At 46.5% G+C, this 576716-nt stretch overlaps 3 protein-coding genes across 16 annotated transcripts in view; 2 read left to right on the forward strand and 1 right to left on the reverse strand.

Annotated features, from left to right (window-relative positions):
- Positions 1 to 151979, forward strand: part of atg10 (ATG10 autophagy related 10 homolog (S. cerevisiae)) — a 437210-nt gene extending 285231 nt beyond the window's left edge. For 6 of the 9 annotated variants that reach the window (XM_085989505.1, XM_085989469.1, XM_085989492.1 and 3 more), the window contains 6 exons: positions 88928 to 89026; positions 95105 to 95240; positions 101552 to 101649; positions 136872 to 136969; positions 149876 to 149992; positions 151012 to 151979. In XM_085989505.1, the coding sequence (XP_085845631.1) occupies positions 88928 to 89026; positions 95105 to 95240; positions 101552 to 101649; positions 136872 to 136969; positions 149876 to 149987 (543 nt within the window). In that variant the 3' untranslated portion in view covers positions 149988 to 149992; positions 151012 to 151979. Of the gene's footprint in view, positions 1 to 88927; positions 89027 to 95104; positions 95241 to 101551; positions 101650 to 136492; positions 136515 to 136871; positions 136970 to 149875; positions 149993 to 151011 lie in introns of those variants that run through there. The other 3 variants (XM_085989510.1, XM_085989498.1, XM_085989501.1) reach the window with 3 other exon arrangements.
- Positions 151980 to 193270: 41291 nt separating this feature from the next.
- On the forward strand, positions 193271 to 461794 carry LOC147124569 (xanthine dehydrogenase-like). Of its 3 annotated transcripts, none has more exons than XM_085989524.1 (30): positions 193271 to 193366; positions 285708 to 285824; positions 297442 to 297611; positions 315001 to 315170; positions 333035 to 333111; positions 336468 to 336550; positions 357056 to 357272; positions 364156 to 364373; positions 372427 to 372594; positions 374299 to 374376; positions 377641 to 377818; positions 380556 to 380659; positions 382735 to 382896; positions 384876 to 385019; positions 387694 to 387817; positions 390717 to 390946; positions 403325 to 403434; positions 409184 to 409288; positions 412529 to 412607; positions 419071 to 419185; positions 423721 to 423801; positions 429774 to 429938; positions 431213 to 431350; positions 433537 to 433619; positions 439496 to 439624; positions 442749 to 442882; positions 448892 to 449029; positions 451158 to 451305; positions 456565 to 456745; positions 459627 to 461794. In XM_085989524.1, exons 2-30 carry the CDS (start codon positions 285725 to 285727, stop codon positions 459692 to 459694), a joined length of 3897 nt encoding a protein of 1298 aa, XP_085845650.1. In that variant the 5' UTR covers positions 193271 to 193366; positions 285708 to 285724; the 3' UTR covers positions 459695 to 461794. The 3 variants fall into 3 exon arrangements, with proteins under 3 accessions (XP_085845650.1, XP_085845656.1, XP_085845648.1); XM_085989530.1 differs by lacking the exon at positions 193271 to 193366 and adding an exon at positions 247914 to 248003; XM_085989522.1 differs by lacking the exons at positions 193271 to 193366; positions 285708 to 285824 and adding an exon at positions 291376 to 291535.
- A 57467-nt stretch (positions 461795 to 519261) lies between these two features.
- Positions 519262 to 576716, reverse strand: part of LOC147124570 (ras-specific guanine nucleotide-releasing factor 2-like) — a 361280-nt gene continuing 303825 nt past the window's right edge. For 3 of the 4 annotated variants that reach the window (XM_085989546.1, XM_085989542.1, XM_085989537.1), the window contains 6 exons: positions 575439 to 575523; positions 563247 to 563444; positions 541467 to 541546; positions 538729 to 538846; positions 537542 to 537610; positions 519262 to 529129 (listed from right to left, as the gene is read on the reverse strand). In XM_085989546.1, coding sequence (XP_085845672.1) covers positions 529037 to 529129; positions 537542 to 537610; positions 538729 to 538846; positions 541467 to 541546; positions 563247 to 563444; positions 575439 to 575523 — 643 coding nt within the window. In that variant the 3' untranslated portion in view covers positions 519262 to 529036. Of the gene's footprint in view, positions 529130 to 537541; positions 537611 to 538728; positions 538847 to 541466; positions 541547 to 563246; positions 563445 to 574499; positions 574633 to 575438; positions 575524 to 576716 lie in introns of those variants that run through there. The other variant, XM_085989552.1, reaches the window with a different exon arrangement.

Raw genomic sequence — 576716 nt, forward strand, 5'->3', positions numbered from 1 at the left:
TTATTTTTAGAGCTGAGGGGACAGAGGGCGGTTTAAGGAGGTGGTTGGTAGTGGAGAAAACAGAGTTATCTTTGCCCTCCGGGATGATCTTGGAGTAGTGGGGATTTTTGTCAGAGGTGAGCGAGGCCTCGCAAAGTTTAATGTTGTCCAACCGCATCTGATGATGGATGGCTAAGACAGTTGTGCGACAGCGACCGGTACCACTACAAAGAAGTAGACAAAGAATAAAACGGGACGGACCACCCAGCATTGACCTAGGCATCGGTCACGATAAGGCACACCCAGCCCAGTCGACCCTGCAAAGTCCTCCTCACTAACATCTGGGGACTTGTGCCAAAATTGGGAGAGCTGTCCCACAGACTCGTCAAGCAACAGCCTGACATAGTCATACTCACAGAATCATATCTTTCAGCCAATGTCCCGGACTCCTCCATCACCATCCATATGTATGTCCTGTCCCACCGGCAGGACAGACCCACCAGAGGTGGCGGCACAGTGGTATACATTCGGGAGGGAGTGACTGTGGGACACCTCAACATTGACTCTGGACCCCATGAAGTCTCGTGGCATCAATGTCAAACATGGGCAAGGGTACCTCCTGCTGATTACCACCTACCGCCCTCCCTCAACTGATGAATCAATACTCCTCCATAAATGACAAGGGCAGTAGGCGCACGGGAACACCACCACCTCCAAGTTCCCCTCCAAGTCACACACTATTCTGACTTGGAAATATATCGTCGTTCCTTCATCGTCGCTGGGTCAAAATCCTGAAATTCCCTCCATAACAGCACTATAGGAGAACCTTCACCACACAGACTGCAGCGGTTCAAGAAGGTGGCTCACCACCACCATTTCAAGGGCAATTAGGGATGGGCAATAAATGCTGGTCCTTGCCAGTAATGCCCACATCCCAGGAACGAATAAAAAAAAAAGATACACTCAGGTTTATGCCTTTTGGACTTGAGGGAATAAAGATGGGAGCAACAGGGATGGGAAACAGTGAAGGTTTTGCTTGGGATGAGAGTATTGATGGTGGAGATGAGGGAGTGGTTGAGCGGATCATCAGCTGCAGGGTTATTGTAGCAAATGAAGGACCAAAGGCCCTTCCAACAATTCCAAACGTTTTTCAATTTTTTTTAAATTAACATAACATAAAGTACACATAAAGTAACTTCCTTTACAAATATCACCCAGGTTAAATTAAGGACTGAACAAAAAATAATTCCTTTACCTTCGCATTCCAAGTTAAAAAAGAAATGTGGTCTGCGTGTAACCTTTCATTTTAGTAATTGGAAAAATGTGTATATACCTCTGCTATTAATCTTAGCACAAGAATGAAAATTGACAGTAGCTCACCTTATAAACAGCAACTTGCATGTGTGTATATGGTGTCTTTAACATATTGTAAAGTCCCAAGATACTTCGCATTGGTGAATCAGACAATTAGCAGGATTTGGAGAAGGTTAGGGGAGTTGACCAAAGGTGTGCTCTAAGAGAGAGGTTTTGAAAAGGCTTATAAATGTCGGGACAGATGCCATAAGATGGACAGGGGTGTTGAAAGAGAAATTCAGAATATAAGGTTATGATGGCTGGCCAGTGATGGAGAAAGTAAGTACATTTTGGAAGGTGGGGGAGGGAGGTTTATCTATTGAACTCGCAACAGAAAATGCTGGAAATACTCAGCAGGCCAGGCAGCATCCGTGGAGAGAGAAACAGAGTTAATGTTTCAGGTCTGGGACCCTTCTCTTTGTATCAATTCTCAGTGCCTCCCTTACAATGTAACATGTATTGTCAGTTAACAATCATTATCTTCGCCTACCTCAGCCTAGCTTCTCTCTCCCCCATCGTGGTGATGATGTTGATCATGCTAATGGGGGAGAAAGTGCCAGGGATGTTCCCGATGGCGGGGGAGTCCAGAACCAGGGGTCACAGTCTAAGGATAAGGGGTAAGCCATTTAGGACTGAGATGAGGAGGAATTTCTTCACCCAGAGAGTGGTGAACCTGTGGAATTCTCTACCACAGAAGGCAGTTGAGGCCAATTCATTAAATATATTCAAGAAGGAGTTGGATATATTTCTTAAGGCTAAAGAGGTCAAGGGATATGGGGAGAAAGCAGGGACAGGGTACTGAATTTGGATGATCAGCCATGATCTCATTAAATGGCGGAACAGGCTCGAGGGGCCGAATGGCCTACTCCTGCTCCTATCTTCTATGTTTCTACATCATCTTATCCTCTTGCCCACCTTTCCCCAAACCCAGTAATGGTAACTACTGTACCGAGTGATTTGTTATCAGTACCAGTAAGGGTAGCCTTTATGTATTTTAGTTTGGGAAAGTTGTTCACAAAGTGAGACTGCTGTGTATTGATTGTCTGTTTTGCATGTTACAGTTTACAATATGTGTGATAACAGGCCTACACAATGTCTTCAGAACCATGTCAGATTGCAGGCTGAAGCATGTAGAACTTAAAAAGCTTAGTTCCATGATTGTTTAACAAAAAAATGCTGGAAAGATCTGTATAAGATTAACATAACTACTGTCTTTGTGGCTTCCTGTTTTGGATTAAATATGCCTCCAGGAAACAGAGTGTGTCTCAGCTCTTCAAAGTGAGGATGCCGTAACCCTTGCTGTACTGGTTTGTTTTTAACAGCACAAGTTCTTAATTTACTGTGATGTTAGCAATAGGTTTGGGGTTGGGAAAAAAAGTAGGAATGGATTTGTATTGTTATGGCATTGTTTGTCTGTAACCAAATGTAAGAAGAGGCAGTTGTTGTTGAAGTGATTACTCTAAAAGCAGCCTGCCGTTAACCATGCTGCATCCTGAAGGAGGGCCAGCATATTTAAGTTGCACAGAGATGAGTAACTAAATGACTGAACATTCCGGATGGCCATCAATTCAGGAACTTTTCCTTATCTCCTATTTTATGAATGAACCTTGGAGAGGTAAAATCACACCAAGCAAATGTCAATAGTTATGTTGCTTCTAATTGATCAGCTGGGGCTCCAACAAACACAGAAACACACAATGCTGTTTAGAGTCTCCAAACTAAGCTGTTGAGAAATTCACACAGATAGACTTGGTTTGCCTGATATGGAGTGATCAGTCTCTCACTGAGGGGACAGAGATCATTTGTTTAAGTCCAGAAAGCTTAAGCATAGGTTGGCAGAGCCAAGGTTTTGGTACCATCAAGTGTACGCACAGATAGTGCTGGAGTTTAACCAGCTAAAATCATGCAGCCTACCAGTATAGAGCACTGGTAAGTTTCCTGATGCATGGCCAGCCTGGACCACCCCACCTGTTATGGCATTGGATTACAAAATTATTTGGAACTAAGTGGGAAAATATCCCAGCCCGGAGTGATCATTTACACCCCCAGGTTCCATAGTAAGCCAGTGTGGCTGGTCAATCGTCAAGTGCCCTGGAGTACTGTGAATCTGCCAAGTTGAGGTATTGGATTATCAATTCTGCCTTAGAGGGTTGACATAATTCTAAATTTTCATTGGCGAGTTTTTCATTTGGAACCACCTCGCCCGCAAAGAGACCTCTTCCCAAACCACTCCGAAGGAGGATCATGTCTCCAATTTATGTGTCGTGTAAACAATTGTATCAGCTTCTCCCTGGAGAAAGAACTAATTCCTAAGGGTAGTGCCCTTTATGCAGCACAGCTGAGAATGTCACATGAGTGACACTGTGTTGTGTTATCACTAATTTGCTTTCAAAGCACTCCTTGAAACAACTCCATCCACATGATTTCCACCCCCACCCCATCCCCCAAATTGGTGATTGAAGTATCCTTCACATGCACTAAAGTAAATCAATGTGAAGACATCACATGGGAATTCATTTGTTTACCAATAGATTTTTCTTTAATTATGTGACTGAGACGTAAAAGGGGGAATAGTGAAATACTGTCTCCATATTTTCCCCTTTTAAAACAGCTGCATATAGTAACACCACTATTCCCAGCCAGAATAGAGATGTTTGGGTAATTCCCCCGTCAATCACAGCTGGAGACCACACTACTGGAAGTGACTGGGATTGATTTTATGCACATAATTTGTACGTAACTATCCTTCACTCACTGCATTTTGCTGGAGAAATCACCCTGCTTTTATCGGGAGATATTGTTTTCGTTTCGGTCATGAGTTCAGTTTGTTGTTGTTTGTAGAGGCTCTTTTTTAAATAGATTCTGTAGACTGTTTGTTGTAGTGCACTGTTTAAATAGACTCTGTTTGCTGTAAAATAGACTCTTTGTTCTGAGTCCTGCCGTAAGTCCCGCCCTGTTTCCAACTCATTGGCTGACACAGTGGTACCAAAAGACACTCTGTTTAAAAACTCCTATTACACTTTCATGAAATTTTTTAGCTTGCTGAGTATCAGTGTGCCCAACTGTGCTGTCATACAAGCTGACCTTATGCTGTAATTTGTCACCTAAAAATGGTGTGAATTAGTGGTTATAAATGTGGCAGTACATGCACATGTGGCTTGTTATTCCAGGGCTACAAGTGAGGATGTAAATAGTCCTTATTTGTTTGTGTCATGTCACTTAAAACCTTGAAATAACTTACAAATACGTATTTCCCATTTATCACCACACTTCCTCTTTGTTAGATTTTTAAAACCAATATTGCTCTGACTTAAAATGCCTTATTAGATTTTAATCATTTTTTTGTAAGCACGTTCATGACTGGCTTCCCCTAGAAAACTGTCTGTTTCTAGTTTCAATAAATGGGTAAGAACTTCTGTCACAACATTTTGTGATTCAGCTGGATGTAATGTGACGTGACACAAGTAAGACTGGACTCTGGACAACAGTGTTACAATGCAACTTCGTAACATCTCGCAAAGGGTAAAATAAATAAAACATTTATATCAATGAAATGCATCCTTGTAGTTTGAAGTATTTCTGAGGAGAGCAAAAATTTTAAGCAACTGATTTTATTTTTTGTGGGGTAGAGGGCTTGTTGAATTACTTAAGTTGTTTAAGCTGTTAGCAAACGCTGAACTGGTAATTTTTACATTTTTAGTGTGTGTCCTAAAACATAAAGAATAAAAATTTGAGCAAATTTTGGATGAATAGCAACTTTTGCTCACCTTCATGGACTCATCTACAACATTTTAATACATGTCCAGTATTACATTGAAATATGCGATGCCTGATCAAGAGATTATTACTCAAATAAAAGTTTATATTTTTACAATGTGTGTAGGGGGTGGCGTACGCCCAGTCAGTTATGCCTCTGACTGTTTATGAGCGGTTCGAATCGCTACCACGCCCCTGGGTTCTAGACACCGGACCTAGGTACAAGGCGGCGGTACAGAGAAGACTCGAGTAGACAGGTGGTTGGATGTCAACAAAAACCAAGATTTTATTGAAGAGGAAAACTTGATACAATCTCATGGAAAAATTACTAGTGTACACTTCTACAGGCAAAAATACAAAGAATAATAATAACTATACTTATGCAGGGAATGGGGAACACACGGCACATCGAGGGAAAACAACTATCTTAACAATCCCCTTATCCTTATCCCACCCCCTATACCTAACTAGATTAAACTATGAGGGGTCAGAACTTCATGCTCACCAATCAAAAGGTTTGTTAGACTCAAAACAGCGGTTGGGCTCGGGGTTCGCTCTTGGTGCTCTCTGGAGCCTGCCATCGTCACGTGGTCTCCAGGCGCTGCAAGGGCGTTGTCCAGGTTCAAGTACCCCAAAGTTAAAGTCTCTGTTTGGGTACTTTACCTTGCAGGGATGATTCTTCGTCGACTGCCGACAGATTGAGTTGGTGTGCAGATATTCAAAGGTCGGCTGAGGCTGAAGGCCCGATAATTCGAAGCCTCCCCTCAGTTCGTCTCCTCAGTTGGTCTTCTTCAGCCGGTCTTCCTCAGGTGGCCTTCCCTCCAGTGGTCTTCCCTCCTCCCCTCGTCGCGTCCCGCCTCGTCTGGCCTGAATTGTTCATGTCTGCCCGACCCGGTGCTGGGGCTAGTTCCAGATGGAGTGGGAAAAGGGCACGGGCAAAGGCCAGGGGGTAAGCGCGGGATGGGGAAAGAGCGGCAGCCACGAGGGCGAGGGGCTGAAGAGCAGCACCAGCACACCAACCAACAAGAACACCACACACCGAAGACACCAATTGCTACCCGGGGGCGTTCAATTATACCTTCGTTGAAAACCCTTATCTGCGTGCCAAATCAGGTTAGTTCTTTGTCTTAATCTTGGCGGGCTATTTTAAATAATGGTAGCAATCCATACTAACTGTTTTTAGATGGCCGGTAATTGCATCTACCGGCCCGATAATTGACTTGTATTGTCCTGAAAGTTCCTTGATGGGCCTGTCCGGCCTCAATGGCTTTGTTAATCTGTTTCCGATAATATATGTAGACTGCTTGATGGCCTTAACTATAGGCCTAAACTGAATTTAGATTTGTCTCCAATTCGGTCTAATGCATAATTCAGGGTCCTGTCTGGTTCCAAAATACAAAGTCTCTCTTCACAGAAGCCTGCAGCTTGGTTTCGATTTCTCCACAAGCTGTCTGCGTTGCAGAGTCCATTTTAAAATCTCACAGGCTTTCTGCCATGAGGCACGGACGCCATCTTGGGTACCCTTTTTGATTTAAAATGTCCACACAGGGTCCTGTTTATTAATAACAACTTCGGGGAAATGCAGAAATTTTGCATATCTTACAGTCCTCCCTGTGATACTAAAATTTGCTTGAAGTATCATACATTTAAGGTGAGCCAAATTTTTCTGACCCTCCATAGCCAACCTTCCCCTGTAATTACCTGTCTAATATACCCACGACACATGCACTTCCCATTCCGCGAAAATGTAGTGTACATCAGCATTCAGAGAGTAAAATTACACACTTTACACACACATCCAAGCATGGAGGGGGTCCAACACCCCTGCACCACTTGGTACACATACCTTTATTAAACCGCGTCGCAAAAAAGCAACAAAAGAAAAACCTTTATTAAAAATAACAAACACAAAAGAAACGACAATCCTTTAATCAAAATACAGGGAAAAAAGACTTAAACCGGCGTATCTCCCTCCACCTTTACATAATGTTCCTTCCAAATCTTCTGGTTTTGGAATTCTGACCACCGACCTTTTCCCTTACGCTGAATACAAACTAAATACAACACTATCCCTAACTGGCAAACCACGAGAATGTGGGAAGCCAGTCTGATCCACGAAGGGACCTCCTATATTATTGAAAATGTTCCACCAGGGTGGAGTCACAATATTCAATATCTTAGCCCCTATCTCTACTGCTTTCTGTTCGAGTGTATAAAAATGTTTCTGCGAAACTATAACGGCTTTGAGTATTTTGGTCAGATGCTCAGGGAGAGGGGGAATTTCGTAGCCAAAGTGCGCTACGTACTTTTGCAAATTCGTAAATTTCTCCTTCACAGTGAGGTGAACAGTGGAGGGTTCAGGAATGGGGACAATTCGCTCCTGGGCCACTTGAACTTCTGCCTCGAGTTTAAAACAGAAGCTGCTGTCACTAACCGGACACCAACTATGCTGGCCATGCTGGTAGTGGGACGCGCCGGTGGTGACACAATATGTCCCACCTCCTATATATGCTACCTGCGGGGGAACATGGCCTTGTGCCATTGCCTCCATGGTACAATTTATAGGCTTCGCGTCAGCAGCTCTGAACCCACACTGCGGTTTTGAATAGGCATTCAAGTGCTGGGGACACAGGATTATGTGTGCTCCCCGGCTCGGCACCCTGAGAGGTCAGTACCTGTCATAGCGTGCTCCCACTTAATGACGTAAGGCGGGACCGCTGTGAAACGAATGTGTGCACCCCCTTGAATGACTCCAATGTTCTCAACCCTGTATACCAGTGCGGGTCAGGCTGTCCTACCCATGACCGGCATCCTAACTACTACTCCCATGATTGTGTGGTTGGACCGCCCACAATCCACGGGACTGGATAGGCTTCAGAGGCTAGTCGGGGTTGGCACGGGCTCAATGCATTCTCAAAAGGGTGGAGGGCTGCAAGGTGCTTGTTGCTAATCCAGGAGGGGACCAAACCTTGTTTTAAATCCTCCAGATTACTGCGGCCCTCGCCCAGTAACCACGCCCCGTATAACACGCACACCTCATTCTGCGCAGCCTGGTCAGAAGCATTTCTGTCCTCCCTTATGAGAGCATTTACCGTCTTTGCGTGCTTTTCCAACTCGGCTATGATCTCTTTTAAATGGACCGTCATGGCCTGGTCCTCATGCAACTCCAAGCCCACTACCTTGTTCTCATCCAGTAATATCCTCTTTAACATGCAACATGCGATAGACAGAGCTAAGCGATCTCACAACCATCGGATCAAATCAAAGCTCTGCAGTCCTGCCACATCCAGTCGTGAGTGGTGGTGGACAATTAAACAGTTAACAGGAGGAGGAGGCTCCAAAAATATCCCCATCCTCAATGATGGTGGAGCCCAGCACGTGAGTGCAAAAGACAAGGCTGAAGCATTTGCAACTATCTTCAGCCAGAAGTGCCGAGTGGATGATCCATCTCAGCCTCCTCCTGAGGTCCCCAGCATCACAGGTGCCAGTCTTCAGCCCATTCAATTCACTCCACGTGATGTCAAGAAACGGCTGAAGACACTGGATACTGCAAAGGCTATGGGCCCTGACAACATTCCGGCAATAGTACTGAAGTGCTCCAGAACTAGCTGCGCCCCTAGCCAAGCTGTTCCAGTACAGCTACAACACTGGCATCTACCCGGCAATGTGGAAAATTGCCCAAGTATGGCCTGTTTACAAAAAGCAGGACAAATCCGACCCGGCCAATTACCGTCCCATCAGTCTACTCTCAATCATCAGCAAAGTGATGGAAGGTGTCGTCGACAGTGCTATCAAGCGGCACTTACTCAGCAATAACCTGCTAACTGACGCCCAGTTTGGGTTCCGCCAGGGCCACTCAGCTCCTGACCTCATTACAGCCTTGGTCCAAACATGGACAAAAGAGCTGAACTCAAGAGGTGAGGTGAGAGTGACTGCCCTTGACATCAAGGCAGCATTTGATCGAGTGTGGCATCAAGGAGCCCTAGCAAAACTGAAGTCAATGGGAATCAGGGGGAAAACTCTCCATTGGTTGGAATCATACCTAGCACAAAGGAAGTTGGCTGTGGTTGTTGGAGGTCATTCATCTCAATCACATGACATCACTGCAGGAGTTCCTCAGGGCAGTGTCCTAGGCCCAACCATCTTCAGCTGTTTCATCAATGAACTTCCCTCCATCATAAGGTCAGAAGTGGGGATGTTCGCTGATGATTGCACACTGTTCAGCACCATTCGAGACTCGTCAGATACTGACGCAGTCCGTGTCCATATGCAGCAAGACCTGGACAACATTCAGACTTGGGCTGACAAGTGGCAAGTAACATTCGCACCACACAAGTGCCAGGCAATGACCATCTCCAACAAGCGAGACTCTAACCATCTCCCCTTGACATTCAATGGCATTACCATCGCTGAATCCCCCACTATCAACATCCTGGGGGTTACCATTGATCAGAAACTGAACTGGACCAGCCATATAAATACTGTGGCTACAAGAGCAGGCCAGAGGCTGGGAATTCTACGGCGAGGGTCTCGCCTCCTGACTCCCCAAAGCCTTTCCACCATCAACAAGGCACAAGTCAGAAGTGTGATGGAATACTCTCCACTTGCCTGGATGAGTGCAGCTCCAACAACACTCGAAGCTCGACACCATTCAGGATAAAGCAGCCCGCTTGATTGGCACTCCATCCACCACCTTACACATTCACTCCCTCCACCACCGGCGCACTGTGGCTGCAGTGTGTACCATCTACAAGATGCACTGCAGCAACTCGCCAAAGCTCCTTCAACAGCATCTTCCAAACCCGCAACCTCTACCACTTAGAAGGACAAGGGCCGCAGACGCATGGGAACATCACCACCTACAAGTTCCCCTCCAAGCCACACACCATCCTGACTTGGACCTGTATCGCCGTTCCTTCACTGTCGCTGGGCCAAAATCCTGGAACTCCCTTCCTAACAGCATTGTGGGTGTACCTACACCAAATGGACTGCAGCGGTTCAAGAAGGCGGCTCACCACCATCTTCTCAAGGGCAATTAGGGATGGGCACTAAATGCAGGCCTAGCCAGCGATGCCCACATCCCATCAATGAATAAAAAAATGTTTAAAAAACTGTGTTTTTAAACTGTTTATCTGGGTCTGCAGCTCTATGTCATCCAAGCTGTTGATGACAGAGGACCCAGTATTAAACGCAGTAAAAACATCATTCCATACTCCCTTTCTTTGTCTCCCTGTGTTACCCAAAAATTCTCGGTGTGTGGTGTAGAGTTCGGTCTTGTCCACATGGGCAAAATCGAACTCGTAAAACTTCTTGAACATGTCCTTTAATAGGGCCTGGTATAGCTGCTCTGTTTCTTTGGGGCACCACTCCGGTAAATGTACCTCGGTGAGATTTAAAATCACGGAGGCTACCGCGTAGTGTACCCCCTGGTACAGCATCTGATCGGTGGGGACTAGTACCAACCCATTCCCTAGTCCCTTGGTGGCGGTGGGGCAATCTTCCCTGGATAACCTCACCGCCTGTGCCGTGGGCAGGGGCTTACGGGGGCGGGTTACCAGCTCAGTTGCATTGACTGGGATCAGAGAGTATGGGACTGCGCACGCCTTCAGGCTGGTATCCCACTTCATCCCCTCCCCGGCGTCTTGCCACTGTTGGTGGAAAACAATCGATATGCCTGCGGGGCAGACTGTCTCTGACCCCCACATACAGATGTAAATCCCTTGATCCGGTTCCCACCACTTATCCCAACACATGCTTAGTCCTCCATGAGTCCCGGTAATCGTCTGATGGGTATTGTTTCCCAACCGTTCCCAGTCGACTTCAGGGTTCCTCATGTCCTTGCTCAACTTCCTGAGCCACCACCATCTATCCAGTGGAATGTGTCCTTTACACGTCAAACATATTCGCTTTCCAACGGTGACGCTGACCCTCGTGGTAACGACTCGTACCCTGGGGCACCGGAGGGAGGCTTCCCCGTACGTGAATCCGGTTTGGCTGGAGTACTGAGACGAATTGGACCCCAGCCATCCTGGCCACCTTCCCTCGTGGAAGTAAACGGCGGTCTCCTCCGCATCCTGTTCACCGTTCCCATCGATCGCTAGGGGCGCCTTGTCTCCCGAGCGCCCGTAGATGTGGGAGTCTTGGACGTCACCCCTCCTCTCCACACTCATCCCGATCAGGGCGAATAGGATCACGATCCATTCCATCCCGAAAATCTTTCTGCAAAAGATGTAAAAGAAGATGCAGCCAGGTCCCCAAGAGATTCTCTGGCTTGGTGAAGCATGGTCGGGTCCCGTGACCTCGACCCAAAGATACACTCTTAACAGACTACTTACATAAAACTACCCATCACCTTATTTAACTTAAATTAAAAACACCCAAACTTAAGCTAAATAATTACACTTTACTTAAACTTAAACCAACTATATACATCCGCCGCCCGTCTCCAGGCAGCCAGGCTAATCCCTGGTCGGACTGCGGCTCGCCGCTACCCCCGGCGTGACCGCACAGTCCTTGACCGTTGGTCCCTCGCAGCCTGTGGCTGCTGGCTGAGGACCTCTGTCCTGGGACCTCTCCCTGGCTCGAGGGGCGGCCCTTGGTAACTGGAGCTGTCTTGGCTGCTGGGCCTTTTACCTGAACCGCTGCTCCCCCAGGCTTGACTCCTCCCGAACCTGGGCTGGGGGCAGGTAACTTTTCACAGCCTGCTGCTGCGAGCTGAGAGTCTCCGCCCCCAGGTCCCATGGCTGGGTCTGGGGTGGGGTTTTCGACCTCAGGTCCCTCTCTCTCTACACCTGGGTTCAGGGCAGGGTTTTCGCCCTCGGGTCCCTTCCCCTCGTCTGGATCCCAGAAGAGTGGGGGAGTGTCCCAACCGATGGGCGGGATGGTCCCTCCCTTCAAACAAGCCACAGCGCCTGCCTGTGCAGTCTGTGAACTCGCTCCTGCTGCAGGCTGAGGATATTTGTCCTCAGACCTTACCCCAACTGGCTGCTTTCCCCTTTCAGGTGTAAACAGCTTACACTGGTTGATGTAACCAGCGGCCTGTTTTAATACCTGTGTTGAAGGCTCACCCGCTGCCCTGAACGGACCTTCTAGGGACTCCCCGTTCTCTTTCCTCACCGGGACGGTCTTACAGACGGGATCTTGGGCCCGGACCCGCTTTAGGTCCGGGGCCAAAACTACCCCCCGTGTGCCTCCCTTGTCCTGGACTGCGGCTTCCGGACCTGCTCTACAGGGATCCCAGAACTACAGGGATCCCAGAACTTCCTGTTCGGCTACCTCATTGGTCCTTTGGTTACCCTCCCACGTGGTAGGGAGGGATCCCAAAAGCTTGGCCAAACGTTTGACCATTTCCCCAGCCTGCTCGTTCCCTGCGGCTCCCATTGGGCTAAATGGGGTCTCGTTAGACCTGGGTGGATTGGTCGGGTCTTCCGAGTGGACCACCGTGCTGGAAGCTCCAGTGTCCACCGAATATCTCCCCTGCACCGTCTCCACCCGCATCTTAACACAGGGCCTACACCCCTCGTCGTTTTCAAAGGGACACAGGTCGACAGGCTGTGCTGGTTCTAGCCAGGACTGTGGGTTGGATGGGGCTGACGGGGTCAGAGCACCAGTAGCGGCTGCTACTCTCCCCTGGGCAGTCAATATGGACCTCATGGCGTCCAGAAATGACTCGACCTCTGCGGGAGGGAGTCCTGCCCCCGCCTTTTGGGCTGGGGCTGTGGGATGCTTTCCCTTGTTATCCTTTCAAGGGTTTTTGCACTCCTTCCGCCAGTGACCATCCTTCCCGCACCTGTAACAATGGAGCTTTGTGTTGGGGGGGGGGGGGTTACTCCCTTCCTGGTGCCACTCCTTCCTACTCTGCACTCCTGGTTTTATCTCATGCACCTTCCCCTTGGGTGGGTGTGCATCGGTTGCCCTGCCATTTTTGTAGGCTAGGGTTAGCTGCCTAATTACCGTGAGTTCTGTGGTCTGGGGATCTTTGGGATCGAACCAGGCTTCTGCCTTGGCCCGGACCTGTGGCAAGCTGTTCGCCACCAGGCAACGGAGCCAATGTGTGAGGGAATCCCCGTTCAGGAACGTCCGGCCTGGCGTCCCCGGGCAAGCTTTCCGGTACACCGGCCACAGCCGGTCCGCAAAAGCCTGCGGGGTTTCCCCAAAAAGCTGGATCGTCTTCTCCACGCAGGAGAAGGGACTTCCCTCATCCATTCCCATGGCCTCTAGAACCGCATCTCTAAGCTCCTCATACCCGCTCTGCCCCCTTTTACACTCGTCAGAGAGGGATTGGAGGAGATTACTCTCCAGGGAGAATAGCAGCATTTTGGCCTTCTCCGCGTCATCGCAGTTGTTGATGCTGGCGGTCTGCTCTATTTCCCTGAAGTGGATCGAGGGGTCTCCTTTGGCGGAAAGCTTCGGGATATGGTTGACCATAACCCTGAGCTGTTGGGTGTCGAAGGGTAATAGGAACTGGTTTTGGAGGGGTCCCTCATTGTCGCCATTGGCGGGTGGGCCGAACCTCCGATGTCACGCTGGGCACATCGGTCCCGGCTCCGGCCTCTCGGGCGGGGGTTGCTCTACCTCCACCTCCACCTCTGGCTCCACTTCGGGTTCCACCCCTGGTTTCACCCCCCCTTGCTGCCAAACCTCACTGAAATTTGGCGCTACGGGTGGTGGCTGTGAGGTCTCCTCTCTCAACCGGGTCGTCCCTGGGCACCACCGGTGACGTTGAAACTGTCCTCCCCTTGTTCCCCATAAAATCTGCCTGGCCTGCCTTTGGGCTTATGAGGCATACCATGCCTTTTGCCTTCCGGAGGGCCTGGCTCAAATTTTCTATCCTCTCTTCACAGGGGCCGTGGTCTGCCTCCTCAAACCCCTGTTCACTCACTAGCTTGTAAGCGGCTTTTACCTCCTGTACTTTCTTTTCCTGTTCCCTGATCTGCCTTGCCAAGCGGGCGTTCTTCTCCCGCAACCTGAACTTATTTCCCTTGGCCTCGGTGACTTGGCACCGTAGGTATTCCAACTGGGCCTTGTGTTCTCCTACTAAATGTACTCTCTCTTGGTTCAAAGCCTGCAAAGCTACTAATAACTTCTCCCCTGCGAGAGCCTTATCCTGGATCTCCAGGGCTGACTCCCTTAACGCGACTGCCTGTGCTGCAACGAACCCGTCCAAGAGCTGGACCTGCTTTTTAAAGCACATCAGCCAAACTGCCTTCTCTAAGGACTTCTTGTGTTCTTTTCCCTTTGTCCACTTAGCTGCTGCATCTATCGGATGCCCAGCCCTTAACAGAGTGGTGATCCACTTCTTAGTGATGTTCACCTTGCTAAACACATAATCAGAAATCCTTTCCTCCATCACGGTTCGCTCATCCGAACCACTGTCTACTGTATCGCAACCTTGTTGCCGGTGTCCTGCCGCGGTCGCCATTTCTGTAGGGGGTGGCGTGTGGTGGTGTTGTTTGGCGCGTGTGTACACCCAGTCAGTTATGCCCCTGACTGTTTTGTGAGCGGTTCAAATCGCTCCCACGCCCCTGGGTTCTAGACACCGGACCTAGGTACAAGGCGGCGGTACAGAGAAGACTCGAGTAGACCGGTGGTTGGATGTCAACAAAAACCAAAATTTTATTGAAGAGGAAAACTTGATACAATCTCATGGAAAAATTACTAGTGTACACTTCTACAGGCAAAAATACAAAAGAATAATAATAACTATTATACTTATGCAGGGAATGGGGAACACACGGCACATCGAGGGAAAACAACTATCTTAACAATCCCCTTATCCTTATCCCACCCCCTATACCAAACTAGATTAAGCTATGAGGGGTCAGAACTTCATGCTCACCAATCAAAAGGCTTGTTAGACTCAAAACAGCGGTTGGGTTCGGGGTTCGCTCTTGGTGCTCTCTGGAGCCTGCCGTCGTCACGTGGTCTCCAGGTGCTGCAAGGGTGTTGTCCAGGTTCGAGTACCCCAAAGTTAAAGTCTCTGTTTGGGTACTTTACCTTACATGGATGATTCTTCGTCAACAGCCGACAGATTGAGTTGGTGTGCAGATATTCGAAGGTCGGCCGAGGCTGAAGGCCCAATAATTCAAAGCCTCCCCTCAGTTCGTCTCCTCAGTTGGTCTTCTTCAGCCGGTCTTCCTCAGGTGGCCTTCCCTCCGGTGGTCTTCCCTCCTCCCCCCGTCGCGTCCCACCTCGCCTGGCCTGAATTGTCCGTGTCCGCCCGACCCGGTGCCGGGGCTAATTCCAGATGGAGTGGGAAAAGGGCAGGGGCAAAGGCCAGGGGGTAAGCGCGGGATGGGGAAAGAGCGGCAGCCACGAGGGCGAGGGGCCGAAGAGCAGCACCAGCACACCAACCAACAAGAACACCGAAGACACCGATTGCTACCCGAGGGGGCCTTCAATTACACCTTTGTCGAAAACCCTTATCTGCGCGCCAAATCAGTTAGTTCTTTGTCTTAATCTTGGCGGGCTATTTTAAATAATGGTAGCAATCCATACTAACTGTTTTTAGATGGCCGGTAATCGCATCTACCGGCCCGATAATTGACTTGTATTGTCCTGAAAGTTCCTTGATGGGCCTGTCCGTCCTCAATGGCTTTGTTAATCTGTTTCCGATAATGTATGTAGACTGCTTGATGGCCTTAACTATAGGCCTAAACTGAATTTAGATTTGTCTCCAATTCGGTCTAATGCATAATTCAGAGTCCTGTCTGGCTCCAAAATACAAAGTCTCTCTTCACAGAAGCCTGCAGCCTGGTTTCGATTTCTCCACAAGCTGTCTGCGTTGCAGAGTCCATTTTAAAATCTCACAGGCTTGCTGCCATGAGGCACGGACACCATCTTGGGTACCCTTTTTGATTTAAAATGTCCACACAGGGCCCCGTTTATTAATAACAGCTTTCGGGGAAATGCAGAAATTTTGCAAATCTTACATGTGGCCAAGTTATCCTCACCTGCCAATCAAACTAGTAATTATAATGCTGACCTTTCCTTAGTGGATATAATGGGGTAATTTTCCCAGCCCTATGGAGGTGGGACTGCTGGTACCGAACCCACTCCTAACCCGCCTTCGTGCCATCTTTCCGGGAGGCGGGTCTCCGACTCGCGTACGGACCCATCTCTTTGAGGCAGAAAGGGTACCCCTGCAGGTGCGGGCTTCCCGACGGCTGCGAACCTCGCCAGGGTCAGCGAAGTAAGCAGTGGGTCTGCGGGGATGAGAGGGTTCGAAAAGTCCGCTGTGGAGGTGAGTGATGGGTGCAAGTGTGGAGAGGAAAGTATGACAGGTGATTGTAATGTGTTCGAAAAAGTTTACTTACCTTTGCTTCTTCCTGCAGGCTTCAACCCTTGGCGATCCGGAGGTGCCTCATCTCAACGGCAGGGATGACAGAATGGCTGCTGCATTCTCAGATGCAGCAGCCATCTGATTTCTGCTGAGGATAGAGGTTTTAGTGAACCTTCAGTACAAGGGTTCACCTCAGAACAGAGATTGTCAGTGTTTGACAGCTTCTCAAAGCTGTCAAACGCTGACAATTCATCTGTCAAAAAATTTGACACATGAAACGTCATATGCTGACGTCCTCTGTCACTGGCTTTACCTTAATTGGCCGGCTAAGCCCGCAGGACGGGCTTAACAACGTCAATCAAGGGAAAATAGTGTGGGTTGGCCGGACGTCGTTGGGGGCGGGACTGAAACCCGACAACCAGCAGTCGCGCCCCCATTGCCAAAATCCAGTCCTCTGTGCATTGAATAGTAGAATTACTTTTCTTTTAATGCTTCACTTAACCTCTAGCCTTTCTTTACTTCAAAATTTGCATAACATATCTGGTGCACATCTGCCACAACAGTTCTCAAAAGTGTAACACCTCAGGGTGTCGCATCTCAAAGCGTCTCACGAGAAAAAAGTAACTGGCTGAAATAAGCCCTTATTTGGTTACCTGTCAAATATTCAATGGACTAAATGCGAAAAAAATCAAAAAGAATCGACAAGGAGCAAGTAACCAGCAGAAAACTGAGTGAACAAATTCTCATTTATTTTCCACAAAGCTATCGCCAACAAGCTACCAGCTACCACAGAATTAACCGATCAGATTGTTTAAATAATTTCTAAAACCCGTTTTCAGCTGCAGTTTCCCTTCTTACACTCAGGGTGGTGTATATAGGTAGAAATAATGCAACACAAACCTTTCAAACCAACTCTGGGAGGAAAGAAATCACTAAACCTACGCATAAAATGGGGTATTTAATATTAGAAATATCTGCAAGAAATTTCTTCTCGGTGGACCTGTTCTTCTGTCTGAAGCCTGAGGTAGAGTTAGAAACTCCACCTCAGCCAGTGTGCCACTGCTTTGGAGAATGTTTTGACATGAGGCCAACACCTGAAATGTCAATCCGCTTCTTTCCACAGAGTCTGCCTGACATGTTGCATTTTTTCCAGCATTATCTGCTTTTTGTTAAGAATTTCTCCACCGTAAAATGCAAAAAAACTACAGATGCTAGAAATGAGAAGTCCATCATGGGAACTAATAATAATTTAAAAAATGCTGAAACACTCAGGACAGGCAGCATCTGTGGAGAGAGAAACCAAGTTAACAGCATGAATTTTAATACTTTGGCGGGTTGTGAGCAGGGGGGTGCTTGGAAGCGATCAGGAAGAACGGGTCTCCCGCAGGCCCTGTCTAATTGAACGGCAAGGCCCGATTTGCATTTGAAACCTCGGTTTCCCACTTACAGACAGCCAGATGGAGAGGCTAGTTGGCTACGGGCAGGTAGGTCACAGAGAGGAGGGAGGGAGGGATCGAGTGGGGGCCGGTGGAGCATGATCGGGGGTACTGGGAGCACATCAGAGGGCCAGAGAAGCACCGGGAGTGGGGGGAGGGGCAGACGACTTCGGGGGACCAGAGGAGCATGGGGTGGGGGACGACAGGAAGGCGATCGGAGGCCTGGGGTGGCGGGGGGGGGGTGGGGGCGGAGGGGGGAAACGGGCCTCGTGGGGGGAAAGACACTTACCTCTTGGATCCAGCAGTCCTCGCCTTACATTAGCTGGCGGGTTTGAGGAGGCCTGCAAAACTCAACCAGCCACTGTTAAATTTAAAATGGTGGTTAATTCTGAGGCATGCCAGCCGCATTATAATATTTAAATTGGCGACCCGCCTCCTGTCAGCGGGTTGGCTGCCCACTCCCGTCCCGCCTCCGTTAAAACTGGAAGTGGGCGGGCTGGAGGCAAGTTCTGGTCGTGATTCAGATTTTTAACACTAACTTCCCACCCAACCCCAACCTACCTGTTTTTGGGGGGTTAAAATCCTCCCAACATTTCAGGTCGATGACCTTTCATCAGAACTGGGAACTATATCTAGATGTTCCCAATGTTTAACTGGAGGAATTTTTGGCTCATCCAGGATTGGATGTCAGACGAGCAATCTGACAACACAAAGGCAGTGGAAGTGTTGAGAGAGGTGGTGGAGAAGTAGAGGTGTGTGTTAATCAGTGCACAGAAAGGGTGGATTCTGCTTGGTTGTATTTTGTGGTCATCAGTGTCCAACCTAAAGATAGGAACATGGGCAAACCGTCCGAGACTAGTGATGGTTGATGGAGGTTCATCTCTACGTGTATTCCACGAGCAGAAGCTACAAAGTCATCATTCCCGATTTCTTTAAACGCAGAGATAGCACAGCAATCATTAATAAATATGTGAAAAATAAATGACATTGGCAGTGATAGGAAGAAAGATTTTCTGAATAGGCCGTATAGACAGTGGGTATGAAAAACTGACATTCCTGAACAGTATTATTGTATTATTTATAAACGGTGTCTGAATACGCTTCAATAGTGTGACATCACATTCGCGGTAAATATATGCACATTTGTTTTGCATTTGTAGTGTGTATGTGCAACTGTTAAAATATAGGCTGCTAAAAAATGTTTGCCTCGCTACGTTGCACAGCCTACATTTTCCATCCTGGCTACTTTGCTGTGCTCCCACCTTGTGTGTCCCTGGATTTGGTTTAGAAAATATGGTCACCCTACAATAGAATCTAGTACTACATAGCCAAAACAGTTGAATATGTCAGAGGAAGTCATGATCAAACTGTATACTGTGGCGGGGTGGGGGAGATGTTTGTGGAGCTGGAGGAGGCGAGGCCATGGAGGGATTTGAAAACAATTTTGAAATCGAGGCGTTGCTTAACCGGGAGCCAATGTAGGTCAGCATGTACAGGGGTGAGATGGGTGAACGAGACTTGGTGCGAGTTAGGACATGGTTGGATGACCTCAAGTTTATGTGGGGTAAAATGTGGGAGGCCAGCCAGGAGTGCATTGGAATAGTCAAGTCCAAAGGTAACAAAGGCATGGATGAGGGTTTCAGCAGCAGATGAGCTGATGCAGGGGTGGAAACGGGCGATGTTACGGAGGTGGAAATAGGCAGTCTCAGTTATGCCGCGGATATGTGGTCGGAAGCTCATTTTAGGGTCAAATATGACACCAAGGTTGCAAACAGTGTGGTTCAGTCTCAGACAGATGTTAGGGGATGGGATGGAGTCAGTGACTAGGGAACGGAGTTTGTGGCGGGGACCGAAGACAATGGCTTCGGTCTTCCCAATATTTAATTGGAGAAAATTTCTGCTCATCCAGAACTGGATGTCGGACAACCAGTCTGACAATTTAGAGACCTTGATACAGTCCAATTCTGGTTGTCAAGAAACAAAGGAGCCATTCAAGCACCGGAAGCAGTACAGGGAAGTGTCACAAGGCTGGTTCCTAGTGTCAGGGGTCTAAATTATGAGATAGGATTGGAGAGATTTGGGCTTTTCTGTCTGGAAAGGAGCTGTCTTCGAGGTGATCTGACCGAGGTATACAAAGGATAGTAAATAGTATGGGAAAAGGTTAATCTAGTTAACTGTATTAAACTTTGAGTAGGACCAAGGTTTAAACTAATTAAAGGTAACTTTATGACTGATATCAGGAGATTCTTCATCATGCAAAGAATGATCAACACTTGGAATGTACTTGTCCAATATGATGGAGGCGGAAACCCTGGTATCATTAAAGAACCAACTAGATGCAGCAGTGGAGAGGGGGCGTGTAGGGTTGCGATGGATGGATGTATTAAGATGGGCTGAATGGTCTTCCTTATCCATGACTTTTATTAAATAAGGTATTGCTTTTTTCTATAACCATACCACCTCCAACTTCAAAAATGTAATTCTTTGGCCTTACATGAGCTGAGTTCAATGTGTACCAGTTTGCGCAAGCATTTTGCTGCATGATATGTCTAAATGTACTTTTATGGAATATGAAAGGATTCCTGAAATCATCGATGGAGATATTGGGGGGGGGGGGAATGCATGAGTTCGGAGTGTGCTTGCAGAACACATTTATCACCTTTGTTTTAAGCATTTAGTCTAACGATTTGGAACATCTTACTTTCTTTTCAACCCAGATCCCAGATGTGAAAGGAAAAACATTCTTAAAATGTGATAAATGTTTGGAATAACCTACCAGATAAAGTAGTAGTTGACGATATTAGGGGTATTCAAAATGCAATTGGATGTTAGGCTTGGGTGAACCACAGTCCTAGATGAATGAGCTTCATTGCTCTGAAAGGACAAAAGGCTTTTTCTTATGTTCTAAGTAACAATCCACTGCACCACCCAATTCCCAGCAATGTGGGACTTCTATATAGAAGTTTAAGTAAAATTTCCATTGTATCTTCTGTAAGTGCTATTTTAAGAATGCTACATATTTCTATAAGCTTACTTGAATGTGTCCAGAGTTGTCTTAAATGACATTTAGTAAAATAGTAACCTGCAATAAAAAAAACTTTTCATATGAAATTTAAAGAGGAATGGAGTATTGCCATCTACTGGGAGAATTAGAAGAATAAACTGAGTAAAAGATGGAACAAAAATCATTAGTTTACTAATGTAGATGTTTGTATTAACAGTAACAGTAAGTTGTGTTATGCATATATATCTATATATAAATCTATATTGATATTTTATGCAACCTTTTTGGTCTTGGGTTCTTTTCCTTCACAACTTGTTCTCTTATCTGCCATCTCTCTTTCTGTGGCTTATTGCATCCAGTTTCCCTTTGTGATCAGTCTCTGGTTATAGCAGGAAGGAAGGGAAGTGAGGACTGAGTGATGCAGAAATACTGTCCTTTCACCTCTGGCCCTATGGGCCAAATCCAGTTCAAACCGATGGAAGGATCTATTGTGCCCTTTCATAATGTCTTCTCTCCCTTCCTTATCCCAATTACTCCTGAATTATGAGCAGAAACACCACAAGAACGGCTGGTGCAATTTTAAGGGTAGAATATGATAAACTATTGGGCCAGAGTAGGACTGTAATCAATCTGGGAGTGCGAGGTGCTTATATTTAGTGCTGGGAATATAATACCGTGCCTTCTACTTCTTGGTGCTGAACCTTCACCTTAAGCACAAAGATGCAACTGAAGGATGCAGTTATACTGTACATTACGATCTGAGATTGGTTCACCTTTGACCGTGCAGTGCTCGCATAGACCAGAGATATACTGCCACTCACTGAATTTTTCAGTGATCCTTAATCATTTCCTAGTCTCCTTGTGTGTGCATTCTATCAACATTAGCATGATACAGTAATACACTCTCTTTCATGCCCACGTGCACAAATGCATACAAGTGAAAACTGAACTCAATCATTTGTTCAACATACACCATACAACTTGCTGCATCCTGCATTATCATGCCCTGATGCAGCACCTTCATGCCACATCCCCTGACAGAAATATACACTGGAAAACCCATGTTGTACTGCCACCTGTGAATTTGAGTTTGGTTTTGAACCACATTCCCTCCACAATCGCTGTGGTTTTCTTCCACCTACTGTAGTGCTCCATGGAATCAGATATCCGTTCTGAGACCTGAATTAAAAATAAATTGATTTATCTGTAGCCATAACAGGCCATGCTAATTGTAGGGCTAGACTATTGCATACAAATAGTTTGACTGCATTAGATTAGATTCTGCTTGGGGTGTGCGTGAAGCGCCTTTGGAAGTTTTACTATGGTAAAGGCATTATATAAATGCAAGATGTTGGGGTGGACTATGTTATAAATCTCATCATGATGAAGAAACGACTCATGAAATAACACTGGACGGCCAGCTGGTGGCGCTGTCCAAGGAGTATAAATACTCGGGTGTGGGCCCAGCTTGCCCAGGGACATTTTGTAAGACAGGAACTAGTGAAGTACAACTAGACCTCCATGTTTTGAAACAAGTTGATTAAAGCCTTGCTTTATACTTGAACCAAGTGCGTAGTGAGTTTTATTACGTCAGACTATATTTGGGATCATATTGGTGAAAGGCTCTAAATTTTATAAAACAAATGCAAGATAAAGGGTGACCTGCCACTGTACATTTGTGGTCATGAGACCTTTTGAGACCACTATTTGGTCAGTGAAAATAAACTCCCAACTGGAGGACAAGCACATTTTGGAAGTCTAATGATTTCAGTATCAAAATAGTTATTTTTTCTTTAAGTGTTCTCTATATTTGTTTAGATCATATCATTAATTCAGCTATTTAAATAGGCTATGTAACAGATTTGCAAATTGGTTATTTTTAATCTGCAGTTTTATAGAAAAATCTATTCATGCACAATTTTCTTGGCAAACTGGTTATGTTTCTCCAGATCACAACAACACTTGAGTAAAAACATTCTCCTCATCTCCCTAGCTTTTGTGCCAATTATTTTAAATCTGTGTCCTATGATTATGATTATGATCCTCCTGCCAGTAGAAACAGTTTCTCCCTATCTACTCTATTAAAACCCCTTTTATAGTACTGTATATTTTTCTTATGTCATCTTATAGTTGTCTTCATATTCAAAGTTTATCACAGACAGACCTACCAGGTAGTGCTTGTGCAATCTGAGGCTGTGTGCACCAACAAAATATGTGGTTCTGACCTATCTCCCTAGTAGCGTAAATGCAAAATTACTTGTTATTAGATGTGTCCAATTTTTTTTTGACTGCTGATAGGCTAAGTGTTGAAATTCTGCCTCTTTTGGCAGGCAATAGAAGGCAGAGAAGCAGTTTTATTGCTGTTGACCCTTATGGATCTTCCCCAGCCACAGAAAAATAGTTGTTGTTTGCATCTTTACAACATCTGTGCAACTGCAATGGAAGTGGCAGCCAGGATTAAAGAATTATTTCTGTCTTAAGTGCAGCGTTAAACAAATGGTGTCATCGTAACACAATAGCGACATCCTGCATTTGTATTGCGCTCGCTGTTTCCGAAGCGATGGCTCGGAGCACCTTGTCAGGTGATCCCAAACTTTGAGAAGTAGGCCAGTGTTGGAGAATCTGAGGGTGCACACAGAGACAAAGGCTGGGTGAGAGTTCAGAGGTAGGGAGGAGCGAGGTCGGAGAGGGTTTTGAAGTTGAGGACAAGTGTTAGTTGATTCTGTCAGATACAGGAAACTGGCAGAAAAGCACAGTCATGAGGTGATGAGTGGGATTAGGGTTTCAGCAGCAAGAGGGAGAGATAGGGTGGAGGTGAAAGAAAATGGTAGGCGATAGATCAAATATAAGGGAAAAAGCTGAGTTTGGACTTGAGCAATAGGTCTAGATTCCATATCTCATGGGCTAGAACTGAAGTGGCAACTGTGGAAGGAGATTGAGTCAATGCTGAGGTGTGGAGGTGTTTGCAGGACCTGAAGAGAGTGGTTTCAGTTTTGACTGGCAGTTTGGCTCATCCCGGTCTGAAAGTCAGATAAGCAGTTGGAGATAGTGGTAACAACTGTGGGATCAATGGAGGAAGTGGCGAGTTAGAACTGGGAGCCTTCTGCATAAAGGTGGAATCTGACTCTATGCTGCTTGATAGCATTGTCAAAGGGTAGCATGTAAATGATGAAGAGGAGTGGGTTAAGGCTGAAATCCTTGGACATGCCAGAAATGATCATGCAGGAAAGATAAAGTTAGTGACGACAAGGTGTGGGGGAGGCGGAAGAGAGACTGTGAAGTAAAGAATGAATGGGGGAGGCCGAGAAGGGGAGAGATTTGAAGAGTTAGAGCAGCTTAGCAGATGCCCCCGGTTTTCAATGTGAGGAGCTGGCCGTGGAAAGGGAGCCAAAACCCACAGTTTAAAAACTCCCCAAATAAAAGAAAGGCGAAAACCTATTTTTGTAGCTCAAGCTTTTTAAAATTGAGCCCTTTTACTAACCGTGCTATTTAAGTTCTTGTGCATTTATTTTGACAAGTTAATAAGCGACAGCTTTGATGACAAAGAAATAATATGTTTGTGAGCATTCACATTTCTAGTTCTATTTGTTAATTTGGGTGCAGAAACTTATCCAGAGATTCCAAAAGTAGACATAGGGTGAAAAAGGTGCCTATGTTTCTAAACACATGGCATTGATTTTCCTTACACAAAACCCATTCACTTGCTTTTCTGCTACAAAGCATATTTGCCTAAAATTTATGGTGGTGACTTTTTTTCCTTCCTTCTTTTGACATGAAGCTTCCTATGGAGAAACAAAATGAAGTGGATGAAAAAAAACCTATGGGATTAACTTTTCCAACAGGAAGAATGGGGTGAGAGGGGAGGGGAGCCTCAAAATTATAGGTTTGTCGTGTTTTCCCATGATTAACTTAGCAGTAGTCTCTGCTGCAAAAGCAATAATAGCTGTACTGCTTTAATCAATAGTAGGAAAAAATGCAGCATTTTCTGTAAATATCATTTATTTCCTTCTCGGCTTGCAGTTTAGCAAAATATTTTGTCCCTGTGCATGGAAATAAATACTATGATGCTAAAGAATGAAATGCTGCATATGTTCTGGATTAAAATGTACCGCATATTACTACAGTGGGTCTTGCTGTGAATGGAAACATTTGTGCCTAAATTTGGTGCATTAATCAGTTTAAAATGTTAAAAATGTATATATTTGGGTGGCCACATGGCTCTATCCATTTTCAACTATTCTACTTGATGCTTAATGCTCAGCCGCACTGCTGAAGGAAACAGCCTGGAAAGGAGTAAAAAGCAGAGTTAGTCTAGCCCGACAAAAACATACCTACTATCATCCAATCGAAGTGAAATTGGTTGATGGTATGGAAAAGTCCACGGACTTAACTCACTACTTCTCTGACTGAGGCACGTGACCGTATGTATTGGGAGAAGGTGAAAACAGTAAATTGTATATATACTGATCCTGAATTTCCGCACAATTCTCTCAATCTCCAGCTGCTGTTTCTCTGGGGGGTTCTGTTGATTTCTTGTGGAAATTCCAGGTGACTTTTAAAAACAAAATTGTACTTACCAGCTGCAGAATTGGCTAGGTTGCAAATTGGCATCCCATGGCTGCCTGTCGCCTAAACTTGCTCACCTTACTTTGTTCTCTTCTGGTCTATTAAAGGCCCAGTGCTCAGAGGCAAAATGTTCTGTCTCCAAGAGACAAAGGTCAATTTTGAAGTGAAATATTTTGTGTTTGTCAAAGTAAGTGATGTTTACTGCGACCCAGTTTTTACACCTGTTGTCAGTATTCACTCGCAAATCTGGAACACCATGGAGCAGATCTAGAACAAAGCTTCTTTGCTCTCGCTCAACAATGTACCTTAACCCAATCTGAAAAGAGCACTTGCTGCACTTGTGAATTTTTCTATTTCCAATGTCACCCATCTCTATGGATGGTTTAAAGAAAGAAAGACTTGCATTTATATAGCGCCTTTCAAAGCGCTTTACAGCCAATTAAGTACTTTTTTTTGAAGTGTAGTCACTGTTGTAATGAGGTTTACTGATGAATTGTTTTGTACTGTAGATTAGGAAGCTGACTGACAGTACTCAATTATTTTGTGTGGAATAAATGTAGCTAACAGGGAGAGGAGACTTTCACCCCCTAAATCTGGGTTCAATACACATCTATATCTCGTCTTAAAAAGAAAGTGTGCTAATCCACTGAGGTTGATTATGTGGTTCTGGCACAGGCTATAGCTACACCCTGAGAGGCTGACCTCATCCAATAATATGAGGTCAGCTCATTAACATTCTTTGGCAATGCATGGCTTGCGAGGAAAGCACCGAGGTTGGGGAGCAAGATTGCCCACAGAAGCAGCTCTTCAAGTGCTGATGATTGCCCTTAAAGGTGTACATTTTCCCTTGGCAAATGTAGTTAGGACAAAGTGGTCCCGTACAGTGACCAGGCTTTGGAGAATCTGCTGCAGGAAGCTCTGCTGCAAAAGGTAGCCCTAGTTGGTGGCAGGACCACCCAGTAATGAAGAGTACAGCCAGAGCAGCATGGATGGGCGTGACTGAGCGTGACAATACAGTCTCACCTGTGGTCTAAACCTGGGAGCAGGTGAAGATTATTTTTGGGGGCTAGGTAAGGTTGACAAAGTAAGTGAGAAAACGTGTGACAGCATCTTAATGGGATGTCTTGCCAAGCTTTTTTTTTTATAGCTTCTCATTGTAAACTTGATATGCCATCACACAGGCAGATTGTAGGGAACTTTGCCAAATGCTGATCTTTGTAAATGCACTGGCATGTCTATTCCTTTCTGTTCCACTGTGCCACGTTGCCATAAAATGAGTCGGGTATAGAGCACCAGGTACAGTACCAGCACAAAACTCTTTCGAACTTAATGTTGCCACTCGCATACGGTGGCTGATTTCCTGGGCACTTTAGTAGAACTCATCTTCTCTCACAATCCTCTTTTATTTACATGTGCTCCTATTATATCAGCTTGCAAATGGTGGCTGCATGTAACAGGAGGCAGTACTTGCAGATGGCAGGATTGGGGGTACGGGTGTGGGAAAGGGGGTGTCATTCCAAGCTTAAACCTTCGACTCTAGTAAGGAGAGGGCCATTAAGATTATAACAATGCAAATATAACACCCATCAAAGCCACTTGAGGCTCATTTGCATTGCTTCACTATTCAAGTACACGGAGGTTTCCTGGGTTAACTTGCCCATTCTGCAAGGTGTCTTCATCAACTGCAGTGGCATCACTTCAACCTTATCTTCTACTCGCCCTGCCAGATGACACCACAGCAGACCTCTTTGGCCCAACAGGACTTTTCCACGATGCATCACCTGAGGGTAAAACTCCATACTAAATGTATGCTCCCTTTTCTGAAAGATTATTATAACCCTAAGTAACAAAGCTCAAGATGTGTTCCAACCAAAACATTTCTTTTATTTGCAGAATAAATTTTTTTCCTACTCGATCTTACCATGACCCATATTCACAAATGTTAGCGTAGTGACATGCTTGAATGGAGTGTCTAAGGTGCAGTCTCGCTTGTCTGCTATAGTCCTCACATCATCTCCTCCTCCAGAACCTGCACATATGCTCGTAGGGATACCCATAGCTGGACACTAATGAGCTCTCTAGCAGCTGTAGAAACAGCCACTGAGAAAAGATGCAGTACAGCTTTAAGTGGCTATCAGGAAGGCTTCACCAAGTTTCAATTAACTTTGTTTGTTTCTGTATTATTTTGGTATTATTGGACAATCATTTGCTAGATACAACAAAATCAGCAAAAGGTCTTTAATAATGACCTAAGTGAAGAGAATAGGCCTCCCTAGCAGTGCCCATTTTATACAGGCGCTCAGGTTATTGGCACTGTTTATGCTTCCTGGTCGCATTGTGGGGAGAACCCCTGAGTAACATAAAATTGTAGGCTGTAATGAACCTTGTGCTTCTTTGTAGCAGTTTGGTATGTTATGTGCACCAGATGTGTTGTAGGCCTCAGGCCTCTGTGGCCAATAATATGGGGAGCCAGCACCCAATGCGCTTCTGGTGCTTCCCATTGTATTATCAGCCCCCACTGTATTACCTGCTTCCTAAATATTGTTTTCTCTTCAATGCAATGGGAAATTAAGTTCTGTGTGATCTATTGGAAGGTAATGAGAGAAATATAGTTCAGTGCTGCGCTGAGGGAGTAATGCATTGCGAGTCTTTTAGATACTATATTAAACCAAGGCCTTGTTTGAGTGTTCAGGTGAAAGTAAAAGATCCCAGTATCTCTCAACCAACACCACCAAAACAGATTAACAGGTCATTCATCTCATTTGTTGTTTGTGGGAGCTTGATGTGTGCAAATTAACTGCCGTGTTTGCTGGCAAAACAACAGTGACTACTCTTCAAAAAGTAATTATGTGGCTGTCAAGTGCTTTGAGACATCCCAAGGATGTAAAAGGCACCATATAAAGGCAAGTACATTCTTCTTTACACACCTACAGTTTTCACCACATGACATCCCGACAGAAGCATACCAAGATGCATGTAAAGATGATTGAGCGTGTAGGACCAAACCTAAATGAACTGAGAGTTTCTATACTAAATACAGCAGATCATGAGAAACAAATTTTATATTTAAAACTAAGGATAGCATGTAAACTGAAAAGCCAATTGGTTTGGGCACAGTATCTTATATTAGTGGACCTACCTCCCTCTCCCGTCCTTTACCACCTGCCTGAACAGGTGTGCGTGTTTTCTCTCTTTATTTCTGTTTCTCCAGCAGAGTATCTATCTCTTCTCACTAAAATGGCTCTGCCTTTAATTGTCTCTGCCCAGTTCCTGATCCAAATCTTTCATTCTCTTCCTTCCTTCCCCCCGCCTTCCTCATCTCCATTTTCCATTGAGGATTTCTGTTGCTTTCCCTCCACACACAATGGGCTAGAAATTAGGATCGGATGCTTGCCGCGCGTGCAAGCCCCCGATCTGCACTCACCCTGCGCGCTGACATCTGAAGCCCGGGCCTGCTTGCATTTCCTGTCCCTGGCCCGGTTCAGATGTCGGCGCGATGTGCTTACCAGATCCAGCGGCGTAGTTAGTGCGATGTGCCGGCTGGGATCAGGTGAGCACTCTGCAGCCAATCAGGGGAGGGGAAACTCATTCATGAGTTTGATAGTAAAGACTGTCAAACTCATGAAAAGTACGGGCGCCCAAAAGACTAGTTTAACTTTAATTAAATATTAAAAAACATCCCAATAATTAAATAAACTATAAATAACTTTTAAAAACTATTTAAAACAATTAATAAAATTTTTGAAAAATTTTTTTTTACGAATTCGTGTCTAAAAATAAACTTACCTTACTGTAAAGTCCTTAAAAACAATGAAACTGTGGAAAAAATGTAATAATTTTAAATAATAGACCACTTACCTTGAAGAATCCACTCCTTACGCCTCCTTTTTTCATTTCCAAAAAGTTCAGGCCCTTGCACACGCGCAAACCTGTCAAAACGAAGGAAGTTCAACGCGTGCGCGCAGAGTCCTGCGCACATGCGTTGGACCTCTTAACCCCTTGGTTCGATGGAGAGGAAATGCCGGTTTCCCGTGCATGCGCTGTGCATGCTGGAATCCGGCACTTCCAACGGGCCCACGTGTGAGTACACCGGCCGTCCTCACGCATTGGGACCGGAATTACTGGCCCAATAAATTAGGATTTTTTTCCCCAAAGACAGGCTCTTGCACATAAATGTATCCCTGTTTTTTTTGCCCTTTCTTTCAATTCTTTCTTCCTCATCTAACTTTTAATTTTTCTCTCCCTGTTTACATTTACATACCTCTTCTCATTCCTTTTTACTTCTCCCTCTCCCACCCACCCATCTGTTTCTGCAACACTTTTTCTCTCCCTTCCTGCAGCATTCATAACTCTGTGTGTGTGGATGTGTGGGGAGACTGCAGGGAGTTCATGGAAAGAGAAACGCAAAAAGTTTGGGAAGGTGCAGGCCGTGATAATCTTGTTTGGGGTTGTTGCTGGGAGTTTTAGTCCCAGTTGATGAGGTTAGGAAACAGACAAAGCCTAGCAGATGGGTGCCTGTGTATGCTTTGGCTAACAAGTGGCTGTGTTATGGCTCCTGTGAATTGCAGTTCTTGAGATTCAAGCGAACAAATTTAATACTAATTTTGCCCAGTTGTTTGCAAATCCGAGGGTATGCCGAGAGTTGGAGATTTTCAGATGTCTGGCTGGTTGCCCTATGCTATTGGTTGAGGTGGTGGGTAAGTATTTTTGTGACTTTTTAGTATGTTTGTATTATGTGAATAATGTTAATTTTAAGGATTTATATGGGGTTGATGAGGAACTGTCATGGTGCCTGTAAAACTTTTTTTTAACTGAAATGTGATTGGGTCGGGTTTCTTTTTGAGAAGTCTGATTGCACAGAAAGTATTTGGGTAGTGTGATTGGTAAACAATTGAAGAATAAGGAAAATGGAAGATAACCAGTTGGAATGGTAAAAATCATTTATCTAAAAAGGAAGAAGAAAATTGATGGATTGAACCTAGACTTTGGCAGTCGAGACAGCCACATATTGTCATAAACAAAGATTAAAATTACATGAAACTGCAGAAGGTGACTGAAAAGCGAACACAGATCCTGGGGAGAGGGAAGGGGAAAACACATTAGGGTATAAATTAATTTGGGTGTTGGTGCAAATAGCGAATTGGCAGCTTGTTTTACACTTCGCCCGATTCTCTCTTACACTGGCTTCAATGGAAAAGAAAATCGGGCGGAGTTCAAAACTGGCTGGCGATTCTCTATCACCCAGTTTGTGCTACTGCCCAAGGTAAGTTTTTTACCCCATTGATTCAAGACAATGGGGTAGTAAAATAAATGCTCACAATTTCACAGTATTAACATTCATTAAATGGAGCTATCTATAAAAACATCTACCCAGAACTATGGGGGAATTTTCCCAGCCCTGGGGAGGCGGGACTGCTGGGAAAATGGCAGAAACTGGGAGCGGGTACTGACCCCGCTCCCAACCCGTCTCCGTGCCATCTTCCCGGGAGGGTCTCCTCGAGGTGGGAAGGGGATTAGAGCCAATTAACTGCCTGTTAACAGGTAGTTAACAGGCAGTTTTGAGGCTTATCCCCATTTTACCTCTGCAAGTGTGGACATCCCGACGGCTGCGAACCTTGCCAGGGTCAGCGAGGCGAGCAGTGGGCCTGCGGGGGTGAGAGGGGTTGAAAAGTCCGCTGTAGAGGTGAGTGATGGGTGCAAGTATGGAGAGGTAAGTGTGAGAGGTGATTGTAAAGTGTTAGAAAAAGTTTACTTACCTTTGCTTCTTCCTGCAACCCTTGGGGATCCGGAGGTTCCTCATCTCAACAGCAGAGATGACAATGACTGCTGCATTCTCAGATGCAGCAGCCATCTGCTTTCTGCTGAGGAGAGAGGCTTTGGTGAGTCTTCAGTGCAAGAACAGAGATTGTCAGTGTTTGACAGCTTCTCAAAGCTGTCAAACGCTGACAATTCATCTGTCAAAAAATTTTCGACAGATAAAATGTCATATGCTGACATCCTCTGTCACCGGCTTTCCCTTAATTGGCCGGCTAAGCCCATCCTGCGGGCTTAACAAGGTCAATCAAGGGAAAGTAGCGTGGGTTGGCCGGACGTCATTGGGAGCGGGACTGAAACCCGAAAACAAGCAGTCCTGCCACCAACGCGCCCCCATTGAGAAAATCCAGCCCACAATCTTATGTGTGTGTCAGATCCGAAGAGAGCATTGTGATTCTAGCAAAACTAAAGATTGTCTGTGAAAGAAGTGCAGGATACCCAGTGTGACCTTGAAAGGGAAATAAATTGCTTCAAGCAGTGTTTAAAAATGTTTTAAATCTTGCCATAAGATTGAGCAAAATCTGGGGAGGGAGAAAAGCAGAAGTTCAAATCGTCATTGCAATCTAATAAAGCAGTGTTTTTCAGCGCTGCGATGATTTCTTTTTCTCCGTGTTAAATGCAGCATGTTGATGTTGTTAGGTGTTCTTTTGTATATCAGTGTCTGCGGAGAGCTACCAGACGTTCTTACATCCCCAAATACCACACTGCTGTGTTGGAGAGACATGAAGAAATTGTATGGATTAATCGTACTTGCACTTTCACTGATGTAAACCCCAAATTGCCAAAAACCAGCTGTTGTGTATTGGTTTTAAAGATCCAGAGGGCTGGCTTCCAACACTTGTTCAGATGGAAAGCTGAAAAGCTGCCAGCCATTGCATGTGGAGTATGGGCTGCCACTAACATTCTTTATACACATGTGAGCATAGAGTTCCATTTCAACAGGGAGCAAGCAGCAATTTCTGGGTGCGCCTGTTAACTTCCTAGTCAACCCATTTATTATGATTAACAAATTCAAGCCTGGGTATCTGCGGTTAGTCAATACTGTTAATCATTTAACTTGATCACGGATGCTAAGTAATTAAAATCATGGGAAAGAGACTTGGCTATCTCCATTGAGGATACTGAGATGTGGAGGTGGACTCTCAAAATGTTTAACTGTACTCAGCAGACAAAGTTGAGATTTGCTTCAGCTTCAATGTACACCAGTGATTCCTATATTTCTTTCCCTGTTGCTATGGTCTTCTTGGAAACATACACCACTTGAAAGCAAAGTGGCGGGCAGGTGACTGACTACTAAACCTCTGAAACATGGAGGTGAATTTTTTTCTTCTCCCCATTCGCGCTCCCCCCCAACCCCAACATAAGTTGGGCAATTTATAGTTTGCAAACACCTGACTTGACTGTAACGATCAGTAACATGTCATTCTAGAATGGTACACTAGGTGGAGCTGTATGTTTAGTGGTGGGCTACCCACAAGGCAGTAGTCAAGATGGATGCCTGTACACTAGTCCACATGGCTGAATAAATGACTAGCTCAAGCTAGCTGTTCATAATGAAAACGTCGATTTATTTATGAACATAACATTGACCTCCGCATAACCCAGCTGATTTTCTGGGTTCAGCTCCTAAATGCAGTGGGTAAGTGATGGGCAGGACTGCTGTCTCAGAGTTGGTGCTGGTTCACAGAGGGTGAGAATCCGTGTGAGGGACAAGAATTTCAGTGTATATGGAGCAGAGACCTGGCATCATGGGCTTCTGCCCCTTTTCCCTCTCCCTAATGCCCTGAGGGAAATTGTCAGTCAGATTCCTCTCTGCTGTTCACTACCCTTGTCCTTAAATATTCCTCTCTTTCAATCTAATTCCCTTTTAAAAGAATTTATGAACACTGCTTCAGCGATGTAAAAAAATAGAGAATAAGAACCCACCCGTAGGAAAGGTACAACTGTGGCTGGGGAAGAGAGGTTGAAAGATACACCCTTTTTTTTGAGAGGTCTAATTGGTGCCTACTCACGACAATGTGGCTAAGATCAGCAACTCCGTGCTGTGGAGGAGGGGGCTCTTTACAATGGTTTTCTTCACAGCACTGCAAATTGTTTGAAATTAAAAGCAGCTCAAGAAATGGTGTGCTGCTTAGAGGCTGTGTATCCAGACATGGCTGTAACTATTTGCAACACCAAAGTTCTGATTGGTCCCCTTGGAGGACAAGTCCAGATTTCTGATTGGTCCCCTTGGAGGACAAGACCAGATTTCTGATTGGTCCCCTTGGAGGACAAGACCAGATTTCTGATTGGTCCCCTTGGAGGACAAGACACACCCAGCAGTTTGTCTGGAATGTGTAATTAGATCCTGCCTGCCTGAGTAATCAAGATCTTTGCAATGTGTAAATTGATCCATTACACTACTGCTCACACTACTGCTTTCAGAGAACAGAGAGAGCTCACCCTCCCGGGTTAGGAGCGCTCACACTGCCGAGTTCAGATAGGAAGGGGTGAGGCCATGGAGGGATTTTAACATGAGGATGATAATTTTAAAATCAAGCTGTTGGTGGACAATGTTCCCCCTAATTTTTTTTTTGACGGGCTGCGCAGGATCTCCAGACAGCTGCACAGGGGTAATGGGTGAATGGGACTTGCTGCGCGTTAGGATACGTGCAGCAGAGCTTTGGATGAGATCAAGTTCATTCAAGATGGAATATGGGAGGCTGGCCAGGAGAACATTGGAATAGTCGAGTCCGGCAAACAACACAAATGTAATGTTATTTTTATTTTTATTTTTTTATTCGTTTGTGGGATGTGGGCATCGCTGGCAAGGCCAGCATTTATTGCCCATCCCTAGTTGCCCTCGAGAATGTGGTGGTGAGCCGCCTTCTTGAACCGCTGCAGTCCGTGTGATGAAGGTACTCCCACAGTGCTGTTAGGTAGGGAGTTCCAGGATTTTGACCCAGCGACAATGAAGGATCGGCGATATACTTCTAAGTCAGGATGGTGTGTGACTTGGGGGGGGAACTTTGAGGTGGTGGTGTTCCCATGCGCCTGCTGCCCTTGTCCTTCTAGGTGGAAGAGGTCGCAGGTTTGGGAGGTGCTGCCGAAGAAGCCTTGGTGAGTTGCTGCAGTGCATCTTGTAGATGGTACACACTGCAGCCACGGTACGCCGGTGGTGGAGGGAGTGAATGTTTAAGGCGGTGGATGGGGTGCCAATCAAGCGGGCTGCTTTGTCCTGGATGGTGTTGAGCTTCTTGAGTGTTGTTGCAGCTGCACTCATCCAGGCAAGTGGAGAGTATTCCATCACACTCCTTACTTGTGCCTTGTAGATGGTAGAAAGGCTTTGGGGAGTCAGGAGGTGAGACACTTGCCGCAGAATACCTAGCCTCTGACCTGCTCTTGTTGCCACAGTATTTATGTGGCTGGTCCAGTTATGTTTCTGGTCAGTGATGATTCCCAGGATGTTGATGGTGGGGGATTCGGCGATGGCGATGCCATTGAATGTCAAGGGGCGGTGGTTAGACGCTCGCTTGTTGGAGATAGTCATTGCCTGGCACTTCTGTGGCGCGAATGATACTTGCCACTTATCAGCCCAAGCCTGAATGTCGTCCAGGTCTTGCTGCATGCGGGCATTATCTGAGGAGTTGTGAAAGGCGCTGAACACTGCAGTCATCAACAAACATCCCCATTTCTGACCTTATGTTGGAGGGAAGGTCATTGATGAAGCAGCTGAAGATTGTTGGGCCTAGGACACTGCCCTGAGGAACTCCTGCAGCGATGTCCTGGGGCTGAGATGATGAATGTTATGCCTATTGTAGGACCAACACAGAATATGCTCCCTTTTTAAAATTAATTTATTTATTGCCCATCCCTAGTTGCCCTTGAGAGGCTGGTAGTGAGCTGCCTTCTTGAACCGCTGCGGTCTTGTGGGGTGGGGTGGGGGGGGGGGGGGGGAGCGGGAGATGGAAAATGTGGTGCAGGTGTAAAGGGTGTGAGTGTGGAAGAACGTGATCCAGGCCTAACAGAGGGCAGGAGAACATGATCTATCTTCCCATCTGGACCATGTTCTTGCTCCCACCACCGCCGCCCCCCCCCCCCCGGCCCCTCTTAGACCTGGATCACGTTCTTTGCCCCTTCCCCACTGTTATCGCCGTGCTCCCTTTGCCAACAAGTTCCTGACCTTCTCTCCCTGAGTTCCTGACGTCCTCTCGAGCTCCTGCAATTCTCCCTCCCCCTCCCGAGCTGCTGACCACCTCCCCCCTCTCCGAGCTCATCTCTCTCCGAGATCCTCTCTCCCCTCCTCAATCCTTTCTCCCTCCGATCGCCTCTCTCTCCCCCCTCCGATCCCCTCTCTTCCCCCCTCCGATCCCCTCTCTTCCCCCCTCCGATCCCCTCTCTTCCCCCCCCCGATCCCCTCACTTCCCCCCTCTCCCCCCTCCGGTCCCCTCTCTTTCCCCCCCCCCCCGCAATCCCCCCTCTTCCCCCCTCCGATCCCCTCTCTTCCCCCCTCTGATCCCCCCCTCCGATCCCCTCACTTCCCCTCCCCCCTCTCCCCCCTCCGGTCCTCTCTCTTCCGCCCCCCCCCCCGCAATCCCCCCTCCGATCTCCTCTCTCCGCGATCCCCCCTCTCCCCCCTCCGATCCCCCCTCTCCCCCCTCCGATCCCCTTCCCCTTCACCCCCCCCGATCCCCTTCCCCTTCACCCCCCTCCGATCCCCTTCCCCCCCTCCGATCCCCTTCCCCCGTCCCCCCCGATCCCCTCTCTCCCCCCTCCAAGCCCCTCACTTCCCCCCCGCCCTCTCCCCCCGCAATCCCCCCTCCGATCTCCTCTCTCCGCGATCCCCCCCTCCCCCCTCCGATCCCCCCCTCCCCCCTCCGATCCCCTTCCCCCTTCACCCCCCTCCGATCCCCTTCCCCTTCACCCCCCCTCCGATCCCCTTCCCCCTCACCCCCCTCCGATCCCCTTCCCCCTTCCCCCCCCTCCGATCCCCTTCCCCCGTTCCCCCCCGATCCCCTCTCTCCTCCCTCCGAGCCCCTTCCCCTCCGATCCCCTCTCTTCCCCCCCACTGATCCCCCCCTCCGATCCCCTCACTTCCCCCCCCTCTCCCCCCTCCGGTCCCCTCTCTTTCCCCCCCCCCCCCGCAATCCCCCCTCCGATCTCCTCTCTCCGCGATCCCCCTCTCCCCCCTCCGATCCCCCCTCTCCCCCCTCCGATCCCCTTCCCCCTTCCCCCCCTCCGATCCCCTTCCCCCGTCCCCCCCCCCGATCCCCTCTCTCCCCCCTCCGAGCCCCTTCCCCTCCGATCCCCTCTCTTCCCCCCTCTGATCCCCTTTCTTCCCCCTCCGATCCCCTCTCTTCCACCCCCCCCCCCCAATCCCCCCTCTCCCCCCTCCGGTCCCCCCTCTTTTCTCCCCCCCCACCCCCTCCCCCGCAATACCCCCTCTTCCCCCCTCCGATCCCCTCTCTCCCCCCTCCGATCCCCTTCCCCCTTCACCCCCCTCCGATCCCCTTCCCCCTTCCCCCCCCCTCCGATCCCCTTCCCCCGTTCCCCCCCGATCCCCTCTCTCCTCCCTCCGAGCCCCTTCCCCTCTGATCCCCTCTCTTCCCCCCCACTGATCCCCCCCTCCGATCCCCTCACTTCCCCCCCCCTCTCCCCCCTCCGGTCCCCTCTCTTTCCCCCCCCCCCCCGCAATCCCCCCTCCGATCTCCTCTCTCCGCGATCCCCCTCTCCCCCTCCGATCCCCCCTCTCCCCCCTCCGATCCCCTTCCCCCTTCCCCCCCCTCCGATCCCCTTCCCCCGTCCCCCCCCCGATCCCCTCTCTCCCCCCTCCGAGCCCCTTCCCCTCCGATCCCCTCTCTTCCCCCCTCTGATCCCCTTTCTTCCCCCCTCCGATCCCCTCTCTTCCACCCCCCCCCCCCCCAATCCCCCCTCTCCCCCCTCCGGTCCCCCCTCTTTTCTCCCCCCCCACCCCCTCCCCCGCAATACCCCCTCTTCCCCCCTCCGATCCCCTCTCTCCCCACTCTGATCCCCCCCCTCCGATCCCCTCACTTAACCTCCCCCCTCTCCCCCCTCCGGTCCCCTCTCTTTCCCCCCCCCCCCCCCCCGCAATCCCCCCTCCGATCTCCTCTCTCCGCGATCCCCCCTCTCCCCCCTCCGATCCCCTTCCCCCTTCACCCCCCTCCGATCCCCTTCCCCCTTCCCCCCCTCCGATCCCCTTCCCCCTTCCCCCCCTCCGATCCCCGTCCCCCCCGATCCCCTCTCTCCCCCCTCCGAGCCCCTTCTCCTCCGATCCCCTCTCTTCCCCCCCTCCGATCCCCTCTCTTCCCCCCTCCGATCCCCTCACTTACCCCCTCCTATCCCCTCTCTCTCCCTCCCGATCCCCTCCCCCCTCCGATCCCCTCCCCCCTCCGATCCCCTCACCCTCCGATCCGATCCCCTCCCCCCTCCGATCCCCTCACTTCCCCCTCCGGTCCCCTCTCTTTCCCCCCCCCCCCCGCAATCCCCCCTCTTCCCCCCTCCGATCCCCTCTCTTCCCCCCTCTGATCCCCCCCTCCGATCCCCTCACTTCCCCACCCCCCTCTCCCCCCTCTGGTCCCCTCTCTTCTCCCCCCCCCCCCTCCGCAATCCCCCCTCTCCCCCCTCCGATCCCCTTCCCTTTCACCCCCCTCCGATCCCCTTCCCCCTTCCCCCCCTCCGATCCCCTCTCTTCCCCCTCCGATCCCCTCTCCCTCCCGATCCCCTCCCCCCTCCGATCCCCTCCCCCTCCGATCCCCTCTTCCCCCCTCCGATCCCTCTTCCCCCCTCCGATTCCCTCTTCCCCCCTCCGATTCCCTCTTCCCCCCCTCCGATCCCCTCTCTTCCCCCTCCGATCCCCTCTCTTCCCCCCTCCGATCCCCTCTCTTCCCCCCTCCGATCCCCTCTCTTCCCCCCTCCGATCCCCTCACTTCCCCCCTCCGATCCCCTCTCTTCCCCCCTCCGATCCCCTCACTTCCCCCTCCGATCCCCTCACTTCCCCCCTCCGATCCCCTCTCTTCCCCCCTCCGATCCCCTCACTTCCCCCCTCCGATCCCCTCTCTTCCCCCCTCCGATCCCCTCTCTTCCCCCCTCCGATCCCCTCACTTCCCCCCTCCGATCCCCTCACTTCCCCCCTCCGATCCCCTCTCTTCCCCCCTCCGATCCCCTCTCTTCCCCCCTCCGATCCTCTCTCTTCCCCCCCCCCCCCGATCCCCTCTCTTCCCCCCCCGATCTCCTCTCTTCCCCCCTCCGATCCCCTTTCTCCACCCCGATCCACTCTTCCCCCCCCGAACCCCTCTCTCTTCCCCCCCGAACCCCTCTCTCTTCCCCCCCGAACCCCTCTCTCTTCCCCCCCGAACCCCTCTCTCTTCCCCCCCGAACCCCTCTCTCTTCCCCCCCGAACCCCTCTCTCTTCCCCCCCGAACCCCTCTCTCTTCCCCCCCGAACCCCTCTCTCTTTCCCCCCCCGAACCCCTCTCTCTTTCCCCCCCCCCCGAACCCCTCTCTCTTCCCCCCCCCCCCCCGAACCCCTCTCTTCCCCCCCGGAACCCCTCTCTTCCCCCCCCCCCGAACCCCTCTCTTCCCCCTTCCCCCCTCCGATCCCCCCTCCCCCCCTCCGATCCCCTTCCCCCCTCCGATCCCCATCCCCCTCCCCCCTCCAATCCCCTCCCCCCCTCCGATCCCCTTCCCCCATCCCCTCTCTCTCCCCTCCGATCCCCTTCCCCCCTCCGATCCCCTCTCTCCGCCCTCCGATCCCCTTCCCCCCTCCGATCCCCTTCCCCCATCCCCTCTCTCCGCCCTCCGATCCCCTCCCCCCTCCGATCCCCTTCCCCCTCCGATCCCCTTCCCCCCCTCCGATCCCCTTCCCCCATCCCCTCTCTCCGCCCTCCGATCCCCTTCCCCATCCCCTCTCTCCGCCCTCCGATCCCCTTCCCCCCTCCGATCCCCTTCCCCCCTCCGATCCCCTTCCCCCCTCCGATCCCCCTCCCCCCTCCGATCCCCCTCCCCCCTCCGATCCCCCTCCCCCCTCCGATCCCCCTCACCCCTCCGATCCCCCTCACCCCCTCCGATCCCCCTCACCCCTCCGATCCCCCTCACCCCTCCGATCCCCTCACCCCTCCGATCCCCTTCCCCCATCCCCTCTCTCCGCCCTCCGATCCCCTTCCCCCCTCCGATCCCCTTCCCCCCTCCGATCCCCCTCCCCCCTCCGATCCCCCTCACCCCTCCGATCCCCTCACCCCTCCGATCCCCTCACCCCTCCGATCCCCTTCCCCCCTCCGATCCCCTTCCCCCATCCCCTCTCTCCGCCCTCCGATCCCCTCCCCCCTCCGATCCCCTTCCCCCATCCCCTCTCTCCGCCCTCCGATCCCCTTCCCCCCTCCGATCCCCTTCCCCCCCTCCGATCCCCTTCCCCCCCTCCGATCCCCTCACCCCTCCGATCCCCTTCCCCCCTCCGATCCCCTCTCTCCAGCCCTCTGATCCCCTCTCTCTCACCCTGCGATCCTCTCTTTCTCCCCCCCCCCCCCCCAAAAGCTTGGATTCCCTCTCTTTCCTCTCCAGCCACCAACGGATCCCCTAACCTCCTTTGCACGAAGCTCAGGGAAGCGTGGTAGTGCAGGCCACAGCTGCTGCACTGTTTGGTACTGTGCATGCACGAACAGATCGAGTGCAAATGCGTGGTACAAAACGGGCGTGCATGCGCAGAGAATGTCAAAACTGCGTTGCAAATAATTACTCCGAGTGGAAGTCGTAAAAAAGGGAGGGAAGAGATTGACCCTTTGCTGGTGTAGGGAACCGAATTAGCCATACAGTGAGGGAGAACCATTGATAAAGACAAAGTTAATAATGGCCCATAATTTGCTGTCAAAGTAACGATGAGGCTCACTGTTATTTATGCACAAATACTACAGCAACTTCAGGTGAGGGCAGATGCGCAATTAAAGGTGGAAATCCAAAAGTTGTTCGAGATGCATCTCTCCGCCATTAGCTTCGCGAAAATGGCATCTCGCTGTCTGGCTCACTATTGAAGTTGCCGTGAAGAAGTTGTACTTGCATGGTAGATACGAACTAAACTCACCATAGAAAGTTAGAGCTGGTCTCAAGTGGCACAAGGAGCCTGTTTTAGAGCCATTTAAGGACCATGCATATTTAATTAAGCATTAATTAACTGTCAGTGATTCTTTTAACGATGTGCTAATTGTTAATTACTGCCAGTGAACCTCTCTGGCATCGAAAATTAACTATTACAAGTGTGGGGTCTCATTCCTTTAGGTTTTAATTATTGGATATTTTAAAAATGTAAAATTTAATTTTTTTTTGTTTTCCTTTCTGTCTCCTTTTTTCTCTCTCAATCCAATCTTTCCCCCTCATTGGACTGCAATTTACGGTCAGCGGCAAAGCAAAGACGTTCGCCACTGGCCCCGAAGTAAGCTTCGCACAAGGATCTTGTAATCCCTGTGTCAAGAACTTTGGGTTTTCTGACATTTAATTCAATTCAACGGAGTATAGTGGGGATTCCCTTGCACGAACTGCTGTGATGTCAACAGACTGTCTAAGCAGCCAATCAAAAGGCAGAATTCTCATAGACAGCAAACAATGAAGTGAGCAAGCTCTTAAAATTCTAACTTTTTAAAAATGTTAGAGAGAGCTAAACAAAGATTTGGGCTCTCATATGGGGAAAAGGCAAACCTGAAATAAAGATAAACAAACTTAAAAAAAAAATTAAAGCATTTTTTAAAAAAGTTTCTTGATTTTAATTTTTATTAAAATGGATAAATTTCACACTGCACAAAGTTAAAATTAGTTTTCCAAGCCTTCAACATTTGTTTAGCAGTAATAACGCTGTTAAAACCCCAATTACACCTAATCCCTTTAGGTCTAACTTTTAGTGGGGAATTTAACAGCGTAATCACTGCGGAAGAGCCGAGATTTTCGTCAGTTTCCCTGATTTGGTTAATTACACTGATTGCCGGCTCGGTGGGGAGGGGCACAGTGCAGCCTGTTTCGGAGCTGTCAATGACGGACCGCAACTGCAGGATTTCCACATGCACCTGCACAAATCCTGTAGTTGCAGTCAGTTTCAAAGACGGAATAACGGGAAACACTGCCAATTTGCCGTCACCCCGACCGCAAATTCCAGGCCACTATTTCTTTCTGTACCTGATTTGACGTTGAATTCCTTCACACTAATTTACACTTCCTTCTCGGTCCTTGTGCTGTTTATTTCACAATGCTTCAATCTGATTGGTTAAGGGGATACATCGTTGCTTTCCCTGTTCACTCAGGTGTCAGATGCCCTGTTTCCCTCGCTGCGACGTTATATCATCAAGATTAAACAGTCAAGGGCAAATCTAACTATCAGCAGGCACTGTTAGATTCACTCCTACATTAAATTATGGCCCAATATTTTATGCCTAATGAGAATATCAATGAGGCTGGGAGAGTACAGAAGAGAGCAGAGTGCCATAGAGATTGAACTGAAAGTAACCCCAAAAGAGTCCCAATGCCAGCCAGAGGTGTGAAGTAGAACCAAAAGAGTGACTTATATTTTCCATAGAAAACAGAATATACAAAATTTGAAGTCAAGGGATCTAAATGGCTGACAGAAAAGCTGAATAGCTAAATTAATTAATATACTATTGTAAAATAAGACATATTTACTACCCTAGCGTACATTGTGAGTTGAAGCAGGAGATCTACTTTCTAGACAGGATGTTGCCTGGGTTGCTGAAGCCTTAAGATTAAGAGGATACAGATTTCACAATCTCCTCAGAACAGCACACAGCATCCACATCATTGTGACTAAACAAGTCCTTTGGTATGCTATTTGGGAAATTGTCTGGGAGAAAGCTGGACTCATTGAGACCACATTTCTAGTATTTTATTAGCTGTATGGAGATAAACCAGACATTGCACTTTCTGGCTATAACCACTGCCCTCTGACAAACTGTGACTGAAGCAGAAAATGTATTTGCAATTATAGGATGCCTCAGGTTTCTCATTCTAAAGAAGTCTGAAAAAGGGGAAACTAAAACCAGGAAAAGTTTTACTCTGCCTTTCTGCCCCTAAAAACCTTCTGCATCATGGGCAGTAAGTCAGTACAGTGATCTATAAAACGATTTAACTATAGTCTACATTTCTTAATTCAAAGATACCTAATTTAAATGATCTGTTAATTTCAATTCAAATCCTGCAAAAAAGCTTACTGTGTTGTTTTATTAAAGTTGCTTGATTCATACTATTGGATATTAAGCATAAAATGACTTCAAGTTAACAGGAGTAGACTGTATTTCACTGCGTTCCTTCTCTTTCTCAGACTAGAATATACTTTAAGTCCAGTCCTCCACCCTTGCATCCTAACTAAATCCCTTCTCTCTCTCTCTTTCCTGGCTCTTTTCTCTTTTTACAGAGAGCACTGAGAAACAGAAAATCCCAACATAAAACAGAAATGTGACTCACGGCATTCCCTACAGTATTAAAGAAATAAAAGCTTACCTCCTAAAATCAACTTGATAAAATACTAAGACCAGTTTATAGGAAGACAGGAACTAAATTTTAGCAAGCAATGGAAAGTTTAATTTGTAAAAGTAATAACTTGCATTTCTATGGTGCCTTATTAAGTCCTCAGGATATCCCAAAATGCTTTACAACCAATGAATTTTTTTTTTGAAGGCTGTCGCAATTGCCATGTTGCCAAACATGACAGGCAATCTATGCACAAGATCCCATAAACAGCAAGTTAATGAATGGCTAGATGATCTTATTTTGGTAATGGTTCAGATGTTGGCCAGGAAACTGGGTGAATTCCTTCTGAATAGTGTTATGGGAACCTATAATCAGGTATAAACACCTTATTTGTAGTCATGAATGGGAGTCCCCAATGGTATGTTTCCTCCTTTGTGCTAGGGCGAAGGACATCACAAAACAGGCAGAAAACATTTTTGGGGGTGGTGATGGGGATGGGGGGAGCAGCCAAAAGACGTTGTTCACGTTGCCGCCAATAATATAGATGGCAGTATGTGTTTGACTTTGCAGTTTGAATTTAGGGAGCTAGGCACTGCATTGAAAAGGAAGATCTCAAGGTTGGTAATTTCCGGATGGTAATCTTCCTGTGCCATACATTGAATATGTTAACAAGAGAAAGATTAGAAAGGTCAATGCGTGGCTGAGAATTGGTGCAGGAGGGAAGGGTTCAAATTCTTGGGGCAAGGGAGCGATTTCTAGAACGACGGAAGGCTATACATGTCGTTACCTGAGCCAAAATAGCACTAATGTCCTTTTGGAAAGCATAAATAGAGCAGGGGGGGAGGGGGGTATTTAAACTAATATAGCAGGGGGCTAGGGAAAGTCTAAGTTTGGGACCAGAGAGGGAAAGCGGGATTAATAAACCTATCAGAATAGAAACAGGAGGCTTAGCTGAAACAAGTAGGGGAAAGGAAAAAGCTAGAGTAGTGTGAGGTAAAGACAGTGTTGTCGAAGCAGTAAGGGATATCAAAAAATTAAATGAGTAACCTGGAAAAATCAATGAGTCAACATTTGTTAAAATTGGGCTTAGGATTGAGTGATATCTGTGCGAATGCTCAAAGCATTCAAAACAGAATTGGAGATTTAAAAGCATGAATAACTATGGAGGAATGTGACACAGTAGCTATAACAGAGGCTTAGGTTTGAACAGAATTGGGAACTTAATATTCTTGGTTATAATATTTTCAGGAGAAATAGGGAGGGGGAAAAAAAGAGGGTGCAGTGGCAGCATTAGTGATGCGCTATCAATTACTCAAAAGACTGAGGTTAAGCGAGTAACTAACAGGCTTTTATTAACAAGAGAATGAAGGTGTGCCTCGAGTGGTCGACCAGTCCAGAATACAGAGGGACTGTGGAGCAGTCACCTTTATACCTGGACTCGTGGGAGGAGTCAGCCGAGGCATGTACAGACATGTACACAGTGGAATACAAACACCCACACAGGCAGGTATAACAGTGGTTTACCACATTCACCCCTTGTTTAAAAATGAGTCCGGCAGGGTGAAGTGTATTAAAAATTTGTGTATTAGAGTCTCTCCGGAGGTCTTGTCTGCCGCTGTGATCAACGTGGCGACAGCAGGGGTAGTGAAGCTTCCGGCGTCGAGTCCCGCGTAGGCTGGGGCACTGGTGTGTAGTCCTCGTGGGTGTCGAGCGGGTCGCGGGGCCCAGGCGTGCCATCTGCTGGGGTTGGATATTGGATCGTGGAGGGGGGGGGTGGTAGTGGGTAGTGGGTTACTGGGGCCCCCAAGGGTGCGAGGTCTCGTATGGAGACTGTGTCCTTCCGCCCGTCCGGGTACGCAATGTAAGCATACTGGGGGTTGGCGTGGAGGAGGTCGACCCTCTCGACCAGGGGGTCCGTTTTATGGGTCCTCACGTGTCTTCTCAGTAGGACCGGCCCTGGGGGCGTCAGCCATGGCGGGTAGCGATGTCCCCGATGTGGACTTCCTTGGGAAGACAAACATTTTCTCATGAGGGGTGGCGTTAGTGGCAGTGCAGAGCAGTGACCGAATAGAGTGGAGCGCATCGGGGAGCACATCCTGCCAGCGGGAGGTCGGAGGGCCCCTAGACTTTAAGGCTAGCAGGGCGGCCTTCCAAACTGTCGCATTCTCTCTTTCCACCTGTCCGTTCCCCCGGGGGTTGTAACTGGTGGTCCTGCTTGTGGCAATACCCCTAGCGAGCAGGTACTGGCGGAGTTCGTCGCTCATAAACGATGAGCCTCGGTCGCTATAGATATAGCTGGGGAAACCGAACAGGGTGAAGAGGTCGTTCAGACATTTAATGACCGTGGCACTGGTCATGCCCGGGCAGGGGATGGCGAACGGGAAACGGGAGTACTCATCAAAAATGTTGAGGAAGTACACATTGCTGTCGGAGGAGGGGAGAGGCCCTTTAAAATCAACGCTCAGGCGCTCGAAGGGGCGAGTGGCTTTTATCAGGTGAGCCCTGCCTGGTCTATAAAAGTGCAGTTTGCACTCAGCGCAGACTTGGCAGTTCCTGGTCATGGTCCTGACCTCCTCAATGGAGTAAGGCAGGTTGCGGGCCTTGATGAAGTGGAAGAACCTGGTGACCCCCGGGTGGCAGAGGTCATTGTGGAGGGCCCGCAGTCTATCGATCTGCGCGCTGGCGCAGGTGCCACGCGATAGAGCATCCGGGGGTTCATTGAGCTTCCCGGGCCGGTACAAGATCTCGTAATTGTAGGTGGAAAGTTCAATTCTCCACCTCAAGATCTTGTCATTTTTGATTTTGCCCCTCTGCTTGTTGTTAAACATAAAAGCAACTGAACGCTGGTCAGTGAGCAGGGTAAATCGTTTTCCGGCCAGGTAGTGCCTCCAATGACGCACAGCCTCCACAATAGCCTGGGCCTCCTTCTCAACAGCGGAGTGTCTGGTCTCCGGGCCCTGGAGGGTTCGTGAAAAGAAGGCCACGGGTCTCCCCGCCTGATTGAGGGTAGCGGCCAGGGCAAAGTCGGACGCGTCGCTTTCCACCTGGAAGGGGATGGATTCGTCCACTGCGTGCATGCTGGCTTTGGCAATGTCTTCCTTGATACGGTGGAAGGCTAAGCGGGCCTCTGCCGTCAAGGGAAAAGAGGTGGACTTGATCAGCGGACGGGCCTTGTCCGCATAGTAGGGGACCCACTGGGCGTAATAGGAGAAAAACCCTAGGCACCTCTTCAGGGCCTTGAGGCAGTGGGAGTTCCATAAGGGGACGCATCCGGTCGGGGTCGGGACCGATGACTCCGTGTTCCACAACACAGCCAAGGATGGCGAGGCGGGTTGTGCGGTGTGGTAAACCACTGTTTGTATTCCACTGTGTACATGCCTGGACATGCCTCGGCTGACTCCTCCCACAAGTCCTAGTATAAAGGTGACTGCTCCCCAGCCCTTTGTATTCTGGACCGGTCGACCACTCGAGGCAGACCTTCATTCTTTTGTTAATAAAAGCCTTTAGTTACTCTCTTAACTCTCAGTCTTTTATGAGTAATTGATAGCGCATCAATTTTATTAACAAAATTTTTGTAATGGAGAAGATCCTCACACCAGCATGCCTGGACTTAGATCATCGGGAGGCGGACTCATCCACCAAGTTTACTCACTGGCTTAAGTGTTTCGAAAAATTCCTGACCGCCTCCGCAGCAATCAAATCGGACGAGGACAAACTGGATGTCCTGACCTCCAAAGTGAACCACCGAGTGTACTCGGTCATCCAAGACGCGACCTCGTACGCGGACGCTATCAAGCTCCTCAAGGACCAGTACACGCGCCCAGTGAACGAAGTGTACGCCAGGCACCTTCTGGGGAGTCGTAAACAACAACCTGGGGAATCGACCGTGGAATACCTTCAGGCACTGTCTGTGCTTGGCCAGGCCTGTGGTTGTAAGGATGTAAAGGCCGCCGTGTACACAGAGGAACTTATCCGGGACGCTTTTGTAGCGGGCCACAGATCCAATTACACCCGACAGCGACTGTTGGAGCAGAGTGACCTCGACCTCAACAAGGCCTCTGAACTCGCACTATCATTGGATGCAGCCTACCGGGGCATGGATGCCTACTCCTCTGCACCGTGGACGCCGCGGGGAATGACAGCCTGGGACACGGTAGGACCGCCTCATAGCGCCGTGCCACCCCAGCCACACCCCAGCAACGGCCCAACTACCGCAGCAGTGTCCCAAGGCCAGACAGCAGTGCCCCAAGGCCAGAAATGCTACTTCTGTGGCCAGGCAAAACACCCCCGAGCGTGCTGCCCAGCGAAAAATGCGATCTGCTCGGGCTGCGGGAAGAAGGGACACTACGCTAGCATCTGCAGGGCCAAAGCCACCCCGAACCCCAGCAGCGCCGCGTGTGGGCCATGCGGGCCGCCATCTTGGGCCTCCCCGGCCATGTGCGAACCACCGGTACAGCAGCCATTTTGGACGCCTCCAGCCACATGGGGATCATGGACGCCGCCATCTTGGACGACAGCCGGAACGCAGCAGGCCCCCAACACCGCCTCATCTGATACCCGCAGCGACACACCGACCCCTACGCTGGCATCCGTTACACTGGACCAAGCGAGACCGCACCAGCTGGCCAGTTCCACAATGGACATTAAGGTAAATGGTCACGATACAATCTGCCTTTTTGACTCTGGGAGCACGGAGAGCTTCATCCACCCCGACACGGTGCGGCGTTGCTCTCTCCCAGTCCTGCCTGCGCACCAGCGGATTTCTATGGCCTCCGAGTCCCAGTCGGCGGACATCGGCGGCTACTGCGTGGTGACACTCGTAGTAGACGGGACTGTGTACGATCATTTTAAACTTCTGGTCCTGCCCGACCTCTGCGCTGCCGTCCTGCTGGGGTTAGATTTTCAGTGCCACCTTAAAAGTGTTACGATGGCGTACGGTGGACCCCTACCCCCACTCACAGTCCGCAGCCAGCAGCTTCCAAATTGCCCGCCGCGCACCAGGTGCAACCTCCCCACACTCAGTCACCCCCCCCCCACTGTTTGCTAACCTCACCCCCGACTGTAAGCCCATCGCCACAAAGAGCAGGCGATACAGTGCCGGGGACAGGGTTTTCATTAAAACCGAAGTGGAGCGGCTCCTGAAGGAAGGGATTATTGAGGGCAGCACCAGCCCCTGGCGAGCCCAGGTTGTGGTCGTTAAGACCAGCGAGAAGCAGCGCCTGGTCATCGACTACAGCCAGACAATAAATCGCTACACCCTGCTGGACGCCTACCCACTCCCCCGCATAGCTGATATGGTCAACCAGATCGCGCAGTACCGCGTCTTCTCGACCATTGACCTGAAATCAGCGTACCACCAGCTCCCTATCCGCCCTGAGGACTGCCAGTATACTGCCTTTGAGGCAAACGGCCGCCTCTATCACTTCCTTAGGGTTCCCTTTGGCGTCACCAACGGGGTCTCCGTCTTCCAAAGGGAGATGGACCGGATGGTAGATCAAAATGCGTTGCAGGCCACTTTCCCATATCTGGACAATGTGACCATCTGCGGCCGTGACTTGCAGGACCATGACGCAAACCTCGAAAAATTCCTCCGCACCGCCCAACTCCTGAACCTGACATATAACAAGAAGAAGTGCATATTCCGCACAAACCGCCTCGCCATCCTTGGCTGTGTTGTGGAACACGGAGTCATCGGCCCCGACCCCGACCGGATGCGTCCCCTTATGGAACTCCCACTGCCTCAAGGCCCTGAAGAGGTGCCTAGGGTTTTTCTCCTATTACGCCCAGTGGGTCCCCTACTATGCGGACAAGGCCCGTCCGCTGATCAAGTCCACCTCTTTTCCCTTGACAGCAGAGGCCCGCTTAGCCTTCCACCGTATCAAAGAGGACATTGCCAAAGCCACCATGCACGCAGTGGACGAATCCATCCCCTTCCAGGTGGAAAGCGACGCGTCCGACTTTGCCCTGGCCGCTACCCTCAATCAGGCGGGGAGACCCGTGGCCTTCTTTTCACGAACCCTCCAGGGCCCGGAGACCAGACACTCCGCTGTTGAGAAGGAGGCCCAGGCGATTGTGGAGGCTGTGCGTCATTGGAGGCACTAGCTGGCCGGAAAACGATTTACCCTGCTCACTGACCAGCGTTCAGTTGCTTTCATGTTTAACAACAAGCAGAGGGGCAAAATCAAAAATGACAAGATCTTGAGGTGGAGAATCGAACTTTCCACCTACAATTACGAGATCTTGTACCGGCCCGGGAAGCTCAATGAACCCCCGGATGCGCTATCGCGTGGCACCTGCGCCAGCGCGCAGATCGATAGACTGCGGGCCCTCCACAATGACCTCTGCCACCCGGGGGTCACCAGGTTCTTCCACTTCATCAAGGCCCGCAACCTGCCTTACTCTATTGAGGAGGTCAGGACCATGACCAGGAACTGCCAAGTCTGCGCTGAGTGCAAACCGCACTTTTATAGACCAGACAGGGCCCACCTGATAAAAGCCACTCGCCCCTTCGAGCGCCTGAGCGTTGATTTTAAAGGGCCTCTCCCCTCCTCCGACCACAATGTGTACTTCCTCAATATTATTGATGAGTACTCCCGTTTCCCGTTCGCCATCCCCTGCCCGGACATGACCAGTGCCACGGTCATTAAATGTCTGAACGACCTCTTCACCCTGTTCGGTTTCCCCAGCTATAATCATAGCGACCGGGGCTCATCGTTTATGAGCGACGAACTCCGTCAGTACCTGCTAACTAGGGGTATTGCCACAAGCAGGACCACCAGTTACAACCCCCGGGGGAACGGACAGGTGGAAAGAGAAAATGCGACAGTTTGGAAGGCCGCCCTGCTAGCCTTAAAGTCTAGGGGCCTTCCAACCTCCCGCTGGCAGGATGTGCTCCCCGATGCGCTCCACTCTATTCGGTCACTGCTCTGCACTGCCACTAACGCCACCCCTCATGAGAAAATGTTTGTCTTCCCAAGGAAGTCCACATCGGGGACATCGCTACCGCCATGGCTGACGTCCCCAGGGCCGGTCCTACTGAGAAGACACGTGAGGACCCATAAAACGGACCACCTGGTCGAGAGGGTCGACCTCCTCCACGCCAACCCCCAGTATGCTTACATTGCATACCCGGACGGGCGGGAGGACACAGTCTCCATAAGAGACCTTGCACCCTCGGGAGCCGCAGTAACCCACTACTCACTACCACCCCCCCCCCCAACGACCCGATATCCAGCCCCAGCAGACGGCAGGCATGGGCCCCGCGACCCGCTCGACATCTACGAGGACGACACACCTGTGCCACAGCCTACGCAGGACTCAACGCCGGAAGCTCCACTACCCCTGCCGTCGCCACGCCGATCACAGCGGCAGACAAGACCTCCGGAGAGACTCCAATACACTAACTTCTAATACACTTCACCCCGCCGGACTCAATTTTAAACAAGGGGTGAATGTGGTGAACCACTGTTTGTATTCCACTGTGTACATGCCTGGACATGCCTCAGCTGACTCCTCCCACAAGTCCTAGTATAAAGGTGACTGCTCCCCAGCCCTTTGTATTCTGGACCGGTCGACCACTCGAGGCAGACCTTCATTCTTTTGTTAATAAAAGCCTTTAGTTACTCTCTTAACTCTCAGTCTTTTATGAGTAATTGACAGCGCATCATGCGGAATATGCACTTCTCCTTGTTATACGTCAGGTTCAGGAGTTGGGCGGTGCAGAGGAATTTTTCGAGGTTTGCGTCATGGTCCTGCAAGTCATGGCCGCAGATGGTCACATTGTCCAGATATGGGAAAGTGGCCTGCAACGCATTTTGATCGACCATCCGGTCCATCTCCCTTTGGAAGACGGAGACCCCGTTGGTGACGCCAAAGGGAACCCTAAGGAAGTGATAGAGGCGGCTGTTTTCCTCAAAGGCAGTATACTGGCGGTCCTCAGGGCGGATAGGGAGCTGGTGGTACGCTGATTTCAGGTCAATGGTCGAGAAGACGCGGTACTGCGCGATCTGGTTGACCATATCAGCTATGCGGGGGAGTGGGTAAGCGTCCAGCAGGGTGTAGCGATTTATTGCCTGGCTGTAGTCGATGACCAGGCGCTGCTTCTTGCCGGTCTTAACGACCACAACCTGGGCTCGCCAGGGGCTGGTGCTGCCCTCAATAATCCCTTCCTTCAGGAGCCGCTCCACTTCGGTTTTAATGAAAACCCTGTCCCCGGCACTGTATCGCCTGCTCTTTGTGGCGATGGGCTTACAGTCGGGGGTGAGGTTAGCAAACAGTGTGGGGGGGTGGTGACTCTGAGTGTGGAGAGGTTGCACCTGGTGCGCGGCGGGCAATTTGGAAGCTGCTGGCTGCGGACTGTGAGTGGGGGGAGGGGTCCACCGTACGCCATCGTAACACTTTTAAGGTGGCACTGAAAATCTAACCCCAGTAGAACGGCAGCGCAGAGGTGGGGCAGGACCAGAAGTTTAAAATGATCGTACACAGTCCCGTCTACTAAGAGTGTCACCACGCAGTAGCCGCCGATGTCCGCCGACTGGGACTCGGAGGCCATAGAAATCCGCTGGTGCGCAGGCAGGACTGGGAGAGAGCAACGCCGCACCGTGTCGGGGTGGATGAAGCTCTCCGTGCTCCCAGAGTCAAAAAGGCAGGTTGTTTCGTGACCATTTACCTTAATGTCCATTGTGGACCGGGCCAGTTGGTGCGGTCTCGCTTGGTCCAGCGTAACGGAGGCCAGCGTAGGGGTCGGTGTGTCGCTGCGGGTATCAGATGAGGCGGTGTTGGGGGCCTGCTGCGTCCCGGCTGTCGTCCAAGATGGCGGCGTCCATGATCCCCATGTGGCTGGAGGCGTCCAAAATGGCTGCTGTTCCGGTGGTTCGCACATGGCTGGGGAGGCCCAAGATGGCGGCCCGCACGGCCCACACGCGGCTCTGCTGGGGTTCGGGGTGGCTTTGGCCCTGCAGACGCTGGCGTAGTGTCCCTTCTTCCCGCAGCCCGAGCAGATCGCATTTTTCGCCGGGCAGCGCGCTCTGGGGTGTTTGGCCTGGCCACAGAAGTAGCATTTCTGGCCTTGGGACACTGCTGCGGTAGTTGGGCCGTTGCTGGGATGTGGCTGGGGTGGCACGGCGCTATGAGACTGTCCTACCGTGTCCCAGGCTGTCGTTCCCTGCGGCGTCCACGGTGCAGAGGAGTAGGCATCCATGCCCCGGTAGGCTGCGTCCAATGATAGTGCGAGTTCAGAGGCCTTGTTGAGGTCGAGGTCACTCTGCTCCAACAGTCGCTGTCGGGTGTAATTGGACCTGTGGCCTGCTACAAAAGCGTCCCGGATAAGTTCCTCTGTGTACACGGTGGCCTTTACATCCTTACAACCACAGGCCCGGCCAAGCACAGACAGTGCCTGAAGGTATTCCTCGGTCGATTCCCCAGGTTGTTGTTTACGACTCCCCAGAAGGTGCCTGGCGTACACCTCGTTCACTGGGCGCGTGTACTGGTCCTTGAGCTTGAGAGCAGCCGTGTACGAGGTCGCGTCCTGGATGACCGAGTACGCTCGGTGGTTCACTTTGGAGGTCAGGACATCCAGTTTGTCCTCATCCGATTTGACCGTTGCAGCGGAGGCGATCAGGAATCTTTCAAAGCACCTAAGCCAGTGAGCAAACTTGGTGGATGCGTCCGCCTCCCGATGGTCTAAGTCCAGGCATGCTGGTGTGAGGATCTTCTCCATTATAAAAGAATCTTGTTAATAAAATTGATGCACTATCAATTACTCAAAAGACTGAGGTTAAGCGAGTAACTAACAGGCTTTTATTAACAAGAGAATGAAGGTGTGCCTCGAGTGGTCGACCAGTCCAGAATACAGAGGGACTGTGGAGCAGTCACCTTTATACCTGGACTCGTGGGAGGAGTCAGCCGAGGCATGTACAGACATGTACACAGTGGAATACAAACACCCACACAGGCAGGTATAACAGTGGTTTACCACAGTTAGTGAAGGATTTTGTCACATCACTAGAACATCCTAAGGGGTTGTGTTAAGACAGAGTCCATATGGATAGTGTTAAGAAATGGGAAGGGAAATAAATAGTACAATTTTCTGTGTTGCAGATTACCAAACATGGAGCTGGGATAGAGATGGAGGTCTGCAGACAGTTGAGAGAAATATGTGAGAATAACAGAGCAATAACTTTGGGTAATTTTAACTATCCTAAGATAAACTGGAATAAAGGTAATGCATGTATTCAAAGTGTGGAATGTTTTTTAGACTGTATCCAGGACTGCTTCCTGGATCAGTATGTTTCTAATCCAACAAGGAAAGATGCTTAATTTAGTTCTGGTTAACGACGCAATACATGGTTTAGTTCTGACAAGTAACTGATGAGAATAGATGAACAATTGGGAAATAATGACCACAGCTTAGTTAGGCTCAATGTAAGGAAAGAAAAGGACAATCAAGAGTCAAAGATAAGGGTGCTGGACTGGAAAAAGACAAAATTCAGCAAGGTGAAAGGGACTGTTAACTGGGAGAAAGTTATCAAACAGGTCGACAGATCAGCAGTGGGAAATCTTCAAATATGAAATGCATCGATTACAAAATAAACAATCAAGGTGAAAGGGAATTCATTAAAGCATAAGAGTTCAGTGGGTAAATCAGGTGATTCAAACTAAACTGAAACTTAAAAAGGAGGCATAGAATAAAGTTAGGGTTAACAATGCTGAAGATAATCATGGGAAATATAGAAAAAGGGACATTAGAAGGGCTAAAAGGGAGTATGAAAGAAGTCTAGCAGATAATACAAAAGGGCTTTTATATGTATACAAAAAGTAAAAAGATAATTAGAGAGAAAGATGAAGGAGGGAGCCTCTGTGGAGGATAGAGGTATGTTGGAGATATTAAATAAATATTTTGTATTGGTATTTACAAGTAATGGTGAAAGTGAGAACATAGATGTACTAGAGGCGGGTATGGAGCAATTCATAGAGCTAACAATAGCAGAGGAATTGCTTATGAAAAATTAGTGGCACTCAAGGTAGTTAAGTCCGTGGTTCCTAATAGTATGCATCCTTGGCTTTCGAGAGATATAAATACAAGTTGTTGTGTTTTTTGAGAGAAACACCAGAGAATAAATGACAGAAGCTCTGGTCACATTTTTTCAATCCTCTTTAAATATGTAAAGTGTCTCTAGGGAATGGAGAGCAGCCAATTTGACACCCTTGGTCAAGAAGGAAGAGAAGGATAAATCGGGTAACTATAGACCAGCTGGTCAAATGTCAGTTGTGGAAAAACCTTTAGAATCCATAATTTGAGATAAAATTAGCAAGCATTTTGATATTTACGAGTTAATCATGGAAATCCAGCATGGATTTGTTTAAGTCCAATCGTGTTAAAGAGAATTTTTTAAATGACTGATTAGATAGATAAAAGGAAGGCAGTAGGTGTAGTGTAAATGGATATTTCAGAAGGCAATCGATAAGTTGTCTAACAAGGTCCATGTTATAAAAATTCTGGCTATTGTACAAGTGTAACAGCATAGATAGAAAATTGATTGACAGGAAGCAGAGTTAGGGTAAATGGATGTTCCTTGGATTGGAGCAGCATTGGAAGTGGTGTACCCTAGGGGTTAATGCTGGGTTTGCTTTTGTTCTAGGTATGTTATAGATAACTTGGGTGCAATATCAACATTTGCTGACTACAGAAGAAGTTTTTCCTCATGTCACCTTTGGTTCTTCTAATTGGCAGAAGAACCAAAGGCGACATGAGGAAAAACTTTTTTACTCAGCGAGTGGGTAGGATCTGGAATGCACTGCCTGAAAGGGTGGTGGAGACAGACTCAATCATGGCTTTCAAAACGGAGTTGGATAAGTACCTGAAAGAAAAACATTTGCAGGGCTATGGGGAAAGGGCAGGGGAGTGGGACTAGCTGAAGTGCTCTTGCAGAGAGCCGGCATGGGCTCGACGGGCCGAATGGCCTTCCATGCTGTAATCATTCTATGATTCTATGACATTAAAGTCGGAGGTTTGACAAACAGTGAGGAGGAGTGCCAAAGTTTTCAGGAAGATGTAGACAGGTTACCAGGATGGGCAGACGTGAGATAATATTGAATGTGGATAAGCATGAGGTACTTTAGGAGAATAAACAAGGAATGGGAGTATAGTTCTTTCTTTTGTGCCTAGTGGTACATGAGGTACCGAACCCACTCCCAACCCGCCTCCGTGCCATCTTCCCAGGAGGCGGGTCCCCGACTCGTGCAGGGACCATTCTCCTCAAGGCGGGAAGGGGATTAGAGCCAATTAACTGCCTGTTAACAGGTAGTTAACAGGCAGTTTTGAGGCTTATCCCCATTTTACCCCTGCAAGTGCGGGCTTCCCGACGGCCGTGAACCTTGCCAGGATAGGCGAGCAGTGGGTCTGCGGGGATAAGAGGGATCGAAAAGTCCGCTGTGGAGATGAGTGATGGGTGCAAGAGTGGAGAGGTAAGTATGAGTGGTGAGTGTAAAGTGTTAGAAAAGGTTTACTTACCATTGCTTCTTCCTGCAGGTTTCAACCCTTGGAGATCCGGAGGTGCCTCATCTCAACGGCAGAGATGACAGAATGGCTGCTGCATTCTCAGATGCAGCAGCCATCTGATTTCTGCTGAGGAAAGAGGTTTTGGCGAGTCTTTGTGCAAGAGCTCACCTTAGAACAGAGATTGTCAGTGTTTGACAGCTTCTCAAAGCTGTCAAACGCTGACAGATGAAATGTCATACGCTGACGTCCTCTGTCACCGGCTTTCCCTTAATTGGCTGGCTAAGCCCACAGGGCAGGCTTAACAAGGTCAATCAAGGGAAAATAGCGTGGGTTGGCTGGATGTCGTTGGGGGCAGGACTGAAACCCGGAAACCAGCAGTCCCGCCCCCAACGCACCCCCATTGACAAAATCCAGCCCTTTGTCACAGGGAATGGTTAATGTAGAGACTGTTGCATTTTTTAAGAAAGTAAGGACATAAAAGATCTCATGGCACTATTTTGAAGAAGAGCAGGGGAGTTTTCCCTGGTTTCTCAGCCAATATTTTTCCCATAACCAACATATCTTGCTTTCTTTCCTTCTTTCCTTGCATCTATTTTATTTTTTCTTCACAGCAAGGGCAGTGCAATGTGGAATCCAGTTGAAAGAACAGATGGGTGATCATGAATATCTTCATAGCCACAGCTAATGCACTAACTTTTTGAATCCATTGACTGCAATGTGATTTCAATTTATATGATTTGTTCCTTGTCCTTTTTTTCTCATTACCTTCAGTCTGGATTTTAGCAGCATATTTGGGAAGCTATTCATATCCCCTCTCCCCCCCCCCCCCCCCCCCCACTTAAAATTTAAGAATTGTAAATCTTTTTTGTTGGAACTGGAACATTTGGACTCATTGGAGATTAACTCCCAAATTCCTTTTTAATACAAAATTTATTCTTGCCACTTAATGAAATCAGGTCTTATTTCAAGATCCTTTTCCCATTTTCCATTTCCCATAGGATTTCTCCTGCTTCATTTACATAACATGCATGTTCATCTGATGTGGTTGTATCTTCCCCAAGTGACAGAATTGTTCAGCTTCAGATCATAAGTTTCCGTCAGTTCTCTGCACTACATTAAACAATAGGTACTGTAACTCCAGAGGTACAACTTTTTATTCTTTCTTCCTCTACTCCTTTTCTCCTGAAAGCAGTGCTGTGCTGTCAACCCCTCCTAGTGCTTTACCCAAATGGCCATTCTGCATTTGTGATGCGGAACATTGGCCTAGCTATTCTGATCCCTGCGGGTAGGTACGCGCTGTGCACCCACCCGTAGGGACATCGGAAATGCCGGTTTCAGGCATGCACAGCGCATGCGCTGGAAACCGGCATTTCCGATCTGTCAAGAAAGCTCTTGACAGATTTTCCGGCTGCCCTGGAGCAGGGCCTCTGCGGGCAGATAGTTCTGCATTTTGAAGACCCTCCGCCCGCAGAAAACACTTACAATTCTTGCGCTTGGTAAAAGCAGGCGTAAAGGCCTGCTTTTATGAAGATAAGAGTTGCAAAAAGTAAAAAAAAAAATTCACTGATTTATCATTTAAAAATACAAAGGTAAGTTTATTTTTTAGTCCTGTAAAAAACTTTATTTTTTTTCAAAAAATTACATTTTTGTTTCAAATACTTAATCTATTGTAATTTCGTCATTTTAAAAATGTGATTTTTATACATTTATTTAAAGTTTTCTATGTTTTTGGTGTGATCTCCATTCATATATTTGACATGTCTTCCTGTCAAGTGTATGAAGGGAGATTCCCTTCTTTGATTGGCTCCCCATAGCCCACGTGATCCCAGGGACGCTGTGAACTACATACGCCTCTGGGATACGTGGGCCCTGCGCACTTTGGAGTTTGGAAAGGCACAGGAGCGGAAGCGTGTGCGTCCCGGGAGCCCTCAGGTAAAGGCGTAGATTTTTCCAGATCGCAGGCCTCCGCCTGCGGGAGGCCTGCGATCGGAAAATATGGGCCATTGAGTGTTGATGAGCTATTCAATCCTGGGGGCAATGACAACCAAGCTTGTTCCTGTCCTCACTCAATGTTTACATGCATGTACTTACAGCGAGGCTCACAGAATATCGATCAAACCCAGGGTTACTGAGCTCAATTGGTAAATAATTTCATAGTCTGACGGTTAAAACCTGGTGAGAGACTATGACAGAAAGGGCTAGCAGAGTCTAAAGTGTTTCTTTCCCCACTGTAAGCTGATTAAACATTGCCAATCTCTTTTGTGCAACTGGTGATGTCAGATATTAAATTCCAATGGTCCAAGAGCTGTTCTCTAAACCATGCATGTTGGAGACAGCAGGTCAATCCTTTGACTTGTCACAATTTCATTTCGGTGTTACGCTTTATGACCTCAGGGATGCTGCCACAACACTTCAGCCCACAGTCCTGGTACATGAACTAACAACAGAAAATGCTGGAAACACTCAGTAGGTCAGGCAGCATCCGTGGAGAGAGAAACAGAGTTAACGTTTCCGGTCTGACACCTTTTGTTAGAACTGGAAAAAGTACATGAACTATTGTTTCTTTACTTACACCAGGATCAGAGTTGATAAATTTTTTGTCTGAAATTTGAAGCCCATGTTTTAAAATATGGAGGGGTAATTTTAACCTAACCCGCCCAGCGGGAAACTGACTAATACACACAGCCCGATTTTATGGGATTTCAAGGCCTGAACTGATGTCGACCTGAAGTGGAGTGAAACTTCCTACTCCAAGGAGTCTCAGTTCTCTGCTGCGGTGTCATGTTGGGCCCCGACTCTAGATTCAGGCTGCATTTATGCCATAACTGCACTGTCGGAAACCACTTGTTTCAGTTACAACGCATAGATTACAGACCAATTTCAAGTTGCACACTCAAACTCCACTCCAGTTCTTTTGACTACGCATTGCTATCTTAGATACCACTATAAGAGTTTTCTGAATTTTTTTGAACTGATGCTGAAAATTATACAGCCCTTTGTAAAGTTTTGAAAAGCAGTCAGGCTTAGAGAAGTGCTGTACTCTGGTCCTATTGATCACACTGGAAACTAGCTACAAGAACTTACAAAACTTTAAATAGTTAACAAGTTTGGAACAGTTAGTTTATTGACTTCCTCAGCTTTCTCTTCATTAGCCCTGGATCCACATTTTACAATTATTTTCCACTCCTAACATGTTAGTAGACCTCCTTCAGGAACTTCTTCTCCTTTTTCTTCATGTAATAGGCTTACTCCTGTTTGTAATGTTCCTATCAGACCCTAGCCCCCTTGAGCCTGCTCCGCATGCAAGTAGATCATGGCTGATCTGTACCTCAGCTTCTTTTCCAGTGATACCCTTACCTAACAAAAATCTATCAATCTCAGTCTTGAAAGCTCCAATTGACCTAGAATCCGCAGCCTTTTGGGGGAGAGTTCCAGATATCTGCTGCCCTTTGTGTGAGGAAGTGCTCCCTGATTTCACTCCTGAATGGTCTAGCTCTAATTTTAAGATTATGTCCCCTTGTTCTTGATTCCCCCCTCAGAGGAAATAGTTTCTCCATAACTACCCTATTCAATTCTTTTAACATTTTAAACACCTCGATCACGTCAATCTTCTATACCCAAGGGAATACAGGCCAAATTTATGCAACCTGCCCTCATAATTTAACCCTCTAAACCCCGGTATCCTTCTGGTGAATCTGCACGGCACCCTTTTTAACTCCAATATATCGTTCCTGAGGGGCGGTGCCCAAAACTGAGCACAGTACTCCAGATGGGGTCTGGCCAAGGCTCGATGCAACTGAAGCAAAACTTCGAGTGGAGGGAAAGAGGCATTTTTCAAAGCTGCTGGTTTCTCCAGCTCTCCTCATTCTGTTCTCCACTCCTTTTCCAAACAGTTTCTCTTTCTCAGTTTCTGCTGGTAATTCAGCCACTCTGCATGCCACTCACTTTTTCTCTTTCTCTATGTAATAGTAAATTCCTCCTGCTCCCTGCCATTACAGTGTGTCCATTTGTCCATAAGTTAATTACCTACACTTCACTCCATTGTGCTCTTAAATCATCCTGCTTTTTCATATATTTTAAAAATGTAATATGCACTTTAGAATATTTATTCTCAGGATGTGGGAGTCACTGGCGAGGACAGCATTTAATGGCCATCCCTAGTTGACCCGAGAAGGTGGTGGCGGGCTGCCTTCTTGAACCGCTGCAGTCTGTGTAGTGAAGGTACTTTTGTTCCAGGCCGTGTTTGGTCATGTGTGATTGAGACACATTATTGGAAGTGGAGGAGAATGGCCCTGAAAGCCCAAATGAATAACATGCGGATTAGGTAACCAGAGGAAATTGAGGGGGCTTGATAGAGAAATGTGTTTTTAAGAGATTTATAAGAGTTTAGAGGTAATTGTATGAATAACAATAAGCTTGCCATTGCAAAAAATATTTTGGGTTTCTGTTCTAAATGATAGTAGATCTAATTGTTTAAGTAAATGAATTAGTTGAGCTTCTGCTTTGTTTTACTGGTAGATTTTCCTTCATGGTGATTCATGAAGGTTTGAGATTGTCCACCTTCTGACTTTTGGTTTGCTATTGAACATTGAGTGAATTAAAAAGTATTACGTTAATATGATGGCCTGTCCCAAAGTTTAAAAAATATGCTCATTGCTTCTTTTGCCTAAAAAACTATTCAATTCCGTCTTGAATTTGATGATACTATCCACCTCCACCCTGGGTTGTCTGTTCCACACATTCAGCATCCTCTGTATGAAGTAATTCAATCTAAACTGTCTGCACGTGTGTTAACTAGAAAGTGACCAAAAGCTGGTCTACAACTCCCTCAAAGTCTGCAACTCAAAATAGCCCTGAATATAGACCTATAACCAATGTTCCTTCTTATTTTTTTTGGTGTGCGGTCCCTTTAAGTGGCTGTGCGGCCCATTCAAATTTTCACGCATGCTTGGTGTATTGATTTCTTTTTGGGTTCAATAAAGACTCATTTCTGAAAGAGAATGTTGTTTAATCTAAAGTCTTGTTCAAGACTTTCTACAGCTTTTTACAGAACACACTATGCTGTGATGCATCTAGAATGAAACTGAAAGTAAAACTCCTCTGGACTGCTTGTCTCTCACATGACCTCTGCTGGTCAGGCACAAGTAATCAAAAACACAGACAAATATGCTGTAAGGCATGAGTAATCAAACACAGACAAATATCATCACTATTTGCTGATATCATTACATCTCCCTTTCTTAAAACAAAAGTATTTTACTTTTAACTAACAACATTTAATGAACTTACATTATCATTATCATGATCAAGGTTTTTTACCCTTGCTTTGTGTGTTCACATGAAATATGTCAATACACTAGAACTTGAAGAAAGAATAAGATAACATTACTTCCTTCTTTAACAATAGTCCTTAAATTTGCTCAATGAGTCTCTCAGGAGGCTTCACGTGTCTTGAGGATTTTCTGATTGATTGTCCTTGAATCTGAATTGTTGCCTCAGATGATGGTTTCTCAGCTGTGTGATCAGGTTGTTCAACAGTATCAGTCTCTTGACCTGCTGTGGCTGGTCCCATGAGAAGATCTCGACGATTTCTTCTCCGAACAGCACCCTCATCTGTCTGAATGGTGTATGATCTTGGCTGAACTTCACTCAGGACAGTTCCCTTCTGAGTCCATGTGTTTGTTTTGTCTTTCAACCTTACTTGGTCACCAGTGTGGAGTTCAGGTAGGTTTTGTGTTCCTCTGTCATAGTAGTACTTTTGCTTTTCTTTCTGTTGCTCTTTGAACTTCCTCACTTTCTCCCCCTCTTTTGTTTTCAGGAGGTTCTCCGGGATGGGTAGGTTTGACCTTAGCCGACGTCCCATCAGGAGTTGGGCTGGTGACACACCACACTCGAGCGGCATTGTGCGGTATACAAGCATGCTTTGGTAGAAGTCAGTTCCACTGTCTTTTGCCTTGTACATCAGTCTTTTCCCTGTCTGGACCGATTTTTCCACTAGTCCATTGGACTGTGGATAGTGAGGACTTGACGTTGTGTGGACAAAGTCCCACTCTTTGGCAAAGTGTCGGAAATTTGCATTGTTAAACTGGGGTCCGTTGTCTGTGAAGACCTCGCTTGCCACGCCATGTCTGGAGAATATGGCTTTCATACTTCTTATCACAGCTTCTGCAGTGGTGGTGTACAGTCTACAAACCTCTGGATACAGGGAGTAATAGTCTGTGATGACAAGATAGTCCTTCCCTTGACATACGAATAGGTCAGCGCCTACCTTCTGGTAAGGTCTGTCTGGTGCTGGGTGTGGCTTTAGTGGTTCTACCGGATTGCTTGCTCGATATTTCAGGCATATTGTGCAGTTTGACACCTCATTTGTCACATCTTGGTTGATTCGTGGCCAGTACATCACCTCTCATGCTCTTTTCTTACACTTTTCGATTCTCAGATGTCCTCCATGGATCTTTTTTAGCATCTCTCTTCTCAGACTCTTTGGGATAGCTATTTTACTTCCTTTGTAGATGATGTCTTCGACCACTGATAGTTCCGCCCTGCAGTTCCAGTACTCTGCTATATCAGGTGAGCAGTCTTGCTTCATGTTGGGCCATCCATCCAAGATGCTTTTTCTCAGTCGTCTCATTGTTTCATCTTTGTTTGTCTCAGTCTTTATGAGCTCCATTTTTGCATCTGCTATGGGCAGTGCACTTGTGATCATGTCCACGTAGGCGTTCACTTTTTCATCCATTGTGGTGTTTGCGGGCTCACTTGGGTCAACAGCTCTGGACAACGTGTCTGCTGTATACATCAGCTTACCCGGTGTGTACGCAACATTCAGTGTATAGCATTGCAGCCTGATCATCATTCTTTGTATTCTAAGCGGACAGCTATTCAGTGGCTTTTGGAACAATGCAATCAAGGGCTTATGGTCAGTCTCTACACTGATTGCTTGTCCTGCCACAAACTGGTGAAATCTTTCACAGGCGTATGTGATGCTGAGCAGCTCCTTTTCTATTTGAGCATATCGCGTCTCCGCGTCTGTCATTGAGCGCAATGCATATGCAATAGGTTGCCAGTAGTCATATTGTTGCAGAAGAACGGCACCGAGCCCACTCTGTGATGCATCTGATGATATCTTGATGGGTCTCGCTGGGTCATAAAACCTCAGAACTGGTTCCTCTGTGAGCAGTTTCTTTAGATCGCTCCATGACTTCTCATGCTCATGATTCCATTCCCATTCTATGTTCTTTTCAGTTAGTCTTCTCAGTGGCGCTATTTTTTCTGAGAGGTTGGATATGAATTTACCCATGTAGTTGATCATTCCATTAAACCTCTGCACGTCCTTTTTGCATTGTGGCCTTGGCATATTCTCAATGGCGGACACCTTTCTGGGATCTGGTCTGATGCCCTCACTGCTAAGGATATCTCCCACGAATGTCAGTTCTGTCACCCCGAGCTGGCATTTCTCTCTATTCAGCTTCAGGTTTGTTTTCCTTGTTGCTTCCAGCACTTTTTTCAGTCTCTCGTCATGCTCAGTTCTCGTGGTTCCCCATACTATGATGTCATCCATTGATGTATCAACTCCCTCCAGGTGCTCATAGATCATATGGATAGTCTTGTGATACACTTCAGGAGCTGAGGCAATGCCAAATGGTAACCTTAGGAATCTGTATCTGCCAAATGGAGTGTTGAACGTGCACAGTCTTGAACTTGCTTCGTCCAGCTTCATCTGCCAAAATCCTGAGGATGCATCTAACTTGCTGAAATATTTTGCATTTGCAAACTGCCATGATTTCCTCACGTGTAGGAAGCTTGAAGTGCTCTCTCTTTATTGCTCTGTTTAGATCTCTTGGATCCAGGCAAATTCTGAGCTTTCCATTCTTTTTGTCCACTACGACGAGGGAACTCACCCACTCAGTTGGCTCATCTATCTTCTGAATCACGTTCAGGCTTTCCATCCTGTCCAACTCTGCCTTCAGTTGCTTTTGAAGAGCAAACGGAACTTTTCTGCATGGATGTATGACCGGTGTCATACTTTTATCTACTCTGATTGTGTGTTCTCCTGGAATGCAGCCTAGACCCTTAAATAGGTCTTTGTACTCTTTCATGAGTTCATCATAGACTGTCTCTCCTTCGCTTTCCACAACGAGGACTCTCTTTACCAGGTTCAGTCTCTCACAGGCTTTTAACCCTAGTATGGCTTGCACATCCTTTGGCACCACGATTAATGCTAGCGTGTGCTCTCTGTCCTTGTGTGTTACTTTGACAATGCATTTTCCTTTCACTGGTATATCAGTACCTGAGTATCTGGTCATTTTCACTTGTATTCCATGTAACTTTGGTCTGGGTCTAATTCTCTTAAAATCGGTCTCTGATATCACATTAACTTGTGCTCCAGTATCCAATTTAAATGGAATATGTATGTCATTCACTTTTAGTGTCAACATCCAGTCTCTTTCGTTTTTGTTTTCAGACACAACATCTACATTGAATTCCTCTATCTCGCTTTCATCTACTGTATGGACCTTGCTTTGTTGCGCCTGGTTCTTACAGCAACGGGCATAATGGTTGTTTTTGTTGCATCTATTGCATGTTTTACCATATGCTGGACACTTTCTTGGTGGATGCTGTGTACCGCATCGACTACATGACTTCCGATTGTCTCTTTCATTTTCGTTTGCTGGCCACGTCTCTTTTTTCACATTGGCGCTCTCTTTGTTAAACGGTTTGTATCCGTTCTTTCTCACTGCATCCACGTTGCAGCTACTGTCACTGAACAGCTCCTTTGCCTGCAACTTCACAGTCTCTGTAACCCTACACAGTGCTATGGCTTTTCCCAGGTCTAGATCTTGCTCTCTTAGCAGTCTTTCCCTTAGACCATTATCTCGAATACCACACACCAGCCTGTCTTTTATCAGCGAGTCTGTGAGTCCCCCAAATTCACACGATTTGCTCTGGTTTCTCAGTTCAGTCACATACTGATCAATAGTCTCACCGATTTTCTGTACACATGTGAAAAATTTGTGCCTCTCAAAGGTCACGTTGCGTTTAGGTATGCAGTAGGCCTCAAACTGTTCCATTATTTTATCTAGCTTCATTTTGTCTCCATCAACAGCGAATGTGAAGTTATTATACACCTCCAGCGCTTCATCACCCACGACATGCAAGAACAGTGACGATTTCTGTTTATTACTTTTCTTGTCAGCTCCGATTGCCGCTAAATACAACTCTAAACGTTGTTTGAACCTTCTCCAATTTTCAGCCACATTACCTGTTAATTGAAGCGTCGCCGGTGGGAGTAAACCTTCCATTTTTTCACTTCGTTAGCTATTCTCTAATGGTAAGCAACGATGTTCTCTTCTGGCTTGCTAATATGTGGAGAGCTGATTTCGCTTACTTGCCACAACTGCTTTCACTGTCCCATCAAGTTGCTAACTTCAGATTTTTTCCTCTTTCAGCCACTTCTGACATCATGTATTGATTTCTTTTTGGGTTCAATAAAGACTCATTTCTGAAAGAGAATGTTGTTTAATCTAAAGTCTTGTTCAAGACTTTCTACAGCTTTTTACAGAACACACTATGCTGTGATGCATCTAGAATGAAACTGAAAGTAAAACTCCTCTGGACTGCTTGTCTCTCACATGACCTCTGCTGGTCAGGCACAAGTAATCAAAAACACAGACAAATATGCTGTAAGGCATGAGTAATCAAACACAGACAAATATCATCACTATTTGCTGATATCATTACACTTGGTTTCACCCATATAAAAGCTGGTGAGTGGCCTGCGCGGGACCTCCAGACCCCTGCACGGCCACGCAGCTTAGCGGGAGCATTACCTATAACGTGCATTTACATGTAAAGTATGGGCATGTAAATTACAGGCATAATTAATATGCATAGTGGAAGATTATGGGGAGGAAAAATTAGGGTTTGCCCTAATTTTTGTGGAGAAATTGCGAGCTATTGAACATATATTTTGGTACTCTCTGATGCTATAGCTGATAAATTGTATATACCATTGTCACAGTGATAGAGACACCCTCCAAATTCTTCCTCACCCTCCAACTGATGGTAACACTTTTCTTTCCCTATGCTCCTAGAACATTTTGCCTCCCCTTTTTCCTCCCCCCCCCCCCCCCTCAATTTTTTCAGGTATTTTCTCCTCCCTCCTCCCCAATTCACATTGGCATCCTCCTCCCTCCTCAGTCAGTTCATATTGGCACTCTCCTAATCCCTCTGACACACTTCTCCCTTTCCCCCTGTGCAGTTGCTATTTGCATCTTTCTGGGTCAATGTACTGTATTGCCTATGCTTAGTGATTCCTGCAGGCTGCGACCAAAAACTCTATGAAATCAACACATCCCTTGGCTCCCACTTGCTACAGCTCCAGGGACTAGGCTGTGGTTTGGAATTCCAAATCTTGCAAAATTATCATAAGAATTCCTACCCGTAAATGTGTTCCATCCTGCAGAACAGCATTGGTTAGTAGATGGGACCTAATATATGACTTTAAACTTAGAAAAGCAGACACTGACCTCAAATGCTAACTATATAAGTGAAATGCAGATGATTAGTATGTAAATTCCTGTTCACTTTCCCTCTTCTTACTTTCTGACATTAAAGTGGACAGATGCAGAAAAAGCCACACAGCTGAAAGAAATACAAAGGGTATAGTAGAAATAATCTGTACAAGGGTGCATTCCTGAGCTACCGCCATCCCTGGGGAAAAACAGAAAAAAACTAGGAAAAGCTGCCAGCGTCGTCGAGAAGCCAACTACAGCTATATATCAGGTGCTAAACTGTTCCACATTTAATGCACATCAACAAAAAGATGGTGTATGCAGTGTGTAATGTGTAATGACTTCTTGCAACTTCAAAACAAAATTTTAAAAGTTCTGAAAAAGCCTGGTAACTAACAGTGGGTTGATAATATGATATCCAGCACCCTTAGCGTTAAAGTACATTAGGTGATGGCTCTCTGTAGAATCAGGCATGAAAACCTGAGGTCCAATTTGTTCCCATTGTGTCTGGTTAGTGTGCAATACACTGGGAGCCTGCGCACTGACTGCAATGGACTCATTTAGACCTCCTAAAGCGATTCGATTAGGGCTGCACCCCACAATGACTCGGATCTTGTGGTTAGCAGCGAACGAACGGCGCTACACTTACAATTGCCCATAGACTTTCTGTGGGCTATGGCACTGCAATTAGCGGTAATTAGCGAGACAAAACAGCGCAGCGTCCTCTACAAGGGATCTGGGACCTGTGTGAACAGGGCAAGTAACAGCTTGTGTACAGAAGTGCTCCTATCTAGTTATCCAGCAAGTTAAACACTTATTCAAATAATTCCTCGAGAAGCCGGTTTGCTGTTTTGAAGCTTTACTTGAACAAATTTGTGAAACTGTAAACAAAGACAAAGTATGTTTTGTACATAGAACTGAGTACTATACATTAGATGTTACATAAGATATAAACATATTTATAACAATAGAATAGACTAATTGTATAACTAAATAGCACTGGGACTAAACTTCGGTAACTAACACTAATAACTTCTTATAAACAAAGTATTGTCAAAATACTACACTGACGAGGTTGTTCTTATGTTAACAAACAAGAATACTCACAGACATTGCGTCTGGCCTAGCATATGAGATGAGATGGCACTGGATTGAGAATCTCACATGAGGAATCCTCCATTACTCAGTAGCTTCTTTCTGGGAACCTACTTCCGGGGTCAAGACAGGAACTAGGTCAAATGACCTCTGCTGTATACTAACACTGCTATACAATAACTACCACCAGAGGGTGCTATCTACATGTAATAAGTCCAGAACAGCTTGTCTCCTTAACCAATCAGATTGAAGAATCCTTACTGAGCAGCACATGGTCTAAACTAGGAAGTGTAAGTTAGAATAGTTAATTCAATGTAAAATCATGTACAGAATGTGAAATAAAAAGAGGGAAAGAATGATGGGCTTAAGAATTAGAAATAAAAGAGACAGGAAAAGAAAGTTTAAAAAAAATTATTTTAATTTTTTTTAAAATCTCCAACAATAATTAAAATCTGAAGGAATATGACTCCACACTTGTAAAAGTTAATTTTCAGTGCCAGAGAGGTTGTTTGGCAGTAATTAAGACTTATGCCGTTAAAAAATAAATTTACACCTGAATGCACCAGCCTTAACTTTTTTGACGTGTTTAGTAGGTATCTAGTGAGTAAGAACTGAAAATTCACGTTCTTCCATGTATGTGAATGCCGAGTCTTTCGGCGAGGTACAGTTAGAGTGAACCTTGTGGAGGAGCAGGGAAACCTGGCAGCAACTTCCTGATCTCCACATTTAACTGCGCATATGCAGAGGCCGGAAGTTGCTACACGATTCACTCCTTAATAACGGTGAGTGCTGATAGCCTCACTGTTACTCTTAGTGCAAAATCTGGGCCATTGTATTTGTCCACATATCAGTCCACAAATCCAGGCCATTGTGTCTAGAGCATCTGAGCAGCATTGCAGTCGTTAGCTGTGCCTGACATTGCACTTAAACCACCCAGCCTAACTCATATTTGCCTGGTGGGTATCAAAAGGGATGATTTTTTTCCCCTGGGTGTGGTGCTCTTTCCCTACTTCTCTTTCCTTCCCCCCCCCCCCCCCACCACCCTGAAAAGAAGGTCCTTTCCTGCATAGGCGCCAGCAGCTTTTTACCACTGGAGCCCAAAGTCCCACTGTTTGAACATGGCACACTCCCACTACACCATGCTCTCTACACTGGGAGTAATATTGTAATGATCTGACCTTGCAATCTGGGCTGAGATCAGCTCATTTCACTGGAGCAATGACCTTGGTGTTGTACGGCTAAGATCACATCATCAGCCTCAGAGTGACCCAGAAAAGACTAGTACTGATAGCATGAGAATTTGTCTCTTTTACAAACATCAACTTCATCATGTTTTTCCTGTTTCCTATCTTCATCCATATACCCGCATTGTTTCAAATTGAAACTGCTTCCTCTTTTGGAATGTTTTCCCGTTATTCAATTCATTGCAGCACATGCACTGGGAGTTACGAAGTGCTTTTCTTCATCCACTAAAAGACAAATAGGAATAAAAGGGCAAAAGAGGAAACATTTGTTTCGGCCTCTCTTTATGTAATGATAAAAAGAAAGAAAGACTTGCATTTATATAGCGCCATTCACGACCTCAGGACATCCTAAAGCCCTTTACAGCATTTTACTTTTCTGAAGTGTAGTCACTGTTATAATGTAGGAAAGTTGTCTAATATTGATTAACCTTTATTATTGTTTATTGATGTCACTACAGAAAAAATTGAACTTTGAAAACTGAACTGTATGAATTTAGAAAGTATACATTTATATAACTTCCGGTCTCAACATCGAGTTCAACAAATTCAGATCATAACCACTGCTCTAATTTTTTTGGACAGTAGCTGTTGGTAATGATTCTGTTATTGCCATTTACACCTCCTCTAGACCCATCTGTTGTTCCTTTACTTGTCCCATTACCACTCCCTTTTGCCTTGCACCATCATCCCTTGTGCCATTTAATCTCTCCTGCCTTCCGCCCTATCATAGATCTTCCCCTTTGTTCTTTCCTCCCCTCCCCCCTTTCTCCGCCTCTGCACTTGCTTAAGACCTGTTATATCTCTAATTTTTTCCAGTTCTGGTGAAAAGTCGTCGACTTGAAACATTAACTCTGTTTCTCTCTCCACAGATGCTGCAGAGTATTTTCAACATTTTCTGTTTTTATTTCAGAATTCCAGCATCTGCGGTATTTTACTTCTACATTTACATTGCTTTTGTACATTGTTTTTGTGGTGGCATTGAAACTAAATACTGAAACCATAATGCTGCAGCTTCAGCATTAAACTGTAGTACTGCACCTAACCACATACAATACTTCAGCAAACTTTGTCTGATAACGCTCCTGTGAAGCATCTTGGGAAGTTTTACTATGTTAAAGACGCTATATAAATGCAAATTGTTGTTTTTAATACGGAGGTGGAATTAAGTGGTCTTTGTGATGGAGAGGATATAGGGTAGAAAGCTCAGCTCAACGTTAAATAGAGTAGTGGGGGGAGGTGGTTGCGGGCCTGAGACAGTGGCCGGGGAGGGGGTGAAATTGGTGGCAAGTTATAGAGTTTGTGACTGGGGGTGAAGACGATGGCTTTGATCTTCCCAGTGTTTAACTGGAGAGAATTCTGGCTCATTCAAGATTGGATGTTGGATAAGCAGACTAATAACACAAAGGCAACAGAGGAACTGAGAGAGATGGCGGGGAGGTAGAGCTGGGTGTACTCAGCATACATGTGGAAGTTAACCACATGTCTTCGGATTATGTCACTAAGGGTCAATGTGAAGGTGAGGAAAAGTAGGGGGCCAATGGGGGAGTGGAGCTAACTGGATTGCTCTACGAAAGAGCCGGGCTGGAACAGATTCAATGGGCCAAATGGCTTCCTTCTGTGCTGCACTATTCTATGATTCTATTCTATGATTTAGGCTGTATGCGTACTTAACTAATACTTAACCAACGCTTGTGTGAGGAAGTTTGGTTTATTGGAGTGCACTGTGCCATTAGTTTTCTTGAAACAAAATATCTTCAAATGGCGCACATCTGCAATAAGGGAACTAAATGATAAATAATTCCAGTTGTCAACCTTTGACCTATCTTAATAAGTGAGGAACTCCAAGACGGTTTTGGTCTCCAAGTATAATGCACTAAAGAACCATTAAAAACATGTCTGATTTGTGTGTCGGGACAATTTGCATATCAGATTGTGTTCATTAGGTTTAAAAAATACTGCTGTTCTGTTAAGTTCGGAAAGATATTTTTCATGTTTTATGTTTTGGTTGTTTCAGTGTGTCTGCATGTAATTACTGCACAGAGCTTTACAATGATGCCCTGTAGGTAGCATACTAATATGCAGAGCTTTTTTGATGAGGGGGGAGAGAAACCATAAACCAAAACCCAGCTCAGTGTATTACTTTTGTAGCATCACCAAAAATGTGAAAGTCATTACTATTTTTCTCCTGAATTTACTTGTGTTCAAAGTTTTAAATACAGGACTTTAATTTATGGAATTTCATCTTATAAAGTATAATGAAAAATATTTGAGTGGCAAAAAAAAGTAAACTGAATATTGAACTCGTAAGTTAAATGACTTCTGTAGGATTTCTTTTAGTTTATTTTTGAAGAACTTTACAATTTTCATTGTACCTATTGATATATATGCATCAGAGTCAAAAACTCCTCTTCAATTTCTTTCTTGCAAGAATTTGGAGGGTGGGGAGTGAATATCGTGACAGCCATTAATGCAGCTTCATAACTAGTTAACAAAAATGCACTTAATGTGTAACAAGGCGATTCTTAATAATTTTGTCCTCCCCCCCCCACCCCCCCCCCCCTCTTTGAAGTGATGTCTGCTGCACTGGTTCATGATGGTTCCACTCTGTGGCTCATCTGTAGGAAGACATTGCTCATTGTTGACTGGCACTTCTTTCACAAAGGAGCGACAAGGAGTTAAAGCTGAAATATTGTGGTAATCCAGCAGTAAACAGACTCGGAATATGTGGTTTGCATAGTTCAGTGTCTGCCACAACCCCAATTTTCCCAACCACAGTGATGTGAATCGTGTGTCGTTATAACCACAGGAGGCACTTTCCTCTCCTTTTCTGAACCTGTTTACATTTAATCTGCATTTTAGTTATTTTTTTAAGTTTCCAGTGTGGAATGATTGTCTTCTCATTGTCATCAATATACTTTAACTCTTGTCTTCCGAACCATGGGGCAAATGGAACATAGTTAAGTATATGACAAATACGGCGTCATCGCCCACTCCCTCAAATAACTATTCAATTCTTCCTTGGAGTTTACCACTCTCACCTCTGCTGTCATCTTCAGCTGTCCATTCCACACATTCTCCACCCTTTTCTAAGCTTGAACCTGAGTTCCTTGGTTCAAGTTTGTGGCAATCTTGAGCAGATTATTGGTGATCAATTTATCTGTTCACTTAATCCTTTTGAATAGAATCTCCCCTAACTCTTCTTTTTTCCAGAGCAAACTGTCCCAGGCTCTTGAAACTCCCTTCATAATTCAAATGCCTTAAGCTAGGCATCGCTATGGTTTCCCTTTTTAACATTGTCTTCAATGCCTGGCTATCTTAGCTGTTGTAGGGCGACCAGAATTGTACAAAGGTGTAGCCATACCAGTGCCTTTTGCATACACCTCCACCTCCTGGCCTTTGTGCTCTCTCTCTCTCTCTGGCTATACATCCGAAGATTGGGTTAACTTTCCTTACTGTTGCTGCACACTGAGCTGTTGGTTTTAGTGAACTATCAACCAATACCTCAAATTACTCTCCTGTATTGTTTCTTGTAGCATAGCGCCATTTCATTTTTATTCTCACTGTTTATTTCCCTTCTCTAATCTTATGACATTGCATTGGTCCGGATTTTGCAGTCAGCGGCAAAGCACAGCTGCCCACAGACTTTTCACGGGCTTTTGAGTGGCAACTTGCGGTTCCTAGAGATCATTTTTAGCGCGGCGCCCTCTACAGGGGATCTGTGGCGTGTGTGAGCAGGTCAAGCAACAGCGTGGCTCATCAACCAGTTAGATTGAAGAATTCTCACTGAGGCACTCAGAGTCTAAACCAGGAAGTATAAATTAGAATATTCATTGTAAAATCATGTACAGAAAGCAAAGAAAGATGGGATTGAGAGAGAGATAAAAGAGACAGTAAGATAAAGTTTAAAAAAAAAAGTTAATTTTTAAAAAATCTCCAACCTTAATTAAATTCGGAAGGAATGAGACTTCACACTTGTAAAATTAAATTTTCAGTACCAGAGAGGTTGTTTGGCAGTAATTAAGACTTAGCACACCATTAAAAATCCACTTACACTTGAATAGACAAGCCCTAACTTTTTCTGGTGGGTTTGGTGGGTATCTAGTGGGAAAGTTCTTTAAGTGCTGCAAATTCACCCTGTTCATGTGTTTTAATGCCGAGTCTCTCACGAGATACCAATACAGCGAAGCTTTTGGAGGAACAAGGCAAATTGGACAGCAATTTCCGATTTCCGTTTTTAACCACATGTGCGGACACCGGAAGTTGCTATCCGATTTACTCCATAACAGTGAGCGCTGATAGCCTCACCGTTATTCTTAATGCAAAATCCAGGCCCGTTGTATTTGTCCACATATCAGCCCACCATCGCAAACCTTCCAAATCCCTTTGTATTTGCTTTGCCTTTTCCCTACTATTTGAATCTTTCCCTCATGTGGTGTAATGTACAAAATTAGACAACTTTCTTTCTGTCCCCAGCTCCAAATCATTTTTCTACACTGTAAACCACTGTATCCCCAGCACCAGTGCCTGTGGCATTCACTAGTGACCCCTTGGTTTAGACCCAGCCCCTGCACCGTTACCCTCTATTTTCTCTGGTTTAGCCAATTCTCAGGCCACCTCAGAAGCTTGCCTCTTATTCTGTGCCTTCCTACCTCATTAACTAATTGTGTGACATGGTATCAAAAGGCTTAATGAAATTTAAATATATTGCATCAACAGAATTTCCATTGTCAACCTGCACCTGAACTGGGCTGGGACCAAGGTCCTAGCAGAAAGGATAACTAGGAGTAAAGGAAATACTTTAAACTAGTAAAGTGGGGGGTGGGGGAGAGTTCAGGTAGATGTAATAGTAACCTAAAGATAAGTAAAGGAAGTTATGAAAGCAAAGGTCAGAGTACAACAAGAGATAAATACTCAGGGAACAGAAAAGGGAATAGGCAGTAATAAAATATCTGACAAAAATAAAGCAGGAGTAATGAAAAATAAGAGCATGTAAAATTGTCTGTACAGCAATGTACAGATATTAGCAACAAACCAGGGAAATTGAAGGCAATAATTAAAACTGAGGAAATAGATTTAATAGAGATAACGGAAACATGGCTGCAGACAGGACAGGATTAGCAATTAAATATTGCAGGCTATAATGTATTTAGAAAAGATAGGGAAGGTTGAAGGGGTAGCAGGGTAGCTGCGACAATCAGAAACAACATAATGGCAATAACAAGAAAGGACATAACTAACATATAGATAGAAATAGAAATTGAGATAAAAGGTAAGAAGGGATTGATTACATTTTTAAAAATTTATTCATAGGATGTGGACGTCGCTGGCAAGGCCAGCATTTATTGCCCATCCCAAATTACTCTTGAGAAGGTGGTATACTACAGACCATCAAATAGTCAAAAAGAAGTGTAGAGAGAAATATGTAGGCAAATCTATATGAGTAAAAAACACAATCATATTCATGGGGAGATTTCAACAACCCATAGATAAACTGGCAGGGAGAGGGAGTGAACGCGCAGAAGGGATTACAGTGCGTATAAAACTCCTTTCTGACTCGAGAAGCCCAACAATGGAGGAAGCGCTGCTAGTCTGGGTAACGGGAATTGAACCGGAGCAGATAAGAGAAGTAAGAGTGGGAGAACATCTAGGGAGTAGTGATCACAATATAATAAGGTTTAATATGATGATTGAGAGAGATACAGATAGTACAAATGCCAAAATAATAGATTGAAAAAAGGCATCCATGAGGATGGAGCTAAGGAAGTTAAACTGGGGAGAGATATTGATAGACAAAGAAATATAAGAAAGAAAGACTTGCATTTATATAGCGCCTTTCACAACCACCGGATGTCTCAGTGCTTTACAGCCAATAAAATACTTTTGAAGTGTAGTCACTGTTGTAATGTGGGAAACGCGGCAGCCAATTTGCGCACAGCAAGGTCCCACAAACAGCAATGTGATAATGACCAGATAACCTGTTTTAGTGATGTTGATTGAAGGATAGGTATTGGCTAGGACACCAGGGATAACTCCCCTGCTCTTCTTCGAAATTGTGCCATGGGATCTTTTACGTCCACCTGAGAAACAGATGGGGCCTCGGTTTAACGCCTCATCCGAAAGACGGCACCTCAAACAGTGCAGCACTCCCTCAGCGCTGCACTGGAGTATACATCAACAATAGGCAATATTTAAAAGGGGAGATCAATGGAGTTCAGGTGAAATATATTCCATTTAAAAAGATCAAACGAGCCAAGAATGAGATGCCATGGATAAATAATGCGGTGAGGATAAAATTGAATCAAAGAAAAAGACATACGCAAAGTACATCTTATCTATCTATATATATATATAAACGGATCGATCTGTCTGTCTGTCCTCACATGTGCGTCTGTCCGGCTATGCGCTCGAAAGTTATAGAGCGTACCTACGCGTGCGTTACGTCGAAAGAAAGCTTACCTTTCCAAAACGGTCGTAAGCGTATTTACGTTTCGGCCGGACAAAAATCGCGCCCGCGGTATCCAAAAAACGTTCAAAATTCCGCTCATTAGCATCTCATTATCCGCTCGTTAGCAATAGAGTGACATCGAGGTCGACCAATCGTACGCCGGGTTCCTGGCGCTGTGCGGGCAGGCCCTCCTACGGTCGAGTGATGGGACAATTGACCAATCCTACGCTTCGGTGACCTGACGGTCGACCAATCGGTGCCTGTGTGGGCGGGCCTTATCGTTCTGAACCGAGGTGAGTCGCCGCCATCTTGATTCCAAACTTTTCATTTCTTTTTCCCGCTTTCTGCGTCTTTTAAAAAAAAAAGTTCCTTTTAAAACAGAAATTCTTTTTAAAAAAAAGTTAATTACTTTCAGAAATTGTTTTTTAAAAAAGTTAATTACTTTCTAAATCTTTTATCTAATCTCATTAATTTTCCTACCTTTCCCCGTTTTTGCAGGGAGGCCTCTAAGCCTGGGCGTCTGTTGCCAGCCATGCTGGACCCTAGGCAATTGTTTTGTGGCAAGCTCCTCCCGCCCCTCACCCCGCCCCCTTCGGTCTCCCCCATCACGTGATGGTTGACCAATCCTATGGCGTGTGTGGGCGGGGCTTGATGCTTAATAAGACAGAATAAATAAAAGTTACTTTAGTCTTCGCGAGCACTGGAGTGACTGCAGCAAGTATTGCAACGTAAGTGAAGAGATAGAGAATAAATAATTCCGTTTTTATATCTTCTAACTTTATATCTTCTTTCCTTAAAAAACTTTCGGTTTTCAAAAGGCGAAAGTTTTTCACGAAAGAAGATATAAAGCTAAAAGATATACAAAAGCCGAAAGTTTTTAAAGAAAGAACATATAAAGTTAGAAGATTTCCGATTTTGTACTTTGCAGCTACTTTTTTTTTAAAGTAAAGAAATTTTGCAGTTTTTATTAAGAAATTTTTTTCCGTGCTTCCAACCGACATGAGAAAATGGCCGCCGGCTTCTTCATGCACCTTCAAGGCTGGCCGCACCCGCCCTGAAGGCTGGCAGACAGCTTTTTTTTCTTTCTGCCCCTATCCCCGCCCCCTATCCCCTCTCCCACCCCCTCTCAAGGGTTAACCCGGCAACCAGCTCTGGAGATCGGGAGGGGAGGAGGGTTACCCTGGCAACTGGGCCGGCCATCTTTCATCCTGGCAGCAGTTCAATGCAGCGACACCACATCGCCATATTTGATCCTGGTGGCACGACAATTTCCTCGTGACGCCATCTTTGATCATGGCGGAACTTCAATGTGGGCCCGAACAGCGCCATCTTAGTCTGGGCTGCCCGGTTTCTTTCTCCTTCCCTCTCTCCTTCCCCCTCCCTCCCTCTCTCTCCCTCCCCCCCCCGCCCCCCACTCTTCCCTGCGGGGCTCGCGACATCGGGGGGTGGGAGATCGCGGGGCGGGAGATCGGGACATCGGGAGATCGCGGGGCGGGGCCTCGGGAGATCGGGGCGGGGGGGCGGGGCCTCGGGAGATTGGGGGCGGGGCCTCGGGAGATCGTGGGGGGGGCCTCGGGAGATCGTGGGGGTGGGGGGGGGCTCGGGAGATCGTGGGGGTGGGGGGGGGCTCGGGAGATCGGGGCCTCGGGGCGGAGATCGGGGGGCATCGGGGGGGCGGGGGCCTTGGGAGATCGGGGGGGCCTCGGGAGATGGGGGAGCCTCGGGATATCGGGGGGGGCTCGGGACATCGGGGGGCGGGCTTCGGGACATCGGGGGGCGGGGCTCGGGACATCGGGGGCGGGGCTTGGGACATCGGGGGGCGGGGCTCTGGACATCGGGGGCGGGGCTCGGGGACTCCCTCCCCTCCCCTTCTCCCCCCTTCCCCCTTCTCCCCTCCTCTCCCCCCTTCTCCCCTCCTCTCCCCCCTTCTCCCCTCCTCTCCCCCCTTCCCCCTTCTCCCCTCCTCTCCCCCCTTCCCCCTTCTCTCCCCCCTTCTCCCCTCCTCTCCCCCCTTCCCCCTTCTCCCCTCCTCTCCCCCCTTCCCCCTTCTCCCCCTTCCCCCTTCTCCCCTCCTCTCCCCCCTTCCCCCTTCTCCCCTCCTCTCCCCCCTTCCCCCTTCTCCCCTCCTCTCCCCCCTTCCCCCTTCTCCCCTCCTCTCCCCCCTTCTCCCCTCCTCTCCCCCCTTCTCCCCTCCTCTCCCCCCTTCTCCCCTCCTCTCCCCCCTTCTCCCCTCCTCTCCCCCCTTCTCCCCTCCTCTCCCCCCTTCTCCCCTCCTCTCCCCCCTTCTCCCCTCCTCTCCCCCCTTCTCCCCTCCTCTCCCCCCTTCTCCCCTCCTCTCCCCCCTTCTCCCCTCCTCTCCCCCCTTCTCCCCTCCTCTCCCCCCTTCTCCCCTCCTCTCCCTCCTTCTCCCCTCCTCTCCCCCCTTCTCCCCTCCTCTCCCCCCTTCTCCCCTCCTCTCCCCCCTTCTCCCCTCCTCTCCCCCCTTCTCCCCTCCTCTCCCCCCTTCTCCCCTCCCTTCTCCCCTCCTCTCCCCCCTTCTCCCCTCCTCTCCCCCCCTCTCCCCCCTTCTCCCCTCCTCTCCCCCCTTCCCCCCTCCTCTCCCTTCCCCCTTCTCCCCCCCCTTCCCCCTTCTCCCCCCCCTTCCCCCTTCTCCCCCCTCCCCCTTCTCCCCTCCTTCCCCCTTCTCCCCTCCTCTCCCCCCTTCCCCCTCCCTTCCCCCTTCTCCCCCCTTCCCCCTTCTCCCCCCCTTCCCCCTTCTCCCCCCTTCCCCCTTCCTTCTCCCCCCCTTCCCCCTTCTCCCCCCCTTCCACCTTCTCCCCCCTTCTCCCGCCCTTCCCCCTTCTCCCGCCCTTCCCCCTTCTCCCCTCCCTTCTCCCCCACTTCCCCCCCCTTCCCCCTTCTCCCCCCCTTCCCCCTTCTCCCTTCTCCCCCCTTCCCCCTTCTCCCCCCTTCCCCCTTCTCCCCCTTCCCCTTCTCCCCCTTCCCCCTTCTCTCCCCCTTCTCCCCCCCTTCCCCCTTCCCCGCCTTCCCCCTCCCTTCCCCCTTCTTTCCCCCTTCTTTCCCCCTTCTTTCCCCCTTCTTTCCCCTTCTCCCCCCCTTCTTTCCCCCTTCTTTCCCCCTTCTCCCCCCCTTCCCCCTTCTCCTTCTCCCCTCCCCCCCTTCCCCGCCTTCCCCCTTCTTTCCCCCTTCTTTCCCCCTTCTTTCCCCCTTCTCCCCCCCTTCTTTCCCCCTTCTCCCCCCCTTCCCCCTTCTCCCCCTTCTCCTTCTCCCCCCCTTCTCCCCCCCTTCTCCCCCCTTCCCCCCCTCCCCCTTCCCCCCTTCTCCCTTCTCCCCCCCTCCCCCTTCTCCCCCCCCTCCCCCTTCTCCCCCCCTCCCCCTTCTCCCCCCCTTCCCCCTTCTCCCCCCCTTCCCTCTTCTCCCCCCCTTCCCCCTTCTCACCCCCTTCCCCCTTCTCACCCCCTTCCCCCTTCTCACCCCCTTCCCCCTTCTCCCCCCTTCCTCCTTCTCCCCCCTTCCCCCTTCTCCCCCCTTCCTCCTTCTCCCCCTTCCCCCTTCTCCCCCCTTCCCCCTTCTCCCCCCCCTTCCCCCTTCTCCCCCCCTTCCCCCTTCTCCCCCCTTCCCCCTTCTGCCCCCCTTTCCCCCTTCTCCCCCCTTCCCCCTTCTCCCTTCCCCCCACCTTCCCCCCAGTCGCTCTCTCTCTTCCCCCCAGTCGCTCTCTCTCTTCCCCCCAGTCGCTCTCTCTCTTCCCCCCAGTCGCTCTCTCTCTTCCCCCCAGTCGCTCTCTCTCTTCCCCCCAGTCGCTCTCTCTCTTCCCCCCAGTCGCTCTCTCTCTTCCCCCCAGTCGCTCTCTCTCTTCCCCCCAGTCGCTCTCTCTCTTCCCCCCAGTCGCTCTCTCTCTTCCCCCCAGTCGCTCTCTCTCTTCCCCCCAGTCGCTCTCTCTCTTCCCCCCAGTCGCTCTCTCTCTTCCCCCCAGTCGCTCTCTCTCTCCCCCCAGTCGCTCTCTCTCTCCCCCCAGTCGCTCTCTCTCTTCCCCCCAGTCGCTCTCTCTCTTCCCCCCAGTCGCTCTCTCTCTTCCCCCCAGTCGCTCTCTCTCTTCCCCCCAGTCGCTCTCTCTCTTCCCCCCAGTCGCTCTCTCTCTTCCCCCCAGTCGCTCTCTCTCTTCCCCCCAGTCGCTCTCTCTCTTCCCCCCAGTCGCTCTCTCTCTTCCCCCCCAGTCGCTCTCTCTCTTCCCCCCCAGTCGCTCTCTCTCTTCCCCCCCAGTCGCTCTCTCTCTTCCCCCCCAGTCGCTCTCTCTCTTCCCCCCCAGTCGCTCTCTCTCTTCCCCCCCAGTCGCTCTCTCTCTTCCCCCCAGTCGCTCTCTCTCTTCCCCCCAGTCGCTCTCTCTCTTCCCCCCCGTCGCTCTCTCTCTTCCCCCCCGTCGCTCTCTCTCTTCCCCCCAGTCGCTCTCTCTCTTCCCCCCCAGTCGCTCTCTTTCTTCCCCCCCAGTCGCTCTCTTTCTTCCCCCCCAGTCGCTCTCTCTCTTCCCCCCCCAGTCGCTCTCTCTCTTCCCCCCAGTCGCTCTCTCTCTTCCCCCCAGTCGCTCTCTCTCTTCCCCCCAGTCGCTCTCTCTCTTCCCCCCAGTCGCCCTCTCTCTTCCCCCCCAGTCGCTCTCTCTCTTCCCCCCCCCCAGTCGCTACTCTCTCTGTTACCTCTTCAAAAAATTCAACAAGGTTGGTTAAGCAAGACTTTCCCTTTTGAAATCCGTGCTGACTATTCATTACTATGTTTTTGATTTCTAGATGTTCTTCTATTTTCTCCTTTAGTAGGGATTCCATTATTTTTCCTACCACCGATGTTAAGCTGACTGGTCTATAGTTCCCTGGACATGTTCTATTCCCCTTCTTAAATATAGGTATTATGTTAGCTACCCGCCAGTCCTCTGGCATTATACCTTTTTCTAATGAATTATTATGTGTAGTAATGATCTGCTATCTCTTCCCTAGATTCTTTTAAAATGCGTGGATGCAATCCATCCGGACCAGGGGTTTTATCCTCTTTGCGTTTGATTAGCTTATTTAATATATCTCCTTTTTATTTTAAATGCACTTATCTCATTACTAATCTCATCATCCAATGTCATGTCCAGCTGTTGTATCTCCCTGGTAAATACTGAAGCAAAATAATTATTTAATATTTCTGCCATCTCTCTATCGTTACCTGTGGTATTATCCTGCCTATCCCTTAATGGCCCATATGCCATCCCAACCTTCCTTCTTTTATTGATGTGCCTGTAAAATATTTTACTATTTTGTTTTATGTTCCTTGATAATTTAATTTCATAGTTCCTCTTTGCCTTCCTAACTGTTTTTTTACTTCTCTCCTAATCTCTTCATATTCTCCTTTATCATGCACTCCCCTGCTGTCTATGTACTTAATGTATGCCTCTTTCCTTAACCTCAATTGTTCCCTTATGGCTTTATTCATCCAAGGAGTCTCATTAGTGTTTAGTTTGTTCTTTCCTTTTAGCTGAATATATTTTTCCTGCATTCTGTTGAACACCGTTTTAAATGTTTCCCATTGTCGTTCTATATCGTTGTTTGCCAATATTGTTGCCCATTTTATTTTCCCAAGTTCTATTCTCTGCTCCTCAAAATCAGCTTTTCTCCCATCTATTACCCTGGTTTTCGTCATACTTATGTCCTTCTCAATTATCATCTTAAAGCGTATTATGGTCACTATTGCCTAGATGTTCCCCTACTTTTACTTCTCTTATCTGCTTTGGTTCATTTCCCATTACTAGATCTAATAGCAAACACTTCCTTGTTGGGCTTTTTTACATATTGGATTAGAAAGGAGTCCTGTACACATTGTAGGAACTCCATTCCCTTTTCCGCTTTACCTACCTCTTCTGTCCAATTAATATCGGGGTAGTTGAAATCCCCCATGATTATTATTCTATGTTTTTTACTCATTTCCCTCATTTGTCTCCATATTTCTTCCTCCACCTCCCTTCCACTATTAGGTGGTCTGGCGACTACGACTATTAGTGTGACTGATCCTTTATTATCTTTTATCTCTATCCCTACGGATTCTAATTTTGTCTTGCTGATAGCTGTGTCACTTTTTTCTACTGCCACTATGTTATCCCTAATAAGTACAGCTACTCCACCTCCCCTTTTTCCCTCTCTATCTTTTCTAAATATGTTATACCCTGCAGTGTTTAATTCCCAGTCCTGATTTTTCTGTAGCCATGTCTCAGTAATCCCTACTATGTCTGGTTCCTTGCAACACATGATTGCTTCCAGCTCCCCTGATTTATTACAGACACTGTGCATTGTTGTACAGACAGTTTACCTAATTTTTAATAGGATTTCCTCTCACTTTATGTTTAACCATCTTTTTAGACTCCTGGGGGGGGGAAATTGAGTTGCGCCCCCTTTAGGGCGCTAACTTCGCTGGGACGCTACTTTTAGCACCCCCGCAGCCGAAATTCACCGGTAGCACCCTAAAAGAGAAGCAGGGTGCTACTGGAAGCGCTCCGCCTCCCACTTGGGCGCTGTGAGTGAATATCGCGGCGCTATGTGCCGCGCCAAGCTCTGCGGCACGTCACGCTGCGGTACTGCAGGCCTTCCTCCAGTTCTTAAAGGGGAGGGGCCTAACATAACGCGACTCGGGGCTCAACTGGGCCACCAGGGATCGGAGTGCCGGCAAAAGAGCCGTGGGGATGCTGCAGAGGGGGGCAGGTGCTGGCAGGTGGCCAGCAACAAAAATGGCCGCCCGGCACCACCCCTTTAATTTGCGCCGCCCTGGCCGCAGGTAGGCCCCCCTGACCTCGTCAGACATAGCGTCCGGCGGTAAGTCAGGAGGCGCTACCGAAGACCCAAGAGGGCGCTAACGGGAGGCGCAAAGCAACCGAATTTTTAGGCCCTGTTCTATAACTCTATTCCCTTGCCATCAATGTCCTCCCTTACTTTATTCTTTCCTATGCTCTCTTTTCCTGTTTTGTTTATAATTAGGCTGCTTACGTTCCTTGTAGAACCCTCCCCCCATCTTACTAGTTTAAAGCCTTTGCCAGCTCCATATTTACCGTTTCCGCTAGGACACGGGTCCCATCCAAGTTCAGGTGGAGCCGGTCCCATCGGTACAGCTCCTTCCTGTCCCAGAACTGGTGCCAGTGTCCCATGAAAAGGAACCCCCCTTTCCCACACCAGCCCTTTAGCCACGTGTTAATTCTCCTGATCTGTCTGCTTCTATGCCAATTTGCACGTGGCTCGGGCAGTAATCCAGAGATTATTTCCCCCGAGGTCCTGCTTTTTAATTTAGAGCCTAACATCTGTAGGGGGTGGCCTGTGGTGGTGTTGATTGGCGCGTACGTACTCCCAGTCAGTTATGCCCCTGACTGTTTTGTGAGCGGTTCGAATCGCTCCCACGCCCCTGGGTTCTAGACACCGGACTTAGGTAAAAGGCGGTGGTTTAGAGAAGACTCGAGTAGAAAGGTTGTTGGATGTAAATAAAAACCAAGATTTTATTGAAGAGGAAAAACTTGATACAATCTTATCGGAAAAATTACTAGCGTACACTTCTACAGGCAAAAAATACAAATGTAAAAGAATAATAATAACTATACTTATGCAGGGAATGGGGAACACACGGCACATCGAGGGAAAACAACTATCTTAACAATCCCCTTATCCTTATCCCACCCCCTATACCTAACTAGATTAGGGTATGAGGGGTCAGAACTTCATGCTCACCAATCAAAAGGTTTGTTAAACTCAAAACAGCGGTTGGGTTCGGGGTTCGCTCTTGGTGCTCTCTGGAGTCTGCCGTCGTCACGTGGCCTCCAGGCGCTGCAAGGGCGTTGTCCAGGTTCGAGTACCCCAAAGTTAAAGTCTCTGTTTGGGTACTTTACCTTGCAGGGATGATTCTTCGTCGACAGCCGCCAGATTGAGTTGGCGTGCAGTTATTCGAAGGTCGGCCAAGGCTGAAGGCCCGATAATTCGAAACCTCCCCTCAGTTCGTCTCCTCAGTTGGTCTTCTTCAGCCGGTCTTCCCTCCTCCCCTCGTCGCATCCCGCCTCGCCTGGCCTGAATTGTCCGTGTCCGCCCGACCCGGTGCCGGGGCTAGTTCCAGATGGAGTGGGAAAAGGGCACGGGCAAAGGCCAGGGGGTAAGCACGGGACGGGGAAAGAACGGGAGCCACGAGGGCGAGGGGCCGGAGAGCAGCAGCACCAGCACACCAACCAACAAAGAACACACCTAAGAAGGTGCTACCCGAGGGGGCCTTCAATTATACCTTCGTTGAAAACCCTTATCTGCCCGCCAAATCAGGTTAGTTCTTTGTTTTAATCTTGGCGGGCTATTTTAAATAATGGTAGCAATCCATACTAACTGGTTTTAGATGGCCGGTAATCGCATCTACCGGCCCGATAATTGACTTGTATTGTCCTGAAAGTTCCTTGATGGGCCTGTCCGGTCTCGATGGCTCTGTTGATCTGTTTCCGATAATATATGCAGACTGCTTGATGGCCTTAACTATAGGCCTAAACTGAATTTCGATTTGCCTCCAATTCGGTCTAATGCATAATTCAGAGTCCTGTCTAGTTCCAAAATAAAAAGTCTCTCTTCACAGAAGCTTGCAGCTTGGTTTCGATTTCTCCAAGCTGTCTGCGTTGCAGAGTCCATTTTAAAATCTCTCAGGCTTGCTGCCACGAGGCACGGACACCATTTTGGGTACCCTTCTTGATTTTAAAAAGTCCACGCAGGGTCCCGTTTTATTAATAACAGCCTTCGGAGAAATGCAGAAATTTTGCAAGTCTTACACATCTGATACTCTTTCAGCAGGACCTCCTCCCTGTTCCTACCTATGTCGTTTGTTCCAACATTGACCACGACAACTGGATTTACCCCCTCCCTTACCAAGTTCCTCTCCAGCTGCCGTGAGATATCCCTTACCCTGGCAGGCAACACGCCCTTCAGGATTCTCGTTCTTGGCTGCAGAGGACGCTATCTATCCCCCTAATTATAGAGTCCCCTATCACTACCACATTTCTATTCTGCTCTTTCCCCCCCACGCCCCCCCCCCCCTCCCTTTGGACAGCCTTCGGAGCCACGGTGCCTTGGTCTGCATTGTGGCTGTCCTCCCTGCAGTCTTTCTCCTTGTCCTCACAGGTAGCGAGTGCTTCGTACCTGTTGGACAGGACCAGTGTCCGCAGGACCTCCTTCTCAACCTCTCCTAAATCCCCGCTACCCGGCTCCCTAGCAGTCGCACGCTCCCATTCTTGAACCTGTGCTTTCCTCTGGGGTGTGACTGCATTCTGGATAAAACTGTCCAGTAATTCCTCCCCGTTATGTGTTGGAGTGTCTCCAACTTGCACTCCAATCAATGACTGAGCTGGAGAGATTCGCGATGGAGACATCTGCTGCAGACGTGTTAGCTCGGGATAGTCTCGCTGTCCACAAACTCCCACATACTGCACTCCAGACACAACCTGCTCTGCCATATCTTAGACTAGCCTTATTTAATTTATTTAATTAGTTAAAGTCTTTATTCAACGATTATTTATAGTTATATGAATTAGTTTAACTAATTAAGCTCTAAATTTAATACAGTACTTTGTAGTTTCCCGCACCTAGTTTAAACCACTGTCCTAGGTTAGAGTGAAAAGAGAGAAAAAACCTTAATATTCACCAACCGATCACCTACCTGCCGTCCTGTGACATCACTCCTTGTTTTTTTGGAAATTGTCGAAGGTTCGGCCACTGCTGATATCGCCTCCAATTAGGTCCAGAAAGATACTGGAATATTTTCCAAAATATCAGATAACATAAAATCTAGAGATGGAGAATATGATTTTAAAAATAGTCAGCGTAGATTTCCAAAAGAAAGGTCACGTTTAACTAATCTTATTGAATGCTTTGAAGAAATAAAAGATGATTAGACAAAGGCAATGCAGTGGATGTGGTATACATGGACTTTCAGAAGGTATTCGATAAGATGTAACATAAAAGACTCATGACAAAGGTCAGGGCTTGTGGAGTCAGAGGCCAGGTAGCAGAATGGATTGAAAGATGGCTACAAAACAGAAAACAGAGGGGAGGAGTTAAGGGCAGTTTCTCAGACTGTAGAAATTGGGAAGTAGTATCCCACAGGGTTCTGCGCTCAGACTGGAGTCGTACACTACTTGTATATGAATTAGACTCAGATATTGTAGGTATGGTGTTGAAATTTGCAGATGTACCAAATTGGGGAGTACAGTGAATATTGTGAAGGACATAGATAAACAGGCTTGCAGAGTGAGCAAACAAAATTAAATATAACAAAGTGTAAGGTGATTCATTTTGGTAGAAAGAATAAGGGGGAGCTGGGGGATCTGAGAGATCTAGGAATGTACATACTTAAATCATAGAATCATAGAAAGTTACAGCACGGAAGGAGGCCATTTAGGTCCATCGTGTCCGTGCCGGCCAACAAAGAGCTATCCAGCCTAATCCCACTTCCCAGCTCTTGGTCCGTAGCCCTGCAGGTTGGAGCATCCCAAGTGCACATCCAAGTACTTTTTAAATGTGATTAGGGTTCCTGCCTCTACCATCCTTTCAGGCAGTGAGGTCCAGACCCCCACAACCCTCTGGGTGAAGAAATTTCCCCTCGAATCCCCTCTAAACCTTCCACCAATTACTTTAAATCTGTGCCCCCTGGTTTTTGACCCCTCTGCTAAGGGAAATAGGTCCTTTCTATCCATGTTATCTAGGCCCCTCATAATTTTATACACCTCAATAAGGTCTCCCATCAGCCTCCTCTGTTCCAAGGAAAACAGACCCAGCTTATCCAGTCTTTCCTCATAGCTAAGATTCTCTACGCCCAGCAACATCCTTGTAAATTTCCTCTGTACCCTCTCTAGTGCAATCACATCTTTCCTGTAATGTGGTGACCAGAACTGCACACAGTATTCTAGCTGAGACCTAACTAGTGTTTTATACAGTTGAAGCATAACCTCCCTGCTCTTGTATTCTATGCCACGGCTAATAAAGGCAAGCATTCCGTATGCCTTCTTAACCACCTTATCTACTTGGCCTGCTACCTTCAGGGATCTGTGGACATGCACTCCAAGGTCCCTTTGTTCCTCTACACTACTCAGTGTCCTACCATTTAATGTGTATTCCCTTTCCTTGTTAGCCCTCCCCAAATGCATTACCTTACACTTCTCCAGATTGAATTCCATTTGCCACTGTTCTGCCTACCTGACCAATTTATTGATATCTTCCTGCAGTCTACAACTTCCTTCTTCAGTATCTGTGATGAAATATGCCATTCATCAGGCACTGTATTCCCTGTGTTTAGTTTAGTTTCAGTTTCATTTCCTTACCTGTATTGTATTGTGTGTAGGGCTCTGCCCATACCTGGCCCCTACTTAAGCAAGCCCCAGCGTGTCTCACAGCAGTACAGCAGATCTCTGGATGAGAGACACTTCTCCAATGTGTATTACTTTCTGAATTAATAAAAGCCTTGCTTTGCTCCGTTAACGTCGAGTCTCGGATTCATTGAGGCACATCAGTATCAACCACACAGCCGATTTTAGTATCATCTGCAAACTTCTTAATCATACCCCCTATATTCAAATCAAGATCATTGATATATACCATAAAAAGCAAGGGACCTAGTACTGAGCCCTGCAGATCCCCACTGGAAACAGCCTTAAAGTCACAAAAACACCCATCAACCATTACCCTCTGCTTCCTGTCTCCGAGCCAGTTTTGAATCCAACTTGACACTTTGCTCTGGATCCCAAGGGCTTTCAACTTCGTGACCAGTCTGCCATGTGGAACCTTATCAAAAGCCTTGCTAAAGTCCATATACACTACATCAAATGCACTACCCTCATCTACCCTCCTTACTACCGCCTCAAAAAATTCAATCAAGTTTGTCAGACACGACCTTCCTTTAACAAATCCGTGCTGACTACCCTTGATTAATCCGTATCTTTCTAAATGAAGATTTATCCTGTCCTTCAGAATTCTTTCCAATAATTTTCCCATCACCGAGGTTAGACTGACTGGCCTGTAATTACTCGGTCTTTCCTTTTCTCCCTTTTTAAACCAGGGTACCACATTAGCAGTCCTCCAGTCCTCCGGCACCACACCTGAAGCCAGAGAGGATTGAAAAATGATGGTCAGGGCTTCTGCTATTTCCTCTTTTGCTTCGCTGAACAGCCTGGGATACATTTCATCCGGGCCTTGGGAATTTATCCACTTTTAAAGTTGCTAAACCCCTTAATACTTCCTCTCTCACTGTGTTTATTTCATCTAATATTTCACACTCCTCCTCCCTGATAGCAATGTCTGCTTCACCCCTCTCCTTTGTGAAAACAGATGCAAAGTATTCATTAAGAACCCTACCGACGTCTCCCGCCTCCACACACAGATTACCCTCATGATCTCTAATAGGCCCTACCTTTTCTTTAGTTATCCTCTTACTCTTAATATATTTATAAAACACCTTTGGGTTTTCCTTGATTTTACTTGCCAAGAAATGTTCATGCTCTCTCTTTGCTTTCCTAATATCTTTTTTAATTGCACCCCTGCACTTTCTGTACTCCTCTAAAGATTCTGGAGTATTTAGCGCTCGGTATCTGCCATACGCCTCCCTTTTTTTCTTTATCCTACCCTGTATGTCTCTAGACATCCAGGGGGCTCTAGATTTGTTAGTCCCACCTTTTTTCTTTAAGGGCACATGTTTGGTCTGAACCTTGAATGCCTCCCATTGCTCTGACACTGATTTACCTTCAAGTCGCTGTTTCCAGTCCACTATGGCTAAATCCCCTCTGAGCTTAGCAAAATTTGCTTTTACCCAATTTAGAATTTTTATTCCTGGTCCTTTTCCATAACTACCTTAAATCTAACTGAATTATGGTCACTAGCACCAAAATGCTCCCCCACTGATATGCCTTCTGCCTGCCCAGCTTCATTCCCTGAAACTAAGTACAGAACTGCCCCCTCCCTTGTTGGGCTTGCTACATACTGGCTAAAAAAGTTCTCCTGAATGCATTTTAGGAATTCCGCACCTTCTATACCCTTCACACTAATTTTATCCCAGTTAATATTGGGGTAGTTGAAATCCCCTACTATTACTGCCCTATAGCTTTTGCACTTCTCAGAAATTTGTCTACATATTTGTTTTTCTATCTCCCTCTCACTGTTTGGGGGTCTATAGTACACTCCCAGCAGTGTGATCGCCCCTTTTTTGTTTTTCAATTCGACCCATATGGCCTCGTTTGATGATCCCGCCAACATCACTAAATCACTAAGTAGCAACTCGGACTGATGAGGCCACAAAGAGTGCAAATAAGTACTGGGTTTATTTCTAGAGAAATAGAATATAAAAGCAGGGTGAGAATGTTATATTTATAGAGAACCTTGGTTAGACCATACTTGGAATACTGTGTACAGTTCTACAAACTACAAAAAGGATATTGAAGCACGGGAAAAAGTGCAGGAAATATATACAAGGTTGTTGCCAAACTTGAGAGATGCAACTATCCGGAAAGATTGAGCCGGCTGGGGCTCTTTTCTATGGATAAGTGAAGGCTAAGCAAAGACCTAAAAGTATGGAGCAGTTTGATAAGGTGGCTATTTAGAAACTGTTTCCACTTGTGGGTGAGTCCAGAACAATGGTACATAAATATAAGATAGCCATTAACTGATCAAATAAAGAATTTAGGATGAATTTCTTTACACAGATTGTGGTGAGAATGTGGAACTTGCTGCCACATGGAGTGGTTGAAGCAGAGGGCATTTAAGGGGAAGCTTGATGCTCACCTGAGGGAAAAGGGAATAGTGGGATACGGAGGCAGGGTGGGAAGAGGTAATTGAAATGGGAGTGGGGGGGGAACTCGTATGGAGTATAAACACCGGCATAGACCAGTTGTTTTCGTGCTGTAGATCCTACATAACAAGGTGCAGCATTTCCTCGAAGAACTCCAGTCTATTGTGAGGCAAGAATTCCCATAGTTACTCCTTTCTTCATGTCTTTCATCACCAGTCACAGGATCTCCACCTATCCACACCTGAGTCAGATAGGTCCTCGCCATTTATAATCAAGTTAGATTTTTCACAAAAGGCTGCACTTGAACAATGTCTGACATATCTGTATCATAATAGAGGTACAATAATTATTGACAACAAATTTCTCTTTATTGAGGCATTAACAATGTATGTAGATAATATGTTCAATATTAATAGTTGTTTTCTTTCCCAGGCCACTTGAATTTCTTTTGTAGGTGAGAAGCTTGTTGATAACAAATTCCCCAACTAATCAAGTTGATTTTTATCATAGTCAGTTGTGGCTGTGTGGTTTTTAGGCTGAGCAGGCGGTTTCCAAATCAAACAGCGTGACACGAGGTTTACTGTGTGTTAATACTTTGAGGTGTGTCAATATTTAATTTTGTGACCTGTAGCTACTTAATGATTGATGATTTTTTTCATGAATTTGCCTTTCAATTAAAATGAAGTGTCAGTGGGAAAATCCCGAAGAATTAAAGGCTGCCAACAGTGAAAGCTTCAAACTAATATCGATTCACTACAAGCCTTGTGTAAATATTCAGAGTAAAGTAAGTAAGATGATATTAAATACTCAGTCACAGAGGGTCATAAGTTTGAGTTGTAATTTATTTTAAGTTTTGCTAATGCGTAATAAATTTTATATGTGTAAAATGTAAGCATCTCAAAGCAAGACCAAAACAAACAAAACTAGATGCTTACTATCTGCTAGGTAAGTACACAAAGTTAACGGGTGGATACCAGGTTTGTTATTTTACTGAATTGTGCTTAGATTTCTGATAAGGAAGCCTGATGACTAATATCATGGGCTAATGTGACTGTCAACAAAAATACAAATTTAACCAGTAAACTAAATGAATTTATAATTATTTTCAATTTATTTTTCATTTAATTGTCAATTTGATTCACCTTTATATACAATGAATAATCCAAACCTGCACGATTTCAGGCCACCTAATTTTGCAAGCACGCTGCATAATCTGCAACAGAGCAATACAGTACACTTTGCTGTTTCTCTTCAGTTATTTTTTTCTTTCCATCAGTCATATTTGTAATAATCCAGAGAACATGAGTTCAAATCCCACTGTGGAAGTTAGAGAATTTGAATTCAGTTTTTTTTTAAATCTGGAAATAATAAGCCAGGTATCAGTCAAAGCGTCCATGAAGCTGTTGGATTGTCATTAAAATCCAACTGGTTCACTGGAGGTGAGAGAGGCAAGATAAATTTAGGGAGGGAATTCCAGAGCTTAGGGCCCAGGCAGCTGAAGGCACAGCCACCAATGGTGGAGCAATTAAAATCTGGGCTGGGCAAGAGGCCAGAATTGGAGGAGCGCCAAAATCTCGGAGGGTTGTAGGACTGGAAGCAGTTACAGAGATAGGGAGGGGCGAGGCCATGGAGGGATTTGAAAACAAGGATGAGAATTTTAAAATTGAGGTGTTGCCATACCGGGTAATGGGTGAACGGGATTTGCTGCGAGTTAGGACACGGGCAGTAGAGTTTTGGATGAGTTCAAGTTTATGGAAGGTGGAAAACAGGAGGTCGGCCAGGAGTGCATTGGAATAGCCAAATCTAGAGATAATAAAGGCGTGGGTGAGGATTTCAGCAGCAGATGAGCTGAGGCAGGGACGGAGGTGGAAGTAGGCGGTCTTGATGATGGCATGGATATGTGGTCGGAAGCTCAGCTCCAGGTCAAATAGGACGCCAAGGTTGCGAACAGTGTGGTTCAGCCTCAGACAGTGGCCAGGGAGAGGGTTGGAGTCAGTGGCTAGGAAACGGAGTTTGTGGCGGGGACCAAAGACAATGCTTCGGTCTTCCCAATATTTAGTTCAAAGAAATTTCTGCTCATCCAGGACTGGATGTCAGACAAGCAACGTGACAAATCAGAGACAGTGGAAGTGTTACGAGAGGTAGTGGTGAGGTAGAGCTGGGTATCATCAGTGTATTTGTGGAACCTGGTGTTGTGTTTTTGGATGATGTCACCGATGGGCAGCATGTAGATGAGAAATAGGAGGGGGCCAAGGATAGATCCTTGGGGGACTCTAGAGGTAACGGTCCAGAGTGGGAAGAGAAGTCATTGCAGGTGATCCTGTGACTACGACTGGAGAGATAAGAATGGAACCAGGCAAGGGCAGTCCCACCCAACTGGACGAACGAGGAGAGGCATAGGAGGAAGATGGTGTGGTCAACTGTGTCAAAGGCTGCAGACATGTCGAGAAGGATGAGGGGGGATAGTTTACCACGGTCACAGTCACATAGGATGTCATTTGTGACGATAACGCCATTTCAATGCTGTGGCAGGGGCAGAAACCTGATTGGAGGGGTTCAAACATGGAGTTGTGCGAAAGATGGGCACGGATTTGGGAGGTGACAACGCAATCAAGGAATTTGTAGAGGATAGGAGGTTGGAGATGGGGGTGGTAATTTGCAAGGACAGAGGGGTCAAGGGTGGGTTTTTTGAGGAGCAGGGTGATGACAGATTTGAAGGGGAGTACCTGAGGAGAGAGAACAGTTAACAATATCAGCTAACATGGGGGCCAGGAAGGGAAGTTGGGTGGTCAGCAATTTGGTGGGAATAGGGTTGAGGGAGGAGGAGGTGGGTTTCATGGACAAGATGAGCTCAGTGAGGGCATGAGGGGAGATCGGAGAGAAACTAGAGAAAGATGCGAGTTCAGGGCTAGAGCAGGGAGGAACATTAGGGGAAGTTTGACCTGGTGCGCCAGGGGAAGGGAGGATGAAGGAAGTAGTGAAGCTACAATAGAAGTCTATATGCATGCTGAAGAGTGGAAGCAGCATGCTATAAACAGAGCTAAGCGTTCTCACAACCAATGGATCAGATCAAAGCTCTGCAGCCCTGACACATCCAGTGTAAATAGTGGTGGATAATTAAGCAACTAACAGGATGAGGCAACTCAATGCTTAACAATGGCAGAGCCCAACATATGATTGCAAAATACAAGGCTAAAGCGTTTGCAACCACCTTCAGCCAGAAGTGCAAAGTGGATGATCCTTCTCGGACTCCTCCTGAGGTTCCAACCATCACTTCACTCCACATGACATCAAAAAATGGCTGAGTGCACTGAACATATCTAAAACTATGGGACCTAAAAATATCCTGGTACTGAAGACCTGTGCTCCAGAACTAGCCATGCCCCTAGCCAAGCTGTCCAGCACAGCGAGAGCACTGGCATCTATCTAACAATGTGGAAAATTGCCCAGTTATGTCCTGTCCACAGAGCAGGACAAATCCAACCTAGCCAATTACCACCCCTCAGCCTACTCCCAATTATCAACAAAGCGATGGAAGGAATCACCAACTGTACTATCAAGTGGCAGCTACTCACCAATAATCTTCCCACCAATGACAGATTAGGTTCCACCAGGCCCACTCAGCTCCAGTCCTCATTCCAACCTTGGCCCAAACCAGAGCTAAATTCCAGAGGTAAGGTGAGAATGACCCCCCTTGACATTAAGGTCTAGCCAGAGAATGTCACAAGATACATCCATGAGCAACCCAGCAGCACCTACTGCTGAGAGCAAGTGTAAGCTCCATAATGGGCTGAAATTGTGCCTCAAAGATCAGAAGGTAAATGGCAGTCAATCCCTAAGGATTTAACAGGGGCCTACATTTACTGGGGGAAAGTATAAATTAAAATGTGCACCCTGTTATTATCTGTCCGAGTGGCTTCTAACTCCCCGAGGGTGCCACTCCAAGGTCCTGCTGCCTCTGTGGACTGGGGACCCCTTTGGGCCGCTACAGGTACAGGTGCCAGCTCCAGTTATTTAAGTGATGCTGGGATTTGGAGAAGGGTCATGGTGGGAGCATAGCAGCAGACTGGATTTGTCCCCTCCGGTGTGTGGAAATGGTTACGGAAAGATGCAATGATATTGTCCTTTCGTGCCCTAATACTATTAGAAGTAGCTGTTGGGAAAGTTTATAAATTGATATTTTGATTCATTCACGTCATGCTGCTGACTTGAACCAACCACTTACTAATTGTTGCCAGGTTTTTGTCACTGCAGAAAGGCAGCTGTTAACATTCCTGCGTACAGTGCTTGAAAGTCTGCTGTTGGTTACACCACACCAGTTATCATGCTTGAATCCCATTTAATTATTCTGTTGCTACAGGCTATAGGACACAATAGAGGAAAGGGAACAGGGAAGATTTGTGGATAGCTCACTGAAACCAATACCACAGTGTACAGCAGCAGTAAGGAAAGCTAACCCAATCTTGGGATGTATAGCCGTGGAGGTCGAGCAGGAGGTGATGATGATTTTATGCAGGCCACTGGTATATTTCTGCTGCTGTGTTACAGTAAGAATATCCAGTAATCAGGGACTGCAGAAAAAGGCAACCAAACATACCAAGCTTCAATGAAGTACAATGAATCTGCCCTTTGTCCTTCAATTTTGCTTTTCTGTTTAAACATAAAAAGTCATTACAGATGCCACTGGATTGTGTGTTTACATAATTGTCATTGGTACAGCTTTAATCGTGTTACTAAAGTGAATAGGGCAAAACTAAAATCAGCGCTGCATTTCAGAAAAGAACAGGGGATGGAATTTCCTGTGTATTTGCGCCCAGAGACTTTTGCAATCGGGGCGCAAATCAAATACCCAGGAAAAAAGATGAAACAAACTCGGGCACAGGTGTGTTACGCACATAATGTTACGCCCAAATTTCCTCTTATCTTTTATGCTAACTATGGATGCTTACGGCTAAACACATCTTGTTCTTTATAATGACTCCGGCCCCAGGCTAAAGAGCCATACAAGTGAATATTCTGCAATTTTGCTGGTTCAAATTGGGTGTAAACTTAAGCTCAGAATTTTAGGCCCAGCAGGAAACTAAGTCATTTTCCCAGTGTTTTACCGTGATTTTTTTTTTTAAAACAACAACAACTTGCATTTATATAGCAGCTTTAACATGGTAAAACGTCCCAAGGCACTTCACAGGAGTGTTAGCAAACAAAATTTGACACCGAGCCATATAAAGAGATATTAGGACAGGTGACCAAAAGCTTGGCCAAAGAGGTAGGTTTTAAGGAGCATCTTAAAGGAGGAGAGAGAGGCGGAGGGGTTTAGGGAGGGAATTCCAGAGCTTAGGGCCTAGACAGCTGACGACTCGGCCGCCATTGGTGGAGCGATTAAAGTTGGGGATGTGCAAGAAGCCAGAATTGGAGGAGTGCAGAGATCTCGGAGGGTTGTAGGGCTGGAGGAGGTTACAGAGATAGGGAGGGGCATGGAGGGAATTTGAAAACAAGGATGAAAATGTTAAAATTGAGGCGTTGCCGGACCAGGAGCCAATGTAGGTCAGTGAGCACGGGTGATTGGTGAACAGGGACTCTAGGTGTGAGTTGGAATATGGGCAGCGAGTTTTGGATAAGCTCAAGTTTATGGAGGGTGGAAAATGGGAGGCTGGCCAGGAGAGCATTGGAATAGTCAAGTCTAGAGGTAACAAAGGTATGGATGAGGGTTTCAGCAGCAGATGAGCTGAGGCAGGGGCGGAGATGGGTAATCTTACGGAGGTGGAAGTAGGGGGGGTTTTAGTGTTGGAGCAGATGTGTGGTCGGAGGTTTATCTCAGGGTTAAATAGGATGGCAAGGTTGCGAATGGTGTGGTGCAGCATCAGACAGGGGCCATGGAGAGGGATGGAGTCGGTGGCTAGGGAATGGCGTTTGTGGCGGGGACCAATGACAGTGGCTTCCCAATATTCAATTGGAGGAAATTTCTGCTCATTCCAGTACTGGATGTCAGACAAGCAGCCTGACAAATTAGAGACAGTGATTCTTTTTATTGATCCTCACTGAGACCTGCACTGTGTTTTCTTTTTCTTTGAATGCATTTTTATGGCTTCAGAATGAGCCACATTAAAAATGAGAAGTTTCCACGATTTAATGTTCTAAAAGTGATTGATGTGCACATTCAATTTTCATACTTAATGAAGGAATATACGGTGCTAGGTCCACGTTTTCCTCGGGCTCCGATTGTTTACGCAGCATTTTAAATTCCGGCTAATTTTGATTGGTAAGAGGTTTAAGGGTAAATTGATGTCGACAAAATGGGCCTAATTTCGGGTGTAGCTTCCCAATTCTGCACCCACAGGAAATTCCATCCGGCAGGAGGGGAACATGTTCAGCGTAACTGAGTTACTAAGTTAAGTCATTTTACCTTTTTAAAAGAAAAATGTTGACTTCCATAGTTAGGCTTTCTAGGTTTTGGTTTTCGTTCAGATTTTGTTGTTTCGCCAAATTCAGTCTTTTTTTTGACTCTGCAAGTTCGAGTTTAAAATAAAATTGCAGTCATAAAGGCACTTGTGTGGGTAAGTGGAAAGAGTGGATGCGCAATTCACCCGTCAAAGAAAATATGAACATGAAAGTTTTGGCCATGAATTTCCTGACATAATTGTCGACGAGAATTAGTTATTAATTATTTTTAAAAAGCAGCCTGATGGATTTATGCAGCGCTCCTAGTCAGAATATTTATTCTTTCATGTAATTTTTGGTGCTTTTAAAATAAACATTGCAAAGTTTTGTGTTCAGTGGCATTTTATCAGTTAACCCTGAAAACTGGAAATTCTAATTATAATGACGTAGCATGAAGTTGTGCAATGTTTTATCTTTATTTTAGGTTCACATGGAGAATGTTAGCAATGACACTGAGGAAGCCCAGGTCACAACACCTGAATTAATTCGGTACGAATACCATGTTGTCTACTCCAGCAGTTACCAGGCACCTGTGCTGTATTTCAGAGCTTGTTATTCAGGTAGGTTAAGCTCAACATAAATGGAATTTAAGCTTCAGTCAACTTAATGTTTTAATCTCTGTTCCTCCTGGCTTTAATATACACACATCATGACACCTTGGACCCAAGCTTTTCTGCCACTCTCCATTCCTGTCCTCTGGCTTTCAAACATTCCTCCCCTCTCCCTGTCTTCCCTTATCAAATTCTTCTGGCATCCTTTGCTCCTTTCTGCTGCTCCCCTGTTGAACACCTTCTCTTCCCACCCCCCCCCCCCCCCCACGACTTTCATTCCATCCGAACGGGTTTATGGCCTCCCATTGCTTCAGCCTAGGTTTCCTTCACTGTGCTCACTCTAGCACTCACCAGTGCCTCTGCCCCAGTAGTACCCAATTTGCCTTATTCCCCTTTAATACACAATTCTCCTGCCAATACACTCTCCTGCAGTAAATGTTTCTAACTTCCTTTCTGTAGTGTATGTACCTTTAAGAGGAACTATGTTTTTGAAGCCCCTGTATACTGTAGTACCAGTAGTGACCACTCGGGTATATAAGCCTGTGTAGCGTCTTGTGTTGTTAGTTCACCTCCAGACTTTGTTCAGTAAACACTTGTTAAATCAACTCCTGCATTCCGTGTCTCCATTAACACATGGATCTAACAGTGGCGACGAGTTAGAAATGAACTTACCTGCAATTCGGCAGCACCTCAAGGGGATCGATTCCTCAGACGAAGGTCGAAGCCAGAAGCAAAAAAAATAAAAAATAAAAATAACTCAAAGAAACTCAAAAACGAGGGCCAGGCTTGGTCTCCAGTCTGTGGTTTCCCCAGCTAAACGGGCTGGTGGCAGGTAGTGCACTGATCCTTCCTGGGCTGCGGCGGGCTAGAGCTCGATCGGGTGGCTCTGCAACGGGGCCGGGCAGCGAGTCGGGAAGCAGAAGCAAAGAGAGAGAGAGGGTGGAGCACTCAGGGCGCGGCCGGTGCTGCAAAGCAGGTCAGCGTTCGGACCGAGCAGAGGGAGGGGAAAGTCCCAGAGGGTCCGCTCCACGACGGGAACGGTTCTCCAAGTAACGGAGAAACTATTGAAGCGATATATAAAAAAAAATAGAAATACTGCGAAAAGCTGCAGGTCGCAACGGGAACCGCGGAGAACAGCGTTGGCAGCAGCGGCGGGGAAGCGCGGGAGGCGCCATCTTAACTCGGCGGGGAAGAAAGAAAAGCGCGGGAAGCGCCATTTTAGATTTTCAAGATGCCGAAGACTGGCAATATTACTACTTTCGATAGTGATATAGAAGATTGGACCACATATCGAGGCCCACAGCCCCGAGACCGGAGAAGCAGCGGACCTGCGCAGGAGCAGCCCGAGGCGGGAGAGCTTAAAGGCTTGAGAGGGAGCAGTCAGAGGCACCGAGGCCCACAGCCCCGAGACCGGAGAAGCAGCGGACCTGCGCGGGAGCAGCCCGAGGCGGGAGAGCTTAAAGGCTTGAGAGGGAGCAGTCAGAGGCACCGAGGCCCACAGCCCCGAGACCGGAGAAGCAGCGGACCTGCGCGGGAGCAGCCCGAGGCGGGAGAGCTTAAAGGCTTGAGAGGGAGCAGTCCGAGGCACCGAGGCCCACAGCCCCGAGACCGGAGAAGCAGCGGACCTGTGCGGGAGCAGCCCGAGGCGGGAGAGCTTAAAGGCTTGAGAGGGAGCAGTCAGAGGCACCGAGGCCCACAGCCCCGAGACCGGAGAAGCAGCGGACCTGCGCGGGAGCAGCCCGAGGCGGGAGAGCTTAAAGGCTTGAGAGGGAGCAGTCAGAGGCATACCAATCCAGGTTCCAGGACAGAGGTAAAAAGTAGTCCAAGTGTGACGTCAGCAGGTAGCAGGTAAGTGGTTGGTTGGTGAGTATTTTCTCTCTTTTCAATACAAGCTTGAATTCTGTGGTTAAATTTCTAGGGTCTCTGTGGTGTAGTGGGGACAGTTGGTAAATAAAGCGCCCTAGAGTATACCTGTAACTGGGGTATTGAATAAATGTTTTAATTAATTAAAGGAGTAAGTCATGGCAGGAGAGTTCAGACCCGTGTTCTGCTCCTCTTGCTCCATGTGGGAAGTCAGGGACGCTGCCAGTGTCCCTGACGACCATGTGTGCGGGAAATGCATCCAGCTGCAGCTACTTGTAGAACGCATTGCGGCGCTCGAGCTGCGGGTGGATGAATTTTGGAGCATGCGCGATGCTGAGAGGGTCGTGGATAGCACGTTTAGCGAGTTGTTCACGCCTCAGGGTAGGGCTGCACAGGGGGTGACCATCAGGCGGAGCAACAGAGGCAGGCAGGAAGTGCAGGGAACTCCTGCGGACACCCCCCTTTCAAACAGGTATACCAAGTTGGATACTGTTGAGGGGGATGACTCACCAGGGGAAGGCAGCAGCAGCCAGCTTCCTGGCACCAGGGATGCTTCTGCTGCTCAGGAAGGGAGGAAAAAGAGTGGGAGAGCAATAGTGGTAGGGGATTCTATCGTAAGGGGAACAGATAGGCGTTTCTGTGGCCGCAAACGTGACTCCAGGATGGTTTGTTGCCTCCCTGGGGCCAGGGTCATGGATGTCACTGAGCGGCTACAGGACATTCTTAAGGGGGAGGGTGAGCAGGCAGAGGTCGTGGTCCACATTGGGACCAACGACATAGGTAGGAAGGGGGATGAGGTCCTGCATCAAGAATTTAGGGAGCTGGGTAGCAGATTAAAGGGCAGGACCTCAAAGGTTGTAATCTCTGGATTACTCCCAGTGCCACGTGCTAGTGAGTATAGGAATAGGAGGATAGTGCAGATGAATGCGTGGCTAAAGAGTTGGTGTAGGAGGGAGGGTTTTAGTTTCCTGGATCACTGGGCCTGCTTCTGGGAAAGGTGGGACTTGTACAAGTCGGACGGGTTGCACCTGAACCAGAGCGGGACAAATATCCTTGCGGGGAGGTTTGCTAGCACTGTTGGGGGGAGTTTAAACTAACTTGGCAGGGGGATGGGATACAGAGGGGAGCTGAAATAGGGGGTGATGTGCTGCCAATTATAGAGAAAAAAACAAGTCAGCTTGGTAGACAGGGCAAATATATAAGGGCAAGGCTGGATGGCATCTATTTTAATGCAAGGAGTCTTGCAAATAAGGTGGATGAACTGAAGGTGTTGATAAACACATGGGAGTATGATATTGTTGCTATCACGGAGACATGGTTGAGGGAGGGGCAAGACTGGCAGCTCAATATTCCGGGGTACAGAATCTTCAGGCGAGACAGAGGGGGAGGTAAAAGAGGAGGGGGTGTCGCAATATTAATTAAGGAGTCAATTACTGCAGTAAGGAGGGATGATATATTAGCAGGTTCCTCTAATGAGGCCATATGGGTGGAGCTTAAAAACAAAAATGGGGGCAAGCACTTTGCTGGGAGTGTACTATAGGCCTCCAAACAGTCAGGGGGAGATAGAGGAATAGATATGTAGGCAAATCTCAGTTTGCACATTCTCCCCGTGTTTGCGTGGGTTTCCTCCGGGTGCTCCGGTTTCCTCCCACAGTCCAAAGATGTGCGAGTTAGGTTGATTGGCTATGATAAAATTGACCCTTAGTGTTAGGGGGATTAAATACGTGGGGTTATGGGGATAGGGTGGGATATGTGTTGGTGTAGGGGTTACGGGGATCGGGTGGGATATGTGTCGGTGCAGGCTCGATGGGCCGAAATGGCCTCTATCTGCACTGTGGGGTTTCTGTGATTCTGTGAAATGTGCAAATAATAGGGTAATAATAATGGGGGATTTCAACTTCCCCAATATTAACTGGGATAGTCAAAGTGTGAAAGGCTCAGAGGGTGTAGAATTCTTAAAGTGCATCCAGGAGAGCTTTTTGAGCCAGCATGTAGAAAGTCCTACAAGAGAGGGGGCAGTACTGGACCTAATTCTAGGGAATGTGGCCGGCCAAGTGGAAAAAGTGCTAGTAGGTGAGCACTTTGATGACAGTGACCATAATATGGTGAGATTTAAGGTGGTCATGGAAAAGGACAGGGATGGGCCGGAAATAAAGGTTCTAAATTGGGGGAAGGCCGATTTTAATAGGATAAGGCAGGATCTGGCCAAAATGGACTGGGATCAGCTACTTGTAGGAAAATCCGCATCGGAGCAATGGGAGGCTTTCAGAAGGGAGATTGAGATCATACAATGGCAACATGTTCCCGTAAAGGTCAAGGGTGGTTCCAAAAACCACAGGGAACCTTGGATGTCAGGGGATATACGAGAATGGATTAGGAAAAAAAGGAGGGCTTTTGGCAGATACAAAAGACTAAAGACGGAAGAAGCCCTAGAGGAGTACAAAAAGTGCAGGGGGATACTTAAAAAAGAAATTAGGAGATCAAGGAGGGGCCATGAAATAACACTGGCGAGCAAAATAAAGGAAAATCCTAAGATGTTTTATAAGTATATTAAGGGTAAGAGGATAACTAGGGAAAAAATAGGGCCCATTAGGGACAAAAGTGGCAATCTGTGTGTGGAGCCGGAAGATGTAGGAGGGGTTCTAAATGAATTTTTTGCATCTGTTTTCACTATGGAGGAGGACGATGTAGACATAGAAATAGGGCGGGGGGACTGTGATATGCTCGAACATATTAACATCGAGAGGGAGGAGGTATTGGCGGTTTTAGCAGGCCTAAAAATGGATAAAACCCCAGGCCCGGATGAAATGTATCCCAGGCTGCTGTGTGAGGCAAAGGAAGAGATTGCGGGGGCTCTAACACATATATTCAGGACCTCTCTGGCCACAGGGGATGTGCCAGAGGACTGGAAAACCGCTAATGTAGTACCATTATTCAAGAAGGGAAGTAGGGAAAAACCTTTAATACACAATTCTCCTGCCAATACACTCACACTACAGAAAAGAAGTTAGAAACATTTACTGCAGGAATGTACCTTTAAGAGGAACTATGTTTTTGAAGCCCCTGTATACTGTAGTACCAGTAGTGACCACTCGGGTATATAAGCCTGTGTAGCGTCTTGTGTTGTTAGTTCACCTCCAGACTTTGTTCAGCAAACACTTGTTAAATCAACTCCTGCATTCCGTGTCTCCATTAACACACGGATCTAACACTTTCCATCCTCTTCTTGCTGCCTGCTTCCCCAAGTAAGTCTTTCCCTTTCTCTTCTCCTCCCATTGTACTCCCACTATGCTTCCATTTCACACTGCGTTACACAATGCTTGCACTCAAAAACAATATCCTCCCATCCACCACCTCATCCTGGAGGAGCATGTCAACATCATGGACTTGATTGTACCCTGGCTTGCCTCCCTCGCCCTCCTCTGCCCCGCCTCCCTCGCCCTCCTCTGCCCCGCCTCCCTCGCCCTCCTCCGCCCCGCCTCCCTCGCCCTCCTCCGCCCGCCTCCCTCGCCCTCCTCCGCCCCACCTCCCTCGTTCTCATCCCCTACGTTCACGCATGACAGTTCATTTGACCTCATCATCAAACGTGGACTCAAGACCTCTGAGCTTGTTGTTACTGATGAGTTTTCTCCAATCAGAATGGAAGGATATAGTGATAGTGTTGAGATGAAGTAAGGTGGAAGGAGGCGTGTGTGAAGCATAAACACCAGCATAGACCTGTTGGGCCAAATGGCCTGTTTCTGTGCTGTAAATTCCAAGTAATTCTTTTAAATCATAAATGGTGTCCCAACCCTATGACATCTCCAGTTCAATAGTCAGCTCTTGATCATCCAATCCACAGATCATAAGCTTGAGTTCGCTTGGGAAAATTTTGGTGTAACCACCTTGTGCTCTACTGTCAAAAAACCTACTCTCAATTCCTCTATTCTCTCCAAATCCTGTCCCATCTCCAACCTTTGTCTTTCTGAAATTCTGCTACATGTCATTGTCTTGCAGCTATGCTTCCACCTCTTCCCATTTGCCTGTTCCCGTCCTTCCAGTTAGGCTAGTCTTTTTTCGTCCAGCAATTCCTATGATTCTGTGCTCCCGGGGGCACATCAAGGAGGATCATGGGATGTACGTGTGTGATGCAGCTTCTGTGGCTGTTACTCCCTATTGGGAGGACGGAATCAGCTCTTAGATTACATCATAAACCATAAGGAAGAAGCTAACATGGCTTGTGTTTGTAATCTAAATGCTGAAATTGAACTATTGTATTAAATCACTGAAAGAAGTAGAAAAAGGTCTGCTTTTCTGTTGATGGCAACTGATTTCTCTTTTATAGGTGTCTGCTTTTTTTGTTATAAGTGAAGGTGTAGAAGAGGATCTCACAGAAAGAATGCATTTTGTGCAGTATTACCCTTATGCTGTAACTCACTATCCAGTGTATATAATGTAACTTTTTTTTAAAATCCTAGATGGCAGACCACTTGCATTAAAAGAAATTTGGGAAAATGTTCATGATTGTTACAAAGAACGTCTCTTTCAAGGACCCTGGGATACTATTACACAACAGGTAATCAGTCATATATACAACAAAACTACCAAATGTTGAAATTATCTAATCAGTTCTATACATCAGTCAGTAGATTTGAGCAAAATGAATTATGGATCACTTCAGATTAGTCAACAACCACTGTTAGTTGAAGACCATGTTCTCAGTGATAGAGATGCTTAACAATGGATCACATTTGCACTTCAGTTAACAGTGAAAATCTTCTTTCAATCCTTTATAGACAGTAGGGATGAAATTCAATGGTTCTGCTCTGCTGGTGAGGTGGAGTGGATCCCATGGCTGGCCAAATTGAAGGATGCCAATCCTGCCTCAAATTGTGAGGTCAGGGTCGTTGGCCTGTTTGGGATGGGTGGCCCACGACTGTAAGCGCACATCAGAGGCGCCTGTCCCAATTCCCTAGATGGAAGTAGGGAAGTAGGTTGACCCCAGGCCTGTCCCAGCCAACAAAAAAGTGACAGCCATAACTCCAGCAGCATAAGTTAATCAATCCCCTTTGGAATCGATTACCTTACTTCTGGCAGGGTCAGAATTTCAAAATTGTGGTGTTGAGGGACCGGAAGCCAGTATAGTTTAGTGAGTGGGCCTTGGTACAGGATAGAATCTGTGTAGCCGGATAGGAGTTTTGGAGGAGCTGAAATGAACAGGAGGTGGAAGATGAGAGTCCAGTCAAGAGAGCATTGGAAGAGTTAAGTCTGGAGGTGCCAAAGGGTTTCAGTAGCAGATGTGCTGAGGTAGTGGTGGAGGTGGGTGATGTTATGGAGGTGGAAGTAGGTAGTTTTTGTGATGGAGTGGTTCTGGGGTCAGAAATTCAGCTTGGGGTTGAATAGGATGCCAAGGTTTCTGGTTAGTCTGGTTTAACCTGAGACAGTAGCTGGGGAGGGGGATGGAATTGGTGGCTAGGGTATGCAGTTTGTGGCAGGGGCTGAAGACCATGGCTTCCCAATATTTAACTGGAGGAAATCGTGACTCATGAAAGACTGGACACCAGACAGGTGGTTTGACAGAGACAATGGAGTGGTCAAGAGAAGTAGAACTGGGTGTCATAAATACACTTGTGGAAGTTGACCCTGTGACTGCCGATGATGTCGCTATGGGGCAACATATAGATGAGGAAGAGGAGGGTGTCAAGGATAGATCTTGGAGAGTCTGGAAGTAGCGATGTGGCGTGGGAAGGGAAGTTATTGCTGGAGATGCTCTCACTGCAATGGAATAGGTAAGAGTGGAACGAAGCGAGGACAGTCCTACTGAGATGGACATCAGAAGAGAAGCATTGGAAGAGGATCTTGTGGTCAACCATGTCAAAAACTGCAGAGAGGATGAGGAGAGATAATGCACCATGGTCACTGTCACAGAAGGTATCACCAGTGACTTTACTTCAGGCCATTCTGGTGCTGTGGCAGAACGGAAACCTAATTGGAGACTTAAACATGGAGTTGAGAAAAAGATAGGCACTGATTTGGGAGGTGACAACACATTGTCGAACTTTGGAGAGGAAAGAGAGCTAGGAGTGGTAGTTTGCAATGAAAGAGGATTTGAGGGTGTTTTTTTGAGCAGGGGATTGATGGAGGTTTTGAAAGGGAGAGGAACTGTACCATTGGTGGCTGTGCCTTCAGCCACCAAAGCAACACACTGGAATTTAATCCTTAAACTCCTCTGCTGCTCCATCTCCCTCTCCTCTCTTAAGTCCACCTCTTTGACCAAGTTGTTGGTCACCTCTCCCAATCAATATTCCCTTTACGCTGTGCAGCCACGCAGCACTCTGCAGCTCCCGCCACAGCCGGCTCACCAGCTTTTAAATAGGAAAACCTGCGCATGCGTTGTATTTTGAATAGACCGTGCAGCCCCTTAAAGGGGCCGTGCACCCAAAAAAATTAAAGGGAATATTGCTCCCAATATCTTGTTCTTTGGCTTGGCCAGTTTTTTTTAAATTTTGCTTCTGTGGAGCACCTTGAGATTTTTTTTTTAATGTTAAAGGTGCTATATAAATGCAAGTTGCTGTTGTAGTATGGGGGCCAGGAGGGAAGTTGATGGTCAGCAGCAATGATGCCCCTAATTTTTTTGGGTGCGCGGTCCCTTTAACGGGCTGCGTGACCCATTCACAGTTTATGCGCAAAAAAATCTCATAGAAAAGCCGGTAAGCAGCTTGCGTAAGGCCTCCTAGGCAGCTGCGCGGCTCTGCAGCTCAGTGCGGGAATCGCAGGCTGAGCGGCTGTATAAAGGCTCCCGAGACCCAGGTAAGGCCTCAGTGCGAGAATCGGCTGGAATCGCGGGCTGAGCGGCTGTATAAAGGCTCCCAAGACCCAGGTAAGGCCTCAGTGCGAGAATCGGCGGGAATCGCGGGCTGAGCGGCTGTATAAAGGCTCCCAAGACCCAGGTAAGGCCTCAGTGCGAGAATCGCGGGCTGAGCGGCTGTATAAAGGCTCCAGAGACCCAGGTAAGGCCTCAGTGCGAGAATCGGCGGGAATCGCGGGCTGAGCGGCTGTATAAAGGCTCCCAAGACCCAGGTAAGGCCTCAGTGCGAGAATCGGCGGGAATCGCGGGCTGAGCGGCTGTATAAAGGCTCCAGAGACCCAGGTAAGGCCTCAGTGCGAGAATCGGCGGGAATCGCGGGCTGAGCGGCTGTATAAAGGCTCCAGAGACCCAGGTAAGGCCTCAGTGCGAGAATCGGCGGGAATCGCGGGCTGAGCGGCTGTATAAAGGCTCCAGAGACCCAGGTAAGGCCTCAGTGCGAGAATCGGCGGGAATCGCGGGCTGAGCGGCTGTATAAAGGCTCCAGAGCCCAGGTAAGGCCTCAGTGCGAGAATCGGCGGGAATCGCGGGCTGAGCGGCTGTATAAAGGCTCCAGAGCCCAGGTAAGGCCTCAGTGCGAGAATCGGCGGGAATCGCGGGCTGAGCGGCTGTATAAAGGCTCCCGAGACCCAGGTAAGGCCTCAGTGCGAGAATCGCGGGCTGAGCGGCTGTATAAAGGCTCCCGAGACCCAGGTAAGGCCTCAGTGCGAGAATCGCGGGCTGAGCGGCTGTATAAAGGCTCCAGAGACCCAGGTAAGGCCTCAGTGCGAGAATCGCGGGCTGAGCGGCTGTATAAAGGCTCCAGAGACCCAGGTAAGGCCTCAGTGCGAGAATCGGCGGGAATCGCGGGCTGAGCGGCTGTATAAAGGCTCCCGAGACCCAGGTAAGGCCTCAGTGCGAGAATCGCGGGCTGAGCGGCTGTATAAAGGCTCCCGAGACCCAGGTAAGGCCTCAGTGCGAGAATCGCGGGCTGAGCGGCTGTATAAAGGCTCCAGAGACCCAGGTAAGGCCTACCAATCTCCAATCTTGGAACTCAGAGGGAAGGAGAGAGGTTAAAAGTAATCCAAGTGTGACATCACCAGAAAGCGGGTAAGTGATTGGTTGGTGAGTATTTCTCTCTTTTTTAAACTTAAACTCTGTGGTTTATAGTTTCTAAGGTGCGAAATTCATCATCTAGAATTGGGGCAGAGGGTATTTAAGAATAATATTAATAAATTTAATTAATTACATAGAATGGGAGATCAGGTGATGTGTTGCTGCTGCAATATGTGGGAGCTGGTGGACACCATTGATGCTCACGGTGATCACATTTGCAGTAAGTGTTGGCTGCTCGAGGAATTCCGGCTCCGTGTTGAAGAGCTGGAGTCTGAGCTTCAAACACTGAGACACATCAGGGAGGGGGAGAGTTACCTGGACTCTGTGTATCACGAGGTAGTCACACCAATTAGATTAATTAATTCAGATGTAGTCCGTGGCCAGGGTCAGGATGGTGTGACTAGAAGTGAGGCAGGTACGGGGATCCAGGAGGTAGTGTTGGAGGAGCCGCAGCCCTTGCTCTTGTCCAACAGGTTTGAGGCTCTTACTCCCTGTGAGGATGGGAACTTGGCCAGTGCTGGGACTAGAGTCCTGGCGAATCGAATAACTAGGGCTGTAGAGAGGGCTTTAAACTAATTAGTGGGGGGGAGGTTTTAAGAGAGCGAAAAATAAAAATGACAGCGGAGAAGGCAATAGAGCAAGGTAGCAGTGGGGGAATTAAAAACCAGAGCGTGTCAGGAAGGGACAGAATGTATAATGATAAAGGTAAAGTAGCAAAAGGGGCAAAAGCAGGAATAAATTGTCAGAAAACATATTTGAAAGTTCTTTATCTGAATGCACGCAGCATTTGTAACAAAATTGACGAGTTGACGGTACAAATAACTACACATGGGTATGATCTGGTGGCCATTACGGAAACATGGCTGCAAGATAATCATGACTGGGAACTAAACATACAAGGGTATTTGACAATTAGGAAGGACAGACAGGAAGGAATGGGAGGTGGGGTTGCTATGTTAATCAAGGATGGAATCACTGCAATAGTCAGAAATGATATTGGGTCAAAGGATCAGGATAGTGAAATAGTTTGGGTGGAGATAAGGAATAATAAGGGGACAAAGTCACTAGTGGGCGTAGTCTATAGGCCTCCTAACAGTTGCAACTCTGTTGGTCAGAGTGTAAATCAGGAAATAGTTGGGGCTTGTAATAAGGGAACAGCTATAATCATGGGGGATTTTAACTTTCATATTGACTGGACTAATCAAATTGGGCATGGCAGCCTTGAGGAAGAGTTCATAGAGTGTATTAGGGACGGGTTCCTTGAGCAGTATGTAACTGAACCAACCAGGGGGCAGGCAATCTTAGATCTGGTCCTGTGTAATGAGACAGGATTAATAAAAAATGTCCTAGTAAAGGATCCCCTTGGAATGAGTGACCATAATATGGTTGAATTCCAAATTCAGTTTGAGGATGAGAGAGTTGGATCTCAAACCAGCGTACTGAGCTTAATTAAAGGAGACTATGAAGGTATGAGAGTAGAATTGACTAAAGTGGACTGGGAAAACAGATTAAAGTGTAAGACGGTACAAGAGCAGTGGTCTACATTCAAGGAGATATTTCACATCTTTCAAGATAAATATATTCCACTGAGGAAAAAGGGGAATAAAAGAAAAGACAGCCATCCGTGGCTTAGTAAAGTAATAAAGGATAGTATCCAACTGAAAACAAGGGCATATAAAGTAGCCAAATCTAGTGGGAGGATAGAAGATTGGGAAGCATTTAAAAGCCAGCAAACAATAACTAAAAGATTAATTAAGAAAGGGAAGATAGATTATGAAAGTAAACTAGCAAAAAATATAAAAACAGATAGCAAGAGTTTCTACAGCTATATAAAAAGAAAAAGGGTGGCTAAAGTGAACGTTGGTCCCTTAGAGGATGGGACCGGGAAACTAGTGGTGGGGAACATGGAGATGGCAAAGACGCTGAACAAATATTTTGTATCAGTCTTTACAGTAGAGGACACTAAAAATATCCCAACACTGGACAAACAGGGGGCAATGGGGGGGAGGAGCTAAACACGATTAAAATCACTAAGGAGATGGTACTCAGTAAAATAATGGGACTTAAGGCGGATAAATCCCCTGGACCTGATGGCCTACATCCTAGGGTCTTGAGAGAAGTGGCGGTAGGGATTGTGGATGCATTGGTGATTATTTTCCAGAACTCCCTGGACTCAGGAAAGGTCCCGGCAGATTGGAAAACTGCTAATGTAACACCCTTATTTAAGAAGGGAAGTAGACAAAAAGCTGGAAACTATAGACCAGTTAGCCTAACATCTGTGGTTGGCAAAATGTTGGAGTCCATTATTAAGGAAACAGTAACAGAGCATTTGGATAAACATAATTTAATAGGACAGAGTCAGCATGGTTTTATGAAGGGGAAGTCATGTTTGACAAATTTGCTCGAATTCTTTAAGGATGTAACATACAGGGTGGATAAAGGGGAACCAGTGGATGTGGTGTATTTGGATTTCCAAAAGGCACTTGACAAGGTTCCACACAAAAGATTACTGATCAAGATAAGAAATCACGGGATTGGGGGTAATATACTGGCATGGGTGGAAGATTGGCTATCTAACAGGAAACAAAGAGTTGGGATAAATGGTTCATTCTCGGGCTGGCAATCAGTAACTAGTGGTGTTCCGCAGGGGTCAGTGCTGGGACCCCAACTCTTTACAATCTATATTAACGATTTGGAGGAAGGGACTGAGTGCAACATATCCAAGTTTGCCGATGATACAAAGATGGGAGGGAAAGCAGTGAGTGAGGAGGACATAAAAAAACCTGCAAAAGTACATAGACAGGCTAAGTGAGTGGGCAGAGATTTGGCAGATGCAATATAATGTTGGAAAGTGTGAGGTTATGCACTTTGGCAGAAAAAATCAAAGAGCAAGTTATTATCTAAATGGAGAGAAACTGCAAAGTGCTACAGTACAAAGGGATCTGGGGGTCCTGGTGCATGAAACACAAAAAGTTAGTATGCAGGTGCAGCAGGTGATCAGGAAGGCCAATGGAATCTTGGCTTTTATTGCAAGGGGGATGGAGTATAAAAACAGGGAAGTCTTGCTGCAGTTATACAGGGTATTGGTGAGGCCACACCTGGAATACTGCGTGCAGTTTTGGTTTCCATATTTAAGAAAAGATATACTTGCTCTCGAGGCGGTTCAGAGAAGGTTCACTCGGTTGATTCCGGAGATGAGGGGGTTGATGTATGAGGAAAGGTTGAGTAGGTTGGGACTCTACTCATTGGAGTTCAGAAGAATGAGAGGCGATCTTATCGAAACATATAAGATTGTGAGGGGGCTTGATCGGGTGGATGCGGTGAGGATGTTTCCACTGATGGGTGAGACTAGAACTAGGGGGCATAATCTAAGAATAAGGGGCTGCCCTTTCAAAACTGAGATGAGGAGAAACTTCTTCACTCAGAGGGTAGTAAATCTATGGAATTTGCTACCCCAGAGAACTGTGGAAGCTGCAACATTAAATAAATTTAAAATGGAGATAGACAGTTTCCTAGCAGATAAGGGAATTAGGGGTTACGGGGAGAGGGCAGGGAAGTGGACGTGAGTCTAGATTTGGATCAGCCATGATCCTATTGAATGGCGGAGCAGGCCCAAGGGGCCGTATGGCCTACTCCTGCTCCTACTTCTTATGTTCTTATGAACGTTGGTCAGCAGTTTAGTAGGAATGGGGTCAAGGGAACAGAAGGTCAGTTTCATGAATGAAATCAGCTTGGATGGGGAGATGGGAGTGAAAATAAAAAAAGACATGAGTTCAGGGCTAGGGCAGAAGAGATCCTGGTGGGAGGTTTAGCTTGGTGGCAAGGTCGTGGGGAAAGCAGCAGAGGCAGCTGACTGCATGGAGACAAAAAGTCCGTGAGCTCCTCGCACTTGTTGCTGGAGGTGAAGGTGGATGAGGCAGTGGAGAGGGGTTTAAGGATGCGGTTGGTAGTGGGGAAATGAAGCTGGGTTATCTTCACCCTCCAAGGTGACCCTGGAGTGGTGGATGGTTTTGACAGAGGAGAGTACAGTCTGATAGTGCTTGATGTGGTCGAGCCAGGTTTGTTGATGCATGGTAAACTAGTTATGTGCCAAATAAGCTCAAGTTTGCATCTCTTGGACTTGAGAGAAAGAAGACGGAGGCCATACCAGGGCGAAAAACAGGGATGGAAAGAGAGTAACTGTTTTACTGGGACCTCCGGGACCTGGAACGTCAGGACCCTCATGGACAACCCCAACAGTGACAGACCGGAATGCCGTAATGCTATCGTTGCTCGTGAGCTCAGACGTTTTGACATAGACATCGTTGCTCTAAGCGAGACCCGGCAGGCAGGGGAAGGCCAGCTCAAGGAGCAAGGCGGTGGCTACACCTTCTTCTGGAAAGGCAAACCTGAAGAAGAACGTCGCCTCCATGGGGTAGGCTTCGCCATAAAAATGAACTAGTTGGGCATCTCGGAGTCTCTCCTAGCGGTATAAACGAGAGCCTCACCCTAGCCCAGAACCAGTACACTACAGTCATCAGTGCGTACGCCCCAACACTGGAAGCCACAGACGAGACCAAAGAGGAATTCTACTCCAGTCTCGAACAATCCCTGTCCCGAGTCTCAACGAGCGACAAGCTGATCCTCCTTGGCGACTTTAACGGCAGAGTTGGAAAGGACACAGACCTCTCGGGAGGTGTGATCGGCAGAGAGGGGGTAGGTAAAGCCAACTCCAACGGTACTTTCCTCCTGTCGAAATGCTTAGAACATGCCCTTGTCATAACCAACACCTTGTTCCGTCAGAGAGACAAGCACAAGGCTTCATGGCAGCACCTTCGCGCCAAGCACTGGCATCTGCTGAACTACGTCATTGTCCGAGCAAGGGACCGCAAGGACATCCGCATCACTAGCACCATGACAGGAGCTGACGACTGCTGGACAGACCACCGCCTAATCCGCTCTGTCATCTCCATCAATGTAGCCCCAAAACAGCGGCAGCAACAGAAACAATGCCGCAGGAAAATCAACGCTGGAGCACTCAAAAACACCGCTAAGAAAGCCTTATTCAGTCTGCGCCTCACAAACAACCTGACGACTCCCAGTGATGCAGAGACACAGAGGGCTCGATTTCCCAGGGCCGTGGAAGCAGGAATGGAGGCGTGTGGGGTGTAAAAATTGCAAATGGTGGCAGGTGGGCCCAATCCCGCCTCCAAGCAATTTTCAAGAAATCGTGTTTACTGCTCCCGTCTCCGTCCCACCTCCAAGAGGTGGGATAGGCCCTTAAGGCCCTTAACTAGCACTAAATTGCCTCTGTTATCCCATTTTGAAAGGCCTTTGTGATTTTAACCCTTTTCTGACGTGAAGCATGCCTGCTCTGAAACATGACGGTGAAACCTGGCGGGAGCACAGTTGGATTGCTGACTATTAGCTACAGCTCCACCATTAAATAGGATATTTGATCAGCCATCATTTGCAGGTGGCAGGACATTGTTGTCTCAGGTCTAGGGGAACTTTTAGAAGGCATAACCACAGCTGTGGAAGTTTGGAGCCTGACACCCATCTCCAGTGTGACCTCCTGGGAAACCCCTCTCGCCACCTTCACTGAGTACTTCCTCAACTGAGGCATGTACCGGAAGCATGGGAGCCATTTATTTCCTTCCCTTCTGGACATCAGATGAGGATGAAGACCAGCTGCGGCACCAGCAGAACCAGGAACAACAGCAGCACCAACAACAGCAGCAACAACAGGAGCGCCAGGGTCTCCAGAATCGTTGTGGTTTGCTGTGCACTTCACAACATGGCACAGCGTCGTGGCTTGCAGATTCCTGAGGACCAAGTGGCTCCTCACATATCCTCCTCAGATGAGGAGGAGGAGGAGGTGGAGGAGGACAGTGAAAATGAACATCTTGCAGAGGCCCATCAACCAGCGGCAGCAGTACGCGAGAACACTGCTGCACGGGATGCAAGGAACGCACTCGTCTTGGCCAGATTTGCTTAGCCTAGCCAATCAAGCACTTTTGCCTCGCAGCTTCTTACCAGAGCTTCGAAAATAGCCAAGAACCAGCGGATTCCTAACAATTTGACCACCATACTGACAATTGCAAATAACCCCGAGCCCTCAATGTGGAAGTCCCATTAACGAAATGACACGCGCCACAACTACAGCAGTAGCCATCAGATTTTTTCTTTACAGTAACCATCTGATGGCTTTTTAACACTAAACATCAAATTTCGCCCAAGTGACTACCCTTGTGATTGTGCAGTATCTTTCTCTTACGCGTGCTTCCCCTGTGGCTTCAGTAGATGTGGAGGACCCTTGCTCAGTTTTTGCTACTCCTGTCTCGACACCTTTGGCGGGCGTCCTCTGGGGTTGCGAACCTGTGAGGGCTCGTCAACAGTCTGCTGCTCCTGCGGCTGTGCAGGGGTTTAGATGCCGATCTCAGTTGGGTGTGGACTCTGGTGGGGCTCTGACCGAGGGCTCTGCAGTGGCATGGAAGTGTGAGTGCTTGGAGAGGAGCTCCCACTTCCTTGATGTCTGCCACCAACTTCCCTCTCATGGGTCAGGTCCCCCTCAGCGCTTGCAAGTGGCTTGAGAGCACCTTGCTGCACATCAGGGGGGCCATGGGGACCCGTATCTGCACTGGCCGTCCTACTCAGAAGGACTTCCATGAAAGTCTGGTTTCTCTGTTCAATAGATAACCATCACTCTTCCAGAGATGTCATTCTATTCAGAACACTCATCATGTTTTCTGCACTCTGGCTACTTATCACCTCCATGGAGGTTGCCATGGTGATGCGTTCATGCGCCAATGACTCCACAAAGGCTCTGCTCATGTTCGCTCTGGACTCCTCCATTCGCTCCACACTCGCAGCGACCCTGGAGACAAAACCTGCCAGAGACTTCTGCATCTGTTCCTGGAGTTCCAGCACCGCTGATCTTGTAGATGGACCAAGAGGCAGAGGGTCAACATGCAGCTGAGCCGAGCTGGGAGAGTCCTGCGCCCTCCGACTAGGACTCTCCACTGCTGTCCCTGTCTGCACAATCTGCTGATGCTCACTTCTGAGCTGTGATACACCAGGTGACAACACTGCACTATCTCGCGAAGATCCCACCGAGGTGTGAGTGTCTGCGCTGGTGCTGGGTGTGCTGAATTCTGCTGACGCTGCGCCTTCAGAGGTTGCAGCTTCCTCTGAGGAGTCTGGATGCTCAGGCTCTTCCTCTTGACTAGTGGGGATGGGTGCTTGCGATGGTCCTGTGGGGGAGTAAAGGAAAGAGTCAGAGATGTGATGCCAAGGTTATATGCATATTGCAGATGATCATAAGTCCATCTATTAGAGCTTCAGAATCATTATCAGCGACTCATGCAATGTCAATGAGAGAGAAGGAAAACTATTCTGTCACCAGTTGGCTGTGATACACCCGTCTGTCCGTCCCCCACTTGTGCATCGTCCTCCACTCCCACGATCTCCAGGAGCGCATCCTCCCAGGGGGTGAGCTGAGCTATTGAGGGTGGCCTTCCTCCTGTCCTGGCTCTTTCTCTCTTATTGTGAGCTCTCTTTTCCTGCAATGAGGGAGACAAGTGGAGTTTGAGTGAGAATGAAGGAGTGAGTGTAGAGAATCCATAGCATAGATGCTTAGAAGGAGACAAAGATGGAGTGAGGTGGCAAGACCAAGGGCCCTCCCTGTGTGTTGTCAGTTGTTTTCATAGCATCGCAGTGATAGGGAGTGTGAGGGTTGCATAGTCGAATAGTTAGGTGAATGTGAACATAGAGAGAGGGGGAATGGGTAAGGGTGCATGGATGTGTCAAGTGGGATGTGGAGGAAGAGATTGCTAATGCTAAGTGCTGGTGAGGAGAGGCAATGGGGATCAGATTGAGGGTGATGGGAAAGTCATACTCACTTTTCCAGTGCGCAGAAGGTCATGAAACCTCTTCCTGCACTGAAGCCAGGTTCTGTGGGTTATCGACAAAGAGTTGACCTCCTGGACCACCTGGATCCACGCAGCCTTGGTCTGCTGGGGAGGCTTCTTCCTCCCTGAAGAAGGGAAGAGCACCTCTTTATTGGCTCTTGCTCCCTCCACTAAAGCTTGCAGGGCGACGTCATCAAACCTGGGAGCAGACCTAGGTCTCTCGCTGGTCATTCTGCCTCCAGGTCCCTCTAACATGAAAGGCCAAAAGGTTGGCAGTCTGCAGAAGAAGCAAGGCTTGTTGCAGACCTTAAATGCAGCAGCAATGATGATGTCATCGGAGGCGAGTTTCAGACTGAAAAAACTAATTGGTCCATGGGTTCCCACACACTGGAACTGAATTGCCCACTTAAGTTAAAATCGCATCATTCTCCCACATCGATTTAGAATCGGGTGACTAACACGAAAAGTGGATTACATGACCCCAGCCCGCCCCAGTGACAAAATCCAGCCCAGAGTGTCCACAGCGCCTGGTCTGCACGCAAGGCCTCCATAATCAGCACCTAGGAAGAGACGCTCGGTCACTCGACCAGGAAACGCCAAGAGTGGTTCGACGAGAATGACCAGGAGATCCAGGAGCTAATAAGCCGCAAGCGCAAGGCATTCCTGTTCTGGAAACAGCAACACAACTCCAGAGCAAGAAAGCAGCTCTACAGACGCCTGAAGGCCGAGGCCCAACGAAAAATTCGCGACCTAAATAACAGATGGTGGGTGGAGAAAGCGCAGGAGATCCAGCAGCTAGCCGACAACCACGATGTGCGTGGATTCTTTAGCGCAGTCAAGACCATCTACAGCCCAAGCACCCAAGGTCCTACCCCACTGCGGGCCAAGAATGGAGGGATACTCATCAAGGACAGAGAGACAGTCAGTGCCCGCTGGAAGGAGCGCTTCGAAGATCTCCTTAACCGAGACTCTGTCTTCGACGCGAGTGTCCTCAACTCCATCTCGCAGCATGCTACCTGCCACCATCTCAGCACAACCCCAGCCCGGCATGAGGTTGAAAAGGCCATCCGACAACTGAAGAACAAGGAGGCCTCAGGAGCAGATGGAATCCCTGCCGAGGCACTAAAGCATGGCGGAGAAGCACTATTGGTGCAAATTCATGAACTCATTTCTCTTATCTGGAAGGAGGAGAGCATGCCAGGGGATCTCAGAGACGCCGTAATTGTGACCATCTTCAAGAAAGGTGACAAGTCCGACTGCGGTAATTACAGAGGAGTCTCCCTGCTGTCTGCCACAGGAAAAGTCATCGCAAGAATCCTCCTCAATCGCCTTCTCCCAGTGGCCAAAGAGCACCTCCCAGAGTCGCAATGAGGATTCTGCCCACTAAGGGGCACAATGGACATGATCTTCACCGCGCGTCAATTACAAGAGAAATGAAGGGAACGGCACCAACCGCTGTACATGGCCGCCTTTGATCTCACAAAGGCCTTCGACACTGTCAACCGTGAGGGATTATGCAGTGTCCTCCTCAAATTCGGCTGCCCTCAAAAGTTTGTCACCATCCTCCGCCTGCTTCACGACGACATGCAAGCCGTGATCCTGACCAACGGTTCCACCACAGACTCAATTCACGTACGGACCTGGGTCAAGCAAGGCTGTGTCATCGCACCAACGCTCTTCTTGATCTTCCTTGCTACAATGCTCCATCTCACCCTCCGGAAGCTCCCCACTGGAGTGGAGCTAATTTACAGAACAATCGGGAAACTGATCAACCTCCGTCGCCTCCAGTCCAGATCCAAGGTCGTCCCATCCTCTGTCGTCGAATTACAGTACGCAGACGACACTTGCGTCTGCGCTCACTCGGAGGTCGAACTCCAAACATCATCAACACCTTCACCGAAACGTACGAGAGCATGGGCCTTACAGTAAACATCCGTAAGACAAAGGTCCTCTACCAACCTGCCCCCACCACACAGTCCTGCCCCCCGATAATCAAAATACACGACAAGGCCTTGGACAACGTGGACCACTTTTCATACCTCGGGAGCCTACTGTCAACAAGGGCAGACGTCGATGACGAAGTCCAACACCGCCTTCAGTGTGCCAGTGCAGCCTTTGGTCACCTGAGGAAGAGAGTGTTTGAAGACCAGGACCTCAAACCTGGCACTAAGCTTATGGTCTACAGAGCTGCTGCATGCCTCAGAGGCATGACCGTGTACAGCAAGCACCTCACAGCACTGGAGAGGTACCACCAACGCTGCCTCCGCAGATCCTGCAAATCCATTGGCAGGATAGGCGCACTAACGTCAGTGTTCTCGCTCAGGCCAACATCCCCAGCATCAAAGCTTTGACCACGCTCGATCAGCTCCGATGGATGGGTCACATCGTCCGCATGCCCGATACTAGACTCCCAAAACAAGCGCTGTACTCGGAGCTCCGGCACGGCAAGAGAGCCCCAGGTGGGCAGAGGGAACGCTTCAAGGACACCTTCAAAGCCTCCTTGACAAAGTGCAACATCCCCACTGACACCCGAGAATCCCTGGCCCAAGACCGCACAAAGTGGAAGAGAAGCATCCGGGAAGGCGCCGAACACCTCGAGTCTCTTCACCAGGAGCAAGCGGAAGCCAAGCGCAAGGAGCGCATGTCAACCCAAGCACCCCACCCACCCGTCCCTTCAACCACCGTCTGCCCCACCTGTGACAGAGACTGTAGGTCCCGCATTGGACTCATCAGTCACCTGAGAACTCATTTTTAATGTGGAAGCAAGTCATCCTCAGTTCAGAGAGACTGCCTAAGAGAGAGGACGTGGAAGTGAGGGAGTGTTGAGCAAATCGAGGCTGCAAAAATATCATGATGAACGGTGGACCAAAGACTTGGCAGTTGGAAGTTTGAAAATGCAGTTGTAAGACCATGGGAGAGTGTTTTCCAGGGGAGGATGCAGAAGAAAGTGTGGTTGGAAGGGATTAGGACATGAGTGGTGAGGGATATAATGAGGCAGTCGGAGATGGCCTTGCCTGTGATCTAGAACAATAGGAGTCGACAGGCCACGGGAGATGGCAAGGTGGAGGGGTGGCTTTGAATATGGATAGTAATTATACATAGGAATCGCACCTTAGTATGAAATAGACTTGAGCTCGCCACTTTCTGGAAGCTTCTGCAGTTCTTTATAAGGGAGTGAAATCAGGAAGCATTTTTTCCACACAAAGTGTAGTGGAAATGTGGAAAACTCTCCCCAAAAGGCTGTGAATGCTGGGTTAATTGAAATTTTCAAGACTGAGATCGATAGATTTTTGTTAGGTAAGGGAATTGAAGGATACGGAACTAAGGCAGCTAAATGGAGTTGAGCTACAAATCAGCCATGATCTAATTCAATGACGAAGCAGGATTGGAGGGCTGAATGGCCATTTAAAAAAAAATATTCATTCATGGGATATAGGCGTCGTTGGCAAGGCCAATATTTATTGCCCATCCCTAGTTGCCCTTGCGAAGGTGGTGGCGAGCTGCCGCCTTGAACCGCTGCAGTCCGTGTGGTGAAGGTAATCCCACAGTGCTGTTAGGGAGGGAGTTCCAGGATTTTGACCCAGCGACAATGAAGAAATGGCAATATATTTCCACGTCAGGATGGTGTGCGACTTGTAGAGGAACTGGGAGGTGGTGGTGTTCCCATGCTCCTGCTGCCCTTGTCCTTCTAGGTGGCAGAGGTTGCGGGTTTGGGAGGTGCTGCTGAAGAAGCCTTGGCGAGTTGCTGCAGTGCATCTTGTAGATGGTACACACTGCAGCCACGGTACGCTGGTGGTGGAAAGAGTGAATGTGTAAGGTGGTGGATGGGGTGCCAGTCAAGCAGGCTGCTTTGTCTTGGATGGTGTTGAGTTTCTTGAGTGTTGTTGAAGCTGCACTCATCCAGGCAAGTGGAGAGTATTCCATCACACTCCTGACTTGTGCCTTGTAGATGGTGGAAAGGCTTTGGGGAGTCAGGCGGTGAGACACTCGCCGCAAAATACCTAGCCTCTGACCTGCTCTTGTTGCCGCAGTATGTGTGTGGCTGGTCCAGTAAAGTTTCTGGTCAATGGTGACCCCAGGATGTTGCTGGTGGGGGATTCGGTGATGATATGCCGTTGAATGTCAAGGGGCAGTGGTTAGACTCTCGCTTATTGGAGATAGTCATTGCGTGGCACTTGTGTGGCACAAATGTTACCTGCCACTTATCAGCCCAATCCTGAATGTCGTCCAGGTCTTACTGCATGCGGGCTTGGACTGCTTCATTATCTGAGGAGTTGCGAATGGCACTGAACACTGTACAGTCACCAATGAACATCCCCACTTCTGACTTTATGATGGAGGGAGGGTCATTGATGAAGCAGCTGAAGATGGTTGGGCCTAGGATACTGCCCTGAGGAACTCCTGCAGCGATGTCCTGGGGCTGTGATGATTGACCTCCAACAACCACTTTCCTTTGTGCTAGTTATGACTCCAGCCAGTGGAGAGTTTTCCCCCGATTCCCATTGACTTCAGTTTTACTAGGGCTCCTTGATGCCACACTCGGTCAAAGGGATTAATTAAGAAAAGGAAAATAGAATATGAGAGTAAGCTTGCAGGGAACATAAAAACTGACTGTAAAAGCTTTTATAGATATGTGAAGAGAAAAAGATTGGTGAACTCAAGCATAGGTCCCTTGCAGTCAGAATCAGGGGAATTTATAATGGGGAACAAAGAAATGGCAGAGCAATTAAATACATATTTTGGTTCTGTCTTCACAAAGGAGGACACAAATAACCTCCCAGAGATGTCGGGGAACATAGGGTCTGATGAAAGGGAGGAACTGAAAGAAATCAGTATTTGTAGGGAAATGGTGTTAGGGAAATTGATGGGATTGAAGGCCGATAAATCCCCAGGGCCTGATAATCTACATCCCAGGGTACTTAAGGAAGTGGCCCTAGAAACAGTAGATGCACTGCTGATCATCTTCCAACATTTGATAGACTCTGGAACAGTACCCATGGATTGGAGGGTAGCTAATGTTACCCCACTATTCAAAAAAGGTGGTAAAGAGCAAACGGGGAATTACAGACCGGTAATCCTGACATCGGTAGTGGGGAAAATGCTAGAGTCCATTATAAAAGATGTAATAGCAGAGCACTTGGAAAACAGTGACAGGATCGGACAAAGTCAACATGGATTTACAAAAGGTAAATCGTGCTTGACTAATCTACTGGAATTTTTGGAGGATGTAACTAGTAAAATAGATAAGGGAGAACCAGTGGATGTGGTGTATTTGGACTTTCAGAATGCTTTTGATAAGGTCCCACATAAGAGATTAGCGTGTAAAGTTAAGGCACATGGGATTGGGGGCAAGGTATTGACTTGGATAGAGAACTAGTTGGCAGATAGAAAGCAAAGAGTTGGAATAAACGGGTCTTTTTCCGAGTGGCAGGCAGTGACTAGTGGGGTACCGCAGAGATCGGTCCTAGGACCCCAGCTATTCACAATATATATTAATGATCTAGACAAGGGAACTAGATGTAATATCTCCAAATTTGCAGACAACACAAAGCTGGGTGGGCATGTGTGCTGTGAGGAGGATGCCGAGAAACTACAGGATGATTTGGACAGGTTGGGTGATTGGGCAGAAGCATGACAGATGCAATATAACGTGGATAAATGTGAGGTTGTCCACTTTGGTGGCAAAAACAGGGAGGCAGATTATTATCTGTATGGCAATAGATTGGGAGAAGGGGAAGTGCAACGAGACTTGGGTGTCCTTGTGCACCAGTCGCTGAAGGTAAGCATGCAGGTGCAGCAGGCGGTTAAGAAGGCAAATGGTATGTTGGCCTTCATAGCGAGAGGGTTTGAGTACAGGAACAAGGATGTCTTGCTGCAGTTGTACAGGGCATTGGTGAGACCACATCTTGAATATTGTGTGCAGTTTTGGTCGCCTTATCTGAGGAAGGATGTTCTTGCCATGGAAGGAGTTCAGCGAAGATTCACCAGGCTGATACCTGGGATGGCAGGAATGACGTACGAGGAGAGATTGGGACGATTGGGCTTGTACTCGTTGGAGTTTAGAAGAATGAGAGGGGACCTCATTGAAACTTATAAAATTCTGAAAGGACTGGACAGACTAGATGCAGGGAGGATGTTCCCGATGGTCGGGGAGTCCAGAACCAGGGGTCACAGTCCATGGATAAGGGGTAGGCCTTTTAGGACAGAAATGAGGAGGAATTTCTTCACCCAGAGAGTGGTGAACCTGTGGAATTCTCTACCACAGAAGGCAGTAGAGGCCAATACATTAAATATATTCAAGAAGGAGTTGGATATATTTCTTAAGGCTAAAGGGATCAAGGGGTATGGGGAGAAAGCAGGGACCGGGTACTGAACTTGGATGATCAGCCATGATCGCATTAACTGGCGGAGCAGGCTCGAGGGGCCGAATGGCCTACTCCTGCTCCTATGTTCTATGTTTCTATGCTGCCTTGATGTCAAGGGCAGTCACTCTCACCTCACCTCTGGAATTTAGCTCCTTTGTCCATGTTTGGACCAAGGCTGTAATGAGGTTGGCAGCTGAGTGGTCTTGGCGGAACCTAAACTGGGCATCAGTGAGCAGATTATTGGTGAGTAAGTGCTGCTTTTTAGCACTGTTGATGACACCTTCCATCACTTTGCTGATGATTGAGAGTAGACTGATGGGGTGGTAATTGTCCGGATTGGATTTGTCCTGTTTTTTGTGGACAGTACATACCTGGGCAGTTTTCCACATTGTCGGATAGATGCCAGTGTTATAACTGCACTGGAACAGCTTGGCTAGAGGCGCGGCTACTTCTGGAGCACAAGTCTTCAGCACGACAGCCGGGATGTTGTCGGGGCCCACAGCCTTTGCTCTATCCAGTGTGCTCAGCCGTTTCTTGATATCACGTGGAGTGAATCAAATTGGCTTAAGACTGGCTTCTGTGGTGGTGGGGACCCCAGGAGGAGGCCGATATGGATCATCCACTTGGCACTTCTGGCTGAAGATGGTTGTAAACGCTTCAGCCTTGTCTTTTGCACTCACGCACTGGGCACCACCATAATTGAGGATGGGGATATTCACGGAGCCTCCTCCTCCCGTTGGTTGTTTAATGGTCCACCGCCATTCACAACTGGATGTGGCAGGACTGCAGAGCTTTGATCTGATCCATTGATTGTGGGATCGTTTAGCTCTGTCTATAGCAATATCTCTTGTTCTTATGAGAGTTTATATGGAGGGAGAGGTTTAGGGAGAACAAGAATGCAGTGAATTCAGAGGAGAGAGGGTAGGGAGAACTGAGATGGAGATTGAAATCATCAAGAATGAGGTGTTGCTCAGTGCAAAAGCTCAGGGTTGAAAGGAGGGTAGATATCGTGGTGAGAAACTCAGGTGGGGCAGGAGAAGGTGCTGTAAGAATGAGAAGGTACCAGAGGAGTCAGGGTACAGACCAAGGTGTGATTTGGTGATGAAGGTCACATTGCCACTGTCGTGATTTAGGCAGGCCAGGTTATGGAAAGTATAGCCTGGCGAGGGAGGCTTTGGTAAGGGGCACAATGTCACCATTTATGATCCAAATGTCAGTAAAAACTGTTATGTCAGTTAAATCATTCACAATAAGGTAATGGATGGCAAGGTTCTTATTTGTGAGTGAATGGACATTCTGAGGGAAATGCCGAGGTGGGCGCAGTGATCATTGACCTGCTGGCAGTGGTGATTGGCGTTCCGGGAGGTTAGCCACAAGCTGGTGTACTGGGACGAGAGAGGAAGATGGGACAGTTTGGATTATTGCTTGTAAGGAGGCAATGACTGTGCCTCGATGGTTTTTTGGAGAATGCAAAAGAGAGGCACCAAGCATAGCGAGATTGAAGCCTGGGATGGCGACAGGAGAGTAGTAAGGCACAGGAGTAGAAATGGGTTAGGGGAGACAGCGTGGAGTGAGCTTGCATTGCCCACAAATCAGTGTCTGGTTTCCAGGAGTGGATCTAGGAGCTGTTCAAGGGAAAGAGTATCAGAAGGCACACTGGTGAAGGTTGTCCAGTAGAATAGGAGGGCCAAGGAGCATTAGAGTCAACCATAAGCCAGCAGAGGTTGATGCAGTGGCCCAGCAGAGGTACCTAATGGCTTCCGGTATCAGCAGTGCGCGCCAGCACCCTTGGCAAATGGTTGGACTTAAAAAAGAAAGAGTGGAATCCTCAGGTAGCCTGGTTACACCCCATTTTCTGGTCCCCAGTTGGCAGATCCCTTCAGGGTCCAACTGCAATTTTGGGCTTACTATTTTTGCTCGTCATTCACAAGTCTAATGGCTACCATCTTAGGCTTCAATCTCGCTTTGCTTGGTGCCTCTCTTTTGCATTCTCCAAAAAACCATTGAGGCACCAGTCATTGCCTCCTTACAAGCAATAATCCTAACTGTCCCATCTTATGCTCAACCACCCGGCTCCTTCATCAATTGACGTTCACTATCTGCTCTGATCTGAAATGGAATTCCCATGACTTGTCCATTGCTAAAGCCTGCAAGAAACTTCTCTATTTTGTGCTAAACATTTTTTCCTCAGCAACTTTGAACTATCTATAGAGCGCAATCTTGTCCAAACTCGAGTATTGCTTTCATATCGGGAGAGTCTCTTCATACTCCTGGATAGGATTCTAGGAAAAAGATTGCTGTCTGTAATGAAATCTGTTTGTCTTGATCCTGTATTCATTTTGCACTCATGTATATTACCCTCCCCCACTGTGTATAGTTTCACTTCCTCTTTCTCAACTAACCTGGGAGGTTCCAGGTCTTGGCTCTTGGCTCCGCCCCTGACTTCTCTTACATAAAGATCCCAGGATCTGTATGACTCATTCCTGTGAACCAGTCGGCGTGTTGAGATGTTAGCTCTGATCTTAGTGATTAAAAGCCAACTTGTTTAAGTCTATAACTTCTAGTTTTGTGGCTATTGAAGGCCCATCACTGTCTAATTTGTATCCCACTCTCTCCATTTAAATCTTTCTTGTCTCTCTCTTTTATTGAAGTTTCTTTGCCTTCCTGGCTCATTCTTTTTGAGCTCCAAATCCACCAATCTTTGCTACCCTTCCTCCTTCCTCACTGTGTGGGTTGGAAAATCAGGTCCCCATTCTCGTGCTGCACCCGATTTGTAGAGGAAATGAAGAGGTCTTGCTGCAGATATATGCAACCCACATTGTTTGTGCAAATTATGTCTAATGCAAAATTGCATGAGTTGGGGCTAAGCTCTACCCTAGAGAGCACTGCTTGACAGTATAAAATTGGCACATGACAGAGGAACTGGTCTGGCCTGCTTTGGAGTGTTTGTTGAAGCTGGTTGGCTGTTGTTGTTTGACTATTGAAGTCTAATTTTTGGCACTGGGCATTTCTCTACAGCATTGAACATCTTGTGTACTGTTCTTTCCCTCTACATTTTTTTCTCTTTGTGGAAGCCTTCAGTTTGCTAAGATGCACACTCCTGGAGCCTTGACAGGTACTACAGCAGTACAAGTTGCAGGCAACCAAGTTACGAGAACGCAAATCCCTTTGTTTGTTCCTTTAGTGTTGCATGAATTGGTAGAGTAACACCAACTCATTACAGCACACCTTCATGCCCAAATACACCAGAGTATGATCACTGCCATCAATACCCAAGGACCGAGTTTACAGACCATGCCACCCCTCCCTGGGTATGTCAGAGGTTACTTGTCTTCAGCAACACAGCAGGCTGGCTATTCCTGTAGCTATGAAGGTCACTACATCAGTAAGATTCTATGCCAAGGATCTTTCCAGGCCACTGCAAGAAACATCTGCAAGATAAGCCTGTTGACAGTTGAGCAACTGCCTGACACCATGCTTGCCAGGGGAAACATCTTATCACATTCCCAGTGGAAATGAGACACCAAGTGGAAGGGACACAGAACTTTTACTGTCTGGCAGACTTCCCAAGAGTGCATGGTGTTCCAGATAGAACCCATGTGGCCATCAGGGCACCACATGTGAAGCTGAATGCATACATCAACAGGAAGTGTACCACTCTATAAATGTGCAGATTGTTTCAGGTCACAGAAATCTCACCCTGTATATTAATGCCCATTATCCAGGGAGCAGCTCAATGCTTTCTTTATCCAGCAATTCCTGCAATATTTGAACTGCCCTTGAGAATGAATAGGGTTGTTTTCATTAGTGTTACGTGGACGGTATTGTTATTCTCCACTTGCATATGCACAAATGTTGACACCCGTTCTGATTTTTGGGAGGACCTACCAAGGGCATGGTGGCCAGAGTTCCCACCTGAAGCAGGTCGGAACCTCTTACATAAATGCAGATAGGTTCAAGCGATGTTATTTAGACCCTAAGGCCATTCCCAATGTCTGCCATGATGACTTCCAGTTCCTGCTTCCACCTGCCAACCATGTGCTGTACAAGTTTAGGAGTTATTTGGAGTGATAGTTAAGGTGATCCTCGGCTGTTGTCAGGTAAAGCTGGATGGAGCTTATAGATACAATTTCTGTGAGTTGCTTATAGGTTTTCCAAATTAATGGATCTGAGTTCGCGCTTTTTTTTTTCCAACGCAATTCGCCAGAAATTGACCAAACCAGTGCAAAAGAGCAAGGAATTTCAAGAGCAAATTACCTCCAGCACAAATCGAGCTTCCACAATCTTTTGCGCTAGTTTAAAAAGCATTGCACCGCAATCTGGCCCTCCCACAATCACCATTGAGAGTTTCCGCTAATTGTGCCTGTTTGGGGGCCCTTGGGGAGGCTCTTAAAATTAAGCTGTTTTTTTGGGCACAAGGGCAGTAATAGGCACGTTATAAAAGCTTTTAAATATTTTTTTAATTTACTAAGAAACTGACTACTGTTCACCAGTGTAAGTAGTAAATGGTTCTGTATAGCTTTTAAAGTTATTCTCAGTTATTTAAAATCGGGTTACTCACAGGTGCTGGACTAGACACTGATTAAAAATGCTTATTTTTTGTGACAAACCCATTTTCAACTATGCTAATCAAACTGCGCCAGGTTACCACTCTTAAATATATCAAGGAATATTTTTAATGCAAAATTTTTAAAAAGTTACTTTCTAAAATGCTGCCCGATTGCGCTAATTCACAGCACATTTTATGTTCGGTGATATGCAAATGAGTTTGAGCGGAAACTTGAGCAAAAAAAATACGCTTCTTAAAACTAGCACAATTTTGAGCGCAATTTGCGCCTGGATTGCCGATTGCACCCAAAGCAGAAACTTTGTATTTACTACTGTATGTTCTGCAGGTATATTGCCAGCTGCACCGCAGTGTTGCTTCTTTCTGTCCCTGAAGCTAAATACGTCTCTCTTTAAGTTGTTGCTGCTGCTGCAGGCCCTTGACGAGCAGCTGCACCATCTGATTTCAGCTTCCAAATCAGTGAGCCTTCAAGGAGCACGTTTCCTGCTGGCGGCTCGCCAACCACATTATAATGAAAGCTGACCATGAAAATCGATCGGCTCCCATTCTGACTCCTCCAGTTGCCCACTGCGCATGCCCTGCCCTCTGCCCACCACACACTCACTGCCCACCGTGCGCACACTGCTCTCTGCCCACTGTGCAAGCACTTCCCATTGCCCACCGTGCACACCCTGTCCACTGCACATGCACTGCCCAACTTACCTGCTAATTCCGCACACATGAAAATTGCCCACAATATGTAACTCATGTATGTTGTAATTTCGGGAATATTTTTGACTTACTTCCATGTTCTTGTTTTTTTTTCTCTATCTAAAATGTGTGCTAATCTTGAAAGTTAAACTTTTATTGATATTGTATCCTCTAGGCCAGGGAAATCTGTCCAGTGTGTGGCGATAATTGATGCTTTACAATTATATGGAAATGAATGAAAGGAAGGTGTTTACTATCTCAATAATTCAGATGCCTATAAATAGACCGAATTTGATTTTACCCATATTTTCAGAGTATAAAATCAGACCTAAACTAGCTTACATTATTAAAGTAAATTTGAACTTTTCAAATCTTAATTGTAAGACCTGTTTTATAAAAAAAACAAGTAGCATGTTTTTCTTTTTATGTGTATTTTCCAGTACTGCAATTACATTATTAACAAACCATGTGAGGAAATTAATGGCACTTACTCCACTCATACTCTTGATGGACCAACTGATGTTCTTTCAGTTGGCTTTCGTCTCAGCGGGAATCTCCCTTGAGTCGTCATTCATCCATTTTATGTGCACCAACATCCAGTAACTTGTTTTAACTGCTTTCGTTTTAAATACTGTAAATCAATTACAACACACAGCTGTTTAATGAAACTTCTGAAACGTTGCTAGAAATCTCTATGGGCATTTCTTGGTGGCTCATAATGACACCAATTTGCCACACCTGGCAAGATCTGCTCACACTGAAAGGGGCAATTCTAAAATGGAATGAAAACTGTTAACCCTTTGAGTCTTGCAGTATCACTCCCAGAGCACGAGTCTAAATTTGCTATTATTTTTCAAAGATGGTTATTTTAGATGCCCTAATTTCAAAGCAACGGCCAATGTACCATAATTTGCTAAGTTCAACATTACCCTATAGGTTCTACCATATCAACTATTTATTATGTGAATGTGGTTCTCCGTTTGCAGTCCATCACTGAGCATAGTTTCCTCATTTTGTGGATTATGAGTTAATAACCTCTTGTTTTATAGATTTTACCTGATCGAATTTGAAATGTCATTTTTCATTTTACTTGTTAGCAGTATGTTGATTTTGAAATTGCTACTGATTGTGGAAGTGACCCAATCAATCACAGTTTACCTTCCATAATGAATTTCTCACCCTTTTCAATCTGCTAAATTGCCTTCTTAAATCCACCTGTGCTGGGAGGAAAACCTTGGAGTCATGCAGAGCAAGAGCGCAGAGTTTCCAAAGCGTGCTGCACAGACTGGGAGCTCAGTGCCCTGATAAAGGGCTTACATGAACAGTTAGCTGACAATTTTATGCTGAAGGGGCCCTGTAACAAATCAGCTAAGACTGCAAGGAGCTTGGCAGGTTCATTGTGAAGAGAATGAACTCTGGCTCCACCACCATCCAGACCTGGAAGGAAGGCCATAAAGAGTTCTATGATTTTAAAAAAGACAGCCGAAGTAAAAATGACCGCGACTAATAAAGACGTGGGACATTATTAGCAGGGAATTTACAATTGTGAATAATTAGAATTTATGAATGAAGAACTGTTGTAGAAAACGTCAACATCCTGCGGATCAAATAAGAAATAGGAGCAGGAGTAGGCCATTTGTCTCCCAATACAGGAAAAAAGTCCTTATTTGACTTTGAATAGTTTATGAATAAATTTAACTAAATCTGAAATACTAGTGAAGATGAACCAATGACCTCTGCAAACAAGGAAGAATGAAACTTATTTTGCTGCACAAAAAAATATTTTTGCAATGCAAAAGATTAATAAGCACACATACTAATGATTGAAGATCATGCCATATGTATAATTAACTGTTAAATTTCCCTTTACTATTCTGTCTATTGGCCAAACTAACATGGGACAAGAGGGTCAGTAAAGCAGCAGGTGGTGGAGTGAACTAGAAGAAAGTGTTAATAGCTCATGAAAGGCAATTAGTGCGGTGTATTGACACAGGGGTTGGGTGTCCTGGCAGAGACCCTCTCGTCATGTCCAGAGACCATGTCAAAAGAAATTATATTGAGCTTCACACATTATATAAATACTTTTATGCACACCCATTGTGCACATCTTTCGTAGGCTGAGAAAACAGTAACCAAATTGATTAAAAAATGAAAGGGCTTGCCTTTATATAACACCTTTCATTACCACCAGACGTCCCAAAACACTTTTCAGCCAGTAGTTACTGTTGTAAATTACAAAACGTGGTAGCCAATTTGCGCACAGCAAGGCTCCACAAACAGCAATGTGATAATGACCAGATAATCTAGGTTATTATTTAATGTTGTTGGCTGAGGGATAAATATTGGCCAAGCCACCGGGAAGAACTTACCTGCTCTTCTTCAAAATATGGGATCTTTTATGTCCACCTGAGAGGGCAGATGGGGCCTTGGTTTAACGTCTCATCCAAAAGACGGCACCTCCAACAGTGCAGCACTCCCTGAGTACTGCACTGGAGTGTCAGCCTAGATCACAGAAATCACAGAAACCCCACAATGCAGATAGAGGCCATTTCGGCCCATCGAGCCTGCACCGACACATATCCCACCCGATCCCGGTAACCCCTACACCAACACATATCCCACCCTATCCCCGTAACCCCACGTATTAAATCCCCCTAACACTAAGGGTCAATTTATCATAGCCAATCATCCTAACCCGCACATCTTTGGATGCTGAAGTACCGGGAGTGGGACTTGAACTGACAACCTTCTGACTCGGAGGCAAGAGTGCTACCAATGAGCCACGCCTGACACCTGGAAGAGGAGAGCACAGTTCTCAGATGAAAAAATGTGTAGCAGAAGAGGTGTGTACTGTTAGGCCAACGCATCATGGAGGGATGTTCCTCATACAGGGCGCCTAGGAAGAATCAACTTACTGCATCTGCTTCCTGTTACAATGCACGGAACATATGGAGCAGGTACTTGACTCCATACCTGAGTCCCTGCAATGGAAGGAAGTGTGCACTGCACTCTACCATAGAACAGGAAACCGTAGCAGTGACAGATGCAATTAAAACCTCACTTACAGACCATAACTATGGCTCAACCATCTCTCTTGCCTGTTCTGACTGCTGTTGCAGAAGCTTTGGGGTCCAAGATTCAAGAAGCTGTTGGTTTCATCTGTTGTGGGCACAACAAGAACATAAGAATTAAGGAAGCTTTCAGGGACCCAAACAGGTCCAGAATTCTGTGCACAAACAGATCATTTTGTGGAATGAGGAAATGGCTTCCATGCATTGAGAAGAACAGCATTCATGCAGTATCTTATTGCGTGTCTCAGAAAAGCCTGAATGCACTTCACTTTACTTCAAAGTGTAGTCACATATTATGTAGGCAAATGTGATGGCCATTTTGCACATAATAAGATCCCACAAACAGCAGTGAGATGATTGACAAATTAAGCTGTTGTTATTGGCTGAGGTAGGAATATTTGCTAGGACCCCAGGAAAAACTTCTTTGAATAGTGCCAGATTATCTTTTACATCCACCTGAACAATCAGAACAGGCAAATGGGACCTCAGACTGACAAATCATACTAAGGACAGCACCTCAGACAATCACTTCCCCGCATCTGTATGGAAATGTCATCTTGATGTGGGGCTTAAGCCTATAACCTTTCTACTAAGGGAAAATGTGACCAACTGAGCCAAACAATACTGAATTTGGCAGCACCTTAGTACCTGCAACCCTGCATAATTGTCTTTGGGTAGTGCCACAGAAAGCATTGAACCCCAAGCAACCAGAGCATGTGATTCTCATTGCACTGTGGCACATACCTCACAGGTAATTGCTCTTGCAGGTAATTGGCATTTGCAAGCCTAGTTGGTTTAGCCAAGTACTCCCATTGCTACACCTTCAGCTTGTAGACATAGTGCACAGCAAGCTAGATCTAGCAGTACACAACTTCCACTGGGTACTGTAAAACACAGTAGGAAAACTGGATGCACACTCACCCCTTCATCCTATATGCAGTGTAACATTAAAGAAACTGCAACAATGCATGCACTTGAACACAGAAGCACTGTACTTCACTCTCTAAAATTAGGTAATTAACAAAAAAGAAAGACTTGCATTTATATAGCACCTTTCACAACCAACGGACATCCCAAAATGCTTTACAGCCAATGAAGCACATTTTGAAGTGTAGTCGCTGTTGTAATGTAGGAAATATTCCTACCTCAGCCAGTAACAGCTTAACTTGTCAATCATCTCACTGCTGTTTGTGGGATCTTATGTGCAAAATGGCCATCACATTTGCCTACATAATAAGTGACTACACTTTGAAATAAAGTGAAGTGCATTCAGGGTTTTCTGAGACACGCAATAAGATACTGCATGAATGCTGCTGTTCTTAATGCATGCCGCTTCTGGAAGCCATTTCCTCATTCCTCACTGTCGTAATGTAACAATGTTTGTTATAACCTGTCATTATTTTAAATATGTTGTAAGAGAAACTTTCTTCTGCCAAAAAGAAAGACAGTGACTTTAGGAAGCAGTTATACCAAACTGAGGAGGTAAAGGAACTAGCTTTTCCATTATTTTAAATATTCACAATGCACTTTTATGATCTTCTATTACAAGCGTAGCAAAAGATAGGTATGATGAGGGCAGTAAGGAAATGTTTCTGAAATTGCTCAGGTTAAGGTGCTGTTGATTCCAGATGATAATCCAGAACTGTGCTGATGAAAACGTTACTGCTGTGTTCTCTTCTGGCAGTTTTGGATAGAAACACTAGAATCTTTCTTATACTCTGCAAAAACACACAGACTTGTTATGTGTAGATAGCTAAGTTCCCATATTAGCTCAAATTCTGAAGAGGGCTCAACATTTTAGGCCGATCAAAAATGTAGGGTCTTCTTCAGTTTGGGCTAATAAGGAAACCAGTTTTTCCTTAACATTAATTGGCATGAGAAGAAATAATAACAGGTCTGCTACCACTTGCTTATGATTTTCCTCAACAGTTAACTCAAATCTAATTACAACACTGATTCATTTATCGGGCCATTTAAATTAGGCATCCAAGGTTGTTAGGGAAGGAGCTGTATATGGAAGGACAGTAAAAGCCTTGCAAGAAGATTCTTTGTGCAATATTCAGTCTACATTTCAGCCATGTTTCTTGAGAACCTAAGAATATAGATAACCATTGTAGTCCATCTGGACAATCACAGCAATTGTAGTGGCATCATGACCTTGCTCTTATCCTCATGAATGAATTATTTCCATCAGTAGTCATTGGATAACTGACAAAGGGTCTATTCTTGAAATATTAGCCTGCCTTTTCTCTTTGCACATGCTGACTGAACTTCTGTGTATTTCCAGCATTTTCTGTTTTTGTTTCATTGATTATCAGGAGTGGAGCCTTACAAAAACAAAATACTGTGGATGCTGGAAATCTGAAATAAAAAACAGAAAATGCTGGAAATACTCAGCAGGTCAGGCAGCATCTGTGGAGAGAGAAACTGAGTTAACGTTTCAGGTCGATGACCCTTTGTCAGAACTGGAAAAAGTGGGAGATGTAACCGATTTTTAAGCAAGTGTAGGGGCAGGGAGGGGAGGGGAGGAAAGAACAAAAGGGAAGGTCTGTGATAGGATGGAAGGCAGGAGAGATTAAGAGACAAAAGGGATCATGGTGCAAGGCAAAAGGAGATGTAATGGGACAAGTTAAGAAACAAAAGATGGCTCTAGATGAAGTGTAAATGGCAATGGCTGAATGATCGACAGCTGTCATGTGAGAGAGAGAAAAAAATGATAGGGGCTGAGGTTATGGTCTGAAATTGTTGAACTCTATGTTGAGTCCAGAAGGCTGTAACGTGCCTGATCGAAAGATGAGGTGCTGTTCCTCGAGCTTACGTTGAGCTTCATTGGAACAATGCAAGAGGCCGAGGACGGTGAGGTCTGAGTGGGAATGGAGCGGTGAATTAAAGTGACAGGCGATCGGAAGCTCGGGGTCACCCTTACGGACTGAACAGAGGTGTTCCGCAAAGCGGTCACCCAATCTGTGTTTGGTCTCCCCAATGTAGAGGAAACCGCATCGTGAGCAGCGAATACAGTATACTAAGTTGCAAGAAGTACAAGTAAATCGCTGTTTCACCTAGAAGGGGTGTTTGGGGCCCTGGACAGTGGGAAGGGAGGAGGTAAAAAGGCAGGTGTTGCATCTCCTGCGCTTGCATGGGAAGGTGCTGGGCGTAGGGGAAAGGGTGTTGGGGTGATAGAGGAGTGGACCAGGGTGTCGCGGAGGGAGCGGTCCCTTCGTAATGCTGAAAGGGAAAGTGAGGGGAAGATGTGTTTGGTGGTGGGATCACGCTGGAGATGGCGGAGGATGATCCCTTGAATGTGGAGGCTGGTGGGGTGAAAGGTAAGGACAAGGGGAACCCTGTCGTGGTTCTGGGAGGAAGGGGCAGGGATGAGAGCAGAAGTGCGGGAAATAGAACGGACACGGTCAAGGGCCGTGTCAACCACGGTAGAGGGGAATCCTCGGTTGAGGAAAAAGGAAAACCTGTCGGAAGCACTAGTATGGAAAGTGACATCGTCCGAGCAGATGCGGTGGAAATGGAGAAACTGGGAGAATGGAATAGAGTCCTTACAGGAAGCGGGGTGGGAGGAAGTTGGGAGTCAGTGGGCTTATAGTGACTGTTTGTCAATAGCCTATCCCCAGAGATGGAGACAGGGAAGCCGAGGAAGGGAAGAGTCAGAGATGGACTATGTGAAGGTGAGGGAAGGGTGGAAATTGGAAGCAAAGTGAATGAAATTTTCTAGTTCAGGGCAAGAGCAGGAAACGGCACCGATACAGTCATCAATGTATCGGAAAAAGAGGTGAGGGAGGGGACTTGAGTAGGACTGGAACAAAGAATGTTCCACATATCCCACGAAAAGGCAGGCATAGCTAGGACCCATGCAGGTCCCCATAGCAACACCTTTAATTTGGAGGAAGTGAGTGGAGTCAAAGGAGAAGTTGTACAATGTGAGAACAAGTTCAGCCAGGCAAAGGAGGGTGGTGGTGAATGGGGAGTGGTCGGGCCTCTGTTCAAGGAAGAAGCGGAGCGCCGTCAGGCCATCCTGGTGTGGATGGAGGTGTAGAGGGATTGGACGTCCATAGTGAAAAGGAGATGGTTGGGGCCAGGAAACTAGAAACTGTTAAAGTGGCGGAAGGTGTCAGAAGAGTCGCAGATGTAGGTGGGAAGAGACTGGACAAGCGGAGAAAAAATAGAGTTGAGAGAAGAGATAAGTTGCGTGGGGCAAGAACAGGCTGGAACGATGGGTCTACCAGGGCAGCCTTGTTTGTGGACCTTGGGAAGGAGGTAGAAGCGGACTGTGCGGGGTTGGGGGACTATGAGGTTGGCGGCCGTGGAGGGAAGATCTCCAGAGGAGATGATGTCAGTGACAGTCTTGGAAATGATGGCTTGATGAGGAGTGGAGCCTTGGCTGATTATCGCTCAGCTCTTCAGCCTTGGAACAGTGATGCCAATTGTACTGCCCCCAGCACATACCAGTTGAGATCAGCTAGCTCACCACAGACGAGGACACAAATTAGATATTTCCTGGTTTGCATTGCTCAATATCATAGGCTGCAGTGCATTTATCTACTGATCCATTGGGAATGCCCTCACTGATGAGACTTGAATCAACTTGGAGCAGGTTTAGTTAGCTTAGCTGCAGAGACCGATGCTTCCCTCTGTACATTTAACATTGGAGGTTTTTGACAATCTGACGAACAATGTTTTAATCAAATGTTCACTCATCCAGTAAAATCTGCTTACTATCAGGGCTGGAAAAATTGGTTGTGCAAATACTGGTTCATTGTACAAAAGTCTGCCTTATATTTTAGTTTTGCAGTACTTGACTTGGTGAGTGAGAAACAAAGCAGTTATTTTTAGTGTCAGAAAACTGGTACTGCAGTAGTACAGAATTTCTTTAAAACTTTACCGTCAATTCTTTTTCTGTCCATTGGGAGTGAAAATTGATCAGAATGCTTAACTGTATATGAAAGGATGCTTTTGCTTAATCACTCCCTTGCTTATCCAGGCTCTCCCATAAACAAATGGCTCATGTTTGTTTTATAGCTGTATCTGAGGGAAGTGCTAGAAGTGTCCAGATGTGCCTTTAAATTCTTGGTTAGTGCATTAAGTATAAAATACTCCAAGCACATGACATGCTGGAAATCAAGTGCAGGTTTCAGTAGCAACAATTTTTTTTTTTAAAGGTTGAAAATACATTTTCCAACTGCTGAAATCGCGAACCAAACTTTCCACTCTTCAAAGCCGACAAAATCCTCGCTTCCACTTTGATCAATTGATAGACAGCTCCTGCACCTTTTGCATATCAGTCTAACTTATCCTAAGTGCAATAGCAGGGTAAAACCAAGAAACTTCTATCTACAGCCCTGACAGTAAGCAAATAAAGCCAGCCGGGGACTTGGCGAGTGATTTGCTGGAAGGCTTAAAAAGCGCAAGGAAACTTGGAAGTCTTTTAAAGGTGCACAAGCGAGGGAAATAACTTCCACTCGCATTATCTGCTCAAATTAAAAAGGTACTGTGCCGTTCCAATGTGGCGAAAACAACAAGGAAATTCATTCCCTTTGTTCCCTGTTCATTCAGTGGAAGAAATTCATAGGAGCTCTCTCCCTTTTTAAGACATTTTTATGTTGTGACGTCTGTCACGTGACCAATGCTTTCTGAATCATATATTAATCCTGGCCTTGGGCTATTCCCTCAGTTATTTTTCTTCCATCATTTTCAAGAGTTTTGGAATTCTGCCAAGCTTTAGGGAACAGCATTGCATCTGTGTTTTCTTTGTTTTACTGAAACTTCTTGGAAAAAGTGTTGGCTTTGTTTTACAGTAACTGAAGTTTTTGGTCAAAACAGCTCGCTGGCCAAATTTTAAAGCTGCCATTTAACTTCAGTCTCTAAGGGATTTTAAATTTTGCTGGCCTTGTCAGAGTCTTCATGACCATGACCATGACCATGACCACTATCTTCAGTGTTTGCCAATGTACCACTATTTTAAGGACTACCTACCCTGAGGGTATTTCCTGACCAGGGCAAGGAAAGTGTGATTTAAGCAGTGAACAGCTATTTTGAAAGATAGATGGCTGAAGTAGAATTGGATTGTGCTAATACTTTATTGCTGGGGAGGAACCCACGATATCACAAAGAAGAAGATTAATCATTACTTTAGAAACCATACAGATTTAGGTAATAAATTGACACTTCTAGGAAAGGAGTCAGAGACCAATGACTGAAACAACTTCCTGGGAACAGAAAGTTGCCCAGGATCACTTTCAAATCTTTGCTTGCCCTCGCTGTTAAAACACAAGATTCATAAACCTAAGGCTTTACAGCCTATTTGAATTTGCAGATGTTTTGGGCACAGACCAGTACAGTTGTAACTGCTGCTGATTTTCAGAGTGCACCAGTCTTTCTGGCTTTATCAGTGGATGTATCTCTACTGGCTCGGGATGATCACAATGGGACTGGTAGGCAGATGTGCAGACTTGAAGAAAATCACCGAACGAATATAAATAAAAACAAAAATATGTCCCCGTCAATACTAACAAAAAAAACTTGTTTTTATGGGACCTTGCTGTGCTCAATTGGCTTCTGTGTTTGCCTACAAAACAAGTGATTACATCAAAAAGGATACGGTGATATACATAAATGTAATTTATTTAATTCTGTAACATTTGACTTAAAAAGTAATAAGATTACCTGAATGTATGGTCGTTAAAGTGTTCATTCTGGGGCACTTTTGGAGTATTTTGTTGCTAATATGTTACATCTGGTTTTGGTAGGTTTATGAAGTAAGTGGGTACCCATTTGTTATGTTCTTCTGATTAAAGAGTGGTTTATTATGATATTTTCAAAACTGTTTTAAGACTGCTCTTTCATAGTACAATTATAAACAGTAATATAACAAGTTCTTTAAAATAGTCTGGTAATGTTATGATTTCCCTACTCTCTGTGATCCAATTAGTCTTCAGTTCACGCCCAGGTAGTTTATTTGATACAGTGTACTAAGGTTTGTGGATTTGCACAAAAGTTGTTGATGCTGTTGCTTATTTTGAAGTTTGTCTTAAAGATGTATTGCATTACAAGGTTGATAGCGTGGTGTACATTATAAATTTATAGTATACATTTTAATGAAGAAATTGGAGGTTTGGAAGTTTCATGCAGTATAAAATATTGATTTAACAATTTAACGCAGGGCAATCGGCAATCTGGATTTTATTTTCAACTAACTGTGTCCAGTCAAAATGCAGTATCCACTTCCTGCAGTTGATGGGCTCTGTGATACAAATTGGTTGTGTCACTGTGCAAGTACTTAGTGTTAGGTTCTGCTCATTTTTGTTATCTTACTTCTTGGCTTCTACATAATATTAATACCTTTCATATTGCTTCAAAATAACTTTACTGCCAATGTAGATGGTAAAACATCCCTTTGCTATCTTTCTTGTTGCACTTTAAACCGTTTCTAATGTTGATACAATAAAACTGATGAAAATGGCATTGAATCTAGAAATTAGAGCGCAGAAGGAGGCCAGTCAGCCTAGTTGGTCTGTGCCAGTTCTAGCTCTTTAACTGGAACAATTATTCACTGCCCTGCCCTGCATTTATTTATATTCTTCCTTTTTCAAATGCTTACTGATTCTCTTTTAAATGGCGTAGTCTGCCTCAACAGCAATTCTGGTAAAACATTCCATCCCCAAAATCTGCGATGGGGTGCATCTCAGTGTAAGTGTCAAGATAGGCTCGCTGGGAATCTCTGCTGCTGACCCTGGTGGAATTGTTAGGGTCGAGGGAAGGTTCCCTGAGTTGCCTGCTAATGATGGGCACCCGCACCACTAGGTATGCATCAAGGGTACCCGCCGTATCAGGAAAGCCAGAAAATCAGTCGAAGAGTGTCTGATCTGGGAGGGGGATTTCTGGGTTTCTCCCTCCTAGAAAGATTTACTTATTGCCCCTGTGGCCCCCTTTGTAAGAAAGATTATTGGCTCTTACATCTTCAGGGTCTAGGCGATGACCCCAGCAGTGGACTCCACTTCCAGTTGCTGGGGATACCTGCGCCAATGTTACTCCAGTCCCCACTGAGAGACCAAGTCATGGGAACTACTGTTGCCACATTTGAGGTGGTCCAAGACTCTACACCCAACAGGACATGGCATAAAATTCACCACAAGTACAGGACCCAGAGTTTAACCGAGACCCAGCCAAGCCTTTCCCAGCCATTCCAGGGGACTCCTGCTTAAGATACGCAACAGCTGCAGTATTTCAGGGACTCCATATTTTAATAACCCTATATGTGAAAGTTTCTTCTAATTTACCTTTCCATTCTTCTAATGATAATCCTGAGTTTGTGCCCCTTGTTACCAATTCACCAACCAGTCAAAACTATCGTTCACTATTTACATTTTCAAACCTTTTCATAATTTTGAAAATCTCTGTTAGATCCCCCCCCCCCAACCTTCTCTGTTCCATCTAATTTTTCACACCTTCAGTGCTCATTCATGGTATAATTCTCATGAATCTTCACTCTATGCTTTCCATGGTTTTAATATTCTTCCTATAATGGAGTGCCTAGAACTGCATGCAATGTTCCAATTGTGATTGACTGCTGCAACTTCAGTGAAAGATCAGCATTTATGCTGTTTCTCCAGGGTTTCTGCTGACCTTCCTAAATTACAGCAATTAGGAGATGACACCCCCCTCGCCTCCAAAATTCAAACCCCAAATTCTGTGAAAGCTACAGTATCATGTCCCTTCATTCTAATTAGTGTCTGTAGTTCCCTGAGTGTTTCTAATGCTTTGCACGTTTGCATATAAGCACTGAAACCCTGTCCCTTTTGTACTCCTAAGTATGCTTTCCCTTCTGTTTTTTTTTCATTATTATTTCTTATTCTTTCCTTCTCTTCTTAGCCGTTCTTCTATTTGCCGTAAGGTACGTCTCTTCATAACCTCCTTAAGCTCACTATTTTTGACTGCTTTGACCCATCACTTTATTCTTAATCCAAACATATATACTCTAGCATTTGCAAGTTTAAATCGTCTTTGAATTCTTTAGTTCTAAAAGAGTTAAGTAAATTAAAAATGTTAATTATACCTGCAATAATACAAAGAAAACTTTAAAAATCTGGGAATATGTATAATGGATACAGGGAAACAACAGGGATTACAGCAGATAGCCTCAATGTGCAGCTAGCACAAGTACAGTGGGTCGAATGGTGGCTTCCTGTGGTGAAATATCTATGAAACAATAATCTGGTTCTTAAACATCTTATTGTGTTTATTTGTGTAGGAGCACCATTTACTTGGCCAACCATTTTTCGTTCTCCATCCTTGTCGAACATCTGAATTAATGACTCCAATAATGGATGGTGCCACGCAGGAGCAGAGGTAAAGTGTTTTAACAGGGAGTCTGTTGAGCTGTTAACATTGGTACCAATTGAACGCAGGTGAATTAAAATGCATTGAATTACTATTAGGACATGAAAATGGATGTTAGCTTTTTTAAGCAATTAGATCTACAGTTTAGATAAGAACAAATGGATTTCTGGCTCTTCTGACTTGATAATGAAGAGTAAAGTGAGGAGGATACAAGAGGGTTGTTAACTGTTGAGTACTAAGTTTTTCTGAAACTTCAGAATCTGAGCCCATTTTTCATTATCTGGCATCTACGGATAGGGAATGAAAAATAAATGATTATGCTGTTCATTATAAATAATAAACAAAGAATATTTCTTAATTTATGTGTTAATGCAAGTTTTTTTTTTAGATTATTTCAAGAACATTAGACATAAAGAGTTGAATAATTTATTAAAGATAATCAATCTCTCCATAGACCTATAGTAAGGTTTTAGAGTTGGTCTCGCGCTCTCTGTCTCTTAAAAAATGTAAAACATTTGTAAAACTGCATTATGTTTTTAAGTTTTCCTTGCTTTCAGTGTTGAAGCATAATTCCTTCAGGACAACTATCTTTGACCTTCATCAGCTTTAACAAAGCAGCAGGCTAAAACATCCTGAAGTAATTATGGTTCAGCAACACAAGGCAAGAGAAACTTTGAATGTATGGAGAGTCTTTGGTGTGTTTAAAAAAAAACCTCAAGGCATAGAACAAGAGAGAGTGCACTAAAATTCCACAACTATTAGATGTGCTGACTAATGTCTCCAAAATAACTCGATTTACTCGTTTGTTCTTCTCAGAAGTTTTGATACATCCATCATCCACTAGTAAAATCACAGGGATGATGACCCTTTCAAGTTTTAATCTTCTGTAGTCTTGGAAGAGATGTACAATATTCCCTGACCCATGCTGTATAAGTGGAATGGCCGCAGACTGCGAAGCAAAGACAGGGATTCAGAATAATTTACACTTCCTTGTGCTTAGAATGGATTACTGTATTCTAATTTGGAGTTTCAGTGATGTCTTCATCTTAATTTGGCAAATTTTTTTGCATCGGTATATATTTCTACAATTCTATTTTGTAAAACAGTTCCACAGTTCACAAATTAGGTCTCCCAGTGCATATGGGGTCATTCCAGAAACTAAATATCATTGTTACTTTCTACTGAAACACAACTTCAGAAAATATAAAGCTTGCTGCTTTTTTTAGATGGTCTTATTCATTCTCACCTCAGGTTACTGAAAAATGACCTTTAGCCTGCAGTCTAAAGCTAGAAAGAAGGTGAAACAATGTGTCAGATAAGGATTTGTCTAGCATGGCAAAGTAGTCGTTAATAGGGAAAATTTGCTTATATAACAACAGTAACTGCACTTCAGAAGTTATCCATTGGTTGCAAAGTGCTTTGGTATGTACTAAGAACATGACAAGGTGCTATATAAGTGTAAGTTCACAAATGAGATGAAATCTAGTTTGTGGGGGTGTTGGGAGAAAACTGGTCTGTAACTTGGCAATCTTTCTCCAGCTTTCACCCTAAGGCATTAATGTCACAGATTCTCTGACCTAGAACTTGTGATTGCCCTGGCTAGCTCTTGTGGTTCCAAGAAAGTCCATGGATTGTTGGTCAGCAACTTCTGCATCTCTGGGGAGTTGTTGGCTGAATGATCAGTCTGCACCAAAGCTAAAATTAACTCCTTGAAGGCCTCTGATTAGAAAGCTTAACCCAACACCCCACCACCACTGTCATCAATTAAGTTAATCATGCAAGAATTTCTTGATGGCAACCACTGAGGATCTGACATAGTTGGTTTGACCGAATTGACACAGACTTTGGCCTCCGCTTCAGCCTAGGAAGAGTTATCATTGCTACACTACTTCAGGTTCAGTCTGCTTCACATACTTTCAGGTTTCAGCTTTCCCTTGACTCCAGTAAATCTCTTTTGGGGTTTCTGATTCAGAAGGGATATCAGTACTTCTGGCACTCAGCCCTCAAGACCTCAAAATCTCTGAAGTAGAACCTGAGTATCATCCATTTTGAGGTACCTGCTATTCCTGTAGTATCAGGACAAAGTTACTTATATCTATGGCATTTCATCTACTTTTATGGGGTACCATAAATTCAATATGAAATGGCTTGTAACCTCAAGCTAAGATAAACAGTGATGATGTCCTAATAACCATTGAGGGAGCCACTTCTCTTGTACAATTCTAACCCGTAATCCAGGTATCCACTAAGTACATGTCCTTTTTGGAGAATAAATCCTTTATCCACTGAAACTCATCCAAGAAATTGGACGCTTGGGGCCAGAAGGTGCTCTTGCAGGGCACACTGCAAACAAGATTAGCTACATATGGTAACATTTATCAGTCAGCAGTGGTTCAGAACTGACCTGCCGTTAGGCTGGCCCAAGTTTCTGTGATTGATAACACATTGAAGGGATGTAAGGCAGTTAATATGTAGACTGTAAAGCTGTTTCAACACTTGAAGTAAGAGCACTTATTGACTCCTCTAGTGCACGGGGTGCCTGGTTACTGATCTCAGATCTTTTTGAGAATCTGCAGGCAAAGGTGTTGAGACTTCTTTAAGGAAAGACTGATACTTATATTTTTAAAAAGGTTAAATAATTGCTGAGGTGTTGTGAGAAAGACCAGCAAACCACCGCAGTAATAAACACCAACGAGCAACAAACTCCTTTTTATCACACTAAAACAGAACAAATTTCATTTTGGGTTCAAAAAGTGCATTCGAGCAACTCGCTAATCAGAGAGCGATGAAACTCCAACGGCTCCAGCATAGAACTTGGTTGGTGCAAGTAGGTGAAAGGGAGGGGAGGTGATCCCAGGAGAGGGCCATGGAGGTTTGGCAATGTGTGAGTCGATTTTTCTGGGGCATTATTGCTCTTCCTGACCCCTCAAAAATCACAGCTCTGGACAAAAATATCAAATCCAAGCCCAGGCTTTTAGGAGATGCTGAGGCTTTCAAGTAAAAACTTTAATAAAACCAGCAAACAATTCAGTGGATAAGTTTAATCATATTATTGTGAAACATGTCATTTTTAAAATTGTTTTAATTTGTTTAAATCCTCTGTTGGACATTAATGTCCCTTTTTCCAATTGCCATTTTTTTCCTCAGTAACTGAAATTTCAGTTACTGAAGAAAAAAATGGCAATTGGAAAAATTGTCAATAAGCATTTTGAGCGATTTGTGGAAACTGGGTGGCCAGAATGCAGATACTGAAGTAAAACCCATACTAAATGTGCACCAAGTATAATGGGAAAAAGTTTGACAAAACCTGACAACAGGAAGTCAAGTGGCGCAGACAGGATGTGCATGCAGACACAGATTTTTAATATTTTACTTGGCAAGGCCAAGTGCAGTCTTCAGGTCAAGCAGGGTTAGAAGCCAGGGGATAATTGGACCAGGGCACGCAGGCAGAATTCAATCCCCATTTTAAAGTCATACCTTCTGTCCTTATTTCTATATTTCCATTATAAATTCACAGGACCACATTAATAATAGAACCTGCCTACATAAAATTGTCATGCTGTATTTACATCCTCCCACCAGTTCTTAGAGTAGAGTAAGTTAAAGGTCCTATTTCAAATTGTTTTATTAAATGATGAAAGATCATGAATCTATCCTTGGAAACACCTTCTTGAATAAAAAATAACTAAATGGATGAGGTTGACAATAATTACATAGACAATACTGACAGCACGTCTAAAAATGGTAGTAAAATTCAACATCTTCTTTCATCTATACTCTGAAAATTGGAAATTTATAACACATACAATGTATGCTCTGGTATTTGAAAGGATATAGAAGTTGGAATTTCTAATTGAATAGGATCAATGCCAGACTTCCAAAGTTGCTCGATCATAGGGTCACCCCTCAGATACTGTTTGTTCCTTTGTCAAAAGTCTTAAAGGAAATAAGTATGGAATTGGTTTCCCTCAGCCCTTCTAACTTTATTGATGGATTACTCCTTCACAGAGTAGGGTTCCAGGACATTTTGCTTTGGAATATATGAGTCCAGTTCTTCTATAACCAGACCATAAACCAAGATATTCTTGAAGAGTAACTATGCTCACAATTGAACTCAACATTGAACTATTACAAAGAATTATTTACTAGCCTTATTGAATGCAGGCCTGCTGAGTACCCTTAACAATCCTGTGTATTCCATGGTGAAAATGGACTTTACACCTAATTCTGAAAATTATTTGGAGTTCTTTGTGAGGCAGAGTTCCTTTGGCTAGGTGTTCCATTTCCAATCTAATTGACCCAGATATCTGTCAAGTTGCTCATCTCAAACCGAATCAACGATCTTTGTAGATAGTGAAACTTGCCATGGTTCTCCTGAGGACATGTAGCAGATGGATTGGCTGTTGAGAAGAATAGAGTGTTACGTGAAAGTTTTCTGCCTTCCAGTGAATATACTATTAGGTTCTGAAAAAAATCTTTTGTTCAGATTGTATATAATGCCAAGTGCAAGAGGTTCATTGGTGTTCAGGATAATTGCTTTTTGGCAACATTGTGATAATCTGACAATCTCATTTCACACACAACATGTGGTATAATCAAAGCCTGAAACCAAACTTACCTCATGTCTACTGTAGTCTATCACAGAATCTACAGTGCAGATAGAGGCCATTTTGGCCCATCGAGCCTGCACCGACACATATCCCACCCTATCCCTGTAACCCCATGTATTTAATCCCCTAACACTAAGGGTCAATTTATCATAGCCAAATCAACCTAACCTGCACATCTTTGGACTGTGGGAGGAAACCGGAGCACCCGGAGGAAACCCACGCAGACACAGGGAGAATGTGCAAACTCCACACAGACAGTCGTCCGAGGCCAGATTTGAACCCGGGTCCCTGGTGCTGTGAGGCAACAGTGCTAACCACTATGCCACCGTGCCCCCCTCTACTCATCAAATGTTGGAACTCTGTAGAAAATCTCCTTTACTGTCAAAATTCATGAAAGTGGGCTGTGAGATTAGCTCATTTGTTCAACCTCAACACCATTTTGTAAAATCTTAATCTTGTTTTCCGCTAACTTGGGTATGTACTTCTTTGATGCCATGTTATTTTGTGGTCTTAAGCTTTTAGTGGACCTTAAATTTCATCACACCCCTAAGGAAGATCATGTGGCTTTTGCATAACTTCAGAAAGTAAAACTCCAGAGAGAGAAATGCGGTTTCATTGATTTTTCTCCCTCTTAATCATGAAATGTGCGGGGAGAACGACATTGAAAAAAATGAAGACATCCTTATCAGAGGTAGCTAATTTTATGTTTGCATAAATCTGAAAAATTATTGGTTTAATTTGGGAACTGAAGTTACACCATTGGACTTTGGAGTACAGGCATTTAGTGCGGTAATCTGAAATAGCTCTGTGCTATTTTAATGGAGGTGTTAACCCATTTAAGATAAACCGGTTAACATCTTTGCATTAAATATTCATATGCTAGTAAATCACTACAGGGCCTAGTTGATAAATTAGCTAACCTCATTACTGAGCACTGCAATACCATGTAGAGTGTATAGTTTTAGATGAATAAACTAACTAGTCAGCAATCACCAGAAAAATGTAAATTATTTCCAGTCTACCAACAATCTACTTCTTAGGGTAATGTGGCACTGAATTCCATTTACTGTATAAAGCATCTAACTGAAGCAATCCTGATGTCCGAACTAAACTGCATCCATTTTCCAAAAGCAATACTCTTTATTAGTCTTTAGGAGATGGTTTAAAGCAACATTGTATATTCATGAAATTTTTTGCAAGCTTTTTTCATTTGTTTTCAATACATCGGCCGGCTTTTGCTGTAAAAATAATGAGAGGCTAACAGCGCTCACCGTTATTAACATGTAAATCGGACAGCAATTATCGGTGACCGCACATGCGCAGTTAAACACGGAAATCAGGAAGTTTTAGTCCGGGATTCCCTGCTCCTCCAAAAACTGCGCAATAACAATATCTTACTCACGGTGTCTGACTCACTATTCATATACGTTGAATGGCATGAAGTTGCTGTACTTATATTATCTGATATATATGAACTGAACTCACCAGAAAAAGTTAGGGCTTGTCCATTCCAGTGTACATACCCTTTTAACGGTATGGTAAATCTTAATTACTGTCAAAAAACCTCTCTGGCACTGAAAACTAACTTTAACAGGTATGGAGTCTCATTTCTTCAGATTTTAATTATTGTTGGAGATCTAATAAGGTAAAACTTTTTTTAATTTCTTAATTTTTCTTTCTGTCTCTTTTATCTCTCTCTTAATCCCATCTTTCTTTCCCTCTCTTTATTTCGCTTTCTGTACCTGATTTGACGGTAAATTCAATATTCTAACTGACACTTCCTGGTTCAGACTACGCTGCTCATTAACGATCTGATTGGTTAAGGAGATGCACAGTTGCTTGGCCTGTTTCCGCAAGTCCCAGATGCCCTGTAGAGGGCACTGTGCTTTTTGGATACAGGAAACTTTTTTTTATCCGGCACAGACGGGACCGACGTGGTGCCGGTTCATCAAAAATTCCGGATAACCGAACGCTATAGTAAAAGATACGGAGAGCTGACAGCTCCGTATAAAGCAACAAACCCTGTTGCTTAGCAACAAGTTCAGAACAATGGCCACAAGTTGCAAGCGTCTCTGCAGCTTAGCAACAGCTGCAGCCACACCCTTGCACAGCAACAGATGGAGGAAGGCAAGTCAATATGAAGTAAAACCTACTCCTGAATTTTGCCAGTTAACCGAGATTTCCGGTTATTTAAGTGCCGGTAAATCGAAAGTTTCCTGTAGTTGGTTGATCGGAACCTCCAGTGCAAAAGGCCATAGACAGTCTATGGACAAGTGCAAGTGTAACGAACGGCATTTGCTGCTGGCCACAGAATCCAGCCCATATAGTCATGACCTAGATTGTGTCAAAATGCACTATTGTATTTCTTGTGCTTGATGTCATTGTGACAAAAATAACACACAACTGTTCTGGTTTGTCTCGCTTCTCTTAACCCCCAGCCCCCAAGGAAAGGCTTGCCAAACACTTTTTCTATGAATACAGAGCATCATTAAATTTAAATTGTAAGTAGCCCATTCCCATATTTGATGTGACTATAAGCATAACCCTAATTTATATGGAAGAGCATTGAATCAGGAACAAAGTAAGATTTATTCAGATTTTCCGTCTTCTTTGAATGTTGATGATCTTTTTCACACCTATCACCTGTCACCCTTCCCCACCCTTGTTATTTCTAGCACAAATTTGGAGCTCTTAATAATTTTCATTTTTTTTTAATTATTTCCTTTCCTACTACGCATTGTCTATACTGCGGGCTGCCTCTATTGGAAGAATTGAAAAGGCATATGGGATACTTGCCTTCATTAGCCATGGCATAGAATATAAGAGCAGGGAGGTTATGATGGAGCTGTACAAAACGCTGGTAAGGCCACAGCTGGAGTACTGTGTGCAGTTCTGGTCGCCACACTATAGGAAGGATGTGATTGCTTTGGAGAGGGTGCAGAGGAGATTTACCAGGATGTTACCTGGGCTGGAGCGCTTCAGCTATGAAGAAAGACTGGACAGGCTGGGGTTGTTTTCCTTGGAGCAGAGAAGGCTGAGGGGGGACCTGATTGAGGTGTACAAAATTATGAGGGGCATAGATAGGGTAGATAGAAAGGAACTTTTCCCCTTAGTAGGGGGGTCAATAACAAGGGGGCATAGATTCAAGGTAAGGGGCAGGAGGTTTAGAGGGGATTTGAGGAAAAACTTTTTCACCCAGAGGGTGGTTGGAATCTGGAACTCACTGCCTGAAAGGGTAGTAGAGGCAGGAACCCTCACAACATTCAAGAAGCATTTGGATGAGCACTTGAAATGCCATAGCATACAAGGCTACGGACCAAATGCTGGAAAATGGGATTAGATTAGACAGGGCTTGATGGCCGGCGTGGACGCGATGGGCCGAAGGGCCTCTTTCTGTGCCGCAAAACTCTATGACTCTATGAGTCTGTACCATCACAGCTCTTCTATAGAATGGGAGATGGGGCAGGTTATGTGGCTCTTGAGATATAGCGAGTAGAACTCTTAACTTAAAAGTCTCTGGCCTAAAAATTTGATGCTTTAACGCTGGCCATTAAGGCCGGTTTTGTAGAAAAAATGGCGGCCGCATCGCTTCCGCCCACTTCCGGCGCGGGTCACGGCAGCCGCCATTTTGGTAAGGACCATAGCACTGCCATTGACAGCGCTGGTCTCAAATTTAAATAAGCAAATCATGACATCAATCGGCGTGCAACACCTGAGTTGACGCCACGACTGCTGATTTGGGCGTTATCGCTCTCTATTACGCTGTGTCCGAACCACACACACAAAAGCGTGCGTGAAGTAGCCCTGCAGAGACACTGTCAGCGCTTCTTAAAGGGACACTCGCATCTTTCAGGTAAGTTTGGATTTAAGCTATTGAAGTAGTGGCTTGGTGCAATAGATTAAAAAAGTGTATAAAGTGTGCAGGTAGTGCTGCTGGACACTTGCAAGACTTAGGATGGTAAAGGAAGGCCTCTGAGAAGGCAAAAAATGCTGGAAATACTCAGCAGGTCAGGCAACATCGGTGGAGAGAGAAACAGAGTTAATGTCTCGGGCCGAGATGCTGCCTGACCTGCTGAGTATTTCCAGCATTTTCTGCTTCTATTTCAGATTTCCAGCATCCACAGTATTTTGCCTCTGAGAAGACCACTTGCTCAGTCCTGGGGGACACATGGAGATGAAGCAGAGGCAGCAAAGGAGACAAGCTGCTCGCAGAGGGAGAGGAAGAGGAAGAAGCGGAAGGAAGGAGGCAACCCAGAGAGCCACTTTCTGGCCAGGATATCCAAGACGGAATCATCCACCTGCGGTACGAGTCAACACAACCCCAATTCCCCTTTCAACATTTGTCCCACACCTTACCTTCCCTCTGTTACTGACCATCACAGTGTCCTCTAGGCCACAATGCTGAAATAAAAGCCACCACAAAGCAAACTTTCCAATCCAACTTTATCCATATATACTCCAATATTACATTAAAAAATCAACTAATCACCCTTATGCATTCCCTTAGTGAGTGTCTTGTGTGTGCCTTTGCCTATCCTCGTGATGTCACGCCTGTGCTACCCCAGTGGCTGCAGCATAGCTGGTGGAAGGCTGCTGACTTTCAGTGGACACTGCAAATGGCCTTACAGGACGACCTCGAGGAGCTGGTGGCTGGGAGTGTGAAGTCGAGTGACAGTGTTTCTTCTTGGTCAACCAGTGGTTGGGCAGGATGGATTTCTTGGGTGTCTGAAATGAGGAAGGCACAAGGGTAGGGTTGTGGTGAGGGGAGGGCAGGAAAGTACGAGCTCCATGCTTACACCATGCGCACCATGCAAATCAGAAGATATTGTGGGATGACGGGGATGTGAGAAGGAGGATAACATATGAGGATACCAACATCTTGTATCCATTCAGGCCCTCCGCTAGCCCAGGGCTCAGCCATGCCCCTGCCAAGAATGGCCAGCACTGTCTCCTCCAAGGGGGTGAGGTAAAGGTAGGAATGGGAGGTGTACCTCGTGTTTGGTACAAGTTGGTAGGTGACTGATGGGGGGGTGGGGGTCGTGCAATGAGCAGTGTGTGAGGCTAGTGGCGCAGTTGCTAGGAGACGGCTTTTGAAGATGCATTCACTGACCTTGACCATTGGGCTGAGGTCATGAAACTCCTTTGGGCACTGGACAGGTCGTGGGGGCGACACTGCTGGAAGAGATGACCTCGGTGATCTGGTCCCACATTGTTCTTTCTACATAAGAAATAGGAGCAAGAGTAGGCCATTTGGCCCCTCAAGCCTGCTCCGCCATTCAATAAGATCATGGCTGATCTACCTCAAATCCACTTTCCTGCACTATCCCCATATCCCTTGATTCTCTTAATATCCAAAAATCTATCAATCACTGATTTCTGGAGGGCCTACTGGCCCCTGTGGGTAGAGGGCCTCCCGTGTAGTGTTGACCCCCTGCACAAAGCTCGAGTGCTGTGTGCGAGACCCTGGGTGTCCCTTCCCTGGCTTGCTAAGCCATTTGTGTTAATGCTGAAGCACTTTTACAATTTTTTTATGTGCAGAAGGCAGTTCAGCTGAAGACTGCCATTTTGGAATTATTTTTAATGTTTTTTTTCAGAAGGCAATTGAGCTCTAAGTACTAAAGACTGCCTATTTTTAAATGAATTTTTATTTCATTTTAGAAGGCAGTTCCTCTTTAAGGGCTTGACACTGCTTTCTAAAATGACAGGCTTGCTTTAAGAGAGCGCTGCCTCGCTCCAGAGACGCTACGGCTACGCTACATTGGGTCTCCTACTAGACTACCGCCCGAAACAGGGCGTTACACGGTAGGTTTTGCGCTGCGCTCATTTAAATCAGCAGGCAGCACCAAATTACCAGTGCTGCCTGCGCTCTTTTTGCGGGCGGCCGTTAACCTTGGCCTGCGGTGGCACCTGCCATTTCCTGGCCTAATCAGATTTCTAGGCCTATGATTTTTATCCAAATATGGAGGATAAACTATCTTCAAAGAATTAGGAAAGCCATACTGAAAGCTGGTCATTGTTTTCAAAGGTTTTTAACTGACCGTTTAAAAAAAAATTGCATTGTTGCAGCAAACCAGAGGGTGACTCTATTGAAATTACACTGTGTTCCCATAGTTTACATGCTGTTACTCATTTCTGAAGATTCTGAAATACGGCACGTCAACGTTAACCAGGAACTATGATGGTAAAGTGAAAGTTATATGCAAGTCAACAGAAATACCCTTGAACAAAAGAAAAATATGGTTAAGAGCTGTAATAAACTTATGTAAGAGTTGAAGCACCTGGCCATGAGGTGAGATGATCAATGTTTCACCAGTGCATTTCAAGACCACACAGCTGTCTTTCTTGTCTATTAGTTGAAGTGGGGTGGACAGTTTAGTTTCTGAAGTAATGGATGCGAATTAGTCATTGATTCCTGTCAGGTGCTGTTGAGCTGGAGTTATATAATAACCGGCTGATTACTACCATTGCCGAGAAAAGATGTCCTCTATTGGGGAAAAATAATTGTAGCATGACATTTACTATAACATTGTTATTGATCTTAATGGGAGTATTTTTAAATCCATAGGTAGGGGAGGTAGGAAAGGAGAAAGATCCCAAGGTGGTTTTATGATAACTATTTGACAATTGCTGTATGGTTAAAGTAATTAAATAAACAAACAAAAATGGTGAGCTATGCAGGAAGGATATAAAGCTTAGTGGGTGAAATTATGCTTAGCGATATTAGTAACACATGAGTTAACATATTCAGATGTAATGCCTTGGTTAATTATTGGAACAAAGGCATTAACTATGTTATGTTAAATGGGTTAACCTTTGTTACAATAACCAACAGAATAACTTAATTTGAGTGCATTAATGGGTGGTTACTAATATTGCACAGTGCGATTTCAAACATTTGTTTCCAATATAACTAATAATCGTTTATTAAAAGGTGCCGTGGAATGGTAGGATGAGGATCCATGCCAGAGGATAACTTTTCAGTGTTGGTGGGACAGTGAGGGAAGAGAGGTGAGGCAAGGTTCTTCCCTACAGAGGTGGAGAAAACTGGAGGCGAGGTCCACATGGGCTGATTTTGTGTTCCATCTAACAGTTGGTGACAGATTAATATTGGCAGAGGTCTAGAAGTAGTTACCCATCTGCCCTCTTGTATCAAGTTGTATCCAAGTAAAGGCAAATATTCACAAGGTTTATTTCAGCTTATTTGTAGAGTACTGTACATTTACAAACATTGTGTAGTTCCATACCCTGCTCTGTAAAATTAGTTTTTCATGGGTGACATTGAGACTGCGAAGGACATTACAATGTGAAAGAATTGAAGTACATTCTTCAAAGAACAAGATCCAAGGATTTTTTAGTATGAATTTAGTACAAGTACAAGGTGTTGTGTCTCTGTTAGATTTGCACTGTCTGGTTTCTTCAACTTATTTTGTCTCAGCAGTATAAAATTGTGAGTGGGCAGGAAGGTTAGAAATCTAATTAGGGCTTCCCCTCAGTGGTTCATTGAGCTTATCCACTGAGGAGCTGAACGATATAGACTAGGAAGCACCCAGATTCGAACCTAGCCTGGGCTGAATTAGCTGATCTCAGCCACAGCAGTGGTAGGGGCACTAAAATTGGCATCAGCACTCCTGGATTAAAGAGTGGAAAATCATCTAAGGTTGCTACTTCTGATCATTATCCAGCGATCCCTGTTGGAAGTGATTGTGTATAGATGCTGGAGGAGGACAGCATGGGGTTTGTCTGTAATCCCCTCCCGATGATGGTGGAATAGCTTGCCTACACTCACTGTAGACATGAATTATGGCCATTTGAGCAAGGCCCTGGAGAGCACCCTGTGCCCACTGAGCCATATCCTAGCAAGGAGTCAGTTCCTGCAGGAAAGGGGAGTGGAGAAAACTGGTGAGTAAAGAGAAAAAAATGTAATGAGAAAAAAAATCATTGCAGAGCTCAAACTCTGCCTTTTAGACATGTCTAAAAATGTGACTGGTTTCTGCTGATTGGAAACACATTTCAGAGTTACTGACATTCAGATTCAGAATACTTCGGGCTGTATGAGCTATGCTGCCATGCAGGCGATCCTTTTGTAATTCATTATGAGTGCCTTTGAAAATGTACATTTTACTTCTACTTGTTCTACATGGTAATGCAAAGCATACACGTTTCAGGTTGCATATACTGTTTTGTTTAAATCCACTAAGACAGAAAACAAAAATATTTCAAAATTGTAATTGCCTACAATAAAAAAATTGCAATGTATCCTTTTTTGAAGAAAATACCATGCTTATTTTATGTTTCTTTTGTTTAGGAATGTAAATTACATCACAAGCTGGCTGAGCATGATGGGGCCAGTCGTGGGACTCGACTTGCCATTGAGCTATGCCACAGCTGTGTCACAGGGCATTTTTGGCCCAGATTGAACAAAGTATGTGTGTACAATATATTTATTTTCCACAATGCATTTTCAGTTTACCATTGTTTGAACAGAAGCTAATATGTGGAGCAGAATAAGGCAAATTGCACAAGGGGAAAAAATGAAGAATTGTGTTTTCCTTTTTTGTAGGGAATGTTTGTACTAAGAATTACAAATATTACAGTTCTCTGGTATGTAGATGTGTCAATTATCAACAATCCTACTTAGCTTGTTAATTTTTAATGCTGAATGTTTTGTACATGATGAACGGGGAAGGTTAGGACTGTATTGGAGAACGAAAAGTGGAAATGTTTTTGAGAGCAAAGTGGTAGTGATCTGATGAATAGAGTCCTGGGGATTGAATATATGAGAGTATATCAGTTATTCCAGTTTGATCAAAAACAGTTGGCTGTTCTAGCTGTTACGCAGTAGGGATTTCCTAATAATGATCATATTGATAAATTTTAACATACATTAACATTTCTGTTTTCTTTGCCAGATCCCCAGTTCAATATAAAACAATTACATTTCTCGTTTAATATAAATAGGAGATCACTTTGGTTACATAAAATTAATATTAATTTGGCGTGCATAATACTCTACTCTTAAAATTCACGTTATTCAACTGCAAATCACTGGTGCCGCCTTGATGGGTTGAATGTCCTTTTCTCATGCTGTAATATTTGATGATTCCAGGAATGCTGAGGGACTTGATGGGTTGAATGTCCTTTTCTCATGCTGTAATATTTGATGATTCCAGGAATGCTGAGGGACTTGACTGACTTTAAATTCCTCAGTGGGCATTTGCACTTCGGTTTTCTGCAGGGAACAAGTTCCAGCGATTATCATCTGGGTAGGTGGTCTCTTCCCACCTCATTCCAGTGGTGGGTCAATTGAGGAACAGAGACTGGCAAAATAAAATGTGTGCTATCTGGACCATCATGCCCTCCTAACTAAGGAGAATAATGTGTGGGGAGGAATTGGGAAAATTACACAACAAAGAAAGATCAAGTATTTTTTTTTCTTTCCAGGTAGTGTTTGGTGAGGATAAATAAAAAAATCCAGTTGGTGTTTATTGCTGAGAACATATCCATCACTGAATTCTAAGAAGAAAAACAACAATCTTTATCCAAAATCAAATGAACAGCTGCCTACTTGCGCTGTCAAGCTTCGTTCTCAGTAGTTGCTGCTTGAGATACGTCACTCTGTGATTAGTCTCTGCTCCTGAAGAAAACTTGTCTTTGACCTGTGATACAGTATTGTTTTAATTGTTAACAAAAGAATCTGTGTCTCTGAGCTTTAAGATATTTTGTTTAAACACTGTGGCAGTGTAAGCTAATGTGGACATGTGTGCTGAAGTGTAACAGAATGCACTTGCCACCAAAAGGGAGAGACACACATTTTCTACTGAAACCTTGAGATGGTTTGGACATGATAGAATGAAATTAAAACTGAAAATAAATTAGATCATCCTGAGAAGGGGAAAAACAAAATTTTGATTATAAACGTTGATAATATGCTGTAATTGTTGACTAGAACGATACCAAGAAGTTCCCTTAAAACCGTTTCCTCATGCTCTTAATAGCTGTCATAAAGATTCAAACACTTGGACGGAAGCATTTTTTTTTGAACATATAGTTTACATTTTCTGTGTTTTTTGGAAGTGTCACAGTGCCTGCAAATCTGGCTTAATATTGACACATATTGTGCAAAAGACATAAGTGAAAACAAGGTATAGAAGCTGTTACTGAACAGCACAAATCAGAATGAAAATACAATGGAGCCCTCTTCAGGTCAACTTAAGCTACCTCTAGAAATGCCTATAGTTGACGATTAAAAAAATATAACCATATATATTAGCATAAGTTAATGTTAAATTTTTAACTATGGAATCTTCTAGGAGAATTTTCTTCATGTATTTGTAGTCACTGACCTGGTTTTTCTTTCCAATGTTTAAGTTTTTTGTATGTACTCACCCAATAAACAAGTGCTCAATATACTTTTTGCATTTTTAATTCACTGCTTTTACATTTGTTTAAGTATCTCTTCCTTGTCTGGTTATATTCAAGTTGCAGTTTTAAGTTTTAGTAGGTTAAGGACCCATCTCTGAATGTTTGCACAACAAATGCAGTTGACTGCCTTTTAAAGAAAAAATTTCAAACCGGAAGTATTCGTGGAAAACCTATTAATTCTCTACATGTAGTGGATCAGCTATTAAAATAACGATGTACAAAAGTTTGAAATTCTGAAACTGTGTACCTTTAATTTCATGGCACTTTTATTCAGGCATTTTTTCCAAGGGAACACAGAAGATTCAGCCAATAAAGTACACATGTCCTGCATATATTTTAGATAAATATAAATCTGGTGCACACTGTGTATAAAAGAATAGTGACAGGCAGATGCTGAGCCCATGTTGAATGTAATTTGGCGAGTCTAGCTTATCAGCTATTGCAAGTACAGCTTACACATGTGACAACAGGCAAAATAATTGAGTGAGTGTGTGGACTTCCAATGTTGAACCGAGGCAACTAAACAGCAATTCCTCAGTTACTTAAAGGTTCCAGAAAGATAAGAAGCAAGCACCTCGCGACTTCATTAACCTTCTTCCCACTGTATCGTAAGCACACAAAAAAATCACTGCACTAACTACCTCTTCTCCATTCCACACATTTTAGTTGTTATGTCAAATTAATATTGTACCCTTCCATGCAAACATATTGTTCCACTCAGGCTTTCAGACACACTCCTCCATTAGAACAATTTATTATAAAAGAGAACACTATACCTTCGGTAGAATTTTACTAAAGCACCCATTCATTGTCTGGAATATATGTAATTAGATGAGGATTTATTTTGAAAATATTTGTGCCTTGAAGTTGAAAATCTTAAGCATCTTTCAAGCTGAATGCAGTAAAATACAGTATGCTCATGTTTGTGATTTTAGCTGTTACCTCCCATTGGTTGAATACGTTTTTCTCAGGTTATGCATTCTGCCATGTGTACAGTTGCTTTCTGTATAATGGAGCATATCATTCTGAGATTATAGTGAGTTAAAAATATAGGTTGCACTTCAGAAAAATTACCATTAATGTATTAAAAAAAACAAGCAGAAATGTCTTCCTTTACTGCAAATTCCTTTATTATTGGCTGCCACATTTCCCACATTACAACAGTGACTACACTCCAAAAGTACTTCATTGGCTGTAAAACGCTTTGAGACGTCCGGTGGTCGTGAAAAGCAAGTCTTTTCTTTCTTATTATGGAAAACGGGCAGTTCACATTCCAGAAAGGAACTATAGAAACAAAATACATGAGAAGAAGTTGATGAGCAGTCTGTTTATATATATTATTACACAGTGAACATAGGGACAGGAGTAGGCAATTTAGCCCCTCGAGCCTGTTCCGCCATTCAGTTAGATCATGGATGATCTGTACCTCAACTCCATTTACTCGCCTTTGCTCCATATCCCTTGATTCTATCGAAATCAGTCTTGAAAATTTCAGTTGTCCCAGAATCCACAGCCTTTTGGGGAGAGAGTTCCAGATCTCCACTACCCTTTGTGTGGGAAAAGTGTTTCCACCTTTCTCTACTAAATGGACTAGCTCCAATTTTAACAACAACAACTTACATTTATATAGCACATTTAATGCAATAAAACGTCCCAAGGCACTTCACAGGAGTGTTACATAAAAAAAAATTTGACACAAGCCATATAAGGAGATGTTATGGACAGATGACCAAAAGCTAGGTCGACGAGGTAGGTTTTAAGGAGCATCTTAAAGGAGGAAAGCGAAGTGGAGAGGCAGAGAGACATGGGAGGGAATTCCAGAGCTTAGGACCTAGGCAGCTGCAGGCATGACTGCCAATGGTGGAGCTTTCAAAATCGGGGATGTTCACAAGGCCAGAATAGGCGGAGTGCAGAGGTCATGGGGGATTATAGGGCTGAAGGAGAGTACAGAAATAAGGAGGGACAAGGCCATGGAGGGATTTGTAAACAAGGATGACAATTTTAAAATCGAGGCAATGCTTAACTGGGAGCCACTGTAGGTCAGCGAGCACAGGGGAGATGGGTGGGTGGGATTTGGTGCGAGTTAGCACACGGGCGGTAGAGTTTTGGATGACCTCAAGTTTATGGAGGGTAGAACTAGGGAGGTTGGCCAGGAGTGCATTGGAATAGTCAAGTCTAGAGGTGATAAAGCCATGGATGAGGTAGCAGCAGATAAGTTGAGGTAAGGGTGGAGACGGGTGATATTATGAAGGTGGAAATGGGCAGTCCTAGTGATAGAATGGATATGAGATAGGAAGCTCAATTCGTAATCAAATATGACACCAAGGTTGCGAACAGACTTGGTCAGCCATAGACAGTTGCCGGGGAGAGAGATCGAATCAGTGGAAAGGGAATGGAGTTTGTGGAATGAACCGAAGACAATGGCTTCGGTCTTCCCAATATTTAATTGGAAATTTCTACTCGTCCAGTGCTGGATGTCGGACAAGCAGTCTGACAGTATAGAGATGGTGGAGGAGAGGTAGAGCTGGGTATCATCAGCGTACACGTGAAAACTCACGTCGTGTTGCCAGATGATGTCACCGAGGGGCAGTATGTAGATGAGAAGTAGGAGGGGGCCAAGGATAGATCCTTGGAGGACGCCAGAGGTGACGGTGCGGGAGCGGGAAGAGAAGCCATTGCAGGTGATTTTATGGTTACGGCTGGAAAGATAGGAATGAAGCCAGGTGAGTGGAGTCCCATCCGGCTGGACGACGGTGGCGAGATGTTGGAGCAGAATTTTGTGGTCAACCATGTCAAAGGCTGCAGACAGGTCCAGAAGGAAGAGAAGTCAATTAGGATGTCATTTGTCACTTTGGTATGAGCAGTTTCAGTACTGTGGCAAGGGTGGAAGCCTGATTGGAGGGATTCAAACAAGGAGTTCTGGGAAAGATGGGCACAGATTTGGGAGGCCACAACATGTTCAAGAACTTTGGAGAGGAAAGGGAGTTTGGAGATGGGGGCGATAGTTTGCAAAGTTGAAGGGGTCAAGGGTTTTTTTTTGAGAGGGGTGATGACGGCAGATTTGAAGGAAAGGGGGACAATACCGGAGGAGAGCCAGGAAGGAAAGTTAGGTTGTCAGCAATTTAGTAGGAATAGGGTCAAGAGAGCAAGAGGTCGGTCTCATTGAAAAGATGAGCTTTGAAGGGACAAGAGGGGAGATCGAGAAATATGCAAATTTAAGGTTAGGGCAGGGGGAAAACAGGAGAGGAAGTAAGGTCCGGTGGGCATGGGGAAGGGAGGGAATTGAAAGCCGAAGCAGTTGAACGGATGTTTTTTAACAAAGAAGTCCATGAGCTCCTCACATTTATTGTTGGAGGTGAGGGAGGAGGAGGAGGCAGTGGGTGGGGGGGGTGGTTTGAGAAGACGGTTAGTGGTGAAGAGAAGCCTGGTGTTATTTTTGCTGTCCTGGATGATCTTGAAATAGTGGGTGGTTTTAGTGACAGAGAGCAGAACCCGGTAGTGCTCGATATGATCGAGCCAAATCTTATGATGGATGGTTAGACCAGTTGTCCGCCAAAGACATTCAAGTCTGCATCACTTGGACATAAGAGAGTGGAGATGAGGGGTATACCAGGGGGAATGACTAGGGTGAGAGAGTGTAATGTTTTTAGTGGGGACAAGGGCATCAAAGGTGGTGGAGAAGGTGTGATTTAGTAAGTCAGTAGCTGCAGAGACGTCATGGAGAATAGTAGGCCGAAGGCTAGGTATTTGGGAATTAGAAAGTGCAGTGGTAAGGGACTTGAGGGAAAGTTTTTTCCAGGGGCGGATACGAAAAGAAATGAGTTTAGGAAGGGGAATATGGGTAGAGAGTGATATAAGGAAATAGTCGGAGATTTCCTTATCGATGATGGTTACGGAGGGGATAGCAAGGCCACGTGACGTGATACGATTGGGGGTGGCCATGTATATGGCTGGAGGAGTTGAAGGGAAAGATTAAGGACAATGCGAATGCACCTTGAAAAGTGATGTTTTTAATTGTTTTAGGCTATCTTAACCCCAGTGTCATCAACAGAATTATAAGGTAAAAGCATATATGTGGTCACAATTTTAGATATAGCCATGTTAGGTAGGCAATCCTTCAACAGTTGTTTGTAAGAGCCCCTTTTATCGAACTTGAATCCCTCTAATCTGGTTTCCATCCCTCCAAGGCACTGAAATAGCTCTTATCAAAGACATAAATTATATTATTTGTGACTGAACATGATGAATTATTCCTCTTCTACACCTCTGCAGCCTTTGGCACTGTTCACCACACCATCTATCCCTAATGCCTCTTCCATTGCCAGCTTGAAGGGATTGCCCTTTTATGTATCCGATCATAGCCAGAGCATCTCTATCAATGGCTTCTCATTCCACCTGCTGAGTCCCTCATGATTCTATCCTTGGCTCCTTTTCTTCCTCACCTATATGCTGCCCCTTGGTGACATTATCTGCAGAGATTGGGTCAGCTTCCACATTTATGCTGATGACATTCAGTTACATCACCTCCCCCGATCGCTCCATTGTCTCTGCTATGTCAGACTGCTTGCATGACATCCTGGCCTAGAAATTCTATGACGCCATGCCCTTTTTTGGGGTGCAGGAAGTGCACAGTCACTATGAGCTAGTAGTGCCCTGCCTTGATGTAGGCCAAAAAATAGGCGTAGAGAGTCCATGCCTAAAACAGGGATTAGGCTCTTTTACATATGCAAATAATAGCCTAATGCCTGTTTGCGACCCCTGTGCATTATTGGGTTTACCCGAACACGGCAGCGCTGGGGCGGCTGAGTTCAGGAAAACGTGGTCTATATGCGGCCTAAACAGCGGTCCTTAAAGGGACTGTTGCAGGCCGCCACCAAAAGGGTAAGATTTTAAAATATACTTACCTGAATGTGGAGCTGGGAGCTGCAGGAGTGCTCCTCCATTAAAACCATGGACCATTGACCCCCGATCAGGATCATGACCCCATGATTGAGACCTCGACCCCACGATTGCAACCTTGACCCCCCACGATTGCAACCTTGACCCCCCGCGATCACGACCTCGAACTCCCCTCACCCACGATAAGCACCGCCACCCCCTTCTGATTGGCGCTTCTCTCCCGATGGCATTCCCCTTTAAGTATTTACCTTAGGGCCGCTGCCGGCAACACCGTGTCCCATATTGAAAGCCTCATTGTCCCATATTGAAAGCCTCATTGTTTGGGATTGGGGGTAATATTCTGGCGTGGGTGGAGGATTGGCTCTCTAACAGAAAGCAGAGAGTTGGGATAAATGGTTCGTTCTCAGACTGGCAATCGGTAACTAGTGGTGTTCCGCAGGGGTCAGTGCTGGGTCCCCAACTCTTTACAATCTATATTAACGATTTGGAGGAGGGGACCGAGTGTAACATATCAAAGTTTGCAGATGATACTAAGATGGGAGGGAAAGTAGTGAGTGAGGAGGACATTAAACCTGCAAGGGGACATAGACAGGCTAAGTAAGTGGGCAGAGATTTGGCAGATGGAATACAATACTGGAAAGTGTGAGGTTATGCACTTTGGCAGGAAAAATCATAGAGCAAGTTATTATCTTAATGGCAAGAAACTGGAAAGTACTGTAGTACAAAGGGATCTGGGGGTCCTGGTGCACGAAACTCAAAAAGTTAGTATGCAGGTGCAGCAAGTGATCAAGAAGGCCAATGGAATGTTGGCTTTTATTGCTAGGGGGATAGATTATAAAAACAGGGAGGTATTGCTGCAGTTGTACAAGGTATTGGTGAGACCGCACCTGGAATACTGCATACAGTTTTGGTGTCCATACTTAAGAAAAGACATACTTGCTCTCGAGTCAGTACAAAGAAGGTTCACTCGGTTAATCCCGGGGATGAGGGGGTGGTCATATGAGGAGAGGTTGAGTAGATTGGGACTCTACTCATTGGAGTTCAGAAGAATGAGAGGCGATCTTATTGAAACATATAAGATTGTGAAGGGGCTTGATCGGGTGGATGCGGTGAGGATGTTCCCAATGATGGGTGAAACTAGAAGTAGGGGGCATAATCTTAGAATAAGGGGCTGCTCTTTCAAAACTGAGATGAGGAGAAACTTCTTCACTCAGATGGTGGTAGGTTTGTGGAATTTGCTGCCCCAGAAAGCTGTGGAAGCTACATCATTAAATAAATGTAAAACAGAAATAGATAGTTTCCTAGAAGTAAAGGGAATTAAGGGTTACGGGGAGCGGGCAGGAAATTGGACATGAGTCTAGGTTTGGAATGGTCATGGCCCTGTGGGTAGTGGAGTGGGCCCAGGGGCCGTGTAGCCTGGTTCTGCTCCTACTTCTTGTGTTCTAATTCTGTGTTAGATTTCAGGAGATGGTTTTATTCCTGTTCCTGGCTGGGTGGAGATCGCCTTTACAGAAGGTAAGTACTGTAGAAAATATAGGGACAGAGTGATCTCCTGGACGAGTTTCGATCGCCTAGATGGGTCGGAGAGGAATTTCCCAGATTTTTCCTCCCAAATTAGCCATTGGGTTTTTTAATCTGGTTTTTCGCCTCTCCCGGGAGATCACATGGGTTCGGGTGGATGGAGAGGGGTAGAAGATTTGAGGTTAGGATCAGATTAGCCATGATCTTATTGAATGGTGGAGCAGGCTCGAGGGGCCGATTGGCCTATTCCTGCTCCTATTTCTTATGTTCTTATGTTCTTAACCTCCGCGCCATGGTCTTAGCCTTAACCAGACTGGTTGCAGCCTGGGAGAACTGTTCAACTCCGCTCTTAATTTCCATCTCCCTGTACTCTCCATCACAAGGACCACCTACTTCCACCCCTAACCCAGCTCATCCGATGTTAATCCCTCATTCATGTCTTTATCATTTCTAAACTTGACCTCCCAATGCCCACCTTGCTGGCCTCCCAGCCTCCTCTCTCCACAAACTGCAGAACATACAAAACTGTCATGCTTGTCCTCAATAACCTACATTATTTCTCAGTCCAACAACTCCTCAAGTTCCGGGTGACTTTGAAAGGTGGAAATGCGCCACAATCCTGATTGGGGGATTGCATTTTGGGGTGGTACCTGGATCCTCCACAAATTATGGGAGGGGAGGATGCTTCTTTGCCCTGACGCCCATTGCGTCTGCAGCCAGCTTTGGTGGTGGGGGGGGGGGGGCAGGTGGGGGTGTCTGGGAGGAGGTTCCAGGCTACTCCAGGAATTCCATCAAGCTTGCCATTTGATCAGTCCAACGGTACCTATGATTGTTGAGAGCAGGTATAGGACCTTTACCGGACCTTAGGCAGGCCCCAAGAATGGTAAAAGGAAGGGTAATTGATCCCAGAGGAATCAATTGCCTTTGAAAGGCTGCCCCTTGGCAGGGATGTTGATTAAAAAGATAATCACACTTCCCTGGGCCTTAGACGCTCCGATAATGAAGCAGTCCATGCCCGCATGTAACAAGACCTGGATGACGTTCAGGCTTGGGCTGATAAGTGGCAGGTAACATTCGCACCACAGAAGTGCCAGGCAATGACTATCTCCAACAAACGAGAGTCTAACCACCTCCCCTTGACATTCAATGGCATTACCATCGCCGAATCCCCCACTATCAACATCCTGGGGGGGTCACCATTAACCAGAAACTTAACTGGACCAGGCACATAAATACTGTGGCAACAAGAGCAGGTCAGAGGCTAGGTATTCTGCGGTGAGTGTCTCACCTCCTGACTCCCCAAAGCCTTTCCACCATCTACAAGGCACAAGTAAGGAGTATGATAAAATACTCTCCACTTGCCTGGATGAGTGCAGCTCCAACAACACTCAAGAAACTCGACACCATCCAGGACAAAGCAGCCCGCTTGATTGGCACCTCATCCACCACCTTAAACATTCACTCCCTCCACCACCGGCGTACCGTGGCTGCAGTGTGTACCATTTACAAGATGCACTGCAGCAACTCCCTAACCCTCGACCTCTTCCACCTAGAAGGACAAGGGCAGCAGGCACATGGGAACACCATCACCTCCAAGTTCCCCTCCAAGTCACACACCATCCTCACTTAGTATATCGCCGATCCTTCATCGTCGCTGGGTCAAAATCCTGGAACTCCCTACCTAACAGCACAGTGGGAGTAGCTTCACCACAGGGACTGCAGCGGTTCAAGAATGCGGCTCACCACCACCTTCTCAAGGGCAACTAGGGATGGGCAATAAATGCTGGCCTTGCCAGCGACGCCCTGATCCCATAAAAACGAATACAAAAAAACTTCCATCACCTCATAGAGTGGGTGCATCAGTTGTGCCTCGTCCATGCAGATTGGGAGAGGGGTCAATGGCAGGGCAAAGCAGCTGATGAAAGGCTATCCTGCCTCATCGCTGCCCCCTTAAAAGAATCTGTAATTTCACCGTCCTTGTCATCGGAAGAGACAGCCCAAATTGCCTGCAGAATGGACGTAAATTTACGCTGGTAGTTAGGTGCACGGGCTTCCTTAGAATATACGCTCGAGATTGGCAAAAGCAATCCCAGTCTTGGAATTAACTTTAACATAATACCAGATATACACTTTTAATAAAAGATGTATTTAGCAAATTAAATCATATTTAACTGCAATATCAAACAAAGAAAAGCTGCACTGAGTTAGCAGTGAGACGGTTGCCAAACAATTACTACCGAACAGAAAGTGACAGCATCGGATTTTCTCACTGAGTGAAATAACAATCAGAATTCACCATCAGTAGGCTAGGCGAATGACACTTAGCCACACAGAAAAGTGCAACATTTGAAAAAAAAACTAAATGAAAGTATAGCTGTGGACTGTAAAGATGATGTAGGTTTGACTTTGATACAATTCAGCTTCATAGGCCAAATAACAAAATATTAATTCTGATTTTGATGTATTGCTGTGTTCAATGGGTTTAAGACGATCAGTTTCCACTGTTTTGCAAATGTAACAACATCAAATGTAACAGTCATCGGCGATGTATATTCAAAGAACTCCAGTGAATAGTGGCTTATATAGCAACTATTTCTGGAAAACTCCAATGTTAACCTGGATTCTAAATTATTTGTAAGCTTGATTACCTCAAATCTTTGGTAGCGATACAATTCTGCACGGGCTTATTGGGTTGTGTAGCTCGCCAAATTCAGAGTAAAAAGTACAAATAATTCACAATTAAAAAGGAGAAAAATCTGAGTGCGTTATTTTAATGAAAGTGAAAAATTATTAAACTAGAATTCTCAGTCATCAGGAAAATATAAGTCGACCTCTGAATTAAAGCTGCCAATTTCAATTTGTTTTACAGTAATAGTCCTATTAATCCAGCTTTTTTTTTCTCCTCAATTCATTTGGCAAAGATGGAACAGATGCATGTGACGGGGTTTTGAGGTTAATTTACAGCGAATACCTAGTGCACAAGAAATGAAAATCTTTTTCATATGGAAGAAATTTGAGAACCACCATTGTCTGAAATCAAGACACACAATTTGTTCGCTCACAAGAGTATTCTTTAGCCTTCGGAGTTCCATTGGACTTGTTTTTTAAACTTCATACTCATTCAGGTCCATTGCTTTGGGAGGCCCTGAAGTCCTAAAAGGAGCTATATAAATGCCACTGATGACAACCTGCAGGTGGTCTCCCTGTCTACTAGTTCACCGAGAACTTGCCAGCTAATGTCATCAAGATTTATCAACTCAACATTGAAGGCCTATCTAGAGCGAATTGTGAGATCTTGTCAAGGAAACTTAGAACGCAAATGATCGACGTTCTTGCTTTCCAAGAAACCAACCTACCTGAACCCAACCCACACCGGATCCATGGATTCAACATGATAGCGTGCCAATACCAAGCAAAATACGGTATGGCCACGCTATATCCAGGCCAACCTAATTACCGAAGCTGAAGAAATCCCGCCGGCAGACAGCTCACCATTTTCCATCATACTCAGAGTGGGCAAGCTGACCATCGTGAACATCTACAAGCCGCCGACGGAGACATGGCCAATCATCGCCCAATCAACCGCTAACCACCCAGCCATCTACATCGGCGATTTCAACAGCCACCACTACATGTGGGGCTACCAAAATGTAGACCGAGGGGGCGAACCACTAGAAGACTGGGTGCTGGCCTCTGATGTCCATCTCGTCTACGATGCCAAACTCCAGGCACCTTTTTTTCTGCCCGCTGGTGGAAGGAATACTCACCGGACCTCTGTTCATGACCCGTGACCTGCTCCCGGGAGATTCTTAAAAACTTCCCCTGCTCACAACACCGAGCCAGCATCGTACATGTAGGGATCGAGGTGCCGATAGTCGCCTCAGTCCCGAAACCAAGCTGGAACTTCATGGCCTACCTTCATGAGCCTTGTCAGGAACAATTCAATTCAATTCAATTCAAATGCTTTATTGGCATGAAAGTTTACAGGGAACCATATTGCCAAAGCTTACATAACAAAAAGTACAGTTTTCCAACATTCTGTAGGTGTCAAACAATTTTGACCTTCGTTGGGTACATACAATATTACTTTAAACAATATTAATTTAAACAGTCTTTGTACAGCATTGGGTACATTCAGTATTAATTTTAAACAGTCCTCAGGTTGTGACATGTTGTTACATATTTGGCACCAAGGTATGGTCTGTCTCCTTCTCCCAGGACTAATCTTAATTTTGACAGGTCATCCAATTCCTTGAAATGTGGGGTTGTTTGGCTGAGCTTGTCAAATAATCAAAGAATACCACCATCCCCAAACAACTACAATCATTTTGCTCGACTGCTGAAAGTGGAGGCCGCCAGAAGCATCCCGCTCGGCTACAGGAAAGAATATGTGCTATGCTGGTCCCAGGAGAGTGAGAGACTGCTGGCACAGTTCAATATCACTTGAGCACATAATCTAGGCTGACACTTCAGTGTAGTACTGTTGGAGGCGCCATATAAATGCACATCCTTTCATTTTCCTTTCTAAATGTCACAGTTATAGGAAGTGACCAAAGACACGGTTGATAAGGTAGGCCTTAAGGAGTCTTTTGAAGGTGGAGAAAGAGGTGGTAAGGCAGAGAGTTTTTAAGACAAGTTCCAGAACATAGGAGTATGCTAGCTGAAAGCTGTGTCACAGACAATAGTGTGGAGGTGAGAATACATAGCTGATACGCTTATCAATTACTTCATAAAAGGTGATGAGTCGAAGAAGAGATGATGAGTCGAAAGAAGAGATGAATAAGGCTTTTATTAGCTAAGAAGAGACCATGCTTCTTCGTGAGTGACTGAACAAGTCTGAACGAAACCCACACAGTGGTGGGTGGAGTCAGCTGAGGCATGCCTCCATACACAGCGCCACCCAGAGGTGGCAATATACAATACAGTGGTTTACCACAATAGCGGACCAGAGTCAGTCAAGTAGAGGGTGCAAGCAAGGATGTGGGGCGGAAAAGAATGTAGGAGGGAATGATGTCTGTTTTTAGTACGGCATTGGTTGGATTTGAAAACAAGATTAAGGATTTTGAAACATGACTGAGAATTTTAAAGTTGATGTGCTGAGAGATGGGAAGACAATGGATGCCGAAAAGAGGGGGACAATAGGTTTGTGGGACTTTGTACAAGGTAGGATATAACCATAGAGGTCTGGATGCGTTTCAGTTTATGTAAAGTGGAGTTTGGGAAGCCAGCAAAGGGAGTGTAAGAGAAGTCAAACCCTGATGTGAAAAAAGCATGGTTGGAGGGCCTCAGTGGCAGTGTGGTTGGGTGACACTACAGAGGTGGAAGGAGGCAATCTTAATGACAGATCAGAATTGGGATTTGAAGCTCACTTCAGAGTTGAACAGGATACCGAGATGGTGCACTATCGGGTTTAGCCTGAGCAAACAGCTGGGTAAACAGGAATTGATTTGGCACCTGGGGTGAAAGCTTCTGGTGGGAGCCAAACAGAATGGCACCCTTCTTGCCAAAGTTGAATTAGAGAAAGTTCTAGCTTATTCAGAAATGATGTTCAATATGCAGCTAGACAGCACATCAGCAGTTGTGGAGTCAAAAGTGGTGGCAGAAAGTCATCAATGGCAATAAAATTCTAATGTTTGGTTGTTACATACTTTGCATGGTGGATTTAAATTCCAAGAGGGGGTGTTGAACTTGCAACATCATAGGAACAGGACTGAGGTACACTATGGCCCCGATTTTCCCGAATGTCGGGTTCCGACCCGAATCTAAATGGGTCAGCCAGCTGCACGCAATTTTCCCTCAAGTGGCCAATTAATTTCCAGCATCTGGACACCCTTGCTAAGTGTCCATTTCCAGTCAGAAAGCCCCACAGTATGATGTCATCATTCGTGGTGCTTTTAAAGTGTCCAGCAAGCTTTTCAACCTCTGCAGGCTTCCCAACCAGTCGTCCAGAATGGCAGAGGAGCCTGCACCAGCTGTTGCCAGCAGCAGAGGCCGAGCTGCCGCCAAATTTGATGAGACATCACTCCAGACATTGGTGGATGGGGTTAGGGCTCACAGGGAGGTCCTCTTCCCTAGCTCAGGGAGGAAGAGGCCTCCCAAAGAGACCAGGGCTGCATGGCTGGAGGTGGCTGCAGAGGTGAACTCTCAGGGAGTCACCCGACGGACCTGGATACAGTGCAGGAAGCACTTCCATGACCTTCACCGTACAGGAAAAGTAAGTATGACGTTTCCATCACCCTCAACCTGATCCCCATTGCCTTTCCCCAACAGCACTCAGCTTCAGCAATCTCTTCCTCCACATCCCACTTCACAGTCACATCCATGCACCCTTACCCATTCCCTCTCTCTCTATGCTCACATTCACATAACTACTCCACCATGCAGCCCTCACACTGCCTCTCACTCTGATGCTTGGAATACAACTGACAACACACAGGGAGGGCCCTTGGTCTTGCAGCCTCACACCATCTTTGTCTCCTTCTAAGTATCTATGCTATGCAATCTCTACACTCACTCCTGCACTCTCACTCAAACTCCACTTGTCTCCCTCATTGCAGGAAAAGAGAGCTCACAATAGGAGAGAGCAAGCGAGGACTGGAGGAGGATCACCCTCAATCGCCCACCTGACCCCCTGGGAGAAAGCAGTGATGGAGATTGCTGGGGCTGACGTGGCTGTGGAAGCTGGGGCAGGAGAGACAGGAGCAAGCCTGCAAGCTGGTGACAGAATAGTTTCCCATCTCTCTCATTGACATAGCATGAGTCGCTGATATGATTCTGAAGCTACATCATTTGGATTTAAGAGCATATGCTAAATCCAATGGGCAAGTAGCCTTGGCATCAGATCTCTAACTCTTTCCTTTACTCCTCCACAGGACCATCCGGAGCCCCCGTCCTCACTGCCGAGGAGGAAGAGGCTTTGCAGCCAGACTCCTCAGAGGAAGCTCCAGCCTCTGAGGGCGCAGTGTCAGCAGAAGTAAGCGCACCCAGCACCAGCGCAGACACTCACACCTCGGGGGGGCCTTCAGGACATAGAGTAGTGTTGTCACCTGGTGTTTCACAGCTCACAAGTGAGCATCAGCAGATTGTGGAGACAGGGACAGCAGTGGAGAGTCCTCTTCAGAGGGCGCAGGCCTCTGCCAGCTCAGCTCAGCTGCATGTCGACCCTATGCCTCTAGGTCCATCCGCAAGAGAGGAGGTGATGGATCTCCATGCACAGATGCAGGAGTCTCTGGCAGGTTTTGTCTCCAGGGTTGTTGCGAGTGTGGAGCGAATGGAGGAGTCCATGGCGAGCATGAGCACAGCCTTATTGGAGTCATTGGCGCATGAAAGCATCACCATGGAAAGGATGGCTACCTCCGTGGTAAGTCTGGCTACCGCCGAGGAGAGGAGGGCTGCAGCCGAGGAGAGGAGGGCTCTGGCCGACGAGAGGAGGGCTGCGGCCGAGGAGAGGAGGGCTATGGCCGAGGAGAGGAGGGCTGCAGCCGAGGAGAGGAGGGCTACGGCCATGGAGGAGTTTAGTCGCCAGGGTATCGAAAACATGGTGAGTGCTCAGAATAGAATGACATCTCTTGAGGAGCGATGGGCATCTATTGAGCACCGAAACCAGACCTTCATGGAAGTCCCTCTGAGCAGGACTTCCAGTGCAGAGACGGGTCCCCATGGCCCCCCTGATGTGCAGCAAGGTGCTCTCCAGCCACTTGCAGGCGCTGAGGGGGAGCTGACCCATGAGAGGGAGGTTGTTGGCACACCTCAAGGAAGTGGGGGCTCCGCTCCACGCGCTCACACTTCCATGCCACTTCAGAGCCCTCGGTCAGAGCCCCGCCGGAGTCCACACCCAAGTGAGATAGGAGTCTCAACCTCTGCACAGCCGCAGGAGCAGCAGACTGCTGGCGAGCCCTCACAGGCTCGCCACCCCAGAGGACGCCCGCCAAAGGTGTTGAGACAGGAGCAGCAGGATAGTGAGCAAGGGGCCTCTACATCTGCTGAAGCCACAGGGGTACCACTACGTAGGAGCATGCATAAGAGAAAAATAAAGCACCGCTAATCACGAGGGTAATCACTGGGGTGAAAAGTCTTGTAAATAGTTTTAATGCCATCATTTTCCTGTACATAAAAAATCTGGTGTGGTGGCAACTGCTGCAGTTGTGGCGTCTGTCATTTGGTGAATGGGGACATCACATTGAGGCCTTAGGATTACTTGCAGATGTCAGCAAGCTGGTCAAATAGGTAGAAATGTGTAGGCATGGGCCACTGTCCATGGTCAGTTAAGAAGCAGCGAGGCTACAGTGTTTGATGTACCAGGCTATGCAAATCTGGCCAGGATGAGTGCATCCTTGCATTCCACCCAGCATTGTTCTCGCGCACTGGTGCCGCTGGTTGACGGGCCTCTGCAGGATGCTCGTTTCCGTCCTCCTCCTCCTCCTCCTCCTCCTCCTCAGCATCATCCTCATCCGAGGCGGCTCTGTGAGGAGCCTCTTGTTCCTGCGGAATCGGCAAGCCACGACGCTGTGCCATGTTGTGAAGCACACAGCATACCACAACGATTTTGGAGACCCTGGCTGATGAGTACTGTAGGGCTCCACCTGATCTATCGAGGCATCTGAAGCGCATCTTTAGCAATCCAATGGCTTGCTCGATAATGCATCTGGTGGAAATGTGGCTGGAGTTGTAGCGCTCCTCAGCTTCGTTGGCTGGTCTCCTCACCGGCGTCATTAGCCAAGACCGCAGGGGATATCCCTTGTCTCCAAGTAGCCATCCCTGAAGTTCGTTTGGCGGACTGAATAGCGGAGGCACAGTAGACTGGCGCAGTATGAGGGAGTCATGGCAGCTGCCAGGGTACTTGGCACAAACATGCAAAATCTCCTTCTTGTGGTCACACACCAGCTGAACGTTAAGGGAGTGGAAGCCCTTGCGGTTGACAAAAACTCCTGGATTGCGATGGGGTGCCCTAAGGGCCACATGTGTGCCGTCAATGACGCCCTGCACCCTTAGAAAGTCTGCCAGCTGAGCTAATCCACGCCCTCGTGATGTGATTGTGTGCGAGGGCAAAGAGGCCATCGATGGCCTGTTTGATGCAAGTGTGTGCGGCCGCCTGGGAGATGCCACTGATGTCTGCTGCTGATCCCTGGAAGGAGCCTGAGGCATAAAAGTTGAGTGCGGTGGTGACTTTGATGGCCCCTGGTAAGGAGTATCGACCTGGTGCTCTGGGCTCCAGGTCTTGCTGTAGCATTGCGCAGATGTCAGTCACTACCTCTCGCGAAAGTCGGAGCCGCCTTTGGCACTGCTGCTCAGTCATGTTGAGGTAGCTCACCCTGTGTCTGTAGACCCTGTTTGGGGGGTATCTCCTGCGCCGACGGCCTTCCATGCGCTGGCCCCTTCTGGCCTGTGCTGCCTCAGGTGGCTGAGCCGCAGCCTGTCACTCCTGCTGGTGCTGCTGTTGCTGGATCTGCTGCAGCCTCCTCTGCTGTTGGAGATCCTCTAATGCCAAGAAGGGAAGGAACAAAAGGCCTCCCATACTTCTGGCAGATGCCTCCGTTGAGGAAGCGCTGAGTTAGGGTGCTGAGAGGGGCTTCCCAGGAGCTCACACTGGAGAAGTGTGTGAGGCTCCAACCTTCCACAGCTGTGCCTAAGCCTTCAACAAGTTGCCCCAAGCCTGGAGCAACAAGGTCCTGCAGCCTACAAATGCTGGCTGATTAAATCTCTTCATTCCTGATTGACCTGCAGCTGAAAGCAAGCAAGCCGACATTGTTCACGTCAGGTTTCATCAGCGGCGTTCCCACCAGGCGTGGTTTACGTGGGGGAAGGCTGAAAATTCCAAGGGCCCTTAAAATAGGAATACAGATGCCAATTATTGCTCATTAGGCTCCCGCCGACCGGTCCCGCCGGCTGCGGGCGGGGCTGATTCGGGTCGCGCTGAAACACCGGGGCAAAAGTCGGGCAGGGGGGGGGGTCCCGACCCCCTATTTCTGCGATTTTTCAGCCCCTGCCCGCCTGAAACCCCGCCTGACGGCTCCAGGAAAATCGGGGCCTATGTATTTGCAGCGTGCATATGCAATCTAATTTAGTGCCATTGATGGGCAAGCCAAACAGTAATTTTTAATCCTCTTATGGTGCATTTACACTAGGAGCTGAGCGTCAGTACAAAGCTGTTTTTGTTTTGTGTTTGTTTAAAATTTTCCTTTTCACACAAATTTTGTGGAGCGAGGTACTGGAAAACCTTTCAAGGGCTGAAATTAAAGGTTCCAAATTGCCTGATAATTTCAACAATTTTATGGAATTAACTTGAAAGTTTTGATATTGTCAAGCACATAGGAACATTACACACAATTGCAAATCAACCAGAATATGTGTGTGTGCATTTTGTAAAGAAAATACATTCCGTTAACATTTACACACACACCATTATTTTTCACATGGATTCAAAGACATCTCAATTTTTCCATGATGTACAATGATATAGAAAAGACACACAAATTCTATAACTATTTGGTGGCAGGACAAGATTACTACCTTCGTGGTACTGTACTTCATAATGCATTCATTTTCATGCATTAATTCTATCTATAACCACGTAGGATTTCACAGTACTGGAAAGAACATTGCAGTCCATTTTACAAGCCATAATATTCCACAATATTTCTTGTATCCCTCCAGCAAATTCTTCACCAGGTACTTATCCAATTATGTTTGATATAATTAACCCCCACTGCCTCCCTTGGCAGTCCATTTCATACAATCACTACCTTTTACATAAAAGTAGCTACATTTAAACTGTCTTTTCATCCTCCCTCTTCTAAGTTAGTTATGCCCACTTATTGTAGGATCTGTTAAGCATACCGACTTTTATCTCCTCTAAACCCTTTAGGATCTTTCTTCTTCTCAGGCAGTCCCTCGGAACCGAGGATGACTTGCTTCCACACTAAAAATGAGTTCTCAGGTGACTGATGAGTCCAATACGGGACCTACAGTCTCTGTCACAGGTAGGGCAGACAGTGGTTGAAGGGGCGGGTGGGTGGCATGCTTGGGTTGACGTGTGCTCCTTCCGCTGTTTGCACTTGGCTTCCGCTTGCTCCCGGCGGAGAGACTCGAGGTGTTCGGCACCTTGGATCTTTAATACTTCAATAAGATCACCAAAAACCTTCCCTTCTCCTGCACTTTCCCAGCTTCCACGGCACCTCCTGATTATTCAGGTGCCTAATCCCAGCTATCAATGTAGTTGCTCTTTGCTGCACTCTCTCCAGTGCTGGATGTCTTTCTCATATCATGGTGACCAGCATTGTATACACTACCCCAACTGGAGCCAGACCATAAGAACATAAGAAATAGGAGCAGGAGTAGGCAGGAAAAAACAGGAACTAAGTGTTACAAAACATATTTAAAAGTTCTTTATCTGAATGCACGTAGCATTCGTAACAAAATGAATGAGTTAACGGCACAAATAATGACATGTGGGTATGATCTTGTGGCCATTACAGAAACATGGCTGCAGGGTGACCATGACTGGGAATTAAACATACCAGGTTATTTAACAATCAGGAAGGACAGGCAGGAAGGGAGAGGAGGTGGGGTGGCTATGTTAATAAAGGAAGGAATCACTATAATACAGAGAAATGATATTGGGTCAAAGGAGCAGGATAGTGAAACAGTTTGGGTGGAGGTAAGGAATAATAAGGGGAAAAAAACACTAGTGGGTGTAGTCTATAGGCCTCCGAACAGTTGCAACTCTGTTGGACGGAGTATTAATCAGGAAATAGTTGAGGCTTGTAATAAGGGAACAGCTATAATTATGGGGGATTTTAATTATCATATTAACTGGACAAATCAAATTGGGCAGAGCAGCCTTGAGGAAGAGTTCATTGAGTGTATTAGGGATGGGTTTCTTGAGCAGTATGTAACTGAACCGACCAGGGGGCAAGCAACCTTAGATTTGGTCCTGTGTAATGAGACAGGATTAATTAAAAATGTCCTAGTAAAGGATCCCCTTGGAATGAGTGACCATAACATGGTTGAGTTCCATATTCAATTAGAGGGTGAGAAGGTTGGATCTCAAACAAGCGTGCTGAGCTTGAATAAAGGAGACTATGAAGGTATGAGAGCGGAATTAATTAGAGTGGACTGGGAAAATAGATTAAAGGGTAAGACGGTACATGACCAGTGGTGTACATTTAAGGAGTTATTTTACAACTTCCAAAAAAAATATATTCCACTGAGGAAAAAAGGGTGTAAAAGAAAAGATAGCCATCCGTGGCTAAGTAAAGTAATTAAGGATAGTATCCGACTAAAAACAAGGGCATATAAGGTAGCCAAATCTAGTGGGAGGATGGAAGATTGGGAAGTCTTTAAAAGACAGCAAAAAATAACAAAAAGATTGATTAAGAAAGGGAAGATAGATTATGAAAGTAAATTAGCAAAAAATATAAAAACAGACAGTAAAAGTTTCTATAGTTATATAAAAAGAAAAAGGGTGGCTAAAGTAAATGTTGGTCCCTTAGAGGATGAGACCGGGAAATTAATGGTGGGAAACATGGAGATGGCAAAAACACTGAACAATTATTTTGTATCAGTCTTTACAGTAGAGGACACTAAGAATATCCCAACACTGGACAAACAGGGGGCTCTAGGGGGGGAGGAACTAAATACAATTAAAATCACTAAGGAAGTGGTACTTGGTAAAATAATGGGACTCAAGGCGGATAAATCCCCTGGACCTGATGGCTTGCATCCCAGGGTCTTGAGGGAAGTAGCGGTAGGGGTTGTGGATGCATTGGTAATAATTTTCCAAAACTCACTGGACTCAGCAAAGGTCCCGGCAGATTGGAAAACTGCTAATGTAACACCCTTATTTAAAAAGGGTAGTAGGCAGAAGGCTGGAAACTATAGACCTGTTAGCCTAACATCTGTGGTTGGTAAAATGTTAGAGTCCATTATTAAGGAGACAGTAACGGGACATTTGGATAAACATAATTTAATAGGGCAAACTCAGCATGGTTTCATGAAGGGGAAGTCATGTTTAACAAATTTGCTTGAGTTTTTTGAGGAAGTAACATACAGGGTGGATAAAGGGGAACCAGTGGACGTAGTGTATTTAGACTTCCAAAAGGCATTTGACAAGGTGCCACACAAAAGATTATTGCTCAAGATAAAAAATCACGGGATTGGGGGTAATATTCTGGCGTGGGTGGAGGATTGGCTCTCTAACAGAAAGCAGAGAGTTGGGATAAATGGTTCGTTCTCAGATTGGCAACCAGTAACTAGTGGTGTTCCGCAGGGGTCAGTGCTGGGTCCCCAACTCTTTACATTCTATATTAACGATTTGGAGGAGGGGACCGAGTGTAACATATCAAAGATTGCAGATGATACAAAGATGGGACGGAAAGTAGTGAGTGAGGAGGACATAAAAAACCTGCAAAGGGACATAGACAGGCTAAGTAAGTGGGCAGAGATTTGGCAGATGGAATACAATACTGGAAAGTGTGAGGTTATGCACTTTGGCAGGAAAAATCATAGAGCAAGTTATTATCTTAATGGCAAGAAACTGGAAAGTACTGTAATACAAAGGGATCTGGGGGTCCTGGTGCACGAAACTCAAAAAGTTAGTATGCAGGTGCAGCAAGTGATTAAGAAGGCCAATGGAATGTTGGCTTTTATTGCTAGGGGGTTGGAATATAAAAACAGGGAGGTATTGCTGCAGTTGTACAAGGTATTGGTGAGGCCGCACCTGGAATACTGCATACAGTTTTGGTGTCTATACTTAAGAAAAGACATACTTGCTCTCGAGTCAGTACAAAGAAGGTTCACTCGGTTAATCCCGGGGATGAGGGGGCGGTCATATGAGGAGAGGTTGAGTAGATTGGGACTCTACTCATTGGAGTTCAGAAGAATGAGAGGCGATCTTATTGAAACATATAAGATTGTGAAGGGGCTTGATCGGGTGGATGCGGTGAGGATGTTCCCAATGATGGGTGAAACTAGAACTAGGGGGCATAATCTTAAAATAAGGGGCTGCTCATTCAAAACTGAGATGAGGAGAAACTTCTTCACTCAGAGGGTGGTAGGTTTGTGGAATTTGCTGCCCCAGAAAGCTGTGGAAGCTACATCATTAAATAAATTTAAAACAGAAATAGATAGTTTCCTAGAAGTAAAGGGAATTAAGGGTTACGGGGAGCGGGCAGGAAATTGGACATGAGTCTGGGTTCGGAATGGTCATGGCCCTGTGGGTAGTGGAGTGGGCCCAGGGGCCGTGTAGCCTTGTTCTGCTCCTACTGTGTTCTAATTCTGTTAGATTTCAGGAGATGGTTTTATTCCTGTTCCTGGCTGGGGTGGAGATCGCCTTTACAGAAGGTAAGTACTGTAGAAAATATAGGGACAGAGTGATCTCCTGGAAGAATTTCGATCGCCTAGATGGGTCGGAGAGGAATTTCCCAGATTTTTTTCTCCCAAATTGGCCATTGCGTCTTTATCTGGTTTTTTGCCTCTCCCGGGAGATCACATGGGTTTGGGTGGATGCAGAGTGATAGAAGATTTGAGGTTAGGATCAGATCAGCCATGATCTTATTGAATGGTGGAGCAGGCTCGAGGGGCCGATTGGCCTACTCCTGCTCCTATTTCTTATGTTCTTATGTTCTAATCGGCCCCTCGAGCCTGCTCCACCATTCAATAAGATCATGGCTGATCTGATCCTAACCTCAAATCTTCTATCACTCTCCATCCCACCCGAACCCATGTGATCTCCCGGGAGAGGCGAAAAACCAGGTAAAAAACCCAATGGCCAATTTGGGAGAAAAAATCTGGGAAATTCCTCTCCGACCCATCTCGGCGATCGAAACTCGTCCAGGAGATCACTCTGTCCCTATATTTTCTACAGTACTTATACCAAGGCTCTGTTCAAACTCAGAATCACATGAGAATTGAAATCTATTCTTCTGGCTATACAACCCAAAATCCTTTTGACTCTCTTTATTGTTGCTGTGCACTGTGCTGATGGCTTCAGCTATCTATCCACAAGTGCCTGCAAATTTTATTCCTGTGATGTGTCCTGTAAAATAAAGCCATTTAACTTATATTGCCACTGTTTATTATCATTTCCCAAATTTGCATTTGTCCACATTAAATGACATCTGCCACTTGTCAGCCCAGCTCCCTAATCTACCCAAGTTCCTCTATATTTGGTTAGCCTGTTTCCTGTTTGTTATGTCTGACATTGGTGATAGGTACTCGATTGCCTTGGCCTGAGCACATGGAGTTTGATAGTGCTGTTATCGTTTTATTGTGTCTGACATCGGATATAGGTATTCGATTGCTTTTGCCTGTGAGCATGTGGTTGCATCAGCCATTAAAAGCAACATGAATTGAGCTCTGCATACGGCCTCTGGATTATCTTTGCAAACGCAACATTTGGCAACGAGGATGGCTGAAATCACTCTTCCACCACCTCCTCCCTTCCTTGCACTACCCGGTGAGCCCCCGATCCCATGGGTTCGCTGGTTACAGTCCTTTGAAACCTACCTCATTGCTCTCGGACTAGAAAATGTGAGTACAGCAAGGAAAAAGGCACTGTTATCCCATTGCTTGGGAGTGGAGGGCCAGCGTGTTCTTGGGACATTAGGCACAGCAGACACAATTCAAACATATGATGTGGCTGTGGCTCTGTTAAGCACACACTTCTCTGCCCCACAAAGTGCCCTCCTGCGGCGATTCATTTTTAGACAGCGTCACCAACTTCCTGGCGAGTCTGTGCATCAATACGTGGCGAATTTGAGGGGGTTAGCTAGCTCGTGCAAGTTCGGTGCACTACAAGACAAGGTGGTGCGTGATCAACTAATAGAGCGCACCAACAATGTGAGAGTGCGTGAAAGACTGTTACTCGAGTCCGACGATCTGTCGTTGTCACAGGCAGTTAACATTGCTTTTCAAGTGGAGTCTGCAGCTGAATGTGCAGCGAAACTAGCATACACACCCAGTGACGGCGCCCTCGGCCCCGACAGCCCTGACACTGTAATGCTCGCGCGACGGCAGCAACGCGCGCTACCGCGGCAACAGTGTGGAAACTGTGAATCTCGTTCACATGCTACCAGAGCGCAGAATTGCCCCGCGCGTGGCCAAGCCTGTCGCAATTGTGGAAAACAAAATCACTTTGCCAATGTCTGCCGCTCTGCCCCGGTTGCTACAAATGAACACTCTCAGTCCTCAAGCACTATAATTCACAACGTGAGCTCTGGGCCAGTAGTGGCTTTCAAGTCATGCACAATTAACCTGAATGATGTGTGCATCCCTCTGTTGTTGGATACCGGTGCCAGCGTCTCACTGCTGAATGTGGACACATTCAAACATTTTTCAGCTCCCTGCCACTCTCTGCGCCCTCCACTGCCCTTTGCGGGTATGGTAATTCAAAAATTGGACTAGTGGGCTCAGTCAACCTCACTGTACGCTATGGAACAAAAGTTTTGCCAGATTTTTGTTTTCATGTGGCACGCCAAGAAGCTAACCTGATGGGACTGGATCTTTTCACTGACCTGGGTTTTTCTCTCTTGGACACCGGCGGGTCTGCGATTCTGCACGTCGCCTCACCGTGGCGCCAAACATGGCCAGCACTCTTCGAGGGTCTGGGCTGCCTGACTGCCTTCACCCAACAGCCCATGGTTGACTCCACCGTTACCCCTGTCATTCAGCCACTGCGCCGCATCCCGCTTGCTCTCCGTGACGGGGTCACAACTGAACTAAAGCAGCTACTGGAAGCTGGCATCATCGAACCAGTTGATGCCTCCCCATGGGTCTCCAACCTGGTGGTCGCAACGAAAAAGTCAGGTGGTCTACGTGTCTGTGTCGATCTTCGAGCAGTGAATAAGGCCATAATCCCTGACAAATATCCACTGCCCACGTCAGAGGAACTCACAGCGCAGTTCTATGGTTCCATCCTGTTCTCGAAACTGGACCTTCGACAGGGCTATCTACAGGTTCCCCTCCACCCCAGCAGCAGGGACCTCACTGCTTTTGTGACACATGCTGGCGTCTTTCGGTACACCAGGATGCCATTTGGACTTAGCTCTGCACCCAGTTGCTTCCAAAAAGTGATGTCCTCTGTGCTCGCGGGCATTCCTGGGGTGGCCATCTACCTGGATGACATAATCGTGCATGGGCCCTTGACCTCCACTCATGATGAACGCCTTCACAGAGTTTTCACGGCTCTAGCAAAACACAAGCTCACACTGAATGGTGAAAAGTGTGTCTTTGCTGTTTCAGAGATCGAATTTGTGGGGTTTCGGTTGTCGGCTGACGGTATATCCCCACTCCAGTCAAACCTGGATGCCATTCACAGCATCCTGGAACCCAGCTCTGCAGCACAGGTTGCCTCCTTCCTTGGCATGACTGGGTACTACCTGAAGTTTTTGCCCCAGTACTCAGCCACCACAGCCCCACTGCGCCAGCTCCTGCGAAAGGATGAGCCCTGGGTGTGGTCACAAGCCTGTACAGAAGCTGTTCGCCTCCTCAAATCACAGCTCACGTCGCCTCCAGTGTTGGCTCACTTTGACGTCGCCAGCCCCACCCTCGTCACCTGCGACGCGTCCGCTGCAGCTGTGGGGGCGGTGTTTTCGCAGATACAGAATGGAGTGGAGAAACCAATCGCCTTTGCCTCCCGAGCCCTTAGCCCCACTGAACAGAAGTACTCAGTAGGCGAGCGTGAGGTGCTGGCGTGCGTCTGGGCATGTGAGCGGTGGCACCTGTACACGTATGGCCGTGCCTTCACCCTGCGAACCGATCACCAGGCTCTCACTGCCCTGCTGTCGACACCTGGCATGGGCCACAGACCACTGTGTCTACACCGCTGGTCTGACCGCCTCCACCAATACAATTTCAGTCTCCAGTTCACACCAGGACGGGACAATGTTGTTGCAGATCTGCTCTCCCGCACGGTCTCTGCCCCAGCCCCACTCGTCGGGTCTGAACATGTGGAACAGGATATCGTCCAGATGCTGCACACGCCTCTCCAAACCACAGTCTCTCTCCAGGAGCTCAAAGAGGCCTCTGAACAGGATCCGGCCCTCTCCCAGCTGTGCACCTTCATCAGAGATGGCTGGCCTCGCAAGGTGCCTGAGGAACTGTCTGCCTACTCCAGAGTTAAAGAGGAGCTCTCCTGCTGGAATGACTTCTGCGTTGCACGTGGGCTCTGCACTGTGGTCCCAAGTGCCCTTCGTGTGCGTGTTTGATCCATGGCGCACGAGGACCACTTGGGCATAGTGAAGCTCAAACAACGATGCGGAGACCTAGTGTGGTGGCCAGGTATCGACAGGGAAATCGAGGCCCTGGTCAAGGACTGTGCAGTCTGCCTTGTAAGTGGCAAGACTGGCCACCAAGCTCCTCCACCCCTGCAACCCCTTGCCTGGCCCTCTCAGCCCTGGGAGCACCTGCAGCTGGACGTCTGCGGGGAGATCCATGGTGTCCCCCACCATCAACGGTTCCTAGTGGTGACCTATGACCTGCACTCAAAATAGCCAGAGGTCACTGCTGTGGGCTCCGTCACCTCTCGGGTCATCATCAATATCCTTGAGTCCCTCTTCTCCCGCTGGGGGCATCCAAAGGCCATCACCACAGACAATGGCCCCCAAATGGTCTCTTCGGAACTCTCCTCTTACCTTGAGAGCAAGGGCATCCGTCACGTCAAATGGGGGGGGTGGAGCTTTTTAACCAGACACTGAAAAATGGCCTCAGAGCACACCTATCCCAGGGGTGTGCGTTTGACAAGGCCCTCCTCCACACACTGCTGCACTACAGAGCCTCCCAGCATTCCACTACAGGGGTCTCACCCGCATCCCTCATGCTAGGCCGTGAGCTCATGCTGCCCCTTGGCAGGCTCCGCCCCTCGCTAGCTCAGAGCCCTGCTCCACGGGCTCAAGCCACAGTCGCTAGACAGCAGGAGAAGATGAAACTCCGCTTCGACCAGTCAAAGAGGGCCAAGGCACCCAACATCTCAGTCTCCGATTGGGTCAGAGTCCGCAGGCCTCACCGCAACAATAAGATGGCCTCATTCTGGTCCTCCCCTCTCCAAATCAGCCGCCAACTTGGACCAGCCACTTTCTGCCTCACTGACGGCTCTCGGTGGCATGCCAGCCGCCTTCGGAAGGTGCCAGCACCCCCTGATGTGGGATTATACGGACCTAATCCCCAAGCCTTACCCCCAGAGTGGCGGGATGCACATGTGGCTCAGCCAGCCAACCCTCAAGCAGATATTGTGCCTCAGCCTGCTCCTCACCAGTCCCCACTTCGGCCTGCTCTTCACCAGTCCACACCTCGGCCTGTTCGTACACGTTCTCGCCCTGGCCACCTACAGGACTTTGTCACTACATTTCATGTTTGAAATTTTGTGAGGGGGGAGGAAATGTTATGTCTGACATTGGTGATAGGTACTCGATTGCCTTGGCCTGAGCACAAGGAGTTTGATAGTGCTGTTATCGTTTTATTGTGTCTGACATTGGATATAGGTATTCGATTGCTTTTGCCTGTGAGAGTGTGGTTGCATCAGCCATTCAAAGCAACATGAATTGAGCTCTGCATACGGCCTCTGGATTATCTTTGCAAATGCAACACTGTTGTTTCTAGTCTCTTTCAATTTGGTATCATCTGAAAACTTGGGAGAGTTTTGTTTCTGTTCCCACTTCCAAATAGTTTATGGATTTTGCAAACAACATCTCCAACACTGATCCCTGAGGCACCCTACTTGTTACCTCCTTCCAGCCAATCCAGCTCCATTTACAACCATTCTTTGCTTCCTCTGCTTAGGAATCCCAGAGCTCAGGGTCTAGGCAGCTGAAAGCACGGTCACGAATGATGGAGTGATTAAAAGCGGGGATGCGCAAGAGGCCAGAATTGGAGGAGAGCAGAGATCTCGAAGGGTTGTAGGGCTGGAGGAGGTTTTTCTTTATTCGTTCATGGGATGTGGGTGTCACTGGCAAGCATTTATTGCCCATCCCTAATTGCCCTTGAGAAGGTCATGGTGAGCTGCCTTCTTGAACCACTACAGTCCTTGTGGTGAAGTTACTCCCACAGTGCTGTTACGGAGGAAATTCCAGGATTTTAACCCAGCGACAATGAAAGAACGGTGATATACTTCCAAGTTAGGATGGTGTGTAACTTGGAGGGGAATTTGTAGGTGGTGATGTTCCCATGCACCTGCTGCCCTTGTCCTTCTAAGTGGTAGAGGTCGCGGGTTTGGAAGGTGCTGTTGAAGGAGCTTTGGCGAGTTGCTGCAATGCATCTTGTAGATGGTACACACTGCAGCCACGGTGCACCGGTGGTGGAGGGAGTGAATATTTAAGGTGGTGGATGGGGTGCCAATCAAGCGGGCTGCTTTGTCCTGGATGGTGTCGAGTTTCTTGAGTGTTGTTGGAGCTGCACTCATCCAGACAAGTGGAGAGTATTCCATCACACTCCTTACTTGTGCCTTGTAGATGGTGGAGAGGCTTTGGGGAGTCAGGAGGTGAGATATCACCACAGAATACCCAGCCTCTGACCTGCTCTTGTTGCCACCGTATTTATGTGGCTGGTCCAGTTACGTTTCTGGTCATTGGTGACACCCCCAGGATGTTGATGGTGGGGGATTCGGTGATGGTAATGTCTTTGAATGTCAAGGGGCAGTGGTTAGACACTTGCTTGTTGGAGATGGTCATTGCCTGGCACTTGTGTGGCGCGAATGTTACTTGCCACTTATCAGCCCAAGCCTGAATGCTGTCTAGGTCTTGCTGCATGCGGGGATGGACTGCTTCATTATCTGAGGAGTTGCGAATGGAACTGAACACTGTGTCATCACCAGCAAACAGGATGTTGTCAGGGCCCATAGCCTTTACTGTATCCAGTGCGCTCAGCGTGGAGTGAATCGAATTGGCTGAAGACTGGGGACCTCAGGAGGAGGCCAATATGGATCATCCACTCGGCACTTCTGGCTGAAGATGGTTACAAAAGTTTCAGCCTTGTCTTTTGCACACGCGCTGGGCTCCGTCATCATTGAGGATGGGGATATTCATGGAGCCTCCTCCTCCTGTTAGTTGTTTAATGGTCCACCACCATTCACAACTGGATGTGGCAGCACTGCAGAGTTTTGATCTGATCCATTGATTGTGTTTCCGCTGTTTAGCATGCATGTAGTCCTGTGTTGCAGCTTCCCCAGGTTGGCACCTCTTTTTTTAGGTATGCCTGGTGATGCTCCTGGCATGCTCTTCTGCACTCCTTATTGAACCAGGGTTGGCCCCCTGGCTTGATGGTAATGGTAGAGTGAGGGATATGCCAAGCCATGAGGTTACAGATTGTGGTGGAATAGAATTCCGCTGCTGCTGATGGCCCACAGAACCTCATGGGTGCCCAGTTTTGAGCTGCTAGATCTGTTCTGAATCTATCCCATTTAGCACGGTGGTATTGCCACACAACACGATGGAGGGTGTCCTCAGTGTGAAGGTGTGACTTCATCTCCACAAGGACTGTGCGGTGGTCACTGCTACCACTACTGTCATCGACAGATGCATCTGCGACAGGTAGATTGGTGAGGGCGAGGTCAAGTAGGTTTCTCCCTCGTTTTGGTTCTCTCACCACCTGCCGCAGGTCAGGAACCAAAATCGTGAGAGGCTAGCACCAGTTAAAGCCAGCCTGCACCACTAAGAGGGGAGGCGCATTGTGGCTGGAGCAGGTGGTGGAAGTCGTTGTCCAACTGATTCTGACCTGGGAAACACTCAATAATAGCACAACATGGGAGAGCGCGTTCGCCAAGGTTTTCCGCGCTGCATTGGAGACCTTGGTGGAGGAGGTGGAAATGAGGAGAGGTGTGCTGTATCCACAGGAGGCCAGGGGGTCCTCCAGACACATACTCAGAAGGCAATGGGACCAGATAGCCGTGGTGGTCAATGCCAGGAGTCAAGCCCCGAGGACCTGGATGCAGTGCCATAAAAAATTCAATAACCCTATACGAGTGGTCAAGGTCAGTGAATGCATCTTCAAATGCCATATCACATCAACTGCACCATTAACCTCATCAACTGCACAATGCACCACAACCCCATCGCTCACCTACCAACAATCTCTATCAATCAGGACTCATGCCTAACATTCATAGCTTCACCTCACCCTCACACACTTAGCACTGCTGCAAGCCTCACACCCACATCTCACAGCTTGCACCCACTGCCAGCTATTCAACCATGACAGCCACATCACCCAAGAAGATTGCACCATACTCACTGACACACTTCCCTCTCTCTTGTAGGACAAGGTGACGCACAATCAGAGGCAGCAGGAGCTAACTGGCAGGGGACAGGCACGCCTGCATCTCCTAGCCCCCGTGGAGGAGACGGTGCTGGCCATTATGGGAAGGACCATTGCTGAGGCCGTGGCCAGCGGCAGGGCTGAAACCATTGAAGATGACGGTATCCTCATACCTAATCCTCCTTCTCACATCCCACTTCCCCTCATCCTACAATCTCTTCTGATTTACAAGCTGCACATGGTGTAAGCAAGCACCTCTTGCTTTCTCCCCTCCCCTCACCACAACCTTCTCCTTGTGCCTTTCTCCTTTCAGACACCCAAGAACTGCAATCTGTCCAGGCAGTGGTAGAAGAGCAGGAAGATAGTGAAGATGAAGACACACTGTCACTCGATTTAACACTCGCAGCCATCAGCTCATAAACTGACACTGCACACAATTTAGAGGATAGCACAGAGGCAAAATCTGCATGTGATGAGACACCGGGCACAAGTGGCTTGCAGCCAGGGCAGGGGGCAAGGATAGTGCAGGTTCCAGCTCGCTGGAGGGAGGGGTCACACACGAGTTCTGCTGCAGAGGACTCGGGCCAGGCTACAGAAGAGGGCTGATGGGTGTGCACAAAATACTTGATGCATTGGGAGGTCTGTCAGAAAGCCTACGTGCAATGTCAAGGAGCACAGAAGAGTCCGGTACCAACATTGCACAGACTGTGGAGCAAATCCTTTTTAGTATGGAAATAGTGGTCAACTCCATTAGCACACTTGTGGACCCAACCATGATAGAGCGTCTGATGGCTGATGTCTTAGTTTCCACTGCAGTAAAGCAGCAGCCACCCAACGTCGGAGTGCTGCAGTGGAAGCTCAGACTGCTGCCATCGTGGCTCTGGATTCCAGTGTTCAAAGGGGCTTGCAGGGTGTCACAGCACTCCACCAATCTGTCCTTTAACAAAGTACTAGGATTGCTGAGGCACCGCCCCAAGGGAGAGGCAGTGGCTCTGTGGAGCATGAACCTGCTGTCTTCTCTCAGGGTGACAGCATTCATCCTTCCACCACTGCCACTTCACCAGCACCCTTGCTGTTGCCCATCAGCCAGCCAGCCCAGACTGCTGCTGTCCATGCTGAGATGGTGCAGTCCACAGCCGGACCTTCTAGGTCCAGAACTGCTCGGCCATCCACAGTCTCCTCCACTAAAAGTCAGCATCCTTCCAAAAGCCATGCTGCAGCCACTGGAGTAGCACTGCGTAGGAGTACTAGGAAAGGCAAAGGCACACGAAAGACAGGCACTAAGGGAATGCATAAGAGTGATTAGTTTGCATTTGTATGCAATATGGCATGATTTGATTTATAAATTTGCTTTGGAATGTTTATTTTGTGGAGGCTTTTATTGTTGCATTGTGGGTAAGCTGACGATGGTCAGTGACGGAGGGAAGATAAGGTTGGGACTGTTGGCGAATGGGGAATTGGGGCTGCGGTTACCGGTATCGCACTCGGATGAGTTCTTCATGGACAGCCCAGCCAGAAAGGGGCTGTGTAGGTTGTCTCCACCCTTCCTCTTCTTCCTCCTCCTCCTCCGCTGGTCACCGTACGACTAGTGGCAAGGGCTGTGCCCTCATGATGGTGAGGTTGTGCAGCATGCAGCAGACCACCATGAATCTTGACACCCGCTCTGCCGAGTACTCCAGGGCTCCTCCAGAGCAGTCCAGGCAGCGGACATGTTGTTACAGCACCCCAATGGTCTGCTCTATCACATTTTGTGTGGCAGCGTGGCTTTCATTGTATGCATGCTGCCCACGTGTGCGTGGGTTGTGCATCGGAGTCATGAACCATGTTGTCAGTGGGTAGCCCAGTAGCCACCCTTTGGTTTGGCAGGGTGGCTCAAATGCAGAAGGCACAGCGGACTGCCACAGAGTGAAGGATCATGACTGCTGCCAGGATACCGGGCATTGACCTGCATGACTCGCTGCCTATGGTCAGACACCAGCTGGACGTTGAGGGAGTGGAATTCCTTTTGGTTGCGGTACATGGCAGAGTTGACATGCGGCGCCTACAAAGCGATGTGCGTGCAGTCAATGGCACCCTGCACCATGGGTAAGCCTGCAATCATAGTGAAGTTGTGTGCTCGCTGTGCCTGCTGCTCACTGGCAAGACAATGAAATGTATTCAGCTCTCTTCGAATAGAGAGCCTCAGTGACCTCCCTTACACAACACTGGACGGTAAACTGTGAGATGTTGCAAATATCCCCAGCTCCAGCCTGGAAGGAGCCCGATGCGTAAAAGTTCATCGCCACGGTTACCTTCACAGCCACTGGAAATGTGGTCCTTGCCCAGTTCTGAGGTTGCAGTTGTGGCTGCAGCAGATGGCAGATTTCAGTGAGGACGTCGTTACTGAAGCGCAGACGTCTCACACATTGTTCCTCGCTGAGGTTCAGGTCGGAGAATTGCTCCCTGAACACCCTGGGTGGATATGGCCTCCTGCTGAGAGCCCTTCTCCCCCTCCTCCATCTTCCAGCAGCTTGTCCTGCTCTGCGTGCCCTCTGTTCATTCTTCAAGTCATGCTGTATTCCAAGGGGAATTCCTACTACTGCACCTATGTCTGGCATCAAGTGTAGCCATGGTGTGAAGATGCCGGTGTTGGACTGGGGTGGACAAATGTAAGAAGTCACACAACACCAGGTTATAGTCCAACAGTTTTATTTGAAATCACAAGCTTTTGGAGCGCTGCTCCTTCATCAGGTGAAGTGGAGAGATGCATAAAGACACAGCTTATATAGTCAGAGAATAATGCCAGATGATTACAGGTAATCTTTCTAACTGCCATTTATCACACCTCGGCAGAGAGATAATCACAGCAATCAAAGGTGTGAATGGTGTCCAAACAGGTCAGTCAGGAAAACATTACATCAAAGAACAATGAGGTGGGGTCACAAGGGGTCAAATGTTGCAGATGCTGGGGTCTGTATGCAAAACAAAAATCATTTTTTTTGCTGGAAATCACAGCAGGTCCGGCCGCATCTGTGTAGAGAGAACCAGCCGACGACGACTCGAGTCTGGATGACCCTACGTCAGGTGGGGTTACATGTAGCGTGACATGAACCCAAGATCCCGGTTGAGGCCGTCCTCATGAGTGCGGAACTTGGCTATCAGTTTCTGCTCTACGATTTTGCGTTGTCGTGTGTCTCAAACGCCGCCTTGGAGAATGCTTACCCGAAGATCGGAGGCTGAATGTCCTTGACTGCTGAAGTGTTCCCCGACTGGGAGGGAACACTCCTGCCTGGCGATTGTTGCGCGGTGTCCATTCATCCGTTGTCGCAGTGTCTGCATGGTCTCGCCAATGTACCATGCTCCGGGGCATCCTTTCCTGCAACGTATGAGGTAGACAACGTTGGCCGAGTCACATGAGTAGGTACCATGTACCTGGTGGGTGGTGTCCTCACGTGTGATGATGGTATCTGTGTTGATGATCTGGCATGTCTTGCAGAGGTTGCGGTGGCAGGGTTGTGTGGTGTTGTGGTCGCTGTTCTCCTGAAAGCTGGGTAATTTGCTGCGAACGATGGTCTGTTTGAGGTTAGGTGGCTGTTTGAAGGTGAGTAGTGGAGGCGTGGGGATGGCCTTAGCGAGGTGTTCGTCATCATCGATGACATGTTGAAGGCTGCGAAGAATATGGCGTAGTTTCTCCGCTCCGGGAAATACTGGATGATGAAGGGTACTCTGTTGGTTGTGTCCCGTGTTTGTCTTCTGGCTCCTCCTTTGTCTGCTGGTTTGATGATGATGTTGCGGTTGGTCTTGAGAGCGTGGATGGCGTTGCCTTGTGCTCGGGTGACATTCTGGACTGTCTTGTGAGTGCGGCTGATGAATCTGGCGTTGATACATCTCCTGACAGCTTGAGCATACATGTCAAGCTTAGGGCAGCGACCCTCCGGAAGGGTCCAATTTGACTCTTTCTTCTTCGGTTGCTGCACTGCGGATCCCTCTGTCTGAAAAAAGAGAAAAGAGCCCCAGCCTGTTCAGTCTTTCCTAATAGGTATAACCTCTCAGTTCTGGTATCATCCTAGGAAATCTTTTTTGTACCCTCTCTAGTGCCTCTATATCATTTTATAAAATGGAGACCAGAACTGTTCACAGTACTCCAAGTGTGGTTTAACCAAGGTTATATCCACAAATGACATCCTTTGTGACTGTGACAAAGGTAAACTATCCCTCCTCGTCCTTCTTGACTTGTCTGCAGCCTTTGACACGGTTGACCACTCCATCCTTCTCCAACGCCTCTCCACCGTCGTCCAGCTGGGTGGGACTGTTTTGGCTGGTTCCATTCTTATCTATCTAATCGTAACCAGGGAATCACCTGCAACGGCTTCTCTTCCCGCTCCCACATCGTTACTTCTGGTGTCCCCCAAAGATCTGTCCTTGGCTCTCTCCTATTTCTCATCTACATCTTGCCCCTTGGCGACATCATCCGAAAACACAGCGTCAATTTCCACATGTACGCTGATGACACCCAGCTCTACCTCACTACCTCTTCTCTCATCCCCTCCACGGTCTCTAAATTGTCAGACTACTTGCCTGACATACAGTTCTGAATGAGCAAAAATTTTCTCCAATTAAATATTGGGAAGACCGAAGCCACTGTTTTCTGTCCCCGCCACAAACTCCATTCCCTAGCCACTGACTCCATCCGTCTTCCTAACATCTGTCTGAGGCTGAACCACACTGTTCGCAACTTTGGTGTCATATTTGACCCTGAAATGAGCTTCCGACCACATATCTGCAGCATAACAAAGACCGCCTACTTCCACCTCCGTAACATCGCCCATCTCCACCCTTGCCTCAGCTCAGCGGCTACTGAAACCCTCATCCATGCCTTTGTTACTTCTAGACTTGCCTATTCCAACGCACTCCTGGTTGCCCTCTCACATTCCACCCTGCATAAACTTGAGGTCATCCAAAACTCGGCTGCCCGTGTCCTAACTCGCACCAAGTCCCATTCATCCATCACCCCTGTGCTCGCTGACCTACATTGGCTTCCGGTTAAGCAGCGCCTCGATTTCAAAATTCTCATCCTTGTTTTCAAATCCCTCCATGGCCTCACCCCTCCCTATCTCTGTAATCTCCTTCAGCCCCACAACCCCCCGTTCCTCTAATTCTGCCTTCTTGAGCAACCCTGATTATAATCGCACAACCATTGGTGGCCGTGCCTTCTGTTGCCTAGGCCCTAAGCTCTGGAATTCCCTGCCTAAACCTCTCCGCCTCGCTACCTCTCTTTCCTCCTTTAAGACGCTCCTTAAAACCTACCTCTTTGACCAAGCTTTTGGTCATCTGCCCTAATTGATCCTTATGTGGATCGGTGTCAAATTTTTTGTCTTAAAATACTCCTGTGAAGGGCCTTGGGATGTTTTAATACGTTAAAGGCGCTATATAAATACAAGTTGTTGTTGTATATACAAAATTAATATAATTTCTCTGCTTTTCAATTGTATCCCTCTAGAAATGAACTCAGAACTTTGTTTGCTTTTTAATGGCCTTATTAACCCATGTCACTACTTTTAGAGATATGTGTATCTGTAACCCCAGATCCCGCTGTTCCTCTACCCCATTTAGACACTTATTTTCCAAGGAGTATGTGGCCTCTTTATTCTTCGTACCAAAATGCACCACCTCAACTTATTTATATTGGAGTTCATTTGTCAATTACACACCTATTCTGCAAGTTTATTAATGTCTTCCTGTATTTTGTCACAGTCCTCCTCTGTATTAACTATACCCTCCAATTTGGTGTCATCTGCAAATTTTGAAATTGCACTTCCGATTCCAGAGTCCAAATGGTTTATGTAAATGATGAATAACAGTGGTCCCAGCACTGATCCTTGGAGAACACCACTTACCACCTTTTGCCAATCTGAGTAACTATCTTTAACCACTACTCTTTTCCGTTTTGTAGCCAGCTTGTTACTAGACCCTGACTCCACATGTTCTGACCTTAGTCATGAGTCTACTATGCGGTACCTTATCGAAGGCCTTTTGAAAGTCCAAGGGGGAAAAATTCAGTTGCTTTGCGCCTCCCATTAGCGCCCTAAGAGGGCGCTAACGGGGCACAAAGCAACTAGTGCCCAGGCGTGGCACTGCCAATGTCTCCCGCAAAATTCAGCGGGAGATTAGTGGCGGCAGTAACCGTTAGCGTCCCGCGGCGCTGGCGATGATGTCATCGCTGTGCGCAGCGCCCCGCTCGTGCCCCAGCCGCGATCTTCGGTAGCGCCCCCTGACTTACCGCCAGACGCTATGTCCGATGGGGTTAGGGGGGCCTACCTGCGGCCGGGGCGGTGCTATTTAAATACGAGGTGCCGGGTGGCCAGTTTTGTTGCTGGCCGCCTGCCAGCACCTGCCTCCGCTGCCGTCTCCGGCCTCCTGACCCGCCGCCCCACGGAGTGCTACCTTTGCTCCATGAGCCCGGCACTTCTCGAGTGCCTGGTTCTTTTGCCGGCACTCCGATCCCGGTGGCTCAGCTGGGCCCCGGGTCGCGCTGCGCAAGGCCCCGCCCCTTTAGGAAGGGGAGGAAGGCCTGCAATACCGCGGCACCACGCGCCGCACACTTAGTGCTGCAATAATTCCCTCGCAGCACCCCAAGAGGGAGGCGGGGCACTTCCAGTAGTGGCCCGCTTCCCTCTTGGGGCGCTACCACTCAATTTCGGCCGCGGGGGCGCTAATTTTTCCGTGAGCCCCGGCAAAGTTAGCGCCCCAAAGGGGGCACGACTCAATTTTCCCCCCAAATATTTTACATCTACTGCATTATCCTTGTCGACCCTTTCTGTTACTTCATCAAAGAATTCAATAAGGTTGGTCAAGTATGACCTTCCCTTTTGAAATCTGTCTGTTGTCTATTGCCTCTCCTGAACAGTTTATTTAGCCTCCCTGATCTTATTTATATACTCATTCCTGTTCTCTGGTTTATACATGGCTTTATATGTCTTTTCAACTGAACTCTTTGCCCCACTATTGGTGGACACCTCCAGCCATGTAGGCCCCACACTCTGGAATTCCCTCTCTAAACCCCCTCTGCCTCTCTCTCCTCTTTTAAGACTCTCATTAAAGCCCAGCTCTTCGATCAAGTTTTTGTTACCCCTCCTAACTCCTTCTTTGGCTTGGCATCCATTTGTTGATTATGCCTTTGTGAAATGCTTTTGGATGTTTTTGTATGCGGAAGGTGCTATATAAATGCAACTTGTTGTATGTAGCTACTTTTTATTGACAATAGTGTATTCCTGAAAGTGCTCCACTTTCTTCTCTACTACTGCCTTCTAAAACTACAATTGCAAAAACTTCTGAAACAAAATGTAATAATGGGTGTAACTTATCGATTATGTAACTTATTAGAAGGGAAGGTAAATGATATTTACTTTCCTAACCAAAATTGTGGTTGGGGAACGGCTTATAGCAGGAATGCCTACAAAAATGCCCATTTAGTTGTGAACAAATAGGACTCAGTAAACATTTACTGCTTTAGGAATTTGTTCTTATCAGATCTGCATCTAATTAGACAGACGTGACTGCATTAAACATTTTCAAAGGTTGTTAAACATGACGCAACTTTATCGGTCAGTAAACATTGTTCATCGCACTTTGAATTACATTCATGTTAGTTGCAATTCTCATAAAACGGCAGCGCACTCGGTGCACTTTAAACCTGCTAGCCGGTGTTATACTCAGGAGTTCAGGAACATAGGAACAGGAGTAGGCCACTTAGCCCCTCAAGCCTTTTCCGCCATTCAAAGAGATCATGGTTGATCTGTGACCTAACTCCATATACCCGCCGTTGCCCCATATCCCTTAATACTTTTGTCTAACAAAAATCTATCAATCTCAGATTTAAAATTAACAATTGACCCAGCATCAATTGCTGTTTGTGGAAGAGAGTTCCAAACTTCTACCACCCTTTGCGTGTAGAAGTGTTCCATAGCTTCACTCCTGAAAGGTCTGGCTCTAATTTTTAGGCTATGTCCCCTAGTCCTAGATTCCTCAACCAGCGGAAATAGTTTTTCTCTATCTACCCTATTAGTTCCTTTTAATATCTTGAAAACTTTGATCAAATCACCCTTTCATCTTCTAAATTCCAGGGAATACAACCTTAGTTTGTGTAAAATCTCCTCGTAATTTAACCCTTGGAGTCCAGGTATCATTCTAGTAAATCTACGCTGCACTCCCTCCAAGGACAATATATTCTTCCTAAGGTGTGGTGCTCAGAACTGAGCACAGTGCTCCGGGTGTGGTCTAACCAGGGCTTTGTATAGCTGTAGCATGACTTCTAACCCCTTGTATTCTAGTCCTCTATATAAAGGCCAGCATTCCATTAGCTTTTTGATTATTTTTTGACCTGTCCAGGACATTTTAATGACCTATGTACATGGACCCCTAAGTTTCTTTGGACCTCCACCAATGTCCCCCCTAATTTTTTTGGGTTGAGCAGTCCTATTAACGGGCTGTGCGGCCCATTTAAAATTTCGTGCATGTGTGAAATTTCCCATTGAAAAACTGGTCCCGGGCTGCGCAGGACCCCCAGACAGCTGCATAGCCACACAGCTCAGCAGGAACTTTGACCTCCACTGCTTCTAGCTTTTCACCATTTAGAAAGTACTCTGATCTATCCTTCTTGGTCCAAAGTGGATGACCTCACACTTGCCTATATTGAAATCCATTTGCCACAGTTTTGCCCATTCGCTTAATCTATTAATATCTCTTTGTAATTACAATGCCACCTATCTTTGTGTCAACGGCAAACTTGGATATGTGGCTCTCTATCCCATTATTTAAGTCGTTAATAAATACAGTGAATAGTTGAGGCCCCAACACAGATCCCTGTGGGACACCATCAGTCACATCCTGCCATTATCCCTACTCTGTCTCCTACCACTCAACCAATCTCCTAACCAGGTCAATAATTGGCCCTCAATTCCATGAGCTTCAACTTTAGCTAACAGTCTCTTATGAGAAACTTAATCGAATGCCTTCTGGAAGTCCATATAAATAACATCCATAGACATTCCCCTGTCTTCTACTTTATGCACCTATTCAAAAAATTCAATCAGGATCGTCAGGCATGACCTACCCTTTACAAATCTATGCTGGCTCTCTCTGATCAGCTGAAAATTTTCAAGGTGTTCAATCATTCTATCCTTAATTATGGACTCTAGTAATTTCCTGACAACATATGTTAGCTAAACAGGTCTATAATTCCCTAGTTTCCCTCTCTCATCCTTCTTAAATAGTGGAGTGATGTGCAATTTTATAATCTAAAGGAAAGGTATGAATCGAGAGAACTTTGGAAGATTATAGTTAGGGCATCTGCAATGTTCTCACCGACTTCCTTTAAAACCTTGGGATGGAAACCATCTGGTCCTGGGGATTTATCACTTTTTAGTGCCATTATTTTCTTCATTACTTTTAATTTGCTTACATTAATTTTGGTGAGTTCCCATCCCTGATTCAATATTAGTTTCCTTGGGATGTCCGGCATGGTATCCTCTTCCTCTACTATGAATACTGATGGAAAGTAATTATTTAACATGTCCACCATTTCTTTATTTTCATTTATAATATCACCATTATCAGATTTAAGGGGCCAACATTGCTCTTAACCACCCTCTTTCCCTTAATATAATTGTAAACATTTTTTGTGTTGATTTTGATAATTCTTTGCAAGTTTCTTTTCATACTCCCTTTTTGTAGCTCTTACCATCTATCTATATATATAAATCAGTCGTTCTGTCTGTCCTTCTGTCTGTCTGTCTGCAGGTGTGCGTCTGGGCGGCTATGCGCTCGAAAGTTACAGGGCGTACCTACGCGTGCGTTACGTTGAAAGAAAGCTTACCTTTCCAAAACGGTTTTAAGCGTATTTACGTTTCGGCCGGGCTAAAATCGCACCCGCGTATCCGAAAAACGTTCAACATTCCGCTCATTAGCATCTCATTATCCGCTCATTAGCGACAGAGTGACCTCGAGCTCGACCAATCGTACGCCGGGTTGCTGGCGTGTGCCGCCGGGCCAATCGGTGCGTGTGTGGGCGGGCCTTATCGTTCTGAACCGAGGTGAGTCGCCGCCATCTTGATTCCAAACTTTTCCTTTCTTTTTCCCGCTTTCTGCGTCTTTAAAAAAAACGTTGCTTTTAAAACACATATTGTTTTAAAAAAAAATGATTTCGAAAGTCATTAACTTATCTAATCTCATTAATTTTCCTACCTTTCCCCGTTTTTCCAGGTAGGCCTCGAAGCCTCGGCCTCTCCTCCGCACCCACGCCCGAGCTAGGCACCTCCCGGCCCCACTCGAAGGCTGGAGGGGCGGGCCTCAGCCCAGCGCTGCTACCTTACTAAAGGGTGCGTGCGCAGCAGGAGCAGCTGAGACGCGGCGTCTCTCTCTCTGGCTCGGCCGGGGGGCGGGGCTTGGTGAGCGTCAAGGGTTACCCTGGCAACCGGGCCCGCTGGCCGTCTCGCACAGCCGCAATCTTGAAGCCAGCTCAGGAGGCCGGTGCCCGGAAGATCGCGCCTCCGGAGTTCGGTGCTTGGTTGGTGGGGGGGGGGGGAGGAGTCTCGGGGGGGCCAACCTCGGGAGTTCGGGGGGTGGGGATCAGGGGGCTCGGGAGTTTGGGGGGACGGGGATCAGGGGGCTCGGGGACTCTCCCCCTTCCCCTCCCCCCTCCCTCCTCCTCTCTCCTCCTCCCCCCCTCCTCCCCTCCCTCCCCCCCTCCCCCCGCCCTCCCCTCCCCCTCCCCTCCCTCCCTCTCTTCCCCTCCCCTCCCCCCGCCCTCCACTCCCCTCCCCCCTCCCCTCCCCCCTCCTCCTCCCTCCCCCCGCCCCTCCCCTCCCCCTCCCCTCCCTCTCTTCCCCCAGTCGCTCTCTCTCTTCCTCCCAGTCGCTCTCTCTCTCCCCCCCAGTCGCTCTCTCTCTCTCTTCCAACAACATGCCCTCGAAAAAGCCTCGGCACCGCCGGGCACTCCAGCTAGTCTATATATATAAAAGGATACTTCTGTCTGTCATTCCGTCTGTCTGTCTTGAATTAACTCGAAAGTTATAGAGCGTACCTACACGTGCGTTACGTCGAAAGAAAGCTGACGATTCCAGAACCGTCCTAAGCGTATTTACGTTTCGGCCGGACAAAAATTGCGCCCGCGGTATCCAAAAAGCGTTCAACATTCCGCTCATTAGCATCGAGTGATGTCGAGGTCGACCAATCGTATGGCGGGTTCCTGGCGCGTGCGGCCGTGCCCTCCTATGGTCGAGTGACGGGACGATTGACCTATCCTACGCTTCGGTGACCTGACGGTCCACCAATCGGTGCCTGTGTGGGCGGGCCTTATCGTTCTGAACCGAGGTGAGTCGCCGCCATCTTGATTCCAAACTTTTCCTTTCTTTTTCCCGCTTTCTGCGTGTTTCTTTTCAAATCTACATTTCCAGCAAAAAAAAAGTTGCTTTTAAAAGACAAATTGTTTTTTTAAAAAAGTTAATGAATTTGTAAATCTTTTGTCTAACCTCTATAATTTTCCTACCTTTCACCGTTTTTCCAGGCCTCAAAGCCTGGGCGTCTGTTGACCAGCCACGCCCGAGCTAGGCGCCTCCCGTCGCGATCTTTGTGAAGGCTGGAGGGGGCGGGCCTGAGCTGAGCGTCGCCACCGCCGCCATCTTAGTAAAGGTGGGCGGGGCGGGAGTCAGCGTCCGCGTCATCTTCTGCCCGGAGCGCGACTTGAGTCCGGCCAAGCCTCACGCGGTAGGTTGCGCGGCGGCGTCTCTCTGGTCTTGAAGCCGGCTCGGGCGGGGACATCAGGAGATCGGGGGGCGGGACATCGGGGGACGGGAGATCGGGGGGCGGGACATCGGGAGATCGGGGGACGGGAGATCGGGGGGCGGCACATCGGGAGATCGCGGGGCGGCACATCGGGAGATCGCGGGGCGGGACATCGGGGGCGGGACATCGGGAGATGGGGCTCGGGGACTCCCCCTCTCATCCCCCTCCCCTCCTCTCCCCTTCCTCCCCCCTCCCCTCCCCCCCTCCCTCCCCCCAGTCGCTGTCTCTCTTCCCCCCAGTCGCTCTCTCTTCCCCCCAGTCGCGCTCTCTCTCCCCCCCCCCAGTCGCGCGCTCTCTCTCTCTCTTCCAACAACAACATGCCCTCGAAAAAGCCTCGGCACCGCCGGGCACTCCAGCTAGTTGTCAATAAAGCAAACATCAAATAGGCAAACTGTATTTTGAACCAATGTTCTGGTTACATTTTACAAATTGGATTAATACAACAAAATTTAACTTACATCGAATATTGCCCTTTTGAGCAATATGGACGTGTAATTACTGCTGGTTTGCTTTTTACAGTCCCTTATCTCCATATATTTCAAGGCAACTACGTTTTTCACTATTGTATGGAGACAAACATTTAAGTATGGAGTAGAATCTAAAAAATGTTTTGGTTATTATGAAATAAGTCAGTTCGTTATAAAAAGCACAAAGCAAAGAGAGGTAATGAAATAGTGCCCAGCAGAGGTGAAGGCTGCCACCTGCTCCTTTCATTCGTGCTATTATCACTGCTGGGTTTTACTTTTTTTGCATTTGAAGGGCACCAGCGTTCTGAAAAGGTCTGCTCTCATTGGATGGCGGAGCCGCAATTGCACCAATGAGGCAGCAGTGCCGTGAGAAACCCTCTCCAGTTCGAGCAGGTGTAGCCGCTGTGCCGACGCGCAACGCGAAGGTAAGAGACGGAGTGCGGCCAGACCGCGATTCCCGCGAGCCGGAACTTGAGCCCGGGCCCGATCCCCAGCCCGGGATCATCGCATCTCCAAGTCTTAACGTTGGGCGTGCACTTGGTCTCTCCGCTTCCCCCCCCCTTGGCCTGAAATATGCAGCTCCTGCAGAGTTCATGGTCACTTACGCAGGGCTCGTTACATAGATACATAGATACATAGAAGATAGGAGCAGGAGTAGGCCATTCGGCCCTTCGTGCCTGCTCCGCCATTTAATGAGATCATGGCTGATCCTTTAATTCAGTATCCCGTCCCCGCCTTCTCTCCGTAACCCTTAACCCCTTTTGCCCGTAGAAATATATCTAATTCCCTCTTAAATATACAAAGAGACTTTTTTTTAAATTGCAACTAAAGATATGAAAACACATAAACGGACAGGACAGTCTGCCAACATGTCAATATGCCAGTTTGGGGTTTCACCCATTCAAGCCAAATGGGGAAGCAGAGGGGCTGCACATAGTGAGCTGATTGGGTAATTTCACCCGTCAATCACGCCTGGAGCCCGCACTGCTGTAAATGACCGACGGGGATTGATTTTACACTCATGTAACCAATATGTAACTATCCTCCACTTTACCACACGCGGTGGTGCAATGAGACTGCAACCGTAGTGCATGCATGTTATTTAAATAATATATTCACTAAACCCGCGGCAATTTTCACTACTTCGAATGTCCACCACATATTAAATGCCCTCATGGGAATTTCCGGGACCTGGCACACAATCAAATGGGCTTCTTAATAAAGGGAGATAATTGAGTTGCTGAGAAGCTTTTTTGCGCGTTTTACGCTGGTTTTGCTGGGCAGTTTACTATTTTTGCAAATGTTTTGATTGACTTTTTTCTGCCAATACTTGGGTGAGGATGGAAGTTCCCTTGTAGGTTGTTATAGTGTTGCATGATTTAGATGAGGAAGACGAGTTCGTGACGGGTTCAACAACATCTTGGGTGATCTAATCTTCAATTATCATTATGCCAAGGACTCCCATTGCAGAATTTGGTTTGGCCTGACTCTGTATTGCCAACACAGACCAGCTCAAATCTATGTTTACATTTTTGCAAAATCATTGGTTAAAGACATACATGCACCATCTTGCAAAAGTATATTTTAACATTGACATTGCAAGTAACCAAAGGAATCTCCTCTTTCAAACTGTTATTACGAAAATGGACTACCTCCTTTATACTGAACTAGCTGGGGAGCCCCGCGTTGCGAGGGCAATTTTGGGGCGTTTGGTCTCTTGGGTCAGAGCGATCATAATATGATCGAGCTCTCAGTCGAGATGGAGAGTGAGGAAATTGAATCAGAGACTAAGGTCCAGAACTTAAATAAAGGGAATTACGAGGGTATGAGACGGGAATTGGGTAAGATTGATTGGGTGGTGTTTCTGGGGGGATTGACAGTGGAGAGACAATGGCAAGCATTCAAAGATAGAATGGAAGAATTCCAGAACATGTTTATACCGGTTTGGCATAAAAATAAACCTAAAAAGGTGACTCAACCGTGGATAACGAGGGAAATTAGGGACAGCATAAAATCAAAAAAAAGGGCATATCAACTGGCAAAAAAAAGCACCAGACCGGAAGATTGGGGGCAGTACAGGATACAGCAAAAGAGGACAAAGGGATTAATCAGGAAGGGGAAAATAGAATACGAAAGTAAACTTGCAGCAAACATAAAGACAGACTGCAAAAGCTTTTATCGGTATATCAGGAGGAAAAGACTGGTAAAATCCCAAGTCGGTCCCTTGCAGTCCGATTCGGGAGAATATATAATGGAGAATAAGGAAATGGCAGACCAATTAAACTCATACTTTGGTTCTGTATTCACAAAGGAGGACACAAATAACCTCCCAGGAATATCGGCAAACATAGGGACTAATGAGAGGGAGGAGCTGACAGAAATTAGTATCTCTAGGGATAAGGTGTTGGGTAAGTTGAGGGGACTGAAGGCCGACAAATCCCCGGGGCCTGATAAACTACATCCTAGGGTACTTAAGGAGGTGGCCCTGGAGATAGCAGATGCTCTAAGGATCATCTTCCGGAACTCCATTGACTCGGGAACAGTACCCGTGGATTGGAGGGTAGCTAATGTTACCCCAATATTTAAAAAGGGGGGTAGAGAGAAAGCAGGGAATTATAGACCAGTAAGCCTTACATCGGTTGTGGGCAAAATGCTAGAGTCCATTATTAAGGATAAAATAGCGGAGCACTTGACAAATGGGGAAAGGATCGGACAGAGTCAGCATGGATTTACAAAGGGTAAATCGTGTTTGACTAATCTGCTGGAATTTTTTGAGGAAGTAACTGGTAAAATAGATGAGGGAGAGCCAGTGGATGTGGTGTACCTTGACTTCCAGAAAGCCTTCGATAAGGTTCCACACAAAAGATTATCATGCAAAATTAAGGCTCATGGAATTGGGGGCAAAGTATTAACGTGGATAGAGAACTGGCTGGCGGATAGAAAACAGAGAGTTGGAATAAACGGCTCGTTTTCGGAGTGGCAGGCAGTGACCAGCGGGGTGCCGCAAGGATCTGTCCTGGGACCCCAGCTGTTCACAATATATATAAATGATCTGGATCAGGGAATTGGATGCAATATTTCCAAATTCGCTGACGACACTAAACTAGGAGGAGGGGTGGGCTCTGATGAGGATGTCAGGAGGCTACAGTGCGATTTGGACAGGTTGGGGGAATGGGCGGATACATGGCAGATGCACTATAATGTGGATAAATGCGAGGTTATCCACTTTGGGGGTAAAAACAGGAGGGTAGATTATTATCTAAATGGCAATAGATTGGGAGATGGGGAAGTGCAGAGGGACCTGGGTGTTCTTGTGCACCAGTCACTGAAGGAGAGCATGCAGGTGCAACAGGCGATTAAGAAGGCAAATGGTATGTTGGCCTTCATATCAAGGGGGTTCGAGTATAGGAATAGGGATACCTTACTACAGCTGTACAAGGTGCTGGTGAGACCGCATCTGGAGTATTGTGTACAGTTTTGGTCGCCCCATCTGCGGAAGGATGTTCTTGCCATGGAAAGAGTGCAACGGCGATTCACCAGGCTGATACCTGGAATGGCGGGAATGACCTACGAAGAGAGATTAAATAGTTTGGGCTTGTACTCACTGGAGTTTAGAAGATTGAGAGGGGATCTCATCGAAACATATAAAATAATGGCAGGCCTGGACAGGCTGAATTCAGAGAGAATGTTTCCAATGGCCGGGGAGCACAGAACCAGGGGCCACAGTCTAAAAATAGCGGGCAAATCATTTAAAACAGAGATGAGGAAGAATTTCTTCACTCAAAGAGTGGTGAGCCTGTGGAATTCCCTGCCACAGAGGGCTGTGAAGGTTAATTCAATAAATATTTTCAAGAGAGAATTGGATATATTTCTGAAGGCTAAGGGGATTAAGGGTTACGGAGAAAAGGCGGGGACGGGGTACTGAACTGGTAAGATCAGCTATGATCTCAGACGAAGATCAGCCATGATCTCATTGAATGGCGGAGCAGGCTCGAAGGGCCGAATGGCCTACTCCTGTTCCTATCTTTATGTTTCTATGTTTCTCTATGTCTCCCTGCCCCTGTGTGTCCCCCCTCTCCGTGTCATGTCCTCTCCCTGTCCTATCCCTCCCCTCTCTCCCTCCCCTCCCCTCTCTCCCCCCCTCCCCTCTCTCCCTCCCCTCTCTCCCTCCCCTCCCCTCTCTCCCTCCCCTCCCCCCCCCGTCTCCCTCTCCCCCCCCCCCACCCCTCCGCTCCCCCACTCCCCTCTGTCCCTCTCTCCGGCCCCTCCCCCTGCCTAGCGCCTGAGGTCCGGTGCCGTTGCTGAGGTCCCCCGCGTATCGCGCGGCTGATGGACGGCCGCTGCGGGCGGGCGGGCAGCGCATGCACGGTGAGTGCCGGCGGCGCATGCGCGGTGAGTGCCGGCGGCGCATGCGCGGTGAGTGCCGGCGGCGCATGCGCGGTCAGTGCGGGCGGCGCATGCGCGGTCAGTGCGAGCGGCCCGCGGGAGCCGGCAAGGCCGTTAGCGAGCGGGAAACTTCGGGCGGCACGCCCGCGCTCTGTCCGCGACACCTGAGAGGGGGAAGTAGAGAGAGACAGAGAGGGAAGGGGAGAGAGGGAAGAGGAGAGAGGGAAGAGGAGAAGGAGAGAGAGAGAGAGGGAAGAAAGAGAGAGAGAGAGAGAAATTTTTTCAGCTTCAGGCCCCGAGTCCCCCCTGCGCGAGGGTGAGGAGGAGGGGGGGGGGTTGCTAAACACAATATAAAACTCAAATAAATTGTTAATTAATTGCCTAACACATAATTGAAATATTTACCTTAGTTCCCTAACACACAGAAAGTGTGGGGGAAAAAATCGTGGAAAATCAAGATGGCGGCCACTCACCTCGGTTCAGAAGGATAAGGCCCGCCCACACACGCACCGATTGGTCGACCGGTCAGGTCACCGAAGCGTAGGATTGGTCAATCGTCGAGTCACTCGACACTCAACTGTAGGAAGACCTCGACGTCACACGGTCGCTAATGAGATGCTAATGAGCGGAACGCTGAACGTTTTTGGGATACCGCGGGCGGGATTTTTGTCCGGCCGAAATGTAAATACGCCTATGACCGGTCCGGAATCGCAAGCTTTCTTTTGAGGCGACGCGCGCGTCGGTACGCTCTGTAACTTCCAAACGTATAGAGACCAGGCGGACAGACAGACAGACAGACATCGGGACAGACAGACAGAAGAGCCGCTTTATATATATAGATATACTTGTCTTGGGTGCGATAGCAAAATACTGTGGATGCTGGAAATCCGAAATAAAAACAGAAAACGCTGGAAAAACTCAGCAGGCCAGGCAACATCCGTGGAGAGAGAAACAGAGTTAACGTTTCAGGTCGAAACCCTTCTTCAACTGAGAAAAAAGCAGGAAATGAAACAGATTAAAAGGCCAGTTTGGGGGCTGGGAAATGGGGGGGGGGGATGAAAGAACAAAAGGGAAGGTCTGAGAGGTGAAGAGACATCAAGAGATATTCAAGACGAGACGAGATGGTAATAGGACAGGTAAAGAGACAAAAGATGGCTCTAGATGAAGTGTGAAATGCGCTGGCAGAATGAGAGACAGCTGCCATGTGGGAGAGAAAAAAAGGAAAAGGCACAAACCAAAGGTGTGGCTAAAAAATATATAAAAATATAATAGGGGCCGAGGTTATGATCTGAAATTGTTGAACTCGATATTGAGTCCGGAAGGCTGTAAAGTGCCTAATCGGAAGATGAGGTGCTGTTCCTCGAGCTTACGCTGAGCTTCCGTGGAACAATGCAAGAGGCCATGGATGGAGAGGTCTGAGTGGGAATGGAGCGGTGAATTGAAATGACAGGCGACCGGAAGCTCGGGGTCACCCTTACGGACTGAACGGAGGTGTTCCGCAAAGCGGTCACTCAATCTGCGATGGGTCTCCCCAATGTAGAGGAGACCACATCGTGAGTAGCGAATACAGTATACTAGATTGCAGGAAGTACAAATAAATTGCTGTTTCACCTGGAAGGGGTGTTTGGGGTCCTGGACAGTGGGAAGGGGGGAGGTATAAGGGGGCAGGTGTTGCATCTCCGCTTGCACAGGAAGGTGCCGGGTGAAGGGGAAAGGGTGCTGGGGGTGATAGAGGAGTGGACTAGGGTGTCTCGGAGGGAGCGGTCCCTACGGAATACTGAAAGGGGAGGGGAAGATGCGTTTAGTGGTGGGATCACGTTGGAGGTGGTGGAAATGGCAGAGGATGATCCATTGAATGTGGAGATTGGTGGGGTGAAAGGTGAGGACAAGGGGAACCTTATCATGGTTCCGGGAGGGAGGGGCAGGGGTGAGGGCTGAAGTGCGGAAGATAGAACGGACACGGTCGAGGGCCATGTCAACCACGGTGTGGTAAACCACTGTTTGTATTCCACTGTGTACATGCCTGGACATGCCTCGGCTGACTCCTCCCACAAGTCCTAGTATAAAGGTGACTGCTCCCCAGCCCTTGTATTCTGGACCGGTCGACCACTCGAGGCAGACCTTCATTCTTTTGTTAATAAAAGCCTTTAGTTACTCTCTTAACTCTGTCTTTTATGAGTAATTGATAGCGCATCACACGGTAGAGGGGAATCCTCAGTTGAGGAAAAAGGAAGACATGTCGGAAGCACTGGTGTGGAAGGTGGCATCGTCGGAGCAGATGCGGCGGAGATGGAGAAACTGGGAGAATGGAATAGAGTCCTTACAGGAGGCGGGTGGGAGGTAGTGCCCAGAGATGGAGACGGAGAAGTCGAGGAAGGGAAGGGAAGAGTCGGAGATGGACCATGTGAAAATGAGGGAAGGGTGGAAATTGGAGGCAAAGTGAATGAAATTGTCTAGTTCAGGGCGAGAGCAGGAAACTGCACCGATACAGTCATCAATGTATCGGAAAAAGAGGTGAGAGAGGGGACCCGAGTAGGATTGGAACGAAGAGTGTTCCACATATCCCACAAAAAGGCAGGCATAGCTAGGACCCATGCGGGTACCCATAGCAACACCTTTAATTTGAAGGAAATGAGTGGAGTCAAAGGAGAAGTTGTTCAATGTGAGAACAAGTTCAGCCAGGCGGAGGAGGATGGTGGTGGATGGGGACTGGTTGGGCCTCTGATCAAGGAAGAAGCGGAGCGCCCTCAGGCCATCCTGGTGGGGGATGGAGGTGTCGAGGGATTGTACGTCCATGGTGAAAAGGAGGCGGTTGGGGCCAGGAAACTGAAAACTTAAAGTGGCGGAGGGCGTCAGAAGAGTCGCGGATGTAGGTGGGAAGAGACTGGACAAGGGGAGAAAAGATAATCGAGATAGGAAGAGATAAGTTCCATGGGGCAAGAACAGGCTGAAACGATGGGTCTACCAGGGCAGTCCTGTTTGTGGATCTGGTAGACCCATCGTTGTGTAGTGAAATTTGACCCTTTTCTCCTGTTCTATTTTCTATTCTTGCTGTTGAAACTTTATTTTCACCATAAACATGTTTAGTAAGGAAAGCTGGAACAAGTAATTCCATAAATTGCAATTTGTTTCTTTCAAATATCCACACTGATGCCTGACTTGGTGTTGCCTATTATAACAAGCAAGTAACAAGCAAGTAGAAGCTATCATAAAATTCAAAATAATACAGATGAATGATTCAGAAGAGTCTTGAACATGGCACATATATATTGTGGTAACAATTTTTGAGATCAATTTTCAGCAAGTCTCAATTGTACAATAATTTTCTTTCAACAACTTAAACATTGCTTGGAAGACAGATGCTTCAAGACAGCTTGTTCCAGAATAACAGCTCTCTCCATTTTAAAGTATATTCAGACATGTCAAATACTAAAATATAATTGAGTCAGATCTTTGAAGTAAACTCGTACCATTTGATAGGCAGGGAAGGATGTAGTGACAAATGTGCACGTTTCAACAATTATGGTTGTGAGCATTTTTGTGTCTAAGTCACATCACCAAATAGAACTATTAGTAGCTAGCGTTCAACAGACCATTGATCTTGTTGCAATAACAATTTACGTAAAATAATGTCTCTTGTAAAAGAATGTTTTAGGGTGTTGTATAAGGGGACTGAATAGGAAGTAAGGAACTTATGGGGAGACTGAAGGCACTATGGAAGAGGTAGGTATTTGAAAGTAGAGCGAGGAGTAGCAAGGAAAATTTGTTTTGGAATAGCGCACCAGAGCACTGGGCTGGAACAGGGATGATGTAGTTGGGGGTCTTTCACAGAAAAAGAAACAGACCAGAGAGACCTAGATTAGATGAAGTTTGTTTAGGATGGAATTGACATGGCTGGTTAGTGAATAGCGCATTAAAGAAAATAATCCTTAAGAGACAAAGGTTTTGATGAAGGGTAAGCAGTGGAGGGGGTGGGATAGGGGTGTAAACATGCTTTATTCTGGAAGTGGAGGAAGGCGACTCTTAGTGAAAGAATAGAGAGAGTGTAATTCTTGGATTTGGGTCAAAAAGAATGGTTCGGTTGTGCACTACCTTGGAGGGGAGGCAGTGGGGGAGAAAGGAGTGGTCAACAGTGCCAAAGGTGGCAGAAAGCTTGAGGAGGAATGAACTTGAGTAAGCAATCAGCAAGGTTGACTTCAGTCACAGAGAGGCAGTCAATGGGTTTAATGCTGGTGGTGTTTGGACACTGTCCTGGTGAGGGATGGAGGTGTAAAAGGACTGTATATCCATGATGGAAATAGGACAACTGGGACTGAAGCACCTAAAATCGTTAGCATCAAAGGGCAGTAGATTTCAAGATGTAGATGTGTAGAGACTGGATATGGAGGGAAAGAATCGAATCAAGATAAGAGGAACCTAATTCAGTGAACAGCAGCAGGCTGAAACCATTGCTATACTAAGAGAGTCCTGTCTGTGTATTTTAGGGAAGAGATCCTGCGGAGTTGAAGAATTAGAGGGGAAGAGAGCTCTGGAGGAAATGGGATTGGTAACAATCTGGAAAGTGATTGGTTTGGTGTTCGATAGTGCGGTTATGGTCAAGAGGGAGAAAGGAGGAGTTAGATGGTTGTCATTCAGCCTCAGCCAGATAGAGCTCCTTTCAACATATGACAACCACGCCCCCTTTGTCAACAGGTTTAATGTTGTGTTTGGAGCTGAGAATAAAGAGCTATAAGTTTAGAGGGAGATAGGTTTGAATAAGTAAGAGTAGAGAAATTCATGGTGAAAAGAATGCGAAAAAGCACAAGACGAGAGGGAGGGGTCCAGGAGAATCAAGAAGGCTAGATACAAGAGAAAGGATCAGATAAGTGGGGGGGTGGGGTGGGGGGGGGTGGAGCCTCCTGACAAAAAAAAAGGAGGTGCATGGGAAGAACCCAGCATTACATAGAGTTTGGAATTCATTAAGGTGAGGATGTAGGAGGAATGAAGCTAAGACCCTTGCTAAGGACAGATCATTCAGGGTCAGAAAATCGATGGTGAAGATCTGGCAAGGAATGGTGTTAAGAAGGAGCAATCAGGGTACATGAAGGGGCAGTGGTATCAGCGTCCTGTTTCATTTTTTGAATTAGTATCCCTGGCCTCAAATGTGTTCCTTATACAAAAACAACATTAGTATCACAATGACTGCAATGGGTCCCAGAGAAAGAGGACATTTATAGAATTCAAGCAACTAAAATATCCTAGTAGAGATTGCAAGTAATGTAGTTGGATACAGATTATGGGCCAAATGGCCTGTTTTGTGTGCTGTAAATTCTATGTAATTCTATTCTATGACTGAAAAACTTTAAAAGCATAGAAATTGACCTTAGTTTGTTGTAATAATACATTTCTGATACAAGACTAATGCTTCCAGCACCAGTGATAAGAATTCAAAGGAGAACTGTTAATAAGGTTCACCACAGGCACCTTTTTGAAAATGATCATAGGGGAATACTGTAATCATTTAATTCTATTCCTCCAAAATCAAATGCATTATATTTGCTGTTCTTTGGAGCTCTCCTAAAGCAATTGGTTATTGAATGAGATACATTACTTTTATCTATCCAACTGGTCATTTCCTTAAAAAATGTTGCATTGGCTACCATCCAGTCATTCAGCAACATTTGCATATCTAAGGAGGATTGAAAAATAGTGGTCAGAGCCACTGCTAACTCCTCTCTGACTTTATTCAACAGTGTATGGAACATGCCATCAGGACCTGGCGACTTATCCACCTTGAATTGTGATGTATTTTTTCTCCGAAGCAATAGAAGGGCCCTATTCAGCGATGGTGTGCTCGCAGAGCATGCCCTTACATTCTGGGAATGTACCTTACTGAATAGGCTCAAATTCCTGATTTGCAGGGTTACAGATTCAGCATTGTCCCAGGAGCCAAATTTTCATAGCTAAACATACCTACTTGGGGATATCTGAAGAGACCTACCAGAAGGTTTTGGGTTCAAGTCCCACTCCAGAGACTTGAGCATAAAATCTAGGCTGACACTCCAGTGCAGTACTGAGGGAGTGCTGCACTGTTGGAGGTGCCACCAATACTCAATGCAGGAGATTACCATGGTTATCCTGTTGTCTTGAGCCTGACCTGGCTGTGAAGGTTATCACAGTAATAAATGCTTCCAATCTAGCAACTGTGATATTTGCAGCATCAAATCAGCCCATCAGTGCATGAAATGCATCCTATACCACTTTATAACCAATGAAGTATTTTTGAAGTGTAGTCACTGTTGTAATGTAGGAAACATGGCAGCCAATTTGTGCACAGCAAGGGCTCACCAAACAGCAATGTGATAATGACTAGATATTGAACGATAAATATTGGCCAGGACACCAGGTAGAGATTCCCTGTTCTTCTTCAAATAATGCCATGGATCATTTACCTGAGAGGGTAGACAGGACCTTGGTTTAACATCTCATCCGAAAGTCAGCACCTCCAACAGTGCAGCACTCCCTCAGTACTGCACTGGGAGCGTCAGCCTAGATTTTGTGCTCAAGTCTCTGGAGTGGGACTTGAACCCACAACCTTCTGACTCAGAGGTGTGACTGTGACCCACTGTGCCACAGCTGACCGCTCGGCAATCAGGACTCCATGACATTAATGAGTAGGATATGCATTAATTCCATTGATGTGTAGCTAGTCTCAGACCACAGGAACAGAATAATAGAAGTAAATAAGTGAAATGCTAGCAGCAGCGAAGATGCTTTCATTTTGCACTGCGCTAGCATTATATGAAGTAACAAGGAAGCTTGGACTGCTGGCTCCTAAGGGCCAAGGATATTCACTGCAAACTTGACTAATGACCCCATTGAGAGACTGCTGAACAGGGGTGAACTCGGGTAAAGCAAAACTTATGTCTCCATTTTGGTGATACATACAGTTGCCATATGAAAGTTGGGGTGGTGTACTGTTCTGTGGCCCTGAAAAAGTGTCAAAAGTTATTCTCTTCAGAACTCTGCTGCCCGTAGTGAAACTCGCACCAAGTCCCGTTCACCCATCTCCCCTGTGCTCGCTGACCTACATTGGCTCCCGGTCCAGCAACACCTTGATCTTTAAAATTCTACTCCTTGTGTTCAAATCCATCCACGGCCTCGCCCCTCCCTATCTAACTTTCTCCAGCCCCACAACCCTCTTAGAACTCTGCGTTCTTCCAACGATGGCCTCTTGTGCATCCCCTATTTCATCGCTCCACCATTGGCTTCAGCTGCCTGGGAATTCCCTCCCTAAACCTCTCCGCCTCACTACCTCTCTCTTCTCCTTTTAAGATGCTCCTTAAAACCTACCTCGTCACCCGTCCTAATGCCTGTTTATACGGCTCAGTGTCCAATTTTGTTTGATAACGCTCCTATGAAGTGCCATGGGACGTTTTACTACATTAAAGGTGCTATATAAATGTAAGTTGTTGAAAATTATTTTGTATGCTATATGTTGCACAGTTTTTCTCCCAGAGAGGGTACTCATTCAATAAGAGAAAAAGAAGGGGCTGCCTGTAGCACTGGCAAAAAAGGAGGAAAAGAAATGACCGAGGTTGACATGCAGTTAGAAAGATTAACAGGAATTTCACTTAGCTTTGTAAATATATCCTTACAGAATAATCCTATGACAATGAGCACAATATACTTACCCCATAAACATTAATGCATGTCTAATTAACACCTGTTTGTACCACTATACATGCCTTTCAATGCGCTGCTCCATTAAGATGTCCTTTCTGAAAATAAATCTCACTACATTCAGAAGGAGGTACCAAGTCAAACCAGCACGCCCCCCGCCCCCGAATCCATGTCAGCTGCTAGTTTCTCTCCCATTTCCTATCGTGCCTTCTCTGAGCTCATCTTGTCCATGAGACCCACCTCCCATTCCTTTTACCACATTCTGACTGCAGCTGTTGACCACCCAACTACCCTTCCTGACCCCTAATCTAGCTGACATTGCAATGGTTCCCTCTCTGCGGGTATTATTCCCCTCACTTTCAAAACCTCTCATCACTCACTTCCGTCACTCTCTCCTTGCATCCACCACTCCATGTCCAACTCCCTTTCCTCTCAAGTTCTTGAGCATGTTGTTGCCTCCCAAATCTGTGCCCATTATCCACAGAACTGCCTATTTGAATTTCTCCATTTCGGTTTTTGCCCTTGTCAAGGCACTGACCCTTAATTGCCCTCTGAAGTTGCCTAGCAAGTTGTATTGCCAGTCTTGCCAGTGAGTAAGAAGTTATTAAAGTTGTTGGGTTGCCATCAAGCTGTCATGCTCTTGCTGGCTCTATTGCCTTGACTTCCATAATTTGAAGGGCTTCCTCCAATTGGCGATTAACAATTTAGAGGTTGGCAGAGTCGCCACCAGTCCATTCTGTCTCTCTCTGGTTGTGTATAGCATTTGGAACCCTCCGTACGGCAGCACTCGCCCTGGTATACTCTACAGCGGAGTACTGCTCTCCGGCTTGGCTGTCAAGTCCATGTCAAATCCATTGATGTCCAGCTGAATTCTACTATGAGAATTATCACCGGTACGCTTTTATCAACACCATCGCACCACCACACCTACGCCGCAAATATGCAGTCTCTAGAGAACACAACCGCTATACCAGCAAAGACATGCCGATCCAGGCCGACTTAAAAATCCTACCACCAACCCGTCTCCAATCTAGAAGGCCATTTTGGACCGTCGCCGAAGCCCTTCAGCGATCTCCCCTCAGCCTTGATGACCGATGGTGAAATGCTTGGAAGAACTGCGACATACGGAATGGATTCCTTATGGAGGACCCCACAGTACAACCTGAAGGATCAAACCTGCCTCACAAAAAGTGGACAACCATCAACCGCCTCAGAACCGGTCATGGTAGATGCTACCACCTTCTCCATAGATGGAAGATTAAAACAACCCCATCATGCGATCCTGAAGCACATCATTGAGCACTGCCTCAGAGGAAATTCACAGGCAGCCTACAAGACATCCACGCTGTTACACCGGAAGCTTTGGCCTGGATATCCAAATTAAATATTGACATTTGATTTGCTTTGCTACTACCATATGAAAGAAGAAGCAGCAGCATTTGGAACAACAGTGGCACCCAATGCCCAGCCTGCTTGCCACTCTGTGTGAATAGATAACTAAACAGCAGGCAAGTAGCTTCAGATGGCATACTGACTTGGTAGCACAACAAGCAGTAATCTGTGACATTAGAAGCATTTTTAAATGCCAGCCACAGGTTCATAGTGGACATGGAAATGCAGGTGTGAAAGATGTAAGAGATTGTGTTAGTGCTTCACATTGTTGCCAATGATGCTGCACTGTGGTTAATTGAGGCATGCATGCTGTGGGTTAATTTGAGGTGTCAAACTGTGGGAAGCTTTACCTTGGCATTCTTCCTCAGGCCTGACATTTTCTTGCTTATCTGTTCCTATGACTTATGAACATGGGAGACAACAGTCTATTAGCCACCTCCTGCCATGCTTGCTCAGCCCCAAATATGGCTACCTTCTGGTAGTTTTTCTAGTTGACTATTAATACTGTTATCATCAAAGAGGGCAGTTCTGCCTATCTTCCCTTGCTGATCTTCCATAGCTGCTCCTCAGTGCAGCCAGTTATTTTCAGATGGAACAGCAGCTGCTGCTTTCTAAATTTTCTGTCTCTTTTTGTGCGGAGGAAATCACAGGGAGCAGCTGCAAAAAAGAGGTGACTCACTGAATCCAGCAAGATCAGCTCTCCTCTCTAGTTATGTGTAAGGTCATAGAAGTGCAGCAATCTTGGCTCCATTTTTGGCGAGATTGCTGAATCGGCCCTATGATTTTTTTTTTAGCTGCCATCTTCTAATTTGCACCTGGTCAGCTACCTCTGGCAGAACACTGAAGGTACATTAAAACCTTTGATATCAGGTGACAAAATCTTGCCATATGTCTGCTTTTAAACTGCAAACTGCAGAGTTCTGTTTCCAGAGAGAGGCATGTAGCCAGATTGTCTTTTACTAAACCATAATTTTAAGACTTAGAATCATACAGCACAGAAGGAGGCCATTCAGCCCATCGTGCCTGTGACGGCTATTTGAAAGAGCTGTCCAATTAGTCCTGCTGCTCTTTCCCCACAGCCCTGCAAATTTTTCCTTTTCAAGTATATATCCAATTCCATTTTGGAAGTTGCTATTGAATCTGCATCCACTGCCCTTTCAGAAAATGCATTTCAGATTATCATAATTCGCTGAGTAAAAACATTTTTCCTCCTCTGCCCCTGGTTTTTTGCCAATTATCTTAAAACTGTGTCCTCCAGTTTCCAACCCTCCTGCTAGTGAAAACAGTTCCTCCCTATCTGCTCTTTCAAAACCCCTCATGGTTTTGAACACCTCTATTAAATCTCCCCTTTATCCTTCTTTGTTCTAAGGAGAACAATCCCAACTTCTCTAGACTCTCCACCTAACTAAATTCCTCAACCCTGGTACCATTCTGGTAAATCTCTGCACCCTCTCCAAGGCCTTGACATCCTTTCTAAAGTGTGGTGCCCAGAATTGGACACAATGCTCCAGCTGAGGTCTAACCAGTGATTTATAAAGGTTGATTATCACTTCCTTGATTTTTGTACTCTGTGCCTCTATTTATAAATCCAAGGAACCCGTATGCTTTTTTAACAGCCTCTCTGTTGCTGCACCCCCATTAAAATTGTACCATTTAGTTTATACTGCCTCTCCTGTTTCCTTCCAAAATGCATCACTTCACACTTCTCTGCATTAAATTTCATCTGCCGTGTCACAGCCCATTTCACCAGTCTGCCTGTGTCTTCCTGAAGTGTGCTACTATCCTCCTCACTGTTTACTACATTTCCAAGCTTTGTGTCATCTGCAAACTTTGAAATGATGCCCTCTGTACCCAAGTACAGGTCATTAATTTAAGACCTGTGGTAACTGGTTCTGTTTTGTATAGGATATCAACAACAACAACTAGCACCTTTAACGTAGTAAAACGTCCTAAGGCGCTGCACAGGAGTATTGTAAGACAAAAAAAAATTTGACACCGACCCACATAAGGATAAATTAGGGAAGGTGACCAAAAGCTTGGTCAAAGAGGTAGGTTTTAAGGGAGCGTCTTAAAGGAGGAAAGAGAGGTAGCGAGGTGTAGGCAGGGAATTCCAGAGCTTAGGGCCTAGGCAACAGAAGGCACGGCCACCAAAGGTTGAGTGATTATAATCAGGGATGCGCAAGAGGGCAGAATTGGAGGAGTGCAGATATTTCGGGGGTGGGAGTTGTGGGGCTGAAGGAGATTACAGAGGTAGGAAGAGGCGAGGCCATGGAGGGATTTGAAAACAAGGATGAGAATTTTGAAATCGAGGCGCTGCTTAACCGGGAGCCAATGTAGGTCAGCGAGCACAGGAGTGATGGGTGAAGGGGACTTTGTGCGAGTCAGGACACGGGCAGCCAAGTTTTGGATGACCTCAAGTTTATGCAGGGTGGAATGTGGGAGGCCAGCCAGGAGTGTGTTGGAATAGGCAAGTCTAGAGGTAACAAAGGCATGGATGAGGGTTTCAGCAGCAGATGAGCTGAGGCAAGGGCGGAGACGGGTGATGTTACGGAGGTGGAAGTAGGCGGTCTTTGTTATGCTGCAGATATGTGGTCGGAAGCTCATGTCAGGGTCAAATATGACACCAAGGTTGTGAACAGTGTGGTTCAGCCTCAGACAGATGTTAGAGAGAGGGATGGAGTCAGTGGCTAGGGGCCGGAGATTGTGGCGGGGACCGAAAACAATGGCTTCGGTCTTCCCAATATTTAATTGGAGAATTTTTGCTCATCCAGAACTGTATGTCGGACAAGCAGTCTGACAATTTAGGGACCGTGGAGGGGTCGAGAGAAGAGGTAGTGAGGTAGAGCTGGGTGTCATCAGCGTACATGTGGAAACTGACGCTGTGTTTTCGGATGATGTCGCCAAGGGGCAACATGTAGATGAGAAAAAGGAGGGGGCCAAGGATAGATCCTTGGGGGACACCAGAGGTAGCGATGTGGGAGCGGGAAGAGAAGCCGTTGCAGGTGATTCTCTGGCTACGATTAGATAGATAAGAATGGAGCCAGGTGAATGCAGTCCTACCAAGCTGGATGACGGAGGAGAGGCGTTGGAGAAGGATGGCGTGGTCAACCGTGTCAAAGGCTCCAGATAAATCAAGAAGGACGAGGAGGGATAGTTTACCTTTGTTACAGTCACAAAGGATGTCATTTGTGACTTTGATGAGAGCCGTTTCGGTACTGTGACAAGGGCGGAAACCTAATTGGAGGGGTTCAAACATGGAATTGCGGGAAAGATGGGCACGGATTTGGGAGGCGACAACACGTTCAAGGACTTTGGAGAGGAAAGGAAGGTTGGAGATGGGGCGGTAGTTTGCAAGAACAGAGGGATCAAGGGTTGTTTTTTTGAGGAGACAGGTGATGATGGCAGATTTGAAGGAGAGGGGGACTGTACATGAGGAGAGAGAACCGTTAACAATATCGGCTAACATGGGAGCCAGAAAAGGAAGTTGGGTGGTCAGCAGTTTGTTGGGAATAGGGTTGAGGGAGCAGGAGGTGGGTCTCCTAGACAAGGTGGGTGTAGAGTGGTCATGAGAAGAGATCGGAGAGAAACTGGAGAAATATATGAGTTCAGGGCTAGAGCGGGGGGAACCTTGGAGGAAGTTTGGCCCATTGGGCTCGGGGAAGGAAGGGAAGTAGCAGAGGCAGCTGAACGGATGGTCTCAATCTTAGAGACAAAGAAGCCCATGAGCTCCTCACACTTGTTGTTGGGGGTGAGGGTGGAGGAGATGGGAGAGAGAGGTTTAAGAAGATGGTTAGCAGTAGAGAATAGGAGCTGGGGTTTATCTTTGCATTCTAGAATGATTCTGGAATAGTGAGCAGTTTTGGCAGACGAGAGCAGGACCCGATAATGCTTTATGTGGTCCAGCCAGATCTGGCGGTGAATGACTAAACCAGTTGTCCGCCATATCCGTTCAAGTCTGCGTCCCTTGGACTTAAGGGAGCGAAGATGAGGGCCGTACCAGGGGGAGCGGCCAGGGTGAGCGAGAGTGATGGTTTTAATAGGGACTAGGGCATCAAAGGTGGTGGTGCGGGTGTGGTTGAGCAAATTGGTAGCTGCAGAAATGTCATGGTAAATGGAGCGTCAGAGGCTGGGCAGTTGGGATTTCATAAGTACAGTTGTAAGAGTTAGGAGAGAGTTTTTTTCCAGGGGCGGACACAGAAGGAAGTAGGGTTGGGGGGTGGTGGAAGGGGGATGTGGGTGGAGAGCGATATGAGGAAATGGTTAGAGATGGCCTTATCTACAATTGACACGATGGGAGCAGCAAGGCCACGAGAGATGGCAAGGTCGAGGGGGTGGCTGTGAATATGGGTTGGGGAGTTTACATGAGGGAGAGATTAAGGGAGGATAGGAGGAGAGAGAATATGATAAATTGAAATGGAGGTTGAAATCGCCGAGGATGAGAAGTCATTTGGTGCAGAGGCTGAGGGAGGAGAAAAATGAGGATATCTCAGTAATAAAATGTTTATGGTACTTGGGTGGGCGGTAGAGAACAAGAATTTTAAATGAGAGGTGAGAGGGGTGGAATAAGGTGAGATGCTCAAAGGAGGAGAAACTGCCAGACAGATAAGTAAACACAGAATATGCATTCTCCACCTTGGAACAGATCAAGCCAGGATGGCCCTAATCTGAAAGCCATCTACTCTTCGCATAAATAATTGGTAACAGCTCACAGGTAGCTGCCAAGTCAGGAAACCTGATTAAGTTTCATAAATGACAAACAACCAGGATATCGAAGCTATTATACCAGGAGACAACCGCCCCAGAAGTCGTTAAAGTAAATGGCTGTAATCATTTTAAACAAGCCCGCCAAAAGTTAGACAAAGGACTGACCTGATTTGGCGCGCAGATAAGGGGGTGAAGAACGGATATAATTGTAGGCCCATCGGTAGTGATCGCTCTCTTGCTCTTGCCCTCATCTTTTGGCCTTGGCCTCCTGCTGCTCGTTCTCGTGCCCTGGCCTCGTGGCGGGCTCTCTTCTCGCTCCCCGCGCCGCTCAACACCAAGGACGCCCATTACTACACTGAGGGCCAAACGCGGGAGGAGAACGAGACCCGAATTCGAAAACACAGGCCACAAACGGGCAGACGAGACGAGACGAAGAATACGGTAAACCGAGAAGGGCAGCGGAAAGACGCGTTGGGGGACAAACGCCTAGTTATAAGCTGGCGTTTGACGAATAAGTTGGCGTTGTATGCATGGACAGTAAAATCCCAATTTAAGAATAAGTTGCCGTTCGAAGCATGGATAGCAGCGTCCATGACGAATAAACTGGCGTTCGAAGCATGGGTAGTAAAATCAGTTTGACAGTGTAAACCGCCAACCGAGCCCCAACCGTTTTAAAAACCTGTCAGTGACCAAACCGCCCGAGGAAGAAGAAGAAGACCCATCGCGACTCGACAACGACGTTAGCTGAGGAAAAGGAGGATGATTCGCATAAACAACTCAATCGCCGCGCCCTGTGACCATGCGGCGACGAAGTACCCCAGAGGACAGAAAGAGCGAACCTCAAAACCCATACCAGTTAAATCAACAGGTTTTGAATTGGTGAGCATGAATTCCTGGCCCCTCGTAGCTTAATCTAGTTAGGTATTAGGGGGTGGGATAAGGATAAGGGGATTTTTAATGTATTTGTTTCCCTCGATGTGCCGTGTGTTCCCCATTCCCATATAAGTGTAATTGTTTTATGCCTGTAACTATATCAGTAATTCTCAGTAAGATTGTGTTTTTATTCTGCCTTTAATAAAATGTTGGTTTTCTTGCACCAAACCACTTGTCTACTCGATTTTCTGTATCGCCGCCTGTACTTAAGTCCGGTGTCTAGAACCCAGGGGTGTGGGAGCGATTCGAACTGCTCAGACAGTCAGAGGTGAAGCTGACTGGGCGCACGCCACCCCCTACAAAGCTGTGGGCTTATCTAAGAGGGAGTCAAGCCTGGGACGACAACAGGAGAGTAGGAAGGTCGAAGAGTAGTGAAGGATTGGGGTAGGGATTTGGGAGGGCAGTGTATCCGAGAGAGGAGAGATGAAAGGAGGCATGACGACAGGAAAGTGCAGTCAGGGAGGGATAGAGAGAAAAGGAAAATAGGGGGAAAAAGTGGAATGGCTCGGGTCTGGAGCAGCAGCCAAAGTGCGCACGCGAATGGACGTGGGAAAAGCTCAGGTTACATAGCAAAATACTGCGGATGCTGGAAATCTGAAATAACAACAGAAAATGCTGGAAAAACTCAGCAGGCCAGGCAACATCCATGGAGAGAGAAACAGAGTTAACGTTTCAGGTCTGGGACCCTTCATCAGAACTGGAAAAAGCTGGAGATGTCGGTAGCGATGCAGAAAGATGATGGCTAAATTGACACAAGTTAGAGATCACCGTAGATCAAAGCGGCGGAAAAAAGGTAAAACCACAAGCCAGTGACCAGCAAAGCAGAAAACCGGTAGAACGAGTCACCGGACAGCAAGTGCTACCTACAAGCCAGCAGAGCTGAAAAAACAGTAGAACCAGTTCAGCAGAGACACAGCCGGAAATTTAAAGGTAAAAATCTTTTTACAGCAGAGATAGAGACACAGCAGTTAAGTCTTAGTGTCACCCAGTGCCGAAACGTCGGGGGTGATTTTCCCACTGGAGGCGAGATGGAGGCGGGATTCAGTTTGGGTGGGTTTGAAACCTGCCTCCACTGATAGGTTTAAAATTTTTTCGATTTTCCCATGATTGGCCACTTGATTTCAGAGGTGTGGGATGCCCTTGCTCAATTAGTGTTTTGGGACTGAAACTCGCCTCTGTTGACAGCACTTTCCCAGTCTGATTTTAAGGTTTCTTGCTCCCTTGGCTCATTCCACAGCATTTCTGCATCTCCTACACCACCTCAGGTTTGTCCAATTCCAAGGCAAGGGTCTACCCGAGGCTCTCAGATGAGGCGCTGCAAATGTTGTTGGAGGAGTTGACAGCTAGCATGGAGGTGCTCTTCCACTCATCTCGGAGGAAGAGGCCTACCAAAGAAACCAAGGCGCTGTGGGTACAGCTGGCAAGGGATATAACCTCCAGATCTGTGTGCAGATTGGGAGACTGTTTTTGTGTATTGATGAAATGCCATCCCTGTTGTAAAGCATTAAAATGATTTGAAGCCAAAATGTTGGCGTTATGCCATCTGTTCTTTCGCCTTGGACAGCTCCACATTGCGGGCACAGCCACACTTGTGTTGTCAGGGTGGTGGCCTGAGTGAAAGGAGGCCAGAGAATCATGTCCATTGTCAATGATGTCCTAGGATGGAGCAAAGGACATGTGCCAACTTGGGCAACCTATGCAAATCTGGCCATGATAACTTCATCCCGGGCAGCCACGTGCTCGCATGCTGCTGCTGGTCGATACACCGGCGCTCTGGCCTCTTCCTCCTCCCAGATCATCCTCCTCATCCTCATCTGAGGTCCATGCAGAAAGAAAACGAATGGTTCCCATGCTGCTTGTAGATGCCTCCTTTGGGGAAGCGCTCATTGCAAGCGGGGAGAGGGTCTTCCAAGGAGGTCTCACAGTTGATGGAGTCAAGCTGCAGCACCTCCGACTTCGGAAGACCTTCTAAAAGTGCTCAGAGACCTTTTAAAGCCAAGGTTTGGCACCTGCACGTAATCCTTGCTGCAATAAACGATGTCTTGTTAGACCTGCAGTAGTGAGGAGGCCACCCACGAGTCAACCCACCAGGTTTACCTGGCGTGGTTCAGGAGTTGCGTGGAGCACGTCGAAAAGCTGGAAAAAGCACAAGGGCCTCTCAAAATAGGCTTGGAGAGGCCCTTATCGAGCATTTAAGGATCTTTAATAGCGCAATGGCCAGCTGGAGGCGGGAGCGTTTCTCGACCTCCAAAACCGGCACCAGCAAAATCCCGCAGAGGCGGGTTCCGAACCCGACCTCTTTGAATCTGATTTTCCCACCTTACCCGCCTCCTCCGACATCAGAAAATCGCCCCCGTAGTGTAATCCAATGTAGTTCAAAGCAGAAACATAGTCTAGATGTCCGGAGAAGTGTAGTCCTGTTTAGGGTTGCAAAGGGGTGGAAAGTTTCCGGTAAATTTCTGGAAATTTTCCACGGGAAGTTTAGCTTGGGAATTTTGCCCAAAAAAGCACAGGCTAGCATAATTTTTTTTGTATTTCTTTCATTTTTTTTCACAGGTCCTCTCTTAAAATTACTAACAGAGATGGAATCTTAATTATTAATGAATTTCTTAATAAATATATGTTTATCTTCTTACTTGGCTTGTTTTAATAATTACAAGTTTTGTGTGTGACTGTAAACAAATGTGTCCTGATTGGTTGGATGAGTGGATGAGCGATTAGCTCCCTCTATTGGTGATGTAGCATCGTGCGTGCACAGGTCATGCTTCCATCACATGGAGCATCAGGAAAAATTTACTTACCCTGTTGCAATCGTGCTGATCGACCGCAGTTCGACACAAAGATGAATGCCCTTTATTTTTCTGCATAGAACAATGCCACATTTACCGTCGGATGTGTGGAAGCATTTTACCCCAGGCATTAAAGATGGAAAGATTGTGTACAAAGGTGCGCAACAGGCTGACTAACAAGAGAGTGGAGAAACTGGTGGCTATCTGGGCGAACCTACAACTTATTGAGCCAGATACAGAAATGTCCACCATACAGCTAGACAGTGAGACGGAGGAGGAAATGGACACGCCAGAGTCAGAGAATCAGGAGGAGCAATGTTGAGTAGAAGACTCAGAAGACTCATGAGTAGAAGACTCAAAGGGACAAAATAAGGACAAATAAGCTGACGCTCTTATTTTATTTTAGATGGGTCTTTTTTGTGGGAGTTCAATAAAGTTCAAAATTATAACCGAAATAAAGTTTTGAAAGCCTGTTTTTATTTGTATGGAACAGTATGTCTATTTTGATGACAAAGATAATATAAGGGGCAGAGACAAAAACCATCAGTGTGCAAAAAAACTCTAAATTCCTGAAAATTCCCATGGAAAGTCTCCTCTTTTAAAAATTCCCAGAATTTTGCAACCCTAGTCCTGTTGGTAGAGGAATCCAGTGATGGAAGTCAAGTTTCAGCAGAGCTCCAGCAGTTGAAAGAGCTCGGTGAGAACAAAGACACGCCGGGTCGGGGGATGGGCAGTGGACGCTGCAGGGGTAGCTTTAAACTTGTAGTTTGGGCTGAAATGCCTTCACAATCAGAGCCAGGGTATCTTAAGCAATTGAAGAAAGGAGATTGGGGGAAGAAAGGGCAGAGGATGGCAATGGATGACCACGGATAGAGTTGAAGAGTAGAGCAGCTCAGAAAGGATCTGCCAGCCCAGGAGATATCTTCAGACCGGTATTTGTGGTGGCATTTGGATAGTCCCTGGGGTTGCTGACATTCTAAATTTGGATCTGTTGCTATTATTATTTTAAAAATTCCCTCATGTTTTAGAATTTTTTTTTGCCGGCTTGTTTTTTAAAAATTGTTTTGTAGTATTTTCTCTCATGATTTCAGGAGGTTTCTTCCACAGTGAGCACTATCTGTGGACGTGTTTTCATTCTGCTGAGAAGATGTCCTTATCTCTCCCTGCGTTAATTTGCATTTCAAATACAGGCTGAGTTGTTTAGGTGTTTTTCAAATTAAACTAAAAACAGCAGAATTCAGAGACTCGGTGCCCTAATTTAAATGGAAATGGCTGACTCTGCTTCTGGATAGTGGCTAATAAGCTCTTTGCCTCTTCCATATTTTCATTTTCTTTTGTATTTAGATTTTAAGTGATTTCTCTAAAATTTACCTTTTAGGCAAGGTTTGATTTGTTTGCTAGTTTAATTTATTTCACTATCTCACTTCAGTTTTGCCTTTCCTTGCATTTCATAATTGAAGATACTCGCTGACTATGAAATCATCTTTTGATTTTTTTTAAAAATCCCAATTAATTTTTGATTCCATTACTCTATCCAGGAATCTGGAATCTGTTCCATGTATTGATCACTCTTTGTGTGAAGAAGAAAATCCTGATATCAGTTCTAAATTTGCCTTTTACTAGTTTGAACCTGTGTCCCCTTGACCTACTTTCATGTAAAGTAACTGTCCACATTTCCCTTTTTCATACCATTTACTGTTGAAAAGCCCAAGTTTCTGCAGCCTTTCCTCATGACTCAGACCTCTAACACTAAGGATCAGTCCCGTGGCTTTTCTTTGCACTGCCTCCATTGTTTGACGATCTCTCTTGTTTCTCAATGATGATAACTGAACGTAGGACTTGAAGTACAGTCTAACCAGAGCAATGTACAGTTTGAGCACAATTTATTCTGACTTATAGGGCTGGATTTTCCCTGTGGAGGCGGGAGAGCTGGTTAGCGGTTTCCGATCCCACTCCTGTCTGCAGCTGCTATCTGAAAAAGATTTTCCATAGATTGGCTTTGGTAAGCCAACCCTGTGGGGTTCCTGGCCAATTAACAGGAAGCAGGTCTGATGATGTAATTTGATGACGCTTCATCAGCCGGTTTCCTTAAAGCATTGAGGTGCTGCAAACACTGACAAGCACGGCACAGAGGTGCAGCGCTGCACCCAGGCTCTCCCATGACTCGCTCCATATGCTTATGAAGGGAGTCACAGCACTCAGGGAGATTCTCTTCCCTTCCCATGGGCGGAAGAGACCACCCCAGGAGATCAACACAGTCTGGTTGCACATTGCACTGGAGGACATAAGTAGGGATGTCGTCAGGAGTGGCTGGCTGCATTGGCGCCAACCTTTCAATGATCTCAGTAGATTACGAAACGTTACTGCAAAGCCACACTCAAACTCACCCTGCTGTGCCACTCATCACATCCCCATCACTCTGCCTTCCATATCCTACTCCTGCACATCCTTACGCCAACTTACCTTGCACCTCCACCCATCCCTCTCTATCTACATTATCACTTCCCCATCGCACTAGCCACTCCTCACACTCACCCTCATCCTATTGCACACATCCCAACTATCAACACAAGGGTAGGCATTTGAGAGGTTTAGCCAATGTTCATGTGAAGTTTCTGTTAATGTGTTGTCATACATTGAAACCTATATTTTCAACACTTCACCTTATTGAACAGATCTGTGCGCACCTTGAGAAGTGTCTTAGTGAGTTCCAGTGAATGTTGAGACATAACTCCGTCCCCCCCCTCTATTGTGATGAGTGTGAAAGGAATGGTTTGGACATTAAAGGGATGCTTTACAGTGCTGGTGTCATCCTGGCGCATCATGTGACAGCCAGAGTGTAGAGCGTCAAGTGAAGTAAATCTGGCCATGGTGATGCCATCGCTGGCCTCCCGGGCAGCAATGTTGTCAGGTGCTGATGCCCTGTGTCCTGTGCAGCATCAGGTGATGGCGGAGAATGTTGGTGATGTTGGTGTGCCTGGTGATGTTGGTATTGGGGCTGATCGTGGAAGGATTCAGAGGACCAAGGTGAGATTTTTCCAAGGACACCGATGTTGTTGCAATAGATGGCAACTGCAGTTGAGATGACAGAAGCGATCTCTCAATCGTGAGAGAGGTTGTTCTAATGAGGTGGCGCTGGACATACAGTTGGCTCTAAACACTTGCAAGCTAAAGAAATCTCTATGTCTTACAAATGCAGTAACCAACAATTTCTGAGCTCTGAAACTGAACAGCTGTAACATGGCATCCTTTATACCACTTCTGCAGCTGTCAGGTTCTCAGATAAATCAAAGCAGACTCAACTCACGCCAGGTGATCTGGTGTATTCCTTGAGCAGCGGGTAACCCGTGGGGGAGCATGTAAAATTACAAGGTAGGCTCACAATAGCATTAAATTGGCTGTTAACAAGCCATTTAATGATGTTAATTGTCTCCCCCGCCGCTTAGTGTTGGGTCAGTTGTGCGCAGACAGACCCGACACCTGGGAGACTCGCGTGGAAGCGGGTTGACGCGGGTTTCCTACCCGGTCAATCTTTGCTATTTTGACAGCGGACCTGCCTCCAAACTCGCACTCTGAGCGCCAGCAAAATCTAGCCCATATTCTCCTGTTTTGGCTATATAGTTCAACAGTCTATTGGCTTTATTGGTTGCTGCTCTACATTGGTTGGACTTTGTGCATTGACTTTACTGCGACTCCTAGGTCTCTTTCAGCTACATCCTAAGCTATTTCAACACCATTCATGGAGTACACATCACTCATTTTTCTTCCTATCTGCAGTACTTTACATTTGCCAGCACTGAATTTCATCTGCCATTGTCACATATTTTGTTTAAATCATTCTGTAATTTTGTAGATAGCACGTTTAGTGAGTTGGTCACACCGCAGGTAAAGGCTGCACAGGCAGGAAGGGAATGGGTGACCGCCAGGCAGAGTAGTAGGTGCAGGCAGGTAGTGCAGGGGTCCCCTGTGGCCATCCCCCTCTCAAACAGATATACTGCTTTGGATACTGTTGGGGGAGATGGCTTATCAGAGGAAGGCAGCAGCAGCCAACTTCCTGGCACCAGGGGTGGTTCTGCTGCACAGAACGGGAGGAAAAAGAGGGGTAGAGCTATAGTAATAGGGGATTCTATAGTAAGGGGAATAGATAGGCGCTTCTGCAGCCGCAAACGAGACTCCAGGATGGTATGTTGCCTCCCTGGTGCAAGGGTCAAGGATGTCTCGGAGCGGCTGCAGGGCATTCTGGAGGGGGAAGGTGAACAGCCAGTTGTCGTGGTGCATATGGGTACCAACGATATAGGTAAAAAATGGGATGAGGTCCTAAAAGCTGAATATAAGGAGTTAGGAGGTAAATTAAAAACTAGGACCTCAAAGGTAGTAATCTCAGGATTGCTACCAGTGTCACGTGCTAGTCAGTGTAGAAATAGAAGGATATTTCAGATGAACACGTGGCTAGAGGAATGGTGCAAGGGGGAGGGATTCAAATTCCTGGGACATTGGAACCGGTTCTGGGGGAGGTGGGACCAGTACAAACTGGACGGTTTGCACCTGGGCAGGACCGGGACCAATGTCCTAGGGGGAGTGTTTGCTAGTGCTGTTGGGGAGGGTTTAAACTAAAATGGCAGGGGGTTGGGAACCTGTGCAGGGAGATAGAGGAAATGGAAGCAAGGATAGAAGCAGAAGACAGGAATGAGAAAAGCAAAAGTGGAAGTCAGAGAAATCAAGGGTGTAAATCAAACAGGGCCACAGTAAATAATTCTAAAAGGACTAAGAGTGTAAAAAAAAACAAGCCTGAAGGCTTTGTGTCTTAATGCGAGGAGCATTTGTAATAAGGTGGATGAATTAGCTGCACAAATAGATGTAAATGGATATGAAATAATTGGGATTACGGAGACATGGCTCCAGGGTGACCAAAGCTGGGAATTCAACATCCAGGGGTATTCAATATTCAGGAAGGACAGGCAAAAAGGAAAATGAGGTGGGGTAGCATTGCTGGGTAAAGAGGAGATTAACACAATAGTAAGGAAGGATATTAGTTCTGATGATGTGGAATCTGTATGGGTAGAGCTGAGAAATACCAAGGGGCAGGAAACGTTAGTGGGAGTTGTATACAGACCCCCAAACAGTAATGCTGAGGTTGGGGATGGCATTAAACGGGAAATTAGAGACGCATGCAGTAAGGGCACAGCAGTCATAATGGGGGACTTTAATCTACATATAGATTGGACTAAACAAATTAGTAACAATACTGTGAAGGAGGAATTCCTAGAGTGTATACGGGATGGTTTCCTGAACCAATATGTCGAGGAACCAACCTCACCTTTCACCCCACCAGCCTCCACATTCAACAGATCATCCTCCGGCATTTTCGCTACCTCCAAAGTGATCCCACCACCAAACGTATCTTCCCCTCCCCTCCCCTTTCAGCATTCCGTAGGGACCGCTCCCTCCGAGACAACCTAGTCCACTCCTCTATCACCCCAAACAGCCCTTCCCCTGGCACCTTCCCGTGCAAGCGGAGGAGATGTAACACCTGCCCTTATACCTCCCCCCTTCCCACTGTCCAGGGCCCCAAACACCCCTTCCAGGTGAAACAGCGATTTACTTGTACTTCTCGCAATCTAGTATACTGTATTCGCTGCTCACGATGCGGTCTCCTCTACATTGGGGAGACCAAACGCAGATTGGGTGACCGCTTTGCGGAACACCTCCGTTCAGTCCGTAAGGGTGACCCCGAGCTTCTGGTCGCCTGTCATTTTAATTCACTGCTCCATTCCCACTCGGACCTCACCGTCCTTGGCCTCTTGTATTGTTCCATGGAAGCTCAATGTAAACTCGAGGAACAGCACCTCATCTTCCGATTAGGCACTTTGCAGCCTTCCGGACTCAATATCGAGTTTAACAATTTCAGATCATAACCTCGGCCCCTATCACTTTTTTACCTGTAATTTTTCCACTCCTTTCCCCCCCCGCCTTTCCTTTTGTTTCACTCTCCCACCTGGCAGCTATCTCTTGCCCTGCCAGTACACTTCACACCTAATCTCAGCCTATTACCATCTCGTCTGGCTTCGAACACCTTTTATTGTCTCTTCTACTACTTTTGTCTCTTTCACTTCTTTTGTCCGATCGCAGCCCTGCCTTCGATCTATTTTCTTTTCTTTCCAGTTTTGAAGAAGGGTTCGACCCGAAACGTCAACTCAAATTTCTCTCCAAGGATGTTGCCTGACCTGCTGAGTTTTTCCAGCATTTTCTGTTGTTATTTCGGATTTCCAACATCTGCAGTATTTTGCTATCGTACTAGAGATCAGGCCATCTTAGACTGGGTATTATGTAATGAGAAAGGATTAATTAGCAATCTTGTGCGAGGCCCCTTGGGGAGTAGCGAACATAATATGATAGAATTCTTCATTAAGATGGAGAGTGAAGTAGTTGACTCAGAGACTAGGGTCCTGAATTTAAATAAAGGAAACTACGATGGTATGAGGCATGAGTTGGCGAGGATGGATTGGGAAACGTTATTTAAAGGGTTGACGGTGGAAAGGCAATGTCAAACATTTAAAGATCGCATGGATCAACTACAGAATTTGTTCATCCCTGTCTGGCGCAACCGTGGCTAACAAGGGAAATTAGGGATAGCATAAGATCCAAGGAGAGGGCATATAAATTGGCCAGAAAAAGCAGCAAACCTGAGGATTGGGAGCAGTTTAGGATTCAGCAAAGGAGGACAAAGGGATTGATTAAGAGGGGGAAAATAGAGTATGGAAGTGTTGTATCCATGTGTTAATGGAGACACGGAATGCAGGAGTTGGTTTAACAGGTGTTTACTGAACAAAGTCTGGAGGTGAACTAAAAGATACAAGACGCTATACAGGCTTATATACCCGAGTGGTCACTACCGGTATTACAGTACACAGGGGCTCTTAAAGGTACATACACTACAATTCCTCCCCTTTTGGATAATTAGTACATAACATTTTAAGTAATCATTAATTAACATGTTTACAAGAACAATAATCTATACATTTGCTGCAGTTAATCAATTATAAGTCAGTCTCTCTAGAGGCTTCCTGACTCGGTCCGGATAACGCCTCGGTGGTGTAGTAGTTTTCGGTGGTGTAGTACGTTCTTTTGGCAAGGTCGATTCCAGCTTGAATGCCAGTGTCGGGTTCATCTGGTTCCAGTATCACCGGATCGGAGGTAGATACTATGGGTATCTCTGCTTCATCATTAGGCATATAGAGTTGTGGTGTAGGTTGTCCTTTTTCGGATGACTCTATGATCTGGTCAGCATGGCGCCTTATTATGCTTTCACCAATGTCCACGGTATACATCAGCGGTCCTAGTCGTGTGCAAATAGTTCCAGGCTGCCATTTCTCGGTACGGTAGTCCCGGGCCAAAACTTGTTGACCTATCTGGAAGGTTCTAGTTGGCCTTTCATTCATGCCTTGAAATTGCCGGTTCTCTACGTCCCTTCTGGTGTTTGGCTTGATCAAATCCAGCCGGCATCTTAGTCTTCTATTGAAAAACATCATGGCGGGAGTTTGGTTTGTAACCACGTGTTGCATTCCTGTACGCAAACAAGAAGTTATCTACCTTATGTTGTAGATTTATGTCTTCATTACCCATGGCCTTTATGGCCTTCTTGAAGGTCTGGACAAACCTTTCAGCTAATCCATTGGTGGCGGGATGGTATGGGGCAGACGTGTAGTGCTTAACCCCATTGTTTTTTAAGAACTTCCTGAATTCTTTGGACACAAATTGCGGTCCATTATCAGAACAGATCTGTTCAGGCAGCCCATTCCTGGCAAATATGGTCCTTAATACTGTGATGGTTTTTCCATGGTGGTGGAGGACATCTTTATTACCTCCGGCCACTTGGAGTGTGCATCAACCGCGATTAAGAACATTGAGTCCATAAATGGACCAGCAAAGTCGATATGTACCCTTTGCCATGGAGATGAGGGCCACTCCCATGGATGTAGAGGGGCTTGTGGTGGGGCGTTTTGGACCTTATGGCATCCTAGACAGCTCTTGGTCATTTCTTCGATGTCTCCATCGATACCTGGCCACCACACAAACGCTCTGGCTAGGTTCTTCATTTTCACTCCACCCAGATGCCCCTCGTGAAGCTCCTTTAGCTCTTTATCCTGGAGTTTGGGTGGAATCACCACTCTGGATCCACACATCAAGGTTCCTCGGCACACTGACAGCTGTTCTCTTCTTTGCGAGAATGCTGGCAACAGTGGTTCGCCATGTGCTGGCCATCCCTTCACCGTTAAATCGTAGACTCGTGAGAGAGTCGGGTCATTTCTCGTTTCCTTTTCAATGGTAGAATTTGTTACTGGTAGACATTCTACTATGGTTGAGTGGAACATCTCCACTTGGTCCACTGTAGGTGCCTCTTCTACCGTTGGCAATGGTAGGCGCGATAAACCGTCAGCATTCCCATGCTGTTTTGATCCTTTGTATTCTATGTCATATTGGTGTGCCCCTAGGAAAAGCGACTACCTCTGTAGCCTTTGCGCTGTCATAATGGGAACGCCTTTTTTAGGGTTGAATATGGAGACGAGGGGTTGATGGTCAGTCAACAAGGTACATTTTTGTCCGTGTAGGTAATGGTTGAATTTCTTCACTCCCCACACCAGGCTGAGTGCTTCCCTGTCGATCTGGGCATGGTTACGCTCAGCTGAGTTCAATGAGCGTGACGCAAAAGCTATCGGCCGCTCCGAGCCATCAGGGAATCTATGCGATAATACCGCTCCTACGCCGTAAGGGGATGCATCGCACGCCAGTCTGATTGGCAGTAATGGGTTGTAATGAGCCAACACTTCCTTGGACGTGATCAAGCCTTTGCATTTATGGAAGGCACGTTTACAGTCTTCGCTCCATTTCCAAATTACTCCCGTTTGTAGCAGTGCGTTAAGAGGGTGCAGAACAGTTGACAAGTTCGGTAAAAATTTATGATTGTAATTTATCAATCCCAGGAACGACCTTAATTGTGAGACATTTTCAGGTGCTGGGGCTTTTATGACCGCTTCAATTTTTTCAGGTGACTTATGCAACCCTTCTTCGTTAATTATATGGCCACAATATGATATTTGTTTCTGGAAAAATTCGCACTTGGGGCGATTTGCTCGTAGGCCCCGTTCTCTCAGCCTAGTGAGCACCTGCTCCAAATTGGCAAGGTGCTCGTTGTCATTTTCTCCTGTTACAAGGATGTCGTCTAGGTAGCATTGAGTCCCCGGAATCCCTTGCAGGACTTGCTCCATAGCTCTTTGCCAGATAGCTGGAGCTGATGCTACTCCGAAAACCAGTCGATTGTACTGGTACAGGCCTTTGTGTGTGTTTATCGTGAGATACTTTTTAGAGGCCTCCTCAACCTCCATCTGTAGATATGCCTGTGCCAAGTCAATTTTGGTGAAACGTTTCCCTCCGGATAGTGAGGTGAAAATATCTTCCGACCTTGGAAGAGGATACTGTATCGTGTGAAGGACCGGGTTTACAGTCACCTTGAAGTCCCCACAGATGCGAATTTTTCTCTGTTCTTCAGATTTATCATTATTCAACGTTTTCTTCATGACCGGGACGATGGGTGTTGCCCACTCGCTCCAATCTACCTTGGATAACACGCCTGCTTTTTCCAAATTCTCCAGCTCTGCCTCGACTGCTGGACGAATTGCGTATGGCACCGGCCTTGCCTTAAAAAACTTGGGAATTGCCGCATCTTCCACTTTTATTGAGGCGGTGACGCCTTTCAAGGTTCCTAGTTCCTGTTGAAACACTTCTTTGGCGTTAGCCAAGATGTCTTTTAATCGTTCAGGTATGACGTCGTCATCATTTTTTTTCTTACTGGTCACCGTCAGTGCCTGAATGGAGTGCCAGTCTAAACGTATCTTCCTGATCCATTCACGTCCCAACAACGGTGGACCACCATCTTGCAGAACGTATAAATACAACTTCTGTATTTCCTTGCCGTTGTATACAACAGGTACCTTTATTTTCCCTCTGGGGTATACTTTCTGCCCCGTATATGTCTTCAAGATAATGGATGTGTCTTTCAACGGTATATGCGGAAATAGCCGCTCGTAATCCCGTCGACTTATGACGGTCAGAGCTGATCCTGTATCTGGTTCCATTTTAACTGGGGACCCCGCTATCCTGAGGGTAACCCAAATGGTCTGGTAATCTTCTTTGGCAATTACATTATGTAATTTGAGACAGCTTAGTCTCTTGTTTCCGGAGTCGCTATCGCTCTTCTGGTCTTCGGAGCTACTGTCCGTCATCATTTGTACTTTCTGTACTTTTCCTTATTGATTTTTTTTCCGTCAGTGGATTTTTTGTTTCCAGATCGGGGCACACGTGCAATGTGTCCCATCTTTCCGCATTGCCTGCATGCTTTGTCCTTGAACCAGCAGTCCCTCTGGTCATGGGTGGATCTGCCGCAGCGATAACATCTCTCGAAACCCCGTGTCATTTCATGGGTGCCGAAGTCCTGTGGCTTTTGCTGTATCTCTGCAGCTCCTCTTGCTGCTGCTTCGTATGATACAGCCACACTGAAAGCCTTGTCCAGTGTCAAATCTTTCTCAGAAAGTAGTCTTTTCTGTGTTCCTTCGCTTAGGAGACCGCAGACGAATTTGTCTCATAGAGAATCTGCCAGCCTGCCCCGAATTGGCAGTGCTTTGACAGCTTTCGTAATTCGGTGAGGTAATCAGCGTTACTTTCATTCTTGTGCTGATTTCTCCTGAAGAATTTGAATCGTTCTGCTATCAGCAGCGGTGTTGGGTTTAAGTGCTCCTGTAAGGTATCAACAATCTCCTTAAAATTCTTGTCCATCGGTTTGGCTGGAGTGATTAAGTTTCGTAACAGTCCGTATGTCCTTGCGCCCATCAGATTTAGAAGTACCGATGCCATTTTATCATCCTCTACTTCATTCGCTGTGCAATATACCTCCACTCTTTCCACATATGTGGTCCAATCCTCTATATCACTATCGAAAGCAGTAATATTGCCAGTGTTAGGCATCCTGAAAATCAAAAATGGCGCCTCCCGCGCTTTCGCTTCTTCCCTGCCGAGAAAAAATGGCGCCTCCCGCGCTTTCCTGCCGCTGCTGACAACGCTGTTCTCCGCGGTTTTTATTCACACAGATATTTTTAATAGTTGGAGACTCGTTCCCGCCGGACTCTCTGGGACTTTTCCCTCCCTCTGCTTGGTCCGAATGCCGACCTGCTTTGCAGCGCCGGCCGTCTCCTGAGTGCTCCACCCTCCGTCTCTGTTTGCTTCCGACTCGCTGCTCGGCCCCGCTGCAGAGCCACCCGATCAAGCCCCAGCCCGCCGCCCAGGAAGGATTAGTGCAGTACCTGCCACCAACCCGGCTAGCTGGTGAAACCACAGTTTTTTTTTTTCTTCGACCTTCGTCTGAGGAATCGATCTCCTTGAGGTGCTGCCGAATTGCAGGTAAGTCCGTTTCCAATTCGTCGCCACTGTTGTATCCGTGTGTTAAGGGAGACACGGAATGCAGGAGTTGGTTTAACAGGTGTTTACTGAACAAAGTCTGGAGGTGAACTAAAAGATACAAGACGCTATACAGGCTTATATACCCGAGTGGTCACTACCAGTATTACAGTACACAGGGGCTCTTAAAGGTACATACACTACAGGAAGTAAGCTTGCAGGGAACATAAACTGATGTAAAAGCTTCCATAGATATATGAAGAGAAAAAGATTGGTGAAGTCAAGCGTAGGTCCCTTGCAGTCAGAATCAGGGGGATTTATAATGGGGAACAAAGAAATAGCGGATCAATTAAATACATACTTTGGTTCTGTCTTCACAAAGGAGGACACAAATAACCTCCCAGAGATGTCGGGGAACATAGGGTCTAATGAGAGGGAGGAACTGAAAGAAATCAGTATTTGTAGGGAAATGGTGTTAGGGAAATTGACGGGATTGAAGGCCGATAAATCCCCAGGGCCTGATAATCTACATCCTAGGGTACTTAAGGAAGTGGCCCTAGAAATAGTAGATGCATTGCTGGTCATCTTCCAAAATTCTATAGACTCTGGAACAGTTCCCATGGATTGGAGGGTAGCTAATGTAACCCCACTATTTAAAAAAGGTGGTAGAGAGAAAACGGGGAATTATAGACCGGTAAACCTGACATCGGTAGTGGGGAAAATGCTAGAGTCCATTATAAAAGATGTAATAGCAGAGCATTTGGAAAACAGTGACAGGATCGGACAAAGTTGACATGGATTTACAAAAGGTAAATCATGCTTGACTAATCTACTGGAATTTTTTGAGGATGTAACTGGTAGAATAGATAAGGGAGAACCAGTGGATGTGGTTATTTGGACTTTCAGAAGGCTTTCGATAAGGTCCCGCATAAGAGATTAGCGTGCAAAGTTAAAGCACATGGGATTGGGGGTAAGGTGCTGACTTGGATAGAGAACTGGTTGGCAGACAGGAAGCAAAGAGTTGGAATAAATGGGTCTTTTTCCGAGTGGCAGGCAGTGACTAGTGGGGTACCACAGGGAACGGTGCTAGGACCCCAGCTATTCACAATATATATTAATGATCTAGATGAGGGAATTAGATGTAATATCTCCAAGTTTGCAGACGACACAAAGCTGGGTGGGCGTGTGTGCTGTGAGGAGGATGCCGAGAAACTCCAGTATGATTTGGACAGGTTGGGTGATTTGGGCAGATGCATGGCAGATGCAGTATAATGTGGATAAATGCGAGGTTATCCATTTTGGTGGCAAAAACAGGAAGGCAGATTATTATCTGAACGGCAATAGATTGGGAAAAGGGGAAGTGCAACGAGACCTGGGTGTCCTTGTGCACCAGTCGCAGAAGGTAAGCATGCAGGTGCAGCAGGCGGTTAAGAAGGCAAATGGTATGTTGGCCTTCATAGCGAGAGGATTCGAGTACAGGAGCAAGGATGTCTTGCTGCAGTTGTACAGGGCCTTGGTGAGACCACACCTTGAGTATTATGTGCAGTTCTGGTGACCTTATCTGAGGAAGGATGTTCTTGCCATGGAGGGAGTGCAGCGAAGATTCACCAGACTGATACCTGGGATGGCAGGAATGACGTATGAAGAGAGATTGGGTCGAGTAGGCTTATATTTGCTAGAGTTTTGAAGAATGAGAGGGGATCTCATTTAAACTTATAAAATTCTAACAGGACTAGACAGACTAGATGCAGGAAGGATGTTCCCGATGGCGCGGGAGTCCAGAACCAGGGGTCACAGTCTTAAGGATAAGGGGTAAGCCATTTAGGACTGAGATGAGGAGGAATTTCTTCACCCAGAGAGTGGTGAACCTGTGGAATTCTCTACCACAGAAGGCAGTTGAGGCCAATTCATTAAATATATTCAAGAAGGAGTTAGATATATTTCTTAAGGCTAAAGGGATCAAGTGATATGGGGAGAAGGCAGGGACAGGGTACTGAATTTGGATGATCAGCCATGATCTCATTAAATGGTGGAGCAGGCTCGAGGGGCCGAATGACCTACTCCTGCTCCTATCTTCTATGTTTCTAGTCTGCCTCCTTTAATCTTTAATGCTGTTTTGAGTTTGGTATCATCTGCAATTTTTAAAAATTGTTTATTTTTGGGATGCTGTCAATTCTGCATTTATTGCCAATCCTAGATTCCCTGAGAAAATTATGGTGGGCATTTTCTCATTCAACTACTGCAGTCTTAATAACGATGGTGCTCCCACAATGGCGTTAGGTCAGGAATTCCAGGATATTGACCTAGTGATGATGAAGGAACAGGGAAGTATGTCCAAGTAATGATGGTATCTGACTTTGCAGGGGTGGGGGGCGGGGGAACCTGGAGGTGTTGGGTGTTAGCTTAACATTGCTGTTCTTGCTAGAGGTTGTGAGGAAGGAGGCGCTGTTGAAGTAACTTTGGTGAGTTGCTGAAGTGCATTCTGTACATCATACATACTGCAGTCACAGTGCGCTGGCCGTGGAGGGAGTGGATATTTTCAGTGGCAGGACACCAATCAAGCAAACTGCTCTGTCCTGGATGGTGTTGAGCTTTGAGTGTTGTTGCGGCTGCAGCTACCCGGGTGAGTGGTGAGTATTCCATCACAGTCCTGACGTGAGCCATGCAGATGATGGATAGGCTTTGAGGGGTCGGCAGATGAACCTCTTATCAGAGAGTACCCATCTCTATTCTGCTTTTGTTGCCATGGTGTAGTAAATTCATTGGTAACCCCCCAAGATGTTGGTGTTAATGGCAATGCCGTTGAAGATCAAGGAGTGATGGCTGGTTTCACTTATTCAAGATGGTCATTGCTTGCCACCTAACGTGACACAAATATTATCTGCCATTTGTCAACCCAAACCTGGAAGTTATCCGGGTCCTGTTTAACATTGGCTACGTCAATATCTGAGGAGTTGTCAATGGAGCAGACCACTGTGAAATTTTCAGCAAACAGCCCCACTCCTGACTTTATGCTGGAAGAGCAGGTCATTGATGAAGCAGCTAAAGATGGTTGGGCCATGGATACTTTCCTGAGGACTTCCTGCAGTGATGTCCTGGGACTGTGATGACTGGCCTACAATAACTACAGCAATGTTCCCTGCAATTTTTCTTTTGGGCTACGTGGCCCCTTTAACGGGCTGTGCGGCCCATTCAAAAGTCCACACATGCGCGGTTTGTTAAAGTTAATCACTGGCTCACCTAGAAGCGGGACCCCTAGAGCACTACACGGCCGCGCAGCTTAAAGGGAACATTGAACCACAGCCATCTTCCTTTTCTCTGCTATGACTCCAGCCAGTGGAGGGTTTTCACCTTAACCTCGGGTTTGCTACAGTTCCTTAGTGACATACTTGGTCAAATGCTGTCTTGATGTTGAGGGCAGCTACTCTTACATCTCCTTTGACATTCAGCTCTTTCATCCATAGCTGGATCAAGGCTGTGATGAGGTCTGGAGCTGAGTGGTTCTGGCAGAACCTAAATCGATCGCTGAAGAGCAGGTTATTTGCATTGAGTTTCTGAACACAAGTCATTGGTGTAAGTTAGAAACTGGAGTGATTCCAATACTGAAACCTGGGGCACATCACTCAATACTTCCCCCAACTAGGTATTACCTCTATAACCAGTGCCTGGTGTTTGCTAACCTTCAGGCAATTTCTTATCCGTTTCAAAATTTTGCTTTGCATCCCCACAGCTTCGAGCTTAATCAGTAACCTTTTGTGTGGAGCCATATCAAATGCCTTGTTGGAAGTCTTAAGTGCATAACGTTGTAGAATTTCCCACATTTGACTTGAGTGGTCACTTCCTCAAAGAAATCAAGTAGGTTGGTCAGGCAGGATCTTCCCATCTAAAGCCGTGTTGACAGCTTTAGATGGGAATTAGTGGTTGTTGTACAGATAATCCTCAAATTTACTCCTGATAATCAATTCTATCATTTTGCATTGAATTGATGTAAGACTAATAGCTCTGTAGTTCTCTTTGTCTATTTTGTCATCCTTTTTCAACATGGACACCACATTAGCCTGTTTCCAATAATGATGGTCAGTGCTTTACAAATCTCCTCCCTAGTCTCTCTCAAAACTAGAATAAATATAATCTATTCCTGGAGATTTATTTGTTTTAAGCCATTTCAACTTGTCTAGGACTTCCATCTCCGTTATACTGAAGTCCTGAATTTTGCCTTGGTGCATTTTTTTTGGGGGGAGGGCATATTGTTTTTGATGACACCAACAACAACTGACATTTATATAGTGCTTTTAACCTAGTAAAACGCTTCACAGGAGCGTTATCAAACAAAATTTGACACCAAGTCACACGAGATATTAGGGCAAGTGACCAAAAGCTTGGTCAAAGAGGGAAGTTTTAAGAAGCATCTTAAAGGAGGGGAGAGAGAGGCGGAGAGGTTTCGGGAGGGAATTCCAGAGATTGGGGCCTAAGAAGCTGAAAGCTCCGCTGCTGATGGTGGGGTGAAGGGAGACAGGGATGCGCAAGAAGTCAGAATTCGAGGAATGCCAAGAGATCTGAGGTTTGTAGGACTGAAGGAGATTAAAGAGATGGGGAGGGGTGAGACAATGGAGCAAGGATGAGAATTTTAAAATTGAGGCATTGCCGAACGGGGAGCCAATATAGGTCAGCAAGCACAGGGGTGATGGGTGAACGGGACTTGGTGCGAGTTAGGACACGGACAGCAGAGTTTTGTATGAGCTCAAGTTTATGGATGGTGGAAGATGGGAGGCCGGACAGAAGAGCATTGGAATAGACAAGTATAGAGGTAACAAAGGCATGGATGGGGGTTTCAGCAGCAGATGAGCTGAGGCAGGAGATGGGTGGAGACAGGAGATTGTTATGGAGGTGCAAGTAGGCTGTCTTGGTGATGGAGCAGATATAGGGTTGGAATTTCCTCTTTGGGGCATAGGATGTCAAGGTTGCGAACAGTCTGATTTTGCCTCAGACAATGGCCATGGAGAGGGATGGAGTCGGTGGCTGGGGAATGGAGTTTGTGGCGGGGACAGAAGACAATGGCTTTGGTCTTCCCAATATTTAGTTGGAGGAAATTTCTGCTCATCCAGTACTGGATGTCGGACAAACAGTGTGACAAATCAGAGGGATCAGAGTGGAGGGATCGAGAGAGGTGGGGGTGAGGTAGAGCTGGGTGTCATCAGCCTACATATGAAACTTGATGTGTTTTTGGATGATGTTGCCCAGGGGCAGCATGTAGATGAGAAATAGGAGGGGGCCAAGGATAGATTAAAAATGCACCTATATGTGAGTTAAATTAGTAAAGGCACCTAACCCGAGTTGTGAACGTCAAATTACCCGCCAAACATTCATTGCCATGTTGGTAATGTACTGGTGGTACAGTTGAACAATTGTTAAAAAGTGATTGTGGGCTGCTTATTGCTCTTCACTAGCCTTACTATCCATGAAAATTATACAAGGGCTTAAAGGGTTAAATTATGAGGCTAGGTTGCATAAACTTGGCTTTTATTCCCTTGAGTTTAGAAGGTTGAGGGGTGATCTAATCGAGATATTTAAAATGATTAAGAGATTTGACAGGGTAGATAGAATATCGCATTGGACCTTGTTCTCACTTTAAACTAAGACATGTTATTGAATAAACAATGAAGAAGCAAATGCATAAGAACAATATAATATGTATATTTACATTAGAAATGTTCTCTCCTTTTTTTTGAAAGGGAAAAACAATAAAAGGCTGTGAACCTGAAGGCTAACCTATTTCTTTACAAACAACTGTTCTATACACAGCCCTTCTTTTCCCCTTAAAAGCTGTGGAACTAGCTAAAATCTACCTGTTTTTCTATGAAGATTTCAGTTTTTTGGTTCTGAAATTTGGCCATATTATTATATACTTGGCAGGTTGCCAGAGCTTGTTAGAAATTCAGAACTGCCAGCCACATTAAAAAAAAATAAGAAGCCATCATATTCATGACTGAACCAATAACAAAATCGGTATATATTTGAAATCATGTGTTTGACCTCCTCTTAAGCCTGTTACCAGGGAGACAGGTCTTGCATCATATAACTATATAGGCTGAAGTGCTTTTTCAAAACTCTCAATTACTGTGTTTGATTTAAAGCGACAACTACCAGACCAAAACACAGCAGAACTTCTTCATATTTGTCACAGTGTCATTTTCCTAAATAAGATTCTTAAGATATAATGTGTTATAACAGTTGTACAACCAAACAGCCAATCGGAACACACCTGCAATAATGCTGATCCAATTACTTCGCTGTAATGATGCAGTTAATGAGCTGAAATCTGCAGAGTTTGCTAATGCTGCGGTGCAGTGAGCATTTTGCAGGTTTTCTTCTGACTAGCTTAACTGAGAGTGGGAAACCTGATGTACTCAAACGTTGGTGTGTTCCCTTGGCTCTATATTGGGCAATCTTCTGCTTTAGTAAATAAAATATTGCAACCTATGTTAAAATTGTTGTTTGCAGGAGTGTCCTATTGATGATCATTACCAACTTCAATGTACATATTAGTTTTTCTTAAACATCTGCTTTGTTTAAATAGTGGAAATGTAATACATTTTGCCTGCTGGTTAAATGTGGAACTTAAGGATGAATTTCAAGTCGTATTGCATAAACGTTTAACAAGAAAACTTTTTAATAAACACAAGTGATGTAAGTCATTTGTATGTGATGCACTACTGCCGTGTGATTTTTGGCCTGAAAGATGTTAAGTAATTCACATAAAAAATGATAGGCAAAATAGTCTGATACTTTTTTGCTGGAAAGATCTAGGAGTTAAAGTACCTTCTGGACAGAGATATAGGGCTAAAATTCCTCAGACCCAGTCCATCCACTGCCATAAATGTTATGGAGCAGGAATTCCACAGCACTTGTGACCTCTGCTCTTGATTCCACCTGAGTGTCCAGAATCACAATGGGCTTAAAATAATTTGAAAACTTCTGGCAGATGCACGTGCCATTATGGGTGCAACCTGGGCACTCGCTGGGTGAGGGGTGGATTGTGCAATGCTGGGGAGGGGCAATCTGGTGTCACAGGCTTCAAAGGCTACTGATCAGCTCCATTTCGAAGCAGGCCATTTACATTAGTCATTTTGCTACATTTGGGGTCATTCAGGTCATGCCTCTAACCTGGAGAATCTGTTGGACATTATTTGTGCACCTCAAGACCTGGATGCTGTTTTCTTTCCAGTTTCCAGATTGCTAGGTGCGGAAGAGATGGTAACTGGTGACCATGGGAAATCAGACGGGGCAGCTGTCTGTCAACCCTACCTCCTTGTGATTTCAGTGACCTTGTATGGGGCAGATGAATTTTTGGTCACCCCAGGCCCTAGCAGAATTTCTAGTTGGCTCCCCTTTTATTTAGAGATCCAGCGATGCTGAGTACTGCCTAATGTTATGTTCACTCTGCTGCACTCCAAGTGGTTTTATGTCTGGAGTACGCCCTGCCCCCCCCCCCCCCCCCGCAAAAGCATTGGGAAAATTCCGGCACAGATTTTCGAAATGACTGGCATTTTATCCTCCTATTTGAGCCGATAAAACAGACCAGTGTTTAGTAAATTTAAATCGGGTTTTCTAAAATTAAGTAACATTAACTAATTCTGATTTAAATGTTATTCTCCAAAGGAAGTATGTCATGTAGTAGTAAAGTAAATAGTACACTGCCTTACTGTAGATTATTACTTCAAGAACTAGAGTTCTTGAAGTAAATCAATAACAATTTGTACTTATATAGCTTCCTTAATGTAGAAAATAGCCCCAAAGTACTTCATAGAGGCACAGTCAAAAAATGGATGCTGAGCAAAGAAGCCGATATTAGGAGAGGTGACTGAAACCTTGGCATGGTGTTTTAAGGAGGGTCTTAAAGGAGATGGAAAGCCAGGGAGATTTAGGGAGGGCATTCAAAAGCATGGGACTGAGAGAAGTGAAAGCCTGGTCGCCAATGGTGGGATGAAGGGAGCGAGAATGCACATGGGAGCTGGAGTAAAGAGAAAATGCTGGAAATATTCAGCAGGTCGACAACCTCTGTGGAAAGAGAAACAAAGTTAACGTTTCAGGTCGATGACCGTTCGTCAGAACTGGGAGAAGTGAGAGATGTAACCGTTTCTAAGCAAGTACAGGAAACTTTGTGCTATCCGGCACCGACGGGACCGAGCTGTTGCCATTCCCTCAAAACTGCCGGACACTCCAGCGCTAATGTTGAAACATACAGAGATTTTCAGCTCCGTGTGAATCAACAAACCCTGTTGCTTAGCAACAGCTTCTAAACAGTCGGCAAGCGTTTCTGTAGCGTCCCTAGCTGAAGCTGTTGCTTAGCTACAGACCTTGCAGAGCTTGACTGTTGAGAAAAAAGCAACGAAAAGAAAAAAAACGGCTCCTGATTTTTGCTGGTGGCTCGAGCTTGCCGGACATTTAGCCTCCGGATAACACAAAGTTTCCTGTACAGAGCTAGGGAAAAGGTATGATCAGTAAGTTCGCAGATGACACGAAAATTGGTGGAGTGGTAAATAGCGAGGAGGGAAGCCTCAGGCTACAGGACGATATGGACGGGTTGGTCAGATGGGTAAAACAGTGGCAAATGGAATTTAACCCTGAAAAGTGTGAGGACTTTGGGAGGACTAACAAGGCAACGGAATACATAATGAATGGTAGGACCCTAGGAAGGACACAGGATCAGAGGAACCTTGGTGTGCATGTACATAGATCCCTGAAGACAGCAGGACAGGTAGATAAAGTGGTTAAAAAGGCATATGGGATACTTGCCTTCATTAGCCGAGGCATAGAATATAAGAGCAGGGAGGTTATGATGGAGCTGTACAAAACGCTAGTTAGGCCACAGCTGGAATACTGTGTGCAGTTCTGGTCACCACACTATAGGAGGGATGTGATTGCATTGGAGAGGGTGCAGAGGAGATTCACCAGGATGTTACCTGGGCTGCAGCGCTTCAGCTATGAAGAGAGACTGGACAGGCTGGGGTTGTTTTCCTTAGAGCAGAGAAGGCTGAGGGGGGACCTGATTGAGGTGTATAAAATTATGCGGGGCATAGAGAGGGTAGATAGAAAGGAACTTTTCCCCTTAGTCGAGGGGTCAATAACCAGGCGGCATAGTTTCAAGGTAAGGGGCAGGAAGTTTAGAGGGGATTTGAGGAAAAACTTTTTCACCCAGAGAGTGGTTGGAATCTGGAACTCACTGCCTGAAAGGGTGGTAGAGGCAGGAACCCTCAACATTCAAGAAGCATTTAGATGAGCACTTGATGTAATGTATGTACCTTTAAGGGGGGAACTACTTTCTACAGCTCATGTATACTGTAGTACCGGCAGTGACCACACCTGTATATAACGCTGAGTAGTAATCTGTTGTTTCAGTTGCAGTTTGAACCACGTTGAGTAAACACCTGTTGTACCGTTCTCTGCAGTCCTTTTCTTATTATTACTCGGACGTAACAGTGGCGACGAGCAAGTTTGAACCTACCTGCAACTCTGCATCACCTCCCAGGGATTCGCTCCTGGAGAACAGTGGAAGAAGGTCGAGTCCAGAAGCACGGGCGTCGACCACGGGCAACCGCCCAGTCATTCAGCTGAGATTTGAGCATCGCAGGGGAGGCTGTCGAGAGCCAGGCTTGGCTTTCCAGTCACGGTGGTCCAGCGAAACGGGCTGGCAACAGGCACTGCGCAGACCCTTCCCGGACAGCGACGGGCTAGAGCCCGACCGAGCGGCACAGAAAAAGGCCGAGCAGCGTCGACGGGGGAGAGAGAGAGGGCAGAGCGCACAGGGCGCAGCCGGTGTTCAGGACCGAGCGGCGTCAACGGGGGAAGAGAGGCGCGCAGGAAAATGCGAGGCGCTACCATTGCCACGAGGACCGCAGAGAGCAGCGTTGGCAGCAGCGCAGGAGCAGCGCACGAAACCCACAGGGCGTTGCCATTTGCCATGAGGAACGCCGAGAGTGGCGTTGGCAGCAGCGCGGGAGACGCCATTTTAAGCCGCAGCGGGGAAGAAAGGAAAGCGTGGGAGATGCCATTTTAAGCCAGTCTAACCACACCCAAAAATGCCGAAGAGTGGCAGTATCGCAGCGTTCGACAATGAAGTCGAAGATTGGACGACATATGTCGAACGCATAGAAGTATACTGCAAGGCAAATGAAGTGCCAAATGACAAGAAAGCGCTGGTATAGTTGAATTCAATGGGTGCAAAAATGTATGGCTCACTACGAAACCTAGTAACCCCAGAGAAGCCAGTAGAAAAGGATTTTGAAAACATAGTGTCAATCCTACAGGACCACTTAAACCCCACACCGCTGCTGATAGCAGAAAGATTCAACTTTCACAAACAGAACCAGCATAAGGATGAAAGCAATGCTGATTATTTAACAGAACTGCGCAAACTATCGAAACACTGCCAGTTTGGAGCGGGACTGGTAGATACCTTAAGGGACAAGTTTGTGTGTGGGCTTCAAAGTGAAGGAACCCAGAAACGGCTTTTATCTGAAAAGGACCTTACGCTGAAAAAGGCTTTCAGCATTGCGGTATCATATGAAGCAGCAGCACGGGGCGCTGCAGAGATACAACAGAGACCGTAAGAATATGGCACAAACGAAATGTCATATGGAACAGAGAAGTGCAATCGCTGCGGCAGAACAACACACGACCAGAATGATTGGTTCGCAGACAGTGTGGAAAAGTAGGACACATAGCACGAGTCTGCAGGTCGGGAAAGAAAACCAGCAATAAGAAACCGACCAAAGGGAAGTACAAGAAGGTACATAAGATAACGGAGAATAGTTCAGACGAACAAAAGAGTGATAACGACTCTGAAAGCAGGGAACTGAGTTGTCTGAAACTACATAATGTGATCACAACGGAGGATCACCGAACCATTTGGGTCACACTCAAGATAGCAGGAGTCCAGGTAAAGATGGAATTGGACACAGGATCAGCTCTAACAGTCATAAGCCGACGGGACTACGAGCGGCTATTCTCACACATACCCTTGAGGGACACAAAAATTATTTTGAAGATGTACACGGGGCAAAGAGCCTACCCCAAAGGAAAAATAAGGGTGACCATTATATATAACGGTAAGGAAACACCAAAACTAGACCTGTATGTATTGCAAGATGGAGGACCACCATTACTGGGACGAGAATGGATCCCGAAAATGCAACTGGATTGGCATTCCATACAGGCACTGACTGTGGCTGACAGAAAGGATGACGACGTCGCACCTGGGCGACTGTCAAAGATCCTAACTGACGTGAAAGAAGTGTTCCAGCAAGGACTCGGAACACTAACAGGCATGACAGCGATGATTAAAATTGAAGAAAACGCAAGCCCAAAATTTTTTAAGGCCAGACCGGTACCTTATGCAATCCGCCCAGCCATCGAAGCAGAGCTGGAGAGTCTGGAACGTTCAGGTGTACTGTCCAAGGTAGACTGGAGCGAGTGGGCTACACCCATTGTCCCTGTGATGAAAAAGTCGTTGAGCAGCACGCCTGGGGTACCAAGGAAGGTTCGCATCTGTGGGGACTTGAAGGTAACAGTGAACCCGGTCCTTCACACCATATAATATCCACTTCTGCGGATTGAAGATATTTTCGCCTCGCTATCTGGAGGAAAACGCTTCACTAAGATTGATCTGGCCCAGGCGTATCTGCAAATGGAGGTAGAAGAAGCATCAAAAAAATACCTCACAATCAACACCCATAAAGGTCTCTACCAATACAACCGGCTGGTATTCGGGGTAGCATCAGCTCCGGCTATTTGGCAGAGGGCAATGGAACAAGTCCTGCAAGGGATCCCAGGGACCCAGTGTTAATAGGACGACATCCTGGTCACGGGCGAAAATGACAGTGATCACCTTGCCAACCTGGAGCAGGTGCTCACTAGATTGCAGGAATATGGGCTCCGAGCTAACCGCCCCAAATGCGAGTTTTTTAGAAAACAGATCTCGTATTGTGGCCACGTTATCGATAAAGAGGGGTTACATAAGTCCCCAGAGAAGATTGAGGCAGTAGTCAAGGCTCCAGCACCGGAAAATGTGTCACAACTGAGGTCATTCCTCGGGCTGGCAAACTACTACCATAAGTTCTTGCCAAATTTGTCTACAATACTACACCCACTGAACACCCTACTGCAAACTGGGGTGTCATGGAAGTGGAGTGACGAATGTAGACGAGCTTTCCAGAAGAGCAAAACACTAATCACATCGAAAGAGGTATTGGCCCATTACAACCCAGCGTTACCAATTCGGTTGGCTTGTGATGCGTCGCCCTACGGCATTGGAGCGGTGCTGTCGCACAAATTCTCGGACGGCTCAGAGAGGCCAATAGCCTTTGCATCACGATCACTAACCTCAGCCGAGCGTAACTACGCCCAGATTGACAGGGAGGCACTCAGCCTAGTGTGGGGAGTGAAAAAGTTCAATCACTATCTGCACGGGCAGAAATTCACCTTGCTGACTGATCACCAGCCTCTTGTCTCCATTTTTAATCCGAAGAAGGGCGTTCCGGTGATGACTGCACAACGACTACAAAGATGGTCACTTTTTCTAGGGGCGCACCACTATGAGATTGAATATAAGGGCACGAAACAGCATGGAAATGCTGATGGGCTATCACGCCTGCCACTGCCTACTGCGGAGGAGGCACCAGCAGTGGATCCTGTCGAAATATTCCATTCGACTATAGTTGAATACCTACCGGTAACTAACGCTTGTATCGAAAAGGAAACCCGAAATGACCCGACACTGTCTCGGGTATATGATTTGACGGTGAAGGGATGGCCAGCACATGGCAACTCACTGGTGCCAGCATTCTCGACAAGGAGAGAACAGCTGTCAGTGTGCCGGGGGACCTTGATGTGTGGATCCCGAGTGGTAATTCCACCCAAGTTAAGGGAGAGAGTGCTCAATGAGCTTCATGAGGGTCATCTGGGAGGGGTAAAAATGAAAAGCCTAGCCAGGGCTTATGTGTGGTGGCCGGGAATCGATAAACAAATCAAGGACCTGACCAAGAGCTGCTCAGGATGCCAGAAAGTCCAAAATGCACCACCACAGGTCCCTTTACACCCATGGGAGTGGCCCTCCATGGCAACGGGTGCATATTGATTTTGCTGGTCCATTCATGGACTCAATGTTTTTAATAGCCGTGGATGCGCACTCGAAATGGCCTGAGGTCATCAAAATGTCCTCCACCACCACGGAGAAAACTATTGCAGTCCTACGGACCATTTTTGCCAGGAATGGCTTGCCAGAACAGATTTGCTCCGACAACGGACCACAGTTTGTGTCCGAAGAGTTCTGGAGGTTCTTGAAAAAGAATGGGGTAAGGCATTACACATCCGCCCCGTATCATCCAGCCACAAATGGATTGGCTGAGAGGTTCGTACAAACCTTCCGCTGCAGCACAAGGTGGACAATTTCCTGTTCGCCTACCGGAATGCGACACATGCAGTCACCAACCAGGCCCCAGCCATGATGTTCTTTAGCCGAAGGTTAAGATCTCGCCTGGATTTGCTCAGACCAAACGTACGAAGAGATGTTGAGAGTAAGCAATTCCAGCACATCCATGAGAAGCCAACAAGGAGCTTCAATGTAGGGCAACCAGTCTTGGCCCACGCCTACCGAACAGAAAAATGGCAGCCAGGAACGATATGCACACGGCAGGGCCCACTAATGTACAACGTGGACGTTGGGGAGAGCATCGTGAGACGCCATGCTGACCAGATCCTAGAGTCACAGGAACAAGTCAACCCCATGCCTCACCCATACGTACCTGGTGATGAACCCGACGTACAGGTCGCATCTACCCCAGAAACAGTAGCATCGGAAGCTGATGAACCAACCGACGACAGGGGGCCAGAATCGCCTCCGCACCAAGAGCAAGACACTCGGGAAAGGCGCTATCCAGAAAGGATCAGGAAGCCTCCCCAAAGACTGAATTTATAAATAGACTATTTTTAGCTAATGTTGCATGTTAAAAGTGTTAATTGTAATTAGTTTGATATTTAATTGTTAAATGAGTGTTATGGTACTGTTAATCTAAAAGGGGAGGAATTGTAATGTATGTACCTTTAAGGGGGGAACTACTTTCTACAGCTCATGTATACTGTAGTACCGGCAGTGACCACACTTGTCTATAACGCTGAGTAGTAATCTGTTGTTTCAGTTGCAGTTTGAACCACGTTGAGTAAACACCTGTTGTACCGTTCTCTGCAGTCCCTTTCTTATTATTACACGGACGTAACACTTGAAACGTCACAGCATATAAGGTGACGGACCAAGTGCTGGAAAATGGGATTAGAATAGATAGGGCTTGATGGCCGGCACGGACACGATGGGCCAAAGGGCCTCTTTCTGTGCTGTATAACTCTGACTCTTTGAGGGAGTGAGGGGAGAGCTGTGATTGGATGGAAGGCAGGAGTGATTAAATGACAAAAGAGATAATGGTGCAAGGCAAAAGGGGGTAGTAATGGGATAAGTAAAGAAACAAAAGATGGGTCTAGAGGAGTTGTAAATGGCAACAGCCAAACCTTTACCAGCACCTGCTGTCTGGAAAAATGGGAGCAGTGGTTATGATCTGAAGTTTTTGAAATCGATGGAGTCCAAAAGGTTGTATAGGAACAGGAGTCCTAATTTCACTCCTGATTGACTTAACTCTAATTTTAAGATTCTGCCCCCTTGTTCTAGATTCTCCCACCAGAGGAAATAGTTTCTCTGTATCTACCCTATCGAATCCCTTTATCATTATGATGACAATCTCGATTAGATTACCCTTGAAACTTATAAACTCAAGGGAATACAAACTAAGTTTATGCAACCTATTCTCATAATTTAGCCATTTAAGCCCTAATATAATTCTAGTGAATCTGTGCTGTACCTCCTCCAAGCCAATATTCTCTTTCCTGAAATAACAACATAAAATGCTGGAAATGCTCAGCAGGCCAGGCAGCATCTGTGGAGAGAGAAACAAAGTTAACGTTTCAGGTCTGGGACCCTTCATCAGAACTGGAAACAGCTGGAGATGTAACAAATATTATGCAGGTGCAGAGATGGGGGTGGTGGGGTTTAGGAGGGGAGGAAGGAATTGAAAGAATATTCTGTGCTTATGTAAGAGGCAGGAAAGATAAAATGTTGCAAATGGGAATGGCAAAATCATACTGCATGAAAAATGGGGGCAGGGATTATTATCTGAAATTGTTGAACTCGATATTGAGTCCGAAAGGCTGTAAAGTGCCTAATTGAAAGATGAGGTGCTGTTCCTCGAGCTTACGTTGAGCTTCATTGGAACAATGTAATAGGCCGAGGACAGAGAGATCAGAGTGGGAGTGAAGCAGAGAATTAAAGTGACAGGCGACCGGAAGCTCAAGGTCACCCTTACGGACTGAACGGAGGTGTTCCGCAAAGCGGTCGCCCAATCTGCGTTTGGTCTCCCCAATGCAGAGGAGACCGCATCGTGAGCAGCGAATACAGTATACTAGATTGCAAGAAGTACAAGTAAATCGCTGTTTCACCTGGAAGGGGTGTTTGGGGCCCTGGACCAAACGCAGATTGGGCGACCGCTTTGTGGAACACCTCCATTCAGTCCGTAAGGGTGACCCTGAGCTTCCGGTCGCCTGTCACTTTAATTCTCCGCTTCACTCCCACTCAGACCTCACCGTCCGCGGCCTCTTGCATTGTTCCAATGAAGCTCAATGTAAGCTCGAGGAACAGCACCTCATCTTTTGATTAGGCACTTTACAGCCTTCCGGACTCAATATCGAGTTCAACAATTTCAGACAATAATCCCTGCCCCCATTTTTCATGCTGTATGATTTTGCCATTCCCATTTGCAACATTTTATCTTTCCTGCCTCTTACATAAGCACAGTATGTTCTTTCAATTCCTTCCTCCCCTCCTAAACCCCCCCCCCCACCCCGTCTCTGCACCTGCTTAATATTTGTTGCATCTCCAGCTTTTTCCAGTTCTGATGAAGGGTCCCAGACCTGAAACGTTAACTCTGTTTCTCTCTCCACGGATGCTGCCTGGCCTGCTGAGTATTTCCAGCATTTTCTGTTGTTATTTCAGATTTCCAGCATCCGCAGTATTTTGCTATTCTCTTTCCTGAGGTGTGCCCAAAACTGCTCAGTGCTCCAGTTGGGGTCTGACCAAGGTTCTGTACAACTGAAGCATCACTTCCTCACTTTAACTTCCAACCCACTTGTGATAAAGCCAACAATCTGTTAGCCTTTCTGATTACTTTCTGTATCTGTGCACTAGCTTTTAGTGATTTGTGTACATGGACACCTAAATCCCTCCTCCACAGCTCCTGGTCTGTCCCCATTAAGAAAGTATTCTGATTTATCTTTCTCAGATCCGAAGTGGATAACCTCACACTACCCCACATTGAACTCAATCTGCTAAAAATTTTCCCACTTGGATAGGTAAAAGTAGAACCAAGCAAGGGCAGTCCCACCAAGGTAGACAACTAAGGAGAGGCATTGGAGGAGGTTGGTGTGAATAGCCATATCATAGGAATTAGGTTGAGGATGGATAATACACCACGATCACAATCACAGAGAATGCTGTCTGTGACTTTGGTTAGGGCCATTTAGTGCTGTGGCAGGGATGGAAACCTGATTGGAGAAATTCAAACAAGGAGTTGAGAGAAAAATGGGCATGGATTTGGGTGGCAACAACATGTGCAAGGACTTTGGATGGGAAAGGGAGGTTGGAGATGGGACAGTAGTTTGCAAGGACAGAGACAAAATAATATAATTATTGCTTCTCAGAGGCCTTGTGATTACACTGCAATTAGTATATGAATACTTAACATGTTCATATTGTTACTTAATCCATTTATTTTAAATGGGTTAATACCTCCTTTTAAAAGAGTAGACAAAATAATTTCATATGCTAATATTGCACAGAGTAAATTAAATCTAGCTAAATAAACAGCAGGATTTTAAACTTCAAATCCCAGATTTCCCTCACAAAACTGCTTCTCCGCAATGAGCAGATTAGAGATCTCTGGGTTGGGGCCTTTGCAGATTGTCTTCTTTGACAGGCTCACAACTGGGGAGTGGAGACCTGGCTGGTTCAGTCAAACTGCCTCTGTAAGCCATTGAGCAGGAAGGGTGAATTGGCCAAGAATTGCTGCAATGGCAGATTTGGCGGCGAACGATGTTAATTGGATTTTTATGCTCACCATTAACATTCTATAAGAAGTTGTTTGAGTAATTTAGCACTAATGTTAAAACAATTTTAAACTACTTTTCAATTGTCTACCTCAATACAGTGTTACTGCTGCTCAGTTCAGAGGCACATTCATGGTAGAATGTTCACTTGCCACTGTTAAGGTCCTGTGACTTATACTTTTTTGCTCTATTTATAAAAATATGCTTCTTAATTCTTCCTGATGAAAATGCAGTTTTGTGTTTGCATCTGTGTTAATTTGTTGACTGCTATTGTTTAAACTGTTGCACTAAGTAAAAGTTTCCTTGTTTCACTTTCACTCTTGCCTGATGTTTGTGCCACATGGGGAATCATTCCCCAGACACATTCCGGACTTCTTGGTCCAGCCTCAATTCCGCTGGTGGGAGTCCTGGCAGGAGGGGGGTTGTGGAAGGGCTCTGGTGATATCGTCGTCCAAATACCTGAACCACCAGCTGCTGTGTAGCAGCCCTGCCCGCTGCTGCTGTGCCTTCTTGGTTGGTGGGGGGGGGGGGGAGGTGGAAACATCCACGTCGGAATCCTCTGGATCCACTGGCATCTTGTCTGCCAGGTTAAGGGTCAGCCCTTCCTGCAGGGCAAAATCTTGCAGTCTGCAGCAGACCCCCACAATCTTCAGCCCTCTGCTAGGCGAATACTGTAAAACACCCCTTGACTTGTCCAGGCAGCGGAAGCTGATTTGAGCACCCTGATTTGTCCTCCAAAACTTACCGCGTGGACACGTGTGCACGGTTGTACCTTTTTCTGTGCTGCGTTGTTGGTGGTGCAGAAAGGGTGACATCAGCCACGGCTTCAGTAAGTACACATTGTCCCCCAACATCCATCCTCCATCTTGCCCCTCTCTCCTGAACAAGTCATGGATGTTGGCGTGATGAAGAACAAAGGCATCATCAGCACTTCCCCGATGCTCTGCATTCACATGCAGGATGTGCATCACAGACTATCATAGCATTCAAGGAAAGGTAACTGTTCCTATTTATAAATATGGCAGATTCATCATGTGATGCCTGCAGCGGCACGCGAGTCCCGTCGATGACCCCCGACATTCTGGGGAAGCCAGCAATCCTATGGAAGCCGATGGACCTCTCCATTTATTCCACAGGGGACAGGTTATACTTGATGAAGTCGGATGCTCAGTGGAATAGGGCATCCGTGACCTGTTGAATGCAGGCTCTTGTGCCGCCTTATGTAATGTTGCACATAACTTGCCTGAAAGGAACCACATGCGTAGAAATTGAGGTCTATCATCAACTTCATGGCCACTGACGACCCTGTGGAAGGTAGACCATGGCTTCTGGTCCTCCTTTTAACAACTCAGAGGTGGCTTCTTTGCTGAAATGCAGTCTATGCACACACAACTCCTCCAACATTGTCTCGAAGGACATTCTCTCCCTGTAGACTCTCTGGGTGGGGGGGTGGGGGTGGGGGGGGGGGAAATGTAGTAGTTACATCTGGTCAACCTCCAGTCATGGTACCTCACTCAACAGGCTTGCTATTTCTGCTCCTCTTCCAGGTCATCCATCATGGTCGGGAACAGTCGAACACCCAGTGGGTATGCCATTGCACTGCTTTCACTCTCTTCTGTATATTGAAACAGCTTTGCATCCTGAAAATTATTGTGTTCCAACATTAACTGGAATGTAGATGGCAAGGGCACAGAATGTACTCTGGGTAGGGGACTTCAATGTCCATCACCAAGAGTGGCTCGGTAGCACCACTACTGACCAAGCTGGCTGAGTCCTGAAGGACATAACTGCCAGTCTGGGCCTGCGACAGGTGGTGAGAGAACCAACACGAGGGAAAAACCTACTTGACCTCGTCCACGCCAATCTACCTGTCGCAGATGCATCTGTCCATGACAGCATTGGTAGCAGTGACCACCGCACAGTCATTGTGGAGACGAAGTCCCGTCTTCACACTGAGGACACCCTCCTTCATGTTCTGTGGCACTACCACCGTGCTAAATGGGATAGATTCAGAACAGATCTAGCAGCTGAAAACTGAGCATCCATGAGGCGCTGTGGGCCATCAGCAGCAGCAGAATTGTATTCCACCACAATCTGTAACCTCATGGCCCGGCATATCCCTCACTCTACCATTACCACCAAGCCAGGGGACCAACCCTGGTTCAATAAGCAGTGTAGGGGAGCAGCACCAGGCGTACCTAAAAATGAGGTGCCAACCTGGGGAAGCTGCAACACAGGACTACATGCATACTAAAAAGCGGAAGCAGCATGCTATAGACAGAGCTAAGCGATCCCACAATCAACGGATCAGATCAAAGCTCTGCAGTCTTGCCACATCCAGCCATGAACAGTGGTGGACCATTAAACAACTAACGGGAGGAGGAGGCTCCATGAATAGCCCCGTCCTCAATGATGGTGGAGCCCAGCACGTGAGTGCAAAAGACAAGGCTGAAGCATTTGCAACCATCTTCAGCCAGAAGTGCCAAGTGGATGATCCATATTGGCCTCCTCCCGAGGTCGCCACCATCACAGAAGCCAGTCTTCAGTCAATTCGATTCACTCCACGTGATATCAAGTAACAGCTGAACGCACTGGATACAGCAAAGGCTATGGGCTCAGGCAACATCCCGGCTATCATGCTGAAGACTTGTGCTGCAGAGCTAGCCGCGCCTCTGGCGTTCCTCAGGGCAGTGTCCTAGGCTCAACCATCTTTAGCTGCTTCATCAATGACCTTCCCTCCAACATAAAGTCAGAAATGGGGATGTTCGCTGATGACTGCACAGTGTTCAGCGCCATTCACAACTTCTCAGATAATGAAGCAGTCCATGCCCGCATGCAACAAGACCTGGACGACGTTCAGGCTTGGGCTGACAAGTGGCAGGTAACATTCATGCCACAGAAGTGCCAGGCAATGACTACCTCCAACAAGCGAGAGTCTAACCACCTCCCCTTGACATTCAACGGCATTACCATTGCCAAATCCCCCACCATCAACATCCTGGGGGTTACCAGAAACTTAACTGGACCAGCCACACACAAACTGTGGCAACAAGAGCCAGTCAGAGGCTAGATATTCTGCGGCGAGTGTCTCACGTCCTGACTCCCCAAAGCCTTTCCGCCATCTACAAGGCACAAGTAAGGAGTGTGTGGAATACACTCCACTTGCCTGGATGAGTGCAACTGCAACAACACTCAAGAAGTTCGACACCATCCAGGACAAAGCAGCCCGTTTGATTGGCACCCCATCCACCACCTTAAACATTCACTCCCTCCACCACCGGCGTACTATGGCTGCAGTGTGTACCATCTACAAGATGCACTGCAGCAACTCGCCAAGGCTCTTTGGCAGCACCGCCCAAACCCGCGACCTCTTCCACCTAGAAGGACAAGGGCAGCAGGCGCATGGGAACACCACCACCTCCAAGTTCCCCTCCAATTCACACACCATCCTGACTTAGAAGTATATTGCCGATCCTTCATTTTGGTGGGTCAAAATCCTGGAACTCCCTACCCAACAGCACTGTGGGAGTACCATCACCACACGGACTGCAGCGGTTCAAGGTGGCAGCTCACCACCACCTTCTCAAGGGCAACTAGGGATGGGCAATAAATGCTGGCCTTGCCAGCGACGCCTGGATCCTATAAGCGAATAAAAAAAAGATTGGCACTGTAAGACTGCCAAGACAGAAACCCTCCAAGAACAATTCACTACCTGCTGCAGTGAGACTCCACAGCTTCACTGCTCCCTTTATGGGCCACCAAGGTTGAGTGTCATGTGAGAACCATAAATCACGTCATAACTAGGATGGTCTACAACATTAATTACCAACCCGAAATGGCGGTGTATGCAATAATTAATAATAATGTCGTAAATCCAGCAATTTTACGATTGCTATTAAGTTCAATGGGAAGCCTTACAGCGACAACAAACGGCGGATTGGCGCAAATTGTGGAGGATTGGAACTCGAGACATGCCTCTTTTACTCCACAAATTGCTGGATATTTTTACAAATTAACAATGGTGTGCGATGTTAATGCATCATTCTAAGGGCGTGACTTCCCAGCAATTTCTGTCCCAATATGTGGCCACCACCGGCAGGATCACGTTTCAGGCGTGGCTTCAGAGAGTCACTGTGCACTCTGACCCAGGAAAGGGAGCGAGTTGGAGCAATGAAAAAATTGGTAGAATAAATGTCTGCAGCTTATTGGACCTTAAGAGTGTGTGATTTGGCATTAATTTGACTGGCCAGTTTGCCAAATTTTTTTTTGCTCAATACATCTCTTAAATAAAACCCAACCTCCATTTGCCACAATGACTTAACTGTGAGGGGTTACATCCTTCCCTGAGTTCTCCTCCCTAAGGTTGGCTGTGTAATTTCATGCCAGTTTAGCAGTGACAGTGTTAAGTTGCTCCTTTCTCCTCAGTACTCGGTCACCAGGAGCCGCTAGTGAGATAAGCTGTGGTGCTGACTGCAGGCAGAGGTTCTCTGTGGAGTGGGAGTTATCTCTCAGGCGTGAGTGACACTGAGATTGACGGGCTTGCTTTGTAAGTCCCCTCATATTCGCTTTAAGTTGCATTTTTTTTAGCTGTTAATTTTCTCGGTCAGAACGAAGTGCAGCAGAAAGCTGTTGTATGGCGATTGGGTTTAATTCTTTTCTTTGGGCCTAGATACCTACTTGAGTTCTGCAACTTGCTTTAAGTAATGTTTATATAACACTTTTTTTACTAAGAGTTTACGTTTTAGGAATGCGTTGATAATGTCACTGCGTGTTGTGAAAAAATAAAAGAAACAGGACCGACAGAGTTTGCTTGTTGTTGCTGGGCTGTTGAAAGTTCTCCTGCTCAATCTGAATACGAAGGTCGGCGCCCCTTCCAGTCCACCCAGGGAGCCGCGGCTTCCCCCAGTCTATTCTTTGACGGGTTTACTTAAATTTAAGAAAACCTGTTGTGATGAAATATATTCCATTCATCACTGCCTGTTTTCTGTGTCTTTTCCCTTCCCCCAGTCCTCATGTATTATGCATTGGAATGTGCTGGAACTGGTTGTGTGCAGGGCTCCGCCCATACCTGGCTCCTTTGTAATCTAACTTCAGTCCGGCATCAGCCTCCTGAAGGTAGACATCTCTCTATTTTACGTGTTATGTTCTGAGTTAATAAAAGCCTTACTTTTGTTCTGCTAACTTCGAGTCTCGGAATAATTGAGGCACATCAATTTTATTAACTCAATTTTCAACACTATGGATCAACTCCTGAAACCCGAACGTTTGGATTTGGATCAACATGCTCCGGACGCATCAGCACGCTTCGGACACTGGTTTGACTGTATGGAATTCTTCCTGGACAATTCCGCAGCCGTCAAAGACGCTACGGACACTGCGAAGATGAGACTCGGAATGCTACGGAATTGGGTAAGCCACCGGGTTTACCCCCTCATCCAAGACGCCGATACGTACCTGGCCGCCTGCAACACCTTAAAGGCGCATTACCAGCAGCCTACGAATGAGGTGTATGCTAGGCATCTACTCGCTACTCGCGCACAGCGACCTGGGGAATCGGTGGAGGAGTTCCTAAGCATCCTGAAAAAGCTTGGCAAGGACTGTAAGTGCCGAGATGTAAAAGCCGCAGTGTACACCGACGAGCTTGTTCGCGATGCCTTTATCACAGGCCTCAGCTCCACTCACATCCGGCAAAGACTGCTGGAAAAAACGGGGTTGGACCTGAAACAGGCTGCGGACACCGCGCGGTCCCTGGAGATGGCCCAGAGAAACTCGGACGCCTACTCTTCAGCCCGCGCCGCCCACGCCGCCACGTGTGCGCCGAGGGCGCCGCCATCTTGGAAGGCATCTTCCCCGCCCGGCAGCCCGACACCGGCGGGGCCCAGCTCTCCCCCCAGAAGCCCTACGACAGCCGCGACGCGTCAAGGACCCAACTGCTACTTCTGCGGGCAGCCAAAGCACACCAGAAACCTGTGCCCGGCGAAAGGCACCACCTGCTTTAAGTGCGGTAAGAAGGGGCACTTCGGGAAGGTGTGCAGAGGGAACCCCGCCGGAAAACCAACCGCCGGAAAACCCGCCACCGCCGCGTGTGCGCCGTGGGAGCGGCCACCTTGGACGCCATCTTGCCCGACCTCGTGGGGTCCGCCATCTTATGAGCAGACAGCGTGGACGCCATCTTGTCTCGATCAGGGCCCTACAGTGGCATCGGTCACAGTGGACCAGACCAGGCCGCATCCGCTATCCAAATCAATGGTGGACATCGAGGTAAACGGGTGCCGGGTTAAATGCTTAATTGACAGTGGAAGCACGGAGAGTTTTATCCACCCTGAACTGGCACAACAACTCTCCCTAAAGGTGGTCCCTGCTCAGGGTACCATCTCTATGGCCGATAAAACCCAGACATCGACCATTCTGGGTTACTGCACGGTACAATTGTGCGTTAACGGAACTGTGTATGATAATTTTAAAGTATTAATCATGAAGAATCTATGTGCGAGCGTGATCTTGGGTTTGGATTTCCAGTGCAACCACCAAAGCATCACGCTCAAGTACGGTGGGTCCCAGCCGCCCCTCACAGTGTGCGGTCTGGCTACCCTGAAGGTAAAGCCGCCTTCGCTATTCGCGAACCTTACCCCTAACTGCCGGCCAATAGCGACCAAAAGCAGGAGGTACAGCTGGGAGGACAGGCGGTTTATCGCGACCGAGGTAGACAGGCTCCTGAAAGAGCGCATTATTGAACACAGCAACAGCCCGTGGCGCGCCCAAGTGGTAGTGGTAAGGGGTAGCGAGAAGAAACGGATGGTGATCGACTATAGTCAAACGATCAACAGGTACACCCTACTAGACGCCTACCCGCTACCCCGCATATCAGAAATGGTGAACCAAATCGCCCAATACCGGGTGTTCTCCACCATCGACCTCAAGTCAGCGTACCACCAGCTCCCTATCAGACCAGAGGACCGCCCGTACACCGCCTTCGAGGCGAACGGACGCCTCTACCAATTCCTCAGAGTCCCCTTTGGGGTGACGAACGGGGTCTCGGTCTTTCAGAGGGAGATGGATCGCATGGTCGATGACCACCACTTGCAGGCAACCTTCCCCTACCTCGACAACGTCACCATCTGCGGTCACAACCAGCAGGATCACGACTCGAACCTCGAGAGGTTCCTGAAAACCGCACAAAAACTCAACCTCACCTATAACGAGGACAAGTGCGTTTTCAACACCACGCGCCTCTGCATACTGGGCAGCGTGGTGGAGAATGGGGAAATCGGACCAGACCCCGACCGATTGCGCCCCCTACGGGAGCTGCCCCTGCCCAACACTCCCAAAGCCCTGAAAAGGTGCCTGGGGTTATTTTCTTACTATTCCCAATGGGTCCCCAACTACTCCGACAAAGCCCGCCCCCTCTTGAAAGCATCCTCTTTTCCGCTCTCTGCTGAGGCCCACGCCGCCTTCAAAAGCATTAAGCAGGATATTGAGCGGGCCACGCTACAGGCAGTGGACGAGAACACTCCATTTCAAGTGGAAAGTGATGCGTCCGACTTCGCCTTGGCGGCCACCCTCAACCAGGCGGGGCGGCCCGTAGCTTTCTTCTCGAGGACCCTCCAAGGCCCCGAGATCAGACACTCCTCCGTGGAAAAGGAGGCCCAAGCCATCGTGGAGGCAGTGCGCCACTGGCGCCACTACCTAGCCGGCAAACGCTTCACCCTACTTACCGACCAGCGATCGGTAGCGTTTATGTTCAACAATAAACAGAGGGGGAAGATTAAAAATGATAAGATTCTTAGGTGGCGGATCGAGCTCTCCACTTTCGAGTACGACATCATTTACCGGCCAGGGGCCCTTAACGAATCCCCTGATGCCCTCTCACGAGGGATGTGTGCCAGCGCCACCGAGGATCGGCTACAGACCCTCCACAACGACCTCTGCCACCCAGGGGTCACGCGGCTGTTCCACTTCATAAAGTCCCGTAACTTACCCTACTCGATTGAGGAAGTTCGGTCTCTGACCAGGAACTGCCGCACTTGCGCTGAGTGCAAGCCTCGGTTCTACCGCCCAGATAGAGCCCACTTAATCAAAGCTACACGGCCCTTCGAGCGGCTCAGCTTAGATTTCAAGGGCCCCCTCCCGTCCGTCGACCGCAATGTTTACTTCCTGAACATTGTGGACGAATACTCCCGTTTCCCATTCGCCTTCCCCTGCCCAGACATGACCAGCGCCACGGTCATTAAATGCCTCAACAGCCTGTTCTGCCTGTTCGGTATGCCGAGCTATATCCACACGGATAGGGGGGCGTCCTTCATGAGTGAAGAGCTACGCCAGTACATGCTGTCCAAGGGGATCGCCACGAGCCGTACCACCAGCTACAACCCCCGGGGTAACGGCCAGGTGGAGCGAGAGAACGGGACAGTGTGGAAAGCAGTCACTCTAGCTCTAAGGACCAAGGGCCTCCCTATCTCCCGCTGGCAGGAAGTCCTCTCGGATGTGCTCCATTCGATACGGTCGCTATTGTGTACGGCCACTAATACCACGCCTCATGAACGAATGTTTGTCTTTCCCCGGAAATCCACCTCGGGCGTATCCATGCCGTCATGGCTCTCCACCCCAGGTCCGGTACTCGTGCGAAGGCATGTGAGGGGCCACAAGACGGACCCTCTCGTGGAGCCAGTACACCTACTCCACGCCAACCCCCAATACGCATATGTCCGGCACGCCGACGGAAGGGAGGACACTGTGTCCATAAAAGACGTCGCCCCAGCCGGCATCAACAACAACCACGGCAATAGCAGCGACGACGATCACAGCAACCCTTACCCACCCACTATTCTTTCATCACCCCCGGAAGAACATCGACCAACGGCACCCCCACCAACTACCCCTTCAACAACCCCGGCGGCACCCCCGGCAGAGACCCAGGAGGCTACCGGGGACACCCAGCCGACACCCGCGGCACCACAACAGCCACGTCGGTCGCAGAGGACTATCAAACCCCCGAACAGACTAAATCTATAGAAGGGGTGAATGTGATGAAATATATTCCATTCATCACTGCCTGTTTTCTGTGTCTTTTCCCTTCCCCCAGTCCTCATGTATTATGCATTGGAATGTGCTGGAACTGGTTGTGTGCAGGGCTCCGCCCATACCTGGCTCCTTTGTAATCTAACTTCAGTCCGGCATCAGCCTCCTGAAGGTAGACATCTCTCTATTTTACGTGTTATGTTCTGAGTTAATAAAAGCCTTACTTTTGTTCTGCTAACTTCGAGTCTCGGAATAATTGAGGCACATCACCTGTCAGTGCCGTGGATTAGTCTCACTCCGTCAGCGGTTCTAGTTGGAAGAAGTCGAGCGGCCCGGGAGGGATATTTTCACAGTAAAGTCTCTCTCTGCTGAGATGGGACATGGTCTGTAGTGAGTTGCGACAGTGGTTTTCAGACTCTTGGGTTTGGGGAAAGTGATTTGGTACCGCCCAGATCTGTTCAAAAACCATCATGTCTCTGGACAAAATTGCAGTATTGGGTAAGTGACGCTGCACTTGGTAATTGTACAAATGTGTTGTGTTTGAAAAGAAATAAAGACTTGCATTTATATAATTATATAGATCGCTCCCTCCGAGACACCCTAGTCCACTCCTCTATCACCCCGAGCACCCCTTCCCCTTTGCCTGGCACCTTCCTGTGCAAGCGCAGGAGATGTAACACCTGCCCCGATACCTTCCCCCCCCCCCCCCCCTTCCCACTGTCCAGGGCCCCAAACACCCCTTCCAGGTGAAACAGCGATTTACTTGTACTTCTTGCAATCTAGTATACTGTATTCGCTGCTCACGATGTGGTCTCCTCTAAATTGGGGAGACCAAACGCAGATTGGGTGACCGCTTTGCAGAACACCTCCGTTCAGTCCGTAAGGGTGACCCCGAGCTTCCGGTCGCCTGTCATTTTAATTCACCGCTCCATTCCCACTCGGACCTCACCGTCCGCGGCCTCGTGCATTGTTCCACGGAAGCTCAACGTAAACTCGAGGAACAGCACCTCCTCTTCCGATTAGGCACTTTGCAGCCTTCCGGACTCAATATCGAGTTCAACAATTTCAGATCATAACCTCGGCCCCTATTACATTTTTACTTACAGTTTTTATCCACACCTTTGTTTTGGTTTTTCCCTCCCCCCCTCCTCCTCTCCCTTTCCTTTTTTTTCTCTCTCCCACATGGCAGCTGTCTCTCATTCTGCCAGAACATTTCACACCTAATCTGAGCCGTCTTTTGTCTCTCCACTAGTCCTATTACCATCTCGTCTGGTTTTGAATACCTCTTAATGTCTCTTCACTTCGTTTGTTCCCTCCCAGCCCTGTCTTTCGATCTATTTCATTTCCTTTCCAGTTTTGAAAAAGGGTTAGACCCGAAACGTCGACTCTAATTTCTCTCCACGGATGTTGCCTGGCCTGCTGAGTTTTTCCAGCAGTTTCTGTTGTTATTTCGGATTTCCAGCATCTGTAGTATTTTGCTATTGTGTATTTATATAGTGCCTTTCACGACCACCAGATGTCCCAAAGTGCTTTACTGCCAATTAAGTACTTTTTCAAGTGCAGTCAATGTTGTAATGTAGGAACCGCAGCAGCCAATTTGTGCACAGCAAGCTCCCACAAACAACAATGTAATAATGACCATATAATCTGTTTTATTGATGTTGATTGAGGGATAAATATTGGCCAGGGCACCGGGGATAACTCCCCTGCACTTTTACAGATCTTTCACATCCACCTGAATGGGCAGACGAGGCCTCGGTTTAACATCCTGTCCAAAAGATGGCCCCTCCGCCAGTGCAGCACTCCCTCAGTACTGCACTGAAGTGTCAGCCTAGACTTTTGTGCTCAAGTCTCTGGAGTGGGACTTGAACCCACAACCTTCTGACCCAGAGGCGAGGGTGCTACCACTGAGCCATGGCTGACGTTTGCACCAAATCACCTGCCCTAATCCTAAACTGTAAGAATGGAACTGTTTTTGAATGTCACCTCAAGCCTTAGATATACTGGAATGCACATCACAGTTTCCTAGTCTGTATAATACATACAAATTTAATATTATTTATCATTTCTGGTGTTTTTTTGTTTTGGTGGTAGAGGTGTTGACACCCAGCCCAACCTCGCCGCCACCACCTCTCTCCGTCCCTCCACTGCCTCTGTGTTGTCAGACTGCTTGTTCGGATGAGCCGAAATTTCCTCCAATGAAACACTGGGAGGACAGATGCCATTGGCCCAGAATTTGCTTTGAAAATAACAGCAAGTTTAATGTGCACACTGTTACTGGTGTGTAAATAACCCAGCAATTTGTGGCGAGGAAGACATACCCCATGTATTGCGAATTGCTGCAAAGTGCTGGACGATTTGCACTGCTCTGCTATTAGCTTTGTGAAAACGGGAGCTCGCTGTAAAACTCCCCGTGAGTTTCAAAAAATTGTTGCATTTGCACTGTTAAAACTAATTAAACTTGCTGCAGAAAGTTAGGGCTGGCACATAATGTTGTAAGGAGCCTTTTAATGATGAGATTTATTTTCCTGCAAAGCCACTCAACCTCTCTGGCCAAGAAAGGGAACAGTTGAAACTGTGGAGTCTCATTCTTGCAGGTAGTAAATTATTCTTGGAGGTTTAAATATTTTTTTTCTTGCTTTTCCTTTTGTGTCTCTTTTTTTCTTCTCTCTCTCTCTCTCTCTCTCTCTCTCTCTCTCATCCAATCTTTCTTTCCCTCTTTATTTCTCCTTCTGTACCTAATTTGACTAGTTCACCCTATTTACTTCTCCACCGTCCCTCTGGTTCTTTAAATCTCATTGGTTAAGGAGATAGACTGTTGGTCTCGTTGTTCACCATGTGGCCTCACCACGACGTTATCAGCTTGCACTTCCAGTAATTTGTGGTGCAAACAACTTTCAAGCTGAAGGATGAGGAAAAAAATCTAACAAACAGGGCATGCCACAAGATGCCCCACTCCACCAAATTCTGGGCCACTGTCTTTACCCCCTGACACAAACTCCATTCCCTAGCCACCGATTCTATCCCGCTCCCTGGCCAGTGTCTCAGACTTAACTGGACTATTTGCAACCTCGGCGTCCTATTTGACCCTGAGCTGAGCTTCTGACCCCATATCCTTTTCATCACCAAGACCACCTACTTTCACCTCTGTAATATCGCCCTGCCTTGGCCCATCTGCTGCTAAAACCCTCATCCAAGTTTTTTGTTACCTCCAGACTTGAATGTTCTCCTGGCCGGCCTCCCATCTTCCAATCTCCATAAACTTGAGCTCATCAAAAACTCTTTGGCTGTACCCTAACTCGCTGTACCCTAACTCGCTGTAGCTACTGTTCATCCATCACCCCTGTGCTTGCTGACCTACATTGGACCCCGGTCCACCAACGTCTCAATATTAAAATTCTCATCATGTTCCATGGCCTAGCCCCTCCATATCCCTGGAATGTCCTCCAGCCCTACAACCCACTGAGAACTCTGCGTTCTTCCAACTCTGGCCTCTTGCGCATCTCCCACTTCCTTCACCCCACCATTGGGCTGTGCCTTCAGCCGTCTCGCTCTGGAATTCCCACCCTAAACCTCTCGGCTACTGAACCTCTCTCTCCTCCTTTAGGATGCTTCTTAAAACCTAATGTCTCCTTTTGGCTTGGTGTCAATTTTTGTCTGATTACGCTTTGTGAAGTGCCATGGGACGTTTTACTGTGTTAAAGGCACTATATAAATGCAAGTTGTATATTAATAGTGAGTCAGCCAGGTTCTGCACGACCTAGATACAAATGTTATTGCACCACGTGATTAGTACAGCAGTGATATGTGGATTTTATTTCACTGCATATTTCAAGAGAATATTGCATGGAATGGTTACAGCATAGAAGGAGTCCTTGTGGTCTTTTCTCATCTTGATATGTAAACATAAAACATGTTCTTTAAGAAAGATAGTGCAGGCGCACTTCAGCTAGCAGAATGTACCCATTGAGAAATCATTAGATAGGATATTTATGCTACGTCTTGATCTGACCACATGGCTTAGAATATGTCTGAAAATACACAAATGAGGGAGCTATGGGGACTATTTTCAACTATCTACATTAAAGCTCTTTGGAGTAAATCTCACACCACTATCCGCTCCAGTGAGCTTTTACTCGGCATTAGTGGCAAGTTAAGTTATTTAATCAGATATTAATTGAAATAATTCTAATTTAGTGTTGGGAATTGAGACACTTGACCTAGGGAAATCATGTGCCTTCGTTATACTTGTGGTAGCAAAAGATCCTGGTGGACACAACTAAACACGCCACGGACACTATTAAACCCAGATGACCATGCTTCTCCAAAAATGAAACTTTTCACACCAATTATTATATATTATGGCCTACAGTAACAGCAGGCAGCTATCTGATATACAGCCATTGATGGGTCACCATTGTGGGGAAACAAGTGTACAATTTTTAAGCATGTACTTGCAATGTTGCATATCCAACAGGATACCAGAGGGAGTAGTAAAGACTGATTCCTAATAACGCTTCAAGAAGGCATGAGACGAACATCTGGAAAACAAGTTGATGGAAGGCAAAGGTTAATTATTTCTAGATCATTAGTGGGTCTAGGGTCTTCTGGGCTTGCCTGATCACCTGTTGGAGTAAGAAAGGAATTTTTGACAGAAGACTCTTGAATTAGCTATAAGTCTCTCTCTCTTGTCTCTCCCAGTAGATGATGGGGGGGGGGGGGGGGGGAAGGACTGGTTAGTGCACAGGGATGAAATTAGCCGAAGGATGGGGGCGAGCACATATGGCCCTCATAGCCTTTCCTCATCTTGATATGTAAACATAAAACAGTTTATTTTAAGAAAGATAGCACCCTCAAAGTGCCTTCTACAACTAAATGCTGGGAAATTGGCTAACATTCATTTGGCCCTGCGTGAAGTATATTAGAAAGAAGCCAGTCAAGCTAATACAGTTAATTGTCTTTCCAAGCACATGCATCTGACAGAAATCACTCAAGTGCTAGAAACAATTACCATGCATCACCAAGCTATTAACCAATGCCATAATATAATCAGGATTGCCTTCGCATAGAGAGCACTGACCATACGCAACAGGGAATGCCTGTATTCATTATTCAAGTAAAACACCTCAATTTCAGAATGTGACTTCTCAAAGGAGAGACTGTGGGGTAGTTTTTATGAATTAGTGTGTGTGATAGGAGTTTTATATCTGACTCCTAGTGTCTGATATGTGCTTCTGTCAAGCAAAGCTCAGCACTGGTAGTGCTAATTTGTAAGATCTTTTCCTGTATTTCAAAGGGTTTAATGAGTTTAAAGATTGCTTTTGATACATAATTTGTTGCAGCTTTGATTTCATTGGAGCAAGCTTTGTGGGTAAGGTGTCCACGTAATTCTGAAAAGAAAAAACTGTTGCTAGTACAGATCGGATACTATTTTTCACAGAAGCATTTGTGTATCTGTTGCTCGAGAGATTTGCAAAGAAAAGCCATTCAAAAGCACTCAACTGACTGATTTGTCTGTTTAACCCTTTTGTGAACTAATTCAAAGCTCTTGTATTATTTGAACTGAGCTTAACAACTGGCTGTTATTGCTTGCTGCTTTAAGAAATATTGGGCCAGAATTTACGGTAGGTATGAACGCCGTCATAGTGCCTGTGAAATGGACCGCAAGTTCAGGATTCAAACGCATGCGCTCAATCCCAAACATATGATCTGTCATGTTACGACTTGACAGGTGATCCGCACTGATGAGGAAATCCTCATTGCTGGCTCAGAGTTGGGCTAATTGCCCACCAACTGCCCAACAATTATGTACGAAAATTTTATGGCTGATGCAAACAGGCACAGGGCCTATTTGCATCAGCGTAAGGGAATACTTCAAAAGATCCAAAGCATTATTACAATAGCAAAATACTGCGGATGCTGGAAACCTGAAATAACAACAGATCTTCCCTCAGTGGCCGCCAACCTCATAGTCCTTCAACCCCGCACAGCCTGCTTCTACCTCCTTCCCAAGATCCACAAACAGGACTGCCCTGGTAGACCCATCGTTTCAGCCTGTTCTTGCCCCACGGAACTTATCTCTTCCTATCTCGACTCTTTTTTTTCTCCCCTTGTCCAGTCTCTTCCCACCTACATTCACGACTCTTCCAACGCCCTCCGCCACTTTAACAGTTTCCAGTTTCCTGGCCCCAACTGTCTCCTTTTCACTATGGACGTCCAAGGACGTCCAATCCCTCTACACCTCCATCCCCCACCAGGACGGCCTGAGGGCGCTCCGCTTCTTCCTTGAACAGAGGCCCAACCAGTCCCCATCCACCACCACCCTCCTCCGCCTGGCTGAACTTGTTCTCACATTGAACAGCGTCTCCTCTGACTCCACTCACTTCCTCCAAATTAAAGATGTTGCTATGGGAACCCGCATGAGCCCTAGCTATGCCTGCCTTTTCATGGGATATGTGGAACATTCTTTGTTCCAGTCCTACTCGGGCCCCCTCTGTAGTGTATGTACCTTGAAGAAGGAACTATATTCTGCAGCCCCTGTATAGTGCAGTACCAGTAGTGACCACCCCTGTATATAAGCCTGTGTGGTAACTTTGTATAGTAGTTCCAGTTTTGTCTCCATTCAGTAAACACCTGTTATAACCAACTTCTGCAGTCCGTGTCTCAATTACACACGGACGTTACATTGGCGACGAACAGATCCGAACTTACCTACAGTTCTGCACCACCTCACGGGGATCCATCCCTGAAGCGAAGTTGTTAGAGGTCGAGGCCAGAAGGAAGAAATCCAAAAATTAAAAAATTAAAAAAACAAACAGAAGAAACGGGCGTCGACCATGGGCAGCCGCCCTCTGATTCATCGAATTCGAAGATTTGCGGGAGAGGCTGCCGAGAGCTGGGCTTGGTTCTCCAGTCTATGGTGTTTCAGCTAATCGGGCTGGTGGCAGGTAGTACACTGATCCTTCCTGGGCTGCGGCGGGCTAGAGCTCGATCGGGTGGCTTTTCAACGGGGCCGAGCAGCGTTGTCGGGAAGAGGAGAGAGAGAGAGAGGGTGGAGCACACGGCACGGCCGGTGCTACGAAGCTGGGCAGCGTACAGACCCGAGAAGAGGGAGGAAAGTGTCCCATAGGGTCTGCTCTGACGACGGGAACAGTAATTAAAATAAAAGAAATTAGAAGCGCAGAAAGCCGCGAGGAGCTGCAGTTTGCCACGGGGACCATAGGGCGTCGCCATCAAGGCATAAAAACGCCAGCAACAGCGCTGACAGCAGCGGAAAAGACAGCGCGGGAGGCGCCATCTTAATCCAGCGGGGAAGAAGGCAAAGCGCAGGAGGCGCCATTTTGTTCAATCGGGGAAGAAGGCAAAGCGCGGGAGGTGCCATCTTAGATCTCCAAGATGCCGAAGACTGGCAATATCACTGCCTTCGATAATGCAACAGAAGACTGGACCACGTATGTGGAAAGAGTCGAAGTATATTGCAAGGCGAATGAAGTAGCCGATGAGAAAAAGGCATCGGTACTACTAAACTTAATGGGCGCAAGAACGTACAGCCTATTGCGGAACCTGATCACTCCAGTCAAACCGATGGCGAAGAGTTTTAACGAAATTGTTGATATCCTACAGGAACACCTAAATCCTACACCGCTGCTGATAGCAGAAAGATTTAAATTCCACAAGAGAAATCAGCATAACGATGAGAGCAATGCTGATTACCTTACGGAACTATGCAAGCTATCAAAGCACTGCCAGTTTGGAGCAGGACTGGCAGATACCCTACGGGACAAATTTGTCTGTGGACTCCTGAGTGAAGGAACCCAGAAGAGGTTACTCTCCGAGAAAGAGCTGACGCTAGATAAGGCTTTCAGCGTGGCAGTATCGTACGAAGCAGCAGCAAGGGGAGCTGCGGAAATACAGCAAAAGCCACAGAAATACGGCACCCGTGAAATGACACGGGGATTTGAAAAATGTTATCGCTGCGGCAGAACAACCCATGACCAGAAGGACTGCTGGTCCAAGGACAAAACATGCAGGCAATGCGGAAAGATGGGACACATTGCACGAGTTTGCAGGTCCGGGAAGAAGACTAACGACAACAAAAAGACTACTAAGGAAAAGTACAGGAAAGTACAAAAGATGACGGACAGTAGTTCCGAAGACCAGAAGAGCGATAGTGAATCCGGGACAAGAGACTAAGCTGTCTCAAACTACACAACGTAATCACAAAAGAGGATCACCGAACCATTTGGGTCACCCTCACGATAGCAGGGTCCCAAGTCAAAATGGAATTGGATACAGGATCAGCCCTGACCGTCATGAATCGACGAGACTACGAGCGGCTATTCTCACACATACCCTTGAAAGACACATCCATTGTCTTGAAGACATATACGGGGCAGAAAGTATACCCCAGAGGGAAAATAAGGGTGCCTGTCGAATACAACGGCAAGGAAATACAGAAATTGTATCTGTACATACTGCAAGATGGTGGACCACCGTTATTGGGACGTGAATGGATCAGAAAGATAAGTTTAGACTGGCACTCCATTCAGGCACTGACTGTGGCTGGTAAAAAGGATGACGACGCCACACCTGGACGATTGTCAAAAATCTTGGCTAACGCTAAAGAGGTATTTCAACAAGAACTGGGAACTCTTAAAGGCGTAACCACCTCGATAAAAATAGAAGAGAATGCAATTCCCAAGTTTTTCAAAGCAAGACCAGTACCGTATGCAATTCGCCCAGCCGTCGAGGCAGAGCTGGAGAATCTGGAGAATGCAGGCGTGTTAACTAAGGTAGACTGGAGCGAGTGGGCGACACCCATCGTTCCTGTCATGAAGAAAACGTTAAACAATAAGTCTGAGGAGCCAAGGAAGGTTCGCATCTGTGGGGACTTCAAGGTGACTGTGAACCCAGTCCTTCACACAGTACAGTATCCTCTTCCGAGGATAGAAGATATTTTCGCCTCTATCTGGAGGGAAATGTTTTACAAAAATTGACCTAGTGCAAGCATATTTGCAGGTGGAGGTTGAAGAATCCTCTTGGAAATATCTCACGATAAACACTCACAAAGGTCTTTACCAGTATAATCGACTGGTATTCGGAGTTGCATCAGCTCCGGCTATATGGCAAAGAGCGATGGAACAAGTCCTGCAAGGGATTCCGGGGACCCAGTGTTACTTGGACGACATCCTAGTGACAGGTGAAAATGACAACACCTTGCCAACCTACAGCAGGTGCTCACTAGACTAAGAGAACATGGGCTATGAGCCAATCGCCTCAAGTGCGAGTTTTTTAAGAAACAGATATCGTATTGTGGCCACGTGATTGATGAAGAGGGGTTACATAAGTCCCCTGACAAAATTGAAGCGGTAGTTAAGGCTCCAGCGCCTGAAAATGTGTCGCAACTGAGGTCATTCCTCGGATTGGTGAATTACTACCATAAGTTTTTGCCGAATTTGTCCACAATTCTGCACCCACTGAACGCCCTGCTACAAACCTGGAGTAGCATGGAAATGGAGCGATGAATGTAAGTGGGCCTTTCAGAAGTGTAAAGGCCTGATCACTTCAAGAGAAGTATTGGCTCACTACAACCCATCACTACCGATAAGACTGGCGTGTGATGCGTCTCCCTACGGCGTTGGAGCGGTACTGTCACATAAATCCCTTGATGGTTCAGAGAGGCCGATAGCTTTTGCGTCACGCTCGTTAACTGCAGCCGAGCGTAACTACGCCCAGATTGACAGCGAGGCCCTCAGCCTGGTGTGGGGTGTGAAGAAGTTCAATCACTACCTGCACGGACAGAAATTTACTCTACTAACTGATCATCAACCTCTTGTCTCCATTTTCAACCCTAAGAAGGGCATCCCTATAATGACAGCACAACGGCTACAGAGGTGGTCCCTTTTCCTAGGGGCACACCAATATGACATCGAGTACAAAGGAACTAAACAGCATGGGAATGCTGATGGATTGTCGCGCCTACCGTTGCCGACGGCAGAAGAGGCACCTGCAGTGGATCCTGTGGAGATATTCCACTCGAGCATAGTCGAATGTCTACCTGTGACGAATGCAAACATAGAAAAGGAAACAGGAAATGACCCGACACTCTCCAGGGTCTATGATTTAACGGTGAAGGGATGGCCAGCACATGGCGAACCACTGTTGCCAGCATTCTCGCCGAGAAGAGAACAGCTGTCAGTGTGCCGAGGAACCTTGATGTGTGGATCCAGAGTAGTAATTCCACCCAAATTGAAGGATAGAGTGCTCAATGAGCTTCATGAGGGTCATCTGGGAGGGGTAAAAATGAAGAACTTAGCCAGAGCGTTTGTGTGGTGGCCGGGAATCGACAGAGAAATCGAAGAGATGACCAAGAGCTGTACAGGATGCCAGAAGGTCCAAAACGCCCCACCACAAGCCCCTCTACATCCATGGGAGTGGCCCTCATCTCCATGGCAAAGGGTACACATTGATTTTGCTGGTCCATTTATGGACTCGATGTTTTTAATTGCGGTGGATGCACATTCAAAGTGGCCAGAGGTAATAAAAATGTCCTCGACCACCACAGAGAAAACTATCACAGTCTTACGAACCATATTCGCCAGAAATGGGCTGACTGAACAGATTTGCTCCGACAATGGACTACAGTTTGTGTCTGAAGAGTTCCGGAGGTTCTTAAAGAACAATGGTGTTAAGCGTTACACATCCGCCCCATATCATCCAGCCACCAATGGATTGGCTGAGAGGTTTGTTCAAACATTCAAGAAGGCTATCAAGGCAATGTGTAATGAAGACATACCCCTACAACACAAGGTGGATAACTTCTTGTTTGCCTACCGGAATGCGACACATGCGGTTACCAACCAAGCTCCAGCCATGATGTTCTTCAATCGAAGACTAAGATGCCGCTTGGATTTGGTTAAGCCAAACATCAGAAGAGATGTGGAGAACCGGCAGTTTCAGAATATGAATGAAAGGCCAACCAGGAGTTTCAAGATAGGTCAACCAGTTTTGGCCTGGGACTACCGCATAGAGAAATAGCAGCCAGGAACGATCTGCACACGGCAAGGACCTCTAATGTATACCGTGGACGTTGGAGAGAGCATTGTAAGACGCCATGCTGACCAGATTCTAGTCACTGGAAAACGTCAAATCTACACCACGATCCTATACACCCGGTGATGAAACCGAAGTACCAATTGCATCTACCTCAGAATCGGTGATATTGGAAGCAGACGAACCAAACAACGACGTTGATCCCGAATCAACTTTGCCAGAAGAACCTGATACCCCAAAGAGGCGTTATCCGGACAGAATCAGGAAGCCTCCTCAAAGACTGAATTTATAATTGATTAACTTCAGCTAATGTATATAGCAACTGTAATTGTAAATGTTATTTAATTATTAATCGAATGTTATGTACTGTTTAGCTAAAAGGGGAGGAATTGTAGTGTATGTACCTTGAAGAAGGAACTATATTCTGCAGCCCCTGTATATTGCAGTACCAGTAGTGACCACCCCTGTATATAAGCCTGTGTAGTAACTTTGTATAGTAGTTCCAGTTTTGTCTCCATTCAGTAAACACCTGTTATAACCAACTTCTGCAGTCCGTGTCTCAATTACACACGGACGTTACACCCTCCCTCACCTCTTTTTCCGGTACATCGATGACTGTATCGGTGCCATTTCCTGCTCTCGCCCTGAACTAGAAAATGTCATTCACTTTTCTTCCAATTTCCACCCTTCCCTCACCTTCACATGGTCCATCTCCAACTCTTCTCTTCCCTTCCTTGACTTCTCTGTCTCCATTTCTGGTGATCGGCTATCGACAAACATCCACTACAAGCCCACTGGCTCCCACAGCTACCTAGTCTACACTTCCTCCCACCCCACTTCCTGTAAGGACTCTCTTCCAGTTTCTCCGTCTCCGCTGCGTCTGTTCTGACGATACCACCTTCCCATACCAGTGCCTCCGACATGTCTTCCTTTTTCATCAGCCGAGGATTCCCTTCTACTGTGGTTGACACGGCCCTTGACCGTGTCCGTTCCATTTCCCGCACTTGTGCTCTCACCCCTTTCCCTCCCTCCCAGAACTACGATAGGGTTCACCTTGTCCTCACCTTTCACCCCACCAGCTTCCACGTTCAATGGGTCATCCTCCGCCACCTCCAACGTGATCCCACCACCAAACGCATCTTCCACTCCCCTCCCCTTTCAGCATTCTGAAGGGACCGCTCCCTCCGCGACACCCTGGTCCACTCCTCCATCACCCCCAACACCCCTTCCCCTTCACCCGGCACCTTCCTGTGCAAGCGCAGGAGATGCAACACCTGCCTTTTTACCTCCTCCCTTTCCACTGTCCAGGGCCCCAAACACCCCTTCCAGGTGAAACAGCAATTTACTTGTACTTTTTGCAATTTAATATACTGTATTTGCTGCTCACGATGCGGTCTCCTCTACATTGGGGAGACCAAACGCAGATTGGGTGACCGCTTTGCGGAACACCTCCGTTCAGTCCGTAAGGGTGCTCTTGAGCTTCCGGTTGCTTGTCACTTTAATTCTCCGCTTCACTCCCACTCTGATCTCTGTCCTCGGCCTCTTACATTGTTCCAATGAAGCTCAACGTAAACTCAAGGAACAGCACCTCATCTTTCAATTAGGCACTTTACAGTCTTCTGGACTCAACATTGAGTTCAACAATTTCAAACTATAACCCCTGCCCCCATTTTTCATGCTGTATTTTGCCATTCTCATTTGCAACATTTTATCTTTCCTGCCTCTTACATAAGCACAGTATGTTCCTTCCTCCCACCCCCCCCCCCCCCCCACTGTCTCTGCACCTGCTTGTTGGGCCAGAAATTTGGGTCGGAGGCTTCCCGCGGGTGCAAGCCCCCAACCTGCACTTACCTAGCGCGCCGGCCGTTGTGCTGTGGACCCGCGTGGGATTCCAATCCTGGGCCTCCTCCAACTGCTGGCACACAGTGCTTGCGTATCCCAGGGGCGCAGTTAGTTCGAAGCGTCCCCTGGGATCACGTGGGCCATGGAGAGCCAAGCGTAGCAGGGAATCTCTATTCATAGATTTGACAGGAAGACCTGTCAAATCTATGAAATAGAGATGGGCCCCAAAACATAACTAAAACTTCAAATACATTTTTTTTTTTTAAATCACATTTTAAAAATAATTATAAATTACATAAAATAACTACTTTAAACAATAATTTAAATTTAAAAAAAAAAATTAATTACAGTTTTTAACAGGGCTAAAAATAAACTTACCTTTCTTTAAAGTATTTAAAAATAATAAACCTGTGGGAAAAATGTTTTAATTTTACTTAATTCACCACTTGTTAAAAGCAGGCCTTATGACTGCTTTTTAAAAGCGTAGCTGCTGGAGACTTACCCTCCTGGAGAAACCTGTTTTTAAAAAAAACCAACAAAAAAAAACCGCAAGTTCCAGGCATACGTGCTGCCTCTCCGGCGCACGCGTTCGACCTGTGAACCCCTTCAAGGGAACGGAAGTTCCGGTTTCCTGCACATGCGCAGTGCATGCACGAAACCGGCACTTTCGTTGGCCCTACGCGTGAGTACCCAGCGCGTACTCACCCGTGGGGACCCGAATTTCTGGCCCATTGATCTGTTACATCTCCAGCTTTTCCAGTTCTGATGAAGGGTCCCTGAAACGTTAACTCTGTTTCTCTCTACACGGATGCTGCCTGGCCTGCTGAGTGTTTCCAGATCCAAAGCATTGTTCAGCATGTTTTAACATCATTTTCATGTCGGATCATTTGGTTATCTAGGAGGGAAATTATGTATCAGTCGTTTGCAGCAGTGCTATTATTTTCTCCCCCGTTGCATTCCATAAAATGTCTGAGATTTTGTACGGAAGTCTGTGGCTAATGCAAAGGGACAATTATTAAATAAGAGGCGATCAGGGCCATCAGTGAGACTACAGACCGTCAGAGCAGCGTTCCGCTATTGATGCAGTTATTTGTTGAGGCACTTGCATTACAACAGTGACTACACTTCACAAAGTACTTCATTGGCTGTAAAGCGCTTTGGGACGTCTGGTGGTCGTGAAAGGCGCTATATAAATGCAAGTCTCTCTCTCTCCTCCCAATCTGTTCTCGGCAGCCAGACTCTTTAATTTTCTGTGATCCGAGTGTACCATTGAGGTGTTTGAATTGATCCATAGATCACCATCCTCATTCATAACTCAACTTCGTTAATTAAACATACACAAAGTAGATATGTTACAAAAATGTATTGCATAATTGTTTATGCACATTTAAATCCTGGCGGGCTCTAGTAATGAGGGTTTAAATGAATGAGACCCCTTCTGTTTCCTGATTGGAGCACCAGGCCCACGTGACCCCAGATACAGTTCTGCACACGCTGCGCCTCTGGGATCCGTGGGCCATTACGTTGTCCTCTAATGCACAACGTCAAACAGCAAGTTTGCCAAGGAGGGTCCCCACCAATAAGTGCACATTCTGTTTGGATACCGGCGGCGTACTCCATAGGTACGTCGCCAACTGCAAAATCCAGGCCATAATTTATAAACTTGTTCATATTGTTACTTTATCTGAGCAGACGCCAAACTCGCTGCGGTTTCCCCACTGGGTTAGCCTGGTTTAAAACTTGCTGCAGTTTCCCCACTGGGTTAGCCTGGTTTAAAACTCGCTGCAGTTTCCCCACTGGGTTAGCCTGGTTTAAAACTCGCTGCAGTTTCCCCGCTGGGTTAGCCTGGTTTAAAACTTGCTGCAGTTTCCCCACTGGGTTAGCCTGGTTTAAAACTCGCTGCAGTTTCCCCACTGGGTTAGCCTGGTTTAAAACTCGCTGTGGTTTCCCTGCTGGGTTAGCCTGCTTTAAAACCCATTGCGGTTTCCCCACTGGGTTAGCCTGGTTCAAAACTCGCTGCAGTTTCCCCGCTGGGTTAGCCAGGTTTAAAACTCGCTGCAGTTTCCCCATTGGGTTAGCCTGGTTTAAAACTCCTGCGGCTTCCCTGCTCAGGCTGAAGTTAACATTGCAGGGAGCTGACATGCATGTGTTTTAAAAAAAAAAAAAAAGGACCCTGCCGACTTTGGGCAGGTGTCCTTGCCACCTGCTCAGTTGAGCAAGTTAAAATTTTGGTCAGTCTGCTCCCAGCAGCTCCAAGGCGGGTAAGTAACCTGGGTTATTTTAACTGCTCACCCACTTGGTTTCCGCTGGGTGTGTCGGATTAAAATTGGCCCCTTGATGTCAAAATTGAACAAAGACCTTTTGAATCAAGAGAGGTAATCGAGAGGTAAATCTAGGTAGCATCACATGGGACCCAATCTGCTGCTTCCAGATAGTATCCTCGAGGGGAAGCACAGTGACTATGAAGAGGAGGGGTAGCGGTTCAAGGATGGAGCCCTGAGGTACACCAGTGGTGATGGTGCAGGCACGGGGGTAAAACTATTAAAAAATGTGTAGTGTTGTCATTGAAACAAATATGAATTTTATTAGGAAATAGCAGTACCACAAGGTAATCTGCCGAAGAGAGATGTTGGAGTAGGACAGAATGATCCACTGTGTCAAAAGCAACAGAGATCAAGAAGGATAAGGAGGTAGACTGAGCTATAATAGCAGTCACACAGGATGACATTAGTGACTTAGACCAGAGCAATGTTTGTGCTATAGGCAGGCGCAAAACAGGTTGCAGGGTCTCCAGTATGGAGTTGTGGAAGAGGTTGGGCATGAAGTTGTGAAGTGATTATGCTGTGACAAAAATCAAAGATTTTTGTCTATGATGCATCTCGTTATAGGCTCCTTTCTTTCTATTAAGGAACATATGGGGTTAAAAACCAGATACATTCATGGAAACTGGCCCAGCTTATTTGATGTACTAAATACCAGAATATAGATGCTATGTCTGCAGCAGACACCAAAGGGAAGGGCCAATCCATTCAATTCAAATACAAGTATCTTACGGGTTTTGAATGTAAATATTTAAATTCATTTGTCCCAATCAAATTTTGAACAGTATTTCTCAGCTTGTCTTATTCAAATTGAGTAGTCTTTTTGAGACTGTCAGAGTGACTTACGTGGACAATAGGAAGCATGGGCAGGATGGTGAGTAGAGGGAAAGGCCACGTTTGGTTTTGGCGATGATAACCACGCCCCATCGTAGCAGTTTGGGCAGGGACTGATGAAATGAGAAGCTTGGATGAGTAACCTCATCGAGTAAATTGTAACCTCCTCCAGCCCTATTACCCTGCCAAACTCTCTGCTTCTCTTACTTTGGCCTCTTGTGCATCTCCGCACCATCCCCCTTCACCCACCATTGATGGCCGTGCCTGCAGCCACCTAAGCCCCACACTCTGGAATTTCCTCCCTATATCCCTCCACCTCTCTTCTTCCTTTGAGACCCTCCTTAAAACACGCATTTTTGAACAAGATTTTTGCCATCCCTCCTAATGGGCTGGATTTTAATTCAGGGGCGGGCTGGGGTCGTGTAATCCGCATTTCGTGTTATCCACCCGAATCTAAATCGATGTGGGAGATTGATGCGATTTTAACTTAATTGGCCAATTGAGTTCCAACGTGTGGGAACCCATGGCAATTGAGTTTTTCCAGTCTGAAAGACGCCTCTGATGACATCATCATTGCTGCTGCATTTAAGGTCTGCAACAAGCCTCGCTTCTTCTGCAATAACAACAGAAAATGCTGGAAAAACTCAGCAGGCCAGGCAACATCTGTGGAGAGAGAATTAGAGTCAATGTTTCGGGTTGAAACCCTTCTACAGAACTTCTTCTGCAGACTGCCAACCTTTTGGCCTTTCATGCTACAGGGACCTGGAGGAAGAATGGCCAGCTAGAGACCTAGGTCTGCTCCCAGGTTTGATGACGTTGCCTTGCAGGCTTTAGTTGAGGGAGCAAGAGCTCATAGAGGTGCTCTTCCCTTCTTCAAGGAGGAAGAAGCCTCCCCTGCAGACCAAGGCTGTGTGGGTTCAGATGGCAGAGGGGGTCAACTCATTATCAGTAACCCGTAGAACCTGGATTCAATGCAGGAAGAGATTTCATGACCACCTGCGCACTGGAAAAGTGAGTATGAATTTCCCATCACCCTCAATCTGATCCCCATTGCCTTTCCTCACCAGCACTTAGCTTTAGCAATCTCTTCCTCCACATCCCACTTGACACTGACATCCATGCACCCTTACCCATTCCCTCTCTCTCTCTCTCTGGTCACATTCACCTAACTATTTGACTATGCAGCCCTCACACTCCCTATCACTGTGATGCTACGAAAACAACTTACAACACACAGGGAGGGCCCTTGGCCTTGCCACCTCACTCCATCTTTGTCTCCTTCTAAGTATCTATGCTATGGAATCTCTACACTCACTCCTTCATTCTCACTCAACCTCCACTTGTCTCCCTCATTGCAGGAAAAGAGAGCTCACAAGTGAGAAAGAGCGAGGACAGGAGGAGGGACACCCTCAGTAGCTCACCTCACCCCCTGGGAGGAGGCGGTCCTGGAGATCGTAGGAGTGGAGGAAGATGCGCAATTGGGGGACGGACAGAGGGGTGCATCACAGCAAGCTGGTGACAGAATAGTTTTCCATCTCTCTCATTGACATTGCATGAGTTGCTGATAATGATTCTGAAGCTCTAACAGATGGACTAATGAGCATCTGCAATATGCAATGTGCATGTAACCTTGGCATCACATCTGACTCCTTTACTCCCCCACAGGACCATCGTAAGCACCCGTCCCCACTAGCCAGGAGGAACAGCATGAGCCTCAAGACTCCTCAGAGGAAGCTGCAACCTCTGAGGGCGCAGCGTCAGCGGAATTCAACGCACCCAGCACCAGCGCAGACACTCGCACCTCGGTGGGACCTTCGGGACATAGAGTAGTGTTGTCACCTGGTGTATCACAGCTCGCAGGTGAGCAACAGCAGATTGTGGAGACAGGGACAGCAGTGGAGAGTCCTAGCCAGAGGGCGCAGGACTCTGCCAGCTCGGCTCAGCTGCATGTCGACCCTCTGCGTCTGGGTCCATCCATAAGATCAGCGGTGCTGGAACTCCAGGAACAGATGCAGAAGCCTCTGACAGGTTTTGTCTCCAGGGCCACTGCGAGTGTGGAACGAATGGAGGAGTCCATAGCGAATATGAGCAGAGCCTTTGTGCAGTCATTGGCGCATCAACGCATCACCATGGAAAGGATGGCAACCTCCATGGAGGTGATAAGTCGCCAGAGTGTAGAAAACATTGTGAGTGTTCAGAATAGAATGACATCTCTGGAGGAGCGATGGTCATCTATTGAACAGAGAAACCAGACCTTCATGGAAGTCCTTCTGAGTAGGACTGCCAGTGCAGATACGGGTCCCCATGGCCCCCCCAATGTGCAGCAAGGTGCTCTCGAGCCACTTGCATGTGCTGAGGGGGACCTGACCCATGAGAGGGAAGTTGGTGGCAGACATCAAGGAAGTGGGGGCTCCTCTCCAAGCACTCACACTTCCATGCCACTGCAGAGCCCTCGGTCAGAGCCCCACCAGAGTCCACACCCAACTGAGATCGGCGTCTCAACCTCTGCACAGCCGCAGGAGCAGCAGACTGTTGACGAGCCCTCGCACAGGTTCGCCACCCCAGAGGACATCCGCCAAAGGTCTCGAGACAGGAGCAGCAGGAAAGTGAGCAAGGGGCCTCCACATCTGCTGAAGCCACAGGGGAAGCACCACGTAGGAGCAAGCGTAAGAGAAAGATACTGCACAAATAGTCACAAGGGTAGTCACTTGAGTGAAATTTGATGTTTTCTGTGAAAAAGCCATCAGATGAATAATGTAAATAAAAAATCTGATGGCTACTGCTGTAGTTGTGGCGTATGTCATTTCGCGAATGGGACTTTCACATTGAGGGCTTAGGATTACTTGCAATTGTGAGTATGGTGGTGAAATTGCTTGGAATCCGCTGGTTCTTGGCCATTGTCAATGCTCAGGTAAGAAGCTGCGAGGCAAAACTGCTTGATTGGCTAGGCTAAGCAAATCTGGCCAAGATGAGTGTGTTCCTTGCATCCCGGGCAGCAATGTTCTTGCGTACTGCTGCCGCTGGTTGATGGGCCTCTGCAAGATGTTCGTTTCCGCTCTCCTCCTCATCTGAGGAGGATATGTGACGAGCTACTTGGTCCTCAGGAATCTGCAAGCCACGACGCTGTGCCATGTTGTGACGTGCATAGCAAACCACGACGATTCTGGAGACCCTGGCTGCCGAGTACTGTAGGGCTCCACCTGATCTATCCAGGCATCTGAAGCGCATCTTCAGCAAACCAATGGTTTGCTCGATAATGGATCTGGTGGAAATGTGGCTGTAGTTGTAGCTCTCCTTAGCTTCGTTGGATGGTCTCCTTAACAGCGTCATTAGCCACGTCCTCAGGGGATAGCCCTTGTCTCCAAGTAGCCATCCGTTAAGTTGGTCTGGCAGACTGAATAGCGGAGGCACACTAAACTGGCACAGTATGATGGAGTTATGGCAACTGCCAGGGTGCTTGGCACAAACATGCAAAATTTCTTTCTTGTGGTCACACACCAGCTAAACGTTAAGGGAGTGGAAGCCCTTGCGGTTGACAAAAATACCTGGATTGCGATGGGGTGCCTTAAGGGCCATGTGTGTGCAGTCAACGACGCCCTGCACCCTTGGGACGCCTGCCAGATTAGATAATCCAACCGCACGCGCCGTGACACTTGCTCGATCCTTGGTGAAATGGATGTGATTGTGCATGATGGCAAAGAGGGCATCGGTTACCTGCGTGATGCAAGTGTGTGCGGCCGCCTGGGAGATGCCGCTAATGTCTGCTGCTGATCCCTGGAATGAGCCTAAGGCAAAAAAGTTGAGTGCGGTGGTGACGTTGACGGCCACTAGTAAGGGTTGTCCACCTGGTCCTCTGGCCTGCAGGTGTTGTTGCAGCATTGCGCAGATTTCACTCACTACTTCTCGCGAAAGTCGGAGCCGCCTTTGGCACTGCTGCTCAGACATGTTGAGGTAGCTGACCCTGTGTCTGTAGACCCGTTTGGGGGGTATCTCCTGCACCGACGGGCTTTCATGCGCTGGCCCCTTCTGGCCTGTGCAGCTTCAGGTGGGTGAGCAGCAGCTTGGCGCTCCTGTTGTTGCTGCTGCTGTTGGTGCTGCTGCTGTTCCTGGTTCTGCTGGTGCCGCGGCTGGTGTTCGTCCTCATCTAATGGCCAGAAGGGAAGGAAATAAATGGCTCTCATGCTTCTGGTATATGCCTCAGTTGAGGAAGTGCTCAGTGAAGGTGGCAAGAGGGGTTTCCCAGGAGGTCACACTGGAGATGGGTGTCAGGCTCCAAACTTCCACAGCTGTGGTTATGCCTGCTAAAAGTTCCCCCAGACCTGAGACTCCAAAGTCCTGCCACCTGCAAATGATGGCTGATCAAATCTCCTCTTCAATGGTTGAGTTGCAGCTGATAGTCAGCAATCCAATTGTGCTCCCGCCAGGTTTCACCGTCGTGTTTCATAACAGGCGCGTTTCACGTGGGAAAAGGGGTAAAATCGCTAAGGCCTTTCAAATTGGCATTATAGAGGCAATTTAGTGCTTGTTACGGGCCTTAACGGCCTATCCTGTTTCTTGGAGGCGGGACGGAGACGGGACCATTAGACACGAATGAATGAAAATTGCTTGGAGGCAGGGTTGGGCCCGCCTGCCAGTTTTTGCAATTTTAACCCCCCACACGCTTCCAATCCCGCCTCCACGGCCCAATGAAAATCCTGCCCAATATCTTTGTCTTGGCATGTAGTTTTTTTATTGTGCCTTTTTTTGTTGTTGTTATAGCTCTTTGGAACATTTTTATATGTTAAAGTGCTTTATAAATGCAAGTTTACAAAGGAAAGTACCAGTATAAATGTGGACATAGGCACTTGTGTATGACTTTGGAATGTAAAATAATTGTACGCCTTAGTGCAACTATCCTCCATCTAACCTCACTTCACCTGAAGATTATACTTGGTCTTGACTTTTCATGCACCCTGCCATGGGAGATTGTCTAGAATGAATGAATTAATTCTTAAAACGGATGAGTTGTTTGCAATATTCCATTTCAAGATGCATTGAACTCTCCCATATAAGGCTCTGTCTTTGTGAAATTTATTCCAAATGTGTAAACATTTGGATGTACCACCAGTTATGCCTGTAGGTGGTGCTGTGATGGGGGTTTTCAAAGTGAGACATCCCATAACTTTAGCTGTTCAAACAATACCTAAGTAGAGGGTATACTGAGATAATACTAAATAACAGGTTGAGACTGCCTAGAGTTGAAGGCCACTCCCCCGCCTCCTTCTGTCATCTTCTCTTCCCCTGGCCCTCTCCCTCCAGCCCCTCCCCTTCTTCTGTCCCTCTCCCCTCCCCCTCTCCTTTTCCCTCCTCTGCTTCTCTCGTCTCCCAATCTTCCTCTATCCTCGTCCCTTCTTCCCTTCTCTCCCTCTCTTGGCTTGGAGCTTTGCCTGCCAAGAATACGTATTGGGAATTTAAGCATGAAGGTCAGTGATTCCTGAAGAAATTACGATCTATTATTTTAATTAATTTCTAAAATTAACCTTTACATTACACTTGGGCTGATCTTTTTTGTTTAATGCTTTTAAGAGTTTAAGTTTCCATCATATTTTCTGCTTTTTATAGAAATTCATGGAGATCTTGGTACAGAAGATGGCCATTCAGCTCATTTTGCCTGTGCCTGTACAGATGTTACTTTCCCCCACTGGAGCTATTTACTCTAATCCCATTACTCTCCGCTTTCTTTACAATTCTTTAAACATTGTCTTCGTGTTTATATAATTCCTTCATAAATGGGTTGTCTCAAATAGGCACTTGTAGTAAAGCATTTATCAGCTGTCAGCGGCAAAGGAACAAGGCTCACTGATCATCACGCTTACAGCTGCCCACAGACTTTTCATGGGCTTTTGAGCAGCAGGTTACGGTTGCTAGAGATCTTTTTCAGTGCGGTGCCCTCTAGAGGGGATCTGTAGATGTGTGAGCAATGTAAGCAACAGCGTGGTTCTTCAACCAATCAGATTGAGGAATCCTCACTGAGACATGCAGAGTCTAAACCAGGAAGTATAAATTAGAATATTCAATGCAAAATCATGTAGAGAAAGCAAAATAGAGAGGGAAAGAAAGGTGGGATTAAGGGAGAGAGAGAGAGATAAGAGACAGAAAGAAAAAGTTTTAAAAATATATTAATTTTTAATTTTTTAATCTCCAACAATAATTAAATTCTGAAGGAATGAAACTCCACACTTGTAAAATAAAATTTTCAGGGCCTGAGAGGTTGTTTGGGAGTAATTAAGACTTATCACGTCATTACACCTGAATGCACCAGCCCTAATTTTTTCTGGCATGTTTAGTGGGTAAGAATATAAGAAATAGGAGCAGGAGTAGGCCATATGGTCCCTCGAGCCTGCTCCGCCATTCAATAAGATCATGGCTGATTTTTAAGTACTGTAACATCACACCCTCCCATGTGTTTCAATGCCGAATCTCTCGCCGAGGTACCGGTGTAGTACAGCTTCTGGAGGAGCAGGGCAAATCAGACAACAGCTTCCGGATTTCCTCGTTTTACTGCGCGTGTGCGGACTCTGGAAGTTGCTGTCTGGTTTACTCCATAATAACGGTGAGCGCTGATAGCCTCACCATCTGCGCCAATATCTCAACATCTTTTGCATGAAAACTTTCCCTTTTATGTTTCTAGTACTGATCTTGAATTTATGGCCTCCAATTAAGAATTCACCGGCCAGTGGAAAAATCTTTCATTATATTTACTCTCGACACTTTCCCCCGGTATGCCAGCTGTGGCCTATATTTAATGCCTCTTCATATTTTATTTGCCCTTTGCGCATTTGCCTAAGAAGAAGGTGGATCTATTTTCATAGATCAAGTGGGTTGGTAGTTAAGGCAGTGAAATGAAACAAATAAAATTGCTGATTGGATGTTTTAATTCTCTGTTGGTGGAAATTTTAGTGTAGTGATGGCAGAGTGGAAAAGGCTTGGTGGATTATTTTTGTTTCATATTCCATGCCCCTCTTTTCCCCCCTCCCCCCCCCCCCCCCCCACTACAGCTCTTGAGGGTAAATTATATAATTTTATTTGCATGATTTGCGCACACAAATCTGATGAACCCAATCGGAGAATTGGAGGAAGATTGGTAACTTTGGCCCTGCACTCACCTTTCCCCCTGTCTGATTTTCTGATCAGACTTTCATTAGCTCCAGAACCATCTGACAGTTTTTGGCTAGATTCCTGTAAATGAGTGCAAAGGCAGCAATGATGTCATTCACACTTCCTCTCGTCATTTCCACCCGTTTCAAGCTGTTTGGTTTGTCCAGCCATATAAACTGCACTTTCAGAGTTGCTGTGCATTGAGCTTCAAGCAGAAATCAGTTACAAAAGAACAGTAATAAATTTGCTACACTTTCCTGCCATTGTTTTTCTGTGCAAATTTAGTTGTAGCAAATTGCACCACTTTGCATCTGACTCTCGGATGAGCTCAGCTTATGAAGTCATTTCCCCACATTTGTTTCCAGGTAGGTGTGCCCGGGCTTGCAGGTATGGTTGCTGGCATTTTAGCAGGTGTGCTCTGTCGGACTATCCTGGCTATAGGTCACGCTGGCATAGGGCACCCTTCTTTCATGCAGATGCCATTGAAATCTTGCCATACTGTGATTGGGATGTTTTGGGTTTCATATATCTTAGTGTTGCCATTGGGTCTGCTGCCTGACCTTCCTTTGGGTATAGGGTCCACTACATGCATTAATTTTGTGCCAAAGTGAGGCATGTTCGCCTCTGTGTGCAAGTACCGGCAGGTGGGCACAGAGCACCTCTTGTGCAGCCTGACTTAAATGGCATCGCTTCATTGCTCCTCTTCTTTCAAACCCTCGGGGGGCTATTCCAATTGGAAACCTCGTTGGTGCCAGCAATGGTGTAGGGGGCAAATATTAGAACAGTTGTGGCAAAAATTCATGAGAACACTAGTGTCAACAAAAAACCCACAAAAAAAAATCAAACAATCCAGGAATTGCCTCAATTTAATTTTTTTAATTACTGTGCCTTTTAAAAGAACTGCCACCTGACTTTTCACTCTTGAGTAACCTTGATGCTTAAGTTTCATGGCATTGTTTCACCTGGATGTCCCCACCTCCATTTCTGTATTTAACTGAAGTTCCCACCTGTTTCTGCTACCTGCCCTAACCGCGCTCCCTTCCCCCCCACTGTAAACTTGAATGTCACTCAAAATAGACAGATCTCCACTCAATTTCATATTCCGTTAAAATGTACCATTTCTGTGGTGTAACAGAGATTAAATTGTACCCCGTGAATTTTGGGCAAAAGGGTGGGCATGGATGACTGAAGCAGAACATAGGTGGATTGTTTGTTCAAGCCATCTCCTTGCCCATAGACAACAGGTGGCAGCAGGAGAAGGCTGTGCAGTAGCAGCTTCCCAAAGGTGCAAGGGGGTTAAACTGGCACCTATCTTACCCCATGTGCTCCTTTACACAGTGCCAGAGATAGCTGAATAGGAAAAGGTCCCATTTACTGAATGTTTAACTTATTTCAGTCATCAGTTGCAATAAAATGGAACTGATTTACAAATTGGGGAAGTAGAGAAGATTGGTAATTCATACTCTGTGGGGAAAACTACAGGGCCTGGAGTCTCCGCTCGGCTGCGCTAGTGCAATTCAGTTGAAATCGGTGAAACCAGCGCATAAGATTGCAACATTTTAAGCCCATATTACATTCAGCGCAAATCGAGTTGCCGCGATCTTTTGCACTAGTTTAAAAAAACATTGTGCTGGAAGCTGGCCCTGCCCACAAAACTGGCCACGCCCCCAGATTGAATGAATCACCATTGCGAGTTTCCAGTAAGTGCGCTTTTTTTTAGGCGCAAGGACATCAATAGGCACGTTTTAAAAGCTTTTAAATATTTTTAATTTACTGAAACTGGCTACTGTACACCATTGTAACTAGTAAATGGTTCTGTATAATTTTTTTAAGTTATCAGTTATTTAAAATCGGGTTACTCACAGGTGGTGGACTCGACACTGATTAAAATGCTTTTTTTGTGATAAACCCATTTTCAGCTGTATTAATAAAATTGCACCAGGTTACCACCCTTAAATATATCAAGGTGTGGCATTGCCACATTGGGGAAACACTGTGTGTATGTAGATAAACCTGTATAATCCCCTTTTAACTGCTGTATTCCCCTCCCCCCGCAAGACAGTTGCAAGCTGAGAGGAATAAGGCACGTTCTGACTTGCCTGCTGCTGATTGGTTTTCCTTCTATCAGGTTCCAGCAGGTGACCAATCCGTGAGTCATCACAGGTTTGCGGGCTTCACGAATTCAGTACTGTATTGTGAGAGTTGGAGTAAAGACCTATTTCTTGTAGCTCGCTGTGTTGCCTATTTCTTTACGCGGGAGACCGTAGTCCCCCACATTGGTGACCCCGAATGTCGGCGGCCGAAGCCCCCGACTCACGCAGTCCTACAGAGGCCAGCAACGACCCGATGGCAACCAGCAGCAGCCTGATGTCGGCCGGCGCCGCGTCCTTGAAGCTCCCCACCTTTTGGGAACACCAAGCACCAGCTTGGTTCGCGCACTCGGAGGCCCAATTCACCCTTTGCAGGGTTCAAGACGATGAAGAAAGGTACCTCCACGTAGTCTCAGCACTAGCAAGCTCTACCGCCGCCGAAGTTCTCGACCTGCTGGGGAACCCACCACAGACCGGCAAGTACTCAACCATTAAGGGCCGCTTGCTGCAGGCTTACGGCCTGTCCAAAGAGGAGAGGGCCCGCAGGCTTCTCTCACTACCAGGCCTCGGCGATTCTACCCCGACCCAGTTGATGAGCCGGATGCTCTGAACCGCAGTGCTTTTTGTTTCGGGCCCTTTTCCTCAGCAGGTACAGACTGCCCTCGCGGGGTCCCCGATCACGGACTGCGTACAACTGGCAGCTGCCGCGGACAAAGTTTTCGCCGTCGCCCAACTCGGCTGTGCAGCCGCAAGGCTCCCCGACACCACCGAGCGCGCGCCGCCACGCCAGGCCGCAGAACTATGCTACTACCACATGCGTTTCGGCCACAAGGCCCAACGCTGCAGAGCACCCTGCTCTTTCGATCAAACCAAGATGGCCACCCGGCCCAACGCACCAGCCCCGCGCCGTCGCCTAGGCCCGCTCGACCGCACCCCCGCCGCCACGATGGCCATCGGCACCGCAGGTAAACTGCTGTACATAACCGACTCTCTTTCAGGGCGCAGATTCCTTTGCGACACCGGAGCCCAATGCAGCATAATTCCTGCCTCCCAGCTCGACATCCAGGCAGGCCGCAGCGGCCCACCCCTCGTGGTGGCAAATGGTGCAGCCATCGCTACTTTCGGAAAGCGACGGGCCGAGGTTTGTTTCAATGGCCAGCGATTTACGTGGGATTTCGTGACGGCCTCGGTGGCACATCCTTTGCTGGGCGCCGATTTTCTTTGTGCCCACGGACTCCTGGTCGACGTCCGCGACAGGCGCCTGATCGACGCAGCAACTTTCGCTTCACTGGCCTGCCAGCAGAGCAACAGCCCGGCCCTAGTCGGGGCCTGCTCCGCCCCGGCGCATGACGACTACGCCCGCCTACTCGCAGATTTCCCGAGGCTCACACAACCGACCTTCTCGGCCGCGGCAGCCAAGCATGGGGTCGAGCACCACATCGCCACTACGGGACCACCAGTGTTCGCTCGAGCCAGACGCCTGGACCCAGCCAAGATGGCGGTGGCCAAGGAAGAATTCGCCACGATGGAAAAACTGGGCATCATCCGCCGCTCGAACAGCCCTTGGTCGTCCCCCCTCCACATTGTGCCCAAGCCGAGCGGTGGCTGGCGCCCATGCGGCGACTACAGACGGCTCAACGACGCCACCACGCCCGATAGATACCCCATTCCGCACATCCAAGACTTCTCGGCACACCTAGCAGGAAAGTCCGTCTTTTCCAAGGTCGACCTGATTCGCGGCTACCATCAGGTCCCCGTCCACCACGCAGACGTCCAGAAGATGGCGGTCATCACCCCCTTCGGACTGTTCGAGTTCCTGCGCATGCCCTTCGGGCTTAAGAATGCCGCACAGGCCTTCCAACGGCTCATGGACTCCGTCCTACGGGACCTGAACTTCCTGTTCGTCTATCTGGACGATATCCTCGTGGCCAGTACCAGCAAGGCCGAGCACATCGCGCATTCGCGCTCCCTTTTCCAGCGCCTCAGCCAACACGGGCTAATCGTCAACCCGGCCAAATGCCAGTTCGGAGCAGCCCAAATTGACTTTCTCGGCCACAGAATCTCACCAAGGGGAGCCATTCCCCTACCTTCCAAGGTGCAGGCGGTGGCGGACTTTCCCCAGCCCACCTCGGTTAAGGCGCTGCAGGAATTTTTGGGGATGGTCAATTTCTATCACCGGTTCGTGCCCAAGGCCGCCGCACTCATGCGCCCCCCTCTACGAAGCCACCAGGGGCAAAACGGGCAAAGAGCAACTCACCTGGTCCAGCGAGATGGCGACAGCCTTCCACCAGACCAAAAGCGCCTTGGCCAACGCCACACTACTGGCCCACCCCATCCCGGGCGCCAAGACCGCCCTCACTACGGACGCCTCGGATTGCGCCGTCCAGCAACAGTGGGTCGAAGGCGCGTGGCAGCCACTGGCATTTTTCAGCCGACAGCTGCGCAAGAACGAGCAGGCCTACAGCACGTTCGACAGAGAGCTCCTGGCCCTGTTCCTGGCAATCCGGCACTTCTGTTTCCTTCTGGAAGGCCGGCCGTTCACCGCATTCGTGGACCACAAGCCGCTCACTTTCTCCATGGCCAAAGTAACCGAACCCTGGCCCGCGTGCCAACAGTGCCAACTCAACTTCATCTCTGAGTTCACTGACATCCGCCACATCGCCGGCAAGGACAATTTGGTGGCCGACTGCCTCTCAAGACCCTCGCTCCACGCAGTGCACCTGGGCGTCGACTACGCCAGCATGGCAAGAGACCAGGCTGCCGACACGGAGATCCAGGCCCTCAGGACGTCAACTACCAGCCTCACCCTGGCCGACATCCACTTCTACGCAGCCGGCACAACTCTCCTGTGCGACGTCTCAGTCCCCTCGCCTAGGCCGGTCATTCCATCCGCCTGGCGCAAGCGAGTTTTCGACATCATCCACGGCCTTTCACATCCAGGGATGCGTGCGTCTCAGAAACTTATGTCCGCCAAGTTCGTCTGGCCTGGACTCCACAAGGATGTGAGAGACTGGACCAACACATGCGTGCCATGTCAGCGCGCTAAGGTCCAGCAGCACACCAAGGCGCCATTGGAGTGTTTCCCGGTGCCCGAGAGGCGTTTCGACCACGTCCATGTCGATCTGGTAGGCCCCTTGCCGCCGTCGCATGGTTTTACACACCTGTTCACGATCGTCGACCGCACCACCAGATGGCCCGAGGTGGTTCCCCTTGCCGCCACCACCACCACCACGACCGACGTCGCGCGAGCATTCGTCTCGACATGGGTGGCCCGGTTCGGCGTGCCGACCGACATATCCTCGGACAGAGGCCCCCAGTTCACCTCCCACTTGTGGAATGCCATCATCGCTGGCCTCGGCACCAAGTTGCACAGGACAACAGCCTACCACCCGCAGGCCAACGGGCTCTGCGAGCGCTTTCATCGTTCTTTGAAAGCCTCCCTCCGCGCCAGCCTGGCCGACACCAGCTGGATCAACAAACTACCCTGGGTTCTCCTGAGATTGCGTACCACGCCCAAAGAGGACCTCCGCGCCTCTGCGGCCGAGATGGTCTACGGCCAACCGCTCAAAGTACCAGGCGACTTCCTCCCCCTGACAACGGAGCCGTGGTCGGCCGCCAGATAGCTTTCCCTGCACCAGGACGCGGCCCAGCAATTCCGTCCAGTGCCCACTTCGCAACACAGCCCGCAGCCGTCCTACGTGCCTCGAGACTTGCGACATGCGGAGTTCGTCTTCGTGCGCCGGGACGCGCACAGAGGGCCCCTTCCCAGTATTGGAGACGGGGGACAAAGCTTTTCTTATCGATGTCGGCGGGAAGCCGGACCTTATTTCAGTAGACCGCCTCAAACCGGCGCACCTGGACCTCGGCTTCCCGTTTCGGCCGGCTCTTCCCCCACGGCGGGGCAGACCTCCCGCGTTGGCGGCGGCCCCACAAGAGGACCAAGACACGCCAGAACCTTACTTCCCGGCCGCCGCCCCACCTTCGCCGGCAGCCCGTCCAGCCAGCCCACCGGCAGACCAGCCGCCAGACCAGCCGACGAACCAACCGGCCGACCTCCCAGACAGCCCTCCTCACACGCCTGATGGCTACTACGGCCGCTTGGTCAAACCTCCGCAGAGACTGACTTTTACAGTTAACGAGGATTCTGGGGGGGCATATGTGGCATTGCCACATTGGGGAAACACTGTGTGTATGTAGATAAACCTGTATAATCCCCTTTTAACTGCTGTATTCCCCTCCCCCCGCAAGACAGTTGCAAGCTGAGAGGAATAAGGCACATTCTGACTTGCCTGCTGCTGATAGAAGGAAAACCAATCCGGTTCCAGCAGGTGACCAATCCGTGAGTCATCACAGGTTCGCGGGCTTCACGAATTCAGTACTGTATTGAGAGAGTTGGAGTAAAGACCTATTTGTTGTAGCTCGCTGTGTTGCCTATTTCTTTACGCGGGAGACCGTAGTCCCCCACAAAGGAATATTTTTAATGCAATTTTTTTTTTTTAATGTGTTCTTAAAACGCTGCCCGATTGCGCTGGCACATGCCAGATTTTACGTGCTGTGATATGCAAATGAGTTTGAGCAGAAAAATTGAGGGAAAAAAACACTTCTCAAACTAGTGGAATTTGTGCCCAAAGTGGAATCTCCACCCCCAGATCTATTCTCCTGTAATGAGAGACGGGGTTGAGAGATACGAAGAGAAAGTTACATCGAGTTATATTCAGCCCACAGCACAGAAATAGGCCATTCGTTCCAACTGGTCTATGCCAGTGTTTATATGCTCCACAGGAGCCTCCTCCCATCCCATTTCATCTATCGGCATACCTTTCTATTTGTTTCTCTCTCATGTTCTTATCTAGTGTCCCCTTAAATACATCCATACTACTCGCCTCAACTACTCCCTGTAGCATCTTCCATACTCTTACCACTCTTTGGGTGAAGACGTTTCTCCTGAATTCCCTGTTCAAGTTTTTAGTGACTTTTATATTTGTGGCCCCTAGTTTTTGAATCCCCTACAAGTGCAAATATCTTCTCTCTCTACCCTATCGAACCTCTTCGTCATTTTAAAGACACCTATCAGGTCATCTTTCTGCCTTCTCTTTTCTAGAGAAAAGAGCCCCCCAGCCTGTTCAGTCTTTCCTAATAATTATAACCTCTCAGTTTTGGTATCATCCTTGTAAATATTTTTTGCACTTTCTCCAATACTTTTATATCCTTTTCATAATATGGAGATCCGAACTGTGCACAGTACTCCAGGTGTTACTTTTAGCGATTTGTGTATATATATCCCTCGATCCCTTTGCTCCTCTACCCCATTTAGACTCTTATTTTCCAAGCATTATGTGACCTCCTTATTCTTCCTACCAAAATGCAGCACCTCACAGTAGGCTTTATTGAAATTTCATTTGCTAATCAAACGTTCATTCTGCAAGTTTATTAATATCTTCTGTGTTTTGTATTAACTACACCCCCACGTCCCCATCCCAAATTTGGTGGTGTTTGCAAATTTTGAAATTGTACTTCTGCATCCAAATCGTTAATGCAAATTGTGAACTACAATGCTCCCAGTGCTGATCCAGTGGAACACCACTTCCCACTTTCTGCCAGTCTGAATGATGAGAGAGTAGTGAGTCATGCTGTGATGAGGAAATTCCAGCCCATGCACTATATTTGCCGGTATACATTTTTATTTTGCTGGCTTGTGAGTTTTGAAAGGTTGATTACCCCCTTTTGTACACTGAAATATTAAAGACACCTGTCTTTATCAAAGAAGAAGATGCTGCCAAAGTCATAGTGAAAGAGGAGGTAGTTGAGATACTGGATGGGATAAAAATGGATAAAGAGGAGGTACTAAAAAGGCTCGCTGTACTTAAAGTAGATAAGTCACTAGGACCGGATGGGATGCATCCTAGGATGTTGAGGGAGGTAAGGGTGGAAATTGCGCGGGTACTTGTCATAACCTTCCAATCCTCCTTAGATACTGGGGTGGTGCCAGAGGACTGGAGAATTGCAAATGTTACATCCTTGTTCAAAAAAAGAGTGTTAAGGATAAACCCAGCAACTACAGGCCAGTCAGTTTAACCTCGGCAGTGGGGAAGCTTTTAGAAATGATAATCTGGAACAAATTTAAGACACTTGGACAAGTGTGGATTAATTAAGGAAAGCCAGCACGGATTTGTCAAAGGCAAATCGTGTTTAACTAACTTGTTTGAGTTTTTTGATGAGGTAATAGAGGGTTGATGAGGGCAATGTGGTTGACGTGATGTACATGGACTTCCAAAAGGCGTTTGATAAAGTGCCACATAATAGGTTGCCAGCAAAGTTGAAGCCCATGGAATAAAAGGAACAGTGGCAGCGTGGATGCAAATTGGCTAAGTGACAGGAAACAGAGAGTAGTGGTGAATGATTGATTGTTTTTTGGACTAGAGGAAGGTACAGTGGTGTTCCCCAGGGGTCGGTACTAGGACCACTGCTTTTATATTGATATATATTAATGACATGGACTTGGGTGTACAGGACAAAATTTCAAGATTTACAGATGACACAAAACTTGGAAGTATAGTGAACAGTGAGGAGGAAAGTGATAGACTTCAAGAGGACATGGACAGGCTGGTGGAATGGGCGGAAACGTGGCAGATCAAGTAACACAGTGCGAAGTGATACATTTTGGTAGGAAGAACGAGGAGAGGCAATATAAACTAAAGTGTACAATTCCAAAGGTGGGTGCATGAACAGAGAGACCTGGGGGTATATGTGCACAAATCGTTGAAGGTGGCAGGGCGGGTTGAGAAAGCGGTTTAAAAAAGCATACGGGATCCTGGGCTTCATAAATAGAGGCACAGAGTACAAAAGCAAGGAAGTTATGATGAACCTTCATAAAACACTGGTCCGGCCTCAACTGGAGTATTGCATCCAATTCTGGGCACCGCACTTTAGGAAGGATGTGAAGGCCTTAGAGAGGGTGCAGAAAAGATTTACAAGAATGATTCCAGGGATGAGAGACTTCAGTTACGTGGATAGACTGGAGAAGCTGGATTTGTTCTCCTTAGAGCAGAGAAGGTTGAGAGGAGATTTGATAGAGGTGTTCAAAATCATGAGTCTGTTCCCATTGGCAGAAGGGTCGAGAGCTAGAGGACACAGATTTAAGGTGATTGGCAGAAGAACCAAAGAGGAAAAACTTTTTTATGCAGTGAGTAGGATCTGAAATGCACTGCCTGAGAGGGTGGTGGAGGCAGATTCAATTGTGGCTTTCAAAAGGGAATTAGATAAGTACCTGAAGGAAAAAAAATTGCAGGGCTATGGGGAAAGGGCGGGGGAGTGAGACTAGCTGAAGTGCTCTTGCATAGAGTCGGCACGGGCTCGACGGGCTGAATGGCCCCCTTCTGTGCTGTAACCATTCTATGATTCTGATAAATGTATTTGTCAACAGTATTTCTATGCCTGAGTATATAATGTTTAATGCAAGTATACCTTATAGGGCTAATAATATTGGAAGGTTTAGTAGCAGCAAAAGGAAACGAGCTGAGTAACGGGCTTGTGAAGCATCAGGGCCAAACGCCCAGAAAGGTAAGTTGGAGGTGGGGGGAAGCATGTAAAAAATGGTGGCCTCAGTTGCAGCAAGTGTAGGTTGGAACAACAACAACCTGCAATCATGTAGTGCCTTCAAAGTTGAAAAATATCTCAAGATGCTTCAGCGCTCCAGTGTTGTAGCCCTATCTCTGCTTTCCATACCAGCAGCACAGAATTGCTAAATTAATCCTTGTGTGTTACTAACGCAAGGAAGAACACAGTACTAAAGATGATGGGGTATAATCTTAAAAGGTTAAATGACTCGCAAACTTGTGCTTTATTTTATTTGTTTCCATGAGTTTTGACATACTTTCTTAGCATGTGCTATCAATCTTTTGTTCTTGTTTAGTTAAGTTTTACTCTCTAATTCATTGCACTTTTTTGTTGATTCAGCTCAGGTCAGAAGTAACATGGAGACTGTCTCACTTCAGGGACAAAGTAGTGACCCAGCAGAAGAGTGCACTGCTGCAGGACGATTGATCCTTCGAGTGAATGGAGTTTTACATGACGGTAAAGGCAGCACCTTGTAGAGAATTGTGCAGGGCCACGTTATAAGTTAAGGCAGCTTCTGTCATAAAGTCTGTCCAATAGTTTGATTAATGCAGGGTATTTGGTTTTATAATTCCCAGCTTTAGATGCAAGTGTAAGCAAAACATAAGACAACTACACCAATATATGAATCAGCTTCAAAAAAACTCCATAAAAAAGACTTTCTTGGTGTAATCAACCCCCTCCCCCAGAAAAAGAGCGATCTGGATGCCACTAATGTTTAAGGTGAAGTTGAGTCAGAGGCCAGAAGTCAAGTAAAGATGAATTAAAATGTTACCTTTTTATATAAACTGAGAATAGTAAGATGTAAATGAGTTATGAAGTAAATCATTGAACTAAAACAGCGTACTGTTAAAATTCAGTTGTATGTATGTGTACCCTTCTCTTTCTCTCCTGCTGTAGGACTTTTAAATCTCCATATTGTCTGTGTTTGTCCATTTCTGCCTGTCTCCTCTTGTTCTCCATTATGTACAATCCCTAGTCTGTGAGAGACTGAACAGGACTGGAGAAAGTGCACAGGCTGTGTCCAAGTACCTTGCATGAATACAGTTTATTTATTTTTAGTTGTTTCATTGAAGAAATATATCTTACACTAAGCCTATCTGAAGATAGGAAGCTGTTGCCTGCAGCAAGTGGGCAACTGGTAACGTGGAGCCCGCTGTAAGGATGACCAGATATAAATGGCAGTTTGAGGCTGTGATTAGAACCTAGCCGACAGAATGGGAATCCAACATCCTGTTTGCTGAAACGGAATAATGAATGCGAAAAAAGATATGACCATGATAAATTTGTGTTTTATGTTTAATCCTATTCGATAATAACAGTAACAACTTGTTACTGATATACTGCATTCAACATCAAAAATACCCCAATACATCAAGAAGGGGATGGGGAAAACTAAATAAAAGGAATAAGTGGTGTGAGAATTTGGAGAGGTGACCAATGCTGAAAAGGTGGGTTTTGAGAAGGTTTTTAAAGGTGTTGTAAGAAGTGGAGAGGCGCGGGTATGGGAAGACATTTCAGAGATTACAGCTGAGATGATTAAAGGCTCTGCCACGAATGGTTGGGTAAATGAGGTAGCGCATCCACAGAAGGCCAGAGGACTCCAGGGTGTGGGAGGGGCTGTTAGACTAGAGGAGGTTGCAGAGATGGGATGAGGTAAAGATACAAAGGGATTTGAGGATGAGGATTTTAAGTTCAGTGCATTTGGCGACAGAGCCAGTGTAAGGTCGGTGAGGATGGACGTGAAGGGTAAGCGAGACATGGTGCAGGACAGGATATGGGCAACTGAGGTTTGAACAGATTGGAGTTTATGGAGGTTGGGAGGCTGGCATGGAGGACTTTGGAGAAATCAAGTTTAGAGGTGACAGAAGTATGAATAAAGGTATCTATGGCAGTGGGTGTAAGGTAGTGTTGGAGGCAGGCAATGTTAGAGAAGTGGAAGTAAGCGGTCTTGGTGATGAATAGCATGTGGGGTTTGGAGTTCTCCTTTGGGTTGAAGAGGACTCAAGATTTTGTATGGTCTGGTTCAGCCTGAGCAAGTGAATGGGAATGAAGTCGAGGGAACTGAGTTTATGGTCAAAAACAGTGACTTTGATGTTCCTGGTGCTCAGTTGGAAGAAATTTTGATTCATCCATGACTTGATATCAGACAGGTTTGTGGATGATGACAATGAGGACAGCATGTAGATGCAGAAGAGGAGGACAGATTGTTGGGGCCTCCAGAGGTGACTCTGTGATGGCGGGGCTAGGGGAAGCAGAGAGAAGCCATTGCTGGCGTTCCTCTGGCTGCAGTAAGACAGGTAGGAGTGGAACCATGCAAGGACAGTCACAATAAACTGGACACAGTAGGAGAGGCAATGGAGATGGATGGCATGGTCAACTGCATCAAATGCTGCACTGAAATTGAAGGAAGGCTTAATGCTCTGCGATTACAATCACATTTGGGTAATTTGTGACTTTGGCCAGGGCGTTCAGTGCTGTGAGCAGGCCAGAAGTCAGACTGAAGGGATTCTTGGAGACAGTTTAAGGAGAGATGGGCATGGAGCTAAGAGGCAATGACGCACGCTGGAGCCTTATAGAGAAAAGGGAGGTTAGAGTTGGGAAGGTGGCTGCAGAGGATGGATGGGTCGAGGGTGGATTGTTGAGGGGTAGCGGGCGATGGTGATTTTGAAAAGCAGAGGGATGGTATCTGAGCACAAGGAGTCATTTGCAATATTGCCAGAAACAGCAGCTGGAAGACTTCAAAGCCCAGGGGTCTCTGAAGCCTACAAAAATGGACCAATTTAGATTTTTTTCTTCCTTGGCCTTATTGCCTGCCCCCCACCCTCATTCCTCTGGGGGAGGGTAGGCATATACAAGGCCTTATGCCTGCTTCTCATAGGCACCCTTCCTAATGGGTGCCCACCTAGCATGCCTGCAGGAAAATGGGGCTGAAGGCCCTGTTGAGGCCCTCCTGTCTCATTTGCATACCTGCCCAATGTTTCTCCCCTCTATGGGGTAGCCCCACAAAATCTCTGGTCATTGTATAGGGGGCAGAATCCAGATATAATTTTTCTCTCCTTTGCTCTCTGGAGCTGTGTTCTCCAGGCGGAAAATTGGTCCCATGTTTTTGCCATGTGAACAATGTTATTGTCTGCTGTGTATCCAAAGGGGTATGGTGGTGTACTGCCTTTACTACTGGACTAGCAACCCAGAGACTGAGGGCTGGATTTTATCAATGGAGGCGTGTAGGAGGCGGGACTACAACTTTTGGGGTTGTAGTCCCACCTCTATCGCGTTGTGGCCAACCCACTCGATTTTCACTTGATTGACCTTGTTGAGCCCACCCAGCGGGCTCAGCAGGCCAATTAAGGGCCACCCGGCAACAGGTGACATCACAGATTGACATTTCATCTGTCAAGAGCTTTTGACAGATGAAATACCAGTGTTTGACAGCTCTTTGAAGCTGTCAAACACTGACAATCTGTTCTCTAAGTTAATTCCTTCCTCTCAGGCTGATTTAGAGATCTCTCCAGAACAGAAAGCAGAATGCTGCAGATTTTGACAGCTCGCAGCCATTCTGCTTTCTGTGCCGGTGAGATGAGGGACTCCCGAGACCTGAAGGAAGGAAGGCTGCAAAGGTAAGTAAAACTTATTTAAACACTTTACACACACCAAACACACTTACCTCTGCACTCATGCACCCATCACTCACCTGAACACCGGACATCTCGAACCCTCCAAGCCCTTCAGCCCGACAGTCCGCCTCACTAACTTGGCGTGATTTGGAGCTGTCGGGAAGCCCACACTTCAGGGATAAACATTGGGATTAGGCTAAAAGCTGCCTGTTAACTACCTGTTAACAGGCAGTTAATTGGCACTAATCCCCTTCCCGCCTCGGGGAGGCGGCTCCCAGCACAGGTCGGGTACCTGCCTCCTATGAAACGGGCATGGAGGCGGGTTGGGGGCGGGATGGGTTTGTGCCCCCCGATTTCACGATTTTAACACCCCACACGCCTCCAATCCCGCCTCAAAGGCCCGATGAAATTCGAACCCTAAGTGTTCAAATTCCACCATGGCATATTGTGAAATTGAATTCAATAAATCTGATTGCTAGCACCAGAAAAATACCACTCCCTCTGTGTGCTTGCTCAGAAATGCAATTGTGCCACTAGTGCTACGCCCACCTATACCCCTGTGCCAAATCTCCAATAAAAATCCAACTGATAGGAAAGAGAACCTGTCGCCCCTCCCAGTTTGACCTTTGTGACCCTAGCACAGCAAGTGGCTTAGTTGTCAGGACAACTGGCACAGCACTGGGTTGTAGAGGCAGGTGGGGGGGGGGCACTGCCCACATCCTGAGAACAACTTTAATTTAAACGACCACCTGTCAGGAATTTTTAGTTTGAATGGCTTTACTGGAAGAGGGTTTATCTTGCCCGTGCATCAACCTGCTTTTGAGGCTTTCTCTTCCAGCATCCTGTCAATGACATTCTCTACTTCTTTGGATTGAATTGTCTTTGCCATTTCTTCTTTATGTTTTTCCAGTTTAGGTATTGTCAAATCTTTCCCAGCTGTCAATTCCAATCGCGTGTTTATTTTTAATGGCTTTCAGATTTGTTTTGCGATTGGGTCAGCCTGATTTCTTCATTTGTGCCACTGTTGCTGCATAGCCATCAATCTGTCTGCTTTAACAACCTTGCTCTGGTACTTTAATCCCATCCTAAAAAGGGAAAAGTCTTGTTTGATGACAGCAGAAGCCTCAGAGAAGCACTTTCATTATAAGCTTATTTTCTACCTGGCAGGAAATAACTACAATTTTGTGATTAAATTTCCCTCCCATGGAGACCCATCATTTCAGGTCTTCACTCACATCTGAAGATGTAATTCCTGAGGGCAGTTGGCATACAGGCTAAGTACAGCTGTGAATTGTGCCAGTATAACTTTTCACAACTTGGATGTCTGGATATTTTGATTGGCATACAGGCTGATTCAAAGCAGCAACATATTTGTTAGCGCATGAGCCCACTCCAGAATGCATGCCTCTTTTGCTCTAGTGCTACAGAGAATGATGTGACTTTCTGATACAAGGGAGTATGGTTAAGCTTCATTTTCATAGCATCAAATTAACTTTATTTTTTGCAAAGAGAGATGTGGGCAGCGGGGTGCTAGCAGAATTAATCAATGGTGCACAGCACTGGGAAGGTTAGTCTACAGTCCTCTGCTAGAGCAAGACAGAATGGGGTGCCCACGGCCAGCAAATGTGCAGGGCAGGCTTGCACTGTAGAAAGGTTGTAAGTTTTGTTGGGCACTGTAAAACCCACAGATCAAGGTACTGTATTGGTAAGGCATCCTTGCTTATATCTATCTGTATTCTCTTCAGCATTCAGGTGTAGAAATTCCCTACCTTAAGGGCGCCTGTTTGCGCCAGATCTCTTCAAAAAATGGTGTCCGTCTTGCTTCCAGCGTGTTACACGGCAGCCGCCATTTTGGCGAAGGCCATAGCGCTGCCGTTGCCAGCGCTTGCCTCTGAAATTCAAATGAGCAGATCGTGACGTCAATAAGCATGCAACACCTGATTTGACACACCGACTGATATTTTGGACGTCGCTGCCGCCGTAACGCCCTCTCCTAACTACGCACGGAAGAACATGCGTGTAGCAATCCTGCAGAGACACTTCTTAAAGGGACACACACATCTTTCAAGTAAATTTGGATTTCAGCTTTTGGACTTTTTTTTACTATTTTATTGAAGTAGTGGGTTGGTGCAATACATTTAAAAAGTTGTTAGTGTGCAGGGAGTGCTGCTGGATGCTTGCAAGGCTTTAGATGGCCAAAGAAGGCCTCTGAGAAGACAGAAAATGCTGAAAATACTCAGCAGGTCAGGCATCATCCGTGGAGAGAGAAACCAAGTAATGTTTCAGGCCGAGATGCTGCCTGACCTCAGTATTTCCAGCATTTTCTGCTTCTATTTCAGATTTCCAGCATCCGCAGTATTTTGCCTCTGAGAAGACCACTTGCTGACAGTCCTGGGGGGCACCTGGAGATGAAGCAGAGGCAGCAAATGGGACAAGCTGCTCGCAGAGGGAAGAGGAAGACGCAGAAGAGGAAGACGCAGAAGGAAGGATGCAACCCAGATGACCCATTTCTGGTCGGGATATCCGGAATGGAATCATCTGCCTGCAATACCAGTGAACACAACCCCAATTCTCCATTCAACATCTGTCCCACACCTCACCTTCCCTCTGTTACTGACCACCACATTGTCCTCTTGGCCACAATGCTGAAATAAAAGCCATCACAAAGCAAACATTCCAATCATTTACCCATCTATCCCTCCAATATTACATCAAAAAATCAACTAATCACGCTTGTGCATTCCCTTAGTGACTGTCTTGCATGTGCCTTTGCCTATCCTACTGATGTCACGCAGTGCTACCCCAGTGGCTGCAGCATGGCTGGTGCAAGGCTACTGAATTTCAGTGGGGGACACTGCAGATGGCCTTGCAGAAAGACCTCGAGGAGCTGGTGGCTGGGAGTGTGAAATCGAGTGACCATGTTCCTTCTTTTTCACTTTCCTCTCCCTCTTGGTCAACCACTGGCTTGGCAGGCTGGATTTCTTGGGTGTCTGAAATGAGGAAGGCACAAGGGTAGGGTTGTGGTGAGGGGAGAGCAATAAAGCAAGAGCTGCATGCTTACACCATGTGCAGCTTGTACATCAGAAGAGATTGTGGGATGAGCGGGAAGTGGGATGTGAGAAGGCGGATAACGTATGAGGATACCGGCATCTTATATTCTTCAGCCCCGCCACTGGCCAAGGGCTTAGCCATGCCCCTGCCAAGAGTGGTCAGCACTATCTCCTCGGGGGGTTGGGGGGGGCGGGGGTGAAGTGAAGCTAGGAATGCGAGGTGTGCCTCGAGTTTGGTAGTGATTGTTGGTAGGTGGATGGCATGGGGGGGTCGTGCATTGAGCAATGTGGGAGGCTAGTGATGCAATTGGTAGAAGACGGCTTTTCAAGATGCATTCACTGACCTTGACCACTGGTCTGAGGCCATGAAACTTCTTTTGGCATGGAGCCAGGTCATACCTAGCACAAAAGAAGATGGTTGTGATGGTTGAAGGTCACTCATCACAGCCCCAGGACATCGCTGCAGGAGTTCCTCAGGGCAGTGTCCTAGGCCCAACCATCTTCAGCTGCTTCATCAATGACCTTCCCTCCAACATAAGGTCAGAAATAGGGATGTTCACTGATGACTGCACAGCGCCATTCAAAACTCCTAAGATAGTGAAACAGTCCATGCCCGCGTGCAACAAGACCTGGATGACGTTCAGGCTTGGGCTGATAAGTGGCAGGTAACATTCGCGCCACAGAAGTGTCAGGCAATGACTATCTCCAACAAGTGAGAGTCTTAACCACCTCCCCTTGACATTCAACGGCATTACCATTGTCGAATCCCCCACCATCAACATCCTGGGAGTCACCCATTGACCAGAAACTTAACTGGACCAGTCACATAAATACTGTGACAACAAGAGCAGGTCAGAAGCTAGGTATTCTGCTGCGAGTGTCTCACCTCCTGATTCCCCAAAGCCTTTCCACCATCTACAAGGCACAAGTAAGGAGTGTGATGGAATACTCTCCACTTGCCCAGATGAGTGCAGCTCCAACACTCAAGAAGCTCGACACCATCCAGGACAAAGCAGCCCGCTTGATTGGCACCCCATCCACCACCTTAAACATTCACTCCCTCCATCACCAGTGTACTGTGGCCAAGGCTTCTTCAGCAGCACCTCCCAAATCCGCGACCTCGTCCACCTGGAAGGACATAGGCAGCAGGCGCTTGGGAACACCACCACCTCCAAGTTCCTTCCAAGTCTCTCACCATCCTGACTAAGAAGTATATCGCCGATCCTTCATCGTCGTTGGGTCAAAATCCTTGAACTCCCTACCTAACAACACTGTGGGAGTACCTATGCCCCACGGACTGCAGTGGTTCAAGAAGGCGGCGCACCACCACCTTCTCAAGGGCAGTTAGGGATGGGCAATAAATGCTGGACTTGCCAGCGACGCCCACATCCCATAAAACCGAATAAAAAGAATTAGGAGCAGGATTAGGCCATATGGCCCCTCGAGTCTGCTCCGCTATTCAATAAGATCACAGCTGATCAATTCCACTTCCCCACCCGATCTCCATATCCCTTGATTCCTCTAGAGTCCAAATATCTATCTATCTCGGCTTTGAGTATACTCAACGATTCAGCATCCTGGTTTTCAATGAATAAATTCCTCCTCTTCTCAGTCTTAAATGGCCAGCCCCTTTTCCTGAGACCATGCCCCCTAGTTCTAGACTCTCCAGCCAGAGGAAACAACCTCTCAGCATTACCCTGTCAATACCTCCTCAGAATCTTATATGTTTCAATGAGATCACCTCTCATTCTTCTAAACTCCAGAGAGTATCGGCCCATTCTACTCAATCTCTCCTCATAGGACAACCCTCTCATCCCAGGAATGAATCTAGTGAACCTTCGCTGCACCGCCTCTAAGGCAAGTAATATCCTTCCTCGGATAAGGAGATCAAAACTGTGAGTCGCCAAGGCCCTGTACAATTGTAGCAAGACTTCCTTACTCTTGTACTCCAACCCACTTGCAATAAAGGCCAACAGGCCACTTGCCTTCCTAATTGCTTGCTGTACCTGCATGCTAACTCTGTGTTTCCTGTTCGAGGACACTTACATTTCTCTGAACACCAGCATTTAATAGTTTCTCACCTTTTTAAAAAAAATTCTGTTTTTCTATTCTTCCTACCATAGTGAATAACCTCACATTTCTGCATTATACTCCATCTGCCAACTTCCTAACCATTCACTAAATCCCTTTGCAAGCTCTTTGTGTCCTCCTCATAGCTTACTTTCCCACCTTGCCAAGTATCATCAGCAAAGTTGGATATATTATACTTGGTCCGTTGATCTAAGCCATTAATATAAAATGTAAATAGCTGAGGCCCAAGCACTGATCCAAGCACCCCACTAGTTACAGCCTGCCAACCTGAAAATGATCTGTTTATCCCTACTCTCTGTTTTCTATTGGTTAACCAATCCTCTATCCATGCTACTATATTACCCACAACCCCAAGAGCCCTTATCTTGCGTAGCAACCTTTTATGTGGCACCTTATCAAATACCTTTTGGAAATCCAAATATACTATATCCATTGGTTCCCCTTTATCTACCCTGCTAGTTATATCCTCAAAAAAACTCTTAATAAATTTGTTAAACACGATTTCCCTTTCATAAAGCCATGTTGACTCTGCCTAATCATATTATGATTTTCTAGGTGCCCCTTACCACTTCCTTAATAATGGATTTCAGCATTTTCCCGACAACTGATGTCAGGCTAACTAGCCTGTAGTTCCCTGTTTTCTCTCTCCCTCTGAGGCAAGGGCAGAAACGGATGATATGGAGGTGGCAATGGGCAGTCTTAGTGATGGTACAGATGTGAGGTAGAAAGCTCATTCATGATCAAATATAACACCAAGGTTGCGAACAAACTGAGTCAGCCTCAGACAGTTGTCAGGGAGATGGATGGAATCAGTAGCATGGGAACGGAGTTTGTTCCGTGGACCAAAGACAATGGGGTCGATTTTCGTGGAGCCGTCAGGCGGGGTTTCAGGCGTGTGGGGGGGGGGGGGGAATCCCGAATTTGGGGGTCCCGACACCATCCCACCCAAAACCCCGCTCCACGCAACTTTCAGAGGCGGCGGGTACCCGCCCCGCAATGGGACCCGCTGACCCCAGGCGGGATGGGATTAGTGCCAATTAACTGCCTGTTAACAGGTAGTTAACAGGCAGTTTTTAGTCTAATCCCTATTTTGAGGGGTTTCGTGTGGGATTCCCGACGGCTCCAAACCATGCCAGGTTAGAGCAGGCGGGCCGTCGGGTTGAAGGAGTTGGAGGGGTCGCGATGTCGGCGCTCAGGTGAGTGATGGATGCATGAGTGCAAAGGTAAGTGTGTTTGGTGTGTCTAAAGTGTGTAAAGAACTTTTACTTACCTGTACTTACCTTAACAGCCTTTCTTCCTGCAGGCGTCGGGAGCCCATCACTCAGCCGGCACTTAAAGTTGAACGGCTGCGATCTGTGAAAAGTGACAGCCTTCAGCTTTGAGTGCTGCTGAGAGTTCTAACTGAGTCTGTGCAGACGGACTCATGTTGGAACTCAGACTGTCAGTGTTTGACAGCTTGAAACAGCTGTGAAACACTGAGATTTCATCTGCCAAGAACTCCATGCCCGTTTCATAGGAGGCAGGTACCCGACCTGTGCTGGGAGCCGCCTCCCTGAGGCGGGAAGGGGATTAGTGCCAATTAACTGCCTGTTAACAGGTAGTTAACAGGCAGCTTTTAGCCTAATCCCAATTTTTATCCCTGAAGTGTGGGCTTCCCGACAGCTCCAAACCACGCCAAGTTAGCGAGGCAGACTGTCGGGCTGAAGGACTTGGAGGGTTCGTGATGTCCGGTGTTCAGGTGAGTGATGGGTGCATGAGTGCAGAGGTAAGTGTGTTTGGTGTGTGTAAAGTGTTTAAATAAGTTTTACTTACCTTTGCAGCCTTCCTTCCTTCAGGTCTCGGGAGTCCCTCATCTCACCGGCACAGAAAGCAGAATGGCCGTGAGCTGTCAAAATCTGCAGCATTCAGCTTTCTGTTCTGGAGAGATCTCTAAATCAGCCTGAGAGGAAGGAATTAACTTAGAGAACAGATTGTCAGTGTTTGACAGCTTCAAAGAGCTGTCAAACGCTGGTATTTCATCTGTCAAAAGCTTGACAGATGAAATGTCAATCTGTGAAGTCACCTGTTGCTGGGTGGCCCTTAATTGGCCTGCTGAGCCCGCTGGGCGGGCTCAACAAGGTCAATCAAGGGAAAATCGCGCAGATTGGCCGGACGTCAATGTAGGCGGGTCTAAAACCCGAAAGCTGTAGTCCCGCCTTCTCCCCGACAGCTTCGGGAAAATCGACCCCAATGACTTCAGTCTTCCCGATATTTAATTGGAGGAAATTTCTGCTCATCCAGTGCTGGATGTCGAACAAGCAGTCTGACGGTTTAGAGACAGTGGAGGAGAGGTGTGGAGCTGGGTATCCTCAGCCTACATGTGAAAACTCACGTCGTGTGGTCGGACGATATCACCGAGGGGCAGCATGTAGATGAGAAAATTGGAGGGGACCAAGGATAGATCCTTGGGGGACTCCAGAGGTAACGGTGCAGGAGCGGGGAAGAGAAGCCATTGCAGGTGATTCTCTGGCTACAATTAGATAGATGAGAATGGAACCAGGCGAGTGCAGTCCCACCCAGCTGGATGACAGTGGAGAGACGTTGGAGCAGAATTGTGTAGGCAACCGTGTCAAAGGCTGCAGACAGGTTCAGAAGGATGAAGAGGGATAGTTTACCTTTGTCACAGTCAATTAGGATGTAATTTGTGACTTTGGTAAGAGCCGTTTCGGTAATGTGACAGGAAACCTGATTGGAGGGATTCAAACAAGGAGTTCCGGGAAAGGTGGGCACAGATTTGGGAGGCGACAACATACTCAAGGACTTTGGAGAGGAAAGGGAGGTTGGCGATGGGGGTGATAGTTTGCAAGGACGTAGAGAAAATGTTTCCACTTGTGAGGGAGTCCAAAACTAGAGGTCATAAATAATAAGCTGGTCATTAATAAATCCAATAGGAAATTCAGGAGAAACTTCTTTTCCCAAAGAGTGGTAAAAATGTGGAAGACGCTACTACAAGGAGTAGTTGAGGCAAGTAGCATAGATGCATTTAAGGGGAGGCTAGATAAGAACATGAGGGAGAAAGGAATAGAAGGATATGCTGATAGAGTTCGATCAAGTAGGGTGGGAGGAGGCTTGTGTGGAGCATAAATGCCAGCATGGACAAGATGGGCCGAATGGCCTGTTTCTGTGCCATAGACTCGGTAATTAGTAACCAGTGACTTTACAGTTGCACTTATGTAAAGCTAAAAGATCACACCCTCTGCTGTATCTGCATTAAAATTTACCAAGTTTTCTTTTCACAGTTCTGACTCATATGTATATTTCCCAAATATCTCAAAACAGTGAAAGATGAAGACCCACAGATGTCTCTGGCTGAATACTTGCGCTCAGTCCTGCAGCTTTGTGGAACAAAGACCATGTGTCATGAAGGAGGCTGTGGCTGCTGTGTTGTGGTGGTTGAATATGATGACCCCGTGAAACCAGGAAAAAGAATCATCAAGTCAATTAATTCAGTAAGCCCTACGACTTATATAATGTTTGTTATCCAGTGTGTATCTGCTAAGATGACAGTGTTGGCTTTATTTTTTTAAATCCGTGCATATGTTTTCTACCCCTTCAGTTGTGTTGCCCTCACAATTGTACCTGCCCACGCAGGACCAATTTGACTGTGTGCAGATTCCCAATGTCTTTCAGTGCCTCAAACACCGATCTACCTATTTTCAATCACAGCAAATAAACATTTATGAGGCCATTCTCATCTGGCATGTTATCAAATTGGTATGGCCTAAACTTGTTATGGTGATAAGTGCGAGACAATGGTCTTATACAGCTAATGCAAAAAGATCTATTTCCACTTTGGAGGATCAAGAGCAACTTCTTTTATTAAAAAAAAAAAAAAAAATTGCAGGAAACTAGGGGGTAAGTAGATTTTTGTGACCATACAGCACCAAAAACTACATTCCATTTAAGTATTTTCTAGAATGCTAAATTTCAACAGGTGGCAGTGAGGTATACATCGTGATTATGTGCCCAACAACAGGGTATATGGCCCTTCCTCATCCATAGATCATGTTCATAGAAAGCACTTGATTGCCACTTGGCAATTCCACTAGTGACTTGGCTGAGATCAGGAGCCGAGTCACTGAGGAATTCTAGATTCGACTGTATTGTGACAAAATAGGGAGATTTCTGTATATTATTTCACACGGTTTTGAAATATCTAAAGTTACAATGGTAGCTCTGTTCCCTTATCCAAATTCCAACATAAAGGTCTAAAGTGAAGTTGACCACAAGAACCAAGCTGGATTGATTGACCTGGAAATTAGTCGAAATACAGAGACATTATTCTAGGTGCGGTTTGAATTGTACACGGTCAAGGCATTAATAGCTACTCGTAACCAAGCACTCTGTACAACAATTCCTACCTATTGTGTCTTTGATCATGAATGATTGGCAGCTGTGATTTCAGGGTATTTTGGACTGGGGAAGTATTGGGAAATTCTCCCATTGGCTTTAGTTTTGGCTGGAGATCTGAACTCCGGGATGAACTGAAGTTCACGTTGTTCATGTATACCATCGCATTTGGAAGGACTGCCAAGAGACAAACCTGACTGTTGCATCCAAGAATCCTATCACTTATCAGAATCCAATAAATAAATTCTAAACAGTGTATTTTAACCCTTTTATAGACTGATTCTAATTTTATTGTTCAGTATCTTGCTGTATCATTTGGATTCTTTATTAATTGACTTGTAAATAAATTTGGCCAATAGTTTTACCCTGTACATATTAGTTGAACATAATAGTATTTTCCACCTTTCAGGAAGAAAAATGTGGTGGGTATCCCCTTTGATTTCCAGTGAACAATATACCAGAGTTAGGGTTAATTATTAAAGATAAGCATGCTAACCCAAACACATTGGCCCAGAAATTCGGGTCCCAACGTGTGAATACGCACGGGGTACTCGCGTGTAGGCCCAACGAAAGTGCCGGTTTTGTGCAGGCGCGGGAAACCGGCACTTTCGTTCCCCTGAAAGAAGGGGTTAAGAGGTGGAACGCGTGCGCGGGAGAGGCTGCGCGTACGCTTCGAACTTACGTTTTTTTTCCAGGTTTCTCCGGGAGGGTAAGTCTCCAGAAGTTAGACATGTAAAAAGCAGTCACAAGGCCTGCTTTTAACGAGGTAAGTGATGAATTAATTAAATTAAAACATTTTTTCCACAGGTTTATTATTTTTAAATACTTTAAAGCAAGGTAAGTTTATTTTTAGCCCCGTTAGAAAATGTAATTAATTTTTGCAAAAATTTAAATTATTGTTTAAAATAGTTATTTCATGTAATTTATAGTTTTAAAAATGTGATTTAAAAAAAAAAAAAATTATTTGTGGTTTTAGTGATGTTTTGGGGCTTATAGTATTCATGGATTTGACAGCTCTTCCTGACAAACTTATGAATGGAGCATTCCCTGCTCCGATTGGCTCTCCATGGCCCACGTGATCCCAGGGGACGCATCGAACTAACTGCGCCCCTGGGATACGCAAGCACTGCGCGCCGGCAGTTGGAGGAGGCCCAGGATCGGAATTCCACGGGGGCCCACAGCTCAACAGCTAGCACTCAAGGTAAGTGCAGGTCGGAGGCTTGCACCCACGGGAAGCTTCCGACCCGAATTTCTGGGCCAATAAGTATAAGGGCGCAAGTAGAGAGAGAGGATAAATTGAGTTTCTCCTAGATTCCCTATTGAATTTACGTATTAGTGACTATCTTCTATTTATGACCTCTAGTTTTGACTCCCCATCCCCCCCTCCCAACAAGTGGAAACATTTTCTCTAATCAAACCCTTTCATTATCTCAAAAGACCTCTATCAGGTCACCCCTCACTGTTGGATATGTCACATATGAACAAACAAAAAAGAATAGGAAAGACCAACTGGTCAATCAAGCCTGACTTATACCACAGTTCCATCTGCTCACACCATTAACCCCCTTGGCCGTCCAATGTTCTGGGAGAGGGAAAAAAAAGTCGTCAATTTAGGAAAGAATTCTAGGCAGACGGAGGGGAACCACAATGAAGCATCAGAGGAGAAACAAGGTGCATAGAGTTCTGGGAGAGACAAACCGCATTAGAATAAGGAGTAGTTCATAAATATGAGAGGTCAGCCAGGGGAGAAATACAAAGCAGACTAAGGTGGGTTTGAAGCGCTTGTGCGTAAATGCATGGAGTGTGACAAATAAGGTTAGTGAGCTGCAGGCACAAGTTGCCACGTGGGATTATGATATAGTGGCAATAACAGAGACCTGACTCAAACAAGGGGAGGAATGGGAACTTACTATTTCTGGCTGCAATGTATTCAGGAAAGATAGGGAAGAAAAAAAAAGGACGCGTGGGTGGGGGGCGGCGGTGGCAGCATTGATCAAAGATAATGTTACAGCCCTGGAAAGGGATGATGTGCTTGAGGGTTCAAAGACTGAATCTATATGGCTAGAGTTAAGGAACAGAAGGGAAGCTGTTAGGCTGCTGGCTTTATTCTATAGGCCACCAAATAGTGGGAAGGAGGTGGAGCAAACTTCAGAAAGTTAAAAGAACAATGGAGTAGTGATCATGGATTTCAGTTACCCCAATAAAGACTGGGGAAAAAAATGTCAAGGGCAAGGAGGGTGAAGAATTCCTGAAATGTGTACAAGAGAACTTTCCTAATCCGTAAGTTTCCAGCTCAATAAGGAAGGAAGCATAGAAACATAGAAGATAGGAGCAGGAGTAGGCCATTCGGCCCTTCGAGCCTGCTCCGCCATTCAATGAGATCATGGCTGATCATTCAAATTCAGTACCCTGTCCCTGCCCTCTCCCCATATCCCTTGATCCCTTTAGCCTTAAGAAATATATCCAACTCTTTCTTGAATATATTTAATGAACTGGCCTCCACCGCCCTCTGTGGCAGAGAATTCCACAGGTTCACCACTCTCTGGGTGAAGAAATTCCTCCTCATTTCAGTCCTAAATGGCTTACCCCTTATCCTTCGAGTATGACCCCTGGTCCTGGACTCCCCGACCATCGGGAACATCCTTCCAGCATCTAGTCTGTCCAGGCTTGACAGAATTTTATAGGTTTCGATGAGATCCCCTCTCAATCTTCTAAACTCCAGTGAGTATAAGCCCAATCGACACAATCTCTCCTCATACGTCATTCCTGCCATCCCAGGTATCAGCCTGGTGAATCTTCGCTGCACTCCTTCCATGGCAAGAACGTCCTTCCTCAGATAAGGCGACCAAAACTGCACACAATACTCAAGGTGCGGTCTCACCAAGGCCCTGTATAACTGTAGTAAGACATCCTTGTTCCTGTACTCGAACCCTCTTGCTACGAAGGCCAACATACCATTTGCCTTCTTAACCGCCTGCTGCACCTGCATGCTTACCTTCAGCGACCTGCTGGATCTAGTTCTGAGGAATGAAGTGTGGCAAGTGGAGCACATTTCAGTGGGAGAGCATTTGGGAAACAGTGATCACAATATCATCAGATTTAGCGTAGTTATGGAAAATGACAAAGAACAATGAAATGTAAAAATACTCCACTGGAGGAGAGCTAATTTCAGTGAGTTGAAAAGGGATCTGGCTCTGGTGGATTGAAATCAAAGATTGGCAGGTGAAACAATAAATGAGCAATGGGAGGCCTTGAAAAAGGAGATAGTTTGGGAACAGACTAAACACATTCCCATGAGGGAGAAAGTAAAGGTATCCAAAGCTAGAGCTCCCTGTATGACTAAATGTATAGAGATTAAAACGAAACAGAGAAAGGAAGCTTATGGTAACTGTCAGATTCATGATACAGTAGAGAACCAAACTGAATACAGAAAATGCAGAGGAGAATGAAAAAGGAAATGAGGGTCAATGAGAAAAGGGAACTCTAAAGCCTTTTATACACATATTTAATAGGAAAAAGATAGTCAAAGGAAGGGAAGGGCTGATTGGAGACCATAAAGGAGATCACCCTGTGGAGGCAGACCATAAAGGAGATCACCCTGTGGAGGCAGACCATAAAGGAGATCACCCTGTGGAGGCAGAGAGCATAGCTGAGGTACTGAATGAGTATTTTTGTTAATGGCAAATAATATTTGACTAACATCATAGAATGGAAGGAGACATGTTGAAACCCTGGCTCTTTGAAAGAGCTATCCAATTAGTCTCACTTTATTGAGTTATTTGATAAAGTAACGGAGAGGGTTGATGAGGGTAGTGTGGTTGATGTGTATATGAGCTTTTAGAAGGCGTTTGATAAAGTACCACATAATAGATTTGTTAGCAAATTTCAAGCCCATAGGATTAAAGGGGCAATGGCAGCATGGATATAAAATTAGCTAAGGGACAGAGAGTAGTGGTGAACTGTTGTTTTTCAGACTGGAGGGAGGAAATGTATAGTGGTGTCCCGCCGGGGTCAGTATTGGGGCTGATGCGCTATCAATTCTAATAAAAGGCTGGGCAGAGTTCAGAACGACAGGCTTTTATTAACTACTGAATTGCACTTCAGACAGATCAGGACTATGCCTCTAGTGGACGACCGAATGCCAGGAGCTGCCATGCGGCCGCTCTTATACTCGGTAGCCCAGGGGCGGAGTCAGCTGAGGCATAGTCAGGCACAACAGTGAAACAAGAGTGAACGACAACAACAACAATGAACACAGTGAACTACAGTGGTTTACCACATTCACCCCTCGTTTAAAATTAAGTCCGGCGGGGTGAAGTGTATCAAAAGTTCGAGTAGGCGAGTCTGTCGGGCGGCCTCGTTTGCCGTCGAGATCTTCGTGGCGACGGTTGCGATGGTACAGCTTCCCACGACGCGTCTTGAGCGGGGTCCAGCACCGGCGTATCGTCCCCTTTGGTGTTGGGTGGGCGAGTGGACTCCGGCTGGTCCTGGGGGCGCGGCATGCCGTCTACTGGGGTGGAATGGACAGGGGTGAGAATTGGGTCTACTGAATTTTGGGCCGTGTCGGAGGGGGTCGTGGTGGGGGGCAATGGTGGCGGGTCAGTGGACCCCGAGGGTGCCAGATCTCTAATGGAGACTGTATCCTCCCGCACGTCCGGGTATGCCACGTAGGCGTACTGGGGGTTGGCATGGAGGAGGTGAACCTTCTCTACCAGGGGAGCCGTTTTGTGGGACCTTACATGCTTCCTCAGCAGGACGGGCCCTGGGGACGTCAGCCAGTGTGGTAGTGAGTTACCGGATGTGGACCTCCGGGGGAAAAACAAACATTCGCTCATGGGGGGTTGCGTTGGTGGCTGTACACAGCAGTGACCGGATGGAGTGGAGCGCATCGGGTAGGACATCCTGCCAACGGGAGGTCGGAAGGCCCCTAGATTTTAAGGCTAGGAGGGCCGCCTTCCAGACCGTCGCGTTCTCTCTTTCAACCTGTCCGTTCCCCCGGGGGTTGTAGCTGGTGGTCCGGCTTGAGGCAATACCTCTCGAGCAGGTACTGACGGAGTTTGTCGCTCATGAAGGACGCGCCCCGGTCGCTATGAATATAGCTGGGAAAACCGAACGGAGCAAAGAGGTTGTGCAGGCATTTAATGACCGTAGCGGTGGTCATGTCCGGGCAGGGGATGGCAAAAGGGAAACGGGAGTACTCATCAACTATGTTGAGGAAGTACACATTGCGGTCAGAGGAGGGGAGGGGCCCTTTAAAGTCGATACTCAGGCGCTCAAAAGGGCGGGTGGCCTTGATCAGGTTTGCTCTGTCAGGCCTATAGAAGCGCGGCTTGCACTCTGCACAGACTGGGCAGCTCCTGGTCATGGTCCTGACCTCCTCGATGGAGTAAGGCAGGTTGCGGCTCTTAATGAAATGGAAGAACCTGGTGACCCCCGGGTGGCAGAGGTCGTTGTGGAGGCCCCGTAGTCTATCGATCTGCGCGGTGGCGCATGTGCCTCGCGATAGAGCGTCTGAGGGTTCGTTGAGTTTCCCTGGCCGGTACAAGATGTCGTAATTGTAGGTGGAAAGTTCGATTCTCCACCTCAAAATCTTGTCATTTTTGATTTTACCCCTCTGCTTGTTGTTGAACATGAAAGCAACTGAACGCTGGTCAGTAAGCAGGGTAAATCGTTTTCCAGCCAGGTAGTGCCGCCAGTGGCGCACCGCCTCCACAATGGCCTGGGCCTCTTTTTCCACAGAGGAGTGTCTGAGTTCGGAGCCCTGGAGGGTTCGTGAAAAGAAGGCCACGGGTCTTCCCGCCTGGTTAAGGGTAGCGGCCAGGGCAAAGTCGGATGCATCGCTCTCCACCTGGAAGGGGATGGACTCGTCTACCGAGTGCATGGTGGCCTTGGCAATGTCATCTTTTATACGGTGAAAGGCTAAGCGGGCCTCCGCCGTCAGGGGGAAGGAAGTGGACTTGATAAGTGGACGGGCTTTGTCCGCATAATGAGGGACCCACTAGGCGTAATAGGAAAAGAAGCCCAGGCACCTTTTGAGGGCCTTGAGACAGTGGGGCAGGGGAAGTTCCATCAACGGGCGCATCCGGTCAGGGTCAGGACTGATGACTCCGTGTTTCACCACGCAACCAAGGATAGCGAGGCGGGCTGTGCGGAATATGCACTTTTCCTTCTTGTACGTGAGGTTTAGGAGTTGGGCCGTGCGGAGGAACTTATCAAGATTGGAGTCATGGTCCTGCAGGTCATGGCCGCAGATGGTCACGTTGTCCAGGTAGGGAAACGTGGCCTGTAACGCATTCTCGTCGACCATCCGGTCCATCTCCCTCTGGAAGACGGAGACACCGTTGGTGACGCCAAAAGGAACCCTGAGGAAGTGAAAAAGGCGGCCGTTTGCCTCGAAAGCTGTGCACTGGCGGTCCTCAGGGCGGATAGGGATTTGGTGGTATGCTGCCTTGAGGTCAATGGTTGAGAGAACGCGGTATTGCGCTATCTTATTAACCATGTCGGCTATGCGGGGGAGGGGGTATGCGTCCAACTGGGTGTACTTGTTGATAGTCTGGCTGTAGTCGATGACTAGGCGCTGCTTGTTGCCAGTCTTAACGACTACCACCTGGGCTCGCCAGGGGCTGGTACTATCCTCAATAATCCCCTCTTTCAGGAGCCGCGTCACCTCAGATCTTATGAAGGATCTGTCCCCGGTGCTGTATCGCCTGCTCTTTGTGGCGATAGGCTTGCAGTCGCGGGTGAGATTGGCGAACAGGGGGGGGGGGGTGTGATTTTGAGGGTGGAGAGACTACAGGTGGGGCGCGGCGGGCAATTTAAAAACTGCTGGTTGCAGACAGTGAGCGGGGGAAGAGGTCCACCGTATGTCAAGGTGACACTCTTAAAGTGACAATGAAAGTCCAACCCCAGTAGAATGGCAGCGCAGAGATGTGGCAGGACGAATAGCTTTACATTTTTATATACGGAGCCCTTCACCGAGAGGGTCACTACGCAGTAGCCGCCGACGTCTGCTGAGTGGGATTTCGAGGCCATGGAGATCCGATGGCGCGTTGGCCGGACCGAGAGGGAATAGCGCCGTACTGTATCAGGGTGTATGAAGCTCTCCGTGCTCCCGGAATCAAAAAGGCAAGTTGTGGCGCGGCCATTTACCTGGATGTCCATCGTGGACCTGGCTAGCTGGTGGGGTCTGGATTGATCCAGCGTGATGGAGGCCGCTGTGGAGTCGGTAGCGTCGCTGTAGAACCCCGGTGAGGCGGCGGTGGGTGAGTCGGGGGCCCGTTGGCAGAATGGCGGACAAGATGGCGGCGTCGGAGAGGAAGGACAAAATGGCGGCGCCCATGACGATCCCGATCCCCACGAGGCTGGAGGGAGGCAAGATGGCCGCTCCCACGAATCGCACGCGGCGCTGCTGGAGGTAGGGGTCTTCTGACTTCTGCAGACGCCAGCGTAGTGTCCCCCCTTACCGCAGGCAGAGCAGACCGCGTTTTTCGCCGGGCAGCGCGCCCTGGGGTGTTTGGTTTGGCCACAGAAATAACATTTCTGGCTCGGGCGGGACATCGCTGCAGCAGTTGAGGCCAGGGCCCGTGGCGGCGGCTGCGGCATCCATGAGGCGGCCGCGCGGTCTGGGGAGTAGGCCTCCATGTTCCGGTGGGCTACGTCCAACGAGAGGGTGAGTGAAATCGCCTTCTTTAGGTCGAGCTCGCTACTTTCCAGCAGTCGCTGCCGTGTGTGAGTGGACCTGAGGCCCGCCACGAGGGCGTCCCGGATGAGCTCCTCCGTATGTTCCGTGGCTGTTACTTGCTTGCATTCGCAGGCTCGGCCGAGTTCCTTCAGCGCCCGTATGTATGCTTCTGTGGGTTCCCCGGGCTGTTGTTTGCGAGACCCCAGGAGATGTCTTGCGTAAACATAGTTGACCGGGCGTGCGTATTGCTCCTTCAAGATGTCGATAGCCCCCTGGTAGCTCGTAGCGTCCCGGATAAGGGCAAAAGCTCGGTGGTTTACTTTAGAGTTCAGCACCCTGAGCTCATCGGCGGCGACGGTCTCGCCGGATGCAGTCAGGAAGGACTCAAAACAGTGCAGCCAGTGCGAGAACTTAGCAGTCGAGTCCGGTTCTTGCGGGTCGAGTTCCAGGCACTTGATCTTAAGAATCTGCAGCATCGTTTTTTTTTTTTTTTCAGTAGTTAATAAAATTGATGCGCTATCAATTCTAATAAAAGGCTGGGCAGAGTTCAGAACGACAGGCTTTTATTAACTACTGAATTGCACTTCAGACAGATCAGGACTATGCCTCTAGTGGACGACCGAATGCCAGGAGCTGCCATGCGGCCGCTCTTATACTCGATAGCCCAGGGGCGGAGTCAGCTGAGGCATAGTCAGGCACAACAGTGAAACAAGAGTGAACAACAACAACAACAACAGTGAACTACAGTGGTTTACCACAGGGACCACTGCTCTTTTTCATATATATTAATGACCTGGACTTGGGTATACAAGGCATAATTTCAAAGTTTACAGATGACACAAAACTCGGAAATAAAGTAAACAGTGAGGAAGATTGTAGCAGACTTCAGGAGGACATAGACTGGTTGGTGAAATGGGCAGGCAAATGGCAAATGAAATTTAATGCAGAGAAGTGTGAAATGATGCATTTTGGAAGTAAGAATGAGGAGAGGCAATATAAACTAAATGGTACGGTTTTAAAGGGGGTGCACGAACAGAGACCTAGGGATGTCTGTACACAAATCTTTGAAGTTGACAGGACTAGTTGATAAGGCTGTTAAAAAAGCATACGGGACCCTTGGCTTTATTAATCGAGGCATAAAAGTACAAAAGTAAGGAAGTTATGCTAAACCTTTATAAAACACTGGTTAGGCCTCACAGGAGTATTGTGTCAATTTCTGGGCATAACTTTTTAGGAAAGAGGCCAAGGCCTTCGAGAGGGTATGGAAGAGATTTGCTAGCATGGTATCAGGGATGAAGGACTTCAGTTATATGGAGAGACTAGCAAAGCTGAGGCTGCTCTCCTCAGAGCAGAGATTTAAGGGAGATTTAATAGAGGCATTGGAAACATGAAGGGGGAAAAATTCAGTTGTTTGCACCTCCTGTTAGCGCCTTAAGAGGGTGCCAATTGGGGCACAAAGCAACTAGAGGCCGGGCGCGGCGATTTTTGTGCCACTCGCGAAATTAACTAGACATTTTACGGTGGCGCTAAACACTACTGTGGGAATCGCGGGCTGAGCGGCTGTATAAAGGCTCCAGAGCCCAGGTAAGGCCTCAGTGCGGGAATCGCGGGCTGAGCGGCTGTATAAAGGCTCCAGAGACCAGGTAAGGCCTCAGTGCGGGAATCGCGGGCTGAGCGGCTGTATAAAGGCTCCAGAGACCAGGTAAGGCCTCAGTGCGGGAATCGCGGGCTGAGCGGCTGTATAAAGGCTCCAGAGACCAGGTAAGGCCTACCAATCTCCAATCTTGGAACTCGGAGGGAAGGAGAGAGGTAAAAAGTAATCCAAGTGTGACGTCACCAGAAAGCGGGTAAGTGATTGGTTGGTAAGTATTTCTCCCTTTTTAAGCTTAAATCTCTTTGGTTTATAGTTTCTAAGGTGTGATATTCACCATCTAGAATCGGGGCAGAGGATATTTAAGAATAATATTAATAAATTTAATTAATTACATAGAATGGGAGATCAGGTGATGTGTTGCTGCTGCAACATGTGGGAGCTGGTGGACACCATTGATGCTCACGGTGATCACATTTGCAGTAAGTGTTGGCTGCTCGAGGAATTCCGGCTCCGTGTTGAAGAGCTGGAGTCCGAGCTTCAAACACTGAGACACATCAGGGAGGGGGAGAGTTACCTGGACTCTGTGTATCACGAGGTATTCACACCAATTAGATTAATTAATTCAGATGTAGTCTGTGGCCAGGGTCAGGATGGTGTGACTAGAAGTGAGGCAGGTACGGGGATCCAGGAGGTAGTGTTGGACGAGCCGCAGCCCTTGCACTTGTCCAACGGGTTCGAGGCTCTTACTCCCTGTGAGGATGGGAACAGGGACTGCGGGGAGGATGAGCAACCTGGCCACAGCACCGTGGAGCGGGGGGCCATTCAAGTGGGGGGAGTTAAAAGAAATGTTGTAGTGGTAGGGGATAGTATCGTTAGGGGGATAGATAGAGTTCTTTGCAGCCGAGAGCGAGAGTCCCGAAGGCTGTGTTGCCTGCCCGGTGCCAGGGTTAAGGACATCTCCTCTGGACTGGAGAGAAACTTGGAGTGGGAGGGGGAGGATCCAGTTGTCGTGGTCCATGTTGGTACCAACGACATAGATAGGACAAGGAAGGAGGTTCTGCTGAGGGAGTTTGAGCAGCTAGGGGCCAAATTAAAAAGCAGAACCACAAGGGTAATAATCTCTGGATTATTACCTGAGCCACGAGCGAATTTGGCTAGGACAAATAAAATTAGAGAGTTAAATGCGTGGCTCAAAGACTGGTGTGGGAGAAATGGGTTTTGCTTCCTGGGACACTGGCACCAGTACTGGGGCAGGAGGGAGCTGTTCCGTTGGGACGGGCTTCACTTGGCCAGTGCTGGGACTAGAGTCCTGGCGGATCATATAACTAGGGCTGTAGAGAGGGCTTTAAACTAACTAGTGGGGGGGAGGTTCCTAGAGAGCAAATAATAAAAATGACAACAGAGAAGGTCATAGACTTAGGTAGCAGTGGGGAAATTAAAAACCAGAGTGTGTCAGGAAGGGGCAGAAGATATGGAGTAAAAGGTAAAGTAATAAAAAGGGCAAAAGCAGGAACTAAGTGTCACAAAACATCTTTGAAAGTTCTCTATCTGAATGCACGTAGCATTCGTAACAAAATAGACGAGTTAATGGCACAAATAACTACATATGGGTATGATCTTGTGGCCATTACAGAAACATGGCTGCAGGGTGACAATGCCTGGGAATTAAACATACCAGGTTATTTAACGATCAGGAAGGACAGGCAGGAAGGAAGGGGAGGTGGGGTGGCTATGTTAATAAAGGAAGGAATCACTGTAATACAGAAAATTATATTGGGTCAAAAGATCAGAATAATGAAACAGTTTGGGTGGAGGTAAGGAATAATAAGGGGAAAAAAACACTAGTGGGCGTAGTCTATAGGCCTCCGAACAGTGGCAACTCTGTTGGACGGAGTATCAATCAGGAAATAGTTGAGGCTTGTAATAAGGGAACATCTATAATTATGGGGGATTTTAACTATCATATTAATTGGACAAATCAAATTGGGCAGGACTGCCTTGAGGACGAGTTCCTTGAGTGTATTAGGGATGGGTTTCTTGAGCAGTATGTAACTGAACCGACCAGGGGGCAAGCAACCTTAGATCTGGTCCTGTGTAACGAGACAGGATTAATTAAAAATGTCCTAGTAAAGGATCCCCTTGGAATGAGTGACCATAACATGGTTGAATTCCATATTCAATTAGAGGGTGAGAAGGTTGCATCTCAAACAAGCATGCTAAGCTTGAATAAAGGAGACTATGAAGGTATGAGAGCGGAATTGAGTAGAGTGGATTGGGAAAATAGATTAAAGGGTAAGACGATACATGATCAGTGGTGTACATTTAAGGAGTTATTTTACAACTTCCAAAAAAGATATATTCCACTGAGAAGAAAAGGGTGTAAAAGAAAAGACAGCCATCCGTGGCTAAGTAAAGAAATTAAGGATAGTATTCGACTAAAAACAAGGGCATATAAAGTAGCCAAATCTAGTGGGAGGATAGAGGATTGGGAAAACTTTAAAAGACAGCAAAAAATAACAAAAAGATTGATTAAGAAAGGGAAGATAGATTATGAAAGTAAATTAGCAAAAAATATAAAAACAGATAGTAAGAGTTTTTATAGTTATATAAAAAGAAAAAGGGTGGCTAAAGTAAATGTTGGTCCCTTAGAGGATGAGACCGGGAAATTAATGGTGGGAAATATGGAGATGGCAAAAACACTGAATGAATATTTTATATCAGTCTTTACAGTAGAAGACACTAAGAATATCCAACACTGGACAAACAGGGGGCTAAAGGGGGGGAGGAGCTAAACACGATCAAAATCACTAAGGAAGTGGTACTCGGTAAAATAATGGGACTCAAGGCGGATAAATCACCTGGACCTGATGGCTTACATCCTAGGGTCTTGAGGGAAGTGGCAGTAGGGATTGTGGATGCATTGGTGGTAATTTTCCAAAACTCCCTGGACTCGGCAAAGGTCCCGGCAGACTGGAAAACTGCTAATGTAACGCCCTTATTTAAAAAGGGCAGTAGACAGAAGGCTGGAAACTATAGACCGGTTAGCCTAACATCTGTGGTAGGTAAAATTTTGGAGTCCATTATTAAGGAGACAGTAACAGGACATTTGGATAATCATAATTTAATAGGACAAAGTCAGCATGGTTTTATGATGGGGAAGTCATGTTTGACAAATTTGCTGGAGTTCTTTGAGGAAGTAACATATAGGGTGGATAAAGGGGAACCAGTGGACGTAGTGTATTTAGACTTCCAAAAGGCATTTGACAAGGTGCCACACAAAAGATTATTGCTTAAGATAAAAAATCACGGGATTGGGGATAATATTCTGGCATGGATAGAGGATTGGCTATCTAACAGAAGGCAGAGAGTTGGCATAAATGGTTCATTCTCAGACTGGCAATCAGTAACTAGTGGTGTTCCGCAGGGGTCAGTGCTGGGGTCCCCAACTCTTTACAATTTATATTAACGATTTGGAGGAGGGGACCGAGTGTAACACATCAAAGTTTGCAGATGATACTAAGATGGGAGGGAAAGTAGTGAGTGAGGAGGACATAAAAAACCTGCAAGGGGACATAGACAGGCTAAGTAAGTGGGCAGAGATTTGGCAGATGGAATACAATACTGGAAAGTGTGAGGTTATGCACTTTGGCAGGAAAAATCGTATAGCAAGTTATTATCTTAATGGCAAGAAACTGGAAAATACTGTAGTACAAAGGGATCTGGGGGTCCTGGTGCACGAAACTCAAAAGGTTAGTATGCAGGTGCAGCAAGTGATTAAGAAGGCCAATGGAATGTTGGCTTTCATTGCTAGGGGGATAGAATATAAAAATAGGGAGGTATTGCTTCAGTTGTACAAGGTATTAGTGAGACCGCACCTGGAATACTGCGTACAGTTTTGGTGTCCATACTTAAGAAAGGACATACTTGCTCTCGAGTCAGTACAAAGAAGGTTCACTCGGTTAATCCCGGGGATGAGGGGATGGACATATGAGGAGAGGTTGAGTAGATTGGGACTCTACTCATTGGAGTTCAGAAGAATGAGAGGCGATCTTATTGAAACATGTAAGATTGTGAAGGGGTTGGATCGGGTGGATGCGGGGAGGATGTTCCCAATGATGGGTGAAACTAGAACTAGGGGGCATAGTCTTAGAATAAGGGGCTGCTCTTTCAAAACTGAGATGAGGAGGAACTACTTCACTCAGAGGGTGGTAGGTCCATGGAATATGCTGCCCCAAAAAGCTGTAGAAGCTACATCATTACATAAATTTAAAACAGAAATAGACAGTTTCCTAGAAGTAAAGGGAATTAAGGGTTACGGGGAGCGGGCAGGAATTTGGACATGAGTCTAGGTTCGGATCGGTCATGGCCCTGTGGGTAGCGGAGCGGGCCCAGGGGCCATGTAGCCTGATCCTGCTCCTATTTCGTGTGTCTAAATCTGTTAGATTCAGGAGATGGTTCTGTGATAGTGGATTGGCGGTTAGGATCAGATCAGCCATGATCTTATTGAATGGCGGAGCAGGCTCGAGGGGCCGATTGGCCTACTCCTGCTCCTATTTCTTATGTTCTTATGTACCGCCACTGTCTCCTGCGCCGGCAGATTGTGACATCAGTCGAGTGCGCAATGCCCCCTTAGCGCTCCGGACCGGATATTGAGTGGCGCCCCCTGCCTCACCGCCTGCCGCTAGCAACGACAGGTTGAGGGGAGCGTTATGCTGTCAGAAAGGGACTAGGGGAGCGCTGTTTAAAGGCGACCGCTTCCTGCCTTTTTTTGTCGGTGACATTTTTGCACCACGCATTCTGAGAGAGAGAGAGACTGACTTCTGGAGAGATTCAACGCTGTGTGAAGGAGTTTTGAGTACTGAGCAGCACTTTGCAGGTTTATTTGGATTTGCCCTTCCTTGCTTCGCCAGCGCTCTGAGGTAGCGCCTCGCTCCTCGGCCTTTGCGCCTTAAGACAGGTGTGAAGCGCCTGATTTAGCGCTCCAATCACCTCCAGGGGCGATAAAAGCCAAGTTTGCTGTCGGAGGCGATAATTAGCAGCAGGCGCTAAACTTTGCGCACCGCCAATAATGGCGCCCCAAATGGGGTGATACCGAATTTTTCCCCCGAAGGGTTTTGATAGAGTAAATAAGGAGAAACCGTTTCCACTTGCAGAAGGATCAGTAACTAGAGAACACAGATTTGAGGTAATTGGCAAAAGAACCAGAGGTGAGATTAGAATTTTTTTACGCAACTCGTTGAGATCCGGAATGCATTGCCTGAAAGGGTGGTGGAAGCAGATTCAATAGTAACTTTCAAAGGGGAATTGGATTAATACTTGCAGGGGAGAAAATTGCAGGGCTATGGGGAAAAAGCAGGGGAGTGGGACTAATTGGATTGCTTTTTCAAATCACCAGCACAGGCAAGTTGGGCCGAATGGCCTCCTTTTGTGCTGCAAGGTTCTACGACTCCTGCAGGTGTTCAAGCAAACTCCAGGAGACCATAGTGACCACTTTCCTATTCAATCCATATGTCTTCTATGTCTTCAGGTGTCTTCCACTCACATGAACTCGTCCCATTCCCTTTATGATGAAAATTGAAAAAATTCCAGTATTAAAAAGAGGCATTGTTGAAAATGCATGTAATTGTTGAGGTCTGCAAAATCTGTTTCTGTATCCATTTCACTGTGCTGCGGGATTCTTTGTAAGCACTTAATATAACTCATGATTGCATACTTGGAAAAGATTAGTTTATGACAGAAATTATGTAATTTGGGATCAACCAGAGGGGCAAAAAATGGCATTCCTCTAACAGGATAAGTTCAAAAATGGCAGAGATATTAGTGCCCTTTATATAACCAAAAATTGCTTTCATTTCTGCTTATCCTTGAACTATCTGTTTGTTTCCTTCTGTAACAGTATCAACATATGCTTTGCAAATAGGTTGTAGTCCCAGGACTGTTTATTAACCAAGTTGTGAGGAGTACCAATTCTGAACTCCACAACTAGATTATAGTCCTCACAGTAGGGCAGAAGTTCATATATGGATAAAGGAAAGTTTGAAATTGCTGCTATTGTGCTACTATGACTCCTCCTGAGATCTGATTGTGGAGTGTCGTTGGTGGTGAGCGGGGGTTCCTACTTATTGGCCCAATTTTCTGTCAGTTGATGAAAGGTGTTTTGATGGGGATAGAAAGTAGCACACTGGAAAATGTATATATCCATAAATATAATATGCACATTAATTTGTACCTGAAGCAGTGTGTATTATAAACGTGACAGATTCCTGCACTAATAAAGACATGCAATACTATATTTAGTGCATAAATGCTGGTGGTTGATCTTTAGACATTTGCTGACTGACACTTTTTAATCTGGAATAATCAAGTCACTATTGTGAACCTGCGAATAACATTATATATTTAAAGCACTGGGAGCAGTTTTCTTCTTTATATGTGAAACGTTTCCACAGTGCCATCTACTGGCCGTTTCTTAGGTGCAGAGTTGTGCATGTAACCCTGTTTTAAAAATTGAATCTTTTTAAAAACAATACTCCCTTGGAGCTAACATCCTCTTGTTTTTGTTTTTTGCCTTAGTTTTGTTTCTATTTAAACAGTGACTCATGGCAACCTAGTCTCTGGCACTAGCTGTTGCAATTCCGGTGCCCAATAAGTGTGAAGTAGCTATTTCAGAAGATGCATGGTTCCCTGGTGATCTTGTGATTTAATTGTGTATGTTCATTCAGCTCTAGCACAATAGGGGGGTCAGTAATTCCACCAAGCCAATTCCCTAAATGATTGTCATTTTCTGTACATTCAGCAAAATGTACAGTGTGTTGTGGAAAATAGTAGAGGTTATACTCATAACACCCGAATCACATGGCTGGTCTTCTGAGGTTGGAACTAAGGCACATTATTGGGTAAAGAGGGAAGACTGCTGTACCTGGCCTACGAGTGTCTAATGCTGACTTTAAGTTGCCTGGAAGTGTTCCATTCCTTAGTACTTATCCCTCATCTCCTAATGGTCCTAAATTCATCAAAAAAACTATATTGGATAGGCCTAAATAGTACTTTGAAAGTTTTCAGACCTGGTTTTGATTTGCACGTTTTGTGTATTATATGTACTGCATAAAAATACAAGATAAATGCTACATTTTGTACCTCCTTTTTTTAAAAAAACCTGTGGTGTGGGTTTATGTCTAAAGGGCATAATGTGCCATATTTTTGTATTTTGCAGTGTTTGTTTCCAGTTGGGTCCCTCCTGTCATTGAAGAACCATCAGGTTATAACAGTAGAGGCATTGGGGTCTGTAAAGAAGGGTTTACACCCCATACAACAGCGACTGGCTGATTACAATGGCAGTCAGTGTGGATTCTGCAGCCCAGGCTTTGTCATGCAGATGTATGGGTAAGTACAGCAAACTATCTATTTTGCATATCTACCTAAATATGTTCTATTTTTAAGCTCAACGCAAGCTCGAGGAACAGCACCTCATCTTTCTGTTAGGCACTTTATAGCCTTCCGGACTCGACATTGAGTTCAACAATTTCAGACCATAACCTCTGCCCCTATTTTTTCGGACAACAGCTTACACCTCCTCTAGACCCATCTTTTGTTTCTTGTCCGATTACCATCTCCTTTCACCTTGCACCATCATCCCTTTTGTTACTTAATATCTTCCACCCTATCACAGACCTTCCCTTTAGTTCTTTCCTCCCCTTCCCCCTTTCCCGGCTTCTGTACTTGCTTAAAACCTGTTACACCTCTAACTTTTTCCAGTTCTGACGAAAGGTCATCGAGCTGAAACATTAACTCTGTTTCTCTCTCCACAGATGCTGCCTGATCTGCTGAGTATTTACTGATTTTATTTCTATTTCTGGGTACTGCACTTCTCATAAAAAATTTGAGTTTTGCTTGGAAAGCCAATTTTTGTTTTCCACACACATTGTGACACCAAAACAAAACTTGTGGGAATTATGCCACTAATGTCAGCAGCAAGCTGTCTTAGTATGAAAATAAAACTAATAACCTGAAATAATAAATGTTAAACACTTGGGCCCTGGAAATTTGCTGGCCAATAATCCTTGCACTTATGCCAGGATTGCGCCTGCTTGTGACCTCTGCTGTTTTCCCCCGTCAGAGTATGTAGGGTCAGGAGTGGAAGGATCCAGTGGTGGGTGTCCACACAGCTATGGCTCCCTTCTTGTACAGCAGGCTGTAAATACAACATAGATGTCTGGGTCCAGGTGGTTCCCCCAGAGAAATTTCTTGATGGTGCTCCCTGCAGCTCCATTTCAAGGGTCAAGGAGGCCTCTAATTTTATATATTTTTTTAAAGCAACTTCTCCCCTTTTTAGGGGTCCAGGCCTTGAACTTGGCCTGACCCCAAGATGGACTCCACAACTGCCACTGGGCCAGCCAATCACCTGGTACCTGTGCCGACCCTACACTTGGCCACTTTTAAAGGCCGAAGTCATTGGAACCTCTGACATAGGAAGTCCTGAACCCCCCACCCCAACCCTTTCCTACGTCAATGGCCAAGTTTGGTCCAGGCGGGTGCTCTGTCCCAACTAGCCAACATGAATGCTTTGACGCTAGGCTAGGACCTGGTGTATATGGATCAACCAATGTTCGCTGTAATTTTTTTTGGGTGCGCGGCCCCTTTAAACTTCCACACACGCGCCGGTTTTCCATTCAGAAACTGGCAGGGGGCCTGCGTGGGAGCTTCAGACAGATGCGCAGGAAAATTGGTCCCAACCTACTCGCTAGCTCATCCTCCACAGTTACAGCGGGGTATGCCAGAAGGGTGCACCCTATCTTCCTACACTCAAATTTTTATTTTTACTCTATATATAATATAACCTACTTTATTGTGTACCCTGCTTATTTGTAAAGTAAAAGTTGAAAATATTTTCCTTGCTTTGTTTCCTCTGCTTGCTAAGTCATGCATCCCGCTTAGAAGTGGGCTCCACACTGGTGGAGAAAAGGACTCCAGTTTGCTGAAAACCAGCACCAGAGGCTTTTTTTGCCAGTTCAAGTCCAGAACTCTGCAGATTGACATGACTAAATTGATCTTTGATACAATTTTCCAGCATCAAATACTCGAGCACTATTGAAAGAAAGACTTGCATTTCTAAAGCGCCTTTCACGACCACTGGACTTCCCAAAGCACTTTACAGCCAATGAAGTGCTTTTTGAAGTGTCACTGTTGTAATGTAGGAAACGTGGCAGCCAATTTGCGCACAGCAAGCTCCCACAAACAACAATGTGATAATGACCAGATCACCTGTTGTATTGATGTTGATTAAGGAATAAAAGTTGGCTAGGACGCCGGGGATAACTCCCCTGCTCCTCTTCGAAATAGTGCCATGGGATCTTTACATCCACCTGAGAGAACAGACAGGGCCTCGGTTTAATGTCTCATCCGAAAGACGGCACCTCTGACAGTGCTGCACTCCCTCAGCACTGCACTGGAGTGTCAGCCTAGATTTTTGTGCTTAAGTCTCTGGAGTGGGACTCAAACCTACAACCTTCTAACTCGAAGGCAAGAGTGCTACCAACTGAGCCATAGCTGACGCTGGGTACTTTTGTACTACAGGTTGAGCGTCCCGAATCCGGCAACCTCGGGACCGAGGCTGAGCCCAAGCCGGTTTTCGTGTTTTTCCGGACTTTGGAACGTGTTTCTGATGTCCGAAGTCCGGAAACGCCCGAGCCCAGGTTGCGATATTTCCAGACTTCAGACATCATAAACATGTTCCGAGTCTGGAAATGCCTGGGCCCAGGTTGCGATATTTCCGGTTTTTGGTAAGCCTCCCTCAGGGTGTCTGGATTCCGGAACATTTTACGGATTCAGGACGACCCCGCCACCAATCGTCATGGAGTCTGGATTCTGGAACTCCGGATTTTGGACGCTCAACCTGTATTGTAGGTACTTTTTCCATCTTTGGCGCTGGTAGTCAGGCAAGACAACTTGTTTGTGGCCCAACGGAGGTTAAAATATGTTTCACTTGTTCCTTTAATGTATTTTAGCCTGTGCTGCAATGTCAGAGGTGCCATCTTTCGGATGAGACATTAAACTGAGGCCCCATCTGCCCTCTGCCACTCTCTCGGGTGGATGTAAAAGATCCCATGGCACTATTTGAAGATGAGCAGGGGAGTTCTCCCGGTGTCCTGGCCAATATTTATCCCTCAACAAACACCTAACTCAGATGATCTGGTCCTTTATTTAATTGCTGTTTGGGAGCTTGCTGTGCGCAAATCGGCTGCCGTGTTTCCAGCATTACAACAGTGACTACACTTCCAAAAAAACTTAATTGGCTGTGAAGCGCTTTGGGACGCTCTGAAGTTGTGAAAGGAGCTATATAATTACAAGTCTTTCTTCTTTCTAAACCCTTCTTTACTGCCCGAATACCTCTACTGTTATAACCTGATAGTTCTTAAATGACAGACCGGTTCCATTTGGAAACAAACACTGCAAAATTCAAATTTATGGCACAATATGCCTTTTAGACATAACCCACAGCACCTTTTTTTTTATTTTTCAGTTTATAGTTTTACAACTAGAACTCCTAAATTGATTCCAAGCACAACTGGTGCCAACTACACCCACCATATTTACAGTTCAGCTGGTGTGACAGATGCGATCGTGAGCCTCCTGCATCTGTCACTGTACCATGTGCTGCCTGGGAAATGGGGTCAGGCTGCAAGTGGCTCCGCTTGATTATATTCATGTGTTTGACAGATCAGTGGTAAAATTAGTGATTCCATCAACAAGAGTGTCAAATTAAGCTACACAGTTCCTTTAATAAATCTATAAAAGTAGCAAGGCTGTGTAAAAATTTGTAGTTAATACCAAGTTTTGGAATGATGTCAATGAAGTATATCTGTAGGCGAAAAATACACTTTTAATGATTTTTCAAAACCCATAAATATTGATTTTTATTTTTAGGCACATGATGCTAGACCATAATATAAAGAGTTGCCAGTTCTTTGAATTCTGCCATGTAATATATAGTTCATACAGTTTGTGTTTGGTTTTGAAAACAAATAATTCCAGTGCTGATAGAGTGCTCACATTTCTGATGTAGCTAACTTTCTGATCTGAAGATGTTGGTGGAGTGTTGTCTAACATGGTGTTACTGGATTCTTGCATACCAGTATAAAATACATTTTTGGAGACCCTGCTAACGTTAAAAGATTAGAAATAAAGTTCCCAGGTTGTCCAGTAGACCACTAGGAATTTTTTTAAACTTCACATTGCAGGTTGTTACATACTTGCCGCCTAAATTTGATTTGAGCAACTTCCCTCTTCAGTTACACCTGAATTAACTTGTATCAACATCAGTGCTGTTTTATGCAATGATCAAGGTTTTAAATAAAGCTGCTGATGTGCTGATTTAAGTGTAACAGTTATGCAACAGTATGTAAGGAACCAAGTACAACTGAGTGACAACTTGTATGCAGATTGGAAATTTCCCTTTTAGAGTCCAAATCTGTTATCAGCTCATCTGTACAGACTTGATTCATTTGGCATGTCCAGTTGCCATTGACCAAATTGTGAGTTCATTCCTGGTCAAGGAGGCACAAGGGAAATATTCAAGTCCTGGAAGTTGCAGAAAAGCCCACTGGACTGATCCCCCATTTCAGATGGTTGAGTTTTGAGGTGAGGCTAGAAAACGTAGAAGGCGAATGAGAAGGGCTATTGTAGAGGTATATAGAAGTAGATACTAAGTACAATAAAAAAGGTAAATCTGCAACACTATTTTAAGTTAAACCACAGCTGCAGGACAAGGGATATAGGTATGACTGATAGACAAATTCAGGACTGACTCCTGAAAACAATTCTTCATATAAATTGGCCAATGCCCAGATTAGTCTTGATTTGAGCACAAATTAAAAAACATCTGCAGGGGTGATTTACAAATGAGTAACTGGTTCTTATATAAACAAGGGATGGAGTTTTCTACTTCTCCGTTTGTCATCCCTCAATTTTTCACCCATTTTGCAGGTTGGTGAGCGCAGAAGCATAAAACCCTGGTCAAGACTTTTAATTATTTTATTAATATTATGTTTGATTGGTTGACTTTGATGGTGTTCCTGGTAGTAGTTGGAAAGATCTTGTATAACTTTACATGCGGAACATTTTAAACAACAATCATTATTTTGAAGCAAAGATGAGCTTTGAGCTCTTTGTCGCTTTTATAGACTCTCTTTCTCATTTGGCTGTTGGAAATAGGATTAACTTTGTGATAAATCAAATTGTAACTGGGTAGGAGGTCAGATGCGTAAGAGGGAACTACTGCTCATTGCTAATACCTCTGAGACAATTTCCTCTTTCTCGCTTACTGCCAGAATTTTCCAAACAGCTGCCCATGTTTCCACCTTTGCAATGCAATTAAATCAGATTCAGATTTCCAGAGCTCTAGGGAGCTGACCTATTGGCCATTGCAGTGCCAACTAGAATGGCAAACTTAAATCTGCTGATTTAACTGCAAGGGCAGACAAGCAGCTGCTGACCAACAGGTTCTGGCAACAGGTGAGTTCCAAATGAGGCAACTTTGAGAAAATTGCCTTTTGCCTCTCCTAGGTTGAACTTGGTGGCTTGCTTGTCCGTGTTTGCTTTGCAGTTAAATTAATAAATTCACATTTGATGTGTTCCCAGAGAACTGCTCCAATAGTTACCACGGTCACCAAATGCAGACCCCAAATAGGTTGCCAAATTTCAGCCCAAGCCCGCCCCAAGGTCATGGGAATATGGAAACAGGAGTAGGCCATTCAGCCCCTCGCGCTTGTTCCGGCATTCAACGAGATCATGGCTGGTCTGTATCCTAACTCCATCCATCCGCCTTGGTTCCGTATCCCTTAATACGCTTTGGCTAGCAAAAATCTATCCATCTAAGATTTCAAATTATTAATTGAGCTAGAATCTTCTGCTTTTTGTGGGAGAGAGTTCCACGCTTCAACACCCTTTGCGTGTAGAAGTGTTTCCTAACTTTCTCCTGAGTGGCCTAGCTCTGATTTTAAGGTTATGTCCCCCTTATCCTAGACTCGCCCACCATCAAGGCAAAGGCAATAAGATTACCTCATTCAGGTTGGGCTTGCTGCTGAAGCTCAACTACCAGTGCCTCACTTGTTTACAGTTAAATCAGAAGATTCAAATTTCCCATACATCAGGGAGCTGCCCCTTCAGTTACAATGAGTTCCCTAGAGTGCGGGAAGTTTTAATCATTAATTTTAATGTGCATACTTGCTGTGTTAATAACGCCTTCCATTCGCCTTCGCCCGATGTTTTAACGCAAATCAACAGTGTGACCAAATATTGTGCCTGATACAAAGGAGATTCAGATAGAGTTGAATTTAAAAACTAGATGGTGTTCTACTCTGGTCTAGCAGGAAATTGAGCACTAACCTTTTAGTACAAAACTGTCATCTTGAAGTAAATGAGCCTTGAGCCGACTGAACATTTAGTGCCATCTGGTGCCTAAGGTCATCATAGAATCAGTGTTATTTTTCAGTTAAGAAGAAAGCCATGACACATGTAGCCTGGAGGCCAATTGTTTTTCTTGTTGAGCTGTTGGATTTTGTACAGCACAATTGCTTATTTTTTAATGTTTGCATTCGACCAAAGCAGCTATTGGTTGTTTTAGTGATTAGAATTTCTATTAATAAATACATTGCTATTAACATCAAAGCATAGCTTTTTTTTTCTCATTAATTCTCATGATGTGGGCAATACTGGCACTTATTGGTGGTGGGCTGCCTTCTTGAACCGCTGATCGTGGTTTGACACAACCAAGTGCCTTTCTAGACCACGTCAGAGGGCAGAGAGTCACATACAGGCCAGATTGGGTAAGGATGGTAGATTTCATGCTCTAAAGATCATTGGTGAACCAGTTGGGTTTTTACGGCAAACCGACTGTTTCATGGTCAATTTTATTGATATCAGCTTTTTCTTTTCTAGATTTTTTTTGAACTGAATTTAGATTCTCAAACAGCAAAGGAGGGATTTGAACTTAACTTCTCTAGATTACTAGTCCAGTAACATAACCACCACACTATTGTAATCTAAGGAACAAATCTGTAAGCTCGATTGTTTCTGTTTTACACAATGGTGTTCCTCCAGGCTTTCTAAACATAAGACTTCACTGAATATATTTTCCTCAATTTGCTAATTTTAGCAAAAATGAGTATATAGCAGTGTTTCTTGCTTTGTACTGCTAAATTTAGCAAATGGATTAAATTATGCCCCAACAATTTAATGTTCTAAGTGTACTGTCCTCCCTACGTGTATGTGTCTGTACGCAGTTAGACAGCCAGCCAAACTCCTTTCAATAACGACATGGGAGTCAGGATGTAGCGTCCAAGCTCCGGTGTTTAATAATGCCACACTTGCATGAGGTCAATGAAACAATACAAATCAGTTGCATTGGGTTGGAGTAAAACTGAGAAAGAAAAAAGAAATAAATGCACCTTGCTACATACATACATGAGATATAACTAACATCTAAACATGAATATGTAATGAAACCATTCAACTCACAGGCAATGCTTTCGAAGGCGTAACAATGTAAGATTACAGCGGATTAACTTGCAGCACGCTCCATGCTGATGTGACCTCTTTGTTTGCTATCACTATACTACTTCCTGTTGAGTGACCCTACTGGCCATTTCCATTTACTGCCACCTACTGGCGGTAACAAAACGAAACTCCTGCAATTATAAGGCAGAACACTAGGTGAGATGTGCAATTAACCTAAATTAGGTCTTATATTAGTATAATTAATGTTAGCAGTAAACCAAGTTATAATTCATGGTTCACAATTACGGGACTTAAGAATTTTTATATCTCATGGTTAAATTGATTTTTTTAATCTGTCAAATGAGGAGAGCAGAGCAGGGGAGTTGGGTCAGCATGGGAAAGCTGACCAGGGTTCAACTTATTGATTGCCTTTAAGATTTTGAATATCTCAAAAGGATCCTTTTTCATTTTCCTCTTCTCTACTGGGAACAGACTAAGGTGCTGTTGTGTCCCCCTTATAGCTCAAGGATCTGATACCCGTTATCAGACAGGTAGCCCATTATTGGAACATTTCCAGTACCATGATGTTCATCCTGTAATATGATGATCAAAACTGCACACACTGCTCTAGATGAGGATGAACCAATGCCCTGCATAACTCTTATATTTGTTACACTATAAAACCCAAGATCCTGTAAGCCTTATTTACTGCTGCTACTCACTGTGTAGATATTTTCAATTATCAGTCTCCTAACATCCCTAAATGCTTTTCTTGTGACGTTTCATGTCGACTAACACCTATTAGCCTATAATTGCACTGCTTATTCTTCTTCACTAGTCTCATCAGTTTTCAGTTGTTGATAATTGAATTTCATTTGCCATGTCTCAACCCAGTTTCCCTAATCTATCTCCATCTGCACCTGATCTGCCTGCCCAAGCCACCTTGTGCCATGGCAAATTTTGACCATTTTGTCTCTATTCCCCACTTCCAAATCATTAATATTTGAATGTGAATAGCAAAAGTCTTTGGACACCGAACTAATCGCTTCCAGCCACTCCAGTGCAGCTCCATGCACAACCACTGTCCGTCTACCATAGCAAAATACTGCGGATGCTGGAAATCTGAAATAACAACAGAAAATGCTGGAAGCACTCAGCAGGCCAGGCAGCATCCGTGGAGAGAGAAACAGTTAACGTTTCAGGTCTGGGACCCTTCATCAGTTGTGATGAAGGGTCCCAGACCTGAAACGTTGGGCTGTATTTTGCCAGCCCCGAGGAGGCGGGTATGGAGGCGGGACTGCCAGTAAAGTTGCAGAATGTGGGGGCGGCTGGCAAACCCGCCTCCGTGCCCTTTTGCCAGGAGGCGGGAAGCCGTCCTGACCCGGGTCCCGTCTCCTCGAGGCAGGAAAGGGATTAAATCCTTTTAGCTGCCTGTTAACTGGTAGTTAACAGGCAGAAAAAAGGATTAGTCCAATTTTGCCTTTTCAACTGCAGGCTTTCCGACCTCGGAGAACCCTGTCGGGTTGGAGGAGACGTGAAGGAGGTCGGAGGGGTCTGAAAGTGAGATGTAGAGGTGAGTGATGGGTGCAAGTGTGGAGTGGTAAGTATGTAAAGTGAGTGTAAATTGTTAAAAAAATTTCACTTATCTTTTGTTTCTGCTTACAGCCTTCATCCACTCTGGATCGGGAGTCCCGACATTTTCCTTGTAGATTTCACAACTGGCTGTTGGATCCTCCGAACCAACAGTCATCTGAAATCTACAAAGTAGAAAGGTTTGATGAGTCCTGAACACAAGGGCTCATCAAACTACACAGAATGTCAGTGTTTGACAGCTTCACAGAGCTGTCAAACGCTGACATTTCTTCTTTCAAGAAATCTTGACAGATGGCACGTCAGACATTGGTGTGCTCTGTCAGTGACTTCCCCCTAATTGGCCTGCTGAGCCCGCAGGGCGGGCTTAACAAGGTCAATCATGGAGAAATCCCGCTGATTGGCCAGAAGTTGATGGAGGCGGGACTTAGACCCAACAAGCAGCAGTCCCGCCTTCAACTCGTCTCCATTCACAAAATCCAGCCCGCTAATCCTGTTCTCCCGCCCTCTGTCTACTTTGATGCAGCAGTTGCTAATCCACTTCAGTAACTGCAAGCCTCATCATCATTATGTTTTCTTTGTTGACTGATGCTTTGCAATGACTGGACATACTAGTTTGGAGCATACCATCACACCCAGATCTTTCAATCTCTCCCCTAGCTAGTTTAATACCATTTATGAAGCATATGGGCCCTGTTTTACCCACCAACATTTAACTCATTCCACACGTGTATTGTATTTCATCTGACAATTCTGTACTTTGCAATTTCGCCTAGTTCCTTTTACAGTTCCTTGGCTGCTTCACCAGATTCAGCTGCTTCCCCCAATTTAGTAGCGTTTGTGAACTAACCTTGCATTGCGTTTATGAAGCCAGGTTGTTTATGTAGATTTAAATACAACAAGGATTCCAGTCAAAATCCTTGGTGCTTTCCACTTAATGCATCTGACATCACTCCCCTATATAGTACCTACTGCTTCCCCTCTTTCAGTCAGTTCCTTATCCACTCCAACGTTTACCTGGAAGACCCACTGCATTAACCATGAAGCATATGGTAATTGATCAAAGACTTTCTGGGAGTCCAGTTAGATGACATGATGCAGGTTTCCAACATCCATTTAGATTGTCACTTCCTGAAAAAAGTGAAGAAGGTTGGTCAGTCATGATCGACCCCTTCTGAAACCACCTTCACTGCCATTTATTTGGTTATTTGCATAATATAGGCAGCCCTCAAGTTTGTTCCTGATGATCAAATCCATTATTTTGCCAGTTATCCATGCAATTAATATGGGTCTATTCTTTATTTGGTTGCCTTTTTGGGAAATGGATACCACTTACTCCTATTCCAATGAGACCTCTTCTGTAATTATTCATTCCTTCATTCATTATGACTGGCAACGCTTTGTAAGTTTAATCCCCAGTCTCACTTAGTACCCTTGGGTATACACCCTCAATCCCTGGTGATTTATTGGTTTAAAATCTTTTCAGTCTGTCTAGGACCTTCATGTGTGATGTCAAGGCCATTAGGTTTGGTTGTAGAACTTCCTATAATAGCATGTTACCAGTGCCTTTTGTAGAGAATAGTTCATTTAGTGTATCAACTATTTTTAGTTCATCCTCAGTTTTAACCAAATTTGCATCTATAAGGGATCTCAATTCTTCTTTGATAGCTCTTGTTATAATATTGGAAGAATTTCTTACTGTTGTGTTTGAGTTCTACAACTATGCTCATTTCCAATTTCTTCTCTGCCCCCTGACTTCTGATTTTACATTTTTGATGGTTCTTGTACTCTTCCAGATGGCTTTCCTCACCATTTTTCTAATAGGCTTTGTAAAGGTTTTTTTCCCTCTCCACTCCATATTGTCTTGTTAATCAATTTAATTAACACTTGTTTAGTCTGCACTTAAAGATACTCAATTTATCATCAACTGAGATTTTCTTGAGTAATTTTTTTCTCACCCCCAGTTGAATTGATTATTCCCTTGAAGTTGATCCTTTTAAAATAGCATATCTGATGGTTTGGGGTATTAGTTTATCCAAATCATAATTTAAACACATTTTGATCATTTCAATTCCCAGTATGCAATCTTCGTCCTCTGGCATTACTAAGGTTAGATGTAAGTCACTACTTGTGACATTCCTAATGCATGAGGTCAGGAACTAGTCTCGCATTACATTTACTAGCTCAGATTCTAGACCACGTGGGATTTTCCAGTTAATATTAACTTTGGTTAAAATCCTCCATTAGTATGATCTTCCTATTTGCACATATCCCTTATCCCTTCATACAGTAACCTGTCCTTTGGCCAAACGTTCGGTCACTTGTCCTAATGTCTCTGTCTTTTTCAATTTTTGTCTGATTATGCTCCTCTGATGTGCCGTGGGACATTTTACTACATTATAGGCGCTATATAAATGCATGTTGGTAATCTATAGCAAATCCCAAAAATTGAGTCGTGCCCCCTTTGGGGCGCTAACTTCGCCGGGTCACTTTTTAGCGCCCCAAAAAAATTAGCACCCCTGCAGCCGAAATTGAGTGGTAGCTCCCCAAGAGGGAAGTGGGGCGCTATTGGAAGCGCCTCGCCACCCGCTTGGGGCGCTGCGAGGGAATATCGCGGCACTATGTGCTGCAGCGTCATGTGGCACTCGAAGTGCCGGGCTCATGGAGCGCAGCTGGCACTCCGCATGGGGGGGATGCTCAGGAGGCCAGGGACAGCAGCGGAGGCAGGTGGTGAGCAACAAAAATGGCCGTCCAGCACCTCACCTTTAAATAGCGCTGCCCCGGCCGCAGGCAGGCCCCCCTGACCCCGTCGGACATGGCGTCCGTCAGTAAGTCAGGGGGCGCAACTGAAGATCGCGAGCGGGGCACTGCGCACGGCAATGATGTCATCGCCGGCAGCGCAGCGCCACGGGGTGCTAATGGTTACCGCCGCCGCTAACCTCCTGCTGAATTTTGCGGGAGGTGTTGGCGGCGCCGCGCCCGGGCACTAGTTGCTTTCAGGACGCTAACAGGAGGTGCAAAGTGCCTGTACCAACTCTGTAAAAGTGCAAACCACTTTTCCCTGCCCTTTCCTAGGAACAGGAGTAGGCCATTTCCCCATATCTGCTTTTTATATTCTTCCCTTTTAAAAGCCACTGGATTCTACTGCCATCGCTGTGTTTCTGGTAGGACGTTCCAAGTCCTAAAAGCCTCTACCTCAAAATATTATCCTAACCTTTCCCTTTTTTTGGTGATGAGCTTAAATTTATGCCCTTGAGTTACTAACTCATTGACCAATGGAAATAGTTTTTCGCTATTTATATTACTCAAAACTCTTCTTAATTGTGAACACCTCTGTATAACTCCTCTTAGCCTTTACCTTTTGTGAAAGTGCTTCAGATTCTCTAGTTTCTGTTAATACTAAAGCCATTTATCACTGCTATCATCTTAGTGAGTCTCTTCCGTACCCGCTCCATGACCTTGCCATCCTCTCTAAAGTGGGGGGGGGGGGGGGCGGGAAATCTGGACATAGTATTCCAACTGCAAATGAACCAGTGATTTGTATAGATTTAGCATTACCTCTGCTTTTTACTCGGCCCCTATAAAACCTAAGACCCCATCTTTGTTTTTCATTGTAGCTTGATCAACTTGTCCTCACATTTAAAAATTTGCATTTCTGAACCCCTTAAGAGTCTCTACTCCTTTTAAAGTTTTACAATTTAATCTCCCTCTCCCATCCCCGATTTTATTTTTTTTAAAACACTAAACATTAATTTTACCCGAATAAAACTTTTGAAATGAATCCTTTAGCTTTTCTTCAAGTAATTTGGAAAGAACGGACCATTGAAGTCTGAAGATAAACATTGCTCCTGTTGGGCTGACAAATTCCTATTGATTGACTGGGAAATTGTGCAGCTGCATGTGGTGAGACTGCAGAGTCTCCCCTTAGCTTTCACAATCGTAGCTCTGGGCAAAAATAGCTAGTCCAAGGCTTTTGAGAGAGGCTGAGGCAATCAAATTAAAACATGAGTGATGGTAGACAAAGGCACAAGATCATTTTATAGTAAAATGTAATGATTTTATTTTGAAATATGTTTTTATTAAGTTACAAGCCTTATATTAAGCTTGTGGTCAGTTGATATGGGGAGGAATGGAAGTAGAAAGGTTTGTCAAAGTCTTTTGAGCAATTTGGTTTGCTTGGTTCGCCTTCGCCTTTTTAAGAAATTTGCATATTGCTAAATTAGAATTAATAAATTTGAATCACAGTTAATCCATTTGTATTTCAGCCAATCAACTCGAAGAAATTTGAATTCAGCTTGAATAAATGAATGTATTTCAATAACAGCTGATTGGCACTGCAAGAATTTCAATAACTTGAATATTATTTGAATTTTTTTTTAATCCAATTATTTACATAATTGTGTGGAAACCTTGGGGCATGTTTTCCCATTCCTGTAGCTGGGGCAATTGGATCGCCTGAATGCAGGGAATACCGGAAAATCAAGTGGGGGTGCAGTGCACTCTGTAAAGGAACCCAAACTATTTTCTGTCTATTTAAATGAATGGATAATAATAGGACAGGCCATATTCGGTGATGTGTGCTCCTCCCCACCAGACTTTCCTGTATTGGCTGCACCCAGGTGATCTAATAGCCTTAGGTACAGGAAAATGTGCCCCTATAAATCAGTGACCTTGATTGTTATAATTTGTTTGATTATGTATGTAGATTTTATCTGTTTTAAAAGCACATGATGCAGAGAAAGATTGTAGGGGAGGATGTTTGAAGATGTATAGGAGGTAGGATGTGAGTACTGGAAAGATGTATGGTGAAGCATTGGGAGGTGGGTGACGTAAGGGGCAGTATTGGGTTATAAGAGCATTGTGGAGGCGGATCATTGAGTGTGAAAATGTGATGGGGAGGGCACTGATGGGGTGAGAATTCTGGATTATGGTGGTGTGGAGAGGGTGATGCTGGGGAATGTTGTTGGATCCTGATGCTTGGGTGCACTGAGTAGAGGGTATGAAGGAGTAGAAAGAGATCTTGAGATGTGGGAGCACTGGGATGGCAGTAACAAGGTATGGGACATTGGGGAGGGAATGTTGCTGGGAGTGGGAGTAATTGGATGGGGATCCTAGTGGGCAGGACAGTGGATTTCAGGCTGCCAATTGAGAAAAGCACAGTAAATAGAGTCTTTGGCAATTGTGGGTCAACAGTGAGTGGCTGGGGTGGGAGTAAGGCACTGGTGTCTGGTGGGGGGAGGGTGGAACGGGAGTGGCAAGAGACAGGTGGTGGAAGCAGGGAGGGCGGAACAAGCTAACCACCCCAGGATGCTATTTACCTATGCAAAGCCGTTAATCTATTATGTGGTACATTATCATACAGTATCGAGCAAGTGTCAAACACCATAGGGCAATTTTAATCCTACAAGCCCAGCAGTTAAAATGGTCAGCGTGACTTAACCGCCGATGTTCGCTATGATTCTGCCATCTTCAATTTTACCTTGGTCGGCAAGAGCACCTGCATGAAGTTGGCCGGGTCCTTCTTCAAATATGCAGAACAGGGTCTGATGACATCAATTTTAATTTTTACTGGGTAATTAGAGATGGTATAAAACTAAAAGGGCTTATACGAAATCAAAGAACAGTAGAGATCCTGTGGATTTGGGGGGCTATAAAGTACAGCAAAGGGATACAACGAAAGTGGTAAGAGCTGCAAAAAGGGAATTCGAGAAAAAGCTTGCAAGGAATATCAGGGATAACATTAAAGGTTTTTACAATATATTAAGAGAAAGAGGGTGACTACGAGTACAGAGCGCTTGGAAAAACAGTGACTGGATCGGACAAAGTCAACATGGATTTACAAAAGGTAAATCGTGCTTGACTAAACTACTGGAATTTAGTGAGGATGTAACTGGTAAAATAGATAAGGGAGAACCAGTGGCTCTGGTGTATTTGGACTTTCAGAAGGCTTTCGATAAGGTCACGCATAAGAGATTAGCGTGTAAAGTTAAAGCACATGGGATTGGGGGCAAGGTACTGACTTGGATAGAGAACTGGTTGGCAGACAGGAAGCAAAGAGTTGGAATAAACGGGTCTTTTTCCAAGTGGCAGGCAGTGACTAGTGGGGTACCGCAGGGATCGGTCCTAGGACCCCAGCTATTCACAATATATATTAATGATCTAGACGAGGGAACTAGATGTAATATCTCCAAGTTTGCAGACGACACAAAGCTAGGTGGGCGTGTGTGCTGTGAGGAGGATGCCGAGAAACTCCAGTATAATTTGGACAGGTTGGGTGATTGGGCAGATGCAGTATAATGTGGATAAATGCGAGGTTATCCACTTTGGTGGCAAAAACAGGAAGGCAGATTATTATCTGAATGGCAATAGATTGGGAGAAGGGGAAGTGCAACGAGACCTGGGTGTCCTTGTGCACCAGTCGCTGAAGGTAAGCATGCAGGTGCAGCAGGTGGTTAAGAAGGCAAATGGTATGTTGGCCTTCGTAGCGAGAGGGTTTGAGTACAGGAACAAGGATGTCTTGCTGCAGTTGTACAGGGCCTTGGTGAGGCCGCACCTTGAGTATTGTGTGCAGTTTTGGTCACCTTATCTGAGGAAGGATGTTCTTGCCGTGGAGGGAGTGCAGCGAAGATTCACCAGGCTGATACCTGGGATGGCAGGAATGACGTATGAGGAGAGATTGGGTCGATTGGGCTTATACTTGCTGGAGTTTAGAAGAATGAGAGGGGATCTCATTGAAACTTATAAAATTCTAACAGGACTAGACAGACTAAATGCAGGAAGGATGTTCCCAATGGCCGGGGAGTCCAGAACCAGGGGTCACAGTCTAAGGATAAGGGGTAAGCCATTTAGGACTGAGATGAGGAGGAATTTCTTCACCCAGAGAGTGGTGAACCTGTGGAATTCTCTACCACAGAAGGCAGTTGAGGCCAATTCATTAAATATATTCAAGAAGGAGTTAGATATATTTCTTAAGGGTAAAGGGATCAAGTGATATGGGGAGAAGGCAGGGACAGGGTACTGAATTTGGATGATCAGCCGTGATCTCATTGAATGGCGGAGCAGACTCGAGGGGCCGAATGGCCTACTCCTGCTCCTATCTTCTATATTTCTGTGTGGGCCCTGTAATGACACATGCAGGTATTATTGTAATTGGAAATCAGGAAATGGTAGACTTACTAAATTGCTACTTTTATATCAGTCTTTACAGAAGAGGATTGGGATAAAGTACCAGAGATACAGGAAAACTAAAAATAAATCAGGGGGAGGAACTAACTAGATTCAATATAAGTTTTTAAAAATGGTAATGGAGAAACTAATGAAATTTTCCAGGACCCGATGGTTTCCACACCAGGATATTAATAGTAGGTGAGGAAATTGTTGATTCATTAGTATTGATTCAGGAATTGTCGCCTTGGATTGGAGAACTGCTAATGTCACTCCATTATTTGAGAAGGGTAGGAGTGATAACTAGGAAATTATAGGTCTATTAGTTTAATGTCAGTTATGGAGAAGATACTAGAATTTGTTATTAGGGAGAGAGTGACTGAGCATTTGGACAAATATGAGCTGATCAGAGAGAGCCGGCATGATTTGGAACGGGTAAGTCCTGTCTAATGAACCTAGTTGAATTTTTTGAGGAGGTAACAAACATGGTAGATAAGGGAATGTCCATGGATGTTGGCATGGATGGGGAATTGGTTAGGAGCTAGGAGACAGAGAGTAGGGATAATGGGTATGTCCTCAAATTGGCAGGATGTGGCTAGTGGTGTTCCCCTGGGGATCTGTAATGGGGCCTCAGCTTTTCAGTATATTGATAAATGGCCTGGATGAAGGGATGGCGAGCCGTATATCCAAGTTTTCTGATGGCACTAGGTTAGGTGGCACAGTAAATAGTGTAGATGGGAGCGAAATATTGCAAAGGGACATTGATTGATGGAGTGAGTGGGCAAAACTGTGGCAGATGGAGTTCAATGTAGGAAAGTGCGAGGTCATCCGCTTTGGATCTAAGAAAAAAAATCAGAGTATTTTCTAAATGGTGAGGAGCTAGGAACTGTGGATGAACAGAGAGATTTAGGGATCCAAGTACAGAAATCACTAAAAACTGGGGGACAGGCACAAAAACTAATTAAAAGGCTGATGGAATATTGGCTTTTATCTCAAGAGAGCTGGAATACAATGGAGTGGAAGTTTTGTTACAGCTGTACAAAGCTTTGGTTAGACCCCAACTGGAGTGCTGCATTCATTTCTGGACACCCCACCTCAGGAAGGATATATTGGCCTTGGAGGGAGTGCAATGCAGACTCACCAGAATGATACTGTGGCTAAAAGGGTTAAATTGTGATGACAGGTTGCATAGACTAGGCTTGCATCAGCTGGGCAGGGCACAGGGTTCCCTCGAGTGCAGGACCCATGTGGGAATCAGGGTTCTTCATATCCAGTCCATGGCCTACTGAACAGAAAAGGTTTGAACATCAGTGTTATCCAGGATAAGGGATTCCACAGTCCACAGTGCCCACATTATTTGAAAATAGTTTTCACGTAACCAGGACTAACCTTTGAAAACTGGCTGCTGATCCAACGGTGTAACCACCTAACATCAGAGGTGAGACTTGGGCTGAAAGCCTGTACAGCTGTTTTCTGTTCCTCTGACATATCCTTCTGCAAAACAAATGTGTAGTCTGTGGCTTAGTTTTATAAATGATATAAGTGAAAAAGATCAGTGGTTGTATACAGTATTTTAAATGATATCTTCTATAGGGTATAGTATTTCCCAACTTGCGTTTGTCTCTGTCATAATGCAACACTCAGTGTGGTCTTTAACCACATGGAGCAGGAAGGTAGTAGGTTTAGTTCCTTGTCTGTGCTAATCCTAGTGTTAGCTGATCCTAACGGGGCATTCAGAGTAGAGTGCTGGGAAGTGCAAATGTAAAAATGCCGTTTAAGGTCAAACAGCATATCAACACTTAGTGACTCATTCATGAAGCTATTTGGATGAGGTACGTCGGGCTACTGGTGCCCAGAGAATCATACCCCAACAAGAGTCTGTGGCTTCATGAAGGAGAGCATAACATTGAAAAAAATAAAAATACCAGTTACTCTTGGCCTGTGTTGATTTTGGACCTGGATTTTTAGCACTTGTGCTCTATCATTCCTTTCTTCTCCAGGCTTCTGAAGAATAATGCAACTCCTGGCTCTCAGGAGGTGGAGGATAACTTTGATGGCAATGTCTGCAGATGCACAGGTTTGTAGATTCTTCAATAAGCAATGATTTGGGAGAATGCACGTGGCATCTTAAACTAGTTTCAGCGAGTTAAAATAAATCGATTCATTTTCACATCCCATGTTATTGATTGTTCAATTCTTTTGAATTTTTACCTCGAAGGCTGCTTGATACAGTGTGGCCTTGCCCATAACTACCATCTCTGGCAGTACTAGATCAACTAACGGGGGCCATAGTCCTTGTGGCTGTTTTTGCCCCTGCGCTGCACTTGCATACTGCTGTGAAGTACTTCACTAAGTGCTCCAGCCACGAACTCCCCAAATGTTTTGTATTTGAAGTAAGTACTCATTAATACTGTATTGAGAAAAATCAACTTTCTGGATTTCATGTGATAAACTGTATACATTTGATTTTGCTTTGAGCTATATGGTGGTTAGAATGCCAGTAATAGAATTTATGCTTCAGACTGCTGCATCTAGTGGTTTATACTTTAATATTTATTTTTTCTTTTATAAATTTTGTGTTTCCTCAGTTAGCCATATTTTGTGTTTCCTCAAGCCCACGTATTCATCTTCGACTGATGGGGCCAGGCCGTTTTCTGCTCCCAGACCACAACTACGATAAAGAAGTTGCATCCAATTGCTTTTGTCACTTCACCATTGTGCTAACTGAGAAATTACATTATCAACACAATTAGCAAACTGTGTCATACGCTTACCATGTGACTTCCTTACATAAATTGGTGAATTTAAATTGTAAAATGCAGGGTAGAAATTCTTGCCAGTGACATTGCACAAATGCTTAATGCGCTCGTATCAAATTTTTCACTTTGCTACTTTAATAGAGCTGTTAACCAATGTCCCCTTTAAGCTGCGCAATGCTCCAGGGGTCCCGTGCAGCCGGTGAGCTGGCTTTTAAATTGAAAAAACCGCGCATGTGCGGACTTTTGAATATGTCGCGCAGCCCGTTAAAGGGGCCACGCGACCGAAAAAAAAATTACGGGGAACTTTGGTGTTAACCTGTTTATTTTAAATGGGCTAATGCCTCCATTAAAATAGTGGAGAGGGGAATTTGGTAAAGGCACATTAAGCATTAGTATCACAATGGCACCAAAAGTAGGAGAGTCTCGTTGGCAAGGAAATTTCTTTTAGACTGACTTTCATTCTAGAACATTTGGGAGGGGGATGTGAGAGATGAGAGTTCGCTCTCATGATTTCCCGCCTTTGGTCACAAAATAATTAGAAATGAGGAAGGCCATTCAGACCATCATAGTCCATCCATCCAGAAAGACCCTAAAAGTCCCTAAAATTGTGGCATCCAATTGTTTCTTAAATTATTCCAAGGTTTTTGCCTTCACTATTCTATCTAGAAGTCCATTAAATCACTCTGTGTGTGAAGACAAATTTATTTATATCAATCCCAAATTTGCCTATGACTAGTTAGAACCCATGTTCCCTTGTCCTACTCTTGGAATTTAGTTCAACGTAATTTTCAAGATTTATCTTTTCTATGCCTCTAACTATTACATATATATCAATTAGATCACTTCCCAGATCCCCCCTTTCAAGGTTCTCCAGTCTGTCCTCCTAAGTCACTTCTTTCACTAGAGATTAGTTTCATGGCCCTCCTATGCATGGCCTCTAGTTCTTGAATGTCTCCTTTGTGTCTTGATAACCAGAATTGGACACACAACTCAAAGTATGGTGTGACAAAAGAATGCTATATTTTGATCTGCTATACATTGCACTATTTTGTCTATGTATTTTTACATTCTAATGCCATTGATGATTTTTTTTAAATATTTGTTTTCGCGATGTGGGCGACGCTGGCAAGGCCACATTTATTGCCCAATCCTATTTGTCCCGAAGTCATTAAGAGTCAACCATGTAGTGTGGGACTGGAGTCCCAGGCCACACCGGTTAGGGATTTCCTGAAAGGCATTTGTGAACCAGTTAGTGTTTACGATAATCCGGCAGTTTTTGTGGCTGTTTTATCTGTCAGCCCACAAGGCACCAGATTTAATTAATTCAATTTCCAACTTGCCATGGTGGGAACTCACAACCTTTTGGATTGCTAGTCCAGTACCATAACCAGGAGGCTACCGCACCATTGCTTGGATATGTTGAGGATCACTTCTACTCACTCACTTTTCAGACAGCTTGGGGTTAAATTATGTCAGCACTATCAAATTTGTACTGTAGCCAGTTATTCCATGGTATGTAGTATCAGGATATCAGTCTGCATTATTTGAAATGATCACATTGTGATCATTTTCCAACCTGCAGTTACACATCACTAAAAATTAGCTATCAAACCCACGACACATACAATTTAAAACTATAGACTGTGGCCACGGTCACCATAGTTTAAAGGGGGGAAAAAAATCTAAAGGAGTGCTTTTTCTTCACTGTCATTCCTTGAAAAGAAGAAATAAGCTGGACCCTCAGTAGTTGCATAGCTGAGTACTTAAAGTGACCACATTGATTCAAGTGACCTTGATGCTCTACGATGAATGGGGCGGAATTTGCGGTCAGCGGCGAAGCAAAGGCATTCGCCACTGGCCCCGAAGTAAGTTTCCTACAACGATCTTGCGATCTCTGTGGCGAGAAGTTCGATTTTTCCGACGCGCAATTGAAATCAATGCAGGCTAATGGGGATTCCCAACGAAGAGCTGCTGTGATGTCAACAAGCTGTCTAAGCCGCCAATCAAAAGGCAGAATTCTCACAGACAGTGAACCAGGAAGTGAGGAAGCTCTTAAAATTCTAACTTTTTAAAAATGTTAGAGAGAGCAGAACAAAGATTGGGGCTCTCACTTGGTGAAAAGGCAAACCTGAAATAAAGATGAACAAAATTTAAAAAAATTGTTTTTAAAGCTTCTTAAAAACTTATTAAAATGAATAAATTTCACATGGCATAAAATTAGTTTTTCAGGCCCTTAACCTTTGTTTAGCAGTCAATACGCTATTAAAACCCAAGTTACACCTAATCCCTTTGGGTCTAATTTTTAGTGGGGAATTTAACAGCGTAATTACTGCGGAAGAGCAGGAGTCTTTGCAAGTTTCCCTGATTTAAGTGATTACACTGATTGCCAGCTCAGATGGGGAGGGGATGGGGGAGTGGCACAGTGCAGCCTGTGTCAGAGCAGTGACTGACAGACCACTACTTCAGGATTTTGCACCAAATCCCAGGTTGCGATCAGTTTCTAAGGTGGAATGATGGCGAATGCTGCTGTTTGCCGTCATCAGGACCGCAAATTCCGGGACAACTTCTTGCAATTGTTATTTTGGAATGAAATTAAAACATAATCATCCAATATGAAGGTAATGCCCTACCAATTCAGTCTGCTAACTTGCTATTCTCTATCTGATAAATCCAGGGTATCGGCCTATTTTAGATGCCATGAAGTCTTTTGAAAAGGATTCAGACAGAAGGCTGAGAGGATCCTTAATTGATATTGAGGTAAAACCGAAACAGTTATGGTTCAGTATTCAGTTTGTTGAGATGTTGATACTGAAATAAAATCTTGGATTTTAGGTAGGTCTAAGGTTTTAATTAGATAGAACTATCACTTAAAAAAAAAAAAAAAAATGCATTCTCAAGCTGTGGGCATCACTGGCAAAGCCAACATTTATTGCCCATTCACAGTTGCCCTTGGGAAGGTATTGATGGGCCTTCTTGAACTGCTGTAGTTTGTTTGCTAAAGATATCACCAATATGCTGTTAGATAGTGAGTTCTAAGATTTTGACCCAGCGACAATGAAGGAACAGTCATAGATGTCCAAGTCAGGATGGTCTGTGACTTCATAGAATCTTTAAGCATAGAAGGAGACCATTTGGCCTACCGTGCCTGTGCCGGCTCCATGAACTTTTCAATTGTACTCCATATACCCAAGTCCAGGTCATTTATATATAACAACAAAAGCAATGGTCTTAATATCGACCCCTAGGGTACCCCACTGTATACTTTTCTTCAGTCAGAAAAATATCCATTCACCACTACTCTCTGTCTCCTATCCTTTAACCAATTATGTACCCAAGTTACCATCGTTCATTTAATACCATGTTCTTCTATTTTCTGAATAAGTCTGTTATGTGGTTCTTTTTCAAATGCTTTTTGACAGTTCATATATACAGCATCTACTGCACGACCTTCACCAACCCTCTGTTACTTCATCAAAGAACTCAATCAGGTTACTCAGACATGATTTGCCTTTACCAAATCCATGCAGCCTGTCCCTTATTAACCCATGCTTCTCCAAGTGAGAATTAATTTTTGTCCTTGACGATTGTCTCTAGTAATTTTCCCACCGCTGACGTTAGACTGATTGGCCTGTAGTTGCCAGGTTTATCCCCCTCCCTCCCTCTTTTTGAACAGGGGTGTAACATTTGCAATCCTTAAGTCCTCTGGAGGATTGGCATATTGAAAAAATTGCAGTCAGAGCTTCTGCTATCTCCACCCTTACTTCCCTCAGCAACCTAAGATGCATCCCATTTGAATTGAGTGACTTCTTAACTTTGAGTGATGCCAAACTATTTAGCACCTCCTTTCTATCTATTTTTATCCTATCCAATATCTCTACTCCCTCTTGCTCTACTGCGATATTAACATTATCCTCTTTTGTGAAGCCAAATGCAAAGTACGTATTCAGTACCTCAGTCATGTCCTCTGATTCCACAAGAAGATTTACATTTTGTCCCTAATTGGCCCCACCATTCTTTTAATTATCCTTTTACTTTTTATGTTTTATAAATGATTTTTGGGCTCCCTTTTGATACCTACTAATCTTTTCTTATACCTTCTCTTTGCCCTCCTTGTATCATTTTACAATTTCCCCCTGCACACTCTGTATTCTGCCTGGTTTTCTGCTGTATTCTGTACCTGACATTTGTCATAAACCTCCTTTTTCTGTTTTATTTTAGTCTCTGTTTCCTTTGTCATCAAGGGAGCTCTAGCTTTGGATGTTCCATCTTTCCTCTTTATGGGAATATGCTTGTTTTGTACCCTAATTATCTCCGCTTTGAAGGCCTGCTGATGCTCATTTCCTTGTTTTCCTGGCCATTCTTTGTTTCCAGTACACCTGTGCTAGATCCCTTCTCAAATCACTGAAACATGCTCTCTTCCAGTTGGGAATTTTCACCATTGATTTTTCTTTGTCACTTTCCATAACTACTTTATATTATGATCACTGTTACTGTTAGACCCGTGATTCTTTAAATAGGATGTTTCCCCAAGAACTACACGGATGCTGTAACTTAACAATCAACAGGTATTTACTGGAACAGAGTAGTCTCAAGACTGAAGTACAGAAGCCTGCTCCGGCTTTATATACAGGTGTGGTCACTGCCGGTACTACAGTATACAGGAGCTGTAAAACAGTTCTCTCTTAAAGGTACATACACAACAATTCCTCCCCTTTTAGATTAACAGTACCATAACATTCATTTAACAATTAACATTTTTAACATGCAACATTAACTGAAAATAGTCCATTTATAGATTCAGTCTTTGGGGCGGCTTCCTGATCCTTTCGGGATAGCGCCTTTCCTGAGGTTCTTGTTCTTGGTGCAGAGGCGATTCTGGCTTCTTTTCGTTGGTTAGTTCATCGGTTTCCACTGCTACTGGTTCGGAGGTAGATGCTACCGGTATGTCGGGTTCATCCCCAGGTACTCGAGACATGGGGTTGACTCGTTCCTGTGACGCTAAGATCTGATCGACGTGGCGTCTCACAATGTTCTCCCCGACATCCACTGTGTACATTAATGGCCCCTGCCTTGTGCATATCGTTCCGGGTTGCCATTTCTCTGTTCGGTAGTCACGGGCCAAGACTGGTTGTCCTACATTGAAGCTCCTTGTCGGCTTCTCATTGATGTACTGGAATTGTTTATCCTCAACATTTCTTCGCACATTGGGTATGAGCAAACCCAGACGAGATCTCAACCTTCGGTTATAGAAAATCATGGCCGGGGTCTGGTTGGTAACTGCATGTGTCGCATTTCTGTAGGCTAATAGGAAATTGTCCACCTTATGCTGTAGTGGAATTTCATTGTCGCACATGGCCTTTATCGCCTTTTTAAAGGTTTGTACGAACCTTTCAGCCAATCCATTTGTGGCTGGATGATATGGGGCGGATGTGTAATGCCTTACCCCATTCCTTCTCATAAATTTTCGAAACTCTTCGGACACAAACTGTGGTCCATTATCAGAGCAAATCTGCTCTGGCAAGCCGTTCCTGGCAAATATGGTCCGTAGGACTGCAATCGTTTTCTCTGTAGTGGTTGAAGACATTTTTATCACCTCAGGCCATTTCGAGTGAGCATCCACTGCTATTAAGAACATTGAGTCCATGAATGGACCAGCAAAATCAATATGCACCCGTTGCCATGGAGATGAGGGCCACTCCCATGGGTGTAGAGGGGCATGTGGTGGTGCATTTTGGACCTTCTGGCACCCTGAGCAGCTCTTGGTTAGGTCCTCGATTTGTTGATCGATCCCCGGCCACCACACATAAGCCCTAGCAAGGCTTTTCATTTTCACCCCTCCCAGATGACCTTCATAAAGCTCATTTAGCACTCTCTCCCTTAACTTGGGTGGAATCACCACTCGGGATCCACACATCACTGTCCCCTGGCATACTGACAGCTGTTCTCTTCTGGATGAGAATGCTGGCAACAGTGAGTCGCCATGTGTTGGCCATCCCCTCCCCGTCAAATCATATACCCGAGACAGTGTCGGATCATTGCGGGTCTCCTTCTCTCTATCCGCGTTCGTTACTGGCAATCGTTCAATTATTGACAAATAAAATATCTCGATAGGGTCCACTGCTGGTGCTTCCTCCACAGTAGGCAGTGGCAGGCGTGATAGCCCATCAGCGTTTCCATGCTGTCTCGTGCCTTTATATTCTATTTCATATTGATTCACCCCTAGAAACAGGGACCATCTTTGTAACCGCTGTGCAGTCATCACTGGAACGCCCTTCTTAGGATTAAAGATGGAGACAAGTGGTTGGTGGTCAGTCAGCAAGGTGAACTTCTGCCTGTGGTAAACCACTGTTTGTATTCCACTGTGTACATGCCTGGACATGCCTCGGCTGACTCCTCCCACAAGTCCTAGTATAAAGGTGACTGCTCCCCAGCCCTTTGTATTCTGGACCGGTCGACCACTCGAGGCAGACCTTCATTCTTTTGTTAATAAAAGCCTTTAGTTACTCTCTTAACTCTCAGTCTTTTATGAGTAATTGATAGCGCATCAATTTTATTAACAAAATTTTTATAATGGAGAAGATCCTCACACCAGCATGCCTGGACTTAGATCATCGGGAGGCGGACTCATCCACCAAGTTTACTCACTGGCTTAAGTGTTTCGAAAAATTCCTGACCGCCTCCGCAGCAATCAAATCGGACGAGGACAAACTGGATGTCCTGACCTCCAAAGTGAACCACCGAGTGTACTCGGTCATCCAAGACGCGACCTCGTACGCGGACGCTATCAAGCTCCTCAAGGACCAGTACACGCGCCCAGTGAACGAAGTGTATGCCAGGCACCTTCTGGGGAGTCGTAAACAACAACCTGGGGAATCGACCATGGAATACCTTCAGGCACTGCCTGTGCTTGGCCGGGCCTGTGGTTGTAAGGATGTAAAGGCCGCCGTGTACACAGAGGAACTTATCCGGGACGCTTTTGTAGCGGGCCACAGATCCAATTACACCCGACAGCGACTGTTGGAGCAGAGTGACCTCGACCTCAACAAGGCCTCTGAACTCGCACTATCATTGGATGCAGCCTACCGGGGCATGGATGCCTACTCCTCTGCACCGTGGACGCCGCGGGGAATGACAGCCTGGGAGACGGTAGGACCGCCTCATGGCGCCGTGCCACCCCAGCCACACCCCAGCAATGGCCCAACTACCGCAGCAGTGTCCCAAGGCCAGACAGCAGTGCTCCAAGGCCAGAAATGCTACTTCTGTGGCCAGGCAAAACACCCCAGAGCGCGCTGCCCGGCGAAAAACGCGATCTGCTCGGGCTGCGGGAAGAAGGGACACTACGCTAGCGTCTGCAGGGCCAAAGCCACCCCGAACCCCAGCAGCGCCGCGTGTGGGCCATGCGGGCCGCCATCTTGGGCCTCCCCGGCCATGTGCGAACCACCGGTACAGCAGCCATTTTGGACGCCTCCAGCCACATGGGGATCATGGACGCCGCCATCTTGGACGACAGCCGGAACGCAGCAGGCCCCCAACACCGCCTCATCTGATACCCGCAGCGACACACCGACCCCTACGCTGGCATCCGTTACACTGGACCAAGCGAGACCGCACCAGCTGGCCAGTTCCACAATGGACATTAAGGTAAATGGCCACGATACAATCTGCCTTTTTGACTCTGGGAGCACGGAGAGCTTCATCCACCCCGACACGGTGCGGCGTTGCTCTCTCCCAGTCCTGCCTGCGCACCAGCAGATTTCTATGGCCTCCGAGTCCCAGTCGGCGGACATCGGCGGCTACTGCGTGGTGACACTCGTAGTAGACGGGACTGTGTACGATCATTTTAAACTTCTGGTCCTGCCTGACCTCTGCGCTGCCGTCCTGCTGGGGTTAGATTTTCAGTGCCACCTTAAAAGTGTTACGATGGCGTACGGTGGACCCCTACCCCCACTCACAGTCCGCAGCCAGCAGCTTCCAAATTGCCCGCCGCGCACCAGGTGCAACCTCTCCACACTCAGAGTCACCCCCCCACCACTGTTTGCTAACCTCACCCCCGACTGTAAGCCCATCGCCACAAAGAGCAGGCGATACAGTGCCGGGGACAAGGTTTTCATTAAAACCGAAGTGGAGCGGCTCCTGAAGGAAGGGATTATTGAGGGCAGCACCAGCCCCTGGCGAGCCCAGGTTGTGGTCGTTAAGACTGGCGAGAAGCAGCGCCTGGTCATCGACTACAGCCAGACAATAAATTGCTACACCCTGCTGGACGCCTACCCACTCCCCCGCATAGCTGATATGGTCAACCAGATCGCGCAGTACCGCGTCTTCTCGACCATTGACCTGAAATCAGCGTACCACCAGCTCCCTATCCGCCCTGAGGACCGCCAGTATACTGCCTTTGAGGCAAACGACCGCCTCTATCACTTCCTTAGGGTTCCCTTTGGCATCAACAACGGGGTCTCCGTCTTCCAAAGGGAGATGGACCGGATGGTAGATCAAAATGCGTTGCAGGCCACTTTCCCATATCTGGACAATGTGACCATCTGCGGCCGTGACTTGCAGGACCATGACGCAAACCTCGAAAAATTCCTCCGCACCGCCCAACTCCTGAACCTGACATATAACAAGGAGAAGTGCATATTCCGCACAAACCGCCTCGCCATCCTTGGCTGTGTTGTGGAACACGGAGTCATCGGCCCCGACCCCGACCGGATGCGTCCCCTTATGGAACTCCCACTGCCTCAAGGCCCTGAAGAGGTGCCGAGGGTTTTTCTCCTATTACGCCCAGTGGGTCCCCTACTATGCGGACAAGGCCCGTCCGCTGATCAAGTCCACCTCTTTTCCCTTGACGGCAGAGGCCCGCTTAGCCTTCCACCGTATCAAGGAGGACATTGCCAAAGCCACCATGCACGCAGTGGACGAATCCATCCCCTTCCAGGTGGAAAGCGACGCGTCCGACTTTGCCCTGGCCGCTACCCTCAACCAGGCGGGGAGACCCGTGGCCTTCTTTTCACGAACCCTCCAAGGCCCGGAGACCAGACACTCCGCTGTTGAGAAGGAGGCCCAGGCGATTGTGGAGGCTGTGCGTCATTGGAGGCACTAGCTGGCCGGAAAACGATTTACCCTGCTCACTGACCAGCGTTCAGTTGCTTTCATGTTTAACAACAAGCAGAGGGGCAAAATCAAAAATGACAAGATCTTGAGGTGGAGAATCGAACTTTCCACCTACAATTACGAGATCTTGTACCGGCCCGGGAAGCTCAATGAACCCCCGGATGCGCTATCGCGTGGCACCTGCGCCAGCGCGCAGATCGATAGGCTGCGGGCCCTCCACAATGACCTCTGCCACCCGGGGGTCACCAGGTTCTTCCACTTCATCAAGGCCCGCAACCTGCCTTACTCTATTGAGGAGGTCAGGACCATGACCAGGAACTGCCAAGTCTGCGCTGAGTGCAAACCGCACTTTTATAGACCAGACAGGGCCCACCTGATAAAAGCCACTCGCCCCTTCGAGCGCCTGAGCGTTGATTTTAAAGGGCCTCTCCCCTCCTCCGACCGCAATGTGTACTTCCTCAATATTATTGATGAGTACTCCCGTTTCCCGTTCGCCATCCCCTGCCCGGACATGACCAGTGTCACGGTCATTAAATGTCTGAACGACCTCTTCACCCTGTTCGGTTTCCCCAGCTATATCCATAGCGACCGGGGCTCATCGTTTATGAGCGACGAACTCTGTCAGTACCTGCTAACTAGGGGTATTGCCACAAGCAGGACCACCAGTTACAACCCCCGGGGGAACGGACAGGTGGAAAGAGAAAATACGACAGTCTGGAAGGCCGCCCTTCTAGCCTTAAAGTCTAGGGGCCTTCCAACCTCCTGCTGGCAGGATGTGCTCCCCGATGCGCTCCACTCTATTCGGTCACTGCTCTGCACTGCCACTAACGCCACCCCTCACGAGAAAATGTTTGTCTTCTCAAGGAAGTCCACATCGGGGACATCGCTACCGCCATGGCTGACGTCCCCAGGGCCGGTCCTACTGAGAAGACACGTGAGGACCCATAAAACGGACCCCCTGGTCGAGAGGGTCGACCTCCTCCACGCCAACCCCCAGTATGCTTACATTGCATACCCGGACGGGCGGGAGGACACAGTCTCCATAAGAGACCTTGCACCCTCGGGGGCCGCAGTAACCCACTACTCACTACCACCCCCCCCCCCCCCACGATCCGATATCCAGCCCCAGCAGACGGCAGGCCTGGGCCCCGCAACCCGCTCGACATCTACGAGGACGACATGCCTGTGCCACAGCCTACGCAGGACTCGACGCCGGAAGCTCCACTACCCCTGCTGTCGCCACGCCGATCACAGCGGCAGACAAGACCTCCGGAGAGTCTCCAATACACTAACTTTTAATACACTCCACCCCGCCGGACTCAATTTTAAACAAGGGGTGAATGTGGTAAACCACTGTTTGTATTCCACTGTGTACATGCCTGGACATGCCTCGGCTGACTCCTCCCACAAGTCCTAGTATAAAGGTGACTGCTCCCCAGCCCTTTGTATTCTGGACCGGTCGACCACTCGAGGCAGACCTTCATTCTTTTGTTAATAAAAGCCTTTAGTTACTCTCTTAACTCTGTCTTTTATGAGTAATTGATAGCGCATCACTGCCCATGCAGATAGTGGTTGAATTTTTTTACTCCCCATACTAGGCTGAGGGCCTCCCTGTCAATCTGGGCGTAGTTGCGCTCGGCTGAGGTTAGTGACCGAGACGCAAAGGCTACTGGCCTCTCCAACCCGTCTGGGAATTTGTGCGACAGCACCGCTCCAATACCATAGGGTGATGCATCACATGCCAAACGAATTGGTAGTGCTGGGTTGAAATGGGCCAACACCTCTTTTGATGTGATCAATTCTTTACACTTCTGGAAAGCTCGTCTACGTTCGTCATTGCACTTCCATGGCACCCCTGTTTACAGTAGGGTGTTCAGTGGGTGTAATACCGTGGACAAATTTGGTAAGAACTTATGGTAGTAGTTTACCAGCCCGAGGAACGACCTCAGTTGTGACACATTTTCCGGTGCTGGAGCCTTGACTACTGCCTCAATCTTTTCAGGGGACTTATGTAACCCCTCTTCATCGATGACATGGCCACAATACGAGATCTGTTTCTGGAAAAACTCGCACTTGTGGCGATTAGCTCGTAGCCCATATTCCTTTAATCTGGTGAGCACCTTCTCGAAGTTGGCGAGGTGATCACTGTCATTTTCGCCCGTGACCAGGATGTCGTCCAAATAACACTGGGTCCCTGGAATCCCTTGCAGGACTTGATCCATCGCCCTTTGTCAAATAGCCGGAGCCGATGCTACCCCGAACACCAGCTGGTTGTATTGATAGAGACCTTTATGAGTGTTGATCGTGAGGTATTGTTTCGAGGCTTCTTCTACCTCCATTTGCAAGTACGCCTGGGCTAGATCAATTTTGGTGAAGCGTTTACCTCCCGATAGCGAGGCGAAAATATCCTCAATTCGTGGAAGCGGATATTGTACCGTGTGAAGGACTGGGTTCACTGTCACCTTAAAATCCCCACAGATGCGAACCTTCTTTGGTTCCCCAGGCGTATTACTCAACGACCTCTTCATTATAGGAACGATGGGTGTAGCCCACTCGTTCCAGTCTACTTTGGACAGTACTCCTGAACGTTCCAACCCTTCCAGCTCTGCTTCGACGGCTGGTCTGATCGCATAAGGCACTGGTCTGGCCTTAAGAAACTTTGGGCTTGCATTTTCCTCTATTTTAATCATTGCTGTTATGCCTTTTAGTGTTCCGAGTCCCTCCTGGAACACTACTTTTGCGTCAGCATTTTTGACAGTCGTCCAGGTGTGACGTCGTCATCCTTTTTGGCCTCAAGCTTCAGTGCCTGTATGGAATGCCAATCTAATTGTATCTTCCGGATCCATTCACGTCCTAGCAGTGGTGGTCCTCCATCTGGCAATACATATAAGTCCATTTTAGGTATTTCCTGGCCTTTGTGTATCACTTTCACCCTTATTTTTCCTTTGGGGTAGACTTTTTGCCCCGTGTACGTCTTCAAGACAATCTCTGTAGCTTTCAAGGGTATATGTGAAAATAGCCGCTTGTAGTCCCTTTGGTTTATGACTGTTAGGGCTGATCATGTGTCCAATTCCATTTTCACTTGGACTCCGTCTATCTTGAGTGTAACCCAGATAGTCTGGTGATCCTCCATTTTGGTTACCTTATGTAGTTTCAGACAACCCAGCTCCTTGCTTCCGGAGTCTGTCACTTTTCTGTTCGTCTGAACTACTGTCCATCACCTTGTGTATCTTTTTGTACTTCTCCTCCTATGGAGATTTCTTGCTGTTGGTTTTCTTCCCAGACCTGCAGACCCTTGCTATGTGTCCTGCTTGTCCACACTGTCTGCACACTTGGTCCTTGAACCAACAATCCTTCTGGTCGTGTGTTGTTCTGCCGCAGCGATAACACTTCCCTGTTCCATAGGACATTTCATTGGTGCCATATTCTTGCGGTCTCCGTTGTATCTCTGCAGCGCCCCTTGCGGCTGCTTCGTGTGATACTGCCATACTGAAAGCCTTGTCCAGCGTAAGATCCTTTTCTGATAGAAGCCATTTCTGGGTTCCTTCACTTTGAAGCCCACACACAAATTTGTCCCTTAACGTATCTGCTAGTCCCACTCCAAACTGGCAGTGTTTCGATAGCTTGCGCAGTTCCGTTAAGTACTCAGCATTGCTTCGTCTTTGTGTTGGTTCCATTTATGGAACTTAAATCGTTCTGCTATCAGCAGCGGTGTGGGGCTTAAGTGGTCCTGTAGGATTTCTACTATGCTTTCGAAATTCTTATTCACAGGCTTCTCTGGGGTTATTAGGTTTCGCACTAACCCATAAGTTTTTGCACCCATGGAATTTAACAAAACCAGTGCTTTCCTAGCACCTGGCACTTCATTTGCCCTGCAGTACACCTCAATACGTTCCACATATGTCGCCTAATCTTCGACTTCATTGTCGAATGTAGAGATACTGCCACCCTTCGGCATCCCTGGGTGTGATTTTAACTGTCAAAAATGGTGTCTCCCGCGCTTTCCCTTCTTCTCCGCTGGCACAAAATGGCGTCGCCCGCTCTTTCCTTTCTTCCCGCGCTCGCCCTTCTTCTCCGCTGCGGCTTCTAAAAATGGCTCCTCCCACGCTCTTCCTTCTTCTCCGTGGCTCAATGGCATCTCCCGCGCTCTCCCTTCTCCCCGCGGACACTGTTCAGCCCTTGAGCCCTGGCTGTGCTCTGCGCGTTTTTTTTTTCTGTGCGCCTTTCCCGTTTCCGCTGCTCGGTCCTGAACCCGGCTGCTGCTTTACCCTCTCTCTCTCCGTTTTGTTTTTCCTCGACGCCGCTCGGTTTTCAACCCCCGGCTGCGCCCTGTGCGCTTCACCCTCTATCTTACCCCGTCGACGCTGCTCGGCTTTTTCTCTGCCGTCGGTCGGCTCCAGCCGCCGCTGTCCGGGAAGGGTCTGCGCTGTACCTGTTGTCAGTCTGTTGCTGATCGTCGTGGCTGGGGAACCAAGCCCGGCTCTCCACAGCCTCCCCTGCGATGTTCACTCTCTGCCAGACGACTGGGCGGTTGCTCGTGGTCGACGCCTGTGTTTCTGGCCTCGACTTTCTTCCACCGCCCTCCCGGAGCGAATCCTCGAAGGGAAATGCAGAGTTGCAGGTAGATTCGAATCGACACTCGTCGCCACTGTTAGACCCGTGATTCTTTAAATAGGATGTTTCCCCAAGAACTACACGGATGCTGTAACTTAACAATCAACAGGTATTTACTGGAGTAGAATAGTCTCAAGACTGAAGTACAGAAGCCTGCTCCGGCTTTATATATAGGTGTGGTCACTGCCGGTACTACAGTATACAGGAGCTGTAAAACAGTTCTCTGTTAAAGGTACATACACAACAGTTACCTAGCTGTTCTTCCACTGAAACACACTCCACTTGTCCTACTTCATTTCCCAGAACTAGATCCAGCACTGATTCCTTCCCTGTTGGGTTAGAAACATACTGAATAAGGAAGTTCTCCTGTACACATTTAAGGAATTCATCACCCTCTTTGCCCATGACACTTTTTCGTCACCAATCTATATTAGGGTAATTGAAGTCCCCTACTATTCCTGCTCTATTATTTTACTTTTCTCCTGAAATTTGCCTGCAGATTTGCTCCTCTATCCCCTTCTCGCTATTTGGGGTCTATAGTAAACAATGTAATGCCTCCTTTTCTGTTCTTTAACTCTAACTAAATAGATTTAGTCTTTGAACCCTCTCATATATCATTCCTCTGTAGAACTGTAATATTATCCTTGATGTAGAGCAATGTTCAACAAAGTCCAGGAAAAATATATTCCACTAAAAAACAAAAACAAGCTAAACACTAATGAGATGAATAAAGCCATAAAAGAAAAATTGAGGGTAAGGAAAGAGGCATACATTAAGTACATGGGCAGCAAGGGAGAGCATGGTGAGAGAATACAAAAAGATTAGGAAAGAAGTCAAAAAAACATTTAGGAAGGCAAAGGGAAACTATGAAATTAAATTATCAAGGAACATAAAACAAAATAGTAAAATATTTTACAGGCACGTAAATTAAAAAAGGAAGGTCGGAATGAGAATATGGCCACCAAGAGATGGACAGGATAATACCACAGGCAACGACCGAGAGATGGCAGAGATATTAAATAATTACTTTGTTTCAGTATTTACCAGGGAGATAGAACAGGTGGAGATGGCATCGGATGATGAGATTAGTAATGTGATAACTGCATTTAAAATAAAACGAGGAGCTATATTAAATAAACAAATCAAACTCAGAGGATAAAACCCCTGGTCCAGACGGATTACATCCATGCATTTTAAAAGAGTCTAGGGAAGAGATAGCAGAGGCATGTCTACAGATATTTAGTAATTAGTTAGAAAAAGGTGTAGTGCTAGAGGACTGGCGGATAGCTAATGTAATAATACCTATATTTAAGAAGGGAGAGATAGAACATGTCTAGGGATCTATAGATCAGTCAGCTTAATATCGGTGGTAGGAAAAATAATGGAATCCCTACTAAAGGAGAGAATAGAAAAACATCTAGAAACAAAAAGTATAATAATGAATAGTCAGCATGAATTTCTAAAGGGAAAATCTTGCTTGACCAACCTTATTGAATTTTTTGAAGAGTTCACAGAGAAAGTAGACAATGGTAATACAACAGATGTAATTTATCTAGATTTTCACAAGGCCTTCGATAAGGTACCCTGTAATAGACTAATGAATAAGTTCAGAGAATGCGGAGTCAGGGGACAAGTAGCAGAATGGATTGCTGGCTGGCTTCAGGACAGAAAGCAGAGAGTGGGAGTAAAAGGTAGCTATTCACAGTGGCAGAAGGTGGGTAGTGGTGTTCCACAAGGATCAGTGCTGGGACCACTGTTGTTCACTATTTACATTAACGATTTAAACTTTGGAATCAAAACACAATTTCTAAATTTGTGGATGATACCAAATTGGGGGAGGGATGGTCAATACTGAGGAGGACTGCAACAAATTACAGGAGGACATTAATAAACTTGTAGAATGGACATATAATTGGCAAATGAAGTTCAACACAGAAAATGTGAAGTATTACATTTTGGTAGGAAGAATAGGGAGGTCACTTATCACTTGGAGGGTGCGAGCCTAGGTGGAGTAGAGGAACAAAGGGATCGCGGAGTACAAATACACAAATCACTAAAAGTTGCACCACATGTTAGCGAGGCTATTAAAAATGCAAACCAAGCACTAGGGTTTATTTCTAGAGGGATAAAATTGAAAAGTAGTGAAGTTATGCTAAACCTGTATTGAACCTTGGTTAGACCACACTTACTGCGTGCAGTTCTGGTCGCCATATTATACAAAGGATATAGAGGCACTGGAGAGGGTGCAGAGAAGATTTACAAGGATGATACCAGAAACGTGTGAGTATACATATCAGGAAAGGATTAACAGGCTGGGTCTCTTTTCTCTTGAAAAAAGAAGGCTGAGGGGTGACCTAATAGAGGTCTATAAAATTATGAAAGGTTTTGATAGAGTAGATACAGAGAGAGTGTTTCCACTTGTGGGGAAGAGCAAAACTAGAGGCCATCAATATAAGATAGTCACCAAGAAATCAAATAGGGAATTCAGGAGAAACTTCTTTACCCAAAGAGTGGTGAGAATGTGGAACTCGCTACCACAGGGAGTGGTTGAAGCGAATAGTATAGATGCATTTAAGGGGAGGCTGGACGAACGTATGAGGGAGAAGGGAATAGAGGATTATGCTGATAGATTTAGATTAGGAAAGACAGGAGGAGGCTCGAGTGGAGCATAAACACTGACATGGACTGGTTGAGCCAAAAGGCCTGTTTTTGTGCCGTATATCCTATGTAATCCTATGTAAATTACAAGAAGACATTAATAAACTTGCAGAATGGGCATAAAATTGGCAAATGAAATTCAGCAGATAAATGTGAGGTATTACATTTTGGTAAGAAAAATAGGGAGGTCGCATATTACTTGGAAAATAAGAATCTAATTGGGGTAGTGGAACAAAGGAATCTCGGAATACAAATACACAAATCACAAAGTATCTACACAGGTTAACAAGGCTATAAAAGAAGCAAACCAAGCACTAAGGTTTATTTCTAGAGGGACAGAATTGAAAAGTAGTGAAGTTATGCTAAACTTCTGTCGAACCTTGGTTAGACCACTTACAGTACTGTGTTCAACTCTAGTCGCCATATAATATAAAAAGGATATAGAGGCACTGGAGAGGGTGCAGAGAAGGTTTACAAGGATGATACTGGAAATGCGAGAGTATACATATCCGGAAAGGATAAACAGGCTGGCTCTCTTTTCTTTTGATTAAGTGACCTAATAGAGGCCTTTAAAATCATGAAAGGTTTTGATAGAGTGGATACAGAGAGAGTATTTCCACTTGTGGGGAAGAGCAAAACTAGATGCCATCAATATAAGATAGTCACCAAGAAATCAAATAGGGAATTAAGAAGAAATTTCTTTACCCTGAGAGTGGTGAGAATGTGGAACTCGCTACCACAGGGAGTGGTTGAAGCAAATAGTATAGATGCATTTAAGGGGCGGCTAGATAAGCATATGAGGGAGAAGGGAATAGAGGGTTATGCTGACAGTTAGATGAGGAAAGATGGGAGGAGTCTCGAGTGGAGCATAAACACCGGCATGGACTGGTTGGGCCGAATGGCCTGTTTCTGTGCCGTATATCCTATGTAATCCTGCCACAGCAACACCCCCCCCCCCTTTCTTTTTTCCTTCCCTTTTCCCTCCTTGTAGCCAGGAATGTTTAGTTCTCATTCCTGCCCATGTTTAAACCAGGTCTTTGTTTTGGTCACGTTATCATAACCCCAAAATTTGCAGATGGCACGAAACTCAGAAATGTAGTAAACAGTGAGCATGATAGTAACAGACTTCAAGGGGACATAGACTGGTGAAATGAAGAAAGACTTGCATTTATATAGCGCCTTTCACAACCACCCGACGTCCCAAAGCACTTTACAGCCAATTAAGTACTTTTTGAAGTGTAGTCACTGTTGTAATGTAGGAAAATGAGCAGACACATGGCAGATTAAATTGAATGCAGAGAAGTGTGAAGTGATGCATTTTGGTAGGAAGAATAAGTGGATGCAATATAAACTAATTAGTATAATTTTAAACAGGGTGCAGGAACAGAGAGACCTGGGGGTGAACGTACATAAATCTTTGATGGTGGTAGGCAAGTTGATAAGTCTGTTAAAAAAGCATATGGAATCCTTGGCTTTATGAACAGAGGCATACAGCACAAAAGCAAGGATGTTATGCTAGACTTTTATAAATCACTGGTAAGACCCCAGCTGGAGTACTGTGTCCCATTCTGGGCACCACACTTTGGGAAGGATGTCAAGGCCTTGGAGAGGGTGCAGAGGAGATTTACTAGAATGATACAAGGGATACAGAACTTAAGTTACGTGGAGAGACTAGAGAAACTGGGGTTATTCTCATTAGAGCAGAGAAGGTTAAGGGGAGATTTAATAGAGGTGCTTAAAATCATGAAATGTTATGATAGAGTAAATAAGGAGAAATTGTTTCCAGTGGCAGTAGTGTCAGTAACCAGAGGGCTCAGATTTAAGGTAATTGTCAAAAGAACCACAGGCGAGATGAGGAGAAATTATTTTACACAGTGAGCTGTTATGATCTGAAATGCACTGCCTGAAAGAGTGGTAGAAGCAGATTCAATAATAACTTTCTAAAAGGAATTGGATAAATACCTGAAGGGGAAATATTGCAGAGCTATGACAAAAGGTAGGGGAGTGGGACGATTTGGATAGCTGTTTCAAAAAGCCGGCACAGGCATGATGGGCCGAATGGCCTCCTTCTATGCTGTATCATTCCACGATTCTATGATTTTTAAAGTCAGTTTGTTACAAGTCAGCAAATATTCTCCAAGTTCCAGTTATATACAGTCTGATTAGGAGTCTGATGTGAAGGCCAGAAAAGATCAAATGTAGGCAAATATTGAGGACGTTTCCAACTTTAAGTGTAATCAAGTACTGTAGTTTGTTATTGTTGTTGCTTGTGCAATCTTTAAAAGCATTGTCTCATTTTCAGGGAGTTTTTAGGCAGGCTTAGTCAGCAGATGTGGGGCTCGATTTTAATAGCCCTGAGGAGACGGGTCTGTTGGGAAAATCGGGAAAAATGGCTTCAGACACCCAACCCGCCTCCATCCCACCCCCACCCGATTTTCCTGAGTGTCTGTTTAGCTGCTCCCAAACTGACCCATCTCCAACAGGTGGGACAGGTAGTTAAGGCAGGGGACAGGTAGTTAACTGCCTTGCTAATCCTATTTTCATAGTGGTTTCTCATTTTCCTGCTTCTGGCTCCTGTTTCCTGACTAGTCAGAAACAGGCCAGGTTCAAGGAGACGAGTTGCTGGAGGACATGATTTGTATGCATTGGTGAAGTGCTTTAAAAGCACCCCTAAAACATGGCTGACATTCAAATGCAACAACTTTGCTGTTGTAGGTATGGGATAACATGTTGTACTTCTACTGACCTTCTGACTGTTCAAGCTGACACCCATCTGCAATGTGTCATGAATGGAATTATTTCAGGCCACTTCGACTGCGCTTGCAAGATTGCTACCTCAAATGAAATCTATAACAAGGGGATGGGAAACATTTATGCCCCCTCATCCTGGTCCTCATAAGCAGGAGATCAGCAGCTGCGTGGCTCACCACATATCTTCCTGGGAAGAGGAGTAGGAGGAGGATGAGGGGAGCCTTGCATGCCCTGTTGTGACCAATGCAGCATCCCTCCAGTTTACTGTTGCACGTCAACCAGGGTATGCACACTGCCATGCCACACTACAATAAGCTTACTCTTCGACCATAGGTGGCCACCATATGGCTCTGTAATTGCAGGCGACACTTGTCCAACATCATACTTCATCTCTGCTATAACTCTTATTTCCTATCACTTTTACCATCAGCATTACAAATGCAAATCGCCCTGAGCCCTCAATGCGCTTTTGCCATTTCGCAGAACACACAGGCCACACAATCAACTGTTTGACATAATTTATCTTTAACACATGACAAAATATACCAACAACAGTCAGAAAAAAAAGAAACATCACCCAAGTGAGACCCCTTGTGACTATAGGTGCTTAATCTTTCTCTTACACGTGCTTCTACGTGGTGCTTCCCCAGTGGCTTCAGCAGATGTAGAGGCACCTTGCTGACTAGGATGCTGCGCCTGCTTAGACGCCTTTGGTGGGCGTCCTCTGGGTTTGGCAGTCTGCTCTTCCTGCGGCTGTGCAGGGGCTGAAACGGCCATCTCAGTTGTCTCTGCAAAATGGGTCTCTGACCGAGGGCTCCTTAGTGGCATGGTTGTGTGAGCACTTTGAGAGGAGCCCACACTTCCTTCTGTCCTGGCAACAACATCCCTCTCATGGGTCAGCCGCACCTCAGTGCTGGCAAGTGGCAGGAGAGCACCTTGCTGCACTTCAGGGGGACCATGAGGACCCGTATCTGCACTGGCAGTCCTCCTCAAAAGGATGTCCATGAAGCTCTGGTCTCTCTGCTCAATAGCTGCCCATCGCTCCTCAAGAGATGTCATTCTATTCTGAACAGTCACCATATTTTCCTGACTCTGGCGATTTATTTCTTCCATGGCTGTAGCCATCCTTTCCACTGAGGTAGCCATCATTTCCACAGAGGTTGCCATCCTATCCCTGGTGGTGCGTTCATGCGCCATTGCCTCCACCACAGCAGTGCTGATGTTAGAGATGGACTCCTCCATTCTCTCCACACTCGCACTAACCCTGGAGGCAAACCCATCCAGAGACACCTGCACTTGTTCCTGTATTTCACGAACCACTCTTTTTCTGGATGGCCCCAGAAACACAGCGTCTGCATGCAGTTCAGCGGAGCTAGGAGAGTCCTGCGACTTCCACCGATGACTCTCCACTGCTGTCGCTGTCTCCACCATCTGCTGATGCTCACTTGTGCGCTGTGATAGACCAGGTGACAACACTATTCTAACTCGCGATGGCCCCACCGAGGTGTGCGTTGCTGCGCTGGTGCTGGGTGCGCTGAGTCCTGGTGACGCTAGTCCCTCGGAGGCTTCAGGTTCCTCTGAGGAGATGTCCGGGTCTTCGTCCTGGATCGTGGGGAGGGGGGCGCTCGATGGTCCTGTGGGAGAATAAAGGCTTGAATTAGACATCTGATATTGATGTAGTAGACACATCCTTTTGAGCAGATGATACAAAGCGATTCTCTATGAACATCATATTCCATTGCTTTCTGAGAGGGATGAAACTCTATTATGTCACCAGCTTCCTCTAGTGTGCCCGTCTCTCCGCCCACTTCCAGGTCCTTGCCACCTCCAACAATCTCGTTTGCTGCCTCCTCAGCACTGGCCAATGTTGCTAGGGTAGGTGTTCCTCCTCTAGTCATTGCTCTATCTTTTCCTGCAAGGAGGGATACAAGCGGTGTTTCAGCCACAGTGATGGAGTGAGTGTGATCGATCCCTACCATGGAAGCTTTGAGTGAGATGAAGATGGGGTAAGGTGCCAAGAGGGAGCTAGCTCCCTGTGCGTTGTTAGTTGTTGTCACTGCATGACAGCGAGAGCGAGTCTAAGGGGTGCATAGGCAGGATGCTGAAGTGATTCAGTACAGAGACAGAGATGGATAGGAAAGGTGCAAGGGAAGTAAGAGTAAGGTGGGATGTGAAGGAGGAGGCTTACAATGCAGAGTACTGGTGATGAGAAGAGAAGCAGAGTGAAGGTAAGTGAGATGGGATACTCACTTTTGATGTTCTCACAAGATCATTAAACCTTTTTCGGCACTGGATCCATGACCATGCATAAATGGACCTTGCACTCACCACCTGAGCAATGCGCAGCCAGGCTTCCTTGGTCTGCTGAGGAGGCTTCCTCTGGCCATCAGGAGGGAAGAGAATCTCCCTGCGCCCTCTGACAGCAGCCACAAGAACTTGGAGGGACTCATCATTAAAACGAGGAGCTGCCTTGCCTCTGGAAGAAGTCATAGCTTTGAAAAGAAGTGCAGGAAACCACAATGGAAAGGCTCAGGCTGGATGGCAGCTTTAAAAGCAGCTGCTATTATGACGCCATCAGAGGCGGCCAGCCGACCCGATCCCACTCATTGGACCGGCCAGCACACCTCCATGAAATTAACAAGGTACTTGAATAAAAATTGCAACTCTGCAGCTGTTCCCGCTGGAAGCGGCTCCCGAACCCGCCCACCACGCAACCCGACTCCAACCCGCCTCGGGAATTAAAATTGAGCCCATGATATCTACTGCAGCATGAACTTTTGTATGTGTTTCTTTTCATGAGAAGGTTTTCATTTTTAATAACTTTTTACTGCAGGCATGGACAATGATGTGATGTGCCATTGAATGTCTCACAAACTTCATAAAATGAGATGAAGCCACTTTAGAAGGAACACGAATGCTCCTTTCAATAAGAGGATAGTTCCATTTAGCTATTTCTAAGATACCAAAGACAAATAAACTGCACGTCTTCATGGCTTCATTCGGAAGAGATCAAAGACTATCAACTGTTAAACATAATTGAAATGAGTGTGTGAGGTAGATAATACTGCGTTGTTTACTTATGACTGGAATGTTCTTGGAAATAAGTTTTGCCTACATTGTCAGTATCATGTGTTGCACTGTGTTGGTTGTGGTGTGAGGGAGGAAGCAGGATCTTGAAAGCTTATGTTTCACTACTTACTTTGGACTCGTTGGATCTCATTTAACAAAATCTGCATGTTTTAAATGCTTAATAAAGAACAGCAACTAGGATTTATTTAGCTCCTTTTGACGTAGTAAAATGTCCCAATGCGCTTCACGAGACTAATCAGACATAAATTGTCAAAAATTAAAAGGAGATATTAGGACTTGTGACTAAAAATTTGGTCAAAGAGGCAGATTTTAAGGAGCGTTGAAAAGGAGGAGAGGGAGGGTGAGGCTTATGGAGAGAATTCCAGAGCTTAGGATCTAGACAGCTGAAGACACGGCTGCCAGTGGTGGGCGAAGGAAGTGGGGTTGCACAAGAGGCCAAAGTTGGAGGAACGCAGAGTTCTCTGAGGGCTGTAAGGCTGGAGGAGGTTATACAGCTGGGGAGGGGCGAGGTCATGGAGGGATTTGAACACGAGGATAAGAATTTTAAAACCTAAGGCATTGGTGAACTGAAAGCCATCAACAAGAACAAAGAAAGAAGTTGCAATTATATCACACCTTTTCAGGTCTGAGAAAAGTTCTAAAAAGTTCACATGAAATAAATTATTTTAAAATGTGATTGTTATGTAACGTATGGGTCAGCCATTTTGTGCATAGTATGGTTGCACAAAGAGCAATATAAGTTAAATGACTAGTTAATCTGTTTTGTGGTGGTGTTGGCTCGGGGAATAATGGTGGCCAGGGCATTGCAAGAAAATCTACTCTTCAATAGTACCATGGGATCATTAAGCAGTAACAGGAGAGTATATGGACACAATTTTTGCTCCAATGTTAATTACACTGACAATTTCAATGGCATGATCCACATTTTGTTGAATTTTCCTTGCAGTTTTTAAAATCTGGAGATATTGTTGAGCGTATTGGTATATCGAAAGCCTGTGATGTTAAAACATGTTTCCATTTTGTGTCCATTTGCGTTCTAAGGATTTGAAGAGTTGCCCCAGGACGAAGCAGCCTTGTAATCTGAGCTATTTGGATAAAGTTGTACCGAGCACTGATCCAGCAGAGGGCACCGACTGCATGCTTTTCTCAAAGGATGGAATAAAATGGTACCAGCCCACGACACTAATTAAGCTTTATCTACTAATGCAGGAGCACGCCAGTGAAGCCATCAAACTTGTACATGGAGACACTGCTAAAGGTACCTATATAGATGGAAACTGTGCAGTTACAGAATGACAGTTCTGCCTTTTCAAAAACATTTTAATTTTTTTCGCTTTTAACTTGATGGCTCATGGGAACAATACATTGCAGACATAATATCAGCAAGAGTTTCTTCACCAACTATATAAATATTTTTATTAACTGGTTGACACTTTTTCCCTGCCGGAATAAAAAAAAGTCTATTCAGCTCACCAAGCCAATTTCTTCCACAGACCCAAGTACAGTTTACACGGTCAGAGACTTTACCCAACTTACTTCACATCTTGGGGAGGTGAATAAGCACATGTACCACTTCTGTCTCCCTGATCCTTTGAGATAATCTAGTAAAACTTCAGGATATCAATCTGACACCATAATCACCACGGTGTAGCTTTGCCCAGTAGATTTATCTCTGTTCTTGTGTTCCACCCTCCGTAAACTTCAGCTCAATCAAAGCTTTGCCCGCATTCCTAATTAGCACCAAGTCCCGTTCACCCATCACCCCTGTGCTCGCTGACCTACATTGGCTCCCGGTCCAGCAAAATTCTCAACCTTGTTTTCAAATACCTCCGTGACTTTGCCCCTCCCTATCTCTATAATCTCCTGCGAACCTCAGAACTCTGCGTTCCTCCCATTCTGGCCTCTTGAACAACCCTGATTTCCTTCGCCCCACGATTGGTGGCCATGTGTTCAGCTGCTTGGGCCCTAAACCCTGGAATTCCCTCCCTGAACCTCTCCGCCTCTCTCTCCTCCTTAAAGCCTACCTCTTTGACCAAGCTTTTGGTCACCTATTCTAATATCTCCTTTTGTGGCTCAGTGTCAAATTTTATCTGATAACTCTTCTGTGAAGCACCACAGGATGTTTTACTATGTTAAAGGTGCTATATAAATGCAAGTTCTTGTCCCCACAGGAATAGTGGAGTTCCCCAAATATTTTATCCTCTGTTTGTACTGATCCTATGAATCTCAGTCTTTTCTTTTACCAGATATATATGTAACTCTTTTAAAGGAGTGAGTTGACTCTCAGTTACTGCTTATGGTGGAAGTCTGTTCAACATATCCACTATTATGTTTAGGGCAAAAAAAGATCTGATTTCTAATTTTGCTTGAGGCTTGTGATTTTTTTTTGGAATTAATTCTCTAATGTGATAACATTTTAGATTACCTCTGCTTACATCTACACTATCCATTCTATTCAAAGAGGACAGGCCAGGCCCTGTCAGTCTATAGACATGAAATGAACACTTAAGGAAAGGTGGGAGTCAGATTCTTAGCCTGTTATTAATTAACTTCTGGCAGTTGGTTTCTACAGTTGGTTTCTACAGTTATCATTGTAAAAGTCTGCAATTTTGCCATCAGCTATGCCAGTCTTTCCTGTCTCTGCTGTCATTGCAGTCCCCTCCCTGACACATTGGGCTCGAATTTCCAAGCCCCGTGGAGGCGGGTTTGGAAGCGGGAGTGGTGGGAAAATTGCAGAATCGGGGGGCAGGAACCCAACCCGCCTCCGTGCCAATGTCCCAGGAGGCGGGTGTCCGACCTGTGCTGGGATCTGCCTCCCCGAGGCGGGAAGGGGATTAGTGCCAATTAACTGCCTGTTAACAGGTAGTTAACGGGCAGTTTTTTTGCCTAATCCCTATGTTTAGCCCTGAAGTGTGGGCTTCCCGACGGCTCCGAACCACGCCAAGTTAGCAAGGTGGGCCGTCGGTCTGCAGGGGCTGGAGGGGTCGAGATGTCCGTTGTGCAGGTGAGTGATGGGTGCATGTGTGCAGAGGTATGTGTGTGAGGTAAGTGTAAAGTGTTTTAATAAGTTTTACTTACCTTTTACTTTCTCCTGCCGGCTTCCTTCAGTTCTCGGGAGTCCCTCAGTTCACCGGCACGGAAAGCAGAATGGCCGCTGAACTGTCAAAAGCTGCAGCATTCTGCTTTCTGGTCTGGAGAGATCTCTAACTGAGTCTGAGTAGAAGGATTTGAGTTAGAAGACAGATTGTCAGTTTGACAGCTTCACAGAGCTGTCAAACGCTGATTTTTCATCTGTCAAAAGCTCTTGACAGATGAAATGTCAATCGCTGACGTCACCAGGAACCAGGTGTCCCTTAATTGGCCTGCTGGGTGGGCTTAACAAGGTCAATCAAGGGAAAATAGCGTGGGTTGGCCACAAGTCGATGAAGGTGGGACTACAACCCAAAAAGTGGGAGTCCCGCCTCCATCACGTCCCCATTGACAAAATCCAGCTGAAATAGGGCTGTGTAGACCCAGTTCACATTTTTCCTCCCCGTCTGCTATCTACCAGCCCTGAAGTGTTTTGCCTACTTTCAGCAAGTGCCTTCTACCTTGTTCTTGCTGTAAAGTGGTTTTAGCAATACAAAGGCATACGGGGAATATTAGTAACATGGCCCTTCGAGCCTGCTCCGCCATTCAATATGATCATGGCTGATCTTCTATCTCAATACCATATTCCCGCTCTCTCCCCATACCCCTTGATGGCTTTTGTGTCTAGAAATCTATCTATCTCCTTCTTAAATATATTCAGTGACTTGGCCTCTACAGCCTTCTGTGTTAGGCAGCACGGTGGCATAGTGGTTAGCACTGTTGCCTCACAGCGCCAGGGACCCGGGTTCGAATCCGGCCTCGGGTGACTGTCTGTGTGGAGTTTGCACATTCTCCCCGTGTTTGCGTGGGTTTCCTCCGGGTGCTCCGGTTTCCTCCCACAGTCCAAAGATGTGCGGGTTAGGTTGATTGGCTATGATAAATTGACCCTTAGTGTTAGGGGGATTAAAATATGTGGGGTTGCGGGGATCGGGTGGGATATGTGTTGGTGCAGGCTCGATGGGCCGAATTGGCCTCTATCTGCACTGTGGTGTTTCTGTGATTTCTGTGATTTCTTAGAGAATTCCACAGGTTCACCACCCTCTGAGTGAAGAAATTTCTCCTCATCTCAGTCGTAAATGTCCTACCCCGTATCCTGAGACTGTGACCCCTCGTTCTAGACCCCCCCAGCCAGGGGAAACATCCTCCCTGCATCCCGTCTGTCTAGCCCGGTCAGAATTTTATATGTTTCAATGAGATCCCCTCTCATTCTTCTAAACTCTAGTGAATACAGGCCTAGTCGACCCAATCTCTCCTCATACGACACTCCTGCCATCCCAGGAATCAGTCTGGTGAACCTTCGCTGCACTCCCTCTATGGCAAGTATACCCTTTCTTAGGTAAGGAGACCAAAACTACACACAGTACTCCAGGTGTGGTCTCACCAAGGCCCTGTATAACACTAGTAAGACACCCTTGCTCCTGTACTCAAATCCTCTTGCAATGAAGGCCAACATACCATTTGCCTTCCTAACTGCTTGCTGCACCTGCATGTTTGCTTTCAGTGACTGGTGTACAAGGACACCCAGGTCCCTTTGTACATCAGCATTTCCCAATCTATCGCCATTTAAATAATACTCTACTTTTCTGTTTTTCCTACCGAAGTGGATAACTTCACATTTATCCACGTTATACTGCATCTGCCATGTATTTGCCCACTCACTCAACTTGTCTAAATCGCCTTGAAGCCTCTTTGCATCCTCCTCACAACTCACAATAATACAATACAATACAAATCGCTTTATTGGCATGATAAGGTACATCTTATGTTGCCAAAGCATCAAAATACATTTATGGTTGAACACATAAACGCGGTTCCATTCATACAGTGTATAAACAGGTATATCCCTGAGTTTATAAATATATTTTCGCCTTGTTTATATATACTCTTGTCTTAGTTTACTGGTTGTCCCTCTGTTCATGGCAAGCTGTAACATAGTGTGCCGCCAGTGTTACACAGCTTCTCTCCTCCCCCAGTAGGAATGGGAGTTTTTGGTTGTCAGTCAGATTTCTGAATTCAGGGCATATTTGTGAGAATTTTTGATAGAAATTCTCTCATGCCCTGATATTTTCCACAGGCTGTGAGGAAGTGCATCTCTGTCTCAACTACTCCCTGACTGCAGTGAGAGCATATCCTGTCTTCTCTTGGCAGCCTGGTCTGCCTGTGTCTGCCTTTTTCGATCGCTAGGCTATGTTCGCTAAGTCTGTACCTTGTCAAGGTTCTTCTCAGTTTGTTATCCTTTACCATGGTCAGGTAATCAGCTATGTTGTATTGTCTGTTTAGGGCCAAGTAGCAATTGAGTTTGCTTTGGGTTTTTGTTGTTTCTGCCCAATATGACAGATATTTTTCCTTTTGCTTAGCGACGATTGTGTTGGGTCGAATTCTTTGTGTTACCCTGTCACTGTCCTGGGGCTGGTTATTGTTAGTATTGTTATTAGTTACTTTATTGAGTCCCAGGACTAGTTGACTGAGGGTATTCTTCTTTATGGTCAGCTCTTGGCATTTCAGGGCGTCGTAGTGATAGCATTGGGGGTTGCTCATTTGTAGGTGATTCCAAAATTTGGTGGCTCTTTTTTGGATAGTGATTATTAATGGGTATTGGCCTAGTTCCGCCCTGCATGCGTTGTTTACTGTTTTCCTTTGAGTCCGGAGGATACTTTTACAGAATTCCGCATGTAGGATCTCAATTGGGTGTTTGTCCCATTTTGCAAAATCTTGTTGTGTTAGTGGTCCCCAGACCTCACTGCCATAGAGTGCAATTGGTTCAATTACTGATTTGAAAATTTTGAGCCAAATGCTAATTGGGATTTCTATTTGGATTGATTTTTTGATGGCATAGAAAGCCCTTCTTGCTTTCTCTTTCAGTTCATTCACAGCCAGTTTGAAGTTTCCCGTAGAACTGATTTTTAAGCCCAAGTATGTGTAGTGAGTGGTTTGTTCAATTTTGGTTGTTCCTACTGTGAAATTTATTGTGGGTCCATGTTGTTTGGATCTTTGCTGGAACACAAGGACTTTGGTTTTTTGGGGATTTATTGTCAGGGCCCAAGTCTGGCAGTACGACTCCAGCAGGTCCAGGTTCTGCTGTAGACCCTCCTTAGTTGGTGACAGCAGAACCAGGTCGTCGGCATAGAGGAGGAATTTAACCTTGGATTCATATAGGGTATAATCCCACCTAGTTTTGTGTCGTCAGCAAACTTGGAAATATTACATTTGGTTCCCTCATCCAAATCATTGATATATATTGTGAATAGCTGGGGCCCAAGCGCTGATCCCTGCGGTACCCCACTAGTCACCGCCTGCCACCCTGAAAAAGACCCATTTATTCCTACTCTCTGTTTCCTGTCTGTTAACCAATTTTCAATCCATGCCAGTATATTATCCCCAATCCCATGTGCTTTAATTTTGCACACTAACCTCTTATGTGGGACTTTATCAAAGGCCTTCTGAAAATCCAAATACACCACATCCACTGGTTCTCCCTTATCTATTCTACTAGTTACATCCTCAAAAAACTCCAGTAGGTTTGTCAAACACGATTTCCCTTTCATAAATCCATGTTGCCTTTGTCTAATCCCGTTGATATTTTCTTAGTGTCCTGTTATCACATTCTTTATAATTGACTCTAGCATTTCCCCTACTACTGATGTTAGGCTGTAGTTCCCGGTTTTCACTCTTCCCTCCTTTTTTAAATAGTGGGGTTACATTTGCCTCCCACCAATCTGCAGGAACTGTTCCATAATCTATAGAATTTTGGAAGATGACAACCAATGCATCCACTATTTCCATGGCTATCTCTTTTAGTACTCTGGGATGCAGATTATCAGGCCCTGGGGATTTATCAGCTTTCAGTCCCATTAATTTCTCCAGCACTATTTTTTTACTAATACTAATTTCCTTTAATTCCTCCTTCTCACTAGGCCCTTGGTTCCCTAGCATTTCTGGGAAGTTATTTGTGTCCTCTTCCATGAAGACAGAACCAAAGTATTTGTTTAATTGCTCTGCCATTTCCTTGTTCCCCATTATAATTTCTCCCATTTCTGACTGTAAGGATTAATCTTTTTCTTTTTACATACTTGTAGAAGTTTTTACAGTCCACTTTTATGTTCCTTGCAAGTTTACTCTCGTACTCTATTTTTCCCCTCTTAACCAATCTCTTGGTCTTTTTTTGCTGAGCTCTAAACTGCTCCCAATCCTCAGGCTTGCTACTTTTTCTGGCAACTTTACATGACTAGTATAAGTTGACTGGAACACAAACTGCTTGTGAGAGACACAAGCAGGAGAGGTGAGATAAACAGAGAAAGTTGTACTGCATTGCATTGTTAAGGACAAAACATTATCAGATATCCATTTTCAGTGCTAGCAATGCGTTTTTTTTTGCTGAATGTGGCATTAGTGAAATGGAGGCCAGACATAGTCGAAGCCAAAATCAACAAACAAGATTGGTCTGCAAACAGTCTTAAGTAATTGGCTAGTGTATAACTATTGTAATAAGTGACTATATTCCAAATATTTCCTGGACTGTTCTTTTAACTATGGAATTGTTACCGTGTGTTTGACTAATTTAAATTCAGGATCAAACATTTTTGGGACTGACATCCTGGTGTAAGTGGCAGGATGCACACACTGGTGACCTCTGCTCCTGAACCTGCCAAAGTATCTGGAGTCAGGGGGCATCACTTTTAGATTATGACACATTGCTGGTGGGGCGGGGGGTTGGGGGGCACTAGACTGGAGAGGCCACAAAACGCTGAAAGAAAACATGTTGTTCCCTCACCCTGACCATGCCCCCTCTGACATGCGCGGCCCTAAATAAGGCCCCATGGAAACTGGTAGAGAAGGCTATTAGCTGGATTAGCCATGTCCGTGTACTCCTGCTGACTTTAGTTAGGAATGTGCCAGAAGACCCAAAAATCCTTCTGTGTTTAAAGAATTAACCACCATTTTCATTCTGAAAGGTCAAACTATTTCAAAGAATTAAGAACAAATGTGTTCTCTGATTAATCATTTTCTCACAGGCGTCTACAAGAGAGATGGACCATATAAAGTCCTCATTGATCTGAAAGGAATCCCTGACCTCTACATGGTCACTATGGAACCTAGTGGCTTAAAGGTGTCTTCCAACATCAGCCTGAGTTCACTTATTGGCTACTTGAAACAGTATTCAGACCAGTCACCATCCTACAGCGTTATAGCTCGTCACTTGCTCAAGGTTGCTAATGGGCCTGTGAGAAATGTAAGTTTACTGCTAGTTTTGTTACAAAGAATGTTCTTAGTTTATTAGTTATCATCTAACTTTGATATTGAGGGTTGAACTACAGCTGTGACAATCAGTAGAAGATTAATGAACTTTGATTTTATTTTCAGAGTTCTCTACTTATGGAAGGGGAAGGAATGATTGGGTGTTTCAAATGAACCACCAAACTTCTGACTACTCAAACAAATGTCATGGCCTCTATGCCAGCCCACATTGCTTCTGCCTGCCCATTGCATCTATCTGCCTATTTTCTCTCTTGGCCCCTCTCAGGCCCTTCTCTCCTGTCTCCTCTGTTGTGGGTTCAAGCCCCACTCCAGGGACTTGAGCACATAAAGCTAGGCTGACGCTCCAGTGCATTGCTGAGGGAGTGCTGCACTGTTGGAGGTGCCGTCTTTCGGATGAGACATTAAACCAAGGCCCCGTCTGTTCTCTCAGGTGGATGTAAAAGATCCCATGGCACTATCTCGAAGCAGAGCAGGGGAGTTATCCCCGGTGTCCTGGCCAATAGTTATCCCTCAATCAACATAACAAAAACAGATTATCTGGTCATTATCACATTGCTGTTTGTGGGACCTGGCTGTGCGCAAATTGGCTGCCGCATTTCCTACATTACAACAGTGATTCCACTTCAAAAGTACTTCATTGGCTGTAAAGCGCTTTGAGACATCTGGTGGTCGTGAAAGGTGCTATATAAATGCAAGTCTTTCTCCCTGTCACCCAGTCTTGCCATCTTTTATTTCTCCCTCTCTGGTACTTTGCCCCCTTGATCTTTACTCCAATCTATCCCTACTCTTCTACCATCGCAGGCATAATTCCAACTGGATAAGCACACAGCTACCCTCTGTGCCGCTTTCAGCATTCTCCAAAGGGCCCATCAAGGCAGCCATTGCTGCTGCCTTACGAGAAACAACCCCAACTACCCATCCTCCTTTCTCACTGGCCTCCTCAACCAGTGTGCCCGCAGGGCCTAATTTCACCAACCTCCTTCCTGTCCCACTCACTCCACCCACCACTGGCCCCTTGGACTCTTCCCGCAATCAATATGACTGCCCTCATCGCACTTTGCTACAGAATGCCTGTTCACTCACAAACACTGCCTTAAACATCCATGTCCTTATTGTGGAAGATTGCCTTGACATCAAGGCTATTACTGAAATTTGGCTCAGCTGTGGTGATACCTTCCCCTTTGCTGAAGCCTTTCAGCCTGGCTATACTTTCCACAATCTGCCCTGCCCAAACCATTGTGGTGGTAGTGTGTCCCCTATCACCAAATCTCATCTTGGTCACTCCCTCTCCTCCTCTCAGACTTTCTGCTTTGAGCACCTTACATTTTCCACCCCTCTTGCCTATATTTTAAAATCCTCATTCTCTAACACCCCCAAGCCCTACCCCAAGTTTCTTCACTGAGCTATCGTCCCTCCTACATAGAAACATAGAAGATAGGAGCAGGAGTAGGCCATTTTTGGTTTCCATATTTAAGAAAAGATATACTTGCTCTCGAGGCGGTTCAGAGAAAAGGTTCACTCGGTTGATTCCGGAGATGAGGGGGTTGACGTATGAGGAAAGGTTGAGTAGGTTGGGACTCTACTCATTGGAGTTCAGAAGAATGAGAGGTGATCTTATCGAAACATATAAGATTGTGAGGGGGCTTGATCGGGTGGATGCGGGGAGGATGTTTCCACTGATGGGTGAGACTAGAACTAGGGGGCATAGTCTAAGAATAAGGGGCTGCCCTTTCAAAACTGAGATGAGGAGAAACTTCTTCACTCAGAGGGTAGTAAATCTATGGAATTTGCTACCCCAGAGAGCTGTGGAAGCTGCAACATTAAATAAATTTAAAATGGAGATAGACAGTTTCCTAGCAGATAAGGGAATTAGGGGTTACGGGGAGAGGGCAGGGAAGTGGACGTGAGTCTAGATTCGGATCAGCCATGATCCTATTGAATGGCGGAGCAGGCCCGAGGGGCTGTATGGCCTACTCCTGCTCCTACTGCTTATGTTCTTATGTTCTTAATCGGCCCCTCGAGCCATTCAATGCGATCATGGCTGATCATCCAAATTCAGTACCCTGTCTCTGCTTTCTCCCCACATCCCTTGATCCCTTTAGCCTTAAGAAATATATCTAACTCCTTCTTGAATATATTTAATGAATTGGCCTCTACTGCCTTCTGTGGCAGAGAATTCCACAGGTTCACCACTCTCTGGGTGAAGAAATTCCTCCTCATCTCAGTCCTAAATGGCTTACCGCTTATCCTTAGACTGTGACCCCTGGTTCTGGACTCCCCGCCCATCGGGAACATCCTTCCTGCATCTAGTCTGTCCAGTCCTGTCAGAATTTTATAAGTTTCAATGAGATCGCCTCTCATTCTTCTAAACTCTAGCGAATATAAGCCCAATTGACCCAAACTCTCCTCATACGTCATTCCTGCCATCCCAGATATCAGCCTGGTGAATCTTCGCTGAATTCCTTCCATGGCAAGAACATCCTTCCTCAGATAAGGCGACCAAAACTGCACACAATACTCAAGATGTGGTCTCACCAAGGCCCTGTACAACTGCAGCAAGACATCCTTGTTCCTGTACTCAAACCCTCTCGCTATGCCTTCTTAACCACTGCATGCTTACCTTCAGCGACTGGTGCACAAGGACACCCAGGTCTCGTTGCACTTCCCCTTCTCCCAATCTATTGCCATTCAGATAATAATCTGCCTTCCTGTTTTTGACACCAAAGTGGATAATCTCACATTTATCCACGTTGTATTGCATCTGCCATGCTTCTGCCCAATCACCCAACCTGTCCAAATCATACTGGAGTTTCTCAGCAACCTCCTCACAGCACACACGCCCACCCAGCTTTGTGTTGTCTGCAAACTTGGAGATATTACATCTAGTTCCCTTGTCTAGATTATTAATATATATTGTGAATAGCTGGGGTCCAAGGACCGATCCCTGCGGTACCCCACTAGTCACTGCCTGCCACTCGGAAAAAGAGCCGTTTATTCCAACACTTTGCTTTCTTTCTGCCAACCAGTTCTCTATCCAAGTCAATACCTTGCCCCCAATCCCATGTGCTTTAACTTTACACGCTAATCTCTTATGCGGGACCTTATCGAAAGCCTTTTGAAAGTCCAAATACACCACATCCACTGGTTCTCCCTTATCTGTTTTACCAGTTACATCCTCAAAAAATTCCAGTAGAATAGTCAACCACGATTTACCTTTTGTAAATCCATGTTGACTTTGTCCGATCCTGTCACTGTTTTCCAAGTGCCCTGCTATTACATCTTTTATAATAGACTCTAGCATTTTCCCCACTACCGATGTCAGGCTTACCGGTCTGTAATTCCCCGTTTTCTCTCTACCACCTTTTTTTGAATAGTGGGGTAACATTAGCTATCCTCCAATCCATGGGTACTGTTCCAGATTCCATCGAATGTTGGAAGATGATCAGCAATGCATCTACTATTTCTAGGGCCACTTCCTTAAGTACCCTAGGATGTAGATTATCAGGCCCTGGGGATTTATCGGCCTTTAATCCCGTCAATTTCCCTAACACCATTTCCCTACAAATACTGATTTCTTTCATCAGACCCTATGTTCCCCGACATCTCTGGGAGGTTATTTGTGTCCTCCTTTGTGAAGACGGAACCAAAACATGTATTTAATTGGTCTGCCATTTCTTTGTTCCCCATTATAAATTCCCCTGATTCTGACTGCAAGGGACCTATGCTTGACTTCACCAATCTTTTTCTCTTCACATATCTATAAAAGCTTTTACAGTCAGTTTTTATGTTCCCTGCAAGCTTACTCTCATATTCTATTTTCCCCTTCTTAATTAATCCCTTTGTCCTCCTTTGTTGAATCCTAAACTGCTCCCAATCCTCAGGTTTACTGCTTTTTCTGGCCAATTTATATGTCCTCTCCTTGGATCTTATGCTATCCCTAATTTCCCTCATTAGCCATGGTTGAGTCACCGTTTTTATTTTTATGCCAAACTGGGATGAACAAATTCTGTAGTTCATCCATGTGGCCTTTGAATGTTTGCCATTGCCTATCCACCGTCAACCCTTTGAGTGACATTCCCCAATCAATCCTACCCAACTCGCGCCTCATACCATCGTAGTTTCCTTTATTTAAATTCAGGACCCTAGTCTCTGAGTCAAATACTTCACTCTCCATCTTCATGAAGAATTCTATCATATTATGATCGCTCCGACCCAAGGGGCCTCGTACAACAAGATTGCTAATTAATCCTTTCTCATTACATAACACCCAGTCTCCTTGAGCCTCTGCACTGTGACTCCTCATCCTTGATGACTTCAATTTCCATCCCAACTCATCTTGCTCTCTCCACGCTGAATTCACTGACCTCCTGTCCTTCCTAGGCCTCTCCTACCCATATTCAGAGGCACCTCCTTGACTTTGCCATCTCACGTGGCCACTCTACTCCCAGGATCTCGATCACAGATTATGGCCATCTTTGACCACTTTCTTGTATTGCTCACCACCCTCAACCCCCATCTCCCTTCTAACCACATTTACTTTTGCATCTGTCCTGGAAAGAATTACTCCTCAAATCACTTGCATTTGCATTCTCTCCTCCCCACCACTTTGCCATGATACTTCTGCATCTATCGATCTGCTCAACCATTCCCTCACCTCCACCTTTGATGTGCTTGTCCCCAGTAAAACCTTTACTCTGTCTCATCCTGGCCATTCCCCCTAGTACGGCCCCCATCTTCACTTCCTCAGGTCCAAGGGGTTCAGGCCTGAGCGTATCTGACACACAACTGGTTTAGCCATCCATCACCAGATCTTACTGAACCACATCAAGCACTATCAGGCCTGCCTCTGACAAAATTGTTCAGTACTCCAGGATCATCCTGGAGAGCAAAGATAACACCATTCTTCATCTTCACTACCAACTGTCTCCTTAAACCCCTCTCCCTGCACTCTCCATCCTCACTTCCAACAAGTGCAAGGAGATCATGGACTTCTTTGTCACTATGATTGAGACCATCCGTTCAGTTGCCTTGGTCGTATCCTCCCATTCCTCTTGTCCACCAAGCCAAATCTCCCCACTGGCTTCCCCCTGCACTAGCCCTGAATCTTTCTCTAGTTTCTGACCTATGTGCCCTATCTAAGCTCATCTTGTCCAGGAGACCAACTTTCTATTCATTGATTTCCATTCCCATTGAACTTTCTTTCCTGGCTCCCATTCTAGCTGACATTGTAAACGGTTCCTTCTCCTCAGATATTGTCCCAGTCCCTTTCAAAACTTCTATTGTCATCCCCCCCCCTCAAAAAAGCCACTCTTACCCTCTCTGCTCTAGCAACCTACCGCCCCATTTCCAACCTCCCTTTTCTCAAGTCCTTGAACATTTTGTTGCCACCCAAATCCATGCCAATCTTTCCTGCAACTTCATGTTTGAATCTCAGGTTTCCGCCCCTGCACTGGAAAAGTCATAAATTACATCCTTTGTGACTGGGGTGTATTTTCTCTCCTTGTCTTCTCCGCAGCCTTTGACACGGTTGACCACAATCCTCCTTCAGTGCCTCTCCTCGGTGGGACTGTCCTCTCATGGTTTCACTCTTACTATCCAGTCATAGCCAGAGCATCCTCACAGTAGTTTCTCTTCTTGACCATGAACTGTTATTTCTGACGTCCCCCCAAGGAGCTATTTTTGGACCCCACCTCTTCGTCATCTACATATTGCCCTTTGGTGACATAGTCAGAAGACATGGGGTCAGCTTCCACATATACACCATCTCCCTTGACCCTTCCACTGCTTCTATGTTGTCAGATTGCTTGCCCAACATTCAGCCTTGGATGAGCTGCAATTTCCTCCAGTTAAACATTAGGAAGAACAAAGTCATTGCCTTCGGTTCTCTTCTCAAAACCTGTTCCTTTGCCACTGATTCCATCTCTCTCCCCAGCCACACTTCAGGTTGAGCTAGATTATTTGCAACCTTGGCATCCTATTCAATCCCAAGCTGAGCTTCTGACCCCATATTCTCTCCATTACAAGACTTCCATCTCATAATATTACTCACTTCTGCTTCACTCCATCTGCTGCTGAAGACTTCATCCACACCTTTGTTACTGTTAGGTTTAAGATACTCACTATCCTTTCCTTATATGGACTCAGAGATAGAGAGATGTCTGATGATTAATCTTTATTGATGAACACACTAATAGAACAGCAACAGCAGAAACATTAAAAAAAACTTCCATAGCAAGTGCTTTGCCATTGGCACACATCACTGAAATGAAACAGTGCAGATTAACCCTTTTGAGTACGGAATATCTTTTGGAACTTGCACGTTTGTTAACTTCCACAAATGATTTTTCCTTTTGGAGGGTGAGAGTGGGATAGAACTGATTCGGAGAGGGTGCTCATGAGAACATTATCAAGAAAACTCAAACTGAGAACTCATCTGGGATTCAGAAGCCGCATTCTCTCATCACGTACATTAGCCCTGTACAAGACTAGGTAGAGTTCCTAAAGTGCACTGGTGTGCAGTACCTTTATATAGTTAATCATGTACGATAAACATGAGTTTAGTAAGTAAGCGTGTTTCTACTACCTGCAGTTATTGTGTGAAAACATATGGCTAATATGTCATCACTCAAGCAGACACATTGATCATCACTCCTTTCAATGCATGCTTATTCCTACTATCTGTTTCTCTGGACATTCTCCACCCATGAGTGACTGTGCCTGTCCTTGATAGCCTTCACTTCCTTATCTTCTTCAGATATTTATTACAAAGAGTCTTCTTCTCCTTTCACACTCCTCTTCTGCTTTCCAGACACCCTGGCACCAGTCCAACAATTAACATTCCATTCTCACACCATCCTGCACCTAACTGCTGTGTTTCTGTATCCCGAGACTGGCTTAATCCCATTTAACCCCTGCTACCATCATAACCTAACCGTGTATGTAATGCTGGCTATTCTACCTTGTTTATTAACCTATGCAGTTATCTCCAGACTCCACTATTCCAATGCTCTCTTGGCCAGCCTCCCATCCTCCATACTCCATAACTTCAGTTCATCCTATCACACACCAATCCCTGCTCACCCATTCCCCTGATTCTTGCTAACTTACATTAGCTCCCATTCCCTCAACGCCTCCAATTTGAAATTCTCATCTGTAAATTACTTCATGGCCCTATCTCTGTAACCTCTTGTAGCCCTACAGTGCCTCCCACCCCCCCCCCCTTATCCCAGAGCTCTGCATGCCTCTGACTCTGTCCTTGTATGGTCTGGAGATTCCTAAGCATGGTTGGTGGATTTTCCCCATTTGTCAGGCACACGGTGAAGCAAAACAATTGTTGAGTCATTTAGCACAAATATTACCATAGCCAGAATATTGAACCCTCTGACTTTCATACAAGAAAAATAACAACTTGCATTTATATAGCTTTACAGGAACGTTATCAAACAAAATTTGATATCAGTTGAATGAGCTGCGCACATTTCAAACTTTGCATTCTCTAGATTTTCTTAATGGTTAGACAATAATTAAGTTAAGTTTGTTTCGGGGGGTTTTCTGAACAGAGGAAAATATAGTCCTTAGTTTCTGAATTTGTGATGTTCATCCTTAATTTTATCCTTAAATATTGTATAATTTTATTTTCTAATTTTCAATGCTAACCAGTCCCTCTTTTTGTAATAGAGCAACAAAAATCCCAATTCAAAAAGAACTGGTTAATTTTTCTCTCTGAAAATGGAACATCTAACTACCTGTTGGTACTGCATTTATTGGCCTTGTTGAAAATTGGCAAAACTTTACTTACTAGAGGTAACATGGTAAGCTTCCGTCTTCACTGTGTGGGCAATAATCTGTCATCCGTCTGTGGAAGAACCCACGTGATTTACGCCGGCGAACTAAACTTGCAGTTTGAAAGTCAGGCACTGAGTAACAAGTACAGTTGATGGTGAAAGTGACCAGGGACAACTGCTGTTAACTGAGAATGATGTGGACAAAAAATGTGACTCTGCATGTTTTATGCTCCATATCAATAGGCTGGTGGATGGGCTGGAAATTTGATGATGAAGTGGAAACACCGTGAGTTTGTGTCTGATGTATTCGTGGCCTTTGAAGTTGCTGGTGCTCAAGTGACTGTTTCAGATATCACTGCAGTGAACACTTACACTCTAATGCAGTTTCTTGATGTCAACATGCAAGGAAAGGTATGTACTCATGACCTGATTAAGGATTTCTGTTACTGTTGTAACCTTAGTTACCTTACCCGCTAAATTATAAGCAAACATTTTAAAAGTTCTAGATTAAAACACCCTTCTGAATGTCGAAGTAGGTTTAAAATCAGTCTTTTTCAGTCATAATTCTCACTTCTGGCATGCACTGATATTGGCAGCTAAATGTAAGAACAAAAGAGTAGATTTTCCGAGTCATCGCTGCAGTGAGGTACCTTCAAACCACAAAGACGCATTGGAAATTTGCAAGCCCACAGCCTGTGATTTTTCTTTGCACACTTGCAGCGTGCCAGGTACCTCTCCACAAGTGAGTACTCAGAAAATCTATCCTAGGAAGTATGGATCAAGAAAAGTTGGCATGTTTCTCTGTTTTCTTCTTCTCAATTTAAAATATTTAATTTATTTTTCACTCATTCCTATCAGTTAGTAGTTATAAGTATAATGGAAGGTACAGGTCAAAGACTGTCACTAAAGATGAAGGCTGCGATTTTGCTGGCGCTCAGAAGGCAGGTTTGGAGGTCAAAGGGTAAAATTGTTTTGATTGACGGCGGGTTGCGATCCCACCGTCAACCAGCCTCCAAACAATTTTCCCAAGTGTCATGAGCCCGATTTGCGCATGGACCCAACACCTAGTAGCGGGTAGCGGATTAAAGGCAATTACCTGCCTATTAACAGGTAGTTGCTAGTAGTTGACAGGCTATTTTTGAATTTTGCCACTTCTGCCTCGGGATTCCCGATGTCCGGACACCACGCCAGGTAAGTCATAGAGTCATAGAGTTTTACAGCACAGAAAGAGGCCCTTCGGCCCATCGTGTCTGCGCCGCCCATCCAACCCTGTCCAGTCTAATCCCATTTTCCAGCATTTGGTCCATAGCCTTGTATGCAATGGCATTTCAAGTGCTCATCCAAATGCTTCTTGAATGTTGTGAGGGTTCCTGCCTCTACCACCCTTTTAGGCATTGAGTTCCACATTCCAACCACCCTCTGGGTGAAAAAGTTCCTCCTCAAATCCCCTCTAAATCTCCTGCCCCTTACCCTGAATCTATGCCCCCTTGTTATTGACCCCCCTACTAAGTGTGGTGTGTTGTGACTCTGCTGTAATGTTTCTGGATTGATGACCGCTGCAGAAGTGGTATGAAGGATCCAATTTTGCATTGGTGAGTCTCAGAGGTAAGAAAATGTTGGGAACTGCATTTATAATACATTTACACTTTTCTTTAGGTTACAAGTTTTGAAATCCTGCCACCTCATTGGGAGAACCTCTCTCACCAGTGACAGATCACTTCTGTCACCTCACCTGCAGCTGCCATCTATTCCAGCCTATGGAGGGAGTCATTGGAGAGCCTGGGTGCAAGAGGTGATCTTTGTGCAGTGATTGTCAGTGTTTTCAGCACCTCAATGCTGTCAAACACTGAGAAATCGGCTGTCAAAAAAAAATTGTGCGTGGTCCTTTTAAGAAAATCAAATGACGTCATCTGACCGGCTTCCTCTTAAGTGGTCGGCAAGCCTGCAGGGCGGGCTTAACAAGGTCAATCAACGTAAAATCACATCTGTGGGCCGGATGCAGCTGGGGGCGGGACTGGAAGCCGGAAACCACCTGACCTGCACCCAACCCGCCTCCATTGATAAAATCACGGCCGAAGAGTCTAATTTGTGACCTGTTTTGTTCATTCTATTAAGATACTTTCGTATGTGGAAATTCCAAAGCTGGCAGAGGGTGAAAAGATGAACACCTATAAGATTATGCCCCGAATACAGGTAAATAGAATTTTAATTTTTATTAATTTATTCATCAGGAAGATGCCAGTTAAGTAACATTAGGCAAGAACCAACTTAAGCAAGATGTATTTGAGTGAAATAAGACAAGACAATTCATTAGCGACCTCCACGATTATCCAGAGAACAGTGGGGGGGAAAAGTTGAGTCGCGGCCGCTTTGGGGCGCTAACTTGGCCCCGAAAAAATTAGCACCCCCGCAGCCGAAATCCATCGGTAGCGCCCCAAGAGGGAAGTGGGGCGCTACTGGAAGCGCCCCGCCTCCCTCTTGGGGCGCTGCGAGGGAATATCGTGGCTCTGCGGTACTGCAGGCCTTCCTCCCTTTCTTAAAGGGGAGGGGCCTGGCGCAGCGCCACCCAGGGCCCAGCTGGGCCACCAGGGATCGGAGTGCTGGCAAAAGAGCCCGGCACTCGAGAAGTGCCACGCTCACGGAGCACAGTCGGCACTCCGCGGGGGGTGGGGGGGGGAGCTGCTGAGGAGGCCAGTGACGGCAACGGGGGCAGGTGCTGGCAGGTGGCCAGCAACAAAAATGGCCGCCTGGCACCTCGCCTTTAATTAGCATCGCCCCAGCTGCAGGTAGGCCCCCCTGACCCCGTCTGGCATTAAGTCATGGGACGATACCGAAGATCGCGGGCGGGGCACTGTGCACACGATGACATCATCGCCAGCGGTGCTAATGGTTACCGCCACCGCTAACCTCCCGCTGAATTTCGCGGGAGGCATTGGCGGCGCCGCACCCAGGCGCTAGTTGCTTTGCGCCCCGTTAGGGCGCTAATGGGAGGCGCAAAGCAACCGACTTTTTCCTCCTGGATGTCCTGGAATAAAACCAGAAAATGCTGGAAATACTCAGCAGGTCAGACAGCATCTGTGGAGAGAGAAACAGAGTTAACGTTTCAGGTCGATGACCTTTCATCAGAACTGTGATACGAACTGCTCACAGAAACAGCAGTGGCTGTTGTGACAAATGGTCATCAACCTGAAACGTTAACTCTGTTTCTCTCTCCACAGATTCTGCCTGACCTGCTGAGTATTTCCAGCATTTTCTGTTTTCAATTCAGATTTCCAGCATCCGCAGTATTTTGCTTTTGTATTAGTGGATGTCCTGGATGAATTCAAGGCAGGGACGAGGGGAGGGGCGCTGCTGCTTACATTACATTAAAAACCGTGGGAACAAAGCTCAAGCATTTTATAACTGTGGACAAACAAATAACATCCGGGTACTCTGGGGCTTCAGAACATCATTTGGGGTATTAAAGTTCAGTAATTCGTTCATAAGTGCAGTCTATTGAATCATGCACAAACTCAGGAGAGTTAGAATCGTAACAATAACACAAGCCAGCAACAACGGAACCATATTTTATGCCTCGCTCTCCTCTGCCATCATCACAGAACCCACTGGGTTTTGTATTATTTACCCAAAAGATGGCACCGTCAGTGCAGCACTCTTTCAGTACTACATTAAAATTTCAGCCTAGATTATGTCCTTAAGCCCTTGATGGATTTTGAACCCACAAACTTCTGAATGTTATGTACATCGGTAGTGGGGAAAATGCTAGAGTCCATTATGAAGGATATAATAGCAGAGCACTTGGAAAGCAGTGACAGGATCGGACAAAGTCAACATGGATTTACAAAAGGTAAATCGTACTTGACTAATCTACTGGAATTTTTTGAGGATGTAACTGGTAGAATAGATAAGGGAGAACCAGTGGATGTGGCGTATTTGGACTTTCAAAAGGCTTTTGATAAGGTCCCTCATAAGAGATTAGCGTGTAAAGTTAAGACACATGGGATTGGGGGCAAGGTATTGACTTGGATAGAGAACTGGTTGGCAGACAGAAAGCAAAGAGTTGGAATAAACGGGTCTTTTTCCGAGTGGCAGGCAGTGACTAGTGGGGTACCGCAGGGATTGGTCCTTGGACCCCAGTTATTCACAATATATATTAATGATCTAGACGAGGGAACTAGATGTAATATCTCCAAGTTTGCAGACGACACAAAGCTGGGTGGGCGTGTGTGCTGTGAGGAGGATGCCGAGCAACTCCAGTATGATTTGGACAGGTTGGGTGATTGGGCAGAAGCATGGCAGATGCAATATAACGTGGATAAATGCGAGGTTATCCACTTTGGTGTCAAAAACAGGAAGGCAGATTATTATCTGAACGGCAATAGATTGGGAGAAGGGGAAGTGCAACGAGACCTGGGTGTCCTTGTGCACCAGTCGCTGAAGGTAAGCATGCAGGTGCAGCAGGCGGTTAAGAAGGCAAATGGTATGTTGGCCTTAGTAGCGAGAGGGTTTGAGTACAGGAACAAGGATGCCTTGCTGCAGTTGTACAGGGCCTTGGTGAGACCACACCTTGAGGAACAGGGTACTGAATTTAGATGATCAGCCATGATCTCATTGAATGGCGGAGCGGGCTCGAGGGGCTGAATGGCCTACTCCTGCTCCTATCTTCTATGTTTCTACATTATGATGTAGTACAACAGTATTTATTATTTTCTGCCTACTTGAGATAGTTAAACTTAACTGTAAAACTGTGTCACTGCTGACTACTTTTTCATTTATTATTTAATACATTTGGTTGGTAGTTAAAACCTAAGTCATAATCGTGGGTAGTGTTATTCTGCAGCCTTGTGAGGCCAAGGCAGATGATAAAATTAGTGAGCCAAAACAAAGTAATAAAGGAAGGTTCTCTGTTTTAATCTTTGGGCACACCACAAATTTACCTAGATTTCTAAAAAAAAAGTCAAAGCACTCTCTCACTCGTGGGGAGTGCGGCTTACATACTGGATAGGTCCGAGATACTGAAGCCAGAATAAAATCTAGAGGGAAGAAAAAGTTTATTTTCAAAGCCTGAAACCTAGCCATTATGTTACAGTCCTCCTGAAAATATAGGGATCCCGACGCACCGACCACCCGGCCCGGCCCCCACACGATCCCTTCCTCCTCTCTCTAGCATAGTGCTGGAGGCCTACCCGTCCACAGCCAGCCTCTGGCTGTGGGTGGGAAACAGATGCTTCCGATGCAAATCAGGCCCTGCATCTCTCAGTATTGACTTTGTAAAGTGAATCAACTTCCACCAGCTCTAGTTCCACACATTATCTGCGTTACTCTTTTTGTCGAAAGGAGATTGCATCTTTTGTCACTGTATATTCCTCTGGTGCCTCATAAATAAAATCTGAAACCATTTCCATACAAACGACTTGTTGCCTCCCTGATACTGCCCTGCCCATTTCTCTGTTTTAGAACGCTCACACTTATGTGAGTGCTGGGTTCCGTGCTCAGATCAGAGCCTGGGGTAAGAAGCAGTTGGTAGAATCCATCTCGATGGTATACACTGGAATCAGTAAAACCTTCATTCACGCTGTTGCCACGGAAAAATACCTTCAAGACAAAGATATCACTTCCAACGTGACTTTGCAAGGTAAGTGCATATTTCAGTGTTGACGTACACAGAAATTGAGAATCAAAGGATGAATTACATTATATTGGTGTAAGCCTGCTCCATTTTATACCTCACAAAACATGTGTAAAATTCAGTGGGTTTCTTTTTTGATTTGTGCACGGGATCACATTTTGATGACCTCTTAATAACCATTAGAACAAATATAATTTCTGCCTTTTATAATGTGTAGTGAAACTGAAAGTTAAAATGGGGCAGGACTTTGCTTTGGAAGCTGTGGTCCAGGAGGAGGATGATGCACTGTTGTTGCGCTCTGGGAATCTGGCTGAGTGCTGGGATGAAAGTTTCCTTTCTCAGTGCAGAGGCCCTCAATGAAATGTGATCGCTTTCAACACCATTCCCAGTGTCCACAGCACAGAACTGCCAGGAATTGGCACTAATTATTATTAAATTGTTAGCCTCATTCAGCAAGGCCAGAAGGTTAGCTGTTTTAGAAAATGGAAATGTCAGCTTGATGCAAAAGACCTACGAGTGCCTGACACGAACACTGGGTATAAACAGTGAAAAATGTTACATTCCTGGCACTGAACCTCACGTTGGTGCTCATGAACATACTCCTCCTTCCCTCAAAAAATGTCCCCAGCCTCCGCTGAGGCATAAACTGTCAACTGAGACACACTCCTCCTCCTCCTCCTCCTCTTCCACCCCTCCCCCCCGCCTCCTCCTCTTCCATCCCTCCCCCCCGCCTCCTCCTCTTCCACCCCTCTCCCCGCCTCCTCCTCCTCTTCCACCCCTCCCCCCGCCTCCTCCTCCTCTTCCACCCCTCCCCCCGCCTCCTCCTCCACGTCTCCCCCCGCCTCCTCCTCCTCTTCCACCCCTCCCCCCGCCTCCTCCTCCTCTTCCACCCCTCCCCCCGCCTCCTCCTCCTCTTCCACCCCTCCCCCCGCCTCCTCCTCCTCTTCCACCCCTCCCCCCGCCTCCTCCTCCTCTTCCACCCCTCCCCCCGCCGCCTCCTCCTCCTCTTCCACCCCTCCCCCCGCCTCCTCCTCCTCCTTCCACCCCTCCCCCCGCCTCCTCCTCCTTCCACCCCTCCCCCCGCCTCCTCCTCCTCTTCCACCCCTCCCCCCCGCCTCCTCCTCCTCTTCCACCCCTCCCCCCCGCCTCCTCCTCCTCTTCCACCCCTCCCCCCGCCTCCTCCTCCTCCTCCACCCCCTCTGCCTCCTCCTCCTCTTCCACCCCTCCCCCCCGCCTCCTCCTCTTCCACCCCTCCCCCCCGCATGCTCCTCTCCCCCCGCCTCCTCCTCTCTCCTCACTCCTCTCTCTCCCCCCCGCCTGCGCCTCTCTCCCCCTCGCCTGCTCCTCTCTCCCCCCCGCCTGCTCCTCTCTCCCCCCCGCCTGCTCCTCTCTCCCCCCCGCCTGCTCCTCTCTCCCCCCCGCCTGCTCCTCTCTCCCCCCCGCCTGCTCCTCTCTCCCCCCCGCCTGCTCCTCTCTCCCCCCCGCCTGCTCCTCTCTCCCCCCCGCCTGCTCCTCTCTCCCCCCCGCCTGCTCCTCTCTCCCCCCCGCCTGCTCCTCTCTCCCCCCCCGCCTGCTCCTCTCTCCCCCCCGCCTGCTCCTCTCTCCCCCCCGCCTGCTCCTCTCTCCCCCCCGCCTGCTCCTCTCTCCCCCCCGCCTGCTCCTCTCTCCCCCCCGCCTGCTCCTCTCTCCCCCCCGCCTGCTCCTCTCTCCCCCCCGCCTGCTCCTCTCTCCCCCCCGCCTGCTCCTCTCTCCCCCCCGCCTGCTCCTCTCTCCCCCCCGCCTGCTCCTCTCTCCCCCCCGCCTGCTCCTCTCTCCCCCCCGCCTGCTCCTCTCTCCCCCCCGCCTGCTCCTCTCTCCCCCCCGCCTGCTCCTCTCTCCCCCCCGCCTGCTCCTCTCTCCCCCCCGCCTGCTCCTCTCTCCCCCCCGCCTGCTCCTCTCTCCCCCCCGCCTGCTCCTCTCTCCCCCCCCGCCTGCTCCTCTCTCCCCCCCGCCTGCTCCTCTCTCCCCCCCGCCTGCTCCTCTCTCCCCCCCGCCTGCTCCTCTCTCCCCCCCGCCTGCTCCTCTCTCCCCCCCGCCTGCTCCTCTCTCCCCCCCGCCTGCTCCTCTCTCCACCCCGCCTGCTCCTCTCTCCCCCCCGCCTGCTCCTCTCTCCCCCCCGCCTGCTCCTCTCTCCCCCCCGCCTGCTCCTCTCTCCCCCCCGCCTGCTCCTCTCTCCCCCCCGCCTGCTCCTCTCTCCCCCCCGCCTGCTCCTCTCTCCCCCCCCGCCTGCTCCTCTCTCCCCCCCCGCCTGCTCCTCTCCCCCCCCCGCCTGCTCCTCTCCCCCCCCCCGCCTGCTCCTCTCTTTCCCCCCCCCGCCTGCTCCTCTCTTTCCCCCCCCCGCCTGCTCCTCTCTTTCCCCCCCCCGCCTGCTCCTCTCTTCCCCCCCCCCCGCCTGCTCCTCTCTCCCCCCCCCGCCTGCTCCTCTCTCCCCCCCCCGCCTGCTCCTCTCTCCCCCCCCCGCCTGCTCCTCTCTCCCCCCCCCGCCTGCTCCTCTCTCCCCCCCCGCCTGCTCCTCTCTCCCCCCCCCGCCTGCTCCTCTCTCTCTCCCCCCCCCCCCCCCCCCCCGCCCGCTCCTCTCTTTTCCCCCCCCCCCTCCTGCCGCCTGCTTCAGTTGAATATCAGTTGTGATCAAGGCAGAATGGAAGTGTTTTTATATTGCTGTTAAATTAGTCTGGTCATTGATTATTAAAAGTAATTGTTGCAGGTGCTTTGACTACACTTGACAAGGAAATAATTCCTGATGAGAGTGATCCACTACTTGCCAGTGCTGTATACAGGCAAACACTGGCACTTGGGCTTTTCTATAAGGTGAGTAACTCTTATAAACACGTTAAAATAATTTTATTGAATTTTGGTTTCTAAATCTTCATTAAATTATGTGGAGGGTAGGGGAGAGTGAAGGATTAATGGCTCATTGTGTAAATACACCATATGGTATAGCATTGAGCAATGCAAACCAGAAAGATTCCAGGATTGATCCTGGTCTATGCTGAATCAGCCAATCTTGGCCAGTTTGGTTATTGAGATACCACAGCAGACCGTAGGGAGTGGAAAATTGGCCAGCATTTCTGATCCTAATTGCTATCCGGTGAGACCTGGTTAAAAAGTTTACCCGAGGAGAACAATAACCCCTTTACCCGAGGAGAACAATAACCCCTTTACCCGAGGAGAACAATAACCCCTTTACCCGAGGAGAGAACAATAACCCCTTTACCCGAGGAGAGAACAATAACCCCTTTACCCGAGGAGAACAATAACCCCTTTACCCGAGGAGAGAACAATAACCCCTTTACCCGAGGAGAACAATAACCCCTTTACCCGAGGAGAACAATAACCCCTTTACCCGAGGAGAACAATAACCCCTTTACCCGAGGAGAGAACAATAACCCCTTTACCCGAGGAGAACAATAACCCCTTTACCCGAGGAGAACAATAACCCCTTTACCCGAGGAGAACAATAACCCCTTTACCCGAGGAGAGAACAATAACCCCTTTACCCGAGGAGAACAATAACCCCTTTACCCGAGGAGAACAATAACCCCTTTACCCGAGGAGAACAATAACCCCTTTACCCGAGGAGAGAACAATAACCCCTTTACCCAAGGAGAGAACAATAACCCCTTTACCCGAGGAGAACAATAACCCCTTTACCCGAGGAGAGAACAATAACCCCTTTACCCGAGGAGAGAACAATAACCCCTTTACCCGAGGAGAACAATAACCCCTTTACCCGAGGAGAGAACAATAACCCCTTTACCCGAGGAGAGAACAATAACCCCTTTACCCGAGGAGAGAACAATAACCCCTTTACCCGAGGAGAACAATAACCCCTTTACTCGAGGAGAGAACAATAACCCTTTTACCCGAGGAGAGAACAATAACCCCTTTACCCGAGGAGAGAACAATAACCCTTTTACCCGAGGAGAGAACAATAACCCCTTTACCCGAGGAGAGAACAATAACCCTTTTACCCGAGGAGAACAATAACCCCTTTACCCGAGGAGAGAACAATAACCCCTTTACCCGAGGAGAACAATAACCCTTTTACCCGAGGAGAACAATAACCCCTTTACTCGAGGAGAGAACAATAACCCTTTTACCCGAGGAGAACAATAACCCCTTTACTCGAGGAGAACAATAACCCCTTTACTCGAGGAGAACAACAACCCCTTTACCCGAGGAGAACAATAACCCCTTTACCCGAGGAGAACAATAACCCCTTTACCCGAGGAGAACAATAACCCCTTTACAGGTTCAGAAATGAAGAATGGTATTTCACATAAAGCCTGCAGAGATGAGTATTTCATCCATCAGTTTGAGCTACAGGAAACTTTGTGTTATCCGGAGGCTAACTGTCCGGAATGCTCGAGCCACCGGCAAAAATCAGGAGCCGTTTTCGTTAGGTTTTTTTTCTTCTCGTTGCTTTTTTTCTCAACAGTCAAGCTCTGCAAGGTCTGCTGGAGCTGTTGCTAAGCTACAGAGACGCCGCTACAGAGACGCTTGGACTGTTTAGAAGCTGTTGCTAAGCAACAGGGCTTGCTGACAGATACGGAGCTCAAAAGCTTCCATATCTTTCAACATTAGCGCTGGCGTGTCCGGCAGTTTTGAGGGAACGGCAACAGCTCGGTCCCGTCGGTGCTGGATAGCACAAAGTTTCCTGTATATTCAACCCAAGCTGCAGAGGTGAAAGGATAGTGTGATAATCCACTGTGCTGCCCAGTTCCCAATGATTTGTTGATTAAATTCTCATTTGTTCCAGATTGCTGATCAGTTGGTTAGCAGGTTAATTTTTAACATTATAATCTAAAACACTATACTTGCATTGCTCACTTTTGATTTTAATTTATTGATCAATAAATCTACTCTAAACTTTCTTCGAACAGTTTTTCCTGTCTCTGTTGAGTGACAGTGCTATTTCCCCTTGTAACCGAAGTGCCCAGTACTCTTTGGAGCGTCCTGTATCCACCGGAAAACAAACTTTCAGCAGCAAACCAGAGGAATACCCTTTGACAAAACCCATGCCAAAACTAAGTGCCCATCTGCAGGTAGGATTTCAATTAGTCTTGTATTTGGTGCCACGTGATGTATGCATGGTGTACAAATTCAGACAATGGTTCTGCATTGGCATGGTAGAGTGTTGTTTAATAAAGTTATGTGTGCCCTGGCATATACCCTGGTTATTTGAATAAGATATGCAAATCTTTCTTTTAGTGATCTTCAAATTCCCAGAGATTGAAACAAAATTCTATCACCCACTTTCTCAAAATATCACAGTTTCAGTCCATTACATGTGTAGAAGCCCCTAAAACCCCAGCTTACTCATGTTGGCTAACCCTGTCACTGTCCTCCTACTCTAAACAGGAGGTAAATTCTTACAAAGTGCAGTTGATACTGGTTGGTTATTGAGGTAAAATATATCTGATTGTGTTGGAACAATTTTGTATATAAGCAGAATTCTATTACATCAGGAATCTGTCACATGCCATAGAAACATGTGCAGTCTTAATTGGTTCTGGGTAATCACATGGAATTTCTTTAATCTGACATCATCAGGATCAACCCCACATCATGTGACCCACCTGCTCCCAAGCTGTCCATAGGCTCAGGACCTTTACAATAGCTCAGTCTTTCCCCCTATTTTGAGAAGGTTCATTGAGCATCTAACATTGGTTTTATTCAACTTCTAGAGCCACGTCCTGCAGTTTTGGGAAAAATAAGTACAATTTTAACTGTTAAGTAATTAGTACCTCGTGAGGATTTTTATTGCATTGTGATATCTCCAGAATATAGATGTCACCTTAAGTATAAAAGTAAGTTTACCAGCCTTGTCGTCTACTTGCCGTTCTTTGATAGCATTCCTCACAAGCCACTATCTCGCCCAGCCATTGCTTCAGACTTCACTGGGGTCATTGTTGTTGTTTTTGAACTTATAAAATCCGCATGATAGCTCAGTTCTTCTTGACTCATACCATCCTAAAATTATTTCATTCAATAAAGGGTGGAAGCAAATGGTCACCCTGTGTACTTTCTGTAAAAAAAAAAGATTCCCAAGAACCAATCAGGAATGGACGTGTTCCTACCCTATGTGAGGGATTCAAAATTATAAAGACCATACAAGGTGAGCATTAGTTTCTTGCTGTTTTAAAGATAAGGCATCATTCAGATGAGATGATTTTTATCCCAGTCCAAAATAGGTTGGGGGTGGAGCACTTATTCTAACTGCTTGGAGCATATACATAACTAGATCCAACCGTTGGTGTATGAATGCCAATTGAGCACATACAAATGTGCAGTGGATCCAATCGTATATTCACACAGCACTTTTTAAATTCAGTGACTGAAAGCTGCTCAACCTTTGATGATCCAATTTACTGGACAACCACCCTGCAACCTGTCTGGTTAGACCGCTGATTGCCATAAGCTAACTTTTGCTTGTGTTTCCACGGGTTTGGCAGTGGTAATAGGGCAAGTGGGAGCAGAAAATTGGGAGAGGATCTGTTATGCCAATTTCTTCCCATTTTTACTGTGACATATTTTCCATCCTTGTCGCCTTAGCAAAACTAGATGCTCAGAATGCCAGAACAGAACAGGTATTCAGGTTTGCTAGGGAAAGCTTAACGCAGCAAATACCTTACGATGCCAAAAATCAACAGTTGAATCAATGGAGAGACCATCAAAAATATCTAGGTCAGAGGATTGATGGCAGTTTCTAGGACTTCAGGGCTGCCTGCCCCTTTAAGCTGCTGGAGGCATCTGACTCCTATAGCAGCAGCAATGTCCTGACCAACACCCCACAAGTGAGCTGGTGGGAATACCAGCAGAAGTCTGCTTTAAAAAAGGTAAATTCGTCTGATCCTGGGAAATTCGCTGCGGTCAGTGCCGTTCAGTCAGGTGGGCCGCACTTCTGGCAGCGGAATATCCTGGCTTTTGCGTCAAGACTTTTTTGTTACTGGGGAAAGCATTGCAGTAGTTCTTTGAGTGGTAAAGTAACTTTAATCAAATATTTCCTTTGTCTTACTTCTAGACTTCTGGTGAAGCTCAGTTCATCGACGACATACTGCCTCTTCCTAATGAGCTATTTGCAGTGTTTGTCCTAAGCACAGCGGGAAATGCAACTATTGGCAACATTGACAGTACAGCAGCCATGACTGTGCCTGGTGCTGCTGCAGTAAGTAGTTAATACTATTCGTGAAGTGCATTGTTCAACTAGTTTTCCAGTACAGTCTTTTTAAATACAAGTTATGATCAACATTTTAAAAAAAATAAGGAAAAACTGTAAATCTGAAATAAAATGGAGAATGCTGTAAATACACAGCAGGTCAGCCAGCATCTGGGAAGGGAAAAGACAGGTTATGATGGTTTTTGGGTCTCTTCCCTTTGTCAGGACTTTTTAAAAACCTTGTAACTATAGCTGTGTATAAGACTCGTCACTTATGAGTAAAGTAAAATTGTTTTGTTTTAATTTGTTCTTGATGTTATTGCCCACTCTGAGTTGCCCTAGAAGTGGTGGTGAGCCTTCTCCTCGAGCCATTGCAGTCCTTGTGCTGATGGTGCTTCCACAGTTCATGCTAGGTAGGAAATACCAGGGCTTTGACCCAGGGACAATGAAGGAATGATGGTATCGGTCCAGGTTAGGATATTGTGTGCTTTGGTGAACTTGGGGATAGTGTTGCTCCCATGCCATTGCTGTTTTTATCCTTCTTGGAGGCTGAGGTTGCAGAGCTAGGAGATACTGTCAAACTAAGACTTGGTACAGTGCATCCTGTAAATTGCACATACTACAGTCACATTGCACTGGTGCTGGATATTCAGTCACTGGCAGGGTTGCCAATCCAGCGAACAGCAAAGTCCTAGATGACGTTGAGCTTCTTGAGTGTTGTTGCAGCTGCACTCATCCAGGTCAAATACTGCCTCGATGCTGAGGACAGTTACTGTCACCTCTTTTCTGGCATTTAGCCCTTGTGTCCATATCTGGATCAAGGCTGTGATGAAGTCTGGAACTGAGTGGTTCTGTCAGAATCCATACTGAGCATCGGTGAGCAGGTGTTGCTTGATGACACAATTGCAACTCACTCCGTCACTTTACTGACGATTAGGAGGAGACTGATGGAGTGGTTATAAAAATGTGCTTATATTCGTCATCTTTTCTTACATTTAAATTAAATTTTTTTAAACTTAGCATTAATATTTTGCTTTAAACATACCAAAGCATGTAAAAAAAAAAAATTTAAGCAGCTTTTTTTTTTGTTCAGATGAAGACAACTGAATTATGATAGTTTTGAAAATGTGGTTATTAAATAGAGCTTGCTTACAGTGAATTTAGTGAAATTCCCTTTATATTTTTGTCGCATGTAACCAACTAGAGTACAGGTAGACTACCCTTTATCCGAACTTCCGAAAACCGAAACCCTCTAAAAACCAAAGGTTTTTTCGTTCAGCGTAAGTCGTGCGCACGACCCCCCGCCGACCCTGACCCCTGCCGACTTACGCTGAGCGTCAGCGTAAGTCGTGCGCACGACCCCCCGCCGGCCCCGACCCCCGCCGACCCACCTTCCGAAATCCGAAATTCTCCGAAAACTGAAACACGGCTGCTCCCGAGGTTTTCGGATAAAGGATAGTCTACCTGTACCATCTACCTGCCTCAGCTAATCTGCTGCTGAAACCCTCATCCATGCCTTTGTTACCTCGAGATTTGACTCTTCCAATGCTCGCCTGGCCGGCCTCCAATCTGCCACCCTTCATAAATTTGAACTCATCCAAAACTCTGCTGCATGTGTCCTAACTTGCACCAAGTCCAGTTCACGCATCACCCCTGTGCGCGCTGACCTACATTGGCTCCCGGTCTGGCAACGCTTTGATTTAAAAAATTCTTATCCTTGTTTTCAAGTTGCTCCCTGGCCTCACTCCTCCCTATTTCTGTAACCTCCTCCGGTCCTACAACCCTGCTCCAGTTATGACCACTTGCGCATCCCCAGTTTTAATTGCTCCGCCATTGGCGTCTGTACCTTCAGCTGCCTAAGCACTAGGTTCTGGAATTCCCTCTCTTAAACCTCTTTCCTCCTTTAAGATGCTCCTTAAAACCTACCTCTGACCAAGCTTTTGGTCACCTGCCCTAATTTCTCCTTATGTGGCTCGGTGTCAATTTTTATTTGAAAGCGTTCTGTGAAGTGGTTTGGGACATTTTACTACGTTAAAAGCGATATATAAATGTAAGTTGTTGTTGTTAAAACCTATCCCTGTGACCAGATTTTTGGTCACCTGTCCTTGTATTTCCTTATGTGGCTCAGTGTCAAATTTTGTTAGCACCTCTGTGAAGCGCCTTGGGATGTTTTACTATGTTAAAGGCGCTATATAAATGCAAGTTGTTATTTTTATAATAGAAGGTAGCACCTATGTATAGGCTTTCAGCACTAATCTTCCATTATTTGATATGCAAAGAGAAACATTTAATCAAGCTCACAGTTCAATGAAGGCAATGATTTGTTGTATTATACTTTTTAAAAAGCATTATGTTCCTATTCATCTACAGGAAGTAATCAGGTTCAATCTCAATACATTTGTTGGTGGGCATAGAACAGTATTCCCAAGAATGTGGCACAGAATTAAAGCTTCATTCAAACAGGGCACAAGGATAGATGTCACAGTGGTGGGAGAGTACTAGGCAATTTAAGGGGAACTTTGTCTTCCAATTACCGATGTAAAACCAGACTTGTGAATTCATGATTCTAACACTGGTTGTAAAATGTGTTCCTTTCCCACTGGTATTACCCTCAGCAATAATTTTCCCAAAAAAGTATATGCTAATTGTTGAATTAATTAATTTCTTCCATTTCACATTATAGGTGCTAAAAGCAAAGGACATCCCTGGATCCAACACATTTATGCCACCACCCAATGAGGTTGAAGAGATTTTCAGCAGTGGTCCTCTTCTATATGCTGGGCAGCCAATCGCACTGTGTGTTGCAGGTAACACAATTGGAAAAAGTACAAATCTGAACTTTATTAAATTCAATGGCCGAGAAATCTAATTGTGCCTGAAAACAGGCACAGAGACCTCTTGAAATTGGTGCTGCCAGCTCATTATCATGAATCAGCCAACACTGCTTATTGGCTGTGTGTCTGTTTAGGGAGGTGAGAAATCAGGCTTGACGGACTCTACTTAAAGATAGCCAGCACCTCTTAAAGGGGAGGTGCTCTCTGGCTGTAGACAGCAGAGAAACACTGTGAAAGGTGTAAAATAGTTGGAAGAGATGCAGAGAAGGCAGCTAGGTTCTTGGATACAACGTTGGAAGTCCTGGTCCAGACTGTTGATAGCAAGAAGGTGAAGCTCCTCCCTGCCCCCCCCCCCCATCTCCAAGGGAGCTGATAGCCCTTCAGACCTCCGCTGCCAGTGGGAAGAGGTCGCTGAGGAGGTCAATGCCAAGAGCATAGCTGCAATGGATAGGTTAGAGGAGGTGTCGTCGCATCGTGAAGCATCAGCCAGAAGTGCACAGGAGCTGGGGCAGGGCCAGGTGCCAGCTCACCAGTGGGCGAGATCACACATGAGTTCTGCTACAGAGGACTCGGATTCTGACTTCGAGGGCCCAGGCTACCAAAGAAGACTAATACAAAGGCAAAAAACAGAAAATGCTGGAAATACTCAGCAGGTCAGGCAGCATCTGCGGAGAGAGAATTCAAGTTAACGTTTCAGGTCAGTGACCTTTCATTCTGTTGGCGGGCTATCGTTGTAGGCCACCTCTCCGACTGCTCTGGTTCCTGACACGAGTCATGAGCCATGTCTGAAGGGTGTACCTCTTTTTGCCCAGTAGCCAGTCTGTCACCTGATGGTCTAGTTGCAATAATGGCGGCACAGTGGACTGGCACAGGATAAATGAATCATGACTGCTGCGAGGAAACCTGACACAGAGCTGCATGAGCCGCTGCCTGTGATCGCAAAGAAGCCTGTAAAATGGGCACAGTGCGATCAAATTTCTAGGCTAATATGTCCTGCTATGTTCCATTGAAAAGTCCTATGTAACCCTTTTCCAATGATGCCTGTAGCTAACACTGACCTAATAGGACTTTTAAATGCTATGTGACGATCTTTGACAATGTGTAATTGTCTCTAACAGCTGCAGTTCCTTGCTTCAGCCACCAGGTGGCTCTTTGAAACCGTTTTTGTTATCTCAAACTCTCCGTCAGTCACATTTCTTTACCATTTGGCACCCCGAACAGTCTTAGATCAACCAATTGTGATTATATTAGTATTTACTCTACCAGCCTGCCATCGGGATCTGTAAATGTTACTGAGTGAATGAATTCACCTTTTCTTGACAATTGTCAGCATGCAGTGAAGTACTCCACTTGTCATGGTATTAATACAGGTGTTCTTACACCATCGACAGCAATCCCCCCCCATCTACCACATCTGTCACCTCCTCAAGGAACTCTTAACAGGTTTGCAAACACAATCTTCTTTTTTGAAATCCATGTTGGCTGTTTATAATTATTTTATTTTATTCCAGATATTTAGTAATTTCATCTTTTAATTAAAGTTTCCAAAATTTTCTCTACTACAGATGTTAAACCAAGTGGCCTGTGATTACCCAGGTTAGCTTTGATCCCTTTTTGAAAATGGGTGTTGCATTAGCTATGCTCCAGTCCCCAAATCACACATCCACTCTTAATAGAACCTGTAAATATAACTTCATGGTTTTAGTTGTTGTTGGATCATTCACAACACCGGAGTAGAGGATATCGGAGACTCTGGCTGAAGGGAACCGAGGTGTGCATCTTGTTTCTGAGCATTGCTGGTCCTATTGGATCCCTTACAGATGGAATCAACTGATATGAATCGAGGGCCACATGTGGCACAGTGACCTTCTAGCACTGAGACTACAGCTATAATCTGCTGGGATGCTGTATTCTACCTATCTGGTATTTACAAACACTGCTAAGTCAGGAACTTTGACTGAGCACCTAAAGGGCATAGTTTCCCCTCAATTTTGTGAAAATAAGTGAATAATACAGTATTCTCTGCTTTACACTCCTATCTTTACATTCCTATTTTTTCACCCAAATTAGCCAGCAGAAGGAAATTTACCCCTCAGTGCCTAAAACTTCCCACCCACAGTTGGTAGAAAATCCTGTTGCATAAAATTCTGTGGTATGCAGAATCACGAAAAACATTTGACAGGTCAAGCCATTCATTTACCAATTAGGATTCAAACTTGGTTCTAAGCAAGCTCATATTAGCTCATTTTTGTGTCCATGGGCTTGCGCAGTCTTAGCTTTCATCTTGGTTCAAAACTCAAATAACTAATAGTGATTTTTAGAAGAACGACTCCTGTCCAATGAAGTTTGGAAAGAGCCTTTAGCTGCCTTGGCCTTGAATCTGGAATTCTTTCCCTAAACTTCTCCACATTGCTACCTCTGTCCCCCAACTTAGAAGAAGCCAGTCTTTTCGACCATGCCTTCAGTCATCTCTCTTCATTCACTTACTGCTTGGCATCAATTTCTTCTTCCTGAAGTGCCTTGAAACTTCACTGTTTTAAAGATGCTATATAAATCTGTGTTGTTGTTGAATGATCATCTCACCAAAATGACAGCACTGTTGCATAAATTTTTCAAGTGATAAATAGTATCACTAGGTGATTTTTTTAAACTCCCATGGATGATGGCAAATCCTAATTGTAATTAGAGGTTGTGCATCTTTCAACAAATGAGGAAAACCATATCTACAATAGTTGATCTAACATTGCTGCTCAAGTTATGAGTTAAAAGTTCTATTTTTTTTAATAGCAGAAATAAAAGATGTTGATCTTCAGTACTGTTTCAACCGCTGCCTAATCATATGGGAGTTAACCATACCCATTTTCATACTAAGATTCACAGCATCATGCTCTCCAGATGGCAGAAGGAGTGAAGGTCACCTACCAAAATCAAAAACCACCAATAGTGACCCTCGATGAAGCTATTGAGAAGAAATCCTTCTACCCATCACCTGGAACAGAGTTACTTGTTGGAGATCCTGCCGGTGCTATTTCAATATCTCCTTGCAAGGTTGAAGGTGAAATTAGAGCAGGTGAACAGTACCATTTCCACATGGAAACACAGGTAACTTTCTTTACATTTAATGGATAGAAATGTAATTCATTACATATTTTACGTAAGAAGCACACAATGGGCCAGAAATTCCAGGCCAGAAGCGTGAGTACGGTCGGGTTACTCACGCATCTGGCCGTTGGAAATGCCGGCGTTCAGCAGGAACAGCGCATGCGGGGAATGCCGGCATTTCCAGACCCGAGGTCTATTCACAGCGCGTGCGACTGCACAGGCAGCGCTTGCGCAGTGAACTTTGTAGATTTCACTGATGGATTCAGTGAGGGTAAGTCCCTAGAACTTGCACTTAAAAAAAGCAAGTGTAAAGTTGTTCATTGGCTGGGGAAGGAGATATATTTTATGGAGGAGCTTATGAAATGCAATATTTGGTTTGGGAAAGGGAGGGAAGTTATTTTAAGAAATTTTAACTAAGTTTTAAACTTTAATTTTTTTTTTTTAAACGGGTTTTCAGAACGGTAGGTAGAAGGAGCAATTGTGGCTGTGTGAATGGAATGTGAGAATGAGTTATGTATGTATGTCCACATATATTCCTTTACTAATGTGTATGAATGTATATTTTTAATTATGATTTTCCAATAAGTTACTTTCTCTGAAAGTCATAATTAAGTAATACATTCATACACATAAGTAAAGGAATATATACATAACACGCAAAGGAATATATACAGACATACATACTTTCAGAAGCTCCACGATAAGAAATATCTTCCTCCGCAGCCTCTGGAGCAACTGTACCCATGCTTTTTTCATGTGTAAGTTGTAATGACTGGACCTCACTGAAAGCATTAATGAAAGCGGCGAATTATACTGCGCACGCGCTGCCTGTGCAGTCGCACGCGTTCTGCCTCTGAACCCCTTCATTCAGAGGACAGGAAATGCCGGTTTTCCCCACATGCACTGTGCATGCTGAAAACCGGCATTTCATCCGGCCAGATGCGTAAGTACCCCGACCGTATTAGCGCATTTGGAAGGGAATTACTGGGCCAACATTTTACATGTGCAATTGTTAAATTTTTTATTTTATTGACAACTTGCCCCCTCGCATCTGCGACTGAGGGTCCAAGGAGGTGCATTGCGCAAGAGGTCATCATCGTACGTATCCTCACACTGTTCCCTTTGGGGAACTGTATGAAGTGGTGGAAGGATTTATGGCCGTGATTAACGCTCATTCCGTGACCGTAACCATCTTTGAACCAGCCATTAGGGTGGCTAGTCCTATGGCGGGCGGGTTTTACGGGCTCCCACAACCCATCTGAGGGGGGGGGGGGCCACCAACACCCACGGACGCAAGCATCCCGCTGGATGTCCACCCAGAATTTAATGTTGGAGCTCTGACTCCACTTGCCGGGACTGTCTGGAGTGGGGTTCAAAACCCTACTCCTTCTGGCCCAGCGGCGGGGATGCTTACTGCTACGCAAAAGGCCCACTCCGCACAAAAGGTGACACCCATACGTTTCCTGCGCCTTTTCCCTCCTCGTGACTGGAGCCCTATGCTGCCATTTCACGTTGCTAATTGGATTGGGCCTTTGTCATATCGGTAGGATCCCCGCCGCTGGGCCAGATCAGGGTAGGGTTTCGAACCCCGCTCCAGACAGTCCCGGCAAGTGGAGTCGGAGCTCCGGCTCTAAATTCTGGGTTGACATCCAGTGGGATATTTGCGTCCGTGGGTGTGGGTGGCCCCCCCCTCCTTGTATAGCTTGTGGGAGCCCGTAAAACCCTCCCGCCATAGGACTAACCGCCCTAATGGCTGGTTCAAAGATGGTTACGGTCACGGAATGAGCGTTAATCATGGCCATAAATCCTTCCACCACTTCATACAGTTCCCCAAAGGGAACAGTGTGAAGACACGTATGACGACGACATTGCTAAATAAATAAATGGAATTAAAAAAATTCTTTTAGGGCTTTTAAAAGTCTTTAAATTGCTTTAATTCTCTTTAAAACTACTTCAGATTACTCAAAATAATGTAAACATTTTAAAAAGTTTATGAAAGTTACCAAAATCTTCAAAAAACTTCCAAAAACCTATTTAAACTGCTGCTTTGCATGTAAAAATGGTTAGCAGCTTGACAGAAACATTGGGGGCGTGTCCAGTGAAACTGAGACCTCAAGGGGCGTGTCTCACTTGCACTGCACGCTCCTGACTTCGCGCTGGCTGCACTCCTGGGCGGCGTGACGTCATACGCTGCCCGGGATTCTTCTTTTGGAAACACCAATTCCAGGCGTCCCTGGAGCTGATCGGCAGTAGCGCGGGGTAAGTGTAAAGCGCTGCAAGCCTCGTTCTGGAATTTCTGGGCCAATGTATAATTTTGTTTATAAATTTCATCCCTATTTTAAGATTGAAGTTCTGGCAAAAAGCCCATGAATCCCAAGCCCAACCTTCTTGCTCGCTTCCTCTAAGCCCTGACTCCAGGCCTTCACAGTGGACCTCCCATTCACTTCTCGGTTTCAGCACTGGGTTCCTGATTGATCCAGAATGTATCATGGAAGACACTGGTGCTGGGCTATGCATGGAGCAGGAACTTTTCCCCAAGGGAGTATAGGCCTACATGCTACTGTTCATGCAGAAGTGGGATAAGTGATAGATGTGGAAGCTGATTTGAACAGCCATAAAAGAAAAGAGCGTGGAAAATGCAACAAGAAATATTGTAAAGAAGCATTGGAATGGCTTCGGAGTTGAGAATGAGAAGCATTGGAGGGAAGGCGCTTACTGGCTCCTGAGTTTGATTTGAATGTACCTGAACACACCCTGTTGAGTGAGGTGCATTTTATCCATTATTTGCTGAAAGGACAAGACTTTATAGCCTTGTCGAGAAGCTGGATAGCCCTCTCATGCCAGGGTCTGAATCCACTGGTGAGAGGTATACCTGGGAGTTCTTTGTTAAGGCCTGATTGGGGAATGGGCTGACAGACCCAATGGAATATTTAGCCTTGCACAGGCCTCCTTCCAGATAGATAGTGCTTGTACTGGCCGCGCTAGACGTGCTCCTATCTAGCTATCCAGCAAGTTAAACACTCATTCAAAAATAATTCTTCTGAAGCGGTTGCTGTTTTGAAGCTTTACTTGAACAAATTTGTGAAACTGTAAACAAAGACAAAGTATGTTTTGTACATAAACTGAGTACTATACATTCGATATTACATAAGATATAAACATATTCACAACAGTAGAATAGACTAATTGTATAACTAACTAACATTTGGACTAACTTCTATAACTATCAAATATTAACCTTTTATAAACATAGTATTATCAAAATATTACTCTGACAACGTTGCTATTATGCTAAGGAACAAAGATACTCACAGATATTGCGCTTGGCCTAACATGAAATCAGATTACATTGGATTGTAAATGGAACCTCTCATGGCAGATTCTCCATTACTCAAGTCAGGTTCTTCCTGGCAAAACTGCTTCCTGGGGTCAACAGGAAGAAAGGTAGGAAGGTCAAATGACCTCTCACAGGAAGAAAGATCAGATGACCTTTCCAGCATACAAACTGTTAACACAATAACCACCACCAGAGGGTGCTATTGCATGTAAAAATGTCCAGAATGTCACATAATGTCCATCGGTCCAGAACAGTGCTCGTGTAACTAGAGGTCCCCTTTACTCCCTCCGGTATTTTGGCTGAGTGTTTGAAGGGCATGTTATATGTTAAATGATTTCAGCTTCCATCCCCACATTTGATGTGAGGCTGCATTCTAAGCCATAATTCCCCTGTACTGGGTCACTCAACAGTAGGATTTTAATTTTCAGCAGTGGTGGACAGCGGATGGTGGCGGCTCGGCCGCCTGTTATAAACCCGCCCGGTTTTCTTGCCATTGAAATCAAAAGAAAGAAAAATTGGGCGGGGTCTATAGAGAGCAGCTGATCACTGGTGCCTGTTTTCTGCTACCGCTGAAAGTTAAAATCAGACCTATGGTGTCCCTACATAACAGCAGTGTAGGAGTACCTTCACCACATGGACTGCAACAGTTCAAGACGAAGGCTCACCACCACCTTCTCATGGGCAACTTGAGATGGGCAACAAATGGCAGCCTTACTAGCAATGGCCATATTCCAAGAATGATTTTTTTTTAAACGTGTTTCACAACCACCTTTCAAGTGTAGCCACTGTTGTTATGTAGGGTATTGCACACATCAAAGTTCCACGTCAACATTGAGATAAGTGACCAGCTGAACTGTTTGGTGGTAGATGAGGGATAAATATTGGCCAGAACACCCGAGAAAACTCCCCTGGTGTCCCTTGAATAGTGCCATAGAGTCTTTTGTGACCACCTGAACCTGATTAATGTCTCATCCTAAAGACAGCACATCCACAATGCAGCAGTCACTTAGTGTTGCTGAGTATAACACTGAAGTGTCAACCAAGATTGTATGCTCAAGTCCTGCATTGGGGCTTGAACCTACAATCCTCTGACTCAGAGGTGAGAGTGCCAAGCTGACACAACTATAATTAAATTACCCGAAATGTGGCCAAAAGTCCTTGATAACTTGGAAGACGATGAGTCACCGAGAGCAACAGTGAAAGCGGACCTGGTCGGGGACGGAGTGGAACCAGGGGAATAAAGAGTGGAGGACAGAGAGAAAAAAAATTGAGGATTGACATCACGGGACTGCAGTTAGGTGATTGATTGGTGACTACTACAGTTTTTTTTAGCCTCTAAGCTAGCTAAGAAACTAAATTGCTATAACTACTTAATTGATTTATCAAGTCTTAGTTACTAATTTAATTAAGTAATAAAACTAAAATAATTGATAAAAATTAATTAACTAATCAAATAAATAAAGAAGATTAGATAGACATGGCAGGGCAGGTGGTGTCGTAATTGCAGTATGTGGGAGTTTGTGAAGACCAGCGAGATCCCGAGCAACCACCTCCTGCGGTAAGTGTCTGCAGCTCGAGGAACTTCGGCTCAGAGTTGTTCAGCTAGAGTCCGAGGTGCAGACATTACAGGGCATCAGGGAGGGGGAGAGTTACCTGGACACTTTGTTCCAGGAGGCAGTCACACCCCTTAGGTTAAGTACTTTAGAGTTCGTCAATGGTCAGGGACAGGAGGGTGTAACTGCGAGTCAGGAAGGTATGGGGACCCAGGATGTAGTGATGGAGGAGCCTCGGCCCTTGGCTTTGACCAACAGGTATGAGATACTTGCCACCTGTGGGGATGAGAACAAAGACTGCAGGGTGGATGAGCAAACTGACCATGGCACCATGGTGCAGGAGGCCATTCAATTGGAGGGAGTGAAAAGGAATGTAGTTGTGGTAGGGGACAGTATATTCGGAGGGATAGATACTGTTCTCTGCAGCTGCGACCGGGAGTTTCAAAGGTTGTGTTGCCTGCCCGGTGCCAGGGTAAAGGATGTCTCCTCGCGACTGGAGAAGAACATGGAGTGGGAGGGGGAGGATCCAGTTGTCATGGTCCATGTAGGAACCAACGACATAGGTAGAACTAGGATTGAGGTTTGAGGAGCTAGGGTCGAAATTAAAATGCAAAACCTCACAGGTAATAATCTCTGGATTGTTACCTGAGCCACATGCAAATTGGCATAGGGACAAGCAGATTATGGGGGGGGAAATTGAGTCTTGCCCCCTTTGGGGCACTAACTTCGCCGGGGCACTACTTTTAGCACCACGAAAAAATTAGCACCCCCGCGGCCGAAATTCATCGGTAGCGCCCCAAGAGGGAAGCGGGGCGCTACTGGAAGCACCCTGCCTCCCTCTTGGGGCGCTGCGAGGGAATATCGTGGCTTTACGTGCCGCGGTACTGCAGGTCTTCCTCTACTACTTAAAGGGGAGGGGCCTAGCGCAGCGCAGCCCGGGGCCCAATGGGCCACCAGGGATCGGGGTGCCGGCAAAAGAGCCCGGCACTCGCGAAGTGCCAGGCTCACAGAGCGCAGCCAGCACTCCACAGGGGGGCTGGTCAGGAGGCTGGGGATGGCAACCAAAATGGCCGCCCGAAACATCGCCTTTAATTAGCGCCACCCCGGCACATAGCATCTGGCGGTAAGTCAGGGGACGATACCGAAGATCACGGCCGGGGTGCTGTGCACGGCGATGACGCCATCACCAGCGCCACGGGGCACTAACAGTTACCGCCGTCGCTAACCTCCCGCTGAATTTCGCTGGAGGCGTTGGCAGCGCCTCGCCCGGGCGCTAGTTGCTTTGCGCCTCATTGCGCAAAGCAACCAAATTTTTCCCCCTAGAGGTTTAAATGCATGGCTCAAAGAGTGGTGTGGGAGACAGGGATTTCAATTCATGGGGCACTGGCACCAGTACTGGGGAAAGAGGTAGCTGTTCCGTGGGGACGGGCTCCACTTAAACCAGGCTGGGACCAGTGTCTTGGCAAATTGAATAACTAGGGTGGTTGATAGGACTTTAAACTAATGAAGGGGGCGTAAGAGGATTCAGGAAAGGGTAAATTCAAAAGCAGTAAGAGAAATGTCAAGGCTGTAGAGCAGAGTAGTGATCTGGGTAAAGATAAGCAGAGTGGGTCAGGAAGGGACAGAAAGATTAATAAAGGTAATAGGGCATTAGTGACTAAAGTGACATCAGTGGAAAAATAGAAAAAAGTTAAAGCTAAAGGTACTATATCTGAATGCACAAAGCATTCGCAACAAAATAGATGAATTAATAGCGCCGATAGAAATAAATGGGTTTGATTTAATAGCCATTACAGAGACGTGGTTGCAGAGTGACCAAGGTTGGGAACTAAATATTCCAGGATACTTGACTTTTAGAAGAGACAGGCAGCGTGGAAAAGTAGGAGAGGTATCCCTGATAATAAAGAGGAAATAAAGACAGTAGAGAGAAAGGATCTTCGCTTGGAAAAACAAAATGTAGAATCAGTTTGGGTGGAGCTAAGAAACAACAAAGGGCAGAAAACACTATAGGCCCCTTAACAGTGGTTGTAGTGTCGGGCAGAGTATAAATCAGGAAATTAGAGATGCATGTAACAAGGGTAATACAGTATTCATGGGGGACTTTATTTCATAGACTGGGCAAACCAAATTTGCAGAAATAGTGCAGAGGAAGAGTTCATGAAATGCATTCAAGATAGTTTTCTAGATCAGTATGTCAAGGAACCTATGAGGGAATTGGCTATTTTAGATCTAGTACTGTGCAATGAGACAGGGTTAATTAATAACCTTGTAGTAAAGGAGCCTCTGGGGAGCAGTGATTATAATGTGATAGAATTTTATGTTGAGTTTGAGAGTGATTTAGTTAAGTCCAAAACTAGGGTTCTAAACCTGAACGAAGCAAACTACGTAGGTATGAAAGGCAAGTTAGCTAAGGTAGGTTGGGAAACTAGATTAAAAGATATGACAGTAAAAAAGCAATGGCAAACGTTTAAAGAAATAATTCATAATTCGCAACAAATATACATTCCCTTAAGGAATAAAAACACTACGGGAAAAATGGTAAATGAGAGAAATTAAAGATAGTATTAGATTAAAGGAAGAGGTTTAAAATGTTGCCAAAAAGAGTAGTAAGCATGAGGATTTTAGAATTCAGCAAAAGAGGACAAATAAATTGATAAAGGGAAAATAGAATATGAGAGTAAACTAGTGAGAGATAAAACAGACTGTAAAAGCTTCTATAGGTGTGTAAAAAGGAAAAGATTAGCCAAGTGAATGTGGGTCCCTTACAGGCTGAAACAGGAGAAATTATAATGGGGAATAAGGAAATGGCAGCGAAATTAAGCAAATACTTTGGCCGCGATTTTGCCAACCGTGGCGGGTATGGTGCGGCCAGGGTTGGTAGTTCGGTCCCAGCCCGCTGCTGGCGCCATCCTGCTCTGTTGAAGTGAATTTATGATGATTGGGATTGTTGAGCCTGCCCAGCGAAGTTCCTGGCCAATTAAAAGGAAGCAGGTCTGATGATGTAATTTGATGACTTGTCATCAGCCAGTTTCCTTAAAGGGGCCACGTCCAAATTTACTTTGACAGTTGTGCTGTCAGTGTTCTACAGCATTGAGGCGCTGCAAACACTGACTAGCGCTGCACAGAGGTGCACGGCTGCACCCAGGCTCTCCCATGACTCCCTCCATATGCTTATGGAGGAAGTCACAGCACGCAGGGAGGTTCTCTTCCCTTCCAATGGGAGGAACAGGAGACCAACGCAGCCTGGTTGCACATTACACAGGAGGACACAAGCAGGGATGTCGTCAGGAGGACCGGGCTGCAGTGGCGCAAACCTTTCAATGATCTCAGTAGATCACGAAATGTTACTGCAAAGCCACACTCAACCTCATCCTGCTGTGCCACTCATCACATCCCCATCACTCTGCCTTCCCTACCCTACTCCTGAACATCCTTACTCACACCAACTTACCTTGCAGCTCCACCCATCCCTCTCTGTCAACATTATCACTTCCCCATCTCACTAGCCACCCCTCACACTCGCCCTCATCCTAGTCCAATCATACCAACTAACAACACACAAGGGTAGGCACTTGGGTGTTTTAGCCAATATTCATGTGAAGTTTCTGTTAATGTGCTGTCAAACATTGAAATCTTTATTTTCAACACTGTGTTCTTGGACAGATTTATGTGCACCTTTGGAAGTGGCTTAGTGAGTTGCAGTGAATGGTGAGATATAACAGTACCCCCACCCCCTGCAATGTTGATGAGTGTGAAAGGAATGGCTTGGGTATTGGAGGGATGCTTTATGGTGTTGCTGTGGGGTGGTGCCAACATGGCGCATCATGTGACAGCCAGGGTGTGCAGCATCAAGTGAAGTAAATGTGGCCATGGTGAGGCCATCCCTGGCGTCCTGGGCAGCAATGTGGTCAGGTGCTGATGTCCTGTGTCCTGTACAGTATCAGTTGATTGCTGAGAAGGTTGGTGCTGATGTTGGTGTGCCTGGTGCTGCTGGTGTTGGGGCTGATCGTGGTGGGATTTGAAGGACCAAGGTGAGATATTTTCAAAGGCACCGATGCTGATGGAATAGATGGCAGGTGAGGTTGAGATGACAGAAGCGATCTGTCAGTGGTGAGAGAGGTTGTTCCAATGAGGTGACACTGGATAGAGAGTTTGCTCCAAACACTTGCAAGTTGCATAAAGCTCAACCTGTCTTCCAAATGCAGTAAGCAACAGCTTCTGACCTTGGTAAGTGAAGACCTACGAAAAGAGAGCTTTTATAGACCATTTGCAGCTGTCAAGTTAGTAAATCGTCCCATGCTGACACATAACCTCCCAGAGATGTCGGGGAACATAGGGTCTAATGAGAGGGAGGAACTGAAAGAAATCAGTATTTGTAGGGAAATGGTGTTAGGGAAATTGACGGGATTGAAGGCCGATAAATCTCCAGGGCCTGATAATCTACTTCTTAGGGTACTTAAGGAAGTGGCCCTAGAAATAGTCTTCCAAAATTCTATAGACTCTGGAACAGTTCACATGGATTGGAGGGTAGCTAATGTTACCCCACTATTCAAAAAAGGTGGTAGAGAGAAAACGGGGAATTATAGACCGGTAAGCCTGACATCGGTAGTGGGGAAAATGCTAGAATCCATTATCTATCTATCTATATTATATATATATATTTATTTTTATATATATATATATAAAAGGATCATGGTGTCTGTCTGTCTGTGCATCACATATGTTATATCAAAAGAAAGCTTATGATTAGAGAAGTGTCATAGGCGTATTTACTTTTTGGTCAAACAAAAATTGTTCGGACAGTAGACAAAAAAACGGGGGAAAAATCCGCTCATTAGCGGTTGACCAATCCTACCGCTCATTAGCGTTGAGTGACGAGATGGTTGACCAATCCACGCGCTGCGTCACGGGGGGGCGTTTGTGGGCGGGGCCTAATCCTTCAAACTGCCGTTAGTGAGGTGAGTGGCGGCCACTACAGACCGGCCGGGCCTGAAGCTCAAAATTTCTTTCTCTCTCTCCTTCCCCCCTCTCTCTCTCTCTCCTCCCCCCCCCCTCTCTTTCTCTCTCCCTCTCTCCTTCCCCCCCCCCCCCTCTCTCTCTCTCTCTCTCTCTCCCCCGAAGCGGGAGTGCACCCTTGCGGCCATCAGGCGCCATTCCCTCCTTCCTCCCTGACCAGCGAAAAGCAAGCTGCAGCTAATCGTGACAGGTGAGGACGGTGTTTTGTCCGGTGACTCGGTCGGCGTGCCGCAGCGCGAGCTCAGCTGGGGTGACGGCACCGGGCCTGGAGAGGGAGGGAGTGGGGAGGGAGAGAGAGTGGGCAGGGAGAGATAAGGGGAGGGGGAGGGAGAGAGAGAGGGTGAGGGAGGGAAAGAGTGAGGGGGTGGGAGAGGGAGGGAGAGCTCGCCTTCTTTCTTCCTTCGCAGGGGTCCATCGGGCCAGGCCTGAGGCGCTCCTTCCCCCCCCCCCCTCTCTCCAGGCTAATCCCGAACTAAATCCAGCAGTCTGTCTCTCTTCCCCCCCGTCTTCTCTTCTTCCCCCAGTCTCTCTCTCTCTCTCTCTCTCTCTCTTTCCCCCAGTCTCTCTCTTCTCCCCCCAGTCTCTCTCTCACTCCCCCAGTCTCTCTCTCTCTCCCCCCGGTCTCTCTCTCTTTCCCCCCAGTCTCTCTCTCTCTCTCTCTCTCTCCCCCCCAGTCTCTCTCTTCTCCCCCCAGTCTCTCTCTCTCTCTCTCTCTCTCTTCCCCCCCAGTGTCTCGCTCTCTTTCCCTCTCTCTCTCCTTCCCACACAGACAGACAAACTCATTTTTTTATATATATATATATATATATATAAAAATTATTTCTACTTTTTTCATAACAACATGCCCTCAAAAAACCCTCGGCACCGCTGGGCACTCCAGCTAGTAAAAGATGTAATAGCAGAGCACTTGGATTTACAAAAGGTAAATCGTGCTTGACTAATCTACTGGAATTTTTTGAGGATGTAACTGGTAGAATAGATAAGGGAGAACCAGTGGATGTGGTGAATTTGGACTTTCAGAAGGCTTGCGATAAGACCCCGCATAAGAGATTAGCGTGTAAAGTTAAGGCACATGGGAATGTTTCCCCTGGCTGGCCAAGCCAAAAACAACGGGCTAGAGTGAACTTCCCTATCTGGTCCCTCATGAGAGGGGGAAATATTGACGCTCCTTCTAAGTTGACCTGTTTGCCACCCACTCCGAAGCCTGCTGCCCTGAGTTATAGGCCCTGCCAAATCCATTCTCACTTCTCACTTTGGCAGAAGATCGATGCTAACCCCGGATAATCTTGTAAATGAGGTTTGTGCCAAAATTATGGTGATCAATCAGGAGAACCTCTGGGGAAATCCCCGATGCACGTGTCTCGCTGTCTTTGCTGAAGCACTGCTCCTACTTTGTCCAGGGACTGCTTCAGCCCTGGGTTTCATCGCTCTATCATTTCCCTCCCTTTTTAAAAAAAAACGAAATAATAGGATATTGATCGGTTTTAATAAAAATAATGAAGACATTTAATTGCAGTTATGCTGTTAATAGTTAAGTACATGATTTAAAAAAAAAAATATATATATATACACACATGCTAAATGAAGGTAAGTGCAATTTTGCAGGACTAAATACATTTTAAACCAGTAGAAGGAATCACAGAAAAAAACATAATTGCATTGAATATAAAAGTAAACTGATTTCCAAGCAAATATTAAAGCAAGAGGATTTTTTTTTAGAAATTGATTTGGAGAGCAAACAAAATACAAATAATTAAGCGATATCATAATTTTTTATATATATTCTGACATTTTGTCTATGATGACACCGATATTCGAGTCCCAGTTGTTTCTTAGAATAAGGTAGTAGTCTGAGACGGGCATCTTCGTTGCCTCTGGCCTGCTCCCTGGCAACCTTTTGTTGAGGTGCAGAGTGGTTGGAGTTCTGGTGGGATGGATCCCCTGCCCATTTTCCACTGTCTGATTTACACTGCAACAACAGTCTGTTGGCAACAGCAAATCCAAGCCCTACTCTAATCTATTGTATTGCAGAACATCTGAAATACTTTATAGGATATCCGTAGAAATAAAACTGCTGGTTTGAAAGGACACCAAGTACTGTGATTACCCCAGGGGTTCTAATTTTGTTTTTTGTTTAATGAATTGGTCTTTTATAATTTCTTGCCAAGTTGCTGATCTGTACAGATGAGATTGTTTCTGTTCCAGAGTCACTAACTGTTTGAATATTAGACTTCTCCAGTAGTTTGCAAAGTAAGTTTCGTTTGCACCATATAGCATCTACAAAATTGATTTTTAAAAATAATTTAATTAGAATGAAACGCGTGAAACCGTATACTCAATGTTCATTGCGGAACATTTTGGGGAGTTTCCAAGAGATTTAACATTAATTAGCCATTGCTTAAATTAAGGTTGTCTAACTCCAGAGAGTACATTAGAAATAATTTTTGCACTGTACTATTTATCTTCGGACAGATCTGTCGATGTGTGCCTACTGAAGACAGTTTGGATGTCCAGGCAGCTAGCCAGTGGTTGGACTTAGCCCAACAGGCCATTGCCGGCGCCATTGGAGTACAAGTCAAGGAGTAAACAGATTTTTGTTTTTTAGTACATTGTGACTAATTTACTACAATGTCTTTATAGCTCACAACAACAACTGTATTTATATATCGCCTTTAAGGTAGTAAAATGTCCCAAGGCGCTTCACAGGAGCATTATTAAACAAAACGTGAGACCAAGCCACATAAGGAGATGCTATGGCAGGTGACAAAAAGCTTGGTCAAAGAGGTAGATTTCAAGGAGCATTTTAAAGGAGGAAAGAGAGGTAGAGAGGCGTAGATGTTTAGACAGGGAATTCCAGAGCTTCGGGCCTTGGCAGCTGAAGGCACAGCTGCCAATGATGGAGCAATTAAAATCGGGGATGCTCAAGAGGCCAGAATTAGAGGAGCGCAGATATCTCTTGATGAGGGGCGGGGGGGGGGGTGGTAGTGGTTGTGGGGCTGAAGGAGATTACAGAGACAGGGAGAGGCAAGGCCATGGAGGGATTTGAAAACAAGGATGAGAATTTTAAAATCAAGGCGTTGCTTAACCGGGAACCAATGTAGGTCAGCGAGCAGAGTTGTAATGGGTGAACGGGACTTGGTGTGAGTTAGGACACGGGGAGTAGAGTTTTGGATGACCTCAAGTTTACGGAGGGTAGAATGTGGGAGGCCAGCCAGGACTGCGTTGGAATAGTCGAGTCTAGAGGTAACAAAGGCATGGATGAGGTAGGGGCAGAGTCGCCAATGTTACGGAGGTGGAAATGGGCGATCTTAGTGATGGCGCGGATGGTCGGAAGCTCATTTCAGGATCAAATATGACACCAAGGTTACGAACAATCTGGTTCAGCCTCCGACAGATGCTAGGGAGAGCGATGGAGTCAGTGGCTAGGGAACGGAGTTTGTGGCGGGGATTGAAGACAATGGGGGAGAAATTCAGTTGTTAGCGCCACCCATTAGCGCCTTAAGAGGGCGATAGGTGGGGCGCAAAGTGGCTAGCGCTCAGGCGCGGCGAAACCTGCGCCTCTCGCGAAATTGAGCGGACATTTAGCGGCGGCGCAAAACCGCAACGCCCGCTCAGCTGCGCGCGCAGATCCTGACGTCATTTCATGGTGCAACGCCCTTGGGCCGCCCCCCTCCTTTCCGCCTGGTGCTCCCAGCGACTGGTTGACTGGAACGGTTCCCAGTCGCTGTGGGGCTGGGGGGGCGCTATTTAAAGGGGGCTATTCCTGGCTTCTTTGTGGTAGCCATTTTTGGACCACTCCTTCTGTGAGAGAGAGAGATTTGCAGAGAGACAAAGGGAGAGAGCTTTCGGCATTGAGTCAGTGCTCGCAGAGGTATTTCTGGCTTCGGCCCAGAACTTTGTAGTTGGTTTGATTTTTCAGTGGCATAACCTTGAGTGGCCACATACTATGGGGGCTGCAATGGGTGGAAACGTTGGGTTTCTCCATTGCATTGAGAGGGCTCAGAGACGCCGAGAGAGAGTGCCAATCATGGCCAGACGGAGGAGGGCCAACAGGCGTCAGCACAGGAGACCTTACCCTCCCAGGGTATTCCGCCAACAGTTCTCCTACCTCAACATGTCTGAGGAGCAGTGTTTTCGGAGGCTTCGATTCAGCAGGGAGGTGGTCACTGAGCTCTGCCACCTGCTTCAGCCAGATCTGCAGCCTCAACTGAGGAGCAGGACGTCTCTGTCGGTGGCAGTGAAGGTGATAGTGGCTCTCAAGTCGCCCATTTCGTTGTAGTGTGCTGCATGCTGCATAACCTGGCAATCCTCAGGACTCGGCCACTGCCACCAGACATTGGAGCACCAGCAGAGGAGGAGGAGGAGCACCAAGACGGGAGGGAGGCACAAAGTGCAAGGACCGTCCGTCAGCGGCTTATTGCAAGTCGGTTCTAGGCCCCCTCTGAGGGAATGGCTTGTGCCATTGAAAGAACATGAATGGAACTGTTCTGCAACCCCTGAGCCGGTCAAGGCAACAAATAGTTCAAAGAGCAAACATGCACAATCTGAATAAAGACACTTATTTATTTAACAAACTGTGTGCCCTTCCCGCATGACAAAGTAATAGAGAAAACCCCCCAAAAAAGCAGTCAGACACATAACTGGCTCTCACAACCTGGAGACAATGAACAAAAGAGTAAACAAAAAATGACCACGATCCTCGGCCTTCACTAAAAAAAATTAACAGCATTTTGCCACACCTCCTACTTTTTGCCCTTCGAGGGTGATCTGCTTCGCTTGCGAGATTGGCCCTTTCCCATCCTGCAGCTCCTCCGCAATGGGACCCCAGTGGCTGCAGCAGCAAGGCTGGGGGAAGGCTGCTGAGTGTCAGAAACTGAGTCGGCAGATGCCCTTGAGGGATGGCCTGGACCAGCTCTGGGCCTGGAGGGCCCGGCTGCTGACTGCTCCAACTCTGCATGGGCGGCAGCAGTCTGTCCTACGGGTGGTGGCAGCTGCAGTGGAGAAGTGACAGTGTTGGCAGCAGGAATGCTGCCATCCTGACAGAGGACAGGCACTCCCTGGTCGGACGACACACTGGCACTCCCACGGGGCAGCACTGCAGCGTGCGGAGCAATCTGCTGAAGCACAGACTGCTGGCCTGCTGCAGCGCAGCGAGGGCCCCGACGATTTGTGCCTGATCCAGCGAGGGTGGCAGCAGTCAGTGCTCGTGTGGCCTCAATCTGCGTCTGCATCAGACCAGCCACTGACTGCATTGCACCACTAAGCAGTTGCGTGGAAGCTGCCTGTGCTGCACCAAACTCCTGCAGACTCCTTGCCAGTGCTGCGCCGAAGTCCTGGACACTCCTTGCCAGTGACTCAATGGATTCGGGCATCCTTGCCACTGCAGCCATGAGCTCAGTGTGCCTCTGCTCCGCCTGGGCGCCCATTTCAGCGAGGAGCCACACCTCTTCTGCGCTCACTGTAGCAGGACTGGAGGCCAGACTCTCCCTCCGGGGAGAAGGCCGCCGAGCTTCCCTACCCACGCCTCCCCCCCCCCCCCCCCGCGTTGCTGCAGCCCGCTGGGCCCCGGAGCTTCACCCTCCTCAGACCCTTCTCCCCTCCAGGGAAGACGTGTCCCCATTATGGCCATGGGCTGCCTTGGTTGAGGGTGGCACTGATGGTCCGGCTTCCTCTTCCTCCTCGCCTTCAGAATCACTCACAGTGGCAGCTTGAGGGCCCACCTCCTCACCTGGCGAATCAGCATCTGAAAGCAGGGAGGTACAAGAGTTGCTTTAGCGTGAGGACAGGGCGGCAGCGAGGGAGGCATGAGTGCTGCAATGCACTGTATTGGTTCGATAGTGGCAAAGGATGCTGGTGTGAGGCACAAGTGGAAGGAGAGAGGTCAAAAAGGTGATGACCTTACCATTGCTGTCCAGAACGGGGTCAGCATCTCCAGTGGCGACGGGGCCAATCATCCGGCCTGCCATAATGCGCTGGACTCGCTGCTCCAGATCGCTGAGGTCTTGAAGGTGAGGCCGGCCTCCCCCGGTCCATTGCTGCTGCCTCCTGTTATGGGCCAGCTTGCCCTGCAAGAGAAAGGACGGGTTCTGAGTAGTGTGATGCCCTGATCTTGGCTGCACTGCCTCCCATGGTGGAATAGCCCTTAGTGTGTAAAGTGCTGAATGTGCGTGAGTGTTTCATGAAAGGCCCATAGGTGTTGGATGAGGGCTGGGCATTGGGGCTTTCAGGACCCTTTGGCCATAAAGTGAGGTGCACATGCAGGGATGAAGAGGATACTGAAAAGCGTACTCACCCTGACAACCCAAGTGAGGTCGTTGAACTTCTTCCTGCATTGCACAGGGGCTCTAGGCACCATGCTGCTGGAGGTCACTCTGTAAGCCACCTCCCTCCAAGCTTTGCGATAATCGGTGGGCAGTGGCCTCCTGCCACTGTCCGGAAACAGGATAGATCGCCTGCGCTCCACCGCACCAACCAGAACCTGCAGGGCCCCCTCACTGAACCGCTGCGCTCGCTCCCTGGCCTTCTCCATGGTCCTAGGCGTTGGAATGTGGCAGCAGGTCTGTCCAGGCCGAGAATCAAGGCTCCGATGTGCAGGGTGTGGCTGCAATCCAAGATCGACCCTCCCCTTTAAGAGCTGACCGGCGCCAGCGTGTCTGCGTGCAATCGCTAACTGGCTGCACCTGCGCTGTGCCCGCCCTCGGTGGTAGCGCCTCGCTTCTCCGGCTTAGTGCCTTAGGACAGTCGTGTAGCGCCTCGCTTCTCCGGCTTAGTGCCTTAGGACAGTCGTGCAGCGCCTGTTTTAGCGATCCAAGCACCTCCTGGGGCGAAGCAGGTCAATTTAGCTGTAGGTGGCGATAATTTGCGCCGGGCGCTAAATTTCGCACCCGCTCGAGTATAACGCCCCAAACATGGCGATACTGAATTTCTCCCCCAATGGCTTTGGTCTTCCCAATATTTAGTTGGAGGAAATTTCTGCTCATACACTGCTTGTCAGACATCCAGTATTGGAAGAGTTTAGATACAGTGGAGGGGTCATGAGAAGTGGCGGTGTTGTAGAGCTGGGTGTGGTCAGCGTACATGTGGAAACTGATGCTGTGTTTTCAAGTGGTGTCGCAGAGGGGGAGCATGTAGATGAGAAATAGGAGGGGGCCAAGGATAGATCCTTGGGCGACACCAGAGGTAACTATGCAGGAACGGGAAGAGAAGCCATTGCAGGTGAATCTCTGGCTACGATTAGATAGATGAGAATGGAGCCAGGCGAGTGCAGTCCCACCCAGCTGGATGACAGTGGAGAGGCATTGGAGGAGGATGGAGTGGTCAACCGTGTCAAAGGCTGCCGACATTAGCAGTAATGTTGGAAATTGTACAAGACATGCTTTAGCATAATCACTGGGTAAAGTGTGGCATACAAGTTTAATCTTTCACATCATAAATTGTTAAACTCACAAAAACACTTATTAGCAGAAAATAAATAAGGGCACTGATATGGCAGTCACAGTTACCAAGCTACTTTTGTCTTAACTACACACTTTCATCACCATATAGACTACTATAAATAAATATGATGGTGTGCTGTCATTTTAATTTGTCGTCTTATTTTCTTTCCCATGCTGCTTATTCCCTCCCAACTGCTTCAGTTGTGAATATTGGATAATACAGATCACAAACTTCATAACACCCGATGTCCATGGCAGCCAAGAGGATGTTGTGTCTTGATTTCTTTCTCTTCATGCCATGCTTTGGGATTATTTAATGCATTAGTTGATCGCCTGTGGCGTTGCACATGGGGAAATCAAGGCCCAGTACAGTATCAGGTTAAGCAGGACCATAGGTTGCGGGGATAATTGAACCGAGGCAATTATCAGCAACCTCAGACAGGAAAGTATGGAAAACGTGCAGGTTGAGTTGGTGCTCTGCTGAGGTTTGTGACAAGGTGACGTTAACAGGGTAACCGAAAGAAAAATATTACTGCTGATCTATGGTTATCTAAACCAACAATATGCAGCATTGTGGTAAAAATAGAAAATGCTGGAAATACATAGCAGGTGTGTCAGCAGTTGGAAAGAGAAAAGACCAGTTAACATTTTGTGTTAATTGGGTTGTGACAAAGGATCTACACCCGAAACATTAACTTGTCTTTTGTCTTTACAGAGCTGATGAACTGCTGTGTATTTGCATCATTTATTTGATATTTATTTCACGTGTTGAGCATTTGAAGTTTTAATCTCTAATGTACAACATTATATTCTCCTGAACAGTTGCCTTTTACTCTAGTATTAACCAAAAATAATTATAGGGTTTAATCATTTGGAAATGTTTTTGTTTTCACAGTATTAACATCACAGCTAAGCGTTTGGGTGGAGCTTATGGAGGTAAAGGTTCTCGTGCCAACTTAGTAGCTTGTGCTGTAGCAGTGGCTGCCACAGTGCTTCGCAGGTAGGATTCAGTTGAATACGGTTCAAAATGTACTGTTGGCTTCTTCATTTTGTAGTTTACAGAAACCTAACAGTATCAGAACTTGTAACACGTGCTTTATTCCTGCTTTTTGTGCATACGTGAATGAATCATATTAAAAGCTGGGATTGTTCTCCTTAGAGCAGAGAAGGTTAAGGGTAGATTTAAGAGAGGTATTCAAAATTTAGAAGGGGTTTTGATGGAGTAAATAAGGACAAGTTATTTCCACTGGCCGGTGGGTCAGTCTCCAGAGGACACAGATTTAAGATAATTGGCAAAAGAGCAGGAGGGGAGATGTGACTGTTTTTATGCAGTGAGTTGTTGAGATCTAGAATGCATTGCCTGAAAGGGTGGTGGAAGCAGATTCGTTAGTAACTTACAAAAGGGAATTGGAAATGTACTTGAAAAGGAAAAGATTTGCAGGGATATGGGGAAAGAGTGGGACTAATTAAATACCTCTTTCAAAGAGCTGACACAGACACATTGGACCAAATGACGGCCTCCTGTGCTGTACGAGTCTATATTGTAGAGCCAATTATGATCCTTATATGTGGATGAAACTTGGTCTTGAGAATCTGCACTTTCGGGAGATGTCATGGCCAATATATTTTGCTCTGGTGGCAATGTTGCAAAGTAGGTCTTTGGCCCCCTCATGTCTTCATGCCCCGTGTCAGAAGATTGCTTTGAGGGCAGAAATGGCTGGCATCCCAGCGGTACGGGTCCCTGCCCGAACTTCCACTTCTGCTCTTCCCCAATACTACTAGAAAACCAACATAAAGCAGGCAGAAAATCTTCCTTAACAACACACCAATGGAAGAGTTATCAGTCTAATAACAGAAATTTAATTCTGAATCATCCTAAATACTACTTCTGGCCCCCTCAATAGTTTGTCTTGCACTGAGAACAGTAATAATTTGCATTTATTTAGCACCTTTTTTAATGTAGAAAAACATCCTAAGCCTTATCTGCATAGGCCCAATCTGTCTCCCGCCCAAACCTGACGGGAAGTGGATTGAGCGGGCTGTCGGGCGGCTGGAAAACAGTCCCCAGCACTTAAGTGGTTGGGAGGGAGTTCAGGAGGGTTGATGTCTTTTTCAACTCTCGTGTATTACGCCTTATTTAAAGGAACAGCTGCCAGACCAGAACAAGATAGAGTTGCATCATATTTATTGCAACTGGCCTCTGTCTTTAGACTAAACCGCTAGCCACTCCGGGATCATCCTGGAGGGCATGGACTGCCCAAGGTTCCTTTTCTGCACAGCTTACTGCCTTCTCATTCCCCTTTACCCACCACTCTCGCATCTGACAAGTACAAAGGGATCATGGATTTCTTTGTTTCTAATATTGCGACTGTCCTGTCCACTGTCTCCCTTTTCTCTCTTTTCCCCTGCTCCCAACCTCTCCTGAATCCCTCACGTACGCCAGATCCCTGTCACTCTGCAGTTTCCTCATTTACTAGACCATGTGATAGCCAACCCGGATCAAAGCTTCAAACCACAGATTGTATCCATCACCAAGACAGTAAACTTTGCCTGTTATCTCTAGGCTGCATTATTCCAATGCTGTCCTTTCTGCCCTCTCAAACTCCACATTCCACAAACGCCAACTTGTCAAATGCTGCTGTCTGTATTTAATCCTGCATTAAGGTTTGCTTTCCCATCACCCTTGGCCTTGTTAATCTACACTTCCACCAACGTATTAAATTTAAACTACTTGGGGGAGAAATTGGGTGCGTAGCGCCACCTGTTAGCGCCTAAAGAGGCAGTCAGTGGCTGTAGCGCCACTGGCTGCGTCTCCCGCGATATTCAGTAGGGGCGCTAATGGTGGCGTTAGGCTTTTGCACTGCGCCGCCACCAATGACGTCATCGGTGTGCGCAGCGCCCCATTCGTGCCCCGTTCGCAATATTTGGTAGCAAACGGCGCAGTTGCGCCGCTCGCTACCCGCGCCCGGTTCACGGGGCCTTACTGTGCCGGCAGCGGCGCAAGTTAAGGTGGAGGTGCGGGGCGGCCGCCTGCCAGCACCTCCGTCCCCGGCCTCCTAACCACCCCCCTCCCCCCGCGGCATTGCCGGCTGTTTCCCAAGAGCCCGGCACTTCTCCTTGTTGCCGGGTTCATTTGCCGGCACTCGCGAGCGGGGATCGCGCTGTTGCAGGCACCTCCCCCTTAACCTCGCCCCGTGTCCCTCGAGCGGCACTGAAACTGAATTTCTGGCAATCGGAATTACTCCGATCGCTGCGCTAAATCCTGCGCTCAGGCGACTTTTGCGCCACTTTGGCGCCCCAACCCAATTTCTAGGCCCTTGTCTTCTTCTTCAAATTCTTCCATTGCTTTGCCTCATTCTATCTTGACAGCCTCCTCCGCCCTTCTACCTCTCTCATACCCTTTGCTCTGCTGACGTTTATGTGGTCGTCCTCCACTTTACCACCTTTCTGTTCTCCTTTAAAAATGTTAACCCATCTTTTCGACCAAGCTTTCAGTCACCCCTCCTAACTTTTCCCTCCACAGTTCGGCACCTACTTCCTTATTTATTTCCATATGCTTTGGGATGTCTTCTATTTCAAAAGTTGTACATAAAAACAAGTTGTCATTACTTGATTACTCCTGCAAGACTATAGTGTAATTTTGTTTTCCCTCTATTGAACCCATTGTTGGCCAATTGAAGCACATGAGGGGATGTGTTGCACTATACTTTACCTCAGTACAACCCACTGGAAAATGCAACATGGTTGGTGATTGGCCTCAATTGACGAAGATAAATCGGCCTTTATTTGAACCAATATTGAAAAAATTTCTGATGCTATTTCCCATATGGCAATTTTAAAGTTAGGAACGGATGTGAAGTTTATAAGGGTAACGTAAAAAAGAGATAATAGAACATAGAAATGGCGATAATAGAAAAGGAGATGATCAAATATTCCATGGAAAGTGATAGTTCCTGTGTTGCTGTGATCAGGCAGTTGCCATTGTCACCTATGCAAAACAGCTAGCTAGGGCTGGATAGTGTAACTGGAAGATGGGTAAATATTCCAAAGTTTCCCTTCATTACCTTTTGGGGATTAGGGAAACATTTTTGCAAAACTACCCCTCTGGTGATCAAATGGGTGGCGTAGAGTTCACTGTTGTATAGATTATCTGTGGCCTGTTGAAGAGGTAAGCTTCATTAGTCAGACAGCTTTTTCTCATTTTGTCCTTTCTTGTGCATGACCCCATTGTCTCTTACAGACCTGTTCGATGCATGATGGACCTGAGCACCAACATGAAAGCAATTGGCAAACGCCATGGTTATATCTTCAAATACAAGGTTAGAAAAAAGTTCCAAAATGATAGAAGGTCTGTCTTTATACCAGCTTTTGCTGGTTTGCTATGAACCAGAATAATCTAATAAGGTCTATAAACAAATGATAAAAAGGTATGTTTTGAGCAATTAAAGTGTGATTAAATTTCACAGATAAATCAAGCATTGTGTGGAAAGATTCATGTCTAACTTTTTAGAAGAAGTATTTGTACCAATCAAATACTTGGGGCAAATACACATTACTGCTATTCTTTTAAATTTGTAGTGAATAACCCCATTTGAGCAAATACTGTCCACAGTAATGGGGCTCTCACACACAACTACTGTAATACAACAATACAGTCTAGTGATCGGTGTAGTGTATGTGCCTTTAAGAGCCCCAGGTGTGCTGTAATGCCGGTAATGGCCACTTGGGCTATATAAGCCTGTATATTGTGTATATCCGTTAGAACCCCCCCCCAGACTTTGCTTAGTAAACACCTATGAACCAACTCCTGTCTTCAGTGTCTTTATCAACACACGGACACTACAGTGGCGACGAAGTGGAAACGGACTTACCTGCAATTCGGCAGCACCTCAAGGACGTCGATTCCTCGGGCGTCCAGAAGACTCAAGAAAGTGAGAGAAGCTGTGGTTTCACCAGCTGGCCAAGCTGGTGGCAGGTACTGCGCTAATCCTTCCTGGGCGTCAGGCTGGGGCTCCAGCGGCTGGCTCTACAGCTAAGACAGGCAGCGAAATCGGAGGCAAGCAATAACGGACTGGGAGGGAGCACTCGGGAGACGGCCGGCGCTGCAAGCAGGTCGGCGTTCGGACCTGGAGAGAAAGTCCGGCGGGAACAAGTCTCCAACAAATAAATTTAAAAATTTTTTTTTTTAAATGAACGGAAACGTGGGAAACAGCGTTGTCATCGGCAGCAGCGGCCGGGAAGCGCCATATCTTTGCTGCAGAAAAGAAAGAAAAGCGCGGGAAGCGCCATATCTTTTCTAAGATGCCTAAGTCTGGCAATATTGATGCTTTTGATAGCGAAATAGAGGATTGGACCACATATGTGGAAAGAGTAGAGGTATATTGCACTGCAAATGGAATAGAAGATGAAAAAAAAGCTTCAGTACTGCTGAACCTAATGGGCGCAAAGGCATATGGGCTGTTACAAAATTTAATCACTCCAGCCAAACCAAAGGACAAGAATTTTAAAGAAATTGTTGATACCCTGCAGGAGCACTTAAACCCAACACCGCTGCTGATAGCGGAACGATTCAAATTCTTCCAGAGAAATCAACACAAAAATGAAAGTAACGCTGATTACCTCACCGAATTAAGAAAGCTGTCAAAGTACTGCCAATTCGGGGCAGGACTAGCAGATTATCTTCGAGACAAATTCGTCTGCGGTCTCTTAAGTGAAGGAACACAAAAAAGGCTGCTTTCTGAAAAAGATTTAACACTGGACAAAGCTTTCAGTATGGCTGTATCATACGAAGCAGCAGCAAGAGGAGCTGCAGAGATACAACAAAAGACACAGGACTTCGGCACCCATGAAATGACACGGGGTTTCGAAAGATGTTATCGCTGCGGCAGATCCACCCATAACCAGAGGGACTGCTGGTTCAAGGACAAAGCATGCAGGCAATGCGGAAAGATTGGACACATTGCACGGGTATGCCGATCTGGACAAAATAAATCCACAGACAGAAAAAAAAAAAAATCAATAAAGAAAAGTACAGAAAGGTACAAATGATGACGGACAGTAGCTCCGAAGACTCCGAAAACAAGAGACTAAGCTGTCTCAAATTACATAATGTACTTGCCAAAGATGATTACCAAACCATTTGGGTTACCCTCACGATAGCAGGATCCCCAGTTAAAATGGAGCTAGATACAGGATCAGCTCTAACCGTAATAAATCGACGGGATTACGAGAGGCTATTTCCGCATATACCTCTAAAAGACACATCCATTATCTTAAAAACATATACGGGGCAGAAAGTATACCCCAAAGGAAAAATAAGGGTGCCTGTTGTATACAACGGCAAAGAAATACAAAAGTTGTATTTATACATTCTACAAGATGGTGGTCCACCGTTGTTGAGACGTGAATGGATCAGAAAGATATGTTTAGACTGGCACTCCATTCAGGCACTGACGGTGACCAGTAAGGAAAAAAACGATGATGACATCATACCTGAACGATTAAAAGACATCTTGGCCAATGTCAAAGAAGTGTTTCAAGAGAAACTAGGAACCTTGAAAGGCATCACCGCCTCAATAAAAGTGGAAGATGCAGCAATTCCCAAATTTTTTAAGGCAAGACCGGTGCCATACGCAATTCGTCCAGCAGTCGAGGCAGAGCTGGAGAATTTGGAAAAGGCAGGCGTATTATCCAAAATAGATTGGAGCGAGTGAGCAACACCCATCGTTCCAGTCATGAAAAAAGCATTGAATAATGATAAATCTGAAGAACAGAGAAAAATTCGCATCTGTGGAGACTTCAAGGTGACTGTAAACCCGGTCCTTCACACAGTACAATATCCTCTTCCGAGGATAGAAGATATTTTCGCCTCACTATCCGGAGGGAAACGTTTCACCAAAATTGACTTGGCACAGGCATATCTACAGATGGAGGTTGAGGAGGCCTCTTAAAAAGTATCTCATGATAAACACACACAAAGGCCTGTACCAGTACAATCGACTGGTTTTTGGAGTAGCATCAGCTCCAGCTATCTGGCAAAGAGCTAGGGAGCAAGTCCTGCAAGGGATTCCGGGGACTCATTGCTACCTAGACGACATCCTTGTAACAGGAGAAAACGACAACGAGCACCTTGCCAATTTGGAGCAGGTGCTCACTAGGCTGAGAGAACGGGGCCTACGAGCAAATCGCCCCAAGTGCAAATTTTTCCAAAATCAAGTATCATATTGTGGCCACATAATTAATAAGGAAGGGTTGCATAAGTCACCTGAAAAAATTGAAGCGGTCATAAAAGCCCCAGCACCTGAAAATGTCTCACAATTAAGGTCGTTCCTGGGATTAATAAATTACTATCATAAATTTTTACCGAACTTATCAACTCTTCTACACCCTCTTAATGAACTGCTACAAACAGGAGTGATTTGGAAATGGAACAAAGACTGTAAATGTGCCTTCCATAAATGCAAAGACTTAATCACATCCGAAGAAGTTTTGGCTCATTACAACCCATCACTGCCAATCAGACTGGCGTGCGATGCATCCCCTTATGGCGTAGGAGCAGTATTATCGCATAAATTCCCTGATGGCTCAGAACGGCCGATAGCTTTTGCGTCACGCTCATTAAACTCAGCTGAGCGTAACTATGCCCAAATCGACAGGGAAGCACTCAGCCTGGTATGGGGAGTGAAGAAATTCAACCATTACCTACACGGACAAAAATTTACCTTGTTGACTGACCATCAACCCCTCATCTCCATATTCAACCCTAAAAAGGGTGTTCCCATTATGACAGCACAAAGGCTACAGAGGTGGTCCCTTTTTCTAGGGGCACTACAGAGGTGGTCCCTTTTTCTAGGGGCACACCAATACAACATAGAATACAAAGGTTCAAAACAGCATGGGAATGCTGACGGTTTATCGCGCCTACCGTTGCCAACGGTAGAAGAGGCACCTACAGTAGACCCAGTGGAGATGTTCCACTCTACCATAGTGGAATGTCTACCAGTAACAAATTCTGCCATTGAAAGGGAGACGAGAAATGACCCGACTCTCTCACGGGTCTACGATTTAACAGTGAAGGGATGGCCAGCACATGGCGAACCACTGTTGCCAGCATTCTCGCAAAGAAGAGAACAGCTGTCAGTGTGCCGAGGAACCTTGATGTGTGGATCCAGAGTGGTGATTCCACCCAAACTCCAGGATAAAGTGCTAAAGGAGCTTAACGAGGGGCATCTGGGTGGAGTGAAAATGAAGAACCTAGCTAGGGCGTTTGTATGGTGGCCAGGTATCGATGGAGACATCGAAGAAATGACCAAGAGCTGCCTAGGATGCCAGAAGGTCCAAAACGCTCCACCACAAGCCCCTCTACATCCATGGGAGTGGCCCTCATCTCCCTGGCAAAGGGTGCACATCGACTTTGCTGGTCCATTTATGGACTCAATGTTCTTAATCGCGGTTGATGCACACTCCAAGTGGCCGGAGGTAATAAAGATGTCCTCCACCGCCACGGAAAAGACCATCACAGTATTAAGGACCATATTTGCCAGGAATGGGCTGCCGGAACAGATCTGTTCTGATAATGGACCACAATTTGTGTCCGAAGAATTCAGGAAGTTCTTAAAAAAACAAAAAAACAATGGGGTTAAGCACTACACGTCCGCCCCATACCATCCCGCCACCAATGGATTGGCTGAAAGGTTTGTCCAGACCTTCAAGAAGGCCATGGGTAATGAAGACATAAAACTTCAGCACAAGGTGGATAACTTCTTATTCGCATACAGGAATGCAACACATATGGTTACCAACCAAACTCCCGCCATGATGTTCTTCAATAGAAACCTAAGATGCCGGCTGGATTTGGTCAAGCCCAACATCAGAAGGGACGTGGAGAACCGGCAGTTTCAAGGCATAAATGAAAGGCCAACTAGAACCTTCCAGATAGGTCAACAAGTTTTGGCCCGGGACTACCGTACCAAGAAATGGCAGCCTGGAACTATCTGCACACGACTAGGACCGCTGATGTATACCGTGGACATCGGAGAAAGCATAATAAGGCGCCATGCTGACCAAATCATAAAGTCATCCGAAAAGGGACAACCTACACCACGACTCTATACGTCTAACGATGAAGTAGAGATACCCATATCTACCTCCGATCCGGTGATACTGGAACCCGATGAACCCGACACTGGCATTCAAGCCGAATCAGCCTTGCCAAAAGAACCTACTACACCACCAGAAACTACTACACCCCCGAGGCGTTATCCGGACCGAGTCAGGAAGCCTCCTGAGAGACTGACTTATAATTAATTAACTACAGCAATGTGTATATTATTTTTCTTATAACATGTAATTAATAATTACTTAAAATATGATGTACTGGTTAGCTAAAAGGGGAGGAATTGTAGTGTATGTGCCTTTAGGAGCCCCAGGTGTGCTGTAATGCCGGTAATAGCCACTTGGGCTATATAAGCCTGTATATTGTGTATATCCGTTAGAACCCCCCCCAGACTTTGCTTAGTAAACACCTATGAACCAACTCCTGTCTTCAGTGTCTCTATCAACACACGGACACTACAATCGGGCTGTCCTACATCTACAGTACAGTCTGCAGTGATCAGGTAGTACATATTAACATGGTAATATGTTGGGCAGAAGAACATTGGTCCATCCACCTAACCCATTCAAACCAGCTATCAGTTTCCTTGTCATGAGTCTTAAACTTATAGTCCTGTATCCCATTTCCAAATAGTAATTCAGCCAGTCATTCTTTAAAACCTCTCATGATTTTCTGTTGCACCACCCCACAGGTAATCTGTTCCACAATTCTAGCGCCCTCTTACTAAAAAGAAAGTTGGCTAAATTTTCAATTTTCTTTTGATGCTCCAATCTTTAAATGCCGCCCCTTAATCCTTGAATCCTGTGCCTGACAGAAGAACTTTCCAAGATTCAAATTCTCCATATTGGTGACAGTGTTAAAGATTATCAAGCCCCCGCCACCCCCCATCCTTCTCTTCTCTGGGTATATATTCTTTCCTCCTTACTCAGCCCTGTAAATTAATGGATTAGTTATTTCCTCCTCCTCTGGATGCTTTCTAGTAATGATGCATCTTTCTTGTAAAATGGAGTCCAAAACTGAACGTAATATTCCAGATGCAGAAATACAGGAAACTTTTTTTTATCCGGCACGGACGGGACCGACGTTGTGCCAGTTCATCAAAAATTCCGGATAACCGAACGCTATAGTAAAAGATATGGAGAGCTGACAGCTCCATATAAAGCAACAAACCCTGTTGCTTAGCAACAAGTGTAGAACAATGGCCACAAGTTCCAAGCGACTCTGTAGCTTAGCAACAGCTGCAGCCACACCCTTGCACAGCAACAGACGGAGGAAGGCAAATACAATATGAAGTAAAACCTACTCCTGAATTTTGCCGGTTAACCGAGATTTCCGGTTATTTAGGTGCCGGTAAATCGAAAGTTTCCTGTGTAACTTCAGCGTCATTTCCTTAGACTTACATCTTATCCTTAGCTATCTGTGCCAATGTTTTATTTGCTTTCTTCACTGCCTGTAAACAGTGTGGCCCATCCATCAAAATCCCCAGATCTCTTTCCTGTTCTGTTTCTTTAATAATCTCAAATATGTTATTATTCATTGGATTGATGCACTATTGAAGTCTGTAACTGCGTATCCTTTGCCGTGTAGACATGTAGTCCAGTTAGATTGCTATAAATCTATCGTAACAAATGGTGCTTTAAAAAGACAATTCTTTTGATTTGTTATAGGTGGGATTCAATGAGGATGGTACACTAAATGGTATTATCATTACTTACTACTGTGATAATGGAAGCAGCCCGAATGACAACGAGGTTGGAGAAAGCTTCTTATTTTCTGATAATGGTAAAGTATCTCACTTAGCAGTTCAGTATCAACACATTATCAACATTTGAAGCCTCAGATGATGTTAACTGTTGTTTCCTTGAGTACTTTAACCTGTAAACAAAAGGGAATTTTTTTGAGCTGAGAAGTCCAATTACTAGACCTGTCATCTAGTTCATCTACAATCTTGACTGATGCTACAATTTTAATAAATAAAGATTGAATAAAACCAACTGTGCTATTGCATGGCAAAATTGGCCTTTATTATTGAAGTACTAAAGGTAGTTAACAAATTATCCAACAGGAAATACATTTCCACTATGTCTTTAGCTCTTGTGTTCATTTTAAATTGCATTCGATAGAAAATATTCTCTTTTTCAGCAAAACTTAATCCAATAAGTAGCTACCAACTATTTTAGTGGTCTGTTGGCAGAACTGTGTGCGCGTAAGAGATATTAATGAACATCCGCTAATGCCACCGTCAAGTTTTCTGCCAGCTTCTAGCCATACGGTTACTAAATCTACCTGTTGCAGATGCATCTGTCCATGACAGCATTGGTGGAAGTGACCACCGCACAGTCCTTGTGGAGACGAAGGCCCGTCTTCATGTTGAGGATACCCTCCACCGTGTTGTGTGGCACTACCACCGTGCTAAATGGGACAGATCTCGAACAGATCTGGCAACTCAAAACTGGGCATCCATGAGGCGCTGTGGGCCATCAGCAGCAGCAGAATTGTATTCAACCACAATCTGTAACCTCATGGCCCGGCATATCCCTCACTCTACCATTACCATCAAGCCGGGAGATCAACCCTGGTTTAACGAAGAGTGCAGGAGAGCATGCCGGGAACAGCAACAGGCATACCGAAAAATGAGGTGTCAACCTGGTGAGGCTACAACACAGGACTACTTGCATGCCAAACAACAGAAGCAACATGCAATAGACAGAGCTAAGCGATCTCACAACCATCGGATCAAATCAAAGCGCTGCAGTCCTGCCACATCCAGTCATAGAAACATAGAAGATAGGAGCAGGAGTAGGCCATTCGGCCCTTCGAGCCTGCTCCACCATTCAATGAGATCATGGCTGATCATCCAAATTCAGTAACCTGTCCCTGCCTTCTCCCCATATCCCTTGATCCCTTTAGCCTCAAGAAATATATCCAACTCTTTCTTGAATATATTTAATGAACTGGCCTCCACCGCCCTCTGTGGCAGAGAATTCCACAGGTTCACCACTCTCTGGGTGAAGAAATTCCTCCTCATTTCAGTCCTAAATGGCTTACACCTTATCCTTAGACTATGACCCCTGGTTCTGGACACCCGGCCATCAGAAACATCCTTTCTGCATCTAGTCTGTCCAGACCTGACAGAATTTTATAGGTTTCGATGAGATCCCCTCTCAATCTTCTAAACTCCAGTGAGTATAAGCCCAATTGACACAATCTCTCCTCGTACGTCATTCCTGCCATCCCAGGTATCAGCCTGGTGAATCTTCGCTGCACTCCCTCCATGGCAAGAACGTCCTTCCTCAGGTAAGGTGACCAAAACTGCACACAATACTCAAGGTGCGGTCTCACCAAGGCCCTGTACAACTGCAGCAAGACATCCTTGTTCTTGTACTCGAACCACTAGTGGGTGGTGGTGGACAATTAAACAGTTAACAGGAGGAGGAGGCTCCAAAAATATCCCCATCCTCAATGATGGTGGAGCCCAGCACGTGAGTGCACAAGACAAGGCTGAAGCATTTGCAACTATCTTCAGCCAGAAGTGCCAAGTGGATGATCCATCTCGGCCTCCTCCTGAGGTCCCCAGCATCACAGATGCCAGTCTTCAGCCCATTCAATTCACTCCACGTGATGTCAAGAAACAGCTGAAGACACTGGATACTGCAAAGGCTATGGGCCCTGACAACATTCTGGCAATAGTACTGAAGACTTGTGCTCCAGAACTAGCTGTGCCCCTAGCCAAGCTGTTCCAGTACAGCTATAACACTGGCATCTACCCGGCAATGTGGAAAATTGCCCAAGTATGTCCTGTCTACAAAAAGCAGGACAAATCCGACCCGGCCAATTACCGTCCCATCAGTCTACTCTCAATCATCAGCAAAGTGATGGAAGGTGTCGTCGACAGTGCTATCAAACGGCACTTACTCAGCAATAACCTGCTAACTGACGCCCAGTTTGGGTTCCGCCAGGGCCACTCAGCTCCTGACCTCATTACAGCCTTGGTCCAAACATGGACAAAAGAGCGGAACTCAAGAGGTGAGGTGAGAGTGACTGCCCTTGACATCAAGGCAGCATTTGATCGAGTGTGGCATCAAGGAGCCCTAGCAAAACTGAAGTCAATGGGAATCAAGGGGAAAACTCTCCATTGGTTGGAATCATACCTAGCACAAAGGAAGTTGGCTGTGGTTGTTGGAGGTCATTCATCTCAATCACATGACATCACTGCAGGAGTTCCTCAGGGCAGTATCCTAGGCCCAACCATCTTCAGCTGTTTCATCAATGACCTTCCCTCCATCATAAGGTCAGAAATGGGGATGTTCGCTGATGATTGCACACTGTTCAGCACCATTCGAGACTCGTCAGATACTGACGCAGTCCGTGTCCATATGCAGCAAGACCTGGACAACATTCAGACTTGGGCTGGCAAGTGGCAAGTAACATTCGCACCACACAAGTGCCAGGCAATGACCATCTCCAACAAGTGAGACTCTAACCATCTCCCCTTGACATTCAATGGCATTACCATCGTTGAATCCCCCACTATCAACATCCTAGGGGTTACCATTGATCAGAACTGAACTGGACCAGCCATATAAATACTGTGGCTACAAGAGCAGGCCAGAGGCTGGGAATTCTGCGGCGAGTGTCTCACCTCCTGACTCCCCAAAGCCTTTCCACCATCTACAAGGCACAAGTCAGGAGTGTGATGGAATACTCTCCACTTGCCTGGATGAGTGCAGCTCCAACAACACTCAAGAAGCTCGACACCATTCAAGATAAAGCAGCCCGCTTGATTGGCACTCCATCCACCACCTTCAACATTCACTCCCTCCACCACCGGCGCACTGTGGCTGCAGTGTGTACCATCTACAAGATGCACTGCAGCAACTCGCCAAAGCTCCTTCAACAGCACCTTCCAAACCTGCGACGTCTACCACTTAGAAGGACAAGGGCAGCAGACGCATGGGAACATCACCACCTACAAGTTCCCCTCCAAGCCACACACCATCCTGACTTGGACCTGTATCGCCGTTCCTTCACTGTCGCTGGGCCAAAACCCTGGAACTCCCTTCCTAACAGCATTGTGGGTGTACCTACACCATATGGACTGCAGCGGTTCAAGAAGGCGGCTCACCACCATCTTCTCAAGGGCAATTAGGGATGGGCACTAAATGCAGGCCTAGCCAGCGACGCCACATCCCATCAATGAATAAAAAATAAAAAGAATATAGGCCAGCGTTATTAGGATTTTACGGTGATGATCAGTATCGGATTATTTTTGTTTGCAATAGTTTTTAGGTAACCAATTACAGTGCCTACATGTGTGATTGTATTTGGGAGTTGTGCTGTATGATTGCCACTGATTTTTCCCTCCCTTTCCACATTTAGAATTTCTACTGAAAACCTTGAAAGGACAAAGCTTCCTCTTTACTTCTATAGCTCTAAACAAAATTAAAGTCTATTCAGAAGCTGCTGATCTAGTAATTCAAGTGGATAATGTGTGTGATCATCTACCATGTGTCATGTCACCATCTCACCCTGAAAGTTCCTTTTTACAAAAGTGGAACAAAGAACACAGTGGGCCCACTTGTTTACTCATGCGATCAGAGCACCTTGATGCAAACTGTATTTCCCATTGTTTTTTAATTAATGATCTGGCCAAGGCTGCACATTGGTTAGGGTGATGTAGACAGGGAGCTGCTCCTCCGATTTGCCTTCCCCACTCAGGCCGGAGTTAAAATTGCAATCTGGGTTCTATGATGTCATTGGATCCCAATTTGCATATTTAAAGAAGGACCCTGCCGGCTTTGGGTGGGCAGCTTTGTTGCCTGCCCAGAAGCCTGCGTAAAGAAAAAAGGCAGTTGGCAGGATCCAGACGGCTCAAGGGCAGGTAAGTAACACGGGTGATTTTTACTGCCCATCTCTGTGGGCGGGTAGGGTTAAAATCGCTCCCATTGAATTTAACAGTCCCACCTAATGCCACTGGCATTCAGCACCGTGCCAGTTCCAGCTGCCGAAACCAGTGCACTCACTTGTTTAATGACCCATTTAACCCAGCTTCTTCTCGCTCTACATTTGTAGTTCAGAATTAAGTCAACCATGAAAAATCCTCATTGGTTCCAGTCATTTTAAGCTTTGATGCATTCATATATAGAAATAAAATAAGTCTACGTTTTGTGGCATTTGAAACATCAATTAAATTTTAAATGCACTTGCAAAAAGTTACATTGTTGTCAGTTTTTTTTTTAAATGTAGTTCAAGATGTGGTCATTATCTTTTTCATTCTCCTATCAGATCCATGACCTGACCCCTTGTGTTTCTTGCAGCATACAAGTGTACGAACTGGCAGCTGATCCCTGTAGCTCTAAAGACAAACCGCGCAGCCCACACATGGTGCAGAGCTCCAGGTAAGAGAAAACTCTTTTGTTTTGGTTTGTGTGTACTGAATGGATAAAAGACCCACAAACTGTGTGTTCGAGAGAGCTGCTCACTGAGGTCACAGTATCAGCTACATCAATGTGTGGAAGCATGAGTGACAACCAGACACTTTGCCACTGAAAGAAAGGGAAAATCAGAGCCAAAGTCAGTCCAGAGTCATTCTTTTACATTTCCTAGTACAGGTAGTTGATTTCAGATTGTTCAGTTGTGAGTGAAAGATGATGTCCAGCACAGGGACAGTTGAATTGGGGAGAAGGAAGGAAAACAATTTGGAAGAAAGAAATGTCTTTATTTTTTTTTTAACTGACCTGCAGTATCTGACCAGCTTCATGCAGCTAGCAAAACCTCAGGGAAAGATTTACCCTTAGTGCAGTTAAGCAGCGGTGGCAGGCGGGCGGACCTGCGAGGGAACAAGGCGGCTGAGCGGCGGCAGTTTAAAAAGCGGCTCCAAGACCAGGTAGGCCTCAGAGCAGCGGCGGCAGGCGGGCGGACCTGCGAGGGAACGAGGCGGCTGAGCGGCGGCAGTTTAAAAAGCGGCTCCGAGACCGGGTAGGCCTCAGCAGCGGCGGCAGGCGGGCGGACCTGCGAGGGAATGAGGCGGCTGAGCGGCGGCAGTTTAAAAAGCGGCTCTGAGACCAGGTAGGCCTCAGAGCAGCGGCGGCAGGCGGGCGGATCTGTGAGAGAACGAGGCGGCTGAGCGGCGGCAGTTTAAAAAGCGGCTCCGAGACCAGGTAGGCATACTAATCTGCAGTCTCCGAGCTCAGAGGGAAGGAGAGAAGTAAAAAGTAATCGAAGTGTGACGTCACCAGAAAGCAGGTAAGTGATTGGTTGGTGAGTATTTCTCTCTTTTTAAACTTTAACTCTGTGGTTTATAGTTACTAAGGTCTCTCTGGTGTAGCGGGGACTGTTGGTAAACCATTTAACTGTAGTGTAATTGGTGGGATTGATTTGATTTAATTTAATTTCAATTAATTAAAGGGTAAGTCATGGCAGGACAGCCGGGCCACGTGGTATGCTCCTCCTGCGCTATGTGGGAACTCAGGGACACTTCCTGTGTCCCTGACAACTACGTGTGCAGGAAGTGTATCCAGCTGCAGCTACTGACAAACCGCATTGCGGCGCTGGAGCTGCGATTGGATGCATACTGGAGCATTCGCGATGCTGAGGACGTCGTGAATAGCACGTTTAGGGAGTTGGACACACCGCAGGTAGAGGTTGGACAGGCAGAAAGGGAAGGGGTGACCAACAGGCAGAGTACTAGGCGCAGGCAGGTAGTGCAGGGGTCCCTTGTGGACATCCCCCTCTCAAACAGATACACCACTTTGAGTACTGTTGGGGGGGATGGCTTATCAGAGGAAGGCAGCAGCAGCCAACTTCCTGGCACCAGGGGTGGCTCTGCTGCACAGGATGGGAGGAAAAAGAGGGGTAGAGCTATAGTAATAGGGGATTCTATTGTAAGGGGAATAGATAGGCGTTTCTGCAGCCGCAAACGAGACTCCAGGATGGTGTGTTGCCTCCCTGGTGCAAGGGTCAAGGATGTCTCGGAGCGACTCCAGAACATTTTGGAAGGGGAGGGTGAACAGCCAGTTGTCGTGGTGCATATAGGTACCAACGATATAGGTAAAAACCGGGATGAGGTCCTAAAAGCTGAATATAGGGAGTTAGGAGGTAAATTAAAAAATAGGACCTCAAAGGTAGTAATCTCAGGATTGCTACCAGTGCCACGTGCTAGTCAGAGTAGAAATAGAAGGATATTTCAGATGAATACGTGGCTAGAGGAATGGTGCAACGGGGAGGGATTCAAGTTCCTGGGATATTGGAACCGGTTCTGGGGGAGGTGGGACCGGTTCAAACCGGACGGTTTGCACCTGGGCAGGGCTGGAACCGACGTCCTAGGGGGAGTGTTTGCTAGTGCTCTGGGGGAGGGTTTAAACTAAGATGGCAGGGGGTTGGGAACCCTGAGCAGGGGGACAGAGGAAAGGGAAACAAGGATAAAAGCAAAAGAAAGGAAGGAGAAAAACAAAAGTGGCAGTCAGAGAAATCAACGGTTTAAATCAAACATGGCCACAGTAAATAATAATTCGAATAGGTCTAAGAGCGTTAAAAAAATAAGCCTGAAGGCTTTGTGCCTTAATGCAAGGAGCATTTGTAATAAGGTGGATGAATTGGCTGTGCAAATAGAGGTAAACGAATATGATTTGGTTGGGATTACGGAAACGTGGCTCAAGGATGGCCAAGGCTATTCGGGGATATTCGATATTCAGGAAAGATAGGCAAAAAGGAAAGGGAGGTGGGGTAGCATTACTGGTTAAAGAAGGGATTAACACAATTGTAAGGAAGGATATTAGCTCTGTTGATGTGGAATCTGTATGGGTAGAATTGCGAAAGACCAAGGGGGCAGAAAACGTTAGTGGGAGTGGTATATAGACCTCCAAACAGTAAGGCGGAGGTTGGGGATGGCATTAAAAGGGAAATTAAAGAAGCGTGCAATAAGGGCACAGCAGTCATCATGGGTGACTTTAATCTACATATAGATTGGGCTAACCAAATTAGTAACAATGCTGTGGAGGAGGAATTCCTGGAGTGTTTACGGGCTGGTTTCCTGGACCAATATGTCGAGGAACCAACCAGAGATCAGGCCATCTTAGACTGGGTATTATGTAACGAGAAAGGACTAATTAGCAATCTTGTTGTACGAGGCCCCTTGGGTCGGAGCGATCATAATATGATAGAATTCTTCATTAAGATGGAGAATGAAGTAGTTGACTCAGAGACTAGAGTCCTAAATTTAAATAAAGGAAACTACGATGGTCTGAGGTGCGAGTTGGGTAGGATTGATTGGGGAATGTCACTCAAAGGGTTGACGGTGGATAGGCAATGGCAAACATTCAAAGACCGCATGGATGAACTACAGAATTTGTTCATCCCAGTTTGGCATAAAAATAAAACAAAAAAGGTGACTCAACCGTGGCTAACAAGGGAAATTAAGGATAGCATAAGATCCAAGGAGAGGACATATAAATTGGCCAGAAAAAGCAATAATCCTGAGGATTGGGAGCAATTTAGGATTCAACAAAGGAGGACAAAGGGATTAATTAAGATGGGGAAAATAGAATATGAGAGTAAGCTTTCAGGGAACATAAAAACTGACTGTAAAAGCTTTTATAGATATGTGAAGAGAAAAAGATTGGTGAAGTCAAGCATAGGTCCCTTGCAGTCAGAATCAGGGGAATTTATAATGGGGAACAAAGAAATGGCAGACCAACTAAATACATATTTTGGTTCTGTCTTCACAAAGGAGGACACAAATAACCTCCCAGAGATGCCGGGAACATAGGGTCTGATGAAAGGGAGGAACTGAAAGAAATCAGTATTTGTAGGGAAATGGTGTTAGGGAAATTGATGGGATTGAAGGCCGATAAATCCCCAGGTCCTGATAATCTACATCCTAGGGTACTTAAGGAAGTGGCCCTAGAAATAGTCTTCCAAAATTCTATAGACTCTGGAACAGTTCCCATGGATTGGAGGGTAGCTAATGTTACCCCACTATTCAAAAAGGTGGTAGAGAGAAAACGGGGAATTACAGACCGGTAAGCCTGACATCGGTAGTGGGGAAAATGCTAGAGTCCATTATAAAAGATGTAATAACAGAGCACTTGGAAAACAGTGACAGGATCGGACAAAGTCAACATGGATTCACAAAAGGTAAATCATGCTTGACTAATCTACTGGAATTTTTTGAGGTTGTAACTGGTAAAATACATAAGGGAGAACCAGTGGATGTGGTGTATCTGGACTTTCAGAAGGCCTTCGATAAGGTCCCGCATAAGAGATTAGCGTGTAAAGTTAAGGCACATGGGATTGGGGGCAAGGTATTGACTTGGATAGAGAACTGGTTGGCGGACAGAAAGCAAAGAGTTGGAATTAACGGGTCTTTTTCCGAGTGGCAGGCAGTGACTAGTTGGGTACCGCAGGGATCGGTCCTTGGACCCCAGCTATTCACAATATATATTAATGATCTAGACAAGGGAACTAGATGTAATATCTCCAAATTTGCAGACGACACAAAGCTGGGTTGGGCGTGTGTGCTGTGAGGAGGATGTCGAGAAACTCCAGGATGATTTGGACATGTTGGGTGATTGGGCAGAAACATGGCAGATGCAATATAACGTGGATAAATGTGAGGTTGTCCACTTTGGTGGCAAAAACAGGAAGGCAGATTATTATCTAAATAGCAATAGATTGGGAGAAGGGAAGTGCAACGAGACCTGGGTGTCCTTGTGCACCAGTCGCTGAAGGTAAGCATGCAGGTGCAGCAGGCGGTTAAGAAGGCAAATGGTATGTTGGCCTTCGTAGCGAGAGGGTTTGAGTACAGGAACAAGGATGTCTTGCTGCAGTTGTACAGGGCCTTGGTGAGACCACATCTTGAGTATTGTGTGCAGTTTTGGTCGCCTTATCTGAGGAAGGATGTTCTTGCCATGGAAGGCGTTCAGCGAAGATTCACCAGGCTGATACCTGGGATGGCAGGAATGACATATGAGGAGAGATTGGGTCGATTGGGCTTGTACTCGCTGGAATTTAGAAGAATGAGAGGTGATCTCATTGAAACTGATCAAATTCTGACAGGACTGGACAGACTAGATGCAGGAAGGATGTTCCCGATGGTCGGGGAGTCCAGAACCAGGGGACACAGTCTAAGGATAAAGGGTAGGCCATTTAGGACAGAAATGAGGAGGAATTTCTTCACCCAGAGAGTGGTGAACCTGTGGAACTCTACCACAGAAGGCGGTGGAGGCCAGTTCATTAAATATATTCAAGAAGGAGTTGGATATATTTCTTAAGGCTAAAGGGATCAAGAGGTATGGGGAGAAAGCAGGGACCGGGTACTGAATTTGGATGATCAGCCATGATCGCATTGAATGGCGGAGCAGGCTCGAGGGGCTTGGTTTGGAGCTGTCGGGAAGCCCACACTTCAGGGATAAAAATAGGGATTAGGCTAAAAGCTGCCTGTTAACAGGCAGTTAATTGGCACTAATCCCCTTCCCACCTCAGGGAGGCGGCTCCCTGCACAGGTCGGGTACCCGCCTCCTGTGAAATGGGCATGGAGGCGGGTTGAGGGCGGGATGGGTTCGTGCCCCCCGATTTTCGATTTTAACCCCCCACACTCCTCCAATCCCGCCTCAACGGCCTGATGAAATTCGAGCCCAATGAATATGTTATACTATTTGGCTAAAGGCAGTGCCCATTTCAACTGTGATAATCAAATAGATTCTTATGGCTTTGTTGTGGCCAGATACCATCCTGAAACTAAGCTGCTGGTCTTAAGATCACAGCCTTGCTTCCTTGATCTACCATTGAGCGCCTACCCAAGATGAATTGGAGTATTTCATGTTATGCACAATATTATGACCTGCTTCTGGCTACCATCAAGCTTAAGTTGACAGCCAACCACAAATCACTGTAAACAGGGATAGGAGGATTCACATTTTCCACTAGTATCCAATGTTGCTTTAGGTAAATAAGAAAGCAATAGTTGTGAACAGAATTTGTGTTAGTGCAAACTAAATTAAAAATTAGAATTGAACTTCTTGTCTAAGCTAAAGCTGAAATTCAAGATAGAGATGAGAATTAAACTAAAATTACAATTTGCCACAATCAGCAAATGAATGATTTTGGTGCTGATGGTTGATGGGGGAACTTTGGCCAGGACACAGAGAGAAGTTCCTGCTCTTTGAATAGTGCCATGAAGTCGTTAATGTCCCACCTGAACAGGCAGTTTCATCTGACAGACAGCACCTGTGACAATGCAGCACTGAAATGTCAGCCTGGATTACACGCTTAACTCAGCAGTGGGACATGACCACAGTATTCTGTATCGGAGGCCAGAGTTCCACCAACTAAGCCAAGTTGACACCTAAATATAAACTTTCTACTTATACAGGTTCAAAGCCCAACATATTTGTCATTGAGACTATTCTTGAACATGTGGCCAAGTTTCTGTCAATGGATCCAATCACAGTAAAGCAGAAGAACCTGTATGCTCGAGGAGACACTACACCAATGGGCTTCCTTCTGCCCTACTGCAGCATCCAGGACCTTTACTCATGTGAGTTCTGAGCCTCATCGGACAGATTCTGAGTTTGTGACAATCGATGTATTCTTGCTAGAAGTAGGTGTTTGTCTTTGGCAACTAAAACAGTGGGTGTAAAATCCTCTAGCTTTGCACCTGTCTCTGACTACTCTCTGTTGACTTCTGTCATTTTCTATCATTGAGTCCTGATGAAATAGTCTGAATACAATCTAAAGATGAATTTTAAGAATCCCCAAAGAGCCTTTTAGCAAACAATACTACTGATTTGGCAGTCACATGCAGAGGTGGTACAGAAATCTCTCTCTCTCTCTCTCTCTCTCTCTGTCTTCTGCGCATCACACATTAATAATAAGGCGGTTTTACGATTTAATCTTCATTTGCCCTTAGTTGTACCCACATAATGCTATGTTTATAATCCAGAACCACAGGAAGAAACGGTTCTGTAACAGCCTCAAGCTGCTGGTACGGTGGAATTTGCCCCATTTATACTGCAACAGAACTTGCACATATATAGTTCCTTGAATGTTGTAATTTGCAACTTTATTTTTTGACGTTTGGACTTTTCATGATGACTGAGAAAGATCTATATAGGTCATTGGGGGGAGGGTGGGGAGAAACACATTGGTGGCCTGTATGAACCAGCTGAGCCAGTCAACGCATCAATGACCAGAACAGACGGAAGCTTGCACCTCCAGAGGCGGCAGTTATATTGTCAGAAATCCCAGCAAAAGCCATCTCCGACCTTTCGTACCTCCTGGAGGACACAGCGCTTTCAAAGAAATCACAACTGTCATCTTTTCCAGCGTATAAGGTAAGTGTAGCATAACCAAACCTGAGACCAGGTACCTGTCCAAGTTCTCAGCTGAGGCATGTTGCTCAGTAGAGTGGGACCAATTATTGGGGTGAGGATGAGGTTAAAAGTACAATTAGTGCAACTGTCAAGTTAATAGAATGCAGCCAAAAAAAACAATTTTTATAACCAGGGCAAATTAGTTAGTGTGGAGCAGATTTTACAAATTAGTGCACTCAATATGGAGCTTGGTGCGCTCGGAATATCGGGTGCAGAGCTTAGCCAGCACCTTTCACGGCTCGCCTGTTTTTTTTTTTGTTTCCGTCGTACCTACTAATGAATATACAAAGTACTGTGGAAAACAATTGTTTTCATTGTAATTGGCAATTGTACATCCATGTTGTGCAAAAAAGATGTAAAAACAGTACTGTGCTTTTTCAGTTGCACTCTTTTAATGTTTTGGAGCATTAATCATTTTTGTTGGTGTCAATCTGGACAGCTCAGTTAACAAAAGTGGATGTGGCAGGACGTCTGCAAGCAATTAAGAAGTTTAACGCAGACAATCTTTGGAAGAAGAAAGGACTGGCGGTGGTTCCTCTCAAATACTGCATGTACTGGAGCTTTGGATGTTACCTGTGTGAGTGCTGAGTATAAACACTGGTAGTGTAGCCGATTGAGAGTGTATAATTGAAATCATAAGGGGGATGGTTACGCATCATGGAGGAAGAATAGCTCTGTTGTTCTCTAAGAATATGTTATGATTCACTTCTATGCACATAATTGTTAAGACCACTGTTTTAAATTATCCTATAGGGGAGTGCGTTTAGTGAGGGTTCTGCAGGGAAGCAGTGCAATCGTTGCATTTGACAATCACGTCTTGTGTGACAAAAATTAGTATCTATTTGGCTTGGTTCTTTTAATTGTCATGACACATAAGGGATTAAAAAGCAGCTTCCCTCACAAGAATGGCATCCCAGTTTAACTTGATACCTTATTGAAACAATTAGTCGAATCTGGCCCAGAGTGATGGGAAGAAAGACTCCCCTCTGCTGTACCCTACAAGCCAATAGACCCAATTCAAAATGGGTAGGGGTCTACCGTACAGAACTATCCATACTTCAGGGTAAGTTAGCACTAATTTGGCAGTCTGAGGGTATTGGAAAAGACTGGACTGCAGCAGTAAGTGTAGTGCACTGTGTTAGTGCTCTTAATGTGCCTTGACATTAGGTCAGAGAATTATTCCAGTCCAGAGTAGGCTCCGGAGCACCATCTGATGTAAACATCTTGGCTATACATACAATACCACAAGGACTTGACATAATCCAAATGTAACAGTGAAAAATCAACTAAACAAAATGTGTCGGTTTGTAATGCAGGCAGTGGTGGACCAGAATATTGTGGATTAAAGCTCCAACTGTAAACTTGTACAGACATCTCAATGTACTGTTGGGGCCACTTGGGGAGGGGGAGAATAATTTCAACCTAATCCGCACGGCAGGAAACTAATGTGATCAGAACGGCCGCCAGTTTTACTTTTCATTGAAGTCAAGGCATCAGTTTCTCACCGGACAGGTCAGGTTAAAATTACCCCCGCGGTGTTCAAGATAGACAACTGAGGTTTGATTACCTGACCTTAACTAACAAAGAGAAGATTTTCTGTTTCCTCAATGCCCCAGAATCTATTACCCCTTTACACTGCACTTTGGACAGGCTATGATATTAACTGCAACAATCTTGATGAGGCTTAGTCTTCGATGACTTCCACGGAAGCTCAACGTAAACTCAAGGAACAGCACCTCATCTTCCGATTAGGCACTTTACAGCCTTCCGGACTCAATATCGAGTTTAACAATTTCAGATCATAACCTCGGCCCCTATTACATTTTAACTTATATTTTTTATCCACACCTTTGTTTTGGTTTTTCCCTCCCCCCCACCCCCCCTTTCCTTTTTTTTTCTCTCTCCCACATGGCAGCTGTCTCCCATTCAGCCAGCGCATTTCACACCTAACCTAGAGCCGTCTTTTGTCTCCACTAGTCCTATCACCATCTCGTCTCGTTTTGAATACCTCTTAATGTCTCGTCTCTTTTTTGTTCTCTCCCAGCCCGGCCTCTTAATCTATTTCATTCCCTGTGCCTCTTTAGTCTTGATAAAGGGTTTTGACCCGAAACGTTGACTCTAATTTCTCTCCACGGATGTTGCCTGGCCTGCTGAGTTTTTCCAGCATTTTCTGTTGTTATTTAGTCTTAGATGAGTTCATCTCCTACTAGCCTCAGAATAGTAAGAGTTTATGTGAGGTCACGCTTCATTGGTCTACCATGGCTGGATTTACTAAATAAATTGCCTTCGAACATGCCAGTAACTAATCATCTCATTTACAGCTATTTCTGTCTATTCTCGGAACATTCTAGTAACCGGCAGTGTCACTTGAGTTTGTCCTGCTATCTATACTTGGAACGTTCGAGTTTGTCTTGGAATTTGTCTCGTGCATGGTTATTGTCTCCCGGTACTTTGAACGTTTGTTTAGAATATATGGTTGTTTTTACTTACACTAAGAACATTCCCGGAGCCAGTAATATGATGGACTGTTGTTTCTATCCACAATTAGAATAGTCCAGTAACCATAAGTCCTGTACGATTGTCCCTGCCTACCCTTAGAATATTCATATGACTCGTGTGAGGTTGTCTCTACCTACATTTTTTTCAGGTTCCATTTTTTGTTAATATTTTCACTATATATTTGATTAAGTAATAGTTATGTGTGTAGTGTTTGTTGTTCTGCAGCACATACTGTGTATTCTAACAGTAATTTACCTATTTTAGGCACTGTTTCAATATTTGCCAGTGATGGTTCAGTTATAGTATCACATGGTGGAATTGAATCTGGTCAAGGCCTCAATACCAAGGTAGGCTACAGAATTTATGGGGTGACTCTTCATTTCATGTAGTTTTGTTTTATGGCCTGATTTTTTTCTTTCCTTGCTTCATTTTAATTTCTTGGTCCTATTACTTTTCCACAGTTCCCTCCTCTTATTTTACTCCCACTACAATCTCCCTGGTTTGACATTTTACTTCCTGCACGCAATTTGTAGGAGCAGACTGAATAGTCAAATCCAGTTCAGTAATACTTTGTTGTTTGAACATTCTGTATTAGAAATTTAAACAGGGGTGAGGAATATGAGAAATGGTCGGGATGCAGAAACCCAATGGAAATCTGAAATAAAAACAGAAAATGCTGGAAATACTCAGCAGGTCAGGCAGCATCTGTGGCGAGAGAAACAGAGTTAACATTTCAGGTCGATGACCCTTCGTCAGAACCGGTTCAGTTCAGTTGGTTAGAGCGTAACACCAAAATTGTGAGTGAAATTCCCGAACGGACTGTTAAGACTTAGAGGAAGAGAGCGTTTGGCTTAGTGGCTTAGATTTCCCGCATCTGAGTCAGAAGGTGAAGGGTTCAAGACCCAATCCAGACAGCCAGTGCAAGTGGAGACTACAATATGGTCTCAATGCTGGGTTGACATCCAGTGGGATACTCTTCTCGGGACAGTGGCCACTGGCTCAGTGGTAGTATTCCTGCCTCAGAGTCAGAATGGTTGGGTTCAGGCCCAACTCTACACAGCGCCAGTGAGCAGAGCCCCAGCTCTGAATACTGGATTGACATCCAGCAGGGAGTACTTGCGTCCAATGGGAAATAAAGGGTAGGTCCAGCTCTTTAGCCTTGGTTGCAGCCCATCTAAGAGAAGAAACTCCGAAGATAAAAACTTTGAGGAAGGCCATGACAAACCACCTCAATTTGAGACTTGGGTTAGGACTAGCGCTGTGTAGAGTTGGGCCTGAACCCAACCATTCTGACTCCGAGGCAGGAATACTGCCACTGAGCCAGTGGCCACTCTGTCCTGAGGCGAGTATCCCGCTGGATGTTAACCCAGCATTGAGACCATATTCTAGTCTCCACTTGCATTGGCAGAACACAGTGGACAGATGAACCGCAGTGCTGGTCATTCCCATAGTGGTCTGAGTACCTTACAAAGAAAAAGAAACTCAATGGGTCTCGGAGGCATAAGAAAAGAATAGACACTGAACCGAAGGAGATATTAGGAGGGGTAACCAAAAGCTTGGTCAAAGAAGTGAATGTTAAGGAGGGCCTCAATGGAAAAGAGGGAGAGAACTCCAGAGCATGGGACCGACGCAGCTGAAGGCATGGACCAACAGTGCGGGAAAGGTGGGGGGGATTACACTAGAGGTCAGAGTCAGATGAACGGAGAGGTTATAGTGCTAGAAGAAGTAATAGAGATAGAAGTCGATTAAAATAAATAGTTAACATTTTAAATTTGAGGTGTTGGAGGACCAGGAGCTAATGTAGGTTAGCAAGCACAGGCATGATGGGTAAGTGTGACTTGGTGTGGGTAAGGATATGAGCAGTAGAGTTTTGGATGAGCTGAGGTTTTCAGAAGGTGGGGAGTGAGTGGCCAATTAGGACATAATTAGAATAGTTGAATCTGGAGGTGACAAAGACATGGAAGAGGATTCAGCAGCAGATGGGCTGAGGTCGTCAATGTTAGAGGTGGAGGTAGGGAGTCTTTGTGATGGGAAGGATATGGGTTCAGAAACTCAACTTAAGGTCGAATAGAATGCCGAGGTTTCAAACAGTCTGGTTGAGCTTGAGAGAGTGGCAAGGATATGGAGTTTGTAGCAGGAGCCTTAGACGATGCCTTCGTTGTTGCCTATATTTAACCAGAGGAAATTACAGTATATCCAGTAATCTGGCAGCACAGACAGTGGAGGAGTTGAAATAGATGGAGTGGTGGCACCGAATGTTGTCAGCGTACATGTGGAAGCTGATGATGTTGCCAAGGGGCACCATGCAAATGAGGAAGAGGAGGGAGCAAGGTTAGTTCTTTGGGGAACTCCAGACATAATGGTGTGGGGGTGGGAAGAGAAGCCATTGCTTTATTGCTTTGCCTATGATTGGATAGGTAAGAATGAAACCAAGTGAGGGCAGTTCCACTTAGTGGAAACCATTGGAGGAGGATCGTGTAGTCAACTGTGTCTCAAGCTGTTGAGAAAGATGAGGAAGGATAATGCATCATGGTCACAGTCATGATTGGAGAGATTCAAACATTGAGTTGCAGCAAAGGTGGATATGAATTTGTGAAGCAACAATATGTTCCATGACTTTGGAGGGGAAAGGAAAGGGAAGTTGGAGATGGGACAGTAGGTTGCAAGGACACTGATCAATTATGAGTTTTTTTGAGGTGGGAGATGATGGTGACGGTTTTGAAAGGGAGGAGGCCAATACCTGAGGAGAGGGAACCATTTACAATGTTAGCTAGCATGGGGCAAGGGAGGGAAATTGGGTGGTCAGCCGTTTAGTAATTTAATTTAATTCTTAGCAATTTACGCTGAACTTTCCTGCGGAGCTCATTTGCCTATGGCCGAATGTAAAAACCGGCATAAAACAAGGGCAAATACAGTCTTCTCTTCTTCTTAGGCAGTCCCTCGGAACCGAGGATGACTTGCTTCCACACTAAAAATTAGTTCTCAGGTGACTGATGAGTCCAATGCGAGACCTACAGTTTCTGTCACAGGTGGGGCAGACAGTGGTTGAAGGGGCGGGTGGGTGGGGTGCTTGGGTTGATGTGCGCTCCTTGCGCTTGGCTTCCGCTTGCTCCCGGCGAAGAGACTTGAGGTGTTCGGCGCCTTCCCGGATGCTTCTCCTCCACTTTGTGCGGTCTTGGGCCAGGGATTCCCAGGTGTCGGTGGGGATGTTACACTTTTTCAAGGAGGCTTTGAGGGTGTCCTTGAAGCGTTTCCTCTGCCCACCTGGGGCTCTCTTGCCGTGCCGGAGCTCCGAGTAGAGCGCTTGTTTTGGGAGTCTCGTATCGGGCATGCGGACAATGTGACCCGCCCATCAGAGCTGATCGAGCGTGGTCAAAGCTTCGATGCTGGGGATGTTGGCCTGATCAAGAACACCGACGTTGGTGTGCCTATCCTGCCAATGGATTTGCAGGATCTTGCAGAGGCAGCATTGGTGTTACCGCTCCAGTGCTTTGAGGTGCCTGCTGTACATGGTCCATGCCTCTGAGGCATACAGCAGGGCGGGTATCACTGCTGCTCTGTAGATCATGAGCTTAGTGCCGGATTTGAGGTCCTGGTCTTCAAACACTCTCTTCCTCAGGTGACCGAAGGCTGCACTGGCACACGGTAGGTGGTGTTGGACTTCGTCGTTGATGTCTGCCCTTGTTGACAGTAGGCTCCCGAGGCATGGAAAGTGGTTCACGTTGTCCAAGGCCTTGTCGTGGATTTTGATAATCGGGGGGGCAGTACTGTGTGGCGGGGGCAGGTTGGTAGTGGACCTTTGTCTTACGGATGTTTAGTGTAAGGCCCATGTTCTCGTACGCTTCGGTGAAGGTGTTGACAATGGTTTGGAGCTCGACCTCCGAGTGAGCGCAGACGCAAGCGTCGACAACAGAGGATGGAACGACCTTGGATCTGGACTGGAGGTGATAGAGGTTGACAGTTTCCCGTTTGTTCTGTAAATTAGCTCCACTCCAGCGGGGAGCTTACTGAGGGTGAGCATTGCAGCAAGGAAGATCGAGAAGAGCGTTGGTGCGATGACACAGCCTTGCTTGACCCCGGTTCGTACGTGAATTGGGTCTGTGGTGGAACCGTTGGTCAGGATCATGGCTTGCATGTCATCGTGAAGCAGGCGGAGGATGGTGACGAACTTTTCAGGGCAGCCGAATTTGAGGAGGACACTCCATAATCCCTCACGGTTGATGGTGTCGAAGGCCTTTGTGAGATCAAAGAAGGCCATGTACAGCAGTTGGTGTTATTCCCTGCATTTCTCTTGTAATTGACGCGCGGTGAAGATCATGTCCGTTGTGCCCCTTAGTGGGCGGAATCCGCATTGCGATTCTGGGAGGAGCTCTTCGGCCACTGGGAGAAGGCGATTGAGGAGGATTCTTGCGATGACTTTCCCTGTGACACACAGTAGGGAAACTCCTCTGTAATTACCACAATCGGTCTTGTCACCTTTCTTGAAGATGGTCACAATTACGTAATTTAGTAATTTAATTTAATTCTTAGCAATTTATGCTGAAATTTCCTGCGGAGCTCATTTGCCTATGGCCGAATGTAAAAACCGGCATAAAACAAGGACAAATACTGTGCCACCAATGAGGTAATAGCAAGTGGGCTGCTGTCTTCTGCCATGGTGCCTGACTCTCTCAGCCTCCTGTCTCTGCTGCTGTTCTTCCTCTTCCATTATTATTCAAACCAGGGGTTATACCCACTTGGAAGGCCATTTCAGCTACTTAGGGCTGGATTTTCATTAAGCTGTCGGGAAGGAGGCGGGACTACAACTTTCGGGTTTTAGTCCCGCCTCCATCGACGTCCGGCCAATCGACGCGATTTTCCCTTGATTGACCTTGTTGAGCCCGCCCAGCGGGCTCAGCAGGCCAATTAAGGGCCACCCGGCAACAGGTGACATCACAGACTGAAATTTCATCTGTCAGAGTTTTTGACAGATGAAATATCAGTGTTTCACAGCAGACTCAGAACTGTCACGGCACTGAAATCTAAAGGCTGTCACTTTTGACAGATCGCAGCCGTTCAGCTTTCAGTTCCGGCTGAGTGATGGACTCCCGACGCCTAGAGGAAGAAAGGCTGTTAAGGTAAGTACAGGTAAGTAAAACTTCTTTACACACTTTAAACACACCAAACACACTTACCTTTGCACTCATGCACCCATCACTCACCTGAACACCGACATCGCGACCCCTCCAAGTCCTTCAACCCGACAGCCCACCTGCTCTAACCTGGCGTGGTTTGGAGCCGTCGTGAATCCCATACGACACCCCTCAAAATAGGGATTATTAACAGGCAGTTAATTGGCACTATTCCCTTCCCGCCTCGGGTCGGCGGGTCCCAGTGCGGGGCGGGTACCCGCCTCCCTTGAAACTTATGTGGAGGCGGGATGGTGTCGGAACCCCCGAATTCAGGATTTTTGCCCCCTCATGCTTGAAAGCCCACCTCACAGCCCAATGAAAATCTGGCCCTTAGTCTTTCTGAACATGTGGGGGGCAGGGAAGGGATGGAGTCTGAAAACTTTTGGGTGCATTGAGACTGACGGCACTTATCGTACAATCTTGGTAAGATTGTTTTTTTTTAATCGGCAAGAAAATTGTTATCAAACTCCTGAAATCTCAGTTATGCTGATAACAGTTGACTTCAGGCTGCACTTACTGGCATAAATTCAGGAAATTTGCATGAACTGAGCTTCAGCATGAGGTGGGGAGCTATGCAAATGAATGGTAGAGGGCTTTGGCAGACCTATCTCCGAAGCAATGCATATGATCAAGGAAATTCATGCTTGGTGTCGGCGTAAAACCAGCATAGCTCAGTTAGCGTAAATTTCCTCCGACGAAAAATGGTGCAACACTACTCTTGCTGCAGTTACGCTGAAAGTTTCCTGAAATTTCAGGCCCACATTGTATATCCAGCTTTAAGGCCTGCTGCAATGACACAACTTCTCTTCCTCCAATTTGAGCAAGGTGTAGTCTCACCTGCTACTCGCCGAAGAAATATTAAGTAGCTGAAACCGGAAACTCGGCCAGATTCAGCTGGGGCCAAGTTAAGTGCATGCAAAATGTGCAGTGCCCAATTAGGCAAGAGGGGGAGGAAAATCCGTTCCCAATATTTTCACTATTTCCATTTCCATAATCTGTTTTGATTTATTTTGATAAAATGAATGTCTGATTTCTACCTTTTTGTAAATCAGGTTGCTCAAGTTTGTGCCTACGCGTTGGGAATTTCAGTTGATTACGTCTCCATAAAACCAACCACGACTAGTAACAGTCCAAACTCCACTGCAACCGGGGGCAGCATCACCAGTGAGCTTAACTGTTTGGTGAGACTTTGCATTATTCAGAACAGATTATAATCCTCCTCTGACTAATCATCAATGTGCTCTCAAAGATTTTATTTAAATTATTTTATAGATGGGTTTTCATCATCATCAGAAACTTAACTGGACCAGCCACATAAATAGTGTGGCAACAAGAGCAGGTCAGAGGCTGGGTATTCTGCAGTGAGTGTCTCACCTCCTGACTCCCCAAAGCCTTTCCACCATCTACAAGGCACAAGTAAGGAGTGTGATGGAATACTCTCCACTTGCCTGGATGAGTGCAGCTCCAACAACACTCAAGAAGCTCAACACCATCCAGGACAAAGCAGTCTGCTTGATTGGCACCCCATCCACCACCTTAAAACATTCACTCCCTCCACCATCGGCGTACCGGGGCTGCAGTGGGTACCATCTACAGGATGCACTGCAGCAACTCGCCAAGGCTTCTTTGGCAGCACCTCCCAAACCCGCGACCTCTTCCACCTAGAAGGACAAAGGCAGCAGGCGAATGGGAACACCACCACCTCCAAGTTCCCCTCCAAGTCACACACCATCCTGACTTGGAAGTATATCACCGATCCTTCATCATCGCTGGGTCAAAATCCTGGAACTCCCTCCCCAACAGCACTGTGGGAGTACCATCACCATACGGACTAGAGCGGTTCAAGAAGGCGGCTCACCTCCACCTTCTCGAGGGCAACTCGGGATGGGCAATAAATGCTGGCCTTGCCAGCGACGCCCACATCCCATGAACGAATATTAAAAAAATTCCTGCCAGTAGCGATAAGATGGGGTGTTCCTGTTGGTGGTACTTTGGCCGAGTGGGAATGCTGAAAGTGGGATCCTTCCCAACTTCAGCTTTATTCCTTTCTCTAGAGGTGGTGGAATTGAATTACAGTTGGAACTCTGCTTATGTGTAACATTGCATAATGGAATTGAAGGGATAATTACTAGTCCTAGCCCTTTTCGGGCTACCCCAGATCAGGCGTATTCCCCAGACGTTCACCTTCAACGAAAGTTAGAGATAGCCAAATTCTATAAGATGCTTAATTGGGTCTAAAGGTCCAGACTATCTCTCCCTAAAGGAAAGGAACGACCTGAAGATATTACCGTCCTCCAGATAGCACTTTTAATAAGTTTAACTAGACTGTAACCTTCCGGATATTATTAGGGTCCGGAACCCCCCCCCCCCAGAATTCTGCAACTCCTCACAAAAGAGTTTACAGAAATTGAGTTTGTGAGTTTGATACAGAAATACTACTTGAGACAATTCTAAAAATATATAGATTTATTTAAGAGCCGACATACAGTTAACAGCTGTTGAGTCAATCGCAACTTTAACAGTTCAAATACAAATAGCTTACATTTCTTATTATCAGAGATCCTTATTCTCAAATCTTAACTTCGTACATTTTTACATTTCTTATTATTTCTAATCGAGAATATCCACCAAAATCAAATAAGAGTACCTTTTTGATCCCCGAGTCTCAAAGAATTAAAAACTTAGAGACTGCTTCTGAAGTTGAGAATCGCTTGCCCTTTCCAGCGACTTCTGACTTTCCATCTGAAAAGCTCTATTTTTATACCTTTTTTTCGTGGTTTATACTTTGAAGTTTTCTGCTGATGTAAGCTAATTATCTCTAGTCATTCTCTGTTGAATTCTTTTCTATTCTTAGTCATTTCAGCTGCCAACTCTCAGAATCCTGTCTGTTGTTTAGATGTTTCAAAAACTTAGCATAAAATGGCTACAACAGATTTATCTCTTTGATGTCATTCTTATCGAAGGACTTCCATTCAATTCTTAATATTGGCTTAACTGGTTATAATCAGACGTCGTGACTCCCATGTATTCCAAGTGCAACACAAACACAATGTGATTGCTTGGTGTCATCTATTGAAGTCATATTTTCAGTCTTCTGTAGGTACTTTTTACAATATGTAAATCAAAACCACTTCACCCAGGGTGTTTGTTTTCCTAGCCATCTTAGTTGGTTATATTACTGACTTATGTTTCCTATCTTTCATTGATGTTACTTTTACGAAGGCACATGGTTTTTTAATATTCTGTGTTCCTGTTCGAAGTGTAAGTTTTTAACACTTGGGCATTGCTATTGTGTTGGTTCCCATGTTCAGACATAGAGGAACCTCCAACCCTTTGCTTCAATAGGGCCATTGTCTTAGTATTAACAATCAATTCCCATTTCAAAAGCTTGTGTGGTGTTTACAACTTTTGTGTTAACACTTCATCTTATCTCAAAAGCCTATGTTCTGTTTGCAGCCTGTGTCGTCGAGGCTTTCCAGACTTTTAAACCCAGTATGTCATGTATTAATAATATCAGAAATCTGTTCATAGGATGGTGTATCTCTTGGAATATGGCTATTTCCTTTACAGAATGGATCTGCAGTACCCTCCAATTCATCACATTCAGTTGGTGCCACTTTCGCAGCACCAGTTTGACACTGGCCTATCCTAATCATGTGGAATTGTGGGCCAATCAGTGATTAAGCCATGGGCTTGTTGGACCCAGTGACCTTTTCCTCTTCCTAAAAATACTTGCAAATATAAGATAGTCACTAATAAATCCAATAAGGAATTCAGGAGACACTTCTTTACCCAGAGAGTGGTTAGAATGTAGAACTTGTTACCACATGGAATAGTTGAAGCGAATAGCATAGATGCATTTAAGGGGAAGCTAGATATATACAGAGGGAGAAAGGAATGGAAGGGTATGCTAATAGGGCCGAATGGCCTGTTTCTGTGTGTAAGTGTGAGTTGCTATTGAGTGGAGTATGGGACTGCAATATTGTGCTCCTTTTACACTGGATCAGGCCTGTTTCTGTGCTATTAATTCCATGTAAATAATGTACATTCAGGATCTTGTGCATATCCTTAGTATATGTGCTTGCAAGTACCACATTCCTCTGTAAATAGATGTTATTAATTGGGAACAGATATTATTTAGCTAGGTTGCTTAGATCAAATTGGGATAGGCAGCAGTATATGGTCTCGGAGGAAGTTTTGCGAAAGTATTGGGTTGTTGGACCTTGTCATTTCATTGCTTGGTCCCACACTTGTGCTCTTGTTTATTTTTATCCCGGGTAAACCTGTGATTTGGTTTCCTCTCAGGGTGTACAACATTGTTGTGAGATGCTGAGGAAGAGAATGAGCCCTGTGAAGGATAAGCTTCCACCGGGTACACCTTGGAAGGATCTGGTGGCAGCCTGTTTTAAAGCCAAGGTGAATTTGACTGCACAGGATTGGTGAGTAATTGAATTGATCATTTAGTGCTGCCTGAACCTGACTGATAAAGTTAGTGTTTACTGTTTTGGGTCTGTGTCTTTGCTTTTTAAATAGTACAAAACATATCTATTCAAATATATAATGTGGCTAAAATCTGGGTGCAAATGCTTGGTATATTGAGCCAAGCTTACCCACAGTGCTTGTTTATTGTGCTCCTTCAATTTCTTTGGGTGGAGCATTAATTTGATAAGATTTGCTCTGTTGAACTATATTTTGACATGTAGGAAGTAGCTGTTACCTACACGTTAAACCCAAAATTAATGTACTACTGTCACTTTTCACTCCTCTACTCACAGCCACACAAAAATGATTATTGCCTTCAAGCTGCTGTGTTTAAATAATCTTGCAATTTGTAATGCATTGTTTTTGTCAGCTGATAACACTGGTGGAAGAGCAATTGCCTCCTGACTGGATGATTGTGGGTTGAAAGATTTGTTGGGTTGTTGATGGGAGCTAATGTATAAAAATAGGAATTGATTAAATAAAATGAACGTAAAAGTATCACCTAAAATTACTATTTTTTTTAGGAGACTATTGTAGTGTATGTACCTTTAAGAGCCCCTGTGTACTGTAATACCGGTAGTGACCACTCGGGTATATAAGCCTGTATAGCGTCTTGTATCTTTTAGTTCACCTCCAGACTTTGTTCAGTAAACACCTGTTAAACCAACTCCTGCATTCCGTGTCTCCATTAACACACGGATACAACAGTGGCGACGAATTGGAAACGGACTTATCTGCAATTCGGCAGCACCTCGAGATCGATTCCTCAGACGAAGGTCGAAGAAAAAAAAAACTGGTTTCACCAGCTAGCCGGGCTGGTGGCAGGTACTGCACTAATCCTTCCTGGGCGGCGGGCTGGGGCTCGATCGGGTGGCTCTGCAGCGAGTCGGAAGGCGGAGGCAAACAGAGACGGAGGGTGGAGCACTCGGGAGATGGCCGGCGCTGCAAAGCAGGTTGGCGTTCGGACCAAGCAGAGGGAGGAAAAAGTCCCAGAGAGTCCGACGGGAACGAGTCTCCAACTATTAAAAATATCTGTGTAAATAAAAACCGCGGAGAACAGCGTTGGCGGGAAAGCGCGGGAGGCGCCATTTTTTCTCGGCAGGGAAGAAAGGAAAACGCGGGAGGCGCCATTTTTGATTTTCAGGATGCCTAAGACTGGCAATATTACTGCTTTCGATAGTGATATAGAGGATTGGACCACATATGTGGAAAGAGTGGAGGTATATTGCACAGCAAATGAAGTAGATGATGATAAAAAGGCATCGGTACTTCTAAATCTGATGGGCGCAAGGACATACGGGCTGTTACGAAACTTAATCACTCCAGCCAAACCGATGGACAAGAATTTTAAGGAGATTGTTGATACCCTACAGGAGCACTTAAACCCAACACCGCTGCTGATAGCGGAACGATTCAAATTCTTCAGGAGGAATCAGCACAAGAATGAAAGTAACGCTGATTACCTCACCGAATTAAGAAAGCTGTCAAAGCACTGCCAATTCGGGACAGGACTGGCAGATTCGCTACGAGACAAATTCGTCTGCGGTCTCCTAAGTGAAGGAACACAGAAAAGGCTACTTTCTGAGAAAGATTTGACACTGGACAAGGCCTTCAGTGTGGCTGTATCATACAAAGCAGCAGCAAGAGGAGCTGCAGAGATACAGCAAAAGCCACAGGACTTCGGCACCCATGAAATGACACGGGGTTTTGAGAGATGTTATCGCTGCGGCAGATCCACCCATGACCAGAGGGACTGCTGGTTCAAGGACAAAGCATGCAGGCAATGCGGAAAGATGGGACACATTGCATGTGTGTGCCGATCTGGAAACACAAAATCCACTGACAGAAAAAAAATCAATAAGGAAAAGTACAGAAAGGTACAAATGATGACGGACAGTAGCTCCGAAGACCAGAAGAGCGATAGCGACTCCGGAAACAAGAGACTAAGCTGTCTCAAATTACATAATGTAATTGCCAAAGAAGATTACCAGACCATTTGGGTTACCCTCACGATAGCGGGGTCTCCAGTTAAAATGGAGCTAGATACAGGATCAGCTCTGACTGTCATAAGTCGACGGGATTACGAGCGGCTATTTACGCATATACCTTTGAAAGACACATCCATTATCTTGAAGACATATACGGGGCGAAAGTATACCCCAGAGGGAAAATAAGGGTGCCTGTTGTATACAACGGCAAGGAAATACAGAAGTTGTATTTATACGTTCTGCAAGATGGTGGTCCGCCGTTGTTGGGACGTGAATGGATCAGGAAGATATGTTTAGACTGGCACTCCATTCAGGCACTGACGGTGACCAGTAAGAAAAAAAATGATGATGACGTCATACCTGAACGATTAAAAGATATCTTGGCTAACGCCAAAGAAGTGTTTCAACAGGAACTAGGAACCTTGAAAGGCGTCACCGCCTCAATAAAAGTGGAAGATGCGGCAATTCCCAAGTTTTTTAAGGCAAGGCCGGTGCCATATGCAATTCGTCCAGCAGTCGAGGCAGAGCTGGAGAATTTGGAAAAAGCAGGCATGTTATCCAAGGTAGATTGGAGCGAGTGGGCAACACCCATCGTCCCGGTCATGAAGAAAACGTTGAATAATGATAAATCTGAAGAACAGAGAAAAATTCGCATCTGTGGGGACTTCAAGGTGACTATAAACCCAGTCCTTCACACGATACAGTATCCTCTTCCAAGGATAGAAGATATTTTCGCCTCACTATCCGGAGGGAGACGTTTCGCCAAAATTGACTTGGCACAGCCATATCTACAGATGGAGGTTGAGGAGGCCTCTAAAAAGTATCTCACGATAAACACACACAAAGGCCTGTACCAGTACAATCGACTGGTTTTCAGAGTAGCATCAGCTCCAGCTATCTGGCAAAGAGCTATGGAGCAAGTCCTGCAAGGGATTCCGGGGACTCAATGCTACCTAGACGACATCCTTGTAACAGGAGAAAACGACAACGAGCAACTTGCCAATTTGGAGCAGGTGCTCACTAGGCTGAGAGAACGGGGCCTACGAGCAAATCGCCCCAAGTGCGAATTTTTCCAGAAACAAATATCATATTGTGGCCATATAATTAACGAAGAAGGGTTGCATAAGTCACCTGAAAAAATTGAAGCGGTCATAAAAGCCCTAGCACCTGAAAATGTCTCACAATTAAGGTCGTTCCTGGGATTGATAAATTACTATCACAAATTTTTACCGAACTTGTCAACTGTTCTGCACCCTCTTAACGCACTGCTACAAACGGGAGTAATTTGGAAATGGAGCGAAGACTGTAAACGTGCCTTCCATAAATGCAAAGGCTTGATCACGTCCAAGGAAGTGTTGGCTCATTACAACCCATCACTGCCAATCAGACTGGCGTGCGATGCATCCCCTTACGGCGTAGGAGCGGTATTATCGCATAGATTCCCTGATGGCTCGGAGCGGCCGATAGCTTTTGCGTCACGCTCATTGAACTCAGCTGAGCGTAACTATGCCCAGATCGACAGGGAAGCACTCAGCCTGGTGTGGGGAGTGAAGAAATTCAACCATTACCTACACGGACAAAAATTTACCTTGTTGACTGACCATCAACCCCTCGTCTCCATATTCAACCCTAAAAAGGGCGTTCCCATTATGACAGCGCAAAGGCTACAGAGGTGGTCCCTTTTCCTAGGGGCACACCAATATGACAGAATACAAAGGATCAAAACAGCATGGGAATGCTGACGGTTTATCGCGTCTACCGTTGCCAACTGTAGAAGAGGCACCTACAGTGGACCCAGTGGAGATGTTCCACTCAACCATAGTGGAATGTCCACCAGTAACAAATTCTACCATTGAAAAGGAAACGAGAAATGACCCGACTCTCTCACGAGTCTACGATTTAACGGTGAAGGGATGGCCAGCACATGGCGAACCACTGTTGCCAGCATTCTCGCAAAGAAGAGAACAGCGGTCAGTGTGCCGAGGAACCTTGATGTGTGGATCCAGAGTGGTGATTCCACCCAAACTCCAGGATAAAGTGCTAAAGGAGCTTCACGAGGGGCATCTGGGTGGAGTGAAAATGAAGAACCTAGCCAGAGCGTTTGTGTGGTGGCCAGGTATCGATGGAGACATCGAAGAAATGACCAAGAGCTGCCTAGGATGCCAGAAGGTCCAAAACGCCCCACCACAAGCCCCTCTACATCCATGGGAGTGGCCCTCATCTCCATGGCAAAGGGTACATATCGACTTTTCTGGTCCATTTATGGACTCAATGTTCTTAATCGCGGTTGATGCACACTCCAAGTGGCCGGAGGTAATAAAGATGTCCTCCACCACCACGGAAAAAACCATCACAGTATTAAGGACCATATTTGCCAGGAATGGGCTGCCTGAACAGATCTGTTCTGATAATGGACTGCAATTTGTGTCCGAAGAATTCAGGAAGTTCTTAAAAAAAACAATGGGGTTAAGCACTACACGTCCGCCCCATACCATCCCGCCACCAATGGATTAGCTGAAAGGTTTGTCCAGACCTTCAAGAAGGCCATAAAGGCCATGGGTAATGAAGACATAAATCTACAACATAAGGTAGATAACTTCTTGTTTGCGTACAGGAATGCAACACATGTGGTTACAAACCAAACTCCCGCCATGATGTTTTTCAATAGAAGACTAAGGTGCCGGCTGGATTTGATCAAGCCAAACATCAGAAGGGACGTAGAGAACCGGCAATTTCAAGGCATGAATGAAAGGCCAACTAGAACCTTCCAGATAGGTCAACAAGTTTTGGCCCGGGACTACCGTACCGAGAAATGGCAGCCTGGAACTATTTGCACACGACTAGGACCGCTGATGTATACCGTGGACATTGGTGAAAGCATAATAAGGTGCCATGCTGAGCAGATCATAGAGTCATCCGAAAAGGGACAACCTACACCACAACTCTATACGCCTAATGATGAAGCAGAGATACCCATAGTATCTACCTCCGATCCGGTGATACTGGAACCAGATGAACCCGACACTGGCATTCAAGCCGAATCAGCCTTGCCAAAAGAACCTACTACACCACCGAAAACTACTACACCACCGAGGTGTTATCCGGACCGAGTCAGGAAGCCTCCAGAGAGACTGACTTATAATTGATTAACTGCAGCAAATGTGTAGATTATTGTTCTTGTAAACATGTTAATTAATGATTACTTAAAATGTTATGTACTAATTATCTAAAAGGGGAGGAATTGTAGTGTATGTACCTTTAAGAGCCCCTGTGTACTGTAATACCGGTAGTGACCACTCGGGTATATAAGCCTGTATAGCGTCTTGTATCTTTTAGTTCACCTCCAGACTTTGTTCAGTAAACACCTGTTAAACCAACTCCTGCATTCCGTGTCTCCATTAACACACGGATACAACACTATTGATGGTATTGTATTTATATTTTCTCCTGGCACCAGCCACACTGAGATAGCAATCAGGTGACCTGCACTCGGCACCCCACCAATGACACTCTAAGTCTGAGACACTGGAAAAGGTGCAATAGAACAAGCGAGTCTGGCTCTGCCTCCAGTTTTTCCAGTTCATGGGGAAGAGCCTGGCTTCTTTTCAACATTTCCCCACAACAGCACATCTGAGATGGAAACTCATTGTGTGAGTGATTATATGCCTGAACCCACCTCCTACCCTTCCATTGGTTTAGAGTGTGGATGTTCCAATTGGCACCATGCCACCCTTTATAAACTTCTTCCATTCAATTGTAAATCAAGTGCATTACTAGAGACCTACATCCTATTACTAGTAGTGTGTTTATGCACATATCACTGGTACCCACAGCCTGTGCTATTTTTTCAAATGATGGATCGAGGTAATTTCCATTTTTTGAATATAAAAAGCAAGAATAATTTTTAAAAATTTTTAAAAAAGTAAAGTGTAATAATGAATAATGCTATAAAGAAGTGACTTTGTGATAATTATGCAGGGTGTGGCCTGACCCACAGCCCAGAGGCGCCCCTCAGTATAACTCATACGGGGTGGCTGTGGCAGAGGCTGAAATTGACGTCCTCACTGGAGAGAACCAGATCATCCAAGTGGATATACTCTTCGACTGTGGTGAAAGGTAAGAAACAAAAACGGCAAGTAGCACCAAATACTGTGACCGAGTAAATGTTGGGGGCTTGCCACTGTCTCATTCTGCTCCTTAGATAAGGTGTGGGAGTGGCGGGTGTCATTCACATGAGATATTCAGTCAGACTGAACACTCAGGTCGTTCTCTGAAGCTGAACAGATCTGAATGCTGAAAATCTGGCTCCATTTGGATCAGTGGATAACGTAAGTAGGTTGCGTTTTTTTTAAGTGTATAAAGGAAGGTTGGTGGGTTGCAACATTCTATTTCTGATGGTGAGACAAAATCCCATCCCAGGCAAGGGTACCTTCCCAGAACCCCCCCACCCCCAAAACATCATATGCTTCCCTCTGCTAGAAGCAGCAATATCTCACTGCAACCTCTCCCCACACATTATGAAGATTTTCCACCTTCCTCCCCACCTCAGTGAGAACTGTGCACTCCCCCCCCCCCCCCCGACCCACTGAGATGGCTCCTCCTCCTCCTCCATCTGTCTGACACTTTGCACGCATTGATTTCCCCCACTAGCTGTCGGACTATGCAAAGCGCAACCCCCACCCCGACAGCCCAAATGAATTTTTTTGACAGTCCAGCCTTATTCTCGTGCTGAGTTTTTCTATCCCCTGATCCCATCACTTTTCCAACAAGTGTGTATTTTTTCTTCATTACATTTCAGTATTTTACCCCCAGTTTTTAAGTAGTCATTCTTGTAGTGATCTTTACAAATCATAGAGTAGAAATATCAAGACAAAAATTGTGAGGCTTGGCTGTCAATGCGGAGCTTCCCAGGATGTGAGCGGAGGGCACAGAATTGATTGTGCAACATTATGCCTCACTTCTGTTACCATTGCTTGTGTCGAGTGAAGCTTCACTCCAGCAACGGCGCCTCACCATTTCAACCCTATAGTTCATAGAGGGTCATCTCCACTTTCTGCAAAAAAAAAAATGTATTGGCTCAATACGGGGTCACTTATTTAAGTTTTTGTGTTGCAAATCTAAGACAGTAAAGCACTCATTGGCTGTTACAACAATCCTGCTAATAGAAGGGTGAGAAAAAGTGTAACATCCCCACCGACACCTGAGAATCCCTGGCCCAAGACCGCACAAAGTGGAGGAGAAGCATCCGGGAAGACGCCGAACACCTCGAGTCTCTTCGCCGGGAGCAAGCGGAAGCCAAACGCAGACAGCGCAAGGAGCGCACGTCAACCCAAGCACCCCACCCACCCGCCCCTTCAACCACCGTCTGCCCCACCTGTGACAGAGACTGTAGGTCCCACATTGGACTCATCAGTCACCTGCAAACTCATTTTTAATGTGGAAGCAAGTCATCCTCGGTTCCGAGGGACTGCCTAAGAAGAGAAGAGCTAATAGAAGAATGATTGCACACATGGGGTGGAGGATATACATTGAAAGTTAAACTGCCAGTGGAGGCTCTGTAAATCTCGTGTTTGTATTGCAGAACTAATTCTCTAATAACCTTGGCTCTCAATTTTCTGGAATCCACTGTGTAATGTGAGCTGGATTCTACAGCACTGCCAGTAAAATGCAAACAGCTGCCCAGGTAGAAAGTTGCATGTGGGAAGTTGGTTGAAAGTTGTAATTCCAACTTTAGCTTCTGAACACTAGTCCTCCCCAAATCGCTAGGAAAGGTCGAAACACACCAAAAATGGGAAAACTGCATTGATAAGCACTCAATCCATCTGCAGCTTAAAAAAACCCAACTGCTGACACTGCCACAAACAGTGCTAACATTGTTGCTGCTGCACTGCTTCCTTCAGACGCACTGGAGTAATCCTCTCTGTGAGTCTGGATGCTTCCTAAATCACTAGCACCATCTCATTTACCTTGCACTGCTGCCAGTAACTTTAGTACTGCCATCAGTGGCAGTGATGTAAAGAAATAAGGAATTAACTTTTATTTTATATTGCACCATTCACCCCATATCGCTTCACAGCCAATTCATGACTTTTTGAGGTGTAGTTACTTCCTATTGATGTCACGATGAAAGCAAGGCAGCCAATTTGCATGCTGCAAAGTTCCACGAACAACAATGAGATAAGTAACCAGATAAATTATCTGTTTTTGGTGGGCCACTCATCTTTCTTCTCCTTGTCATCTGCAGCATGAACCCTGACATTGATATTGGACAAGTTGAGGGTGCTTTTGTCATGGGCATGGGATATTGGCTGTTGGAGAAGATGTCCTATGACCCCAAGACTGGGGCTGTGCTGAATGCAGGGACATGGGATTACAAACCACCATTCAGCAAGGTAGGTTTAGAGTTGAAGGAAACATTTACTGTTTATTAAAATCTGGAGAACTTGATACACAGTATCCTTTTTTTGGCTGTTGGGTTTTTGTTTGAATACTCTTTAGGGTAATCCAAGGTAAGAATCAACCACGGTTTATTACTTTTCTAACAATTTGTTTTATTAACGTTAAAATACAAGTTTTACAGACAGAGACTTATACAACCTTTAAGTCTTCGTTGTACTCCCTCTATGGTGAATCTTTGGAATTCTCTACCCCAGAGGGCTGTGGAGGCTCAGTCGTTGAGTATATTTAAGACAGAGATCGAAAGATTTTTGAATATTAAGGGAATCAAGGGATATGGGGATAGTGCAGGAAAGTGGAGTTGAGGTAGAAGATCAGCCATGATCTTATTGAATGGCGGAGCAGGCTCGAGGGGCCAAATGGCCTACTCCGACTCCTATTTCTTATGTTCTGTGTAAGTCAGTAGTACAACTTGAAACTCGGAATGGACAATTCTTCTGCTTCAGGAGACTGAGAGGTTAATAATCTATCAACATCCTGCGTGGTGTTCTTCAGGTCTGTCTCATGGACTGTGCCTTCAAACTTGGCTGGTTTTATAACCTCCCTTGCTGGTGCAAAACAAGCTTCCAGTATTTTCCTACTCTATCTCCCTCTCTTTCCCATGGTTTAAAACCTGTTGATACTACAGCATCTGATGTTTACAACAGCTTCTCATAGACTATCAAGGCCTCTCAGCTGTCTTATTTTTAACCTTCTAGACAGTCTGCTGAATAAGACTTTTCAAATGTGGAAATTAGTTAGAAACTAATGTTGATCCCGCCCTACAAGAGTGGTTTTATAAAACCAACACCAGTAAGTAAAGGTTTATTTAAACATAGGACCTCCAATTGCACCTGCCATGTTTCGTTTGGCAGACCCCGAGGGCTAGAATTTACACTCAAGCGGGTTAGTTAAAGTTAGACAGCGCAAGGTTCTGAGATAATGACAGCCTCTCAACAGATGATGCAAAGGCAAAAGCAAAGTAGTTGGGAATGGAGGAAAGGTAACAAAAATGATACAGTAGTAAGGGTTTTACAACACCTGGAACTGAATAAGCTCGTCACTTTTAACTTTTTTTCACTTTCAGCATAGTGCCTACAATTGTGGATACCAGTTTTATATTGGTATTATGAATGAGCATAAATGACAAAAAATTACTACCTCATTGTACCCGCTCAAAATGGGTGCTACTGATAATCATCAGAAATGACTGCAGAAAATTGACGGGTGAACATAAGAACATAAGAAATAGGAGCGGGAGTAGGCCATTTGGCCCCTCGAGCCTGCTCTGCCATTCAATAAGATCATGGCTGATCTTCTACCTCAACTCCACTTTCCTGCACTATCCCCATATCCTTTGATCCCCTTAATATCCCAAAATCTATCGATCGCTGTCTTGAATATACTCAATGACTGAGCCTCCACAGCCCTCTGGGGTAGAGAATTCCGAAGACTCACCACCCTCTGAGTGAAGAAATTTCTCCTCATCTCAGTCCTAAATGGCCGACCCCTTATTCTGAGACTGTTATCCCTGGTTCTAGACTCCCCAGCCAGGGGAAACATCCTCCCTGCATCTACCCTGTCAAGCCCTGTAAGAATGTTGTATGTTTCAATTAGATCACCTCTCCTTCTAAACTCCAGAGAATATAAGCCTAGTCTACTCAATCTCTCCTCATAGGACAATCCCCCCATTCCAGGAACCAGTCTGGTGAACCTTCGTTGCACTCCCTCTATGGCAAGTATATCCTTCCTTAGGTAAGGAGACCAAAACTGTACACAATACTCCAGGTGTGGTCTCACCAGGGTCCTATATAATTGCAGTAAGACATCTTTACTCTTACACTCAAATCCTCTTGTAATAAAGGCCAATATACCATTTGCTTTCTTAATTGCTTGCTGTATCTACATGTTAAATTTCAGTGATTCGTGTACAAGGACACCCAGGTCCCTCTGAATACCAACATTTCCCAATCTCTCACCATTTAAAAAAAATACCCAGATTTTCTATTTTTCCTACCAAAGTGGATAACTTCACATTTCTCCACATTATATTCCATTTGCCATGTTCTTGCCCACTCACTTAGCCTGTCTATATTCCCTTGAAGCCTCTTTGCATCCTCCTCACAACTTACATTCCCACCTAGCTTTGTATCATCAGCAAACTTGGATATATTACATTTGGTCCCCTCATCCAATTCACTGGGTGCAACACCATTACTGATCTGTGAAAAGCAGGCAGTGTGAAGTTGAAAAGCCAGTTCTTAAGTGTGACATGATTAACAAATACTATTATTTTTCAGTATAGAATTGCATACTATTTTATAGCTCAGAAACAGGCCATTCAGTCCAGCAGGTCTATGCCGGTGTTTATGCTCCACACGAGCCTCCTCCTACCTTAATTCATCTCGCCCTATCGATATATCCCTTTATTCCTTTCTCCCTCATTTACTTATCTATTTTCCTCCTTAAATACACCTATATTATTCTCCTCACCCACTCCGTGTGTTAGCTAGTTCCACAGTATAAATCTTTCTCAGTCTGGTTGGCCAGACCACACTGCTGCGTGAAGGGAAAAAAAATTGTATTTATATAGCGCCTTTCACGAGCTCGGGATGTCCTGAAGCGCTTTACAGCCAATGACGTATTTAGTGTAGTCAGTGTTGTAATGTAGGGCACGTGGCAGCCAGATTGAGCACAGCAAGGTCCCACAAACAGCAATGTGATAATGGCCAGATAATCTGTTTTTCGTGATGTTAGTTGAGGGATAAATATTGGCTTTGACACCAGGGAGAACTTTCCTGGTGTTCTTCGAAATAATGCCATGATAGACATTCTGTCTGCCAGGCTTTTGAACAAGAGCTCTCTCTCTTTCTTTATAAGACGTTTAATATCTCATCTGAAAGATGGCACCTCCAACAGTGCAGCACTCCCTCAGTACCGTGCTGGAGTGTCAGCCTAGATTTTGTGCTCAAGTCCCTGGAGTGGGACTTGAACCCACAGCCTTCTGACCCAGAGGTCACCACTGAGCCACAGCTGACACTAGGCCTTTTATATTAAAGGGTGGGTCTTGGCAGAGAGGCCTAGAGTGTCACTGTCCCCAATTTATTTCACCATTCTCATTGTGACCACCTGCAAAGGGGCCGTGCCGGCTGGCTATGACAATTTGGCAACGTGCAGGCACTGAGTAGTCATATCACGCTGTTGCGTCGTGACATCAGAAGGAAGAGGATAAATATCTTTGTGCATGATGTCATGATATCACCACAGCAGCACATTTACTAGACCAGTTAAGATCAGTGACAACTAAGAAAATCCAGTGAAAAACAGGTATGTCGTGCCGACAGTCTAAAACATCCCAGCTGATTTATCTTCATTTTGCTGCCACTTGCGAGAGCTGGCAGCCAAAGAGCAATATAAAAGTGCCCAGGCTTCTGAAACTCTGTGGGTCAAATGGGTTAATCCAAATATAAATTCCATGCAATATAGAGAAGGATTGGAAACTAAAAACGTTTGCCAATGTCCTTGAGTTAGATATAACATAAATTAAACTGTTCCACCTTTCAGTAAATTATATTCATCTGCCTCCTAATGGTTATGAGATGTCCATCAGTAATTCCTGTTTGTCATGTGCTGGAAATATTTTTTTTTCATTCATTCAAACCGCTGCAGTCTGTGTGGTGAAGGTGTTCCCACAGTGCTGTTAGGTAGGGAGTTCCAGGATTTTGACAATGCTGTGAAACCAGCTGGCAAAGGATATCACAATGGTCACACACGGGTGGAATCCCTGGTCATTGTGACCAGTGCAGTGAAATGGAACAGGAGATCAGGACCAGGGTAAAGGACTTCCTTTTCCTCCTGGAAACCCAGCAGCAGAATGGAAGCCCTGAAATCATTTATTTTTCACTTCAAGATTCTACAAAGTTAAATGCATTACTGAATGCACCCATATGGCTCTGTGGCATGTATGTGGAACTTAGAGCTGTTTCCTGAGGTTTTAGCATCCAGCCTCAGTCATGGTTTAACAGGGTGAAAGGAAACACTTTGTACAAAGTAGATAGGAAATTTATGCCTGCAACAGTGTAAATGCTGGCAAAATTTACCGTGGCAAATTTCCGAATGCTAACTTTTTTTCTTCGTCATCTATTTCCATGTCCTTTGACTATTTGAATCTGTATTCACTCAGGCTGCCATCTCGATGGAAAGCAGAATGTAGTTCTCCTGTGTGGAAGGTAGCCTTGGGTTCAAAATGGGCAAGTTTTTGCAGAAGTACAAGTCTGGCAGCATGTGAGAATGAAGGTGAAGTCAAGCTTTATGCTCCGCATCAAGCAGCTCCTTTAAATAGCAGCTGCAGCCTTTGAGAGCTATTACCTACCCCTTGTTGTAGGCACGCTCCTGTCACCAGGCTCAGTCTGAACTGGAAGCTCACTGTCGATGCAAAATTAGGCCGACTTGTGGCAATCTTGGTTAAACTAGCTGATATGAATTGGGGTAATGGTGGAGGTGCTATAATTGGCCTCAGTACCTATGGATGTGGAAAGGAAAAGCCAGCCAGAATTCCCATACCTGATCACTTATCCAATAACTTCACTCTGAGTTCACTTACCAGTAGAACATGGTTGAGCTCTTTGCCCAGTTTATGTGCCTTTTTTCTCCCCTCTCCAAGTTTCAGTAGCCTGTCAGTTTCCACAGTCGAGGTTCATGTATAAAGAATGCCCACTTAGGCTGGTAGGGGAGAAAAATATGAAATAAAAATTCATTTGCCCTCTTCAATTTTCCCAAGTTGGCTGCTGTCCTTTTTTGTATTTCTGTGAAGTACATTCGGTAAGTAGGTTCAAACTGCAAAAAGATACCGTACTCTGACATTAGCTTAAACAAAGATTGCGGTCTTTCTTTGGAATTTTCTGCCCCAGAGGGCTGTGGATGCTGAGTCGTTGAGTATATTCAAGGCTATGATCGATAGATTTTTGGACTCGAGGGGATCGGGCGGGAAAGTGGAGTTTAGGTTAAAGATCAGCCATGATCTTATTGAATGGCGGAGCAGGCTCGAGGGGCCATATGGCCTACTCCTGCTCCTAATCCTTATGTTCTTATTTTCTTATGGTTATATCAGAAGCAGAAAACACAGGATGAACTTTGGTTGGTACACTTGAGGACTAAGACATACCAAAAGCATTCTGAACTTTCAACAAGATCATCTGTTTGTGTTTGTCTATCAGAGTATACCTGTCAATTTCAACATTGAGCTACTAAAGAATGCTCCCAACCCAATGGGTGTCCTTCGCTCCAAGGCCTCTGGTGAACCTCCCCAGTGCATGTCCTGTGTAACTTTATTTGCAGTGAAGCGTGCCATTGAGGCAGCACGTGAAGACACTGGGAAGAACGCCTACTTTCCACTAAGTGAGTACGGTCAATGGGGTGTGTTTACATGGTGTAGCATAGAATTTCCAATCAGTGTTATTTTAATCCAATATTGACCCATTTATTTTAAACAGGTTAACGCCAGCATTAAAATAAGGCCAACTGGAAAATCTAGGTTTGTGTGACTGTGGTAATAAATGGGTTTGACTAAATCACCCTCAACTTACAAGACAAGTTACCAAGTCAGAGTATGCTGTGCACTATGAATAGTCTATAAAAACATAATTGGATTCATATCCACTTGACTGAGCCACATCATTAAAAACTTCAAGTCTATTATTGGTGAAGCAATTACATAAACTTTCAGCATCTATCTGCTATGTTCTTATAAATTAAAATTACCTGATTCTAAAGCTTCTTAATTCATATAAGAGACCTAAAAGAGGGGCCATGTGTGTTTATACATTTTGTGCCAAAACTTGATGCAGGACAATAGATATAAGGCTTTGATTGAACACGGCATTCTGTTGATGTCTTATGCTATGACAGCAAAGCTCAAGCAGATTTCAGTGTAATCAGAAGCTGGGATATCGTTAACTGCTTAGTATTTCTGACATAGTGCTTAGATTTTTTCCTGGTTTGAATTGCTCCCATCATTATTTGGGTGACATCATTCTTTAGTCATTGGGTTTTACAGTACATGAATGATTTGGTGATGCATCATCTAGGGGATCTCTAAATCAATGAGGCAGAAATTTTGATGAGTTGAAGGGACTGAAGACTAGAAAATTCACTGGGCCAAATGGCATGAATCCAAGGAGATAAGAGAGAGGGAAATTTATAGGGTATTGGCCGCCCTCCTAAAGGAATTATTGGATACACACAAGGTCTTCTAGCATATCACAGAAACCCCACAGTGCAGATAGAGGCCATTTCAGCCCATCGAGCCTGCACCGACACATATCCCACCCGATCCCCGTAACCCCTACACCAACACATATCCCACCCTATCCCTGTAACCCCACGTATTTAATCCCCCTAACACTAAGGGTCAATTTATCATAGCCAATCAACCTAACCCGCACATCTTTGGACTGTGGGAGGAAACCGGAGCACCCGGAGAAAACCCACGCAAACACTGGGAGAATGTGCAAACTCCACACAGACAGTCGCCCGAGGCCGGATTCGAACCCGGGTCTCTGGTGCTGTGAGGCAACAGTGCTAACCACTATGCCACCGTGCTGCCCATGAACATACAGAAAAGGATATGAAAAGACTAACTTGCCCATCAAGTTTGTCCTATGCAAATATGGTGCCGCCTACATTCACCATTAATCTCCCCCCACCCCCCGGCCATAGTCATGCAATCTTCTGGCAGAGGCAAATAAACAGAGAAAAAATCTTAAGCCAATTCAGGAAATAAACAGAAATTGCTCTTCTATTCCCTTCATCATTTTAGAAACCTCAGCCATATCACCTCAAAGTCTATACCTATTCAATTTAAAAATAAAATCTTTGACCCTATCTCGATAGCTAAGAACCCTAAGACTAGATTTCATTTCAGTTGTTCTCCGCTGGGCTTTCTCCAGCGTCTTGCTGTCCCTCTGCCATGTGAGGGGACCAAAACTGGACACACTATTCTAGATGTGGCTCTACTAAGGCCTTGTATAAGCTGATTGATGCATTTCTACTTTTATATCGAACTGCTGTAGTCATATACCCTATTCACTTTTCTCTAATACTTATATTTAAACAGCTGATAAATCAAACCCAGTAGGCACATTTGCCAAATATCACTAACGGGTAATGTAGTGAAAACCATTCTGTAGTGTGGGCTCGAAGAGTACCTGTATAGCAACAACCAAATAAATAGTCATTATGGATTTAGAAGAGGAAGGCCCTGTGCGAAACTACTCCTTTATCTGTTACAAATGAGGTATTTGAGGGAATTATGATGCTGTTTATTTGAATGCTCAGAAAAATTGAGAAAATTCCATATGAAGAAACTAGATAAGAAGTTGCCTTTTAAAAGAAGTTGACCAACAGAACCCATGAGAGTAGTTCAATAGCTGAACCTTTGTTGTTTCTAGTGACCTGGGTATTGAAGCTACTGGTAACTTAGCAAATTTTTCAGACATCAATATAGGGAGAGCAATAGGGACTGACAATGTAGTTAATGATTTGAAAGAGGATTTAGATCCGTTATGCAATTGGGCAGATAAATAAATGTAGTACTGACAAATGCAAAGTGTTGCACATTGGATGGAAAAATGTGGTGTGCAGATTATACAATAAATGGAATAGAATTAGGGCAGCTAGACTTTGATAGGGACATAGCGTAATAGTAGCTTTCTATCTTTAGTTGTCTAGATTCCAATGTGATTGGAGTTTTAGTTCCGTGTCCTGAATAATTCAAATGGTTAAATGTGAAATATAGAAAATCTGTTTCAAGGAAATAAATAAAATTAACTTTTTTTCCTCTGATCCTTATTTGACTGTAGCTGACTAGTGAAGATTTTTACAATGCTGCTTGCATTTGTGGAACTAGAATTAGCTCCATTTATTAACGGTTTAGACAAGTATATTACTTTAAGGAAAAATTGTGGTGAAACAAAACTGAAAGCTAATTTCCCTGAACATACTGCAGCCTCTACACACTCCTTACTGTGCAGCTCACAGTGTTGTGTGAACACATTCCAGAATGTGGCTCTATAAAACACCAGGGTATTTTAATTAATTCCAAAGAATGGGAAACATGATAAGTGTGGCAGCAGGAATTTAACAAGTATTGATGGCCTTTGTTAACCTCACACCATGGAGGAAAAAAAACTTTAATTAAATTGAATTATGAGAAAAGGCAGTTATTGAAGTGTATTCTAGTGTTTGTCAAGATACTTATTGCTCTGACTTTTCTCCATAGATGGACCAGCAACAGTCGATGTAATCCAGACACACTGCCTTGTGGACTACAAAAACTTTTCAATCTGAAAACCATCCACTAATTTATGCTACTATACCGAACAAAGCTAATAATTTGCTCACTCTCAGAAATTGTTTTGTCTTTACCAGTATTGCACAATATTATACAATATCAACTATATATCCACACAGCCTAGTACTTTAATGTTTAATCCTACAATGATTGCCTATTTACATCTAACACAAAAACTGCAGGGTAAACACAGTTTATGCAGTTTCACCGAGGTTTCCGCAGATCTGCTGAAGTTATGGCAGATGATCAGGTGAATCCCCACGGAACTTCAACACTATTAATTTAAAAATAAGGACAATGCAACAAGGTGCAATATATCCTTCAACCTGTAAACTTGAAATCAGTAGTTAGTGCATATAGCATTTAATTTTGATTAATGGCATTTTAAAAGAAAGTAACTTGCTAGTTCAAAACAAACTCCAATTAGCACTATTGTTCCACACTGTTCAATCACATGATGGGCGGAGGAAGGTATGCTCTAGTTTTCTTTAGTTTGAATGGATTATGGCTTCTGTAATCCAGCTAAACCATGGAGTTTACAGCACAGGAGGAGGCCATTCAGCACACCGTACCTGTGCCAGCACTTTGCTAGTGCAGTCCAAAACTAATCCCAACTGCACTGCTCTCTCCCTATAGCCCTGTATCACCAGCTGCTTCAAATATTTATCCATTTGACCCTTCAAAGCTGCAGTTGTGTCTGCCTCAACTTACCCTGTGGCAAAGCATTCCATGGTCCCACAACTTCCTGCACAAAGACATTTCTCCTAACCCCTCTCTTTTTACTCTCTCAATGACCATTGTAATTGATTACCCTGCCAGAGGAAGTGATCGTTCCCTATAAAATCTATCAACGTTCTTCATAAATTTAAAAACCTATATAACTCTCCTTAGCCATCTCTGCTCCAGTGAAATAGTCCCAATATCTCAAATTTCTCCTCCTAACTATAAGTTCTTGTTCCTGGGATAATTCTGCTAAATCTGCACTGTACACTCTCAATTGTTTTAATTTCCTTTCTATAATAGGACAACCAGCTGTGGCCTAACCATTGTCTTGTAGAAATAACCATTGCCTTGTGCAAACACTTAAGTTTCAACAAATCTACAGGGTTAAGCAGTATTTGATTAACAAATCATTTACCATTATTAACCAAATATGCATAATTGTCAACAAATTGAATATTTAGTTAACCGCTGCAACATGTATAGCCTTGTAATCATCATTTGTTTTTCTTTTACCTTGATACACAATTACTTAAGTACAGAGGCCATTCAACCTATCTAGTACCTGCCCTGTAATTTCCCATGATGTATTACTTCCTAACTGTATTCGTGCACCACAAAGCATATCCTCCTGACCCCACCAGAAATCTGTGTTGATTTGTTTTAAAATACTATAGCTTGTTGTAAAACTTAATTTAATGGATTGGATTATAAAACCAGTCAACATTGGCTTGTCAGTGAAATTTATGGGCTTTCATCCCAATGGCAAATTCTACTAATCAATTTCTTGTGCCCAACGAGTGGAGTCTGCAGGGAGGAAAGTACAGTGTGTGTGGTAACATGGTGAGCAAAGCTCATTTCCGAGCACTGCACTAAAAGATAGTTTGGATATGTTCACACTTTATTTTTCTACTTGGTGCAAAAATGGAACTGCTAAAATGTAATCAAATCATCTAACATGTCGCAAACTGGAATAAACAAAAAATTGCTTAGTTACCATATCTTCATGAAAGGCCCTCTATGCACAAAGTCAAAAGAACAATGAGATAGAATAAAACATTTGGTTGCATTATATTTGCATATGAATGGATTAATCAAGTCATACCTTGCAAATATTTTCATGGTGAAAACCAAACTTGATATTTTGTTGGAAAGTTAAGCAATTTATTGTTTAATTGACAGCTACCTATAAACCACAACACACATACCATTTTCAGTGGACATGTCTATGTGCATTCACATCGAAAGGTAGAAGAGGTTCTCACTGATGCCAAGTACTGCATGTTTTCTAACTAAGTTAGGCAACTGAACTCCTTGAAAACAGATGATTATAATTGCACTTGTGAATTTAATAAAAATCTTTCTTATTCTCTTCAGTTTGATCTTGAAAGTATTTGCAGCTTCCTAAGAAAAATGATACTTGTGTATATGTAGATTTAGTGGTAAAAGTAATGGGTGCAATTGTGCGCAGGTACGTATGACAGGTGAGAGAATGTGGTGAGAAATATTTTTATTCTGTTTATATGTATCTGCAGGTGACAAGATTTGATGTTTCTGTGAAGCCTCATCTGATCAGGAGAATTGACAGATGGCTTCTGCAATCTCACATGCAGCTGCCATCTGTTTTCTCCTAAGGAGAAGAGTCATTGGTGAGCCTGGGTGCAAGGGCTCTCCTTTGGACAGTGATTTTCAGTGTTTGACAGCACCTCAATGCTGTCAAACACTGACAATTCATCTGTCAAAAAATTATGGGGCCTGTCCCTTTTAAGAAAACCGGCAGGTGAAGCGACATGCACTGACGTCATCTGACACCGGCTTTCCCTTAATTGGCCGGCAAGCCCGCAGGGTGGGCTTAACAAGGTCAATCAAGGGAAAATAGCATCTGTTCGTCAGACGTCGCTGGGGGCGGGACTAAAATCCAGAAACCAGTAGTCCCGCCCCCAACTCTTCTCAGCTGGCAAAATCCAACCCAAAGAGTCTGCAAAGGGATATAGATAGACTAAGTGAGTGGGCAGTAAGGTGGCAGATGGAGTATAATGTAGGGAAATGTGAAGTTATTCACTTTGGTAGGAAGAATAGAAAAACAGAATCTTTTTTAAATGGTGAGAAACTTTCAAATGTTGGTGTTCAGAGAGATTTGGGTGACCTAGTGTAAGAAACACAGAAAGCTAGCGTGCAGGTACAGCAAGCAATAAGGAAGGCAAATGGCATGTTGGCCTTTATTGCAAGGGGGTTGGAGTATAAGAGTAAGGAAGTCTTGCTACAATTGTACAGGACCTTGGTGAGACCACACCTGGAGTACTGTGCACAGTTTTGGTCTCCTTATCTAAGGAAGGATATACTTGCCTTGGAGGCGGTGCAACGAAGGTTCACTAGATTGATTCCTGGGATGAGAGGGCTGTCCTATGATGAGAGATTGTGTAGAATGGGCCTATACTCTCTGGCGTTTAGAAGAATGAGAGGTGATCTCATTGAAACATACAAGATTCTGAAGGGGATTGACGGTAGATGCGGAGAGGTTGTTTCCCCTGGCTGGAGTGTCTAGAACTAGGGGGCATGGTCTCAGGATAAGGGGTAGGCCATTTAAGACTGAGATGAGGAGGAATTTCTTCACTGAGGGTTGTGAATCTTTGGAAATCTCTGCCCCAGAGGGCTGTGAATGCTGAATCTTTGAGTATATTCAAGGCTGAGATAGATAGATTTTTGGACTCTAGGGGAATCAAGGGATATGGAGATCGGGCGGGAAAGTGGAGTTGAGGTCGATGATCAGCCATGATCTTATTGAATGGCGGAGGGGCCGTATGGCCTACCCCTGCTCTTATTTCTTATGTTCTTAACCCGTTTATAAAAAAATTATGATGCAATGGACTCCCACAGTGCTGTTAGGGAGGGAGTTCCAGGATTTTGACCCAGTGACAATAAAGGAACAGCGATATATTTCCAAGTTAGGATGGTGTGTGACTTGGAGGGGAGCTTGGAGGTGATGATGTTCCCATGCGCTTGTTGCCCTTGTCCTTCTGGGTGATAGAGGTCGCGGGTTTGGGAGGTGCTGTCAAAGAAGCCTTGACAAGTTGCTGCAGTACACCTTGTAGATGGTACACACTGCAGCCACATTGTGCCGGTGGTGGAGGGAGTGGATGTTTAAGGTGGTGGATGGGGTGCTAATCAAGCGGTCTGTTTTATCCTAGATGGTGTCGAGCTTCTTGAGTGTTGTTGGAACTGCATCCAGACAAGTGGAGAGTATTCCAACACACTCCTGACTTGTGCCTTGTAGATGGTGGAAAGGCTTTGGGGAATCAGGAGGTGAGACACTCGCCGCAGAATACCCAGATTTTGACCTGCTCTTGTAGCCACAGTATTTATGTGGCTGGTCCAGTTAACTTTCTTCTCAATGGTGACCCCCAGAATTGATGGTGGGGGATTCAACAATGACAATGCCATTGAATGTCAGGGGAGGTGGTCAGGCTCTCTCCTGTTGGAGATGGTCGTTACCTGGCACTTGCGTGGCGCGAATGTTACTTGCCACTTATCAGCCCCAAACTTGCATTCAAAATGTTAGCTGTAAAGTGCTTGATTTTCAATGTTAAATTTAATCATTAAAATTAATTGTTCATTCCCCAATGAAAAACATCTCTACTGGACAGCCAGATATATTTCTCCAGTGGTAAGATGTTGTGCCCCAAGGCCCCCACCCCACCCCTGTCCGAACCATGTGGAAATGCATTAGCCCCAGAATTGCAAAACCAGACTTCGCTGTACTAAACTGTCGTCTACTGAAACACCAGATTTACTGAAGGCCTCTGGATCCCCTAACTTAGCCTCCTTCAGGCAGTGCTCTGCTTGTATTTGCTGTGATGTTAGGCTGGGAGTGCAGCATTGGCCTGTAAGCAGCTGCATGAGACTTGTGCTTCCAGGAATTGGCGGCACCAGTGTGGGTCTTGCTCAAAGTTAGATCATAGAATGGTTACAGCACAGAAGGAGGCCATTCGGCCCGTCGAGCCGAGCCCATGCCAGCTCTCTCTCAGAGCATTTCAGATAGTCCCACTCCCCCCGCCCTTTCCCCGTAGCCCTGCAAATTCTTTTCCTTCAGGTTTTTATCTAATTTCCTTTTGAAAACCACCATTGAATCTGCCTCCACCACCCTTTCAGGCAGTGCATTCCAGATCGCCTGTCGCCTTCCTCATGTCACCTTTGGTTCTTTTGCCAATCACCTTAAATCTGTGTCCTCTGGTTCTCGACCCTTCCACCAGTGGGAACAGTTTCTCTCTATCTAATCTATAGACCCCAAAAGCAGCTATTACTCCTGTTCAGAGCTAGTTAAGACATCAGAGGATGTGATTGGTCACCTGAAATGCACAAAAATAACATACAGGACTGTGGGGAAGCGGAGATAAATGCAACCAATGATAAGAGTGCATAAAAAAAAGTGTGTTGGAATACTCTCCTGTTGGGAAAATGCTCCATAAACTTCAAGCATTCACTGCTCTGATCATGGCATGATTTAATTTGGGCCTTGTATGCAATGCAAGCATTGAGTTTGGGAATTTAAAAATATGCTTGAATACAGATGTATTTACAGGTTGTGACATGTCAAAGGGACTTTATGAGCTGAATTGAACAGGACATGGAATGGCTATTGCTCAGGAACAGTTGCATGCTTTATTACTTTTCCTCTATTTACAATCCAAAATAATTTTACAAATATCATGGGTATGAACCCAAGTTTATAAGACCTTCCCAATATGCAACACCAAAAACAATTTGCTTTATATAGTACCTTGAATGTAGAAATACAAGGTACTTCACAAGAGCATAATAAGATAAAAATGGACACCAAGAAAGAGATATTGGGAGGGGTAACCAAAAGCTTGGTGAGAGACGTGGGTTTTAAGGAGGGTTTTAAAGAAGGAGTGGTGGTTTAGAGAGGGAATTCTAGAGTGTGGGGCCTAGATGGCTGAAGGCACAACCACCAGTCAGTCGTGGGGTGACGAGTAGGGATGCAAAAAGGCCAGAGTCAAGAGTAACAGAGTTCATGGGTGGGTGGTGGGCGAGAATTGTAGGGCTAAAGGAGGTTACAAAAATAGGAAGATTTGAGACCTTGAAGTGATTCAAACACAAGGATGAGAATTTTAAATTGGAGGCTTTGTGGGACTGGGAGCTAATGTAGGTCAGCAAGGACGGGGGTGATGGGTGAGCAGGGCCTTATGCGGTATAGCTGGGCAGTGGAATTTTGGATGAGCTGAGGTTTACAGAGGGTGAAGGATGGGAAGTCATCCAGGAGAGTATTAGAATAGTCAAGTCTGGAGAGAACTGGCATGGATGAGGGCAGGATTGAAGGTGGGTGATTTTATAAAGATAGAAGTAAGCGGTCTTTGTGATGGAGTGTACATGGCGTTGGAAGCTCAGCTCTGTCGAATGGCACGCCAAGATTGCTAACAGTCTGGTTCAGCCTGAGACAATGGCTGGGGAGGGGAATGAATCAATGACTCGGGCACAGAGTTTGTGATGGGGCCTGAGGACAATGGCTTCAGTCTTCCCAACATTTAAACCCACACATGATTAGAAAGAAACTGGGAATATGAAATTGATTGTATTCTACTTTTAAAACTTGGTAACCAGCTTTGTTATGCTCCTTAATCTCATAGGTTTAGTTATAATGAAGTGCATGTCAATTTTCCAGTGCAGTTAATAGCATTTTTCAGCTGAATAAGACCATTAAAAAATCTTCGTTCCTGGGACATGGGAAAGCAGTGGAGCTTGGCAAGGATGGGATGCAGGATTTCGTGCAAGAGAGGACACTGGCAAAAACAAGTTGGAATTTGTGGAGGTAGCGAGGATGGAGTTTGAGAAGGCAATTCTTGAATTGATGAAAGCATGAAGGAGAGGGACTAATGGGGAATTTTCCAGAAGTAAAAAGAAGCAGTCCTGACGATGCACTGGATGTGGGGTGGGAGACAGCATGTCGACTGTAAAATTGTATTGATTCTATGAAAATTGATTTGAAAAATCACATTATTGCACCTGGCATTACTGTCACCAGACACACAGTTTAGATTACAATCAAAAGTAAACCCTAAGCATAGCCTTGTAACATGTTAAATAGTTTAGAGAGATGAATTGTAGAACCATGCTGAACAAATAAATTGCATATTTATTTAGACCTAGGTTCAAGAGTTACACCTGCATAGTGTAACTGGCAGATTTCTTCTGGTCTGCTGTGATTTTTCAGCCCTACTGACTGAGCATCCACAGCAAACGTTGCAGTAAAGAACACAGGAATTAAACATTTTGGAACAAAAACAATGCATTTAGTCCAAGATATTTTCAAGGTAACATCTTGCTATTAGAGCAACTATTGCAAGACTTTGTATTTAATTGAAAAAACAACCTACTTCCTATTGTGCTCTTCATTGAATCATTGCAGGTAGCAGTGGCCATAATGTAAATAACATGCACTTCCAGTATTTGTATAGATGTTGAAGAACCTTTAGAAGCTTTGAAAATATCAATGTATGGCTTTTGATATGATCGCAGCATGTCTTTTTGTGATGAACCCTTTGTATTTTAGTGTTATCTCAACAACTGCTCATAAAATTGACACTGTTTCAATAATTGTCATTATAGCCCATTACAAACCTTGGCTAGACATGTACTTTAAATTTCATCTTGGATTCAGAACCACTTTACTAAATCCAGCCTTTTGGTTCTATTGTCACCAATATTATTATTCCTAAAATGCACAGGTGTACAGCTGAGTCTCAATAAGATTGATTTTGATTTACCAAAAGCAACATTGATCTTTGGAAAAGTGACCTTTATGTCAGGAATGAAGTTAGAGTATCTTTGACTGATGAGAAGATATGTCCTGCTTCTACTTAAAATCTAAAGGCCATTTCCAGACCTTCTGGTCTTTTAGTGTTGTCTGTACACATAATCATCAGCAGGCAGTTCATATCGCAGATCTGTAATTCATTCTAATTTCCTTTGATAGCTGGGTCTGTCACTCTTGGGTTTTGTATGTGGCTGGATTGCAGATGTCGCAGCAATATACTCATTTGTTCAGTTTTGTGAGGAAGATAGTTTCTGTCTACTGATTTATGGATGCTGATTTTCATCATGCTTTGGCACCAAGCATAAACCCCTCAAGATATGTTCATCTTGAGGTGTCATCCGGACATTGTCAGACTACCTGCCCCTGTTGTCCCCCCCCCCCCCCGCCATTCCTCTATATTTGTTTGAACGCAATTGTTACAATTTATCTCGCTCTCTCAATTCTCGCTATTTGTGTTCAGAGCAAAAGGCCAGTTTCGAGCAGCCGATCTTACCAAAGCTTTCAGCCAATGTCCCAGACTCCTCCATCACCATCCCTGGATATATCCTGTTCCGCCGGCAGGACAGACCTACCAGAGGTGCCGGCAACGTGGTATACAGTTGGGAGGGAGTGGCCCTGGGAGCCCTCAACATTGACTCTGGACCCCATGAAGTCTCATGGCTTCAGGTCAAGCATGGACAAGGAAACCTCCCACTGATTACTTAAATGTCCATCACCAAGTGTGGCTTGGTAGCACCACTACTGACCGGGCTGGCCGAGTCCTGAAGGACAGAGCTGCTAGACCGGGCCTGTGGCAGGTGGTGAGAGTACCAGCACAGGGCAAAACCTACTTTACCTTGTCCTCGCCAATCTACCTGTCGCAGCTGCATCTGTCCATGACAGCATTGGTAGCAGTAAGCAGCACACAGTCCTTGTGGAGACGAAGTCCTGTCTTTACATTGAGGACACCCTCCATCGTGTTGTGTGGCACTACCACTGTGCTAAATGGGATAGATTCAGAACAGACCTCACAGCTCAAAACTGGGCATCCATGAGGTTCTGTGGGCCATCAGCAGCAGCAGAATTGTATTCCACCACAATCTGTAACCTCATGGCCTGACATATCCCTCACTTTACCATTATCATTAAGCCAGGGGAGTGCAGAAGAGCATGCCAGGAGCAGCACCAGGCGTACCTAAATATGAAGTGCCAACCTGGGGAAGCTGCAACATACATGCTAAACAGCAGAAGCAGCATGCTATACTTAAGCCGCTGGATCAAAATCCTGGCACTCCCTAACAGCATTGTGGGAGTACCTTCACCACATGGACTGCAGCGGTACAAGAAGGTGGCTCACCACCACCTTCTCGAGGGCATTAGGGATGGGCAATAAATGCTGGCCTTGCCAGCGGCGCCCATATCGAATAAATAAAAAAGACTTGGGTGACAGAGCTGCATTGATGATTTCAGTTACGGTACAACACCTGAATCTGACACCACATCCCAGAAACTATAGACACTCTAACTCTGGGCTTTTTAGCTTACATGAGAAGTAGTTTGAACACGTGTCTGTTGTGCGGGTGGGTGAAATGGGCCAAATGCATTGTCCATTTGTGTTTCCTCGAGTTCGGTTTACCACTGCACATGAGCAAGAATGTATATATGGCGCACAGTATCTCAGCCTTGTTTCAGCTTCCCAACATTCATAGCCCTCTACTCTTTTCTGTTTAATATATACAGCAGTATTACAATACAGTAAAAATAATGATTATTTACTGAAAACTACACTCTCTTGCTGTCATGCAAGAAGCCCATACTGTTCATTTTTGGTTACCACTACCTTGCCTTCTCCAGTGTAACATTATTTACAGAAGAAAAGGCCTGTTCCTGTCGCAGGATGTTGAGACGCACAAAAATTCTCTGCTTCTATCTTGGGAAGGGTTAGCGGTGGTTGGGGAAAAATGTCAACAATAATAGAAAATGCAGTCTCTAATGGAAATCTTGAATAACATAGCTCAGTCGTGAGAAAAAATAAGGCAGAATAGTATATATATATCTTATAAATAATTAAAAGCTTGTTGCATGCTTAGGGCTGAAATACATTTTTTCAGCTAGACTAACACACAAATTCTTTGAGGTTGATTTAATGATTTTTGATGGTTGTCAAATATTTGGTAGCCTTGTGGTTATGGGACTGGACCAGCAACTCAAATCACAGGCTGATTTTCATCCCTGTTTTTGAGGGGGGAAGGGAGCAGTATCAATGTGAAACTGGGAATACAGAACTTACCACCTTGTTCCTGCTGCCGATCCGCCAACCACCATTTTGATTGGGGCCTAGATAAGGAAGCCTCATTAAAGTATGCAACTTGGCATCCTATGACATCCATAGACCCCAATGCGATTTTCATTCACTTAATATGGTTAACGCACAGTGCTAGACCAGTAATACTGGGCGGTGGATGTTGGAAACCAACATTTCCAGTGATTTTTAAAGATCATTGGTATCTATTGGAGATTTGAAGCAGCTTTACTGGTGGTTTCTGGCTGATATTGTGCTTTTTGGCATTGCAATCATTCTGTTAGCACAGGCTTCACTGCAGGAACAGGAGCAGCAACAGGGGGAGGAACTTCAGAGAGCAGCACATGGGCCTGCAAGGAGTCCATGAAGGAGGAAAGCGGCTCACAAACGCTCTTAGCCAACTAATAGGCCCAGTCTGAGCAATCTGCATCTCAGCAAGGAGCAGTTTGTGCTTCTCGTGAGTGGCCATATAAGTAACCTGCAGCGTACTACAGCAGCAGTTGGAGCCCACTACCACAGCTGGTACTGCTTTGCCTGTGCCAGTTAAGGTGACCACAGCCCTGAATTTTTATGCATCAAGGTCATTTCAGGCTGCAGCTGGAGACGTGATGATAAGAGTCAGGCTGCAGTGCATTCCTGCATAAAGCAGATCACAGCCATGCAGTTTGCCAGGGCTAATGATTTCCTCTCATTCCCCACGGCCCCCAAGAGCTAGCAGGAAAGAGCTGTGAGGTTTTCAGCCATTGCAGCATAGCCACTAGTGCATGGTACTATCGACTGCACACATATGGTCATCAGGGCATGCTGCCAATGAGCCTCGCACCTTCATGAACTGCAAAGGGTTTTCCTCCCTTGATATTCAGCTACCTGCAGCGGTTTATGCTGGCATATGCTCACTTTACAGACAACTTTTACGAGGTCTACATCATGTTGCAGTCCAGCATTCCCTCTCTCTGATGAGGGGGAACACATCACTGCTGGCTGCTAGGCGACGAGGGATATCCACTCCACCCTTAGCAAATGGTGCCCCTCTGAAGCCCATGGACAATTGCAGATCTCAGACAGCTTAACCAAAACTATTAGCGAGCAGTCATTAGGGCCTGTAACAATGATTCCACTTCCTGGCCTGGGGGGTGCCCTACAGTACAACCCTTAAGAGTGTTAGAGGAAAGAAGAAATACTTACATATGTATAGCGCCTTTCACAACCACTGGATGTCCCAATGAAGTACTTTTTGAAGTATAGTCACTGTTGTAATGTGGGAAATGCAGCAGACATATTTGCGCACAGCAAGCTCCCACAAACAGTGCTGTGATAGTGACCAGATAATCTGTTTTTGTTATGTTGAGGGATTAAATATTGGCCAGGACACCGGGGATAACTCCCCTGCTCTTCTTCGGGATCTTTTACATCCACCTGAGAGAGCAGACAGGGCCTCGGTTTAACGTCTCATCCGAAAAACAGCACCTCCGACAGTGCAGCACTCCCTCAGCACTGCACTGGAGTGTCAGCCTAGCTCTATGTGCTCAAGGCCCTGGAGTGAGACTTGAACCCACAACCTTCTGATTTAGAGGCAAGAGTGCTACCAACTGAGCCACAGCTGTCCTGTTGATAATAGTGGTGGTGTGCAGCCTGCTGCATAACTGCCCTGCAGCAGGGAGAGCTACTGATGAAGAGAACCATCCGCCACATGAAGTGGAGGAAGCTGATGAGCCAAAGGATGCAGCAGTGACAGGGATTCTTCATCAGCCTGCAGCTAAAGCAGTACGTCAGCACCTCATTGAACATCACTTCTCTTAAACTGCTCCTTCCGTCCACTCCCAATACACATCCCCATTTCCTGCCCAGTACATTATCTGAATCAGTCAATTTATTCTTCAATAAAGAACTTTCATCCCATTGACTACCATTCATATACATGCCACCTAGCTTCGCAGAGTCCACAGCTACTACTGAAACACTCTGTAGTCAACATTATAAAATTAAGGGGTCTTACAGTTTCATTGTTAACAAGTGCCATAAGAAATAATAACCCCAAGGTGTCAGCCCATAGTGCCTTCTTTACATTTCTTCTCATAATCTGCTACTACTACAAGGTTCTCCCCCAATGGTTCAGCACGGGAGGTAGAAGGCTGCTGATAGTCAGAGGAGGTCACTTGAGGTGCTCGTGGCAGTCTGGCTCAGCTGAGTTTCTGGCACCATGGTGGGTATTGGGTAAGATGATGGCAGGGGTACAGGCATACCATCGTGAGAGAGGGCAACTTTTGCCATTAGTATTGTGCCGCTACCATGCGGCTGCAGCTCAGCACGCCCACTGATCGCCATGAGAGCAGACTGTTGGAGATCTGTGATGTGTTTGAAGCCCCTAACAAGTTGTTTCCCCAGCCTTTTGAAGGCAGAGGAGATGGTGGATCCTGAAAGGCACCAATTTGAGCTACAGTCAAAGATACTAGTGCTGATGACACAGTTTGTTAGAGAGAGGGCTCTGCCGCAGCATCCATAGCGATGACCACACGTTCCCTGGTCGGCTGCAGAATGCTGATGCCTTGTGCCAGAATATCGCACAAGCTGTAACGGACTCCTCCGTATATTCTGACCCAGCAACCCTGAAGATTTTCGGAGCCCTATCGGTCTTTTTTTTAATGCCATCCAAACAGCTTTTGACTAGTACTAATGTGAATTGTAATAGCATTGGTTAAGTTTGCAGTCTCATACTCACAGCCACTGATTAACCAGGTATAACAGGAAACATCCCAGCTCTGTTAATGGAACGTACTCTAAATGAAGTACATTGCAGGACACATTTTTCTCCTTTGAAAGCTCCGTGACAGAAGGCAGTCAGTAGTCAACGCTCCGGCCCCTACAGCTGCTGCTAGTATTGTGGCCTGACAGCGACTCAGGATTCGGCTAAATGTGCCGGCCACTTTGCTTTTTGCTTGATCCACTGCAAGATGTGAAAGGAAAATGTAACATTTAGATTCATTTTCAACATTTTTTTAAACGATACATTATGTGGGAGGTGTAATTATCTGGTTGTAAAAATGATTCAGAGCACAAAAACCTGACAAGTGTTAAATATGTACTTTGAACACAAGACATTGTAGCCACTTAGCTCATTTTCCTCAGTCCTATTCTGATACATAGTGAGGAAGTTATACAACATTTAAAATGTGTAAGACAATAACTTGAAGTGGCTGTGTATCAAATTGAGATTCTAATGATGTTTCAGTGCTGACAACCTGGAGGAAAATATTTGTATGTCATGATGACTGGTAAAAATTCCTTAGGGAATAATTGGGCTGACAAGATTTTAAAAAAGTGTGTGAGGATTGACAAATCTGAGACATCAGCTTTTTCTTTAATTCCATTTTTCATTTGTCATGGGTCTGGTGTCATACAACCAAGAGGGTGGAAAATGGTGACCAACACACATCTCTCTGGCTCCGGCCCATGCCACTTCGTGACACAGACCGCAGGTGAATATCATGCAGGGCAGATTGAATTTTCTCAGCTCATTGACTGCTCCTGATATAATATGGTCCCACTGCATAGGCCTCCATCTAGTGGTATGGCTGAGGATTGACAGGCACTGCAGTTACACAATAGCAAAATACTGCGGATGCTGGAAATCTGAAACAACAACAGAAAATGCTGGAAACACTCAGCAGGTCAGGCAGCATCGTGGAGAGAAAAACGGAGTTAACGTTTCAAGTCGATGACCCTTCGTCAGAACTGGCAGCGTCTGCAGTTATACTATTTGTAAATGATGCTAGCTTTTGGACAGGGGTAGCCACACCGAAGCCTAGAAATTCCACAGGAGTTCTCCTGGTGTCACTCGGGTGGGAGACTGGCGGAATCCTCAGAGATACGATGCAAACGGCCATTTTCAGCCAGTTACACCATTGCTTTGGGGTTCCACCGATCTCCCACTGAAATAACAGCAGGAAAATCCACGCGGTTCAGGCTGAGTGGTGCAAAAATCTTAATTCCATCAATAGCAGTACAAAGACTAGTCAATGCTGTTTTCTAAATAAAAATGACAGCCTCTTTAACTATAAATATATTTTTGGATTTGGTCTCCACAAAGACATGTTTATAACACTGAAATGTGCTGCAGAAATTGGGTAGAACTGCGACAGAATTTACATGCTCTTAGCACAGAATTTGATTTTGAGGTGCAACAGAATTCTGGGGACCCTGGTTATACTGCAAACTTTTTGTTGCTGCGATGCTTAAGCCATTTTCAGCAACTCAAAAGGTGCATTGTGATTAAAGCTATATATAGGGCTGCAGCCTCTTAAAGACCCGTGGCTGCAAATGGCGGGAAAGAAGTTGTAGACTGCAAAAATATCTGGAGGGCAAAAAGAGAGGCCTCAAAATGTACGTGAGGGCCATCAAAAATATAGAAAAAGAAAATGGAGTCTGGGGCAAATGAGCAGTGCAGGACAAAAACCACTTGTTTGACGGCTGGCAATGTAGATTTGCTGCTGTATGAGGAATGTGCAGTTTGGTACTCTAGGACACTTTCCCCAGCGTATAGCAGTGTAACGTGCTTGACAGAGATGGTGGCTATAGCTAGTGCTATGTATAGTGTTCATAGGACCTGGGAACAGGCGGAAGACTTAAGGAAGCTGGCAAGGCATTGGTACCTAACTGTACCATATACCAGGTAGACAGCCCAAGTATGCATGTCACAAAATGTTGTCTGTGAACCCGCTGCACATTTACTGTTGCCCATATAAAGCCCTCAGATACTACAACTTACAATTGAAACTCTTGGCATACTGACATCTTAAAATGTCTTCATACAGAAAATTACTGTAACACAACCTAGCTGCATTGTGCATGGCCAGTTACTGGAGCACAGGATGGGCTTCAGGTTAGCTCTGTATCTGCTCCTTAACATCTCAAAATTATTTCTCTGCTTGCAAGACAAGATGACACCAAATATAATGGAACAGACTCAAACTGGAGCAACCCTGGATCTGTTTGTCCACCCATCAATGGGATGATCCTGAAAGCCTTGAGTAACAATATGCAACCTTTGCCCAAGTGTCTAAAGCTGGCATGCATGACTTGCATTTATATAGCGCCTTTCACAACCTCAGGATGTTCCAAAGTGCTTTACTGCCAATGAAGTACTTTTTGAAGTGTAGTCCCTGTTGTAATGTAGGAAACACAGCAACAAATTGCGCACAGCAAGCTCCCACAAACAGCAATGTGATAATGACCAGTTAATCTGTTTTTTTGTCATGTTGATTGAGGGATAAATATTGGCCAGAACACCAGAGATAACTCCCCTGCTCTTCTTTGAAATAGTGCGCTGGGATCTTCTACATCCACCTGAGAGAGAGCAGACGAGGCCTCAGTTTAAGACATTTATGACATGCAGCACTCCCTCAGTAATGCACTGGAGTGTCAGCCTAGATTTTTGTGCTCAAGTCTCTGGAGTGGGACTATGAACCCACAACCTTCTGGCTCAGAGGCAAGAGTGCTACCAACTGAGCCACAGTGTGTTTAACCTCAGCCACCAGGGCTGTAGTCTTTGCTTCTGCGAGAAGGAGGCACTCAATGATTCCGGGCCACTTCTGAGGTGGGGCAGATTCCAGTGAAGCTGCCATACATTCCACTGATGCCTGCAAGGAGGAAAACACTTCCCTACTGTTACTGCAAATGAGGGCTGTGAACTCCAGAATCGCGCCTGTCGGCTGCTATACATCCTCGGAGACCTACGTCCAAGCTTCCATGTAGATTTGATGTTACAGCTTGAGTCTGTTCCCTTGTATTTGGTGTCATCTTGTCTTGCAACATCTTTCTTTTCAGTTGATTACCCATGAGATCTGGGCCCCATGACTCTGAAGCCAACAGCAGCATTTCTGCAGCCTCTGCTGGGAAGTTGGCATATATTCATCCCCTCTCCGCTCCTGCGGCTTCCTTGCGCTCTGTGAATCACCTAGTACCACATCCTCAATAACACTTATCTACTTCTCCCTGGGTGAAAGCATCTGAGCTGGTGCATGGGAGCAAGTGACACAGAGGTGACTTTGAGGAGGAATGAGTCAGGGACAGTTGTATGATCACCTGTTGCTATGACACATCTGCAGGAAAGGAGGGAATAGCTAAGAACGGGTGAGCATAGCCCCATGTAATTAAGGAGTCAGTGAAGGATCAGGAAGTACCTGACTATCTTATGTGTCACAGCAATGCTAAGCTGATTCTTTCGGTCTGCACTCACCATCTCACCATGGGTTCAAGTCCCACTCCAGAGACTTGAGCGCAAAAATATAGGCTGACACTCCAGTGCAGTACTGAGGGAGTGCTGCACTGTTGGAGGTGCCATCTTTCAGATGAGATGTTAAACCGAGGTTCCATCTGCTCTCTCACGTGGACGTAAAAGATTCCATGGCACTATTCAAGGAAGAGCGGGAGAGTTCTCTCAGTATCTTGGCCAACAATAATCCCTCAACCAAAATCACCAAAAACCAATGAACAGGTCAATTCTCACACAGCTCTTTGTGGGACCTTGCTTCAGGTAAATTGGCTGCTGCATTTGCCTACTAAAACAACAGTGGCCATACTTCAAAAAAAAATTGACTCTGAGGCACTTTGGGATGTCTAGATGGCATGAAAGACGCTACATAAGTGCAATTTTGTTCTTCATTTTTTACTATGACCGTGGCCCAATGTCTTTCAGATGAGACGTTAAAGTGAGGCCCTCTCAGATGGATGGAAAAGATCCCATGACCCTATTTGAAGAAGAGCAGGGGAGTTCTCCCCGGTGTCCTGGCCAATATTTATCCCTCAACCAATATCACTAAAACAGATTATCTGGCCATTATCACATTGCTGTTTGTGGGACCTTGCTGTGTGAAAATTGGTTGCCATGTTTACAACAGTGACTACAGTTCAAAAGTACTTAATTGGCTGTAAAGTACTTTGGGACGTCCTGAGGTCATGAAAGGAGCTATATAAATGCAAGTTCTTTCAATGCTTTGATACCTGAACAGGCAAACAAATGTTTGGTGGTTCCTCCCAGCCTCTCTAACCTCTGCTTTCTGAAAAAGGCAGGCCAGTTATCTAATGATACAAGACAAGAATCAGTTTTCTTATTGTTTGAAAATTATTCACGCATGTATGTATACAAAATAAAGTACAATGTAATCTCATATTAAAATGCACAACTATCATTACTGTTACACAATTCTATCTCTAAACTAAATATTCTTATTTATGAAATCCGTCAAATCAATGTCCCTGCAGTTGCAGCCACTGAGTTTTCTCATTCCAAGAATACAAATGATCACATTAACATACCCTGAAAGAAAGAAGATAATCTCACTCTCTGTAAAACAGGACATAGAACTATTGGTAGCTGATTTGCAGAACACTCATTTTTAATTAAATCAGCCTTGTTCAGGTCTGCCTGTACTTAGCTGAAATGAACATCAGGGGTTGGACCTCAATGTAATGCACTTTCAGGGAATACTCAATGAGAATATATAATTAATCTAGAAAAAAAGTGAATGAAGTGACTTTTCTGGTGATGGTAATTTTGTCAAGCTGATAATGGTAGCTGCTGAAAGCTTAGATAGAGGAAAAACAGCATTAAAAAAATAACACTGGATTAAATATTCTTGCCTGGCTCCAGATGCCAATAATTTTCTTACTGTATGATCCTGACTAGCATTTTAAAGAAGTCAAGTAGAATAAGATGTCCATAAACTGTCATTGAGTTAATCATTTATTAAAGCATAGAAACAGCATAAAATGTTATACATTTCAACAGGTTAAAAAATAATTTTTCTCAGACAATTCCATTCTGTGTAAAAGAATTATTTGAAACGTATTTTCGCAAATAATTTTGCCTAAGCACTTAGTCTGTTGGAAGGAATTAATTGCAAAATGCTACATATATATATATATTGAATTGCAATATATCATGTGAAATGTATATGAATACAGATAACATTGCTTTGAATTGTATTCTGAATGTCCATTATCATTTATGTAGAGGAGACTATGGCCCAAAATTTCTTGTAAATTTGCACCGTAAAAAAATGGCATAATTGTGGCGTAATGTCGATTTCCAGTGCATAAGATCGAGAAAATTCAGGTATAAGTGACTTACGGCCATTTTTACATTATGCCCAAATGTCCTTGATCTTTTACACTGATTCGAAGAAAGCTCTGCTGAAACCCTAGACCTCTCATTAACATAGCCCTGCCACCCCCCATACAAAAATGCAGCTCACGCGAATTAGCTGAATTTATGCCAGTTCTGAATGGGTTATAAATTTATACCTAAAGTTTATGCACAATAGGACATAAAGTCATCTTTCTGGTGTTTTACGGTAAATTAAAAAAAAAATTCTCCTCACTGAGATCTAAAATAAATTTTCTGTATCTTTATGGCATCAAAATGACGCATTAATAATTGAAAAACTTCCAGGTGTACATAAGTGAGGGTTTGATAGCTTCAAACTTTAATTTCCATGCATAAAGCAGGACTTAATGAAGGAATATGGCATCAGTTTGGTGCTTTCCTCGGGCCGCGATTCTTTATGCTGATTTTCACTTGCTTTACGTGGGTTTTTATGTTGCAGTGTATGCTAATGAGAGTCTCAGGAAATTTTGGCGTAACATGAGATGTTTGGTGTAAATTTCGATGTAAAATTTGGCATAACTTGCCGATTTTCAGGGATTCTGGGCCCTTTTGTTTTTCAAATGTTGATTTACAATTTTAAAAGATTAGGGCCTAGAAATTCAGTGCCCTTAGCATCGATTTTGCGGCGCTAGAGGGCCTAGCGCTGCAATTGGCGCCGGTTCCTAAATTGCCTGGGGCCCTTCCGCGGCGGTAGACCGGTAGCGCTGCGCCGGCACCGATGACGTCATCGGTGTGCGCAGCGTCCCGGTTGCCGTGGTAACCCGGCCCCAAGCCGAAATTCAGTTGCGGCCGCCTCGCCAGTGGCAGCCGCAACTAAGACTCCGGCAAACGAGTGTTGCCGGAGTCTGCGCCGGCGCTTTAAGGAGGCGTGGCGGCCGGCCGCTTTCCCGCCGGCCGCCTGCCCGCAGCTCCCTCCCCGGACTTCTCCCCCCCCCCCGGAACAGATGCAAGCCCGGCACTTGTCCGAGGTGCCGGGCTCATTTTTTGAAGAGATTTGCGCGGGCCGCGGCCGGGTGCAGGCAGCTCCTCCTTAACGGAAGGAGGAGGCCTGCACTTCCCGAGACTGCCGCACCGCAGCGGGCGCCGCAGCGCCGGAATAGCGCCACATTGTGGCGCGTTGCACCAGTTTTCAGGCGCTAAAACCCTTCAGTAGCGCCGGCAGCCGTTTGGGCGCGGCGCTACTGAATTTTTGGCGCGCGCAAAGGGACTTAGCGCCGGCGCTAACTTCCGGCGCTAAAGCCCTGGCGCAGCGCAAACTCAATTTCTAGGCCTAGAAATCTTATTGAATTTGCATGATACAGTTGATATGTATCCATTTTGATGCAATCTACTGGCACGCACATTTTTCACACGTTCAAGCTAATGGTGTTTGAATCAGCAGGCATGTGCACTCCTGTAGTTCAAGAACACATTCTGCTTCAGCAATCCTCAGGATCGTAAATTGCAATGTCAGCTCAAAGGAGCTCCTTATGGATTTCAGATATATTGGCTTAATAAGTTAAATAGTGACTTTTATAGGGCTGTAACAGTATAATGGTTGATTATTACTCTTTTGGCCACCTCGTCAAACTTCTTGCCATTTTCAATGTGATGCTCGCTACTCCTGTAAAGTGCTTGGGATGTTTTATTAAGTGAAAGGCATGATATAAATTTAAGTTGTTGTTGTTGGTGTGTGCTATGTTTTAGGATCATTAAAGTTGTCTTTTTATTGCTGATTTGAAAACCCGCGTTTTTCATTTCCATCTTTTGCATCAAAAACTGGAGAAAATAAGTGAGAAAATTGGATGCCAAAAACTCAGATTTAAAAATAAAATTCTGATACGCTCTGAATTATACCTGAAACGTAAACTTATCATTTCTCTCCACAGGTGCTTTGCCTGACTTTTTCTGTTTTTGTTTTATAAAACTGATACATTTTGAGAAGGCTTTTGAAGATGGGAAGAACAGTTGCAAAGTGAAAAGGTTTAGGCAGAGTGCGGAGACATGGCTGAAAACTCTGCCAGCAGTGCTGGAGCAGAAGGAGGGATGGACATGGGACCCAGGACAGGAGAAGATTGCAGGGGTAGGGTGAACGAGTCCCTGGAGGGCTTGGAAGATTAGGATGAGAAGTTTGAACCTGAGATGCTGGAGGTGTTGTAGTATTTATGTTACTGGACTAGTAAACCAGAGAACATGAGTAAAAATCCCAACATGGCAGTTTGAGAATTTGAATTCAGTTTTAAAAGATCTGAAGATTAAAAGTTGGTGTCAGTATCAGCAAAAGTGATCATAAAGTTCTTGGATTGTTGTAAAAGCCCAACTGCTTCATTAGTGTCCTTTAGGGAAGGAAACCTGCCGTCCTTACCCGATCTGGCTGATGTGTCTCCACTCCCACACCAACATGGTTGTCTCTTAACTGCCCTCTGAAGTGGCCTAGCAAGCCAATCAGTTGTACAGGAAACTTTGTGCTATCCGGCACCGATGGGACCGAGCTGCTGCCGTACACTTCAAACTGCCCTACACTCCAGAGCTAATGTTGAAACATACGGAGATTTTCATCTCCGTATGAATCAACAAACCCTGTTGCTTAGCAACAGCCTCTAAACAGTCGGCAAGCATCTCTGTAGCGTCTGTAGCTGAAGCTGTTGCTTAGCTACAGACCTTGCACAGCTTGACTGTTCAAAAAAAGCAAAGAAAAGAAACGAAAAGAATAAAAAACGGCTCCTGATTTTTGCCGGTGGCTCCAGCTTGCCGGACGGTTCGCCTCCAGATAACTCAAAGTTTCCTGTATCAAACTGCTCAAAATGAAGGCCCAGAACCATCTTCTCTGGGCAACTAGGGATGGACAATAAATGCCATTGATGCCCACATCCCGAGAATAATTTTTTTTTAAATCATAGCATTTCTCCCTGTGGTTCAAACAGTACTCAATGGGGTAACATGAAATGTACAACTTAGCCCACTTATTAAATAGATTTGGGTATTAGGCCTTCTTCACTTGGAAACAAATTCTGATCCCTATTCATTCATTATTCATGTTTTCCTTAAGAACAGAAGAAATAGAAGCAGGAGTAGGCCATTCAGCTCTTCGAGCCTGCTCCCCCATTCAATAAGATCATGGCTGATCTTCAACATCAACTCCACTTTCCTGCACTATCCCCATATCCCTTGATTCCCTTAATATCCAAAAATCTATCGATCTCCGTCTTGAATATACTCAACGACTGAGCATCCACAGCCCTCTGGGGTAGAGAATTCCAAAGATTCACCACCCTCTGAGTGAAGAAATTTCTCCTCATCTCAGTCCTAAATGACTGATCCCTTATTCTGAGGCAGTGACCCTGAGTTCTAGACTCCTCAGCTAGGGGGAAACATCCTCCCAGCATCTACCCTGTCAAGCCCCTAAAGAATTTGATATGTTTCAATGAGATCACCTCCCATTCTTCTAAACTCTAGGGCTAGAAATTTGGTATGTTAGCATCTCCCGTTAGCGCCTTGCGGGGAGCTAACAAGGCGATAAGGGGTTAACGGCCGGGTGCGGCGAATGCAGCAACGCCCGCGAACTTCAGTGCCGGTTTAGTGCTGGTGCTAACTCCTAGCGCCTGGGCCTCTAGCGCCTCGCAGATCATGACGTTATAAAGAGTGCAGCGCCCCGTTAACGCTTCAGATGGAAAACTGACTCTTGTTCCGTGCTTTATCACCTCGCGCCGACAATGCCAGCAAGAGGAGGTGTTGTGAACTCGGCTGGCCACTTTGGGAACGGCAATTAAAGGGAATGCTTTTCAGCTAGCGCAACTTTTATTATCTGCACCAGTCTGGTGCCTGCGCAAAGTTTTTAATGCTTCATTGGTGCAAGATGTCCACGCTCTCCACTTTGTGAGAGTGTTTGGGGCTGTAATGGCAGTCGCCCAAGTCACCTTGCAAAACAGAACTGATGACAACTTGCTTGTGCAGCATCATTGGCCCTTCCCTTTAAGCGAAGGAAGCAGCATCTGTGATGAAAGAGTGCCAGTTACAATGCACTTGAAATTGTTCAGCACTCTGCTGCTACCGCCCCGCTCTCGGACTTTAACGCCCTAAGAGAAGTGGTTAGCGCTTGATTTAGCGCTCCACTTCCCTCTTGGAGTGCTAAAACTCAATTTCACGGGAGGCGCGACTGATTAGTGACTAGTGCTAATTTTTCAACTTTTAAAGTTTTAGCGCCCCAAATGGGGCTATACCGAATTTTTCCCCCCTAGTCTACTCATTCTCTCCTAATAGGACAATCCCCTCATCCCAGAAATCAGTCTAGTGCACCTTTGTTGCACTCACACTAATATTATTCCTTAGGTAAGGAGACCACAACTGTACACAATACCCCAGGTGTGGTCTCACCAGGGCCCTATATAATTGTAATAAGACTCGATGGGCTAGATTTTCAGTATAGACAGTTTTGGGGCACTAACCTTAGCGCCCGCCCGAAGTTAGCGCCCGCCCCAAAGTAGCGCCCCGTTGCCGGAAATTCAGTGGCTTCGCCCTAAGAGGTTGGTGGAGCGCTACAAGAGGCGTTCCACTACTATCTTTAGGCGCTAAGCCGGCGCTGCAGAGCGCAGCGCCCGAGCGCAGCGCACGGCACACACTCTGGTGCCAGTGAGCTCTTAAAGGGGAAGGGTGCATGTGTTTTTGGAGGAGGAGGATGAGGAGGATGAGGATGAGGATGAGGATGAGGAGGAGGAGGAAGGAAGGAGGAGGAAAATACACCGTTCACAACAACACACTGGATCCTTTCACACAACACATGCAGACTGCCGTTTATAGTGCAGGAGGAGTGCCCTTTAATTTGCGCTCCCCAGGGTGTGTTGCGTTCCATTTTACAAACGCTCTGGACGCCAGCCGCAGAATGGGGCGGTCCGACTGAAGTTTGGATTCGGGGCGGCCAAAGGGCGTTGCACGAGGATGTGACGTCATTTTCTGCGCGCGCATCCGGGCGGCCGCTAAACTTTGCGCCGGCGCTAACGGGCAACTTAATTTGGGGCGGGGCGCAATCTGCGCTGCGCCCGGGCGCTACACGAATAGCGCCCGAAAATCACTTCTCTTAAGGCGCTAACTGCTGGCGCAAGCAACTGAAAATCTAGCCCCTTTACTCTTATATTCCAATCCCTTTGTAATAAAGGCTAACATACCATTTGCTTTCCTAATTGCTTGCTGTGCCTGAATGTTACAGGAAACTTTCGTTTAACCGGAGGTTAAAAGTCCGGAAAGCTCAATCTACCGGCAAAATTCAGGAGCCGTTTCCTATAAGTTTTTTTACTTCTCGTTGCTTTTTTTTTCCCAGTCAGGCTCTGCAAGGTCTGTAGCTAAGCAACAGCTTCAGCTAGAGATGCTTGCAGCTGCAGCCGACTGTTTTGAAGCTGTTGCTAAGCAACAGGGTTTGTTGATTCACACGGAGCTGAAAAGCTCCGTATGTTTTAACATTAGCGCTGGTTTATACGGCAGTTTTGATGGGACGGCACCAACTCGGTCCCGTCAGTGCCGGGTACCAGAAAGTTTCCTGTAACTTTCAGTGATTCGTATACAAGGATACCCAGGGTCCCTCTGAACACCAACATTTCCCAGTCTCTCTCCTGTTAAAAATACTCTGCTTTTCTATTTTTCCTACCAAAGTGGATAACTTCACATTTCTGCACGTTACTGTATATCGCATCTGCCAAATTTTTGTCCACCAACTTAACTTGTCTATATCCCTTTGCAGCCTTTTTGCATCCTCCTCACAGCTTACTTTCCCACCTAGCTTTGTATCATCAGCAAAGTTGGATACATTACACTCAGTCCCCTCATCTAAGTCATTGATATAGATTATAAATAGCTGAGGCCCAAGCACTAAACCTTGCGTTACCCCACTAGTTATAGCCTGCCAACCGGAAAATTACCTGTTTATTCCTAGTCTTAGTTTTCTGTCCATTAACCAATCCTCAATCCATGCTAATATATTACCCCCCAATCCCATGAGCCCTAACTTTGTGTAATAACCTCTTGTGTGGCACCTTATCGAATGCTTTTTGAAAATACAAATACACTACATCCACTGGTTCCCCTTTATCTACCCTATTAGTTACAACCTCAAAAAACTCAACAATTTGTCAAACACAATTTCCCTATCATAAATCCGTGTTGATCCTGCCCAATCATATTATGATTTTCTAAGTGCCCTAATATCATGTCTCTAATAGTAGATTCTAGCAATTTCCCTACTACTGATATCAGGCTAATGGACTATAGTTCCCTGTTTTCTCTCTCCCTCCTTTCTTGAATAGTGGGGTTATGTTTGCTACCTTCCAATCTGCGGGAACCATTCTAAAATCTAGGAAATTCTGGAAGATCAAAACCAAGGCATCCACTATCTCTGTAGCCACCTTTTTTAAAACCCTAGGATGTAGGCCACCAGGGCCCATGGGATTTGTCAGCTTTTAGTCCCATTAATTTCTCCAGTACTATTTCTTTACTAATACTGATATCTTTAAGTTCCTCATTCTCACTAGACCCTTGGTTCCCCACTATTTCTGGAAATTTTGTTGTGTCTGCTACCGTGAAGACAGATGCAAAGGATGTGATTTTGCCTACCGAGGCGGGTCCGGGGCGGCCGGGGTGTGACCCAACTGCTGGCTTTATCCCGCTTGTTAAGCCAGCCTAGCACATTTGCCGGCCAATTGAAGGAAGTGGGTCTGATGACGTCACTTGATGATGCGACATAAGCTGGTTTCCTTAAAAGTACCATGCCCAAATTTAGTTTGACAGTTCTGCTGTCAGTTTTCTATAGCACTGAGATGCTGCAAACACTGACAAGCACTGCACAGAGGTGCTCAGCTAATGATCTAAATTGCCTCACCCGCCGCTTGGTGTTGGGTCTGTTCTGCGATGACAGACCCACCATCTGGAGAGTCATGTGGAGGTGGGTTGACAGCAGGTTCCCTACCCGCTGTCAAAAAAAATATTTTCCCAGCTGACCCGCCACCAAACACGACCCCCCAAAAAATTCCGGCCAAAGTATTCATTTAATGTTTCTGCCATTTCCTTATTCCCCATTATAATTTCTCCTGTCTCTGCCTGTAAGGGACTCACGTTTACTTTCACTAATCTCTTCCTTTTTACATACCTATAGAAGCTTTTACAATCTGTTTTTATGTCTCTTGCTAATTGACTCTCATTCTATTTTCTCTCTGTTCATCAATTTTTTGGTCATCCTTTGCTGAATTCTAAAATTCCTCCCAATCCTCAGGCTTACTACTCTTTTTGGCAGCATTATAAATGAGGTAATGATTTGGAGTTTCTTGATGTTGGATGGTTAATGGCAGGTTGGGTCTTTGGCTCATTACTTTGACCCTGCTACTACCTGGACCCATTTTTCTGGTCACCACTCATCAGTTATGCAGGACAGATGCAGGTGGAATTCCTGCCACTGAGAAAGGGCCTATTGATGCAAGTATGGAAAATTGAGGCTGTGTTACAGTGAGACTGCAGCTGCAACCACTTGAAGAGGTGGATGGAATTTAAAGAAGGTGGAAGAGCCTGAAGAGGATGGAAGGAAATTACTCTTTAGTACTTAGTCCAAGGCCTAACCGGGCTAGTGGATGAGGCCTATATGGAAGGAGTGAAAATTAGGCCCTTTTTTTCATCCAATGACTTATGGGACTTACCACTGCTACCCTAGGGGCTACTAGCATCCTGGAGTTGGTGGAAAAAACAGCGGTAGGAAAGATATCAGGTGTCTTGTGCTCCCCACTTCCATGTTGGCATTTACATGAGGTGGGTGGGGAAGGGCCGGCCGGTGGCTGTCCCGGAGGGGGCAGGGAGAGAAATTTGAGGTTGTGCTAGGAACATGCTATAGGCCACATGATACTCTTGCCCTTTCCGCTGCTGTCCTGCCTAATTTCAGGTGGAATTACAGAGAAAAATCCAGTTAAACACGTTCAGTGAACCTGTTAATGCATTATTGTAACCCAATATGTAAATCACAATGTGATAAACAGAGCTAGCACCGACACAAATAGCCGGGTAATCATATCTTATGGCATAGCACCATCTGGGGGATAAAGTCTGTGACTGCAACAATTAACCCAGCTCATCAATGTTCAGCATCACAGTTTATATCTGAATCATTCTGGCAGTCAACTTACCTCTGGAAAGAAAAGAAAGTCTTGCATTTATTTAACACCTTTCATGACCACCAGACATCCCAAAGCATTTTACAGCCAATGAAATACTTTTGAAGTGTAGTCACTGTTGTGCAGCCACGACGACTCGCAGTCCGACTGGGAGGAGGGGAGCCGGGAATGGTGGCCAGAGGGTGAGCAGGAGAAGCAGGCCACCACACGTGGAGCTGAGCCGGCAACAATGAGGAGGAGGCCGCGGTGACGAGGAGGACGGAGCGGCTGAGGGACATCGTGCTCCCACTGCCACTGGATGCCAAAGAATTGACTTTCTGAACACGGCGCTGTAAAAATAGTTGACGTGTCCCTACGGGGAGTAAGCATTCCATTGTACTAGTACATATGGCAAATAAAATTGAATTGAATTGAATTGAATTAATGTAGGAAACACGGCAGCCAATTTCCTTTGGAGCGTAAAATCGATGTGTTGGTCGGACGGCCATTACAGAAATCACCTGACTTTACTTTCTATTAAAAACTGGGCGGTTCTATAACGAACGGCAACTGTGTCATACTTAAATCTGATTGGTTCAAATTTTACATTCATAAAACAGCAACAAATCACAACTGCACAGTTGGGAATGTACAGATCAAATGCAAGAAAGAGAGCAGATAAACTTCCAATGAGGAACTGCTAAAGGCACATGATAACAATCAGGCATGAGCAATCAGCAACAGTAGCCAACAAGTGAAGGCATGTGAACCAAGGAATTCACCCACAATAGTTGTTGAATTTAATTTGGCTCTTTGTTATCTCAATAACGGAAATAACTAATGTTGAATAAGGTTTGCGACCTAATAAAGACATTAAATTATATATTTCACAATAACATGGTTAAATGTACCTTTAAGCCCAGAGATGCTGAGGGTCTGCTGGCAATACAAAGCCACATCAAAAGCAGGCAGCCTGATTTCCAGCATGCCCAAATTCCCAAAAAGCAATTGCAGCTGGCATTACACTATTTTTAATGAATGTTTATTTACCTGTGATCCCTCACCGTAATTCCTAACTGCGAACGAAGGAGCACTCATAACTGCAGCGTGCCCATTTCACATTGAAGCGTTAAGATGAGGAAGAAGGGTTCATGAGGAGCTGCCAAATGCAGGTGAAACAAGACATCTGCAGCTACCACTAGGCTGGGACACATTTCTATAGATCCCTTAATGTGTAAATGGCAGAGACCTGTCTTCGCCACCTTCAGTTTATCTGCTGCAGGATGACATGCAGAAAACATCTGGAACAGGGATGACTCTTCCTGCAGAGCTGAAGGTTACATGCCACCAGATCCTTCCAAGTCTCTCAGGGAAATGCATCAAATCAGGCAGTCTGCGGTGCACATCTATATCAAGCAAGTGATAGACGCTGTTTTTGGAAGGGGCAACAACCTTCATTGGCTTCCCTGTGGAAAAGAAGCATCAGCTGAACAGGATGCAAAGCTTTCAGCGGCTCGTAGGATGCCCTCGAGTGCAAGGCGCCAGAGCCGTTATTATGCGGGCATCAGGATTCTTTAAGTCAAACCTATGAACTACATGCAAAGAAAGGGTTAGCTCTTAATTAATGTTAAGGTGGTAAATGGCGGCAGAAACATCATATGCTTATCAATGGTCATTATATAGGAAGTAGCCATGATGTTATCAGTAAGTGGCAGTCCATAGTGGCTGCATTTCGGATGGTGATTAAATACTGGGGATGGGGAATGGGTCTTAGGAGACCAGGGCTAACCACTGCAACCATGTCTGTTGACCCGACTGAGAAACTTCCCCCCTTTAATGTCAGAGTTGTCAGCAGAGGCTCCACCCTGGTGGGCACCACTGTCGTGTTCATGGAGTTAACCACTCTGTCCATGTTAGACAGGAAGGTGTCCATGCTCTGCATGAAGCCTTGACACAAGTTGGGGCTGGGCTCCTCCATTCTCTGAGTCATTGCGTACCGGCTTGCTGGTAGGATGCCCAGTGCACCTCGTATTTCCTGATGTATGCCCATCAGCCTTCTTCAGTAGCTTGGGCTCCTTGAAGTGAACATTTGAGTCCTCTACAGCAGAGCTGGAATGTGATCTTGCTCGCCAGCCAGCTGGCATCAGTGGCAGCCATAAATTTCTATCCCCCTGCCCTAGCTCCTGCACAATTCATCACGTGAGACCATGTGAACAGGCCAGACATGTGCAGCATGCATGCCTCCCCCTGCACGCCCATTTTTGGGCACGATCACATTTCCAGGCTAATGTTCTTCCCACAGCTATCACTAGCCAATACAGAGACTGAACAACTGCACCTTGCAGCAAGCATTTACAATTCCCAGCATGTTGCAGTCTTATCGTATGCACTGTGGAGAAATATCCCAGTATGCAACAGTATGATACTCTCAGGTAATTGTGCACAATAATTTGCAGCATGTCTTTCCTCAACCTGTACAGAATTGGCATAATTACCAACAGAATGATGGTGTGACACCACACACCCTGCCTAGATGCACATCCCACCAACACACCCTGTAGCTTTGCAAGTGCCAAATATCACACGTTAGTACCTAGTAAAGATAAAATAGCACATAATGCAGACAACCCTTACAGTCCACCCATTACAGCAACCAATTAGTCAAATTATGGTACAAACAGGACCCAGAGTCTTAATTGTCCACTCTTAACAAAACCGATAAACCGGTTGCTATATAATTAGCTTATATGCAATCTCAAATTCTCCAAATCAACTTTAACTCAAATTTTTTTCTGTTCTGTTCTGAAGTTGCCTTATTGCTCAAACATGCTGTCAACAATTAACGCAGTGTGAATACAGTGGTACTTTAAAATGCTTATGTTTATCAGCTAGGTGTTTGAAAAATAGAAACATAGAAGGTAGGAGCAGGAGTAGGCCATTCGGCCCCTCGAGCCTGTTCCGCCGTTCAATGAGATCATGGCTGATCATCCAAACTCAGTACCCGGTCCCTGCCTTCTCCCCATATCCCTTGATCCCTTTACCTTTAAGAAATATATCCAACTCCTTCTTGAATATATTTAATGAATTGGCCTCTACTGCCTTCTGTGGTAGAGAATTCCACAGGTTCACCACTCTCTGGCTGAAGAAATTCCTCCTCATCTCTGTCCTAAATGGCTTACCCCTTATCCTTAGACTGTGACCCCTGGTTCTGGACCCACCCGCCATCGGGAACATCCTTCCTGCATCTAGTCTGTCTAGTCCTGTTAGAATTTTATAAGTTTCGATGAGATCCCCTCTCATTCTTCTAAACTCCAGCGAGTATAAGCCCAATCGACCCAATCTCTCCTCATACGTCATTCCTGCCATCCCAGGTATCAGTCTGGTGAATCTTCGCTGCACTCCCTCCATGGCAAGAACATCCTTCCTCAGATAAGGCGACCAAAACTGCACACAATACTCAAGATGTGGTCTCACCAAGGCCCTGTACAACTGCAGCAAGACATCCTTGTTCCTGTACTCAAACCCTCTCGCTACAAAGACCAACATACCATTTGCCTTCTTAACCGCCTACTGCACCTGCATGCTTACCTTCAGCGACTGGTGCACAAGGACACCCAGGTCTCGTTGCACTTCCCCTTCTCCCAATCTATTACCGTTCAGATAATAATCTGCCTTCCTGTTTTTGACACCAAAGTGGATAACCTCACATTTATCCACATTATACTGCATTTACCCAATCACCCAACCTGTCCAAATCATACTGGAGTTTCTCGGCATCCTCCTCACAGCACACATGCCCACCCAGCTTTGTGTCGTCTGCAAACTTGGAGATATTACATCTAGTTCCCTTGTCTAGATCATTAATATATGTATATATATATATATAATTGCCATGTATGGAAACCCATTCCCATACCTTCGAGTCTCCAAAGCATACCACTGTGAAATCCATATGTCTAACACCCCCTCCACTTCCCATGGCACCTTCCCGTGCAAGCTCAGGGGATGCAACACCTGCCCTTTTACCTCCTGCCTTCCTACCGTCCAGGGCCCCAAACACTCCTTCCAGGTAAAACAGCGATTTACTTGTACTTCTTTCAATTCAGTATACTGTATTCGCTGCTCACAGTGTGATCTCCTCTACATTGGAGAGACCAAACGTAGATTGGGTGACCCTTTTGCGGAACAGCTCCATTCAGTCCGCAAGCGTGACCCCCGAGCCAGTCATTTTAATTCTCCGCCCTACTCCCACTCTGACGTCTCTGTCCTCAGCCTTATATACTGTTCCAATGAAGCTCAAAGTAAACTGGACGATCAGCACCTCATCTTTCGATTAGGCACTTTACAGCCTTCTGGATTCAACATTGAGTTCAACACTCCAGAGACCTGAGCATCAAAATCTAGGCTGACACTTCAGTCAGTGATTTTAATTCACAGTTTCAAGATAGTGGAATTCCAGGGGGTTTATTTATAAATGCCTTTTGGGAGCAGATATGCTCAGGCTGGGGGAGGGATTTAACTGCGGCGCTTGACTACACAGCAAATTGACTCCTGTTGCATTTTGGTAGGAGGAGAAAGGAGGCCTCAAAATCCTTGGAATATAAGAGTATAAATGGGGTAGAGGAGCAAAGGGATCTAAGGGTACAGGTACACAAATCACTAAAAATAGCAATGCAAGTTAACAAGGCCATAAAAATGCAAATAAAGCACTGGGTTTCATTTCTAGAGGAATAGAATTGAAAAGTAGAGAGGTTATATTAAACTTGTACAGAACCTTGGAGTACTGTGCGCAGTTCTGATCTCCATATTACAAAAAGGATATAAAGGCATTGGAAAAGATGCAAAAAAGATTTACAAGAATGATACCAGAACTTTGAGGAACTATCAGGATAGACTGAACAGGCTGGGGCTATTTTCTCTAGAAAAGAGAAGGCTTAGGGTGACCTGATAGAGGTCTTTAAAATTATGAAGGGGTTTGCTAGGGTAGCTGTAGAAAAGATGTTTTCACTTGTGAGGGAGCCCAAAACTAGGGGCAGGATTTTTAATCAGGAGTTGGGTTGGAGGCGGGACTACAACTTTCGGGGTTGTAGTCCCGCCTCCACCGAGATGCGGCCAATCCACGCGATTTTAGCTTGATTGACCTTGTTGAGCCCGTCCAGCAGGCCAATTAAGGGCCACCCGGCAACAGGTGACATCACAGACTGAAATTTCATCTGTCAAGAGGTTTTGACAGATGAAATATCAGCGTTTCACAGCTGTTTGAAGCTGTCAAACGCTGACAGTCTTACTTCTAACATGAGTCCTTCTCCACAGACTCAGTTAGAAATCTTTCCTGCATAGAAAGCTGCAGGCTGTCACTTTTGACAGTTCGCAGCCATTCTGCTTTCTGTGCCGGTGAGATGAGGGACTCCTGAGACCTAAAGGAAGGCTGAAAAGGTAAGAAAAGGTATGTAAAACTTATTTAATCACTTTAGACACACCAAACACACTTACCTTTGCACTCATGCACACATCACTCACCTGAACACCGACATCTCGACCCCTCCAAGTCCTTCAACCCGACGGCCCGCCTCCTCTAACTTGGCGTGGTTTGGAGCCATCGGGAATCCCACACTTCAATCTTAAAAATAGGGATTAGGCTAAAAACTGCCTGTTAACTACTTGTTAACAGGCAGTTAATTGGCACGAATCCCTTCCCGCCTCTGGTAGGCGGGTCCCAGTGCGGGGCGGGTACCCGCCTCCTTTGAAATTTACATGGAGGCGGGTTGGGGGCGGGATGGGGTCGGGACCCCTGATTTCAGGATTTTAACCCCCTGCATGCCTCCAATCCCGACTCCACGGCCCAATGAAAATCCTGCCCTAGGAGTCATAAACATAAGATAATCACAAATAAATCCAACAGGGAAGCCAGGAGAAACTTCTTCAACCAGAGAGTGGTTAGAATGTGGAACTTGCTACCTCATGGAGTAGTTGAGGCATATAGCATAGATTTATTTAAGGGGTGGCTAGATAAGTAAATGAGGGAGAAAGGAATAGAAGGATATGCTGATGGAGTTAAATGAAGAGGGGTGGGAGGAGGCTCGTGTGGCGCATAAACACCGGCATGGACCTGTTGGGCCAAATGGCCTGTTTCTGTGCTGTAAGTACTATAGGCCAGAATTTACGGTGTCTTTGACAGCGTCCGAAGGTACGCCTCCGACCGCAAATTCAGGGGCCTATGTAATTCTATGTAAAATTATAACAAAAATTAAAAATGCTGGTGCTTTGACTCGAGCCCAGTTTCCCAAAAGCCATTCATTAGTTTGCAATCGATAGTTTTCGGGAGCTGGCCTTTTAAATGTTAAATCGCCGGAAGCCCTTAGCAACGCTGGATGCCAGGGACACATAGCTGTCTCTTGCAGCCAGTGTTGCTACGGCACAAATGGCTGAACATACATTGTATGGAATATTTTGCCCATTTGTTTGTAACTTTTGTGCATCCGCTGTTCCCTTTGTTCCACCATTTGTAGTAACGCTTGGCCCCACTCTCTGGAACTTGCACACTAAACTCCTCCTTCTCTTACCAAAACTCACCTTTTTGACCAAACCTCTCCTAACTCTCTTACCGTCCTTTTCTTTATCCCTTTCACTCCCACCTACCCCTGTAAAGCTCCTCGGGGACATTTTCTACATTAAGGGTGCTATATATTTGGCGTGAGAATTTATTGATGTTTTCTTGAAGAATTCTTCCATGAAATGTGAAATTATTTTCTCAATTTCCTTTGCTAGATCCCTCAACTGACACCCATAATGTTTTTGGTTCAAGTTTGGCAGCTGGGGTTTAGAATAATGACACGTTGGGCTTAGTTTGTTGCTTGACAATAGATAATTACAGTAAATTTCACCAAAACTAAATCTTCTAAATTTGTAAAAATAGTTCAAGCAAAACAAAACAAATGCTCAAACTAATCACAGTATCCTAGTTTATGGAATGCTAGTTTACCCTTCAAATCCTGCATGTGGAGCTCACAGCCCTGTGTTAGTATAGGTTCTAGCCTCCTATAGGCAGACCTCTCATTTCTGTCAGTTAAGTAAAATATGAGCCTGGTACATACTTTATTTAATTAAACTAAAGAGGGATAGATTATGAATTATTCCATATTACAGCCCACTTAAAGATAATGAATTATTCCATATTTGCAGTCTGTCAGTTAGATAATTAATGTTTCCATATTTGCAGTCAGTTAGACAATGAATTATTCCATAATTACAAACTGCACTAAGATAATGGATTAATAAAACTCTGCAGTCTGTTGCAAATAATGAATTTTCAATATTTACAGTCTGTTCAAAGATAATGAATTATTCCATATTTTCGGTCCTTGCTCAGGTTACACATTATTCTCTATTTACAGCTTGTCACAATTAGATAATTTCTCGCCTTTGTTCCATATCCCTTGATAGTGTCAGCCATGGCTCAGTGGGTAACACACTCGCCTCCGAGTCAGAAGGTTGTGGGTTCAAGTCCCACTCCAGAAACTTCAGCACATAAAGCTAGGCTGACGCTCCAGTGCAGTGCTGAGGGAGTGTTGTACTGTCGGAGTGCCGTTAAACCGAGGCCCAATCTACTCTCTCAGGTGGATGTAAAAGATCCCATGGCACTATTTCTAAGGGGAGTCATCCCCAGTGTCCTGGCCAATATTTATCCCTCAACCACCATAACAAAAAAAATTATCTGGTTTCTGATACGCTTATCAATTAATCCATAAAAAGCGATGAATTAAGACAGTAATGAAAAGGTTTTTATTAACTAAAGAACAGAGCATGCCTCTCGTGGACGACTGGTTCCAAGAAGGAAGTGGGTTGCCGAGCAGCCACCTTTATACCAGGTCATGTAGGCGGAGCCATGGGTGGAGCCAGCTGAGGCATGCATTGGTACACAGTGAGTAGCAAGAGGTAACAATGTGCAATAACGATAACAGTAGTGAACAACAATGAAAACGATAACAGTGGTTTACCACAGTTTCATCACGTTGCTGTTTGTGGGACCTTGCTGTGCGCAAATTGGCTGCCACATTTCAACAGTGACTCCACTTCATTGGCTGTAAAGTGCTTTGAGACATCCAGTGGTCGTGAAAGGCGCAATATAAATGCAAGTCTTTTTTCTTTTTGCACAATAAAAATCTATCAACAACAACTTGCATTTAAATAGCACCTTTAACAGTAGTAAAATGTCCCAAGGCGCTTCACAGGAATGTAATCAGACAAAATTTGACAAAATCGTAGATCTGACAATTTCAATTGGCCCAACATCCACAGCCTTCTGGGAGAGAGTTCCAGATTTCCACTACCCTTTGTGTTCTGGACATTTTACATGCAAATAGCACCCTCTGGTGGTAGCTATTGTATAGCAGTGATGTTCTGGACTGATGGACCATTTTATATGCAGATAGCACCCTCTGGTGGTGGTTATCGTGTTAGCAGTTTGTATGCAGCAAAGGTCATTTGACCTTTCTACCTTTCTTCCTGTGTGAGAGGTCATTTGACCTCTCTACCTTTCTTCCTGTGTGACTCAGGAAGTAGAATCCCAGGAAGTGGAATTCCAGGAAGAACCTGACTTGAGTAATGGAGAATCTGCCATGAGGGGTTCCATCCTCAATCCAATGTAATCTGATTTCATATGTTAGGCCAAGCACAATATCTGTGAGTATCTTTGTTTGTTAGCATAATAGCAACGTTGTCAGGGTAGTATTTTGATAATACTATGTTTATAAAAGGTTAATATTTAATAGTTACAGAAGTTAGTCCAAATGTTAGTTAGTTATACAATTAGTCTATTCTACTGTTGTAAATATGTTTATATCTTATGTAATATCGAATGTATAGTACTCAGTTTATGTACAAAACATACTTTGTCTTTGTTTACAGTTTCACAAATTTGTTCAAGTAAAGCGTCAAACAGCAAACGGCTTCAGGAGGAATTATTTTGAATAAGTGTTTAACTTGCTGGATAACTAGATAGGAGCACGTCTAGCGCGGCCAGTACACTTTGCATGAAAAAATGCTTCCTGATTTCACTCTTAAAGGGCCCAGCTCTAATTTTATGATTATGCCCTCTTGTTCTGGATTGCCCCCAAACCAGGTAATTCATCTATTGCTATTTGTGAGACTGTGCTGTGTACAATTGTCAGAACACAGCTTCAAAAAGTAGTTCATTAGTCTGTGAAATGCTTTCAGGTGTTTTTAAGAGATGTGAAAAGTACTGTATAAATACAAGTCTTTATTCCATATTTACAGGCAGCTACTATCTATGAATTATTCCGTGTTCAAAAATTACTCTCAGATCATCAATCTGCTTTTACTGTCCTTGCAGTTGTTTCACTGTATTTTTATTGCTGTTAGTTATTTTCTTGCTTTTATTGTGGTTGGAGAGCTGCCTACCTTTGTGGGTTCAGTTGTTGGTCTGTGTTAGCTATGTTTCTTTCTGTTTTGTGGCACCAATTGTTCTAATGGTGAACGGTGGGATGTCGCGGGAGGAAGGGGAACTTTCAGCAAGAAACATAAAGGCCTGGAATTTTCTCAGAAAAAATACTGAGGGCTGGATTTTCTCAGCCCCGAGGAGGCGGGACTGCTGGTAAAGTAGCAGAAAGTGGGGGCGGATGGTAAACCCGCCCCATCCCGCCTACGTGCCCTTTTGCCAGGAGGCGGGAAGAGATGCTGCTTCGGGTCCCGTCTCCTGGAGGCGGGAACGGGATTAAATCCTTTTAACTGCCTGTTAACAGGTAGTTAACAGGCAGAAAAAAGGATTAGTGCCATTTTACCTTCTCAGTTGAAAGCTTCCCAACCTCGGAGAACCCTGCCGGATTGGAAGAGACATGAAGGAGGTCTGCGGGGGTCAGAGGGACCTGAAAGTAAGATGTAGAGGTGAGTGATGGGTGCAAGTTGGAGTGGTAAGTATGGAAGGTGAGTGTTAAGTGTTAAAAAATGTTCCCTTACCTTGTTTTCTGCCTATAGCTTTCATTCACCCTGGATCGGGAAACCCAACATCTTCGGTGTAGATTTCACAGACTGGCTGTTGGATCCTCTGACCCAACAGCCATCTGAAATCTACAAAGTTGAAAGGTTTGATGAATCCTGAACACAAGGACTCATCAAACTACAGAGAATGTCAATGTTTGACAGCTTCACAGAGCTGTCAAACGCTGACATTTCTTCTTTCAAGAAATCTTGACAGATAGCACATCAACGTGCTCTGTCAATGACTTTCCCCCTAATTGGCCAGCTGAGCCTGCAGGGCGGGCTTAACAAGGTCAATCGGGGGAAAATCACGCTGGATGGCCAGAAGATGATGGAGGCGGGATATTGACCCGAGAAGCAGCCTTCAACTAGTCTCCATTGAGAAAATCCAGCCCTGATTTTCAGGCAGTGTACAGGCAGCCTGGCAAACAAAATGGAGGCTCTCTGCCAAAACTCCGCCCCAAATAATGGCCACTGCGATATCCCTCCTGTAATGCTGCTGTGACCCTGATCCACTCGTTGCAAGCCCTCAATGCCTCACTTAATTGAAGAGGGCATTCACCCTTATGAAATCCCTCAGTGCCCCATGTTCCTTTGCCTACTCTAGAGCTCCTACGAAGTGTTGGCCCAGTGGCTGCAGCACGGCTGGTGGAAGGCTGCTGAGTGTCCATGCTTAAGACTTCAAATGGCCTTGCAGGACGCCCTCGACCAGCTCTGGGCCTGGAAGGCCCGGCTGTAGACTGCACCACCTCAGCATGGGCGGCAGCAGTCTGGGCTGGCTGGATGTCAGGCAGCGACAAGGGCAATGGCAGAGTGCCAGTGGTGGGTGCAGGAATGCTGTCATCCTGAGCGAGGACAGCAGGTTCCTGCTGCACTGACCGACTGCCACTTCCCTGGGGCAGCACCTCAACATCACTACCGATCTGCTGGAGCACAGATTGCTGGCCTGCTGCGACACCGTGAAAGCCTCAGTGGTCAACCCAGCCACGATGGCAGCAGTCTAAGCTTGCGTGGCATCAAGCTGAGACTGCATGAGAGCAGTCTGAGAATCGATGGCACCAAGCATAGACTGCATTACAGCACTAAGACGTTGCGTGGCTTCCGCCTGTGCTGCAATGGAAGCTGCAACATCGTCCATCACATGTGGCATCAGGTCTGGGTCATCACGGTCTCTCTGGGAGTCCACCATCTTTTGCAGACTGGAAATGATGGGCTCCATGGTGTGCGCAGAGCTCTGTGCAATGTTGGAGGCGGACTCCTCCACGCTCCTTACCATTGCCGAGAGGCTCTCAGGCACCCTTGCCAATGCAGCTATCATCTCCATGTGCATGCACATCACCCTTCTTCTAAAGGCCCATCACCCTTCTAAAGTTCTCCCCTTCGAGGTCCTCATCTGAGTCCTGTGTAGCAGAACTCACGCGCGAATTCACCCTCTGGGGAGCTGGCCCCCGAGCTATCCTTTTCCCCGGCCTTCCCGCTCATCCCCGGTGCATCACCCTGTGCAGATCCCGCTACTATACTAGCCTCTAAAGAATGCGTAGTGCCAGTATCTGAGCTGGTGCCTGCGGGTGAGACATGCAGTGACGTGGTGTGTTCTTCCTCCTCCACTTCTCCTGCCTCACTCTCTATGGTACCCCCAGGGATAGGCTGCTCAGGTGCTTGCTCATCACCTGAAAGCATAAAGGCACAAGAGTCGGGTTAAGATGAGGGGGGTGGGGAAGAAAGGGAGAAATGCATGCATACAGCATGATTAGCTGGAAAGTGGGAAAGGCTTGTGGGGTGTGAGAAGAAGGAGTAGGGATAAACATACCATTGTTGTCCCCAAGGGGATCAATGTCGCCAGTGGCCTTGCACTCTTTCCTCCAGCTCAGACAGTGGTTGGGTGTCAGGTTGTCCACCGCCTGTGCACTCCTGCTCCCTCCTGTTATGAGTGACCTTGGCCTGCAAGAGAGAGGAAAGTGTGTGAGTGAGTGTGGAGCAGTCATTGTGTGCAAGGTGTGAGATGTGGGTGTGAGTATTGGTAGGTGGAGATTGTTGGTGGGTGAGTGCTGGGGGTGTGGTGATTTGGCCAGTGTGTGCAGACTGAGGTTCAGATGGTGGTATGTAGCATTTGTTGAAGCATTGACTCACCCTGACCACCCGAGTGAGGTCGTTAAATTTCTTCCTGCTCTGTGTGTGGGTCCTGGGATTTCCCTCCAGGTGATTTCTTGTTCGTCTGTTTTGAGGAAGAGAATGATGAGGTTATGCAGGAAGAAAGGATAGAAACCAGGAAAGTCCGGCATCATAGACTCTGTCAAAACCCTACCCATAGATAGCCATGTCAGATGACATACAGACCAAGGACGCCGCACCTGGATTTCTCTCAGACTGTGTTAGAAGGCTGCACTTCGCACCGGAGGCCCCAGATTTACAACCTATTTCTACCAGTGGCAGAACATTGACAGAGGTTATTAAAATATCTGCAGCTCTGAGTCTCATGGGCGGACAGACATCACTTCTGATGGGAGGAGGAAAATCCAGGCCTAAGATGCAACCACATAGTGTAGGCCAGGCCAGGGTTGAGTGGCAGGTTCTCTTACCTAAAGGCATTAGTCAATCAGTTGGAATTTTGCAACAATCTAGCAGCTTTAATGGTCATTTTTTCTGGTGCTAGCCCACAAATTACCAGATTTATTCAATTAAAATCCCAGAGCTTGCCATCAAGTGTATTTAAAATTTGCAACCTCTGGATTGCTGCTCGAGCACCATAACCACAACACTGCCATGAATGGTTGAATAGCAGGTTCCGATTGGCCTGTGGTAAATACATTTTTCAGTTTTCTAAATTAACACAGTTTCACATTCTTACAGACACAAAGGGGGAAATTTTGACTTTGGCCAATAGTGTAAAACTGGCGCTCTCGATTCAGCCACCTGTTATATGTTTCTCCCCATTTTAATTTCCATTGACTGCCATGGAAATGAAAATGATGAAAGATGTATAAAGGGTGGCTGAATCGAGATTGCCCATTTTACACTATCGCCCGTAGTCAAAATTACCCCCAAAGGTTTTAATAGTATATATAGGTAGATAGATCTATCTACAAAAAGATCTGAAATATTAGATGAAATAAACATAGTGAGAGAGGAAGTATTAAGGGGTTTAGCAGCTTTAAAACTGGATAAATCCCCAGGCCTGGATGAAATGTATCCCAGGCTGTTAAGCGAAGTAAAAGATGAAATAGCAGAGGCCCTGACCATCATTTTTCAATCCTCTCTGGCTTCAGGTGTGGTGCCGGAGGACTGGAGGACTGCTAATGTGGTACTCTTGTTTAAAAAGGGAGAAAAGGATAGACCGAGTAATTACAGGCCAGTCAGCCTAACCTCGGTGGTGGGAAAATTATTGGAAAGAATTCTGAAGGACAGGATAAATCTTCATTTAGAAAGACACGGATTAATCAAGGGTAGTCAGCACAGATTTGTTAAGGGAAGGTCATGTCTGACACGCTTGATTGAACTTTTTGAGGAGGTAACTGTAGTGTATGTAACGTTCCACCTTTAAGAGAACTATTTTAAGGGTTGCACTACTTTATCTTGGCTACTGTATACTGTAATACCGGTGGTGACCACACCGGTATATAAGTGCTGTGTAAGGATTTATTGGGCAGATTCGCCCTGACCTTCGAATAGTAAAGTCCTGTTAAAGTTACTCTTGTAGTCTGTGTATTAATTCACCATATAACCCACAGACTTTACAGTGGCGACGAGTTCGATCTTACCCTGCGGCAGCGATACATCCGAAGCAGTTAACGAGCGTCGAGAGGAGGCACCCGCCCTCGTCATTCTGCTGAGAGAAGACTCGAGTCTGCAGAGCAAGGAAGAAAGAAGAATTCAGACACGAAGCCTTCCATCAGCAACAGGCAGTGATCGTCCCTTCTGCCACGGTGGTGAGTGAGCCGATCAGCCACGAGAAGCAAGTCGGCCACGTTGACTGTGAGTAGGGGGGAAAAAAAAGAACGGAGGAAGGGCGGTGAACTCGACCACGGTCGGGGGGGAAAGGAGCCGGACAGAAGTCGGGCCCAGAGGCGCTGAGACTGGGGCAGCGTGGGGCACGGAAGCTGCGATGCAAGCGGGAACGCAGCCGGTGTGAGAGACCGGGCTACCAGCGGGAACGCAGCCGGTGTGAGAGACCGGGCTACAAGCGGGCTGGGAGACGCAACAGCGTCGTGAGACAGCTCGACCGCGACCGGCGAAAGGCCGGGCAGCTACCGAGGCCGCGAGGCGCTGCGACCGGGATCGTAAGGCGCGGGAAGAAATAAAAATAAGAAACCGCGGAGAACTCAGCCGCAGCTGGGGGAGGAAAGGACCGGACTGCGAGAGGGCTGGGAGGCGCGATTGGAAGCCGCTGAGGGAGAGACAGAGCCCGAGCGAGCGGGAGAGACAGAGCCGAGCGAGGGAGACCGAGGAGATTCAGCCAGCGGCTGGAACTGTTCGCCGTCAACGGGTTGTCCCCAGCGCCGGTTGCCCTGCCGAGAAAAGGGAACAAAGAACGCACTGAAGCCGGCGCGCAGGCTGCGAACCCCGAAAGCCAGCGGTTGTCGCCCGAGGGAAAAGCTTACCCCTCCCACCAGTAGGTGGAGAAGAAACCGCCATTTTGAAAGTGGGCGGGGAAGAAGACAAGCGCGGGAAACCGCCATTTTTGGAAAAAAAAAAGTTAAAGAAAAATTTCGTTGTTGTTTCTCAGGAAGATTGTGAAGATGCCTAAGCGTGGCAACATCAACGAATTCGATTCTGATGTGGAAGATTGGACCACGTATGTAGAACGCATCGAGATATATTGTAAGGTCAATAAGATAGCAAATTATGATAAAGCTCTAACCTTACTAAACTCAATGGGTGCGAAGACATACGGGTTATTGAAGCATCTTCTATCACCAGCTAAACCGGCGGATCAGTCTTTCGCTAATATTGTTGCTGTCCTGAAGGATCATGTGAACCCCACACCGCTGATGTTAGCGGAACGAGCTAAATTTTACGGGAGAACGCAACTAAAGGAGGAAAGCAACGCGGAGTACCTGGTTGAACTGCGTAGGCTAGCAAAATACTGTCAGTTTGGGGTAAATCTGACAGAGGCACTGAGAGACAAGTTCGTGTGCGGGATGTCGAAGGAAGGAACACAAAAGCGACTGCTCGAAGAGAACGATCTTACACTTGATAAGGCTGTCCTTATTGCAGCATCGCACGAAGCCGCAGCGAGAGGCACGGCGGAAATGCAGCTGAAGACAGCGGTACTCAGTGTGGATCAAATGACTTCGGGTACAATGAAATGTTACCATTGTGGGAAGACAACACACGACCAGAGCCAATGCTGGTTTAAAAACCAGGAATGTAGAAAATGTGGCAAACTTGGTCACATAGCTAATGTATGCCGGTCAGGAAAGAAGACCAGCAACAATAAGTCACCGCAGAAGAAGTACAGAAAGGTACATAACGTGACTGTGAAGAGTCCAGATGAACTGAATTCGGATTCAGACCCCAACAGCAAGGAACTGGGTAGTCTGAGGATTCACAATGTGAGTAAAGAAGCTGACCGACAAACTGTCTGGGTCACACTGCAGATTGCAAAAGTCCAAGTGAAGATGGAAGTGGACACCGGATCTGTAGTGTATGTACCCGTCTACCTTTAAGGGAACTATTGAATGTAACCGTTCACCTTTAAGAGGACTACTTTTGGGTGGCACTATTTGTTTGGCTTCTGTATACTGTAATACCGATAGTGACCACACCAGTATATAAGTGTTGTGGCATGATTGCTGGGGCAGATTTGCCCGGACCTTCGAATAGTAAAGACCTGTTTGTTTGTTACTTCTGAAGTCTGTGTATTTATTAACTGCACAACCCACAGACTTTACAGTGGCGACGAGTCCGATCGTACCCTGCGGCAAGACTACCAAAAGCAACGAAGAGCGTCGAAGAGGGACAACCGCCCTCGTCGTGCTACCAAAAGAAAACACGAGGCTGCAACAACAGAAAGCAGGAAGACTAACGACAAAAGCTGTATCAGGCAGTCACTAAACACCACGACGGTGGATTCCAAAAAAGAGGATGTCAAACCTGAACGGTTGTCCAGAATATTGGACGAAGCTAAGGAGGTATTCCAGCAAGGACTGGGAACGCTGCGAGGTATTAAAGCAAAGGTTAAGATTGCAGAAAATGCAAGCCCAAAGTTTTTTAAGGCCAGATCAGTACCTTACGCAATACGACCAGCTGTGGAGGCAGAACTGGAAGAACTTGAACGATCAGGGGTTCTGTCAAAAGTGGACTGGAGTGAGTGGGCCACGCCCATTGTTCCCGTCATGAAGTCCTCACCGAGTAATAAGCCAGGGGGACCGGGGAAGGTCCATATCTGCGGAGATTTCAAGATTACTGTGAATCCGGTGCTTCACACGGTACAATACCCGCTTCCGCGGATTGAAGATATCTTTGCTTCGTTGGCTGGAGGGAAACATTTCACGAAAATAGATCTGGCTCAAGCATATCTACAGATGGAGGTCGAGGAAGAGTCACGCCAGTACCTCACCATCAACACTCACAGAGGCTTGTATCGCTACAATAGACTGGTCTTTGGGGTAGCTTCGGCGCCAGCAATTTGGCAGAGGGCCATGGAACAGGTGTTACAAGGAATTCCAAGCACGCAGTGCTACTTAGATGACATTTTAATCACGGGAAAAGATGAGGAAGAACACCTCACGAATTTGAAACTGGTACTCACCAGGCTGAAGGAGTATGGCCTTCGGGTTAATCGCAAGAAGTGTGAGTTCTTCCAAAAACGGATCTCATACTACGGTCATGTCATTGACCGAGAGGGACTGCATAAGTCACCCGAAAAGATAGAAGCGGTTGTGAAGGCCCCCGCTCCAGGAAACTTATCACAGTTAAGATCATTCTTGGGGTTGATTAATTACTATCACAAGTTTCTGCCAAATTTATCCACGGTACTGCATCCGCTGAATGACCTGTTGCGGAAAGAAACACCATGGAAGTGGAGTGAAGAATGCAAAAAGGCTTTTCGCAGAAGCAAGGAGTTGATTACCTCTGAAGAAGTGTTGGCTCATTTCAACCCAGCATTACCCCTTCGTCTAGCTTGCGATGCTTCCCCGTACGGAATTGGGGCAGTACTCTCGCACAGGCTACCAAATGGCTCGGAAAGGCCAGTGGCTTTCGCGTCCCGATCATTGACACCCGCGGAGCGAAATTATGCCCAAATAGATAGGGAGGCCCTCAGTCTTGTGTGGGGCGTGAAGAAATTCAACCATTACCTACAATGTAAAAAGTTCACATTGCTGACAGACCACCAGCCGTTGGTGTCCATATTCAACCCAAATAAGGCCGTTTCCACCATGACAGCGCAACGGTTACAAAGGTGGTCCGTGTTACTTGGGGCACACCAATACGAAATTGAGTACAAAAGGTCTAAACAGCATGGAAATGCTGATGGGTTGTCACGCTTGCCATTGCCGATGGTAGAAGAAGCGAGTATAGTGGACCCAGTAGAGTTGTTCCACTCATCCATAGTGGAGTGTCTACCGATAACAAACTCAATGATTGAGAATGAGACAAGGAATGACCCGACTCTTTCACGAGTCTATGATGTAACGGTGGAGGGATGGCCAGCACAGAGCGAACCAACACTGCAAACATTTGCACAGAGGAAAGAACAACTGCCAGTGTGTCGAGGAACCCTGATGTGTGGATCTAGAGTGGTGATTCCACCCAAACTCCAAAAGAAGGTGCTAAAGGAGCTGCACGAAGGACATCTGGGGGGAGTAAAGATGAAAAATCTAGCAAGAGCGTTTGTGTGGTGGCCAGGCATTGATGGAGACATAGAGGAGATCACGAAGAACTGCCTAGGACGTCAGAGGGTTCAGAACGCGCCACCCCAGGCTCCTCTGCATCCATGGGAGTGGCCCTCATCGCCTTGGCAAAGAGTACACATCGACTTTGCTGGTCCATTTATGGACTCGATGTTTCTAATAGCGGTGGATGCCCACTCCAAGTGGCCGGAAGTAATTAAGATGACCACCACCACGACGGAAAAAACCATCGCAGTGTTAAGGACTATGTTTGCTCGGAATGGCCTGCCGGAACAGATCTGTTCTGATAATGGACCACAATTTGTGTCCGAAGAATTCAAGAAATTCTTAAAGAGCAATGGGGTTAAACATTACACGTCAGCCCCATACCATCCCGCCTCCAATGGATTGGCTGAAAGGTTTGTCCAGACCTTCAAGAAGGCCGTAAAGGCCATGAGTAATGAAAATATAAGTCTGCAACATAAGGTGGATAGCTTTTTGTTGGCATACCGAAATGCGACACATGCGGTCACAAATCAAACTCCCGCAATGATGTTCTGTAATAGACGCCTAAGATGCCGGCTGGATTTACTAAAACCAAACGTCAGAAGAGACGTAGAGAACCGGCAATTCCAGGGCATGAACGACAGGGTCACTAGATCTTTCCAGATCGGTCAACGAGTTTTGGCCCGGGACTACCGTACTGAGAAATGGCAGCCTGGAACTATTGGGAAAAGGCTGGGGCCATTGATGTACACCATGGACATTGGAGACAATATAATAAGGCGCCGTGTTGACCAAATCATAGGGTCCGCCACAAATGGGCCACCGACTTCACCACCTTATCCGGGTAATGTTGAAACTGAGATACCCAGAACACCTACTTCCGATCTAGTGATACTGGAGTCAGCTGAACCTGACACGGCTTTTCAAGCCGAATCGACCTTGCCAGAAGCACCTCCTAGCCCGCCTGAAATGACGACACCACTGCGGCGTTATCCTGACAGAATCCGGAAACCCCCGGAAAGACTGAATCTATGAACTGTCTTACATAAACCTGTATATATGTTAGAATGTATGTTCACTATGGACTTAGTAAGTAATTGATATACCTATCAATTCGTCCAATGAAAAGCGACGAGTTAGGAAAGTAACTATAGGTTTTTATTGACTAAATAACAGAGCCCACCCTCATGGGTGATCGGATCCAACAAGGAGGAATACCAGCCAGTCGACTACCTTTATACCTGGGCAGGTAGGTGGAGCCATGGGCGGAGTCAGTGATGGTCAGCCCAGGTATAACAGTGTGACAAGAGGCGACCTCGTATAGTGATACAACAGTGAGAACAGTGAGAACAATATAACAGTGATAACTATAGTGTAACGATAGTGAACGATAAAAGTGGTTTACCACATTCACCCCTTCTTTAGATTTGAGTCCGGCGGGGTGAAGTGTACTACCAGTTCTGGTATGTCAGTCTGTCCGGAGGCCTCGTAAGCCTCTCCGATCGTCGCAGCGGCGGTGTTGCATTATCCGGTGTTAATGCTGGTGTCTGCGTGGTCGGCGAAGGCTCGTGGGGTTCCGGCATGCCGTCTACCTGGGCTGGAGTTGGGGGGGTGGTGGGGGGGGGGTAAAGGTGGTGTCTCCGGAGTGCCCGAGGGTGCGAGGTCTCGTAAGGAGACAATATCCTCCCGCCCGTCTGGGTAAGCCATGTAGGCGTACTGGGGGTTGGCGTGCAAGAGGTTCACCATCTCAACCAGGGGGTCCGTTTTATGGGCCCTCACGTGCTTTCGCAGCAGGACGGGCCCCGGAGAGGTCAGCCAGGTTGGTAGAGTGGTTCCCGTAGTCGACTTCCTGGGGAAAACAAACATTCGTTCATGGGGGGTGGCGTTAACGGCAGTGCAAAGTAGTGACCGGATGGAATGCAGCGCTGTCGGGAGGACTTCCTGCCAGCGGGAGGTTGGGAGGCCCTTAGACTTTAAGGCTAAGATGACGGCCTTCCAGACAGTCGCGTTCTCTCTTTCCACCTGGCCGTTCCCTCGGGGGTTGTAGCTGGTGGTCCTGCTTGCTGCAATACCTCTCGCTAGTAGGAACTGGCGGAGTTCCTCGCTCATGAAGGAGGAGCCCCGGTCACTATGTATATAGTTCGGGAACCCAAACAAGGCGAAGAGTTCGTTCAGGCATTTAATGACCGTGGTACTGGTCATGTCTGGGCAGGGGAAGGCAAAGGGGAAACGGGAGTACTCATCAACGATGTTGAGGAAGTACACATTACGGTCGGATGACGGTAGGGGCCCCTTAAAGTCGATGCTCAGGCGCTCGAAGGGGCGGGTGGCCTTGATCAGGCTTGCTTTGTCCGGCCTATAGAAGTGCGGTTTGCACTCGGCACAGGTCTGGCAGTTCCCGGTCATGGTCCTGACCTCCTCGATGGAGTAGGTCAGGTTGCGGGCCTTAATGAAATGGTAAAGTCTGGTGACCCCGGGGTGGCAGAGGTCGTTGTGGAGGGTCTGAAGTCTATCAATATGCGCGCTGGCGCATGTAATTCGTGAAAGAGCATCAGGGGGTTCGTTCAGCTTACCTGGCCGGTACAAGATCTCATAATCGTAGGTGGATAGCTCGATTCTCCACCTCAAGATCTTGTCATTCTTGATTTTGCCCCTCAGCTTGTTATTAAACATGAAAGCGACCGAACGCTGGTCGGTGAGGAGGGTAAATCGTTTGCCTGCCAGGTAATGCCTCCAGCGTCGTACCGCCTCCACGATCGCCTGGGCTTCCTTCTCGACCGACGAGTGTCGGATCTCAGGGCCCTGTAGGGTCCTTGAGAAGAAGGCCACCGGCCTCCCCTCCTGGTTAAGGGTAGCGGCTAGGGCGAAGTCGGATGCATCGCTCTCCACTTGGAAGGGGATGGACTCATCCACTGCGTGCATAGTAAACCACGTTCACTATCGTATCACTGTTAGTAGTTAGCACTGTTCACCACTGTTCGTTATAACTGTATCACTGACCACTATTGTATCACGGTACGAGGTCGCCTCTTGCCACACTGCTATACCTGGGATGACCACTGCCGACTCCGCCTTAGCTCCACCCACCAGGCCAGGTATAAAGGCGAGCGACTGGCTGGTATTCCTCCTGCTTGGATCGGATCACCCACGAGAGTGGGCTCTGTTATTTAGTCAATAAAAACCTTTAGTCACCTTCGTAACTCTTCGCCTTTTATTGGAGGAATTGATAGGTATATCAATTTTATTGACTAAATTTAATGATGTCCGACAACGAGTCACAACCAGTGGAGGAGCCACCAGCGCAGCTCCCAGGAGCACAGCCACACCAGCCAGCTTGGCTGCGAGCCCTCAGACCGCCGTACCTGGACCTGAACCCACGAGCAGCAAACTCAGCCGCAGACTTTAAACACTGGCTGGTCTGCTTCGAATCATACCTGAGAGAATCCAGCGTCCCTCAGGCATCCAAACTAAGTGTCCTGCAGGCACAACTGAGCCCGAGAGTATACACTCTCATCGAGGACATGACTACCTACGAGACCACCATCAACCTGCTGAAACAGAAGTACCGGACCCCGGTAAACTACATGTACGCTAGGCACCTCCTAAGATCACGGCCGCAACAGCCAGGAGAATCAGTAGCCGAATTCTCACAGGCGCTATATGCACTCGCCAGGAACTGTGACTTTAAATCGGTGTCGGCAGCCGAAAATACTGAAGATAATATCCGCGACGCATTCCTGAAAGGCCTACGGTCCGAGTACTCACGGCAAAGACTGCTGGAAGCTAAAGACCTCAGCATGGAAAAAGCTGAAGCCCTCGCTATCTCCCTGGAAGTGGCCCACCAAGATCAGGAAGCATTCACCAGGTACTGCTCGCGACCCTGGGACTCGGGCCTGACCCCTACCACAGCACCCTTCCCAGCGCCGCCCCCGGGACCTACCTCTGCGTCGGCGTCCCGGACCCGCCACCCCCGGCACCGGCCCCGACATCGGGCATCCGCGATCGGGCCGCCGGCTGTTTTTTTTGTGGCCAGGAGAAGCACCCGAGGTCGCGCTGCCCAGCCAAGAACTCCATATGCAAAACCTGCCTGAAGAAAGGCCACTTCTCCAAGGCCTGCAGGAGCGGATCCTCAGAGGCCAGCAGTGCCGCATGCGAACTATGGGGGCGGCCATCTTCGTTTAGGGCAACTGAGGCCAGCATCCCCACACATGAGTCATGGGGGCGGCCATCTTTGTTTAGGGCAACTGAGGCCAGCATCCCCACACATGAGTCATGGGGGCGGCCATCTTTGATTAAGGCAACCGACCCCAATAGTGCCTCATGTGAGCTACGGGGGCAGCCATCTTCTCCGTCATTTTGCCCTACCTCGTGGGAGACGCCATTTTACTCACCACGCCCGACCGCCTCGCCCGCAGATGACAACGACTCGCTCAGCTACACACTAGCTTCCGTCACCCTGGACCAAGCCCGCCCGCACCATCTGTCCAAGTCAATGATGGACATCAAAGTGAACGGCCACGCCACGACCTGCCTGTTCGACAGCGGAAGCACGGAGAGCTTCATCCACCCAGACACGGTGAGCCACTACTCCCTCCCTGTCCTACCAACGCGCAGCCGAATCTCGATGGCATCGAGGTCCCACGCCACGGACATCAGCGGCTACTGTGTCGTGACCCTGTCGGTTAAGGGCACGGAGTATAAAAACTTTAAACTCCTCGTCCTCCCCCATCTCTGCGCTGCCGTCCTACTAGGGCTGGACTTCCAATCCCACCTCCAAAGCGTAACCCTAGCATACGGTGGACCCCTCCCCCCACTCACAGTCAACAACCAGCAAACGTTAAACCGCCCACCGCGTAACACCTGCAGCCTCTCCACCCTCAAGGTCCCGCCACCCTCTCTGTTTGCTAACCTTACCCCTGACTGCAAACCCGTCGCTACCAAGAGCAGGCGGTATAGCGCCGGGGACAGAGCCTTCATTAGCTCTGAGGTGCGGCGCCTCCTGAAAGAGGGCATTATCGAGGGGAGCAGCAGCCCCTGGCGTGCCCAGGTCGTAGTCGTAAAGACCGGCGATAAAAACCGCCTGGTCATCGACTACAGCCAGACCATAAACAGATATACCCAGCTGGACGCATACCCCCTCCCCCGCATATCTGACATGGTCAATCAGATTGCACAGTATAAAGTATTCTCGACCATCGACCTGAAGTCGGCCTACCACCAACTCCCTATCCACCCTGAGGACCGCCAGTATACCGCCTTCGAGGCGAATGGGCGCCTATACCACTTCCTTAGGGTCCCCTTCGGTGTCACTAATGGGGTCTCGGTCTTCCAAAGGGAGATGGACCAGATGGTTGACCAGAACGAACTGCAGGCTACATTCCCCTACCTAGATAACGTCACTATCTGCGGCCGCGACCGGCAGGAACATGACGCGAATCTGGAGAAATTCCTCCGTACGGCCCAACGGCTGAACCTCACCTACAATAAGGAGAAATGCGTGTTTAACACCACGCGCCTTGCCATCCTCGGCTGCGTAGTGGAGAACGGAATCATCGGCCCCGACCCAGAAAGAATGCGCCCCCTCATGGAGCTACCCCTCCCCCACTGCCCTAAAGCACTTAGGAGAACCCTGGGGCTTTTCGCCTACTATGCCCAATGGGTACCCAATTACGCGGACAAAGCCAGACCCCTCCTGAAAGTCACTTCCTTCCCCCTCACGGAGGAGGCGTGCGCGGCCTTCTCCCTCATTAAGGGAGACATAGCCAAGGCCACGATGCACGCAGTGGACGAGTCCATCCCCTTCCAGGTGGAGAGCGACGCATCCGACTTCGCCTTAGCCGCCACCCTAAACCAGGAGGGGAGGCCAGTGGCCTTCTTCTCAAGGACCCTACAGGGCCCCGAGATCCGACATTTGTCGGTCGAGAAAGAGGCCCAGGCGATCGTGGAGGCAGTACGGCGCTGGAGGCACTACCTGGCAGGCAAACGATTTACCCTCCTCACCGACCAGCGTTCGGTGGCTTTCATGTTTAATAACAAGCTGAAGGGCAAAATCAAGAATGACAAGATTTTGAGATGGAGAATCGAGCTCTCCACCTACGATTATGAGATCTTGTACCGGCCAGGCAAGCTGAACGAATCCCCTGATGCCCTTTCACGAATTACATGCGCCAGCGCGCATATCGATAGGCTTCAGACCCTCCACGACCAGCTCTGCCACCCCGGAGTCACCAGACTCTACCATTTCATTAAGGCCTGCAACCTGACCTACTCCATCGAGGAGGTCAGGACCATGACCAGGAACTGCCAGACCTGTGCGGAGTGCAAACCGCACTTCTATAGGCCGGACCGAGCAAGCCTGATCAAGGCCACCCGCCCCTTCGAGCGCCTGAGCATCGACTTTAAGGGGCCCCTCCCGTCCTCTGACCGTAATGTGTACTTCCTCAACATCGTTGATGAGTACTCCCGTTTCCCCTTTGCCTTCCCCTGCCCCGACATGACCAGTAGCACGGTCATTAAGTGCCTGAATGCCCTCTTCGCCTTGTTCGGGTTCCCGAACTATATACATAGTGACCGGGGCTCCTCCTTCATGAGCGAGGAACTCCGGCAATTCCTCCTAGAGAGAGGTATTGCAGCAAGCAGGACCACCAGCTACAACCCCAGAGGTAACGGTCAGGTGGAAAGAGAGAACGCGACGGTATGGAAGGCCGTCCTCTTAGCCTTAAAGTCTAAGGGCCTCCCAACCTCCCGCTGGCAAGAAGTCCTCCCGACAGCGCTGCACTCCATCCGGTCATTACTTTGCACGGCCACTAACACCACCCCCCATGAACGAATGTTCGTTTTCCCCAGGAAGTTGACTACGGGAACCACTCTACCAACCTGGCTGACCGCCCCGGGGCCGGTCTGGCTGCGGAAACACGTGAGGGCCCATAAAACGGACCCCCTGGTCGAGAGGGTGAACCTCCTGCACGCCAACCCCCAGTACGCCTACGTGGCGTACCCAGACGGGCGGGAGGACACTGTCTCCCTACGAGACCTCGCACCCTCAGCCGATCCGGAAACACCGCCACCACCCCCCCCAACCCCAGCCCAGGTAGACGGCATGCCGGAACCCCACGAGCCCTCGCCGACCACGCAAACACCAGCATCAACACCGGATAAGGCACCAGCACCGGATAAGGCAACACCACCGCTGCGGCGATCGGAGAGGCTTACGAAGCCTCCGGACAGACTGACCTACCAGAATTGGTAGTACACTTCACCCCGCCGGACTTAATTCTAAACAAGGGGTGAATGTGGTAAACCACGTTCACTATCGTATCACTGTTAGTAGTTAGCACTGTTCGCCACTGTTCGTTATAACTGTATCACTGACCACTATTGTATCACGGTACGAGGTCGCCTCTTGCCACACTGCTATACCTGGGATGACCACTGCCGACTCCGCCTTGGCTCCACCCACCAGGCCAGGTATAAAGGTGAGCGACTGGCTGGTATTCCTGCTGCTTGGATCGGATCACCCACGAGAGTGGGCTCTGTTATTTAGTCAATAAAAACCTTTAGTCACCTTCGTAACTCTTCGCCTTTTATTGGAGGAATTGATAGGTATATCAGCTATGTCTCCCTTAATGAGGGAGAAGGCCGCGCATGCCTCCTCCGTGAGGGGGAAGGATGTGGACTTCATGAGGGGTCTGGCTTTGTCCGCATAATTGGGCACCCATTGGGCATAGTAGGCGAAGAGTCCCAGGGTTCTCTTAAGTGCCTTAGGACAGTGGGGGAGGGGTAGCTCCATGAGGGGGCACATTCTTTCGGGGTCGGGGCCGATGACTCCGTTCTCTACTACACAGCCGAGGATAGCAAGGCGTGAGGTGTTAAACACACATTTCTCCTTATTGTAGGTGAGGTTCAGCCGTTGGGCCGTACGGAGGAATTTCTCCAGATTCACATCATGGTCCTGCCGGTCGCGGCCGCAGATGGTGACGTTATCTAGATAAGGGAACGTGGCCTGCAGTCCGTTCTGGTCGACCATCCGGTCCATCTCCCTTTGGAAGACCGACACCCCGTTGGTGACACCGAAGGGGACCCTAAGGAAGTGGTAGAGGCGCCCGTTCGCCTCGAAGGCGGTATACTGGCGGTCCTCCGGGCTGATAGGGAGTTGGTGGTAGGCCGACTTAAGGTCGATGGTCGAGAATACTCGGTATTGTGCAATCTGATTGACCATGTCAGATATGCGGGGAAGGGGGTATGCGTCCAGCTGGGTGTACCTGTTTATGGTCTGGCTGTAGTCGATGACCAAGCGATTTTTATCGCCGGTCTTAACGACCACGACCTGGGCACGCCAGGGGCTGCTGCTCCCCTCGATGATGCCCTCTTTCAGGAGGCGCCGCACCTCATAGCTAATGAAGGCCCTGTCCCCGGCGCTGTACCGCCTGCTCTTGGTAGCGACGGGTTTGCAGTCGGGGGTTAGGTTAGCGAACAGGGAAGGTGGCGGGACCTTGAGGGTGGATAGGCTGCAGGTGTTACGCGGTGGGCAGTTTAACATCCGCTGGTTGTCGACTGTGAGTGGGGGGAGGGGTCCACCGTATGCTAGGGTGACACTTTGGAGGTGGGATTGGAAGTCCAGCCCTAGTAGGACGGCAGCGCAGAGCTGGGGGAGGACGAGGAGTTTAAAGTTTTTATACTCCGTACCCTTAACCGACAGGGTCACAACACAGTAGCCGCTGATGTCCGTGGCGTGGGACCTTGATGCCATCGAGATTCGGTTGCGCGTTGGCAGGACGGGGAGGGAGTAGTGGCTCACCGTGTCTGGGTGGATGAAGCTCTCCGTGCTTCCGCTGTCGAACAGGCAGGTCGTGGCGTGGCCGTTTACTTTGATGTCCATCATCGACTTGGACAGGTGATGCGGGCGGGCTTGATCCAGAGTGACGGAGGCTAGTGTGTAGCTGAGCGAGTCGTTGTCGTCTGCGGGTGAGGCGGTCGTCGGGTCTGGAGGCACGGTGGCAGTCAAGCGTGGTGGGTAAAATGGCGTCTCCCACGAGGTTGGACAAAATGGCTGCCCCCATAACTCACATGAGGCACTATTGGGGTCGGTTGCCTTGATCAAAGATGGCCGCCCCCATGACTCACGTGTGGGGATGCTGGCCTCTGTTGCCTTGAAGGAAGATGGCCGCCCCCACAGTTCGCATGAGGCACTGCTGGCCTCTGAAGATCCACTTCTGCAGGCCTTAGCAAGGTGGCCTTTCTTCCTGCAGGTTGAGCAGGTGGAGTTCCTAGCTGGGCAGCGCGACCTCGGGTGTTTCTCCTGGCCGCAGAAAAAGCAGCCGCGGGGGTCCAATGTCGGAGCCGGTACCGGGGGTGGCGGTCCCGATCGGGTCCGGGACGCCGACGCTGAGGTAGGTCCCGGGGGCGGCGCGGTGAAGGGTATTGCGGTAGGGGTCGGGCCCGAGTCCCAGGGTCGCGAACAGTACCTGGAGAACACCTCCTGGTCCCGATGGGCCACCTCCAGGGAGAGAGCGAGGGCTGCAGCTTTGTCCAGGTCGAGGTCCTTTGCTTCCAGTAATCGCTGCCGTGAGTAGTCGGACCGTAGGCCTTTCACGAAGGCATCGCGGACGTTGTCTTCCGTATTTTCTGCCGCCGTTACTGCTTTAAAGTTACAGTCTCTGCCGAGTGCTTGTAGCACCCGTAAAAATTCCTCCACCGGCTCCCCTGGCAGTTGCGGGCGGGACCTTAGGAGGTGCATGGTATACATGGGGTTTACCGGGGTTTGGTACTGTCTTTTCAGCCGGTTGATGGCGTCCTCATATGTTTTAAGGTCCCGGATGAGCGCGAATACTTTAGGGCTCAGTTGGGCGTTCAGAACTCTTAGCTTGGATCTCTGAGGCACGTTGGACTCTTCCAGGTAGACTTCAAAGCAGCCCAGCCAGTGATCAAAGTCGAGGGCTGCGTTCGCTGCCCGTGGATTTAGATCCAGGTACGGTGGTCTGAGGGCTCGCAGCCAAGCCGGCTGTTGTGATTGTTGCGGCTCGGCGTCTGAAGGCTGCTGTGGCTGTTGTGGCGGGGCGTCTGGATGAGACATCTTAAAATTTAGTCAATAAAATTGATATACCTATCAATTCGTCCAATGAAAAGCGACGAGTTAGGAAAGTAACTATAGGTTTTTATTGACTAAATAACAGAGCCCACCCTCATGGGTGATCGGATCCAACAAGGAGGAATACCAGCCAGTCGACTACCTTTATACCTGGGCAGGTAGGTGGAGCCATGGGTGGAGTCAGTGATGGTCAGCCCAGGTATAACAGTGTGACAAGAGGCGACCTCGTATAGTGATACAACAGTGAGAACAGTGATAACAATATAACAGTGATAACTATAGTGTAACGATAGTGAACGATAAAAGTGGTTTACCACAGTAATAAGCTAAAAAGGGAGGATTGTAGTGTATGTACCCGTCTACCTTTAAGGGAACTATTGAATGTAACCGTTCACCTTTAAGAGGACTACTTTCGGGTGGCACTATTTGTTTGGCTTCTGTATACTGTAATACCGATAGTGACCACACCAGTATATAAGTGTTGTGGCATGATTGCTGGGGCAGATTCGCCCAGACCTTCGAATAGTAAAGACCTGTTTGTTTGTTACTTCTGAAGTCTGTGTATTTATTAACTGCACAACCCACAGACTTTACAGGATCGGCGTTGACGGTCATGAATAAACAAGATTACAAAAAGTTATTCAAACATATTCCCCTACGGGATACGGAGATAGTATTGCAGACATACACGGGGCATAAAGTATACCCCATCGGAAAGATAATAGTCAAGGTGAGACACAAGGGCAAAGATCACCAAGGAATGGACTTATATGTACTACTCGAGGGAGGTCCACCACTTCTGGGACGGGAGTGGATCAGGAAAATAAAGATAGACTGGCACTCACTAAACACAATGACGGTAGATTTCGGAAAGAAAGATGTCAAACCTGAACGGTTGTCCAGATATTGGACGAGGCTAAAGAGGTATTCCAGCAGGGACTGGGAACACAGAGGAATTAAGGCAAAAATCAAGATTGCAGAACATGCAAGCCCAAAATTTTTCAAAGCCAGATCGGTACCTTACGCGATACGACCTGCTGTGGAGGCAGAACTGGAAGAGCTTGAACGTGCAGGGGTACTGTCGAAGGTGGACTGGAGTGAGTGGGCCACGCCCATTGTTCCCGTCATGAAGTCTTCATCAAGTAACAAGCCAGGGGGACCGGGGAAGGTCCGCATCTGCGGAGACTTCAAGATCACAGTTAATCCGGTGCTTCACACGGTACAATACCCACTTCCGCGGATTGAGGATATCTTTGCTTCATTGTCTGGCGGGAAACACTTCACCAAGATAGACCTGGCACAAGCATATTTACAGATGGAGGTCGAGGAAGAGTCACGCCAGTATCTCACAATCAACATGCACAGAGACTTGTATCGATATAATAGACTGGTTTTTGGAGTAGCTTCAGCTCCAGCAATTTGGCAGAGGGCCATGGAGCAGGTCTTACAAGGTATTCCAAGCACTCAGTGTTACTTGGACGATATCCTGATTACGGGAGAAGACGAGGAGGAACACCTCACAAATTTGAAACTGGTGCTCACCAGGTTGAAGGAATATGGCCTTCGAGTTAATCGCCAGAAATGTGAGTTCTTCCAGAAACGGATCTCGTACTGCGGTCAGGTCATTGACCAAGAGGGGCTGCACAAGTCACCTGACAAGATCGAAGCGGTCGTGAAGGCCCCCGCTCCGGAAAATGTATCACAGTTGAGGTCGTTTCTGGGGTTGATTAATTATTACCATAAGTTTCTGCCAAATCTATCCACGGTGCTGCATCCGCTGAATGCTCTGTTGCGGAAAGAAGTACCATGGAAGTGGAGCGAGGACTGTAAGAAGGCCTTTCGCAGAAGCAAGGCGTTGATTACCTCTGAGGAAGTGTTGGCTCACTTCAACCCAATGCTACCTCTTCGTCTAGCTTGTGATGCTTCCCCTTATGGTATTGGAGCTGTACTCTCACACAAGTTACCAAATGGCTCGGAAAGGCCAGTCGCATTTGCGTCCCGATCATTGACCTCCGCTGAGCGAAATCATGCTCAGATAGATAGGGAGGCTCTCAGCCTTGTGTGGGGAGTAAAGAGATTCAATCATTACCTGCAGGGCAAGAAGTTTACATTGCTGACAGACCACCAGCCGTTGGTGTCCATATTCAACCCTAACAAGGCCGTTTCCACTATGACAGCACAAAGGCTACAGAGGTGGTCCGTTCTACTAGGGGCACACCAATATGACATCGAATACAAAAGGTCCAAACAGCATGGAAATGCTGATGGGTTATCGCACCTACCGTTGCCAGTGGAAGAAGAGGCGACTACAGTGGACCCAGTGGAGATGTTCCACTCAACCATAATGGAATGTCTACCAGTAACAAATTCCATGATCGAAAAGGAAACAAGAAATGACCCGACTCTCTCACGAGTCTACGATTTAATGGTGGAGGGATGGCCAGTACATGGCGAACCAATGCTGCCAGCATTTTCGCACAGAAGAGAACAGCTGTCAGTGTGCCGAGGAACCTTGATGTGTGGATCTAGAGTGGTGATTCCACCCAAACTCCAGCAGAAAGTACTAAAGGAGCTTCACGAGGGGCATCTGGGTGGAGTGAAAATGAAGAACCTAGCCAGAGCGTTTGTGTGGTGGCCAGGTATTGATGGAGACATCAAAGAAATAACCAAGAGCTGTCTAGGATGCCAGAAGGTCCAAAACGCACCACCACAAGCTCCTCTGCATCCATGGGAGTGGCCCTCATCTCCATGGCAAAGGGTACATATCGACTTTGCTGGTCCATTTATGGACTCAATGTTTTTAATCGCGGTGGATGCACACTCCAAGTGGTCGGAGGTAATAAAAATGTCCTCCACCACCACGGAAAAAACCATCACAGTATTAAGGACCATATTTGCCAGGAATGGGCTGCCGGAACAGATCTGTTCTGATAATGGACCGCAATTTGTGTCCGAAGAATTCAGGAAGTTCTTAAAAAGCAATGGGGTCAAGCACTATACGTCCGCCCCATACCATCCCGCCACCAATGGATTAGCTGAAAGGTTTGTCCAGACCTTCAAGAAGGCCATAAAGGCCATGGGTAATGAAGACATAAATCTACAACATAAGGTAGATAACTTCTTGTTGGCGTACAGGAATGCAACACATGCGGTCACAAACCAAACTCCCGCCATGATGTTTTTCCAATAGAAGAATAAGATGCCGGCTGGATTTGATTAAGCCAAACGTCAGAAGGGACGTAGAGAACCGGCAATTTCAAGGCATGAATGAAAGGCCAACTAGATCCTTTCAGATAGGTCAACAAGTTTTGGCCCGGGACTACCGTACCGAGAAATGGCAGCCAGGAACTATTGGAAAAAGGCTAGGACCGTTGATGTATACCGTGGACATTGGTGAAAGCATAATAAGGCGCCATGTTGACCAGATCATAGAATCATCCACAAAGGCCCAACCTACTCCACAACTCTATACGTCTAATGTTGAAGCAGAGATACCCAGAGCATCTACCTCCGATCCGGTAATACTGGAATCCGATGAACCTGAAACGGTCCTTCAAGCCGAATCGACCTTGCCAGAAGAACCTACTACACCACCGAAAACGACTACACCACCGAGGCGTTATCCGGACAGAGTCCGGAAGCCTCCAGAGAGACTGAATCTGTGAACTGTTTCACATAAAGTTGTATATATGTTAAGATGTTATATTAATGGGAATATGTATATATTGTTAACCTAAAAAGGGAGGATTGTAGTGTATGTAACGTTCCACCTTTAAGAGAACTATTTTAAGGGTTGCACTACTTTATCTTGGCTACTGTATACTGTAATACCGGTGGTGACCACACCGGTATATAAGTGCTGTGTAAGGATTTATTGGGCAGATTCGCCCTGACCTTCGAATAGTAAAGTCCTGTTAAAGTTACTCTTGTAGTCTGTGTATTAATTCACCATATAACCCACAGACTTTACAGTAACAAGGAGGGAAGATGAGGGTAGTGTGTTTGATGTAGTGTATATGGACATTAGCAAGGCTTTTAATAAGGTTCCACATGGCAGACTGGTCATGAAGTTAAAAGCCCATGGGATCCAGGGCAAAGTGTCAAGTTGGATTCAAAACTGACTCGGAGGCAGGAAGCAGAGGGTAATGGTTGATGGGTGTTTTTGTGACTGGAAGGCTGTTTCCAGTGGGGTTCCGCAGGGCTCAGTACTAGGTCCCTTGCTTTTTGTTGTATATATCAATGATCTAGACTTGAATATAGGGTGTATGATTAAGAAGTTTGCAGATGATACTAAAATTTGCTGTGTGGTTGATACTGAAGAAGGAAGCTGTAGACTGCAGGAAGATATCAATAAATTGGTCAGGTGGGCAGAACAGTGGCAAATGGAATTCAATCTGGAGAAGTGTGAGGTAATGCATTTGGGGAGGGCTAACAAGGAAAGGGAATACACATTAAATGGTAGGACACTGAGTAGTGTAGAGGAAGAAAGGGACCTTGGAGTGCATGTCCACAGACCCCTGAAGGTAGCAGGCCAGGTAGATAAGGTGGTTAAGAAGGCATACAGAATGCTTGCCTTTATTAGCCATGGTATAGAATACAAGAGCAGGGGGGTTATGCTTCAACTGTATGAAACACTAGTTAGGCCTCAGCTAGAGTACTGCGTGCAGTTCTGGTCACCACATTACAGGAAAGATGTGATTGCACTAGAGAGGGTACAGAGGAGATTTACAAGGATGTTGCTTGGAGTAGAGAATCTTAGCTATGAGGAAAGACTGGATAGGCTGGGTTTGTTTTCCTTGGAACAGAGGAGGCTGAGGGGAGACCTTATTGAGGGGCCTAGATAAAGTGGATAGAAAGGACCTATTTCCCTTAGCAGAGAGGTCAAAAACCAGGGGGCACAGATTTAAAGTAATTGGTGGAAGGTTTAGAGGGGATTTGAGGGGAAATGTCTTCACCCAGAGGGTTGTGGGGGTCTGGAACTCACTGCCTGAAGGGGTGGTAGAGGCAGGAACCCTAACCACATTTAAAAAGTACTTGGACGTGCACTTGGGATGCTCTAACCTGCAGGGCTACGGACCCAGAGCTGGGAAATGGGATTAGGCTGGATAGCTCTTTGTTGGCCGACGCGGACATGATGGGCCGAAATGGCCTCCTTCCATGCTGTAACTTTCTATGATTCTAGGATATACACCTGCCCAGTGTACATCAACACTAGTGAATGCAAAGCCATCAATGTGGAGTGTAGACATATTATAACCAGGCTATGTATACTTGCAACAAGCAGCTCACAAAAGCAGCCTCAACTCACCACCTCTTCCAATAGTCCTTACTGCTGATTAATATGATTTAAAAGCGTATATAAATGGTCAACAGGAAGGTAATCATAATTTTTGTTAGTTAATTTTTTTCAATGGTATTCTTATACAATACTTGTATCATATACATTGTGTGTATGTACAGTTAAATTTTTTTGTTAATATATGATATACAATTTTACAGATTTATAATGAAATGGACACTGAGTAATAGAAATACAATGCCATCCATTATCAAGCAAAAGGCAGATTTTTATTTTATATGCAGGGATCAAATTGGCTGTACAATCTCATGCTATGATTTGTACAATTCAACTTACATTTAATATACAGTTAAAAGTCTTGCACGATCTGTCAAGCCATGCACCTTAATCTTTTTTAAACATAACATAGATTAATTAAAATAAATATTGTACAATGATAGTAAATTGCCAGAATCTACTGCCTTCGTGATTTTAGCCTCTAAAGCTGCATTCACTCATTAACAAAATGAACACATTGAAACAGGATAAAGTTCATGCTAATAGTACATGCTGAAACAATTGGAGTTTGTATTTCACATCATGTGCCATTATAAATATCAAAATGATACCCTTTGCAATTTGCACTGTAGAGAAAGGACCATGATAACATGAGGAATGGATATTGTTCACTAGATCCTCCTTTAACATCGTCCTTTTTTATCACAGATCAATTTTGAATTTCTAAATTCTACTTATTCAAGGATAATCAAAAATAGATCCGTTTAAACAAGTTTCACAGTGTAGATGTCTACTGTTTAACATTTAGCACATTGAACAATAACAATATAAAAGCACATTGAACAAACACACTTGACATTTATGGTCAAAACACAACTAATTACAGAACAGTTTGGTATACTCTAATCTGATTTCTGAAGATTTTGCTTTAAAAGAATCACCCTGCAGTCCTTTGAATATTTTTTTCTTAATCAGAAAATCCCTTTTTTATCACAAATCAATTTGGGATTTCTAAATTCTACTTAATCAAGGATATGAAGTAATTTTTTATACATTCTACAATATATTAAAAGACTTACAACACATTCTAAACAGAAGCTTGAAAGATATATTTCATACGTTTAACAAATATTTTACTTTGAGTTTACTTCAGTACAGACCACAGAAGTGGTAACTCTCAGCACATAACAGTGACCCAGGCAAAAATCAGCACAAGAACATTGATGCCATTATGGTTTATAGATATAGATGGAACATTTAACAATTTAGATTTTTAATATTTGGTTAGAGACAACAGCACACAATAAACCTGTTTAACAGGAACAATTTTTGGAATTACAAATAGGGAACTTATTAAATGGTGCATCTTAGTCTGAATACACACACTGTGTAGCTTAAAGGAGAAAATATTACTTAATTAACCCGCAGCTGGAGTCAAGGTCTGCAAAGCTTCTAGAATTTTTCTTACGTATTTGAGCTGTGTCATGAAAGTCAAGACATTTATTTTATTAAAGAGTAAGAAAGATGACCGGTTAGTCTCTACTTTTATGACTGTTATGAAAACATTCAGACTAAGCCTTTAACAAGGAACTGTCTTCATAAAAAGGTGGCAAGGATTTTCATGGTCTAAATCATATTAAACTCATCATTGTGTCATTTGTGTCATTATTTTGATTATTGTGACACACAGCTTTTCTCTTTATCCAAAAATAAATTTGCAAAATACTTTTTTCTATAAGAACAATTTTTTGAAGATATAAAACCCACTTTTTTATGTTACTTTCTCTTTTTTTCCTATTCTCCTGAGGCCATATGCGACAAGAGACGGGTGCTGATCTACTTCTATGTTACCATCCATGTCACACTAAGACAACAACAGCAGCCCCTCATTAGTCCTTCCCTTTGGGGAAGTGCTTTACCTCCACAGCAGCATGACTGAGATTGGGACTAGGATTTGAGTGAGTGATCAGTGAGGTGAATTCACATCTACTGCTGCTTGTGAGTGCACTTTGTTACTCTGATGCACTGTGCCACTTCAGATAACTGTTCCCCAGGTGCAAACCGCAGGAATTTGGGGTGGAGATCTATAATGCTGAGTCTCCAATCCCCTTGCACAATTCCCAGGGCTTCCACTAAGAGGCACACTTGGGTTTGTACCTACAACAGGTGCAGGACAAGGGCACCATGTTGATGTGATGGCAGGGAACGTTCCCGACTCTCTCACCTCATTTTCCTTTATCTCTGCTATAAGGATGCCCAGGTACCTGAAGAAACTGTCATTAGGCCTTGTGTCTGGACCCTTCAGATTGAAGGACCTGAGAGGGTAAGGCAGCAAGATAAGGAAGGACTGTGAAGGTAAGTCCGCCACAATGATCTTTGAGCCTAGATACCTTCTCCAACAGCAGCCAGAAAGCCCCGAGACCAACGGTCAGTCCTGCAGCTGTGCTTGTGTTTCTGCTCTCATTTGACCCTGGCAGAGTGGTGGACATACTGTGGGGTACAAAGGGGCAATGCAATTGCCTTGGCCTACCAAAAATCAGACATACTGAGGCCAGGACAGATGCAGTGTACACTGGGCACACTGCACCTATCTGGCAATCGGGCTAGGGGAGGCACAGGAAAATCATCTCCTATATCTTTCCAATTTTATAGCAGTATTATTTAAGTGCTAAAAAGAGAATGCTTTTCTTTAAACACTAAAATGGTTTCTATTCTCAGGTAGCTGTCCTATTTTCTGAGAGGAAATGACCTCTATGCAATTTTAATAAATTCAATTGAAAGAGAGAGAGTTTCATGATCTATACTTTTCACTATCTACTGCTTCAGCTTCCTTTGCTGTAGGTCTCAGTAATTCTCCTGGTCAGTTCTTCTGATGATGTCATTGGCATTCAGAATTTAAGCTAAATTTTTTTTTAAATCAGCATAAATCCCACAACTCTGAAACCATTTCTCCAAGACAATTCAACAGCAAGGGGTAGAGTTTCTGCTTTCGGGAAATTGTGCCCAAAATGTGCTCAAAATTGCGCTGGTTAGATTACAATTCAAGTTTCCGCTAAAGTTAATTTGCATAATCACAAACGTAAAATCTTCCATGACCCAGCGCAAACGGGCACCGTAATGGAACATAATTGTTTCTTTTTTTCATTAAAAAAGTATTCATTGATGTATTTAAGAGTGATAACCTGGAGTGGTTTTATTAATACAGCTGAAAATGGGTTTATCACAAAATTTAAGCATTTTTAATAAGGGTTCTCCACCTGTGAGTAACCCAATTTAAAATCACTGGAAATGACTTTAAAAATCTATACAAAACCATTTAATAGTTTAATTGGTGTACACTAATCAGTTTCTTAGTAAATTAAATAATTTTTGATATGAAAATCTTTTAAAAACCTTCCTTCTAGTGCCTGTGTGCCTAAGAAAATGAGAGCACTTTGAAGAGCCTTCTCGAACCAGCACAATCTTGAGCTGGGGGGCATGGCCAGTTTTGTGGGCGGGACATCATCCTGGAAAACGGAATCTTGAAATAGTATAAAAGATTGCAGAAAACATGAACGTAAATGGTTTTGGGTGTAACTCACGTTTAAAATTCCTCGACCTTTTGCGCTGGTTCAGCTGATTCCGCCCGTATTGCATTGATATTGCTGATGTAAATGAGCGGAAACTCTACCCCCAGGTATTTTTTGCAGTCTCTTTGCTCCATCTTCTGCTTCTCTTTTTCACTCTCCCTCTCCCCATATAGCTTTCCCTGCCTACTTCTATAGTCAGGTGAGTTACTAACTAAATGCGTCATTGCCAGACTGCAGCTTTAGTTTCATGCCTGAGGTTGTGCATTGGCACCATGCTTAGCAATGTGTTGTTTATGAAGATAGAAGATGTTGTGCTGTTCATGTGATTACCTTAATAAAATCACTTTGTTCCTTCTACAATTGTGTCCTGCGCTTTGGCTGATAGTAGTTGTAATGTTGAGATGGAGGTGGGGAAGAGATTACAGTAACAGATGGTAATGAGTGGGAGTTAGCCAGAAGATGCATTGTAGACTTTTTCTTTAACCTAGTTTCTGTTAAGAAATGATCTAGCATGTTAAAAAGGCACTTCTGCAGTTTTCTTCTGTTGATAGTCCCTTTGTCAATTTTTGAGTGACAGCGGCCCTGATAATTACTCTGAGGTGTGTTCAGGTGGGGTAGCGGGGGTGGTTGCAGCCACCTAATTATAATATTACTTCCGGGTTTGGCATTGGATGCACGGAAGTGGGCGTGGTGCGGATCTGTATGACGCGATGTCAACTGGAGTATTTAAAGAGCCAATCCAAAGATGGAATTTGGAGCAGTTAGGAGTTTGCACAAAGCGAGGAAGAAGCTTCATGATGGATTCAGGATGGTCAAGGGCTGCAGCTTGATTTAACGATGCATCGCTTGATGCACTGCTGGGTGTAGTGAGGAATTGGAGAGACACTCTTTCTCAGCAATGGGAGGAAGAAACCTGCTGCTGCAGCAAAGAAGGCAGAGCTGGAGGAGGCCAAGGAGGTCAACAGCAGCAGCATTGTGCCACCATCCTGGATTCAGTGCAAGAAGCGCTTTATTGATCCAAGCAGGTCAGGAAATGTGAGTACAGTTGCACATTCACCTGCATCCTGTGGTGCACATCACCCCACCCCCTCACTCTGCCTTGTTAAGCCTACTCCATCACATAACTCTTTCACACCCACTTAACCTGCAAGCACGCCTATCCTTCTCTTTCTGTTCATTTCCATATATCCCCATCTATCCATCCACCACTGCCACACACCCTTATCCTTATGCAATTTGATGCCTCTCCCTGATAGTCACCATCACCAAATGCACTGCACCCATCGGGTGACCTCACGCCATTATAATCCCCATTCCAGGAGAAGGGAGCACAGAATGCAAGGGAGAGGGAGCGATCTCCACAGAGCTCACAGTTGGCAGCTGCAGAGGAGGAAGCGCTGGAGATCAGTGGCGCCTCGCTGTCCCTTGCCAATGGAGATGGAGAGATTGGGACCGCCGAGCTACCTGGTGATAGAATTAAATATCAGTGACCCACATGTCATACAACACTCAGTCATGTTGCTTTGATTTCAGCAGCGAGTGAAAAATGATCACCTTCATACTAATTCATATCTTTTCTCTCTGCCAGGGCCTTCACATGTACAGCAGCTGTCGGTGGACCTCGCAAACAACGAATCCTCAGAGGAGCAGATTCCTTCTGAGGGTTCACCATCACAGGACTCATGCTTACCATGCACCTGCTCAGATACTCGCACTTCAGCGGGCCCAGCTAGGCAGTGAGTTGATATTTTACCTGGTGACTCACAGTTCACAAGTGAGCAAGAGCAAACAGTGGTGGCAGGGACAGCTGTGGAGAATCCGCATCCAAGCTCTGCTCAGCTGGACATAGATGCTGTACCCCAGGGGCCATCGATGTAAAGGATAATCATTGAGGGGCAGCAGAAAATCTGCAACATACTGGCAGGCCTTCCAGGCACACTGTCCACGATTGCAGAGTGAATGGAGGAGCATTGCGATGATGTGTTCTTGCATGGATAGAGTGGCCAACCCTGTGGAACATCAATCGCGGCAATCTAATGAGTTCATGCAGGCCTTGACCACAGCCGTGCTGACTCTGGATGCCAACATGTCTGGCCCCTTAAATAGGATGACAGATACTTTAGCCATGGCCTTACAGCGTGTCACTCTCCAGCAGAGTGGTAGGAGTGAAGTGCGCTGATCCATGAGAGTGAAGATGGTGAAAGGGGACATGGAAGTGGGGACTCCACTCAAAGTGCGCCCACTTCTCACCCATTGCCTCCCCCCACCCCCCTCAGTCAGTACACGAGGTGCTGCCTCCTCTCCCAATGGCCAAGTTTACCCCTGCACAGGTGCAGGTGGAGCAGTCTTTGGTGGGGCAGAGGTCATCAGCCAAGAGTATCTCAGCAGTCAGGGCAGGGATCTGAGCAGGCTGCCGCTATCTCTGCTGAAGCCACAGGGGTTGCACCATGTAGCAGCGGCAGGAAAAGGAAGAGTAAAGCTTTGTAGTTGCACAAGGGTATGCACATGGGTGTTTAAGAAAATATTATATTGTTAAGTTTCCATTGTTTAGTACAATCACATAAAATGTATTACTTTGCATCACTTTCCCGTGTTGCCCATTCTTGGTTGCTCTTGGCAACTCCCCTTTTAAGTTGCTTGTTGATGAATTGGATAGCATGAATTGACAGGGACCAATGGGGGGATGTGCAATGAGTAGATGGTTGGTTACGGGACTGCTTTGTGTCAGTGGGATTGAGAGGGGAGAGGGGGATGAGAGTGGCCGTTGGATGTGATTGTTTCATGGGCCCAGTGGTAGTGACTAACTGAACCTTATTATAGCTATAAGGGAATCTCTGGCAGCTGGTGCTGCATTGGGGTTGCAATCCTCCTCCTCTTCATTGAATTCGTCTGCAGAAGATGTGTGCTCAGCGCCTTGTTCCTCCAGCAGCTCCAATCCTTGCTGCTGCACAATTGTGCAGAGTGCAGCACACCACGATCCTTCTGGGGTCCCTAGCTGGCAAGTACTGAAGGGCGCCTCCAGATCTGTCCAGGCACCTGAAGCGCATCTTGAGCATGCTGAGTGCTCAATGACACATCTGGTTGTTATATGGCTGTCGTTGTACCGCTGTATCTTGGGCTTCATTGGTGAGGTTTCTCATGGGTGTCATCAGCCAAGTTTGAAGGGGGTATCCTTTGTCTCCTAGCAGCCACCCCTTAAGTCTGCTTGCAGGTCCAAAGAGATCAGGGAGCTTGGACTGCCACAGCATGAAAGCATCATGGCAGTTCCCTGGGAATCTGGGATACACCTGCATAAATCTTTTCTCATGGTTGCACACCAGCTGAATATTGATGGAATGGAATCCCTTGCAGTTCACAAATACTCCTTGTTGATCTGGGGGAGTCTAGATTGCTACATGTGTGCAGTCGATGATGCCCTGCACCTGTGGGAAGACAGCCAGAGATGCAAACCTGAGCGCCGGCTCATTCTGGCTAGTGTCATCGCAGACAAAGATAACTTAATTGCTGGCCCTGGAAAACAATCCAACAATGCCATTTGCATTTATGTGCAGCCAACTGGGAGATCCTGGATAAGTGTCCAGCAGAGCCCTGGTACGATCCAGAGGCAAAAAAGTTGAGGGCCGTGTTCACTTTCACAGCCACTGGTAATGCATGGCCACCAGGTCCAGCAGGGAGCAGATCTTCTAGGAGGCTACAGATGTCTGCCACCACCTGACGTGACAATCTGAACCCCCAGAAGCACTGCTCTTCCGACAGGTCAAGGAAGCTGAGCCTCTACCTGTACACCCAGCTTGACCCCTCTGCTGTTCCCCTCTCTGCTGACCGCCTGCAGGTCTCTCCACAGCAGGCCATTTCTGCTGTTGATGGTCATCTTGTTCCTCATCCAAGGTCCATTCTGAGGCAGCCATGGCGCCACCCATCCTGATCTTGAGTCTCAATTCCTGCAAAGCGCACAAATTAGCCTCTCACCACAAGTACTCTCAACAAACCCTTTCCCAGTGGGAGGTAAGAAAGTAGCTGTGTTTGCCTGACTTTTATCGAATTGAATTGCCTTTCGGTCTTCTCGCCTTGGTTTCAATGGCAAGTTTCAGGAAGCGAGGGAAGCCCATACACGCGGCATTAAATTTAAATACCGGTTAAAATATCATTGGAATACACTCATTTAAATATTCAAATCACTAACCTACCTCTCCGGAGGGGTTTACACACACGCAGCCGAACGCGCCCGAGTTAAACCCGGAAGTCAACACATTGGAGCCGGCTTCCGGATGCACTGACATTTTTGTTCAATTTAATGCCCCACCTGCACCTAAACCCACACATTCCTCACTGTTAAAATTCCCCCCAATAAGTTTTATTTGTCTGACACACTGTATATAATTGTGCCTTATATTCTTATATTGGAGGAGTCACTAACTACTTAGCTAGTTGGTTGTTATGGCTACATATTGCCTAACATGCTTTCTATGACATAGATAGTTTATTTACGGTTATTTAATGAACTAGTTCCATTATACAAACACAGAACTGAAATTTCCAGGTCAAACAGCCATTGTTATTTAACTTAACATAAAATATATTGTGTAGGGAATAAAATAAAAAGGAATTTAAAATTAGTATTACCTGCAACTGTTTGACTTTAATACATTAATTAAAGACTTGACTCCCTGAGAGTTTCTTTATTAAAGGTGGTAAATAAATAGCCCTAGTATTGTATTTTCCCTCCTTACAAAATATATTTTTCATAAAGCATGAAGGACACATTTCCATAACGTCATCTCAAAATACATCATTGTGATCTAAACCTCCATGTTAGTACCATGCATGTTATCTTATGTATGCTGTTGTAATCACAGTCATATTGATATGTTAACCTACTTATTTGGCAGTTATAGTGATCTTCTGTTAGAGAATTGAATATATAAGTTGCAGTGTTACAGTGAAAGGAAAGCATGCTCCATCACAATGAGCCTTTTCCAAGTCTCAGAAACAGTTGGTCTAGATTTAACAATCATTCACATTGATTCATATTGGTACAGCTAGATACAGTGAAATATTTTCTATAGAAGCCATTTGTGACACCATAGCCAGCTTTAACTAGAAGCCCTATTAAAATGCTACAATAATAGGCCTCACTATAACAGGACTGCTAATGTGTGAAGGTTGTGGAGAAAGGCCACTGTCACCCGTTGTTCATTGAATCATTTCATTTTTAAAATCTTGTCTTTTGAAATTTGATTGTTAGGAGTCTTGAGCAAAATCCTTAACACTGAGGGCTAATTGGTTTTCAAATTCTTGGAAAAATGTTCATGAATATCAAATAATAATAATGATTTCAGGAACATGTTTTGAAATATTATTAAAATAGTCAGTAGTTTACTATTCACACAGACCTGCCCACTGTCTGCAGCAGCTTTGATTCTAAATCTCTGGAGAGTTTATAGGGTTTTAGACACAGGAAAGCACAAACAAGCAGTACAACACAATGCTTTGCACAACTCACCATGATGTGATTAAATATTAGCATACATTAAAAACATTTAACATTCCACTTAGAAAGTTACTAAGGAACATTCCAGAATATGTTACAGCATACAAAGTCATGGCCTGTTAAAGTATAGACAAGCAGTGATACCCTCAAATCACTATTTTAGTATTACCTGTAATTTCAAGAATGGTTCCATGAGTGCAACAAAGCTGCGATATTACAGTAAGCAGATTTTTTTTAAGCTAAAGCAATTAGAAATGTGTACTATCTTCACACTGATATCTGAACCTCTTCAGCTCAAGTCTGAAGAGCTTATTTCCTTAAGCCTCTAACAACTGGAATAGAATTTCTCCATCGCTCACGCTTTGCTCTGTAATACGCAACACTGCGTTCTTCCAAAATGTTATTTAGATATAAATTCCTTTCAGCAGCTTTGGAAGTCCTTCAGTTTTCATGTCTCAAAGATTGACAGGTAACACAACACCCCTGTACCACACAAGTCTGATAAGCAAAAGCCTACCCAACAACCAATCAGGCTGCTTGCTACTAAAGTTGTTCCTAGGAAGAAAATAATTTGCTTCACATTGAATGTCCAGGCTTCCAGATGAACACAGTTGCCTCAATGCCTGCCACTTGTTCTGCACACTATAATGTGATTTTGTGCTTTTTTAAACATTTATAAATAATGACTTTCATTTTTTCCCATTCTGCAGAAACATGTTCTTCTCATAATGTCAAGTTTTCTAGATATGAATGACCTTAATCTTTCACCCCAAGCAGAAGTTCACCATCTTCCAATGTGTGATAGGCAGACAATCTTCCTGTAAGCTTCCATCTTTCCTTTAGGAAAACTCACGCTCACATTTTCCCTGGGTAGATAAGTCACACTCCATGGGGCACGGCATGTATACTCTGGGTTGTTACACTAAGCTGCTACACCTCTTTGCAGCCACAAAAAATGTTGGCTCTCATGCAGGGAGCCTGGGTTCAATTTTTAAGGACAGCTCATACAGTGTATCTTCATCCATAATAATTGTTTTGTCAAGTAAGTATTGAATGACCTACAACAGCAAGGAAGTAAATGTCAAAAATAGTAATTCAAAGAACAATTATAGTATAGCTGTATTGTATTCAACTGAACAAACAATGCAAAGGTAATTAGTGCTTGAGGAAATACTCTGGACGATTGATGGTGCTGGGACATCAATAATAAGAGTATTTCTCTTGAGAGCTAGTCAGGTGTGGGAAATTGCTGCTTTTGGGTGGATTTGGTCCACATGAAGACTTCCCTCATTCACTTTGTCATATTTCTTAGTTTACACACACATTTCTGCAGCACTTTTTCATCCTATAGCCTGCCGTATTAGTCTTCTATTAGTAATAGTACTGCCAGATAACAAACCCCTCAGAATGTGGGCTTGTGCTGGTCTTTAAAAGGCTGAGTGCGGTGCATTGAGTGTAAGCAGAGTTTGGTAAGTGGGAGGAAAAAGTCATTTAAGTGTATTTACTAAATTTTAGTGAGTGAAAAAGTTAATTATTTGAAGTAAGTTTAATTTTTTTTAGAGTAAATTAAGCTGTTGGGGAGTTTAAACCGGAAGTAGAATCCGGGTATAAAAAGGGGCGGGCTTAGTACGGCAGTGCTGAGTGCGGTGCATTGAGTGTAAGCAGAGTTTGGTAAGTGGGAGAAAAAGTCATTTAAGTGTATTTACTGAATTTTAGTGAGTGAAAAAGTTAATTATTTGAAGTAAGTTTAATTTTTTTAGAGTAAATTAAGCTGTTGGGGAGTTTAAACCAGAAGTAGAATCTGGGTATAAAAAGGGGCGGGCTTAGTGCGGCAGCACTGAGTGCGGTGCATTGAGTGTAAGCAGAGTTTGGTAAGTGGGAGAGTTCAGGCAAGTGGGAGGTGAGGGGGTGTTTTTGCTCTGTTTTGCTTCCCACTCTCAGGCTAATCCAGCACTGCAGAAGCGGAGCAGCGAGACAATTCAACCGGACAGGCCCCACAGACAGCATTCAAAAGGGAGGTTGGTAATCAGCTGGTTGGTAGGTCCTCTTCCTTCTCTTCCATACCTTTAAGTTGGTAAGTCCTATTAAACAGTGGTGTAATATTATCATCTATATCGGGGCAGAGGGCCTTCATAACTAATAATAAGAAATTTAATTAATTACATAGATATGGGTGAACAGGTGATGTGTTACTGTTGCGAAATGTGGGAGCTGGTGGACCCCATTGAGGCTCACGGTGATTACATTTGCGATAAGTGTTTGCTGCTAGAGGAACTCAGGCTCTGTGTTAAAGAGATTGAGACCGAGCTTCAGACACTGCGACACATCAGGGAGGGGGAGAAGTTCCTGGACTCTATGTTTCAGGAGGTAGTCACAACTATGAAATTAATTAATGCAGATGTAGTCTGTGGTCAGGGACAGGATGGTGTGACTACGAGTGAGGCAGGTACAGGGATCCAGGAGGTAGTGTTGAAGGAGCCGCAGCCCTTGCTCTTGTCAAGCAGGTTTGAGGTTCTTACTCCCTGTGAGGGCGGGAGCGGGGACTGCAGGGAGGATGAGCAACCTGGCCACAGCACCATGGAACAGCGGGCCATTCAAGTGGAGGGAGTAAAAAGAAATGTTGTAGTGGTAGGGGATAGTATCATTAGGGGAATAGATAGGGTTCTCTGCAGTCAAGAGCGGGAGTCCCGAAGGCTGTGTTGCCTGCCCGGTGCCAGGGTTAAGGACATCTCTTCTGGGCTGGAAAGAAACTTGGAGTGGGAGGGGGAGGATCCAGTTGTCGTGGTCCATGTTGGTACAAACGACGTAGATAGGACAAGGAAGAAGGTTCTGTTAAAGGAGTATGAGCAGCTAGGGGACAAATTAAAAAACAGAACCTCAAGGGTAATAATCTCTGGATTATTACCTGAGCCACGAGCAAATTTGGCTAGGATAAATAAAATTAAAGAGTTAAATGCGTGGCTCAAAGACTGGTGTGGGAAAAATGGGTTTTGCTTCTTGGGACACTGGCACCAGTACTGGGACAGGAGGGAGCTGTTCCGTTGGGACGGACTTCACTTGGCCAGTGCTGGGACTAGAGTCCTGGCGAATCATATAATTAGGGCTGTAGAGAGGGCTTTAAACTAATTAGTGGGGGGGAGGTTTCTGGAGAGCAAATAATAAAAATGACAACGGAGAAGGTCATAGACTTAGGTAGCAGTGGGGGAATTAAAAAACAGAACGTGTCAGGAAGGGACAGAAGGTATGGAGTAAAAGGTAAAGTAGTAAAAGGGGAAAAAACAGGAACTAAGTGTCACAAAACATATTTGAAAGTTCTTTATCTGAATGCACGTAGCATTCATAACAAAATGGATGAGTTAACGGCACAAATAACTACATATGGGTATGATCTTGTGGCCATTACAGAAACATGGCTGCAGGGTGACCATGACTGGGAATTAAACATACCAGGTTAGTTAACGATCAGGAAGGACAGGCAGGAAGGAAGGGGAGGTGGGGTGGCTATGTGAATAAAGGAAGGAATCACTATAATACAGAGAAATGATATTGGGTCAAAGGACAGGATAGTGAAACAGTTTGGGTGGAGATAAGGAATAATAAGGGGAAAAAAACACTAGTGGGCGTAGTCTATAGGCCTCCGAACAGTTGCAACTCTGTTAGACGGAGTATTAATCAGGAAATAGTTGAGGCTTGTAATAAGGGAACAGCTATAATTATGGGGGATTTTAACTATCATATTAACTGGACAAATCAAATTGGGCAGGGCAGCCTTGAGGATGAGTTCATTGAGTGTATTAGGGATGGGTTTCTTGAGCAGTATGTAACTAAACCAACCAGGGGGCAAGCAACCTTAGATTTGGTCCTGTGTAATGAGACAGGATTAATTAAAAATGTCCTAGTAAAGGATCCCCTTGGAATGAGTGACCATAACATGGTTGAATTCCATATTCAATTAGAGGGTGAGAAGACTGGATCTCAAACAAGCGTGCTGAGCTTGAATAAAGGAGACTATGAAATATGAGAGCGGAATTGATTAGAGTGGACTGGGAAAATAGATTAAAGGGTAAGACGGTACATGATCAGTGGTGTACATTTAAGGAGTTATTTTACAACTTCCAAAAAATATATATTCCACTGAGGAAAAAAGGGTGTAAAAGAAAAGATAGCCATCCGTGGCTAAGTAAAGTAATTAAGGATGGTATCCGACTAAAAACAAGGGCATATAAGGTAGCCAAATCTAGTGGGAGGATAGAAGATTGGGAAGTCTTTAAAAGACAGCAAAAAATAACTAAAAGATTGATTAAGAAAGGGAAGGTAGATTATTAAAGTAAATTAGCAAAAAATATAAAAACAGATAGCAAAAGTTTCTATAGTTATATAAAAAGAAAAAGGGTGGCGAAAGTAAATGTTGGTCCCTTAGAGGATGAGACCGGGAAATTAATGGTGGGAAACATGGAGATGGTAAAAACGCTGAACAAATATTTTGTATCAGTCTTTACAGTAGAGGATACTAAGAATATCCCAACACTGGACAAACAGGGGGCTCTAGGGGGGGAGGAGCTAAGTACGATTAAAATCACTAAGGAAGTGGTACTTGGTAAAATAATGGGACTCAAGGTGGATAAATCCCCTGGACCTGATGGCTTACTTCCTAGGGTCTTGAGGGAAGTGGCGGTAGGGGTTGTGGATGCATTAGTAATAATTTTCCAAAACTCCCTGGACTCAGCAAAGGTCCCGGCAGATTGGAAAACTGCTAATGTAACACCCTTATTTAAAAAGGGTAGTAGGCAGAAGGCTGGAAACTATAGACCTGTTAGCCTAACATCTGTGGTTGGTAAAATTTTAGAGTCCATTATTAAGGAGACAGTAACGGGACATTTGGATAAACATAATTTAATAGGACAAACTCAGCATGGTTTCATGAAGGGGAAGTCATGTTTGACAAATTTGCTCGAGTTCTTTGAGGAAGTAACATACAGGGTGGATAAAGGGGAACCAGTGGACGTAGTGTATTTAGACTTCCAAAAGGCATTTGACAAGGTGCCACACAAAAGATTATTGCTCAAGATAAAAAATCACGGGATTGGGAGTAATATTCTGGTGTGGGTGGAGGATTGGCTCTCTAACAGAAAGCAGAGAGTTGGGATAAATGGTTCATTCTCAGACTGGCAATCAGTCACTAGTGGTGTTCCGCAGGGGTCAGTGCTGGGTCCCCAACTCTTTACAATCTATATTAACGATTTGGAGGAGGGGACCGAGTGTAACATATCAAAGTTTGCAGATGATACAAAGATGGGAGGGAAAGTAGTGAGTGAGGAGGACATAAAAAACCTGCAAAGGGACATAGGCAGGCTAAGTAAGTGGGCAGAGATTTGGCAGATGGAATACAATACTGGAAAGTGTGAGGTTATGCACTTTGGCAGGAAAAATCATAGAGCAAGTTATTATCTTAATGGCAAGAAACTATAAAGTACTGTAGTACAAAGGGATCTGGGGGTCCTGGTGCACGAAAGTCAAAAAGTTAGTATGCAGGTGCAGCAAGTGATCAAGAAGGCCAATGGAATGTTGGCTTTTATTGCTAGGGGGATAGAATATAAAAACAGGGAGGTATTGCTGCAGTTGTACAAGGTATTGGTGAGACTGCACCTGGAATACTGCATACAGTTTTGGTGTCCATACTTAAGAAAAGACATACTTGCGCTCAAGTCAGTACAAAGAAGGTTCACTCGGTTGATTCCGGGGATGAAGGGGTGTACATATGATGAGAGGTTGAGTAGATTGGGACTCTACTCATTGGAGTTCAGAAGAATGAGAGGCGATCTTATTGAAACATATAAGATTGTGAAGGGGCTTGATCGGGTGGATGCGGTGAGGATGTTCCCAATGATGGGTGAAACTAGAACTAGGGGGCATAATCTTAGAATAAGGGGCTGCTCTTTCAAAACTGAGATGAGGAGAAACTTCTTCGCTCAGAGGGTGGTAGGTTTGTGGAATTTGCTGCCCCAGAAAGCTGTGGAAGCTACATCATTAAATAAATTTAAAACAGAAATAGATAGTTTCCTAGAAGTAAAGGGAATTAAGGGTTACGGGGAGCGGGCAGGAAATTGGACATGAGTGTAGGTTCAGAATGGTCATGGCCCAGTGGGTAGTGGAGCGGGCCCAGGGGCCGTGTAGCCTGGTTCTGCTCCTACTTCTTGTGTTCTAATTCTGTGTTAGATTTCAAGAGATGGTTTTATTCCTGTTCCTGGCTGGGGTGGAGATCGCCTTTACAGAAGGTAAGTACTGTAGAAAATATAGGGACAGAGTGATCTCCTGGACGAATTTTGATCACCTAGATGGGTCGGAGAGGAATTTCCCAGATTTTTTCTCCCAAATTGGCCATTGGGTTTTTTTATCTGGTTTTTCGCCTCTCCCGGGAGATCACATGGGTTCGGGTGGGATGGAGAGTGATAGTAGATTTGAGGTTAGGATCAGATCAGCCATGATCTTATTGAATGGTAGAGCGGGCTCGAGGGGCCGATTGGCCTACTCCTGCTCCTATTTCTTATGTTCTTATGTTAGTAGGTTAAAACCAGTTCACCAGTACTGTTAATGTCATACCAGTGGGCACTTCTAAGGTTTTTCTGCCAAATTTGCATCTACAAAGGTGAAAATCTGAGAATGCAACAATCAAATTCAGTTTGAGGATGAGAGAGTTGGATCTCAAACCAGCGTACTGTGCTTAAATAAAGGAGACTATGAAGGTATGACAGTAGAATTGACTAAAGTGGACTGGGAAAGCAGATTCAAGTGTAAGACGGTACAAGAGCAGTGGTCTACATACAAGGAGATATTTCACATCTTTCAAGATAAATATATTCCACTGAGGAAAAAGGGGAATAAAAGAAAAGACAGCCATCCGTGGCTTAATAAAGTAATAAAGGATAGTATCCGACTGAAAACAAGGGCATATAAAGTAGCCAAATCTAGTGGGAGGATAGAAGATTGGGAAGCATTTAAAAGCCAGCAAACAATAACTAAAAGATTAATTAAGAAAGGGAAGATAGATTATGAAAGTAAACTAGCAAAAAATATAAAAACAGATAGCAAGAGTTTCTACAGCTATATAAAAAGAAAAAGGGTGGCTAAAGTGAACGTTGGTCCCTTAGAGGATGGGACCGGGAAACTAGTGGTGGGGAACATGGAGATGGCAGAAACGCTGAACAAATATTTTGTATCAGTCTTTACAGTAGAGGACACTAAAAATATCCCAACACTGGACAAACAGGGGGCAATGGGGGGGGGGAGGAGCTAAACACGATTAAAATCACTAAGGAGATGGTACTCAGTAAAATAATGGGACTTAAGGCGGATAAATCCCCCGGACCTGATGGCCTACATCCTAGGGTCTTGAGAGAAGTGGCGGTAGGGATTGTGGAGGCATTGGTGATTATTTTCCAGAACTCCCTGGACTCAGGAAAGGTCCTGGCAGATTGGAAAACTGCTAATGTAACACCCTTATTTAAGAAGGGAAGTAAACAAAAAGCTGGAAACTATAGACCAGTTAGCCTAACATCTGTGGTTGGCAAAATGTTGGAGTCCATTATTAAGGAAACAGTAACAGAGCATTTGGATAAACATAATTTAATAGGACAGAGTCAGCATGGTTTTATGAAGGGGAAGTCATGTTTGACAAATTTGCTCGAATTCTTTGAGGATGTAACATACAGGGTGGATAAAGGGGAACCAGTGGATGTAGTGTATTTGGACTTCCAAAAGGCATTTGACAAGGTTCCACACAAAAGATTACTGATCAAGATAAGAAATCACGGGATTGGGGGTAATATACTGGCATGGGTGGAAGATTGGCTATCTAACAGGAAACAAAGAGTTGGGATAAATGGTTCATTCTCGGGCTGGCAATCAGTAACTAGTGGTGTTCCGCAGGGGTCAGTGCTGGGACCCCAACTCTTTACAATCTATATTAACGATTTGGAGGAAGGGACTGAGTGCAACATATCCAAGTTTGCTGACGATACAAAGATGGGAGGGAAAGCAGTGAGTGAAGAGGACATAAAAAACCTGCAAAAGGACATGGACAGGCTAAGTGAGTGGGCAGAGATTTGGCAGATGCAATATAATGTTGGAAAGTGTGAGGTTATGCACTTTGGCAGAAAAAATCAAAGAGCAAGTTATTATCTAAATGGAGAGAAACTGCAAAGTGCTACAGTACAAAGGGATCTGGGGGTCCTGGTGCATGAAACACAAAAAGTTAGTATGCAGGTGCAGCAGGTGATCAGGAAGGCCAATGGAATCTTGGCTTTTATTGCAAGGGGGATGGAGTATAAAAACAGGGAAGTCTTGCTGCAGTTATACAGGGTATTGGTGAGGCCACACCTGGAATACTGCGTGCAGTTTTGGTTTCCATATTTAAGAAAAGATATACTTGCTCTCGAGGCGGTTCAGAGAAGGTTCACTCGGTTGATTCCGGAGATGAGGGGGTTGACGTATGAGGAAAGGTTAAGTAGGTTGGGACTCTACTCATTGGAGTTCAGAAGAATGAGAGGCGATCTTATCGAAACATATAAGATTGTGAGGGGGCTTGATCGGGTGGATGCGGTGAGGATGTTTCCACTGATGGGTGAGACTAGAACTAGGGGGCATAATCTAAGAATAAGGGGCTGCCCTTTCAAAACTGAGATGAGGAGAAACTTCTTCACTCAGAGGGTAGTAAATCTATGGAATTTGCTACCCCAGAGAGCTGCGGAAGCTGCAACATTAAATAAATTTAAAATGGAGATAGACAGTTTCCTAGCAGATAAGGGAATTAGGGGTTACGGGGAGAGGGCAGGGAAGTGGACGTGAGTCTAGATTCGGATCAGCCATGATCCTATTGAATGGCGGAGTAGGCCCGAGGGGCCGTATGGCCTACTCCTGCTCCTACTTCTTATGTTATGTTCTTATGTTAAATCACACTCTGATTCAGCTGTTCAACCTCCATCAAGCCCTATGCTTGATGCTGGAGGAGGACGGTCAGCCACAGTCCAACAGGTACAATGCACTAAATCATAAACCTCATTCCAATATGTTCCTGTCTACACATGCAAATTGACACTGCTGTACAATCAGCCACTCGAAGATGAAATGGGGGCATTCTGGGGTGATCCATACTCTGATTTGCCTGCCCTTTTTGTGAAGAAGGCACTAGTTTTTTTTCAGCATCCTGTCTAAAACTGGCAACTCGAGCCACGTCTTGTGACTGTACACCACAACACAAGGCTATTTAAAATATTGTTAACACAGTTGCATGCAATCTAGGAATCAGCCTCTGAAGTAGGCGGTTTCAGATGCAACACGAACAGTCCAAAACTGAATTCTAGTCTAAATTTGCTTCTCTGAAGCTGGCATTTGAATCATCTGGAATCCAAATGAATCCAATTTGGCCACAAAATTGCAATGAAACTGAATATGGAAGAGTGCACACAGGTTACCTTTGATTGATGATCTATTCTGTATGGTGTTTGTTGGAACTGCCGTACCTCCCTGATAATATGAGATATCTAGGCAAAAGAATTCAGTTATCAGTTGCACATTTTTTTAATCAAGGAAAGCAAAAATAGAATATACATTTGTATCATGAAATCCACAAATCAGTATTTGTAAATAATGTGATAATATACACCAGCAAAATCTTTTTCTGTTTACACAAAGTGAACTTTCAACAGTGATAAAACACGAGACACAGTAAAGGTCCAAGTTTTGTTCTCAACACTTTTCCTGAAGATGTCTGGCGGTAAAGACCACATCAGTAGTACCTCTCTGCCTTTTTTGAATCCACACTATTGGGCAAGAATTTCTTAGCAAGGATTAGCTTAATGTAACGATTTAGGATAATCATAGCAAGGATTTTCCCTGTGATGTTGAGCAGGGAAATTCCTGTATGATTGTTAGACACATATCTACGGCCTGATATTTGAATAGATGGATAAAGGATGCATCAAACTTTAACAAGTTGGAGTGGCTCCACTAGGAACCAATGAATATAAGAAAAAATTTGAAGTCCATTTCGGCCTCAGGAGATCGCCCCTCCGCCTTAGAAAAGCAAAACGTTTCACAACAGGTCAGCTGACGCCGATGCTCCCTTGCAGGCCTCGACAGCCTACCCTGGCTATGTGAATGACTCCGTCCTCAGGCAGCCTACCCTGGCTATGTGAATGACTCCGTCCCCAGGCAGCCTACCCTGGCTATGTGAATGACTCCGTCCCCAGGCAGCCTACCCTGGCTATGTGAATGTCTCCGTCCCCAGGCAGCCTACCCTGGCTATGAGAATGACTCCGTCCTCGAGCAGCCTACCCTGGCTATGTGAATGACTCCGTCCCCAGAGTTTGGGATGGGTTCCTGGCCTTGGGCGAGGGCAGCTGGGGGTTCCACTTTGCCACACTTACGCTGGTGGAGCAGGGCTCCAAGAATTCCCAGGTCATTTTGTGAAGCTAATGAACAAAGGAATTTCATACAAATGGATGAATGTGCCATTGCTAATATAATGATCAGCAGTTGTCAGCAAATTGTTATGTCGCCTATCTTGGCTTTGCTATGCATCTTCAGACACGGTTTAGGCACTGGGTTACGTTTTATGAAAGCAAAATGGCCATCGTCTCGTATCATAGACTAAGCTCACCATTCTCATTTTGGAAAAGTTTACAAGACCTTCTTCAGTAAAATTCGGTGTACCCTCTTCTATAAACGCTAGATCAGTCAAATACATCCCGAGATATGGAACACAGGGTGGATTACAACTGTAAAGGAAGAAAAAGAGGTAAAATTTAAAGGATATTAATTTATGCATATATCAATCTAATTAAACAGAGGAGCTCATTTTTATAAGATGGGTGCACAAGCAGATTGCTCTCAGCTAGGTATTTAAATTATATTTTCAGTGTCTGTATGAAAGCACATGCTTAATTAATATTCAGGTTGCAGTATAGTAATTCAAATGGTGTCTGAGCAAGCTGTTTGCAACATTCCCACCTTCACCTTGGCTTTTGAAAATAAATGTAGAGGTAGCCGCTCACCAACAGGGAAAATAAAATAAAAACTTAAAAACTTCAGGAGCACTAAAGCAATGGATTTTTTTTTTGCAACTACAACGATGTCAGATTGGGTTACAGGTTTTTGATCAGTGCTGTCCTCCAAAGCTGTCGCCTTTTTACATTTTTCTCCCCATTTCTCCTGAAGGCACTAACTCATGATTCCATACAGCCAGCAGTTTTCAATTGAATTATTCAAGTGGTTAATCTTGCATGTGTTAACCCAGTCATAAGTATCGTCGGGTTATTCTCCCACAGATGGCATCACAGCTGAGTCCAATCCTATCATTAGATGAGATCCACATGTAAACGCTTTCCAACGGGGTTCACTGCACAGGGATCCCTGGCTGATCGCCTTCCTAACACAGGGTGCCGAAGCTAACTGTGGTGCCAATGCCATCACTGACCTGAGGCAGTTTTAGACCAGGGATTATTCAGAGTTTGTTTAATTCAGTACCATTTATGCATTGAGCCATCTGCAGAGTCCCCCATCCCAACCTGGAATTTTTAATTCAACACAAGACCTTGAAACCCTTTGGACAACACTAAACAGAGAGAAAGCATAAAATAAAAACAGAAAATGCTGGAAATACTCAGCAGGTCAGGCAGCATCTGTAGAGAGAGAAACAGAGTTAACGTTTCAGGTCGCTGACCCTTCGTCAGAGAGAAAGCATCTTTTGTAGTGAATAAATGAGAACCATAAACGTGAGCTCATCCAAAATTCTGCTGCCCGTACGCTTGGTCACACCAGCTTCCAATCGCCCATCACTCCTGTGCTCACTGACCTATGTACCTCTCGGTCCAGCAAAGCCTCAAATTGAAAATTCTCATCCTTGTGTTTCAAATCCTTCCATTGACTCACCCCTCCCTATCTGTGTAACCTCCTCCAGTCCTACAACCCTCTGAGAACTCTGTGTTCCTCCAATTCTGGCCTCTTGCGGAACCCTGACTTCTTTTGCCCCACCATTGGCGGCCGTGCCTTCAGCTGTTGTGGCCCTTAGCTCTGGAATTCCCTCCCTAAACCTCTCTGCCTCTCTCTCTCCTCCTTTAAGGCACTTTAAAGCCTACCTACTTTTAAAACACCTGTCCTAGTGTCTCCTCCTTTGGATCGCTGTTAATTTTTGTTTGATTACACTCCTGTGCAGTGCCTTGGGATGTTTTACTATATTAAAGGCGCTATGTATATAAATGCAAGTTGCTGCTGTAGTATGAGTCACTATTAAAAGTCATGGCCAAAATAGTGCACTTCAGGATCTGGCGCTGCTTGCAACAAGTGCAGCTCCACTCATTTACATGGATAGAAAATAATGGGCTGTGCACCTAATTTCCTGAGGTACACTCCTCACGAGCACCAGTCCCTTCTGGCAGTGCAGGATCACAGAATCATCCCTTTCATGTTATAATTAATATGGTGTCACCTAGCACTTCAAATCACAGTTTTTGAGGTATTAAAAATAAGTACATGTAAAGCCTACATAACAGCAGTCATGGCAAACAAATTGTGAAGTGCTTGAGATGTTCCAACAACATAATAAGCCTATATGGATGCAGAGGTAGAAATTGTTTCGCGCTGGCACAGGAAATGATCTCTGCGACTGAATAGGTAGGCCCGAGGCTCGATTGAAATTGGGCCTTGGGCCTCATTTACATTAGACCGGCAAAGTTGCCAGTGAAGCAGACATCAATGTTGGACTGCTGCAATGCCAGCAGTGTCCCTCAGGCAAATCCTGGGAGGAGTGTTCTCTGGAAGTGAACAGCTTACCCTCAATCCTCCTAAGTTGACTAATGCTCTGATGTTCCATCCCTCCTTTGTGGGAAGTGACTGACCTCTGCAGTGGATCTCCTCTCAGCGTCCATAGCTGAGATCAAGCAGTGAGCATGTGGCGAATTCTGCAACTTCGAGATGCACTATATCATTCTGTGCCCCTTTAGAGGGCTCACTTTACCACAACTTGTGCGTTGTGTGTTACTGCATTGTATACACTTATGAAAAGAAACAAAAAGGTTTTTGCATTGGTATCATGCTTTATTACCTTGTCGGAACATTTCAAAGTGGTTCACAAAATTAATTACGTTTGGAGTAAATATTGTCAAGCAGGCAAATATAATACTTTATATGCACTTATTGTTGGGAATGATGTCAGCTAAACACTGTTTCAGTATGTGAGGAAAGCTGTTTTATTAAAGAAACCTTAATAGACTGTAAGTGCTTAGCTGTTATGGACTGAGACATAACAAATACATCAAAGAACCATCAATATCAAAACATAAGCACAGGGATTTGCTACCATTTATTATACAGATACAGGCATCTCAAAGCAAAACTAACTTTTTCAGTGTTTCTCTTAGATTTTTAAATCTTCCTTCTGATGAGACGGTTTTCTGGAGCTTGTCCATTTGAGCTTTGGTCTAAAACAAATGATATCACAATGATTAAAAAGTCAAAATTTAAAATGTTACCCATTAATAAAACAAGATCACATACTTGATGCAAATATGAAAATATAGCATCCAGTCTTCAAATCTGATTCACTATTCCTAGTGTCTACAGCAGATTAGAAAGATAGTGACCTAGAAATTGAATAAGGCCCGAAAATGGGTGGGGGCACCGCCCAGCGCTATTTTCTTGCTCCTGTTCAAAGTGGTGCAGGCAGGCACGCTGATTCAGCGCAAAACACACTGCTGATTGGCTTAGCTCTGAACGGGGTGGGTAATATCAGGTGCAGTCTACTGGCCAATAAAGTTTGGCCTAGGCCCTCTGCACTACTTAAAGGGGAGGTGCTTTGTTGCAGAAGCACCTCATTGTCATTGTGGAGAAAGCCATGGCCCAACAGCCAAGGGAAAGGGGAAGGAGATTTTCCGATGCGGCACTGGAGGCATTGGCCCTGGGGGTCCAAAGACCCTGTGAGTGATCTACCCGTAGGGGGGCAGAAGGCCTTCAAGGTTGAACGCAAGAAGGATCTGGGAGGAGATCGCTCAAGCCATCACTGCAATGCCTGTCGTCCCCAGGACTGGATCCAGTGCCGCAAAAAGTTTAATGACCTCACACAAGTGGTCAAGGTGAGTGAATTAATCTTCAAATGCCATATCCCACCATCTGCACCACTAGCCTCACACTGCTCAATGCACCACACCTACCAACAATCTCTACCAAACATGACTCATATCTCACATTCATAGCTTCACCTCACCCTCACACACTTACCACTGCTGCAAGCCTCACACCCACATCTCACACCTTGCACACACTGTCAACTATTCAACCATGACAGGCATATCACCTAAACACATTGCACCACACTCACTGACACACTTCCCTTTCTCTTGCAGGAAAAGGTGGCTCACAACCGGCGCCAGCAGAACCTAACCGGTGGGGAACAGGTGCACTTGCATAACCTCACCCCCATGGACGAGATGGTGCTGGACATTCTTGGGGGGGGCATCGCTGAGCCCGTGGCCATCGGTGGGGCTGAAAGAATACAAGATGCCGGTATCCTCATACGTAATCCTCCTTCTCACATCTCACTATCCACTCATCCCGCAATCTCTTCTGATTTACAAGTTGCACATGGTGTAAGCATGCATCTCTTGCTTTACCCACTCCCCTCACCACAACCCTCCCCTCACCACAACCCTACCCTTGTGCCTTTCTCATTTCAGAGATGAAAGAAATCCAATCTGCCCAGTCAGTGGTGCAAGAAGAGAGAGAGGAGAGTGATGATGAAGAAACACACACCGTTACTCGATGTGTCACTCTCGGCCACCAGTTCAGATACTGGCACTGCGCGGAGTTTAGAGGGTAGCTTAGAGGTGGGATCTGCACATGGTGAATCATCAGGCATGTGGGCTACAGCCAGGGCAGGGGGGAAAGGGTAGCAGGTGCCAACTCCCCAGAGGGCGAGATCATACACAGGTCCTGCTGCAGAGGACTTCGATGGGGCGGCCCACTCCAGAGACTCGAACACAAAAGTCTAGGCTGACACTCCAGTGCAGTACTGAGAGAGTGCTGCAGTCCTTTGGGTGAGACGTTAAACCGAAGCCCCGTCTACTCTCTCAGGCAGACTTAAAAGATCCCATGGCACTATTTTGAAAAATAGCAGGGGAGTTATCCCCAGTGTCCTGGCCAATATTTATCCCTCAATCAACATTACTAAAACAGATTATCTGCTCATTATCACATTGCTGTTTGTGGGAGCTTGCTGTGCGCAAATTGGCTGCCGCGTTTCCTACATTACAACAGTGACTAAACTTCAAAAAGTACTTCATTGGCTGCAAAGTGCTTTGAGACATCCGGTGGTTGTGAAAGGTGCTATAGAAATGCAAGTCTTCTTTTTTGTTTGTTTCTTTTTTGGTGCATTGGCAAGCCTGCCAGAAAGCCTGTGTGCATATGTCAAGGAGTATGGAGGAGTCCGGCACCAACCTTGCACAGGGCTTTGCACAGAGCTTGGAACCCATGATTTCTAGCATAGAAGTGATGGCCAACTCCATTAGTGCACTTGTGGACTCAACCATGATGCAGGGTCTGATGGGTGATGTCTCAGCTTCCATTGCAGCACAAGCAGAAGCCACCCTACATCTGAGTGCTGCCACGCAAGCTCAGACTGCTGCCATCATGACTGCTTTTATTAGAATGGAAAGGGGCCAAAAATGACTTCTTAGAATTAAAAGTTAGAAGAAACTATAACTTCTTAGAATTAAAAGTTAGAAGTAACTATAACTTCTTAGAATTAAAATTAGTGGAAAATAAGTTTGTCTCCTATCCTTGTTTAGGAATGTAGAACCCTGATAAGACAGGAACTGTAAAACTAATAAGCTGGTCTTTTGTCCTTGCTTAAGATAAGGCAGGACATACAGATGGGATGAGGTAAGCACTCCTGTCCAGAGCAAGAACAGATAAATTAGCCCGCGAATGCTGTAAAGATGGGTTTCTGTGAACCATTCAGCAACCTCCCTGATAAGGGGCATCGAATGGACACAGCCCTTCGCCTATTCTGCAGACCAATCAATGATTGTAGAAGGGGGGTGCACGAGGAGTGCACGCCTCAAGTTAGGGTATAATTGCTGTATGTATTTGATACTCGGTGGAAGAATCCTTTCTCTGGGATGAGACTGAGATTTTCCTCATGCATATGCATGAATAAAGATCGTGAAACTTATCCAAGGTGTCCGTCTGGCGAATTCGTGGCTGCTATAGGGCAAGTGTCGACCCCTTATCTCAGGGGGTCTGCTTGAGAGGAGAGAAGACTTCTCTTTTACCCCAAACAATTGGCGTAGTCAGTAGGATACAGACTCTCCGACCCGAACAATGTAGCAGCTGTTGGGGTGAGTATCTTTTAAATACCACCTACAAGTTAGAGCTGATACATTGTGGAACAGAAGGGGAGATAATCTATATAAAAGAACTAAGCATAGCAAACCACGAACTGACGGGAACTGAGGAATAAGCACGATATGGGTTATAAGTAGGTCCTGAAGCACGGCCAACAAGGCAATACCAGGGAACTGGTATTGGTCGTATTCGGCCGGGGCAGACAAGAAGGAATACAAGAATAACCTAGGGGCGACGTACCGACCCCAGCAATAAAATAGGCGAGTTGCAAGTAGTGCAGAAAGTTTAAGCATACCTCTGACAACAAATCACCAGAACAAAATTGTTGCAAGCACGGTCTCACTCTGCGAGAGTATTTAAGAGAGGTACCGCTGTCAACAATCCAGTTGCAAGTACCATCTCACTCTGCGAGAGTAAAGTAAGGGATGTACCGCTGACAACAATTAACCATGGGAAGTGAAAAACTCGAGTGGGGACTGGTGGGGTCTCTGACACGCTATTTAGCAGACAAAAATAAACGATTAATTGACAAAATGGTTAAAAATGATTGGCAACCAAATGACCCACCGGTAAAACAAAGAGAATGGTGGGCTAAGGATACAAAATTAAAGGAAGAAAAGCTCATCATTTTAGTGGCTCATGCATATTATGAGTTGAGTAGACGTACTCGAATTTGGACCAAAAACGGGTGCCAAAATTGTACCCGAGTACCAGTAATTTAAGAAAAGGAATGCTGGAATCTCAGTTTGTGTGAAAGTGTGTGTTAAAAGTGTGGAAGTTTTCTGTCTTTGAAAGTGTCTGTTGTGTTTGTTTTAGCTCCACCAACTCTTTTGTACAGAGAGCTAAAAGCTGTTTAACCCTTTGAAGACTTGTCTTGAATGATGGACAAGCGTGTGTTGTTTTAAGTTTGTTAATTGTTTTACAAAAGATAAGCTTCAGCCTTGAAGTTACAGTTGCCAAGGTGCCTGGAAGAAAATGAATTTGAACGTTTACAAGGCATGAGTGACTGTTTTGTTGTTAATGTGGCTTCTTTCTTTCTTTTCCAAGTGATACTGGTTAGTTTACAAAAAAAATTGATCTGGATTAAATTGGAGTTATGAGGTTAATTAACCTATTAAAACCAGACTTTCATTGTGGCCATGGTGAAATTCTGGTTGGTGTAAATTTGTGTAGACAGCATTGAATAAGATAACTCCACTTCGCAAGAACATCTGATAGTGGCTACAATATTTAATTGACTACGGTACTGGGAGCCCTACAGAATGCGGGACTAAAGGTAAACCCTAGAAATGTACAGGTAGGGAAGGACGAAGTAATCTACCTAGGATACATAATAACACAAGGGAAGAGACAAATGCCCGAAGACAGAAAGGTGGGTTAATAAAGAACAGTACCTTGAGAGACAGGTAATAAATAATCAGAATCAGTGCGACATGTGGTCATTGAAGGAAACAGATCAGAGACTTAGGGCTGCTCGATCAGGAGTTTGTGATTCTGTGTAATATGGAGGATTTAAGGAAAATGTCCAGTAATATGAATAAGTTGGAGCTAGGAGGGGATCCTTTTAAAAGCTATAGCAGATGTAGAGCAGGGTGCAAATGAGACTCCGGCAGCATATGCCGACAGACTGTGGCCCACATGGGAGGGGCACTGGGACCGAGAGGACAGCTAGCAGGAGCAGAATGTAACCACTGGCTGCGTGCTTTGATTTCTCACAGTCTCCCATACGTACAAGCAGCTATGTCAGATTTTGATCCAGAAGATGGGGTAAATACAAAGGCTAAAGTTGTGAGGAAAATGACCCTGCGCTTTGAGGTGCGCCAGACAGATAAATGGAATATCGGGGTAATGAATAAGCCAAAGGGCAAGGTTTGTGAAATGAAAGGGGGAAGCCCTCAGAGATGGCAGCAGGAAGGGACCATACCAAAGAGGGGAGGGGGTCAGGCAGGTACTAGAGCTATTTAATTATTGTCGGAACTTTATCCCAGAATATGCAGAAATGGCCCAGCCTATACAGGATTTGATTAAAGGGGGGAAACCATCCCAGGAGCTGGTGGACTGGGGCCCCGACCATGAAACAGCTTTTGTAAAGTTAAACAAGCCCTCGTAAGTGCTCCTGCCCTGGGATTACCAGACCAGAATAGGCCATTCCACATCTATAACTACCACAGTAAGGATCATTACAATGGGGTAGTAACCCAGGTGCATGGGGACAGACAAAGGCCGGTAGCGTACCACTCCACTAAGCGGCAGCCTGTAGCTGCAGGATTGTCTAGATGCGTTGCTGCCCTCAACTGCGCTGCGTGGGCTATCAGAGTTAGTGAACAAATAGTGATGTCAGGACAAATTATCCTACATACCCAGCATACCCTAGTAGAGTTGCTTAACACAGGAAGGCTAAGAACTGTATCAGATGCACGTAGGGCCACATGGGAGGCGATGCTCATACCCCCCAATGGCACAGTAACAACAGTTAAAGACAACTGTAACAATCCCGCAGGGCGGATTATAACAGAAGGAGAGGAACATCAGTGTAACATGACAGGAAGTGAAGGGGAAAATAGTCATGTTAGTGAAGCCCCGCTCGAGGAAGCGGAAATTGATCTCTATGTAGATGGGTCCAGATGATATATAGACGGAACACCACGAACAGGATGGGCAGTGGTAGATGGCAATGGGCAGGTTAAAAGGGAAGGTCAGCTAGAAGGAAGCCTATCGGCTCAGGTAGCAGAATTGGTGGCTCTCACCGAAGCCCTGAGGTTAGCCGAAGGAAAAAGGGTAAACATATATACAGATAGTCGATATGCCTTTGGGGTGGTGTATGATTACATGGTAGCCTGGAGTAGGCGAGGATATATGACATCAGGAGGAGGATCCATAAGACACGAGAATATAATCAAGGAATTAGTGGGAGCCTCCCTCCTACCCCAAGAGTGCACAATAATAAAAATTAAAGCACACATGAAGATCACTGACCGACACCAACAGGGCAATGCATGGGCAGACGAGGCAGCCAAGTGGGCAGCTGAGAAAGGGAATCTGACCAATGAAGCCAAAGTCGGTGCGTGTGCAATTGGGCCCAAGGAGGTGAACATGCTTAAGGTACAGGAAGAAGTCACCCCGCGGGACAGGGATGGTTGGACATGTTACCCCGAGTCCTGATGAAATTAAGGGCAACCCCTAGCCGGACTACAGGACTGACGCCCTTTGAGTTAATGACTGGAAGAGTAATGAAACTGCCCGAGGTACTGGTCACAGGAAGTGAGGGCGTAGGACCATATAAAGATAGAATACGGAGGTTTGTGATGGAACTCTGTAAGCAATTACATGACCTGAAAGCACAGGCTAGAGACCAGCAAGTAATTAAAGACTTAGAGAATGACATCAAGGAACAGAAAGTCCAAATACCCTAGGTAGGCAGTCAGATAATGGTAAAGATAAACCCAGAGAAACCTGGGTTCTCGCCAAAATGGACTGGCCCCCATCAGGTAAAAATGGTAAGTGACACGTGCGCATGCGTAGATATAAGGGGCACTGGCAAATGGAAACATTGGATCCAGTTGAAAAGGCATGAACCCTAATTAACCGTGACGACCGGGAAATATTATATTTTACAGGATCTTATCCCTTATAGAGGGAGCCACGGGAGAAGCTGTGCAGGCCGGCCAAAGGGACCAACAAGGCCTGTATTACAGAAACTCGAGCGACGTTAGCTGTGATCAGGAGCAAAAGGGGGCTTGGTAATAAAGAAAACCAAGGATAAAATACACTTTGGGGCACGCCAACGAATAAAAGAGGGATACTAGAAACGGCAGGTGTGGGATATGCGGCAGGGGTTGTGACGGTGAGCACTATAGACCTGCATACCATAGACGATCGGGTTGATGCCCTAATCCGAATCTTACAAGGATTATTGGGTAGGGAAGGGGATAACCAAAGACTGCAGGCACAGCTAGGTCATGGTACGGAGGGAGAATTGCTACAAGTGGCCCACACGTTGCGGGACCACGCCAGAACTATAAATTTGATAAACAAAGCAGGAGAAGACATGAGCCAGCAACCATAGGCGGAAATAGTTTGCGCAGGGTTCGGAGCATGGATACTTAGTGAAGTGCAACATAACCTAGAGCAACTCCAAAATGGAGAAGTGTCGGATTGGATACTGAATGATGTATTTACCAATTGGATCTTAGATAAAAACATGACTCATACGTGTGAGGTATGGAGGAATAGTCATGCGTGGATACCAAAAGCTAGATGCATAACCGGACATTTAAATATAATAGGATTTGTACTATCAACACCACAGTCTGATGTAACAAAAGGAGATTCCTTATACCAAACAAACAATATTGGGGAGGTAAGGAACCAAACTCGCTTACGCTACCATGACTTGTCCAGACATGTGATTAAAGAAAACAACAGTATTAACATAGATGATTGTTATAGAAATAACCAAGTTGTTTTATGCCGAGATCCACCAAGAATGACCAAGGATGATTGTGGTTATGGCTGAACGGAAGGAAGCACATTGAGTATCACGCCAGTGACACGGGATTCCGAAACAACCACCGCCCCGCGAGGGAATGGGGAATGGTGTGTGAGCACCAAGGCACCGCCGCCCTGCGGGGTAATGGAGAATGGTGTGTGAGCACCAAGGCACCACCCCGCGGGGGAATGGAGAATGGTGTGTGAGCACCAAGGCACCGCCCCGCGGGGGAATGGAGACTGGTGTGTGAGCACCAAGGCACCGCCCCGCGAGGTAATGGAGAATGGTGTGTGAGCACCAAGGCACCGCCCCGCGGGGGAATGGAGAATGGTGTGTGAGCACCAAGGCACCGCCCCGCGGGGGAATGGAGAATGGTGTGTGAGCACCAAGGCACCGCCCCGCGGGGGAATGGAGAATGGTGTGTGAGCACCAAGGCACCGCCCTGCAAGGTAATGGAGAATGGTGTGTGAGCACCAAGGCACCGCCCCGCGGGGGAATGGAGAATGGTGTGTGAGCACCAAGGCAACGCCCTGCGGGGGAATGGAGAATGGTGTGTGAACACCAAGGCAACGCCCTGCGGGGGAATGGAGAATGGTGTGTGAGCACCAAGGCACCGCCCTGCGGGGGAATGGAGAATGGAGAATGGTGTGTGAGCACCAAGGCACCGCCCTGCGGGGGAATGGAGAATGGTGTGTGAGCACCAAGGCACCGCCCTGCGGGGGAATGGAGAATGGAGAATGGTGTGTGAGCACCAAGGCACCACCGCCCCGTGGGGAATGGAGAATGGTGTGTGAGCACCAAGGCACTGCCGCCCCATGCGGAATGGAGAATGGTGTGTGAGCACCAAGGCACTGCCGCCCCGTGGGGAATGGAGAATGGTGTGTGAGCACCAAGGCACCGCCCTGCGGGGGAATGGAGAACGGTGTGTGAGCACCAAGGCACTGCCGCCCCATGCGGAATGGAGAATGGTGTGTGAGCACCAAGGCACCACTGCCCCGTGGGGAATGGAGAATGGTGTGTGAGCACCAAGGCACCGCCGCCCCGCGGGGGAATGGAGAATGGTGCGTGAGCACCAAGGCACCGCACCGCGGGGGAATGGAGAATGGTGTGTGAGCACCGAGGCACCGCACCGCGGGGGAATGGAGAATGGTGTGTGAGCACCGAGGCACCGCCCCGCGGGGGAATGGAGAATGGTGTGTGAGCACCAAGGCACCGCCCCGCGGGGGAATGGAGAATGGTGTGTGAGCACCAAGGCACCGCCGCCCCGTGGGGAATGGAGAATGGTGTGTGAGCACCAAGGCACCGCCCCGCGGGGGAATGGAGAATGATGTGTGAGCACCAAGGCACCGCCGCCCTGCGGGGGAATGGAGAATGATGTGTGAGCACCAAGGCACCGCCGCCCCGTGGGGAATGGAGAATGGTGTGTGAGCACCAAGGCACCGCCCCGCGGGGGAATGGAGAATGGTGTGTGAGCACCAAGGCACCACCACCCCGTGGGGAATGGAGAATGGTGTGTGAGCACCAAGGCACCGCCCCGCGGGGGAATGGAGAATGGTGTGGGAGCACCAAGGCACCGCCCCGTGGGGAATGGAGAATGGTGTGTGAGCACCAAGGCACCGCCCCGCGGGGGAATGGAGAATGGTGTGGGAGCACCAAGGCACCGCCCCGTGGGGAATGGAGAATGGTGTGTGAGCACCAAGGCACCGCCCCGTGGGGAATGGAGAATGGTGTGTGAGCACCAAGGCACCGCCGCCCTGCGGGGGAATGGAGAATGGTGTGTGAGCACCAAGGCACTGCCGCCCCGTGGGGAATGGAGAATGGTGTGTGAGCACCAAGGCACCACCGCACTGCGGGGGAATGGAGAATGGTGTGTGAGCACCAAGGCACTGCCGCCCCGTGGGGGAATGGAGAATGGTGTGTGAGCACCAAGGCACCGCCCCGTGGGGAATGGAGAATAGTGTGTGAGCACCAAGGCACCGCACCGCGGGGGAATGGAGAATGGTGTGTGAGCACCAAGGCACCGCACCGCGGGGGAATGGAGAATGGTGTGTGAGCACCAAGGCACTGCCGCCCCGTGGGGAATGGAGAATGGTGTGTGAGCACCAAGGCACCGCACCGCGGGGGAATGGAGAATGGTGTGTGAGCACCAAGGCACCGCCGCCCTGCGGGGGAATGGAGAATGGTGTGTGAGCGCCGAGGCACCGCCCCATGGGGGAATGGAGAATGGTGTGTGAGCACCAAGGCACCACCGCCCCGCGGGGGAATGGAGAATGGTGTGTGAGCGCCGAGGCACCGCCCCATGGGGGAATGGAGAATGGTGTGTGAGCACCAAGGCACCGCCGCCCTGCGGGGGAATGGAGAATGGTGTGTGAGCACCAAGGCACCGCCCCATGGGGGAATGGAGAATGGTGTGTGAGCACCAAGGCACCGCCCCGCGGGGGAATGGAGAATGGTGTGTGAGCACCAAGGCACCGCCCCGTGGGGAATGGAGAATGGTGTGTGAGCACCAAGGCACCGCCCCGTGGGGAATGGAGAATGATGTGTGAGCACCAAGGCACCACCGCCCCGTGGGGAATGGAGAATGGTGTGTGAGCACCAAGGCACTGCCGCCCCGTGGGGAATGGAGAATGGTGTGGGAGCACCAAGGCACCGCCCCGTGGGGAATGGAGAATGGTGTGTGAGCACCAAGGCACCGCCGCCCTGCGGGGGAATGGAGAATGGTGTGGGAGCACCAAGGCACTGCCCCGTGGGGAATGGAGAATGGTGTGTGAGCACCAAGGCACCGCCCCGCGGGGGAATGGAGAATGGTGTGTGAGCACCAAGGCACCGCCCCGCGGGGGAATGGAGAATGGTGTGTGAGCACCAAGGCACCGCCCCGCGGGGGAATGGAGAATGGTGTGTGAGCACCAAGGCACCGCCGCCCCGTGGGGAATGGAGAATGGTGTGTGAGCACCCAGGCACCGCCCCGCGGGGGAATGGAGAATGGTGTGTGAGCACCAAGGCACCGCCGCCCCGTGGGGAATGGAGAATGGTGTGTGAGCACCAAGGCACCGCCCTGCGGGGGAATGGAGAATGGTGTGTGAGCACCAAGGCACCGCCCTGCGGGGGAATGGAGAATGGTGTGTGAGCACCAAGGCACTGCCGCCCTGCGGGGGAATGGAGAATGGTGTGTGAGCACCAAGGCACTGCCGCCCCGTGGGGAATGGAGAATGGTGTGTGAGCACCAAGGCACTGCCGCCCCGTGGGGAATGGAGAATGGTGTGTGAGCACCAAGGCACTGCCGCCCCGTGGGGAATGGAGAATGGTGTGGGAGCACCAAGGCACCGCCCCGTGGGGAATGGAGAATGGTGTGTGAGCACCAAGGCACCGCCGCCCCGTGGGGGAATGGAGAATGGTGTGTGAGCACCAAGGCACTGCCGCCCCGTGGGGAATGGAGAATGGTGTGTGAGCACCAAGGCACCACCACGCGGGGGAATGGAGAATGGTGTGTGAGCACCAAGGCACCGCCCCGCGGGGGAATGGAGAATGGTGTGTGAGCACCAAGGCACCACCGCCCCGTGGGGAATGGAGAATGGTGTGTGAGCACCCAGGCACCGCCCCGCGGGGGAATGGAGAATGGTGTGTGAGCACCAAGGCACCGCCGCCCTGCGGGGGAATGGAGAATGGTGTGTGAGCACCAAGGCACCGCCCTGCGGGGGAATGGAGAATGGTGTGTGAGCACCAAGGCACCGCCCCGCGGGGGAATGGAGAATGGTGTGTGAGCACCAAGGCACCGCCCCACGGGGGAATGGAGAATGGTGTGTGAGCACCAAGGCACCGCCGCCCCGTGGGGAATGGAGAATGGTGTGTGAGCACCAAGGCACCACCCCGCGGGGGAATGGAGAATGGTGTGTGAGCACCGAGGCACCGCCCCGCGGGGGAATGGAGAATGGTGTGTGAGCACCAAGGCACCGCCGCCCCGTGGGGGAATGGAGAATGGTGTGTGAGCACCAAGGCACCGCCGCCCCGTGGGGAATGGAGAATGGTGTGTGAGCACCAAGGCACCGCCGCCCCGCGGGGGAATGGAGAATGGTGTGTGAGCACCAAGGCACCGCCGCCCCGCGGGGGAATGGAGAATGGTGTGTGAGCACCAAGGCACCACCCCGCGGGGAAATGGAGAATGGTGTGTGAGTACCAAGGCACCGCCGCCCCGCGGGGGAATGGAGAATGGTGTGTGAGCACCAAGGCACCGCCGCCCCGCGGGGGAATGGAGAATGGTGTGTGAGCACCAAGGCACCGCCGTCCCATGGGGGAATGGAGAATGGTGTGTGAGCACCAAGGCACCGCCGTCCCATGGGGGAATGGAGAATGGTGTGTGAGCACCAAGGCACCGCCGTCCCATGGGGGAATGGAGAATGGTGTGTGAGCACCAAGGCACCGCCGTCCCATGGGGGAATGGAGAATGGTGTGTGAGCACCAAGGCACTGCCGCCCCGTGGGGAATGGAGAATGGTGTGTGTGCACCAAGGCACCGCCCTGCGGGGGAATGGAGAATGGTGTGTGAGCACCAAGGCACCGCCCTGCGGGGGAATGGAGAATGGTGTGTGTGCACCAAGGCACCGCCCCGCGGGGGAATGGAGAATGGTGTGTGTGCACCAAGGCACCGCCCTGCGGGGGAATGGAGAATGGTGTGTGAGCACCAAGGCACCGCCGCCCCGTGGGGGAATGGAGAATGGTGTGTGAGCACCAAGGCACTGCCGCCCCGCGGGGGAATGGAGAATGGTGTGTGAGCACCAAGGCACCGCCCCGCGGGGGAATGGAGAATGGTGTGTGAGCACCAAGGCACCGCCCCGCGGGGGAATGGAGAATGGTGTGTGAGCACCAAGGCACCGCCGCCCCGTGGGGAATGGAGAATGGTGTGTGAGCAACCAGGCACCGCCCCGCGGGGGAATGGAGAATGGTGTGTGAGCACCAAGGCACCGCCGCCCCGTGGGGAATGGAGAATGGTGTGTGAGCACCAAGGCACCGCCCTGCGGGGGAATGGAGAATGGTGTGTGAGCACCAAGGCACTGCCGCCCTGCAGGGGAATGGAGAATGGTGTGTGAGCACCAAGGCACTGCCGCCCCGTGGGGAATGGAGAATGGTGTGTGAGCACCAAGGCACTGCCGCCCCGTGGGGAATGGAGAATGGTGTGTGAGCACCAAGGCACTGCCGCCCCGTGGGGAATGGAGAATGGTGTGGGAGCACCAAGGCACCGCCCCGTGGGGAATGGAGAATGGTGTGTGAGCACCAAGGCACCGCCGCCCCGTGGGGAATGGAGAATGGTGTGTGAGCACCAAGGCACTGCCGCCCCGTGGGGAATGGAGAATGGTGTGTGAGCACCAAGGCACCGCCCCGCGGGGGAATGGAGAATGGTGTGTGAGCACCAAGGCACCACCGCCCCGTGGGGAATGGAGAATGGTGTGTGAGCACCCAGGCACCGCCCCGCGGGGGAATGGAGAATGGTGTGTGAGCACCAAGGCACCGCCCCGCGGGGGAATGGAGAATGGTGTGTGAGCACCAAGGCACCACCGCCCCGTGGGGAATGGAGAATGGTGTGTGAGCACCAAGGCACCGCCCCGCGGGGGAATGGAGAATGATGTGTGAGCACCAAGGCACCGCCGCCCTGCGGGGGAATGGAGAATGATGTGTGAGCACCAAGGCACCGCCGCCCCGTGGGGAATGGAGAATGCTGTGTGAGCACCAAGGCACCGCCCCACGGGGGAATGGAGAATGGTGTGTGAGCACCAAGGCACCGCCCCGCGGGGGAATGGAGAATGGTGTGTGAGCAGCAAGGCACCACCACCCCGTGGGGAATGGAGAATGGTGTGTGAGCACCAAGGCACCGCCCCGCGGGGGAATGGAGAATGGTGTGGGAGCACCAAGGCACCGCCCCGTGGGGAATGGAGAATGGTGTGTGAGCACCAAGGCACCGCCCCGCGGGGGAATGGAGAATGGTGTGGGAGCACCAAGGCACCGCCCCGTGGGGAATGGAGAATGGTGTGTGAGCACCAAGGCACCGCACCGCGGGGGAATGGAGAATGGTGTGTGAGCACCAAGGCACCGCCGCCCTGCGGGGGAATGGAGAATGGTGTGTGAGCGCCGAGGCACCGCCCCATGGGGGAATGGAGAATGGTGTGTGAGCACCAAGGCACCACCGCCCCGCGGGGGAATGGAGAATGGTGTGTGAGCGCCGAGGCACCGCCCCATGGGGGAATGGAGAATGGTGTGTGAGCACCAAGGCACCGCCGCCCTGCGGGGGAATGGAGAATGGTGTGTGAGCACCAAGGCACCGCCCCATGGGGGAATGGAGAATGGTGTGTGAGCACCAAGGCACCGCCCCGCGGGGGAATGGAGAATGGTGTGTGAGCACCAAGGCACCGCCCCGTGGGGAATGGAGAATGGTGTGTGAGCACCAAGGCACCGCCCCGTGGGGAATGGAGAATGATGTGTGAGCACCAAGGCACCACCGCCCCATGGGGGAATGGAGAATGGTGTGTGAGCACCAAGGCACCGCCCCGCGGGGGAATGGAGAATGGTGTGTGAGCACCAAGGCACCGCCCCGTGGGGAATGGAGAATGGTGTGTGAGCACCAAGGCACCGCCCCGTGGGGAATGGAGAATGATGTGTGAGCACCAAGGCACCACCGCCCCGTGGGGAATGGAGAATGGTGTGTGAGCACCAAGGCACCGCCCCGTGGGGAATGGAGAATGGTGTGTGAGCACCAAGGCACCGCCGCCCTGCGGGGGAATGGAGAATGGTGTGTGAGCACCAAGGCACTGCCGCCCCGTGGGGAATGGAGAATGGTGTGGGAGCACCAAGGCACCGCCCCGTGGGGAATGGAGAATGGTGTGTGAGCACCAAGGCACCGCCGCCCTGCGGGGGAATGGAGAATGGTGTGTGAGCACCAAGGCACCGCCCCGCGGGGGAATGGAGAATGGTGTGTGAGCACCAAGGCACCGCCCCGCGGGGGAATGGAGAATGGTGTGTGAGCACCAAGGCACCGCCGCCCCGTGGGGAATGGAGAATGGTGTGTGAGCACCCAGGCACCGCCCCGCGGGGGAATGGAGAATGGTGTGTGAGCACCAAGGCACCGCCGCCCCGTGGGGAATGGAGAATGGTGTGTGAGCACCAAGGCACCGCCCTGCGGGGGAATGGAGAATGGTGTGTGAGCACCAAGGCACTGCCGCCCTGCGGGGGAATGGAGAATGGTGTGTGAGCACCAAGGCACTGCCGCCCCGTGGGGAATGGAGAATGGTGTGTGAGCACCAAGGCACTGCCGCCCCGTGGGGAATGGAGAATGGTGTGTGAGCACCAAGGCACTGCCGCCCCGTGGGGAATGGAGAATGGTGTGGGAGCACCAAGGCACCGCCCCGTGGGGAATGGAGAATGGTGTGTGAGCACCAAGGCACTGCCGCCCCGTGGGGAATGGAGAATGGTGTGTGAGCACCAAGGCACCACCCCGCGGGGGAATGGAGAATGGTGTGTGAGCACCAAGGCACCGCCCCGCGGGGGAATGGAGAATGGTGTGTGAGCACCAAGGCACCACCGCCCCGTGGGGAATGGAGAATGGTGTGTGAGCACCCAGGCACCGCCCCGCGGGGGAATGGAGAATGGTGTGTGAGCACCAAGGCACCGCCGCCCTGCGGGGGAATGGAGAATGGTGTGTGAGCACCAAGGCACCGCCCTGCGGGGGAATGGAGAATGGTGTGTGAGCACCAAGGCACCGCCCTGCGGGGGAATGGAGAATGGTGTGTGAGCACCAAGGCACCGCCCCACGGGGGAATGGAGAATGGTGTGTGAGCACCAAGGCACCGCCCCGCGGGGGAATGGAGAATGGTGTGTGAGCACCGAGGCACCGCCCCGCGGGGGAATGGAGAATGGTGTGTGAGCACCAAGGCACCGCCGCCCCGCGGGGGAATGGAGAATGGTGTGTGAGCACCAAGGCACCGCCGTCCCATGGGGGAATGGAGAATGGTGTGTGAGCACCAAGGCACCGCCGCCCTGCGGGGGAATGGAGAATGGTGTGTGAGCACCAAGGCACCGCCGCCCCGCGGGGAATGGAGAATGGTGTGTGAGCACCAAGGCACCGCCGCCCCGTGGGGGAATGGAGAATGGTGTGTGAGCACCAAGGCACCGCCGTCCCATGGGGGAATGGAGAATGGTGTGTGAGCACCAAGGCACTGCCGCCCCGTGGGGAATGGAGAATGGTGTGTGAGCACCAAGGCACCGCCCTGCGGGGGAATGGAGAATGGTGTGTGAGCACCAAGGCACCGCCCTGCGGGGGAATGGAGAATGGTGTGTGTGCACCAAGGCACCGCCCTGCGGGGGAATGGAGAATGGTGTGTGAGCACCAAGGCACCGCCCTGCGGGGGAATGGAGAATGGTGTGTGTGCACCAAGGCACCGCCCCGCGGGGGAATGGAGAATGGTGTGTGTGCACCAAGGCACCGCCCTGCGGGGGAATGGAGAATGGTGTGTGAGCACCAAGGCACCGCCGCCCCGCGGGGGAATGGAGAATGATGTGTGAGTACCAAGGCACCGCCGCCCCGCGGGGGAATGGAGAATGGTGTGTGAGCACCAAGGCACCGCCGCCCCGCGGGGGAATGGAGAATGATGTGTGAGTACCAAGGCACCGCCGCCCCGCGGGGGAATGGAGAATGGTGCGTGAGCACCAAGGCACCGCCCCATGGGGGAATGGAGAATGGTGTGTGAGCACCAAGGCACCGCCGCCCCGCGGGGGAATGGAGAATGGTGCGTGAGCACCAAGGCACCGCCCCATGGGGGAATGGAGAATGGTGTGTGAGCACCAAGGCACCGCCCCATGGGGGAATGGAGAATGGTGTGTGAGCACCAAGGCACCGCCCCATGGGGGAATGGAGAATGGTGTGTGAGCACCAAGGCACCGCCCCGCGGGGGAATGGAGAATGGTGTGTGAGTACCAAGGCACCGCCGCCCCGCGGGGGAATGGAGAATGGTGCGTGAGCACCAAGGCACCGCCCCATGGGGGAATGGAGAATGGTGTGTGAGCACCAAGGCACCGCCCCATGGGGGAATGGAGAATGGTGTGTGAGCACCAAGGCACCGCCCCGCGGGGGAATGGAGAATGGTGTGTGAGCACCAAGGCACCGCCGCCCCGCGGGGGAATGGAGAATGGTGTGTGAGCACCAAGGCACCGCCCCGCGGGGGAATGGAGAATGGTGTGTGAGCACCAAGGCACCACACCGCGGGGGAATGGAGAATGGTGTGTGAGCACCAAGGCACCGCCCCATGGGGGAATGGAGAATGGTGTGTGAGCACCAAGGCACCGCCGCCCCGCGGGGGAATGGAGAATGGTGTGTGAGCACCAAGGCACCGCCCCATGGGGGAATGGAGAATGGTGTGTGAGCACCAAGGCACCGCCCCGCGGGGGAATGGAGAATGGTGTGTGAGCACCAAGGCACCGCCGCCCCGCGGGGGAATGGAGAATGGTGTGTGAGCACCAAGGCACCGCCGCCCCGCGGGGGAATGGAGAATGGTGTGTGAGCACCAAGGCACCGCCGCCCTGCGGGGGAATGGAGAATGGTGTGTGAGCACCAAGGCACCGCCGCCCCGCGGGGGAATGGAGAATGGTGTGTGAGCACCAATGCACCACCACCCCGTGGGGGAATGGAGAATGGTGTGTGAGTACCAAGGCACCGCCGCCCCGCGGGGGAATGGAGAATGGTGTGTGAGCACCAAGGCACTGCCCCGCGGGGGAATGGAGAATGGTGTGTGAGCACCAAGGCACCGCCGCCCCGCGGGGGAATGGAGAATGGTGTGTGAGCACCAAGGCACCGCCGCCCTGCGGGGGAATGGAGAATGGTGTGTGAGCACCAAGGCACCGCCCCGCGGGGGAATGGAGAATGGTGTGTGAGCACCAAGGCACCGCCGCCCTGCGGGGGAATGGAGAATGGTGTGTGAGCACCAATGCACCCAATACGACAGTTACAAATAAGGGAGGGACCACCTCCTGTGCCATCACGAATACTGACTTCTGCTTTACCCCACAAGAAGAGACACATATAAATGGGTATATCATATATCCTGAACTAAAAGAAGAAACTATTAATGGGACAGTGACGGACACTATCCGAGAAGGGTATACAAAGGCAATAAGGCCACTGGAGCAAGACAAAAGTATGTGATTCTGATGGAAGAAATAGATAAGCTACAAAAGGACACTGAAGAAATGTTGGCTAGTCGGCCTTGGTACACTAAGTTTTGGAATGCTGGACTCAATGTACCCCTGGATAAGGATAATATCACATGTATTGGTTGTTGTACAAGGCGTTGTATTGGTGATCTTGTTGTTGTTATCCTGTCAAAAATGTAGCAGGAATAAGATACAAGCCATAGTGAGAGCAATAAGTAAAAAACTGGATAAGGCAAATTTAAAAAGTCCGGCAGAAAGGACTTATCTTATATAACCTCGAGGGGAATGTCAACAGGCGGATCCTGCAGTTTTGGAAGTAGCTACCCAAACGGAGGGACAAACCTGGGGCTCACCCACGAGAAAGTAATCGGGAAATGGCCTGGCTTGGGCATATAGCCACGGGCCATGAGGGGGGATTGTAAGGGGACAAAAATGACTTCTTAGAATTAAAAGTTAGAAGAAACTATAACTTCTTAGAATTAAAAGTTAGAAGTAACTATAACTTCTTAGAATTAAAATTAGTGGAAAATAAGTTTGTCTCCTATCCTTGTTTAGGAATGTAGAACCCTGATAAGACAGGAACTGTAAAACTAATAAGCTGGTCTTTTGTCCTTGCTTAAGATAAGGCAGGACATACAGACGGGATGAGGTAAGCACTCCTGTGCAGAGCAGGAACAGATAAATTAGCCCGCGAATGCTGTAAAGATGGGTTTCTGTGAACCATTCAGCAACCTTCCTGATAAGGGGCATCGAATGGACACAGCCCTTCGCCTATTCTGTAGACCAATCAATGATTGTAGAAGGAGGATGCACAAGGGGTGCCCGCCTCAAATTAGGGTATAATTGCTGTACGTATTTGATACTCAGTGGAAGAATCCTTTCTCTGGGATGAGACTGAGGTTTTCCCCATGCATATGCATGAATAAAGATCGTAAAACTTATCCAAGGTGTCCGTCTGGTGAATTCGTGGCTGCTATAGGGCAAGTGTCGACTCCTTATCTCAGGGGGACCGCTTGAGAGGAGGAAAGACTTCTCTTTTACCCCAACACAGGGTGTCACAGCAGTCCAGCAATCTGTCCTCCAACAAATTGCAAGGAATGCTGAGGCGCCGCCCCGGGGGAGTGCCAGTGGCTCTGTGGAGCACGAACCTGCTGTCCTCTCAGGATGACAGCATTTGTACTTCCACCACTGCCACTCCATCTATTGCCTGTCAGTCAGCCAGCCAGCCCAGATAGTTGCTGCCCATGCCAAGGTGGTGCAGTCTAAAGCCAGACCTTCTAGGCCCAGCGCCGCTCAAGGTTGTCCTGCAAGGCCATCTGCAGTCTCCCCCACTGAAAGTCAGCAGCCTTCCACCAGCCATGCTGCAGCCACTGGGGTAGCACTTCGTAGGAGCACTAGGACAGGCAAAGGCACATGGAAGATAGGCACTAAGGGAATACACAAGGGTGATTAGTTGACTTTGTTATGTAATATTGGATGGATTGATGTATAAAGTTGGATTGGAATGTTTGTTTTGTAGTGGCTTTTATTTCAGCATTGTGGCCAAGAGGACACTGTGATGGTCAGTAACAGAGGGAAGGTAAGGTGTGGGACTATTGTTGAATGAGGAATTGGGATTGCATTCGCTGGTACCACAGTCGGATGAGTCGATCACGGACAGCCCAGGTAGAAAGGGGCTACCTGGGTTGCCTCCTCCCTTCCGCTTCCTCCTCTTCCTCCTTCTCCTCTTACACTTCCTTTGCCTCCTCATCTTCCTCCTCCTCTTCCTCCTCCTCAGCTGGTTGCCGTATGCCTGGTGGCAAGGGCTGTGTCCTCATGATGGCAAGGTTGTGGAGCATGCAACAGACCACGACGAATCTTGAGACCTGCTCTGGTGAGTACTGCAGTGCTCCTCCAGAGCGGTCCAGTCAGCTGAAGCATTGTCTAAGGACTCCAATGGTCTGCTGTATCAGATTCCATGTGGCAGCATGACTCATTGTATGCATGCTGCCCATGTGTGGTTGGGTTACGGAGTGGAGTCCTGAGCCAAGTGGTCAGCGGATAGCCCTTATCGCCCAGTAGCCACCCTCTGTTTGGTCATGGTGGCTCGAAGACTGAGGGAACAGAGAACTAGCACAGTATAAAATCATCATGACTGCTGCCAGGATACCAGGCATTCACCATCATGATGTGCTGCGCATCAAAACTGCACATTCAGCGAGTGTTAACCTTTGGGGTTGCAGTACATATCAGTAGTTAGACGCGGCACCTGCAAAGCCATGTGCATGCAGTCAATGGCACCCTGCACTACGGGGAAGTCCGCTATTCGGCCAAAGCCACGTGCACGCTCCGCCTGCTTCTCTCGGGTCAGAGAGAAGACAATGAACTCCCCTCTCCTGGCATAAGAAGTGTCTGTCACCTCTCTTATGCAGCAGTGGACGGTGAACTGCAAGATGTTACAGATGTCGCCTGCTCCAGCCTGGAAGGATCCCAATACGAGGTAATTCAAGGCCACGGTCATCTTCACAGCCACTGGCAGTGCTGTCCTTGCCCAGGTGTAAGGCTGCAGGTCTGGTTACAAGAGGTGGCAGGGTTCTGTGAGCACCTCCTTCGTAAAGCACAGATGCCTCACACACTGCTCCTGGCTCAGGCTGATGTAAGAGACTTGCTCTCGGAACACCCTAGGTGGGTAAGGCCTCCTGCTGAGAGCCCTTCTCCCCCTCCTCCTCTGCCACCCTCTGCGAGCAGCTTGTTCTCTTCTTCGCTGCCTCTGCTCCATCTCCCTGTCATGCTGCAGGCCAAGGGGGATGACAACTAGAGCACCTATGACTGGGAGCAAGTGGTCTGACCAGAACCATTGAAGTCAGAATCAAGGCCTTCTCCACTTGTGGCATCACTCCCTGTCACCTCACCAACTTTAAATAGGTCCAGAAAGCTCCAATCACTTCCACAAACTTACACAGAGCCAGCAGAAATTAATCAGCAACTTACCTTAGAGTGATTGCTGATCCCTTTAAATATCGCTGGTGGTGGGGGGAGGGGGGCTCCTTGCTGCTGCTGAACGTATGTTCAACTGTGCGAGACTAAGTTAGCTCCAGCGTTGAGGATGAAAATGGCAGCGCTGGCATCAAATCAGAGTTGCACGCTGATTGACATCATGATCTGCCGACTCTACATACTTCTGGCGCACGCTCCCAGCGCCAATGCCCTCACTAAGATGGCGTCCGGCGCGGTCTGCACCAGAAGTGTGCACCTGCGGTGCGGATGCCATTTTCATCACAAAACAGTACCCGTAGCGCCGAAAAATCGGGCGCTATGAAGCCGAATTTCTAGCCCAAGGCCTTTAATAAGGAATTGCCAGAACAGGTCAATAGCAAATTATGTGATAGTTTTTTGCCTCCCTTAGCCAATGTATTATCTCAACTGCTAACCCGGTTTACAATGCGGCACAACTGGGGATGGTATCTGAGTATTTCTGGTCTGTATAGCTCAGCAATACCTCAGGCAATGACGTATAGCAGCTTTAATGTAGAGTTAGAATTTTTTTAATACAGTTAAATCTGAAATATTAAGTAAACTTATCCTATAAAACAACAGGATCCATAAACAGAAGCAGCATGTCGGGGCTTTGCTTGCCAGGAGTGCACTGTGGGAATTCTGAGATCAGCAGGCCCATGGATGGAAAATCCTATAGGGACTCTGTGTCCGGATTCCTGAAAGGGACTCATGTTGGGTGAAGTTCCATGCCAGGAATATGAACTGTAAAATCTACCCTGTACCTTGAGCTTTGTTGCTGGTATAAATTCAGCTGGGTCCACTCATAAAAAAAATCACAATCTAACAGGCCCCAGATGTGTAAGCTTTATTGTTCTTTCTTCCCAAACATGGACATTTATCTATCATTTATCAGTGAGTTTTGTGTCGTTGGTAAGACAAATTTGAGGGAAAGGAACATCATGGGATTAGTAGGGCAATGGTTTCATCTGGAAATTGTTTTTAAAATAGTAATTTCTCTTTCTTTGTTTTGAACAGAAGTGAAAGCATTTTGACAATAAAAAGCACCTGGTCATGAGTATCGTATTATGATCTTGTACAGATCCCTGCATGTTTGATGCTCATTACCTGTTTGGAAACCTTTGCCCAGGTTTTCTTCAGTCTGTAGATTGCACTCCTATTCAGGGCTGACGTGATCTCAAGGACGCCATTGTAGTTGTGCATACATCGGCAAACATCTCCCACTGCTATCCATTTCTCAATGGAAATTGTGCGTGAACTCACATCCGCGTGCATCATGATTTGAGAAGCAACACGGTTACTCATCTGAAAAAGAAGTAATAGTGAAAGGGAAATGGGTAGTGTTGATGATCCTTGAGACAAAGAATAGCGGATAGCAGGAAATAATTACAATGGCTGTAATTTAATGAGGCTTTAATTTCTTCTAAGATAACTCTAAGTGAAAAGCCTGATATTAGATTACAGCCTCCAAATAATTTCATTGTATTGATCACCATTTAACATTTATACTAGACATTAATGTTGTTAGTCTCCCCATTTTATTTGCCAAGCTGTGTCTGGATACTGTATGAGATAAGAAAGTAAGGCAAAGATGCCGCTGATAAAATAATTGTAAGTTATTTTTAGCATGTTGCCTGTATCCTGCTGGTGAATAGTTTCCGTTATTGTGAAATATAAGTGAAGAGCCAAGACTGATAGTGCAGAATATCGTCAAGGGTGAAAACAGTAGTAGGAAAGGCAAGAAATCAATCTTGGATGAAACTAAGCCCTGAGTTTTAAAAGCTCATAGAAAGAAGGTAAGAGTAGGGGGAAATAATGAGTTTTAAAAAGAGATGGCTTGATGAGCTCCGATTCTCATACAGTATTGACGTGAGGAGTGGAACAGCATGTAGAACAACAGATTTGGAGCTTAGAAGAAATAAGAAAGGAAAGTAGATTTCCTTCAGTAAGTTGGTAATAGCAATAAAGTGAAAGTTAGCAGAAGCAACGGTTGGTAATTTTGAATGTATTATAGCAGTATCCGAGGTAATTTATTTTTGAATGCTATAATGATTATAGTGTTACTGTCATACTCCCTTGTGGGTTTCTGTGATAAAATAGCAACTAAAAGCAAAGCAGTAGGACATTCACATAAGGACACTAAAGGTGCCACGAATGCAGATGAATTATCTCAAATTATATGTCCAGCATATATGAGAAAAATAAAAGTTATTTCTAAGTGAATTCCAGTTAGTCATTAACAGGCCAAACTAAAGCCATTTATGAATTCCTGGTCTACAATATGGCTCTGAAATAACCCTGAGGGATAGTATTCCATTTAAAATAAATGGGACAATACCTCCATGAAAATAATGGAGTCAGGAATTGTACAATAGTATCCCAGAGCATAATTTCAGGACCTATGTGTTTCTAATGCGTTCTTACCAATCTCCTGTCAATTAGAATAGTGAGGTATGGAGCAGAACCTACCTCATGATCCTGTTGATACAGTGCGAGGATAAATATTTGGATAAACTTGGCTTTGTAATGTATGTACCTTTAAGGGGGAGAACTACTTTTTACAGCTCCTGTATCCTGTAGTACCGGCAGTGACCACACCTGTATATAAACCCTGAGTAGTGATCTGTAGAGTCAGTTGCAGTTTGAACCCTCATTCAGTAAACACCTGTTGATCGTTCCCTGCAGTCTGTTGTCTGATTATTGAAGGACACAACATTAAGATACACGGATATAACATTGGCGACGACGCAGATTCGAACCTACCTGCAACTCTGCATCACCTCCCAGGGATTCGCTCCTGGAGAACAGTGGAAGGAGGTCGAGTCCAGAAGCACGGGCGTCGACCACGGGCAACCGCACAGTCATCCAGCGGAGATTTGAACATCGCAGGGGAGGCTGTCGAGAGCCAGGCTTGGCTTTCCAGTCACGGTGGTCCAGCGAAATGGGCTGGCAACAGGTACTGCGCAGACCCTTCCCGGACAGCGGCGGCTAGAGCCGACCGAGCGGCACAGAAAAAGGCCAAGCAGCGTCGACGGGGGAGAGAGAGAGGGCAGAGCGCACAGGGTGCAGCCGGTGTTCAGAACCGAGCGGCGTCAACGGGGAGAGAGACGAGAGAGAGCAGAGCGCAGCCGGTGTTCAAGGGCCGAGCAGCGTCAATGGGGGAGAGAGGCGCGCAGGAAAACGCGAGGCGCTGCCATTGCCACGAGGACCGCAGAGAGCGGCATTGGCAGCAGCGCAGGAGCAGCGCACGAAACCCACAGGGCGTCGCCATTTACCACGAGGACCGCCGAGAGCGGCGTTGGCAGCAGCGCGAGAGGCGCCATTTTAAGCCGCAGCGGGGAAGAAAGGAAAGCGCGGGAGACGCCATTTTAAGCCGCAGCGGGGAAGAAAGGAACGCGCTGGAGACGCCATTTTAAGCCAGTCTAACCACACCCAAAAATGCCGAAGAGTGGCAGTATCACAGCGTTCGACAATGAAGTCGAAGATTGGATGACATATGTCGAACGCATAGAAGTATACTGCAAGGCGAATGAAGTGCCAGATGACAAGAAAGCGATGGTATTGTTGAATTCAATGGGTGCAAAAACGTATGGCTTACTACAAAACCTAGTAACCCCAGAGAAGCCAGTAGAAAAGGATTTTGAAAACATAATGTCAATCCTACAGGACCACTTAAACCCCACACCGCTGCTGATAGCAGAAAGATTTAAGTTCCACAAAAGGAACCAGCATAAAGATGAAAGTAATGATGAGTATTTAACGGAACTGCGCAAGCTATCGAAACACTGCCAGTTTGGAACGGGACTAGCAGATACTTTAAGGGACAAGTTTGTGTGTGGGCTTCAAAGTGAAGGAACCCAGAAATGGCTTCTATCAGAAAAGGATCTTACGCTGGACAAGGCTTTCAGCATTGCAGTATCACACGAAGCAGCAGCACGGGACGCTGCAGAGATACAACTGAGACCGCAAGAATATGGCACAAATGAAATGTCATACGGAACAGTGAAGTGCTATCGCTGCGGCAGAACAATACACGACCATAATGATTGCTGGTTCAAGGACAAAGTGTGCAGACAGTGTGGAAAAGTAGGACACATAGCAAGAGTCTGCAGGTCGGGAAAGAAAACCAGCAGCAAGAAATCTCCACAGGAGAAGTACAAGAAGGTACATAAGGTGACGGAGAGTAGTTCAGACGAACAGAAGAGTGATTCACACTCTGGAAGCAAGGAGCTGGGTTGTCTGAAACTACATAATGTGATCAAAACGGAGGATCACCAAACTATCTGGGTCATGCTCAAGATAGCAGGAGTCCAAGTGAAAATGGAATTGGACACAGGATCAGCCCTAACAGTCATAAACCGAAGGGATTACAAGCGGCTATTCTCACATATACCCTTGAGAGATACAAAGATTGGCTTGAAGACGTACACGGGGCAAAAAGTCTACCCCAAAGGAAAAATAAGGGTGAACGTTATATATAACGGCAAGGAAACACCAAAAATGGACCTATATCTATTGCCAGATGGAGGACCACCACTACTAGGACGTGAATGGATCCGGAAGATACAGCTAGATTGGCATTCCATACAAGCACTGACTGTAGATGCCAAAAAGGATGACGACGTCACACCTGGACGACTGTCAAAAATGCTAACTGACGCACAAGAAGTGTTCCAGCAGGGACTCGGAACACTAAAAGGCATAACAGCGATGATCAAAATAGAGGAAAATGCAAGCCCAAAGTTTTTTAAGGCCAGTACCTTATGCAATCCGCCCAGCCGTCAAAGCAGAGCTGGAAGGTTTGGAACGTTCAGGAGTACTGTCCAAAGTGGACTGGAGCGAGTGGGCTACACCCATCGTTCCTGTAATGAAGAGGTCGTTGAGTAATACGCCTGGGGAACCAAAGAAGGTTCGCATCTGTGGGGACTTTAAGGTGACAGTGAACCCAGTCCTTCACACTGTACAATATTTGCTTCCGCGGATTGAAGATATTTTCGCCTCGCTATCTGGAGGGAAATGCTTCACTAAGATTGATCTGGCCCAGGCGTACCTGCAAATGGAGGTAGAAGAAACCTCGAAACAGTACCTCATGATCAACACCCATAAACGTCTCTACCAATACGGGCTGGTGTTCGGGGTAGCATCAGCTCCGGCTATTTGGCAAAGGGCAATGGAACAAGTCCTGCAAGGGATTCCAGGGACCCAGTGTTATTTGGACGACATCCTGGTCACGGGCGAAAATGACAGTGATCACCTCGCCAACCTGGAGCAGGTGCTCACTAGATTGAAGGAATATGGGCTCCGAGCTAATCACCACAAATGCGAGTTTTTCCAGAAGCAGATCTCGTATTGTGGCCACGTTATTGATAAAGAGGGGTTACATAAGTCCCCTGAAAAGATTGAGGCAGTACTCAAGGCTCCAGCACCGGAAAATGTGTCACAACTGAGGTCGTTCCTCGGGCTGGTGAACTACTACCATAAGTTCTTGCCGAACTTGTCTACCGTACTACACCCACTGAACACCCTACTGCAAACGGGGGTACCATGGAAGTGGAGTGACGAATGTAAATGAGCTTTCCAGAAGAGCAAAGCATTGATCACATCAAAAGAGGTGTTGGCTCATTTCAACCCAGCACTACCAATTCGGTTGGCGTGTGATGCATCACCCTATGGCATTGGAGTGATGCTGTCGCACAAATTCCCGGACGGTTCGGAGAGGCCAGTAGCTTTTGCGTCTTGGTCACTAACCTCAGCCGAGCGTAACTACGCCCAGATTGACAGGGAGGCCCTCAGCCTAGTGTGGGGAGTGAAAAAGTTCAATCACTATCTGCACGGGCAGAAGTTCACCTTGCTGACTGACCACCAACCACTTGTCTCCATCTTTAATCCAAAGAAGAGCGTTCCGGTGATGACTGCGCAACGGCTACAAAGATGGTCCCTTTTTCTAGGGGTGTACCAATATGAAATTGAGTATAAGGGCACGAAACAGCATGGAAACGCTGATGGGCTATCACGCCTGCCACTGCCTACTGCGGAGGAAGCACCAGCAGTGGATCCTGTCGAAATATTTCATTCGACTATAATTGAATGCTTGCCAGTAACTAACGCTGGTATAGAGAAGGAGACCCGAAATGACCCGACACTGTCTCGGGTATATGATTTGACGGTGAAGGGATGGCCAGCACATGGCAATTCACTGTTGCCAGTATTCTCATCCAGAAGAGAACAGCTGTCAGTATGCCAGGGGACCTTGATGTGTGGATCCCGAGTGGTAATTCCACCCAAGTTAAGGGAGAGAGTGCTCAATGAGCTTCACGAAGGTCATCTGGGAGGGGTGAAAATGAAAAGCCTTGCTAGGGCTTATGTGTGGTGGCTGGGAATCGATCAACAAATCAAAGACCTAACCAAGAGCTGCTCAGGATGCCAGAAGGTCCAAAATGCACCACCACATGCCCCTCTACACCCATGGGAGTGGCCCTCATCTCCATGGCAACGGGTGCATATTGATTTTGCTGGTCCATTCATGGACTCAATGTTTTTAATAGCCGTGGATGCGCACTCGAAATGGCCTGAGGTGATCAAAATGTCCTCCACCACCACGGAGAAAACTATTGCAGTCCTACGAACCATTTTTGCCAGGAACGGCTTGCCAGAGCAGATTTGCTCTGATAACGGACCACAGTTTGTGTCCGAAGAGTTTCGAAGATTTATGAAAAGGAATGGGGTAAGGCATTACACATCCGCCCCGTATCATCCAGCCACAAATGGATTGGCTGAGAGGTTCGTACAAACCTTTAAAAAAGCAGTAAAGGCCATGTGCGATGACGACATTCCACTGCAGCATAAGGTGGACAATTTCCTGTTAGTCTACAGAAATGCGACACATGCGAGTCATCAAAGAGTGCTGAGAGTTTGGGGAAGTGTGAGAGTTCTTAAATTGTTATTTCTCTTTAAATCATTCTTGATAAGATTGCTTAAGCAGTTTAAGTAAAGGGGAAAAGTTAAATATTTGGGATCCTGTTGGTTTAAGAAGAGTAAAACAAGGTTACACTGCAGTAGGAGTAAATTGGCACAGCAGGCAGTGGAAACCAGTTTTCTAACCAATCAGCAGGGGTGACTCATTTGGCTGTAAACAAACAAACAGTATAAAAAGACCAGACCTAGTGTGAGCAAGCACTGAGTGCGAGTCATCAAAGAGTGCTGTGAGTTTGGGGAAGTGTGAGTTAGGGTAAGTGGGGTGTTAGGTGCTCTTTTCAAACTTTAACTCTGTGGGTTGTAGTTAATAAGGCCTTTCTGGTGCAGAGTGACTGTTGGTAAACCATTTAACTGGTGTAACTAGAGGAATTGATTTAATTTAAATCCAATTAATTAAAGGGGATACTAGCATCTAAAATCGGGCAGAGGGTGTCCATAACTAACAATAAAAAATTTAATTAATTACATAGAATGGAGCAGGTGATGTGTTACTGTTGTGAGATGTGGGAGCCGGTGAACCCCATTGAGGCTCACGGTGATTACGTCTGTGACAAGTGTCTGCTGCTACAGGAACTCCAGCTCCGTGTTGATGAGCTGGAGTCTGAGCTTCAGACACTGCGACACATCAGGGAGGGGGAGAAGTACCTGGACTCTGTGTATCAGGAGGTGGTCACACCTATGAAGTTAATTAATTCAGATGTAGCCCATGGTCAGGGACAGGACGGTGTGACTACGAGTGAGGCAGGTAGGGGGATCCAGGAGGTAGAGCTGGAGGAGCCGCAGCCCTTGCTCTTGTCCAACAGGTTCGAGGTTCTTACTCCCTGTGGGAGCGGGAGCAGGGACTGCAGGGATTATGAGCAACCTGGCCACAGCACCATGGAACGGGGGGCCATTCAAGAGGGGGGAGTAAATAGAAATGTTGTAGTGATAGGGGATAGTATTATTAGGGGGATTGATAGAGTTCTCTGCAGCCGAGAGCGAGAGTCCCGAAGGCTGTGTTGCCTACCCGGTGCCAGGGTTAAGGACATCTCCCCTGGGCTGGAAAGAAACTTGCAGTGGGAGGGGGAGGATCCAGTTGTCATGGTCCATGTTGGTACAAACGACATAGATAGGACTAGGAAGCCGGTTCTGTTAAAGGAGTATGAGCAGCTAGGGGTCAAATTAAAAAACAGAACCTCAAGGGTAATAATCTCTGGATTATTACCTGAGCCACGAGCGAATTTGGCTAGGACAAATAAAATTAGAGAGTTGAATGCGTGGCTCAAAGACTGGTGTGGGAGGAATGGGTTTTGCTTCCTGGGACACTGGCACCAGTACTGGGGCAGGAGGGAGCTGTTCCATTGGGATGGGCTTCACTTGGCCAGTGCTGGGACTAGAGTCCTGGCAGATCATTTAACTAGGGCTGTAGAGAGGGCTTTAAACTAACTAGTGTGGGGGAGGTTCCTAGAGAGCAAATAATAAAAATGACAACAGAGAAGGTCATAGACTTAGGTAGCAGTGGGGAAATTAAAAACCAGAGCGTGTCAGGAAGGGGCAGAAGGTATGGAGTAAAAGGTAAAGTAATAAAAAGGGCAAAAGCAGGAACTAAGTGTCACAAAACATATTTGAAAGTTCTCTATCTGAATGCACGTAGCATTCGTAACAAAATAGACGAGTTAATGGCACAAATAACTACATATGGGTATGATCTTGTGGCCATTACAGAAACATGGCTGCAGGGTGACAATGCCTGGGAATTAAACATACCAGGTTATTTAACGATCAGGAAGGACAGGCAGGAAGGAAGGGGAGGTGGGGTGGCTATGTTAATAAAGGAAGGAATCACTGTAATACAGAGAAATTATATTGGGTCAAAAGATCAGGATAATGAAACAGTTTGGGTGGAGGTAAGGAATAATAAGGGGAAAAAAACACTAGTGGGCATAGTCTATAGGCCTCCGAACAGTTGCAACTCTGTTGGACGGAGTATCAATCAGGAAATAGTTGAGGCTTGTAATAAGGGAACATCTATAATTATGGGGGATTTTAACTATCATATTAATTGGACAAATCAAATTGGGCAGGGCTGCCTTGAGGATGAGTTCATTGAGTGTATTAGGGATGGGTTTCTTGAGCAGTATGTAACTGAACCGGCCAGGGGGCAAGCAACCTTAGATCTGGTCCTGTGTAACGAGACAGGATTAATTAAAAATGTCCTAGTAAAGGATCCCCTTGGAATGAGTGACCATAACATGGTTGAATTCCATATTCAATTAGAGGGTGAGAAGGTTGGATCTCAAACAAGCGTGCTAAGCTTGAATAAAGGAGACTATGAAGGTATGAGAGCGGAATTGAGTAGAGTGGATTGGGAAAATAGATTAAAGGGTAAGACGATACATGGTCAGTGGTGTACATTTAAGGAGTTATTTTACAACTTCCAAAAAATATATATTCCACTGAGAAGAAAAGGGTGTAAAAGAAAAGACAGCCATCCGTGGCTAAGTAAAGAAATTAAGGATAGTATTCGACTAAAAACAAGGGCATATAAGGTAGCCAAATCTAGTGGGAGGATAGAGGATTGGGAAAACTTTAAAAGACAGCAAAAAATAACAAAAAGATTGATTAAGAAAGGGAAGATAGATTATGAAAGTAAGTTAACAAAAAATATAAAAACAGATAGTAAGAGTTTTTATAGTTATATAAAAGTTATATAGAGATCAGCCATGATCTTGTTGAATGGCGGAGCAGGCTCGAAGGGCCGAATGGCCTACTCCTGCTCCTATCTTCTATGTTTCTATGTTTCTATGTAAAAAGAAAAAGGGTGGCTAAAGTAAATGTTGGTCCCTTAGAGGATGAGACCGGGAAATTAATGGTGGGAAATATGGAGATGGCAAAAACACTGAATGAATATTTTATATCAGTCTTTACAGTAGAAGACACTAAGAATATCCCAACACTGGACAAACAGGGGGCTAAAGGAGCTAAACACGATCAAAATCACTAAGGAAGTGGTACTCGGTAAAATAATGGGACTCAAGGCGGATAAATCACCTGGACCTGATGGCTTACATCCTAGGGTCTTGAGGGAAGTGGCGGTAGGGATTGTGGATGCATTGGTAATAATTTTCCAAAACTCCCTGGACTCGGCAAAGGTCCTGGCAGACTGGAAAACTGCTAATGTAACACCCTTATTTAAAAAGGGCAGTAGACAGAAGGCTGGAAACTATAGACCGGTTAGCCTAACATCTGTGGTAGGTAAAATTTTGGAGTCCATTATTAAGGAGACAGTAACAGGACATTTGGATAATCATAATTTAATAGGACAAAGTCAGCATGGTTTTATGAAGGGGAAGTCATGTTTGACAAATTTGCTGGAGTTCTTTGAGGAAGTAACATATAGGGTGGATAAAGGGGAACCAGTGGACGTAGTGTATTTAGACTTCCAAAAGGCATTTGACAAGGTGCCACACAAAAGATTATTGCTTAAGATAAAAAATCACGGGATTGGGGGTAATATTCTGGCATGGATAGTGGATTGGCTATCTAACAGAAGGCAGAGAGTTGGGATAAATGGTTCATTCTCAGACTGGCAATCAGTAACCAGTGGTGTTCCGCAGGGGTCAGTGCTGGGTCCCCAACTCTTTACAATCTATATTAACGATTTGGAGGAGGGGACCGAGTGTAACATATCAAAGTTTGCAGATGATACTAAGATGGGAGGGAAAGTAGTGAGTGAGGAGGACATAAAAAACCTGCAAGGGGACATAGACAGGCTAAGTAAGTGGGCAGAGATTTGGCAGATGGAATACAATACTGGAAAGTGTGAGGTTATGCACTTTGGCAGGAAAAATCGTAGAGCAAGTTATTATCTTAATGGCAAGAAACTGGAAAGTACTGAAGTACAAAGAGATCTGGGGGTCCTGGTGCACGAAACTCAAAAGGTTAGTATGCAGGTGCAGCAAGTGATTAAGAAAGCCAATGGAATGTTGGCTTTCATTGCTAGGGGGATAGAATATAAAAATAGGGAGGTATTGCTTCAGTTGTACAAGGTATTGGTGAGACCGCACCTGGAATACTGCGTACAGTTTTGGTGTCCATACTTAAGAAAGGACATACTTGCTCTCGAGTCAGTACAAAGAAGGTTCACTCGGTTAATCCCGGGGATGAGGGGATGGACATATGAGGAGAGGTTGAATAGATTGGGACTCTACTCATTGGAGTTCAGAAGAATGAGAGGCGATCTTATTGAAACATATAAGATTGTGAAGGGGTTGGATCGGGTGGATGCGGGGAGGATGTTCCCGATGATGTGTGAAACTAGAACTAGGGGGCATAGTCTTAGAATAAGGGGCTGCTCTTTCAAAACTGAGATGAGGAGGAACTACTTCACTCAGAGGGTGGTAGGTCCATGGAATATGCTGCCCCAAAAAGCTGTGGAAGCTACATCATTACATAAATTTAAAACAGAAATAGACAGTTTCCTAGAAGTAAAGGGAATTAAGGGTTACGGGGAGCGGGCAGGAATTTGGACATGAGTCCAGGTTCGGATCGGACATGGCCCTGTGGGTAGCGGAGCGTGCCCAGGGGCCGTGTAGCCTGATCCTGCTGCTATTTCGTGTGTCTAATTCTGTTAGATTCAGGAGATGGTTCTGTGATAGTAGATTGGCGGTTAGGATCAGATCAGCCATGATCTTATTGAATGGCGGAGCAGGCTCGAAGGGCCGATTGGCCTACTCCTGCTCCTATTTCTTATGTTCTTATTATGTTCTTAACCAGGCCCCGGCCATGATGTTCTTTAACCGAAGGTTGAGATCTCGTCTGGATTTGTTCAGACCAAATGTACGAAGAGATGTTGAGAGTAAGCAATTCCAGCACATCAATGAGAAGCCGACAAGGAGCTTCAATGTAGGGCAACCAGTCTTGGCCCGCGACTACCGAACAGAGAAATGGCAACCAGGAACGATATGCACACGGCAGGGGCCACTAATGTACACAGTGGATGTTGGGGAGAACGTTGTGAGACGCCATGCTGACCAGATCCTAGAGTCACAGGAACGAGTCAACCCCATGTCTCGGCCATACGTACCTGGTGAGGAACCCGACGTACAGGTCGCATCTACCTCAGAAACAATAGCATTGGAAGCTGATGAATCAACTGACGACAGGGTGTTAGAATCGCCTCTGCACCAAGAGCGAGACACTCGGGAAAGGCGTTATCCAGAAAGAATCAGGAAGCCTCCCCAAAGACTGAATTTATAAATAGACTATTTTCAGTTAATGTTGCATGTTAAAAGTGTTAATTGTAATTAGTTTGATATTTAATTGTTAAATGAGTGTTATGGTACTGTTAAGCTAAAAGGGGCGGAATTGTAATGTATGTACCTTTAAGGGGGAGAACTACTTTTTACAGCTCCTGTATCCTGTAGTACCGGCAGTGACCACACCTGTATATAAACCCTGAGTAGTGATCTGTACAGTCAGTTGCAGTTTGAACCCTCATTCAGTAAACACCTGTTGATCGTTCCCTGCAGTCTGTTATCTGATTATTGAAGGACACAACATTAAGATACACGGATATAACAGGCTTTATGAGCTTTATGAATTTGGTCAGGATGACGTGAAATGTTGGTTTTCTGATCAAAGTGCCCTGAATTAGGTTCTTTTACAAATCCCCACATTGTACACAAGTCAGATGACTTTGGATTTGGGCTACTCCCTCCCATTAAAGTGTGCATACATGCCACTATTTGGCATATTTGGCATAAAAGGTGGTATAAGCAAATCCGTGCCTAGAATCTCTTCTACAGAGGAAGGTTTCAGTTATTTATCATTTACTTTTGAAGTTAAACAACTTGACTGATTGCTGACAATGTAAGGTTCCTGCTAGTCTCGTGCTGGTTGGGGGAGACAGGATTATGCAGCATAATCAAAACAGCACAATACGTAATAATTCACAATGATATACTCCAGATCTCTCTGAGGGGCTACCACTTACTTTGCCAAGTATATTTTGAAAATATAATGACAAAATACACCTGATAATAAATACCTCCTATCAAATACAATTGACACTTATAAAATTAAATATTCAAATTTCATGTAAACACTTTTTCTAGGAGTTAATGATTATTTTGGATATTACAGTTGTAGGACTTTTGTCTTTTAAAAGCCAAAACACTAGAGGGAGAAATAGAAACGTACTGCAATGTCACTAACTTATTGTGACATAAAAAACTGAAAATATCAAATTTAACAAGTGAGTTTTATATCTGTCCCTTTATCTCACATCAATACCTATAATTGGAATTAAACATTTTTAAAATCTGGATATTTCTAGTTACTTACATCATTAAAATGCTGGCTAGTTTTCATGATGTACGGCGTCCGTTCATTTTTATCAAGTTTCATCCATCCCTGACCAAGAAACTCCCTGAAAGGAAGTTTGTAAATTACTGAGACTGCTCATGCTGCACTTTTGGCTTTTCTTTGCAATTCTGTGCATTCATTAGGTGTGCCCTTTATAACTTCAGATCGACCTGTTCACAACCAAGTGAATGCAGTTTATGGGGGACTGTAAACTTCTTACTAGCATTTACACAGGATTACATAGGATATACAGCACAGAAACAGGCGTTTCGGCCCAACCAGTCCATACCGGGGTTTATGCTCCATTCGAGCCTCCTCCAGTCTTTCCTCATCTAAATCTATCAGCATAACCCTCTATTCCCTTCTCCTTCATATGCTTGTCTAGCCTCCCCCTTAAATGCATCTATACTATTCACTTCAACCACTCCCTGTGGTAGCGAGTTCCACATTCTCACCACTCTTTGGGTAAAGAAGTTTCTTCTAAATTCCCTATTGGATTTCTTGGTGACTATTTTATATTGATGGCCTCTAGTTATGCTCTTCCCCACAAGTGGAAACATTCTCTCTGTATCAACTCTATCAAAACCTTTCATAATTTTAAAGACTGCTATTAGGTCACCCCTCAGCCTTTTTTCAAGAGAAAAGAGACCCAGCCTGTTCATCCTTTCCTGATATGTACACCCTCGCATTTCTGGTATCATCCTTGTAAATCTTCTCTGCACCCTCTCCAGTGCTTCTACATCCTTTTTATAATATGGCGACCAGAACTGTATGCAGGTTCGATACAGGTTTAGCACAACTTCCCTACTTTTCAATTTTATCCCTCTAGAAATAAACCCTAGTGCTTGGTTTGCGTTCTTTATGGCCTTGTAAACTATGTCGCAACTTTTAGTGATTTGTGTATTTGTACTCCGAGATCCATTTGTTCCTCTTCCCCACCTAGACTCGCACCCTCCAAGTAATAAGTGACCTCCCTATTCTTCCTACCAAAATGTAAAACCTCACATTTATCTGTGTTGAACTTCATTTGCCAATTATATGCACATTCTGCAAGTTTATTAATGTCCTCCTGTAATTTGTTGCAGTCCTCCTCAATATTGACTATCCCCCCTGCCAATTTGGTGTCATCCGCAAATTTTGAAATTGTGCTTTTGATTCCAATGTCAAAATCGTTAATATAAAAATTGTGAACAACAGTGGTCCCGGCACTGATCCTTGTTGGACACCACTACCCACCTTCTGCCACTGTGAGTAGCT

Source organism: Somniosus microcephalus, chromosome 1, assembly GCF_052327205.1.
Source record: "Somniosus microcephalus isolate GS21.2 chromosome 1, FLI_Smic_1.0, whole genome shotgun sequence".
Classification (NCBI taxonomy): Eukaryota; Metazoa; Chordata; class Chondrichthyes; order Squaliformes; family Somniosidae; genus Somniosus; species Somniosus microcephalus.

Bases quoted from the DNA above. Each gene is read 5' to 3' on its own strand.
- LOC147124569 (XM_085989522.1), top strand. From the start codon at position 291,391: ATGAAGCAGAGGCAGCAAATGGGACAAGCTGCTCGCAGAGGGAAGAGG. The intron at 297,612-315,000 runs GTAAGCCCTACG...TGTATTTTGCAG, and splicing joins TCATCAAGTCAATTAATTCA to TGTTTGTTTCCAGTTGGGTC. The intron at 429,939-431,212 runs GTGAGTTCTGAG...CAATCTGGACAG, and splicing joins CATCCAGGACCTTTACTCAT to CTCAGTTAACAAAAGTGGAT.